This window comes from Triturus cristatus, chromosome 7, assembly GCF_964204655.1.
Source record: "Triturus cristatus chromosome 7, aTriCri1.1, whole genome shotgun sequence".
NCBI lineage: Eukaryota > Metazoa > Chordata > Amphibia > Caudata > Salamandridae > Triturus > Triturus cristatus.
In genome coordinates this window covers 82,076,977-82,653,692 of record NC_140590.1, presented here as the reverse complement: position 1 = coordinate 82,653,692, position 576,716 = coordinate 82,076,977, and the positions used below count along the sequence as shown (strand labels likewise).

Genomic DNA, 576,716 nt, shown 5'->3' with positions numbered 1-576,716 from the left:
GTAAGCTTACCGTACGCGCATGGCAGAAAAAAAACAATAAGAAAAATAGAAGTAAAAATCAAATTTAAGTGTTTAGATATTAGGCGGCTCTAAAAAGAGCTGATGTGTTTATGAAGTGTTTTTTTGTGGTACCTACAAGTAAGTACCGATGCAGAGTCTAAAGTTCAAGAGGAAGATTCTGTTGCCTTCATCAGTGAAATGTACACCGTCTCCTCTATAAATGCCTTGCATGTTGTAACACAAGTTGATGTGGTATATAGAACCCATACCATAGTCTCTGAGGAAAGCAGAAATAGATTTGTTGACGTGCTTTCTTGCTTTGTCAATCTGTGGACAAAATTGGTTGGACCAGTTCCACTTTTGCCTTTGGCATATATTAGAATATACAAAGGCAGATTGAGGAAAAAGAGACATCAATTGCACAAAGGTGTCCTTAACAAGCATTTCCAGACCTACCCCAGTTAAAGTGCCTGGGTCATTTCCACCACAGTGCACAATAATAAGGTTAGGCTGTGGGAGATGTAGAAAGGTTTTCACCAAAGGCATTAATTGGTGCCACTTTAACCCTCTCTGACCAATCCATTTAATGTTTACATTTGGCAAAGCAAGGTCTCTCACCATATCTCTTTTTTCTGCGTACTTTTCACTCCAGAAGACATAGCTGTGACCTACAATCCACACTTTGAACATCTTTCAAGGAGATCTGGATGCACTCAGGAGGTGTCTTTCAGTAGAATGGCAATATGAAATGAAAAACAGTTGTAAAATGGAGGCATACATATTTTTTTTTAATAAAAAGAACTCATTGGCTGTTTCAAATAATTTTACAGTTAAAACTAGGCTGTATGTGTATATTTTTAGAAGCATGTTTTGTATTGGTTCAGAAAATTGTGTTCCCACAGAAGATTAATTTGGATTTGCTGTTAGGGTTGACAGGTGAAGCACTCTTGTTCTTTGGAATAGAAACATTGTGTGCTGAACTTCTGACCTCTCTGCTCACACCAGTGTTCCATGAGCTGTTGCTATGGTAGCAGGCAGAAGTCAAGTTGGGGGAAGGGATCATTTGGATAAGGGTTGAAGTTTTCTACCAATAGAAATGTGTGATTTCAAAAGAAAAAAAGTGGGAAGCACTGAGATTTGTAATTAACAGGTATATGTGTGAAAAAAGAGAGGGAAAAATTGCCATTTACTGGTTCTGGTGAGAGGAGAGAGGTGTAGAGCTCTGAGATTCTGACTCTGAAAATCTGCTGTTTGAGTGCCACATTTCTTTCTCAACTAACTAAATTTAAAGGTGAGTTATGAGTTTGAGAGGGGATGTATGTGGTGATTTCTGATATAAATATTTGAATTGTCATTCTTCATTAAAAGTTATGTTTTACAATTTGTGGTTTAGGAGATATTTAACTGTCTTTAACTTGTAAAATATTATGGAGTATGTTTTCACCATAAGTTAAGGTGTACTGGTATCACTGAGGAATACTGTTTTGTGCCTAGAATCAAACCATGAGTCTGTGTGCACACAGGAATTGTTGTCAGAGATTTTAATAGTGTTGGTCCGGTTCTCTAAGAATGGCATTTGTAGGAAAGGGTCAGGTTTTTTTGTAAATATGAAGGTTTCCATTCAGCATAAATCAGTAACACACAAATGGGAGGCAAATGCTAACACATTTGAAATTGATATAGTAGATTTTGCTTCTAATCATGCAATTGCTGAGCTTGGTCCTACATATACAAAACTCTAATTAACCCTTGCCAAACATGTAATTTTACATACATTACTACAATGTTTATGCTGTTATGGATGCATGCATGCATAAGTCTCTTGTAACTGAAAATACACAGTCTACAGAAGCAGACTCTTAGCACACACCCAGCTGTTTATCCTGTAGAATCATGCTTAGTATTCACAAGTGAGTGGTGTTTCAGGTATCAGTGAGTAACGCTAATACATTCAACATCACTAAGGTTGATTTCCTTGGCTGGAGTGTAGTCAGTCATGCAGGTTACACATGTTCATGGTCTCAAAGAGCTGTGTGCACATGTGCTCTTTTCTGTTTCTCAAAACTGTAATGAAAATGTGTCAGACTGTTAGAGTACTTATCACTTGCACAAAAAACAGTAGTAAGTGTGCTTTCAAATTGGCAAGCATATTTCGGTTTCTGCCTAGAATCACACCATGAGTCTGTGTGCACACAGGAATTGTTGTCAGAGATGTATTTTGTGTTACTCTAGTTCTTTTAGAATTGGATTGGTAGGAAAGGGGAGGTTTTGAATGTTGTCAGAGATTTTATTTCTGTTGGCCTGGTTCTGTAAGAATGGCATTTGTATGAAAGGGTCTGCTTTTTTTTTTTGGAACTGTGATGGTTTCCATTCAGCATAAAACAATATCACACAAATGGGGGGCAAATGCTAACACATTTGAAATTGATATAGTAGATTTTGCTTCTAATCATGCAATTGCTGAGCTTGGTCGTACATATACAAAACTGCAATTAACCCTTGCCACACATATACTTTTACATACATTACTACAATGTTTATGCTGTTATGGATGTATGCATGTATATGTCTTTTGTAACTGAAAATACACAGTCTGCAAAAGCACACTCTTAGCACACACCCAGCTGTTTATCCTGTAGAATCATGCTTAGTATTCACAAGTGAGTGCTGTTTCAGGTAGCAGTGAGTAACGCTAATACATTCAACATCACTAAGGCTGATTTCTTTTGCTGGAGTGTAGTCAGTCACCAAGGTTACACATGTTCATGGTCTCAAAAAGCTGTTTGCACATGTGCTGTTTTCTGTTTGTGAAAACTGTAATGAAAATGTGTCAGACTGTTAGAGTACTTATCACTTGCAAAAAAAAACAGTAGTAAGTGTGCTTTCAAATTGGCAAGCAAATTTCGTTTTCTGCCTAGAATCACACCATGAGTCTGTGAGCACACAGGAATTATTGTCAGAGATGTATTTCGTGTCACTCTGGTTCTTTTAGAATTGCATTCGTAGGAAAGGGGAAGCTTGTTTTCTGGAAATGTGATGGTTAACATTCAGCCCAAATGAGTATCTCAAATGAGAGGAAAATGCAAACATATTTGAAATCAACATGGTAGATTTTTCTCCCACTCGTGCAATGGGTCATGTAGTTGCTACATGCTAAAAAGTCATTTTAACCCTACCACACATGTAGTCTTACATACATGTTTACAGTGTTTATGCAGTTAAGTAAGGGTCCATTCAAGTCTCTCTTGCACCTGACAGTAGACAGTCTCCAGAACCACACTCTTAGCAGAGAGCTAGCTGTTTTTCCTGTACACTCATGCTTACTAATCAGCACTGTGTGGTGTTTTAGGTAGGAGTGAGTAACGCTAATGCATTGAACATCACCAAGGCTCATTACCTTTGCTGGAGTGTAGTCATTCACCCAGGTTACACATGTACATGGTCTGAAAAAGCTGTTTGCACATGTGCTGTTTTCTGTTTGTGAAAACTGTAATGAAAATGTGTCAGACTGTTAGAGTACTTATCACTTGCAAAAAAAAACAGTAGTAAGTGTGCATTTGCTATTTTCTGCCTCTCTAAACTATAAGGAAAATGTGTCAGACTTTTAGAGTAATTATCACTTGCTCTACCACAGTAGCCAGTGTGATTTCAAATTGCCAATCAAATTTCGTTTTCTGCCTACAATCACACCATGAGTCTGTGAGCACACAGGAATTGTTGTCAGAGATGTAATTCGTATTACTCTGGTTCTTTTAGAATTGCATTTGTAGGAAAGGGGAAGCTTGTTTTCATGAAGTGTGTTGGTTAGCATTGAACCCAAATCAGTATCTCTCAAATGAGAGGCAAATGCTAACATATTTGAAATCAACATGGTATATTTTCTTTCCACTCATGCAATGGGACATCTAGTTCCCACATGTTCAAAACTCAAATTAACCCTTATCACACATGTACTCTTACATATATCTATCTAGTGATGAGGCAGTTGTGCAAGCGTCAATGCAGATGTCTCTTGCACCTCACAATAAACAGTCTCCAGAAGTACACTCTTAGCACACAGCCAGCAGCTTCTTATGCACAGTTATGCTTACTAATCAGCACTGTGTGGTGTTTCAGTTTGGAGTGAGTGACACTAATACATTCAACATCACCAAGGCTCATTTCCTTTGCTGGAGTGTAGTAACTTACCCAGGTTACACCGGGTTATAGTCTCAAGTAGCTGTTAGGACATGTTCTTTTTTCTGCTTCTGAAAACTATAATGAAAATGTGTCACTTGCAAAAAAACAGTAGTAAGTGTGCTTTTGCAGTGCAAATTAAATATCGTTTACTGCCTAGAATCACACCAAAAGTCTGTGTGCACACAGGAATTGTTTTTAGAGATTTAATTCGTGTTGGTTTTATTGTGTTTTTCACTTGTAGGAAAGGGGTAGATAGTATTATAAGATTTGAAAAGCTCATAAAAAATATAGTAATATATTTAAATTACAAAAAGGTTTTTTGTTTTAGTTTCTTTCAGGTATTGCTGCAGAGCAGTGAAGCAAATTTAAGATGCCTATAAAATCAAGAAAGCGAAAACAACAGAAAAAACATGTATATTTGAAGACAACTGGAGGACCCAAGTTAGTTGAAGATGCTCATGTTGGAAAAAAGAAAAAGTCTTCTGGTAAGCAGACAAAGGAATTCTTTAAAAATATCTTCAAAAAAAGGAAAAATTTAAAAAATGTCCCCACTGGAAAAAATGTTTCAAATAGAAAACAACAGTACAAAAGTGAGAATTTACTAAATGTTAATGTACAAGCAGAAGCAATAAAGATTGACTTAAAAAGAAAAACAGCATTTAAAGAGATACGTAAAAAAATGTTTCAGAGAAGAGTGATGTCCAATTTGTTAAAGGATGTGAAAAAATATAAGAAAAAAGCGAAATTTTACAAGAGAAAAAAAGATATTGAAGCCATTGTAGCTAAGGCTTTAGAATTAAAAAGAAAACTATTCATTTTAATTTTGAACAGGATACGTACATTAGAAAAAATGGTCAATGTAATGAAGTCACAAAGCAAAACCAAAAGAGTAGTGAAAAGAAATAACTTTTGTAAAGTGTTTTTAGGAGAATGGATGCATAGTTCAAGTACTGAACCATTTTTTAATGAAGAGAGTTATCTTCAAAGTAATAGTTTGCTGCATGCAGTTGACACCACTGGGCGAACTTATGAAGTGAAAGATGGTTGTATAATGGAAAAGGAGAAAATGGTTCCAAGAAATGAGGAAGAAGTGATGGCGGATGAGGTTATGGGGAGACGTCCTAAAGCCCCAGTGTATACTTGGAATTGTAGTAGTATTTGTACTTTGCGACAGGAATCTATTGATAAATTACGTGAGTTTTTAAGAGAATATAGCAAAAAAAGTGTTAAACAGAAGATTAAGGTGCTTCAAAGACTAGATCCATGCAGAGTGAGAGAGAATACTGGTTTGCAAGGACACTCTCTGGCTTGTCTATCTAGGAAAGTTTGTCAAAGTGTTTTTCACCATTTTAGGATGCTGGCAGTTCATCATACTGAAATAAGAAAATTTGTGAGAAGATTGTATTTTGCTAAAAGTCCAGCAATAAAGTTAAATGAGTTGAATAGGGCTCTGCTCCGTGGAACTGTATCAGAAGTTGAGAAGGTTACTGATGAAATTCAGTTTAGTTACTTTGGTCCGGAACAAGAAAGTGCAGGGAATGACACAGTTATTGAGGAAAATGTGGAAGAGAATGTAGAACCCTCCGTAAGTAAGAAATTTGAAGATCAAATGACACAATTTGCTATCATCTCTAATGAAAGACCAAATATTACTTGTATTTGTTGCCGGAGAAGCCATTATAAAATCCAAACAAGGAATGTTGATCTCTACAAAAAAAGTGAAGAAGAAGGTAATTATAAGTGGAAGGATTTTGCAACATATATATTTCTTGAAAATTGTTTTGATTTGGGTGAAGATCAGCGTATTTGTAAATACTGTTATAACAAGTTAGAAGAAAATAAAATGCCAGCTAGAGCTGTACATAATAATTTAGAATTGGTTGATATTCCTGCTGAACTTTCTGATTTAAATACGTATGAGTCTATACTCATTCAATGTGTTCATCCGTTCCAGACTATAGTACGTATGGAGCCCAAAACCGGTAAATTACCTCCTTCAGATTTACAGAGAGGTTTAAAAGGAAGAGTTGTCTATTTGCCGTTGGATTTGAAAAAAAATATGGAAACTATTGATGCAGATACTTTGGAAACTGAACCATTAGTTATTCTGGTTAATGGTGTACCTACAAAGAATAAGAAAATTTGGCAGGAGCTGGTAGATGTACGGAAAGTACAAAGAGCGAATTTATATTTGAAAAGGAATAATAAATGGTATGAATCAATTTATATAGATGAAGATGAAGAAGATTTACTAGGAGACACAGAAACACCAACTGGGCAAATTGAAAAAGTGGACAAGTCAAAAGAAAAAGAAATTTATGAACATTTCAGCATACATCCTCTTCATTCAAAAGAAGTTATGGCAAACACTATTGATCTGTTTCAGATGAAAAAAGCCAAAGGAACTCCCAAGAGTGTATGGGAGGAGAGCTTGGAAGCTCGTTGTTTTCCCCAGCTGTTTCCTACAGGAGAAGGTGGACGATACGATGAACGTCCAGTCCAGATTCCTGCTTCTGAGTATCAGACTACAAGATTATATGCAGAAGATCCCAGATTTCATCAAAGTATTCCTTATTTGTTCCATCTGTTATTTGAAAGTGACTTGTCTGCACTATCTTATGCAGTAAATCACATTTTAAAAAGTGGAGTACATCTACATAATGTGTCTGCTAAGGATTTTATGAACAAAGTGCAGCAGCGAGATGATCATTTGGAATCACAATTGATCAATCTGATGGCTTGTCAGCGTGGGACAAATGAATATTGGTACCGACGCCATGGAGAATTGAAATGTATGTTACGGAATTTAGGAACTCCTACATGGTTCCTTACCCTAAGCTGTGCTGAGTACGCTTGGGATGATCTTCTGGATTTTCTTCGAGAGGCAAATTCAAACATTAAAAACATTGAATACAAGACAGCAGGAGAACTGTGCTCATTGGATCCGGTTAATGTTTGCAGATATTACAATCATAGATTTGAGGCTATGATGTCCTTCATCTGCAATAAAAAAATCCACCTCTTGGAGAAGTTGTGGATTTCTTTTGGAGAAAATAGTACCAAGCAAGAGGTGCTCCTCATATTCATATGCTGTTGTGGCTCAAGGATGCCCCGAAATTTGGAACAGATGCTGATGAAGCAGTTTTATCTTTCATTGAAGAATATGCAACATGTGCTATACCTAAAAGCACAGAAGAGAAAAAGTTAAAAGAGCAAGTTTTACGTTTCCAAAGTCATCGCTGTGGAAAATACTGTCGACGGAAGTACAAGAGCAAAGATAAATTCTACACAAAATGTCGATTTGGATTTCCCAGACCTGTTATTTCAAAAGGAAGAGTAAATAGTTTTATGTCAGCTGTGCGACATACTATTACAAGAAAATCTCTGAAAAATACGCACAACCTAAGAAGAAAAGAAGAGTCAAGATATATAAATGACTACAACCCAGTCATTTTATCCATGTGGAATGCTAACATGGATATTCAGTATGTGGCAGACAATTCTATTGCTGTTGCTCGGTATGTCACATCGTACATTACTAAATCTGAGAAAACGGAATTGAAGGAAATGTGGGAAGAGATTTCTCATGAGAAAACTGTCAGTAAGAAGCTATACAGTTTCAGTTTAAAGATGTTATCGCATCGAGAAATTGGATCCTACGAATGCTCAGATAGGTTATCATCTGCAAGTCTGTACTCGAAATCAAGAAGAATAATTTGGGTAAGTTTAGGCCTTGCAGCAATGCGAAATCGGGTACTGAAATCTGTTGGAGAAATTGAATATTTGCCCGAGAACGACCCGTATTACCCAAAAAGAAGTTGTCATCTTGAGAACATGTGTCTCTATGAAGTGCTGCAGAACTAAATTTTTTCAAGGAAAGCCACAGAAGACATCAAAAATTGAAAATATAAAGTCATTGGTGAGGAAGGATGTTTGGTGAAGCAAACAAAAGGAAGTTTGATTAATCATAGGAAGCTGATTGGCGACACTACTGACAAAAAGGAATTGTACTACTTGGCACTTTTACAGCTGTTTAAACCATGGCGTACAGAGGACGAACTACTTGGAGAATTTCAAAGCTATGAGGATTCATTCAATGCATGTAAAGATACAATTGAATGCAGTACTTTCATAAATTATGTGCAAATGTTAAATGAAGAAATCAAACAGGAAGCAACAATTGCAGCTGAAGTAGCTAGAGACAGTTCTCAAGACAGCCAAAGTTCTGAAACGCTCAGTCAAGATCCCCTAGGACAACCAATTGTAGAAAATGAAGCTGCAATAGCCATGAATGAAGTTGAAACGGCTATGAATCAAGCTCAAGAAGATTTAATAGACTTACCCAATTTGGAACAACAACTGAATGAAGAACAACAACAAATTTATGAAGAAGTCAGAAAAAAAATTGATCACGGATTACTACATGAAAATAAAGAGTGCACATGCACATCATTTGAACCAATCAGGATGTATGTGAGTGGACAAGCTGGAACTGGAAAAAGTTTCCTAATTAAAGTCGTCAGAAGGTACCTACAGTAAAAAACAGATTCAACTTTGTCTTGTGTTGTTACTGCTCCAACTGGGTTAGCAGCATATAACATAAAAGGAATTACCTTACATCGCTTGCTAATGTTACCAGTGGAGCATGAGAACAAAATAGAATATCACAAGCTTACAGGAGAAGCATGCTTCGAAGTTTCAAGAGTGTTGAAGAAGATGCAAGTTCTCATTATTGATGAGGTAAGCATGGTATCAAACTTAATGCTTGCCTTTGTTCAATTAAAGATGCAGCAAATTCTAAAGAGAGATTATGACGTGTTATTTGGTGGAAAACATGTTATAGTTTTTGGGGATCTTCTACAGCTTACTCCAGTTAAAGGACAACCAGTGTTTAATACTGTGACACATGAAGACACGAAGAAGTCATTAGGAAGCATTGGTAATGCGAATATTTGGTCGTTCTTTGAGTACAAAGAATTTACTACCAATATGAGGCAAGCAAACGATGAAGATTATGCAAGTATTCTGAAAGATATCAGAATTGGACTACTTACAGAAGTTGGCAGAAAAGCATTACAGAGTCGGTTGCTATATAATTTATTTCCAAAGGAAGAAATAGTTGCAGAGAAAATATACAAGAACATTGCAGAAAATAATACTGTAATCTGCTTAATGCCAACACTACGTGAATGCTCGATATTCAATGAGGAACTTTTGAAATTGGAAAAGGAAGAGATTAAGAAGATGGAAGCAGTTGACAAAATTCAGCATGAAGGAATTACTATTACATTAGCAGGCAAACTGAAAAATAAATTGGATTCTCTAGAGAAGAACATTTCAAAAACAGCTGGATTAGAAAAAAATCTATATCTTTGCATGAACTGGCGAGTATTTTTAAGGAGAAATTTGGATGTAGAAAAAGGTTTAGTAAATGGAGCTATGGGTAAAGTTGTGGGTTTTGTGAAATACCAGAAAAAAGATGGAATTGAATTTTTAAAAATAAAATTTGATCAGATTGCAGAGGTTAAAGAGATTAGTCGTTGTTCAGTCCGTTTTTTGCTTGTAAAAGACTTATATGTACTTAGGAAGCAGTTTCCGTTTTCTGTAGCATATGTTGTAACTATTCACAGGTCTCAAGGATTAACTGTAGATAGTGCTTTTGTAAACATTGGTTCTACTGTGTTCAAAGCAGGTATGGCATATGTTGCTTTGTCAAGAGTAAAAACATTATCTGGTTTATTCATGATAGAGTTTGATAACTCAAAAGTTAGTGCAGATGCAAATTGTGTAAAGGAGTAAATAGATTAAGAAGAACCTATGCTCCTCATTTAGGTCAGTATCCTGTGTTTGAAAAACGTGTTGTTTGTCGGAAAAGGAGAATTGAGAATATCTGTAATGAGGATGTAGAGAAGAGAAAACAAAAAGAGAGTCATGTGATTGAAAGCAAAAAGAAAAAGCACAATGTTGAAGAGGTTGTTGGTTGTCATTTTGAAAATAGCTCTGGTGTCAACTGCTACGCTAATGTAGTGCTGAATGTTTTATTTTATCTTGAAAGTTGGCAAGAGCAGATAAAAGTAAATCATGAAAAAAGATTCTGTTCTGTGCTAAGTCTCCTTTATGAGAAGCTGAGTATTGATAAAACTAAAATAGAAATGGGCTACTGAAATTAGAAAACTTTTAGATGTATGTTCAGGATGTACACAGTTTACTCAAAATGTCCAGCAAGATGCACAGGAATTCTTGCTGTATGTCCTTATGGTACTGGAAGATGAAGGCATAGATGTTGAGAATATGTTCGGTCTCTCGTATATATGGGCACATACTTGTGAAAACTGTTTCTACACATGCAGCTCTAATGTTGATTCAGAAAGGTTTATCTATTTAACATTGCCAGAGAGTAAATCAGTGAGTTTTAGTAAATTAGTTAAAGATGCCAATCATAGCATGGAATGCTGTGAATGTAAATCTGACATGTTTTCAACGTTATTTTTAAAGAAATACGGACAGTATGTAATTTTAGTGATGCAACGTTGTAGAGCTGATGGTTCAAAATTGGACACTTTAATAAAGAAGTTTATAGGACAGCAATTATCAATTTCAGGAAAAACTTTTGTTACAGTTGCAATAATTTTCCATGATGGACCTACTGTAACTTCTGGTCATTACACAGTTTATCTTAAATGTGAAAAAGGCTGGACACTTTGTAATGATTCCCAATTGGTTTTTAAGCAACATTTGCCTTTTGATTTAGCAAATTCCTATTTAATTTTTCTGAAACCAACATTTTAGATTGAAATTGCAACATCTGTACAAATGATTTTTGCAATTTTATTGGATTACCATGGGAAATTTCATCAAAAAAGAATTTAAAAATTACCATTTGGCCTAAAGGAAAGGTAACAATTTGTATTGTGGACTTCTTTGACACATATTATTTTGGTGATTATGCTTATGCAACAAAAATTTTAAGACGATATTTAGTGGAAATAGTTATTTTTCTTAGATGATATTTTTAAAGAATATGTTACATTTCGTTAAAGGTATGTTTTAGTGAGAAGAGATTCTGGGCTTTTTTTAAACAATCTTTCAGATTGTTATTTTTTTTTTGCCCGCTGTTAAGTGATGAATGCAATTGCTTTCACGATTTACAGTGAAATGCAATATATTCTGAAAACAGCAAAAAAAGGGCAAAAAATTGTTTAATTAATATGAAAATATGTGTACTGTATTCTAAAATGTATTATTAAATATTAATACTTTTTTCTTTTTTTTCAGATTGACAAAGAAAATTTAGGAAATAATAAACCTTTTTACTAGCAAATTAAATAAACCATTTATTAAAAAATATGTTATTTTATTGGTCAGGTAAGTGTAAAATTTCTGTATTTATCACACATTTAGTTTCATGCTCCCTTTTTTTCACTTCTCCTCTCTCTGCTTTTCTCATTTCCGTTGTACTCCCTCAAGGACCTTGTAGGGTAAAAATAAATATTTTTTTTAAAAAAAATAAAAAATAAAAAATGCGCGCACGGTAAAAAAAATGTTTTAAAAATTCAATGACATTTTTTTAAAAAAAAGTTGTGAGGTAAGGTTGGCTCTTAAAAGAGCCGTTGTGTTAATACAGGGACATAGGAAAGAAAGAATGGGAATATCAATAAGTACCACAGATGTGCTGGTCTATCTTATTGTTTATTAGGGAAACACTGGTCTCCCCATGAACAATTAGACCATAACATCTGGTGCACCTCATTTGTAATCTCAGAAATCGAGGGTTCATTTCCAGAGGAGCAGAAGAGGGTGATGCTCCCACCGCAGAGAAAGGGCTCGGCTGAGCTGCCGAAGATGTACTCGGCTGAGCTTCTGCGGGTGTGCTCGGGTGACTTACTGAAGGGTTTGCTTCAGCATGTCGAGCAAAAGTCCTGGGATGTACATCCCTAATGTGTCTCACCATAGTGTGATTACCAAAGGAATACTTCTTCCTTGGGTTACCTCTAGATAAGACACGCTCACAAAATAAGCAGGTGACTAATGGAGTATTTACCTTTTTCTGCCCCTCTGGAAAAGTAAAATACTCCCAAACAAAAGAATTCATTTGTTTCCTCCTTCTGTGTCTGATGATGCTGCTGCCCTGCTCACTCTCAGAAGAGGTCTGCTGCTCTGCCATTGTATCCCAAAGACAATTCAGCTCCTTCTCCCAGGGAATCACAAGCAGTAATGAGGGGAATGGGTGTGGTGTAGGAAGATTCTGGTACTGAAAGTAGTTTAAACCAAACAAAAGTGTTGTTTCATGATCACATGACCAACCGTACGCGCACGTTAAGCTTACCGAGCGCGTACGGTAAAAGTACGCATGCGCGTACAAAAGACATGCGCATGCGCATTATAGGCACGCTCGTACACTTCCGTGTAACGCGCGCACGCGTGCATGATGCATGCGCTTACGGGTCACGTAGGAAGTACGGACGCGTACGCAAATTGCGTAAGCATGCGCACACGGAGTATGAATATTACGTACGCTCAACGTACATAAAGCTTAGCGTGCGCGTACGGTAGGCTTACCGTAAGCTTACCGTATGTGCACGGTAAAAAAATAAAAAAATAAAAATAAAAAAAAAGGTAAAGGTTTGTTGAAGATATTAACTATGTTATACAACTATATCTAACCATTTATTTAAAAAAGGTGAATCTTTATAAATTGAAGAATGCATTAAAACCATGAATATATATATAGGCAGTATAGAGTTTAAAGGAAAAAATATAAAGAAAAAAAAAGATGTAAAAAAACAAACAAATTCAATGAAAAAACCATAGGTTTCACACACATTATAGTTAGGAATTACAATTCAAAAAAACATGCAAAAACAAAGAAAAAAAAAGGTTTCACACACGTTATATTTAGAAATTAGCTTTTAAAAAACCTTGCAAATTCACTGAAAAAACCATAGGTTTCACACACGTTATAGTTAGGAATTAGCATTTAAAAAACCTTGAAAATTCCCTGAAAAAACCATAGGTTTCACACACGTTATAGTTAGCTGGACATTTCTCTCGTAAATCACCATTGAAATTGCCCCGTTATAGTTAGTTCAGCTAACTATAACTCGCGCACCCGCAATCCACTGCTGATGACGTCACATATTACATCACTCATGACATGGTCAGTGACATCACTCATGACATCACTGATGACATCTCAAATGACATCACTGATGACATCACTGATGACATCATCCTTTGTGTATGTGTTTCTGAACAATTTTAATATGTGTAATATATATAGGGAAAGGCCTGTTTTAGAATGAGTGGCTGCACAAGTGTGTAAATGGAATATTTTCTTTGGTGCGTAACTGACTCTATAAGTGAGTCATTAAATGTATCTTACTGCAGACTAGTGACTAATCTGTGTGAATGTCTGTATGTTTCTGTTTGTTGGTGTATAAGTGGCTGCATGGTTTTGTGAATAGGTATATGAGTGTCTATATGGGTTATTGATTGGTTGTCTGAGTATCTGTATGGGTGCCTGAGTGTTTGTGTGGGTAGGCTGTGTGTGACTCTGTGCATAGATGTGTGAGTGGGTGATTCTATGGGTGCATGGTTTTAAGAGTGCGTCTGTGATGGACTGTATGGTTGAGCGAGTGTATGTATGGGTGTGTTAGGGATTGAATGTATATCTCAGTGGTACATTTGTGACTAACTACATATGTGAAAGGCAGTATATATCTGTATAAGAGTATATAAGTGGCTAGATGTGAGAATGTGTGATTGTGACAGTTACTGTATGGATGAGTGTGTGCTTTTGTCAATGATTCTAATAGAGCATAAAAATGTGATACTATTTTTGTGAGCAAGGGAACTTGAGTGTGTATAACTGCATAGGTGAGTAAATGGCAGTGTAATTATTTGTATGAATGACTAGGTGTGAGAGTACCTCTATGGATGATTGGTAGTGTGTGAGTGTCTATATAGGTGTGTGTATAAATTCATATGATACTTTTTTATGGAGTAACTGTAACTATGAGTGACTTTACAGGTGAGTGTGTGGAGGTGTATGAAGACCTAAAAGTTAATATGTGGGTATGCAGTTATTGGTATTGCATTATTTGTGGATATGAGAATGGAACTCTCTAATTTTGATTTGGTATATCAAAGGTTTTATAAGGGTGTGAGAAGATGTGGTAATATATCACATTGATGACTTCATCAGTGATGTCATCAGTGATGTCATTTGAGATGTCATCAGTGATGTCATGAGTGATGTCACTGACCATGTCATGAGTGATGTAATATGTGACGTCATCAGCAGTGGATTGCGGGTGCGCGAGTTATAGTTAGCTGAACTAACTATAACGGGGCAATTTCAATGGTTTTTTACGAGAGAAATGTCCAGCTAACTATATCCTGTGTGAAACCTATGGTTTTTTCAGGGAATATATATATATATATATATATATAAAACTATATATATATATATATCTCGAATCCTCGCGAATTTTTCAAAATAGGTGGGGCGCTTCGCTCCGCTCCTACCCTGAAAGTCTCGGGGGGATTCGTCAAGCGGGGGCTGAGATAAAAGGGGGGTCCCAAAACGCGTTTTTCCCATGCATTTTTCCATAGGACCTTTAGACAGGGCTACAGCCCGAACGGCTGAACAGAATTACTAGAAATTTGGCAATAGGTAGTCCTCAGGTCAAGGAAGTGCCTTTTGTAGGTTTGGTGTAAATCTGTTCAGTAGATTCTGAGAAAATAGCCTTTAAATCAATATATATATCTGAGCCAGCTTACGGTGCGCTTACGGTACGCTTACCGTACGCGTACGGTGGCGTGCGCGAGCGCGATTCTGATTGGCTCTTAGATCTTAGTAAACATTCGAATCGGCCGAAACCAGGAAGCGGCGGCCGCCATTTTCTCTCTCGCACTGAGAGTCATGTTTAAAATATAAAGCACAAAAACATGTAAAGGGGATGTTTAGACAGCTCCCACACACATAGCCATGTTGAGGGAGTCCCCAAAGGTCCCCCAAGGCCAAAAACTGAATTTTTATTTTTTCGCTAATTTCGCCGATTACGCTTACCGTACGCGTACGGTAAAAAAATTATAAAACAAAAAAAATTCTCCACACTCTCCCCACCCTGTGTGCAATTGGTGCCCGAAGGGCACCAATTGAGCATGGCTTATTAGAGTTGACATAAACTGAAATATTAAAAAAAAAAATAATAAAAAAAAAAATTATCCACACTCTCTCCACCCCGTGTGCAAATGGCGCCCGAAGGGCACCATTTGTGCATGGCTTATAACACATACGAAAAATTAAAATATGACCTTTCGAAACGAAGTGCATCATATGTCCTCCATGTGCGCAAGGTGCGCGAAGCGCATCGTGCGTACATGGCCCATCTAGCGTAACGTGGGCACGCGGTGCGCGTAGCGCACCGTGTGCCCACCGTGCGTGCACGGCACTAACTGCGTAAAGTGGGCGCGCGGTACGCGAAGCGCACCGCGTGCTCACTGTGCGCGCACGGTGCGCGAAGCGCACCGTGCGTGCACGGAACGAACTGCGTTAAGTGGGCGCGCACGCCACGAATGGCGTAAAGTAACTTAGCATTTAAAAAACCGTACAAATTCACTGAAAAAACCATAGGTTTCACACATGTTATAGTTAGGAATTAGCATTTAAAAAACCTTGCAAATTCACTGAAAAAAACATAGGTTTCACACATGTTATAGTTAGCGGAAATTTTACTGATAAAAAAACCAATGAAATTCCCCCGTTATAGTTAGTGCAGGCAACTATAACTCACGCGACCGCAATCTTCTGCTGATGACATATGTGTCTTTATGAAAAAAAAATATTTGTAATATATGTATAGCTAAAAATGTATGGAAGAAGACATGGGCAAATAAGTGTCTAAATACAGTATTAGCATCAGCAGAGGATTGCGGTCGCGTGAGTTATAGTTGCCTGCACTAACTATAACGGGGGAATTTCATTGGTTTTTTATCAGTAAAATTTCCGCTAACTATAACATGTGTGAAACCTATGGTTTTTTCAGTGAATATATATATATATATATAGTTTTATTTATATATATATATATATATATATATTCCCTGAAAAAACAAAGGCCACGAGGATATTACAGTTAGGCTGACATTTCACTTGCACAAAACCAGAGAAAATCACCACTTATACTTACATGAGCTAACTATGACTCACACCCCTGCAATACACTGCTTATGACCTCACATATTACATCACTCATGACATGGGTTGTGACATCACTCATGACATCTCAGATGGCATCATTGATTACATCACTGATAATATCTGAAATGACATCACAGATAACATCATCCAGAGAAACACTGACACCCCCATAAAACATGTCATACACCCACTCCCACACAATCATTAACAAACTCATTCACAGAACCCATACACACATTCACAGATCTAATCACTCATCCATATAGCCAGTAACACATCAACTCACCTATAGAGCCACTAACGGAACCACTAACTCACATACAGTAACTCATGCATTTACCAATACACCCATCACAGTTATAGAGACATAGACACACTTACACACCCACTTACACACCCACTCATAGACCCATACAGCTACTGATTCAGTAAATCATTTAACCATATACCTACTCACACACATACTCACTCACCCATTCAGTCACTCACACAGCCACTTACTCACCCATATAATTTCTCACACAGCCACTCAGTCACTAATACATATGCTAGTACATATACTCACTCACCTGTACAGTGACTGAGACAACCACATACTTTCCAATTCTACCTCTCTCACACTCACTTGCTCACCCATACAACCCCTAAAAACACCCATTCACTCACACATACAGCTACTCATACACCCAGTCACTCACCCATACACCCACGTACATACCCATTGATGCACCCAGACAGCCATTCATGAACCCTGTCACTCACCCATACAGACACTTATGTATCTGCTCAAACACTCATTCAGCCACTCATACAACCTCTGATTCACCATTTACAACCACTGATACACCTACTCAGTCAACTGTACAGATACTCACACAGTCGCTCACTTACTTATAAACACGCAGAAGCAACCACTCGCTTACCTATACAAAAACTCACACACCCACTATCTCATGTCTACAATCTCTTATATACCCATTCACTCTTCTATGCACCATTTACACATCCACTCACTTACCCATACAGGCACTTCTACAGCGAGTTACCTTAGTATATCTGTTTAACACTAAGTAACTTTTAGAAAACAGAATCACTACATGATGTCATCAGTGATTTCATTGCAGATGTCATCAGTGAGTCATTTCAGATGATGTCATCTGTGATGTCACTGACCATGTCATGAGTGATATAATATGTCAGCTCATAAGCAGTGCATTGCAGGGGCATGAGTTATAGGTAGCTCAGGTAACTATAACTGCTGAATTTCTCTGGTTTAGTACCAGTGAAATGTCAGCCTAACTATAAAGTCCCTGTAACCTTTGGTTTTTTCAGTGAATTTCTAAGGTTTTTTACATGCTAATGCCTAACTATAACATCCCTGTAACCTCTGTTTTTTAAAGTGAGTCCAGCCACAACCACATTCAAAACGTATAACTGCTCAATGGATTATAACCAACAGACTAAACACAGTACTATCTTTCTTTCTTTCTTTCTTTCTTTAATAACTTTATTCTGAAGCATAAGAGACATCCATAAAAGCATTTGCACAACACATTTATAAATATTGCAATTCATACAGTTAAAAGAAGGTATAAGCATAAGCAGAGATACATTTTCCGCCCAGCTAGAATTATTAAACAAATAATTTTACAATTTTCAGTCAAAGTTAAAAATGTATTAAAAAAAGTGTTACAGTTATTAAAGTACACTAGTGCTATGAAACTATGTATTACGCATTGTGTGCCACATTCTCTTAGTCACATAGATCATTCTACTAAGACTCATTAGGTTTACATTCCTTTTGCCCCTTTTAGACTCTAGCTGATGACATTTTCTTTCTTACATAAAAAATGGCCCATAAAAAGGATGACATTCAACAGCAAATCCCCAACGTAGGTAATGATTGCAGAAATAGGTATACAGGGTGGCACTGTGTAAAATCTAATTGTCTAATCATTGGTAATACATATCGTTTCCTGAGTAGACTATAACATTTACAGAACAAAACCTCATGCATGGTATTCTTGGGCATTGTTGCATCGCATGGGCAGTTTGTCAACTTTATTGACCAATCATTCATATTTGGGAAACTAGTTAATCGATGAAATATATCTAATCTTAAACAAGTCAAAACAAACCTGTGCAGTGAATTTAAAACAGTTTTAAGATAAGGTTGCATATTAAAAGTAGTTAAGATCAGTTGATTTTTTAAAACACTGGATTTGGGGGCTTCAATCATCAATCTAAGACTTTCCAGATGTGTCATTCCTTCCTTTTTAAAATTGTTTCTACTAATAGACTCTAGTGTTTCAGGGTTCTCAAAGTATTCAGAGTGGCCCATGTCACAAAAGAAACGCTGTATGTAGGCTAACCATGGGCTACTTAAATATTATCTTGATTTCAGATAGTCCCCTATTATCGCTTGAACAAAGCACCCAATTCGGCGTGGCATACATACACTGATGTACTTTTGGGGGTTGCTAAAAGATATCTAAAAAAATCTTTTTCTATCAGTTGCATATCTGCACATTTCTTATATCCCCATACGCCCACCCCATAAAGTGCTATACTAAGGCATTTAGGCCTTATTCCATGAACCATCCCTATCAAATAAAATCCCCAAGTAGGGGTAGGTGTCAGTAAAACCAACATTTGTATCATTTATTTTCTACTGTTCTTTCCGCACTTTATAATAAAAGTTTTTCTTTCATTGCCTTGGAGGCCAAGTTCTTTCATATAATCAACAAAGTTAGTAAGCTATGGCTGTAGGGCCAGAGGGGTACGAGCCATGAGAGCAGCATCGCTGGTGTAGAGGAGGGCTGGGACAAGGCGCATTCCTACATTATGATCTAAATTATTCTTCAACCGCATGTATAACTCTCTTACTATCGCTATAACACAGTGTATACCTCTTTCAGTGGAATCAGTGACTGCATGCATCACTGTACCAGTAAGTCTCTCATACACTGAATAAGTATTTGAGTGGATCTGTGAGACGGTGCATCAGTCTATCAATGGTTCTGTAACGAACTGCGTAACTGTTTCAGTGCAGCTATGATTTGGTGCATTAGTGCATCAAGGTGTCTGTGATAGGTTGCATGAGTCTGTCAGTTCATCTGTTAGTAGGTGCATGAGTGCCTTTATGCATTTGTAAGTAAGTATATGACTGTCCGACTGGATCTGTGAGTGGATACATAAGGGTCTAAGTGGGTGTCTGAGTGGGTGAGTGAGTGGGTGCATAGGTATCTGAGTGGGTCTGTGAGTAAGTGCATGTGTCTGAGTGAGACTTTGAGTAGGTGCATGAGTCTCTGAGTGCATAACTGACTGGGTGCATAAGTCTCTGAGTGGGTCTATGAGAGGGCGTGTGAGTGACTGTATGGGTGTGTGAGTTTCTGAGTAGAACTGTGAGTAGGTGTGTGAGTATCTCAATGGGTCTGTGAGGGAGAGCATAATCCTCTGAGTGGGTGAGTGAATGGGTGTATGTATGAATGTCTGAGTGGGTCTGTAACTGGGAGACCATGTGTCTGTGTGTTGATGCATGAGTATTTGAGTGGGTGAGTGAGTGGGTATGTGTATATCTGAGGGAGTTTATGAGTGGGTGTGTGAGTCCCTGAGTGTATGAGTGAGTGACTAAGTGCAGACGTCTCTGAGTGGGTCTGTGACAGTGAGTGAGTGACTTTGGGTGTGTGAGTAGCTGTATGACTGGATCTCTGAGTGGTTGTCTGACTTTCTCAGTGGGTCTCAGTGGGTTTTTTAGTGGGTGTGTGAGTGTCTACGTTGGTCCTTGATAACATACAAGTGTGGGTCTGTAAGTTGGTGCATGACTCTCTGAGTAGGTCTGTACATGGGTACATCACTCTCCAAGTCACGCTGTAAGTGGGTGCATGAGTATTTGAGTGGGTCTCTGAGTGGGTGCATGTGTGCCCAGGTGGGTCTGTGAGTGTGTATAAGAGTCTCTAAGTGGGTATGAGACTATGTGCATGAGTTTATGAGTGGGTCTCTAAGCAGGCGCACGAGTCTCTAAGTGGATCGGTACATGGGTGTGTCACTCTCCGAGAGAGTCTGTAAGTGGGTGCATGAGAACCTGAATGGAGATGTGAGTGGATGCATGAGTATCTCAGGGCTATGTGACTGGATGTGTGAGTGGGTATGTGAATGGGTGTATGAGTGTCTGAGTGACCAGCGAGTGTGTCCAAATATATATATTTTTTATTTTCATCAATATTCGAAGTGTTGCCACGATATTCATGATGTCCCCGTGACAGTACATGGGTACATTGGGGGCTGCGCTGGTGGCCGTGGTGTCTTCACAAATATTGCATGCAATTACGATTAAAAAAATCCATTTTGGACACATAACTTACGCCACTAACACCCCCATTCCTTAAACATAGGGTCATAGTACCTCCACCCCAACCCCTCATGTTGGCTTTAACAGAAATTTTCAGTCCCGGCAACCATTCCCGATCCATAAAATGGCAGCCACAACTTTCTGTTCGGGCTGCTTCCAGCCAATCAGAGCATTCCAGCTAGTGTGCGCATTCGTGAATGGCTACAAAATTGTTGCGAAATATCTGTGACCATCGCAGAATCACCATAAAAAATATCTGTGGTCAGAGATACCACCATAATTCTCAGCTTTAATCTCTCAAAAACTAGTGAACGGATTTGCATCAAATAACAAAAAGCACAATCTGCGTAACAACATCTACCTTTTTGCCAAATTTGGTGTAATTCCATCCAACAGTTCGAGCTTTAGGTTCAACAACGCGTTCCTATGGAAAATAAAATTACAAATGCATCCTTATTTTGTGCCCTTTTTTCTCGGTCCCCACAGCACGGATCACCCCCAAACTTTCCATGACACACAGAACCTACTTGTTTTTTTAAATGTCATGAAGATTGGTCAAATGATGCCAAAGTTATAGGCAAGTCAAAAAATACTTTTCCTATGGAAACTAGGTTCTAACCATAACTGCCAGAGGTAATTAATATACATTATTTTATATTAGGAGTTTGATATTTTTTCGTAATTAATATACGTATGAAAATATGTCATGTATTTGAAGGGAACTACTTTTTCTATTGTTGCACAGACTGGAGTGGTAATAGTACTTGTTTTCCCTCTGGAGACCAACGCTTTCCCTACTGTTGGACAGACTGGAGTGGGAATAGTAAATGTAACCCCTCCAGACTCCAACGCTTTCCCTACTGTTGCACAGATGGGAGTGGAAATAATACATTTAACCCCTCTGGAGTCCAACACTTTTACTCCTGTTGCACAGACTGAAGTGGGACTAGTAAATTTAACCCCGTCGGAGTCCAACGCTTTTACTACTGTTGTACAGACTGGAGTGGGAATAGTAAATATTACCCCTCTTGAGTGCAATGCTTTCCCCACTGTTGCACAGACTGGAGTGGAAATAATATGTCTATTTTTTGCCGACTTTATTATCTTTTTAATATTGTTTAAATATATGTAATATTATCATTTGTTTAATGTTATATCATCTGTGTGCATATAAATCACAACACAAAAACAAGAAAATGACATCAATAAAGGCACTAAATGGAAGATCGAACAACACCTGACCTGTAAAAGTAAATATATAATCTAAATGGTGGTGTTGCCCCTGCAAACTGCGTTACATTGGAAGTACTATCTTTGAAGTAAAGAAAAGAATCCTCAAACACTTTCCAGCTATCAAACATAACGATCGCTCTAATGCAATAGCCAAGCACATGGAAAAACAACACCAGGGCAAATGGGAATGCTTGAAATACTGGGCAATTGAACAAATCCCACAAAAAGAAAGAGGAACTATATGTACACTTGTAAACACCCCATCAAAAAAAGATCAAAAATGATCTAAATGTGCACCAACGATCATCTATACAGTTGGTCACCAGAGAGCTGTGAAAAGAAAATCGAGAAATAAATATCATCAGAGAATGAACTGCATCTGTTTGAATGACATATGAGTAAAATTGAAGACACATACTTCACGGATATCATAGCAAAATCAGCTCACCGGAGAGCATAAACGAACTGATGCCTTACTTGTCTGACATTAAGCAAGACTTGCTACATAAACACATAAACTAACACTAATGAGTTTCTTTTAAATAACTTCACACAGACCATTGGACACTAATGACTTATTTTTAATAATTCACTAAGCACTTTAGAACACGTAAACTACACTAACCAGCATGCACTGCATAATGAAACAGGAAGTAACTGAGTGTCGATTAAAATAAATAACGCCCCGTTTCTGTGCAAAACCATCCCGAGAACAAGGGCAAAGTGACTGGACCGAAACGCGTTGGGGCATGACAGCTATCAAATAAATCCGCCATCAATCCTGCAATCGAGAGAGAGCGTCTTTCTTCTTCGTCGAACAGCGATAATTTGTTTATATATAACTATATATACATATATATACATTCACTGAAAAAACCATAGGTTTCAGGGGTGTTATAGTTAGCTGGACATTTCCCTCGTACAAAACCCTAGAAATTCCCCCTGTTATAGATAGTTCAGCTAACTATAACTCACGCCCCCGCAATGCACTGCTGATGATGTCACATATTACATCACTCATGACATGGTCAGTGACATCACTGATGACATCACTGATGACATCTCAAATGACATCACTGATGGCATCACACGCACACCTTCGCAGTTTCGAAAGAAATACTAGGACACTCAGGATACTTTGAAAAGGATTTACTGGGCTGTGTCATGCCTCACCAACGCGTTTCGCTAGATAGCTTTTTCACGGTATGGCGGCAGTCTCTTTTTCCCATATTTACATACTGCCTCAAGTGTCTAAATACAGTATTATTGGAAACGTGGTCCTAACTATAACTACCTACTGGCGACCGCCAGTAGGTAATATATATATATTTGTTTGTTATATATTTTTATACCTGATATATATTGATATAAAATATATATATATATATATATATACATGTATATTACCTACTGGCGGTCGCCAGTAGGTAGTTATAGTTAGGACCCTGTTTCCATTGGAAAACCGCAACATTCTATTTTGAATAACTTTGGCGCCGGTCGACGAATCCTCGCGAAAGTTTCAAAATAGGTGGGGCGCTACGCTCCGCTCCTACCCTGAAAGTCTCGGGGGGATTCGTCAAGCGGGGGCTGAGATAAAAGGGGGGTCCCAAAACGCGTTTTTCCCATGCATTTTTCCATAGGACCTTTAGACACAGCTACAGCCCGAACGGCTGAACAGAGTTCCTTGAAATTTGGCAGAGAGGTAGTCTACAGGTCAAGGAAGTGCCTTTTGTAGGTTTGGTGTAAATCTGTTCAGTAGATTCTGAGAAAATAGCCTTTAAATCAATATATATATCTGAGCCAGCTTACGGTGCGCTTACCGTACGCGTACGGTGACGTGCGCGAGCGCGATTCTGATTGGCTGTTAGATCTTAGTAAACATTCGAATCGCTCGAAACCAGGAAGCGGCGGCCGCCATTTTCTCTCTCGGACTCTGAGGGGGGGATGAAAAACAAAGAGAATAAACATGTAAAGGGACTGTTTAGACAGCTCCCAACCACCTAGGCTTGCTAAATGTGTCCCCAAAGAACCCCCAAGGCCAAAAATTCATTTGAATTTTTTGACAAAAATTCGCCGATTAAGCTTACCGTACGCGTACGGTAAAAAAAATTATTAAAAAAAAAAATATCCACAATCTCCCCACCCCGTGTGCAAATGTTGCCCGTAGGGCACCATTTGTGCACGGCATATAACATTTAATTTAAACTGTATATAAATATTTATCTTTCACAACGAAGCGCATAATATGTCCACCACGTGCGCACGGTGCGCGAAGCGCATCGAGCGTACATGGCCCATCCACGGCACTAACTGCGTAAAGTGGGCGCGCGGTGCGCGAAGCGCACCGCGTGCTCACTGTGCGCGCACGGTGCGCGAAGCGCACCGTGAGCGCACGGAAAGAACTGCGTTAAGTGGGCGCGCACGCCACGAATGGCGTAAAGTAACTTAGCATTTAAAAAAACGTACAAATTCACTGAAAAAACCATAGGTTTCACACACGTTATAGTTAGGAATTAGCATTTAAAAAACCTTGCAAATTCACTGAAAAAACCATAGGTTTCACACATGTTATAGTTAGCTGGACATTTCACTCGTAAAAAAACAATGAAATTCCCCCGTTATAGTTAGTGCAGGCAACTATAACTCACGTGACCGCAATCCTCTGCTGATGACATATGTGTCTTTATGAAAAAAAAATATTTGTAATATATGTATAGCTAAAATTTAATGGAAGAAGACATGGGCAAATAAGTGTCTAAATACAGTATTAGCAGCAGCAGAGGATTGCGGTCACGTGAGTTATAGTTGCCTGCACTAACTATAACGGGGAAATTTCATTGGTTTTTTACGAGTGAAATGTCCAGCTAACTATAACATGTGTGAAACCTATGGTTTTTTCAGTGAATATATAAATATATATATATATATATATATATATATATATATATATATATATATATATATATATATATATATATATATATGCTTTTTATAGTAGAAAAAACACAAACATGTTAATATAATGTAAATTATATATTTCTGATAATAGCGGTATGTTATATACATGTATATAGAAATACACACACACATATGTATTTATGTGTGTATGTTTATATAAGCATATACTTATTTATAATATTAAATGTTACTTATGTTTACTTAATATACATTAGATTAATGTTATTTGTTAAAATATTTACCATTTTACTATTTGAAACTGTGCTTCTATTGAAAAACGATATTTTTGTTTTTATTATTTAAGATATTAGTGTAAATAATATACTTTGGGGATATTTTTGTACTTACCTGTATAAGTATAGGGAAATGATATTGATGTCAATGATATTTTTGACACAATATTTGTGTTTGCCGATATTTTTGTACTTGATATTATGTCAGTGAACTAGGACACTACATCCACCAAGCCACATTCTTCCAAATCCCTTTACAATTATCCAGGTAGTACCTTTTCCAGTTTCATACTGAACATAGGAAGTCCTTATCTGGGTCTTTACTTCATAGGTTTCTTGGGGACTCAAGCAGTTCTTTTCCAACAGTGGGTGAGGGACAATCACTCTAGTCTGTTTTCATGGCACAGCCCATACCCATAGTGAGAAATTTACAATGAGCATGGTACAGATTGGAAGATGGGGTAAAGATGGAGGGGCTATAAACAGAAGAATTATGTTAGTGACAGATCATCGGACCAGATTTGGAGGAGTTGAAAGGATCCTCAGGGCTTTAGATTGGAGAACCAGCGTTGATGCATTTGCAATAAACAGAAGAGGTGGAGATGACAGGGACATATTTCTATAGTGTGATGTGACTGGAGCGGGAGGGAAGAGATGTAAGGATCATGATACAATAGTATGTGCCTTAAATATCAGAGGGAGCCTAGAAAAATGATTTCATGTGTGTTCACACAGAAGAATGAGGTTTAGATAGAAAGATCTACCGAGTTTCAGCGAATGGAATACTTGGTAGCCTAAGATGAGGTGAAGATGGGTGCAGGTTGAAGAATGAAATCCAGACGCAATGATGCTAACAGAAGACTCTCTATGGTTGAGATACAAATTTCATAAGGGATGCAGATGGGAGGACCTTGTGATGTTCAGATATATGGACCACAAGGGATTCAGATGGAAGGATCATTGATGGTTCATGTACATTGATCGCTAAGGGGTGCAGATGGAAGAATCTTATGTGACTGAGATAGACGTACTACAATGATGTTGGCGTAGGCATATGTGTGGTTGAGGCATAAGTACCACAAGAGATGCAGAGGAAAGGGTTATGTTATATTAATGGATAGTCGGTATAGTGTAACCTGGAGGGGCATCTCGACACTGAACCAACAAACACGTACAAGTAGAGGAGCAGCCATTAGAACAGCCGGGTCTTAAGATGCTTTTTAAAGCCTGAGAACTGAGCACACACTCTAATGACTAAGGGAAGCTTGTTCCGGTGGTATGGGCAAGATAAGAGAAGGCTCGTCCACCATACTTAGACGTACAAATACACCGGGGACAAAGAAGAAGTTGACTCCTTGATCTCAGGTTTCTTCTAGGAAGATAGGGAACCAGTTTGTCCTGTAGGTCTTTGGGTCCATTGCCTGACAAAGCTTTATGCGTCAGGCAGGGGAGGTTGAATATTTCTCTTTTCGTTATGGGAAGACAATGAAAGGCTTTGAACAGAGGGACTGAAGATGTGGCAGGTGGCTGTCTGTTAACCAAACAAGCTTTAGTATTTTGTGCCATTTCCATTTTAGATAGAAGAGATTCATTGGATGCTACAACAAGTGCATTTCTACAGTCAAGGTGACTAATTATCAGAGCTTGTCTAAGGGTTTTCCGAGAGGTCAGTGGAAGTCACTGAAAGAGCCTCCTGAGAAGGCACATTGTCCCGAAGCATATGCCGCAGGTGGATGTCACTTGGTCCTTCATAGATAACTTATTATCTAACAGAATACCCACGTTTCTTGCCATTTTCTGGCAGCAGGACCAAGACCGGCAGGCCACCATTCAGCTGTTCAGTGTAGCTGTGCCATACAGTAGAATCACTGTTTTGTCCCTGTTTAGCTGAAGATAGTTCAGGGGCATCCAAATCGAAATTTTGCTCATGCAAGTGATAAAACAATGTTTAACATTCTCAGTGTCCTGCCTAAAGGAGACAACTAATTTGGAATCTTCTGCATAAGAGAGCAGTTCAAAGCCACAGGACTTGACTAGCTGAGTGAGGGGAGCAGCATAGATGTTAAAAAGCACAGGGCTCAAAACAGAGCCCTAAGGAACTCCCTTCCCCAGAAACAAAGTCTTAGATTTAAAAGGGCCAAGAGTGATCCTTTGTGTCCTATCCTTAAGAAAATCAGTTTAGGGGGTGCTCTGGATCCCTATCTCAGAGAGGCATTGAATCAAGATTGAATGTGACATGGTATCAAGCGCCGCTGACAGGTCGAGAAGAACCAGCATAGCTGGCTTGCCATTATTCAGGGATAGGCTAATCAAGTCTACTATCTCTAGGAGGGTGGTTTCAGGGTTGTGGGAAGGTTGAAATCCTGATTAGAAGCGTCCAGCAGATGACGACTCTCTGAATAGGAGGAAAGCTGTTAGTTAACATAAGACTCAAGCACCTTGCCTGTTGAAGGAAGGTGAGAGATAGGATTATAATTTGCTGGATCCGTAGGATCAGTATTAGTTTTGTTTAGGATGGGTGTAACAAGGGTGGCTTTCAATTCCCGAGGAACTTAAGCTAAGGGTAGAGATACATTGCATAAAGATGTAACTGAGGGTGCAAGAAGGGTGGAAACATAGCTAAAATACGAGGGGAACACTGGTCAGAAACAGAGAGCCAGATTTAGTTTTTGCCAGTAGATCTAGTAGTTGAGTTTGTGCAGTAGGCTCAAACCTCTCCAATACTACAGGAGTGTTGTTACAAGAAGAGTTAGCAGGACAAATATAGATTAAAGAAGTAAAATTATTGTTGAAATTACAATAGATATTCTGTATTTTAGTTTCAAAGTGGGTAGCCAGGGTGTCACAGAGTGTCTGAGAGGCAACAATGATTGAGGTGCAGGCAGGTGGTTTAGTGTGCTCCTTTAGGACCTTGAATACTTCTTTAGTGGAGTTTCCTGCTTGGTCAATTTGTTTGATAGTATAGAGATTATGTGCTCTTCTAATTCTAGCATGATAGGCTCCCAGCACTACTTTGTAATGATGTTTGTCGAGGTCTTCTTTAGAGGACCTCCATTTATGCTCTACTCTTTTACAGTTAGATTTATCGGTTCTCAGTTCGGCAGTGTACCATGGGGCATTAGATCGGTAGTATTTGGAGATATGTTCTCTATAGGGGGCAACTGTATCCAGTGTTAAAGAAAGGGACTCTTTAAATGTAGCTCAAGCTGAATTAATATCCAGTAGGTTATCCAAATCAAGGGCCCAGAAAGAAGACTGAAAACGTTAAAAGGTGACCTGCTTCCATAGTCTAGATCTCACACAATTTAGCCGTTTGGGTTTAGTAGAAGTGGTCTCAATGGGGATTGTGTGGTTAATAAGGTGTACTGATGGAAGAAGTTTGTACGGTTGGGACAGACATACCACAAGGGATGAAGAGGGGAGGATTGTGTGTGGTTCAAGTACAAGAACCCCAAGGGGTTCATACGGAAGAATCTTGTGTGTCTGAGTTAGAAGTACCACATTGATGGTGAAAGAAGAATCTGTGTGGTTAAGACATAAAGTTCAGGTACAAGGATCACAAGGGGTGCTGATGGAATAATTAGGTGGAATTCAGAGGATATGTCACAGGTTTTTGATTCACTTGGACTGTGGACCTGAATGTAACATATAATTTTCTCTCTGCAGGTTCTCAGTACACCAATCTTGCTCTTCGTGGATGTGCAGCTCCAGGTTTCTGTAATCTTGGAAGCACCACAACTTATCAGAGGGTAACCATAGCTACTGACGTGGCCTGCACAGACAGCAGCATCCTCATTGAGCAGGACATCCTTCTGCTAGCCATGACTGGATTCCTCCTACTGAAACTCATCTAATCTTTCCTGCATCTGTATCCCTTCCCAATTACATAATGCAAATAGTGTACAAGATGTATTCACAGACCTGCAACGGAGTTACGTCCTCACAACTCCATGAGACACAGAATAACTCCTGTTTCATGCTCCCACCCAGTCTGACTCTAGATACGTTCTACTTGGATGAGAACCGACGACATTCTGGAACCCTCGCTCATCCCCAACTTCATCTTTTGCTTTATATCTCTCTGCATCTTCTGTGCGTTTTTTTGACTTTTTTACTCTAACTTCTACTTCGTCGACTTTCCCCTCCCCTTAGCTCATTTACCATTCATTGAAGATATTTTGTATTTTGTAGTGTGGACAAGGCTCAGCCTTGCTCTCCATAGCGGTATTGGTGACAATATCACTGAGTTATGGGCATACATAATTCTACTCAACAGTTTACACAGTATAGCCACAATTAAAAGAGATTATAGACAACAAGAGGAGGGGCAGTACTGCAAGGAGCTAGGTTAGTAGGTTAATATCAGGTCTAGTGACAAAGCTAGTAAAGGTCAAGTGAGGAGAGGACTAGGGCCATATACAGACCATTAGGACCCTTTGATGATGTGCTCTTTTTGAGGGTTCAACAAAATTTTATACTCAAGGGTCCATCTGGCAGATGTATGAAGCATTTTTGTACCTACGCAAAAGGTCTGATTCAGACAATCGGGCTGTTCGCGATCGAAAAGTTTTTTTTTGTATGTTTATAACACGAATTGTGATTGGGTAACATGTTACTGAATAACAATTTGTGTTTGTGACCATATACCAAATCAGTATTTGGAAGGGAAACGTTTAGGGTATCCTTTCCAAATACCAAATCAGTATGGTATGTATTAATGTTTCGGAACCCGTAATCTGGTGGCAAAACATTACTATTTTACTACTTCCTCAAAAGTGGCTGCAAGCCATTCATAAGTTTACCCCTTTCCCCTTTGTGAATGTTTCCAAAAACATTACCTACTCTTAAAAAATGTTACTTAATCTTTTTTTTTAAATGCATCCTGTTTTACTTTAAGGAAAAAATCTTTATTTAAAAGCCAAGATCCCTGTGATGGCTGTGATTTACAGAGTGTCCCAATTTGCAAGCTCCCTCATTGTTATCCATGAGGTAGGTCGAATTGCTACCTATTATGAACCAGGTGTTTGTGAACCAACTTGTTAGTACATAGGTCTGTTTGCAAAACCAGAATGTATTCTGTAAAAGTCAGTATTTGGAAGGGGCGTATTTAGGGCATACCAGCCAAACACTGATTCGGTATGGTATGTAATAAAGTTTTGAGACTGAAATCCAGTCTCAAAACAATAATATTTTACCACTTCCGCAATAGAGGTAGAAAGCCATTCGTACAAAGGAGCGGTTACCAACGACTTCCTTTTCCTTTTTGAATGTTTACAAAAATATGTTAACACTGCCTACTTTAAAATCATATTACTTAAACTTTTTTTTTTTTTAATTTGTGACCTACCTCATTAATATTAATGAGGTAGGTCCAATTCTGATCCACTATTAATTAGGCCTGGGCGTAGTTCGCAAAGTAGCACTTTGCGAAGCTACGTAAAGTGAAGTTCGCACTACGCGAGCTACGCGTAGCACTTCGCGAACTGCGTAGTACTTTGTTGGCACTGTGCCAGATGTCGTTTTCAATGATTGCACAGTGCGGACAAGCAACCGGCACTGTGCAATCATTGAAAATGGCATCTTGCACAGTGCGAGCTATAGTTTTCTGCTGCTCGAGTAGATTTTTACTCGAGCTTCAGCTTTCTCAACGCGAACTGGTAGTTTCTAATCGCGAGTGGTTGCGAGCATACGCGACCACTCGCAATGAGAAACCTGACCTCCTCGCGTTGGGAATCTCGCCGGGAGGTTTATTTTCCATGCTCGCGATCGCCAACTTGAAGTTGCTGATCGCGAACAAGGAAAAAGTTTCGCCGGGATGTCATTTTGCTTGCTCGCGGTCGCCAACTTGACGTTGAGGACCGCGAGCAAGCAAAAAATGACCGCAGCACTACGCAACACTACGCTACCCGTGTTCGCACTGTGCTACGTGCAGTTCGCGTAGTGCGAAGTAGCGCGAACTTCGCAAACTACGCGAGCTTAGCGTAGTGCTTTGCCCAGGCTTACTATTAATCAGGATTTTGTGAACCAACTTGTTAGTACATAAGCCGGCTCGCAAAAATAGAATGGCTGCAGTAAAAGTCAGTATTCAATGAGTAACTTCCAAATACCGATTTGGTATATTATGTATTACCCAAATCTGGTTGCAAGACAGTAACATTTTACAACCTCCTCAAAGGAGTTAGTAAGCCATTCCTAAATGGGAAGAATTCTCCAATGGATTAATAGTATGCTAGTACATAGGTCGGTTTTCAAAAAACTACTTTTACCAAATCCATTTGCTATACATCTGGCCCCAAGCGTTACCTTTCCTGTTCCTTTGCCCCTTTCCCTTTTACTTAATTCTCTCTTTAGCTTCTTTGTGCTTTTTTACATCGCTCTCCAATAGGTCCTAGGCTTTCGGTTTTATTCTGACTTAGGGCCTGATTAGGATGGCGGTTGGAATTACGTCTGATCGTCATCTCTTCAGAAATGGGACCCCCAGACTAGCTGTTGGCAGTCCCGCAACTGGTCACACGATGCAGTTGCCTCCAAGGCGGTCGCAATGTGTATCTTTTGTATTGCGGCGTGTGCTGCGGCCTGCAACACACGCCACAGTACAAAAGATGACCTATGTACATATCCGTGCACTATGTAACAGGCATCATGTGGTGCCTGGCACATGGTGCAGGGATATGTAGGGGGGCACCATAGGTGCCCCCAGGGCCCATGTCGGAGGGCTATGGGTTAAGGGGGTCCACTACAAGCCCCAAATGTCCCTTTCCGCCTGCCTTTACATGGCAGGTAAACCGCCATGAAACAGCTGGCTTAAACTGGCATTGTAATACCTACTGCAGTACCTGAGCTACTGCAGGCATTACATTCCGTCCTAGAGCCCGTCGGATCCGCAACTGTCCATCTCTCCAATTGCCAAGCATCCGCCCGGCATCATAATACAGCGGGCAGTAATGCAGGGTCCAATGGTGGTGTGACCACCACCCACTGGCTGATGGTGACTACCGCCATCATAATAAGGCCCTTACTTCTTTGCCTTGATCATCCCACTGTCCTTGAGTTCTTTGTCACGTATTTTCTTCTAGCTAGTTCATTAGCATTTTGTTTCATTCTTTCTCTACCTCTTTGGATTTGTGCTTCATTTGAATTGTTTGGAATTTGTATTCACTGTCCCTACATCCTCTGACCCTTTTTTCTCCTCTCTTCTTATGTCTTTCATTGTTAGGTTTTCTGTCTCTCCTGCTTTTGTATCATGAAAAGGCAGTGAGAGAGGCAAGAAGGTTAGGAGAGGCAGCGGAGTAACTAAACTTGAGGGGACACCCTGCAAATTACATGGATTGGGTCCCCCAAGACCCAGACCCAGTCAGAAGCTCTCAGGCCTGCCCCTGTACAGAGCTTGGGGGACCCCTTGCACCGCAGGTGCTGCGTGGACTGTGGGGGCTGTTGTTATGCCACTGAGGTGTGGTGTCATGTATGTCTTGAAAACAATGAAGAGTTGAAATACTGTTGTATGTTTGTTTGATATGACTTGGTGGTGTTAGTTGGAGTAAGTCGGGGACATTCACACAGGTCACTAACACTTGTGAGTCATTTACACATGTAAGTTTATGCCTACACTTTTGATGAACGTTACTACTTTTGATTATTCACAAAATCCAAGTATAAAGTAAGTCAAAAGTGTAGACTTACACATCTCCACCCTATGAACCAGGGGGTGAAGCCAAATTCATGATCGTAAGTTACCACTGCCAAAAATAAACAGTAGTAAGTTCAGACCACAAATGTCAAACCACTGACCCCGCACACTCTCCCATTTCAAATAATAGCACTAAGGATTTAAAATAAAACCTCATAGCAAATAATGTTACGTTCATTCAATTACATTTTTTTAAATCGTAAACAAATACAATGTAGTATTACAAAAAACTAAAAATGAAACATATTTATTATTTTAATTATAAAATATGTTAACCTTTTTAGAATTAAAAAATTAGTGTAACACTAAATTATATTAAAATATCACAAAAGTACTTTTGATTACTTCTATACATCATTTTTATTAATTATTAGTATATAATGTTATTGTTTAAACTAATAAAATATTACATTCAAAGGGAAGGTAATGGTGCTGCAGCATTTCTTTCTTTTTTCTAAATACAAACAATCAATGTACAATATTATTTAACAAAAACTATGTGTACAAACTTGTATTTTTGTTTTTCCTGTACCTTGTCATATGCAAATCTCCCTATGGTAAAGTATAGGGAAAAGTAAAAACATTTATCCAGCTTGAATACTATCAGTACAAATGTTTTTAAGGTAAATAACAATGTAACGTAGTATTATATATTTATATTTAAAGGAATGGACACAAGAGAAACTAATGTAGCACTCAAGTTATTTTTTGAAATACAATTGTTAATTACTTCAATATAAACTATTAATTTTGCTGGATTTTAAATAAAAAATGTTCTACCTAAGATAAACATAATCATTATACATAATTATTAAACATGATGTATGTAACTAATTAAACGTAATTTATTTTATGTCATTTAAATGTAATGTTCTATTCATATTTATATTCTTAAAAATCTATTAAACATGTCTATTTTTAAAATTATATTATTTACTTATATTTCTTAAAAGTTTAATTTTGTTTAGCATCATTTTCTATGAGGTTTTATTTTAAGTCTCCCCCTCCATTATTTTTTTGGGATGGTTTTGCAGTAGTAGTGGTTAGCCATGTGAGGTTCTGGACTTACTGCACTGGAGTAATTTTCTACTGTTTTTGGTCCCATTTTGGCTGTAGTAACTACCGAAGGTCCGTTTGTGAATAGCAATGGACTGACTCTTTTATGGGTGGGTGCATGTCCGTCCCTTAACCCCTCCCTAAACCTTCCTTAACCTCTCCTTACTTCTCACTAAACCCTCCCATGTAGTAGTAAATATTACCCTTTTTCCAACCATTCCTCTGGACCGTCCCATATTTACAAATAAATAGTAAACTTACATGTGTGGGTATCTCCTCATAGAAACAATGGGAGAGTTTGAGGTGGAGATATACAATCTAGTACTAAAGTAGCACTTTGAAATGGATTACAAAATGCAGATTGTGTTTAGGGCCCAGTCTGTTTTAGGAAACTAAATCAATGATTTTGTTCAGTGGGTACAAGGAATAATGCTGGAGGCTGATTTCAAGACTTATGCAGTTGAAGTTAGAGTGAATTTTCATCATAGTCAGCATCTGGAATAAAGTTGCTACCATGGTGGCAGTATAAAGAATACCTTGTTCATGTTGGAATCAGAATGCATGCTAAGGTTCTTAGTGGAGGTAGAATCCCAGAAGGTAAGGGAAAAACGTGATTGCTCATTGTAAAACCAGCGAAGGATGATAAAAGTAGATTATTTCAGCCTTGGTTGAGTTCAGCATAAGAGCAGAGAGCCATCCAATGTCTGATTGCTATGAGGCAGTCAAAAGTCAATATCTCATTGTGTTTGAGGCGATAGAAGAACCAAATAAGAAGGTCGTTCCACCCAAGTAGGTGCTGCAGAGAAAGATGCGGAGAAAACCGAAGACCGAACCTTGGGAAATTTCTACTAGTAGGGGTGATGGCAAGGAGAATATGGTGCAGCCATGGAAAGAAGCATTAATGAGAAAGGATAAGAACCATTCTAATTTTGTACTGGTGGAGCCGAGGTAAAACAGAATATTGTGGCTTAAGAGATACACAGTAGGCTAGGTAAACACAGGGGGTCTGATTCACAAAGTTAAAATTAGACTTTTGGGCTGTGTTTAGACCAAAAGTCTAACTTTAATACTTTTCGGTATTCACAAAGGTAAGTTACGAGTATTATATTGGGATGGAGATCTGCCCGAGTGTGGAGATTCCACTCTGGGTGCATAGTTTTCACTCCTGCCTGGTGCGGAGATTACACTCCTGGTGTGGAGTGGAATCTGCACACTAGGGGCAGAAATTCCACCTCAAGTACAGAGATTCAACCACAAGTGTGGAAACTCCACCCGAGTGTGGACGTAAAGATTCTACTTACCTCTGTGAATACTGAAACTCGTAAATTTAGACATTTGGTCTAAGTTTACCTTTGTGAATCGGGCCCTGGATGTGGAAAAGTCTCCACGTGCATGTGTCTGGGAGCATAGTGGGATAGAATTGAGAGGAAATTAGTATATTAGTATATGGTGTAGAATTTAGGTTGATAAGCAAATCCTAAAGAATGCTGTTTGGGGTACAGGTAGGAGGCAACGTCACGAGCGGAGACATGGGATGGAGTTTTAGATTTTCGAACGAGGGGGAGAAGAGTTTAATGGATGGATCAGCTGCTGTAGCTGGAGTGAAGTCATGAGTTCATGGTGTTTGCCTGATATTACTGAGTCAAGACTGATGGTGTTGGTGCTCACATTGAAGTTGTGCATGACAGTTTCTAGGCACAGAGGGGTGTGGGTCTCCCTCAGCTTGCAGAGTTGAGTACTCATCAGGAAGCACATAAGTGTAATTCCGGGCTGAGTGGGGGGCCAGATATAGTGAAGGTGTGACCACAACAGCTAGAATTAAAATGTGACAAATATGCATGGCTAAAGGTTCATGGATCTGTTCAAGGTAAGATGACTCTAAGTCAGGTGAGAACTGAGTTTAGATTTGATTACTGAGTCAGTATCAACAGTCAGTAGATTATGTCATAGTTAACTGGAGAAGTGTCCCTAGTGGGGGAGCAGTGAATCATTAAGATTGATGTGAGTGTATTATCCAGGCCTTTGTGGTTTGAGGGTTAGAGTGTGTTTAGAAAGGCAGATGTACGAGAACAGTTGAGTAGCGAGAATTCTTAATGGTGAATGTTTGTCCTAAAATTAACATTGAAGTCAGCAAGGATCGGTTCTCACTGTAGATATCTGGGTGAAACCCGAAGATAATGAGTTTGGATCTCAGCAGGGCCAATGTTAGCAGGGTCAGCACTGCCTTTTACAATTCTGAAGTTTATATATTTAGTACCATTACATTAAGTAATACCAACTGCAAAGTCTGTTGAGTGATGTGGTAAGTTAAAAAAAGTAATCTAAATGCTCCTTGACAATGATGGAATCCTATTGCGGAGAGAAAGTTGAGAGGAAGCAGACCAACCTGTGGCTGGCTGAAGCCTAAAACCAGTGGCCCAGCTTCCCATTGCATACTCATCCCCTGTTCTCACATATAGTTTTATGGACCGCATTACGACGAGAAAAGCTAGGAATGTCTCAGGACTTTGCTGCAAATGCAAATTATCAAAGGGTGATTGGCATATAATGTTTAAGTAACCTTCCAATTCTAGTGTTCCAGAACACACAGTTGCCTGAGTGATCTGGACCCTAATACATTTTCGAAAAAAAAATCCTTATGGTGTTGTAAAAACCCTATCTAGAAGTGCTTGTGCTCCTCAGACAACCTCTCATTTCAAGTTCACAGCAACAGGGTGCAAGGCTCTCTGTTTGCGAGCACCTCACCTCTGGATTTGAACACAATCTCAATTGAAATAAGACATCCCTGAAAGTTTTTTAAAAGCCTCTGAAATTTGAACTGAACGGAAGTCAATATTTTGAACTTGCATTACACAAAGTAAAGATAGACTGCAACAAAATGTGCAAAAAGGTTTAAGATGAAATGGTGCTTCCAACATAAAGATTTCAGTAAAACCCAGACTGTATGTAATGCAATGTTTATACATAACTGTCCCTTCAACTCCTCCAGGGGTAGGAAGCACTATACAAAAACGATCAAAATAAAAGCACACACTTCACTGCTCAGTTGTTTACTCTTCACACTACCACTCGATAAGGGGCATATCATCAAGGACCGGCGATAATTATCGCTAAGCGCACTTAGCGCTAGGATAATTATCGCCGGCTAACGTGGATTTTTATCGCTGAGATAGCGTGCTATTAGCAACGCTTATCTCAAAAGCGATAAAAATCCTATTGCTAACTGCCAAACGTGAGATTATCGCTGGAAACCCAGCGATGATCTCACGAAGTTTGGCGGTAGCTTGATGATAGGGCAAGGCAAACTTAGCCATGACATCCACCTTCCATAGGATATCATGGCCAAGTCAGTCCTAAAGCAGGCGTAAGGAAAGTAGCGATAACAGGGGTTATTGCTACTTTTCTTGCTGCTATGCTTCATAGCGTGGGGCTTGATGATAGGAGAAATGTCGCTTGGCAATATTTCTCCAGTCATGTCAGGCCAGGAACGCCCGCTTTGCATCTCATTAGAGATGCAAAGCTGGGCGTTCAGAATTCAGGCGCTAATGCAAGGTTTCACGCAATAGCGTGACCTTGTTAATTAGGCGATAAAATTATCGCCGCTTTTCGCCCGAAAACCGACGCAAAAGCGGTGATAATTTTTTATCGCCTCGTTGCTGATATGCCCCTAAATCGTCACAAAGCTTCAAGTGATTCAATCAATTAAAGCCAGCACCAGGTCTCAAACATTCTATACATTTGCAGATTAACATTTTGGGAGGAGGTGTGGCACCGCAGCCAGGGTGACTGACTCTGGAATCTGGGGCTCACGGTTCGATCTCCGGCACCGGGGGCAGGTCAGCCCAGCACCATGTGACTCGGGGCAATAGCTTGCTTAATCTTCCCGACGGCCCCCAGCGCCGGGATGCCTTCGGGTAACTGTTTGCGCTTTACAAATAATACTGGATTTACCTTTTACATTTGCAGAATAACTTGGTGTGCACATTTCTATTTCTTGCAGGCAAGCAGGCACCCTGGCAGGAAGGCTTGTTTAGCTGTATGCCCAGCTTCGCTTTCACAGCACAGGAGACTTACTGACTGACATTTCAGCTAAAGCCTTCAACCTATCGAAATCATCCGATCCGCCAACGTCAACCTCTGGATCAGAGACAAACTAGAATGTGACCCCTGCGTGAGGCACTGTGGCAGTAAAGAGTAATCAGGACTGCTGGAAGCTGACTGGGCATCACGCTCCCCACGCTCAAATGCAGTAAATTCTTCAGGAAATGGACACATGTTGCACAGAGCCACCTAAATGATACAGTGCTGCAGAAGTCTCAGAACAGAAAAGGAAAAGCTGATCAAACATTCAGAAGAAACTAGCAGACATTTTCAGCAAGTAACTAGGGGCAACAAGAGGACATATGTAAACATCGAACATATGCAACAAAGTGACATGCAGTATATTATTAGACGTAACTGGAGTATACATGGGGCAAGCAGACATTAACTGCAAGCCCATTAAACAACAAGTAAAGAAATACAAACAGATATGACAAGTGAGCACATGCAGCAAGTAAAAAATGTCATGCGTCTAGTGGGTGCATGGCAGACACATTTCATAAAGCTGCCAATGTGGGCTAGCACTTAATGCGGGGAGACTTTAATCCCTGACCCACATTCACACACCAGCACGCCAAGTTCCCACTTGTCCAGAGTGCTGGTACATGGGGCCACAGAGGTAGTATTGTGTTAATGCTGTGACAGCTGAAGAGATCGCAAGACAGGAATGGAAATAAATTGGAAATGTAATACATGGCAAAGTGGATTGTCTGGGCGAGCAGCTGTTAGGCTGTAGCAGGTGCCACAAGGAGAGGAAGACTTAGGTCTTGTTTGTTGCTGTATGATCGATTTACTGGCAGATAAAGCAGTGCATTCGGATGTGCGGGCCATCGGGCTAGGTTGGGATGGCGCTGTTGGGAGGGGGTAATATGCGACAGGAGACAGAGAGAGTGAAGAGCCATATATTTTAAACATTGGCCACTGCATACACAGGGGCTTCACAGGTCTATTAAAGTAATCAGTTTGGCAAACATCTCTGACTGGGGTATTTGCTCCACATACCAAACGAAGCGACCCGAGAACAGAATACAATGCAAATCTGGTGTAGTTCAGTAATGTTTACTGGTCACTGGTGCTTGATACAAAGGAATAACAGTTAATGGAAAAGACGTGCCTGAGAAGGACTTCCTGTTAGCTCGCAGCCTGCAAATAACAAGACTCCCATGTACCTATGAGGCTGCCACTTGTATGTGGTAAGCTATCTACAGCAGAGCATTTCATGTGTGCACTGCAGCGTCCTTCGGTGTGCATCTGCGCCCCTTTGCTGCATGGTAACGTGCTGCACAGTGTTAATCAAAAGAAAGCAACTTTGAATAAATGACGAGCCCTCTGAAAACAGCATCTGACATGTGATCTCGTCATTGAATGCTCAGCAAATGTGATGAGATAAGAACATTATTTTCAGCCCTGTTTACTGAAGTGTGCTTGGTGCCTTGAAGCCAGTGAAAAGATGAGCTCTCCTGAGGACGGCTCTTAAACAAAGGGAAAAAAATGCCCTATAATGGCCATGAAATGGGAGGTGTAGATGGAAAGCAGTAATTGGTCCTTGCTGTCAGGGAGGCACAAACAGAAGAAGCGGTATGATGCATGCAAACTGTAGACAAATAGGTAGGAATAATATGAGCGCTATGATGGAGCCAGCAAATGAGAAGCCTATGGGTGGGCTTAAGCCCACAAATTATATACAACATTTCTCTTCCAGACAGTACATACGCTGTCTAAAGCCAAGACCTAAAAACATAAGGCGTCTCCATTGCAGAAAAGCGCTCTTTTTCCCCTTAGCCATTATGCTCCTTTGGGAGAAAAAACGCTCAGTTGGGGAGCTACTGCTATGATTGGCTCGATGCAACAGTTTTAGAAACACTGGAGATAAGTCCCATATCCTGAACTTAAAAAAATATATATATATAAAGCGGCATGGTAGGGACAACCTGGCACACTGGTAATCTTTGAGGTAGTCATTGGGGGGATTCACTGGAGAGCCATCAGGTCACCACTGGCTAACTCAAGAGACTTGCAGAATCTCTTAAAAAAACAAAAGTCCCATTAGGGGGGCATGCTTGTTCAATGCAAAGCCTTTGCCCTGAACACAGGCCAGTCCCTCATCAAACCCTGTAACATAGGCCTTTGTCCTGTACAGTGGTCTTTGCAGACAGGCCTGTGCCTCACCAAACCCTACTATGCAGTCTTTGCCTTGTACAGAGGTCTTTGCAGAAACCAGTGCCTCACCAACCCCTATTATGTACACTCTTTGGCTTATACAGAAGTCTTTGCAGACTGGCCAGTCTCTCATCAAACCCTACTATGCAAAGCATTCCCCCTGTACTGAGGCCTTTGGGGACAGGCCAGTCCCTCATCAAACCCTACTACACTCAGTCTTCACCCTGCAAGGAGTTATTTGCAGACAGGCCATTTCATCCCCCAATCCTCCTATGCACACCCTTTGCCTTATAGTGATACATTAGCCAACAGGCAAGTCCCTCACAAAACATTACCAAGCACAGCCTTTGGGCCACACAAAGGGCCTAGAAGACAGGCAGTCTCTCACCAGACCCTAATATGCATCGTCTTCACCATGTGCAGAGTTCTTTTTGAACAGGCCAGGGCCTCACCAAACCCTACAATGCAGACCTATTGCTGTGTACAGAGGTCTTTGTAGATAGTGCAGTCCCTCACACAACCCTACTATGCATAGCCTTCGCCCTGCGCACAGGTCTTTGCTGATAAGCAAGTCCCTCACCAAACCCTACTATGCATAACCTTTGCCCTGTAGAGAGATGTTTGTGGACATGCCAATTCCTCACCACACCATGCTATGCACACCCTTCACCCAGTACAGAGGTCTTTGTGGATAGGCCAGTCCTTCACCAAACCCTACTATGCATACTCTTGTTTGCGGACAGACCACCCATGAAAACCCTACCATGCACAGACTTTGTGCTGTACCGAGGTCATTGTAAACTGGTCAGTCCCTCAGCAAATACTCTACACATAGCTTTTTCCCTGAACAGAGGTCTTTGCAAACAGGCAAGTCCTTCACAAAACCCTGCTATGCACACTCTTTGCTTTGTACAGAGGTCTTTGTAGACAGCCCAATCTGTCACCAAGCCCTATTAAACACAGCCTTCACCATGTACAGCGGTCTTGGTGAACAGGCCATTAGATCGCCAAATGCTACTATGCACAGTCTTAGCCATTTACAGATGTCTTTGCAGACAGACCAGTCCCTCACCAAATCCTACTACATGTAGTCTTCTCCCTTGTATAGAGGTATTTACAGATAGCACAATCTCTCACCAAACCCTACTTCACACAGAGTTTGCCCTGCACAGAGGTCAGTCTTCTTAAAACTGGCGTTTTCCTAAAGGTGGCGTGCAGACCGATACGGACGCCAAGTGACGGTGTAGGATCCATACAGAAAACCACCTTCAACAATATATGCACTTGAAACGAACTGTGTACCCATACATGGCCACCAGCACAAAGAAAAGTGTATAAAAACGGATACTGCAATTGAGTATCTATGCATTTCAAAAGAACAAACCATTCATCTTAATAAGTCTACATCTTTCGTTGTGTGATCGGATTGAAAAATGACAGACTATATCGACCAGTCTACGCCATCCTACCCTTAGACTAGAAATAAAGAATAGGGGATTGCCCAACCCTATAAACAATAGTGACACTGTGACTGAGTCCTGATGAAGGTCATGCCGAAACGTGCGTAGTCTGACAAAATACCGCCAGTCTCAGCACATCATCACAATATTGTCTTTTTTTCCCCTTTTTTATGAAAACTGATTATGTAAAGTCGAGTAACAAAGGAAAATAATATATGCAACATTGTTTATATTATTGGATTGTTTAAATAATGACGAAGTTTGACAACAGAAAATTATGTTTTGATAATATTTTATAAGAAATCAATCATGCATAACAAAAATAATTTTCATGTATACATTGAAAAAAAGAAAAAAGAAGCATTGATGAACTTTTGATACCGTGTCTATATTTAAAAAAAAGGAAACAAATACCTGAAATAAATATACACTGGCTGGATATCTGCTTTAATAATTAATACCAGGTAGTATTTTATGATTCTAGAATTTTTTGTGCCTGCTTGATTTGTTAATTACTGTGCCCAGGTGTGTACTTTTACATGTTAAACAGAGGTCAGTCTTCAACTTGGAGAGAGGTATTTGTAGACAGGCCAGTCCCGCACCAAATGCTACTACACATAGCCTTTGCCCTGCTGAGAGGTCTTTGAGGATAGGCCAGTTTGCCACCAAACCCTACTATGCACCGCCTTTTCTCTTTACAGAGGTCTTTGTGGATGGGGCAGTCCCTCATACATTCCTACTGTGCACAGCTGTTTACAAGATCTTTGCGCACAGGACAGTCACTGACCGCCCCTTCCTCACACACCATTCACCCTGTGCAGAGGTCTTTGCTGACAGGCCGGTCTCTCACCCACCCCTACTACTTGCAGCATTTGCCCTGTACAGAGGTTTTTGTGGACAGGGCAGTCCCTCATCAAACCCTGGTAATAATACCTGTTGCCCTGTACAGAGATCTTTTTGGAAGGGCCAGTCACTTACCCAGCCCTACTACACATATCCATGTTAAGAGGTGTTTGCAAACAGGCCAGTCCCTCACCTAACTCTACTATGCACACCTTTTACCATGTACAGAGGTGTTTGCATACAGGGCAGTCCCTCACCAAACCCTACTGCACACAGTCTTCACCTTGTAGAGAGGTATTTGCTAATAGGCAAGTCCCTCACCAAATCCTACTATGCATAACTTTTGCCCTATATAGAGTTGTCTTCAGACAAGCCAGTTACTCATGAAACCCTAGTACACACATTATTTGACTTGCAGAGAGATTTTTGCTGATTGGCCAAGCCTTCACCAAACCCTACTATGGTCAGCTTTCACTTTATACAGAGGTCTTTGAGGTGAAGACAGTTTTCATCAAACCCGAGTGCATGCAGTCTTCACCTTGTAAAGAGGCCTCTGCGGAGAGGTCAGTCTCTCACCCACCCCTCCTACATACATTGTTTGCCCTGTAAAGAGGTTCTGCAGACAGGCCAGTCTCTCACTAAACCCTACTGTGAAAACCCTTTGCCCTGTACGGAGGTCTTACCGGATGGGCCAGTCCCTCACTCATCCACTACTATACACAATCTTTGCCCTTGACAGAGGCCTTGCAGATAGGCCAGGCCCTCAATAATCTTAACTATGCACACCGTTTACTTTGTACACAGGGGTTTGCAGACAGGGCAGTCCCTCACCAAACCCTATTCTGCACAGCTTTCACCCTGTACAGAGGTGTTTGCAGGCAAGCCAGTTTCTCATCAAACCCTAGTGCACACAGCCTTCGCTCTGCACAGAGGTCTTTGCGGACTGGCCAGTCCCTCAATAAAGCTTACTACACACACCCTTTGCCTATGCACACCCAGGTCAAATTAGGTGGCCAAGTCCTACTATGCATGACCTTCGCCTCCACACACCAAAGTCTCATTATATGGGCAAGCCCCTACTATGCACACCATTCACCTCCACACACTCAAGTCCAATTAGGTGGCCAAGCCCCTTCTATGCACAGCTTTTGCCTTGTACAGAAGTCTTCACGGAGAGCCCCTGCCTTCAAAAACCCAAGTTCCATTAGGTGGCCAAGCCCCTCCTAGGCAGACCCATCACCTCCTTACACATACGTTCCGTTTAGCGGCCAAGCCCCTGGTACGAACAGCCTTCCCCTTGTACTGAAGTCATCAGAGAGAGCGCTGTCCCTCCAGAGACTAAAGTCCCATTTGGTAGCCTAGTCCCTGCTATGCACACTCTTTGCCAATATACACCTAAGCCCTATAAGCTGGCCAAGCCCCTACTACAAACAGTCTTTGATTTGTACAGAAGTTTTTATGGATGGTCCACTCCCACTAAACACCTAAGTCCCATTAGATTGACAGGCCCCTACATTGTACATCCTTCGTCTCCTCACAAACAAGTCCCATTAGGTGGCTAAGACCATTCAACGAATAGCTTTGCCTTATACAGAAGTCTTTATGAAACGGCTACTCCCTCCAGAGACCCAAGTCACATTAGGTGGCCAAGCCTATGGGTAGGCGGAAGTCACTTAGCGTCACTCTGAGGAATTCCATGCAGTGACATAAAACCTCTGCACGATTCTGCGGTGTTCCACCCACCCCCTAACACCATGACTCATTTTAATTATTGGCGCCACTTCTTCCTCACACAGCCCATATATTGATAGGAGTAGCTTGCATGTTAATAAAATAATATTTCATTTATTGAGAACGGTACTAAACTGGGCGTCTGTCAAGCCTACCTGCTCTGGAGCTCTTGGCAAAGGGACTCTTGGAGCTATCCCTCTGCTCTCCAGGTGCAAGGTTCCAGGTAGACCTCTTCTGCTGGCGGTGTCGCTGGTAGAACTCTTGGGGTCTCAGTCCAGAGCTACTAACAGTGCACCCCTACTATTCCAGGGACCCATGTGTCTTACGGAAGGGTGCTCTTCTCTCCCTGTGGTACTCTGATTGGTAGAATTTGATGCAGGGCACCTCTTGTCTCTGGGATGACTCCTAGGGCATTCCATGCCTCTCCTGTGTGTTCTGCTGTACTTCTCTCCCTGTATATGCTGAAGGACACACTAGCCCCTCATGAACTGCAGCAACTGCTGCAGGGCCCACCTCCTCTTCCCGGCTGGCTTTTCCTCCCTCTTTCTTTTGCTATCAGGGGTCCAGTGTTAGATTAGTGCTGTGATGGAGACTGCTGCTGGGTCCTCTGGGGAGAAGTGGAGGGCGTGGAACTGGCCAGCAAAACGTGCATAGATGTCTATAGGCTGGGCATGGGGAAGGGGTGCGTTTAAAGTGACAGTCCCCTACCCACAAGTAGATCACTTTCCAGAAATACTGTTACAAGCAACAGTGCCACCTCAGCTTCTGCCTGACCACCCTCTGCTGCCCAGTACCCCCTTTTCACAAAACAAGCCCTGTTTACATGCTACTTCCATACTGCAAAGAACAAATCCCTACTGCATAGGACTCTCTCCAGGGGTCTTCCTGTCTGCTCCCACAAAGAATGATTTTTATATGGCCTAAACAATTTACTTTGCAGCACTGTGTTACAGAATGACACTGAATAGAAACTGATATGAGTTACAGAGGCAGTTCTGACACATAATACCTTAACTATTAACAGAACAGTGTTAAAACTCTGCAAACTCCACTGGAAGGGAGAAGTTTACCACCCACTCCTAGCCAAGCCCCTTCTAAGCACAGCTTTTGCCTTACATAGATGTCTTCAAGAAGAGGTAACTCCCTTCAGAGACTCAAATCCCATTAGGATGTACTGCTTTCGCTTTGTTCAAAGCTCTTCATGGAGAGGCCACTTTCTCCAAAAAACCAAGTCTTATTATGTGGCCAAGCCCCTGTGCACAACCTTACCCTTGTACTAAAGTCTTCATGGAGAGCTCACTCACTTTAGACACCTAATCGCCATTAGGTGAAGAAACCTCCACTACGCACACATTAAGGTCCGGATAGTTTTTGTTCAGGGAGGAATCTCTTCATGCATAAAACTATCCTTAAAGGCGTTTTCATCTATGTATATGTACTGTACATTGTAGCACACATTCAAAGACGACAAAGAGAAATACAAATATCACTACGCAAGCCTCAGGGAGGTGCAGCATTTTGGTGCAAATCTATGTCTAAAAGTCATTATAGCCTTCACAGAGAGAGCATGGTTGGATGAATGGGAATTTCCATACAACACCCATGGGACATCCTGTAGTGCCGTGTGTGTTATGGAGCGCGGGACCCATATGGACCCTAATGGACGCTGTAATTTAGTTATGTAAGCGATTGGGTGTGGTCAAATAAATTCATGACTCACTATGCGTCACCACACCGGAAGCCTGCTTTAGCGCGGTGAGGGTTACTTAAGCTTCTACCTTGCTGTTACTTTGCCCACATTTACTTTTTTAACCATTTTTGAAGTATTTTAGTTTTTCCTCTGGGAGGAGAATCCCAAATGATGAAGCATGTCAGATGGTGAGTGAGGGATTACGTCCTATGAAGGGATTGCCCTTAGTAATAATCTAATGGGCGTAGTCTGTTTCCATACTTCACTTCATGATTTAATCATTTGCATTTGTAGACCTCAGGGTTTCGTATTGTTTTTTGATCTGGTATTGGGGAACAAACCTTGTGCGGTCTTTAAATCTTCCCTGAGACCCCCCGGCTTTGAACCGTTTTTGTGTGAGTGTTTTACGAGCAGCTTTGATGGCTGTGGGTCTTACTATATATCGACACATTTGGAGTGTCTAAACTGGTAGCGGTAGATTTTTTCTCACCGCGATTTTGGGGTTTATTTGTTCGTGAGCTATTATTTAGGGTTCGGACTGACTTTTTTTCTTCTTCCCTCCTCTCTTTCTTTCTCAGTGTGTGTCATTATGGCTGAACGCCAAGGCTTAGGCTTTGACGATACTATGGCTCAGGCCCTTCTTGACACACCAAGTATTATTGACACCTTTCAAGGGCCCTCTATTGGTTCAGAGGTAGATTGGGCCAAAATTCTCACACTTAAAAAATCACACTCACGTGTATATATACACGGAGCAATCATGACTGAGTACTTGAGGAGCAATTGTGCCCCTACTGGACTCATTTTGACTAATGCACCAAGATTATTTTTGGACGATAAAACTTTCTTAAATGATTGATCTCTGATAGCCTGGAGGTGTACCCGTGATTGGCTTATCCTCATTATCAGTACCGCCAAACGGGTAGCCGATGCCATTATGGTAGAAATACAGGCTTTAGAATCACAAATAAAGGTGACACTAACTGGTGCCCTTTTCAAAAAACAAAATGAAGAATCTAACAAACATAACAGAGAATTTAAAGATTCCATACTTATGACCAAAATTAACAAATTCAAAAAAGATCTAGCACGTTTTTCCCTTGAACGAGTATATCCATAGACAAGTGCCGATTATGTGCCTCCTCAACACAATCGACAGGGTCGCAGATACGGTTCTGACTACTCCACATCAGGGAGTGATGAATGGTCCAGTGATTCGGACAGTGCTACTTTTGAGGATTTTTCATTTAGAGGCAACAAAAGGAGAGGCAGAGGAAATAGGAGAGGCCTTCGGGGTGCACCACCGACTATGTATCCTTCTCAGTGGTGGCCACCTGGCCCTTATAATTACCCTCCATTTCCACCTTTTGGACAACCTTGTCCTTATCCTCCACCACCTCCCCGAATGTACCCCAATCAGCCTTTTTTAGGGTTTGGCCGAGGCCGGTCAAGAGGAAGGAGACGAAATCAGGTCCACTGGGCAGACAAACAATCAACAACTCCGGAGCAGGATCTGAGGGGGACCCAAGCAGGTCCGAGCACAAACACGACTTAGTCATAAATTTGTCTAACAAGGTCCTGAAACCAGAGGAACTGTCCCTTCTGAATAAAGGACTCGGGTTTGTACCTTCCTTTAGAGGTGACATGTTTGTTATCAAACAGGAACTTGCTCAGTTCTTTAGAAAGATTTGTTTGAATTTTTTCTTTCGCAATAATTCTAACACTGTACTTGATGAGCAGGATCACAACACGGGATTGAGAAATAAATCCACATTCATTCCTCTATCTAGTCAAGTCCCCTCCCAAGTACTTACCTTTGAGAAAGCGTTGTCTACACAGGTGATCAACACCTGTTCGGTTGAGAGCCGCCAGTATCAAAATTTGACTAAACTTGAACGACATGCCTTGACATCTCTTGCATCAGATGAAACGATCACGATCAAACCGGCGGACAAAGGTGGGGCCATCATGATTATGGACACCACCGCCTATCGGGCTGAATGTTTGAGACAGCTCAATAATGATCGATCATATCGTTCTCTGAGCGAAGATCCCACTAAAAGACTGCAGTTGGAGATTCAGATCTTGGTCAATGAAGCTAGTTCCAATGGCTGGATCACCCCAAATGAGGCTCTCTTTTTGGTTAAAACATCTCCTATTGTGCCGTATTTTTACAGCCTCCCAAAGGTGCACAAGAATGTTAACCCTCCACCTGGTCGCCCTATAGTTTCAGGGCTAGGATCCCTTTTGGAACCTTTATCAGCATTTTCTGATTACTTTTTGCGTCCTCTGGTTACTAAAATGCCCACATATCTCGAGGACACCAAAGATATCTTGATTTTGTTAAAAGATTTATCTTTTGATCCCGAGACTGAATATCTTGTCTCGTTTGATATAGAATCACTTTATACTTGCATTCCACAGGAGGAAACATTATCTGTCATCGAAACTCTCCTGTTGGACAATCCACCTGATTCCATCACTCCGGTCTCTTTTATTGTTTCTTGTGCGAAGTTAGCAATGAAAGAGAACTTTTGTCAATTCGAGAATCAGTTATTTTTACAGGTGTCAGGTACATCGATGGGGAGCATTTTTGCTCCCAGCCTGGCTAATCTGTACGTTCATGGTTTTGAGCAACACTAGATCTTTAGTATCAATAATCCATACAGCACCCAGATACGCGTATGGAAAAGATACATTGATGATGTGTTTGTGTTATGGCACGGGTCCCTGACTTCACTGCTTGAATTTAAGAACTGGCTGAACAACTGCAACATGTTTCTGAAATTTACTTGCGAGTATTCCAAGACCAAGCTTCCCTTTTTAAACATCCTGATAACTCCTTTTGCAGGTGGTCTGAGCACTGAATTATACAGGAAGCCCATGGCAAAGAATGCTCTCATCCACAAGCATTGCGTGACAACTTGCCCTTCGGTCAGTTTTTACGCCTTAAAAGGAACTGTTCCTCCAATGAGAAATATCAGGAACACGCACAACAACTGTCTAAACAACTTCAGGTTAGACAGTACCCTAAGAAACTGATCAGAAGAGCTTCTAAACAGGCCTCCAATAACAATCGCGAGGCACTTCTTGAACCTAAAGTTTCTAAAGATACAGACAACAGGTTGACTTGCGTACATACTTTCTGTAAGTTTTCGAATCAAATTAAGAAAACTCTTTTGACTAACTGGAAGATCTTGGTGAAGTCAAGCTACCTAGACCTCTTTTTGCTTTTAAACGTAGCAGTAACATCAGAGATCAGTTGGTACACACTCGACCACGCATTCACAAATCAGACACACAAGATACTCTATGGGGTCTGTTGCCAGTCTTGGGACATTATCCCTGTGGTTCTTGTGCAGCTTGCGGACATACTTCCGTGACTAAAGAGATCGACATAGGCTCTATTAGACCTTGGACGCTGAAATGTCATACTAACTGCAATAGTTCCAATTTGATATATTTGATTACTTGTCCGTGTAAATTACGGTATGTTGGTATGACCACCCGCCGGGTTAAAACCAGGATCTTGGAACACAAGAGTACTATTCGGTGTGGTCGGTCCTCCACCAAACTGACCAACCATTTCCGTTCAGCCAAACATGTTCCAAATGATTTGAAATGGACAGTCCTTGAGAAACCATTCATACCTTCCCATCTGACAGATTGCTCTTCCTTTTTATTTAAACGTGAGCAATGGTGGGTACATAAATTACAGACAGATGTCTGTGGGTTGAATGATGATATCCCGTGGCTGTTACTTTAAATTGTGTAGCAGGGCTTCCTATTAGGTTCTTTCCATCCTTTTCTGCCAGGCTATGATTCTTTGTTCAGAAACATGACAGATGATTTAGTGGGTATAATTAAGTTTTTTTGGCCCCCTGCTCTTTATGCTTGACATTTACCTGTGCCAGCCCCTCTTTTTCCAACAGTGTTTGATGTGCTAATACGATTCCACAATTGGTTATTTTGTATTCATTTCGCTCTACTTTGACACTTTGTAGAATTTTCAGCACGTTTATTGATGCTTATGCACACAACTTCACGTTCAATGTGATGTCTGCAGTCACATTTCAAATAGTGAGAGCTTTCGGATCTGTTATCAGCAGCATAGCGCATGCGCATGTTTACTACGCTAGACGCGTGCGCCTGTAGTTAGTGACTCCATTAAGATAATTCGTGATTAATTATCATTGGTTTTTTCATTACATTGAGGTCACTTTGATGATTATTGTTTTTTTAGTTTGCCGGGATTCTGGGTCTGGTTTCATTTGCGCACAAATTAACCCTTAACCACGGGCTATTGTGGCCCAGAAGGAAGGACCGCTTTTGATTGGTTTATCTACAATGAGCCCCACGATTCGCCGACAGTCCCCAGTAGTGGACGGCTTAAATTTCCAGTGTTTGCCATACCGCGGGACCTCCGGCTTCAGGCTCTGATTTGCCTCGGTTCCCCGACAGAGAGGTAGGCGTCTTCCTGCTAACGTTTGGCCAAATTGATTTACCTGTTAGTTTTGTTATTATTTTTGAGAGCTACGTTTTGGGCAGTTGAAATATGCCTCTATAGTTCACTATTTAGGTGTTGTGTAATTTGTTATGCACTAACCAGGACTAAGGTTATATGCAAATATTTCACTCAGTGCTTGGTTCCCTCTTTTGTTTCCCTTTTTTCTCCCCCTTTTTTTCTTGTTTATGTGTAATGTGCAACCTCTGTGGGTCACATAGTTGTTTGATTTTCCTACCAGTATCTCACTGGTTTACATTTTATTTTTGTAGAAATACACATTTTTGTTTCTCGCTAGTAGAGCCCAATCTGAGAGTACCCTTTGTAGATTAATTTGTCAGTCTCCCCTTAAAATAGAATTTGTGTCTCACCTACTTTGTGATGGTTGTGTAGCAGAGGTGGTACGCTATACACCTTCACAATATGTACGCCAAATGTTTTATTACTAGTGATTTTCACCGTATTCTTTCAGAGCGGTGTTCCTTTCCTGAGCGGTTGCCAGGTGGAGGTTATTGACTCACCCAGTCTTTACGGGTGAGTGAGTCTGCTCTTGAAATATATTTTATTTTCAGTCGCAGTGTTGCACAGTGTATCATTATCTCAGATGCACTGACACTAAGTCTTGTGTTTTGTTTTTTAGGTGAAGGTGAAACGCACTACTGACGGACACATATCAAGTAGTTTGCGTTTGTCCTGTGTATCCTTTACCTGTGTGGTTTCACACAGGCTTGTTTGTGCAGTAGCTTGCTTGGTCCTGATGAAAGCCTAGCCTTATTTAGGCGTTATGGCTGAAACATGTCGACCGTCATTGATTAATTGACCACCACAGTCTATAATTTTCTGACTGGAGGTGTACACGATTTTAATCCTGGTCTTGCACGGTTGTGGAATATTTACAGCTATATTTCTTATATTCGCCTGCCGTTCCTGAACTAGTTTTAACTACACCATTTTCACTTAGCTCTCTGTTTACTTGCACTGCACCCCTCACTCATACTATAAGCTCATCATTTGTGGATTTAGTCTATCCTCTAGTGTATTTAAAAACATCCCTGAGCTCCTCCCTCTCAGAGAGGGGGTTGTAGCCCCCAGAGGAACTAGGTTTTTCCTCTGGGAGGAGAATCCCAAATGATGAAGCATGTCACCTATGGTGAGTGAGGGATTACGTCCTATAAAGGGATTGCCCTTAGTAATAATCTAATGGGCATAGTCTGTTTCCATACTTCACTTCATGATTTAATCATTTGCATTTGTAGACCTCAGGGTTTCGTATTGTTTTTTGTATTTTAGTTACCGCCTGACTTTTAAAAACTTACCTGTATTTTGCACTGCTGACTCCCGAGTTGCACCCTTAGTCCGTGGCGGCAGTCTCTGCTGATTGAGCGGAGGGACGCAACTCCTCCCCCACTGGATGCACCCACTTCCGTTAGGGAGGGTGACGCTCTAGTGGTTGCTTGCCCCCTACATAAACGGCATGGTGAACAAGACGCACAGCGAACGGGCACAGCGGGCGTACCGCTGGCACACCAAAGGCAAGCCCGTCTGCGCCCGCCCACGCCTGGTCCGCGCCCAGCTCCAGAGATGCTGGTCGTCGCCTTGGACACCAAACTGACCATCTATCCTACTCAAGCAGTAATCTACGGATACTAAATCACACTTTAGCTTCAAATATTGGAAATTGCACATGCTTTGTTTTGGACAAATTACATACAAACAGGCCACTAAAATGCACCAATTGCGGTTCTCCGTTAAAGTTTAGCCCAACTCCCCGTAAAAAGTATTTTAACAATTGGCCCCACAGGAAGTGCAGCCCCAAGTCCAAGCTAATACCCCGAGGAGCACTTATAAATGCACGATCTCTGCCCAAACATAAATTAGACATCGCTGAGTTACTCAATGCCCAGGGCCTAGATTTGCTCTTCATTACCGAAACCTGGACCGATCAGGAATCAGGTCCGGACTTCTGTACTGCTGTGGCTCCAGGCTCCACAGTATTTATTATTATTATTATTATTATTGAAGCTTGTAGAGCGCACGGCTACCTCCAACGGAAGTGTCCCGGCGCTAGCATCCCACCTAATAGAAGAGTAAACCAGGGAAGACCACCATATCTAGGGCAGGACGAAAAGCCAAGTCTTCAGAGCTCTCCTGAAGAGGATTCCCGCATCTATTTTTCTCAGGTGATCGGGCATAGTATTCCACAGGGTAGCAGTTTTTACAGAAGAATTAGACAAGATAGAAAGCACAAAAAAGAGGGTAGTATTGCTATTATCTATCAATACACTTTTTCAGCCTCATTCGAGACAATTTCCTCCTCAGATTGTGAGGCCTTATCTTTCAGTTATAAAATAGCCAATCGTCTTTCATTCAAGAGACTGTTATTATACTGCCCCCCGGGGGGGGGGGGGAAACACTCGAGATCAAGGAGATTTTACAACTGAGCTGGACCGACCGTAGTGCCATTGGGCCCGATTCACAGAACTAACTTAAGACAAAATCCCAAACTTACTACCATTTTGGTATTCACAGAAGGCACTTACTCATTTTGGTATTCACAGAAGGCACTTACTCATTACGGTATTCACAGAAGTTAGGAGTCCTAACTTTAGGACTCCTAAATGCCTTCTGTGAATTCCGAAAGTCTTAAAATTAGGATTTTTCTCAATTTAGTAGTAGTAAAGTTAGGACTCCTAACTTTAGGACTCCTAAATGCCTTCTGTGAATACCGAAAGCCTTAAAATTAGGATTTTTCTCAGTTTAGTAGTAGTATAGTTGGGACTCCTAACTTTAGGACTCCTACATGCCTTCTGTGAATACCGAAAGCCTTAAAATTAGGATTTTTCTCAGTTTAGTAGTAGTAAAGTTAGGAGTCCTAACTTTAGGACTCCATAACTGAGAAAAATCCTAATTTTAAGACTTTCGGTATTCACAGAAGGCATTTAGGAGTCCTAAAGTTAGGACTCCTAACTTCTGTGAATACCGAAGTGAGTAAGTGTCTTCTGTGAATACCAAAATGAGTAAGTGCCTTCTGTGAATACGAAAATGGTAGTCTGTCTTAAGTTTGTCTTAAGTTTGTCTTAAGTTTGTCTTAAGTCTGTCTTAAGTTTGTCTTAAGTCAAACTTAGGACAAAATCCTAACTTCTGTGAATACCAAAAGTAGTAAGTCTAGGATTTTGTCTTCAGTTAGTTCTGTGAATCGGGCCCACTATCTTTGAGCTTGATAACTCAGTCAAGGGCCAACCAAGCCAATCCAATCAGTCAGTTGGTTCCTACCGTAACTGGAAACAGGTAGATAACTACCAGCTTAACCTTCAGCTCACACGTTTACTAACAAAATCACCGCAAGATGCAGAACATGCCTCTATTCACTTCAATCAATGGCTCACAACAACTGCCAATATGATAGCCCCCCTTAAAACATCCTACGGCAATAGAACTACTCCATTAGCCACCTAGTTCTCTAACACCCTTAGACTTAAAAAAAACAGGAGTGCAGGAGACAGGAGAGATGCTGGAGAATTAACTATGATGAACATTAAGTCGTAAAGTACAAAATCCAACTAGCCGATTATAAAAAACTGATCCTGTCAAAAAAACTCCTCCAAAGAGCTCTCTTGGGTGATAACTACATCGTCTACACCCCCAAAAGAAAAAGGAATGATCACTCTCAGGAATTCTGTAGCACACTTGCACAGACCTTTCAAAACAAAGTGGAGCAAATCTTCACCACCTTCGACAATGAGGCAAATTCATGAACTGATTACACCATATGGTTACAACACCCGAATACCCCCACCTTGGCAGAATTCAGAGTAGTAACCGTTGATGAGATAATGACTGATATTTTAATAACAAAATTGGGCTCTCCCCATGATCCTCTCCTTCCTCTGATATTTAAACAAGCCCCGGAGATTCTATGACTAAGGATAACCTCCATTTTTAACTCTATGTTCACAGAAGGCGTCTTTCCCTCTATTTGGAAGAGGGCCTCGATTCAACCCCTTCTGAAAAAATCCAACCTGGATACACTTGACCCAGGCAACTATAGGCCCATCTTGTGCCTTCCAGTTCCAGCTAAATTGGCATAAAAGGTTATGAACAACCAGCTCACATCATATATCTACATGAACATAACTTGCTGGATGAGTCTCAATTTGGATTTAGGGCAGAGCATAGCACTGAAACAGCGCTAATAAATGCCACAGAGTAAAATGTGGCATACAGACGATTTCAGGTAAGTAACGAAAAAAAAAAAAAGAATTTCGTTGCGCGCGCTGCATCGCCAAATGCGAAGCAGCGCGCGCAACAAAATTCGGGTTTTTTTCTGTTACTTACCTGAAATCGTCCGTATGCCGCATTTTACAACCCCTCACCCTGCCCCTCCCCGGCCCACGTCACCGCCCGGTGGCACGCCCTATACGGGCCATGGCTGCTGTATGACAGCAGTCAGCTCATGGATGCGTTCACACTGCCTTAAGCTAAATTCCTGGAAACCTGAGGTGATTCTGTTCGGCAACTATTCTCCTTCCTGGTCTCAGATCTGGTGGCCAGATGACCTGGGAACAGCACCAATCCCTGTCCCCAAAGCAAAAAATCTGGGTGTGATGATAGATCAGAGACTGGACTTTGAAGCCCATGTCAAGACAGTTTCATCATCAAGTTTCTTCATTCTTAAAGCGATCAAGAAAATCCTACCTCTGGTTCCAACAGAAAGCAGGAAAACTGTAGTTACATCCTTAGTACTTTCCAAACTGGATTATTGTAAGGGGTTATATCTTGGCATACCCATGAAGCAATTACAAAGGCTCCAGATGATCCAAAATGCAGCTGCAAGACTCCTTCTGGGGATTCCCAAATTTCAGTCCGTAGGAAAACACCTCCAGAGTCTGCATTGGCTGCCAATCGAAAGTCGTATCAAGTTTAAAACCATGTGTATCACATACAAGGCACTTCACAGGACCGGTCCTTAGTTCTTAAAACTGTCACTCTACTGGTACTCTCTAAACAGATGCCTTAGATCACAAGGGGCAAAAGTGATACTTTCTCAGAGATTTTTTAAAATCAAACTAGGGTGGTAGAAGATTTGTGGTGGGAGCTACAGGGCTCTGGAACTCCCTCCCTCTTACCATCAGAAATCTTCCCTCCTTGACATTGTTCAGGAAGGCCATTAAGACCTGGCTGTTCATTGAATAGTGCTACAGTTCGCTTCTACTTGTTCCGCTAGTGCCAAGCCACTGTTTCGTATTCGTGCGCTATATAAATTTATAACATAACACATATGCACCAATTATTCAGTTAATGTTACACTGAGAGAAATCAAGACATCTGAACTGAGCTCCATGTGTGGAATAGTTCTTTTACATGCCACTGGGCAGGGGAGGATGCTACAACTGGTGACGATTTAGGGGATCTGTAAACCACTCATCCAGAAGAGCCACAAGTGCTCTCCCAGGGAGAGTTTGCCAAGGTCCAACATACTGCTCGTGTTGACGTGAAGAATCGACAATTGGCATATGTGGAGTCAAAATGCAAATTCAGGCAGTACGAGACTTTCGAATAAAGTGAAGGTCACACAGAAAGTTTCATTGATCGTCTGTCAGAGAATTGCCAATATGACTGCGATAAGGAGTGCAACATCACTACCTTACACTGAGCCATCATTCATAAAGTATGATAACGTCAAAGGCAGTATCAACCAGGTGCAGAAAGCGCAACTAGCGGTGACTGTACATTGCAAAATAATGCTTCGATTAGAAGCAGATAAAGGCAAAGAAGAGATAAAAGGCAGTATCCACCAGGTGCAGACATCACAACAGTAAAAGCCAAATGCAAGATAATGCAGTGAGTGGAAGCAGTTAAGCACAAGGAACCAGGTACCACATAGAAGGTTGAGAGTGGTGAAGAACCAGAGCTAAAGACAAAGGCCTTATTCACCGCTAAAGAAGAAGTTGGTGCCTCACCATCTCTGGTTGGCCACAGCGGCCTGAGTACTAGTCACCGGGCTAATGCTCACAGTAGTGACACCAGGCCAGAAGACGCTGAAGGTCAAAGATGGCCTCCTAGCAAAAAATCCTGGCAGCAGCTGCCGAAAACAGAACAAAGAATGATGCTGCCATTTTCCTAAAGCCGCCATCTTTATTTGAGACTCCCAAAAAGCAGAATCTTGGTGCCTGATGGACTGCTTGGATAGAAACCTTTGATGATTTTATTGAGGCACTAGAAATATCCGATGATGAAAAAATCATCAAGTGTCTTAAAACATAGCAGGAGAAGGAGTAAAAGAAGTTCTAAAGAAAATGCCACAGGTGGACAGCACATCATACCATGATGTATATGTGGCATTGAACCTCAAATTCAATCTAGTGCAGAATGTTGATTATGAAAGGTACATGTTCAGCCAAGAGACACAGAGAGTTGCTGAAACGATAGATGAATTTGTTGACAGAATTAAAATGCCCTTCACACACTGTAATTCTAGGGGGCAGATGTATGAGGCCCGTTGCGCCATCGGAACGTCACTTTTTGTGACGTTCCGTGGCGCAGAAGCCTGCGTGATATTTATCAGGCAGCACTGAGCCACTTTTTGTGGCTTAATGCTGCCTCATAAATATCAGTCCCTTTAACGCAGTGTTCTGCGTTAAAGGGGCGTGCAATGGGTGTTGCTGGAGGCGTTCCCAGCAACATCCCTGGCCTTTTGACACTGCCCCAGATTTACGAGAAATCGTAAATCTGAGGCAGCGCCAACAGCTTACGCCTCCCCAGGGGAGGCGTAAGGGAGGCGCAACGGGGAGAAATATCTTTATTTCTCCTCGTTTTTCCTTTTTCTATGTGTGCTGCATTCTGCAGCACCCATACAAAGAGGTAAAACCTCTTGTGATTATTTTTGTACAGAAAGGTTTCCCTTCCTGTACCAAAATATTCATCTCCGCAACGCAGGCACCCTTGCACCATGGTGCAGAGGTGCCTGCGTTGGCGCAGGCAGCCCATTGTGCGCCGGCGCAGGGGAAAAGGACAGGAATGCGCCGCATTTTATAGATACGGCGCATCCCTGCCCTTTTCTTTTGCCGTAGGGAAGCGCAGCAGGAAGGCCTGCTGCGCTTCCCTACGGCAAAACCTCATGAATCTGCCCCAATAAATTTAATGATGAAGAAGGCATCTGTCTCAGAGTCATAGACGGTTGCGCGTCAGATTCCTTCAGATGCCAAATGCTGAGAGAAATGCTCAGTCAGAAGCATGTTCTTATGGCAGCTAGTGCTAAAGAATTTGTGCACAAACAGGCTGCTGACATGGAGGCCAAAGGGTCCCAGAGTGAATTTGTGTTGAATGTGAAAAGCAATAAAATAGACAAAGCAGAAGGCCACAAAGTAATGTCTCTGAAGAAAAAGATGATTTGCTTTCAGTGTGGACTTTCCTTTCCACATGTAGGTAAATGTCCCACCATTGGACAGTATAAAGACTGCGGGAAGGAGAACCATTTTGCAGCAGTTTGCAATACGAAGGAAAGAGCAAGTCAGCCACGTTGTGAAAACAAAATGGATGCCAGAAAGGCCCAGAAGCGTTTGAGTCATGCCCACCAAAGTAAAAGGCAACATCAGTTGAGGCAAGTAGAAACCAAATGAGGCAGATTGACATCTAATTCTTCATCAAGAGGTTATTCGACATCTAGCGACAATGAAGAAGATGGATGTGACATGTCAATGCTGACTACTGAAAGATGTGCACATGTAGGTTTAATGAAAAACGATGGACAAGTAGAGTCACGAAATTCATTTGGACATTGTCCCAAAATCAATGTGTTAATGATTGCTATATAGCATCTATCATAGACAGCGGTGCATCGATACATATCATTCCAGCTGAAAAAGAGATGAACTATATTCGGTGCCTGTCTTACAGCATTGTAAACTAAGGTCTATAGCTGGGCAGCTTTGACACCATTGCAAAGTCAAGATTCATTTATTGCGACCATGAAGCATAAAAAGACAACATTTCAAGCCCCAATTCATGTCCTTCAATGCACTTCATTGAGTGCCTGCTTGCTCAGTTTCAGCAATGCTGCTGACATGGGACTCATTTCTTTGAATTACAATGTCAATGCTCATCATGACATAGTGAATCAGTTTCCATCATTGTTTCATGGATTAGAAAAACTTAAGACAATGAAAGTGCAGCTGCCCATAAATGAGGACAGCGTTACAACAAACAAATGATGGACGGAATGCTGACAATGCAGACATTCTCCCCCAGTCAAGAGATCTGGGTTAAATCCATCGTTCTTTTTCCCACTACGCCACCCCAGTTTAGACATGGCCATATGCAAATCAGTCTTGACCCTGTGCCTCATGGGAACAGTCCAGCCCGAACTGCCAAGCCATGTCTTCCCTGGACCGGAATCAAGCATCCTAGGACCGGTTTCTGGCTATCAGCCGTCATCAGCCAGGATAGCTTGACTCCAGTGGCGTAGTGAGGACGGGACCCACGTCTGGGAATACCCATCCCACTTAGGGCGAAAAGCGTTACAACAAACAAATGATGGACGGAATGCTGACAATGCAGACATTCTCCCCCAGTCAAGAGATCTGGGTTAAATCCATCGTTCTTTTGCCCACTACGCCACCCCAGTTTAGACATGGCCATCTGCAAATCAGTCTTGACCCTGTGCCTCATGGGAACAGTCCAGCCCGAACTGCCAAGCCATGTCTTCCCTGGACCGAAATCAAGCATCCTAGGACCGGTTTCTGGCTATCAGACGTCATCAGCCAGGATAGCTTGACTCCAGTGGCGTAGTGAGCACGGGTCCCACGTCTGGGAATACCCATCCCACTTAAGGCCAAAAGCGTTACAACAAACAAATGATGGACGGAATGCTGACAATGCAGACATTCTCCCCCAGTCAAGAGATCTGGGTTAAATCCATCGTTCTTTTGCCCACTACGCCATCCCAGTTTAGACATGGCCATATGCAAATCAGTCTTGACCCTGTGCCTCATGGGAACAGTCCAGCCCGAACTGCCAAGCCATGTCTTCCCTGGACCGGAATCAAGCATCCTAGGACCGGTTTCTGGCTATCAGCCGTCATCAGCCAGGATAGCTTGACTCCAGTGGCGTAGTGAGCACGGGTCCCACGTCTGGGAATACCCATCCCACTTAGGGCGAAAAGCGTTACAACAAACAAATGATGGACGGAATGCTGACAATGCAGACATTCTCCCCCAGTCAAGAGATCTGGGTTAAATCCATCGTTCTTTTGCCCACTACGCCACCCCAGTTTAGACATGGCCATATGCAAATCACTCTTGACCCTGTGCCTCATGGGAACAGTCCAGCCCGAACTGCCAAGCCATGTCTTCCCTGGTCCGGAATCAAGCATCCTAGGACCGGTTTCTGGCTATCAGCCGTCATCAGCCAGGATAGCTTGACTCCAGTGGCGTAGTGAGCACGGGTCCCACGTCTGGGAATACCCATCCCACTTAGGGCGAAAAGCGTTACAACAAACAAATGATGGACGGAATGCTGACAATGCAGACATTCTCCTCCAGTCAAGAGATCTGGGTTAAATCCATCGTTCTTTTGCCCACTACGCCACCCCAGTTTAGACATGGCCATATGCATATCAGTCTTGACCCTGTGCCTCATGGGAACAGTCCAGCCCGAACTGCCAAGCCATGTCTTCCCTGGACCGGAATCAAGCATCCTAGGACCGGTTTCTGGCTATCAGCCGTCATTAGCCAGGATATCTTGACTCCAGTGGCGTAGTGAGCACGGGTCCCACGTCTGGGAATACCCATCCCACTTAGGGCGAAAAGCGTTACCACAAACAAATGATGGACGGAATGCTGACAATGCAGACATTCTCCCCCAGTCAAGAGATCTGGGTTAAATCCATCGTTCTTTTGCCCACTACGCCACCCCAGTTTAGACATGGCCATATGCAAATCAGTCTTGACCCTGTGCCTCATGGGAACAGTCCAGCCCGAACTGCCAAGCCATGTCTTCCCTGGACCGGAATCAAGCATCCTAGGACTGGTTTCTGGCTATCAGCCGTCATCAGCCAGGATAGCTTGACTCCAGTGGCGTAGTGAGCACGGGTCCCACGTCTGGGAATACCCATCCCACTTAGGGCGAAAAGCGTTACAACAAACAAATGATGGACGGAATGCTGACAATGCAGACATTCTCCCCCAGTCAAGAGATCTGGGTTAAATCCATTGTTCGTTTGCCCACTACGCCACCCCAGTTTAGACATGGCCATATGCAAATCAGTCTTGACCCTGTGCCTCATGGGAACAGTCCAGCCCGAACTGCCAAGCCATGTCTTCCCTGGACCGGAATCAAGCATCCTAGGACCGGTTTCTGGCTATCAGCCGTCATCAGCCAGGATAGCTTGACTCCAGTGGCATAGTGAGCACGGGTCCCACGTCTGGGAATACCCATCCCACTTAGGGTGAAAAGCGTTACAACAAACAAATGATGGACGGAATGCTGACAATGCAGACATTCTCCCCCAGTCAAGAGATCTGGGTTAAATCCATCGTTCTTTTGCCCACTACGCCACCCCAGTTTAGACATGGCCATATGCAAATCAGTCTTGACCCTGTGCCTCATGGGAACAGTCCAGCCCGAACTACCAAGCCATGTCTTCCCTGGACCGGAATCAAGCATCCTAGGACCGGTTTCTGGCTATCAGCCGTCATCAGCCAGGATAGCTTGACTCCAGTGGCGTAGTGAGGACGGGACCCACGTCTGGGAATACCCATCCCACTTAGGGCGAAAAGCGTTACAACAAACAAATGATGGACAGAATGCTGACAATGCAGACATTCTCCCCCAGTCAAGAGATCTGGGTTAAATCCATCGTTCTTTTGCCCACTACGCCACCCCAGTTTAGACATGGCCATATGCAAATCAGTCTTGACCCTGTGCCTCATGGGAACAGTCCAGCCCGAACTGCCAAGCCATGTCTTCCCTGGACCGAAATCAAGCATCCTTGGACCGGTTTCTGGCTATCAGCCGTCATCAGCCAGGATAGCTTGACTCCAGTGGCGTAGTGAGCACGGGTCCCACGTCTGGGAATACCCATCCCACTTAAGGCCAAAAGCGTTACAACAAACAAATGATGGACGGAATGCTGACAATGCCGACATTCTCCCCCAGTCAAGAGATCTGGGTTAAATCCATTGTTCTTTTGCCCACTACGCCATCCCAGTTTAGACATGGCCATATGCAAATCACTCTTGACCCTGTGCCTCATGGGAACAGTCCAGCCCGAACTGCCAAGCCATGTCTTCCCTGGTCCGGAATCAAGCATCCTAGGACCGGTTTCTGGCTATCAGCCGTCATCAGCCAGGATAGCTTGACTCCAGTGGCGTAGTGAGCACGGGTCCCACGTCTGGGAATACCCATCCCACTTAGGGCGAAAAGCGTTAAAACAAACAAATGATGGACGGAATGCTGACAATGCAGACATTCTCCCCCAGTCAAGAGATCTGGGTTAAATCCATCGTTCTTTTGCCCACTACGCCACCCCAGTTTAGACATGGCCATATGCAAATCAGTCTTGACCCTGTGCCTCATGGGAACAGTCCAGCCCGAACTGCCAAGCCATGTCTTCCCTGGACCGGAATCAAGCATCCTAGGACCGGTTTCTGGCTATCAGCCGTCATCAGCCAGGATAGCTTGACTCCAGTGGCGTAGTGAGCACGGGTCCCACTTCTGGGAATACCCATCCCACTTAGGGCGAAACTGTTTACAACAAACAAATGATGGACGGAATGCTGACAATGCAGACATTCTCCCCCAGTCAAGAGATCTGGGTTAAATCCATCGTTCTTTTGCCCACTACGCCACCCCAGTTTAGACATGGCCATATGCAAATCAGTCTTGACCCTGTGCCTCATGGGAACAGTCCAGCCCGAACTGCCAAGCCATGTCTTCCCTGGACCGGAATCAAGCATCCTAGGACCGGTTTCTGGCTATCAGCTGTCATCAGCCAGGATAGCTTGACTCCAGTGGCATAGTGAGCACGGGTCCCACGTCTGGGAATACCCATCCCACTTAGGGTGAAAAGCGTTACAACAAACAAATGATGGACGGAATGCTGACAATGCAGACATTCTCCCCCAGTCAAGAGATCTGGGTTAAATCCATCGTTCTTTTGCCCACTACGCCACCCCAGTTTAGACATGGCCATATGCAAATCAGTCTTGACCCTGTGCCTCATGGGAACAGTCCAGCCCGAACTGCCAAGCCATGTCTTCCCTGGACCGGAATCAAGCATCCTAGGACAGGTTTCTGGCTATCAGCCGTCATTAGCCAGGATAGCTTGACTCCAGTGGCGTAGTGAGCACGGGTCCCACGTCTGGGAATACCCATCCCACTTAGGGCGAAAAGCGTTACAACAAACAAATGATGGACGGAATGCTGACAATGCAGACATTCTCCCCCAGTCAAGAGATCTGGGTTAAATCCATTGTTCGTTTGCCCACTACGCCACCCCAGTTTAGACATGGCCATATGCAAATCAGTCTTGACCCTGTGCCTCATGGGAACAGTCCAGCCCGAACTGCCAAGCCATGTCTTCCCTGGACCGGAATCAAGCATCCTAGGACCGGTTTCTGGCTATCAGCCGTCATTAGCCAGGATAGCTTGATTCCAGTGGCGTAGTGAGCACGGGTCCCACGTCTGGGAATACCCATCCCACTTAGGGCGAAAAGCGTTACAACAAACAAATGATGGACGGAATGCTGACAATGCAGACATTCTCCCCCAGTCAAGAGATCTGGGTTAAATCCATTGTTCGTTTGCCCACTACGCCACCCCAGTTTAGACATGGCCATATGCAAATCAGTCTTGACCCTGTGCCTCATGGGAACAGTCCAGCCCGAACTGCCAAGCCATGTCTTCCCTGGACCGGAATCAAGCATCCTAGGACCGGTTTCTGGCTATCAGCCGTCATCAGCCAGGATAGCTTGACTCCAGTGGCGTAGTGAGCACGGGTCCCACTTCTGGGAATACCCATCCCACTTAGGGCGAAAAGCGTTACAACAAACAAATGATGGACGGAATGCTGACAATGCAGACATTCTCCCCCAGTCAAGAGATCTGGTTTAAATCCATCGTTCTTTTGCCCACTACGCCACCCCAGTTTAGACATGGCCATATGCAAATCAGTCTTGACCCTGTGCCTCATGGGAACAGTCCAGCCCGAACTGCCAAGCCATGTCTTCCCTGGACCGGAATCAAGCATCCTAGGACCGGTTTCTGGCTATCAGCCGTCATCAGCCAGGATAGCTTGACTCCAGTGGCATAGTGAGCACGGGTCCCACGTCTGGGAATACCCATCCCACTTAGGGTGAAAAGCGTTACAACAAACAAATGATGGACGGAATGCTGACAATGCAGACATTCTCCCCCAGTCAAGAGATCTGGGTTAAATCCATCGTTCTTTTGCCCACTACGCCACCCCAGTTTAGACATGGCCATATGCAAATCAGTCTTGACCCTGTGCCTCATGGGAACAGTCCAGCCCGAACTGCCAAGCCATGTCTTCCCTGGACCGGAATCAAGCATCCTAGGACAGGTTTCTGGCTATCAGCCGTCATTAGCCAGGATAGCTTGACTCCAGTGGCGTAGTGAGCACGGGTCCCACGTCTGGGAATACCCATCCCACTTAGGGCAAAAAGCGTTACAACAAACAAATGATGGACGGAATGCTGACAATGCAGACATTCTCCCCCAGTCAAGAGATCTGGGTTAAATCCATCGTTCTTTTGCCCACTAAGCCACCCCAGTTTAGACATGGCCATATGCAAATCACTCATGGGAACAGTCCAGCCCGAACTGCCAAGCCATGTCTTCCCTGGACCGGAATCAAGCATCCTATGGCATATGGCCATGTCTAAACTGGGGTGGCGTAGTGGACAAAAGCCTTGGTCTGTTCAGATACAAAAGATTGAGTTTTGGAGTGTTTTCAGCTGCCAAACGTTTCCAAGGTGTTATTCATAGACGTTTACAGCCTGTCATGCATGCTTTCAATTACAGTGATAAAATATTAGTGTTTGAGGCCACACAAAAGGAACATGAAAGAGCCCTTTTACAAGTATACCGCTTACTTGCTGATGCAGGTCTTACTTTTAATGCTGAAAAGTGTGAGTTTCACAAAACAAAGCTTAAGTTCTTTCGGCACATTTTCTCTGATGAGAGAATGATTCAAGATCCAGCCAAAGTTCTGGCTTTGTCATCCACCTCTCCTCCACGAGATGGAAAGATGTTGCATTCTTTTCTTGGTATTGCCAGCTACTGCTCCAGATACATCCATGACTTTGCAACTGTGAGTGCCCCATTGAGAGAATTAAAGAAACAGAATGTTTAATTTCAATGGTCACAGGAGTGTGATCAAAGTTTCAATACTATCAAACATTCTATTGAGAATGTTACTGAAATTGCCTCCTTTGATCCGAAATTGCACACAGAGATTGTTGTGGATGCCAACCCAATGACTTTGGGTGCAATTCTTGCACAACATAGTGCACATGCAAATGCACGAAGACATATTATAGCCTATGCCAGTAGGAGTTTGTTGCAAGCCTGAAAAGGAAAATCTAGCCAGATGGTATTCCTGGAGATTTGTTTCTGCATGATATTGACAACTGGGCGGCATATATTCTGATTCTAGCCAATGCCATTGCAGGGGGTGCCCCAATACCCCAGTACTGGCAGGGCGCTGAGGTAATCCCCATTTTAATAAAAAATCCTCCGCAAGTAACTATACACCAATTAGCCTTATTGACTCAATCCAAAAAGTCGTGAGTCGAACGCTACTGTCTAAGATATTGCTATGGACTGACAAGAGCAACATTTTATCTCCATTCCAAGCAGGTTTTAGAACCAACATGGGCACAATTGATCAATTGTTCCGTTTCTTTTTACTTTGCTGGAAGACTGTGACCATAGGCCGGGGGGAGTTTATATGTGGCCTTCATAGACCCCAAGGCTGTGTTTGACCTTGTCCCTAGACATTAATTGTGGCAATGCCTCTCAAATATGGAGATGCAGAATGAGTTACTGTCCTTGGTAACTCGCCTTCATGCGGTGAACTTTGCCAAAGTTCACTGGGGTGACCAAGGAGCTTACTGATTCAATAGACATCAGTAGGGGCGTCCACCAAGGGTGTGATTTTGCCCTCACACTCTTCTCTCTTTATATAAACAAAGTTGTGCAATATCTGCAGCAGGACCCCTCCGATGCACCAATGCTGGGGTGAGAAAAGGTTGTAACGCTGCTATTTGCGGATGACATCCTGCTGGTGTCAAAAACACCTGGGAGGGCTTCAGAAATTGCTCATGTGATTCAATACCTTTTGTAACATGTGTGGGCTGGTGATTAATACCTTTAAAACAAGGTTTCTGACAATCCAGCCCCATAAGTCATATAAGGGCGGACCTGCTCTGGGTGGTACCCTGTTGGAGAAAGTTAACACCTTTGATAATCTGGGAATCACTCTAGCTGATAGTATGTCTTGGAAGCCCCAAGTAGGTGAATCTATCTTGAGGCTTTATCAAATAGCTGGGGCACTGAGCAAAGAACAGGGATCTTCCTATAGCAAACCAGTGGCGGGCCTCTCCAGATATATGAATCCAAAGCAGTGAGTGCAGGCCTTATGGTATAGAACTGTGGAGTTTTGAAAGGTTGGACAATCATGTAAGAGATGAGAACAAATTCCTGAGGAGTATAGTCCAGCTTCCCCAGAATACACCGCTATATCCTCTAAGGCTTGATTTGGGTAAGAAAAACATTGCCCATAAGGCTATCCTACGTCCAATGCTGTTTTGGTAGAGGATCTGGTCCACCTTAGAGCTACCCCCCTATGCGAAGGCCCTGGACAAAGTTATCTCCCTAGATAAGCAGAACAAGCTAGGGTAGCTAAGGAACATCTAACTTCTATTAGTCAATGTTGAGTTAGAGGAACTGTGAGCAAATAGGGGTTCAGCCTCATTCCCAAGCAAAGACCAAATAAAACTGAAATATTGGGGATGTGTCGCCCAGACAGCAACATCTAAGCCAAACGAGGGTCGGCTCAGTTTGGAGTTTAAAGATTTTAAATCCATCGCCCTCCTAGAACCTTACCTAGATACTATCCAGATCCCTTCGGATAGTAAGCTATATATGCAATTCAGGTTCGGCACTCTTCCCCTCAATGCACATACTAGCACATGTGTAATTCCATGGTGACACCACGGTTTTGCCCTCTCTTCACTACTACACTATGATCCTTTGCACATGTATTATTTGCCTGATCTGCTTATATTCGACCTAGAGCACAGTGACTTACACTTTTATGTAAACAACTGGGGATGCGTGACCATGCTGCTGCTTTACGCATACTTAGATCTAGAAGTGATAGTTTGTGCAGTTGCAAAGTTTTTGGGCTATGTGTGAGGCATAAGGAGGAGACTGCTAAACAGAAGTGGAGAATGACTACTACCCATTTTATTTATTTTTAATCCAATCTAATGCTCCTGCCTTCAGTTTCCTCATGATGAATATATCCAGGGACAAGATGAATGTTTGGGCCATGTGGTGGATCCTGCCCGAAGCCCCTGCCTCTTGGAGGTGTAGCTGTATAGACCAAAGCAGTCTTGTGGTCGCCCAAGACTTGGGTTGCCCAGTATCTGAATAATAATGCAAGTTTATACCCCTGGGCCTGGTGATGAGAATATGATGTACTAACTATTTTCTTAACTCTTTATATATGGAATGAATTGTAGCCTTTTAGCATATTGTGTTAATCAGCAATGTAGGAGCAATTTGCACAGGGCACCATTATGGTTTTATAACAGATTAATGTTGACTGCTGTGGATGGCCAGTTTCTGTTTTTATTGTACCAAAACGATTATGGGTTTAACATGTGTTGTTCTTTTAAAAACGCTTTTATGGTTTTTATGGTTTTTAACCGGAATAAAGCTAACAAACGAATGAATGAAAGTCTATCTGTTGTGTTGGCTTGCGAGCATTCATACATTTCTGTATGGCAAACATTTTACACTTGTTACTGATCACAAACACTGCTCACTATTTTGGGCAATCGAAAGGCCAAGATGCCCCCTTGTATTGGGGGTTGCGACTGCAAGAGTATAACTACACCATTTTGCACTGGCTGGGAAAAGATGAAAACCTGCTGACTACTTTTCTCAAGTGCCCATCCAGTATCTGGGTACATCTTCTAAAATAGTAGAGGCCTAAGATAATTTCATTGTGCAATCCAATACCCCTGCAGTTATATCTGTGAAGCAAATAAGTGCTGCTACCAATGCCGATAGAAATATGCTCATACTCAAAGACATTATTATGCATCAATCCTGGAGAACACATGCTCAACCTCTTGATAATGACAGTGAATATCAGGAATTCAAGAATGTGTGTGATGAACTGTCAGCTATTCAAGAAGGGATTATCCTATGAGGATCGAGAAATGTCATTTCTGAAGGTCTAAGACAATAAGTCATTGAAGTGGCGCATGAGGGGCATCATGGAATTGTCGCCAGTAAGCGAGCCCCGCAGGATTGTGCTCAGTTTCCTCATCTTGATAAGCAAGTTGAAAGAGAGTCTCCAGGCTTGTCATTTGTGTAATTACTTATGTCATAAAACAACACAGCATCCTTTGAACCTGTCGGATCTTCCAAAACATGCTTGGGAGAAACTTGCAGTTGACTTCTTTGGACCCTTTGACAATGATCATTACTTCATGGTACTGATAGATAAATACTCCCGATTTCCAACGGTGGAAGACCTTTCACAAATCACTCATGATGGAGTAATTGAAAGACCAGAAGGCAAACACAAACCTAAAACAAAACCTTTTATAAATATACAATAAACCTATTGTTGAAAGGTTTGGGGTTTTATTTACACTTTTAACTTATCTTTCAGTTATCTTTCATTTTTAACAATAGACTGCAGCAAAATATTATGATATACTAACATAAATACACACACATGACAAACAGCTTGAAGTCGGTAGTTCTGAAAGGAATCCTTGTTTTGGGGACCATTTTTAAAGTTTTTGGTTAATTCTTTTTCTTCCTTTTTTTTTAAAGGGAATTGAACAAAAATCAGAAAAGGGCATCATTTCTGATATTCACTGTCAGATTTAAAAAAAAAAGAAAACCTACTTCTGGGGCAATAATGCTCAACTAATTTGAGAGCAGATGTAGACTGCTCCCCACCTACTATGACAGTATTGTAGTTTGCACAGTATATGATGATCTTTTATACATAGTACTGGAGTTGGGCTTTTGGCTGTGAGATGATTGGTGGGACAGTATCCCCAGGAACTAGAGTGGGTGCAGTCGGTTGGTGCTCAGAACCATGCAGCTGCTCTGTTCTAGCCAAATGCCTTAGGTGGATGCTGAGTATGTGCTTCTACATGTCTGCGGTTCTGTGGAAATATTTTTTTCAGGACCCTTTGGAAAATTCCTTTTCACATATTAGACACTTATCAATCTTTGCTTTAACTTTTTTCTCCCATGAAAGGGATTGAAAAAAATCTCCACACAAAAGATTCATTCTTGGGTGATAGTGTGTGTTCCTTCTCCTGTTGTTGCAGCCCGTGCTCCTCCCCTGATACAACAGGGTTTAATTCCTTTTAGAAAGGACAAAAAACAAAAAAAGAAGAGGGACCAACATAAACTGTCTTCTCGGACAAGTGTTAATACCAAAGGAGGACGAAAGGGAGGGAAATTCATGAAAAGGGAGGTAGATATTTAAGTGCAATCAATCAGAAGTCCTTCATGTTTCTCCCGCAATACTCTTGTGGTCTTCCACTCCCACAATACTCTTGTGGTATTCCAGCCAGAGTGTGAAACGTAAAATCAGGGCCATTTTTATACAAAAAAGAAACCACAGGTGATCCTCAGTATTTTACCAAAATAGTAAAACTCCAGACTGAAACTGAAATGAGAATCATTATTTAATAGTAAACACAACTTTTTTTATTACAGCAATCCTGTGGATCTCCTGCAGGACCTGCACTAGGAAGTAAAACCCCTTAAGAACTCCTGCGGGTCCCTTATTGGTTCTGTAGTCCTATGGGAGTGAAGATTCTTTAAACATTACATCGAACTACCCTAATTACATTTTACCTTAGGTTGAAAAAGTATGTTAAAAAAAATAAGGAATAGTGGCTGACAAAATTAAAAGTTGAAGTGACATTATAGTTAGGTATGGCAATACTATTTAACTTCATGTTAAAAAACTGAAGACATTAACTGGAAAAAACAAAGAGACATTATAGTTATGTGAAAATGTTATTTATAACATTTTAAATCGGAAAAAAACACTGAAATTCTGCAATTAGTTTACTGAGCTAGTTATACTTTGCAACACTGCCACATATTACATCACTCATGACATGTTCAATGACATCATTGATGACATCACTGAAGATATCTGAAATTACATTATTGATGACATCACCAGTGACATTACTGGTGACATCATCCAACCTACTGCTGTTTAAATTACTGTATAAACCAGTACAATATTTTAGTTATGAAAGTAAGTACTAAATGGTGCAGAATCATCTAAACCTAAAATTACCCATCACACACACAAGCCCGGTTAGACCTGGCATCCTTGGTGTGCTTTTCCCTGTCTTTTTGCCTCTATCTCCTGTATTTTTGCACTGTGTGCTGGATTTCTTATTTCATGGTTTAGGTACTCTGGTCACCCTGCCACTGTTGATCAGTGCCATAGTGCAAGAGCTCCCTGGGTAAATTGTGATTCTGATTGGTTATCCATGATTGGCATATTTGATTTACTGCTGAGGCCCTAGCAAAGTGCACTGTGTGTTCCAGGACCAGTAAATCAAATGCTACTTGTGGGCTTGCAGCACTGGTTGTGCCACCCACATGTGTAACCCTGTAAATGTGTCTTAAACCTGCCACTGCAGTGTTGATCTGGCAGGTACACCCACTTGCCAAACCCTAACCTTCCCTTTTCTTACATGGAAGACACCCCTCAGGTAGGCCCAAGGTACCCCCATGGGCAGTGGGGAGTTTATGTGAAAGGTAGGACATGTGCTGGTGTGTTTTGCATGTCCTGATAGTAAAATACTATGCATTTTGCTTTTCACTATTGAAAGGCTCTCTGTTCCATAGGTTAACATGGGAGCAGGCTTGTAACATCTTACAAGTGTAACTTTCCATTGGGACAAGATAGAGATTTGAAGTTTAGGCTGTCTGAATTCAGATTTTAATGACTCACATTGTAGTTAAGGTGGTAGTTAAGGTGGTTTTTAAGTGGTGTCTTTGAAAATACCACTTTTAGAAAGTTAGCATTTTCTTGTTAACCATCCTGTGTGCCTCAGCATGTTTGGGTATCCACAGTTTTTTTGGACTGACAGGTGTAAGGATGTACATTTACTTTATACAGTCACAAAAGGGGCTGGCGTGTCATGCCTCTCCTAAGTGACTCATAGCCAGGCAGGCTGAACAGACCTGTTCCCCCGGAAGGCGGAGCCAGGAGCTTAGAAGATCCAGCAACGATCACCTACCTGGTGGGCTGGACGCTTGTACCTGGGGCAGAAGGCAGAGGAAGGCGAAATCCAGAAGACTCCAGAATGGAAGGAGGAGTCAGGACTCACGGGGATAAAGAGGTGGAGGAAGAAGACGAATGTTCAGTTTCAGCAGCTGAAAGAGTGGTGGTCGCCCGGGAGATCCAGTATGTGGACAGGGGGAAACAGTACCTTTGGGGGGGAGTATGAGGTGGAGAATGGAAATGCGGGGGAAGAGTAGAAAAAGGGGTCCAAAAAGAGCCCTATGATGTAATACAAAGATTAAGAATTGATCCCAAGACGAAATATTCAGACTTTAGAGAGGAAAGGAAAGAAACAAACAAACATATAAACGAAGATTACCAGATGAAAGGGTGAGAGCGGTAGCATAAGGAGAGCTATAAAAAGGATTCAGGAAGACTGAAAGAGAGTCCCTATAATCAGTTTAAGAATAAAGTGAGATGTAATTAGTTATACATATACATATGTGTGTATTTGTTTTTTTTCTCTCCTTTGTGCACTAAACCTCTTCTCTTTTTCTCACACCCGCTATCAAAGGGTTAGCAGCTATAAAAGATAACTATCCAAAGAAAAGAGATTTTAAGTGCTATGTACTCCCGGGTTTGGTGGTGGTCACTTTTATTACTTTGTCAATTGGACAGATTCTAATACTTACCACAATTTTCCGTGTGTTCTCTCCTGGTAATTCGGGGACGACGCACCCTTGGAGACTGAACTTGAGACCTAAGAAAAGAACAAGAAGAAGGAGTGAAGAAGCCCTGGCGAATCCGGAACAGATGACAGAACCAAAACAATAATTTCGTTATGCTTTGCCCAAGATTTATATTTTTATTGTATTGACTTCCAAAATAAACCCCAACATTAACAAGTATTTGCAATGCAACAGGTCTCACATTTACACCAGGTTGAGCTATTGACATTGCTAATGACAATGCCTTTTTTTTGTCTTCATTATCAAAACATAAAGAAAAGGCATTGTTATTTACAATGCCACTAGCTTTTATTTTTGTATACCGAACAGGTAGGTATTCTATTTATCTTAAATGATAGTGACCCCCACCCATATTTGTTGTGGTGGTGATCTCACACTTATATCTGCAGTGATATCGATCTCACACCTATATTTGCAGTGATAGTAATCTCACACCTATATCTGAACTAATGTGGATCTTACACCTATATCTGCATTGATTGTGATCTCACACCTATATTTGATGTATTGGTGATTTCCCAACTATATCTGCAGTGATAGTTATCTCATACTTATATCTGCAGTGATAGTGTTTTCACACCAATATCTGCAGTGATAGTGATTTCACATCTGTTTGTGCAGTGATAGGGATCTCACACCTATAGTTGAAGTAATGGTGATCTCACACTTATTTTTCAGTGAAATTGATCTCACCCTTTTATCTACAGTGGTAGTGATCTCACACCTATATCTGCAGTGATGGTGATCCCATACATATATCTGCAGTAATAGTAATTTGTCAACCTATATCTGCAAGTATAGTGACCTCACACTTTTATCTGAAGTACTGGTGATCTCACGCCTATAGCTACAGTGATAGTGATCTCCCACCTATATCTGAAGTAATGGTGATCTCATTCTTATATCTGCAGGGATAGTGAGCTCACACCTGCGTCTACAGTGATAGTAATTTCACACCTATATGTGCAGCAATGGTGATTGCACACCTATATCTGCAGTAATAGTCATTTGACACCTATATCTGCAGTGATAGTGATCTCACACCTATATCTGAAGTAATGGTTATCTTACACCTATAGCTGCAGTGATAGTGATTTCCCACTTTTATATGCAGAATTGGTGATCTCACACCTATTTCTGCAGTGATGGTAATCTCACATCTATATCTGCATTGATAGTGATTTCACACCTATATGTGAAGTAATGGTGATTTCACACCTATATGTGCATTAATAGTTAGCTCACACTTATATCTGCAGTGATAGTGTTTTTATAGCAATATCTGCAGTGATGTTTATTTCACATCTGTATGTGCAGTGATAGTGATGTCACACCTATAGCTGTAGTAATGGTGATCTCACACTTATTACGCAGTGATATTGATCTCACACCTGTATGTACAGTGACAGTGATCTCACACCTATATCTGCAGTGATGGTGATCTTACACATATATCTGCAGTAATCGTGATTTTTTAACCTACATCTGCAAGTATAGTGATCTCACACTTTTATCTGAAGTAATGGTGATATCACACCTATAGCTGCAGTGATAGTGATCTCCCACGTATATCTGCTGTGATGGTGATCTCACACCTATATCTGCAGTGATAGTGATCTCACACCTGTATCTACAGTGACCACTAATTAAAGTTGGCACCTTGAACCAGTCCAAACGACCCTTATTTATGATTAGGTTAAAGACAACTTTTATTGAAAGCTATCCTAGTGGTAGCTATGGAGAGCAGTCTTCAGGCTAAGTTTTGAAGGAATGTAAAGCAGCTTGTTTTACCAGATCATAACCTCCTAAATGACTAAATGAAAGGTGAACCACACAAGTGTTATTATTAAAATATGTATTTATTACTAAACACTGTTTACTATCTCTTTATGAGATGATAGCACAAAGCACACAATATTAAATTACTAGAACAACATAAAGTATTGGCGTGAAGTGAAGCAAATTGTTGTATGGAAAAATAGAGTGGTGGGTAGTAAAGATGAGTGGGTTTAGTAAAATAGTTTAATGTGTTTAATGTGTGTTGTACAGTGGAGTAAAGTAGAGTGGAATGAAGTAAAGAAGAGTGGTTTTGAGTAAAGGATATTTTAATAGAGCGTGGTATAGTGAAATAGAGCATACTAAGTACAGTGTTATGCAGTGTATTGGAGTAGAGTGGAGTGGAATAAATGTGAGTGGATTATAGTTGAGTATAGTATAGGAAAGTTGTGTTGAATGGAGTAAAGTATAGTGGGTTGGAATAAAGTAGAGTAGTGTGGAGTAGAGTGTAGAAGAGTGGTTTATAGGAGAGCGGATTGTAGGAGAGCGGACTGTAGGAGAGAGGAGTGTAGGAGAGCAGAGTGTAGAAAACCAGAGTGTAGGAGAGCGGAGTGTAGGAGAGCAGAGTGTAGGAGAGCAGAGTGGAAGAGAGCGGAGTGAAGGAGAGTGGAGTGGAGGAGAGCAGAGTGGAATGTAGGTGAGTAGTGTGTAAAAGTAGTCAACTAATGTACCAATTGAGTTACTGGCATGTAGTAAATGGCAATTCAAAGATTTCCGAACTTGAAAGTCAAATTGTCTTGCACATGTAATTGGATCTTCCTGTACTAATTTACACTTTGTTTCCCATATTATATTAGCAAACTCTTCTTGCGTACATTCGTTAAGTTTTGTACCCATAATAGTATATTTATTAAATTACGCCATTTTGTTTATGCGGCAGATAATGTTAGAAAAAATGATGGTATTCCAAGTTGTCGTATTATAGCAAAAATACATTTTTTGCAATGTTCCCAATATAGTGGGGAACTGCGAATAGTTTTTAGTATTTTATACCCTTCATTATATCGTAACATGTTTTCTAAATTATTTTTTATGTCTTTAGCAGTATTAGTTTTGCCATCTGTCAACTGCTTGCATAGTGATATGTTAATTTTACCTTGTATTTGTTTAATATGTAATTTTTTCAGTTTAAAGAAAATATTAGTGATCGATTTTGTCACTCTTCTGTTACAACTCCTTAATTCCTACTGACATACTGTACTGTAATGTACAGTAAGTGTCTATCTTTGTTATTAGGTCTTCGTTGTCCACAAACTATGGTTGGAAAAGCTAAAAAGTCTGAATCTTTGTCGTCATATAAACCTCTTGGCGTGTTATGTTGAGCAGAAGTTAAATTTAAAATATTAATACTATCGGTGGTAATAGTTTCATTGGTTAATATAGTATCTAGGTTTCCTGCTGCTATATTTTCTGAAGTATCAGATGAGTTTTCTGTTTTGGAAGTTTCAACTAAATTATTTATTTGTTGTGGTATATACTTCCAATTTGGATCAACATTAATACCATATTCTTTGAACATGGGACTATTTATTGCTAACCATAACACTGCTAGTTTGACTCAATTTCGTCAAACATTTTTAAAATGTGTATAAGATTTGTAAGCCAAATTCATTTTCAATTTAAGTGGAATTGTCATTTGCCTTGGTAATATTGTAACAGTTGTCATAACATCTGCTGGTACATTAACTACAGCACCCGATAATGATTTTTGAAAACCGCGTGGCAATGTTCTAATCTGCAGGAAAGGAATACTTGGTGAAACTAATCTTTCTTCCAAATTATGTAAATGTAATTGTGTTGGGATCTTTGGAAATTTCATCCTAATTTTAAATGAACATGGTGGTATTTTATTGCCACTAATGTGTGAATAACATGTGCTAAATATGTAATCTGTTGAATTTGGGGTTATATTGCAATCTATAAATGTGTTGTTTGTGCAAATGTTGTTAATTTTTCTCATTGATTGTTTATGCTATAATTGATTACAAATTGTACAAATGTATTCTGGGCCATAAGATATTTCCTTGTGGAAGCTGCTAATTACGTTATTTGTCATGTGTGTATATGTTTGTACATTTGACTCATTGTTTATTGTGTTTGGTATGTCATTATTTTCTGTATGGAATGTTTGTGTACATTGCACTATTTCTGTTCGTGAACTTTCTCGTTTTCTTTTTAGTGTATTTGCCATTGAGTTAATTTCAGAAATATGCAATGGTATGTGTTGCATATTTGTTTGGGCCATAGAGATAGGTATTGTTTCTTTGTTTCCTTCTGTAAGTATATGAACACTCATGTCGATAGGTATAGTTTTTTCTATTTGAGCATTTTGAATGACTTTATTGCTATCGTATGTATATATATATATATATATATGTGTTGGTTATGAAAGTAATTTGTTAGTATTAGCAATATGTGCATTAGGTATAACAGCATGTTTACTTGTATTTATATTTGTATGAATGATATGTGTAGATAATATATTGGTGCTAGTTTGTCCGGTTTGTCTATTGTGTTCTAGTTTTGCAGCTTGAAGTGTTTGTTTTTTAATTGTATTTATGGGAGTTAGTTAAAATGCTACTGAATTTTCATTTTGAACTTTAATATTGTTGGCTACTTGAGTAATATATTTTATTAATCCTGCAAAGGTCAGAATTTGAGTAGTAATACATGTCCCATTTGGATGAGGCATCAATTTGCTATAGCGACTATGTGAATCAAAAACAAAAAAAGTATGTTCACTTTTGAAAATTGAAATAGTAGATGCATTCGTGCATAGTATTATGCCTGAATGTAAATTTATGGTTACATGTAAACCACTTTTAAAGCACTTTTTAAATCAGGACATTATGGATCAATCCGATGAAGTATGTCACCATAATAAGATGTTCCTAATCTAAGTGAATATATTTTGTTATGTGTTGTATATAATTAGGTAATTCTTCAGGATGCATATGCATTTGCTTAGTAACTGCATGCATTTTAGTATACAAATCATCCCCAAGATCCATAATGCAAATCATTGTGATCCCAAGTTTGTGCGGGTTTAAAGTAGTTATGTAAAATAGCTAATGCACTGTTTGGTAGGCATTGTTTACCCCTTGAATAAATATTAAAAAGTTTGTTGCCTTGATGGTAATGTGCTTGTATTAATTTATTCATATTTCGATTTGTTTATAGTGTGGTAATAATATTTTTTGTATAGTTAATATGTTTTTAGAATGAGGAATTACTATAGTGTAATGTTGTAAATAACTGAAAGTTATTGGCATTAGTTGTATTGGTTGCAGCTAAAGTTTGTATGTGTTTAATTTAACTAAATGAGTAGCATCAGCAATACACTTAATATGCAGTTTTGGTGTAACAATGCAAAGAAATAGTTTATGATTTACCTTTGTTTAACAGAAGTAGTTCTCCTCCCGATATAATTTCCGAAGTTGTAGGTTGATATGTAATCTGTAAAAGGGAGAACATTTTATAAAAAAGATAATAAATGGCACATAATATATTAGTTTATGTTCTGTTTTTGTTTTGTTATTTTTTGGTTCCAAACATTTCTAATGAAATAAACCTGAAATAAAATATTTAAAAAATGGTAAAGATGTATGGGGATATTTGTAAGGAAGTGGTGGATAGAGTTGTTAGCTTTATCGGCTTAACCTCTCTGTATGCCAGTTTGGAAATGCAAGGCTGCAGTATATTTAGAAGGACAGGGTGCAGCCATGCATTTCCCCGTGCTATGGTGCTGAGTTTTTTAACTTAATGCTAACAGAGGCACCATTGCACCATAGTGCAAGGGTGTGTACAAGCAGGCAGGTTTGTTTATATGGAGAAAGGTTTCCATCCCTGCATATAAATATTACATGTGTGCTGTTTTATGCGGTAGACATGCAAAATAGAAAATTGTATTGTAATAACTTGTTATTTTATGTATTGAAGGGACACCTTCCTGTACATAAATCAACCATGGATTATTATTTTTTTTTAATGTGTGCTGCACAAGTTGTGCAAAATAAATTTGTATATGTGTAGGATAAATCATAATGTGAATAGAACCATTTGATTATAAGAGGAAATAGATGGTTGTAAAATAAAAAAATAGAAAGTGCAGAAGAGCATCGTGAGACATAAGAAAAGAAAGAGAGGACAAGAGTAGTATGAGTTGTAATGAAGGGGCTAAAAAAAGCAGTATGAGGTATTAGTAAGGAGAGTGCAGATGAGAGGAGCAGCATTAGGCAGAAGGTAGTAGAGAGGGAAGGAGAAGAGTAAGGTAAGGTTCAAGGAAGGAGGCTAGTTAGGAGAAGAGTAGCGTGAGGTATAAGGTCGAAAAGTAAGGAGATGTAGCACGATTTGTAAGGAAGGAGAGTGAAAAGAAGAAGAGTAGCATTAGATAAAACGAAGGAGAATGATGCTAAGAGCGGCATGAGGTATACATATGGAAGGAAAGTGATGAGAACAGCAGTGTAATGTAGAAAGGTAGGAAAGTGAGGAGGAGAGCAGTGTGAAGTAGAAGGAAAGGGAGTGTAGAGAAGAGCAGCGTGCGGAATTAGGAAAGGAAAGTGAGTAAAATAGAAGTATGAGACAGAATAAGAGAAGGAGGAGGAGAAGAGTAGCATGATGTTTAAAGAACTAGAGTTTTGAGGAGATGAGAGTGAGGTAGAAGTAACGAGAGTTAGTAAGAACATAGCTTTGTAATTTTTAATGTGGTATAGTGAAGAGGATAAGATTAGAGTGAGTTATAATTAGGGCTCCCGGTTTTCCGTATTTACGAATTTATACATATAAATACAGATGGAAATCGGTATTTCCTTTGTCTGTATTTATATTTATAAACTGTAAAATACGAGTAAATGTTGCCGCGCTAGTCTCCCGCCTCCCGATTCCTGCAAGCAAAAACCCGATGCCTCTGGGTTTCAGCTGACAGGGCAGTATTGTGTAACGTGCTAAATCTTCCAGCAATAGTTGGAGTGGCGATGCAGGGGCTCTAGAAGGGGAGAACAACCAACAAAGCCCCATTAACAAGCGAATGGTCTTTTAAAGACCTGTGAAGTGCTCGGGCGGCTGTGTGTAAGCTGTTTCAGCCCGGGCTGCCACAAACGTGGGGAGGGGGTACGCACTGCCAGCAACCTGCCAGGCCAGTGCACAACTCTTGCATCACCCTCTCTCTGCCATTGCGCGCCATGCTTCTGAAAGGTAAGAAAACAAAGTGCATTTGCGTTTCAAATGTCCAGTCCTGCCCCTCCCGCCCCCTTTGCATAGGCCAGTGGTTCCAAAACTGTTCGCCGAGGCACCCCGGTGCGCCATTAGAACATGGCAGGGGCGCCGCGCACGTCTTGGGAACCGGGAAAAGCTGTTTCTAAATATTAATGATGAAATAAATTTTTACAGATGTATGGGTAGTGGACCCTTCTTCCCTCTGCGCTTCGTGTCCCCTCTCCCTCCAGGGTTTTCGTGTTCATTTTCACTTCTGAACCCACCGTGTATGCCCTCCCACTAATGTGCACCACTCGGATGGAGGAAAGTTTCAACAGAGCAATAAAAACGTATGTGTTATATTTGTTTAAGTACCTCCTTTCTTTATTTATCAAAATCTCCTTGCGCCAGAATAACAGTACCTCGGTAACTATGTGCTTTATAAATATTTGAATTTAATTATACCAGACAGTCCTCTCCTCACTGTCCGACACCTCACACTTTGCCGGGACCGCAGCTTTCTTTGCGCACAGAGGCGAGAACGGGCTCCGATTAGTTTCTACGCAGGACTTTGAATTTAAAACTGTGTCTGGTGCTGACTGGTGGAAGTTCGTCAGCCTTGGTTCTTTGCAGGACTTATGATTGGCTTCATAGAACTGGCCGTGCCCCTAAGTGCCCCTGTGTAGGCTGTGTGAGGGACATGTGCAGGAGCAAAGAAGTCTGCAACGCGTGGCCGAGCACAGAAGAGGCACGCCCAAAGTGTGAACCTCCCTGGAGCCAGCACCCCAGAGCCACCATAGACGTGTGAGGCCCTCCCATAAGTGTCAATGCTCCAGAGCCAGCCACTTGTCAGCTTGCAAGAACGTGAGAGAAAGACACCCCTCACATGTGAACATCCCACAGGCGCCCTTCTACGGGGGAATAACCCGGAGCCAAGCACATCTCGAGGTCTGAGGGCCCCAGAGCCTCCCACTCAACCTCTGCTTTGTGGGAGAGACGCTTTGCTCTGATCCATGTTCACCCTTTTCACGCACGTCTGAACAGGGTAAGGATTTATTTAGTTTGTTTCTCATAAAATGTTTTTAATACCAGATCTTTCCCTCTATGTTTATGTATATTATTTTGTGTGTGTTACCCAACTCTTACTTCATGTCACCAATTTAATACGTTCTTCTGGAACACCGCTGTTCAGCAGATGGTAGGGGCGAAGGTGGGACTGCAGCAGAGGCGGTACCATCAGCAAATATTGAACGGGTTTTCAGTGGTCTTCACTTCATTAACAAACCAGAAAGAGCCTTAATGCCCTCAAAGTCTCTTGAAATGCACATGTGCTTGTACTACAATGGCCAAGTTTTCAGTTGAATGTATTGTGTTGCCCAATAACAACCGGGCGCAGGTGTGCCTTGTCAATGTAAATAAATGTGGAAAAATACTAGCTGTAGCGTCGCCTTTTGCTTGTGGCAAAAATAAATATGGATAAATACAGGAAAAAAGCCCAAAAAATAAATATGGATAAATACAGACGGAAATGGCAAAAAATAAATACCATAAAACCGGGAGCCCTAGTTATAAGGAATGAGAGTAATGAGGATAAGTGCAGCACGAGGTGTAAGGTCTGTAAGTGTGGAAGAGTATAGAAATGTAATTGTGAATGAAGGAGTGTGTATAAAAGATAAGTATTGTGTAATAAAAGAAAGTTGAGTAAAGAGAAGCACAGCATGAGGGATAATGATGGAAAGTTTGGAGAAGGTAGGTGTAAATGATAAGGAAGTAGAGTGATGAAAATAGCAGCATGAGTTATATGAACTGAAAAAGAATTGAACATTTTTGGTTTTTGATAGTTGTTTGATGAATGAATAATAATGCTAGAGTGTGTAAAAGAGAACAGCATTGTGAGGTTTAATGAAGGAGAGTGATGAGAAGAGTAGTATGAGGTATAAGGAAGGAAATGGAGTATGAGAAGAGCTTCATGATGCAGAAGGAAGGAGAGTAAAGAAAGGAGAATTTTGTGAGATAACATTTTTGAAAGTGAGGTGGAGAAGAGTAGCGTGAGGTGGAAGGAAGGCGACCGTATAAAAGACGAGTAGCATGAGTTAAAGGAAAGTAGAATGAGTACAATAGATGCGTGAGGTATAAAGAAGGAAAGTGAGGAGAAGAATAGTGTAAGTTAGAAGGAAGGAAAGTATGGGAAATAGGATAGTGAATGAAAAGGAAGGAGAGTGATGAAAAGATGAGCATGAGTTAGAATGTATAAGAGTGATGATGAGAATATTATGTGGTGCATGGTTGTTGTTTGAGGAATGAAGAAAAAGGTTAGACGTTGAGGAAGAGAAGAGTAGTGTGAGGTTAAAGGAATGAGAGTGAGCAGGAGAATAATTTGATGTTTATGGAAGGAAAGTGATGAGAAGAGCAGTATGATGTAGAAGGAAGGAAAGTGAGAAGGAGAGCAGTGTGAGGTGGAAGGAAAGAGAGTGTGGAAAAGAGCATGCTGTGGCATTAGGAAGGAGAGTGAGTAAAACAGCAGTATGAGACAGAATAAAGGAGAGTGAGAAGGAGAAGAGTAGAATGAGGTTTAAAGAAGGAGAGTGTTGAAAAGATGAGAGTTAGGTAGAAGGATGGAGAGTGATTAGGAAAATAGCAGTGTGAGTTTTAATGTAGTATAGTGAAGAGGGGAAGATTAGAGCGATTTTTAAGGAATGAGAGTAATAAGGAGAAGAGGAGCGTGAGATGTAAGGTCAAAGTGAGGAGGAGAATAAAAGCATAATTTTTTAATGAAGGAGAGTAAAGAAAAGAAGAGTACCGTTTAATAAAAGAAAGTTGAATAAAGTGAAGCACAGCATAAGGGATAATGAATTAAAATTTGCCATAGTTGTAGCTTAATATGTGATATGTAATTTAAATAAAATTTTATTAACGTAAACGCATTTAAGATTGAGCTGTTCCATATAATAATTGCATTCTTTTTTGTTTGATTTACCTTTTCCCGTAATAAACAGTCCCCTTTAGTGCGCAATTTGTTGTAATTGTAGATAAATATGTAATCTGTAAAAGAGAGCAAATGTTAGCTTATAGGTAGTTTATGTTATGTAATGCGTTTTTTTTGTGTGTGTTTTGTAATGCATTTTGTGTAATTTTTAAATCTTTTATTTAAATAGTTACTAAAATAAATGTAGACATTTTTTAAAGAAGGAAGTGTAGGAGAGTGTAGAAATATGAGTAGTGTGAGATAAAAGTTTTGAAAGTGATATGTGTGAGGTGGATGGAAGTAGACTGAATTAGGGAAGAGTAGCATGAGATAAAGGGAGTTAGAATAAGAAGAAGAGATGCATGAGTCCAAAAGAAGTAAATTGATAAAAAGATAAGTGTAAGTTAGAAGGAAGGAGAGTATGGAGAATATGAGTGTGAATGATAAGGAAGGAGAGTAATTAATAGATTAGGATCAGTTAGAAGGTATAAGTGTGAGAATGAGAATAATATGTAGTGTATGGTTATTGTTTAAGAATTGAGGAATAAGGAGAAGAGGAGCGTGAGTTGTAAGGTCAAAGTGAGGAGGAGAATAAAAGCATAATTTTTTAATGAAGGAGAGTAAAGAAATGAAGAGTACCGTTTAATAAAAGAAAGTTGAATAAAGTGAAGCACAGCATAAGGGATAATGAATTAAAATTTGCCATAGTTGTAGCTTAATATGTGATATGTAATTTAAATAAAATGTTATTAACGTAAACGCATTTAAGATTGAGCTGTTCCATATAATAATTGCATTCTTTTTTGTTTGATTTACCTTTTCCCGTAATAAACAGTCCCCTTTAGTGCGCAATTTGTTGTAATTGTAGATAAATATGTAATCTGTAAAAGAGAGCAAATGTTAGCTTATAGGTAGTTAATGTTATGTAATGCGTTTTTTTTGTCTGTGTTTTGTAATGCATTTTGTGTAATTTTTAAATCTTTTATTTAAATAGTTACTAAAATAAATGTAGACATTTTTTAAAGAAGGAAGTGTAGGAGAGTGTAGAAATATGAGTAGTGTGAGATAAAAGTTTTGAAAGTGATATGTGTGAGGTGGATGGAAGTAGACTGAATTAGGGAAGAGTAGCATGAGGTAAAGGGAGTTAGAATAAGAAGAAGAGATGCATGAGTCCAAAAGAAGTAAATTGATAAAAAGATAAGTGTAAGTTAGAAGGAAGGAGAGTATGGAGAATATGAGTGTGAATGATAAGGAAGGAGAGTAATTAATAGATTAGGATCAGTTAGAAGGTATAAGTGTGAGAATGAGAATAATATGTAGTGTATGGTTATTGTTTAAGAATTGAGGAATAAGGATAGAATTTGGAGGAAGAGAAGAGTAGTGTGAGGTTTAAGGAATGAGAGTGAGCAGAAGAGTAATATGATGTATAAGGAAGGACAGCGAGGAGAAGAGTAGTGTGATATAGAAGGAAGGAGAGTGACTAAAGACTGCAGTGTGCCTTTTAATGAATTAGAGTGAACAGGAGAAGATTAGAGTGAGTTGTAAGGAATGTGATTAATGAGTAAAAATGTAGTTTGAGTTTGTAGGAGAGCAGTGTAAGTTAGAAGTTAAGAGAATGTGTAGAAGATGACTATGTGACATTAGGAAGGATAGTGAGTGAAATAGCAGTGTGAGACAGAATAAAGGTGAGTAAGGAGTAGAAGAATAGTATGAGTTGTAAAGAAGGACAGTTTTGAAGAGAAGTGGAGAGTGATGTGGAATGAAGGAATCTGGTTTTGAAATGTGCGGTGTGAGTTTAGATGTAGAGGAGAGCATACTAGATTTTTTGAATGAGTAATGAGTAGAAGAGCAGTGTGACGTGTATGTTTGGATAGTGAGTTGGAGAATGGATGCATGATTTTAGATGAATGTTAGTAAATATTATAAAAGTAGTGTATGTGAAAAGAAATTTGAGTAATGATAAGTACAGCCTGAGGTTTAATGAATGTAAGTGTGAAGAAGCTCAGTTTAAGTTAAAATGAAAGAGAGTGTTGCTAAAAAGAGTGTAAAGGATAAGGAAGGAGAGTTTTGGAAAGAGCAGCCTTATTTTGAAGAAAAGAGATTGAGATGGTGTTTTTTTGTGTGCAATGATTTTTTTTTAACTGAAGTATAATGTTTGAGGTGAAAAAGTTTAGAGCGAAGTTTATTTAAGGAAAGTGAAGAGAAGAGTAGTATGATGTTTAAGGAAGGAAAGTGAGTAGGAGAAGAGCATCATCATGTGGAATAAAGGAGAGTGAAGAAAGAAGAGTAGTGTGAGATAAAAGTTTTGAATTTGAGGATGAGAATATTAGCGTGAGGTGGTAGAATGTGAATGAGGAATAGAAGAGTAGCGTGAGAAAAAGCTAATTGAATGAGGCGAACAGATGCATGAGGTATATAGAAGGGAAGCGAGTAGATCATAAGTGTAAGTCTAATGAATGATAGTGTTGAGAATAGAAGTGTGAATGATAAGGAAGAAGAGTGTTGAAAAGCTTAGGATGACTGTGAAGTGAAAAGCAGTATAAAATGTAGTAGATGGTTATTGTTTGAGGAAAAAGGAATAGGGATAGAGGTTGCTCAAGAAAAGACTAGTTTGATGTTGAAATAGGAGAGTGATATTAAGAATAGCATGATGTATAAAGAAGGAAGTGAGAAGAATAGCAGTGTGAAGTAGAAGGAAGAAAAGTGATTTGAGAAATAGTAGTGTTATTTGTAACGAATTAGAGTGATTAGGAGAACATTGTAATGAATTATATCGAAGTTATATTAATTAAGATAATAGCAGTGTGATGTTTAATTTATGAAAGTGATGAGGAGAAATAAATCGATAGATGTTATGTGTAATGGTAGTTGTTTACCCCAATGTAGGCGTATTGGCAACAATTGAACCTGTAGAAAGATTTAAAGCAAGCCTGAAAAATGCACCTGTGACAAATATGCCCTTTATGAGTCGAATTATGCACATGCAATGGCAGAGATGAAAATGTGAATACATTTGTGGCATTAAAATGTTTTCAGTTACAATAATAAAATATATGTGCTACCGGAAACAAAGTACGGCTGCAAAATCACAGAGTCCCACTGGCCCTCGCTATATTAAAGGGTATATAAGGTGCCGAATGGAACTAGACCTGCCTGTAAATAAACCTTGTAATCTATAGCACAGCTCCATAACGAGCAGTGAGTGTGTACATAGGCAATACCAAACACAGCTGAAAAATAGACAGCGGCAGTTAACGATCTATGTTTCTGGCGTAGTGACTGCAGCTCATGCACCAGCTCCTTGAATTCCAGAGAAAAATCCAATGACAGTCTAAGCACAATGTGGGGTACAAATTGTGCAGTCTGTAACATTGTTATAATTCCATTTAATTAATCTGTCACAAATAAAGTAACTACTTTAAAATATATGCTTTCAGTTATGGTAAAAGAAAAGAAATATGCTACCGGAAACAAAGTAACTACTTTTCAATATATGCTTTCAGTTACAATAAGAAAATAAATGTGCTACCGGAAACAATGTACGGCTGCAAAATCACAGAGCACCAGTGTCCCTCGCTATATTAAAGTGTAGAAGGTGCCGAATGGAGCTAGACATACCTGTAAATAAACCTTGTAATCAATAGCGCAGCTCCATAATGGGCAGTGAGTGTGTACATAGGCAATACCAAACACAGCTGAGAAGTAGACAGTGGCAGTTAACGATCTATGGGCCCGATTCACAGAAATAACTTAAGACAAAATCCTAAACTTACTACCATTTTCGTATTCACAGAAGGCACTTACTCATTTTGGTATTCACAGAAGACACTTACTCCCTTTGGTATTCACAGAAGTTAGGAGTCCTAACTTTAGGACTCCTAAATGCCTTCTGTGAATACCGAATGTCTTAAAATTAGGATTTTTCTCAGTTTAGGAGTCCAAAAGTTAGGACTCCTAACTTTACTACTACTAAACTGAGAAAAAGCCTAATTTTAAGGCTTTCGGTATTCACAGAAGGCATTTAGGAGTCCTAAACTTAGGAGTCCTAACTTTACTACTACTAAATTGAGAAAAATCCTTATTTTAAGACTTTCGGTATTCACAGAAGGCATTTAGGAGTCCTAAAGTTAGGAGTCCTAATTATACTACTACTAAACTGAGAAAAATCCTAATTTTAAGGCTTTCGGTATTCACAGAAGGCATTTAGGAGTCCTAAACTGAGGAGTCCTAACTTTACTACTACTAAATTGAGAAAAATCCTTATTTTAAGACTTTCGGTATTCACAGAAGGCATTTAGGAGTCCTAAAGTTAGGAGTCCTAATTATACTACTACTAAACTGAGAAAAATCCTAATTTTAAGGCTTTCGGTATTCACAGAAGGCATTTAGGAGTCCTAAACTGAGGAGTCCTAACTTTACTACTACTAAATTGAGAAAAATCCTTATTTTAAGACTTTCGGTATTTACAGAAGGCATTTAGGAGTCCTAAAGTTAGGAGTCCTAACTATACTACTACCAAACTGAGAAAAATCCTAATTTTAAGGCTTTCGGTATTCACAGAAGGCATTTAGGAGTCCTAAAGTTAGGACTCCTAACTTCTGTGAATACCGAAATGAGTAAGTGCCTTCTGTGAATACCAAAATGAGTAAGTGCCTTCTGTGAATACCAAAATGGTAGTAAGTTTAGGATTTTGTCTTAAGTTAGTTCTGTGAATCAGGCCCTATGTTTCTGGCATATTGACTGCAGCTCATGCGCCAGCTCCTTGAATTACAGAGAAGAACCTAATTACAGGCTGAGCGCAATGTGGGGTACAAATTATGCAGTCAGTAACAGCATGTATGAAATGCAAATTGGTGATTTTAGAAAACAAGCACGCATTTTCAGACCGCATAGAGGGCGGAGGGAGGGGGTTACACTTTGCATGGGGGAGCACTTTTCTCACGTTAACACCGCAAATTGTGTGTTTTCCCAATAGATTTAAAACAAAGAACACATTTTTAAAACGATTGGAGGGTTGGGGTAGCACTTTTCTCACGTTAAGAAAATTGTTCTAAATTTAAACACCGCATCATAATAACAGAATAAAAGCTATATAGCATTATTACAATGCAGCCAAAAAAAGAGTGTTTTTGCAAAAACATTTAAACCAAGCACCCATTATCAGAACGCATGGGGGTGGAGGGGTTGCGCATTTCTCACGTTAAGTTTTTTTTTTTACTTTTTGCAACCGCATCAGTTGAACATATGGTACACATTGTGCATTCGGTAGCAGCATGTGTGAAATGCAAATCGGTAAATTAAAAAAACAAGCACAAATTTTCGGACCGCATAGAGGGAGGAGGGAGGGGGCTACACTCTGCATGGAGGTTGCACTTTTATCACGTTAACACCGCAAATCAAGTGTTTTGCCATAAGCATTCAAAGAAAGCACACATTTTCAAAACGCATGGGGAGTGGGGCTGGGGGGGTAGCGCTTTTCTAACGTTAAGTAAATTGTTCTAAATTTAAACACCACATCATTAGAACAGAATAAAAGCGATATAGCATTTTTACACCTCAGCCAAGATTTTAGTGTTTTCGCAAAAACATTTAAACCAAGCACCCACTATCAGAACGCATGGGGGGTTGTCCATTTCTCATGTTAAGTTATTTCTTCAACATTTTTCAACCGCATCACAAGAACATATAGTACAAATTGTACAGTCTGTAACAGCATGAATAAAATGCAAATCGGTAACATTAAAAAACAAGCACGCATTTTCAGACCGCACACCGCATAGGGGTAGGAGGGCGGGGGATACACTTTGCATGGGGGGAGCGCTTTTATCACGTTAACAGCGCAAATTGAAAATTGGAACAAAGCACACATTTTCAAAATGCACGGGGGTTTGTGCATTTCACACGTTAAGTTTTCAGCGCAGCAAGGAAACGAGTGTTAGCGCACAAGTATTTGAAACGAAAAAGCATTAAAAAAAAACTTGCACAAGGAATACTTCATGCCAATAGGAGCATGTATATTGTAGTTAGGCAGTGCTGCCTAGGCATGCCTAAACTGAGAAAGGAGGAGTAAAGACACAAATTAACCAGTCACAGCAAACAAATTTAAGATAACAGCCGTAAAAACCAATAAAAGTCAATAGGAGCCAAGAGGTGGAGTTTCAACACATAAATGGATTACTTGATGTCTCAAAAAGACAGTGCATGCACTGCCTAGTCGAGACCTAAAAATCACAGAAGTAACCCTGGGTGTAGTTCGTGAAGTAGTGCTACGCGCAGCTGCGCAAAGTGCACTTCGCACTACGCGAGCTACGCGTAGCACTTCACGAACTGCGTAGTACCCTGTTCGCACTGTGCAAGATGTTGTTTTCAATGATTGCACAGTGCAGACAAGCATTCGGCACTGTGCAATCATTGAAAACGGCATCTTGCACAGTGCGAGCTGTAGTTTTCTGCCGCTCGAGTAGATTTTAATCGAGCGGCAGCTTTCTCAACGCGGACTGGTAGTTTCTCATCGCGAGTGGTCGCGAGCATACGCGACCACTCGCAGTGAGAAACCAGACCTCCCCGGGTTGAGAATCTCGCCGGGAGGTTTATTTCCCACGCTCGCGATCGCCAACTTGACATTGAGGACCGCGAGCAAGCAAAAAATGATGGCTCCACTACGCAAGTCTACGCATGTTTGCACTGTACTACGTGCAATTCGCGTATTGCGAAGTAGCGCAAACTTCACAAACTACATGAACGTAGAGTAGTGCTTTGCCCAGGATTACACATAGGGCCTCCCAGATCTATTTCCCGACCCTCCCTCACAGATGTGGTGTCAGAAGTGGGATCACAGAGGATGGAGGCCATTGTGTATCGGCTGGTGAAAGGCCAGGGGAAACTGAAATGAATCATGGAACGTTTTCTGACCGTCGCAGAAGAATACAGGGAGAAATTACATAGGACCCTGACCGAGCAAAAACTCAAAAGTCCACAATGGGAAGGTTGGCAGATGTACTTTATCAACAGAGACCACAAATAGCAGCACTCTCCTCGGTGATAATGCAAAAATACGTTGCTGGAGAAGATCCAGTCTTTTTTTTCGCAAATTTTGAGCAGATGGCAAGGTCAGCCGCTTGGCCTGTCGAAAAGTGGGGACAATATCTTTGACCACTACTCTCTGGGGAACTTCAGGCTGCCTACCAAGTAGCCAACTCCTTGAATTACAGAGAAGAACCCAATTACAGGCTGAGTGCAATGTGGGGTACAAATTATGCAGTTGATAACAGCATGTATGAAATGCAAATTATTAATTTTAGAAAACAAGCACGCATTTTCAGACCACATACAGGGAGGAGGAAGGGGGTTACACTTTGCATGGGGGTAGCGCTTTTCTCACGTTAACACCGCAAATCGTGTGTTTTCCCGAAAGCATTAAAACAAAGCACACATTTTCAAAACGATTGGGGGGAGGGGTAGTGCTTTTCTCACGTTAAGTAAATTGTTCTAAATTTAAACACCGCATCATAAGAACAGAATAAAAGCGATATAGCATTTTTACACCGCAGCCAAGATTCGAGTGTTTTCGCAAAAACATTTAAACCAAGCACCCATTATCAGAACACATGGGGGGTTGCCCATTTCTCACGTTAAGTTAGTTCTTCAACATTTATCAACCGCATCACGAGAACATATAGTACAAATTGTGCAGTTGTTAACGCCATGTATAAAATGCAAATCGGTAACTTTAGAAAACAAGCCGCATCACGAGAACATATAGTACAAATTGTACAGTTGGCAACAGCATGTATACAATGCAAACCGGTAACTTTAGAAAACAAGCACGCATTTTCAGACTGCACACCGCATAGGGGGAGGAGGGCGGGGGTTACACTTTGCATGGGGGAGCGCTTTTATCAAATCGTAAATTGGAAAAAAAAAACACTTTTCAAAATGCATGGGGGGGCTTGCGCATTTCACACGTTAAGTTTTCAGCGCAGCAAGGAAATGAGTGTTAGCGCACAAGCATTTGAAACAAAAAAGGTACGCATGGGGGGTTTGCACATTTCACACATGAACTTTTCAGCGCATGAAGAAAACAAGTGTTAGCTCACAAGCATTTGAAACAAAAAAGCACCCAAAAAAAAAAGTTCCATAACGAATACTTCATGCCAATAGGAGCATGTATACTGTAGTTAGGTGGTGCTGCATAGGCCTGCCTAAACTAATAAAGGAGGAACAAAGACACAAATTAACCAGTCACAGCAAACAAATTAAGATAACAGCCATAAAAACCAATAAAAGTCAAGAGGAGCCAAGAGTTGGAGTTTCAACAAACAAACAGATTACTGGATGTCCCGTAGAGACAGCGCATGCGCTTCCTTGGCGAGACCTATAAAGCACATAGGGCCTTCCGGATCTATTTCCCGACCATCCCTCACAGACGTGGTGTCAGAAGTGGGATCACAGAGGATGGAGGCCATCGTGTATCGGCTGGTGGAAGACCAGGGGAAACTGAAATGAATCATGGAACGTTTTCTGGCCGTTGCAGAAGAAGACAGGGAGAAATTACATAGGACCCTGACCGAGCAAAAACAGATTTAAGAGTCCACAATAGGAAGGTTGGCAGATGTACTTAATCAACAGAGACCACAAACAGCAGCACTCCCCTCAGTGATAATGCTAAAATTCAATGCTGGAGAAGATCCAGACTTTTTTTCACAAATTATGAGCGGATGGCAAGGTCAGCCGCTTGGCCTGTCGAAAAATGGGGGCAATATCTCGGACAACTACTCTCCGGGGAACTTCAGGCTGCCTACCAAGTAGCCAATCTACTTGGTCTTACGCCTTATGAAGAGGTGAAGAAAAGCATCCTTGAAAGACTAGGTGTAGATAATGAAACATATTGGATTTGTCTATGTCAGATAAAGGAAGGAGCACAAAAAACGCCAAGAGCCTTGTATTTTCAAGTGAAAGACTTAGCCGACAGATGGTTGAAACCTTCCACTTCAACTAAAGAAGAAATAGTAGAGAAGATATATTTGGAACAGTTTCTTTCTTCCCTACACCCTCCTATACAGCGGTGGGTCCAGCAGCATTCACAAATGACCTTGGAAAGAACGGTGGAAATAGCAAGTGCCTATTACTGGGCACAAGAGATACAAAAGGGTAAGGAAGAGGTGAACTGGAAACCTGTGTGGGGGGGTCCCAATCAAGAGCCAAAAGAGTGAACCTCTGAAAAAAACTGAATTTGTTACCTTGATGCCAGGCCTTGTAGCCCCTTCGGTCCGACCTCCTAATCCTCCTAGTCCGCAATGTTTTCATTGTGGGTTATTTGGACGTATTGCACACACATACCCTCATAAGGAGGAACTGATGAATGTGGGCATAACAAAAGTGTTGTATGGCGCACAAGAAGGCTCGAGACCTCAGTACCATCACCAAGTTACAGTCAATGAGAACCTAGGAAAGCTCTAATAGACACCGGATGTTTATAGAATGTCATGCGATCCCAAGCTGTCCCTGGGGGTGTGAGAACCACAAACGATATGGTAAACATCCAGTGTGTGCATAGGAACAACAAAAGATATCCTACCACCAAAGTGCAGATCCAACATGAAACTACAAATAAATCAGTTCCCATGAAGGTGGGGCTGATACCAAAACTGCCAGAACCCTCAGTATTGGGAAGAAATTATCCACATATGGACAGTTTATTGCGGAAAACCTGGAAAGAGGGAGAGGAATGGAGAAAGACATCTCCTTTTTCTCAGGTACAAGATGACGAGTGGCCGATAGGCAAACCTTAGAAAAGTCATAGACAGAAGAAGATAGAGAGGAAAGAATGGAACCATGTAGCTTTAGCCCAAACGAATAAAGAGGGTATATGGGAATCCGATCAAGGGTTTCAAAGAGCTTAGATAGAAGACCCAACCTTAAGGAAAGCTTGGAACAGAGCTCCCATAGAAGATCCTGAATTAGTATGTCCCCAATTCTTTATGAACCAGGGCTAACTGTACCAAAAAGGGGGAGGGGCCAAAACCCACAACTGTTGGTATCCAGGTCAGATAGAGAAAAGGTTATATTTCTGGCCCATAGTCATTTATTGGAGGGTCGTTTTGGAGGGGAAAAGACAGAAAAGGCTATACTAGAGAGGTTCTATTGGCCTGGTATTTATGAGCAGATGCAAAGATACTGTAGAGAGTGGCCAATTTGCCCCAAAAATAGTAGAAGCCTAGGGTCCCACTAAAACCGCTCCCTATAGTAGAAGAGCCCTTCTCAAGGGTAGGCATGGATATGATCCGTCCACTCCTTCTTTTCCGTAGTGGATGTTGTAACATCCTTGTCCTAGTTGACTATGCAACCAGGTTTCCTGAGGCAGTAGCCCTGAGACAGCCCAATGCTATCTAATAGCTAAGGCTATGATTAACATTTTCCCTCGAGTAGGGTTCCCACGGGAGATTGTGACTGATAAGGGTACACCTTTTGTTTCCAAACTACTGAGACAAGTCTACCAACAGTTAAATATAAAACAAATATGGGCATCTGCTTATCACCCACAGACAAAGTGATTAGTGGAAAGATATAATGCTACAATAAAAGCAACACTAAAGAAATTGTAGAATTAGAAACACACAAGTGGGAGGGTATGTTACCCCTCACCCTTTTTGCTATTCAGTGCAAGACGCAAAAAAGGAATGGATACTCCCCTTTGAATTATTGTATGGAAGACAACCTTGTACCTTGTTAGATATGCTTAAAGAGGAGTGGGAAGAGGAAAAGAACATAGGAGAACCTTTACCTGAGTATATGTGTACCCTAAAAAATCAATTAGGTCTGATCCGAGAAATTGTAAAAGCCAAAGGAAAACCCCTTGCCGTAGGGGACTTGGTCTTGCTTATGTTGACTACCTCTGATAGTAAGTTACTGGGACAATGGCAAGGCCCATTTCGGATGATAGAACAAGTAACCCCGGTCACCTACCGGCTAGAAATGGATGCAGAAAAGAAAACAAATACTCAGATTTTCTACATTAATCTGTTAAAAAAGTGGGAAGGAGCCAATCTGGCTTTGTTAAGTAGCAATGGGGATCCCTCGCCCTTATATATACAGTGTATAGATCCGTATCTGCCAGACCACCAGAAACAAGAAGTAAACTTCTGTTTGCTACCCTTTCAATCGGTGTTTTCTCTAATTCCGTGGAGAACATCGATTATAAAACACTTGATTTAGACACTTCAGGGAAAAAAAATCAAACTACGCCCCTATAGAATACCAGAGTCCCGGCGTGAGGCTGTGGAGAATGAAATCCAAAAGATGCTTAAAATGGGGATCAGAGAACCTTCCACTAATGAATGGGATTCCCCAATCATTATCGTTCCCAAACCAGATAGGTCTATCAGATTTTGCATTGATTTTCACGAGGTGAATAAGATATCACAATTCGATTCCCACCAACTCCCACGAGTGGATAAGATGATAGAAAGGTTGGGTGAGGCTCAATATATTAGCACTCTAGATCTATGCAAGTTTTATAGGCAGGTGCCCCTACGGGAGCAAGACAGGGAAAAACAGACTTTTACACACCTGGGAGGTTGTACCATTTTACAGTATTACCCTTTGGACTACACTGGGCCCCCCAACCTTTCAAAGACTCATGAATACCATACTAAGGCCATGTAGCACATTTGCCGCCTATACAGATGATGTGGTTATTCCTAGTCCATCTCGGGAACAACATTTATTGCATCTGAGGAGGGTTACTCAAGTCGTGCAGGAAGGAGGACTAACTGTTAACCCAACCATAAGTTATATAGCCACAAAATTGACAAATATCTGGGGTACTTTCTAGGGAAAGGTTATATAAAACCCAAACAGGAAAAGGTCGCAGCCATAATGGAACTACCCTTTCCAAAAACAAAAAAGGGTCTGAGGGTCTGAGAGTCTTCCAAGGCATCTTAGGTTATTGCAGACGGTTCATCCTGAACTTTTCACAAATAGCAGCCACTCTGACAGATTTGTTACAGAAGGACAGAAAAACTGAAAATGAACAAATGATCCTTCGTCAGCAACCCTATGCACCTTCCATCAACATAAACACGCTCTTACATCCGAACCAGTCCTTCTCAGCCCAAATTATACCAAGCCATTCATTTTACAAATGGAAGCGTCAGAGCAAGGTTTAGGGGCAGTTCTCTCCTAAACAGATGAACAAGGAAATGAACGGCCAGTAACATATACCAGCCAAAAAGTATTTCCATGGGAGAAACACTATGCCGTAATCACAAAGGAGGCGTTAACCATTAAATGGACAATCGAGTCCCTGTGATATTATCTCAAAGGTAGGGAATTCATATTATACACAGATTATGCTCCATTAGAGTGGCTATACCATAATAAAGGACACAATGACCGTTTGTTAAGATGGTTCTTAGAATGACTGCCTTTCAGGTTCAGTATACATCACAGGAAAGGGGAGAACCAGCCTAATGCTGATTATCTATCCCGATATCACAGAGAGGTCTCTCTTGCAAGCAAGAAAGTTATGGAGGGGGGATGTGAGGATGAGCCACCCCCGGAAGGCGGAGCCAGGAGCATAGAAGACCAATCAGCAACGAGTACAGACCTGGAGGGACGAAGGCTTGGACCTGGGGTAGAAGACGGAGAAAGGCAGAATCCGGAAGACTCTAGAGAGGAAGGAGGAGTCAGAACTCAAGGTGATAAAGAGGTGGAGGAAGAAGACGGAAGTTCAGTTTCGGCAGCTGAAAATGGGAGAACAGTGCCAGAGGACGACGAGGCTCCAGGAGGGTGGAGCGAAGAGTGGTGATCTGAAGTTCACGCCACAACTCAGGGAAGAGTTGCGGCTTACCTGGTACGTGGACAAGGGGAGACGGTACCTTTGGGGCGGAATACAGGGTGGAGAAGAGAAACGCAGGGAGAAGCGTAGAAAGAGGGGGACCAAAGAGAGCCCTCTGATGTTATACAATGATTAAGAATTGATCCCAAGAAGAAATAATCAGAATTTAGAGAGGAAAGCAAAGAAGTAAACAAACATATAAATGAAGAGTACCAGATGGAAGGCTTAAAGCGGTAGTGTAAGGAGAGCTAGAAAAAGGATTCAGGAATACTGAAAGAGAGTCCCTCTAATTAGTTTAAAAATAAGAGAACAAAGTGAGACAGAATTAGTTATAAATATACATATGTGTGTATTTGTTTTCTTTCTCTCCTTTGTGCAATAAACCTCCCCTCTTTTCGTCACCCCCCCATCAGAGGGTTAGAATCTATAAACGATAATTATCCAAAGAAAATTGATTTTAAGTGCTATATACAACCGGGTGTGGTGACGGTCACTTTTATTACTTCACCAATTGGACAGATTTAATACTTACCTCACTTTTCCTTGTGTTCTCTCCTGGTAATCCGGGGACAATGCACCCTTGGAGACCGAACTTGAGATCTAATCAAAGGACAAGAAGGAGTGAAGAAGCCCTGTCGAATCCTGAACAGATGACAGAACCAAAACAATAATTTTGTTATGCTTTGCCCAAGATTTATATTTTTATTGTATTGACTTCCAAAATAAATGCCAACATTAGGAAGCACATACGGCCCCCCAGATTTATTTTCCGCCCATCCCTCACAAGACTTTTCTGAATTTACAGTGGTGGGAGAAGTTTTCACTAGCACCTGAATAGGCTGTTTCTGCTCTGCACAATGCTGTCTCCACCTCCTGCAATGAAGCTGGACCAGGGAGGATATTACTGGTTTTTACTGAGCTCAGACACTCTTGCAACAAAGACTAAAAAGAGAAAATGGGGTATAAATATTAGACCAAAAACCCCAGAAATGTAGATTACTTCTGAAATCAAGAGGAACTTCTGCCAAGGAAGTAAAGCTGAAGAGCTGTGATCAGGAGAATGCCCCTTTGCTGTGTATTGCTTTGGTTGGTCAGCCTGTAATTACTGCTTCTGCCAAGGAGAGGGCAAAGACTGGAACCTTGCTGTGAACCTGCTTATGAAGAATCTCCAAGAGCTTGTGTGTGCTTGCCTCCTGTTCTGCGGTCTCAGGGACACAAAAACTTTACCACCAGCCTCCTTGAACTCTACTGCTGGGAGTCCAGACCTGCCAGGAGATCCCTGTTCCAGTTCTGGGCCTCTGGAGGTTATTCCTGTTGTTGGGAGCTGAAAAAGCTGGATGACACCAAGAAAATCAACACATCGCCCTCAGCTCAAGTTTTTCAGATGCCATCCCTCCGTGCTGGAATGATTTCCACACACTGCCACCATGCGTCCATAGAATCGACTCACCGTTTGTCAGCAGCTGTAAAATCCACCGCATGCTGAGTCCAGTGCACCGATCTCTGAAGTCTGAGATGACCGCACTGACTCCGACGCAGGGGCTGCTGTACAGCTGAAAGAATCGATGCATCGTGGGACTGCAACCAAAGAAATTGATGTGGTGCCTGTTTACCGACACTGCATCCACCTCCAGCATGTCCTCAATTTCCACGTATCCCACCTGTGCAGCAAGTCTTCTGATGCATCACCCACAGACCAGAACCATCTTGGAATCGAAGCATCACTTCCCTCTTCAGTCTGGATTCAACTCATCACTTCTATTGTGTGCAGCAGAACTGTTGCATCGCCTCACCAAGGACTCAGGAGCTGTGTTGTTCGAGGCTTCCCTTCTTTGCAGCTGTTTGGCCTTGTAAAATCACACATCCATAGATTTCTATGGACAGAGTTGCTTGAAACCTTTTAAAAGTCATATTATTTAATTTTGTATTTTGGATTTTTGTTGTTTTGGATCTTGTTTGGTTTAGATAAAGATACTTTATTTTTCTAAACTGGTGTGGTTTCCATTTGCAGTGTTTTCACTGTGTTACTGTGTGTCTGGGTGCAAATACTTTACACATTGCCTCTGGAATAAGTCTCTCTGCTCGTGCCAAGCTACCAAGGGGTGAACAGAGGTTATCTAACGCATGTAACTCCCTTATCCTGACTAGAAGGAAGGGTCCCTACCTGGACAAGGTGCATACCTCTGCCAACTAGAGACCCCCATTTCTAACAAGCCCTCTTTAGTAAGCCCAGGTCGATCTGCGCATAGCTTTCACCATATACAGAACAGTTTTATTGATAGCTGAGTTCATAACGGTAATCAACCAGCATGAGTGGGCAAGTCACTTCCTCACACAATGTTCGACATATGAACAACTCTTCATAAAAAAGTCTTAACTCCCTCTTGAACTCAAGCCCCACTAGGTGGCCAAGCCTCTGCTTTGCGCAGACTTTGCGATGCACTGAACCGTTCACAGGTAGCCAACCTCTTGTGGGCAATGAACCACACATGAATAGGAAAGTACCTACAGCCAACAGTCTTCCCCCTGTGCAGAAACCCTCCATGGACAGCCCGCTCCCTCTGTGCACAGTCTTCACCCTGTACCAAACACTTTACAGAGAGCCAACCACTTCTAGGCAATCACAGACACATGGATGGGCGACTACCTTGTGGGTACAGTTTCACTCTGATAAATAATTTCTCATGCAGAGCCCTCTCCCTCCAGATACTCAAGTCACTTAGGAGAGTAAGCACCTACTTACTCTCTCAAGTAAAGCTTCTACACATTGCTCACCTCTTGTGGGCAATCAACAAGACACAAGTTGTCAAGTCTCTGGGTGTTTGCCTTGTATGCAGCCATTCATGGTGCGCTCATTCCATTCACACACCCAAGATCCCATTAGGAAGACAAGCAAATTGCAAAAGTTTACACCCATCAGCAGTATAGAGGTTGTATAAAATTAGGTATGTTATAAGCATGTACCAAACTGTTATATTCATTGGAGGCATCATCAGTGATGTAATTTGGGATGCCATGAGTTATATCATCATCGATTCCATTGAAAATGTCATGAATGATGTAAAATGTGAGGTCTGAAGTAGCGCATGGCAGTGGCACAATTTATTGTTAGCTCAATAAACTATAACTGGTGAATTTCAGTAGATTTTCGGGTTTAAAACTTTACATTGTTTATCACCTAACTATAACATCACTTTAACTTTCAGGGTTCTTTTAGTGTACATATATACTGTGTAGTTACACATTAGGTCACAGTTTCCATAGGAAAAATGTTTTTCGCTATGCCAATAACTTTTGTGCTGTAGAACGAATCTTCACGAAACTTTCCAAAATAAAAGTTCACCCACCCTAATTGCATTCTGTAAAGTTTCAGGGTAATTCGCCAAGTGGGGGACTAGAAAAAGAGCAATCACAGTGGGTTTTCTCATGTAAGTTTCCATAGAAAATTTTGGGAGGAGAAACTGAAAACATTTCTGAATGGGATTACACCAAATTTAGTAGATATTTACTTAGAAAGCATGCTTTTTGTTGTTTGATGTAAATCCATTCAGATGTTTTCGATAAACTGGAATTTAAATTATAGTGATATCTGGACAGTTGGTCCCACAGGACTCCAGTAGCAGTCAGGCAGTACCACAAATAAAAAAGAACACAGCGATCTGGTTGTTCCCTGGCGGTCATTTCAGTCCAGCGGGACTAGTCCTGCCCTCCAGTACTGAGTATTCTGACTGCCTGGCCACAACATAACGGAAAATGTTGTGCCTACCTTTGAAGGACCATTTTAGCAAACCATCTGTAAGTGAGTCACCCATAGATTATACATTCTACAACAAAGTATAATTTTATAAATCTCCAGTTCATATAGAAATATAGAGTAAAGCACTATATGATAACGCTGTAATGTCAGTATGTACACAGAAATCCATACGTGCATAATGTGCTGTAAGGAGAAGTTTTATTTTTTTCTAACATATTTTTGGCAACAGTCCTTTTAATATGAGGCACAACCTATTTGAAATGTACGCCTGCAACTCACACTAGTTGCGCTCATTCTCTATCTTTCTGTAATGAAGGTCCGCTTGCTATGTTATATTGATTCGTTTAGTGTACTAATCACCCGTGAGAGTTTCCAGGTGATTGAGCAGGTGTGTAGGTGAGTGTCCCTTTAGAGTAATTCGAAGAGCCAGGTCTTCAGCTTCTTGCTGAACTCAAGAAGTGAGGAGAAGGCTCTGATGTGTTGTGGGAGGCCGTTACATGTTTTTGTATGATGTATGAGAACAAATGACCTCCTCTTCTGCTCCTGTGAATGCAGAAGATGTGTGCTAGTGAGAATGAGCATAGGTGTCTGCCAGGCTGTTGAAAGTGTATGCGGTTGCTGAGGTATACTGGACCAGCGTTGTGTAGGGCTTGGTATATGTGCGTGAGGAGTTGAATTGACTGTGTTGGTGAGTGGGGAGCCAGTGGCGCTCTCTCAGGTGGGGTGAGATGTGGGTTCAGCATGCAAGGTTGAGTATGAGTCTTGCGGCGGCAGTCAGGATGGTCTGGAGCTGCTTGGAGATTCCAACATATAATGCGTTGTTGTAGTTAAGGCTAATAGCCATAACTGCTTGTGTGAAGGTACGTCTGGCATTCTGTGGCAGCCACTTAAATATTTTATATAGCATACGTAGGATGCTGAAGCAGGAGGCACTTGCCATCACGTTGATCGTGTCATCCAGGATGATTTCTAGGTTCCTGGCTTGGTCAGTGGGTGTTGGTCCTAGCTCTATCGACTACCAGGTGGTGTCCCATGAGGAGGCCTTGTTTCTGAAGACCAATACTTCCATCTTGTCAGAGTTGTGCTTCAGGCAGTTGGCACTCATCCATTCTGCTACCATTTTCATGCAGTTGGTGAAGTTCGCTCAGGTGGTGGTTGTCTTATCCATCATGGAGAGGATGATTTATGCGTCATTGGCATAGGATATGATGTTAATGCGCTGAGATAGGATGATTTTTGCATGCTGTGTCATGTAGACATTGATTAGGGTGGGGCTGAGGGACAATGTCTGGGGGCCTCCGCAGATCAGGTTCTTGGTCTCTAATGTGAAGGGTGGCAGACCGACTCTTTGGGCTCTTCCCATGAGGAAGAAACAGATCCATTGAGTGCGGGTCCTTTGATACCAATCTTGTAGAGTCTGCTGATGAGTGTGTTGTGGTGTACTGTGTCAAATACCGCAGAGAGTTACAGCAGGTTGAGGGCCGCTGTTCCTTCTCGGTATAGGATAGTGCAGATGTCATTGTGGCTGTGATGAGTGCTCTTTTGGTGCTGTAGTACTTTTGGAAACCTGATTGAGTGTTGTGCAGTTGCTGGTGTAGTTTGAGGTGGGTTGGGAGTTGCTTGTTGATGGCTTTCTCTATTACTTTGGCTGGGTAGGGGAGCAGGGAGCTAGGTCAGAAGTTGATCAGTTGGTTTGAGTCAGTGGACATCTTATTAAGGAGGCCTTGACCGATGCATGTTTCCAGTCTTCCAGGAATGTGGAATATGTGATCGAAGAGTTGATGATGTGATTGAGAGGTGTGTTGATTGTTGATGTTCCCAGGTTGTAGATGTGTTAGTGCCATTGAGTGATTGGTCCGCATGATCGTTGCTGTGTTGTCTCTGGTGAGGGTTGTCCATTTTGTCAAATGGACATCTTAGCTTGTGAGGGGTAGGTTGGCGATGAGATTGCTGGGGTTGGGTTGGTGTGTAAATTTGCTGTAAACGTTGTACAGGTCATCACCGAGTTTTTGGGAGGGGATCCTGTCGTTGATAGAGGCCGAGGTTGTGGTGAAGTATTTGACAATTGAGAAGGTCCTTTTCTTAGTGTCTCTAAGTTGCTGCTGGTAGCGTCAGAGTGCAGTCTTGTGGATTTTCCTATCAGTGGTTTTGTGGCTGGCTCTCCATTTTCTGTCTAGCTGTTTGCAGTGTTGTTTGGCAGCTCGAAAGTCCCCTGTGTACCCTGATGGGTGCGACAGAGTCTGCACAGTTCTTGATACAGTTGTTGAAGTTGGGGATGTCATCGTCAAGGTTGTTCATTGGATTGAGTTGATTAGTGCTGAGGGTGTTGATCCAGTCTCCTTCTGAAACTTTGCCCCAGCTGCAGTTTGGCGGGTTGATGCTGGCGGTTGGGTTGACTTGTGGTTTGTTGATTTGAGAGTGGATGATGGCGTGGTTTATCCAAGTGAACAGCAAAGTGGCTTTGTGCTCGATGTTGAAGCTGGTGGTGAAGTTGGGGGTCCAGTGTGCATCCTGAGATGTGTGTTGGGCCTGTGGTGATCTGGATTAGTCCAATGTTGCTCAGTCTTTCGAGGAGTGCTGTGAAGCAGGGGTCTGTTCTATCTACCAGGTGGAATCTAACGTCACCGATGAGAATATAGGTGGTGGAGTCGATGGTGAGGAAGGCGATGAATTCGCTGATGAGACTGGTGAAGGTGGCTTGTGTTCTGGGTGGTTGGTAGACAAGGGTTTGCATTTAACACTTCACTGGTAGCTGAAGTGTGCGCCATGCCAGATTGGAGGATTGGAGAAGCAGTATCAGAGGTCTCACACCCCTAGAGACTCTGCTGTGCCACTGACCAGACTGTGCTGTGTCGCTGACCTGCTGTGCTGTTGCTCCGCTGCTGTGCCACCACTGAAAGCTGGATTGCTGAGCGCTGAACGTTAGAGAGAGGCATGGGCTTGCTGTGCTCATACACAAGCTCATGCGTGCGTGTACACACATCTACTGACTGTTCCTGGAGTCTAGCAGGAGACAAACGCTGGCAGGAATATGGCTGCAAATTTTTTGGAGGGGAGAAAACCAAATCGGCTGCAAATTACACAGGAAACACAGGAGAAACAGAGGAGGAATTACAAGGCACTGCAGATATTAAGGGCCTTTGGGCCCCGAGCTCCTAGCTCCCAGCCCCGCTTCAGACCCACACAAGTGCCTGGATTTGAGCATCCCCTCCTGCAGCAGGTCAAGGGTGCAACTGCACCGGCTCCCCGGGGAAGACACAAGGAACTCGGCATATGGCAGTGCAGTCCTCAAGCCCGTAGGACTGCAGGGAGTGTGTACAAGGGCGGTGGGGGCTCAAAGATTGAAATTGGTGTCTGCCTGGGGAGAGAACAAAGCAACAAAGTAGGAAAGCAAGAAACCTGCAAATCAATAAACAAAGAGAAAAAAGGAAAAGGAAACTCGCCTGGATAGTATGTGGCTGTATTTTAAACCATTCAGAGAGAGGTAAGAAAAAAATAAGAAAACTCTGTCCCATAAATTGGTCCCAGCTCATATTTGCCTTTTCCAAATATGCTAGCCTAGTGGAAATAGGAACCAAGGACCTTAGACAAGTGGGCTTTGCCCAGAATAACAAAGGGAATGAAATAACAAAGGGTTTGATGAACTCAGGGTGGGTATAGGCGGCTATTGTAAAAGCAGAAAAAGAAGTACAGAAGGAAGGGTTAAAATTAATCCCAGAAACAGAACTGGATGTGAAAAGACACCAAAGCATTGCTTTTATGAAGCACCATGCAGTTCTAGGGGCAAGACAGGCACCGCAGAGACAAGTAAACATTGGGTAATTGGAGCCTTGAAAATAGTTTAGCAGCCCCTCTCTCCAGCCCCGGTGGAGGTGGGTTGGCTAAGTGAAATTGATTAGGGTATCGGGTCGCAGCACAGCCTTGGACTATTAACATGGAACATTAATGGGTTTGGAAGAATGGCAAAATTAGAAAGCCTTAAACAGCTAGCCAATAGTATAGAGATTATGTGTTTGCAAAAAACATGGCTGTGTGACAAAACCTGCTTATCCTGATGGGTGACTTCAACCATAAAATTAATCCAAGGTTTAAAGAAATATTACACTCATCTAATATAAGTATGGCTAGCTTTACTGAAAGTACACCATTCTCACGAGACATAGCATTAGGAAAGTATTTGGACACAAAGGGGTTTATTTGGTTTGAATGGCAGGATAGAGACCGACCGGCCTGCTTAGCAAACTTTTAAGATAGGCCCACAACTACGCTCAATTGATTACATTTTCCCTTCAAGCCTGGAACTTTGGAGAAAAAAAAAGCGGGGTTTGCGTAACACAAAGAGGAGGAAGTGGTCATGACCTTTTGAAACTAGAAATAGAGGCAAAAGAACTCACAAACTACAATAATCCCCCTACAATTAGATTACCCTGAATGATTAACAACTAAATTGACAGAGGAATGCTTGATAAACCAGGCTAATTTCCATCAGAATTTAAGCCTGGAAAACTCCAGGTTACAAAAACTACAATGGTACGAATAAACAATTAGACAAGTGGTATAATGTCTTTGGGTAAAATTAAAAGATGAAGAATCATGGGCTAAGAAGAAGCAAGGTAACCATGGAATGAGAATTATTTGGTATAGTGAGGAATGTAGCAAATTAAAGAGGTTGATAAGGTTGATAAGGAAAGAGCAGAGCAGCCTCCGAGCTAGATATGATCTTGGAAGTTATATTAATCTAGTTAAAATGAGGAAAGTGTATAAAATGTTAGTCCGTAAGACGAATAGGAAATTCAAAGAGAAATGCTGGGGAACTCTGCTGGAAGCAATCAAATCAAAAAAAGACACGGAAATTCTGCAAGTTAATAAAGGAAGGCTCAGGCAAAACACAAGGGGTAATGAGTTGTGTGGTGGAGGAAGCCCAATGGGAAGGGTGTTTGGGGAACTGTATGGCAAGAGAACAGAGCCTGCAGGAAGAGATACAATACCCTGAGTAGGGGTGGATGAAGATGTAAAAGTTCACTTTACAGTAAATAACGTAAAACGCACTATAGGAAAAACTAAATCTAACTCGTGCAGCCGGCCCAGAAAACCTCCCTGCAATTATAATAAAGACACAGTCTGAGTGTTGGGCTGAAGTACTATGTCAAATGTTCTCGCTTATATTAGATACAGGCCAAATCCCTGATAGCTGGATAGGTGCCATAATTAGACCGATACATAAAAATGGAGATATGAAGACACCAAATAGTATAGGCTGAACAATCTCCTGGACGTAGGAGAAAAAGTATGCACGAGAATAGTCTTGGGAATACTGAAGGAATGGGTTGAACAGAGGTCAATTGTGCCTGTGGAACAAGTTGGTTATAAGGAGGGCCACTCACTCCACAATTGATCATTGCTTAGCTATCTGGTCAATTGCACAGAAATCAGTTGAGAGGAGAGGGAGATTGCTGTGCTGTTTTTTAGATTTCTGTGCAGCCTTTGATCTGGTAGACCAGAGGTTCCTAAGGGAATCTCTGATAAAATATGATACCCCAAAGGGGTTACTGATTATAATACAGTAGTTGCATAGGCAAAATTGGGCACATGTCATTAAGGACACCAAGGGGACATTGACACGGAAAATAGCGGTTAACAATGGATTAAGACAGGTGTGTGTGTTGGCCCGACAACTCTTTGCCATATTTTTAACTGATTTACCAACTGTCCTCGGGTGGATAGTCTCTGGAGTTCCTCGTTCTAGAACCTTCATCTAGTTTGAGCTGCTCTGGAACTCTAAGAGTTCAGTTGCTGCAGGAGCTGTGTGGGTAGGACATTTATACAAGGTTACTATTATTATATAGGTACTTGTAGAGTGCAACATTCATCCCAAGGGACATCACGGCGCTAAGACAAAGCAGAGTGCAGGCAGATATAAGATTTCAATTGTCAGATTAGTAACTGGAGAATAGGTGAGTTTTTAGCTTTTTTCGAAACATTAGGTAATCTTCAGTCAGGCGTAGTTCCGGTGGGAGTTACCTGTTATTTATCAATAACAACTCTTCTATCAACTTTACCCAGTGTAGCAGGTTCGTACTTTATTACTCAGGCGACGATCTTGAAACGAATCCACAGCCTTACAACTTGTTTTTCAACAAACGTCCTAACACATCAATCAAGCTTTCTACGAAGTCAACTTTCTACACGATGAGCTGTTTCCTAGTCTGCAGAATCTAAAAGGTACTGTGTGCACACCCTCCTGCCCTGTGATTGCGTCCCTGTTAAATCGTGACTTTCAATATTTAAAAGACATTACATTTATATCTCACTGTCTCTTCATGCGCACTACACTTCCTTGTCCCTTCAGTTCCTCGCACAATTCCTTTACCAACGCTCACGTCATACACAGCTACGCAGGCAGAACCTGTTGCCTAGAGATCATGAAGTCTTTGTTTTTTTTTTAAAATAAAAAATAAATTACACGTTACGAGTTGTTCCGTTTCATCATGCAATATAATCATGACAACGGCATCAACAATCTTTGATGCCACGCGGCTCAAGTCTGTTGCCTAGCAACTTAACATATTTTCTTTAAAAAAAGAAGAATCCAGACTCAGCGCTACTACACATCTTGTTAAAATAATAAAGACGCACTCAACATCGACATAGACATTGACCAGCACAGTATATATTTCAACCAGAGGCGACAGTATTGTGAGCTGGATCCACCAGGCTGATCTTGGTGTCATGCTAATTCCTGGAGGAGACCCATGTATTGTCAAGAAGCATGAAGGGTGATACATCATCTTCACTTCATGTTACCACTAGTGTATCCGAGCCTGCCAATGTTGATCATATTAATGTTTTACGCAATGAGTTCGATCAAGTCTTCGGTGAGAAATTGTGTTGCTTGCCTGACTACACACACAATCACTCTAAGGCCTGGTGCAACCCCTGTCATGTGCAAGGTGCGTGGCATGCCATTAGCCCTGAGGAAGTCTATGCAGAAAGAGCTACAAATGTTGCTGACAGAAGGGATAATAGTTGAAACTGAGGCAAGTGATTGGTTGGCTCCTGTAATACTTGCTCGCAAACCCTCTGGCGAGGTGAGACTTTGTGTGGACTTGAGTGCTCTCAACCGCTCAGTCATAGCTGGCAAGTACCTTCTTCCCAACATTGCTGAAAAGCTGACGCAGCTAGGTGGGGCTGAGGTTTTCTCCACATTAGATCTTAGGGCTGCATACCACCAAATCAAGATTGATCCCGATTCAATGAACCTGACTGCCATTAATAACAAGCAACTTCGTATAAACGTCCTACCCACGCAGCTCCTGCAACAACTGAACTTTTAGAGTTCCAGAGTAGCTCAAACTTGATGAAGGCTCTAGAATGAGGAAGTCTAAAGACTAAGTGAGAAACAGAACATCATGACACGCAGGTCATTACACACCACAGAACATCATGACATGCAGGTCATTACACACCTCTCTCCTTTCCATAAGAGAAGCAGAAAGAGAAAAGGAAATAAAGGAAAATAAATAAAAGTAAGCTAACGTAAAACAAAATCATACAATTTAGCCGAAATCTTCCCAGCACGAGAACTCCTTCGCAGTGCAGACAAGGGTAGTTTTCTTGGCCCAACTGACTCAGTCTGGACCTTGTTTTGCACAGGAGCAATCCTACTCAAGTTGCCTATGCGACCATCATCCAATTTTACAGAACTCTGAAAGAGGTTTTTTAAAACAAAATCCCAGGAAAACTTGGAAACCCCAGCAGACCTCTGGGGAAGGTGTACCCTAGCTCTCTCACCCACTCGCACGCGAGTGTGCATGACAGAGTGTCTGAAATCAAAATACTCTTTTATTTTTGAAATCTTCAAATTTTGACCTTCTTGCCAGGACCCCACATCAGGAGTCGTACTGGAAGGTATCACCCAAGATTCTGTACTAGGGACCATCACACCAGAATGACTATTCAAACCCACACTTGCACTTTTGTTCCTTATCCACGCTTGGAACATGTGGGTGTTGGGACTCTGACCCCGAAACAGCTCAAAAGGAACTTTACTCGTAGTAGAGAGAGGCGTGAGACAATAAATCTTAACACGCTCTACCAGTTCAGGCTTCCAATCTCTGTTTTGAACCTTAGCCAGTTGGATGGATTCTTTCAAGACACGGTTAAACCTCTCCACCATCCTGTTGGTTTCTGGATGGTAGAGGGGGCAACGCTTGTGCCTGGTCCCTCTTTCCCTCAAATACACCTCCATCTCTCTTGAGACATGGTGGACCCCATTGTCAGTTAAGAGACAGTAAGGGAGCCCTTCTCATGAGAACACTTCATCAAGAAACTTTATAACATCTTTAGTCTCAGTGTTATGGGTGATTTTAATCTCCGGCCACCTGGAGAACATATCTATTAGAACTAGGACATATGATTGGCCAGACCTACTCGTAATGGGACCTAGAAGGTCCAAAGCCACTTCTTGCCAATGATGATGAAGGGTCTCCTGCACAACTATGGGTTTAACCCTGGTCTTGTAGACCTTGTCACACGCATTCTATTCAGAGCAATACTTCACCATGCGCTCAACAAGGAGATCAATGCCAGGCCACCAGAAGTGTAATCTAATTCTCTCTTTGGTCTTAGAGATACCCTGATGCCCCTGATGTGCTTGCTGAACAATTTTTTGTCTGACTGAGAAGGGAGGGACAAGTTTAGTACCTTTTCAAAGCAAGCCAGAGAAGACAGACAATTCATGGCAGACATTACAAAACCTTCGTGTCTCCTCATTAAGCTCTTTTATTCCACACCAGCCATTAGTCACTAACCTACAGACCTCAATAATATTGGGGTCAGCAACCATGGAAGACTTCCACTCCTTCTCACTCAAGATACCTGTCATGACTTCACACACCTTATAGTTATCATCCTCCCATGAATCGCTGGATTGAGTCTGGTGCAGATATGCACCAACAAGTGCACTATTTATTATAGGCATCTGTTCAAGCGGTTAAGCTTCTCCAAGAGTATTTGACAACCAAGGGGGAGAGGGCTGATCATTGTGGAACACCGAGGAGGGGGTTTGAGGATCTACACAGGGCTGCTACAGGGAAAGTGAACCATCCAGGGACAGACCTTTTATATAAATTAGTCATAGACCGTTGTTCAGTACCATCTGGTTAACAGTGATAAACGCAGCTGGTAGGTATATAAGGATTAGTAATTCTTCTGGCACAAGTATTCCTACATTTTGAAATTGGTTCAAATGGAAATAAGGGCGGAATCTGTGCTGACAGCAATTTGAGCTTAATCAAGTAAACTCTTGGCATACTGGATGTTTCGCAGTTTGTTGTAAATGTGCACTCCAAAGATTTAGCTTGGAAAGCGATGGTAAATAAAAGTCAGACGCGGTTATCATTTATTCAGTCTAAAGACCTAGGGCCACAAGTGTGAAACAATTTGCATTCTGAAACAGTGTGAATCGCAAAATTAGGCTGTTTGTGAATGCAAAATAACCTTTCATGATGTATGAAAGACTTTGCAGTTGCAAGTTTAGGCCATCACAATTTTCGATTCTGTAAGCACATTTATTAAGCATTTTCCGTTGCAAACTGTGCATTTAGGAAAATGCAATTACCATTGACTTCAAGTCGATGGTAACCAAGTGCAAACTTTGCAAACTGCACAAAACTGCATATTTCAAAGTGCTAGGTAGAGCACACATGCCCCTCGATATGGATCTCTGAAAGTGTAGTTGTGTTAAAATTTCGACATGAAGATGTTTGCGTTCGATGGTGCCCCAGGAAAACCCATCGAGGTTCCACTAACTTGCAAGTAAAATTCATATCTCCATGTGAGATAGCTGTGTTGTAAGCAAAATTGTAGAATCTCCAAAATGAAAACTTTATTTGCTTCTATTTTGGGTGATTGCAACAATGCCCATTCACATGCTTCAATGCCTTCCTGCAAGAGTATTGTTGTATATAAAGATGTCACATCAATAGAACACAAAATCTACTGTTTATTGGAAGTGTTCTTCCTGCAAGGGTATTGTTGTATATAAAGATGTCACATAAATAGAACACAAAAGCTACAGTTCATTTGAAGTGGTCTCCAGATTAGTCAAAATATTTAAAAAAATGTGTGGTATCTGCGAGAAGGTGGCCTGATATATGCTGTCCACTAGTTCTAGTGGGCACCTTGAATCAGTCCAAACAACCCCTTATGGTGAATGGTTAAAGACAACCTTATATGAAAGCTATCCTAGTGGTAGCTATGGAGAGCAGCCTTCAGGCTAAGTCTTGAAGGAATGTAAAGCAGCTGGTTTTACCAGTCTATAATCTCTTGAATGATCAAATGAAAGGATAACCACACCAGGTATATATTTAAAATATAGGTATTTAGGTTAACACACACCCCTCTAGACTCTTTATGAGACTGGAGTTCGAAGTACTAAAGTTACAAGTGATCAAGCATCAGTAAAAGCATAAATACACGTTTGGGCCCTAGGGGCGTACCAAACCATATACCAAAAAAGTGGTATAAGAACCATGACTGGAATAGACACTAGGCCTATTGCCTCTAGAATCGCTGGGATCCCAAGGAACCACCCAAGGTAGTGACACAGGGGACCCACGGGAGCTGTATGCAGTGTGAAAACACAACTGTGGGTTCCTATTATCTTCTATGGGCAATGTCGCGGTTGGAATTTTAAATATTAGGGACACTTCTAATCGAGTCAGGACCAAACCCTTTTGGACTTAAGAAGTTCTAGGGCTAGCACCCACAAGAGCACTGGAGTACTCGAGTTACCTCACCCAGGGAAGCTGGGTGTATAGGTGTCTTTTGGTGTCGGGTCGCGCCGTCTATTCCAATGGAAGCCTGCAAAGAACTGCTGCTGCCGTGAAGAGGAGAAGTGTCCAAAGAGATCCAAGCCTGGATCTAGGATGTAAGGAACCTGAAAGCAGAGGGGACAGAGTCTGGGTCACTTGCCAGTGACCTAGGGCAGGATGGACCAATGCCCACAGATGTTGGGTGCTTCAGGTGAGTTGATGGGTGTCTTGACTCTTCAGCCACGAGGTCCAGGAGGCATCGATGAAGTCCACGAGCTGGATTCGAGCTGCTCCACAAAGTCTGTCGAGTGCTGCAGTGTCGGCGACCAGAATGGACCCAACAAGCCTGGGCAACGGCAAGTCACTGGAAATCAGAGAAAGGACTGCGGTGCAGACCAGCAAGGTCTGAGGGACTCACCCAGCAAGGGTAAGTTGGGGCATGTCTGGAGCAACCAGGTAAGCCCAATCAGAAAAGGAGTCGCCTTCGTGGGGACCTGCTAGCCAATGGGATAATGATCGCAAAGGAGCCTCGAGCAGTTGCACATGAAGCTGGCCCACGGGTCACTCGTGGAGTGGAGGCCAACAATCTTCAGTGCAAGAGGTGCTCAAGGCTGGGGCTACTCAGAACCCAAAGCGCAACTTCAAGGAGGACCAGGAAGATAGTGTTGCTGCAAAAGTTCCTGATGTCCAGGGGTCACTGTTCCATGTCACCCACGAAAGCCACAGGCCTCAGCTTTGCTGTGGAGTCAGGGTAGCCTCAGAAAAGTCTGAAAATCCACCTCTGGGGATGCAGAGACTTCGGCGTCTTGTGGAAGCTTCAGAATTGCAGACTGGTCAGTTGCTTCTTTGGTGCCTGCCAAGCAGGGGAGTCATTCCTTGACCCCAAGGGAGATCTCTTCAGTCTTCTAGTCAAGATAGAACATTGAAGGTCCAAGATATACGTTGCGGGGTAATCTAAAGTCCTAGGGACTGGATTCCTATACTTATAGTGAGTTTAGGGGATCTGCTAACTCTAAGGCCCCACCTATGGGTGGGCCAGGAAAGAGGGGTGGTTACACCCATTTCGTTTGTCCAGTTTCGCGCCAGAGCAGGGGCAGGTAGCCCCTGCAACCGGTTTGAACTGGAGTATGCACAGGGACACCAAGAGTGCCCCCAGTGTAGGACTTCAAAGCACCAGAGAGTGCTCCCGCCCAGCCCCAATCCACATCAGCCTGTCTGGGGAGGTGGGGACACCTCACCTCGACAGGAAATCTATTGTCCAGGCCTCCCCCTCCGGAGTTTCAGTCAGCAGCAGGAGGCCAGACCCGTGTCTGTGGCAGAGGCATCCATTTTGTGATGCCAGGGCTCAGGAAAGTCCTACCAGGTTTAGCCAGTGTGAACATGTCTTTCCCTCTAGAAGGGTGGAATGCTACCCCCGCCACCAGAACAGGCAGGGGGGTAGTATTCCAAAGCATTTGACACCAAACACAACATGTTTTGATGCAGCCATCCCAAAGTTAAGTAAGAAAAATGTTCACAAGGAACTTATTCAAAATAGTCCATTTGCAATATGGAGTAGAAATTATACTCCCAGCTGATTTAATCAAAAAGCAAAAAAAACTTGCGCGGCTGGATCGGATGCTTCACTCGTTCGTTTCCTGGAAAAGTATTATAGTCATAACGGGAACATTATTCAAGGTCTATCTTTTTGACTTGGACTACGGATACTACGGTTCATCACGGCTTTCCTACCCTTTATACAGACTATTCACTCGGTTGCCTTGATCTACATGTATTGTCCATGATCACTGATACAGCGGAGACACTAGATGCCCCAAGCTGCGTCAGATACGGCTATATGTTATCAACTACTCACCTTCAATTCAATTTTTGAATACTATTAGTCCCCAGATAATTGTCCTGAAGAGACCCCTTACCCAGAGTGGGTTGAAACGTCGTCGACACCAACAAAGGGAGAGCAAAAAAATTCGTTACACCCTTACATGCCTCTCATTGTTTTTTAAGACCTCTTAAACACTATGTTCACTCTGTAGGCTATGATCACCTCACTGGTTTCTATTATATCTTTTTTCACTTTTTTCACCATCTTTCTTATGTGCCTGAAAAATATAAAATGTTTGTGATACAATTGTGATTTGTGAAATAAATTGTATTTACTTCGGCTGAAGTAAATAAGCTCTCCAGGCTAACTAAGTAAGTGTCTTCTTTGGCAAAGTGAAATAATCTCTTGTAAAAAAAAATTTTTTTGCTTTTTGATTAAATCAGCTGGGAGTATAATTTCTACTCCATATTGCAAATGGACTATTTTGAATAAGTTCCTTGTGAACATTTTTCTTACTTAACAGTAATACCCAGTTCACAGGGACATATGGGTGGCTCTTGTTTGTTATAAATATTGATTGTGCCATCCCAAAGTTAGCATTTATCGCGAGGTTATAATGCACTTAAGAGTATATGGTATGGCTGTATCACAGAACAGCCATAAGGAAGAATTTCCGAAAGCTGCAGAGGGGCTCAGGTCATGCTTGGGCACCCTCTCACTTAAAACCAAGCACTCTGCCTTCAGGATTGTTACGGCCTGCCATAAGAGTGGCTTATAGGTTTATATGTGTCTGTATAGGGTAGTGATATAGGTAGCCTATACCACAGAAAGGGGTGCAAGCACACCCTTACCCAGGCTGCAGTAGCAGACCTGTGGTGTCATTTTGGAGGGCTTCCCAGGGGTGGCATAATATATGCTGCAGCCCCTGGTAGGCCTCTGAGGTACCTATGCCCTAGGTACATAGTATACCATATACTAGAGGCTTATAAGGCACTTCAGAATCCAATTAGATATGTACCTAATGTACATGGAAACCATTTTAGAGAGGAAGCAGCTAGGCTGTGGTCCTGATTAGCAGGGCCACAGCCAGACTAAGGTCGAAAAACAGTGAAACACCAGCAAAAAGTGGGGGTACCCATGTGAAGCAGATCCTACTCTCCTACAGTATCCATTATGTAAGATCTCCAATTCTGTACAAAGGATTGTAAGAAATGATCGATATACTGACCAAGCGATTCGATTTTCAGAGATCCAGATTGGAACTGCAATTTTATGTTTTATGGGCGTTTCATTGATGATAATACCCAGGTGGCATTAGAGGTACAGATCCATGAGCTGAACCAGAAAAACGCACAGATTCAGTTTACGCACACTATCAGCACCACAAGTTTATCATTTCTGGATGTGTTCATCACCAAATCCAATGCTTATTTGGGTACTACAATCTTTATGAAGGAAATAGACAGAAATAACTTGTTATTATTCTCGAGTTTTCACCCTCCAAGTCTGATACAAAACTTACCATACTCTCCAATGCTGAGGATTAAAAGAATTGCATCTGCACATGAAGCGTTTGAGACAGCTATAGAGATTTAAAAACGTAATTTAAGCAAAGGGGCTATCCCCTTCCTATATTAACTGAAGCTGAGACAAAAATTTCCTCGATACAGAGACACGATTTACTTACAACCAAAGTAAAAACACCACAGAACTGGATGGTATTTGTTTCTAAATATTCCACTAAATCAGCAGCAATAAAAAGGATTATTAAGAAACGGCGGGAACTACTACAGCATGAGCCTGACTTCCATAATTTGTTTGTTGAACAGCCTCTATTTGCACACACAAGAAGTCGCAACATCAAAGAGATGTTAACTCAACCTAAATGCACACCAAGTTCCGTGGAAACAGGCATGCAAAAAATGTTACAACTTCATCCATTGTAACAATGTTCTCCTGGGGAACACTGTTACTCATCCACAGACAAGTAAACCCATGAAATTAAGACATTCAGACGACTGTAACTTGATATTTCAGATCTATTGCATAAAATGCCCTTGTGGCTTGATGTATGTAGGTAAAACTGAACACAAGATCAAAATTAGAATAACAGAAAACAAGAGTATGATTTAAAACATGAACACGAAATCTAATTTAGTTGCACATTGGTTGGAATTTAAACACAACATAGCTCAATTGAGGTTTCAAATTCTGTAGATTGTACACACTAGCAGAGATAAAGACAACTCTAAATTGTATCCCAAGGTGAAATTTGGGGGATAAAAAATGTTAACACTATGACACCTCATGGGTGAAACAATAAAATGGACATGATCTGTTTTTATAAGTTGTGGGCTTTGTTGTGTCAATTACAGTGCATGATGTTGACGTTGCTCATGTTAATTCATTCTGTAACATGTTCTGGGCATCAAATGCATACTGTGTTACTTTTGTGGTGTCACGCAACTTTTTGACAAAGACCTTGTGGTATGTAGTGGTTTGTTTTTTGTTTTTATCTGTTCTTTTCTGAATATTTAATTCCAACAATGTCTAATATGAGATATGAGTTCATGTTTTCTATCTGGGTAATGCAGGTGTTTTCTGCGCACATCTATGGTTTCTATTCTCTAAGTAGCTTCCTTTTGCTTAGGCCTCAATCATCCTATCAGCACAGGGTGCTTGGGTTCACCCTAAATTCCTCTTTTTTTACCCCCTTCTCTCTTCTCTTCTTCCCCCTTTTTTTTACACACAGATTATTACCTACTTTTATTGTGTGGCAATCTTACGTGCAGTCTATTTTCGGCAGTACTATTTTATGCATGTCTACAATGGTGGAAGGAGTGCTATTCTCCTTTGGTTACACTCATCTAACATGGTGACCGTGGTTGAGACTCTTTGTGTCTATGTGCGGTAGTTCTTTCTTCCTCCTGATTCTATTATGGCACCTTGGATGTTCGCACCACGGAATGCTTGTCCATAGTTCACGGAAGTATGTTCGAGCTTTCAGTATGCTGACCACCTTGTTTCTCGATTTTAGCAGTTTGCTTAATATTGTGTGGCTTTTGGGGTCCGAGTACAGCATTAACAATATCTTGGTAACACATTTCAATATGGCGATTACTTCCTACACGTACACACGTTAGTACATTTCACATCACAGGCGCAGACTCAATAACTGGCGCGTTTTCTTTGCGGGCTCTACAGCGTATGGCATTGTTTCCCGATCTTGGAGCACTTGGGCATACTGGCAGGTAACAGCGTAGAGACAACTCAAGATAGATCTTGTGAGTTTCATGAGGTTTCGGTATATTGATATGGGTGATTTTCATGTTTTCACAGTGTTGCCAGTTTGGACATCGGATATAGAGTCATTGAGTGGGGATTAAGTTCGTCTTGCTTGAATATTGGTACGCTTGGGGTACTGTAACTTTATTTGAACGCAGGGTGGAGGAAAAAAGAGCCAAGCACTGAAACAGTAGAAAGAGATAAAATAGAAAAACAGTCACCCATAAACGTAGGGGGAAGGGAAAAGGACCCGCGCAGTGTAACTCCCCCAAACAATTCCCGAAGGGAAACTCCCAAGTCTATTCTGTTCATCCCAGAATATAAATCTAAAGGACGGGGCGACATCCTTAACAGAGGAAACATTCTCCAAATACTAACCGCCATTAGGAATCTGGCTGGGATCGCTTCACAAGACCTGGAATCTCTCGAATTTGAAACGTTGAAACACCTGTCGGTGCATGAAGCAACAAATACAACCTGGGCAACTCGGGAAATAGCGGAGAGAATTAGAAGCCTGGGGGATCCGACTACAGATTCACCACACAGTCGGGTACCCAGAACCCCTACTTCGACACCCTCAAGGGCCTAATGAGAGCAGGCCAAGCAATGAGGGTAACTTTGGACCCACTAACTCTCAATCAATTCTTCAGGTCAGGCCACTCCCCCACCATTCTGAATCAATTAATCAAATTGTTTCCTGCCTTCAATCTTTGAGCACCTCTTTACAAAATTTACTTCATGCATGTACAGGTGATCAAAACATCACCTTCGTTTTCGAGCAGGTGAATAGGTGCATCTGATACATCCTAAACGCTTAGGCGTAATCCCTACAGGTTCTTTATCCTCAAGATGCGAGTTTGTGGAGTGACAGGCAGGGCATAACCCTGCCTGAGAACATCTTTCATTAAACAGACGTTGAACTTAGGGTAGGGCCAGTTAATCATTCTTTCCATCTTTGAAGGAAAAAAAATGACATCTGCAATGATTTTTATTTTTTTTAGAATTTTATATAGCGCGAACTAGACACGAACCGGGTATCAGAATGCTTTACACGAGCACCAGTTTCATTACAGAAGGACACATTCATTTTTGTTAGGCACAGAGAGATTAAGTGATTTGCCCAGAATCACAGGATGATGAGAGTCCCTCCCGGGACTCAAACCCGGTTCCCCCGCTTCGAGTTCGACTGCTCTAGCCGTAAGGCTACATCCTCTTCCCAATGATAACCTTCAGCTTTTCCAAAATAAAAGGCTGTTAGTTGGGCCTCTCCTGACCACTCAAATTCTGCCACTGCTGTTTCTAAGTGTGATATGTAAAATATGACATTTCCCATTCGTTTTCGGCTGAACGGAAGCTCTGCACCTCATCCCACTGCACTTACAAACTGCAAATCTCTAAATTAAAGTGGGTTAGATTTCAGGATTGAACTTCTCATAGTGACTTATAAAAGGGTAACCGACCGCTATACTGATATTGTCTGGATTACCAAATCTTTCCTAAGATTTGCAATAACAAATATCACTTTGGCCGCAAAATACATTGTGATGATGTAGAAAATATTTCCAAAGTTTGGCCATCAAACTAGGTTCCAACCAAAAAAGATATAATTTGACTCCATCAGTTCAAGAGTGTATATATATTATGGTCCGGCAAACTCACAAGGCAACTGTAGACAGAAAAACATCACACTACAAAACAGAACTGTCTTTCACTGCATAAGTAACACCATTAAAATAGCAGTCTTCCACAACATAGATTAAACAGCAGTTCGGATACTGAACAGGTTTGCCATGGATTGAGATCACTCAGCAAAACTAAAAATACTGAAATACTAATCTGGCTTAAGTTTGGAAAAAATAAACATAGATAGTGCAGTGTAGCCTAAGACAGCACATGTAATGCAGTCAATACGGAGCCTAGAACTTACATAGCAGGCATCGGTTTCAAACCCGGTTGATTGGCACAGTGCCTATCAAAGGCAGATGAATTCAGCACTAATTTGACCTCTAATTATCAATGCTCGGTAGCCACAAGATGTGCAAAATTCTCTTTGCTATGACCAATAGGCATCTCCTAAACATCTGCACAAAAGAATCGTCTAAGGTTCCCTCCTCTCACTAGATGGTCCATCAATTTTGAGATATCCCTTCTCCCTCTAAAGCAAACACCAGTGAAGCCCCTAAGGAAAGCAATATTTCACATGTAATGCCAACTAGTGAATCACTTTCCCAGCCGCGCACACTGTGGAAATTTAGCTTACAAACTGAACATTATCTGCGCCATCTTGCCTCTCCCCAGCGCCGCGCACAGCGAGCACACGACAGCCATTTTAGGCACCCCACTCTCTCCCCCGCTCATTGTCAATCGCCAGCGCGTTCCCCTGACACTGCAAGCATCCCCCGCGCGCCGGCCACCCCCGCTCTCTCGTACAGGTCATAAACCCTCTCTTTCTGCGCGACCCTGCTACGGAACCACATCCGACCGACATCCCATACATGGTCATGCCTCTCCTTTGATAACCCCCCTCCTCTGCGCCCCATTGTCCGAACTGATCCCAGGCCATCACCTAGCCCTGCGGATGCAGTTTATTGCCCCTACTGTAAGGGAAACACCCCACATCAAAGGGATTACAGTAGATCAAAGCCCCTACCCCCTGAGACCCGGCCGGTTGCACACATCCCCGGGAATTGGCGGAATACCCTGCTGCGTGATAGCCATCTCCTACTGCGGTTGAGGTGGGAACTTCTACTGTAGCTATGTGTGGGATCGGATCTGAGCCGGGGCTTCAGGGGATGTTCTCTCATGCATCAAGGGGATCTCAAGAATGTGCCATGTACAATAATCCTGCAATAAAATCATAAACGTGTGTATAAGAGGCCAGGCCTCAGAGATGCAGTTAGAGCACCTCGTGACGATACCTTGCTGTCTGTTCTGATGTGTTCTGCTCCGACGGAATAAAACTTTGTTTCCTGCCTTCCAGTCTCCGGCGCCTGCCTCTTTCATTGGTAAATTATCGAGTGGTATGAGAGGCGATTACCGCCGGGCAATACTTGAAAGGTTATCGACTGAAACTGCCGCTACCATTTAACAACACACTCGCACGTTTATCTCATGCTGGTAAAAATAAAGGTGGTCCAATAAAACACAATTTTTTCAAACAAGTGTACTAATTACGGCACATTCGCTTATTGATTACCATAGTACAGAGGTCAACGTGACTTTTTATCAAATTACAAGCAAGCTAGTTCTACTTTTATGTTATTTTGCGCTCTGGTTCTGGTTAAATGCCTATGTGTGTGTCTTTTACACATGACAAAACGAACTAGCATTAATCATGCATGCAAATAGTCAGTGAGTAATGTGATATTTATTAACACTGTTGAGGGTAGCGGGGGTGTATCATAACCCATATGAGATTTTGCTCTCCTAGGTCATAGCCCCGCCAAACACTTAAGAACGACCAAGTTGATTGCCTTTGGCAAAACTCTTTCAGATCGACACAATAACTCCTGCGAATTCCTTAAGTGAACCTTTTCATAGGCACCAGACTATACCGCGCATACCAGTACCAGCCAGGGACGCGCCCTGCCTGAATGCAGCATCCTGCGAGTGGCGCGCGCGCGAGCACCAGGCATATGTTTCGAATTAACGCACCCGTGTCTGGGCACGATAATTCAAAACATATGGTGCCGGTGCGGGTAACCGCAAGCAATAGGCCACGCTTGTGCGTGTGTGGCATATTGCTTGTGGTTACCCATGTGTGGTGAGCTTTTGAAAGCCCCTTACAATAAGTCTCACAGGTCAGCGCATGCGCGCTGCCAGGCGAGACCTAATGAAAAACATACCAAAATGACCTAGAGTAGTACCGTTATAAATGCACTTCTTTGTGTGCACACCATAAAGAGGATAACCTTATAAATAAGAGCTCCAAATGAACCCAGTCTGGTATGCTGTTAAATGGGAGCAGCCAAATAAACAAAGGCCACACAGAAGTTAGAACTGCATGAGTAGAAGACAGGACCTTATAGAGCTGGAATGTGCTGCTCTAACATCAAAAACAACATGAAGAGCTGCTAAAAAGCTCTAAACGCAAAGGCACTTCTAAAGAAATATTAAAGTAAAAACAAAAATGCTGGCACTAAAGGCAAGTACTTTGCATGTGGATGTATTCCATATGAAAGAGCAGCCAGTCGAAGTGAATTCAGCCAGTGACTAAAGGTTGACCCATTTCCCCATGCTGTATGCTGTGGTGGTTGAAAGCAAAATGTGAATGACACAACAGACCAGTAATGAAAAGAGCTGGCTAATTGCCCCTTGAAGGAACTATAATATTGATATAATTTCAGTAAAATCACAACATCTTTTCTAACGCCAGACCTAAAAACCTAGGCTCCTACAAATATTTCTTCTGTTATTAAAAGTGAGCACTTGTTAGACAGGTGCCAAGGATGGACTGGCCTTACTGGGCATTGGTAATTTCCCCAGGAGAGTGGATGGGTGGGCAGTCTGGTTTGCTAGGGGGGAGAGGGGGTTTGTAGCAGTGCAGCAGTTTTGAAAGCACCCGCTGTAGAGTTCCTTGTATATCCAGTAGTTTTCAGGCAACTATTGAAGTGTTAAGAAAGCTCTACCAATTAATGCACCTGCTGGAGAGTGATCGGAGGTTTTTCTAGTGACAGTTTTGACTCATTTAAGCTAGCGCAGAGGGTTTGGGGCCAATTCAAAAAAGGTAATCTGAACCACAAATTGTAACTTTGTGACTTTTGGTATTCACAGAAGTCACTTATGACTTTTGGTATTCACAAAAGCCATTTACGACTCATATCTTTACGTTCACAGTTTCACAGTAATTTTCGCACTCGGGTGGAATCCTCGCACTTGGGTCGGAGTCTTTGAAATTGGGCTGGAATCTCCATAATCGGACTGGAGTCTTTGCAACCGGGACGGAATCTCTGCACTCGGGCTTGATGATCATTGTCTTCAATGCTAAACTCCTGTGTAAGTGCTTACCATCCCCCCTGCTTGGAGCAGAAAAAGTAATTGACTCCACCTGCAAGACCTGCACTACAAACCATGTAAAAGCAGCACACTAACAAAGACCAGGTTTGTCCACATCGAGTTCCTGCTTGACTGCTCCGGGCATCACTTCAGGAAAATGCTTCAACAGAGGAGGAAGAAACATTTTACAGAGGAGGAGACCGCCATGATATTGAAGTTTATTATGAGGCACCAAAAATGGGTCCATGGTTTCCCCCCTTATAGCATCAGTGGCACACAAAATGCATCCCTATGGCAGCATTTACCCACTGCAGTCACAGAATTGGGGGAGGACGTCTGCACTGTCAATGACATCAAGTAGAAGTGGCAGGACGAGAAGAGGTGGGTGAAGGAGTAGTACGCCAGGATTGAGGTGGCCAGAATTCTCCCAGGTGTACATCTGAACCCCGCCTCTGTCTCAACCCACTAGAGGAGGATATCATCAACAGCATACACCCCACATGCTCTATGGGCTGCCTATGAGTGATGTCCGCAATGAGGAACCAGGTAAATGTGATGACCAGAACATGGATATGAAATGTCTGTCTGCGTTGCACCACAATTGTGACTAAGGAAGTTGTCCCAAGTATGTATGAAAAACCATAGTGAGTCAGTGCCTCATGTGTCTCCTTCTGTGCGTTGAACTACAAGTCCTAGAATCCTTAGAGGTAGAAATGGCAAATCCTATTCCCACTAACAAAAACATGGGCCCAGCACTGCTGGCTTATATACCAAGCACTGCTAATTAGTAATAGACAAAGTGCCCCTTTCACTTATCCAGCTGTGGCAGGTAAGAGTGGGGGGCGGGCGGGCGGGGGAAATCCAACAGACAATGTAATAGGGAAAATAACATCCATGCCACTTATCTTGCGCTCCTCGCATCCCCAAGCACAAGGTGAGAGATTATTTTTTTCTATTACATTGATTTTCCCATTCCGTCGTCTGGCTAATGTCCTCCCACCCTGACATTCCCCCACCCCCACCCCACTGATCCTACCTGCAGCGGCCATGCCTGCACCCTGCATTACTGTTAGCATGTACATGCAGGGAGGAAAATTCTGACAAGTTGCACATGTACATTTTTCCTTTGTGGACTCCTCTGTTGACACATTCAGCCAGAGTACAGCCATCCACTGTAGCAGAGATCCCTGCATCTGCTGGGAGGAAACAACACCATCCACAGCAATCCATACCACCCTCACAAACTGGTGAGCAAATCTGTTCAGAAGAGGCTCTGAAATCCTACATTGTCATTAGACGAGAACAGACATATTGGGCCCAATTCACAAAGGTAAACTGAGATGAAAGCCTAACTTTATGACTTTCAGAATTCAGAAAGAAAATTTACGACTAGTAAATGCCCTTTGTGAATATCAAGTCGTAAAGTTAGATTTTCGTCTCAGTTAACCTTTGTGAATGGGGCCCATTACGTGTATTCCATCAACAGTGCAAAGATTGTGAATTGAACCCTGAAATCGAGTGCATCACATGTGGCGACTGGAATGTTAACTGTCAAACGAACATTTATTTGTAGGTACAATGACGTCATCCAGGATTACAGGCCCCACAGTGACAATTCCTACAAGCTTGGCTGTGACATCTGGTCAGGAAGTGAAGGACTGGGTTATTCTAAGACCCAGCGGTGCCAGGGAACAACACCTGAAACCTTCGTGGGTTACCTGTTCTGGCATACGAAACACAGAGACACGGGACACTTCCAGCGACGTCAGAGATCAGCGTTTATTTACTGCAGGGATACAGAGGTCACAAGAAGTACACAACGTGTAGGTTCTCGGAGACTGCTTCGAATTGCAAAAGTGGATCGCTCTTTTTATACACGTTTTTGCCATAGCACAGTATGGCAAACAAAGGTTACAACCCAGTTCCCACAATAAACTTCAAAAGAGTCGTGTTCATGTTTCAGGAGGCCGGAACATAATTACAACAGTTTTGCCGGTTCCCAACTGTAAAAACATATCTTCTCTGTAATAAAACACATTCCATCCTGACCGTAAACACATTAGGAGAAGGGACAAAAACAGATGCAAAGAAAGGACAAGGATGCGCAACAGGTTAGAAAAAGAGTGTTGGGAGTAATAAAGGAAACTTGATAACGGGATGAAAGACCTCGTGTCCAATGTATGCATGACTGAAACAATAGACCGGCACGGCAGGATGAGCCTCGAGCGGGGCCATCTGCCTTCGCCGTGTCATTTCCCTCGTCGTAAAAGTCACACTCAAAGAAACACGTGTCCCTCGTGTAAGCTTGGGAGTCCCAGGGTCACGAAGCGGACAAGGTCCGTTCGCTGGCTACTTGAGGGCAAGAAACAAAATGGATGCTGTATCTAAAATGGAACCCGAGGGTTCGGATGAACAAACCCAAAAATAAGACGAACCATACGTGGTTGCATAGCGAAACCGCGTACATCCACTATACTCGTCATTTGCGGTTCGTAGACACCAAACTCATCCATATTCGTCACCACTCAAAAGTGTCGTTCCGTCCCACACGGAACCTCAGACGCTTCTTTTACCCTCATGTAGGCAAGCACTAGTCAAGATCGGAATCTATCTCAATATTCATCAAATCGTTCAGCTGCTGCTGGAACATCATTCTATTCATCAACGTCTCCTTGGTAACAGATGGCCGTCTTATACACGTTGTAGCACAGAGGCCACATAAGGCAGGACCACACTGTACACAAAGACAACACGTGAACAGAAACGTTACAACAACCCCTACGATCATCAGAATCTTCCAACCCCAAGTTGACATCAGGCCCCAAAACCATCCTAGAAGCGTCCAATTACCTTCGTCCACGTGTATGGACTCGGAAATCTTGTGCAACTTCGAGATGGCTTGGTAGACAGTTGGAGCATTGTCAGGAATGAAAATGCAACAACTCGAATGGATAACTTTACACACACCACCTTTATCTGCAAGAACAACATCCAGAACCATACGGTTCTGCAACGTCATGAGTCTATCCGCCTGAAGTTCAGCTGTTAAATTACCAAGGGCACTTGCAGTAATATTAGCAGTCGACTCAACTACACGGGTCAACTGTCTTAGGTTCCTACTATTAACCATAGGTCCCCAAAACGGCAAGAAACCCTTAAAGAAGTCTCCTGCTTCTTGACCGGCAGTATCCTCTTTGCTAACAACGCCTCTCACAACTCTAGTTTTGTGATAGTCTGAGGCAACTGTGAAAGTCGGTGGTAAAAGATTCGCAATATAACAGGTACCCGAAAAATCACTGGGTAACCATGTATATGCGCGTTCATAACATACAAAATAAGTGCCCTTAGCGGTCAGAAAAACAGGGGAAGAGAGCATCGGTAGAACATACGTATCAGTGCAAGCACTGTTCCCAAGTTGTGCTCTCGGATTTCGACCCAAGCCTTTCAAGCAGAAATTACCGAGGTGTGGTACAATCCATATTGGGGACGAGCTCTTAAGCTGTCTATCACCCACTGACGTACTATACTCAGCCTCGCTCAGATCCTTATAGGCCTGCACCTCTTCATCTGGGATAAGCGATACATCAAAAACATCTCTATCTAAATCCGCTATCGCTATCGCCAAAGGCTTGTGATACGGCCCAGGACCAAAATTGACAGAACGTGGCTCTCGACTGGGGTAGGAATCTAGTGCACTACGGAACATAGTTTGGAATGCTCGAGCTGAACCCTGGGAGCTGTAAGGAAGGACCAAATACGGAATACCCCTATCCATGGTATGTGGCATTAACCCACATACCCAACAATTGGTAGTATTCATCACCAACTGATGCTGATGTAGAAGTTGAACGAAGGAGTTATTCATAAATTCCGCACGTCTAACCTGTTCATGTTGAGGCAAAGGATGAAAAGAATGTGGGGAAACAGTGGTGAGGGAGCTTAGTTTAGGAGAAAAAGTAGGTGGAACAGAAGGTAATAACAACGGTACTCCAAAATACACTCCACCCACCAATAACATAGATACGGTCAGAAACAGTAGGAACACCTGAAACAGAAAACATTTTGTTCGTACAACCCTCCGGAACTCTAATCTCTGCGCCGACATCCTTTCTACTTCCAACAGCTTAGAGAATGCCATCCTCTACAAACCGTCCGTGACGTACTTGACGCACTTCGTTCTGTGTAGCGATTATCGATCCCCAGGAGTTCCCAGGAATTGACAAAAGTAACCGACCTAGCGTCAGAAACCTGCTAAACAGAAAGGAGTACCCGCACGGCCCTACGGTAACCCGGATGGAAGGGTTTCCTCAAAACGTTCAGCTTTATTACAAATCTCTTAGCAGTGGAAAAGCACATAAGAACTCAAAAAGAAAGGATATAATTGTCCATAATGTTCATAACATCAAAAAGCAAATATACTACTAATTTTTATTAGTCCTTGAACGAAGAAAGTATCGACTTCTTCCAGGTCGAGTTTGCTCTACAAACAATTGTTCAGCTGGCGCAACAGTGTTCGATGAAGTGGACAACGAGTCAGACCTTGGGTTCTCTGCTACCAATGACTCCACATGTGGGTTTGGCAGTAACAAATCATTCCCTGCGGGTTGAGCGTCACTAAACGGCACAAAGTGCAAAGGAGTCTCAGTTTCTGTTGCCGAGATCCCAGTTCTCACCCAACCGTCTGTTGGTAAGGGGATCGGTACCTTCTTCGTGTGGCTGGCGTGGACCCAGTTTTTCCGGCCCTCCAGTCGAACCGCAGTCCTCATTGTCAACAAGACTTGGAAGGGTCCTACGAATCTTGGCTCCAAGTTACGTTTTCGACCAAAATTTCGGGTAACGACCCAGTCACCTGGCCGGAGCTGATGTCCAGGACCCTCTGTCTGCGCCGGTAGAGCTTCAAAGACCTGTTGATGGATTAACCGTAGTTTAGTGGTCAAATCATGAAGGTAATCAATTAGCATTGGATACTCGAGGCTATCAAAAGCCCTTGGCCTCGGGACTCCCCAAATATTCGCAGGGCGGCCGAACACAATCTCATATGGGCTAAGCCCTACTCGAGAGTGTACAGTTGCTCTGGTTGATAGGAGAGCCAGAGGCAAGGCATCAGGCCATGATAGACCAGTCGTAGCCTGTATCTTCGCGAGTTTTAGCTTCAGGGTGCCATTGTACCCTTCAACCAAACCCGCTGCCTGAGGATGATTAGCACTATGGAATTTTTGACGAATTCCCAGGCCGTTACACACACTCTGCATTACACTTCCCACAAACTCACTTCCATTATCCGACCATACGATCCGTGGCATTCCATACCGAGGAAAATATTCCTTCAGCAGGATTTTCGCTGTGGACAGGGCAGTATTATCCTTAAGAGGATAGGCCTCAATCCATCTGGAGAACGCACAAACCACAACTAAAACATACTTCAGATTATTGCATCTCTCCATATGAATGAAGTCCAATTGGATAACCTCAAAGGGACAGACAGGAGGAGCAAAATGACCAGGTGGAGTGGGGGTGCCCTTGCCAGGATTGTGCATCAAACACACCATACAATTCTTAACCACTCTCTCGGCACACTTAGCAATACCCTCATTCTTCCATACAGGGGACAAGAACTTGCATATCCCTTTCGTACTAATATGTGACAACCCATGAGCCATCGTCACAACAGCTAATACGTACGCATCTGGTAACATCCACCTCTGACATTCCGTCAGGTCAACCCAACACCCATGCATATCCAACTTTCCCGTACTTTCTTTCCACTTGGTCTTTTCAGCTTTAGTAGCTTCGTTCTGAATTGCTTTCACACTCTCAACAGTATTTTCACACATACTAGTCTCCGTCGGCCACCTCACTGAACTCGTGACATACATTCGGGTCGCAAAATCCTTAGCTGTTTCCTTAGCAATCTCATCCGCAAACGCATTACCACGACCAACATCATCCGTCACTTTCCGATGTGCACTACATTTAACGATCGCCACTTGTTTAGGCAATGTAAGTGCATCCAAAAGGTCATTCACGAGCTGCCCGTGCTGGATCTTCGTACCATGCGATGTCATAAATCCTCTTTCTCTCCACAGTCTTCCAAAGTTGTGTGCAACGCCGAATGCGTACTGGCTGTCGGTAAACACATTCACTCGCTTTCCTTTAGACAAAACACACGCTCTTGTCAATGCAATCAATTCTGCCGCTTGTGCTGAATTCTGATTCAATCTCGCAGTTTCCACAACCGTGCTCAACGTCACTACAGCATACGCAGTCGTCACATCGCCATTCGGCAATTTAAAGCACGAGCCATCCACATACAAAGTACCATCGGGATCTGTCAAGGGAGTGTTTTTCAGGTCCACACGACCTTTTGTTTCTTCCTCAGTTCGTAAATAACAATCATGTGGCGGCACCTCATCTGATTCCATATTAATCGGCAACAATGTCGCCGGATTCAGTACATTACAACGTTTGATCTGTATATGACTTGCCAAAAGGGTCAGCTCGTACCCAGACAACCTTGCACTCGTCAGATGTTGAGTTTTTGTCCGATTCAAGAGAATATCGACTGCATGCGGAACCATCACCATGAGCATATTATCCATAACCAGACCTGCGGACTGCCGAATAGACGCCGCTGCTGCCGCTGTCGCCCTCAAGCAACTAGGCAACGCTCTAGCTACTGGGTCGAAGGTCGAGGAAAAATATGCACACGGGCGCTGCTTGCCACCAAATTGTTGCGTTAAAACACTCAACGCACAACCTTCCCTCTCGTGGACGTATAATGTGAATGGCTTGCTGTAATCAGGAGTACCTAACACAGGAGCCGAACACAACGCATCACGTAGTTCAGAAAAACTTTTCTGACATTCCTCCGTCCATGGCAAAGGAGTCGAAACATCCTTGCACGTGAGAGCTATCAATGGCTTCGCTAACAGTGAAAAATTTGGGATCCACTGTCTACAGTATGACGTGATACCTAAAAAGGCACGCGCATCTCTCTGAGTCGTCGGCACAGTCATTCGAGCAATTACAGTCATTCGAGCAATTGCTGCGATTCTTTCAGGGGTCAACCTTCTTCCCGCCTTTGACAATAAGTGACCAAAGTAGGTAACTTCTTGACAACAATATTGTAGTTTAGAAGGTGACACCTTGTGGTGTAAGTCACAGAGATGCTGTAACAATGACACAGTAGCGGTCTTGCAAACTTGTTCAGTGTCTGCAGCTACCAACAGATCGTCGACATACTGAATTAAGGCCGCACCAGTCGGCAGCACAAACGCATCCAGTTGACTCTTAAGAGCTTGGCTGTAAATCGATGGGCTCTCACAGTAGCCTTGAGGTGCGCGTTTGAACCGGAAACTGCGACCGCCTAATGAAAACCCAAACAAATCACGACTTTCCTCAGCAATTGGAATGCTAAAGAACGCATTCTTCAGATCGATTACCGAGAACCATGACGCAGAGGCTGGAATCAGAGTCAATAAAGCTGTAATGTCGGGCACCACAGGAAACTGCGGGACAACAATTTTATTTACTTCCCGTAAGTCAATAACTAGACGGTACACGGGAGGCTTGGAGGGATCAGTTCGCTTCAGGATAGGCAACACGGGACTATTACACACGTTACCTCGCGTCTCCTCGATAACATCTTTATCGATCAGATCATAAATGATCGCTAATAAGGCCCGTTCACCATCAAGGGAGATACGATACTGTGGTATGCGTGGTAAGTGCGCATCAACTTTCAATTGAACAACATAAGGTGGTATATCCAGCAGGCCCACATCATTGGGACCCGTCGCCCACAAAGAAGCCGGAAGAGAACTCAATTCCGGTGGGAGCTTATCAATCGATAGATACATAGGGGAAATCACACTCTCACCCAATGTAAGCTCCACACCTGTAGGAGAGCAGTACAAAGTCGCATGTAACCTCTTCAACAAATCCAAGCCCAAAAGATTCTCACCACAACCAGTAGTCAAAATCAAAGGAGCTTCTAACTCATGAGACCCAATCGTAAGGGGCAAGGGGCTAGAAACTGGATTGCTAACGGGGGCGCCAGAGAATCCAACGGAAACATTCGTTAAGCCAGACAAAGGCACGCCAGGGAGTTTCGAATGCATAATGGAACTTTTTGCTGCACCAGTGTCCAACAGAAAAGGCTCAACGACGCCCAATGTGGCTACTGCAACATAAGGCCCTCTCTGATCAACCAGAACTGATACTTCTCCCTTCCTTTGTCTATGGCTGTCCTAGTAAATACCTTCCGTATCAACATCACGCTCGACGTAATAGTCATCCACATGATACTGTGCATATCTACCGGACGATGGTTCGCGTCGATCGAAACAATTCTGCGAGTCTGAGGAAGTGGCAAGACGCTCGGCCTGATTCTGAGTAACTCCACGACCTCTACCACGTGAAGCTTGTTGAGGACCACTACGTCCTCCTCGAGCTGACACACCATTGTTCCTATCACGGAGAACCGGACAATTAAACTTCAAATGGCCCTCCCCTCGACAATACGCACATTGATTATATCCCAACACAAAACGAGGTGCGGGAGAGTCATTTCGCGTCTGCGATCTGGAAAACTGTGATTGCGATCGATTTGGCTGTTGCGAGTCACTGAAATTTGAGCGCGGAGGATACGCTTGCTGCAATAAGACCTTAGTTTTAAGATCCTTTGTTTTCTTATCTGCACGCTCACTTTCTTCCTTTTCTCTATTTTCGTAATATTGGGCCGTAGCCAATATTTGAGCAGTGGTAGAAACAGCCCACGAACTCTCAGAATTTTTCAACTTGTTGCTAAGTTCGGGCAACAAGTTCGATACAAAGTTATCAACAAACAACCGCTGACCACCCTCCGAACTCATGTCCTGGCCACTATGATCAACAAATGCTTCCTCGAATCTCGTAAAGAAATCGGAAACGCTTTCATCCCTCTTTTGTTTGCACGCGGACAACTTGTCCCAATTGACGCGCATCGCTGGCATAAGCGTTTTCATAAGGGTAATTATCCTCTGGGGCAGCTCCACAATGAGCTGTTCAGGCTTAGCCCCACCAACTTGCTGAGTGTCTGCCGCCGTAAGGGCAGCCCAGTCACCGCCTAACTCGGCCGCGTGATTCTCGTGACGAATTTTCGCCCAAATCGGCTGAGGCACTACATTGCCAAACAACATGTCAATATCAGCAAGGTTCATAACAGTAGCATCCACCAATTGGGACAGCTCCTTGTAATAACCTGCAGGATTTTTACGGGGGTCAGGCAAAGTTTTCTTCACCTGTAAAACTTCCGATCGTTTCCAAGGGAGGTGTATCCACACTCTCTGAAAACGGCCTGGGACAGGAGGGTTAGCGTTAGGATTACCTGGCATCCACACTGGGGGAACTTCCCGCATAGGATATTGACCAGGTTTTGCCATCCATTCTGCAGTCTCTTCTTTGAACAATGCTCGAGGCTGCACTGTACATCGAAAGGATAACAGGCGTTCTAGAGCATCTCGAATCTTATCACCTACAATCACACCAGTTGTGAACTGATGCTGGAGCTCAGAAACCTCAGACGGTACATTATCGACCACATCATGATCCCACTCCTCCTTCAACGATTTACACAGTTCTTCAAACACGAATCGTTGAGTGGGCGCATTAAACTGAGAAAACGTTTCGAACACTACACGCGAAGTGTACCTAACAGGATTACGAATCCATCTACGTGCCATTTTTACCAGCGATTCACGTTCCCTGCCATCAGGAAGCTGGCTGCGCCTCTGAGCAACATCTGAAAGAGCCGAGCCGAGTATTGGCCCAAAAAGCGGAGAATAAAGAGTAGCAACAGCAGTCAGAAGACGGCTACGAACAGAAGGAGAAGAGGAAGAAGATGCAGGCGCAGCAACAGTAGGAGTGGAGGCAGTGGAAGTAGACGCGGTACCAGGAGTAGCGGGAACGGCAGACTGAGGAGGGACTTGGAAAGGCGCAGTAGGAGGAGAAACCGGTAAAAGAGGATGAACGATCTGCGGCACAAGGGGATTCGGGAGAGCGGGAGGAACGGCGGGCTGACCAGCAGCCGCCAAAACAGCAGGTTGAGGAAGAGGTAGAAGCACAGGACCCACAGCATCGGGAGCATAAGGAGGTGGTGATTTCAACAGATAAGATAGTAGCGAATCCTCTATCGCCTCGTCTCCCGTCTTCTCGGCATTAGACGGTAACACCGGATAACATTTATCCACCGCCATATGATGCAGTCGAGCACTAACTTCCTGCTCTTTCTCATCTTTGTCTCGCTGATACTGTTCTGCATTTCGCATCACCGTAAGGACACCTTCTCTTTTATTTTTCTTACTCTGTTTGATTTCTTTCTGCTTGGCCTCTTTCCGCCATAACCGGAAGGAATCAAACATGGCCGGCCGAACCTTCTTTTTAAACAGTTTAGCTTCCAAATTATCTAAGACAGTAGTTTCGAAACTACCATGTGATGGCCAACTAAGGACGCCATCATTTTTAGTGTAGCGGACCCAATAGTCATTATACACGATAGGACCCACGCCATGGCGACTATAGAGCTCATAAAGTGGAGTTCCAACTGGAGGTATCGGACACGAATCCTCCAGCCGGGAATCCATTCCGCAACATTTAAAAAAACCAAACAAAGTACTACGGCCAGGCATCGTGCACACTAACCGAGTTTACAAACTTCAAGGGCTATCGAATTATGATATCCTCGCACAAAAAATGCAAGACCCTCGGTTTTTGGCAATTGCAATCGTCAAATAAAACCCAACAACTAAGAACCACGAATGCTATGGAACCATGCAAACAACAGAGGAACACTGGGAGCGACCCACAAATACTTAACTGAGAGAACAATGGCGTCACCAGGAAGGCCCGTCTATCGTCTCGCCGTACAAAGGACTACGCCAGGCACCAAAACAGGTCGACAGTCAGGGCATCAGTCCGTCGCAGCCGTCAGGAGGCGGGGATCTTCGCGGGAAAAGACGTCGGGCCACTTATTTCGACAACTGGATCGATGAAGCGGGGTGCACCTTCCCTCGGAGATTTCACACGAAGTTCCTCACGATCGTCGGGCTTTGGACCGGTACCGTTGATGTGGCCCCACGTTGGGCGCCAACTGAAGGACTGGGTTATTCTAAGACCCAGCGGTGCCAGGGAACAACACCTGAAACCTTCGTGGGTTACCTGTTCTGGCGTACGAAACACAGAGACACGGGACACTTCCAGCGACGTCAGAGATTAGCGTTTATTTACTGCAGGGATACAGAGGTCACAAGAAGTACACAACGTGTAGGTTCTCGGAGACTGCTTCGAATTGCAAAAGTGGATCGCTCTTTTTATACACGTTTTTGCCATAGCACAGTATGGCAAACAAAGGTTACAACCCAGTTCCCACAATAAACTTCAAAAGAGTCGTGTTCATGTTTCAGGAGGCCGGAACATAATTACAACAGTATTGCCGGTTCCCAACTGTAAAATCATATCTTCTCTGTAATAAAACACATTCCATCCTGACCGTAAACACATTAGGAGAAGGGACAAAAACAGATGCAAAGAAAGGACAAGGATGCGCAACAGGTTAGAAAAAGAGTGTTGGGAGTAATAAAGGAAACTTGATAACGGGATCAAAGACCTCGTGTCCAATGTATGCATGACTGAAACAATAGACCGGCACGGCAGGATGAGCCTCGAGCGGGGCCATCTGCCTTCGCCGTGTCATTTCCCTCGTCGTAAAAGTCACACTCAAAGAAACACGTGTCCCTCGTGTAAGCTTGGGAGTCCCAGGGTCACGAAGCGGACAAGGTCCGTTCTCTGGCTACTTGAGGGCAAGAAACAAAATGGATGCTGTATCTAAAATGGAACCCGAGGGTTTGGATGAACAAACCCAAAAATAAGACGAACCATACGTGGTTGCATAGCGAAACCGCGTACATCCACTATACTCGTCATTTGCGGTTCGTAGACACCAAACTCATCCATATTCGTCACCACTCAAAAGTGTCGTTCCGTCCCACACGGAACCTCAGAAGGGAAACATTGTTTACATCGCTGTGTTTACACCGCAATACCTTTACAACGTGGGTATTACAACACAAGTCATTACAATGACTTGCGCTGGATGGCGCTCTAACCAAAGGAATAGTATGATTTACTATTCCAACACCTTCCCTACTGTACGTAGAATGGAGTTGGAATAGTAAATCATACTATTCCTAAGTCCAGCGCCCTCCAGCGCAAGTCGTTGTAACAACTTGCGTTGTAATGCCTGCGTTGTAAAGGCATTGCGGTGTAAACACCGTGATGTAACGTCGTATATTCGGTCAGGAACCACACACTCTGCAGATGCGAGACCCTAGTAAGTAAAATCAAGATTTATGTACCTGAATGCTCATGCTCATTAAAATGTGGATTTCATGTCCACAGTATATTATATGTGTTCAACATCACTGTTATCCCTAATCAAAATATGCCCACATATGGCATTGTAACACATACCACATCACACCATGGTGGCTATTGAAAGAATGACAAAAAATGCATGGCAGTTGAGTGCAGTATATACATAATTTAACATATTGTGTCATATGAAGTGAATTAGCCACAACTGGATTGTAAGTCAATGATATCAAAATTCTCATTGAAAATCCCAGAGAACAAAATGTATGGAAGTTGGTGTGGATGAGGGTTGCACTGATGCCAGTTAGGTTGTATTGTTTTGGGAGGGGTGAATGGGCTGCTAAGGTGGATGTAGAGAAAGTGAAACATATATATCAGGTGGCTGGACTGCACAACATAAATCCTGTGTAGGCGGCAAACATCCAAGCTTCTACACCTCCCCACAATTTGTATTTCAGTCTCCTCTCCCACCGTATTCCCATATATAAGTGACAGGACAATATATGAGGTTAGGATGTGTGCTGGACAAGAGATCCTCCATTGACAGCTAAGTTCTACCATGATGCCGTGTATGCATAATGGGAACAGTGGACACACAAAGATTAAGCGTAACAAAGGTGTGATCTCCCAGTCCTAAATGGGTATTGTGAATTCATGGGGAAGGAAAGACAAATGTGCCACAATATGTGTCTGACTATTTTCAACTCTGCAATGTGATGATATGATCTGATGTGCAAATGTGAAACCGGTCTGTATGATGATGTACACTCCTTTAGATTTGTCAACAGACAACATCATGCTCATGAGGCATGATGAGCCTAACAATGAAGGTGTAACCAATGGTAGGTGAAGGCGTTCACCATAATTATCCCCATCTTTCAACTATCAGGTACCCTCTCACACACGTTTGTCTGTTAACGTGATATCTCGTTGATGTCAGTGTTATGTGGAGATAAGAGATGGCAACTGCTGCTGGTGACCAGGGGCCTACATGTAAAGTTCAGGAGGTACACTTGTGGCCCACTTGTCAGAAATAGCATATCAATGGTCCATGACATTTTACATATACATGTTGACTCATTGCTATCATGCTGTGTACTTTAATATGGACATGTATGTCTCAGCTGCTGGCAGGTTACTATTAGTGCTACAAGCAACACCATCCCGGGGTATGCAAGACATCCTGGCTGCAGCAGTGAAATCCACTCGCATCTGTCCATCAAGTAAGTGTGCCATAAAGTGTTTCCCTATTATGGATTCCAAAATCATTGCAAATATCCAAATACCCTTCTGCATAGGATCTGTAGTTGGTATGTAGAAAAGGCAAATACATACTATTTCAGTTATGTGCATTTCACATGTGCCTGTTAGTATAGTACTCATGCAGAACATTAAGTATGGTGTCACTTCCCTCTCAAGCTGGATTGAGGACCGCTCCTTCAGCTACACCTATGAGAAGCCAGGTTCAGCAGTTGACATCAAGGGGGATCGCAATGCAACACAGAGCTGTGGCTGGAGCTGGTGAGTTTGCTTGTGCGTTGTACATCTCCATTCCACATCCCAGTGCTATGGTGTGAGCTGTCAAGTGTAAGAGTTCCCAAACCAGGTCACATGTGTATCATCGGTTGATGGAAAATACAGTAGAATCAACCCTTGTGTTGCACCACATCATATACTGGGTCAATTACTTATCCTATTGCAACCTCTGTCTTCCAAGTGATGAGGACGATGAGAAGAATGGACTTTCCACCAGAGGGGGGTGGGCAGGCAATCCAAGGGGAGAATCCACTACTCTTGCAAGCATCAATTTCAGCTGCAAGTACTGCGCAAGAGGAGGAGGAAGAACCAGAGAGACCTACTGAAGTGGAGGATGAGGGAGACTATGTGGCCCTTCTCACAGAGGATGACGAGTCAGATGCCCTGACCAGAGCATTTGTTACACTGGCTAAGATGTGCAAGACCAACCCCCTCCACCCAGCAAAGTGCCTCAAAATCAAAAAGCCTGTCCTCAGCATAGCACTAACGAGCCACAGAACTCACACACCTCTACACAGACATCACTTCCTCACAAGCATCACATACGGGACAGACGTGTTGGTTCCCCTACACACTCCTCCCTATACAGTGCATCCAAGAGATTTTCTCCACCATCTGAGGGAGGTACCACCCCTGGTAAACTACAGGTATCCCCTGGGCACCAATCTCCTGTCCACAGACTGCCACCTGCCACCCTCCCCCTTCTGTTGTAACTGGAGGTCTTAGCCATGGCTGCCCCATGCAGAGGGGGCTAGCAGGTGGCCATGGTGGCTAGTGGGAGGAGGATGTCTTTCAAAAGCAGGCTGATGTGAGGCAGGGCGTTAGTGCCATAGGGGCTACCCTGTCAGACATGTCTGAGGCACTGCAGGACATGCAGCAAATCCCTCAGGTGGTGGACAGACTGACCCATGTGTGGGACTGGATGGATAGATCTTGGCAAGACATGTCCAAGAAGATCAATGACATTATATCCATCCATAGGCAAGAGAGAGCAAGATACCATGCCTGGGCCATGAGAATGATAGAGGGCATGCTGAAACGTATCCAAAGTGTCCCTTCATGGTCAACGCTGGGAGGGGAGCCATCACATCTACCTGCAGCACATCACACCCACACACCTGTACCACGAACAGCACAGGCTTGCAGCAAGAGTACACATCCACCACCACTCCCTGTCCAGGCACTCCTCCCACCTGCACATCTACCACCACGCTCTGTCCAGGCACTTCCTCCACCTGTACATCCACCACCACCCCTTGTCCACGCACTCTCCCACCTGCACACCCAGCACCACCCCCTGTCCAGGCACCCCCCACCTGCACATCCATCACCACCCCCTGGCCAGGAACTAACACTAACTGTAGAGACACCATCAGCCCCTTCCCAGGAACTTCCCCCTGTACAGGCAGATACACCACACCAACCTGCACCTCGGCCACAACACAAACTCACTTACTCACAGCGATCCTCAATGCCATCCTTGGGCAAACATGATCCCCCTTGATCACAGGGAAAAAATATCATCCTGAACATGTGTACATAAAAGATGAATTTCCTCGCAAGTCAAGCCTAAGTTGAGTATTATGTACACTGAATCAGCTGCCTAGTCACGCTGACATTAGGAATTGGAGGCAGAGCATACCCCGCCACACCAGCACAACCAGCCTGTCCCGAAGATGGCGGCCACTCGCCCCTAATCACCAACACATTGAAGAACTCCACGGTCCAGCCATCACGCCGATCCTCTCAATGCGAGTGCAGAAGTAAGAAAAGACACTCATTTCTGCCTGCAGAGTAGTTGAAGGAGAGGTTGCTTTCCCTAACCAATTTGGAAAGCATCTGCCTATATATAGTTGCATGGTAACTCTCTTCCTTACAGGGAAGCTGAAGGAGAAGACGTTTTTCCCAGTCAGCTGTTCAATCGATCTGGGCTACTTAGGAGTGCTCCTGGAATAGGGTCACCACACGGGATTACCCCAAACTGGAAAGGGGCATGTTTATTCCTGGCGATGCTTTGGCCACAGTTCTTTAGAAGCCCCTGGTCTACTCACCACACTGATCTCTCCTACGTGTGGGCTAACAGCAACACCCTAGTCAACCACCGAGGCCAGATTTAGAATTTACTAAAAGCTTCATACAGTCCGCAAGGCACTTATCCTGGGTTTTGTCTTAGTGGGTAAGATCATCTTTCTCTAGTTCTAGAGCTGGTACTGTGGGCAGACTTCTGTGCTTAATCCCACCCTTAACCCCTTACAAGCGCATCCCCTCTAACCAATTGATTGAAGATATTATTGCGCCCCCACCTCATCCCACCCCCCTTACCAAAAGGACTGAAACCACCCGTCCTGAACTCCTTCTCCATAATTCCCCCCCCAACCTCACCCCTAAAGCAAAAAGAAACCTTAAACACAGACTGATTAGACAACATCCAGAAACCCTTATCGCGGACATATACTATTGCTCTTCCAAAGGCCAGATAAAAATGGACCTCATTTTCCACTCCATGAGACCAGCTAATTGGAACAACATCCTCAAGAGACATCTGCTCATATCCAAAACAACCAGCACCACTCACAGCTGTAAACTTACGATCACAATCCCTAACCGCCCCAAACATAGCAGCAACACCTCTGTAACCATCTACACCAATGGCACAGTCTTGATCCAAGCCAAGAACGACAACCTAGAAGTTTTCACTCCCTCTTCCCACGCTCCGCAGTGCCCCGCCACATTCACATAGCGCCCGCCTGTCCATCTTCTTATTCCCTGATAGACTGCCCCTCCATGTGATTGCACATGAAATTCACAAGACCTCCGCCATGCAAGACAACGCCCGCCCTCAAGACAACATCTGAAACTCCGCCCACCCCTCCCCATGAGGTCTCAACTCTCTCCCACCCTCCCTAATAAATCAGAGCCCTGACACAGACGAGGCTCTCCAACCCCATAGCGACCAACACCCACCTCCCCCTTCCATATCCCTCCACCCCCACAAGACCTCTGCCATGCAAGCCAGCCTCCTCCCTCCAAACATCATCCTCCACTCTGTCTACCCCTCCCTGACAGTTCCCAATCCTCTCCCACCCACCAAATCTAATCAGAATCCCTCCACAGATGAGGCTCTCCAACCCCCCGGCCAACACCCACCCCGCCTTCCTTTATCCCCCACTCTCAACAGACAACCTGCGATCACAAGGCGCTACCCTTGACACCTATCTCTCTCCCTCCACTGCCACACAAGAGATGGCAGCGGGAACCATGCCGAGACCGCCCACCCTCAATATCCAGGACTTTCCATAGAGATAATTGGGACAACTCCAACACCAAAAGCCAACTCCAAGAGCCCAGCCCACACCCATAGTAGACACCCTCATTTAATATCACCACTCATGCAAAGCTGCCCAAGATCCAACAGCTTAGTTCTACCACGACCCTCAACATGTCTCAGTCTCAGAGACCCAGAAATAAAAAAGCTGCAACACCCTCCCGAGACCACTCTTCCTTTCCCTACTTCAAGACGAACCAGTGACTGGCCCTGCTCGAAAGCCAGCTAGAAACGGTAATTCTGGGCCTCTCCGAAATATTACAGAACCTCACCCCACTCAGAAAGCCCACCCAACATCTACATCCGACACCCCCATCCGCCAACTCTAATCACTCAAGGCCCGAGACCTAACGGCTCAGTTGGAATACATCCCCCCTCCCAAACTAGGCTCAGAGACCCAAAAAAACATGAGCCATCATGTCCAAAAAGGAGGCGATGGACCTTGCCTCCACATTTGACACAACCACAACTGTTGCCTCTAGCTCCAGGAATCAGGTGATTACGGGTATGGGTAGAGACTGCCCCCCCACCAGACCCTCAAGGCCCCCAGCCCTCCTCACCAATATCCCCAGGGCTCCTTTAATTAAGAATCCCAATAACGAGAGATTCAACACCAACTGCATGCTCATTAACTGCAGGTCAGCCTCCAAACATGCAACTGAATTGGCAGAGACCATCCTTATACATGACATTGACATCACGTTCATCACCGAAACGTGGCAAAATGAGTTTTCTCCCCCAATTATGGACATGCTTGTGCCCCCGGGCTTCGCTGTCATACACAAAGACAGAAAAAACCAGGGGGAAGGAGGCTTAGCAATCATACATAAGAACAGCATCTCTGTAACGGAAACCGACGCCCTCAAATATAACACTTTCGAATGCCTTACTACAACCATTAAGATGAGTGACAACAAATCACTACTTTGTCATCTCCTCTACCATCCGCCAAGAAACACCTCCTCTTTTGGAGAACACCTCTCCGACCTATTAACTCATTCCTTACTCCAAACAACATAAACTGGAAAGATGAAAACATTGCGCTAATCAAAACCCTAAATGATCTCCTAAGCAACCTCAATCTCACACAACACTGCACAGAGAAAACCCACATCAAAGGCTCTATCCTCTATGCCAATTTTCGCTCATGGAGATACTGTCTCCATCGACCTCACCTTGCCTATGGACTGGTCAGATCACCATATAATTTTGTTCCACCTAATCCAATGGATCCAAAACCAACCCTGCACTCGGGACCCTCCGTGCTGGGTGAGAAATCTAAGTCAAATTTCACCTGTAGACCTGGAGGAGAGGGTAAGCTCCCTCCTCCCCATCCACACGGATGAACTCTCAGTAACAGAACTCACTTCTCAGTACAACACCACTATGACCTCCATTATGGACCAAATAGCCCCACTAAAACTAAAAAGAGCCAGAAACATTCCTTCCAGATCATGGTTCAATATAACAAAAAACATAACATAACAGGTGCATTTGTAAAGCGCACGATTACCCGTAGGTGTCCTGGCACTGAATAACAGATGTTAATTGTTACCCAACTCAATGGTACTCACTTTATCGACCTCAGATGGATGAAAGGCGGAGTGGACCTGCCAGAATTTGAACCTGTGACCATGAGGTCGAACACAGGCCCTTGCAGTACCTGCTTTAGTCCACTGAGCCACCAGATGCGGCTGTATATATATAATGTAGACTTAAACTCAGAAAGAAGAGAACTAAGAGCGGCAGAAAGACTGTGGCAAAACATCCCGTCCACAATCCTTCGAGATAGACTCAAAGCAGTAAGAGGGAGATACAATAAACACATTAAAAAAATTAAAAACGTCCTTCCTTTGCAACGCCCTTGACAAAGCAAAGAATAGACCTAAGGAACTATTCAGCCTCATCAGGCAACAAACCTCCAAACCCCTCATGACACAAGTTATGGCCTCCAAAGATCTGTGTGACAACTTTGCCAATTTCTTCAAAGACAAAATCTCAAGATAGAACTCTCCTTGGACGTACAGAGCAGAAGATATCACACCCAAGCACCCTCCTAACTTATGGAAATCTTTCAACCCCATGTCCGAAGCAGAGGTCATCACAATGATCTGCAACACCAAACCCTCAGCACACGTCATGGATCCCTTACCTGCCCAACTGACCAAAAAGCTCAAACTATGCCTAACCCCGCACTGGACTAAGATTACAACCAGCTCCTTGAGTACTGGAGTCATGCCTGACTGTCTCAAAATAGGCCAAGTCACTCCTCTACAGAAAAAACCTGGCTCTGACACAAACGATCCAAACAACTTCAGACCCGTCTCTAACCTCCCTCTTCTAGCGAAAATTCTGGAAAGATGTGTTCTCCTCCAACTCACTCAACACCTAGACAGCACCAACCTACTTGATCCTCATCAATCGGGATTCAGAAAAGGTTACAGTACAGAGTCAGCAATCCTAATTGTAATAGACAATATGCACAAATCTCTGGATAAAGGCCAATGCTGCCTACTCATACTCTTGGATCTATCGGCAGACTTCGACACGGTTGACCACAGACAACTCATCAAAGCACTTCAAGAAAGGGCAGGAGCAGAGGAGGTGGTTCTACAGTGGTTCACCTCTTTTTCTACAGAACTGCACCCAAAGTATAAAAATCAATAACTTCTCGTCTGACCCACTCCACGTATGTAGAGGTGTCCCCCAAGGAACAGTACTCTCTCCACAACTTTTCAACATCTATATGGAGCCCCTTAGCTCCATAGTAAAAAAAAAACATTCCCTTCCACCTCTATGTAGACGATACCCAAATTTATATGGAAACCTCCTCCATCGAAGACATCCAGAGACTGAACGCCACTCTACAAGAAGTCCAGCACAGGCTCTCATGCAACCACATAAAACTAAATCAGGACAAGACAGAAATCCTCCTAATCTCAAACAACAAGGAGAACCCCCAAATCACAGAATGGATAAAAGACATCGAGGCTCTCAACCACAACCTCACCCTAGCTGATCTGCAAAATCGTTGGGAATCACTCTGGACCCCAAACTAGACATGAACAAACACATCAAAAACACCGCAAAGAGCGCCTTCCTCAACCTTAAAGTATTCAACAAAATAAAACCCTTCATCCCTCCGAGTGATCTCAAACAAGCTACACAAGCCCTGGAACTGTCCAGACTGGACTAGGGGATTGCAACCCTCACAGGAGCAGCAAAATCCCATCTTGCTCCACTCAGATCAACTCTGAACGCAGCAGCCAGAATGGTCACCGGAGTAAAGAAATATGATCACATCTTGCCTGCACTCAGAGAGCTAAAATGGCTCCCTGTTGAACTGCGTGCCAACTTCAGAACCACCTGTCTCACGCACAAAGTGTTGCACACAGGGAAACCCGCCTACGTGGCTGCTAAACTCCAGAAGGCCGGTCAGTCAAGAACCCTAAGGAGCTCAAACACTCTACTCCTTATCCCACCGAAATCTCGCAGACAAAAAACCGCATCTCGATCCTTCGCAGGAAGTGCGCCAAAAATACAGAACTCCCGTCTAGTCCATATTAGGACTAACCCCTCCTACATAAAATTAAAAAGGAAGCTCAAAGACCTCCTCCTCAACCGATCTCTCCCAAACGGATAGCTACAAACCAGTCGCCGAGGACAAACCATAGTAGCACATGGACACTTTGTCATCAATGACCTCTACCTCACTCTCCGCATGACTACCTCCCGCCCCCCCTCACTGGTCGAACCCCTCCGGGAGTCACTGAATTCTCTACAACTACCTTAGCGAGGAGTCATTTGTTCCCTGTACATTCTACTGCGATAATTGTCTTATGTTCCCTGTACATTCTACTGCGATAACTTACTTTACGAGTGACATTTTGCACTCCACGTCAATATTATGCAATGCGTCTTGGGACATTGTATATACTAATTGGTTTAATGCATCCTACGAGTGATTCGTGCTGTAAAGCGCTCCAATACCTTCAGGTCTGGCTAGCGCTATCTAAAACTCATAAAATAAATAAAAATAAATGTACTGATGTCCACATGTTTACCCTTGTCGTGGCCTAGAGATGTGAATGTGTGTGAGTGACACATGTAAAAGTGGAACCCCAGCAGTGCAACAAGCTATCATGTGCAGAGCAAATAACTAATCCCAAGCTATGTGTCCATACTTTGAACATGACATCTAGAATGAAGTTAATAAAATAGAGAAAGTTTGATCCAAAAAATACGTTTATGTAAATTAAGTGGTTTTGAGAAAAAAAAAAGATATTCAGTCCATTTGGAAGGGAGAAAGGAAAGCAGATAAAGTTCTTTAAACAGAAAGGACTAGGGGTCTTGGAGGGGGGAAACATAAATAAAACACGTCTGGAAGCGTCAGGGGAACCAGTCTATATACAAGAGGCGAAGGAAATAAATGGCCAAAACAAAGTCAAAGTCCAACAAGTCAACTTTCCTTCTGGTCATCCTCAATCTCCACAATGTTCAGATCCTCTGAATATGAAGCAGGCTCCTGGCTGGCTGGTGCAGGACCAGGCACCACACAGGGTTGGAATACATGAGGAATAGGGGGGAAACAGTGTGGGGCAACTTACATGGGGAAACATTGGAGGTGGTTTGGGAGGGACATTGGGCAAAGACAGACAACATGGCTGCACCCAAGGAAGTGATACCGGCAGCGAGGGTGGCCATAGATCTTGCAAGTTCCTCTCGCATCATATGCATCTTATTGCAGATAAACAGCATGATGCGAGTGGACATGATTGGCTGAACCTCATATGCCCCCATCACTTCCTTGAGTGCAGCCACAGGAGTTACAATACAGGGAGGGGTTTGGGTTGAACATGAGGGGTGTGGTGTTTTGGGGTCAGAGCCTATGTTGGGGTCTTCCTGGCAGCCACTTGAAGGGGGACTAGTAGCAGGGGATGCAGCTGGAGACCGCAATGGAATGGGGGCCTCTAGAGTCAGGGAGGGGCTGATGGCAGGCCCAGGTCATGTTGTGCCTGCCCCATGGGCACCTCGCCAAAACAAAGTTGTGAATAGTCCTAGATAACTGTGCATGGTAATGGGTTAGTGGGGGATGACTGTAGTAGTGCTAAGACGGTGTTGTTGGCCCTCATTAACACCTCTTTTGCCCAAGGAGAAGTCCCACAAAGCTGGAAGGAGGCCGTTGTTAAAGGTCTTCTGAAGAAGCCGTCGCTAGACCCCGCGGACTTATCCAACTATAGACCCATCTCCCTCCTCCCTTGGATAGGTAAGGTCGCGGAGAAGCTTGCAAATAAAAAGCTGTCCCACTTCTTAGAGGCAAACCATCTCCTAAAAAACTCCCAAACAGGCTTCAGACCAGGTCAGGGCACAGACACCGCCCTCCTGGCGGCCGTAGAAAGAGCGAGGGAAATCCTGGACACAGGAGGATCAGTGGCAGTGGTCCTCCTGGACCTTAGCGCGGCATTCGACACTGTCAGCCACCAGGTCCTAGCCCAGCGCCTAGAGAATACTGGCGACAAGACAGTGCGCTGAGATGGCTCACATCCTTTCTCTCCCGACGCTCCTTCCAAGTCTGGGAAGGAGAAAGCCGCTCCCCCTCAATCCCCCTCCGGTGTGGAGTGCCTCAGGGCTCCTCACTGAGCCCCACGCTTTTCAACGTGTATATGGCCCCACTGGAGGAGCTGGTCGCCCCATTCGGAGTCACGACCGTCAGCTATGCTGACGACACTCAGCTGGTGGTGACCCTCTCACACCCCAAGCTAAAGCCCTCCAACCTGCGAGACTGCCTCTCCACCGTCCATCAATGGATGGGCGACTCTGACCTAAAGCTTAACGGGTCAAAAACAGAGATCCTTCTCCTCGGTCACAAAACTTCGAGTCTCCCCCCTAACATCTGGCCCGCCTGTATGGGTGACCCCCCCTCCCCTAAGACAGAGGTTAAGAGTCTGGGAGTGTGGCTGGAGACAGATCTCACCTTTAGGACACAGGCGAGGAAAACAGCCGGCATCTGCTATGGGCTACTTAGATCATGCAGAAAGGTGCTCCCCCTACTACCATTCCAGTCCCGCCTCCTGCTAATTCAAGGCCTAGTGCTAGCAAGGCTAGATTATAGCAACGCTATCTACCTCGGGGCGCCGGAAGCCACCTTCCAAATACTTCAAAAAACCCAAAATGCCGCAGCCCGCCTGCTCACAGACACCCCAGCAAGAACATCGGCCAAACCTGCCCTGAGAAAACTTCACTGGCTCCCCGTGAGGGAAAGAGTCGCCTTCAAGGCCCTCTGCCTGGCACACAAGGTCCTGCACGACGCTGGTCCCCCCATTCTGAGCACTTGGATCACTCCATACAGACCGCCGAGAGCGCTCCGGTCTGAACAGGGAAACCTTATCGTTGTCCTTAGGGTGAAGAAAACCCGCATCGGCGGCCGCAGATTTTCGGTAAACACGGCCAGAAAATGGAACGCTCTCCCCTCGAACCTCAGAGCTGAACCAAACCTCCTACGATTTAGGAAGTCCCTCAAAACCCTCCTTTTTCCCTGATTTATGCGAAGCTTCCCTGTGCCCCCCCCCTTAGGAGTCCGAGGTTTCAGCGCTGGGATACTCGAGGGTGACTACGCGCTCTATAAAAACCTAAAATAAATAAATAAATAAATAAATGATCTTAGGAGTCTGGGTGGGGAAGAAGAAGATACCCGGCCTCTGAGCTTAGCTGGACCTTTATTCTTTATGGAATTATATGTAAGGCAAAGTGATTTGAACGTAATCCTTGCTTCAACCGGCAGCCAGTGGAGCTGTTTCAAATGCTCTCTTATTGGGACGTAACTTGGGACCTTGAGGAGAAGCCTTGCTGCTGCATTTTGCAAATACTGAAGTCTTTTTATTACATACTTTGGTGAGACCACATAGAGAGAATTACTGTAATCCAAGCAGGAAACTATGAGGGCTTGAATCACAGTTTTTCTTAGATGCTTCGGCATCAGTGCTAATATCTTCCTTATCATTCTAAGTAGACTGAAACAGATGGCAGACAATTGTTTTGCTTGTTGAACCATCATGAGGGCTCTATCTAGCCACATTCCCACATTTTTTATAGGGGATTTGGAATCTAGGGAGGTTGCCCATGCCATTTTGTTAATATCAAAGTGGTAATTTTTTTCCAAAACTGAAATATCTTCCTTAATTTGTAAATATCCTTGCTATGCCATGTAGTCTATCCATCTAATGACTCCCTCTAAAAATTTATGTTTCCTCTCAATAGCGCCCGGCTGGCCCCTATGTAAGTACTGCCGCTTTTCCTCATCCCACTTAGTCACTTTCCCTTGGGTGTATGCACCACCATCTGACTGAACATCTATTGTAACCCAGGTATTAGAGTCTAACCCTTTTTCCCAAATTCTCCTGTTCTGCCACACCTGTTTTTATCTAGGTCATTGATCCCCCTTCTCCATTTGATTTCAGGTGTCCCACAATTCATAGGTCCTGATTAGACCTCATATTTCTTAAGAGGTCGAAACGTCGTTGATACACCTGCATAGCGAACCATTGTATTCAGCCTCCGTCATTGTTACAGGAGACCGTGAATAATAATTGCAAATTAATTTGATTGTGGCTTTTTGTATTTTTTCAAACCTTCATGTATGTCACAACCTGTCACTTTTGTTTATAGGTTCCACTTTTCTCTTGGGACACAGTACTAATTTTTTAGACTTTTCAATATAAATTACAATGCATTTTACCTACTGGGCTTTCTATGTGTTTTTTTTTAAATTAGTACATCCTCTCCTATATTATTGCTACTGTGAATTAGTATCATCATAATAAATGCTAGGATTATTTTCTCATTATTTCCACAGGCACGATTGTTTTTTTGATATACAAGAAGAAATAGAAACAGTACTTCATCGACGGCAAACTGATAAGAGAAGCACAGAGCAACAAGCATTGGTAAATGTAAGAAACAGCCCATAGAATTGGAGGAAACGTAGGTGACAAGCACATGAACTAACAAAAAGCCGGGAAAGAAAGGAGGCGAGATGTAAGCCTGATTTGTATTAAATACAGTAGATTTCAAGCTCTGCAGGCGAAACCTCAGAGGGGACTCTGTGACAAAAGCAGTAACCCACTAAGCTATGCACAAAAAATACTGTTCTGTGATCCGCATTGTACACATCCTTCGCAGAAGTCATATTAACCCCAACGGCCCTCAGATTATTGTATCCAGTGCGATTCCTGTCCCCTGTTCGGATCACTGCCTAATCCTTTATAGGCTACCAAAATCAGACAGGCAGAACAATGTTACGGTCCAGCCAATTCTAATAAGGAGCTGGTCAAAGCTTCATCCTGACGCTTGGATAAAAGTTCTGGATTCCACAACCCCTAACTTAATTGGCAATCTAGAGGATGGTTACCTCAGCCTCCGTCATTGTTACAGAAGACTGTGAATGAGTGTTGTAAATTGATTAGATGGTTGCTTTCTGCTCTCCTAATTTTTTTGAAAACTTCATGTATGTCACAACCTGTCACTTTTGAATATAGGTTCCACTTTTCACTTTGGGACACCGTACACGTTTTTTGGACTTTTCAATATAAATTACAATGCATTTTACCTACTGGGATTTCTAAGTACTTTTTTGAAAAATTGTACATCTCCTATATTATTGCTACTGTGCTGAATTAGCATCATTACTATAAATACTAGGATTATTTTCTTATTATTTCCACAGGCACCATTGTTTGTTGATATTTAATATGTACACTGGTTCCATGTGAGTAGGGTGGTCCTTGTCTCCTTTGAACGCTCCATTTCTTCTGGGGCACTTTTCTTCATATTTTGCCTTCACAGAAATGTTTTTCCTGCACAGTGCTTGTGCTGTGCTTGTGTGCCTATTCTCCATTGTACAGCACGTTTACATGATTATTCTCACCCTGGCTGCACGCATTTTAAGCGTGCATGCCAGATCTGGGTGTTTTCCTTTCATATATTATTAAATGAGGCTTGAAAGCCTTGCTTTCAACCCTGAGCCCCGCTCTCTGCAAAGCCTCGAACTCATTTGCTTTCCCTGCTTGTTTCCCTTCCTGTTTTTCTGTGGTGAGTTACTTATATACATTAAGTCATGTCTTGGAGGTGGTCACACCTCCCTGTAACAGGAAACCTATTGTCCTGCCTTCCCCTGCTCGAGCTTGGCTCAGCAGCAGGAGGGCAGAATTGTGTCTCTGGTCGGTAGCAGCCATAGTTTGCTGTCCAGGAGACTGGTACCAGGAGCACTGAGGGCCTCCTGGTGGAGCTTTACAGTGCATGGAATCATATCTCCCACACTGTTTATTATGTGGAGTATGATTCCAACATGTTTGATATCAAACACGACAGGGTTTCTTAAGCCACTTTAGAGATAGCCATCGCGTAGTGACGCATGGCCACTATATGTATCTTAACGGCTGATGCACTTACAGCCCGGTAGAATGGACTCTGAAGGTTGTGGGGGTGTCCTGTTCACACTTAGAACACTTAGAACTGATCACATTTCACACTTAGAACTGATCACCCTGCCTTAAGGATTGAAAGGTCTGCTTTAGGGGTGACATAGGTTTCAAGTGCAGTGACCTCAGCTATAAGGAAACTTATATCTGTTGTAAGTGGTGCTAGCACCAGCTTACACAGGCTGCAATGGCAGGTCTGCAGTTACACTTTGAGTGGTCTCTCATGGGTGGCATAATACATGCTTTAGCCCATGGAAGACTCCTGGTGTACCTTTGCCCTGGGTACCTTAGTGCCATATACTAGTGACTTACAATGGTACATCAGTACCCAATCTGGAGTGTACCTACATACTCACCATGTCCACTTTAGGGAAGAAGCACAGAGACTGGGTGCTGGTTAGCAGGATCCCAGTCAGACTAGTAAGAAAACATAATGACACCAGCAAAAAGCGGGGGTGACCATAAAAGCAGATCCTACTTTCCTACATATAGTTCTACCATGTTCATTCAGCAAGAATGGTAGTTTCTAAAATCCATTCTGTTGCACATTGGGGCTTGAAGAATACTACTGAGTGCATGCCACACTGACGTGGTTCACCCCGCACTATAATCGCACACGTAGTCTCACGGGACGGAGATTCAATGAACATGGGGTACGCAGTCTAAAATCCCACACTGTTGTTACTCAGTCTTTTAGTTTTTCTCACATTGAGCACGTTATTTTCACGCCTATGTTGCACACTGAAGATATTTGAAATGCATTAATGCGTGCGCTTTATAAATTCTGCACAGATTAGTGATATGACTATGGTGGTTTTCACATTTTCTGATTTGCACTTCTCTGATGATTTTATATCACACTGCAGTGGTTATATCGGACCTCTCTCTCAAAGCACTAAGAGACCTGTTGGTCATTATGCGCTATAAAAGTAGCAGTTAACATAACATAACACTGGTGTCAACTTGATGTATTTGCTAATTCTTGAATCTAATTATGGGTTCTATAATTCTTTCTTACAAACACACTGGTGTCAACTTGATGTGTTTGCTGATTTCCCAAATCTAGTTATTGGTTCTAACATCATTCCCTAAAACACTAATATATATCTGGGTGGCACAATCCTGACTGGCATCCCTGCAGAGCCCTGGCTGGGGCTGATGGTTTCAGTTCAGAGCCTCTCGCCAGCAGCAGCTCATCTACCCGGCTCCACCCCTGCACCTGACACCCTGGATACTGCCCATGAACCCTTCCTGCTTCTGCCTACCCAACCTGTCCCTCCCCCGCTCTTCAATGCCGGCGGCAAACCTAGACAACTCAGCAGCAGCATGCCCCTCTCCCCTTGCTCTTCACTCAGCCCCCTGGGGGTGGCAAACACAGGGACCTCCACGGGTGGCCAGAGGGCAAGCTATGCCACTGCCGGCACCTTCTTCATCGCGCTCCTCCACCTCCAATAGGGTTCCTTTTTTAGAACACCCAGCACTATTCTGTGCAAACACCCAATCTACTGTATCCACATATATAGCGATTTCACACTTAGTGCCTTTTTCTCTCACTAAATATTTAGCATTTCGTGCCCACCTCGCCCCATGCTGCCACGCTTGCCTGCTCCTACTCCATTCTCTTTTACACATTCCACTGCTAAACCAGGAAATCACCCCCTCAGCCTCTCCATTGAACCCTTTCTAATTGCAATACATTAGCCACTGGGCAATCTGACTTGCATTACTATACCCCCCCTTCCTGCACACTTCTGTACTTGTTATTTTTCTTTTCTTTGTCTCTCTTCCCTGCACTGCACTGTCCAGATGCCAAGTGTGGCAGAACAGGCAAGACGTGCCTCGCCAGGAGCCGGGTGAGCTGAGCAGTGCCCAGGCAACTGTTTGCAGTATGTTAGGACACAGCACGGCTTTGCTTCAATTTTTTGACTTTGCACAACACTTGCACACCTTTCATCAATTATCAGACACCGCTCACCGTGTAAACTCAGCCACCATTTACTCTGCATAGTCAGGCTGACATTGTCCTAACAGTCAGATGCTGCTCATCCACCACTCACACAGTGCTGACTCTTCACTCACACACCATTGACATACCTCTCACCTAGCACTTACATTCCCCGCACCCTCCACCCACACTTCTCACCCTGAACTTAAAGCACTCATCCTGCACTTATATTATTGCGAAACCGCTCACCCTATACCAGTAAACGTGGGGGCATATTAATAAGAGCTTTATCTCTGCTTTTTTGGCTTTAAAAGCCAAAGAAGCGGAGATAAAAACTTCGCCCTATCAACAACAGGGTGTTAACATGCAAAATCGCATGTTACAACCCTTTTTCACTGCGCTCCCATTTGCATCTCTAATGAGATGCAAAGTGGGCGTTCCAGAGCAAAATAATAGGCGAAATGTCGCAAAGCGACATTTCTCCTATTATCAAGCTTCACGCTATCCCTGTTAGAGACAAAAATCAGCGCTAACCATGGTTAACGCTGCTTTTTTCCGTCTGCTAATTTTCAGACTTAGTCATGCAATCCAATGGGAGGTGGATTACATGGCTAAATCCACCATGGGCTATCAACAGGGATATCCCTATCCTTGTAGTTTTATCGCTGCATTACCAGCGATAACCTCCCAGAATGCCGCTATCGCTGGATTTTTTATCGCCTAGGCGGTTAGCGTTGTTAATAACGCGATAACCAGGCGATATTATCCAGCGATAGCGGCGGTTAAAAAAATTAACGCTAAGCGCTCTTAGCGTTAATTTTCCATTGTTCCTTGTTAATATGCCCCTTTGTTCCTTGTACAGTGTATCTTCTCTCATCCTGTACACTCTCACAATTATCATTCTGCACTGAACACACATCAATCACCATGCATTGAGGCACTTTCACCCTGCACTCAAACACTTATCAACCTTTATTCATGCACCAATTTCCCTGCACAGACAGTACTCACACCATTGTCACTGCACTCATACACTGATTCCACAACCTTGAATGAATGGATCTTTATTGTTCAATTAATTAAAATTGTTACAATATTCTATCAATAGACAAAAGCTTCTTTAAAAGCTCACACAATTAGATAAGAATGAAAAAACGTTTAAAATGATTAAAATAGTGAAAGGACTATCACTAGAACTATTGTCCTATCTAGCAGTAAGGTGCTATACATGGGACTTGAGGAAAAGTTTTATCATAGTCTCTCTCGCTTGATGGCTGGCTGAATGCTTTTATGTCTCAGTTTTCAGTTTCAGTGTGACCCGGATTGCGTCTGTGAATTTCCCTGGTCCGGCCACAGCGGAGAAGCACAGGTCTGAAACTTCTCTGCAACTTTGAAGGTCATGTAACCTACAGATGGGGAGAACCAAGCGCTGCCGCTCACTGACTAACTTTGGGCAGCAGCACAACAGGTGGAGCCAAGATTCACGGTGGTAGTTGCAGAGTCGGCAGGCCACTGAATTGTCCTGCCGGGCCCAAGCTGAGTTAAATTCCGTGATGGGCAGAGTGAGGAGTCTCATGTAGGTGATTTGTCCCCGAGCCAGGACTGTCAGAGCTTGCTCACGGTAGGACTGCGGTTTTCCCATGATGTATGAGGAGTCCAGTGAGGAAAGATTGAATTGGTGATGCAGGCTTTCCAGGTCCCTTTCAAAAGATATTCTCTTGGCCTGAGTTTTCACTGTTTTACTCCAGGCTATTATTGGGATGTCAGGGTTGTGCAGATTTTGGACATCAATATCCAGTAATCTAACGGCTGCTGCCAAGTGTACCTGCCATGGGGAGCCCTCCTCTTCGAAGAACGTTTTAATTTACCTTTTTAATGACAATTCTGGGGCTTGCATAGTCCTGATATAGTATTTTATTAAATCATCTGAGCAAGTAATGTCCGGACTGGTGAGACTCAGCTCCAGCCTTACTCTTGCTCTTGAGGTTCCGTGAGAATCGTAATGACATTTTTTGGGTTTGTTCGAATATGGACGAGTTTGGTATCTACGAACCGCAAATGACGAGTTTAGTGGGTGTACGCGTTTTCGCTACGCTACTATGTACGGTTCGTCTCATTCCTGGGTATGTCCATCTGGACCCTCGGGTTCCATCTTAGATACAGCATCCATTTTGTCTCTTGCCCTCAAGTAGTCAGCGAACAGACACTGTCAGCTTTGTGACCCTAGGATTCCCAGGCTTTCGCGGAGGACACATGTTCCTTTGAAGGTGTCTTTATGATGAGGGGGATGACACTGCAAGGGCAGATGGCTCCGCTCGAGGCTCATCTTGCCGTGCTAGTCTATTGTTTCAGTCGTGCATGCATTAGGCACGAGTCCATTGATCCTGCAATCAAGTTTCCGATATTGCTCTCTACACTCTTTTCCAAACTGTTGTGCATCCTTGTTTTTCCTTTGCACCTGTTTCTGTCCCTTCTCCTAGTTCGTTTACAGTCAGAATGGAATGTGCTTAATGTGGGGATAATGTGCTTTTACAGTTGGGAACCAGCAATGCTGCTGTAATTATGTTCCGGGTTTCTGAGAACATGAGTGCGACCCTTTTGAAGTTTACTGTGGGAACTGAGTTGTAACCTTTTTGCCATGTTGTTCAATGACGAAAATGTGTATAAAAGGAGCGATCCACTTTTGCAATTTGAAGCAGTCTCTCAGAACCTACACGTTGTGTACTTCTTGCGATTTCTGTATCCCTGCAGTAAATAAACGCTGATCTTTGATGCCGCAGGAAGTGTCCTGTGTCTCTGTGTTTTGTACGCCGGAACAGGTAACCCACGAAGGTTTCAGGTGTTGTCCCCTGGCACCGCTGGGCCTTATAATAGCCCAGTCCTTCAGTTGGCGCCCAACGTGGAGCGACATCAGTGGTACCGGTCCGAAGCCCGACGATCGTGAGGAACTTCGTGTGAAATCTCAGAGGGAAGGTGCACCCCGCTTCATCGATCCAGTTGTCGAAATAAGTGGTCCGAAGACTTTTCCCGCGAAGATTCCCGCCTCCTGACGGCTGCGACGGACTGATGCCCTGACTGTCGACCTGTTTTGGCGCCTGGCATAGTCCTTTGTACGGCGAGACGATAGACGGGCCTTCCTGGTGACGCCATTGCTCTTTCAGTTAAGTATTTGTGGGTCGCTAACCCTGGTTGTTTGCATGGTTCAATTGCATTTGTGGTTCTTAGTTGTTGGTTCTTAGTTGTTGGGTTTTATTTGACAATTGCAATTGCCAAAAACCGAGGGTCTTGCATTTTTTTTGCGAGGACATCGTAATTCGATAGCCCTTGAAGTTTGTAAACTCGGTTAGTGTGCACGATGCCTGGCCGTAGTACTTTGTTTGGTTTCCTTAAATGTTGCAGCACGGATTCCCGACTGGAGGATTCATGTCCGATACCTCCAGTTGGAGCTCCAATTTATGAGCTCTATAGTCGCCACGGAGTAGGTCCTATTATATATAATGAATATTGGATTTGTTACACAAGAAATGATGGTGTTCTTAGTTGGCCATCACATGGTAGTTTTGAAACTGCAATATTAGATAATCTTGAAGCTAAATTGTTTAAAAAGAAGGCTAGGCCGGCCATGTTTGATTCCTTTCGGTTATGGCGTAAAGAGGCCAAGCAGAAAGAAATCAAACAGATTAAGAAAAATAAGAGAGAAGGTGTTATTACGGTGATGCGAAATGCAGAACAGTATCAGCCAGACAAAGACGAGAAGGAGCAGGAAGTTTTTGCTAGACTTCATCATATGGCGGTGGATAAATGTTATCCGGTTTTACCGTCTAGTCCTGATAAGACGGGAGAAGAAGCGGTAAAGGATCCATTATTGTCTTATCTATTGAAATCACCACCTCCCTATGCACCAGATACTGTGGGTCCTGTGATTCCTCCTGTTCCTCAACCTGTTGTCCTGGCGGCTGCTGGTCAGCCTGTCATTCCTCCTGTTCTTCCGAATCCCCTTCTGCCGCAAATTGTTCATCCTCCTTTACCCGCTCTTTTTCCTACTGCTCCTTTGCCAGTATCTCATCAGCCCAATCTTACTACTACTCCTGTTATCCCGACTACTGCTACTGTTTCTACGTTTACTCCTAATGTCGTTGCTCCTGTGCTTCCTTCTTCTTCTCCTTCTGTTCGTAGTCGTATATTTAATGCTGTCGCTAATCTCTATTCTCCACTTTTTGGACCGATACTCGGGTCCGATCTTTCTGATGTCGCTCAGAGGCGCAGTCAAATTCCTGATGGTAGAGAACGTGAGTCGTTAGTGAAAATGGCGCGTAAATGGATTAGGCATCCTGCGAAGTACACTTCGCGTATAGTTTTTGAGACGTTTTCTCAGTTTAATGAGCCCACACAAAGATTTGTGTATGAGGAAATGTGTAAATCTTTGAGAGAATAGTGGGATAATGATGCGGTAGATAATGTACCGCCCGAGATCACTGAGCTTCAGAATCAATTTTCGACTGGTATGATTGTGGGTGCTAATGTCCGACGTGCTTTAGAGCGTCTGTTATCTTTTCGATCTACAGTACAACCTCGAGCATTGTTTAAGGACGAAACTGAGGAGCGGACGGCACAACCTGGTCAGTATCCTATGCGGGAAGTTCCCCCAGTATGGATGCCAGGTGATCCTGCTGCTAATCCTATTGTTCTACCACACTTTCAGAGAGTTTGGATACACCTCCCGTGGAAGCGATCGGAAGTTTTGCAGGTAAAGCAAACTTTGCCTGACCCCCACAAAAATCCTGCAGGTTATTATAAGGAGTTATCCCAATTTGTGGATGCTACTGTTATGAACCTTGCTGATATCGACATGTTGTTTGGTAACGTAGTACCTCAACCGATTTGGGCGAAAATCCGTCAAGAGAATCACGCAGCTGAGTTAGGCGGTGATTGGGCTGCTCTTGCGGCGGCTGACGGACGGCAAGTTGGTGGGGCTAAACCTGAACAGATCATTGAAAATCTGCCCCAGAGGATAATTACACTTATGAAGACACTTATGCCAGCAATAAGAGTTAACTGGGACAAATTGTCTGCGTGCAAACAAAAGAAGGGCGAGAGTGTCTCCGATTTCTTTACGAGATTTGAGGAGGCATTTATCGATCATAGTGGTTAGGATATGAGCTCTGAGGGAGGTCAGCGATTGTTTGTTGATAAATTTGTATCTAATTTGTTGCCTGAACTAAGCAACAAATTGAAGAATTCTGAAAGTTCGTGGGCCGTTTCTACCACTGCTCAGATATTAGCCACGGCCCAATACTACGAAAATAGAGAGAAAGAAGAAAGCAAACGCGCAGATAAGAAAACGAAGGATCTTAAAACTAAGGTCTTATTGCAGCAAGCGTACCCTCCGCGCTCGAATCAAAATGACTCGCAACAGCCAAATCGATTACAATCACAGTTTTCTAGATCACAGTCGCGTACTGACTCCTCTACACCTCGATCTATGCTGGGGTATAATCAATGCGCATATTGTAGGGGTGAGGGCCATCTGAAGTTTAATTGTCCAGTTTTGCGTGACCGAAACAATGGTGTTTCGGCTCGAGGAGGTCGTAGTGGTCCTCAACAGGCGTCACGTGGTAGAGGTCGCGGTGTTACTCAGAATCAGAATGAGCGTTTTGTCACTTTCTCAGACTCGCAAAATTGCTTTGATCGGCGCGATTCATCGTCTGGTAGATCTGCGCAGTATCATGTGGACGACTATTATGTCGAGCATGATGTTGATGCTGACGGTAATTACTAGGACAGCCATAGACAAAGAGAGGGAGTAGTATCGGTTCCGGTTGATCAGAGAGGGCCTTATGTCGCAGTTGCCACATTGGGCGTAGTTGAGCCTTTTCTGTTGGACACTGGTGCAGCGAAAAGTTCCATCATGCATTCGAAACTCCCTGGCGCGCCTTTGTCTGGCTTCACGAATGTTTCCGTTGGATTCTCTGGCGCCCCAGTTAGCAATCCAGTTTCTAGCCCTTTGCCCCTTACAATTGGGTCTCGTGAGTTAGAAGCTCCTTTGATTTTGACTACTGGTTGTGGTGAGAATCTTTTGGGCCTGGATTTGTTGAAGCGGTTATATGCGACTTTGTATTGTTCTCCCGCGGGAGTGGAGCTTACGTTCGGTCAGAGAGTGATCTCTCCTATGTATTTGTCGACTGATAAACTCCCACCGGAATTGAATTCTCTTTCTGAGTCTTTGTGGGCGACAGGTCCCAATGACGTGGGCCTGCTGGATATACCACCTTATGTTGTTCAATTGAAATCCAACGTGCGACTGCCACGCATTCCCCAGTATCGTATCTCTCTTGATGGAGAACGAGCACTATTAGCGATCATTTACGATTTGATCGATAAAGATGTCATTGAGGAAACTCGGGGTAACGTGTGTAATAGTCCTGTGTTACCTATTTTGAAATGAACTGATCCATCCAAGCCTCCTGTGTATCGTTTTGTTATTGATTTAAGGGAGGTAAATAAGATTGTTATTCCACAGTTTCCCGTGGTGCCTGACATTACAGCTTTGCTGACTCTGATTCCAGCTTCTCCATCATGGTTCTCGGTAATTGATCTGAAGAATGCTTTCTTTAGCATTCCGATTGCTGAGGAAAGCAGAGATCTATTCGGTTTCTCATTAGGTGGTCGCAGCTTCAGGTTCAAACGCGCACCTCAGGGCTACTGTGAGAGTCCATCGATCTACAGCCAAGCTCTTAAGAGTCAACTTGATGCGTTTGTGTTACCGGCTGGTGCGGCCTTGATTCAGTACGTTGATGATCTGTTGGTAGCTGCTGACACTGAACAGATTTGCAGAACTGCTACAGTATCACTGTTACAGCATCTATGTGACTTACATCACAAAGTGTCACCTTCTAAATTGCAATATTGTTGTCAGGAAGTAACCTATCTAGGTCACTTATTGTCAAAGGCGGGAAGAAGGTTGACCCCTGAAAGAATTGCAGCAATTGCTCGAATGACTGTGCCAACAACTCAGAGAGATGTGCGTGCCTTTCTAGGTATCACGTCATACTGCAGGCAGTGGATTCCGAACTTTTCACTGTTAGCGAAGCCATTGATAGCTCTCACGTGCAAGGATGTTTCGACTCCCTTGCCATGGACGGAAGAATGTCAGAAAAGTTTTTCTGAACTGCGTGATGCGCTGTGTTCAGCTCCTGTGTTAGGTACTCCTGATTACAGTAAACCATTTACACTATACGTTCACGAGAGAGAAGGTTGTGCGTTGAGTGTTTTTACGCAACAATTTGGTGGTAAGCAGCGTCCGTGTGCATATTTTTCCTCGACCTTAGACCCGGTAGCTAGAGCGTTGCCAGGTTGCTTGAGAGCGACAGCGGCAGCTGCGGTGTCTATTCGACAATCCGCAGGTCTGGTCATGGATAATATGCTCATAGTGATGGTTCCGCATGCAGTTGACACTCTCCTGAATCGGACAAAAACTCAACATCTGACGAGTGCAAGGTTGTCCGGTTATGAGTTGACACTTTTGGCAAGTCATATACAGATCAAGCGTTGTAATGTGCTGAATCCGGCGACATTGTTGCCGACTAATATGGAATCAAATGGTGTACCACCACATGATTGTTATTTACGAACTGAGGAAGAAACGAAGGGTCGTGTGGACCTGAAAAACACTCCATTGACAGACCCCGATGGCACTTTGTATGTTGATGGTTCATGTTTTAAGTTGCCGAATGGTGATGTGACGACTGCGTATGCTGTAGTGACGTTGAGCACGGTTGTGGAAACTGCGAGATTGAGTCAGACTTCAGCGCAAGCGGCAGAGTTGATTGCGTTGACAAGAGCGTGTGTTTTATCTAAGGGAAAGCGAGTGAATGTGTTTACTGATAGTCAATATGTGTTTGGTGTTGCACATAGTTTTGGTCGATTGTGGAGAGAAAGGGGATTTATGACATCGCATGGTACGAAGATCCAACACGGACAGCTCGTGAACGATCTTTTGGATGCACTTACATTGCCTAAACAGGTGGCGATCATTAAATGTAATGCGCATCGAAAGGTTACGGATGATGTTGGTCGTGGTAATGCATTTGCGGACGAGATTGCTAAGGAAACGGCTAAGAATCTTGCAACCCGAATGTATGTTACGAGTTCAGTGAGGTGGCCGACGGAGACTGGTATGTGTGAAGACACTGTTGAGAGCGTGAAAGCAATTCAGAATGAGGCCACTGAAACTGAAAAGACCAAGTGGAAAGAAAGCACGGGAAGGTTGGACATGCATGGATGTTGGGTTGACCTGTCGGAATGTCAGAGGTGGATGTTACCGGATGCATATGTGCTAGCTGTTGTGACTATGGCTCACGGTTTGTCACATATTAGCGCGAAAGGTATATGTAAGTTGTTGTCCCCTGTATGGAAGAATGATGGTATTGCTAAATGTGCTGAGAGGGTGGTTAAGAATTGTATGGTGTGTTTGATGCATAATCCTGGCAAGGGCACCCCCACTCCACCCGGCCATTTTGCTCCTCCTGCCTGTCCCTTTGAGGTTATCCAACTGGACTTCATTCATATGGAGAGATGCAATAATCTAAAGTACGTTTTAGTTGTGGTTTGTGCGTTCTCCAGATGGATCGAGGCCTATCCTCTTAAGGATAATACTGCCCTGTCCACAGCGAAAGTCCTACTGAAGGAATACTTTCCTCGGTATGGAATGCCACGGATTGTGTGGTCAGATAACGGAAGCAAGTTTGTGGGAAGCGTGATGCAGAGTGTGTGTAAGGGCCTTGGACTTCGACAGAAATTCCATAGCGCCAATCATCCCCAGGCAGCGGGTTTGGTTGAAGGGTACAATGGTACTCTGAAGCTGAAACTTGCGAAGATACAAGCTACGACTGGTTTGTCATGGCCTGATGCCTTGCCTCTGGCTCTCTTATCGACCAGGGTGACTGTGCACTCTCGAGTAGGGCTCAGCCCATATGAGATTGTGTTCGGCCGCCCTGCAAACGTTTGGGGAGTCCCGAGGCCTAAGGCCTTTGATAGTCTTGAGTATCCAATGTTAATTGATTATCTTCATGATCTGACTGCTAAATTGAGGTTAATTCATCAACAGGTCTTTGAAGCTTTACCGGCACAGACAGAGGGCCCTGGACATCGGCTCCAACCGGGTGACTGGGTTGTCACCCGCAATTTTGGCAGAAAACGCAACTTGGAGCCGAGATTTGTGGGTCCCTTCCAAGTATTGCTGGCTACAAGGACTGCAGTTCGGTTGGAAGGCAGAAAGAACTGGGTGCACGCCACCCATACCAAAAAGGTTCCGATCCCTTCACCAGCAGATAATTGGGTGAGAACTGGTATTGCGGCAACGGAAACCGAGACCCCTCTATGCTTTGTGCCGTTTAGTGATGCTCAACCTGTAGGAGACAATTCATTGCAGCCAGACACATCTGTTGAGTCGTCAGTTTCGGAGAACTCAAGGTCTGAATTGTTATCTAATCGACTGAACACTGTTTCACCAGCTGAACAATTATTTGAAGAGCAGACTCGACCTGGAAGAAATCGATATTTTCTTCGTTCACATGACAAAGACTAATAAAATTTTTCTTATATTTTCCTTTACTGTTGCCACGAACCTTAAGAACAATTACATCCTTTTCCGATTTTCGAGTTCCTTTCTACGTGTGCTTTTCACAGCTAAGAGATTTTTATTAAAGTTGGGTGTTTGTTTAAGAAAACCTATCATCCGGGTTAACCGTAGGGCCGTGCGGGTACTTCCTTCTGTTTAGCAGGTTCCTGACACTAGGTCGGTTACTTTTTGTCGATTCCTGGGAACTCCTGGGATTTGATAATCGCTACTCAGAACGAAGTGCGTCAAGGACATCACGGACGGTTTTTAGAGGATGGCATTCTCTGAGCTGTTGGCAGTAGAAAGGATGTCGGCGCAAAGATCAAAATTGCATAAGATTGTACGAACAAAATGTTTTTTGTTTCAGGTATTCCTGCTGTTTCTGACTGTTTCTATGCTATTGGTGGGTGGAGTATATTTCGGAATACAGTCGTCATTGCCTTCCATTTCACCTACTTTTTCTCCTAAACCAAGTTCTATTGCCACTGTTTCCCCACATTCCTTTCATCCTCTGCCCCAACATGAACAGGTTAGACGTGCGGAATTCATGAATAACTCCTTCGTTCAACTCCTACATCAGCATCAGTTGGTGATGAATACTACCAACTGTTGGGTGTGTGGGTTAATGCCACATACCATGGATAGGGGTATTCCGTATTTGGTTCTTCCTTATAGCTCCCAAGGGTCAGCTCGAGCATTCCAAACTATGTTTCGTAGTGCATTAGATTCCTAACCCAGTCGAGAGCCACGTTCCGCAAACTTCGGTCCTGGTCCGTACCACAAGCCTTTGGCGATAGCGATTGCTGATTTAGATAGAGATATTTTTGATGCATCGCTTATTCCAGATGAAGAGGTGCAAGCATATAAGGATCTGAGTGAGGCTGAGTATAGTATGTCAGTGGGTGATAGACAGCTTAAGAGCTCGTCTCCAATATGGATCGTACCTTACCTCGGTAATTTCTGCTTGAAAGGTCTTGGTCGAAATCCGAGAGCCCAACTTGGGAAGAGTGCTTGTACTGATACGTATGTTCTACCGATGCTCTCTTCCCCTGTTTTCTTGACTGCCAAGGGTACCTATTTCGTATGTTATGAACGTGCATATACATGGTTGCCCCGTGACTTCTCGGGTACCTGTTATATTGCGAATCATTTGCCACCGACTTTTACGGTCGCCTCAGACTATCACAAAACTAGAATTGTGAGAGGCGTTATTAGTGAAGAGGACACTGCCGGTCAAGAAGCAGGAGATTTCTTCAAGGGTTTCTTGCCGTTTTGGGGACCTATGGTTAATAGTAGGAACTTGAGACAGTTGACCCGTGTGGTAGAATTGACTGCTAACATAACTGCGAGTGCTCTTGGTAATTTAACAGCAGAACTTCAGGCGGATAGACTCATGATGTTGCAGACCCGTATGGTTCTAGATGTTGTTCTTGCAGATAGAGGTGGTGTGTGCAAAGTGATCCATTTGAGCTGTTGCATTTTCATCCCTGACAACGCTCCAACTGTTTACCAAGCCATCTCGAAATTACATAAGATCTCTGAGTCCATACACGTGGACGAAGGTAATTGGACACTTCCGGGATGGTTTTGGGGCCTGATATCAACTTGGGGTTGGAAGATTCTGATGATTGTAGGGGTTGTTGTAACGTTTCTGTTCACGTGTTGTCTTTGTGTGCAGTGTGGTCCTGCCTTATGTGGCCTCTGTGCCACAACGTGTATAAGACGGCCATCAGTTACCAAGGAGACATTGATGGATAGGATGATGTTCCAGCAACAACTGAACGATTTGATGAATATCGAAATCGATTCTGATCTTGACTAGTGCTTGCCTACATGAGGGCAAAAGGAGCGTCTGAGGTTCCGTGAGAATCGTAATGACATTTTTTGGGTTTGTTCGAATATGGCCGAGTTTGGTATCTACGAACCGCAAATGACGAGTTTAGTGGGTGTACGCGTTTTCGCTACGCTACTATGTACAGTTCGTCTCATTCCTGGGTATGTCCATCTGGACCCTCGGGTTCCATCTTAGATACGGCATCCATTTTGTCTCTTGCCCTCAAGTAGTCAGCGAACAGACACTGTCCGCTTTGTGACCCTAGGATTCCCAGGCTTTCGCGGAGGACACATGTTCCTTTGAAGGTGTCTTTATGATGAGGGGGATGACACTGCAAGGGCAGATGGCTCCGCTCGAGGCTCATCTTGCCGTGCTAGTCTATTGTTTCAGTCGTGCATGCATTAGGCACGAGTCCATTGATCCTGCAATCAAGTTTCCGATATTGCTCTCTACACTCTTTTCCAAACTGTTGTGCATCCTTGTTTTTCCTTTGCACCTGTTTCTGTCCCTTCTCCTAGTTCGTTTACAGTCAGAATGGAATGTGCTTAATGTGGGGATAATGTGCTTTTACAGTTGGGAACCGGCAATGCTGCTGTAATTATGTTCCGGGTTTCTGAGAACATGAGTGCGACCCTTTTGAAGTTTACTGTGGGAACGGAGTTGTAACCTTTTTGCCATGTGGTTCAATGACGAAAATGTGTATAAAAGGAGCGATCCAATTTTGCAATTTGAAGCATCTCTCAGAACCTACATGTTGTGTACTTCTTGCGATTTCTGTATCCCTGCAGTAAATAAACGCTGATCTTTGACGCCGCAGGAAGTGTCCCGTGTCTCTGTGTTTTGTACGCCGGAACAGGTAACCCACGAAGGTTTCAGGTGTTGTCCCCTGGCACCGCTGGGCCTTAGAATAGCCCAGTCCTTCACTCTCCTGGTCTGTCTAGGGAGAGCTAGGACCTTTTTATAAGCCAAAATTTGAAGGTTCGCGAGGAACTTGTTGAAGGCACCAGGAAAAACTAAATGGCCAAAATTAAGAGAGGGCACTAATTTTGCCTTAAGAACATTCAGAATGGGTTGAGCAGTTGGACTGTGAAGTCGCTGGTTAAGGCTTTTTAAGGAAAAAAAGATGCCTGCCGCTTTACTTCTCAGATGTTTCAGGTGGGCTGTAGATTTTGCCCATTCCGATAGCCAAAGCCCAAATAGTTGTAGCTTATACTTGTTTTGATTTGCAGGGCGCCAAGACACCAGTATATGGTCTTCTTTCGTGGGCACTTCCCGAATATAAGTATCCTGGTTTTCTCCTGATTCACCAGGAGTTTATTCTGTTGATTATATCCGTGCAAAGCTTTTAGAACCTTCTGTAAGCCGGTTCTCGTGTGGTCCATTATTACAATGTCATCCGCATACTGGAGTATTTGAAGCTGCATATTCCCCAGTCTTGGAGTCAGTAGAATTGCCCCCTCCAGCGCTTTCCCCAGGTCAGCTGTGTAGAGATTTAAAAGTATAGGGGCAAGTACGCACCCTTGTTTTAAAACATTATTAGTTGGTACCTTGGCGGTGACTGATGTTTGACTGATTTTAATATGGACCCAGGTCCCCTGATATAGAGAAATTATTTAGCAGCTGTTGGGGAATTCCCCAAGACTGCAGTTTTTCCCACAGCTTCCCTCAATCGACCCGATCAAAAGCTGCACTATAGTCCACAAAACAGCAGAAAAGTGGTAACTAAGATGGCTGGGTAGCGCGGTTAGACAGATGGCTCAGTACTAAGATGTTATATGTGGTAGAGCTATGGGCCCTAAATCCTGTTTGAAAAAGGGGAAGAATGTTGTTATTTGTTGCCCAGGCTTCCAGTTCTTTCAAAAGAATTCTGGCATATGCTTTCACTTCAACATCTAATAAAGCAATAATCCGGTAATTTTCGGGTTTTGTGCCGTCCCCTTTTTTATAAATTGGGGAAAGTATTGAGCCTTTCCACGACGATGGAACAGTAGAAGTGGCGAAGGCATGCTTAAAAAGTGTTGTTAACTGTTCTGCCCAGAATCCCTGTGAAGCTTTGAACACTGATGCGGGAACTCCATTGGGTCCTGGAGCGCCATCAGTCCTCATTTTTTTGATCAGGGTAGTTACCTCGGCCACTGTGATCGTAGTTTTGACAACTTTCTCTTTTATTGGAAATTTTTGATGGGAAGAAGTTTGAATGATATTCTGATGGGTTGAGTACAGCTGAGTTGCATGTTTAACCCACTCCTTTAATCTGACCGGTATAAGTGAATTGCTTAATATATCTCCAAAGTTGGATATGTCCCCTTTCTTTAAGGAAGGTAAAAATGTGCAACCATTCTGCCTCGATTTTCTTGGAACGTATTTCCCAGACTTTCTTCCTGTGCGCTGCACAGAGAGCTGTTATTTCCTGTGTTTGGGGGTTTTTGATGCCTTTCCTTCTTGCCTTCAAGGCCCTTGAAAGACTGCGTTTTGTGTAAATTAGGCCTCTTGATTTAATACTTTGCGGGGGTCCCAGAGAGTGGGTATCCTGCACTTGGGTGCCTCCCGTTCGTACCCCTAGGGCTGATTTAATTCTAATAGGAGTGCTTTCCAGTGCTCCTGGGGAGAGACTATGCTAATGACTATGGAATTTGATTCTTTGTAAGTTACCCACTCCCAGAGTTTGGGGCCAAGATTAATAGTCCATTTTATTCTACTCAGGACTTCGTAGCGTTCTTCGCCGGTTGAAACCCCCAGTGTTTCCAGTTGTGTTGCAGATTCCCTGTTTAGCTGTAGGGTTATCCTCAGTGGTCTGTGATCACTCTCATCCCTGTTGTCCACTTCAAAGTTGTTAAAGTATGGTACTAGATGATCCGAAATAAATATATAGTCTATTCTAGACTTATCCCTGAAGGTGGGGAGAGGGAGCCAGAGAGGATCCGCAGCTGTTTTGATGGTGTGAGCAGAGACCAGACTATGATTATGAAAAAGCTGCTGCAATGAGGCACCATCAATGTGCGGCACTTTCGACTTCCCTAGCTCCCGAGTGTTCAGGTCACCAGCGATAACGGGAAAGTGTGAAACATATTTGTTTATGAGTTGGTCCATTTTTGTTGTCAGTATTTTTAGTACGTGTTTTTTTTGCTGGGAGGCAGGGTTTACATAGCAGTTGATTACCAAGAGACAAATTGGGCTTTTGTTTATTTTCAGTACGCTAACTAGGACCGCTTGCATGTTTGGGACGTTGGTTGCAATAAAAGTTGTCTCTAGTCTACGTGCTTGGTTTATGTAGATTGACAGCCCACCAGAAGCTCTCCCAAAGATGTGGCGATCTATAGCTGTTCTATGCAATTCGTAGAAGCCGTGAAGAATTAATGGTTCGGTGGCCTAGGTCTCTTGTAGGCACAAGATGTCGTTTTCACGAAAATAGTTACTCACTAAACTGTGCTCAAGAAGTCTTTTTAAGCCAGCTACATTCCAGGAGATCATGGACAGCTGAATGTTATTTCCCGGAGTTCTGGTGCCGAACAGATGGCGTGCAGGTTTTTTGATGTTAGAGGTGCCGTCGTAGTTGCTGCTCTACTCGAGGAGACCTAATACTCCCCCCAGGGGTATGGCTTGGCCTATTTGCATGCACTGTCCTGTGTTCAGAGGTACTTGTAATCCTGAATGTATGGTACATACTTGGCTCTGCAGCTAATTTTTTCGCTTGTGGGTTGCACACTGTCCCCTTTAGGACTGAGTAAACTTCCTTAGTAGGTGATGGTGCCACTCGCACGTGCGGATATTTCTCTGGGACGGGAAAAGCAATATCAATGCCCCAGTCTCCGATTTGTGATATTTCTTCTGGAGTAAACCCCACACTGGTTTGATGGCTTAACCCTATCGAGGTTAATTCGCCATGGGTGTCACTGGTAAGGCGAAGGAACTTAACCCAGACTAATTCATCCGAGTAAGATCCTGACAGCGTCAGAATGTGTTTGAATAGACGAAGTATATTGCCCCTATTTAAGATGTCATGTTGGCCTTTGATGAAATATCTAGGCGTGAGGATTACCTCATGGTTTGTTTTGCAGTCTTTACTTAAATTGCTGACTAGCTCTGTTTTTTGATGGATGTTGAAACCGGTGTATAAGGTACTTTGGTTGGTGCTTGGGCCTACATCACACTGACAGGTCTCTAAGCTGGTCCTGGGATTTTGTGTTGGCGGAGTGGTCCTCAAAGGAGCCGATGGACGCAGATCCCAATATCAGATCCTTGTTCCTTGGGTGAACTTAGTTGATCTTTGTGCTCTGACTTCTTGATGTTGATGTTTGATGGGGGAACCGGTTGAGTATTTATTGCCGGACCTGGTAAGCTGTGCGAATCCCCCGTTCAGGGAATTGACTGTAATGATCGTTCAGTTGCTTGTTTTGCTTCTGATGGTATTAATACTGTAGATTTTCTGTCACTCAAAGCTTGTTTTATAGAAAAAATTGGAAAATTCCGGATTTTCCCATTGTCGGCTTGTGATATTTGATTGCAAGTTGACAAAGCTAATTTCCTTAGCTTTTTTTTGGCCTTCCTTGAGAGAGGTATGTCCATTCTTCCCTGGGGGGATCATTGCTCTCAAGCTCTTTGGCTGGGTGTATAAATCCAGGGCTGGAGTTGAGACCTGGTGAGCTGATGTGAACTTTGGTGGATGTGGATAAAACTTGGTCGTCAGGCTTTGTTATAGGATTGCTCCGGAAATTTGTAACCAAATTGGCTTGATGCTCTACACTGTTTATTGTGGATGCCGTGCCACTGTTATTTAATTGGCAAGTAGTTCCTTCTGTTTTTCCTTCAATGAGGCTACCAAGTCTGTTAGGATTTTAGGGAGTGTCGCCCATTTATCGATTAGTTCAGCGCACATGCATGTACAGTGTTGATTGTCCTGCGTATCACTAAGCTTGTTTTGTATAAAATCCAAATTGTTGTTTAACTCCACCAAGAGTTGTGCAATTGTAGATAGCAAATCAATTTGCAGCTCCATTTTATTGGACTGCCAAAGTAGTGCACTTGCTGTTGATTGGTTTGTTTCGCCAATTAAGGTAGGACCAGGGTCATTTAGGAAGCTACTACTATGTAGACTTTGGCTTTGAAAGCATTGGGTTGGAGAAGAAGAGAGCCGAGTATCGTTGGCCATTCTGAGAAGTTTTGGAGTAAGCTCCAAAGTTCTTTGTATCTTTGTTTCCAGATTCTGTAGAAATATTGGTGATAGGAACCCGCAATTTCCTGGTCTTTCAGTTTTAATTGAGCCAAGTCCTGATGGCTCTAAGGAGGACATCAGAATGGGGAACTGCAAAGTTGCTTGTTGGTGGCAGTGTATTTGAATTGGGACAACCTGCTCATGTTTTCCGAGGATGGGAGCAGAGGTGGTCCCAGGTAAATCGGATAGATCAGCTGCTTGTTTATATTAATTTCCCGGCCAAGTGCAGAATTGGCACCGGCGTCTCCCAGTTTGAGTGCTCTGGTCTAATATTGCAGAGGGTTGAATGTTATGAGATCTCTCCAGGAGGGGGTTTGTAACATTGCTGGATTTAGTCCTTACTGGTAAATCGGGAAGGGGGGATTCTTATCATTAAAGTGACGTTTGTGAAAAAATTGAGTGATAAGGCCTGCTTTTGGTGACTTTAAAAAATGACTTCGGGTCAGGAACTGTGTTCCTTGAACTCCTTAAGTTTCTGGGTGAGACTTGAGTCGAGGGGTTTGATTTTACAAGGACGTTTCCTTGACGTAGGGAAGCTGTTTTTTTTTAGGCATCCTGTAGTTGAGGCCCAGCGGTCAATGGCTGTGTTTTATCCCGGTAGTCTTTACCTTCCTCTGGGGGTAGCTGATCATCGGAAAGGAAGGCTTCAGCAAGTCAGCAAACCACCTCTCACCCGGGGGGCCAAAGGAAGTCACCCCTCTGTGCCTCGGGTGTACCTTCCTGCAGCCTCCCTGAGTCTCTGCTGCACTCACTCACTGCACTCACCCGCTGCCAGACTCTATCCGCTGACGTACGGACATGCTCCTTCCTGCTGCGGGGTGCTCCTTGGGGGGTTCCACAACCTCCTTAACTTATTATTAATCCCATAGGCGAAATCTAGCATGGTGAGCAATGAAGTGTCATCAAAATGCTACAGGCAAACTACATGGTGCAGGTTAGAAAGTTATATTTTTCTAAGTCCTTCATAATCATAATGTTGCTAAAAAGGGTTTGTTTGGCTATAAATAAATTCTTATTTGTAAAGGCAACGCTAACCACTGTGTTAGGTTCTGAATCCTGGGTCTGTTCTTCTCCACACGAAGCACTCTTAAAAACTGCCTACAAGTGTGGATGTCATGTGAATCCTACATCTTGTGTTTCCATTTGTCTTATACCATTTACCATACACGGATTTACAAACGTATTATTCATTGCCTCTGTATGTGTGTGTGATGTAAAGTGTTTCGACACCCTACACTGGTATGAAAAGCGCCATAAAACAAATGAAATACATGTGACGGAGGGGCTATGGAGAGATGAGAGGCACCGTTGGAGGGTGATAGTGAGGTAATGAGTGTGGGGCCTGTAAAGTCATCATTTGCTATCCTTTTAAAGTGATACAATTGAATATATAATGAAAAATGTGCTGTAGAATGCACCACTTTTGCCCAAATTATCTTGGGGGGAACCCCCCCCCCAAAAAAAAAAAACTCCTAGCAGTGGTCAGTCTTATTCCTTGCACTCACTAAGCACAGTACAGGGGCTGGTCTGACATAATGTGCCAGGGTTGCTTGAGGTCCCCACCCCGACACTGACGTGCCACCAGATGAGTTTTTGGTGACTGACAAATGAGCAGTCTGTGGCTTACTTCTTTATTATAGACCTGTATCAGTCAAGGTGACTGGAATTATGCAATTCTGATTTTTTTTATACAATTATGAATTAGCCACATTTGCCATATAATTCATCATATGCTGAATAATCTACTGAATTGAGCAAAAAATATGTTTGTAGCTGAAGCAGTTAAAAAAAAACTTCTATGAGTCAATAGATAGCGGTTTTCCTCTGTAATTTATCCTTGTGTTTGCCCACAGTGATTCCCACCTTGAGTTTTTTATGCTGTGTTCCATCTTTTGATCTACTTTTAGTAGGGCATTTCTCGTGTTTTTGAGTATTGGGTTTGCTGCTAGTATCTGTTTATTAGCTGTTAGGAGAGCTAATGGCTCCAGGTTGTTTAGTATGGCTCTCTCAAGTTTAAGCCAGACCGGTGTGTAGTCCTGGCTGGGCAGGATACAGTAGATCCCCTGTTTCGCTAAAAATGCAGTTTGGAAAGTTTTGAAGTCCGCCAGATTTAAGCCCCCCAGTTTTTTGTCTAGCCTTAATTTTTTTAAGGCTTATCCTTGCTTTTTTGTCTCGCAAAATGAAATTATGTAGCATCTTGTCTATTTTGCAATGGAAATCGTTATTTTGCAATGGAAATCGTCTGTGAGCATTAAAGGGAGCATATTTGACAGGTAGTTGACCATTGGGGTGATCATCATCTTCACTGTCTCGATCATCCCCCACCATGTTATCTCCCACCCTGTCCAGCTTGAAGAGGGAGAAAGACCCTCCACTTTCAGCATGCTAAAAAACAAACAGAACTTACCAGACATAGAACTGTACAACTTCCTTAAAATCAAAACAGCCATGACCAAAGCGAAACTCTCTAATCTCAAGTCCTCAATCATCCAATACATGGCAAACCTCAACACAATAGGCCACCAGGTATCACACCTTTACAGACTACTAGGACCCAGCTTGACCAAACTCAATGAAAAGACACTCACTTACTGGGAGTCTCAACTCGGAGCCACACTCAGCGAGAAAGAGATCCAGATGCTATGGACCTCCCCTATGCAAAACAAACTATCCCCGGTATTAGCTTAGACAAAGTTCTGGATATTACACAAAATCAACTGGACCCCCGCTCGCCCGGCGACCCTGGGCCTGAAGGTCAGTGATCAGTGCAGGAATTGCAATAAGGGAAATGGGGACCGGGCACACCTTATCTATCACTGTCCCAAAGTCAAAAACTTCTGGGAGAAGATCTTCACTTTCTTAAACAAAATGTTAGGTTGCACTCTAAAAACGGAATTTGCCACCCTGGCATCTGCTTTTATTACAACAGAGGTAGACTCACAGCAAGACAGAGGCCTACTGGATCTCCTTCTAACTGCGAGAGTCAAAATGATACTCACCAAATGGAAAGACACTTCCAAGGCAACTTTCAAGGGATGGCTCAATTGGGTGGCACTGACACAGCTGCCCTACGTGACTCACCATGGAGACAGACCTGCAGGCGGATGTGGGCATCCCTGGACAAGTACCTAGACCCATATGAGGTGCCCTGAGTAGGACTAGAAGAACGACCCGGAAAGCACACCCTCACGAGTCTAAGACACTAGCGATGAAAATAAAACTTCTGGCATGCTATCTCTCTCTCTCTACTCTAATTCCTATCCTTGCCCCTTCCATTCTCTCTTTCCCATACGAGGACAGTGGATGGGGGGCAGTCAAGCTACCGAAAATTTACTACAGCTAACCCAGCCAGTTTGGGCTGCCCTGTAACAACAAAGCGTTGATGAGTACATGTTATATGTTATATGTCATATGTTGTAAAAAACAATAAAAAGTATACTGGAAAAAAAAAACTTCTACAAATTCAGCACTGTGTGTTGGCATGCAGTGGAAAGTCCTTTGCAGAGGTTGACTGGTCACCTTTTAGTTGCTTATTGCTGAGTTTGGGTAGTCAACCGGTACTCCTGAGGTGAAAAAGTTGTCCATACAGTGTTAAAATGTCTACAAACGACAAAATAATGACTATCAAAAAATGGACTGTTTTCTCGTCGCATAATTTAGCCAACCCTGCCGAAAAACGTGATCCTTCCCTTCCACATAATTCCAACTGCCCTGGTACTAGTTAGACAACAAACAGCAAGGACTCCATCCTCTTAGTTGAAGCAAAACTAGAACGCAGTCAAGTTTGAAAAAACACACTTTCCTGAGTGGGAGCGCAGCTCAAGGAGAGGACTGTTTTTCCAAATAAATTCCTATTCGCTGGCGGTGGTGGGAGGACTTTTTAAACAATTCACCCTGATGAATTTATGAGGTGAAGTCCTTTGCTTTAAATGGGCCGGTACTCACCGGTACTGAGTACCGGCACTTCCGAATTTTCTGGCCCTCAGTACCGGCACTTTTCTTAGGTCAGGGAAAGTACCGGTACCCTCGTTGAGAGCACAGCAGGCTCCGGTTAGGTATGTCCTCCAGCTCTGGACAGACGCCGCTCTGCTTCCGAGGAGCTTGCAAGTCACTGAGCCCCTCAGTGGCCTTTTGCAGAGTCGCTGTTGGAGATTTCAGCAGCGCTCACCTGAATGGCCCCAGACTGCAGGGGTCTGAGAGGGCTTGCATTACGTCATGCTGTGATAAACAGTGCAGGGTCTAGACAGACCCTGCACTGTTGATCAGGTGCGCAAAGGCTATTAGACTTAAAGTGTTAAGCCCCCCCCGCCCCTTCCTCCATCAGGCGTGTGAAATGGGCTGGGGTTGCCACTCAGTAATCCTGTCCCATTTAGGGAAATGCACTAAAGTGAGCGGCAGCGCCACACAATCCTCTACCTTCCCCAAAGCCGCTTTTTCCCATCATTTTGTTCAGCACAGAGTCTGCTTTCCTTTGTGTGCCCCTCCAACCAGAGGCGCAACTAGAGCCAAATTTCGGGGGGGGGCTGAGCAAAAATTTCGGGGGGGGGCTGAGCAAAAATTTCGGGGGGGGGCTGAACTTTAAGCAATAGGCAGAGTGGAGCTGCAGGGGCGCTTAGAAGGGGTGAAACAACAGCAAGGCCTCATTAACATGCAAATGGTCTTTTAAAGACCTGTGAAGTGCTCGGGTGCGGCTGCTTTTTTTGCCCGGGAAGCTGTCTCATCCCGGGCTGCCGCACACGACGGGGGGGGGGGGGCTGAAGCCCTGTGAGTCCAATGGGTGTTGCGCGCCTGACTCCAACACTAATCACTGCCTTTGCATGACAACATGACTGACCTGGGTTCTGGCTCCATGGGTGTAAAGTTAGCCCTTCAGTGCTTAATTTGTGCCTGTGGTTTCCAGTGCTCAGCACTGGCATTTATTTTCCAGGGCCGGCACTATAGCTATCTTTTATGTGGGCAGCGGTAGTGCAGATACATTTTAAAAGAGGAATGCACGCAGCAGGTTTGCTGTATTCTCCTAAATCATCTTCCGAGCGGTTTTCACTTTTATCATTTTCGTCAAAAGGCCTGCACCCTGCCCGAGCCTCTAATTGGGAATAATTATTGCTAGGGGCTGGCTCGTGACTCAGCTGGGGCGAGGCAAGCTTGGAAACAGCAAGCCCAGGACGATGAAGGAACGTGACAAACGCACGAAAATGTGTACATTACACTAGCCTGTGTGCTTAGCGCCTAGTAATAAAATATTGCACAGAGGTCTAGGACTGTGACCCCAGCTAAGCCGGCAGTAGGGCAGAGCCCACAGTTCTCACCCCTCAGACACTGCCTGTGTCATGAGTGCTACACAGAGAGAAGCCTTTCAATAACTGATTATTGTCAACTTAGCCTCGGTAACAAATACGTGCATGCTTTTTTTACATTTAAAAATCAAGACAGGCCCAGAGAGCCAACGTCTAGGCCCACACTACCACCACATATCCAATTTCCAGTGCTTAATTTTAGCTGGTGTTTGCAGGTGATGCGCAGTAGTACTTATTTTTAGGGATTGGGTCAGGAGAGAAAGGCAAAAATGGGTAAAGATGCAAGAAGGTAACAACTAGAAAATAGAGACAAGGGGAAAAAGTAGGACTGAAAAGTACCTGCAAAACTGCTGGAAAGGAGGTTCTGAGATAAAACTTTGAGCCATGGCACTTATTTTTTTACAAATTAAGTACTGGCACTTCCCATAGAGAAATGAACAGCAGGGAGCGCTGCAGCATTCCAGGGATGAGCTCCAGGACAACTGGCAAATGGATTTGGTTGAGGGTAAGTAAGGATGAATATAGAAGGAAGGGGGAGGGATGACTGTATAGAAGTGAGGTGACAGGTGAAGTTAGGTATGCCACTTTTTTCACATAAAAATACCAGGTATTTGTTGAGTTCTGAAATCATGAATGGGCTTTGAAATGGTAAACAAATTTGTGTACAGTAAAAAATCCTGTGCATTTCTGGTTAAATTTAATAATCGTTTAAACATACATATGTATATGTCTGTGTGCTTGCCGACCTGTGTGCCTATTTTTGTGTGAGAGAAAAGAGAGAAAGAGGGAGAGAGTCAGGACACTCTCAGGAGATCTTTTAAAGGGAATGGGTGCGATGCTTTTGAGTTCATCTCAGCTTGTTTCGCTCTCTGTGTGTGTGCTCGCTTGAGAATATACAGTATTGTGCCAAACAACACCAAATAACGTATGGCATTAAGAAGCAGCAAATATTACAAAACAAGGAAATGTTAACATATCGTCCTGTTTGGCTTTCACTTTGTGTTAACCTGATTTGTTTACATAAACGCATTTCTCATTCGTTTTGATATATGCTACAACTGGTACAGAAGTCATTATGTATCATTATATCTTGCCCCTAGCCCCGCCCCTAGCCCCGCCCATTTGCCACACCTCTAACTCATTATATTGAGTACCTGCACTTATTTTTTCCCATTTAAAGCACTGGTGAAGTCTGAGGAAAGTCTGCTTTGTCATTACTTGGTTTTTAAGGAGGTTCTTGCCCGAGGAATTATTTTTAAGAAGCTGTGTGCAGATCAATCGTCCAGAATTCACAACGTAGCGGGGCTGGCAGAGTTGCTGGCACAGCTGTGTCCGGCACTCTCGGTGGAAACACTGACGTGTGTGTGTGGGGGGGGGGGGCGGGAGGGTGAAGGGTGGTGGGAATCTCTCCTGAACTCATTCCTTGACAGTTCAGACGCAGGCAGAGAAGTGAAGAACCTGACGTGCCCAGCGGACTGGCACAAGAGCCTCCTCACACCAGGTCCTGGCTCCACTCTGACGCTATCTGTTCTCCTTGGCAGACGAACAAGCAGGAAAGCGCAGGGATGGAGGCGGGAAAGATCGCGCAGGCTTTGCGGAAAGTGGCCTTGGCGGGAATGCTGATGGCGGTCCTCCTGACTCAAGGTATGTTGTGGGGGGAACGTGTTCCTAGAAGTGCACAACGCCCCCTAGTCCAAAAGGACTCTAGTCTCCCCAACCCTCCCATCCCTAGCCCGGGCAGCTGCAGCTTCGACGACGCACACACAGCTCTTCAGCAGTTGTGCGCTTCGGCAGCAGTGACCGGGGGGCCTCAGTGCCCCCCCCCTACAAAGTATCCACTGAAGTGCTTAAAACAAGAAGGGGACTGGGTCAGAAATGTGCCTGAAAAGGACAAAATATGTTACTACTAAATGTTTTTTTTATTGTGATTCGCTAAGAGGTTGTTTTATATTGCAAAATGGACTTAGAAAAAAGTAAGAAACCAGTGATCAGAAGAGGCGTGTTTAGGGCGTCCATTCTAAATTGGGATTCGTTATGGACTGTATCAATGCTTTTCAACCGAAATCCAGACGCACAACTTTGAAATGTCGCAGCTTCCTGAGTTGGGGGGGGGGAATGTATTTACAATTCTGAATGTAATAAAAATGTTTGTTGGGGGTAGTGGTCCAGCGGACTACTGAAACTCTCATCCAAGCCGAAAAAAGTAACTTTTCTTGTCTATATCCAGTCCCATTTGCTTTAAGAAACAAGCACTGGCAAAGCCAATAGGTTTTCACCTCTGCGGAATCTGTCTGTTTTGTCTATTTATTTTAGACATGTAACACAGCAGCGCTAGCTGCAGTACAGCATGGTTTAAAGTCTACAAAAAAGTGCTATAACATGGTCAACGCAGTCTGCGTCATAGTTCTTTTGAAGAACCTTTACCTTGTGCGTGGGCTTTGAGTCCTGCTAAGGCAGAACCCCCTGGCAAACCGATTACAGTAACTACGTCCGCACACCACCATCTTTTGAGTATACCTGGTCGCCAGAAAATGGACCTCAGTAGTCACGGTAATCAAAGGATGATAGCAGGACTGGAAGGGCATCTTTTCTGGAAGCATGCCACGTCTGTGCCCATGACTGGCATAAATCACCTGTTGAGGACAATGGACATCCTTCATGTACTATCCGCATGCGCTTACCGAACTGCATGTGGGTGTTGTATGTAAGCCTTGCTGGAACAGTGTTCCCCATTAACCGCTAAATCCACTCACGTGAAAAAGGAGCATTGGCAAAGCCAATAGGTCTTGGCAATGCGAGAGCTATTGCTGTTGTCAGTGTCTTTTAGCCATGGTTCAAAGTTGTGGAAGAATGAGCAACATCCTGGGCATGGCCACCAACCCGCATGTCTACATGACGCGGCAAAGTATGATCCAGGTCCAGGTATTGGCTCCAGCGTTTCGTACAGCGGCTGGCTGGGGGTGGGCGCAGAGAAAGAACCCATGGGTCATGTGTGAAAAAGCAGAGGATGACACTGGGCATCTCACGTTCAGCTAATAGCCAGAAGCGCAGAAGCTGTGATCATCTTGGTACAACCGAGAAGGACTGGAAAAAAACATTCTGCATAGCGCAGTGAGCTGGGGTTGCGGGGGGATCCCCCTTCCACTCTTGACGGCTGAAGCTTGCCAAAGAGAATACATTCATGCTGTGCACATCCCCGTTTTGTGGGATGAGGAACGGTGCCCTCGTTTCTCAGACAGACATTGGGTATAATCACTCCTTTCGTACCAGTGTTCCCTCTTTTGTTAAGGCTCAGAGTGGATAGTAGAGTGCTACATGTCAAAAAGCGTTTCATCAACTCGCCAGAACAAGCGCTATATAACGGCAATTACAATCAGGGCCACATCCAGGGGCCGAGGGTTTAGGGGGCATGGCCCCCAGCTATGATAACTGTAGGAGAGTAGGATCTGCTTCACAAGGGTACCCCCACTTTTTCCTGGTGTTTCACTGTTTTTCAACATTAGTCTGGCTGTGGCCCTGCTAATCAGGACCACAGCCTAACTGCTTCCTCTCTAAAATGGTTTCCATGTACATTAGGTACACATCTAATTGGATTCTGGAGTGCCTAGTATATGGTATACTATGTACCTAGGGCATAGGTACCTCAGAGGCCTACCAGGGGCTGCAGCATGTATTATGCCACCCCTGGGAAGCACTCCAAAATGGCACCACAGGTCTGCTACTGCAGCCTGGGTAAGGGTGTGCTTGCACCCCTTACAGTGGTATTGGCTACCTCAGTCAGTCAGTCAAAAAGTCTTTATTCGATTTGCATCATAAAAGACATGCTACACATATTAGACAAATCGACTACAAAACAATTCATGTACAATACAAAAATAGACTGTAAAACCTTTAAAATGGTAGATAAAATAATGAATTACAAATGATCACATCATGTTCAATCAATCAATCAAGAAAGCTTTATTCGATTTTGAAATTAAAATCATAAAAGCGTACATCAGAATATTCATACATATATATATAAAGATACAAATTCTAAAAAAGATTTGATTATACATAAACAAAGTCAATCAGTATAGTCCCCTGTTAATGAAAAGTTCATCGAATTAAAAAAGAATCCAGTTAAGATTAGTACATTGAGCTCCGAAACTTAACAGCCAGCTTTAAAAAGCTTGTTAATGCGATGGTAGTACATTCATTGTCCAGCTGTAATAACCTAATCATAGCCAACCTGCACGTACGTAATCCCCAAGACTTTAAAAGTGGTTTCAGAAATGCCCCCCTGGGCAACTGATAGAATTTACAAAAGAGGACACAATGCATGTTAGATTGAGCAGAGGTATCATCACAGGGGCAGGGTGGGAGTTCATTCGACCAGGAGTTGCAAAAAGGGAAAGCAATCATACGATAAAAACTTCCGAATCTAAGGCGAGTGAGAAGCATTCGGGCATAACAAGAAGGCTGAGTTAATAAATAGTTTTGGAGACCCTCTTTCATGGTTATTTTTTGATAATTGAGAACTGAATTTTTTATTTTTTCCAGATTCCATCTTTTAGTTGTAAGATGGTTTAAAGCCAGCTCTCTTAAGGTCTTCCTAGAGACCGATTCCATGGTTGAAGGCTCCATAAAAAACTCAGGGTGGCCAAGGTTAATCATCAAATATTTTACATATGTGAGCCATTTAATGTTGGTTACTCCGTCGAGATTGAGACAATCAATAATCAAGTCTCTGTTAAATTTGGTCTCCGGAGTAATCCAAATCTTATGCCACAAGAGTATAGGCGCAATTTTAATAATATCTAGAATATACAGCAGGCCCAATTCAATGTGTATAAAATAGGTCGATGTAGATTTTGAAACTCCTAATAAGTAGCACAAGAATTGATTTTCAGTTTTTTGTAATAGTTGTGCGTTTGCAATACCCCAGAGACCAGCTCCATAGGTGGCAGTAGAAATACATTTGGCCTTGTAAAGAACAATCAGCTCTTTCACTGGTCTGCCACCTAATTTAGCTGAGAACTGTTTTAGCGCGCCAATAGCTCGGATGAGGGCCAAATTTCTAGCGTTTATCGCTGTGTGCCAATTTCCCCTCCGGTCAAAATGTATTCCTAGGTAGGAGAAGTTGTCCGTGGTCTCGATTCTGCTGTTATCTAAAAAGATTGAGCAGGGCAATTTCTTTGTTCCCAGACCACAAGCCATCGTGTAAGTTTTTGCAATGTTAATTTTTAACCCTCGTTCATTCATATAAGTTGCAAACTTCAAGACGGCCCTCTGTAGGCCTATCTTATTCCGAGACATAATGGCGGCATCATCAGCATAGAGCAGTATTGGGGTCGGAGCTCCTAAAATTTTTGGATAGTCATGCTGTGATTCTATTAAATATTGGCCAATAGAATTTATGTATAGGGTAAAAAGAAGGGGGGCTAAAATGCACCCCTGTCGTACCCCTCTCTTAATAGAGAATTTATCAGAGCACTCGCCTTTGTTTCCGTAACGGACTCTAGCGCCTGCATCTCGATACAGAGTTCTTATAAATACTAGGATATTAGAATCTAAGCCCATTTCAGATAATATGGACCATAGTAGCTCATGATTCACGCAATCAAATGCGGAACGCAGGTCCACGAATGTAACAAAAAGGTTTCCCTTTTTTGCCTCCGTATATTTAGATAAAACTAAAGCCAAGTTTAAACTCTGTTCTATGGTCCCTTTTCCTGGGCTGAAACCATACTGTAAATGGGATAATACATTATTTTCCTCTGCCCAAAGTTGAATTCTATTTAAAATTGCCCTCGCTGCTACCTTCATTAAAGCATCTAAAAGTGAAATTGGGCGGTAGCAGGTTGGGACATTTCTGTCTCCTTTCTTAAAAATAGGGACAACTATAGCTTCAGACCAGGATGGTGGGAGCCCATGTCGATTAAAATTATTTAAAACATTCGTTAGCAGGGGAGCCCAAAGGTCAATTTCTGCCTTGTAGACATCCATCGGGACGCCGTCGGGGCCGGGGGCTTTACCTGAAGGACTGTCTTTAATTGCTTTAGTAATCTCCATGCAATTGAAGGAGATCCCTATTGGGAATGTAATCGGTAGAGTTGTGAGTGGTTGAATAGTAACTCCGTCAATCAGGGGGTAACCATAATTAAGGTTTCCTAAGTTGTCATATAAGTTTTTAAAGTGATCTACCCAAATTTCCCCGTTTATAGCCATGTCTATAACATCGGTCTGGTTTTGCTGTAGATAAGGAGCGTTAACCGCTTTCCAGAAAGCTGTATTATCCCTAGATTTGGATGCTGCAATTAAGGCCGACCAGGCCTCTTTCTTTAAAGTCTGTTTCCTGGTTTTTATGGCCAGATAATACAGTTTTCTAGCTTTACTAATCTCAGCAGGTGATCTGATGATTTCGTTCAGGGCCCTTTTTAGATTTTGAAGAGCTTTAGTGCAATTTTTGTCAAACCAACCATGGCCTATTTTAGTGTTAGGTTGGCGCTCTTTTGTTAATAATTTTTTCAGTTCAGATTGAATTTTTAAAAAGGGAGTCAAGAGTACTGATGACTCCTCTGTTTCTGTTAGGCAGGCTAATATATCGGGTAGGCTAGTTCCCATTAAGGTATGTAAAAGAGCGACAGGGTCAACCCTGTCCCATTTTATAGAATAGCCATTTTTTGTGGCTAAGTTTATATTGAGATGGTATATAGGTATAACTACAGGGGTCTCCTGAATCGTTCTAATTTTAAGATTGAAAACAATTGGATAGTGATCACTGAAGAAAACATTAAGTGTTTCCCAGGAGATGACGAATCCTTCATTGGGTGGAGATAGGAGAGTAAAATCAATAGTCGAATTGCATCCCCGCCCCTGAAAGGTTGGTTTAAAGGGGGTATTTGGGGTGCAAAGTTCGTTAATAAAAGACAGGTTAAAATGAAAAAGCATGTAATTAAGAGTGTCGCCCAGTTTTGAATGAGCAAAATGTGTAGGGTTGTCGTCCTTATGTTTACCAAGGCCGCAGATGCCTTTGGAAACGTGTGGGCAGATAGTACAATTAAAGTCGCCCAACCAGATCAGCACCGACTCACCCTTTCTCTGGGTCTTAATAGCATTGACACTCGTCATGAGATTATCGATCTGGCTTTCTAGATTGCTACTGGGGATATTATTATAAAAATTTATGAGGGTTAGAGATCTTTCCCGCCCCCAACTAACATTTAAAATCTGGTAATACTCAGTGAATGTATGTCTCAGTACCTTAATGCCCTGCGTTATTAAAACATAAACGCTCAGACCTCCTTTATTTCTCCCCTGAGAGGTTATTTGTGCAGGAGCATGGAAGGTCTGGTAACCCGGAATGTGGAGTTCATCTATAGCCCACGTTTCCTGGAGGCAGATAAAGCTGTAACATGTAACTATGTCTAGCCACGGTTGGTGTGATATTTTATTAGAAAGGCCTGCAACGTTCCATGAGATGATGTTATCTGCATCCCCTATTTCCCTCATAACAAGAGCATTTTTATTTTCAGGTCTGATTTTTAAGGTTTGGGGGAGAGGGGAGCTGAGAGGTATTGAACGGTCACAGTTGGAAGTAGTCGCAGGGTATAAATTATCACCTCTGGCTTGTGGCTGATCAATAGGTGCCACACAGTTATTATTAGCAATATCCGTTCCGGAATATGAGGTTGCAGCATGGGTATTAGAAATCAAGATGGGAGCTCCACATAGGTCAAACTCCAGGCTAGGTTCTATCTGTCAATCAGGGTCTTCCAGATCTGTAAGTGCCTCAAAGCGGTTTGTGACTGATATAGGCCAGGTTGAATACTGTGGTAAGCTATGAATGTGCTGATGTTGATGAAGAAGAGGCCTGTCTGGAAAGGGTGAAAAAGAAGGAGATACCTTCCAGCGACTAGGGTTTCTAGGATGTTGGAACAAAGGGACGATATTAATAGGTCTTGAGTAATGGGGCGCTGCAACTGATCTTGTATATCTAGGCGACCTACGGATAGAACTGTTCCCTTGAAGAGTAAGGAGGGATTGGGGATAAAAATAGCTCAAAACCCGTGTTGATATTCCTTCTACTCCTCTTTCTAGGAACCAGTCCGCTATGTAAGTGACTACTTTCTGATCTTTGAAATTTATAGTTACAATGTCACCTTCTATATCTTTAGGCCTACACCCAAGCCAGGTCAGCCTTCGCACAAATAGAATCTCACCATTAAGATCTGAGGGCAGAGGTCTGTTCTTACTTAACCAGTATATTACTTTGTTTTTAAGTTCCACAAACCCCTCCTTCTTTCCTGGACTTAATTTTGGCACACCCGTAAGTATAATAACATATGGAGCAGATTCGGGTGGTAAGTCAATATATTCGTCCATTCTATCAGAAAACTGTCGTGAGTTTGGCTCCCCGGAAATGCTGGTGTTTTTTCCTTCTAGCGTTTTTTGCGGGGCTACTTTTTCCTTCTCTGCTAAGGAAGTAGGCACAGTTTCAGAGACAACTGAGATGGCTGGAGGCTGAGTGTTTGTGTCATTAGACAGTGCTGCATCTCTTCCAGGGGTCATAACTGGTTGTTTCCTCTGGTCAGCAGTTGTTTGATAAATAACCAGATCCTTCAATAGGGAACCATTTGAGGAAGTTACAGTCGTTAGAGTGTCTAATTGCTCGGCTAGCCGTTTCGTTCTCTCATAGAGAGGTAAAAGAAGTGACTTTACAAGTTGTTCAAGTCTCTGGAATAGACAATCATTGGGGTCACGGGCAGAAGGAGGCATAGTGTCTTTGCATTTTGAAGAGCCGGGGGATAACCTCGGCGCTTTGGAACAGCTACCTGTTGTTCCTGCACCGCCCCTCTTTCTTTTCAGTGTTGCCACAAGTCTGGGTTGTTTGGGGGAAATCTTTTTCCTAATAGGCCTTGATTTTATTTTAAGAGGCGTATTCGGTAGATCCCCTTCCATGGCGAGGAGTGGGGAAGTCGTCGCACCTGTGTTAATGGTGATTAAGTCCCGCTGAGAGTCTGTTGTCAGCGGCAGGTCCTGCAGAAGTAGCGGTATGCCCGGGTCGCTGATTGGGGCAGAAATATTTACCAGTTTGTTTGTTACAGGTAGGGGAGACGGAATCAACTGTATAGAACCCAGAGAGGAACGTTTATCAGAGAGTAAACCATGGGACAGACGACGTTCCGTGTCCGCTATTTCATTGTCCAACTTAGAAACTGCTTTGGCCAGAAAGTGATCAAGAGTCCCTTTCCGTGGGCCTCCCAAGAGTGTAGTCTTGCCTTTGGATGGCTGTATAGGCGGGGTTATAGGCATACTTAAATTATGGGCACAAGCAGTGGAGAGGTACAAATATACGCGTACTGTAAACACAAAGACTGCAAAGTTCGAGATATAGTGTTTACCGCAAACTGTGTGGGAAGATATATGAAATATCTTACTTGTGACTGCCAAATGTGGTGGCCCAGCCCGGCCTCTTCCGGCCCCGGACGGCCACAGACGGTCCCGCCCTTGTCCCGGGCTTAGCCCGGCGCTGCCCGCGCGCGGTCCCGCGACGCGGGTATCCCGGCGCTCTTTTAAGTGCCTCCTTAGCGCCAAACCAGCGTCGGCGGGTCCTCAGCCGCTGGGGGTTGTGGGTAATGTAGTTGCGTCCCCGCTCCGTGGCCGCAGATGGTGGTAGCGGCGGCGGGGGACGAGAAAGCAGCAGCAGTAGAGGGTCTCGCTGGCAAAGTAAGTATCAGTCCCTCGATTCGCAGTCCACAAACGCTACACTGAGCCCGCTCCGTCGATATCCCGGCGCTCTTTTAAGCGCCTCCTTGGCGCCAAACCAGCGTCGGCGGGTCCTCAGCCGCTGGGGGTTGTGGGTAATGTAGTTGCGTCCCCGCTCCGCGGCCGCAGATGGTGGTAGCGGCGGCGGGGGACGAGAAAGCAGCAGCAGTAGAGGGTCTCGCTGGCAAAGTAAGTATCAGTCCCTCGATTCGCAGTCCACAAACGCTACACTGAGCCCGCTCCGTCGATATCCCGGCGCTCTTTTAAGCGCCTCCTTGGCGCCAAACCAGCATCGGCGGGTCCTCAGCCGCTGGGGGTTGTGGGTAATGTAGTTGCGTCCCCGCTCCGCGGCCGCAGATGGTGGTAGCGGCGGCGGGGGACGAGAAAGCAGCAGCAGTAGAGGGTCTCGCTGGCAAAGTAAGTATTAGTCCCTCGATTCGCAGTCCACAAACGCTACACTGAGCCCGCTCCGTCGATATCCCGGCGCTCTTTTAAGCGCCTCCTTGGCGCCAAACCAGCGTCGGCGGGTCCTCAGCCGCTGGGGGTTGTGGGTAATGTAGTTGCGTCCCCGCTCCGCGGCCGCAGATGGTGGTAGCGGCGGCGGGGGAGGAGAAAGCAGCAGCAGTAGAGGGTCTCGCTGGCAAAGTAAGTATCAGTCCCTCGATTCGCAGTCCACAAACGCTACACTGAGCCCACATCATGTTAAAAAAATACAATAAAGTGCAAAGAGAGACGTGCCGTTGATACCATGGATCAGCTTCAGTTTCTTGGCCCTAAGGATCCATGCCCAACTAATAAATTTAGCAACACCAATTACTATAGGAGTGGAAGTATCGGTTTTCAAAATTCTACTAGCGACCTGTGCAGAACGAGTGCTCATTAGTCTGCATGCAGGTCGAAGCCAGATACGTCTAGGAAGTTGATAAGTTGGGCAACAAAAAAGGAAGTGGTCCATGGTTTCAATCTTGTCAACACAGAATGGGCATTTATCACTACCAAGAGGACTCCAGCTTTTGGTGAGTCCTCGCAGTGGTAGAGCGCCCACTCTGAACTGGTGATACAACTTACGATCTAGGAACTTCAAAATGGTATCCCAGTAACTTTCAAAAACAGAGTCATCCTTAAAAACTAGAAAAGAAGCAGTCATTGTGGAACCTGTAAGGGAAGCGCATCTCCTATTCTTAATGTAATTCCAGTACGCATCCTTAAGCACCTTTTTTGCCGGGAAGACTTCTTTATCAGGGTTAATCCATAGATCACGCATCCCGAGATCATATAACAGGGTTTTGATGCTAGACAACCAGGGAATCCTATGCGACCCCTCCAACCCTTTGATCTCCAGAAGGGCTTTTGCATAATTAGATAGTTCGGGGGTCGTCCACAAGCGGCGCCAGAACGCCAGGGGTCTATACCCTGCGCAGTCCTCTATAGGCTGAATTCCCAGGTCAAACAAAAGAGGGATGCGTGGAGTGGATTGGGGAAGCCCGATAGCTGACCGGAGGAATTTATTCTGGGCAGTTATCAATTTGGACAAGTTATTAAAGCCCCAGATCTCAGCTCCATATAAAATTGCAGGTAAAATCTTGGAGCCGTAGATCTTCATGAGTGGGGCTATTGGTTTTGTTAAGGAGTGTTTGTGCTCTTTCAACAAAGCTCCTCCCAATTGGGCATGCTTGAGTGCGAGAACATCCAGCTGGTGAGACCAGCTGCACGTCTCGCTAAAGGGGACTCCAAGATAAGTAAATACTGCCGTTTGGGATAAGTTGACACCACCCAAACACACCTCCGCCTTAACCCGCCGAGGGCCACGAAAGACCATAAATTTGGTCTTCCCAACGTTTATTTCCAACTCATGCTCGCGGCAAAAGATCTCGAAGCGAGACAGGGCCAACTGCAGTCCCTGTCTCGTCCTCGAGATCAAAAGGGCTACCTATATCCACACATATATACAGACACATATAAACCTAAAAGCCACTCCAATGGCAGGCCTTGACAATCCTGAAGGCAGAGTGCTTGGTTTTATGTGAGAGGGTGTCCAAGCATGAGCTGCGCCCCTCTGCAGCTTTCATAAATACTTCCTTATGGCTGTTCTGTGATACAGCCATACCATATACTCTTATGTGCATTATAACCTTGCGGTAAATGCTAACTTTGGAATGACTGCATCAAAAAATTTTGTGTTTGGTGTCAAACACTTTGGAATACTACCCCCCACCCCCTGCCAATTCTGGCGGCGGGGGTAGCATTCCACCCTTCTAGAGGGAGAGACATGTTCACACTAGCTAAACCCAGTAGGACTTTCCTGAGCCCTGGCATCACAAAATGGATGCCTCTGCCACTGACACGGGTCTGCCCTCCTGCTGCTGACCGAAACTCTGGCAGGGGAGGCCTGGACAATAGGTTTCCAGTCGAAGGGAGGTGTGACCACCTCCCCAGACAGGCAGATGTGTATTGGGGCTGGGCGGGAACACTCTCTGGTGATTTGAAGTCCTGCACTTAGGGCACGTTTGCTGTCCCTGCGCATAGCCCAGTTCAAACCAGTTGCAGGGGCTACCTGCCCCTGCTCTTGCACGAAACTGGACAAAGGAAATGGGTGTAACCACGCCTCTTTCTAAGCCCACCCATAGGTGGGGCCTTAGAGTTAGTCCATCCCCTAAACTTAATATAAGTATAGGAATCCAGTCCCTAGGACTTTAAATTACCCTGGACGAAACTCTGCAATATATATCCTGGACCTTCGATGTTCTGTCCTGACTAGAAGACTGAAAAAATCTCCCTTGGGGTCAAGGAGTGACTCCCCTGCTTGGCAGGCACCAAAGACGCAACTGTCCGGTCTGCATCGCTGAAGCTCCCGCCGGACGCCGAAGTCTTTGCATCACCAGAGGTAGATTTCCAGACTTCCCCGAGGCTATCCTGAGTTCACAGCAAAGCAGCGGCCCGTGGCTATCGTGGGTAATGTGGAACCATGACCCCTGGACACTGTGATCTTTTGCAGCAACACTATCTTCCTGGACCTCCTCGAAGTTGTGCTTTGGTCTCTGAGTAGCCCCAGCCTTGAGCACTTCCTGCACCGAAGATAGTTGGCCTCCACTCCACGAGTGACCCGTGGGCCAGCTTCAAGTGCGACCGCTTGAGGCTCCTTCGCGATCACTAGCCTGTTGGCTAGCAGGTCCCCAAGAAGGCAACTCCTTTTCTACTTGGACTTTCCTGGTTGCTCCAGATGTGCCCTGTCTTACCCTCGCTGGGTGAGTCCCTCAAATCTTGCTGGTCTGCACCGCAGTCCTTTCTCTGAATTCCTGTGACTTGCCGTTGCCAAGGCTTGTTGGGTCCATTCTGGTCGCTGACACTGCAGCACTCGACAGACTTCGTGGGACAGCTGGAATCCGGCTTGTGGGCTTTGTCGACGCCTGCTGGACCTTGTGGCTGAAGAGTCAAGACACCCATCGACTCACCTGAAGCACCCGACATCTGTGGGCATTGGTCCATCCTGCACTCGGTCACTGGCAAGTGACCAAGACTCTGTCCCCTCTGCTTTCAGGTTCCTTTCATCCCAGATCCAGGCTTGGATCTCTCCGAACACTTCTCCTCTTCACGGCAGCAGCAGTTCTTTGCAGGCTCCCATTGAAATCGACGATGCAACCCGACACCAAAAGACACCTATGCACCCGGCTTCCCTGGGTGAGGTAACTCGAGTACTCCGGTGCTCCCGTGGGTGCTAGCCCTAGAACTTCTTGAGTCCATAAGGGTTTGGTCCTGACTCGATTAAAAGTGTCCCTAATCTTTAAATTTACAACCGCGACATTGCCAATAGAAGATAACGGGAGCCCGCGATTGTGTTCTCACACTGCATACAGTCCCCGTGGGTCCCCTGTGTTACTACCTTGGATGGTTCCTTGGGGTCCCAGCGATTCTACAGGCTCTAGGCCTTGTGTCTAGTTTAGTCATGGTTTTTATACCCCTTTTTTGGTGCATGGTTTTGTACACCCCTAGGGACCAAACGTGTATTTGTGCTATTACTGATGATTGCTAACTTGTAACTTAAGTACTTAGAACTCCAGTCTCATAAAGAGACTTGAGGGGTTTCTGTTAACCTAAATACATATATTTTAAATATATACCTGGTGTGGTTGTCCTTTCATTTGATCATTCAAGAGATGATAGACTGGTAAAAGTAGCTGCTTTACATTCCTTCAAGAGTTAGCCTGAAGGCTGCTCTCCATAACTACCACTAGGATAGCTTTCAAGAAAGGTTGTCTTTAACCTATCACCATAAGGGGTTGTTTGGGCTGATACAAGGTGCCCACTAGAACTAGTGGACAGCATATATCAGGCCACCTTCTCACAATAACTATTTAAAACACGCATTTGCATGCAATGGGTCTCGCATTTACGCGAGTTTGCACTATTGGCATTGTAAATGACAATGCCTTTTACTTATGTTTTGTTTTTTAAAACATAAATAGAAGGCATTGTAATTTACAATGCTTTTTTTTTGTTACATGTAATTTACAATGCTCATAGCTTAACCCCTTGGCTGCGGCAGGAATTCCGCCGCAGCGCTGGGGGGGGGTTTGGGGGCAGCACGGTAGCGCTGTGCTCATGACAGAGCCACTCCGTCATGAGCCACGGTTGAGCTGTGCTCATGACGGAGTGGTTTCATCATGACTCCGCCCACCGCGCTCATCGCCCGCACAGGCGGGGAATTGGCGCCGTGTGGGCGGAGCGGCGGCCAACAGCCGCAGCATGACGGAACCACTCCGTCATGAGCACACGGCACCCGTGGCTCATGACGAAGTGGTTCCGTCATGAGCGCTGAAGGGGTTAAACCCCCACAAATGCGAGCCCTATTGCATTGCAAATGCTTGTTATAGCTGGGAGGTCCCTTGATACCACCGAGCACTCTATCAATCGTTGAATATATAAACACACTGTCCACTATCTGTAAGACATACAAGAAGCCATCCAAAACAGCCTGGTGATGTACAAACTTTTTGTCAATAAACACCCTTGTGTTACATCGGTTTATAAACCAATTGTTCCCTCTGTCACTTCCGGGTGGACCTCCTGGCCAATTATCTGCAAGCCAAGTACAGTTCATCTGCATTTGGAATAGATCCCAGCTGCGCGCAATCAGTGAAGGCCACAGGGGCCTCTTGGCTGGACCCATTGGGCATGTATTTGGCTGCCTGCCACCAGTGCACACCAAACGCGGTCCTCTGTCACTCCCGTAAACTGCATTTACCACTGGAAGTGTTTGGTTAGATACGAGTGTGGTGTCTTCAGATACCATGTGTCAGGCTTGAGCCAAAGATCTTAATGGCACTGCTCTACATCCCATGGTGTGAGTGACACTTGTATGGCCCAGCAGGTGAACACCATCACTGCTTTTTACCATCACTGCTCTTTTTGAAATTGAAACTTGCTTTATTCCCACCGCTCCGTTTACAGACTACAATCCGAGCGACTGTAGTGGCAGTATCATCTGAGCTCGTGTCGCACAGCTGCCAGGGGCCACAATGTGTGCTCAAAAGTACGTATGGGACCCTATTTACAATGTTGTCTCAATATGAACGCAGCAAAATACAACAAGCATTTGCAATGCAATAGGTCTCGCATTTACTCGAGTTTAAGCTATTGGCATTGTAAAAGTCAATACGTTTGATTTACGTTTCAAAAACCAAAACATAAATAAAAGGCATTGTCATTTACAATGCCAATAGCTCAAACTCGCGTAAATGCGATACATGTTGCATTGCAAATGTTTGTTTTGGTTCTTGTCTAACTTTAGTGCATATCTCTACTCCTCGTGCATTCCTTTCTTGCAAGATGATTTATAAAACAACATTCTGTCAGGAAGTAACTCAGCACTTTTATCTTCTTTTGGTAAGTTCCTGTTTTAGGACACTTCCCTTTGCACTGTCATCAGGACTGAATGATTGAGTCAAAGGCGCTTATCATACAGGGTGAACTCCTTGGCGCTGTCTCTAAGAGCACATTGACGGTAGATTACAAGTCACAAAAGGGCAGGGGTAGAGGAAGTGAGATTGTACAACCTTTTACCCCTTATGACATCACAATGTTGACCTTTGGTCCCATCCATAGCCACTAAAACACCTTCTACTTGCAGGGAGAGTGTATTGCAGACAGTAAACAGGGCTCTGAAAACCATGGTACCGTTCTCCTCCCACTTCCGCCTACATGACCTCTAAGAATGGGGTCAGCATGGGAACTGTCAGGTGTGCCAGTGCGCAATGCCTGATGTAACTACTGCTGCCTCTGGCAACCCTTCATTAACCTCACCTCCCATTTATTAACATCTTAATTATTTGTGTGTCGCATGGGGGGTGTCCATGCCTCAGGTCTGCAGTTTAATAAACAAGCTGTTGATAAGGGTGAATATTAACACCTTGCATTGGTAGTGTTTTTGCACCAGGTATATCAATCATGAAAAATAGAAGGAGGACTGCCCAGGAAAGGTTTTTGTGTCTGCTTTGAGCACATCACTAACCCATTTTACACATTGTCCACTCACAGCCACAGGGAAGAGAGCATAGTGACAGCAAGGGAAACTTCCACTCAGTTCAAAATGTGCATGAAGGAAGAATGGATGCGGACAAGAAGGAACAAACAAGCATTTGCAATGCAATAGGTCTCGCATTTGCTAGAGTTTAAGCTATTGGCATTGTAAATGACAATGCCTTTTATTGATCTGTTTTGATAATTAACACACAAATAAAAGGCACTGTCATTTATAATGCCAATAGCTCAAACTCTTGTAAATGCAAGAACTATTTGATTTCAAAGAAGCGGGCGCCATTGTTCTGGGCTGCTCTGAAAGTGAAAGCGCGCATGGCGCGCTGAATGCTGCAGGAAAGCACATCGTGTCTGCAGTAGGAGAAGCTCATTAAAGAAAATAGTGCTTACGTACTAAATAAGACATACCGTGTAACAACAGAAGTAAAAGTGCCAGTCCTCATGGGAGGTTACAAATGAAGACAAGGTGGTACTTAGGCAGGACTAACAAACCTATTAGCTAATCAGAAGCCAGGATCTACCAAGGACAATGACACAAGCCAATGACAAACATGAGCGGAGAGTCGGCGGGGCTTCAAGTCTATACTCGAATACAGCATGCCTCACAGAGCAGCGCATGCAGTGCCCAGGCTCGACCTAAAAAAGGACAATGATTTTTAAAGGAAACAGAAGGCATTTATTGTGCCTGACTATTGTCTACTACCTACCTCTATGTACTTACAGTGCGAAAGCAAGACAGTAGTTGGGCCTTGTGAGAAGGTGGGTTGGTATATGCTGTCCACTAGTTAAAGTGGGCACCTTGTACCAGGCCACACGACCCTTATGATGTATGAGGTCAAAGATAACCTTATTGAAAGCTATCCTAGTGGGAGCTATGGCGAGCAGCCTTCAGGCTTAATCTTGAAGGAATGTAAAGCAGCCTGTTTTACCAGAATATCATCTCCTGAATGACTAAATGAAAGGAGAACCACACAGTAGTTATATAAAAATATGTATTTATTATTAGAACTATCTCCACTAATCTCTACACAAGATTAGAACATAAAGCACACAATACTATAATGATAGAACATTCGTAAGTAGCAAAATACACAGCGTGCTCCAGGGGGAGACCGAAATATATACTAAAAAAATGGTATAACAATCAAGACTTTAATAGACACAGTGCCTAGAGCACACAAAATCGCTGGGACCTCAAGGAACCACCCAGAGGAGTGACACAGGGAGCCCACGGAGGACGGGTGTAGTGTGGAAACACAACAGCGTGCTCCGTACAACTCCATGGGAAAGATGCGGTTGGAAAGTTAGAGCTTAAGAACACTTCTACGAGAACTTCAAGCAAACCCTTTGGAACATAGGAGGTTCTAGAGGCAACCCACCAGTAAGTGCCGAAGTACCCGTGTTACCTATCCCAGAGGAGCCGGGTGCATAGGGGTCAGGTGGTGTCTGAAACCTTTGTCGTTTTAAATGCAAAGAAGTACTGCTGCCAGGAAGGTGAAGGGTGTCCGGTGGAATCCAAGCCTGGATTTGAGGTGAGAGGAACCTGAAAGCAGAGGGGAAAGAGTCTGGGTCACAACAAGTGACCAGGGGCTCGGTAGTCGAATGCCCACCAATGTCGGGTGCTTCAGGTGAGAAGAAGTTATGCTTGACTCTGCAGCCACAGGGGCCAGGAGATGTCGAGGATGACCAGGGTCCGGAGGTGAGCTGTCCCACAAAGGATGTTGAGTGCTGAGGGGTCGATGTATGGCTGAAGCACCAACAAGGCTTGGCAAATGCAACTGACGCGGTCAGAGGAAACAGGTTACGGTGTGGACCAGCAAGGTCCAGGGGACTCTTTAAGCAATGGAGAGTCAGGGCACATCTGGAGCAACCAGGTAAGCCCAAGAACAAACAAGGTAACCTTTGCCAGGACCCACAGGTCAACGGACCAGGGATCGCAATAAGACCTCAAGCAAGTTTGCAGAGCACCAGCCCACAGTCCACTCGGTGAGTGGACGCTGGATATCTTTGGTACAAATACTGCTCGGGGTCATAACTACACGGAGTCCAATGCATAAGCTTAGGGATCGCCAAAAAGCATATGCACTTGCAAATGTACCCGGTGCACAGGGCTTCGGGTTTCACGGCCCCCACGAGCGATACTGGTGTCAGAATTGCTGAGAGCTCAGATCTACCTCAGGGACCTTCGGGAACCCACCTCCTGTGTTGCTGAAATCTTCGGAGTCCGCAGGAGCTCTGGAGAAGCAAACCGGTCAGATGCGTTTAGGTGCCTGCTGCTGCAGGGGAGTCATTCCAAAAAATGGGGTCACCCAAATTGGTCTTGGAACTGGGTACAGTCTGGTACAAAAGACAATGGTCCTAAACCCTATTTATGAACAGGAGGTCAATCAGTAACCCTTTGGTATTTCAATAAATCATTTCTCGAGCATGCGAAAGGACACTAAGTCTGCTCATAATACTAAATAAATTATTCAAACAAAAACAGAGAAAATGCAACAAACCAAATTCTAACTCACCATGCATTTTATTTTCATGTCAAATGGCGAGGCAAATGAATTGCTATACACTCTACATTAATATTTACGTGTACGGGTTGCTCCAAGCGGAACGTGCGTAAAGGAAGGGTGCTCAAGTGTGAAGTGATGAGGAGAAAAAATCAAAGTGGTAACATAAGGAAAAAAGAGTAGTGCATTTGAGAAGGGGCGGACTGGTTGTTAATCACCGTCCTTTTTGGCCTGGCCACATAACAGTTAAGCAATTTCCAAACACAATTTTACATAGAGATATATTCCAATGTGGTACGTTGGATATAGAGTTTGGGGTCCAGGACTTTTATTGAAAAGGCGTCGACGTTTCGACCCGTCTTGGAGCCATAAGGGTAAGTTAGACCTTGGCTATGCGGGTCTTCTTCAGGACGGAGTGGGGCAACCCAGGGCAGGGTGATGGGCCTTCGTAGTACTCTAAGAGAGTAACTCCTTTACTCCAAGGGAGATTCCCAAGTTGTGCAATCGTAGTGCAGCCAGTCAAAGTACTTGGTTTCTTCTTGGCAGAACCTTGTCCAGGTATAATCTAAAGTCCTGTAGTCAGGTAACCCACTTAATACCCATGGGAAAGGATTGGACAGATTCTGTGGACTCTCCTAGGGGAGGGGCAGGACAGAGGGCTGGCTACACCCATGTCCTTTGTCCAGTTTCATGCCAGAGCAGAAGCCAATGGCTCCCAGATCTGGTTTGAGCTGGACTATGCACAGGGACACCAAATGTGCCCCCAGTGCACACTTTCTGCCACTCTGAGAGTGCACCCACCCAGCCCAAATACACTAAATCCTATCTGGGAGGTGGTCACATCTCCCTGTGAAAGGATGCCTATTGTCATGCCTTCCTCTGCTTGAGCTTGGCTCAGCAGCAGAAGAGCAGAATCATGTCTGTGGCTGGCAGCATCCATTTTGTGCTAACCAGGTCGAGAAAGCTGGCACCAGTTAGACCGGTGACCCACAGTAGTGGTTCTAGAAGGGTGGAATCATACCCCCACACCAGTTATTGGTGTGGAGGTATGATTCCAAGGTGTTTGACACCAAACACGACATGTTTCTAAGCAGCCATTTTAAAGTTAGCATTTACCGCAAGCTTATAATGCACTTAAACATATATGTCTGGCTGCATCACACACAACCCCGGAGAATGGTCTCCGAAGGCTACAAAGGGGCTCTGCTCATGCAGGGGCACCCTCTCACGTAAAATCCAGCACCCTGCCTTCAGGATTGATAAGGCCTGCCAAATGGGTGACTGATAGGTATTTACGTGTAGTGATTTAGATTGATATAGTGAAAATATATCTCAGTAAATGGTGCAAGCACCATCTTACAAAGTCTGCAGTATCAGGCCTGTCATGTCATTTTGAATGGCCTCTCGTGGGTGGCATAATACATGCTGCAGCCCATGGGAGGCCTCTGGGGTACCTATGCCCTGGGTACATGGTGTACCATATACTAGGGACTGACAATGGTACCCAGTATCCAATCTGGAGTGTACCTAAGGTAAATATATGCAATTTAAGGGAGAAAGCAGATAGCATGGGGTCCTGGATAGCAGGATCCCAGTCAGGCTAGGCACAAAAACAGTGATACATCAGCAAAAAGTGGGGGTAACCATAAGAAGCAGATCCTACTTACCTACAGGCCTGAGCTAGGTCCACGGTGTTGCAACAAACAAAGTTATAAGGTGCCTAACTGGCTAACTTTATCCGCAGTCAATATATCTGCATTTCATTTGCAAAATCTGAAAGAGAGCTTGGAACTTAGGACTTCAGTTCTGTTGTTCATGGTATTTTCGAGTGGTATTATCACCTGAGGAAGTACTGGCACTGCTGGGACCATTATTCTCCCACAGTGTGGTATTACTTCCCAATTCCGGGTTCCGCAGCTTGTCACAGGGGATAGTGTGGTAACAGAAAACGTGATCTTCCATTCCGAGTTGCATTATTCAAAATATTGCGGATTTCCCTCACTCAAATAAATAAGGGTTTACATGCAAAATGTATTTGGGGAAAGGCCTGCTCAGAGACTGCAAACATTGCTCACTATAATTCTGATCCAGTCACAAACTTCCATGTGTCGCATGTAGGCATTACCGTAAATCTATTAAAGATGGCCTTAGTGAATGTGATGCAATAGGCAGGAAAATGGGCTGAATAGGCCAGCCAGGAAGTCCTTATCTCCCACCAATATCTGTCTCACTGGTATGTAACATATGTTTTCTGACCCTGCAAGTCTGGTCACCACACTTACATCCCACTTTCCTATTTATGGATGAGCCATAATGTATCATGTATCCCACAGTTGCGATCATAGTCCACAAAGCCAAGGGGGCGGATTATATACACTGAACCTGGGTCAGGCAGTTGGGTATCGGTCAGGCTTTGCACCGCCACTGGCCCATACGACCAGTCCAAAAAGCTGTATCTATGACCTGCAGGACTGTTCAGTAAGCGCATTGACCCACTGAGCAATCTTGGATGAAGACTGAATTTCACACACAAGGACTCCCAATCCGGTCTAATCACAGTTCTAAACAACTGGTTACTAAATCCACACAGGTGCATAGACGTCAATACATGTATCAGGAAGATGTTTACAAATAGAAGGCAGTGACCTTTGAACTCTCAAATTGCAGTATTTATTAAAGTGCCTTAAATTGCTAAATTTGATACCAACAGAAATACATCTGTCTGAGAGTTTAGAAATGCTGACCATTTCCATAACTGAGGCCACAAACGGATTATTTCTCTGACCACTTTCTTGACAGATGTTATAATCGACCTCAACGTTACTTATAATTCGAACTTGGAAAACAAAGGCCAGAAACGAGTCGTTCAGAATTTGAAACCATGCCCTGAAAATTACACACACATCTTTGCAGCGGGGACTTAACCCCCTGCATTGCCTTACAAGCAAACCTCGACTGGGTGAGCCTGCAAACACAGACGCATAAAGATAGCTCAGTCCTGACCCTGTTAATTCAGTAGGGAGACCTAAATCCATCGGTGCTCGAGTAACTTCTGTGTTTCCAAGAGCAAAGCTAAGTCCAACTTACATTCAATACAAGTGTGCCAAGACGCTCTCCAATTCACTGAGCACGCCAAATACATGTCACGAGAAGAACGAATCGCCACCACCACCTTCACATTAATGGCTCTGTTCCTAGTCATTTCAGTCTCTAAATGTACCTGATTTAATATGGCCGAATTACTTCATAATGAAGGCCTCTGATCCCAAAGCAAAACTAGCTGCAGACTTGTTGCTTGTATATTTCACTGCTGTGACCCCACACACAGTAATGGGATGTCTGTCAGTCATAGTCAACTGAGACTAACCATACACTTATTTTCTATCCAGTCCTAACCTTGCGCAGCTCAACCAATTCACCTCATCATTGCTCTGAAGTCCTCGGTCACTCCATTATCATCGGCACGACGAGCAGCAGCCAAAGGTATTACTGTACACAACTCAAGCAATAAGCCCCAATCCTGATCCACGGTAACGTTCAACGTTTGGCAGTTAAAGCAAGAAAAGGCAAAAGTTTGATTGAACAAGCATTTGCAATACAATAGGACTGGCATTTATGCAAGACCTATTGCATTGCAAACAGGAGTGCGGGCGGGCGAGAAGGCACAAACAACGGGAGTGCGGTTTGTGGGCGAGAAGGCACGGTCTGTGGGAGAGGGGAAGAACGGGAAGAAAATAGTACGCACAATCTAAAAAAAACATACTGTGCAACACTCAAAGTAAAGGGGCCAGTAGCCATGGAAGGATACAAATGACGACATGGCCGTCATAAGGAGGGAGTAACAAGCCTAAAACCAATCAGAAGGCAGCATTTAGGAATGACAAAGACACACACCAATGAAAAAGATGGACGGAGAGTGGGTGGACCTTCCATGGAGCTTCCACTCCATGCTGAATACTGCATGCCTCGCAAAGCGAGCAGCGCATGTGTGCTGCCGCTATATGCGCTACCTAAAAAGCCATCCTAGGACTTTGAATGGAGTTTCCTATTCAGAATTCTTTAGACCTCTGAACAATGTGGGACTGAGCCTAGTCCCTGCCTATAACCTAGCATACGTAACAGGAATAGCAGGATCTCTGACCTCAGACAGAGGGAAGATGAATACTGGGGAGGGGAGATGGGTGTAGTACCTCATGATTAGAAAAACGTACAACAACCTTGTATAGCAGTACATTGAATCGTGCAGTATTAAGTTTTGCTGTGAGACTAAAAGTACATTCTTTTCCAAATAGATAAGCGCTGGGCTAGGCATTGTACCACTGTGTCTTTTGTTTGAGTTTTGAGTTCTGTGAACTTGTTCCTCCACACTACTTCCCTGAGAATCCTACAAATGCTCTCCCATGCTACCATAAGATACCCAGTTTGCTCAACTATTGTAGGACAGACCAAAGGACGCCAGTAGCAAAAATTACCTCCTCCACCACGGTTGGGGCCAAGTAGTCTGTCTCAGTCCTGTGACCCCGAAACATGTTCTGGGAGGTGCAGCGCCATCCTTAGCATTGCATTTGGGGGCATGTTTTACTCTGTATGGAGGGGGCATGAATCATGGTTTGTGTTGCTAACCATAACTACCCAATCTGCATATCTTTCAAGTTTTATTTTTTAACCATAACTTCACTTTAACCATAATTGTTAAGAGAATATTATATTAAACATACAGTGCAGTGTTAAGATAAATCATAAAATATCCTTAATAACGTGTTTCAGTGAATATATGTTTATAAATTGATAAACGGATACTGTCAGGCAGCTTTACAAACAAAATACTATACAACGTCAATGCAAGTAATAGTACAGTGAATCAGTACTCTCACTTTGGGATTGACAAGCTTGAGGATGAGCACAGAACACAAGGGGCCCCATTCACAGAATTAACTTAAGACTAAATCCTAAACTTACTACTTTGTGGTATTCAGAGAATGCACTTACTACTTTTGGTATTCTCAGACTGCACTTACTACTTTTGGTATTCACAGAATGGATTTACGACTACTAACTTTACGTCCGCACTCGGGCCGGAAATTCCGGCCCGGAGGCGGAGTTTCCGGCCCGGAGGCGGGGTTTCCGGGCCGGAGGCGGAGTTTCCGGCCCGGAGGCGGAGCTTCGGCCCGGAGGTGGAGATTTCGGCCATGGCTAAATCTCTGCCACTGGCCGGAATCCCCACCTCTGGGCCGGAAGCCCCGCCTCCGGGCCGGAAGCTCCACCTCCGGGCCGGAATTTCCGGCCCGAGTGCAGACGTAAAGTTAGTAGTCGTAAATCCATTCTGTGAATAGCAAAAGTAGTAAGTGCAGTCTGTGAATACCAAAAGTAGTAAGTTTAGGATTTAGTCTTAAGTTAATTCTGTGAATCGGGCCCACACAGAGCAGTTGTAAGTACCTTTAAAACCAGGCCTGTGACCAATATACTACAATATTTATAATAAAACATTTTGAACATTCACAAAGCTCTGGTGTCCACAAAACACTAATGATTGTGGGCCCGATTCACAGAACTACCTTAAGACAAAATCCTAAACTTACTACTTTTGGTATTCACAGAAGTTAGGATTTTGTCTTAAGTTTGTCTTAAGACAAACTTAAGACAAACTTAAGACAGACTTAAGACAGACTTAAGACAGACTTAAGACAAACTTAAGACAGACTTAAGTTAGGATTTTGTCTTAAGTTTGTCTTAAGTTTGTCTTAAGTCTGTCTTAAGTCTGTCTTAAGTTTGTCTTAAGTTTGTCTTAAGTTTGTCTTAAGTCTGTCTTAAGTTTGTCTTAAGTCAAACTTAGGACAAAATGCTAACTTCTGTGAATACCAAAAGTAGTAAGTTTAGGATTTTGTCTTAAGTTAGTTCTGTGAATCGGGCCCTATATGTTTATGTGTATTTTTGTTCTTGTTTTGTTCCGCCTGTCTCATTCCTTCCCAGGTTTTAAGCAGCACAAAAAGGCAATATTTACCCTCCTTCATCGCACCTTAGCACATGCAACACTTAAACAAGTCAAGTACAACACACTTGATGTTCACGTAAACACTATCACATAGGTCCTGAAGAAAGCCAGCATACACAGTAGCCTGGCTGAAAAATGTTGACCTGAATTTTTTAATAGAGGATATTAGGAGACTTTACCTTGACACATATCCAACTCCTGCACCATTTTTTAACACTGCCAGAGGGCCCACCATTAAAATAATGTCATTAGTTAAAAGGGACCCAACGAACAGTTTTTAACCTTCACCATCACTGCACCACCATGCACTTACACAACACCTGCTCCGCTGTAATTCAGGTGTCAAAGCACACCCGAGGTGCACTCGGCACCTTGGGTGGGACCTAATGATGAAGCATGCCTCCAACTAGGTTGGCGGGTGAGGGTTTTCATAAAAAAACAAATGGTTTTCCACATATAGACATTCTAGTTCCTAAATTTGTGAGCCAGTTTCTCTTGATATCTCTAGCATTACTTTCAGGGAAGTGAACTAGCCCCCACATTGACTCTCCTATCTCTTCTTGATTGCCAGTAAAACAGCATACACAGAATGTGCAGTAGCAGCCGAAAGCTTTGTTTGGAGTGCTACTTGTCTTAATAGGATGACTTAAAGTGTCACTTCTTTAGTATATACATACACAGAGTCCTTCTCTAGGTATGTGAATAAAAGTGTAAGTAACTATATAGGTATGTCACTGGCTGGCTTAGTATTTATATGGGTCCTTGGTTAAGTCAGTATTTGAATACATACAATTTCCTCTGTGCGTGTGTAACTGGATATGTAAGTTACTATATCAATATTTGACTGGGTATCACAGAAAATGCATGGATCTGAGAATGTGCATGAAAGCATCTATATGGATTGCTTACTTACTGTGCTAGTGACTCTTCGGGTGTAATTGTGCGTGCAAGTGGCTCGGCTAGTGCTGCATACATACTACTGTTTGGGTGAGTGAGTGTATATGTAAGGGGCTCTATCTCTGTCTGACTAGGTGTGTGAGTGCCTCAATGATTTTATAAATAGTTTTAGGAGCCACAGTATGGGTGGGCGACTAGATGTTTAACTGGGCATATAGGTGTGTAACTGCACATGTATCTGAGTAACCTTTTATTGTAAAGCTGATTATTATCTTTCAATCACCGGACGGCGTGAGGAGGAGAGTCCGCTTATCGGCGGCTCGTTTTTGTACATTCTACAGATTTGGATTTTAAATCTGCAAAGTAACGAATTTTCTGGAAACCGGCCTAACAGTCAATATTGGGATTTCCCCTCACGCCACAGGAGTAGTGTGGCTTGGAATTATCACCTCACTTTAAATCTCTATACAGTTAATCTGTTCAGCCGTGAACAAGTCACATGTACAACTATACTGAGGCGACGAAACACGTGTTGGCTTGGGAACTGCTTACTAACTGAAAACGTGAAGACCAATTAAAAAAGAAGGAAAGGAACAGAAAGAAATGGATTGACTTATTTGTGCTCTATGTGTGATTACCTCTGAAACTTTCAGTTGAAATTTACGTGTGCTTGCGTATTCAGTTTATGATTTCTTGTTGCTTTTGCCACAAAATCCAGAGAGGCAGGTGGTTCTCTCTAACCCTGAAGCACCGTCATAATTAAGGTCACTTTTCATAATACCTGGTGTAATTACCTATAGGCGCCTTTAACCTATTACTTATACCACCGTATCTAGTGTAATTACCCAAGGGGGTGAGCAGGGGTTATATCTAAAGTGTCTATCCCCCCTACCCTGACTAGAAGCAAGGGTCCCATGCCAGTTGGTCACCGTACCCTCTTGGCGAATGATACTGGTGGAGAAATCGCCACACTGTGCCTCTGTGCCACCCTACAAAGTAACTTGGATGGTATGCGTTATTTATGAAACAAAACAGGGGACCACCCTGGCAAAGGACGCAGCTGCTATCAGCAAGTGATCTTTAAAGATGCATTACATTTTTTTTCAGGAATTTAATTAAGTAGTGGCAGGATTAGCAAACTGTTTCAACAAGGGAGTCCCTAAAGCTTTGGACAAACCATGTCCTTATTTACTATCGAAGGAACAAACTGGCCTCCTACATAAATGGTCTCTACAAAGATATAGAAACTGCTAAACCAGCTTCGGTTTAAGTACACTTTGTAAAATGGCTGCTTTGCCTAAGGTCTGTCATAAGGTGTGACCTTTGGCGCATAACATTCCCTTTTCACCCAAAACTACTCTTTTTTGTATCTGAAAGAGGAATTTAATGACACTATTTTTATTAAAATAAAACACGTTTAATATTTTATGATCCAGATCTTATTAAAAAAAAAAGGTAACATTGTTCATATATTTGATTAGGCAGGAACTCACCCTAAAAGTTCACGCTTGTAGTTTAAACTCCATATTTCCAATCATGCATCTTTACTGCTGTCCATCTGTAAAGCTGTAATCAGATATATTTTTTAGGTCGAGCCTATAGCGGCAGTGCGCATGTGCTGCTCGCTTTGCGAGGCATGCAGTATTCAGCATGGAGTGGAAGCTCCGTGGAAGCTCCGCCCATCTTTTCCATGGGCATTGTTCCTAAATGCTGCCTTCAGATTGGTTTTAGGCTTGTTAGTCCCTCCTTATGATGAGCATGTCATCATTTGTATCCTTCCATGGCTCCTGGCCCCTTTACCTCGAGCCCTATTTTCTTCCCGTGACTCCCACTCCCCCTCCCGCAGTCTGTGCATTCGCCCCTCAATGGTGAAGAGAGTAACCCCTGCACTTCTAACTCGAGCTACACTACCGAGCCCCGTTCTACCGCCATCACTGCGAGCCCGTCGCTTTGTCTCTCTTACCAGCCTTCAGCTCGCTTACGGTCGCCATAGGAGCACAGTCACAGTTACAACATCACGTGATCTTTTGTTCAAAATTAAGCCGCTGTGGGCAGATCATGTGCAGAAAAAACATTCCTCATGAGTAGACTAATCTTTCAGGTGCAGGCGCATGCACATGCGGTATCGTTACTTTCCGCTTTCTGCTGTTTACAACCGGCCGTCATCAGGACGAATGTGATGTACCAATAGGTTCTGCTAAGGAGGATGTTGAAAATATATAATGAATCAAATCCAGACTCAGGAACCACGAGAAAACGGTAAAGGGATTTTCTCTTCTTTTTGTTGCATTTTCATAGTAAGTAACAGGATACGTGTAAGTCAAGGTAAACATTTGAATGCCCTAACAGCATAACGGACAGAACTATATCTCATGTCAATTTTAAAAGAATGCTCCCCCGCGAACTCAACCTCAACATAACTTAAAAGAAAACACAGACACACCGGATAAACCAGCGCATGTCTCCGCTTAGAAGATTCATAGGCAAACATAGATAAACACACACGCGAGCACATGAGGGAACAAGCATTTGCAATGCAATAGGTCTCGCATTTACGCGAGTTTGAGCTATTGGCATTGTAAATGACAACGCATTTTATTTATGTTTTGTTTTTTAAAACATAAATAAAAGGCATTGTCATTTCCAATGCTAATGGCTAAAACGCTCACAAATGCGAGACTTAGTGTATTCCAAATGCTTGTTATGTGTCTGGAGCTGTACAAAGTGATCTTCACAAATTAAAAAGTAAACCAGGAGAGAAGGACTGGAGGGGAGGGGTGATGATTGGGTGAAAACAAGTGCTTGTGTTTTTAGCTGATCCTCGTTAGTTTGCAAGCAATTAACGAGGATCTGATGAAAACAGAAGCGCCGCTATTTAAACAAATGCAAAAACAACAATTGATGGTCAGAATGCAGAACAATGTCATACATTCACCCCAGTACAGAGATCTGGGCCTAAATCCATTGTTTTTTTGCTCACCATGCCGTTCCAGTTTGAACCCAGCCATATGCAAATCAGTCTTGACCATGTGCCTCATGGAACAGTCCAGCCCGAACTGCCAAGCCAGGTCCTCCCTGGACTGGAAACAAGCATCCTAGGACCGGTTTCTGGCATTTCAGCCGTCTTCAGCCAGGCTTGCTTGATTTCCAGTGGCATGGAGAGCAGGGGACCCACGTCTGGGCATACCCTTCCCACTCGGGGTGACAAATGCAAAAACAACAATTGATGGACAGAATGCAGAACAATGTCATACATTCACCCCAGTACAGAGATCTGGGCCTAAATCCATTGTTTTTTGCTCACCATGCCGTTCCAGTTTGAACCCAGCCATATGCAAATCAGTCTTGACCCTGTGCCTCATGGGAACAGTCCAGCCCGAACTGCCAAGCCAGGTCCTCCCTGGACTGGAGACAAGCATCCTAGGACCGGTTTCTGGCATTTCAGCTGTCTTCAGCCAGGCTTGCTTGATTTCCAGTGGCATGGAGAGCAAGGGACCCATGTCTGGGCATACCCTTCCCACTCGGGGTGACAAATGCAAAAACAACAATTGATGGACAGAATGCAGAACAATGTCATACATTCACCCCAGTACAGAGATCTGGGCCTAAATCCATAGTTTTTTTGCTCACCCTGCTGTTCCAGTTTGAACCCAGCCATATGCAAATCAGTCTTGACCCTGTGCCTCATGGGAACAGTCCAGCCCGAACTGCCAAGCCAGGTCCTCCCTGGACTGGAAACAAGCATCCTAGGACTGGTTTCTGGCATTTCAGCCGTCTTCAGCCAGGCTTGCTTGATTTCCAGTGGCATGGAGAGCAAGGGACCCACGTCTGGGCATACCCTTCCCACTCGGGGTGACAAATGCAAAAACAACAATTGATGGACAGAATGCAGAACAATGTCATACATTCACCCCAGTACTTTCGCCCTAAGTGGGATGGGTATTCCCAGACGTGGAACCCGTGCTCACTACGCCACTGGAGTCAAGCTATCCTGGCTGATGACGGCTGATAGCCAGAAACCGGTCCTAGGATGCTTGATTCCGGTCCAGGGAAGACATGGCTTGGCAGTTCGGGCTGGACTGTTCCCATGAGGCACAGGGTCAAGACTGATTTGCATATGGCCATGTCAAAACTGGGGTGGCGTAGTGGGCAAAAGAACGATGTATTTAACCCAGATCTCTTGACTGGGGGAGGATGTCTGCATTGTCAGCATTCCGTCCATCAATTGTTTGTTGTAATGCTTTTCGCCCTAAGTGGGATGGGTATTCCCAGACGTGGGACCCGTGCTCACTATGCCACTGGAGTCAAGGTATCCTGGCTGATGACAGCTGATAGCCAGAAACCGGTCCTAGGATGCTTGATTCTGGTCCAGGGAAGACATGGCTTGGCAGTTCGGGCTGGACTGTTCCCATGAGGCACAGGGTCAAGACTGATTTGCATATGGCCATGTCTAAACTGGGGTGGCGTAGTGGGCAAAAGAACAATGGATTTAACCCAGATCTCTTGTCTGGGGGAGAATGTCTGCATTGTCAGCATTCCGTCCGTCAATTGTTTGTTGTAATGCTTTTCGCCCTAAGTGGGATGGGTATTCCCAGATGTGGGACCCGTGCTCACTACGCCACTGGAGTCAAGCTATCCTGGCTGATGACAGCTGCTAGCCAGAAACCGGTCCTAGGATGCTTGATTTCGGTCCAGGGAAGACATGGCTTGGCAGTTCGGGCTGGACTGTTCCCATGAGGCACAGGGTCAAGACTGATTTGCATATGGCCATGTCTAAACTGGGGTGGCGTAGTGGGCAAAAGAACGATGGATTTAACCCAGATCTCTTGACTGGGGGAGAATGTCTGCATTGTCAGCATTCCGTCCATCAATTGTTTGTTGTAATGCTTTTCGCCCTAAGTGGGATGGGTATTCCCAGACGTGGGACCCGTGCTCACTACGCCACTGGAGTCAAGCTATCCTGGCTGATGACGGCTGATAGCCAGAAACCGGTCCTAGGATGCTTGATTCTGGTCCAGGGAAGACATGGCTTGGCAGTTCGGGCTGGACTGTTCCCATGAGGCACAGGGTCAAGACTGATTTGCATATGGCCATGTCTAAACTGGGGTGGCGTAGTGGGCAAAAGAACGATGGATTTAACCCAGATCTCTTGACTGGGGGAGAATGTCTGCATTGTCAGCATTCCGTCCATCAATTGTTTGTTGTAATGCTATTTAAACAAAGACACAACTTTTTTCCCCCATGTAGAGTTATTGTATTGGGGGCTGCTTACCTTACCCGCGTACTGGGGAAGTTCACAGATTCTTCCTTTTGCTCCTCCCCCTCGTCCATGGCCAAGCTGCGAGCCTCAAAGTGACTAAGGCGGGTGTTGGGCAGGAGCACTGGCTGCCACCCGAGTTGAGGAAGCGCCTTGTGTGCTGCATCCTGCAGAGGTTGTGAGGGCGGCCCAATTATTCAAAAAGACCCACACAAAAAACGCAAACACTGCATCCAGTGAAAAAAAAAAGCAAGGGACACGAATGGCATTGATAGAGGGAGGATGGGTGTGGGAGGGGTAACAATGGCACCCGCAGATTTCTTAAACCTGAGGTGTACATGCAACGGGGAAGCATATTTAAGTGAAAGCGCGGCATGGGGAGCTTCATAAAAATACTTTAAGGTAAATACGGCGAGCCGCATATAAATAAAGCTGCGCTCGCCATGAAACTGAAAGTACAGGTTAAAAAAATGTAGGCATTTGACACCGTAATTAAAACATGAAGGAGGGAGGGGGAAGCAGCTGTAGCACAGGGAGCAAGCGTTCTGCAGTCGGCAGTAAAAAGAGAGCCGGGCACAAAAGAATAAGTAAGGCTGAGATTTGTAAGCAATGCGGAGATTTTAAAGTTCACTAATGCTGACATTTTTAAGCAATGATGATAGGATGAAAGGAGAAAAGGACGAGAGGCTGCGAGGGCGGAAGGAGAGGAGGGAGGCATGGTCAGAGAGGAGAGGCGGGGAGCAAAAAAAAACAAGACTGAGGCGCTTTGAAGGGGCAAGGGGCGGGGGAGCGCATTCCAAGCGGGGGAGCGGACCCTTTGAAGTAGGTGCACGCGCCAGTGGGCTGAAGCGCTTCCCAAAAGTGGATTGCATGGCAGCACGATGCACGTGATTGTGCGGGTGCTCGCCATGCAATCCGCTTTTGGGAGCACTTTTGGGAGCCCCTTTACGGTCCCAAAAGCGAGACCTATTGGCTATGCCAATGCTTGTAAGGACACGCAGTTCTTATAAACAGAGCCGGGGCAGTTTTATAATCTGCCGCCTTCTTCCACACGCCTGGTCTTATAAGGCCTGCCACAACACAGTGCAAAGAGCGCGCCCAGCAGAGGCGCAGCTGTCAGCAGAGTAACAGGTGCAGTAGCACCGGGCCCCAGGGGCGTGATATGGGGCCCACTACACAGCAAACGCCGTTTTTTCGCACTATCCAGCCAAGGAATTGAGCCATTTTTCTTAATCACATTAGGGCCGACGACAAATGTATTGTCACTGGAGCTCAAGCGCGGAACCAACGGCCATAGGGCTCAAAGGGCTTTTTGCATCATATGTGATGTGTAGAAGAATAAGGGGGCATGAAAGGGACAAACCTCTCCTTACCAATCACAAGGATGCGTCCGTTAGAGGTATGCGAGCCCACAACTTAACAGGGAGAGCCGAGCCAATGATCTGACTCGGCTCTTAGAGCCCGTGCACAAGCCGAGTCCTGAAAATGTTTTCTGTGTAAATCACACAACAAAGACCACGTAAAATATCATACCGTTTCTTCAAAGTTCATAAGAACGTATTTTTTAACATGTGTATGCTTTGACATTAAAACAGCACATTATGGTAATGCTCTAAGAAGTACTTATTAAAAGTTCATGTTAACTCTGTACGTGGCCCTTATTATAATAGACCCACGTTATAGTCTAATACATGACACAAAATAGGTTTTTGAACAGCTGGTAATCTTAATTTGTATATTTGAAATGGCTTTCATACCAGATAATGAAAAAATTGAGTTTTGGTGAACTAAAAAATTGCCTGATATCACCCAATTTAAGAGGGGAAGCCGCGATGTATCAAGGTTTGACTTAATACAAATCAGACAGTAAGCGGGTATATATCTGGCTTAGCTTGTGTTGATGTGTGGTCTTACCTCTTAGCGCATTTTCTGTAGTTTTATATAGCGCAAACTTGACTTCAGGGTATTGAAAAGCGTTACCTGAGGGCTATTTACATTGCACACGTCACATGCATTCTTTATAGGCAAAGCCAGATTCATTGATTTGCCGAGACTTCCGGTTCGTGCCGAGACTCGAACTTGGTTTCCGACGGCTCTTGCCACAACCTGGGCGGAGTGAGGGAGACGGGCAGCAGCCAGATTTAAACTCGGCTCCTTGTGGGCTCGCGGTATCAACGGGAGCTCGAGCCTGGCTCGAGCATTTCAGTGGCTCGCCCACCTCTAATTTCAATGTTTTTCGACCACAGTAGTGTTATTAAAGCAATCATGCCACACTGCCTCCTGAAAGGAAAGGGTATTGGATTTGCAAAGTGGAACCCGTCCATGAGTGACTGCTTCCACTTCCGGAATGTGTGCTCGGCCGTAGGTGAGGGCGCTACATTATCTCCTGGTGTCCTTCACAGTTTGCTTACTCTGTTAATTACGTCAGGGGCTGCAATTAAAGCAAAAGAAAAGGTAGGTGTTATGCTGACTAATGCAATCCATAACTCCAGCCTTCGCAACAGCTTGCAAGGGTAAACAAGCTGAATGCCACTCCAATGATTTTTGTAAGGGAGGAAGATTGCAACTTGTCCCTTTGCGTCGCGAGGGCTTTGCACACCCCTTCAACCGCAAAGGAGCAGCTTGGCACATCGCAATACAACAATGTGTGTTTAACCTGGCTCTTTCGTAAGCATCGGACCCCAAGTGTTATACTTGCAAGTGGTGCGGGTGCAAACACGAAGAGCCACCCTCCCCCGTGTAATGCCAGCTGCTGCAACAGGGGGAGGGACGGAATCCGAGGAGAGAGAGCAGAGGAGGAAAGAGCAACAGAGAACCAGCCTGCCAAGTAGGTGTGAACGTTGTAAGGATGAAAGGGTTGGTTAGGTGCGGCCGCTAAAGTGAAAGTAATAATTTCTCGGGCGCTTTGATGTTCGCAGTGGCCGCGCGGCTCACTGAGAACATCAAAGTGCCCGCAAAATGTACACGCAGGCTGCCAAATGGTGCGCGCGCCCGGCGCACATGCACTGTAGTTGGGGGCCTGAAAAGCACTCATTTGCACTTCCAAATCCCCGTTTTCTATAGCTCTCGCCAGAGCAGCGCTAAAGCGCTGGCTCAGGCGAGACCTAAAAACACGTTGCGTGCTCCCTTGTATGCAACAGAGCGCTTGTGTTTGATGTCTGCGGCTCTAAGGAGATCGTATTTAAATTAAAGGTGGGAGAGCCACAATACGGTTCGAGCCAGATGTCTGATTCTGACTCTGCTCAAAGCCTAAAACTAGCCGACTTTTAACGTGACTTCTGCCTGCCACCCAGGCTCTACCTTCACGCGCCAAGAATTAAAAAACACAACCTAATCCTTTGGTGTTAAAATAGAAAGAGGTAGCCATCTAGTTGATTAATTGTATAATGTAAAACCTGAATACCTAGAACTGATCCTGCCTTTCTTGCTTGACCAAAGTGTGTAATCCTATGCAAATATTTTTCGGTCAAACCTAGGGTTGCAGCGCATGCGCTGCTTGCTTTGCAAGGCATGCAGTATTCAGTATAGTGTGGAAGCTTTGTGAAAGCTCCGCCCACTGTTCACCCATCTTTTTGATTGGCTTAGTTTCTTAATGCTGCCTTCCATTTGGTTTTAGGTTTTTTATTCCCTCCTTAGGACAAGCATTTCGTCATTTGTATCCTTCCACAGTTACTGGCCCCTTTACTTTGAGTGTTTCACGGTATGTTTTAGTTATACTGTGAGCACTATTTTCTTCCCATGTCTCCCCGTCCCGCAGTCCGTGCCTTATCGCCTGCACTACCATTTGCAATGCAATAGGTCTTGCGTTAATGCGAGTCCTATTGCATTGCAAACGCTTGTTCCCCCTGCTGTGGTTTCCTTAGTGGCGCAGCGATGACCAATGGAATTGCCGCTCCCCACTCCGCCCCCTCTCCTAGACAGTACCGGGCAAAGCTTGGGAGCAATGAGAGGTAAGCCCGCTGCGACCCGAATTTAAAGTCTTTTGAAAGAAGTGAAATGGGGTTCAACAGCGGAAGCAGCGTTTCACAGATAACATTGCTGAAATTCGTGTAATTCTTTCCTGGTAGTTACCCATGCCTGTCCCGCCAGGAATGGGGGTTGGACAGTGAAGTGGAGCTTGCATTCTGTGCTTGTTTCGCTGAACGGTTTATTCCGTGGAATGCGCAGATGTGTTCTGTCGTCTCTGATTTAGCGGTAGTAACAGAGGCACACTTTGACTTGCGGCTTGGAGCATAAACGGACCATCTTCCAAGCCCCCAAAACAACCAGTGCTAGAGGACCCCCCCTCCAAATAAAAACAACTGGAGTTGGAGGAGACTTGCCCCCGCATGAATTGCATAGTGTAATAATGTGCGAGGGGCATGTGTGTGTGGGGTGAGGGAGGTTGGGGTGGTGCTGTGCTTGTGATCGCTGCTCATGTGTATAATTACCTAGTATTGTGTAATTCCCTTACTATGTTGTGTCGGATTTGTATAGCGCTGTGATGCTTGCGGGCGGTGCAAGCGCTATATAATAACACTCAATCAGATAGAAAAAAGTGGAAATTATGATCATCCCTGAACCCTTCGCCTCCGATAACATTCATACCCCCACAGCCAATGACCTCACCGGGGTCGGGTCACCCTACAAAGTCTTCTGACGTTGCCCCGCTTGGGGGCTCCAGAGTTTGGCGGGGTGGAGAGTGTGGCTGTGAGGCCAGGTACTGCTGCTACCTTCCTTCACCCGTCCTAGTGTTCTCTAATGGAAACTATCAGCAGCCTCACCACCTCACCTCCTCGACCCCTTCACATGCACACACTGTCATACGGCAGTAAATGGAGCACACGTGCCCCCGTCACCGTGGGCTCCCTCCCGTTTGCAGTGTTCGCAACTGTGAGGAGCCTTCTCGGGTCGGCGAGCTCCTCCCAGGTAATTGCTTTTCCCACAAGCACCTCTTTCATGTCTCTTGCCATTATAAAATAGTCAAAAGCAACATGTGGGACATTTGCTGTCTGGATTCCTACTGCTTCTAAACATACGTTTCATCAAATAATAAGCAATTTCTCATTCATGTGTTCACATCTTTAGCTTAAAATAAATAACCCCCAATTTGAATCCTGCTCAGAACGAGGGCACCCATTTGGTTGCTTCCCCTGGGGAATTCGGGAAACAATATAGCCAAATGGGGACTTTCATACTCAGTTCTCAATTAATTTGGTCATCACTCCTTGTATCCATCCACCCTTCCTTTCTCCATCCGTCCACCCATCTCTCCTTTCATGCTTCCTTGTTTCATGTGTTCCTAGCTCAAAATCTCCACTATACTATTCTCCTGCAGGGGTGCTTTGGATTTGTTTGAAGAGCTGTGTCTCCAAACTAAGTCAAAGGAGCCAAAAACAAGTTGTGAAAGGTTTGTGGCCCTCACACCTGCTCAAGCTGCTATAGTGGGGGACTAATGACGCACCTGAGGTTGTGCATTATGCAAAGATTTGGAGTTGCATGCAGGTCTGTGTTTTTACACGTCTCTGCATTTCACATGGCTTTGTGCAATTAAAACTTTATTTCACACAGTTTGCATTTTCACATACTGCTGAGCACTTCATGAAAGAGTGAATTTGACATAGTGGCTTTTAAGTAAATCTGCGCATTTCATAGAGGTATGTGTATTTAAAGGCTGGTACTTCATTTCATATTTGTCTGTGTATTTTTCATGAATCTCTGCCATTCATACACTGTCTTTCATAGTGAGCTAGGGCAGTGGTGATGGAGCAAGGATTCAAGAAAACGAAATTTGCTTGGAGCAATCCCTCATTAACTTTTACTAACCGTTAAACAAAACTGTAGAATGAACAAAACTAAAATACACCAGACACTGACACTCGGGAGAAAAGCTTTACGAATGCTTAATTAACGTGGAATAAATGCAACGCGACTAAAACTTGCTTTAACTTGAAACAATGCTCTGCGCATGTGCAAACCTAGATTACGTAGAAGTAACGTGACTAACTCGCTTTGAGAGGGAAAAAACTCTCATACATGCGCAAGACAGACTAACATGCGGTCTTGAGGCACCGCATGCACGGCATATGCTTGCTTGAACTCAAAAGAAAGCTGCTAATATTAAAGTTTCTCCTCAAGAAAATAATAATAACATGGGATAGAGTAGAAGTGGGTGGTGAACAGTCAAAACTATATATTTGAGAAATTAACATCTGTTTATGATTCCTTTAGTGATAGTGCACATTTGGGCCTGCTATCGCACACGACCGAAAGAAAATGGCACTGGATTGAATGGGAGCCGCGCACGCTCAGTGAATTCGCAATGTGACCTAAAGACCGCCAAGTTGAATGGCTGCCAAAGAGCAAGGACAGAAGTCGTGAGAAAGAGGAGATGTGTATCCTTCATCCATGGAGTCTGAGATGAATGTTAATAAATAGTGCAACAATACATATATGAGAATGAAAGTGGTGAATGAGGTAAAGGGGAAAGGTTTGCAGGACAATAAGAACTTTAATAAAAATTAATATGTTAGCAAGGTGTGATGAAAACTCCCCTGGCTCCATCCAATCATATTCAGTATTTCATCAATGTTACCACTTTTGAGGGTGGGACATGTAGAAATAAAGACTATAACTAGAATGACTTAAGTTAGCAAGAGAGACATCGATACTGAGAGAGAGAGAGACAGAGAGGTGAGAGCTGCTAGAAGAAAAGAAGAGAGAGCAGACTGGGAAGATTCAGATCCAAATGACAGCCTGATTAGATTAGAAGATTTCGGAAGAACAATGAGGAGGGAGAGAGTGTAAGAGATGGATGTGCCGTGGTGCGTTGGGTTTATAGAGAAGTCTAGGAAGTATCTGTCCTGTCCTGATCCTGTCCTATAGTCTTTGTCTCCTGACCCTAATTTAGGAGACCCTCACCAGTCCTTTGGCCAGAGGGGTGGTTTTCAGTATTTATTTAGGTAATTATCATTCTGTCTCAAATTTGTATATTTTCTTTGCAAATGTATTTTATCTATATGCCTTTTGGCTCTACTCTTTTTGCATTTGATGTTGTGGAATGAATTCTGTGTTAATGAGTGTCCTTGCTAAATGAATTTTTCTCTCCCATGTTAAAAATGATGAGATTTGCACTGTGAATCTGTAAATGAGCGTTCAATTTATGACTGAAGTCTCAGATAAAGCTTCTGAATCTTACCCAGAGTCTGTGGTTATTTCACTGAGATCAGTGGATTAGTTAATTATTTTTTAATATCAACATCAACTAACTCAACTAATGGTCAATCGACCAGAGGAAAGAGTGTTGATTTGTGAAGATTAGTTAGCCATTTATGGAAGAAAAACAAGGTAGACTCTTTTCACTTGCCTTGTCTTCCCATCTTTTCGTTAGAGGAATTCGGTGTTCTCGCCAACGGAGTATCCTCAGGTTTACCACTTGATCCAATGCCTCATAAGATCTTTAAGGCATTTCAAGATGAGTTGTTTCCTCCACTCTACTCTATCTGCTGTCAGTCATTGATGACAGCGGCAGTCCCAGATAGTTGGAAGTTGGCAATAGTAACTCCACTATTAAAAAAGGCTTCCTTAGATCCTTCATGTTCGGCCAACTATAGACCCATCTCGCTTTTACCATTTGTGATAAAAATCCTTGAGAGATGGGTCACGAGAGCCCTGTCTAACTTTCTGGAAACAAACTCCTGTCTGGATGCAGCCCAATTTGGCTTTAGACCGGCCCATGGCACTGAGACCGCACTGGTTACCGTGTTAGACGACCTACGAACGCGTGTCGACAGGGGCAGGTCAGCTTTTTTAGTGCTGCTCGACATGTCGGCCGCGTTCGACACGGTTGATCATGAGGTTCTCTTGGATCGTCTCCAAAGCGTGGGAGTAACCGATCTAGCCCTAAGCTGGTTAACGTCCTTTCTCAGTAACAGACAGCAAGCTGTGGCTTTACCACCATTTCGATCAGCCACTCGACAGGTGAACCAGGGTGTCCCTCAAGGGTCGGCGGTTAGTCCGATCCTGTTTAATCTATATCTCCGACCCCTCATAGAACTAATCAAGTCATTCGGCATATCAGTCATCAATTATGCCGATGACACTCAATTGATTTTCTCCTTTGAGGGCAGTGAGTCGGTTTCGAAGGACACCTTTCACCGTTGTATGTCGGCCACAGCAGAATGGTTGCGAGCTAACTCACTTCAATTCAATGGGTCAAAAACAGAGGTTCTCCATTGCTATCCTGATCGCTTTCCTCGTGCGTTACCTGATGACTTTTGGCCAACTTCTATTCCGGGTTCTATGGAAGCCGCTAAATCGGCTCGTAACTTAGGAGTGTTGTTTGAACCTGGCCTACAGTTGGATGTCTCAGTCAATAAGACCGCAGCGACTTGCATGGGCCTGCTTCGTGCCCTGCGCAAAATTTTACCAATACTCCCTCAAGGTACTAGAGCAGAGGTAGTGCGTAGTACCATTCTCAGTAGGTTCGACTACTGCAACGCACTACTTCTGGGAGCTCCTAAAATTCTGATCCTTAAGTTGCAGAGGATCCAGAACATGGCTGCGAAACTGGCTCTGTCGCGACCACGCTCTGCCTCTTCTTCTGCAGCTTTAGCTGATCTACATTGGCTGCCGGTACAGCAGAGGATCGCTTTCAAGGCTTTATGCCTTGTATTTAGAGCGCTGCATGGATTCGGACCAATTCCACTTCAGAATCTTTTCTCATGGTATCAAACTGTCCGACCTCTGAGATCTTCATCGGCGTTCCTGGTGAGGACACCCAGGATTACTAGAGTAAGGATGGCTGGCCGTGCTTTTAGCTATATGGCCGCCACATTATGGAATTCCCTACCTCTGGCACTGAGGAGTAGTCAAGATCTGCTCTCTTTTAAAAGGGATCTTAAGACCTACCTGTTCCCAAGAGCAATGTAAATACTTCTTCCGATGGTTTGATAGGGTCTCAGCGCCAGGATACTCTTTGGGTGACAGCTGCGCTTAACAAGAAATAAATAAATACATACATACATTTAAATGTTAATTTAAACCAAATTTGTGATTATAGGGAATTAACTAATCAGAACTTAAGTGGATTATGAAACTTGACCTATAGCGGATTGGCCAGGGAGTTTGAATGAACATTCGGATAAATGAGTATGGGCCCGTTGAAATATTTGGTTTTGTGAACTTTCCAACCTTGGTTTTCCACTGGAGCAGTTTTTCTGGTAGCAGAGTTATGGTTATTATTGATTAGTTTGGTGATTATTAGTTATTGATTATTAACTATATGTTTATTACCAAAAGTTAGTGTAGCGTTCTATGTTGTCTGGAAGTACAGGTACAGAGATCCCTGGGAATCCTGGGAATGGAATTTAGAAGTGTGTGGTAAGGAAATCACACTGCAGAAAGTTACTCGTCTGTTGTCATAATACCTAAAAGCTACGGAGGGCTGTAGGTGTTATATTTGGGACTATATCGTATAAGATTAGAGTGTGAGTGATAGCAAAGGGTCTACCTGTGAAGCTTTGGCCTTACTCAAAGGAGGAGTATCCCAAGAGGAGTAATAGGTTTTTCCGAGCTTAAGTGAAAGGTAAACAGTGTTTTTTACTCGTAGTGAAAGGAAGTACTTTCCTCTTTGAAGCAAGTGAAGAAAACTATCTTTGGTTTAGTGGAGCATACTGAGTAGCACTGTTTTTACGTTGTTACTAACAGAAATTTATAAAGTAAAGTTAGAAAATACATTGTTGTATTACCTTGTGAAGGGAGGGTCAGTAGCAGGAGAAATACTGACGTCACAAAGAGCCGCGCTGGTATTGGTTGAAATGGCGGGCGTGTAACAAGTACAAATTCTAAAGGGAGGGTCAGTAATAGGAGTAATACTGACGTCAAAAAGAGCCGCACTGGCATTGTTCAGACATGTGGGTGTGTTGTACGCTCTGATTGGCCAGTAGACAAGAACCGCGCTGGTACTGGTTGTGGAAAGGGATACGTAGTGAGACCTGATTGGATTGTTAGTATGAGTTGTGCTGGTAAAGGACGAGTGTTAGCAAATAGGATACGTGAGAATATGAAAGAGTTTCCTGGATTTTACTTACTGAATTTGATAGTCACAGAAGTTGGGAAAAGGAAGCTGATTAATAAAATCAAAAATTTCTCTAAGAAGGACAAGCGTGTAATAACTAAGGAGGGAATTCTTATGGCACCTCCAAATATGCCGGCTTCCTTTATGATGATGGAACGAGGATATCACACACATTTTAGAATGGAAAATTGGGTGGAATATATGAAAGGTAATGGCGTTCTAGCTTTTCCAGAACATGGTACATTTAATGTGAGGATTCTTCAAAATTTGAGAAATAGGATAAATTCATTAGAACCAAATCCTAGGTTGACACAGTATGAACCTTTGGAGGAATGGGAAGTTGAGGCATTTGAACGAGAAAAATACAGAGGAGATAGACGAATTAATAGAGGATGTTTACCTAGATACCCATTTGACACTCGAGGGGATTAGATGAAAAGATGGAGAACAGTTGTAGTAACGGAGGGTTTGTATCCAGTGTTAATGACTGAGGATTAGGAAGGAAGTAATGTAAAGAAAAAACAAAACATATAGTTAGGACAGGAGTAGGGTGTGATGAATCTGATGATGAGTTATTAGTAGACATTTTAGTTAAAAGACCTCCGCCCTATCAAGAGAATGTTAGAGATACATTTCCAAGTGCGCCAACGATGGGAACTCCCTTAGTTCCACACGTTTTATATGATCCAACAGTCACCCAAGTATTACAGGAAAAAGAAAGGGATGCATTGAATAAGACAGAAGAAGAAATAATTCAGAAAATAAATCAGTTAGGTTTGAATGCTGAAGCATTGACAGTACCAGTAACAATTGGTCCTGTTATTCCATTGTATGGTGATAAGCGAGATACCCTGAAATTACAAGCAGTGACAGTCCCACAGAATAGTGCTAGAAAAGAGGTAGTGATGTTAGAAGATCAAATTAGTGAAAGTGACTCAAAAGAATCGTCACCAGATCTCCCTAATCTTGAGACAGTGACTGGAACCCCAAAGAGAATTTCACCAGTAAATACAAGAAGAAAAGAACCGATCGATTGTCACTCCAGTAGCAGGGAATTATAAAGGGTTTTCACCAGAAGACCTAGAGGAGTGGGCATAGGGATTAGAAAAGAAAAAGTCCCAAAAACAAAATATAGATGTAAGCAAGTTGAATGTGGATTTGGAAGAAATGAATATTGGTACCATAAATTCATATAGATTAGGTTTGTATGGAAATGAGGAATTATTGTTTTTGTGTAAAAGTATAAGCTGGAGAGCAAAGAATCTCCATGAAAAGATGGTGGAAGAGGTTTCAGAATTGGGAATAGATGTAAAACAGTCAAAAATATTACAAAAACCATATAGGTCAGAATTTACTGATAAGGACTTGGAAAGTTTGAATGCGTCAGGAAGAAGTTTACAGATAAAAGAATTGATGTATATTTTGAAGAAATGGGGAGATGCAGACAAATGGAGAAGTAGATGGACAAAAAAAAGGGATGAAACATCTGCATTTCCATTAAAATAAACAGATCAGGTTGAAAGAATGTGTCCAATTCAGAAGTTCCTGGTGGTGGACAAGTTCATGTTCCTGGGACTAGACAGGATATTTTGTCTTTTACAAATGATTTTCCCAGATTAAGAGAAAAAACGGTTGAATGGTATAAGCAGGTAGAAAGGTTTGTGAAAGTCTCAAGGGTTTTCTTAAAAGATTTGGATCGCCTGTTTGACATAGTGGTGCTAACTGATTTGGGGACAGAATGTAAGATTACTGTTAATTGGCCAGCTGAAGAGTATCCCAGGGATGCGGACAGCTGCACCTTCAGAAGAGGTGATGAAAAAGTATCATCAGCTGATTACTTTCTTGAAAGTTAAAATTCCTGCAGAGGAAACAGATTGGTTTAAGATAGATAGAACACCTCAAGAGCCAAAAGAGTCAGTGGCAGTGCATGCATATTACTAAAGGTTATTGCAGGTATTTAAACAGTATAGTGGATTTGAAAATATTGGTGATAAGGATATGAGACATTTTGTATATAGATTTGTGTATGGATTGAGATCAGGAATTAGTCAGATGATTCAACAGCATATACTTTGCTAGCAGAACAAGCCCATAGATGACATTTTAAAATATGTGAAGTATTGTAGCAATGATATTGATGCAAAGCACAAAAGGCTGAAAGAGAAGACGATGTGGGGGCAAGTGAAGTTGGCAGAACACCAAGAGGCAAATTCTGGTTCTTAAAATGATAACCAGTCGAATGATGAGAATCAGAATTGTCAAGTATCGAATGGAAATAAAGGAAAAGGACGAATGAGTAGAGAAGAAGCGAGAAAGAAGTATCCTTGTCACGTGTGCGAAAAGCATGAACATTGGAAGAATGAGTGTAGAAATGTTCAACAGAGTAATGGGGTAAATCAAATTTTAATTCCACAGATGCCGAATGAGGTGGTTGTGAACCAGCAGCAATGGCAACAGGTAGTTACTCCTCAGTTGCAGGTGCCACAAGCTCCTATGCCGAACCATGTGAGCGCTCAGTTGCAGAGATACAGTGTGAACACCGGATTTCATGGAGAGAGTGGTAAGAATACACAAACGGTTCAACAATATTGGATGCAAAGTAATGAGAGTGATTCGGACGCATCTCAAAGACGGTGCCTGAGGGGGGAGGAAGGGTGCGTACTTGGCGCATCTTTGGCGGCTGATCAGTCAGGTCCATTTGTTGATGGAAAATTTGAAGAAAATGACATCACTTTTCGAGTGGATATTTGTGCTACCCATTCTACTGTAAGAGCAGCAGAAATTCCAAACCTACCCCTCTCGGGACAAACTATTCAAGTTGTAGGAGTCTCAAATAAGCAAAGAAAAACCCCAGTCACAAAACCAATAGAAGTGAATATTGGAAACTTCAGAGACATGCATCGGTTTGTGGTATGTGATTCAAGTCCAGTAAATCTGCTAGGGAGGGATTTGCTGTGCAAGATGAATTACACCATCTTCTGTACACCTGATGATATTGCTTTCCAAACACCTGATGAAGATGTTGCTTTTAAAATGATGCTAGCGAAACAAGGGCTGAGATGTTTTCACGTTTTCCTGAAAGCAGTTTGCCTGATGAATTGAAAAACACAGTAAGATCAGATGTGTGGGACTTTTCTGGAAAATAAATTGGTCTGATTGCAAATGTACACCCCATTAAAATAATGATAAAAGAGGGTGCAATTTATCCAAATACTCCCCAATACAGAATTAGTCCAGACGTATATGCAGGAGTTGCTCCAGTAACTGACCAAATGATTGAAAAAGGTATTCTAAAGGAGATATTGAGCAGTCCTTGTAATTCACCAATCATGGGGCTTAAAAAGTCTAGTGGCAAGTATGGAATAGTGCAAGACTTGAGGAAGATTAATAAAATAGTAGTACCCTGTTGTCCAGTAGTACCAAATCCAGCAGTGATTTTGTATCAGATACCTTGGGATGCACATTGGTACACAGTGATTGCTTTGTGCCAAGCATTCTTTTTGATTCCTTTACACCCGGATAGCCAATATCTTTTTGCATTCCAGTTCGGAGATCGTGTTTTGGCATGGTGCCGAGTTCCTCAAGGGTACACAGAGAGCCCCTCGATTTTCAATCAGATTTTTAAAAAGTGTTTGGAGACATTGGTTATGCCAGGAAATTCAGTTCTGGTCCAGTACATCGATGACCTACTGGTAGCATCAAAAACACAAGAGGCTTGTGTCACAGACACAATTGCTTTACTGAACCATCAACCAGAAGGAGGACACACGGTGTCACCAGAAAAATTGCAATTTTGTCAACAAGATGTTCAATATTTGGGACACAAATTAGAAAGAGTAGTCAGGAAAGTGACGCCGGAATGAATAAAAGTGATTCGACAAATTAGTCTGCCTAAAACTAAGAAAGAAGTGCAAATGGTTTTGGGAGTAGTTGGATATTGTCATCAATGGATCAGTGGATTCTCACTGCTTGCAAAACCTTAAATAAGGTTGACACGAAAGGATGCGACAGATCCGATTGAATGGGATGATGAAAGTGAGGATGCATTCATAAAACTGAGAGATTGCTTGTGTCAAGCACCAGCATTGGGAATGCCAGACTATACAAAATAATTTGATTTGTTCTGTTGAGAAAGGGAAGGATGTGCACTTTCAGTGTTAACCCAGAGACATGGATTGTCACGATGTCCAGTGGCATACTTTTCTGCCACACTGGATTCAGTGGCTGTGGCATTGCTTGGCTGCTTAAAAGCAGTAGCTGCTACTTGAGTGAGTCTGGAACAGAGTGAATCATTGTGATGGGACATGCTATGAAGGTGTATGTGCCACATTCAGTTGAGATCCTTTTAACAAGAACTCGTACTCAGGATTTGACCCCTAGTCGACTTACTAAGTACGAAAGAGTAATACTGGGTGCTGAAAATGTAAGGGGGATATTCTCCAGAATGTGCGACCCTCACTGCCAAAATAGGTTAACGCAATGTTTCATATCACCGTCTATCACGGAAAAATAACTCTTTGTTATCGTCCTATTCACAACACGGCAGCAACATGCAATAGATTCTGGATAAAGAGTCAAATGTCCATGATAAAATCACCGGGCCGGTGATAAAAATCTTAACCGGAACGTGCCAAAAGCTGCGATGGGCCCAAAAATTCAGCGATAAGCAGCGCCAAGCCTGCAAGTCCCACAAGTCCGGCGGGAAACATCACTATAAAAACAGCAGCAAAAAACACATACAACTTCTGCGAAGCACCATGGAGGTAGCCGGAGCAAGTACAGAGGATAACCAGAACCCCACAAGCCCCACGGTGGACCAGCCTGGGACCATCATTGGGGAGACGATGGCAGGAGTTTGGGGACTGGACACTGCACAACAGGAACGGAGCCAACAGCAACAGGGTGAGTAACGACCAGGGCATTGGGGGACGGGGGAGATGGGCACAATGGAACAAATGCACAACTAAGTATAGCACATCTGCGGACAAACCATGCCCAAGAGTCACAACTCCAACCGAGAGCCCAATTTACCCAAGTCTGCAACATCTCAGCACTGTATAAGCACAGAAGTGAAAGGCAAACCACCTGAAAGGGATAAGGGCCCGCAAAATCAGAGCTGAAGGGGCAACTCACCCACAATGCAGCACACACACATAAGAATCCGAGCACCTCAACATTGTCAACAATGTGGTACAAACTGCAACACTTTCACAACAGAGGAGAGGACACAACTGCTGCTGCTTGTGTGCAGAAAAGGGCCATTCGCATTTGGCATAGCAGGAAACTATGAGATGACAATGTACAAGTACAACCTCACATCCGTGATGGTGCAGAAATGTCAACTGTCCCGGATCAAATAGGCATCTCCTCACAAACAGTCACAATGTACATTGTCATGCAGTCTGTTAGTAAACTTGTACTATGCGTGAACATACATGTGAACACAATGCCAATCTGTATCTCCCCTCACATTGCTGAAGGAGAATAAACACCTTCTGCAAAGCAGACCCAACAACACAGCACTGATGATGAAGAGGACCTCCCTAACATCGACACTGACGCCCTCCAACAGCTCATGGACAGCTCCGGCACCCCACCTCCAGAAACAGGGCAGCCCAGCTTCATCGAGGCGACCCCATCCCCTGCACAGACCACACAGCAGGAAGCACCCACCACCACTGCTGTCTCCCAGGGCCTCCACGACCAACACATGGCATTCCAACGCTGTGTGTTAGGGTGCCAGGAGAAGATGGCTGATCAAATAGATATAAAGAGTACTCTATAAATATATGGTGGAATAGATAGACCTTTGAGTTTCTTTAAGAGAGTGATCTTCATTTCAAAGGAATGCTGGTTTGATAAAGTGGTTAAAGCATCCTTATTGATTAGTAGGGCAAAGAGAAAAGATGTAAAATGTAAATTTGAAAATATAAATATGTGTATATATATGTAAAATTTGTTTATATATATTACGAAAAATAAATAGCGATGATTGTTTTTGACACTTATTAGTCAGTGTTTATATTATTGTGCTGTGTTTCCTTTGACTTTGGATTTGAAAACTTAGATTTTTCAACAAAAATACTTTGTTTAGGAAGAGATAACTAAACTACCTCTTCATTTAATAGCATTTTGTATCGATCCCAAGGCTTTATTTTACTTTATGACTTGTTTAATCACCCAGATGCCAAAGGGTTAATTGGGTAAACCCCCTTATTTTTGAAGAGGCTCCAACAGCTCATGGACAGCTCCGGCACCCCACCTCCAGGAGCAGCGAAGAGACTCCACCCCCTGCACAGACCACACAGCAGGAAGCACCCACCACCATGGCTGTCTCCCATGACACCCACGACCAACACATGGCATTCCAATGCCGTGTGTTAGGGTGCCAGGAGAAGATGGCTGATCACCTGCGGGTGGGGTTCGACCTCATAGCAGCCAAACTAGATGCCATACATGGGTGTCTAAGTCCCATCAGGGACAACTTACAGTCCCTAACGGACACCCACTGCCCACTCCATGCTCTCCAATAATCCATGGCTGACATCGCTGGAGTCATGACTCTGTGCCAAGAACAACTGTCTATTCAGAGTGGCTCCAGCGATGTCACCCGGGAGTTAGGAAAATGAAGGAGAGCTTGAAGCGGATACAAGCGGAAATAATGTTTGCCATGGCTGCACACCAGCAAGATGTAGCTGGGATCTTCTATGCCCTGCAGATCTTCTTCATGGCATTGCCACCACAAGGGCTGGTGCAGATGAATGCTGCTGCTACCACTCCATCCACATCTCCGCTCCCTGAAGTGTCAGTGCCACACAGTGCGGCAGACATTCCACCTCCGGCTCATGATGTGTCACTGCCACACAGTGACGCAGACAGAACACCACCACCAACATGTGAGGCAGCTGACACATCAGAGGACAAAGATGATGATGAATCTGGCTTTGTGGTCACAATGAAGTGGTAGCATTCATCTCCGCCATATGGTTGGTTTCAGCTCGGTTCTGCCCTCTGCATCATGCCCTTGAATAACACCTTCCACTGTCCCCGATACACTCAGCGACACTCACCTTAGACCTCGACATGGACTGCCATATTTTCTCTGGTTACCAGTGACACAGCAATCACACTGCGGAATGAAGTCTTCCACTTTCAATGAACTTGTCAATCCCTAAAGGACTCCGGCTGGCCCTCCACGGGGAAACAATGTAAAGTGGGGTTTGCATGGCCCCATACTGCTCCAGCTTCAACACACCACTGAATGTGAATAAAACATTCTAATTCACACAGATGTGTCATGGCTATGATCAATCAAGTATGTAAGTATGGATGAATGAAGGGACAGTGATTCAACAAAAAGCTACTCCTTGGGTAATGCTATCAATGCGCATGTATGGCCATGACCCAGATAGGCAGTGAGACACACATTGTCATTCAAATCAACACTCATCACAGTTAAATACAAGTGAAGGTGCATAGACTTTATTAGCATACGCATGTCAGTATGGGCAAGATAAGTGCCACAACATGCAGACCAATGCAGCGGTATATGAGAGAATGAGGAACTTTGGCAAGCGCTGCTGTCCACTCCGGGGTAGTGCCTCACCTTTCACAGGTGTGTGTTAACCCGCATTGTGGACCGCTCATGTAGTCAAAGTCCAGGCGAATGCAGCCATGTCCACTGTTGTCAGGGGATATGCGACCAGATCTCCAAGATGCAACAAGGTGTTGGGACATGTGAAATAGGTTCAAATCAGTTGTGGCTGCAGGTACGTAGTTACGTGTCCATGAAAGTGATTGCAGATTCGTAGGCCATCATTTCCAATATAAGGTCGTTGTCGACTTCATCAAACAGGACGGCGAGTCCATCCATTAGCAGATCTGGACAGATGTGCTGCGTCCACCCCCTTTCACCAATTAGCACTACAGTTCATTAGGGGAGCAGTTCAATGAGGTCACTGCACACAAGGATTCGTGCAATCTCTTAGGTCCAGCTGCCAGCATGTATGCCAAGCAGCAAAGCATCCCATAAACGGGTATCACGGTGACACTCTTGGTTGTGTGCCAACAGGGGGTGCACACACACGTCAAAATCCAGTTCATCTACCGTCCTGTTGGATAGGCAGACATCCATGCAACACTCGAATATGCACGATCGACAATGCAACACAGGCTGAATACAGGTGACGTTGGCAAGGCAGAAGCTTAGCTGGTAACTGATCCGCAGCACTGCCAATGGCAGTGCCCTCAGTAACTGCTGCATACATGCATGGTACAGTTCCATGTGACAGGGGTTGTGCATGTGTCAGGGATGTTCTACCATTGCGCAGTGGCACTGGTTGAAGCGGCACTGTTCTGACTTGTGCCAGTTTTGTGGATGAAATGCCACAGCTCGGATAAATGAGTTGTTTTAGTGTGCAACAGTTGTACGCCTGAGATGGTGTGGGAGTAAGTGTGAAGGCCATTCCATGCAAGATAACTTCGAACAAGGACTTCTGTCTGTGGGGTGTGTATACGTTGGTCTTTCGTTGGGCTGTACGTAGTGTGGGAGTCGTCGTCAGCTGCTATAGTATCTGTCAGGGGGTGCCGGGCACATGCAATTCCGAGGTCGGAGGGGCAGATGTGCTCCCGCCTGATAGACAAAGGAGCTTTCATCTCTAATTTTAGTTCGCCATCTGCTTGCATTCAGGAATTGTGAAGTAGCTTTTTGGGGGTGGGGTGAGATGTGTGCAACTTTGGCATTCATGTTTGACATGTCTAGCATGTGGCAAATGTGCAGCATCACTTTGTGTTACGTTGCCTCACAGCTGCTCCTCCCTCCCCCCGAGCCTATTTACTTGTGTTTGCTGAACAATTGCATCACTTGCACTCCTATGGCACACCATTGTCATGCCTGTCTGTGCATGTCCACAAGCCTGACAATGACACAGTGATGTTGGCCGTTGAAGGTGGGCAGCCACGTGAGTGTAGGCCCATGGTAAGGATAGGGAGGACACAGATTTAGATTTCATGCCTGGCTGAACTCGCGCTGCGAGTAGGACTAGGCATTTGGCTCATGCTGTGGAAATACAGATACACACAACACTTGGCATGTATGAGCCAAGAACCAGAGCGGTCCTGCACTCCTTTATTTCTCCGTTCATGCGAGCCCGCCCTCCGGGTGCAGGCTACATTGCAACATCGTCAATTGCGGGCCGGGTGGCACAGACACTACGACAGAGACACATGCATTCGTTACTTCCCTGTTGAGGCCAGAACTGAACCATGCCCAGAGCCCCGGCCAACTTCTTCACACACCTCCGCTCACTCTTACAGGGGGGGCGACAAAGCTACATGTCCAAGGTCTTAGCTACTGCCTGAGGTGACATGGTTGCGTCCGCAGCACAATTTGATGCGGTAGGGCCTGGGGCCATCATGCATACATAATGACTACACGGACAAACTTAGATAGATAGTGGAACTGGCTACGGGCACGTGCACCCGGCCCCTTTTTATTACCAGGGTCACATGTCCAGTGACGCCTATGCTGGATGGGTGTGAGGTGAGTGTAAGCCAACCCTCAGGGAGAGGTTGGTGCTTGCAACAACTAGAACAGTGATCATTGGATCACACACACAAATTCAATCATAAAGGGTCAATGACTTGAGCTGCACTGAGGCAGGGGCAACAGTTCTGGAATCACACACAAAAGATTCAATCATAAAGGTCCAGGAATTGAGCTGCACTGAGGCAGGGGCACCAGTTCTGGAATCACACACAAAAAATTCAATCATAAAGGGTCCAGGAATTGAACCGCACTGAGGCAGGGGCACAAGTTCTGGAATCACACACAAAATATTCTAACATAAAGGGTCCATGACTTGAGCTGCACTGAGGTAGGGGCACCAGAGCTGAGCGGGCTCATGTGAAGAATTTGTTGTTGGTTGTGTTGTTCAGGATATCCCTGCTGCAGCTGCAGTGGGGTTTGGTACACCTGCCTCATCTTCATCATCATCGTCCCAGGTCTTCCCCACTGCCTGAGGTGACATTGTTGCGTCTGCTGTCCACAGCACGGAATGCAATCATAAAGGGTCCATGAGTTGTGGTGCACAGAGTTATTGGCACCTGAAGAGCTGAGTGGGTACACAGCCAGCAATGATGGCTGTCCTTGAAGGTCAGGATTGGATTTGATATGATATGTGTGAGCCCTGCTGACCACAGTGTAGGCCAGAGACAGCGGTCAGCAAAGCTCCACAGCCACGTGGTGTTGCCTTGAGCTGCAGAGATTTATGTGGCTGAGTGAAGACGGTAGCTTGGTTCCACAAGGCGGAGCCAGAGAGACGGATCGCAGACCAGAGCGGAGCAAAGCGGAGCAGGAGCGGAGCGGAGCAGGAGCGGAGCGGGGGGTCAGCTTCAACTTCACGAACGAAAGAACCCCCCGCCTGCCCGCCGGCCCACCGGGCCCCTGCAACATGACCTGCAGGCAATTCAAGCAGCCCAAGCAGCAGTACTAACCCGCCCCTGCAGCGGTTACCAATATTGAGACCAAGAAGTCGAGTCTCAATACACGAAGCACACGAAGCAGGGAGGAGCGGAGCAGGAGCGAAGCGGAGCGGACCAGGAAGCTTGTAGGCAATTCCGCGCCTGAAGGCAACCCCGCCCGCCACCCGCTGGGCGCCGGCAGTGCGATTTTAAGCACAGCCGGCAGCCCAAGCGAAGAAAATAACCACCAATTTGCTGATAACCCCTAAGGCGAGACCGAGCACTCGGGTCTCAACAGAGTGAAACGCAGAATGGCGGCGGCCGCAGCGGCGAATACGGTCTGACCAGCTAAAGGCCTGCCGTCGACCAGCGGAGCAGAGGAGATCAGGGAACAGTCTGAGGCGGACTAGAGTATAAGCAGAGGACCAGAGACGCCAACGGAGCCCCAGCACCGGAGTGGCTAGAGGCGTCGGTGAGGAGCCCCGGGAACTGGTGGACTCAGAGGAAGGAGGCGGTCAGCTCGAGTGGAGGCCTCCGGCAGTGGGACGGTGAGAGGGGTGCCTGGGATTCGGGGAAGGGGGTGGTGGTGATTTGAGTGGTCAGCGCTGCCATTCCCCGCCCCAGTGCCCCCCCAAAACGCCCTGCGCCCTCGAAAGAGAGTCCATCCAATAATTTGTCTTGCGCCAAGAGGGATTTTGACACCTCCTCACAGCCCGCACTTCGCCTCGTAACACGTGGGGAATCCCAAAATAACTACCCCCCCCGGGAAGGCGGAACAATCTACTGCCCCAGGATAAGGATATGGCTTTTAAGAAACTGAGGTCGCGAACCATTTTTATGAAACGAATGGGAACTGAAGAGGCAATCAGGAAGTCCTCCAATAAAGCAGTGAAAAGTGGACGGATAACAAGGACTCCCGCAATAACTAATTATTTTTCTACACTTACCACCAAAGACAAAACAGAAAGTCAACTGCAAAATAAAGGAACTAAACCCGAATTCAAGGAGGGTGGTAAAGACATATAGGGAGTATTACACGACCAATCAAGTGAACAAAACCTAACAAACCCTGAATTTGACCCAGAACAAAATTCTAGCCCTTCTGTTATAGAGGAATCCCCTCTGGAATCAGACCTATCTGGTCTAATTACTCCGAGTCTATTAAACATCCAACGCAGTACTGATTGTAACAACTTATGCCCAGAAATAATTGTCAAGGAGGTCGATAAGAGGCTCGAACCACAAATAAGGCCAGAGGAGATACTTACTAGTACACTACAAAAATCCCCGGATCGAGTAGTTGAACTCGAATATTCAGCAGACCTTTACATGTTTAAATCCTCCAGCCTAACTAACCACAACACTCCTGTGTCCAAATCACTCTTTACCTTGCAAGAAATTTTAGAATCAGTCCTTTCACTCTTAGGCCATATTCTGGAGAATTCAGACCAAACCCTTGACGTTCAAATAGGAATACTAAAATTCCTAGTAGAAGAAAAAAGAAAAAAAGATCACACCGAGTCAACAAAAACACAAGAAAAGCCAGTAAACTCTCAAGAGGCAACAGGTAATAACAATAATATCACCAACATGCTGCAAGTCCAGGGAAAAAGCGACACCGGTACTCAAACGAAAGGTACTCAAACGAAAGGAAGACCAAATAAGGGAACTCAGAATAACCACCAGGAACCAACTATATATTCCCTAAAGAAACTCTTCAGAGAAGATACAATTGACGCCCACAACCTATACCCTATTTTCACAAACACCAAAAATAAATCACCAACGTCCGGTTCGGTGAACAACCAAGGAAAGAAGGCAAACATCATCCTCGACGGTGAACAAGTGGGAGACACACAAGAAATCAAGAAAAACCAAGAAGGAGCTAGGAAAAAAAGAGGAAAACCGCAACGTAGAATCAAAAAGAAGAAAGCGCGTAGACTCAAATTCCAGAAAGTAATAACTTCCCCCGCATCCCAGTACGAGCACGAAGAAAGCACAAAAACACCGACTCCCACAAAGGGAACACACCTAAACGCGGCGGAAAACACAGACAATAAAATTCCTCGACAATATATCACTTTAAATCCAAGAGCTGAAGAATTTCACCTCAATCTAACAACTACAGGGTCAAGGGAGCGCTTCAAAGGGCCAGTTGATCACGACAAAAAAGCCCCTCTAGGGGAAGAAACATCGTCAAAACTTTTACAAATAACAGAGCTTTTTCCTACAGACAGCATTCCACTAAATCGAGGCAGAATAGTTAACCTTCTTCAACGCATAACTCCCTTACAAACCTTAACAAGAAATGAGATCGACTTAGTAATATTCCCAGACAAAGAAAATAGCGGTGGTAGCATTTCGGTCACCGGTGTTACCAGGGATCATCCTAAGAGAACAGGAGACCTTACAAAGATGTGGCTATGATCTGGTCCCTACACAGGAAACCACAGTCAACCACCCAAAAAAATTGTCCAAAGGACCCTTATGGGAAAACCCCCAAATTCAATACAAAACTACCTACAGCATTGAAGACTCAGAAACAAACCCAAATTCAGACCAAAATCTAAGGATCTCAGTAAAGAACGGAGAAAGAGAAGTTTGGAGCCATGATGCAGAAGCAAAGGAAGCAGCAAAAACGTTCCAGTCATGGTCATGGATTGCAGAGTCACTTAACGGTAGGAAAAATGCGAAGTACCCGACTCAACCCGTTTAGCAACGGCCTTTCGATAATATCCTGGAATATGGCAGGGAAAACCACAGAAAAAATGACGGAAGTCACAAAAAATCGACCGGACATACTGGCATTACAGGAAACTTGGTCCATAAAAACTTTTTACCAGGACGGATACTTCGTTTATGACACCCCTGCGCAGGAAGCTAAACGGGGACACGCTAAGGGAGGGATAGCTATCCTACTAAGGGAAGAGTATCTCTGGGCTCAAGAGATCGTTGACACCAATTCTAAGCAATTCCAGTGTATAAAAATCAGGTTGGAGATTCACTCCTTAGACCCCCAAAAAGGTTTATTACTCTTCAACGTATATGTCCCTCCCGGACTAAAGAACGATGTCCAATTTGAGGAAACCTTTGAAACCATTCAACAAATAATCGAAGCTCAAACTTACCCGCCATTCCTGATAATGGGTGATCTCAACGGAAAAATATCAAACAACGAAATCTCCAACTGGGCGAACTGGTACAAAGATGAAGCTCTAGAAATACCGGTGCCGACATTCCCGACTAGAAGCAGAGCTGATAAAAGGGGGAAAATGCTATTAGCGTCACTTCCAATACTAAATGGAATTATTTTGAATGGGAACGTGGAAGGTGACATTCCAGCATCGCATACCAGACGGGGAAACAGTACCCTCTCAATCCTAGATTATATGATCAGCAGTATGGAGTCATTTGAGTCCGCTTCACACCTCCGCATCTACTTCACTGAAGAGAGTGACCACGCAATCCTGCTATTACATACACAATGGAAGATAAGCACCTCCTCTCCTAGTCAAATTGTGTATAAACATAGCACTGTGGAGGCAAAAACAAACCAAAGGAGGCTCTACTGGAATTCATCTATGTTAGATAAAATAACTACTCTAATCGATACAAATCATCTTCTAACTATAGAATTCTCCGCTGATGTAATAACAAACTTTGAATCCATCATCGAGAACTTAAAGCAATTTTTTCGAAATAAATTGCAACAAGTCGTACCAGTAACGAATAAAAACAAAAATAAAACCTCAAATTCTGCAACTGCAAAAAGACTAAACAAGACTAAACAAACTTATCAGAGCACAATATGTGGATCGCTCAATAACAAGACAGGCAGAAATTAACAAACTGAAAAATCAACTCAAGCGAGAAAAGTGTCGCTTAAAAAGAATAACACAGGACAAAAACTGGGTCGATCTACAAATTGCGGCAAAACAGCGCAACCAACAATCATACTGGTCATTAATCGCAAAGGAAACTGGAACAAAAAAGGCCCTGCACCCCATTCCAGTTCCACCTCAAGAATGGGAAATTTACCTGACAGCTTTGTACAGAGCAAACACGAGTAATGAAGAGGCTGTAAACACCGGGAATAACAGCGAAGGAAACAACGTTCTGATCGGAACCGCCTCCCCGTTCTCAATAGAAATGCACATCCGAAAGGCGAGATCCACAGGAGCCTCCGGCCCAGACCAATTCCCAATCAAGGTCCTACAGGCAGTTTTTAACTTCATCTTTAAAACAGGATCAGTGCCAAAATCCTGGAAGGGGAGTATCATAATACCGATCTTCAAAAAAGGGTCAAGACATCAGGCTGGCAACTATCGCCAAATAGCATTACTGGATGCCACGGGGAAAATCTTCGCCGCCGAAGTGTTGGACCAACTTAAAAATTGGGCATTTTCTCACGATCTAATCCCCTTATATCAGGCCGGCCTCAGGCCTAACCATTCGGTTATCGATAATATCGCGATACTACAAACAATCCTCGACAAATACGTTGTAGGAAAATCCCAACCGGTATACGCAGCATTCATCGATTTTTCTACCGCATTTGATCGAGTAGACAGACCATCACTCTGGAAAAAACTGAGGAAGTTAAGAATCCCTGAACAATTATTACAAATTATAATTACACTACACTCGCACACGTGGTGTCAAGTGCAAATGGGGAGTGAAAAGGGCCTGACCAACATAATTCCAACAGCAAATGGTCTTAAGCAGGGGTGTCTCCTAGCCCCCTTGTTATTCTCACTATATCTTAGTGATTTGCCTCAGCACTTGCAGCAAACGCCAAGTCTGCCTCCAAAGATCGCAGCCCAGAATATTCACGCCCTCTTATATGCAGACGATATCGTAATGTTAGATCTTACGCCCTTTGGCCTGCAAAGACTTCTAGTCACTCTGAACAAATATAGTCAGGAAAACTTCTTAATTCCGAATCTCACTAAGACAAAAATAGTCTCCTTCTCAGGAAGAAAAAGAAGCACCAAATTCTGTTGGAGACTCGGCGCTGGAACAATAGAAGAGACAGAGGAATACACATACCTGGGCAGGATTTTCACTAAGACATTAAAAAACAATTTACAGGTTAATAACCTGACTAGGAAATCCGAGGTGCATGCCGGAGCCCTTCAAAGACTATACGCGGCTTCAGGCAACAGACATTTTTCATCCCTTCTCAAAGTATATAGTACAAAGATACCTCCAGTTTTATCATTTGCTTTGGAATATATTCCAATAAAACAGTGGTCATTCCTGGACCAAAAAGAAGGGAAGATACTGAGGAAAATGCTGAAGGTATCACACTCCACCCCGGTGCAAGCTCTTCGCCTCGAATTCTCTATCACAAGCTCCTACTCAAGAGCTATCGCAAACGTCATCAGGTGGGCATATAATCTGCTGCACGCAAAGGCTGGAACTCTCCGTTCACTACTTAAAATTGAGACCTTTGACTGTGACGCTCCGAAACAAGTATTCTTCAGCAACATGTCCACTGCATTTAAACTAGCTGAGATCAATGCTAACTTGTTGCTCACGTGGACTCCGTCACAACTGAAACTCTTTTTAAAATGTTTCACCCCCAGACTCAGTTATGACCTTGATTTTTCACACTGTGCGAAATTGACTCTGTATAAAAGTTTCACGGAAACAATCGCACCTAAGCAAGTGCAACAATATATATACTTCAATCTCTCGCACGGAGCAAGGAGATCAATTATCCTGTTAAGGCTCGGCATTTTACCAGTGCTAACCACAACATCAAGATGGCACCCAAATGGATCTTCATTATGTAACTTCTGCCACGGAGGGGAGCAGGATGTAGAACATCTTTTATTCATATGCCCTAACCCAAAAGTAGTGGCAGCTAGGACAAAACATCTGTATCCTATATACATTAACTGCCGTATCACCACCGTAAAGGATTTGATCACAGTATGCAAATTTCCTCCTAATGAACTAGTTTGTTATAACTTTTATAAATTTTTAAAACCTTTTTTAGCTTTGTAATAATATGAAATTCTAAAAGTATATGTAATTGAATTTTATCGTATAAAATTTGTGGTCCTCAGTAGAGTACCAAAACAAATAAAATAAACTTGTTTTTGTTTGTTTGAGCTGCAGAGAGTTAGTGGCACCTGAAGTGCTTAGTGGGTGCACAGCCAGCGATGATGTGTCGTCCGGGTGGCCCGCACTGGATGCAATGTCTGTTGCCTACAGGACTGCGCCATAAATAAATCAAGACTCGATTTGAATTTGAGGACCTGCTGACCGCAGTGTAGGCCGAAGGCAGTAGTCAGCAGACACATAACTCCATGGTGCTATGCCACTGGGTGCACTGGGGGCCTGTGTCGCTGAAGCCAGCGATCGGCTGAGGAGGCTGGTGGTCAAGGCGGTGGACTCGTGGCAGGGTGAGGGTCGCCACCCTGGCAGATGTGTTGGCCATCCCGGAAGTGAACCATGCCCAGATCCCCGGCCTATTTATTCACACTCCTACGCAGGACTGGCTTACACTGGACCAGCCCACTCCACTTACGCTTACAGGGGGGACGACAAAGCTACATGACCAAGGTCGTCCCCACTGCCTGAGATAACATGGCTGCGTCCACTGTCAACAACACTACGAACAACAGCATTATATTTCTACATGGACATGTCTGTGCTCTGCATACTGAAGTCTGTCCAGCACATCACTGCCACACTTGGCATTGTGTACATTCTTATTCATGGGTGACTTGCCTCCTTCGCACATACTTGGTTCCCACCTCTCCCCACATTCTGCAATTGTGTTTCTGGGGGCCATACTATTTTTGGAAGGTCGGCTGTCTTGTTCGCGCTAACTCGGTGGTAGTCTGGGGGCAGGGTCGGGGGGGTGGTCCTGGGGGTGGTGGTGGTGGGTGTTGTGACCATCTTGGGACTCTGAGCTGCATGATCAGTAGCTCCATAACATGTGTTGGTCTTTAGATGTGGCTCTGGGCTGGGCTCCCTTTCATACTGCAGGTTGTCGTCCTGCTTAACACCAGTAAAAGGCAGGTGTTAAAGCCCTGCTGCTAACGCACCTTATCGCCTGTTTTTGGATCACATCGCAGATCTGGCTGGTCGTTGAGAATGTCGAGAAGTTGTGTTTTCGTGTGTTTTTGCACGGGAACTCCTACTCTGCATCTCATTAGCGTTAATTGTTGCTCTCACCTGTGGCGATGTTTTTTGCAGTAGCTATAGCTCGTAAACTGGTGTTGTCTGCAGTTTGCACCAGATTGGGAATAGGGGAAAAAATCTATTGCCACTTTTGCGGCGCTAGAGTGCCGATAGATCGGCGATAAGTACTTGAGAATATGCCCCTAAGTGTGATAAGATGCACCAAGGTTAACCCAGCAACCGTGTTGCCTGATTCATATTGTGAGGAAGTGATAGAGGAAATTGATCATGATTGCTTGGATGTGACAGAAATGTGTACAAAACCCAGACCAGACATTATTGACCTTCCCTTAGAAGAATCAGACGCTGTAATGTTTGTTGATGGGTCATGCTTGAGAAAAGAAAGCGGAGAATTGAGTTCTGCTTATGCTGTATGTACCGTATCAGCTATCCTGGAAGCATCCAGTCAAAAAGGAGGCAAGTCTGCACAAATAGCCGAATTGTTCGCTTTAACAAAAAAACATGTAAAATTGAGAGGAAATTGAGAGTAACCATATTTACGTATAGTCAATATGGTTTTGGGGTTGTGCATGACTTTGGCCAATTATGGATGCAAAGGGAATTTCTGACTTCTTCAGGTTCTCTATCAGGAATAGTAAAAATGTCAAAGGACTGTTGGAAGCACTACAATTGCCAAAATGAATTGCAGTGGTCAAATGTGCTACACATAAGTCAGGAAATGACTATGTGACACAGGGCAACAGATACGCTGACCAGGTCGCACAATTTTGTGCTCGAAATACAATGTCTTTGAACAGAGGGTTGGAAAAAGAGGTTACCAATTGCCAACTAATGTTCTTTTCTGCTTTTGAAACATGGGATGAAATTAGGCAGTTGCAGGATGAGGCTGATGCAAAAGAAAAGGAACTCTGGATTAAATCAGGTTGCACAAGAAGAGCAAACAATGAAGTGTGGGTGTGTCCAGATGGTAGACTAATAATGCCAGATAGTTTGTTATCACAAATGGCTAGGGCATATCATGGAGCTACACACATTGGGAGAGATGCCATGATTAGGAATTTGAGACAGAAATGGTACAATCCCAAGGATAGGGTAATTGCAGAGAGTCTCTGTCAAAGGTGTTTGACCTGTCAACATCAAAACCCAGGTAGGAAAACAGTTGTCAGTTGGGGAAAATTTGGAAAGGCAGAGAGACCATTTACAAGACTGCAGCTTGATTTTATAGAATTGCCACCGTGCAATGGTCTGAAGTACGTCCTTGTCATTGTGTGTCTGTTTTATCGATGGGTAGAGTCCTATCCCAAGAGAAATAATGACAGTCTCACAGTCGCCAAGCTACTTTTGAGAGAACTCATTCCTAGGTTCGGATTTCCAGTCACTTTGGAATCAGATAGAAGACCTCATTTTAACAATGAGATAATTAAATTAATTTGTACAGCTTTCAAAGTTGAGCAGAAACTACACTGTGCCTATCGACCAAAAGCCTCTGGAGTGGTTGAGCAGCTCAATGGCACAGTAAAATCCAGGTATTGATGAGTGTTAGAAGCATTCCTGACAGAAGGATGGGATTGAGTCCGCATGAAGTCCTCATGGGAAGAGCTATGAGACAAGCATTTGTACCTGGAGACAAACTGATAAATATAACTGATGATCTAGTGTAGGACTATTGTAAAGGACTAGCTGATCTGGTACGTTCTGTGTCTCACAAGGTTGGAGAAGAGGCAACCCCAGCACAGCTGAATCAAGCTCATGATTTATGTCCAGAAGACTGAGTCGTGGCAAAGAAGCACACAAGGAAATCGTTCTTAGAACCCAGGTGGAAAGAACCTCATCATTGGTCACGACAGCAGCAGTGAAGAATACTGGCTTGCCAAATTGGATCCATGCCAGTCATGCACATAGAGGCCCAACTCCACCTGAACGACAAGAGCAGCAACTGATAAAACAAAGAGAAGAACCAGAAGCTAAAAGTTGTGAAGTCAAAGAGGTCAGAGAACCAGACTATAAAGAACACATCAATGATGAGCAACCAAGTACAAGTAAAGTACGATGGGCACCAGTTACGGGGTCTCAAGAGACTGCTGTAGAGGCCGATGAAGTTCAAGAACTTGAAAGACCAGAACAAATTGGCCAAATTATAGAAGAAGCTACTGCAGGAAACCCAGATCAAGCTCTTTCAGAAAAAGGTAAAGAACAACTGAAAGGTCCAGAACAAATTCAGTCAACAGAAAGGGAAAGATCAAAAAGTCCAGAACAAGTTCAGTTAAAAGAAAGAGAAAATAAAAGGACACTCAAAATAGGCGAAGAGGGTGAAAAGGCAGTAAGAACCAAGAGGGTCAGAAAAGGTGATTACTGGCCAAGCAGAGTGAAAAGACTGAGATATTTTCTAAGAAGGAAAACAGGAAAAGAGCTAGAACAAGTAAATGAGGTATCGAGCCATGTTGAGCACGAGCAATAAAATAAAAGATCTTTACGGAGATCAAGGAGAGTGAGAGTTCCGACCAGAAAATATAAGGCCCCTGAATGGACATATATCATTCTCGAGGACTTTGAAAATCTTGATCTGAATGAAGAACATGAAAGTGTCACTAAAGAAAGGAACTGATAAAAGAAAATTAAGACCACCTTAAAAGGAAAAGACTTTGACACAAAGGGTGACAATTGACAAACAAATGAAAGGGAGAAGAAAAGAAACCAAAGAAGAAAATAAAAAAAAGAAAATTGGGCAAGGACAAAAAGCTTTTGAAGTGTGAATCACACAAATATTTTTTTTAGATTCTAATTTTCCAGATTTTCTTTTTTTTTAAGAAGAAATACTTTTAGATATTCATTAATCTTCACTAAAAATGGCAGAAACAGAAGTGACTGAACATCCGAAATCTAGTCTAAAACAAAGATGTGTTAAATGTTGTTTTTGCAGTATTACAATGCTAATTTTGATGTGGTTATTGTTAACTGTTGTGATACATGTTCTTATGGTAACTAATAACAAGAATAACACTAATACAAGTGATTGAGTCAATAAAGTTACTAAAAGAAGCACTACTACTAATTTAAAGCATATTGATGAAAGCATGTATGATCACGACAAATCTAATAGTGATTTGTCATTGAATGTATTTACTAAACGTCTTTACGAATACGTGGACACAATGGATTTGAGTGATTGCTATGTTTGCAAGAAATTACCCACGTCCGTCTCGGAGGGGGTGACAAATCACCATCTTCCTTTAACATATGGGTGCCGATTCCGATCCTGTACAACCCGGGTACAAATTGTCGTACGGAGCGTATTCTCCATACGACTCGTACCCAGGAAATTCACCTTACAAACCAGCAAGTACGAATCGTACAGAAATACCATTTCTGTACGATTCGTAAAAAACTACGTGCGGCTAAAAAATACCCACAATTCCGAACCGGGACATCGCGTACGTGATGTCCGGACGGAGTCAGGCAGAGTTTTACGGACCAGCAAGTACGATTCGTGCCTACGTCACTCCGCACGGCTCTTTTTTTACGGCAGCCAAAAACTCCTGGAAAATTGAGGACGACGCGAAGAAGGAGCACCGGTACGCGACGGACAGCCATGGACCCCATCCTACATGTCATCCCGGCCCTCCTAGCCTACGACCTGGTGCACCGAAACCGCCGCGCACGCCGCAGAAGGTCAGAACAACACCCAGGGCAAAGGGGGGGGCGAGGGGCAGGAAACATGCACTCTACCTAATTTAAAAAATACCATATACTGTATATACTGTACATACATTACCTCCAGGGTCTGGTCACTTCGGGGGGCGTGTTCACCAATCGCTGCATCCCGCTACAACGGCAGTGGGCGTGTTCGCATACCCGTCACCACTACAATGGTGGTACGGGCCGTACCCACGCCCTCAGAGCGTGGGTACGGCCCGTACCACCATTGTAGTGGTGATGTAGGTGTACGTGCCGTACCCACGCCCTCAAAGCGTGGGTACGGCCCGTAACACGCGTATCCCTACATCACCACTACAATGGTGGTACAGGCCGTACCCACCCCCTCAGAGCATGGGTACGGCCCGTAACACACGTACCCCTACATCACCACTACAATGGTGGTACGGGCCGTACCCACGCCCTCAGAGCGTGGGTACGGCCCGTACCACCATTGTAGTGGTGATGTAGGGGTACGCGTGGTACGGCCCGTACACACGCTCTGAGGGCATGGGTATGGCGCGTACACCTACATCACCACTACAATGGTGGTACGGGCCGTACCCACGCCCTCAGAGCGTGTGTACGGCCTGTACCACGCGTACCCCTACATCACCACTACAATGGTGGTACGGGCCGTACCCACGCTCTGAGGGCGTGGGTACGGCCCGTACCACCATTGTAGTGGTGATGTAGGTGTACGCGCCGCACCCACGCCCTCAGAGCGTGTGTACGGTCCGTACCACGCGTACCCCTACATCACCACTACAATGGTGGTACGGGCCGTACCCACGCTCTGAGTGCGTGGGTATGGCGCGTACACCTACATCACCACTACAATGGTGGTACGGACCGTACCCAACCCATGAATGCGGGGGTACGGACCGCATCACCCGTACCCCTAGAGCACCAGTACATATGTGATACAAGGCGTACACACGCCACAAATGTTGCCTTAGGGCCTGGTGCAGCATACAACCAGTATATTGGGGTGTGTTCATGGCCAGGACAGCAGTGTACTGCACCAAGGGTGTGGGTGGGTGTCTGCCTAGGATTCCCAGCAGTGGACAAAGACATGTGAGGTGTGGGTGCAGAGGAATACCAGCAGTAGACAGAGACATGTGAGGGGTGGGTGCAGAGGAATACCAGCAGTGGACAGAGACATGTGTGGGTTGGGTGCAGAGGAATACCAGCAGTGGACACAGACATGTGAGGGGTGGGTGCAGAGGAATACCAGCAGTGGACAGAGACATGTGAGGGGTGGGTGCAGAGGAATACCAGCAGTGGACAGAGACATGGGGGTGGGTGCCTATCACTCCCGGCAGTGGACAGAGACATGTGAGAGGTGGGTGCCTATCACTCCCAGCAGTGGACAGAGACATGGGGGTGGGTGCCTATCACTCCCAGAAGTGGACAGAGACATGTGAGGGGTGGGTGCCTATCACTCCCAGCAGTGGACAGAGACATGTGAGGGGTGGGTGCAGAGGAATACCAGCAGTGGACACAGACATGTGAGGGGTGGGTGCAGAGGAATACCAGCAGTGGACAGAGACATGTGAGGGGTGGGTGCAGAGGAATACCAGCAGTGGACAGAGACATGTGAGGGGTGGGTGCAGAGGAATACCAGCAGTAGAGACAGACATGTGAGGGGTGGGTCCAGAGGAATACCAGCAGTGGACAGAGACATGTGAGGGGTGGGTGCCTATCACTCCCAGCAGTTGACAGAGACATGTGAGGGGTTGGTGCCTATCACTCCCAGCAGTGGACAGAGACATGTGAGGGGTGGGTCCCTATCACTCCCAGCAGTGGACAGAGACATGGAGGTGGGTGCCTATCACTCCCAGCAGTGGACAGAGACATGTGAGGGGTGGGTAACTATCACTCCCAGCAGTGGACAGAGACATGTGAGGGGTGGGTGCCTATCACTCCCAGCAGTGGACAGATACATGAGGTGGGTGCCTATCACTCCCAGCAGTGGACAGAGACATGTGAGGGGTGGGTGCCTATCACTCCCAGCAGTGGACAGAGACATGGGGGTGGGTGCCTATCACTCCCAGCAGTGGACAGAGACATGTGAGGGGTGGGTGCCTATCACTCCTAGCGGTGGACAGAGACATGGGGGTGTGTACATCATTATCAGATGACCACAACTCCATGGGTGTATGTACGCAACCCTAATGTTCAACTATGTTGATAGTGTCATGACAACACATCACTGACAGCAGTGTCCCACTTCCATTAGGATGGATGTCTTTCCCCCACTGCATGACACACCACATGTGGGTGTGAGGACAAATGACACATGCATACCCACCCCTGGCGGATGCAGCACAATACACACACAGAGATCATGCCACAAGACTGTATAGTCATGTCAATACCTACTAAACTAAGAGAGCCAAAGGGAACCCCTACTGTCACGCACATCCCAGGACTGATAGGAATGTACAGGTGCTGGGACAGCCACCAAGATGTTTCCTCTCATGGAAGGAATAGGGTGGAGTTCCCACAGATACAATGCCCACAATTGTGAGTCAGGTGCCCAAATACCCTGCAGAACAAGTACCATATGTGTGCTAGGCTGGGATTACACACATGCATAGTGCGGAAAAGGGAGAATTTCTCCATGAAGGCATGGTAACATACTCAATACACAAGTACAGTGACTAGCACGGATGGCACAGACGATGCAGCTGGAGACATTGCTGAGCAGGCATGGCCATAGTTGAAGGAATCCGTCACCAACAAAGGAAATGTAGACACAGGTCAGCACAACAATTGGGCAACTCCCTGCAGGGAAGATGTCAGGTGCCACAGAGGAAGGCACACTCCTTGGGACAATGTCTCCAAACACCAATAGCACACACAACCATAGTTTCTTTGCAGAGACCTTGTGATGGCACGCAGATACCATGGGCCACCCCATGAGCATCAGACTACAACATTTCCCTGAAACATAACACTTTACCACAACCCCAACTCCTGGAGCATCAGCACCCACATCAATACCAGAAATGCAATAGTGTTCAAAGGAAAAAGAACATACTTTATTCAACATTAAAATATAAGAAATTAAAGGACACTATTTACAAAGGCCAATGGCCAGTCCAGATCAGAAGTCCTTGGGGGGGACACATGGCCACGCGTCTCCCCTAGCTTGCCTGCACATTAGAACCCTCAGGTTCGTCGACTGGGGGGGGGCATCATGTGGGGAAGGATCAGGCACCGCAGGGACAGGAGGTGTAAGGGTAGGTGTGGTGGGTGCAGGGACGGACGCCTCCACCACAGGGGGTGGGGCAGCGCCAAAGGTGGAGGTGAGTTCGGCGCTGCACACTTCCACCAGGTCGTCCAGCGTGTCCCCTGCACCCGAAGAAACCACAGGCTCAAAGGAGGGGGGGTCAGAGGGATGGGGTGCAGTGCTACTGGGGGAGGGGGTGGACAGGGGGGGACTCAACTCCCCTACCCGTGGAGTGCCGTGCCCATTTGCGGGCTGGTGAGCCAGTGGGGCTGAGGCCCAGCACAGCCAAGTAGCCCTCCTTGGCAGATTGTGTGGCAGGGGAGCCGAGGGGAGTCCCATTGGAGGGACTGGGTAGTGAGTCATGCGGACTCGGACTGTGGCTGCGTGCATGCCTGTGTGCCCCAGACCCAGTGGGTGTGCCTTCATCCCCCTGAGTGTGCATGCGAGGAGGTGTGCGCTTGCCCTTACGTGTTGGTGTGCTGCCTGTGTCTGGTGGGGTGCTTGCTTGGGAATGTCTGGGTGTGCTTGGGACAGGCATGGGAGTGGGAAGTGTAGATGGTGCAGGGGTAGGGGGGGACGAAGCGCTGCAGGAGACTCACTGCTGCCGTCAGTGAAGAGTCCATGGACCTCAGCAACATCCGTTGGTCAGACATCGCTGCTGACATGCCCTCCATGAAAGACGCCATCTGTGTCAGCAGTCTGGTGTGGCCATGGAGGACATTCAGCATCGATGTCTGGCCAACCTGCAACTGCCGCTGAATGTCCACAGACTCTGCAGTGAGGGCAGCAGGGGGGACAGGGGCAGGGGGTGCGGTGCCTGGCACGAAGGAGACATGGTGGTGCCCTGCACGGACAGAAGGGACCGGAGCAACTGGGAGGGCGGTGATGGGAATGGAGGGGGTGGTGATTGATGTAGTGCTGCTGCCAGATGTTGTAGCAGCCTCCGCCTTCTCGAGGAGTTCAGCCTCGGACCCGTCAGCGTCGTAGTCAGTGTTGCCACTAGACAGGTCCTCCGCCTGACTCCCCTCGCCCTCCGTGCCACTTGCTCCCGCAGACTCGCCAGCAGTGGTGGCACCGGTGCTGGATTCCTCCTCCAGGTCAGTGCAGGTGTCTCCCTCGGTGTCCTCCGATGATGCTGTGGGCAAGGTGAAGAGACAGAAAATAATCAGTCACCTGTACACATCTGACACATGAGTCCAAAAGAAACATGTCACAGTGCATATCAGGAAATGCATCATGAGTAACATCTAGAATACTCCACACATATGTAACCCTGCACTCCCCAGTTGGTTGACCCACCATGCCACTTGGAAACAATGGAGATTAGGACACAACAGCAAATAACTTAATATCGAATTATACTGAGAAGCTAGTGTCTGGGAACAGTTGAGTACAGCAAGACTATGAAGGCATGCCACCTCTTGTTTACTGTGAACGAAACAGTATTGGTGCACCCAAGGCAAAATAACAGACCTCAATGCTGAAGGTGTCCCCACACTCAGAGACCTGTGAGTACTTAGAAAACCCAAAGGAAAAACATTGTGATCCCTTGGGAATCACAACACTTTACACAATCTACATGTTTAGAACGTGTGAATGTGCCACTTTGTGAACAGAACGCACATGCGCCTGTATAACAGAAGTCACACAAGGAGGTGCACCCAAAACTACTTTTCCACAGTCATTGTATGAGCTGCCAGCCCAATTCAAATAAGCCACTGTTAAGAAGAAATGGGGTATCAGTAAGTACATATATATGGCACCACGGTGGTCTGGATGACTTGACACTCGTAAGTTGGTATCAGCAACAACCGAGGACTTACCCAAATGCAAACACACTGTGGTAACATGGATATGTATAATCTGAAAACAAGAGTTAATCGAACTGTGCCTTACTTTAAAATGTTTTTTTTTTTTTTTTTTTTTTTTTTTTCACAAAAAGCAACCACTATTGAATTGGCGAAATACCAGATTCAGAGTAGTGGAAAGATGTTGTTCAACTATCTACTTGACAGGTGGAATATCAAAGATATTGAAGTAAAAGCCTCACTCACGTAATAGTGACATGCTTCATCATAGGCAATTACTCCACACCCAGAGAAGATGGTACTCTCTGGGCGGACTCAACCAAAGATATACTGGGAGTTCCTAGATAAATGAACCACTGGTTAGGCAGGGAACCAGATCAGATTAAAAATACCTATGAGTGTACCCTATTTTAAATTATTTATTATTGGGCACTCATGATATCAGTAAAAACTTATTATCGGGGTTTCTTTGAACTCGATTTGTTCAATTGTACCCGCTACCGTATGCCAACATGTTTCGGCCCGTCTTGTAGCCCAATCGGGTCTTGGGGCCTTCGTCAGGGCGATATCTTTCTTTTCCTTATGCTATAAGGTCCCTGCGATTAAGCTGTACATGTGCTTACATGCAACTCATTCGTACGTGAGGCCTAATGCACTCACCTGTCCGTATGTGCCTTCCGACTTCAGTAGAATTTTTCTATTGGACATGGGACACAAAGTTAACATGTGTTTCTTTGACGACACAACAACATGAATCTATCTACAGCCCGTCTTGTGCTCGTAGTCGTTGGTTCTTAGTTGTAGTGATGGTGTACCACCTGACTATGTGCTCTCTATGTTAGGGCTTAGTGTAATACATTAATCATTCCAGTTTGCTCACCGCCACATCACATCCACATCTATACACCACACAACGTGATCATCATACTGCTTGTGATTGACTATGAGTGAAAAGGATTGTGGCTATAATGTATTTTCTAGTCATCAATCCTATAGCTCTCTATTCAGGCACCCATTCCCTTGTTGTGTTGTTTATTCATTTCTTAAATATATCACCATGCATAGTGATCATGTATATCTCTTTCATCCAGTCGATTATTCAGAACTTCCGGCGCTCACCTACTGCCCTGTGCCTACTGGCATCATGCAGATCTCGTGTGTTAGGTGCAGTCCTGTAGTCAAACACTGCATCAGAGATAAATAAAGGCAACTATTAGCACGTTCAAAACCGATCTAATGATAAACATCTCGTTCTCTACAAGATTCTAGTTCACGGAACCTTATTACCGCGTTACTATCTTTTTACGGTTTAGGGAAATATATTCAGGGACGTATTTATTCTTATTTCGCTTCCGTGCCAGTATTCCTGCTTAGTTCTTCAAATCCTGTGTTGCAGGGTGAACTTTCCCCCTATTTGTATATGTTTTGTTTGCTGTCCCTTTTGTTATAGCTAGTCTTTTTTTGAAATTATTTAAACAGAACAATTTGGAACCATTGGTAAGCTCTACATGCGTCTCTGCTATCAACACAAATCATACGCGATAACAGGCGTCTGAATAACAAAGTGTACCCTCGCTGTCACTTACTTCATCAAGGACCCTGCACCGCCGTTACACCTAGTCAACCACACCGTCTGCCGTCGGGGATGTGAGTACGGCGGTGTCGGCTTTTAACCGGAGGTGCACGAGCCTGATTGGAGGGCGGTTCTGACCCAATTCTCTAACGTCACGCAACGTAATCACAGCTGTTCACACTTTTACGAGGCTGAACTACAAGACTTGTGGGAAATGTAGTTTATTTATGTCTGGTGCGCCGTGTTCGATCCCCCTCACAGCGAAGGATTTGTTAGTTACAATTTTGAGGAGTATTTCGTTGATCCCTCGTGTAGTTATTTTAATGATAATCGCTTGAAGTGTGTAGAGTTGCTATTTCGCCATTATCTTTGCGGAAATAGCGTGTCTCACCTCACGACCAGTATTAGTGGGTATGGTGTAGGCAGCCCCACTTGAGTTTCGTATATCTGCTAACGGCAGGTCATTCTAATCAGTGGATTTATCTAGTTGACTGCACGTTTGTTACCTAATTCCGACTTTCATGGTGTTATCCCCTTGTGTTCCTAAATTATATATATCGAGGACTAATGTTACACCCCAATCTTTTGTTGTTATATATGTCGGAGGTTTTGTTGTCTTTCCAGGACTATGCCTCTTGTCTTTTGCTCCTGTTTACCATGTTTTAGGGATATGTATACTTTGTGGCCCAATCTAAATTAAACCTTCCCGCGGAATTTTCTTCTTATTTCCTGTTGTTGTTTTAAACGGGCAATAGATCTACTTGTGATTGCCATATTCAGAGATATGTAGGCTATGTGGCAAAGCTACGTCATAGAGCACCATGGAATTTCCTCGTTCAGTCCTGATGTTGTGCTTGACAAGCGATAGATCCACCTTTGCTCTAGTTTTAGCAATTGTTTTTCGTTGCAGCTGTCTGGTAGTCTCTCAATTACAGTCCAAGTAAAGTCATCTTCACTGTGTTTCTGCGTTTGAAAATGTCTCATCATTTTTGTGATGGTTTTACCGCACCTAAATGTACTGCGGTGCTCATTGATCCTGATCTTGACCTTACGTGTGGTCATCCCAATGTATATTTTATTGCAGATGCACGTCATTAGGTAAACCACATTGTGGCTGTTGCAATTGCTGAAGGACCTTTGTTCCCATGGTGTTTTAAGGCCCACGTCGATTGTTTTGCTCTGTGTTGTTAATTTGCATACACTACATGATCCGCACGGGTAGTGTCCGGTTACCTCTGGTAGATTCCAGAGTGTGCTCTGTTGGCCTGTTCTGCCTTGTTTCTTTTTTGGTCTGGTATGTACAACAGAGTCTTTGATGGATTTACCTCTCTTAAATGCAAATAGTGGTTTCTCTAGTTTAAGACCCCCAGAGTTCAGTGTTCTCCAATGTCGTAGAACTATGTTCTTTACACTGTTGGAATCTGTTCCGAATGTGGTTACGCATACCAGTTTTTTGTCATCCAGTTTCCTTTTTGGTTCCAAAAGCCCTTCTCTGTTGCAGTTTTTTGCCCTTTTATATGCTTGTTTAATCAGTTTTGTAGGGTAGCACTTTGTCTGCAATTTCTGTGTTAATTTTTTGGCGTGAATTTCATAATTTGCTTTTTCCGTACAATTTCTCCTTAGTCGTAGGAATTGGCCTACTGGCAAGTTGTCTCGCAGCGCTTTCGGGTGGAAGCTGTCATATCTGAGGAGGTTGTTGGCATCTGTAGGTTTGTAGAACACTTCCGTTTTTAGTGTCCCCTCCGCTGGCCAGATTTTTAAATCCAAAAATGTGATGGAATCTTTTGTTAGAGTCATTGTAAACTTCAAGAATTCATCCCTGTTGTTTAGCCATGTCAGAAATTCTTTTGCTTTTTCGGCATCTCCTTTCCAGACTATAAAGATATCATCTATGAATCTTCTCCATACTCCCAAGTTGGATTGGTACGGGTTGGAGTCACTATAGATGAAACGTGTTTCGAAGTCATGCACGTACAGGCATGCTACACTGGGGGCGCAGGTCATCCCCATTGAAGTGCCATGGGTTTGTAGAAAATACTCCCCTTCAAATTCAAAGTAATTTCTTGTTAGGGCTAATCGTACACATTGAACCACAAATTTTATAGGTGTTATTGATGACCAGTTTTCCAGACCCAGCAGATTTTCTATCACCCTAAGTGAGGCCTCTTGTGGAATACTGGTATACAATGCTTCCACGTCTAATGTCATTAGGTAGTCGGTGGTAGGACTGAAGCTCAAAGTTTGAAGTTTCAATAAGATGTCTTGTGTGTCTTTAAGGTACGAGGGCATTCTCTGCACCATTGGTCGCAAGAAATGGTCGGCAAATCTTGACAGTGGTTCGAGAGCCGAACCAATGCCTGACACAATCGGTCTGCCTGGTGGTGGATGTACGTTTTTGTGCACTTTCGGGAGGATGTAAAAGTATGGAGTTTTTGGGTCAAATTCTTGTAAAAAAATTTCTTCTGCCTTGGTAATCCACCCCTCTTGTGCTGCTTCCGAGACCATCTCTTGTATTTCTCGTTTCAGACTCACAGTTGGATCTCTCTGTAATCGTGCATAATTCCGTTGATCATTGAGTAGTCTCATACACTCATTTCTGTACATCTCAATGGGTAGTATCACCGTTGCTCCTCCTTTATCTGCTGGTTTAATTATGACATCCTGCATCTTGTCAAATTCTGCCAGTGTCTGCCGTTCAATCAATGTGAAGTTGTTGAATCTTTGGTTGGTATTATCCTTCAATTCATCGATATCCAATGTTACTGCCTTCTCAAAGGCTAGTAATGCCGGTGGCATAGTGTGGTTCGGGGGGATGAATTTCGATTTTTTTCGTAGGCCTGTATTTTTATCTGTCAATTCACTCAGTTCCTCTGGTCCCTCTGTTTCTGCAAAGAACACCGACAGACGGAGTCTGCGAAAAAATTCGGCAAGTTCAATTCTTAGATCAAAGAAATTTGACCGATTCGTCGGGACAAAGCCTAGTCCTTTTTTTAGGACATTTTCTTGTTGTTGGGAGAGGATTCTCTTGCTCAGGTTCAGTATTCCCGTGCGTTCTTGCTCGTGCTGGGTCCCTGGTCCTGTGCTGTCAGGTCTTCTCTGTTGGTATCCCATTGAACCCGTTGCCCTCTCCGGTTGCCTCCTCCTCGTCTTCGGCCTCGCCCTAAAAAAGGTTGTTGATAGGGTTGCCACTGGTATCCAAACTGTGGTGGTTGGAAGGGCGCTTGCATGAAGGGGTTCCATCCAAAGGGTGGTTGTTGTTGTATTCCTCCTTGCATGTATGGGCCTCTATTTCTTCTTGGGTTGTTGCCTCTGCGTCTATTGGTGCTTTTTCGGCCTTCAGATGATGTATCGCTGGAATAGTTGCCAGAGCCTGTGCTTCCTGTGTCTGAGAAGTCTGAGTTGTCTTTATCTGTTGGGGTATAATCCTCTCTCGAGTATGGAAAAACACTCTCAAATTTAAATTTTTTCAGGTCTTTCTGAAATTTTGTAATTTTTGCTTGGGTAAGATATTCTTTGTACTCATTAATTATTTTATTGTTTTCGTCCAGTTTCTTTTTGAATTGTGCAATTGTGATTTGAGTTTTCAAACCATTTTCCAGTGTTTTTATTTCAATAAGGAGGGCATCTGAGAGTCTTTTAGCAGTCTTAATAATTAAGACCAGCCAGTCTCTGCTGCATTTCCATGCGATCAAGGACCAGCTGCGTCTAAATTCGGGGTCATTCAGGAAAATTCGTGGGGAGTTTGCCACAATCAAACCGTTGGGTGCTATATTACCCCTCAAGTATTCAGTCATGATGGCTCCGTGAAGTAAAGTTTTGAGTTGGGTCCTTTTCAATTCTGTTAGAGAGTCCCAATCGCCATTGTTTTGGTTGACGTGTGTGAGAGTAGTGTCGGAGATCAGTGGTGGCATTGCTAAAATGGATGATATTTCATCTTCGTCATATGCTAATCCCTCGGCCATCTTGGCGGGATGATTGCAAGTCTGTGGGGTCAAAATACCCCAGACTTGTCGGATGACCTGATCCAAACTATGTCAGGTGTGCCACACCTCTTCTAGGGAGGTGTTTTTTAGAAACCTCTCAGGGCTATGGAGGCCCCTCTGAGCTCTTTTATCACAAACAGAGAGGGAGAGAATAAACAACGTGGTTGCGTTCTCCCTGAGTAACTTTTTTTCACAAAAAGCAACCACTATTGAATTGGCGAAATACCAGATTCAGAGTAGTGGAAAGATGTTGTTCAACTATCTACTTGACAGGTGGAATATCAAAGATATTGAAGTAAAAGCCTCACTCACGTAATAGTGACATGCTTCATCATAGGCAATTACTCCACACCCAGAGAAGATGGTACTCTCTGGGCGGACTCAACCAAAGATATACTGGGAGTTCCTAGATAAATGAACCACTGGTTAGGCAGGGAACCAGATCAGATTAAAAATACCTATGAGTGTACCCTATTTTAAATTATTTATTATTGGGCACTCATGATATCAGTAAAAACTTATTATCGGGGTTTCTTTGAACTCGATTTGTTCAATTGTACCCGCTACCGTATGCCAACATGTTTCGGCCCGTCTTGTAGCCCAATCGGGTCTTGGGGCCTTCGTCAGGGCGATATCTTTCTTTTCCTTATGCTATAAGGTCCCTGCGATTAAGCTGTACATGTGCTTACATGCAACTCATTCGTACGTGAGGCCTAATGCACTCACCTGTCCGTATGTGCCTTCCGACTTCAGTAGAATTTTTCTATTGGACATGGGACACAAAGTTAACATGTGTTTCTTTGACGACACAACAACATGAATCTATCTACAGCCCGTCTTGTGCTCGTAGTCGTTGGTTCTTAGTTGTAGTGATGGTGTACCACCTGACTATGTGCTCTCTATGTTAGGGCTTAGTGTAATACATTAATCATTCCAGTTTGCTCACCGCCACATCACATCCACATCTATACACCACACAACGTGATCATCATACTGCTTGTGATTGACTATGAGTGAAAAGGATTGTGGCTATAATGTATTTTCTAGTCATCAATCCTATAGCTCTCTATTCAGGCACCCATTCCCTTGTTGTGTTGTTTATTCATTTCTTAAATATATCACCATGCATAGTGATCATGTATATCTCTTTCATCCAGTCGATTATTCAGAACTTCCGGCGCTCACCTACTGCCCTGTGCCTACTGGCATCATGCAGATCTCGTGTGTTAGGTGCAGTCCTGTAGTCAAACACTGCATCAGAGATAAATAAAGGCAACTATTAGCACGTTCAAAACCGATCTAATGATAAACATCTCGTTCTCTACAAGATTCTAGTTCACGGAACCTTATTACCGCGTTACTATCTTTTTACGGTTTAGGGAAATATATTCAGGGACGTATTTATTCTTATTTCGCTTCCGTGCCAGTATTCCTGCTTAGTTCTTCAAATCCTGTGTTGCAGGGTGAACTTTCCCCCTATTTGTATATGTTTTGTTTGCTGTCCCTTTTGTTATAGCTAGTCTTTTTTTGAAATTATTTAAACAGAACAATTTGGAACCATTGGTAAGCTCTACATGCGTCTCTGCTATCAACACAAATCATACGCGATAACAGGCGTCTGAATAACAAAGTGTACCCTCGCTGTCACTTACTTCATCAAGGACCCTGCACCGCCGTTACACCTAGTCAACCACACCGTCTGCCGTCGGGGATGTGAGTACGGCGGTGTCGGCTTTTAACCGGAGGTGCACGAGCCTGATTGGAGGGCGGTTCTGACCCAATTCTCTAACGTCACGCAACGTAATCACAGCTGTTCACACTTTTACGAGGCTGAACTACAAGACTTGTGGGAAATGTAGTTTATTTATGTCTGGTGCGCCGTGTTCGATCCCCCTCACAGCGAAGGATTTGTTAGTTACAATTTTGAGGAGTATTTCGTTGATCCCTCGTGTAGTTATTTTAATGATAATCGCTTGAAGTGTGTAGAGTTGCTATTTCGCCATTATCTTTGCGGAAATAGCGTGTCTCACCTCACGACCAGTATTAGTGGGTATGGTGTAGGCAGCCCCACTTGAGTTTCGTATATCTGCTAACGGCAGGTCATTCTAATCAGTGGATTTATCTAGTTGACTGCACGTTTGTTACCTAATTCCGACTTTCATGGTGTTATCCCCTTGTGTTCCTAAATTATATATATCGAGGACTAATGTTACACCCCAATCTTTTGTTGTTATATATGTCGGAGGTTTTGTTGTCTTTCCAGGACTATGCCTCTTGTCTTTTGCTCCTGTTTACCATGTTTTAGGGATATGTATACTTTGTGGCCCAATCTAAATTAAACCTTCCCGCGGAATTTTCTTCTTATTTCCTGTTGTTGTTTTAAACGGGCAATAGATCTACTTGTGATTGCCATATTCAGAGATATGTAGGCTATGTGGCAAAGCTACGTCATAGAGCACCATGGAATTTCCTCGTTCAGTCCTGATGTTGTGCTTGACAAGCGATAGATCCACCTTTGCTCTAGTTTTAGCAATTGTTTTTCGTTGCAGCTGTCTGGTAGTCTCTCAATTACAGTCCAAGTAAAGTCATCTTCACTGTGTTTCTGCGTTTGAAAATGTCTCATCATTTTTGTGATGGTTTTACCGCACCTAAATGTACTGCGGTGCTCATTGATCCTGATCTTGACCTTACGTGTGGTCATCCCAATGTATATTTTATTGCAGATGCACGTCATTAGGTAAACCACATTGTGGCTGTTGCAATTGCTGAAGGACCTTTGTTCCCATGGTGTTTTAAGGCCCACGTCGATTGTTTTGCTCTGTGTTGTTAATTTGCATACACTACATGATCCGCACGGGTAGTGTCCGGTTACCTCTGGTAGATTCCAGAGTGTGCTCTGTTGGCCTGTTCTGCCTTGTTTCTTTTTTGGTCTGGTATGTACAACAGAGTCTTTGATGGATTTACCTCTCTTAAATGCAAATAGTGGTTTCTCTAGTTTAAGACCCCCAGAGTTCAGTGTTCTCCAATGTCGTAGAACTATGTTCTTTACACTGTTGGAATCTGTTCCGAATGTGGTTACGCATACCAGTTTTTTGTCATCCAGTTTCCTTTTTGGTTCCAAAAGCCCTTCTCTGTTGCAGTTTTTTGCCCTTTTATATGCTTGTTTAATCAGTTTTGTAGGGTAGCACTTTGTCTGCAATTTCTGTGTTAATTTTTTGGCGTGAATTTCATAATTTGCTTTTTCCGTACAATTTCTCCTTAGTCGTAGGAATTGGCCTACTGGCAAGTTGTCTCGCAGCGCTTTCGGGTGGAAGCTGTCATATCTGAGGAGGTTGTTGGCATCTGTAGGTTTGTAGAACACTTCCGTTTTTAGTGTCCCCTCCGCTGGCCAGATTTTTAAATCCAAAAATGTGATGGAATCTTTTGTTAGAGTCATTGTAAACTTCAAGAATTCATCCCTGTTGTTTAGCCATGTCAGAAATTCTTTTGCTTTTTCGGCATCTCCTTTCCAGACTATAAAGATATCATCTATGAATCTTCTCCATACTCCCAAGTTGGATTGGTACGGGTTGGAGTCACTATAGATGAAACGTGTTTCGAAGTCATGCACGTACAGGCATGCTACACTGGGGGCGCAGGTCATCCCCATTGAAGTGCCATGGGTTTGTAGAAAATACTCCCCTTCAAATTCAAAGTAATTTCTTGTTAGGGCTAATCGTACACATTGAACCACAAATTTTATAGGTGTTATTGATGACCAGTTTTCCAGACCCAGCAGATTTTCTATCACCCTAAGTGAGGCCTCTTGTGGAATACTGGTATACAATGCTTCCACGTCTAATGTCATTAGGTAGTCGGTGGTAGGACTGAAGCTCAAAGTTTGAAGTTTCAATAAGATGTCTTGTGTGTCTTTAAGGTACGAGGGCATTCTCTGCACCATTGGTCGCAAGAAATGGTCGGCAAATCTTGACAGTGGTTCGAGAGCCGAACCAATGCCTGACACAATCGGTCTGCCTGGTGGTGGATGTACGTTTTTGTGCACTTTCGGGAGGATGTAAAAGTATGGAGTTTTTGGGTCAAATTCTTGTAAAAAAATTTCTTCTGCCTTGGTAATCCACCCCTCTTGTGCTGCTTCCGAGACCATCTCTTGTATTTCTCGTTTCAGACTCACAGTTGGATCTCTCTGTAATCGTGCATAATTCCGTTGATCATTGAGTAGTCTCATACACTCATTTCTGTACATCTCAATGGGTAGTATCACCGTTGCTCCTCCTTTATCTGCTGGTTTAATTATGACATCCTGCATCTTGTCAAATTCTGCCAGTGTCTGCCGTTCAATCAATGTGAAGTTGTTGAATCTTTGGTTGGTATTATCCTTCAATTCATCGATATCCAATGTTACTGCCTTCTCAAAGGCTAGTAATGCCGGTGGCATAGTGTGGTTCGGGGGGATGAATTTCGATTTTTTTCGTAGGCCTGTATTTTTATCTGTCAATTCACTCAGTTCCTCTGGTCCCTCTGTTTCTGCAAAGAACACCGACAGACGGAGTCTGCGAAAAAATTCGGCAAGTTCAATTCTTAGATCAAAGAAATTTGACCGATTCGTCGGGACAAAGCCTAGTCCTTTTTTTAGGACATTTTCTTGTTGTTGGGAGAGGATTCTCTTGCTCAGGTTCAGTATTCCCGTGCGTTCTTGCTCGTGCTGGGTCCCTGGTCCTGTGCTGTCAGGTCTTCTCTGTTGGTATCCCATTGAACCCGTTGCCCTCTCCGGTTGCCTCCTCCTCGTCTTCGGCCTCGCCCTAAAAAAGGTTGTTGATAGGGTTGCCACTGGTATCCAAACTGTGGTGGTTGGAAGGGCGCTTGCATGAAGGGGTTCCATCCAAAGGGTGGTTGTTGTTGTATTCCTCCTTGCATGTATGGGCCTCTATTTCTTCTTGGGTTGTTGCCTCTGCGTCTATTGGTGCTTTTTCGGCCTTCAGATGATGTATCGCTGGAATAGTTGCCAGAGCCTGTGCTTCCTGTGTCTGAGAAGTCTGAGTTGTCTTTATCTGTTGGGGTATAATCCTCTCTCGAGTATGGAAAAACACTCTCAAATTTAAATTTTTTCAGGTCTTTCTGAAATTTTGTAATTTTTGCTTGGGTAAGATATTCTTTGTACTCATTAATTATTTTATTGTTTTCGTCCAGTTTCTTTTTGAATTGTGCAATTGTGATTTGAGTTTTCAAACCATTTTCCAGTGTTTTTATTTCAATAAGGAGGGCATCTGAGAGTCTTTTAGCAGTCTTAATAATTAAGACCAGCCAGTCTCTGCTGCATTTCCATGCGATCAAGGACCAGCTGCGTCTAAATTCGGGGTCATTCAGGAAAATTCGTGGGGAGTTTGCCACAATCAAACCGTTGGGTGCTATATTACCCCTCAAGTATTCAGTCATGATGGCTCCGTGAAGTAAAGTTTTGAGTTGGGTCCTTTTCAATTCTGTTAGAGAGTCCCAATCGCCATTGTTTTGGTTGACGTGTGTGAGAGTAGTGTCGGAGATCAGTGGTGGCATTGCTAAAATGGATGATATTTCATCTTCGTCATATGCTAATCCCTCGGCCATCTTGGCGGGATGATTGCAAGTCTGTGGGGTCAAAATACCCCAGACTTGTCGGATGACCTGATCCAAACTATGTCAGGTGTGCCACACCTCTTCTAGGGAGGTGTTTTTTAGAAACCTCTCAGGGCTATGGAGGCCCCTCTGAGCTCTTTTATCACAAACAGAGAGGGAGAGAATAAACAACGTGGTTGCGTTCTCCCTGAGTAACTTTTTTTCACAAAAAGCAACCACTATTGAATTGGCGAAATACCAGATTCAGAGTAGTGGAAAGATGTTGTTCAACTATCTACTTGACAGGTGGAATATCAAAGATATTGAAGTAAAAGCCTCACTCACGTAATAGTGACATGCTTCATCATAGGCAATTACTCCACACCCAGAGAAGATGGTACTCTCTGGGCGGACTCAACCAAAGATATACTGGGAGTTCCTAGATAAATGAACCACTGGTTAGGCAGGGAACCAGATCAGATTAAAAATACCTATGAGTGTACCCTATTTTAAATTATTTATTATTGGGCACTCATGATATCAGTAAAAACTTATTATCGGGGTTTCTTTGAACTCGATTTGTTCAATTGTACCCGCTACCGTATGCCAACATGTTTCGGCCCGTCTTGTAGCCCAATCGGGTCTTGGGGCCTTCGTCAGGGCGATATCTTTCTTTTCCTTATGCTATAAGGTCCCTGCGATTAAGCTGTACATGTGCTTACATGCAACTCATTCGTACGTGAGGCCTAATGCACTCACCTGTCCGTATGTGCCTTCCGACTTCAGTAGAATTTTTCTATTGGACATGGGACACAAAGTTAACATGTGTTTCTTTGACGACACAACAACATGAATCTATCTACAGCCCGTCTTGTGCTCGTAGTCGTTGGTTCTTAGTTGTAGTGATGGTGTACCACCTGACTATGTGCTCTCTATGTTAGGGCTTAGTGTAATACATTAATCATTCCAGTTTGCTCACCGCCACATCACATCCACATCTATACACCACACAACGTGATCATCATACTGCTTGTGATTGACTATGAGTGAAAAGGATTGTGGCTATAATGTATTTTCTAGTCATCAATCCTATAGCTCTCTATTCAGGCACCCATTCCCTTGTTGTGTTGTTTATTCATTTCTTAAATATATCACCATGCATAGTGATCATGTATATCTCTTTCATCCAGTCGATTATTCAGAACTTCCGGCGCTCACCTACTGCCCTGTGCCTACTGGCATCATGCAGATCTCGTGTGTTAGGTGCAGTCCTGTAGTCAAACACTGCATCAGAGATAAATAAAGGCAACTATTAGCACGTTCAAAACCGATCTAATGATAAACATCTCGTTCTCTACAAGATTCTAGTTCACGGAACCTTATTACCGCGTTACTATCTTTTTACGGTTTAGGGAAATATATTCAGGGACGTATTTATTCTTATTTCGCTTCCGTGCCAGTATTCCTGCTTAGTTCTTCAAATCCTGTGTTGCAGGGTGAACTTTCCCCCTATTTGTATATGTTTTGTTTGCTGTCCCTTTTGTTATAGCTAGTCTTTTTTTGAAATTATTTAAACAGAACAATTTGGAACCATTGGTAAGCTCTACATGCGTCTCTGCTATCAACACAAATCATACGCGATAACAGGCGTCTGAATAACAAAGTGTACCCTCGCTGTCACTTACTTCATCAAGGACCCTGCACCGCCGTTACACCTAGTCAACCACACCGTCTGCCGTCGGGGATGTGAGTACGGCGGTGTCGGCTTTTAACCGGAGGTGCACGAGCCTGATTGGAGGGCGGTTCTGACCCAATTCTCTAACGTCACGCAACGTAATCACAGCTGTTCACACTTTTACGAGGCTGAACTACAAGACTTGTGGGAAATGTAGTTTATTTATGTCTGGTGCGCCGTGTTCGATCCCCCTCACAGCGAAGGATTTGTTAGTTACAATTTTGAGGAGTATTTCGTTGATCCCTCGTGTAGTTATTTTAATGATAATCGCTTGAAGTGTGTAGAGTTGCTATTTCGCCATTATCTTTGCGGAAATAGCGTGTCTCACCTCACGACCAGTATTAGTGGGTATGGTGTAGGCAGCCCCACTTGAGTTTCGTATATCTGCTAACGGCAGGTCATTCTAATCAGTGGATTTATCTAGTTGACTGCACGTTTGTTACCTAATTCCGACTTTCATGGTGTTATCCCCTTGTGTTCCTAAATTATATATATCGAGGACTAATGTTACACCCCAATCTTTTGTTGTTATATATGTCGGAGGTTTTGTTGTCTTTCCAGGACTATGCCTCTTGTCTTTTGCTCCTGTTTACCATGTTTTAGGGATATGTATACTTTGTGGCCCAATCTAAATTAAACCTTCCCGCGGAATTTTCTTCTTATTTCCTGTTGTTGTTTTAAACGGGCAATAGATCTACTTGTGATTGCCATATTCAGAGATATGTAGGCTATGTGGCAAAGCTACGTCATAGAGCACCATGGAATTTCCTCGTTCAGTCCTGATGTTGTGCTTGACAAGCGATAGATCCACCTTTGCTCTAGTTTTAGCAATTGTTTTTCGTTGCAGCTGTCTGGTAGTCTCTCAATTACAGTCCAAGTAAAGTCATCTTCACTGTGTTTCTGCGTTTGAAAATGTCTCATCATTTTTGTGATGGTTTTACCGCACCTAAATGTACTGCGGTGCTCATTGATCCTGATCTTGACCTTACGTGTGGTCATCCCAATGTATATTTTATTGCAGATGCACGTCATTAGGTAAACCACATTGTGGCTGTTGCAATTGCTGAAGGACCTTTGTTCCCATGGTGTTTTAAGGCCCACGTCGATTGTTTTGCTCTGTGTTGTTAATTTGCATACACTACATGATCCGCACGGGTAGTGTCCGGTTACCTCTGGTAGATTCCAGAGTGTGCTCTGTTGGCCTGTTCTGCCTTGTTTCTTTTTTGGTCTGGTATGTACAACAGAGTCTTTGATGGATTTACCTCTCTTAAATGCAAATAGTGGTTTCTCTAGTTTAAGACCCCCAGAGTTCAGTGTTCTCCAATGTCGTAGAACTATGTTCTTTACACTGTTGGAATCTGTTCCGAATGTGGTTACGCATACCAGTTTTTTGTCATCCAGTTTCCTTTTTGGTTCCAAAAGCCCTTCTCTGTTGCAGTTTTTTGCCCTTTTATATGCTTGTTTAATCAGTTTTGTAGGGTAGCACTTTGTCTGCAATTTCTGTGTTAATTTTTTGGCGTGAATTTCATAATTTGCTTTTTCCGTACAATTTCTCCTTAGTCGTAGGAATTGGCCTACTGGCAAGTTGTCTCGCAGCGCTTTCGGGTGGAAGCTGTCATATCTGAGGAGGTTGTTGGCATCTGTAGGTTTGTAGAACACTTCCGTTTTTAGTGTCCCCTCCGCTGGCCAGATTTTTAAATCCAAAAATGTGATGGAATCTTTTGTTAGAGTCATTGTAAACTTCAAGAATTCATCCCTGTTGTTTAGCCATGTCAGAAATTCTTTTGCTTTTTCGGCATCTCCTTTCCAGACTATAAAGATATCATCTATGAATCTTCTCCATACTCCCAAGTTGGATTGGTACGGGTTGGAGTCACTATAGATGAAACGTGTTTCGAAGTCATGCACGTACAGGCATGCTACACTGGGGGCGCAGGTCATCCCCATTGAAGTGCCATGGGTTTGTAGAAAATACTCCCCTTCAAATTCAAAGTAATTTCTTGTTAGGGCTAATCGTACACATTGAACCACAAATTTTATAGGTGTTATTGATGACCAGTTTTCCAGACCCAGCAGATTTTCTATCACCCTAAGTGAGGCCTCTTGTGGAATACTGGTATACAATGCTTCCACGTCTAATGTCATTAGGTAGTCAGCGTGTCCCCGGAAAGTGTAAAGGTACTTTATTTTGCACTTCCTTGGGAGACATCTGTCATGCAGGCACATTATTGTCCTTCACAACAAAACATCAAAGTCAAGCATATAAGCAATTGAGACATGTTGACAAGTGTAGTGAGTGCCAAGGTACAAGACTTCTTCACTAACAACTTGAATCATGCTACCTGTCACATGGACATCCGTACCATGATGACACAGTTGGCAACACATCTGACCCACTGCCTGTCATGTGGAGTGGCACACATGTCCAAACACAGGACAATGCATTAGCAAATGGGCCTGCAATTGTGTCGGGATAAGGAGCACCTGCACTGAGGAGACACCCTCATGGGAAACAAGAATGTCCACATAGGTGTCAGCACACACAGACCAAACTACGTAGCATCTCGACTACACACTGGTGGCAAAAATGGATGAGCATGAACCATGTATTTTAACTTTTGACACATGCTGCAAAGCACAAACATTAAACCCTGCACAACATGACTGGGTCACTGCATGTTGAGTGTCTGTCCAGACAGTTATCACACACAGGTCACACCTGGCAAGGATACATAAGGATTGGACATGTAGGCCTCGCCCGCACAAACCCCCCATACCTGAGACAATGTGATTGAGACAGATCAAGAAGTTACACCTCTTAATCTGGGTTTACTAAAATGTGCCTCAAGAATTCCTAAATTTAATCCACATCACCTCGTGAGGCTGCCAATACATATTAGTGACACACAACCATCAACAGATAGTTGTACATAGACACACAGGCACTGCCCAGTGTGAGGATGCACAATCCAAATGGGGTCAGCCTGTACAATGGGCACATGTAGCTAGCACACTTCACATAAATACAAATGAGGCCAGGGAACAATGCCACAGAGGCCAACCTATGCTGAAAACACAGAGAATGGGCACAGTGTTGGATGACACACATGATTACGAGGCAAGGGTGTCTTAGGGTACTGTAGTGGGCACACTGCTCCATGGTCCAGGAATGATCTGACTGTAACATGAGCAACCGTCCCGGCACTATGCATATCTCCCACTCATGCACATCATGTCTGAGGCCACAACATCGGTCATGCATGCTGCAAGTCTGTTCTTTTGAAACCTCACACTCCAATGTTGAGACTCAGCATCAGTGTCAACAAATATGGACCCCCAAATGACTGAACAGGACAGGGCACAGGCAAGGTGACAACACATGTCTCAGACCACCTCACTCCACATGATGCAGAAAGCAATGTGCACTTGGATTAACTGGCAGGCTAGATGACCATGTGCAATAGTGATTACACATAGACCAGGGAACACATGTCACGGAGGGGAAGGGAGGAAGAACAGCACCGGTTGACTTGGGGGAACAGGATATGTACTGCACATATGAACCCTGGCAGTGTATCCAGGCGACTGAGCACTTCAAAAAGCTGGTGACACACAACCAACACACATGTACCTACCCCCTCCTTGCTGCTGTCCCTCCTGTAACCGCCTATCCATTTCAGGGAAGACCACCGCCAGGACACGCTTCATCTGGTGGGTCATGCATCGGCACCCGCCGTGCTTGCATGGAGGTGAGTACCTCAGCATGACCCGGGCGATCCTCCGGGTCCAGCACCGGATATCCTGCCAGCGTTTCCTCACTTGGGCTAGGCGCCGACTGCGACCCTCCACCGATATCACGGCCCTGACGGCCCGCTTCCATATCTTCCCCTTCTCGTAGGCAGTTACCTGTGAGGATGACAAAGTGAGACAACATCACTACACCTGCTCCATGTCACAGAGACACACATTTGAACATCTTTGATATGTTGAATAGGCCTGGGCAAAATTTCCGTTCCGTTCGCGGAATTTGCGATAATTTGGCATTTCCGCGTTCCGCGGAGAGCGCGGAAATGTCAAAATTTCCGCATTCCGAAGCTTTGCGATAATTTGTTTCTTGCTCGCGCTGTAAAATAATACATTCTCGCGCGCGCACGATCGCCTTACCTGAATCCCCGCGTTCGCCGACAAGTTTTCCCGATCCGGTCGCGTTCTCCATGAGATGTTGTATTGTTTTAGCCATTTGCGCTGTCTCGCGACAGTTCGCGTCCGCAGTGACGTCATGCGTCGCGCGATCAGGTCTTTCTTCTCGCGATCATGCACCGCGAGACAACTGAAAACAAGATGGTCACGCCCGCGAGCAACCGCAGGGGTAAGTTAGCGACCCGCAACCATGCAGAAAATATCGCGAACGGGCGGGAAAAAAACTTCCGCATCTTCGCGATATTTCCGCGTGTTTGCGGAGATTTGTGACATTTTCGCGATAATTTGCGGAAGTGAATTTCGCAAATTCCGCCCACCCCTAATGTTGAACAGGGCATAGGATGCTGGCAACGAATAGCACCTTCGTCATAGGGACATTAGCCTCTGTGGAAGCCCCAATGCACTACATGGCATTGAAAGTACACAGGTGGCATGAGGGGTGCCACATGCTCCCTGATCATGGCACACACTGTGCATCACAAGCAACACCAGGCTGATGGACAGCACCTCCAAGCAGTCACATGCCCCAGGCCACTGACGCAACCTCAGCAGAGTACACAGACACACACAGGCACAGATCACTCACCTGGCATTGGAAACAGCGGATACAAACCTCACTCTGCACATGTGCCACTTGCCTGTGGGGTGTTACAGGTGTGGTGCCAGCTCAGCAAGTCAGACACACAGCATGGAGTGGAGCTGTTGCCTCCTCCATGCAGCTGTGGTGCAACACTGCACATAGACACTCACCCACATGTCAAGCAACATTCACACACATCAATGTCCAGGGGGCGAACACATCATTTGGACACTCTCACCACTCTCACCACAGCTCCACTCAACTCACACACATCTGTGGGTACAGTCACCTGTCACACCGGGGGGGCCACTGAATCACCTCAGGACTATAGAACAAAAATTGCACAAAGGATTGGCCAGGCTGAATGTGCCATGCACTATGCAGTGAATGTCACAGTAAGCACAATGCAAGTGAGGAGTGCACACATGAACTACTTCATGCTCTGCATGAGAGACATATGCCATTCCCACCCCTGGGACCCACTCTAAACAACATTGCATGTCTGTCACACCTGGACACAATGCCAGAAGTGACAGTCACAAAAAAGGTGCACAGTCAAAGGTAGTGGAGTCAGCACTCACCTGCTCCCCTGGCCTCCCATACAGGCTGGGGTACTGTGGGAGGATGACATCTAGCAATGCCTCATTCTCCTCATGTGTGAAAGGCTGGGCCCGCTACAAAGACCTTGACATGGTGCCAGAGGAAGCAGTGGTGTCGACTGAAAGGTTGTGCAGGCAAGTGCCCTCTCATGGGTTCTGGCTGACTTATATCTGCCTTGCTGGGCTGTTTCATTTACAGGACTACAGAGTGATTGGTCAGACTCATTTGCATCCAACGTTTCCTCCAATCCATTTAAACATACACCAGTGAGTGCCTTTGCATGGTTCAAAATTAGAGCATCATGTCAAGTCAACAACCACTTTGCAACATTGTATTTTGTTGTCAACTGACTTTACCAGGCCACCTGATGGAAAAATTTGAACTGGAAACTCGGTATCCATGAACACCAGCATGCATTTAGGCCCTAATACTTGTCCCTCATGTGTCCCTATGTAATTTTTAAATCCACACACAGGTACGGTGCGTTTCACACGTACCCCTACGGCACCAGTTGCACAGTGCGTTTGACATGTACGTGTACGACCAGTGTATACATGTATGTGTACTACCAGTGTCCACACGTACATGTACTACGATAGTATGACCAGTGTGTAGACGTACGTGTAGACACTGGTGGTACACATACGTGTACGACCAGTGTGTACACGTACGTGTACTACGGTAGTACACGTACGTGTACGACCAGTGTGTAGACGTACGTGTAGACACTGGTCGTACACGTACGTGTACGACCAGTGTCTACACGTACGTGTACTACCAGTGTCCACACGTATGTGTACTACGGTAGTACACGTACATGTACGACCAGTGTGTAGACGTACGTGTAGACACTGGACGTACATGTACGACCAGTGTGTACACGTACATGTGCTACAGTAGTACACATACGTGTACGACCAGTGTGTAGACGTACGTGTACTACGGTAGTACATGTACGTGTACGACCAGTGTGTACACGTACGTGTCCACACGTACGTGTACTACGATAGTACACGTACGTGTACGACAAGTGTGTTGACGTACGTGTAGACACTGGTCGTACACGTACATGTATGACCAGTGTGTACACGTACGTGTACTATGGTAGTGCACGTACGTGTATGACCAGTGTCTAGACGTACGTGTACATGTAAACAACAACAACATTCTCATCTTGTGTGAAAGGCTGGGCCCGCTCCAAAGACCTTGACATGGTGCCAGAGGAAGCAGTGGTGTCGACTGAAAGGTTGTGCAGGCAAGTGCCCTCTCATGGGTTCTGGCTGACTTATATCTGCCTTGCTTGGCTGTTTCATTAACAGGACTACAGAGTGATTGGTCAGACTCATTTGCATCCAACGTTTCCTCCAATCCATTTAAACATACACCAGTGAGTGCCTTTGCATGGTTCAAAATTAGAGCATCATGTCAAGTCACAACCACTTTGCAACATTGTATTTTGTTGTCAACTGACTTTTCCAGGCCACCTGATGGAAAAATTTGAACTGGAAACTCGGTATCCATGAACACCAGCATGCATTTAGGCCCTAATACTTGTCCCTCATGTGTCCCTATGTAATTTTTAAATCCACACACAGGTACGGTGCGTTTCACACGTACCCCTACGGCACCAGTTGCACAGTGCGTTTGACATGTACGTGTACGACCAGTGTATATACGTATGTGTACTACCAGTGTCCACACGTACATGTACTATGATAGTATGACCATTGTGTAGACGTACGTGTAGACACTGGTCGTACACATACGTGTACGACCAGTGTGTACACGTACGTGTAATACGGTAGTACACGTATGTGTACGACCAGTGTGTGGACGTACGTGTAGACACTGGTCGTACACGTACGTGTACGACCAGTGTCTACACGTACGTGTACTACCAGTGTCCACACGTATGTGTACTATGGTAGTACACGTACATGTACGACCAGTGTGTAGACGTACGTGTAGACACTGGACGCACATGTACGACCAGTGTGTACACGTACATGTGCTACAGTAGTACACATACGTGTACGACCAGTGTGTAGATGTACGTGTACTACGGTAGTACATGCACGTGTATGACCAGTGTGTACACGTACGTGTCCACACGTACGTGTACTATGATAGTACACGTACGTGTACGACCAGTGTGTAGACGTACGTGTAGACACTGGTCGTACACGTACGTGTATGACCAGTGTGTACACGTACGTGTACTATGGTAGTGCACGTACGTGTATGACCAGTGTCTAGACGTACGTGTACATGTAAACAACAACAACATTCTCATCTTGTGTGAAAGGCTGGGCCCGCTCCAAAGACCTTGACATGGTGCCAGAGAAAGCAGTGGTGTCGACTGAAAGGTTGTGCAGGCAAGTGCCCTCTCATGGGTTCTGGCTGACTTATATCTGCCTTGCTGGGCTGTTTCATTTACAGGACTACAGAGTGATTGGTCAGACTCATTTGCATCCTACGTTTCCTCCAATCCATTTAAACATACACCAGTGAGTGCCTTTGCATGGTTCAAAATTAGAGCATCATGTCAAGTCAACAACCAATTTGCAACATTGTATTTTGTTGTCAACTGACTTTTCCAGGCCACCTGATGGAAAAATTTGAACTGGAAACTCGGTATCCATGAACACCAGCATGCATTTAGGCCCTAATACTTGTCCCTCATGTGTCCCTATGTAATTTTTAAATCCACACACAGGTACGGTGCGTTTCACACGTACCCCTACGGCACCAGTTGCACAGTGCGTTTGACATGTACGTGTACGACCAGTGTATACACGTATGTGTACTACCAGTGTCCACACGTACATGTACTACGGTAGTATGACCAGTGTGTAGACGTACGTGTAGACACTGGTCGTACACATACGTGTACGACCAGTGTGTACACGTACGTGTACTACGGTAGTACACGTACGTGTACGACCAGTGTGTAGACATACGTGTAGACACTGGTCGTACACGTACGTGTACGACCAGTGTCTACACGTACATGTACTACCAGTGTCCACACGTATGTGTACTACGGTAGTACACGTACGTGTACGACCAGTGTGTAGACGTACATGTAGACACTGGACGTACATGTACGACCAGTGTGTACACGTACATGTGCTACAGTAGTACACATACGTGTACGGCCAGTGTGTAGACGTACGTGTACTACGGTAGTACATGTACGTGTACGACCAGTGTGTACACGTACGTGTTCACACGTACGTGTACTACGATAGTACACGTACGTGTATGACCAGTGTGTAGACGTACGTGTAGACACTGGTCGTACACGTACGTGTATGACCAGTGTGTACACGTACGTGTACTATGGTAGTACACGTACGTGTATGACCAGTGTCTAGACGTATGTGTACATGTAAACAACAAGAGAGGAAGGGAACAACACGACTACTCCCCTCAAGGGAATGAATACGAAACAGCAAAGTCAGTGTGATGTAAACAAAGCACTTTGCATCAAAAGGGCATGGGTCTACAGGCTCAGAACAAACATGTATGTTGTTGAGAGGAACGCAGACCTACAAAGATAATACAGGTTATGTATAAAGCCCTCACTTGCCAACCTGGTTGGTGAAATGCTTCATCATCGGGCTCCACTGGGTATGGCCGAATGCCATCCCAGTGTGCTGCAACGCCAGGTTACTGCGGAGCGGGGTTCATGTGAGGTGACAGTGAATTTAAAAATTTCCAATTGAGTCAAAAAAGTAAATTTATTAGTTTCGCTAATTGGAAATATTAAAAAGGAGTGAAGGTCAAAAAATAGAAGACCTGTTTCACTCCATGGCGGTCAACATGTTTCTGCCTAAATGAATGTTCAACAGGCTTTCGTCAGGACCAGAGTGGGGGTGCAAAGTCCCGGTGGTATGAACGCGCTAAGGTTCACCCTACCGTGGACTACTGTGTGAAAAATATTTACAGTGAAAAAAATCCGCCAAGAATTATCGTGGTGGAGAGAAACGAGTTTATTCTGGAGTTAAGAAGACACACAAACAAAAGACAAAACATGAAAGAGTTGTAAATGTTGATGGTCAACTCGTAATCAAATGCTGTAGAGTCAGGCTGAAAACTTAGTGCTCAAATGAAGAAGTGCCATTAACATATAGCTCAGGTGCAGTAATAGTGAAAACAGTGCACCTAAGACTATCCGGATATCGGTGTCAGGTAAGTTAATTTGCTACTTATCCTGATTAACCAGCAAAGGGTAGACACAAAAAAAGGGGGGGGGGGCCCTTGCCAAAAGTGAATACGCTGTGTATTGACGTGTAAATTAGGGGCCAGCAGCAAAATAAAGAAAACAAGCGTCTCTCGTCAATGCGGGGTCTGATGTGCAAGGTAATAAGGACTTCCATAAGTGGGGTTAAGCACGTATGGTCCATCAGACACGCAGGTGTATGAAATGTATACAAAGTGGAGCCAGTCCATGTATACATTATAGAGTCAGTACTGGCTCAGGGAGAGTCAGAAAAATCACGAATGGTAAATACTCTGTCGGGCTGACAAACTAGCAGCAGGATAGTTATAGTATGATGGTCCAGGGTATATTATCATTCAGGCCACGATGGTTGGTTCCCAAGCGGTAAACCCATCTTTGTTCCTTTTCAAAAAGGATTTTTGGAATGTTTTTGCCTGCTTTTTTTGTGTCTTCCCTTTGCTGGTTCCCTGTCCTAGCGACTTCTGCGAGCCCTGAGTCTGACTCCCACGCTTAATAAAGTTTTCTCCCCTGTTTTTAATATAACGTCGCTCATTATTTTGGACGACTTTCCCTTACTCAAAACGCTATTGGCTGTACAGCCGCCATTCTAACCAATCACAGGATAGCATGGTGGAGTCTGACCAATCCCAGTGTTTCTTCCTTTTTCACTGCTCCCCTGTTGCACGGGACATCATCTCTTATACGAGCCCCTCGCCATGGATCCTCACATCCTGGACCCGGTGGCAAGAGGCGCTCTAGGTTCCGAACGGGTGCCGAGCAGCGAGGGCGTGAGTCACCTCCTTTGTTCCCCTCCCGTCTCTTACGGTAAGCGGTCCTACAGCTCATTCGCTCGAGGTCGTTATCCTTTTTCTTTTTCCTCTGCAGGGTGTGCCATATTGCTCCCACCCCCCTCCCGGGATCCCTGAGGCTTCAAATGGATATGCCTCTTAGTAAGATTGGTTCTCCATTCTCCTTGCATTATAAGTCTACGATGACTGACACAGGGGCACTCTTTGTCGTGCCTCAGCCCATATGTGACTCGAGAATCTCACACAGAGTTTAAATTCCACGTGTGTTCCGATATACATTATTAGACAGGCTATTCAGGATAAGTAGCAAATTAACTTACCTGACACCGATATCCGGATAGTCTTAGGTGCACTGTTTTCACTATTACTGCACCTGAGCTATATGTTAATGGCACTTCTTCATTTGAGCACTAAGTTTTCAGCCTGACTCTACAGCATTTGATTACGAGTTGACCATCAACATTTACAACTCTTTCATGTTTTGTCTTTTGTTTGTGTGTCTTCTTAACTCCAGAATAAACTCGTTTCTCTCCACCACGATAATTCTTGGCGGATTTTTTTCACTGTAAATATTTTTCACACAGTAGTCCACGGTAGGGTGAACCTTAGCGCGTTCATACCACCGGGACTTTGCACCCCCACTCTGGTCCTGACGAAAGCCTGTTGAACATTCATTTAGGCAGAAACATGTTGACCGCCATGGAGTGAAACAGGTCTTCTATTTTTTGACCTTCACTCCTTTTTAATATTTTCAATTAGCGAAACTAATAAATTTACTTTTTTGACTCAATTGGAAATTTTTAAATTCACTGTCACCTCACATGAACCCCGCTCCGCAGTAACCTGGAGTGTCAGCACACTGGGATGGCATTCGGCCATACCCAGTGGAGCCCGATGATGAAGCATGTCACCAACCAGGTTGGCGAGTGAGGGCTTTATACATAACCTGTATTATCTTTGTAGGTCTGCGTTCCTCTCAACAACATACATGTTTGTTCTGAGCCTGTAGACCCATGCCCTTTTGATGCAAAGTGCTTTGTTTACATCACACTGACTTAGACGTACGTGTAGACACTGGTTGTACACGTACATGTACGACCAGTGTGTACACGTACGTGTACTACGGTAGTACACGTATGTGTACGACCAGTGTGTAGACATACGTGTAGACACTGGTCGTACACGTACGTGTACAACCAGTGTCTACACGTACGTGTACTACCAGTGTTCACATGTACGTGTACTACGGTAGTACACCTACGTGTACGACCAGTGTGTAGACGTACGTGTAGACACTGGTCGTACACGTACGTGTACGACCAGTTTGTACACGTACATGTACTACCAGTGTCTACACGTACATGTACTACGGTAGTACACGTACGTGTACACACTGGTAGTACACGTACGTGTGTACGGTCGGTACACATAAGCGTACTCCGACGGCAACACTAATATAGTGATACGGACCGTACACACGCCCTCAGAGCGTGTGTACGGTGCGTTTCACAGCTTACACTGGTGATAGGAGGCGCACACGAAAGGAATGCAGGTGTCAGACTCGCACAAGGCTGTACATCAAGACATTGTCATTGCAGTCCTTCATGTGCAGGGCCTAGGTGTGTCAGGCAGTGATATGGCACATGCCTCCTCATGTTTTAGCACAATAGATGTGTGATGACCTGTGTACACATGCCATGTGTGATGGGGCACTATGTGGCACACTTCCCCTTCACACTTTGCACATGTGTGCATGTATTACAAACATGTCAAGCACTGCATCACTGGTATGGCACAGTCACCAACACCTGCAACTGTCCCCTGATGCCAGGGACAGGGACACTAACACCTGACATCTAACTACCAGCGTGCCCCGATGTGACTATGTCATGTGTGTGTCATGTGTTCCCATGAGCTTGCTGTTGGTGTTCCGTCAACTGCATCTGCTGTTGCTGCATCCAACATGTGTCTGTGTGAAGATGGGCATGGCACACATATACGCACACCATGCCACATGTGGATTCGCACGTTATATGTGTCTGGATGCTTCAAAGATGATTTGTTGACATGAGGACATATCTGCGTCGTATCCATGTCTATGTTTTCATTTTTCATGTGTACCCCTTCATGGCAATGTGTGTGATCTGTACATTTTCAATGACATGTGACCTGTGCGTCTAGCTTGCCACCAGCTGTCTGTATGAGATGACATCCTTCAAATGCAGATATGTGGATGTATGTCACTCCTGTCATGTCTCTGGCTGTTCACTTACACTGGCCCACAGCTAGTTTCGGGGCATGTCATGTAGAACTTAACAATCAACGGGTGTAGCTGGCTTTTCGTAGGAGTATCACCTGGCTGGCATACGTGTCCTGGAAGTATTGCACAGACCAGACTCTGTATTTAGTAGATGTGTAGTAGCAGCTGAGCTAGTTCATTGACATTGATGTTGTTATGTACTCACTCTCTGTTATTCCTTCCAATTTTCTGCAGGGCACCGCCTCTCCCCCCGACCAATGCCAGACTTGGGTGCCATGAGGGAACGTGACTGCATAAGACGTTAACGCTTCTCGCAACAGTTGATTGAGAACTTGACCGCAAAGCTGGAACCACACCCCCAACCGCGACATAGGTATCCTACTGCGCTGACCCCCAAGATGAAGGTGATGGCAGCCTACATTTTTTTGCCACCAGTACGTTTCAAATCACCATAGCTGATGTTGGTGGCATGTCACAGACCATGTTCAGCCATGTCCTGCATGATGTTTTAGAAGCCATGTTGGAGCACCTGGATGAATTCATCCATTTTCCGACTCGTGAGCAGTTGACAGGTGTCAAGGGTGAGTTCTATGCCCTGGGAAGGATGCCCCATGTAATTGGGTCCATTGATGGGACACATGTGGCTTTGGTACCACCACAGGCACAGGAGGTGGCCTATCGCAACCGTAAAAATTATTAATGCCCTTGTGGTGTGCCTACCTAACATGGTGATTTCCCATGTCTGTGCACGTTTTCCAGGGTCAGCACACGATGCCTACATCATGAGGCGTAGCAGGGTGCCACAAATGATGCTGCGGCTGCAAAACGAACGAGCATGTCTTGTTGGTGGGTATACTCTGTTTGTCCTTTGTTTAGCGCTATCTTTGTATCTTACGGCATCTCCTGACCCACTTATTAACATGATGTTTCCATGTAGGGGACTCTGGCTAGCCCAACATGCCATGGCTGATGACGCCTCTCCGCAACCCTAGAACAGCTGCAGATCACCATTACAACAACGCACACGGGCAGACCAGGCGAGTGATTGAGAGGACGTTTGGCCTCCTGAAGAGCCGATTCCGGTGCCTTCACAAGACAGGCGGGTCCCTCCCATATGCACCGGTGAAGGTCTGCAAAATCTTCCTCGTGTGCTGCATGCTGCACAACATGGCAGTGCCACTCATCCTGGATCCGGATGAGCAGGAACATCCACCCGTGGAGGATGAAGGGCTTGGTCACGAGGCAAGTGAGGAGGAGGAGGAGGAGGACGACGACATCCAGAGTTAGCTTATACACAACTTCTTCTAATAATGGTGAGTCCCTGGGTCTGAGTGTGCACGCTTGGAGCCTTGTGTGGCATGTGTTGCCATGTGTGTGTCCAGCTGACTGTATGCTAAGTGACTTAGAGGTGTGTTCAGATGTGCTGGGGAAGGGGGGTATGGGGCAGACATACGCGGGTGCTGGGGTGTGGGGTAGGGCGTGTACATACGCGGGTGCTGGGGTGGGGGGTACGGCGCAGACACACGGGTGCTGGGGTGGGGGGTACGGCATGTACATACACGGGTGCTGGGGTACGGCGCGTACATACGCGGGTGCTGGTGTGGGAGGTATGGTGCGTACATACGCGGGTGCTGGGCTGGGGGTACGGCACGGACATGCGCGGGTGGGGTCGGGGGGCCGTACGACTCGTACCCCAGGCCCAAGTGTACCCGGTGTGTAAGTTAAGGTGTATGGGTGCAGTTGTTTGTGTGTGATGTCTATCAGCAGTGGGTCTGTTGCAAAGGCTCATGGTTTGTGAGTGTGGGCCCTTTTTGTTAGTCCATTTGTGGGTGTGGCTGTGTTTGAACTTTTGGTGGGTGTTTTAGATGTTTTTTGTCCTGTAGACGTGTTTTGTGGTGTTGTGCGAGTCAAATTGACCCTCCTTGTGCTGTTTTACAGTGTCCTGGTTCAGTACGAGTCGTTTTCGCGTATGTAAGGTGCGTCCATACGCTATGTTGTTGTACAGTGATCACATATGCAATGGTGTTGTACGATTCGTACATACGCGATGCTGGGGTACGGTGTTGGGGTACGGTGCATCCAAGTATGGGGCTGGGGTGGGGGGCACATACATACGCGGGTGCTGGGGTACAGCGCGTACATACGCGGGTGCAGGGGTGGGAGGTATGGTGCGTACATACGCGGGTGCTGGGGTGGGGGTACGGCGCGGACATGCGCGGGTGGGGTGGGGGGGCCTTACGACTCGTACCCCAGGCCCAAGTGTACCCGGGGTAGGGGTCGTGCAAAGTTCGCTCCGTACGGGATGTTTTCCATACCCTTGTGTATTCGGGACGCCGGTACGGATCGGACTTGTGCGCTCGGAGTTCAGTTTTACGACTCGTACGTAAGACTGTCCGGGGACGTCTCGTAGACTTTTCCCGATACGATTCGTATGTATATTTACAGTACAAATCGTACTTCGCCGTTTGTATGGGACTTGTACGATTCGTACGTAAAAAATACGGATACGAGTCGTACGGGAAAAAAAAATACAGGGTCTGAATTGGCACCATGGTGTATCATGTAGTGTTGTATCTAGTCTGTTTTATGTAACAGGCAAGTTGCAGTATTATTATTCGAATAAGGATTTAGTCTTTTCAGAAATCCCTATTCGAAGAAATATGAACCCAGTGCTTAGTAGTAAACGGCAGAGTATATGAGTGAGTTCTTCTTAACAACAAGCCCACTAGACATAACCTATGTTCATAAGAATAATCTAACTTGCATTTTGCATGATGAAGAAAAAGATTTTCTAAATTTAGTAGAGGAGAGAAGGCAGGATTACCAAAAGAAGGCTATTGAGCAGAAGTCACATGCACCGCCATGGGCTAATCAGGAGGGGGACTATAAGAAAGGCGAGACTCATGCTGTAATGTCCCTACACTTGTCAAAAATAGGAAAATTCTGTCTACATAGACTAAAAACCGATTATAACAATATCTTCATTGGTTCCAGTGAATGCGAACATACCTTCCTAATTATGGGGGGATGGGGATTAAATGGTGGAACTGATCCTATTTTTCCAGAGATTTATTACATGTTTGATAAAAATGCCTATTATAGGTTGCCTGCATGATGGTATGGTATTTGATACTTTGGGATAGTATTTCCAAAGGTTTATCACATAGATAAGAACAATGGAATGAATGAAGTAAGTCAAGGACTAAAATGAAGTAAAAGAACAAGTTTTTCAGACATACTAGGTGACATATTTGGTACACTGATAATGTCAGTTGGAGTCATATTGAACTCACATAAAATACGTAAATTGTCAACAGTAGTTGATCGTCTATCAACAGATACTGCTGGAGGATTCTTGATGATTAATACTGAAATGGTTGCAATTAGATCCATGGTTTTACAAAATCGACATGCCCTTGATATTTTGTTCGTAAAAGAGGGTGGAGTCTGTGGCAAGTTCAACACTGCTGTACAAATATCCCAGACAAAAGTAAAGGTAATGAAGGATATATTAAGAATATTAGAAAGATTCATGAGGAATTGCCCAACTGGAGGTTGACGGTTTTTGGGAAAGACTCAGTAAAAGCATTTCCACTATAGGTAGTTGGTTTTCTACTTTTGGCCGTAGACGATTAGGGAAAATACTAATCCCTGTAATCTCAATAGCTTTAGTAATTCTGATAATATGGATGACCTATAAGTGTTGAAAGAGTAAGATGAGAACAAGAGTGGTGACTAAAATGAAGAATAAGAGAATGGGAAGAAAGAGAAAAAGGGAAGAAATAGAGTTAAAGGAAATGAAAGGAAGTTTGTATGATAAAATGAAAGAATTAGACATGAAAAGAGAAATTGAAGGACTTGAAGAAAGAGAGGAAGACAATAAAAGTTGATAAATAAAGTTGGCACTTGGTAATGATGGGTATTTTATGATGGCTCAAAAATGCCATCAGAGGGGGGGGATTGATGGAGCAAGGATTCAAGAAAACGAAACTTGCTCGGAGCAATCCCTCATTAACTTTTACTAACCATTAAAAAACTGTAGAATGAGATGAAACTAATATACAGCAGACACTGACACGCAGAAGAAAAGCTTTACACATGCTTAATTAACGTGGGTTAAATGCAACAGGACTAAAACTCGCTTTAACTTGGAAAGATGCTCTGCGCATGTGCAAACCTCAATTACGTAGAAGTAACGTGACTAATTCACTTTGAGAGGGAAAAAACTCTCATACATGCACAAGATAGACTAACATGCGGTCTTGAGGCACCGCATGGCCGGCATATACTTGCTTGAAGTCAAAAGAAAGCTACTATTAGTAACGCGTTTGACCAAGAAAATAATAATAACATAGGATAGAGTAGAAATGGGTGGTGAACAGTGAAAGCTATATATTTACGAAATTAACATCTGTTTATGATTCCTTATAGTGAACATTTGGGCCTGCCATCACACATGACCAAAAGAAAATGACGCTGGATGAAATGGGATCCGCGCGTTCTCAGTGAATTCACAATGTGACCTAATGACCGCAAAGTTGACTGGCTGCCAAAGAGCAAGGACAGAAATCATGAGAAAGAGGTGATGTGTATCCCTCGTCCAAGGAGTCTGTGATGAATGGTAATAAATATTGCAACAATACATATATGAGAAGTAAAGTGGTGAATGAGCTAAATGGGATGGGTTTGCAGGACAATATCTAAGATTTTCAATTAAAATGAATATATGTCAACATGGTGTGATGGGAACTCCCCTTGCTGCGTCCAATCATTTTCACTATTTCATCACTTTTTGCAACTTTTGAGGTTGGGACATGTAGAAATAAAGACTATAACTAGAATGAATTAAGTTAGCAAGAGAGACATCGATGCTGAGAGAGAGAGAGAGAGAGAGAGAGAGAGAGAGAGAGAGAGAGGGGTGAGAGCTGCTAGAAGAAAAGAAAATGGGGGGGCAGACTCTGAAGATTCAGATCCAAATGACAGCCTGATTAGATCAGAAGATTTCGGAAGAACAACGAGGAGGGAGGAAGTGTAACAGAGGGATGCACCCTGGTGTGGCGGGTTTATAGAGAAGTCTAGTAAGTATCTGTCCTGTCCTGATCCTGTTCTGTAGTCTTTGTCTCCTGACTCTAATTCAAGAGACCCTCACCAGTCCTTTGGCCGGAGGAGTGGTTTTCAGTATTTCTTTAGGTAATTATCATTCGGCCTCAAATTTGTATATTTTCTTTGCAAATGTATTTTATCTATATGCATCTATCCACTCTTTTTGCTTTTTATTTTGTTGAATGAATTCGGTGTTAATGAGTGTCCTTGCTAAATGAATTTTTCTCTCACATGTTAAAAATGATGGGATTTGCACTGTGAATCTGTAAATGAGCGTTCAATTTATGACTGAAATCTTAGATAAAACTTATGAATCTTACCCAGAGTCTGTGGATATTTCACTGAGATCTGTGGATTAGTTAAATAGTTGTTAATATCACCATCAACTAACTCAACTAATGGTCCATCGACCAGAGGAAAGAGTGTTGATATGTGAAGATTAGTTAGGCATTTATATGTTAATTTAAACCAAATTTGTGATTATGGGGAATTAACTTATTAGAACTTAAGTGAATTATGAAACTTGACCCCTAGCGGATTGGCCAGGGAGTTTGAATGAGCATTTGGATAAATGAGTATGCGCCCATTGAAATTTTTGGTTTTGTGAATTTTCCAACCGTGGTTTTCTGCTGGAGCAGTTTTTTCTGGTAGCAGAGTTATGGTTATTGATTATTAACTATCTGTTTAACGCAAAAATTTATTGTAGCGTTCTATGTTATGTGGAAGTACAGGTACAGAGATCCCTGGGAATCCCTGGAATGGAATTTAGAAGAGTGTGGTAAGGAAATCACACTGCAGAAGGTTACTCGTCTATTGTCATAGTACCTAAAAGCTACAGAGGGCTGTAGGTGTTATATTAGGGACTATATTGTATAAGAGTAGAGTGTGAGTGATAGCGAAGGGTCTACCTGTGAAGCTTTGGCCTTACTCAAAGGAGGAGTATCCCAAGAGGAGTAATAGGTTTTCCAGAGTTTAAGTGAAAGGTAAACAGTGGTATTTACTCGTAGTGAAAGGAAGTAATTTTCTCTTTGAAACAAGTGAAGAAAACTATCTTTGGCTTAGTGGAGCAGTCAGAGTAGCGCTGTTTTCACGTTGTTACTAACAGAAATTTATAAAGTAAAGTTAGAAAATACATTTTGTATTACCTTGTGAAGGGAGGGTCAGAGCAGGAGACATACTGACGTCACAAAAAGCCACGCTGGTATTGGTTGAAACGGCGGGCGTGTAACAAGTACAAATTGTAAAGGGAAGGTCAGTAGTAGGAGTAATACTGACTTCACAAAGAGCCGCGCTGGCCTTGGTTAGACAAGTTTGTGTGTTGTAAGCTCTGATTGGCCAGTAGACAAGAACCACACTGGTACTGGTTGCGGAAAGGGATACATAGTAACCTGATTGAATTGTTAGTGTGAGTCGAGCTAGTATAGAAAGAGTGTTAGCAAATAGGATACATGAAAATACGAAAGAGTTTCCTGGATTTATCTTACTGAATTCGATAGTCACAGAAGTTGGTAAAATGAAGTTGAGTAATAAAATCAAAAATTTCTTTAGGAAGGACAAGCGTGTATTAACTAGGGAGGGAATTCTTATGCTACTTCCTAATACGCCTGCTTCCTTTATGATGATGGAACGAGGATATCACACATGTGTTGGGATGGAAAATTGGGTGGAATATACGAAAGGTGATGGCATTCTAGGTTTTCCAGAACATGGTACATTTAATATGAAGATCCTTCAAATTTTGAGAAATAGGATGAATTCATTAGAACCAAATCCTAGGTTGACCCAATATGAAGCTTTGGAGGAATGGGAAGTTGAGGCAGTTGAACGAGAAAAATACAGAGGAGATAGAAGAATTAATAGAGGATTTTTACCTAGATACCCATTTGACACTCGAGGGGATAAGATGAAAAGATGGAGAACAGCTGTAGTAACGGAGGGTTTGTATCCAGTGTCAATGGCTGAGGATCAGGAAGGAAGTAAATGTAAAGAAAAAACAAAACATATAGGTAGGACAGGAGTAGCGTGTGATGAATCTGATGATGAGTTATTAGTAGAGATTTTAGTTAAAAGACCTCCCCCCTATCAAGAGAATGTTAGAGAAACAACTCCAAGTTCTCCAATGATGGGAAGTCCCTTAGTTCCACACGTTCTATATGATCCAACAGTCACCCGAGTATCACAGGAAAAAGAAAGGGATGCATTGAATGTTGAGTATGTGTATTAAGCTTTATTCTTCAATTACTTAAAATCATTACAATATACTATCATTATTAAAAGGAAGAGAGTTAAAATCCCACGCATGTTACTACAACCTGGTAGGGCATAAAACCTAAAACTAATATCAAAATCTGGTTATAAAGTACAAGTACATTAGACTTAGAAGGGAGGTTTGTCAGAGTCTATCTTGCTTGCTAGCCGACTGGTTTCTTTTTGTAACTCTATTTTCAGCAACAGTGTGGCTCAAATTGATTTTATAAATTTCCTCAACCGCGCAACTGTTTGAGGTGTATTAGCAGAGAAACACTAGTCTGAGACTTCTCTGCATCGTATAAGACCCAGGGCTCTGCAGATAGGAAGAACTAGTCGGTGCCTTTCACTTGCTAACTTGGGACAACAGCACAGCAGATGGAGCCAGGATTCCTGATGGAGTCGACATGCGGCTAAATTATCCTGCCGGGCCCAACCTTGGTTAAAGTCCACAATGGGCAATGCAAGAAGTCTCATGTAAGTGATTTTTTTCCGGGCTGGGACTGTCAGTGCTTGCTCCAAATAAGGCTGTGATTTTCCTACTATGTAGGAGGTGTCCAATGATGAGAGATTGGATTGATGGTGTCAGCTTTCCAGATCTCTTTCATGTGATATTTTCTTGGCCTGTCTATTCACTGATCTTTTCCATGCAGCAACTGGAATGTTTGAGTTGTGCAAATTTTGCACATCTATTTCTAACAATTTTGTGACTGCTGTCAACTGCACCTGCCATGGGGATCCATCTTCTTCGAAGATTGTTTTAATTTGCGCTTTCAAAGATGTTGCTGGAGCTTGCAAGATACTAATGTAGTATTTTAAAATGTCCCCAAGCAGGTGCTGTCCGGACAAGTAAGTCCCAGCTCCAGCCTTACTCTTGCTCTCCTGGCTTGTCGTGGGATGCCTAATACTTTCTTGTATACCGATATTTGGTGGCTCATAAGGAAATTAGTGAGGGCACCAGGAAAGATTAGGTGGCCGTAGTTAATGGAGGGCACTACTTTTGCTTTTAAGACTTTCAAGATAGGTTCAGCAGTCGGGCTGTGTAGTCTTCGGTTAAGACTTCTCAGGCTACAGATAATACTGGCCCCCTTACTTCTTAAATGTTTCAAATGTGCTGATGGTTTGGCCCCTTCCTAAAGCCTGAGACCCAAATAATTATAGCTTTTGCAGGTTCTGATTTGCAGTTCGCCTAGGTGCCATTGAGCTGTCTTCTTTCGATGGAACTTCCTGAAGATTATTATCCCGGTCTTCACCTGATTCACCAGCAGGTTGTTCTTTTGATTAAATCTGTGCAGCGCTTCTAAGGCTTTCTGTAGGCCTGTCCTAGTGTGATCCATAATAACAAGGTCATAGGCATATAGGAGAATTTGGAGCCACACGTTCCCCAGCCTTGGTATAAGTAGATTTGCCCCCTCCAGTCCTTTTCCCAAATCGGCTGTGTAGATATTAAAAAGTAAAGGGGCAAGAACGCACCCTTGTTTGAGGCCATTGTTGGTTGGAACCTTAGTTGTTGCTGATGTTTGGCTGGTTTTGATACGCACCCAGGTCCCTTCATAGAGAGCAGTTATTGCCTTTAACAGCTTTTGAGGAATGCACCAGTTGATAAGTTTTCCCCATTGCTTCCCGCGGTCTACTCGGTCAAAAGCTGCACTGTAATCCACAAAACAGCAAAACAAAGGTGGTTTTTACGGCTGGGTCGCACGTACTGACAAGTGTCCCAGTGCTAGGATGTTGTCTATGGTGGAACTTTGGTGACTGAAACCAGTTTGGAAGAATTGAAGAATATTAGGATCTTTTACCCAGGTTTCTAGTTCCTTTAGCAGTACTGTGGCATATGCTTTTGCTTCTATATCTAATAGAGCGACAAGGCGATAATTTTTGGGTTTTGTGCGGTCCCCATTTTTGTGAATCGGAAAGAGTATTGAGCCTTTCCATGATGATGGAACGGTGGAAGTTTCAAATGCATACTTAAAAAGTGGTGTTAACTGATCCGCCCAGAATCTGTGAGTAACTTTAAACACTGCCGCAGGAACTCCATTGGGACCCGGCGCACTGTCTGACCTCTATTTTTTAATCAGGTTGGTTATCTCAACATTAGTGATAGATGGAGTTTTGCCATCTTTATGGGTTACTGGAGGAGTTTGTTGTATTTGGGTGTCAGTCGTGTTCTGCTGTGTTGTATACAGTAGCTTTGCATATTTGACCCACTCGGAGGCTACCACCCGGTTTTCCTTGCTCTGACCGTTGTGGCTCTGTTGTCTGATATATCCAAAGTTGAATGTGACCCTTTTCTTTGAAATATTTTCAGCCACTCTTCCTTGATTTTCTTTGATCGTATTACCCATATTTTCTTCCTGTGTTCCCTGCGAAGCACTTTTATTTCCAATGTGTGGGGATTTGTAGCTCCTATTCTTCTTGCCTTCAAGGCCTTTGAAAGACTCCGCTTGGTTTGCGCTAGGGCCCAGTTGTAATGATAGGCTTTGTGGATAGGAGTCCTGTGCTTTAGGGCTACCAGTGACCCGTCCAAGAATGGTTTTTAGTTCCTCAAGTAGTGCTTTCCAGAGCTCCAAGGGGGATGCCAAACTTCTAACTGTTTGGCTCGACTCTTTGTGTGTGATCCACTCCAAGAGTTTTGGACCTAGAATTGTGGTCCATTTTATTCTGCTCAATACTTCATTGTACTCTTCTCCAGATGAGGCACCCAATGTACCCGGTTGTTTTGCAGATTTCCCATTTAGATCAAGAGATACCCTCAGTGGTCTGTGATCACTCTCATCCCTGTTTCCCACTTCAAAGTTGTTAAAATATGTTAGCAGGTCATTCAGATCAACACTCATCACAGTTAAATAGTGGAGGTGCGTAGACTTTATTAGCATATGCATGTCAGTATGGGTAAGATAAGTGCCACAACATGCAGACCAATGCAGCAGTGTGTCAGAATGAGAAACGTTGGCAAGCGCCGCTGTCCACTCCGGGGTGGTGACTTACCTTTCACAGGTGTGTGTTAACCCACGTTCTGCGCTCATGTAGTCGGAGTCCAGGCGAATGCATCCATGCCCTCTGTTGTCGTGGGATATGTGACCAGATCTCCAAGATGCAACAAGGTGCTGGGACATGTGCAATGGGTTCAAATCAGTTGTGGCTGCAGGTACGTAGTTACTTGTCCATGAAAGAGATTACAGCTTCGTAGGCCATCATTTCCAGCATGAGGTCGTTGTCGACTTCATCAAACAGGACGGCGAGTCCATCCATTAGCAGGTCCAGACAGATATGCTGCGTCCACCCCCTTTCACCAGCACTACAGCCCAATAGGGGAGTGGTTCAATGAGGTCACTGCACACGAGGATTTGTGCAATCTCTCAGGTCCAGCTGCCAGCATGTATGCCAAGTAGCAAGGCATCCCATAAACGGGTATCAAGGTGACACTCCTGGTCGTGTGCCAAAAGGGGGCGCACACACATGTCAAAATCCAGTTCATCTACCTTCCTGTTGGATAGGCAGACATCCATGCCCCACTCGAATAGGCACGCTCAGCAATGCAACACAGCCTGAACGCAGGTGACGTTGGCAAGGCGGAAGCTTAGCCGGTAACTAATCAGCAGTATCAGACCACAGGAGGTAGCCCATAAACCACAGTGAGACTGGGGCAGTACATGATAACAGACAACAATGTCTCAACGTGGAATTCAATTAAAGGACAAGTGATTTCAAAGGTGAGCTGTATGTTACAGTATCAAAGGAATGAATCCATACACAGAGGACAACAGGAGACCAAGTTAGTAGGAAAGAGTTGTATTTTCAACACATGATGAACATATTGCGTCATATGTACATATCATATAGGTTTTAAAAAGCACTGCGTGACACTTAGTGAAAGTGTAACCGAAAAAATACTGTGCACAAGTTCTCGTGGAGTTTGTGACGGCGCAAGTGACACATAAAGTGGTATATACAGCGGTGAAACGGCGCAACAAGGAGAACAATGGTATTTTGAATATGCCAAAGTTAGGGCATTTACACAGTAAATGTATGGAAATTCAAAGGACAGTAAAGCAAATGCCCATGTTTGTAAATGCGCCAACAGTAACGCTGTTGAAGTCGACGGCGTTTCGGCCCGTAACACTCAAGGCCATCATCAGGACTGGTTACACATATTTTAGACAGTGTCCTTCGGAAAGGGCGAGCCGAACGAAACGGCAACGCTGAACCACGCGACGTTGGGAGGGTCCGTGGTAGTTCAGGTTCGGGGGGGGAAAGGTGGAGAGCAATCAATGAAGAAGATTTCGACAAGGCGAGTGAATCACCGAGAGGGGGTCCGGGAAGAGGGGCGTGCCGGTATGAATCAGGCAAAGAGTGAAAACTAATCAGCAGCACTGCAAATGGTAAATGCAGCATACCTGCAGGGTAGAGTTCCATGTGACCGGGGTTGTGCATGTGTCAGGGATGTTCTGCCATTGCATCAGTGGCTCTGGTTGAAGCGGCACTGTTCTGACCAGCGCCAGTTCTGTGGATGAAATGCCTCAGCTCGGACAAATATGTTGTTTTAGTGTGCAATGGTTGTATGCCTGGGATGGTGTGGGAGTAAGTGTGAAGGCCATTCCATGCAAGATAACTTCGAACCAGGACTTCTGTCTGTGGGGTGTGTATACGTTGGTATTTTGTTGGCTTGTGCGTAGTGTGGGAGTCGTCGTCAGCTGCTATAGTATCTGTCAGGGCATTTAGCTCATGCTGCAGAAATACAGATACACACAACACTTGGCATATATGAGCCAACACCCCGAGCAGTCCTGCGCTCCTTCATTTTTCCGTTCGTGCGAGCCTACCCTCCGAGTGCATGCTACATTGCAACATTGTTGATTGCCGGCTGCCGCAGACACTACCGAGACACACGCATTCGTTACTTCCTTGTTGAGGCCAGAACTGAACCATACCCAGAGCCCTGGCCAACTTCTTCACACCCCTACGCTGGACTGAGGTACGCCGGCCCAGCCCACTCTGCTCACGCTTACAGGGGGGACAAAAAAGCTACATGTCCAAGGTCTTAGCCACTGCCTGAGGTGACATGGTTGCGTCCGCTATCCACAGTGCAATGTGATGTGGTAGGGGCTGGGGCATACATGCATACATAAAGACCACACGGACACACCTAGATAGATAGTGGGACTGGCAACTGGCATGTGTGCCCGGCCCCTATTTATTACCAGGGTCACATGTTCAGTGACGCCTGTGATGGATGGGTGTGGGGTGAGTGTAAGCCAGCCCTCAGGGAGTGGTTGGTGCTGGCAACAACTAGAACAGTGATCATTGGATCACACACACAAATTCAATCATAAAGTGTCCATGACTTGAGCTGCACTGAGGCAGGGGCACCAGTTCTAGAATCACACACAAAAGATTCAATCTTAAATGTTCCAGGAATTGAGCTGCACTGAGGCAGGAGCACCAGTTCTGGAATCACACACAAAAGATTCTAACATAAAGGGTCCATGGCTTGAGCTGCACTGAGGTAGGGGCACCAGAGCTGGGCGGGCTCATGTGGAGAATTTGTTGTTGGTTGTGTCCCTTCAGGATATTCCTGCTGCAGCTGCAGTGGGGTTTGGTACACTTGCCTCATCTTCATCATCATCGTCCCAGGTCTTCCCCACTGCCTGAGGTGATATTGTTGTGTCCACTGTCCATAGCACAAAAATCAATCATATAGGGTCCATGAGTTGTGGTGCACAGAGTTAGTGGCACCTGAAGAGCTGAGTGGGTGCGCAGCCAGCGATGATGGCGTGTCCTTGCAGGTCAGGATTGGATTTGTTATGTGTAAGCCCTGCTGACTGCAGTGTAGGCCAAAGGCAGCGGTCAGCAAGGGCCCGCAGCCACGTGGTGCTCACTTGAGCTGCACAGAATAAGTGGTACCTGAAGCGCTCAGTGGGTGTGCAGCCGGCAATTTTGCGTCGTCTGGGCGGGCCGCACTGTATGCAATGTCTGTTGCCTACTGGACTGCGCCATAAATAAATCAAGACTTGATTTGAGTTAGGGGACCTTCTGACCGCAGTGTAGTGCTGTGCCACTGAGTGTGCTGGGGGCCTGTGTCGTGGAAGCCAGCAATTGGCTGAGGAGGCTGGTGGTCACGGCGGCGGACTCGTGGCAGGGTGAGGGGCGCCACCTCGGCATACACGTTGGCCATCCCAGAAGTGAACCACGCCCAGAGCCACGGCATATTTATTCACACTCCTATGCAGGACTGGCATACGCCAGACCAGCCCACTCCGCTCACGCTTACAGGGGGGGACAAAGCTACATGACCAAGGTCTTCCCCACTGACTGAGGTAACATGGCTGCATCCACTGTCAACAACACTACGAACACCAGCATTATATATGCACATGGACATGTCTGTGCTCGGCATACTGAAGACTGTCCAGCACATCACCACCACACTTGGCATTGTGTACATTCTTATTCATTTGTGCCTTGCCTCCTTCACACATACTAGGTCCCCACCTCTCCCCACATTCTGCAATTGTGTGTCTGGGGGACATACCGTTTTCAGAAGGTCAGCTGTCTTGTTCTGCGCTGCCTCGGTGGTAGTCCGGGGGGTGGTCCTGGAGGTGGTGATGGTGGGTGTTGTGGCCTTCTTGGGTTTGCATAATCAGTAGCTCCATGACATGTGTTGGTCTTCAGATGTGGCTCTGGGCTGGGCTCCCGTTCATACTGCAGGTTGTCATCCTGCTTAACACCAGTAAAAGGCAGGTGTTAAATCCCTGCTGCTAACGCACCTTATCACCTGTTTTTGGATTATATCACAGTTCTGGCTGGTCGTTTAGAATGTCGTGAAGTTGTGTTTTAGGGAGTTTTTGCACGGGAACTTCTACTCTGCATCTCATTAGCGCTTAATGTCGCTTTCATCCATGGCAATGTTTTTTGCGGCAGCTATCGCTGGGCAACTGGCGTTGTCGGCAGTTTGCACCAGCTTGGGAATAGGTCGAAAAATCTATTGCCACTTTTGCGGCGCTTGAGAATATGCCCCTAATTGTAATAAGATGCACCACGGTTAACCAGGCAACCTTGTTGCCTCATTCATATTGTGAGGAAGTGAAAGAGGAAGTTCATCATGATTGCTTGGATGTGACAGAAATGTGTACAAAGCCCTGACCAGACATTCTTGACGTTCCCTTAGAAGAATCAGACACAGTGATGTTTGTTGGTGGGTCATGCTTGAGGAAAGAAAGTGGAGATTTGAGTTCTGCTTGTGCTGTATGTATGCTATCCTGGAAGCATCCTGTTTAAAAGGAGTCAAGTCTGCACAAATATCCGAATTGTTCCCTTTAACAAAAACATGTAAAATTGGGAGTGAATTGAGAGTAACCATATTTACGTATATAGTCAATATGGTTTTGGGGTTGTGCACGACTTTGGCCAATTATGGGTGCAAAGGGGATTTCTGACTTCTTCAGGTTCTCCTAACAGGAATAGTAAGAATGTCAAAGAACTGTTGAAGCACCACAATTGCCAAAAGAAATTGCAGTGGTCAAATGTGCCGCACATAAGTCAGGAAATGACTATGTGACACAGGTCGCACAATTTTGTGCTCGAAATACAATGTCTTTGAACAGAGGGTTGGAAAAAGAAGTTACCAATTGCCAACTAATGTTCTTTTCTGCTTTTGAAACATGGGATGAAGTTAGGCAGTTGCAGGATGAGGCAGATGCAAAAGAAAAGGAACTCTGGATTAAATCAGGTTGCACAAGAAGAGCCGACAATGAAGTGTGAGTGTGCCCAGATGGAAGACCAATAATGCCAGATAGATTGTTATCACAAATGGATAGGGTATATCATAGAGATACACACATTGGGAGAGATGCCGTGATTAGACATTTCATCTAGACATGGTACAATCCCAAGTTTAGACTAATTGCAGAGAGTCTCTGCCAAAGGTGTTTGACCTGCCAACAGCAAAACCCAGGTAGGAAAACAGTTGTCAGTTGGGGAAAATTTGGTAAGGCAGAGGGACCATTTACAAGACTGCAGCTTGATTTGATAGAATTGCCACCGTGCAATGGTCTGAAGTACGTCCTTGTCATTGTGTTTCTGTTTTCTCAATGGGTAGAAGCCTATCCCACGAGAAGGAATTACATTTTCACAGTCGCCAAGCTACTGTTGAGAGAATTCATTCCTGGGTTCAGATTTCCAGTCACTTTGGAATCAGATAGAGGACCTCATTTTAAAAATGAGATCATTAAATTAATTTGTACAGCTTTCAAAGTTAAGCAGAAACTACACTGTACCTATCGACCAGAAGCCTCTGGAGTGGTTGATCAGCTCAATGGCACAGTAAAATCCAGGTTAGGGAAGGTGTATGCATCCACTTCACAGAAATGGCCTGATGCTTTGCCCCTTGTATTGATGAGTTTTAGAAGCATTCCTGACAGAAGGATGGGATTGAGTCCGCATGAAGGCCTCATGGGAAGAGCAATGAGACAAGCATTTTCTATCTGGAAACAAACTGATGAATATAAATGATGATCTAGAGTTGGACTATTGACCAGGACTAGCGGATCTGGTACGTTCTGTGTTGCACCAGGTTGGAGAAGATGCAACCCCAGAACAGCCGAATCAAGCTCATGATTTATGTCCAGGAGACTGGGTTGTGGCAAAGAAGCACACAAGAAAATCATGCTAAGAACCCAGGAGGAAAGGACTTCATCAAGTTATATTGGTCACGAACACCGCAGTGAAGTGTGCTGGCTTGCCAAACTGGATCCATGCTAGTCATACACAGAGAGCCCAAAGTCCACCTGAACGACAAGAGCAGCAACTGGTAGAACAAAGAGAAGAACTAGAAGCTGAAAGTTATGGGGTCAAATAGATCAGAGAACCAAACTCTGAAGAACGCATTGATGATGAGCAACCAAGTTCTAGTAAAGTAGGGTGGGCAGCAGTTACTGGGTCTCAAGAGACTGCTGTAGAGGCCGAGGAAGAGCAAGAACTTGAAAGACCAGAACAAATTGATCAAATTAAAGAAGAATCTACTGTAGGAAATCCAGATCAAGCTCAGTCAGAAAAAGGAAAAAAACAACTGAAAGGTCCAGAACAAATTCAGTCAGCAGAAAGAGAAAGATCAAAAAGTCCAGAACAAGTTCAGTTAAAATAAAGAGAAAATAAAAGGACACTCGAAATAGGCGAAGAGGGTTAAAAGGCAGTACAAACCAAGAGGTTCAGAAAAAGTGATCAGTGGCCAAGCAGAGTGAAAAGATTGAGATATTTTCTAAGGAGGAAAACAGGAAAAGAACTAGAACAAGTAATTGAGGTATCGAGCCATGTTGAGCAGGAACAATCAAAAAAAAGATCTTTAAGGAGATCAAGGAGAGTGAGAGTTCCGACCAGAAAATATAAGGCCTCTGAATGGACATATATCATTCTCGAGGACTTTGAAAATCTTGATCTGAATGAAGAACAAGAAAGTGTCACTAAAAAAGGAACTGATAAACGAAAATTAAGACCACCTTAAAAGGAAAAGACTTTGACACAAAGGGTGGAAATTGACAAACAAATAAAAGGGAGAAAAAAAGAAACCAAAGGAAAAAAGAAAATAAAGAAAAGGGGGCAAGGACGAAAAGCTTTTGAAGTGTTAAATCACACAAATATTTTTTTTTAGATTATTCATGATTTTTTATTTTTTTTAAGAAGAAATACTTTTAGATATTCATTAATCTTTATTAAAAATGGCAAAAACAGAAGTGACTGAACATCCGAAATCTAGTCTAAAACAAAGATGTGTTAAATGTTGTTTGTGCAGTATTACAATACCAATGTTGATGTGGTTATTGTTAACTGTTGTGATACCTGTTCTTATGGTAACTAATAACAGGAATAATACTAATACAAGTGACCGAGTGAATACAGTTACTAAAAGAACCACTACTAATAATTTAGAGCAAATTGATGAAAGCATGTATCATCATGACAAATCTACTAGTGATTTGTCATTAAATGTATTTAATAAACTTCTTTACGCAAACGTGGACACAATGGATGTGAGTGATTGCTATGTTTGCATGAAATTACCCACTTCCGTCTCGAAGGGGGTGACATATCACCATCTTCCTTTAACATATGGTGTGTCATGTAGTGTTGTATCTAATCTGTTTTATGTAACAGGCAAGTTGCAGTATTAATATTCAAATATGGATTTAGTCTTTTCAGAAATCCCTATTCGAAGAAATATGAACCCAGTGATTAGTAGTAAAGAGGCAGTGTTTATGGGTGAGTTCTTCTTAACAACAAGCCCTATGTTTATAAGAATAATCTAACTTGCATTTTGCGTGATGAAGAAAAAGATTTTCTAAATTTAGTAGAGGAGAGAAGGCAGGATTTCCAAAAGAAGGCTATTGAGCAGAAGTCACATGCACAGCCATTGGCTAATCAGGAGGGGGACTATAAGAAAGGCGAGACTCATGTTGCAATGTCCCTAGACTTGTCAAAATTGGGGAAATTCTGGCTACATAGACTAAAAACAGATTATAACAATATATTCATTGGTTGCAGTGAATGCGAACATACTTTCCTAATTATGGGAGGATGGGGACTAAAAGGTCCCATGAACTGATATTTTTCCAGGGATTTATTATGTGTGTGGTACAAATGCCTATTATAGGTTGCCTGCATGGTGGTATGGTAGTTGTTACTTTGGGATAGTATTTCCAAAAGTGTATCACATAGATAAGAACAATGGAATGAATGAATTAAGTAAAGGACTAAAATGAAGTAAAAGAACACGTTTTTCAGACATGGTAGGTGACATATTTGGTACACTGATACGGTCAGTTGGAGTCATATTGAACTTACATAAAATACATAAATTGTCAACAGTAGTTGATCGTCTATCAACAGATACTGCTGGAGGATTCTTGATGATTAATACCAAAATGGTTGCAATTAGATCTATGGTTTTACAAAATCGACTTACTCTTGATATTTTATTGGAAAAAGAGGGTGGAGTCTGTGGCATGTTGAAAATTCAACACTGCTGTATATATATCCCAGACAAAAGTAAAGGTATTGAGGGATATATTAAGAATATTACAAAGATTCATGAGGATTTGACCCAACTGGAGGTTGACGGTGTTTGGGAAAGACTCAGTAAAAGCATTTCCACTATAGGTAGTTGATTTTCTACTTTTGGGCGTAGTCTATTAGGGAAAATACTAATCCCTGTAATCTCAATAGCTTTAGTAATTCTGATAATTTGGATGACCTATAGGTGTTGAAAGAGTAAGATGAGAACAAGAGTGGTGACTGAAATAAAGAATAAGAGAATGGGAAGAAAGAGAAAAAGGGAAGAAATAGTTTTAAAGGAAATGAAAGGAGGTTTGTATGATAAAATGAAAGAATTAGACATGAAAAGAAAAATTTAAGGACTTGTAGAAAGCGAGGAAGAGAATAAAATTGGATAAATAACGTTGCACTTGGTAATGATGGGTATTTTATGATGGCTCAGAAATGCTATCAGAGGGGGGATTGATGGAGCAAGGATTCAAGAAAACGAAACTTGCTCGGAGCAATCCCTCATTAACTTTTACTAACCGTTAAAAAACTGTAGAATGAGATGAAACTCATATACACCAGACGCTGACACGCAGGAGAAAAGCTTTATGCATGCTTAGTTAACGTAGATTAAATTCAACGCGACTAAAACTCGCTTTAACTTGGAAAAATGATTGGCGCATGTGCAAACCTGAATTGCGTAGAAGTAATATGACTAACTCACTTTGAGAGGGAAAAAACTCTCATACATGCGCAAGACAGACTAACATGCGGGAATGAGGCATCGCATCCCCGGCATATGCTTGCTTGAACTCAAAAGAAAGCTGCTATTATTATCGCTTTTGCTCAAGAAAATAATAATAACATGGGATAGAGTAGAAATGGGAGGTGAACAGTGAAAGCAATGTATTTGAGAAAGTAACATCTGTTTATGATGGGCCCGATTCAAAGAACCAACTTAAGACAAAATCCTAAACGTACTACTTTTGGTATTCACAGAAGTTAGGATTTTGTCTTAAGTTTGTCTTAAGTTTGTCTTAAGTCTGTCTTAAGTCTGACTTACGTCTGTCTTAAGTTTGTCTTAAGTTTGTCTTAAGTTTGTCTTAAGTCTGTCTTAAGTTTGTCTTAAGACAAACTTAAGACAGACTTAAGACAGACTTAAGACAGACTTAAGTTAGGGTTTTGTTTTAAGTTTGTCTTAAGTCTGTCTTAAGTCTGTCTTAAGTCCGTCTGAAGTGTGTCTTAAATCTGTCTTAAGCCTGTCTTAAGTCTGTCTTAAGTTTGTCTTAAGACAAACTTAATACAAAATCCTAACTTCTGTGAATACCAAAAGTAGTAAGTTTAGGATTTTGTCTTAAGTTAGTTCTGTGAATCGACCCCATAGTATGATCATACTGTAATCATCTGTGACAACCTTTGCGCCATGTTGAACCATATTGCGGATAATGCGGAAGTAATAATATGTGCTCTCACATATGTCACCATATACAATACCACCTCAAACCAGATCTTATGCAATACATACATCCTTTACAAGCTGTTGTATGGATGGAACCTAAAGCTGGGAGATTACCTCCAACACATCTTCTGACAGGCCCTAAAGGTCCTGTGTACTTGCCATTAGATTTCAAAAAGAATATTGAATCTATAGGGGTACCGAGAGATTTTGATGAGCCACTTATTATTCTAGTAATGGGTGTCCCTACTAAGAGCAAAAAAGAATGGCAAGAGTTAGTGGATATTAGTAAAGTGAAAAATGTAAAATTATACCTAGTAGAAAATAATGTCTATTATACAAATTCCGATGTTTTTCAAGATATGACACATATGGAGGATGAAACATTGCCGTCAAGTGGTCAAATTAAAAAGATGTATCTATTGAAATCTGAAGAAATTTATGAACACTATAACATCCATCCTCTGCATTCTAAAGAAATTGTCGGTGATGCTATTGATCTCTTTCAAATGAAACAAACAAAAGGAGTTCTCATGAGAGTCTTGGAAAAAAGCATAGTGGCTATCTGTTGTCCCAAACTGTTTCCCACTGGGGCAGTTGGTCACTATGATGACCGTCCTGTACAAGTACCAGCAGCTGAATACCAGTCAATATGATTATATTCAGAGAAACTGCCTGCAGCACAAGCTCACATAGAGATATGGGAGTTTGTGTAAATCCCTGCACCGAGTGGCAGGCCCGTCACAGTGCCTGCCACACGGTGCAGGGATTTTCAGGGGATACTCATAGGTGACCCCCAGGCCATCAACTGGAGGTCGCAGAGGGCAGGGGGCACTGCTACGGCCCCCCAAAGTTGCTTTCTGACAGGTTTTCCATGTCAAAAAGCACGACATGGAGGGCCTGTCCGAAACCGACATTATAATCCCGATGAGGGAAACACCGTCTGTTCAGGATTATGTGTGCTTTAAGATTGGCTGACAGGCTCCTTGAGCATGTCAGAAGCCAGTCGGTTTGACCGGCCGGTTTAAACTCCAAACACCTTCTTTGTAAGAAGGTGGAATGAGTTTAAACCATTGATGTCCGACCTACATCCAAATGAGGCCTTCAAACATACATACACTCAGACAGTCCAGGACACGCTCATACATATACTGACACACCCCAACACATAATGATACATACACTAACATGCTGACACACTGAGTCATACATACACTCAGAGACCCCAGGGAACTCTCATACTTATACTAACACAGGCAAACAAATAGACTGATCCATTCATTTACTCACCCAGACAGTCTCTCATATATACAGGCAGCCATTCTGGAACACTCTCAAACATAAACTGGCACTACAATGCACAAACTAATGCATTCACTGAGTTCCTCACACATACACCTAGACAACCCAGGACACACTCATACATATACTGAGACACCCATGCACACACTGATATAATTCACTCATACATTCAATTATAAATACACTCAGAAACCCAGGGATTTACTGATACATACACTGGCACACCAAAGCACACACTGGTGCATTCAGTAAGACATTCAGACACTCCATCATACATACACTCAGACACCCAGGGACTCAATCATACATGCACTGACACACCAACACACTCACTGATAAATTCACTGAGTCACACACACACACTCACTAATACATACACTCAAACACCCATTAACTCACTCATACATATACTGACACACCCAAACACACACTAATATTTTCATTGACATACTGAAACACTCAGTTAACATATACTCAGACACCTCTGGGCACACTCATACATATCCTGAGACTGCCAAGCACAAGCTGATCACATGACAAACTCACTCAGACAACCACTCATACATACACTCAGACATACTAGGACATATTCATACATCTATCAAAATATAGAAGGAAATACAGATGTATACGAGTCATTCTGATTTATTGAATGGTGATAGTTAAAAGAACCATTGGAAAAAAAACTTTACAAAATATTTATGTTGTTTTTTCTTCATGAGCTAACAAATTAACTGGATGCATGAACTTTGCATTTTGATGTTATAACAGTGTTGTAGAATAGCAATCCGAAAGCAGTTTAAAAACAACTTAAAACCTGTGGTTATTACCATGAACAAAAAAATCATAAACATTCTCCACTTTCATTGCCACAAGCTTGTGGCAGGTGGCACAGTGTGTTACCATGTCTCCTCAATGTGTGGAGGTTCTTCAGATGGAGGTGGAGTACAACCTTCAGCCATTAGTGTAGAAACTTCAACTGCAAGACAGGCTTCCCCCACAACACTTTGAAGAAGAATATCTGTTTTAGGGAGTGGTCCAAACAAAACTAGGTGTGGTTTTACAGCAACCAATAGGATAAAAGAATGTCCCTTTCATATCGAGCAAACCCCGCCGTTCCAAGCTGCAGATTTGTGAGTTTGCCAAAACCGTTAAAGCATTTTTTAGTAAAAACAATATACTATAGGTAGTTTATGCATCCAACTATGTCTAGACTTATGGTAGATGTAGAAATAGAGGCTCCTATATACTTATTTTTTTTTTCCAATTATGTTGCATCCACAGGGTGGAACTGCAGTTTCAGTCTGATCATGTTACCGGAGCAAAAATGATAGAGTATGGCCCGTCTGTGTTTACGTAACCCGGGAGGTACCGCGGGACCCAAGAATACTAGAAAAGAAACAAAAAAAAATGTATTTCAAAACAGACTACCTTCACTTCTTTTTATAAAGCAACTTTCACTAATTGCTACTTCAACTATTCTGTTTTAAACTATTTAATAATGGAGTTTCACTCATTTTTAAGTACATTTGTATAGCTTTAATTTCATTTCTCCTGACACATCTCTTATTTCATTAGTACATAAAGTGCTTTGATGTATCGGTCATATATTACTTCACTGTTGACACTTTGCTTTCCCCTCTTTCTATGTTTTCCCAATTTTCAGCTGTATTATGAAAACAACAGCCACACCAATACTCACACACCCACTAACACAGGTATTCAACTACTGACATTTACTTACAAGCCCACACTACCTCTCACACTTATTCATCTACTCATACAACCACTGACACACCCTCCCACAGACCTCTACAGCAACACACACATTCATATACCAACAAAGCACTCAGACACCACCTCAGAGACACATACAGTCACTGACACATTGTCAGCAATGTTCACATTCTATCACACCCACTCACAAAAATTAGACATTACTGTAAAGATAAGAATCTAAAAAGGTTACATGGACGTTATAGCTAGACTGAGATCACACTTATACAAAACCATAGAAACTTGGTGGGTGTAGTTACCTGAGCTAACTATAACTTACACCCTTCAATGCACTGCTTATTACCTCATATATTACATCAAAAAGACATGGTCTGTGACATCACTGATGACATCTCAAATTCCATCACCAATGACAACACTGATGATATCATCCAAAATACCACTCACACACCCAATCACACCCTATGCAAGCTCTCCTACACCCACTCACACACCCACACAACCAGTCACATATCCATTCCCTGACCCATACAAGTAGACACACAACTACTCACTCATCCATAGAGCCACTCACATACTCACTCACACACTCCTGTAGCCACTCACAACTACTCACTCACTGATACATCTACTGATACAATCAGTCACACCCATCCAGACACTCACACAGCCACACACTCACCTACACAGCTACTTTTACACCCACTCATTCACCCATACAACCACTCACACACTTATTCACACACCCACACAACCGATTACATACCCATTCACACATTCATTCAACCACTCACGCATCAGCTCACTCACCCATAAAAGCACTCACACAGATACTCACTCTCTAATACAGGCTCTCATACACCAACTCGCTCAACCAAACTCCTACTCAAACAGCCACTGAAATATCCATGCAGCTACTTACACATCCAAACACTCATACAGCCATTCAGATACCTTCTCACTCCAGTTACTCACATACCCACTCACATACCCATACAGCTACTCACTCACCCATACAGCCACTGACACACACAGTGACTTACCAATACAGCCACTCACACAGCCACTAAGTCACTTACTTTCACAGCTACTCACACATCCATGTATACACCTATACAACCACTCACACACCCCCTCACATGACAATTCAGGCACTCAGACAACCCCTCTCAAACAGATACACACAGTCACATAGCAACTCACATAATCTATGTTAGAAGTAGTATCGGTCATTAGTAGTATAACTACTATACTAATTTATCTTTTGTAGAAGCTTAGTATACATGTTTCACAATCATAAACTGTTGGCAAATTCTTACACTCGCTGGATGATGTTCATCAGTGATGTTATTTGGGATGTCATTATGGTGTCATCAGTGATGTCACTGACCATGTCACGAGTGATATAATATGTGTGGTCATAAGCACTGAATTGCGGGGTGTAAGTTATAGCTAGCTCCGGTAACTAATAGCAGAATTTCTATTCAGGCAGAGTTTCTCCAATTAAACACATTGTAAGGGCAAAATGCCGTCCATGACGTGTTTCACGTGCTACACCGCGGTCTTGATCATAGATATATGTAAACACATATATATATTCACTGAAAAGCCAAAGGTTTCAGGGACGTTATAGTTAGAAATTAGCATTTAAAAAAACCTTAGAAATACACAGAAAAAAACACAGGTTTCAGGGATGTTATAGTTAGTTGGACATTTGACTCATACAAAACCAGAGAAATTTGGCTGTTATAGTAAGTTCAGCTAACTATAACTATAACTCACGCCCCGCAATGCACTGCTGATGACATCACATATTACATCATACATGACATGGTCAGTGACATCACTGATGACATCTCTAATGACATCACTGATGACATCATCCACTGTATTAGTTATCGTATAAGAGTGTAAGTATGTGTTAGTATATGTTTGAATAAGTGAGGTGGTGTGTGTATAACTGTATAGGTGAGTAAATGGAAGTGTGATTGATTCTTTGGTGCCGATCACGATCCGGCAAAAACCGGGTACGAACCGTCGGACGGAGCATAATCTCCGCCCGACGCGTACCCGGTCGTCAAATTTTACAAACAAGGAATTACGATTCGCACGGGTACACCATTACCGTACGATTCGTAAAAAAGCCCGACCGAACAAAAAACACCTACCAATGCGATCCGGGAAAGCGCCGACCTGACGTCGGGACGCACGCAGCCAGCCATTCACGACCCAGGAATCACGATTCGCACCGACGTCACCCCGCACGGTGAATATTTTGCGGCAGCCAAAAACTGCCGGGAAATCAGGACGACGCGAACAAGGACCACCAGTACGCGACGGACAGATGACGCCGCGAACAAGGAGGACCAGTACGTGACGGACAGACATGGACCCGAACCTACGAGTCATCCCTGCCCTCATAGCAGTCCACCTCCTCTACAGGTTACGACGCAGACGCCGCAGAAGGTCAGAATAACTAAGGGAGGGGGGAAAGTGGGGTGGGGTGGGGGTGGCACGACCAGGGCAGGCCACAAAACAACCACATGAGTCACACACCACACATGGCCTGGACATACCTGACTCCCATGCCCTGGTCACCACGAGGGGGTGGGGGCGTGTCCTGATAAGCCAGCGACCGCCACAACGGAAGTCCGTCACCACGCGAACCGGCAACACAACCAGACAGGTACGTCCCGTACCCACGCCTGAAGAGCGTGGGTACGAGTCGGACCACGCCCACACACGTCACCCCAACAATGGCGGGACGGATCGCACCCACGTGGCAAAGGCCTGGGTACGGGCCGCACAAACATCACATAGCGTGGGGACGGATATGTATGGACCCTACCCCCACCCCGTATGCAAGGAGCGTACCCCCCACCCCAACAGTGCAAGTACGACCCGTACCCCCACCCGCGTATGCAAGGAGCGTACCCCCCATGCCAACAGTGTAAGAACGACCCGTACCCCCACCCGCGGACGTACGGAGCGTACCCCCATGCCAACAGTGTAAGTACGACTCGAACCCCCACCCACGAATGCAAGGAGCGTACCCCCCAGCCCAACAGTGTAAGTACGACCCGTACCCCCACCCGCGTATGCATGGAGCGTACCCCCCATGCCAACAGTGTAAGAACGACCCGTACCCCCTCCCGTGGACGTACGGAGCGTACCCCCAGCCCAACAGTGTAAGTACGACCCGTACCCCCACCCGCGAATGCAAGGAGCGTACCCCCCTGCCCAACAGTGTAAGTACGACCCGTACCCACACCCGCGGACGTACGGAGCGTACCCCCCATGCCAACAGTGTAAGTACGACTCGAACCCCCACCCACGAATGCAAGGAGCGTACCCCCCAGCCCAACAGTGTAAGTACGACCCGTACCCCCACCCGCGTATGCATGGAGCGTACCCCCCATGCCAACAGTGTAAGTACGACTCGAACCCCCACCCACGAATGCAAGGAGCGTACCCCCCTGCCCAACAGTGCAAGTACGACCCGTACCCACACCCGCGGACGTACGGAGCGTACCCCCACCACACCAGTGTCAGTAGACTCGTACCCTCACCTCGAATGCATTGTGCGTACCCCCACCGTGTATGTGCCAAGCGCACATATCCAGAAATCGGAGGTGTGTGTGCAGAGTCCTCCCAGCAGTGCCCTGAGACAGGAGGGGTGGGTGCCTATCACTCCCAGCACTGCCCAGAGACAGGAGGGGTGTGTGCAGAGTCCTCCCAGCAGTGCCCTGAGACAGGAGGGGTGGGTGCCCATCACTCCCAGCAGTGCCCAGAGACAGGAGGGGTGTGTGCAGAGTCCTCCCAGCAGTGCCCTGAGACAGGAGGGGTGGGTGCCTATCACTCCCAGCACTGCCCAGAGACAGGAGGGGTGTGTGCAGAGTCCTCCCAGCAGTGCCCTGAGACAGGAGGGGTGTGTGCCTATCACTCCCAGCACTGCCCAGAGACAGGAGGGGTGGGTGTGGAGTCCTCCCAGCAGTGCCCTGAGACAGGAGGGGTGGGTGCCTATCACTCCCAGCACTGCCCAGAGACAGGAGGGGTGTGTGCAGAGTCCTCCCAGCAGTGCCCTGAGACAGGAGGGGTGGGTGTGGAGTCCTCCCAGCAGTGCCCAGACACAGGAGGGGTGGGTGTGGAGTCCTCCCAGCAGTGCCCAGACACAGGAGGGGTGGGTGTGGAGTCCTCCCAGCAGTGCCCTGAGACAGGAGGGGTGGGTGCCTATCACTCCCAGCACTGCCCAGAGACAGGAGGGGTGTGTGCAGAGTCCTCCCAGCAGTGCCCTGAGACAGGAGGGGTGGGTGCCCATCACTCCCAGCAGTGCCCTGAGACTGGAGGGGTGTAACACATGTGTGTGAGGCCAGAATTATCCACATGCATACTGGCTACAAGGGAACATGTCCCCATGAACTCATGTCAACAGACTCCACACACAAGTACAGTGATCACCAAGGATGCCACGATTGTCGCAGGTGGAGACATGGCCCTGCATGCATGGCCAAAGTAGAAGGGCTCCGTCACACACACAGCTCATGTAGACACAGCTCTGCGCTAAACATTGGGAACACCCTGCAGGGAAGAAAGCTGGGTACACAGAGGAAGGAATACACCCTTGGACAAGTGCACCATGCAGTAACTGCCTACATGAACAAAGAAAGTTAGCCAACACCTTGTGATGGCACACAGATCACAGGGTCCCACCAATGAGCAGTACACTACTACATATCCCACACACCCAAACCCTTACACACCACCCAAAACCATGTAGCAGCCCCACCAACACCAATACCAGCATAGCAGTAGTGTGATAATGAAAACAAAATTAAGCTTTATTCAGCAGGAGCACAATGTCCGTGGATCGCAGGCAGTTCAATCTTCACAAAGCCCATAGGGCAGTCAATGATTCTCAGCTGGATGGGGGACACAGTGGGATGCGTGTCCCCTACCTTGCCTGCACAGTCAAATGGCATCGTCTTCCACACTGGTGAGGGCATCAGGGGGGGGGGGGAGCAACAGGCACCGCAGGGACATCAGGGCAAAGGGGCGGCGTTGTGGGTGCAGGGATGGAGGAGTCCACCACAGGGGGTGGGTCAGTGCCAAAGGCGGAGGCCAGGATGGCACTACACACCTTTGCAAGGTCCTCCAGGGAGTCCCCTGCACCCGAAGGGACCTCAGGCCCCAAGGAGGGGGGGGGGTCAGAGGGATGGGTCGCAGCGCCACCGGGGGAGGGTGGAGACAGGGGGGGAGACTCAACCACCCTGACCGGGGACCTCCGTGACCGCTTGCGTGGTGGTGTAACTGTGGGGCTCAGGGACAGAGCGGCCATGAAGGAGTCCTTGGGGGAGATGTGGCCAGGAGAGCTGAGGGGAGGGGATTTGGAGGGAGTGGACTGGGTGGAATGCGGACTCCCACTATGGCTGCGTGTCACACGTTTGCCCCCCGACCCAGTGGGTGTGCCTACCTCACCCTGTGTGTGCGTGTCAGGAGGAGTGCGGTGGACCTTCCCTGCTGGTGTGGTGCCCGTGTCCGTTGATGTGGGTGCATGCCGACGTCTGGGTGTACGTGTGACAGGCATGGGAGTGGGAAGTGTGGATGGGGCAGGGGTAGGTGGGGGGAGGTCGCGCTGCAGGAGACCCACTGCTGCAGTCAGTGTGGAGTCGATGGACCTCCGCAAGTTGCGTTGGTCAGCCTGCGATGAATGAATGCCCTCCAAGAAAGCCTCGATGTTGGTGAGGGTTTTGCCGTGGGCATGGAGGACATTAAGGATCGCAGCCTGACCAACCTGCAGTTGCCGCTGGATGTCCACAGACTCTGCATTGGCGGCAGCAGTGGAGACAGGGGCAGGGGGCGCGGTGCCTGGCAGGAAGGAGACATGCTGTGACCGGGCACGCTGGGAAGGGACACGAGCAAGTGGGAGGCGGCTGGTGGAAACTGAGGGGGCGGTGCGAGGTGTTGTTCCGCTGTCAGCTGCTGGTGCAGCCTCCGCCCACTCGGCGACATCGTCCCCGGACCTGTCAGCTTCGTAGTCTGATGTGCCAGTCGACAGGTCCTCGGCCACACTCTCCTCCGCCTCTGTCCCACTCGATGTGCCAGACCCGATGTCACGGCTGGCACTGGTGCTCGGTCCCTCCGCCTGGTCTGTGTCCATGTCTCCCTCTGTGTCCCCCGACGATGCTGTGGGCAGGGTGGAGAGACAGAAATTATTCAGACACCTGTACACATCTGTCACATGAGTCCAATCTACATGGGTAACATTGCATGGCCTGAAAAGGAAGATCCCTAACATCTACTGAACAGGGTACCGATGTAGGGCATGAAACACACAGTTGGTTGAGCCACCATGCCACTGAAATACCATGGAGAGCATGAGACAATAGCTAAACACAGGAAAAGGAGTCTGACATAGCACCCAGGTCCTGGGGACAATCCAGCACTGCATCTGCACCACACAGCGTTGGCGAAAATACCGATGACCAGGGACCATATCCATGAACTTGAGACACATGCTGCATAGGTAATGCTGAAAACATGCACAACATGACTCGGTCACTGCACATTGCGTGTGTGTCCAGGCACATCACACACTGCCGAGACCCAGCAAGTGGTAATCAGGATTTAACACATAGGCATTGCCCGCCCCAACAAGACCCTACACGAGGCAAATTGTGGAGACACAGGTGGCACCAACATCTCATGGTCTGGGTGATACACACAGGGGCAGGCAAAAAGCAAGATTGGACGCCAAACAGCCAAGGTGCGCCTGTACAAATAATGAGGTACCAGTGCCCATCCTCAGATGAGTATAACAAGACACACAGGCACTGGCAACTGTGAGTATGAAGAAGGACAATCAGGTCAGGCTGCAGAGTGGACACCTGTACAAATTAGCACGTCTATATACATGGTGACAGGGGACAATGGCACAGAGCACAACTTACGCTGTAGACACTGACAGTGGCCACGTTTATGATGACACATACACCACTGAGGAAAAGGTGCCCCAGGGGACAGTAGTGGGCACGCAACTACATGCTACTGAATGGTAATGACAGCAACACACGTCACCATCCCTGCACTATGTGTATCGCACAGTCATGCACATCATGTCACAGGCCACTACATAGGACATGCGCGCTGTAAGGCATGACACATGAGAGACCAACTCCCATGTCTGGAGTCAGCATCAGTGTCAACTGACATGGAACCCACATGCAGTGAACTTGACAGTGCACAGGCAAGGTCCCACAACCTGTTACACACCACCCCCACACATGATGCTACAGACATTGTTCCCGTGGACAAAGCGCCAGCCTACATTACCCTGTGAAGGAGTGACTACACACAGACCAGGGAACACATTGCAAGGAGGGGAAGGGTGGCAGGGGCACAGCGCTATACTGGGGCAAACAGGATCTGCACAGCACCTTTAAACCCTGCCAGTGGATTCATGCTACTGTGCCCTTACAAATGCCGGTGACACACAACAAACACACATGTACCTACCCCCTTCCGGCTGCTGCATCGCCTGTAAGCGCCTCTCAAGGTCTGGAAAGACCACCGGCAGCACACGCCTGTGGAGGTGGCTCAGACGGCGGCGGCCGCGGTTCTTGTGGCTCTCAAGTGAGTCCCCCAGCAGGAGCCGTGCAATCCTCCGCGTCCAGCACCGGATATCCTGCCAGCGTTTCCTCACCTGGGCCAGGCGCCACCTCCGACCATCCACACCCCTCACGGCACTGACGGCGGTCAGCCAGATCTGCTCCTTGGCAGTGGCGCCTACCTGTGAGGAGGAACAAGTGACACCACATCAATACACCAGCCACATGTCACAGAGAGACATATGGGTACAAATTAGCTGGTAACAACAAGGCATGTCATGCAGCCAACGCATTGCACCTTTGTCATAGGGACATCATCCCCTGGTGAGGGGAAAAGCACTACGTGCCACAGTGGGTACACAGGTGGAATGATGGCAATGTCACAATCAATGATCTAGGCTCACACTGTGCATCACACCCACCCCTCCTGGCTCAGGGCACTGCTGTGAGGACTCCACACCCACCCCTCCTGGCTCAGGGCACTGCTGTGAGGACTCCACACCCACCCCTCCTGTCTCAGGGCACTGCTGGGAGGACTCTGCACCCACCCCTCCTGTCTCAGGGCACTGCTGGGAGACATCAGGCACCCCCCCCCTGGGACCCCCCCGACAGTACATGGCATGTGTGTTACACCTGGACGCAATGGCAGAAGTCACAGTCACCACATAGGGACAGTCTGTGGCAGTGGCCTATGCACTCACCTGATAACCTGGTCGCCCATACAGCATGGAGTACTGTGGGAGGATCACATCCAGCAGAGCCATGTTCTCCTCCAGGGTGAATGGCTGTGTCCTCTCCACAGCCCTTGACATGGTTCCAGGGAATCAGTAGCAGCAGCTGGGTCGACGAATGCAAAGATGTGCAGGCAAGTGCTCCCTCATGGGACCTGGCTGCCTTATATGTGCCCTTCTGCCCAGTCTCATGCACAGGAGTACAGAGAGATTGGTCACTCACATTTGCATCCTATGTTTCCACCAATCCCTTCAAACCTAGCAGTCTGTGGGTTCTCTATCGGTTTCATTCTCCTGCATGATGTCAGCCCCACAAACACATTGCAACAAAGTAGACAAATCCCAACTGACTTCTGCTGTGCACCTTCCAGAACAATTTCGAATTTTGAACTTGGTCTCCATGACAACCAGCATGCATGTAGGCCTCAATACTTGTCCCCTATGTAATTTGGAGCATCACACACAGGTACGGTGCGTGTGGGGGCCCTAGGGCACCCCAAATGCATGGCAACGGCCCGTACATGCATGCCTACGCTCTCCATCACTTTTGGTCTGCACGCGTATGCGTACCCGTAGTGGTACGGACCGAACACTCGCATCTACGCTCACTATCACTATGGGTCTGCACGCGTATGCGTACCCGTAGTGGTACGGACCGTACACTCGCATCTACGCTCACTATCACTATGGGTCTGCACGCGTATGCGTACCCGTAGTGGTACGAACCGTACACTCGCATCTACGCTCACTATCACTACGAGTACGCATACGCGTGCAGACCCATAGTGATAGTGAGCGTAGATGCGAGTGTACGGTCCGTACCACTACGGGTACGCATACGCGTGCAGACCCATAGTGATAGTGAGCGTAGATGCGAGTGTACGGTCCGTACCACTACGGGTACGCATACGCGTGCAGACCCATAGTGATAGTGAGCGTAGATGCGAGTGTACGGTCCGTACCACTACGGGTACGCATACGCGTGCAGACCCATAGTGATAGTGAGCGTAGATGCGAGTGTACGGTCCGTACCACTACGGGTACGCATACGCGTGCAGACCCATAGTGATAGGGCCGTACACTCGCATCTACGCTCTCTATCACTATGGGTCTGCACGCGTATGCGTACTCGTAGTGGTACGGACCGTACACTCGCATCTACGCTCGCCATCACGATGGGTACACATACGGCAGCACTCCCACAGTGATTTGGGAACATGCACAGGCCCTCTCAGCAGCAGTACTGCGGATTTTACACATCACTGTGGTGATAGGCGACACACATGTCGGAATAGGGCGGACATACTTGTCCATGGATGGACATACTTGTCCAGGAATGGACACCAAGGCATCGTCTGTGCATTACCACATGTGTGGGGCACAGGTGTCACAGGCTGTGATGTGGAACATGCCTCCTGAGTGGAGAAGGCACCAGATGTATGATGAGATGTGTACATGTGTACTGTGTGAGGGTGCAATGTGTGCCAGGCATGCCCTTGACTCCTTTGACATGTGTGCATGTGGGACTGCGCACTTGGGGTGAGCGTCACTGGCATGGCACGGACACCAACACACGGAAGTGTCCCATGATGCCCGGTACAGGGGTCATGACACATGACTCATCACTACCCACAGTGCACAATGTGACTATGCCATATATGTGTCCGGGATTTACATCGGGTTGATGTTGTAGCACCCTCAAAAGCTGCAGCCGTTGCAGCAACCAACATGTGGCTGTGTGTAGATTGTCATTGCACACTGTTCCGCACACCATGCCACATGTGTTATCGGATGTGAGGTGCACATGTATGCAAGGGACACGGAGTAGTGTGACAAGGCCATGTCAGCAAACTCACAAGGAATGTGTGGGGAGTCATGACATGTGCACCTTCATGGCAAGGTGTGTGGGCTGGACTAGTGTAATGTCATGTGACCTGTGGCTCAAGTGTTCCGCTGCCAGTCTCTGCAATCAGCATCACACTTCTGCTGATGTGTGGGTGTATGTCACTCCTGTCTTGCGTCGGGCAGTGCACTTGCACTGGGACACAGCTATTTTCATGGCGTGGCATGGGGAGGTTCTCAATCACCGTGTGTAGCTGGGTCTTGGAAGGAGTGTCACCTTGCATCCATACGTGTCCTGGGCATGTAGCACATGCCTGACTCCCTATGTGGCATGTGTGTATTGCCAGATTTACATGTGCTCAGTAGACATGAGTTGTTCTCGTAGTGCACTCACTCTTCCTTGTCACTTCCAAATTACTGCAGAGCGCCTCCTGTTGCCCGAAGAATTCCAGTTTTGGCCACCATGCAGGAGAATGACAGGATCCGGCTCTACCGCTTCACCCAACCGTTGATTCTGGAGCTGACGGCGAGACTGGCACCACACCTGCAACCGCAGCACAGGTATCCTACGGCACTGACACCCCAGCTGAAGGTAATGGCTGCCCTACATTTCCTTGCCACGGGTACCTTCCAATATACCATAGCTCATGTTGGTGGCATGTCCCAGAGCATGTTCAGCGGTGTGCTGCATGATTTCTTGGAGGCCATGTTGATTCACCTGGATGACTTCATCAAGTTCCCAACCCCTGAACAGATGACTGAGGTCAAGCGTGGTTTCTATGCCCTGGGAGGGATGCCCCATGTCATTGGGTCCATAGATGGGACACATGTAGGTTTGGTACCACCACACGCACGGGAGGTGGCGTACCGCAATCGGAAGCACTACCACTCCATCAATGCCCTTGTGGTGTGTCTGTCCAACATGGTGATTTCACATGTCTGTGCTCGTTTTCCAGGATCAGCACACGATGCCTACATCATGAGGCGTAGCGGGATGCCTGATATGATGATGCAGCTGCGCAACGAACGGGCATGTGTTGTTGGTGGGTACAGTCTGTCTGTCCTGTATTCTGTTTGGCCGACCAGCACTACCGCTTCGCCAGTTCTAACGATATCCATGTGCTTTCCATTTAGGGGACGCTGGCTATCCCAACATGCCTTGGCTGCTGACACCTCTCCGCAACCCCATCACGCCGGCCCAGCTCCGCTACAACACCGCCCATGGCCGGACAAGGCGAGCGATAGAGAGGACGTTTGGCATGCTGAAGAGCCGATTCAGGTGCCTCCACAAGACCGGCGGCGCACTCCCATATGCCCCGGCGAAGGTCTGCAAGATCTTCATGGTCTGCTGCATGCTGCACAACATGGCAGTTGAAAGAGCTGTGCCCCTCATCCTGGATCAAGATGACGAGGACCATCCACCCGTGGAGGACGAAGGGCTTGGCAATGGGGCTAGTGATGTGGAGGATGTGGAGCCGCAAGAGGACATCCGGACTCGGCTCATACGCGACTTCTTTGCTTAGTGGTGAGTACCAGGGTCTGAGTGTGCACGCATTGGTCCCCGTGTGGCATGCGTTGTGATGTGTGTCTCCACCTGCATGTATGGCACGTGGGTCAGAGGTGTGTGTGGGTGTGTCACTGGAGTGATGGTGGCAGTGATGGTAGTATTTCCCCAGGCATAATTGTGACCTAGCATGTTGTCATCCATACATGTGTCGAGTAAATGCACATGCAAGTGGCTGTGCTTTTTGTGGCTGACTTCTTGTGTGTCTCTCTTCCCCAGGTACCTGCGCATGCCGTCTTCTGGTTGCATTGTTGTGGCACTGCTATTCCTCATGGACATGGCATCGTGGGCTGACTCAGCGTTACAGGCACGGACACGTTTGGAAGTCTCCATGGGGTAAGGGATGCATCTGGGGTGTATTGGGTGTGGCAGTTGTTCACGATGTGTGCACACTGCCCCGGTCGGGGTTTGGGTCCTCTGCAGACATGTGGCATCCCCATGGGACACGACATGCAGCTGGGTACACCTGAATAGATGGGCTGCCTGGTTGTCAGTCATCAGTGATGGGATAGTGGATTGTGATGAAGGCATCAATGTGTGTGACACTGCCCTCGGACACATACGGTTAACATTGTCTTGACATGGCGTGGGACTTCCACATCAGCGGATGTATGGTGTATGGCAGTCTCTCCGTGAGCAGCTGTGGGTATTTAGCTGTTAGCCGACACTTGTGTGCCAGTTCCATGGCTATCACGCATTTGTGCTGCAGAAGGGGGGTGCCAGTGTTGGAGCCACATGTTACTCCACATGATGTGTTCATGTGTACTTCAAGTTGCCTCTGCAATCCCAAACACATGACTATTAAAGGTGTCCCTATGCCTCCAAGGTGCCTCTTCTCAGTCAATGCTGGTGTGTTGGCACGGTGCATCCTGCATGTCTGGCATGGTATTCCCTGATTGTGGCTATGTGTCAATGTGTCGAGTGGCAAGATGCAAGCTGTGTGTGTGTGCTGAGACTGTGTAATGGGCATGATGTCCATGACTGTGTGGGTATTGTGACATGTGCCATCCCCATGCATCCAACGTTGTCCATGACCCCATTCTCTGCATCCACCGGACTCAAGCTTGCAGGACATGGTTCTGCCACCTGTCTACACATACCTGGGTGCCCCCCAGGACACGGGCCAGGATCCCTGACCTCTGCGCATGACTGTTGCTGTACTCAATGTGTCTGTCAGCACGGTTGTTCGGCCACCCCCTCAGCTGGTTCTGACCATCACGGGTGTGTATGGTGCTCCATGTCTGTCTTGCCTAGAAAACTGTGACCCATGTGTCCTGTGCCAGACTCAGGCCCCAGGGTGTGGATGGTTGAAGTGAACAGATGACTCAGGCATGTTTAGACTGTACAAGACACATGTTAGGTAATAATGCTACCAGCAGGCATCTACTCTTAATAGTGTGATTTATTATTGGGGGGGGGGGGCAAAGTGAGGGGCTTTCCGGGATTAGGGAATCCAAAGTTCAGTAGGGGAGTTGGTGTCCTTGCCATTGGAAATCCTCAGAGTCCATGCCACAGTCTTTGTCAACATTGGTCAGCCAGTGACCAGCAGGGCCATGTGGCAGAGAATGTCTCTTGATGCTGTGATGCTGTTGCTCCAGTGGGCCAGGTGCCAGGCCAGGTGTCCTGGGAGATGGTGATGCAGCAGCCACCCTCACGGTCCTTTCCGTGGACGACCCGGCTTCCTGCGGGGAACCTCAGCAGCAGGCCGTGACGATGTCTGGGATGCTCCGTCGGATGTTTCCTCCTCCTCCTCATGATCCCTCCCTGTGGGTGGTGATGTTCTCCGCCTTCTGGCACAGGGAGGGTCGGCCATGGTGTCGGCCATCCGACGGAGTTCAGCGTGAATCCCCTGGGACGCCGTCACTTGCTGAGCCTGTCTGTCCTCCATCCTCCGTTGGTGTAGCTGTAGACAGGCTATTAGCTCCGCATGTTGCTGGGCCTGCTGGACCTTGATCCCCTCGAGGACGGACACAACCTGGGCCATGCCCGTGGTGTCCTGCCGGTATGAGTCCAGGATGTTACGGACATGGGAAAATACCGGATCCCCAGCCAACTGGTCAGGCTCGCGCCTCCGCCGTCCTCCACTCCCACCACCCCTGCCCACTTGCGTCTGGCCTGCACTTGTGGGCACATGGGGTCTCCGGGACCCCTGAGGGGTGGCATTGGCGTTGTCGCCTGCCTCCTCCTGGGTGCCCGGGACACCGTGTCCCTCCTGGCGAGCCTGGCTGCATTGTGGTGTTGGGGCAGGGATCCTGGGTGTCTCCTGGGATGTGGCAGGAGTGGGGGTGGTGGTTGGCACGGTTGTACCTGACGCAGGTGCTGCAGGTGGTTGGACACCAGAGGGGCCAGGTCGGTCGGGGTCGTCCGCAGAGTGGTGAGAGTGGTCGCTGCCGGTGGGATCGGTCTCCTGCAGATCCGGGTCCTGTGAGTGTTCCCCCCCAGTGTTGGGGGGTGCAGCACGACGTTGACCTGTGTGTGAGAGAGACAATGTTAATTTTGATCCATGCAACATCCATGTTTCATCCGTTACAAAGTTGGCACATTTCCTCTTGGAATTAGGATCTGTCTTGCATTCCACTCACAGTGCACTTGTGCATGTGTGTGTCCCTTGGGCACCAATTTGGCCCCTTTAACTATGTGTGGCACAGTCTTACTTGCTGCGTCAAGTGTGACTGCAGTCAGCAGTGGAGTGTGCATGTGTGCCGAGCTATGCATTTGCGCCTTCCTTGTAGCACTGTACATGTGCACATGGAGTGGATCCACACACTCATATGATGCAGGTGGCTGTCCTTGTGCTCGTGTACAGGTTGTAACATGGCCCTGCGTTTTGCCATGATGAAGAGGGGGGGTTCTGGCACTGGCCACCCTTGTCTACATGCACGCAGTCCACCTGCTGACGAGCAGACATTCCCACACACCAAAGGACTGATTTGCTCTCCCTGTGTCTCCCTCCTTCTCTGTCCCCCTCTCCCTCCCTCTCTGTCCCCCTCTCCCTCCCTCTGTGTGTCAGCCTCCTCCCTGTGTCCATCTTCCTGTGTCTCCCTCTCTCTCTGTCCCCCTCTCCCTCCCTCTCTGTCCCCCTCTCCCTCCCTCTGTGTGTCAGCCTCCTCCCTCTGTCCGTCTCCCTCCCTCTCAGTCCCCCTCTCCCTCCCTCTCTGTCCCCCTCTCCCACCCTCTGTGTCCCCCTCTCCCTCCCTCCGTGTGTCAGCCTCCTCCCTCTGTCCGTCTCCCTCCCTCTCAGTCCCCCTCTCCCTCCCTCCCTGTCCCCCTCTCCCACCCTCTGTGTCCCCCTCTCCCTCCCTCCGTGTGTCAGCCTCCTCCCTCTGTCCGTCTCCCTCCCTCTCAGTCCCCCTCTCCCTCCCTCTCTGTCCCCCTCTCCCTCCCTCTGTGTCCCCCTCTCCCTCCCTCCGTGTGTCACCCTCTGTCACCTTGGCCCAGCTTCCTGGGCACACACTGTTAGCAGATCTTTGAGTGGCCCTTGGCCTGTTGATGTGAGTTTGTTTCTGATCTCCAGGCACCCATTTTGTCTGCTGTGTGTCTGTGCGCTGCTGCTGTGGTGGTGTGTGCTGCCACTCTTTCACACTGTTGGCTGTTCATTAGCTGCTGGCATGTGCAAAACAGTGCCTTCACCCCCATGTGTTGATGCAAGGCGTCCGCCATTTGCTGGCAAGTCATTCCTGTGTTGGGACACAGTGTTTGTCTGGCTGTGACCTAGGCCATATGGGCAGAGGGCATTGTTGTCTGCTTTGGAGTCGCACTATGTGATTCTTGGTGCCCAGCCTCCCGCCATCCGGGTTACCGTGTCATGTGTTGTTGTCTTCTGTGGCCTGTGACTTGACATTGTCCAGCTGGGTGCATGGGGCATGGTGGCAGCAGTGGCATGTGCCTGCTCATGGAGTGTGGTTGAGTGATGCGATGGCTTGTGGTGGTTGCGTGCCTGTTATTAATTTTGGTTGTGGTTGCAGTTCCCCCCATGTGAGGTGCGTTGTTTGTGTACTCACCCGGGTCTCGGAGTCCTTCTACTCCTTCAACTGCCTCCACCGGCAGTATGGCCATCACCCTCTCCTCCCAGGGATGGTACTGTACGGCTCTGCGGGAGGGCCCTCCTCCGGTGGCGTTGGCCTGGTCGTGTTCCTCCTGCCTCTTGGCTCTGACCCTCCTCCGCAGATCGTACCACCTGTTCTGGCAATCCTGCTTGGTCCTCCTGGTGTCCGCAACAGCATTCACAGCATCGACGATGGTCTGCCACATGGCTGTTTTGGCTGCCTGGCTGGTGCTTCTGACCAATGTTCCAAAGATCTGTGGCTCGACTCTGAGGATTTGGTCAACAAGGACCTCCAACTCTCGGTGACTGAACTTTGGATTCTTGGTAGTGGGCATGGTGAGGGGTGTGGCTGGGGATGGTGTGGGTGTGGGGGGGGGGTTGTTGGGGGGGGGTGTGGATGGTTGTGTGTGTGTGTGAATGTGATGAGAGGGTGTTTGTGAGGGTGGTCGTGTGAAGGTGTGCAAGTGTAAGGTGTGGTGTAGCTTGTAGTCTGGTTCTGTGGTGTCTGGCAGCAGTGAGTCTGTTGCAAAGGCTCATGGTTTGTGTGTGTGGGCCCTTTTTATTGGTCCATGGGTGGGTGTGGCAGTTTTTGAATTTTGGGTGGGTGTGTTATAAGGAGTGGTGGTGTATTGGGCCTCTGTTTGTTTTTGGCAGTTGCAGGTCAGTGATTGTGTTATTTAAGTGGTTGTTGGCCATGTTTAGTGGCTGTGTGCCTTTCGAATGGTGTATTCTTGTGTTGTTTTATTTTGTCCTGGTTGTGTACGTGCGTTTTGAGCGTGTGTACGGTGTGTACATGGGCCATTTGGTTGTACGATTTTGTCCTTGTGTGTGGCTTTGTAAGACTCGTACATGCGGTTGTGATGTTGGGGCATGGGGTGCGCTCCGTACTTAGGAGGTTGTGTTGGGGGTGCGCCAGGAACGTACTGGGGTGGGGGTACGACTGGAACGTACTGGGGTGTGGGTAGACGGGGCTATGACACGTCCTGGGGTGGGGGTACGACTCGAACGTACTGGGGTGTAGGTTCACGGTGGTACGACACGTCCAGGGGTGGGGGTACGACTGGAACGTACAGGGGTGTGGGTACACGGGGGGTACGACACGTACAGGGGTGGGGGGTGTACATTGACGGTGGTACGACACGTACTGGGGTGGGGGGTGTACATTGACGGTGGTACGACACGTACTGGGGTGGGGGTACGACTCGAACGTACTGGGGTGTAGGTTCACGGTGGTACGACACGTCCAGGGGTGGGGGTACGACTGGAACGTACTGGGGTGTAGGTACACGGGGGGTACGACACGTACTGGGGTGGGGGGGTGTACATTGACGGTGGTACGACACGTACTGGGGTGGGGGTACGACTGGAACGTACTGGGGTGTAGGTTCACGGTGGTACGACACGTCCAGGGGTGGGGGTACGACTGGAACGTACTGGGGTGTGGGTACACGGGGGGTACGACACGTACAGGGGTGGGGGGTGTACATTGACGGTGGTACGACACGTACTGGGGTGGGGGGGTGTACATTGACGGTGGTACGACACGTACTGGGGTGGGGGGTGTACATTGACGGTGGTACGACACGTACTGGGGTGGGGGTACGACTGGAACGTACTGGGGTGTAGGTTCACGGTGGTACGACACGTCCAGGGGTGGGGGTACGACTGGAACGTACTGGGGTGTAGGTACACAGGGGGTACGACACGTCCAGGGGTGGGGGGGTGTACATTGACGGTGGTACGACACGTACTGGGGTGGGGGTACGACTGGAACGTACTGGGGTGTAGGTTCACGGTGGTACGACACGTCCAGGGGTGGGGGGTGTACATTGACGGTGGTACGACACGTACTGGGGTGGGGGGGTGTACATTGACGGTGGTACGACACGTACTGGGGTGGGGGTACGACTCGAACGTACTGGGGTGTAGGTTCACGGTGGTACGACACGTCCAGGGGTGGGGGTACGACTGGAACGTACTGGGGTGTAGGTACACGGGGGGTACGACACGTCCAGGGGTGGGGGTACGACTGGAACGTACTGGGGTGTAGGTACACGGGGGGTACGACACGTCCAGGGGTGGGGGGGTGTACATTGACGGTGGTACGACACGTACTGGGGTGGGGGTACGACTGGAACGTACTGGGGTGTAGGTTCACGGTGGTACGACACGTCCAGGGGTGGGGGGTGTACATTGACGGTGGTACGACACGTACTGGGGTGGGGGGGTGTACATTGACGGTGGTACGACACGTACTGGGGTGGGGGTACGACTCGAACGTACTGGGGTGTAGGTTCACGGTGGTACGACACGTCCAGGGGTGGGGGTACGACTGGAACGTACTGGGGTGTAGGTACACGGGGGGTACGACACGTCCAGGGGTGGGGGTACGACTGGAACGTACTGGGGTGTAGGTACACGGGGGTACGACACGTCCAGGGGTGGGGGGTGTACATTGACGGTGGTACGACACGTACTTGGGTGGGGGGGTGTACATTGACGGTGGTACGACACGTACAGGGGTGGGGGGTGTACATTGACGGTGGTACGACACGTACTGGGGTGGGGGTACGACTGGAACGTACTGGGGTGTACCTAGACGGGTGGGGGTATACATACACGGGGGGTACGTGTCGGACGTACGGGGGCTGGGGGGAGTGTTGGGCGCGTATGCGGGCACATGTCTCCATGGTTGCTATAGGTGTTCGGTGCGGACGGTGTTTTTTCCATACGGTTGTACGCTCGGACGCACGGGATGGATCGTGATTCCTCGGTCGGACTTGGCTTTTCACGTTTGTAAGGTAAATCGTCCGAGGACGTGTCGGACACATTTTCCGACCCGAGGACGTGTGGGGAATGATTCCCAGTGCGGTTCGTATGGACTTTTTACCATGCGAATCGTGATTGCCAGTTCGTACGGCACTTGTACGATTCGTACGGTAAAAAGACCCGATACGAGTCGCACGGGGGAATTTTTTACCGGATTGTGATCGGCACCATAGTATGACTGACTAGGTGTGTGAGTAACTCTATTGATGAGTGGTGGTGTGTGAATGTCTGTATAGATATTTGAGTGCATATGATAATGCCGTATTGATGGTTGACTGCATTTGTGAGTGACTGTATGGGTGAATGAGTGGATGAGTGTGTAGACCTAGGAATTAGTGAGTGGGTATGTACTAACTGGTATTGATGTGTCTATGGTTTCGAAAATGGTAGTCTATTTTAGAGTGGGTGTATCAAAGGTTATATTAGGGAATGAGGAGGTGCATCAGATTATCATGTGGATGATGTCATCAGTGATGTCATTTGAGATTTCTTCAGGGATATCATCAGTGATGTCACTGACCATTCATGAATGATGTAACATGTGATGTCATCAGCAGTGCATTGCGGGGGCATGATTTATAGTTAACTGAACTAACTATAACAGCCAAATTTCTCTGGTTTTGTATAAGTGAAATGTCCATCTAACTATAACGTCCCTGAAACCTGTGGTTTTTTTCAGTGAATTTCTAAGGTTTTTTAAATGCTAATTTCTAACTATAACGCCCCTGAAACCTATGTTTTTTTCAGTGAATTTCAAAGGTTTTTTAAATGCTAATTTCTAACTATGCCTACGAAGGTAGGACATGTGAAGAAAGAGGAAGAAAAGCACAGAACGAAGCAAGACAAATGAAGAAAGAGGCAACAGAAGTCCAGAATGACAAAGAAAAGTGCAGGAAGAAGCAAGAGATGTGCAGAAAGAACCAACCGAGGAGCAGAACGTCCTCCTGTGCCTCAACTTTTTGCTGACGGTTACTGGTGGTAACTGACTCTGACTAACCAGGCCTAAAGCCAGTGCTATGCTAAAAGACACTTAGAATACAATGAAAACACCTACATAGACTAGAGAACACTATGCATTGGGGTACCCCTGTGATTAGCATGACCTCCTCTGTATTTGCCATGATTTAGTGCCTGGATCATTGCATGAGTACATGGGTACTGACTGGATGATTAGAGTACTGCAAGGAGAGTGCATGGTGAATTTATAAGTGCTTGGGTTTTTGGCGGAGTGATTGGATAAGTACATGGTGCTGGCTGGGTGATTGGAAGAGTGCATGGGTAGTGACAAGGAGATGTCTGGACTGCATCAGTAGTGCTCCGGACATTGTAGCAGTGCATGTATTAGTGCCTAGTTCATTGCATGAGTACATGGGTAGTGACTGGATGATTAGAGTGCTGCAAGGACAGTGCATGGTGATTTTATAACTGCTTGGATTTTGGCGGAGTGATAAGAACATGATGCTGGATGGGTGATTGGAGGAGTGCATGGGTAGTGACAGGGGGATTGCTGGAGGGCATGGGTACTACCTGGGTAATTGCAGGAGTGAATCCGTACTGTGTAGGTGCTTTAAGGTCAGCATGTGTAGTGCACAGAAGATTGTAGCAGTGCATGTGTTAGTTCCAGGATCATTGCATGAGTACATGGGTACTGATTTGATGATTAAAGTACTGCAAGGAGAGTGCATTGTGAATTTATAAGTACTTGGGTTTTGGCGGAGTGATTGGAGGAGTGCATGGGTAGTGACAGAGCGATGGCTGGACTGCATGGGTAGTGCTCAGGGTATTGTAGCAGTGCATGAGTTAGTGCATGGGTCATTGACTGGATGATTAGAGTGGTGCAAGGAGAGTGCATGGTGAATTTATAAGTGCTTGGATTTTGGTAGAGTGATTGCATAAGTACACACATGTCACATCAGGCCCGCCCCCTCCCTTCACCACTGTGCAAACACGCTCCCTGGTGGGTTGTAAGTTGGGAGATTAAGTTCCCTTGAATCCTGAGGGTCCCTGGGGTCCAACTAGCCCACCAGGTATCTCCAGTAAGCGCCACAGAGCTGCGTTGCAGAGAGGTGTTAAAAGGGGCGTGGCCTGAGACTACCCCTCTCCAATGCAGCTCTGTGGCGCTTACTGGAGGTACCTGGTGGGCTAGTTCACCCCCAGGGACTCTCAGGATTGAATGGGACTTAATCTCCCAATTTACAATGTGCCGGGGTGCGTTTACACTCTTGCTATGCCAGGCCCCGCCCCCTCCCTGCACCACTGTGCAAACACGCCCCCTGGTGTGTTGTAAATTGGGGGATTAATCCCTCTTGAGTCCTGAGGGTCCCTGGGGCCAACAAGCTCACCAGCTACCTCCAGTAAGCACCACAGAGCTGTGTTGCAGAGAGGTGTAAAAAGGGGCACGGCCTCTGAACACCTCTCTGCAATGCAGCGCACTATCGCATACTGGTGGCATCTGGTGGGCTAGTTGGCCCCCAGGGACCCTCAGTATTCAAAGGAAATTAATTCCCCAACTTACAACACGCCAGGAGGTGCGTTTGTTGCAGTTAGGGGGCGGGGCCTCTGCAGGGATGCTGGCTTTCTTTTTTAAAATTTTATTTTACAGGGGAGTCTGTGTGGCCTCCCTTCTTGTACATTAATTGGGGCCCTGGAGACCCCATCCCCAGGGCCTCTCTTTGTTTTAAATTTTTTTTTTAAAAGGGAAGGGGGCCACGCGGCCTCCTGGGCCACTTCTGACCCTAGGGACCCCATCCCCCGGGGCTGGCCCTTTCCGTTGGGGACCATGGGCGGAGCCCCAATGCCCTCACGGTCCCGCCAGGTCCACGCCTCCTGCGTGAGACAGCATTGCTTTTCCACATGGGGAGCTGCTAACATGCATCTCTCCTTGTGGAAAAGAAGTGTGGTTTGGATTTTGTAAGTGAGAGCAGGAAACCTGATCTTGCTTACAAAATCCAAACCAGAGTTTGCTATGACAGGGTGGGAGCCGCACGGCTCCCGCCCTTTCATAGCAAACAACAGTGTCCTGGGGTGCGAACCCCGGGACACTGCAGGAGCCGGCCCTAGGGGGTGGTGGTCCCCAGGGCCATCAAGGGCTCCTAGAGGGGGCCACACGGCCCCCCTCCCTTAATTTTCAAAGGCGGTGGTCCCCGGGGCTTGGGGGCCCGTAACAGACCCCCAAATTTAAATATACAGTGCCGCCGGGGAGGTGGTGATCCCCGGGGCGTGTGGGGGGCTCGTGCCCTCCCCACACATTTGTTTTTAATTTAATAAAGAGCCCCGGGGAGGTGGTGGTCCCTGGGACTGCGGGGGGGCTGTGTCTGCGTGCCCCCCGCAATTCATAAATGAAGCCCCGGGGAGGTGGCGGTCCCTGGGGCAACGTGGGGGGAATTGGGACCCCACCACACATTTCAGTGCCCCCGGGACCTGGCCCACCCTGGATCTTAAATACAATGAGGCGCGCGAGGTTGCGCTCATTTTCTTTAAATTCTCTCGGCCCGATTCGCGACCTCAGCGCAAATTCGGCCGATTTTTAAAAAACAAATGCTTTTTTTGGCCCTGGGGTTCCTTGTGAGACACCCTGAGCAGGCCTAGTGGGTCAGGGTTTTTTTTTTACCCTGCCCCCTTCTACCGAGTCAAAAAATGGCTGCCAACACTTCCTGGTTTGGAGTATTGCCAGCCAATCACAGTGAAGCGCATGCTCGGGAGGGTTCGCGTTCCCACCGCGGCAAAAGATATTGAAACTTTTTCTTTTTCTAATTTCTCAGGAACTACTGAACAGATTTACACCATTTAACAAAAAGGGCTCCTTCTGTACCAAGGGCTACATTTCTGCCAAATTTGGTGTAATTCCGTTCAGCAGTTTTGGCTGTAGCTTTGTCTAACGTTTCCTATGGAAAATTACATAGGAAAACGCGTTTTAGGACTCCCCTTTTTCTCGGCCCCGCTTGGCGAATCACCCCGAAACTTTCAGGACAGGAGCTGACTGGAGCACCCCACTAGTTTTGAAAATTCCACGAAGATCCGTCAACTAGCGCCAAAGTTATTGGGAAAACAAAAAACGCTTTAACTATGGAAACTAGGTCCTAACTTTAACTACCTACTGGCAATCGCCAGTACGTAATATATATATATATATATATTCACTGACAAAAACATAGGTTTCAGGGGCGTTATAGTTAGCTGGACTTTTCACTCGTACAAAACCATTGAAATTCCCCCATTATAGTTAGTTCAGCTAACTATAACTTGCGCGCCCGCAATGCACTGCTGAAGACGTCACATATTACATCACTCATGACATGGTCAGTGACATCACTCATGACATCACTGATGACATCTCAAATGACATCACTGATGACATCACTAATGACATCATGCAGTGAATGTGTGTTTTTCTGAAAATTACATATGTTTTATATATGTATATCTCAAGGTCGATGGAAGAATAAATGGCTATATAAGTGTCTAAATGGATGATTTGTTTTTGAAAAATTGATTGTATAACTGACTGATTAAGTATATCTTAGTGAACACATGGCTTAGTGAGTACTGTTTAAATATGTAAATATCTGTATCAGTCTCTCACTTTCTGTATAAGTGGCTGCATGGGTTGTTGAGTAGCTACATGAGTGTCTATATAGGTTATTGGTTGTTTTTTGAGTATCAGTATGATTGTCTGAGTGTCTATATGGTTCGGTGGGGGGTATTACGTAGTGCATAGGTGCATGAATGAGTGACTCACTGTTTGTATGTGTTGAAGACAGCATGTGTACAGGACTGTATGGGTGGATGAGTGTGTGCATGGCTGTGTTAGTGAGTGAATGACTGTCTCAATAGTGTCTTTATGAGTAACTACATATGTTTTAAACTAGTATATGTGACTATTGGTGTATATAAGTGAGTATATGTGAGAGTGAGAGATTGGAAGAGTTCCTGTATGAATAAGTATGTGTTTCTATAAGTGATTGTTTAAAAGACTAAGTATGTGTAAGTTTCTGTAGAAGTAATTGTGGTGGTGTGTGTATAATTGTATATGCAAGTAAATGGATGTTTGATTCTTTATTAGCATGAGTGTCTATGGTTGTGAGTAACTCTATGGATGAGTGGCATTGTGTAACAGGATGTATAGGTGTATGAGTACATATGATGAGTGAGTACATGTATGAGTGACTGTATAGGACTGTTGGTGAATGAGTGGATATGTATGTGGATCTTAGAATTACTGAATAGGTTGTTGTAACTGGTATTGGTATGTCCATTGATTTGAAAATTTTAGTTTCTATTTTTGAATGTGTGTATCAAAGGTTATATTAGGGGGAGAGGAGGACTGCCAATCTATAACAAGGATGATGTCATCCATGATGTCATCAGTGATGTCATTTGAGATGTCATCAGTGATGTCATGAGTGATTTCACTGACCATGTCATGAGTGATGTAATATGTGACGTCATCAGCAGTGCATTGCGGGCGCGCGAGTTATAGTAAGCTGAACCAACTATAATGGGGGAATTTCAATGGTTTTGTACGAGCGAAAAGTCCAGCTAACTATAACGCCCCTGAAACCTATGTTTTTTTCAGTGAATTTCCAAGGTTTTTTAAATGCTAATTCCTAACTATAACGTGCCTGAAACCTATGTTTTTTTCTGTGAATTTCAAAGGTTTTTTAAATGCTAAATTTTAACTATGCCTACAGAGATAGGACATGTGAAGAAAGAAGAAAAAACGCACATAAAGAAAAAAAAGAAATGCAGAAAGAAGCAACAGAATGCTCAAAAACGAAGAAAAGTGCAGGAAGAAGGATAACATGCAGAAAGAACAAACAGAAGAACAGAAAGAAGCCTTGTTGCAAAATCATCCTGTACCCTCAACTCTTTCAGACGGATACTGTTGGTAACTGAGTCTGACTAACCAGTCCTAGAGCCAGTGCTATGTTAAAAGACCCTCAGAATACAGTGAAAACACCTACATGCACTAGGGAACACTATGCGTTGGGGTCCCCCTTTGATTAGCATGACCTCCTCTGTAAGCCCCTAGTATATAATAGGGCACGGGATTAAAACTACCTCTTAAAACGCGCCACAGGCCGTTTTAAGTTGGGAGATTAAGTCCCCTTGAATCCTGAGGGTCCCTACAGGCAAAATAGCCCACTAGGTACGTCCAGTAAGCGCCATTGCAGAGAGGTGTAAAAAGGGGCACAGCCTGCACCACCTCTCTGCAACGCAGAGCAGTGGCGCTTACTGGAAGCACCTGGTGGGCTAGTTCGCCCCCAGGGTCCCTCAGGATTGAAAGGGAATTATTTCCCCAACTTAAAACGCGCCACAGGTCGAGTTTGCTCACGTCACCTCAGGCCCCGTCCCCTCCCTTCACCACTGTGTAAACGCGCCCTGTGGCCGTTCTAAGTTGAGAGATTAAGTCCCCTTGAATCCTAAGGGTCCCTAGGGTCAAACTAGCCCACTAGGTACCTCCAGTAAGCGCCACAGAGCTGTGTTGCATAGAGGTGTAAAAAGGGCGTGGCCTCAGAACACCTGTCTGCAACGCAGCTCCCTGGCGCATACTGGAGATACCTGTTGGGCTAGTTAGCCCTCAGGGACCCTCAGTATTGAAGGGGAATTAATTCCCCAACTTACAACCGGCCAGGGGGCGCGTTTGCAGAGTGCTGCAAGGAGGGGGCGTGGCCTCCGGTGCAATGCCGGTCTTTTATTTATTTTATTTTTTTAATAAGGAGGGCTGTTTGGCCCCCCTTCTTTTTTTAAGTTATTGGCCCTGGGGACCGCATCCCCCAGGGCCTGCACCCTGATTTATTTTGTTGAAAACAATAAATTTGGAAGGGGGCCACGTGGCCCCCCTCCCAAGGCCTTAATCGGCCCAGGGGACCCCAACCCCAGGGTTCCTCAGGAGTGAAGGGGAATTATTTCCCCAACTTAAAACGCGCCACAGGGCGTGTTTGCACACGTCAACTCAGGCCCCAACCCCTCCCTTCACCACTGTGTAAACACGCCCTGTGGCCATTTTTAATGGGGAAATTAAGTTCATTTAATTCCTGAGGGTCCCTAGGGTCCAACTAGCCCACTAGGTACCTCCAGTAAGCGCCACAGAGCTGCGTTACAGAGAGGTGTAAAAAGTGGTATGGCCTGGACCACCTCTCTACAACGCAGCTCAGTGGTGCTTACTGGAAGCACCTGGTGGGCTAGTTAGCCCCCAGGGGCCCACAGAATTGAAGGGGAATTATTTCCCCAACTTAAAACGCGCCATAGGGCGTGATTGCTCACCTCACCTCAGGCCCTGTCCCCTCCCTTCCCCACTGTGTAAACACGCACTGTGGCCGTTTTAAGTTGGAAGATTAAGTCCCCTTGAATCCTGAGGGTCCCTACAGGCAAAATAGCCCACTAGGTACGTCCAGTAAGCGCCATTGCAAAGAGGTGTAAAAAGGGGCACAGCCTGCACCACCTCTCTGCAACGCAGAGCAGTGGCGCTTACTGGAAGCACCTGGTGGGCTAGTTCGCCCCCAGGGTCCCTCAGGATTGAAAGGGAAATATTTCCCCAACTTAAAACGTGCCACAGGGCGTGTTTGCACACGTCACCTCAGGCCCCGTCCCCTCCCTTCACCTCTGTGTAAACGCGCCCTGTGGCCGTTCTAAGTTGAGAGATTAAGTCCCCTTGAATCCTAAGGGTCCCTAGGGTCAAACTAGCCCACTAGGTACCTCCAGTAAGCTCCACAGAGCTGTGTTGCATAGAGGTGTAAAAAGGGGCATGGCCTCAGAACACCTGTCTGCAACGCAGCTCCTTGGCGCATACTGGAGATACCTGTTGGGCTAGTTGGCCCTCAGGGACCCTCAGTATTGAAGGGGAATTAATTCTCCAACTTACAATTGGCCAGGGGGCGCGTTTGCAGAGTGCTGCAAGGAGGGGGCGTGGCCTCCGGCGCGATGCCGGTCTTTTATTTATTTTATTTTTTTAATAAGGAGGGCTGTTTGGCCCCCCTTTTTTTTCTAAGTTATTGGCCCTGGGGACCGCATCCCCAGGGCCTGCACCCTAATTTAATTTGTAGAAAAAAATAAATTTGGAAGGGGGCCGCGTGGCCCCCCTCCCAAGGCCTTAATCGACCCCGGGGACCCAATCCCCGGGTCATGGCCTTTTATTTTTTTATTCTTTAGGAGGGGGTCTGCATTGCCCCCCTCCTCAGGCCACTTATGGCCCAGGGGACCCCATCCCCCGGGGCCGGCCTTTGCTTTTTATTATTTTTCTTTAAAATATATTTATAGAAACACCTAGGACATGCTGGACAAACCGTATGTACCTATCACCATGACGATTTGCGTGATAATCATTAAAAGGCGACTATGCATACAATGAATCCACGTGGAATGTATTTGCACCGCTAGTGAAGCTCTGACGTGTCTGACGCCCTACCGTGCCTAATCCCGGCGCCCCCACCCATGGGTACTATCCAAGTAGACACCCTTGTCGTTTATTTATACAAACATGGGTAGCTATTGACGGGCACATTTAATACACACGCACACCAAGCCATTCAAAGGGGATTCGACAAAAATTCGACCAAACTATGCAAGAAACCCCCCTCGCGGTTAATAAAACACACATCCACCGCCGGATGTGTAATACTTTTCATTTTACTCTCTGGAAAGGAGATGAACCTCACTTGAGAGTCACAGCGTGCTCCTGGCTGAGCCCAATGCTGTGTTACACCCACCAGTGCACCCCGAGTGCCACATCACCTCTGTGTTGTATTCCACCAGCTAGTGTGTATGCTTTGACACTCTCTAGCCCATGTGCACTGCAACACCACCCCGTGAATATGTCATGCCACACTTCCCTTCTCACGGGATATATTGCCCCATCTAACGTGCCTTCCACGATGCCTATGTTATAACGCACAGCGCTATGCCATACATATTACAATCTGGGATCCATATCTTTGTCAGTGCATATGCAACGGTACACACCCCAGCACATAATTTATATTACAACTTTAGAGACTAGTTAGGTTACACAACACTGCCCTGTGCATATTACACTCCAAGGCGCATATCGCATAGCACGTGCTAGTGCCTGTGCTATCTCGCTCTCTCCAATGAATCTGTCATTGCGCACAATGTATTGCATATTAGATTTCACGCCCCGGTTCATCTTATATCACACTTTTTGGTGCATAGTTTATACCATATACTATATCTAGTTTTCATTTTCAATCGTGCTCTCAGGACTATGTTCTATATAACGCTGCGTCCACCTACCCTTTTCACGGGCATTACATTTTGCGATGCGGGGTGAAGGGTCAGGGGGTGTTTCTGCCAAGTGAGCCCGGAGTCATAGTCACAGACGTCCTCTTCTGCCTGAATAAAAGATTATGCTGCATACTTGTTCATATTTTAAGTAGTTCATACAGACACACATTTTAAAAACAATAAAGTTACTAATACCCACCTTCTCTGAACAGTTAGCTTGCTGCCCCATCCACCTCCTCCCTATCCTCTGTTGTCTGAATCCATGAACTAGCCTCCTCCCCTCCTGCCATGCATGGTCTGATGTGCCACTGCCCTCCATTTAGCATGATGTACCAGTCCACTCCTCCTGCCCTCCATTGCCCAATTCTATGGCCCGTCATTGACCTCCTGCTTAGCCTCTGTGCTTAGCTTGCTGCCCCTATTCTCCTTGCCCCTGCCCTCCGATGTCTTTGTGCAGGCCCCTGCTCCATCCTTTTTTCCCACTATGTTCCATGGACCTGCCACTCCTATCTACTCTGAGTGTTCTGTTGAGCTGCCACTCCCCTCCCACCTGCCTAGCATTGTCAAATGACTGTAACCTGTCCCTGCCACCTCCACCCTGCCTGTCCACATGCATGCCCCTATCCCCTTCCTCCTGTACTCCATGGTCCATTTTACTGCCACACCATTCTGCCCTCCCTGGTCTCTTGTGCTGCAACCGCTCCTTCTGCCTGTCCCACGCGGTCTGTTGTGAGGCCCCTTCCCCTGAACTCTCTTTTCTGTGCCCAGGTCCTGACCCTCCCTTCTATCCTCCATGGTCCTTTGTGCATGCCCCTGCACCCTCCTTCTTGCCCATCATAGCCATTGTGCTGCCATTAACCCTCCCGCTTGCCATGCATGGTCTTCTGTGCTGCCATGGCCCCTCCCATCTTCCCTCCATGGTCTGTGTGCATGCCATCATAGTCTCACTGTTGCTCTCCATGGTGTGTCTTGTTTCTAGTGCCCATCCTGCCTGGCCTCCATGGTCATCTTGCTGCTCCTGCCCTGCCCCCTTGATCCCATCCCTCTGTTTCCATGTGCAGACCCCTATTTCCTCCCTCCTGGCTTGTCTGTTCCATCGTAATGCCCCTGATCCGTCCCTCCTACCCTTTATGGTCTGGTGTGCTGCAGCTTTATCTCCTATCTGTCCATTATGGTCAGCTAGCTACCATTGCCTCTTTCCCCTCTGTTCTCTGTTGTCCATGTGCATGGTCCTGTCCCCTCCCTATTGCTTTCTATGGATTGTTGTGCTGCACTCCCGTCCCACATGCCCTGTGTGGTGTATTGTGCTGCTGCAAACCCTGATGCCTGCCCTGTAGGGTCAGTTTGGTGCACCTCTCCATGTCCCTCCTGTCCTCTGTTATCCGAGTCCATGTCCCTACCCCAATTCCTCCTGCCTACCATGATCCAATGTATCATACTTGCGAACATTTTGAACTTGGTAAGAGGGAGATTTTGAAAAAAAACTGGGGTATTGATTTTCCCCTTTGAGTTACATTGAAAAAGAGGAGATTGTAGACAGGAGAAAGATCAAATAAAGCCCATTTGAGCTTAAAAACATTGGGGCATATTTACGTTCCCTGGCGCATCCCTGCCCTTGCGCCACCGCAGATGCGCCGCATTTACAATGCGGTGCATCGTGGCGCAAGGACAAGCAGATGCGTGACACATCTGGCGGCGTAAGGTTGGCGCAGTGCTGAAGCACTGTATCCCTAACATGGTGCGTCACGCCTTACGCCTGCTTGAAGCAGGCGTAAGGATTTGACGCACTAGCGTCGGAAAAGTGACTGCGTGAAATCTTGTAGATTTCACTGCATCACTATTCCGAGGCTTTTTCCGACGTAATGCCCACCCTGCTTACATTAAACCTGACGCGGGTTTAATGTGGCGCAGGGCTGTTGCAGCGTGGCGCTAGCTTTGCGCCGCCACTGCGTCACAAAAGTGACGCAACGGCGGCGCAAAAGTGGTGCACGGGGCTTGTAAATCTGCCCCATTGGACGTTTCCTTGCTGAAACGGGTCTGTTGGCATGTATGGTTGTACTACCACTGCCTCTTCCTTCTGCCCACAATGGTCTATTATATTGCCACAGCCTCTCTTGCCAGTCCTGTATTGTTGGTTTGTTGCCCCTGCCCCCCTTTCCACTGCCCTCCATAGTCTGTTGTGCTGCCACTGCCCTTCCTGCCTGCCTAGTGTGGTCAAATTTTTGCCTCTGCACTCTCCTACCTGCCTTCAATTTTCAGAGTCCGTGCCCCTGGCCTCTGCCTCTCAACAGTATCCCAATGAACAACTAGATTGCTAACATTCTATATTTATTACAAAAGTGTGGAACGCCTGACGTCATCTTGATGTAATCAAACCTGTAATACCTAGAGCATTTCCTTTAGAAATTACATATATGAGAGGGTCTTATTTGCATCAAAATTATGGTTAGTGCTCTAAAAAACTAAAATGAGGACATATTTTCTGAGTTTTCAAATAGCGACAAATAACTTTTAAATTATTTGTAATCTTTATGTTTTTTTATCCAGTTGACCACTGGATTAAATGTTGCACTTAGGGGAGAGGATGTGGTGTTACTTCCAGAGCTACAGACTTTGCAACTGGGGAACCAGGTTGGAGTTTCTGCTTCAGCTCAACATTCTGTGATTCTGGTCAAGTCACTTAATCTCCCCATGTCCACAACCAAAATGAATTTGATCTTGTGGGATGAAACCAATGCTCATGTAAAGCACTCCAATACCTGACAAGTCTGCACTATAGAAAACTGCAAATACACGAAAAATAAGTGTTTTGCACACTTCTGTCATTGGGCTACATGTGGGCCACATCTGGGTGATATGTGTGCTGCATTTGGGCTCTTTTGTCTCTGGTGGCCATCTTGGGAGATTTAATTGTTATGAAGTTTCCTAATGTCCTCATTTACTGCAGTCTCCTCAGTAGGAAATGCTTTCAGTTTTTTATTTTGATTCCATCAAGAAGGTATTCAGATATGTCACACATTTGCCATAAATTCTGAATGTTAGCACTCTAGTTGCTCAATAGATCACTGTAGTAAAGCTACTGCTCACCAAGGAGGTCTGCTGCTGGTATTAAAAGTGCATGTTTCAGTCTGCATATCAGAATTTTTTAATGAAATAGAAGAGGATTTGAGAAGTCACTCAAAATGTGCCCTCATTTTTCTTTCTGCAGCACTTATCATAATTTATACGGCAAAATGAACCCCCTCATTTTGTTCCTTTGTAAATTAAATGTTTTAAGTGTTACCACTTTATTCCAATCAAGATGGCTTCAGGAGTGCCATACTTTTGTCAAAAGTAAGACTGTTAGCGCTCTAGTTGTTCGTTAGAACACTCTGGGACATTCTGTCATTGGGCTATACTTGGGCTACATCTGGGTGATATTTGGGCTACATTTGGGCTCTTTTGTCTCTAGTGGCCATTTTGGGAGACTTATTTGTTATGAAGTTTCCTAATTTCCTCATTTACTACGCTCTCCTCTGTAGGAAATACTTTGTTTTTTACTTTGATTACACCAAGAAGGCATTCAGATGTGTCACACATTTGCCATAAATTCAGAATGTTAGCACTATAGTTGCTTATTAGATCACTGTAGTAAAGCTACTGCTCACCAGGGAAGTCTGCTGCTGGTATTGAAAGTGCATGTTTCAGTCCGCATGTCAGAATGTTTTAATGAAATAGAAGAGGATTTGAGAAGTCACTCAAAATGTGCCCTAATTTTTCTTTCTGCACCACTAATCATACTTTCTATGGCAAAATGAACCCCCTCATTTTGTTCCTTTTTAAATTAAATGTTTTAAGAGTTACCACTTTATTCCAATCAAGATGGCTTCAGGTGTGCCATACGTTTGTCATAAGTAGGACTGTTAGCGCTCTAGTTGTTCTTTGGAACACTCTGGGAAGGTGCAGTAGAACACAAATGAAACAACTGACAGTCTCTGCCTTTGTTGGATGTACATGTTTTACTGAGAATGTCAGACTTCATTCTCACATGACTGAGAAAGATAATGTGAATTTACAGAAAATATGCTCTCAGTTTAGCTTATAGATCACCTTCCAAACCTCTGTGGGAAAAGCATGAGAAAATAGTTTTCTCTCAAACATGATTCATGATATCACAGCAGAAGGCTTTTTCACATGGTAAAATCACCTTAGAACACACCACAATTCCTAAAATGAGTATGGTACCATCAACAAATGATTTATAATGTAACTAAATTCTTAAAACCTTCTATTAACTGCCATGCTTTTTAATGAAGTGCTATCATGTATATTGGTCCTAAGATGGCTGTCAACACTTCTTGGATGAAGTACTGACAGCCAATCAGATCTCACGATGAGATGTGTGGTTATCGCCCAGATATATCTATCTTTTTAACTCTAATTTTCTCAGGAACTACTGAACAGATTTATACCATTTAAGCAAAAGGCACGAGTCTGAACTGAGGACTACCTCTTTGCCAAATTTAGTGTAAGTCTGTTCAGCAGTTCGGGCTGTAGCTGCGTCAATAGGTCCTATGGGAAAATGCATGCGGAAAATGTGTTTTGGGACCCCCCTTTTTTCTCGGTCCCTGCTTGACGAATCACCGTGAAATGTTCAGGATAGGAGCAGACCAGAGCTGGCCAAAAGTTTGGAAAATTTCACGAAGATTCATCAATCGGCGCCAACGTTATTCCAAATAGAATGTTGCTGATTTCCTATGGAAAATTGGTCCTAACTATAACTACCTACTGGCCTGAGGAGGGGGGCAATGCAGCCCCCCTCCTAAAGAATAATAAAAAAAAAAGGCCATGACCCGGGGGTTGTGGTCCCCAGGGCTGATTAAGGCCTTGGGAGGGGGGCCACGCGGTCCCCTTCCAAATGTATTTTTTTCAACAAAAAAAATTAGGGTGCAGGCCCTGGGGGATTGGGTCCCCAGGGCCAATAAATTAGAAAAAGAAGGGGGGCCACACATCCCTCCTTCTTAAAAAAATAAAATAAATAAAAGACAGGCATCGCGCCGGAGTCCACACCCCTCCTTGCAGCACTCTGCAAACGCGCCCCCTGGCCAGTAGGAATTCATTCCCCTTCAATACTGAGGGTCCCTTAGGGCCAACTAGCCCAACAGGTATCTCCAGTATGCGCCACGGAGCTGCATTGCATACAGGTGTTCTGAGGCCATGCCCCTTTTTACACCTCTATGCAACGCAGCTCTGTGGCGCTTACTGGAGGTACCTAGTGGGTTAGTTTGACCCTAGGGACCCTCAGGATTCAACTGGACTTAATCTCCCAACTTAAAACGGCCACAGGGCGTGTTTACACAGTGGGGAAGGGAGGGGACGGGGCCTGAGGTGACGTTTGCAAACACGCCCTATGGCACGTTTTAAGTTGGAGAAATAATTCCCCTTCAATCCTGAGGGCCACTGGGGGCTAACTAGCCCACCAGGTGCTTCCATTAAGCACCACTGAGCTGCATTGCAGAGACGTGGTGCAGGCCGTGCCCCTTTTTACACCTCTCTGCAATGGCGCTTACTGGACGTACCTAGTGGGCTATTTTGCCCCTAGGGACCCTCAGGATTCAAGGGGACTTAATCTCCCAACTTAAAACGGCCACAGGGCGTGTTTACACAGTGGGTAAGGGAGGGGACGGGGCCTGAGGTGACGTGTGCAAACACGCCCTATGGCGCGTTTTAAGTTGGGGAAATAATTCCCCTTCAATCCTGAGGGCCCCTGGGGGCTAACTAGCCCACCAGGTGCTTCCATTAAGCGCCACTGAGCTGCATTGCAGAGAGGTGGTCCAGGCTGTGCCACTTTTTACACCTCTCTGCAACGCAGCTCTGTGGCACTTACTGGAGGTACCTAGTGGGTTAGTTGGACCCTAGGTACCCTCAGGATTCAAATGAACTTAATCTCCCAACAAAAAACGGCCACAGGGCATGTTTACACAGTGGTGAAGGGAGGGGACAGGGCCTGAGTTAACGTGTGCAAACACGCCCTGTGGCGCGTTTTAAGTTCGGGAAATAATTCCCCTTCAATCCTGAGGGACCCTGGGGGCCAACTAGCCCACCAGGTGCTTCCAGTAAGCGCCACTGCGCTGCGTTGCAGAGAGGTGGTCTTGGCCGTTCCTCTTTTTACATCTCTTTGCTACGCAGCTCTGTGGCGCTTACTGGAGGTACCTAGTGGTCTAGTTGGACCCTAGGGACCCTCAGGATTTAAGAGGACTTAATCTCCCAACTTAAAACGTCCACAGGGCGTGTTTACACAGTGGAGAAGGGAGGGGACGGGGCCTGAGGTGATGTGTGCAAACGCGCCCTGTGTCGCGTTTTAAGAGGTTTTTTTAATCCCCTGCCCTATTATATACTAGGGGCTTACAGAGGAGGTCATGCTAATCACAGGGGGACCCCAACGCATAGTGTTCCCTAGTGTATGTAGGTGTTTTCACTGTATTCTGAGTGTCTTTTAACATAGCACTGTCTCTAGGACTGGTTAGTCAGACTCAGTTACCACCAGTATCCGTCTGAGAAATTTGAGGGTACAGGATGATTTTGCAACAAGGCTCCTTTCTGCTTTTCTGTTTGTTCTTTCTGCACGTTATCCTTCTTCCTGCACTTTTCTTCGTCTTTGAGGACTTCTGTTGCTTCTTTCTGCATTTCTTTTTTTTCTTTCTGTGCGTTGTTTCTTCTTTATTCACATGTCCTATCTCTGTAGGCATAGTCAGAAATTAGCATTTAAAAAACCTTTGAAATTCACTGAAATAACCATAGGTTTCAGGCACGTTATAGTTAGGAATTAGCATTTAAAAAACCTTAGAAATTCACTGAAAAACCATAGGTTTCAGGGGCGTTATAGTTAGCTGGACTTTTCACTCGTACAAAACCATTGAAATTCCCCCGTTATAGTTAGTTCAGCTAACTATAACTCATGCGCCCGCAATGCACTGCTGATGATGTCACATATTACATCACTCATGACATGGTCAGTGACATCACTCATGACATGCCGGTCATGCCGATCGCTTTTTAAATTAATGTCTTGACGAGCCACGCTGTGTCCCTCTCTTCTTTTGATGGAAGGAAGTTCTGTGGCATATTTTGCGTGCAATCCTGTGACACGCTAAGGTGGACCCTTCCTACAAGTGGCTGTGAAGCTTACAGGACGTCAGGGAACTGACTTACTTTCACCCGGGGTATCGGATCTGCATAGCCCGCCCGCCTGCCTGTGTTCTTCAAGTGGCTGCTGCCAGCCCGCAGTCTGAGATTCCTCGGAGAGGCGCATGCATTGTCACTGCACCTCCAGTCTTGGAGACTCGGGACAAGGAGGCTGGGAAGTTGGGGACCCAAGGACATTTATTCCCAGTATTTTCGCAAGACTTTTCCCACTGCAGTGCATTGAATACTTGCAAGGTGCATGATGGGATCAGCCGTCCGTGGCGAATCACTGACACAATATCGAAAGACTAAAAATCGACCTACAAATATATCGATACAAAATAATCGATCACATTATTATCGACATCATATACTTATTTAAAACATTAAAAAAATATCGAACACACAATTTCGAACAACAGAAATATAGGTACACAAAATATCGGCAACACAAATATCGAAATCCTAAAATATAGATGCTCAATAATATACATATACTTCATAACAAAATATCGTAAACTAAAATATCGACCACTAAAATATCTCCATTTTACTAATATCGACTATATAACATTTAATTAAAACCTAAAATCAAACTACATAAACACCAAATAATGTCTTTTATCTCTACACAAAATTATTATTAAACAATTATATATTTACTACATTTAAAAATGGATTTAAATAATTAACTCTTTACTAAAACATTATTAACAACATTCCTACATTAAACAACTATATTATTAAATTATACTTTATCAATTCATGCATCCAATACATAATATAATGTTTAGAAAAATACATATAGAATAATACACCACAAAACCACTAATTAGCGTTTTCCTTATTAGGAAACTAACTACCAGAAAAAAAAAAAAAAAATTCGAACTAACCAATAAAAACACTCCGAATTCAAACTGACCAATAAAACACATATTACAACATCCAAAGCACTATAAAAAGAAGTTCAACTTCATTCACAGTCCAAAACCAAAAAAACGAAATTGAATGAAGAGGAAAATCGACTGGATTGCAACTACAGATATAAGAAAATCAACATAGAGGAAATGTTTAAAACTATCAAAAGTAAGTTAACTATATTATTCTCATGAAGACTCAAATAGAATAAATTGTAATTACAATATACATACACTATAAATAAATTAATGTCTTCTTTCTATTTCATGTTTTCACTACAGGAAACTCCAAAAGAAACTAAGAAAATACAGAACAGCACCAAAAAAGATACAACTAAAAAGTAAGTATTTCACAACCAAAAATCAACTAATAGATTAAAATACCACCCTAATTAAATCCCAATTGCAAATCCCCTAACCATTCCCTATAAAAATATAGAAACAATTATTATAACACATTTCCTTTTCTTTTCCAGACAAAGAAAATACTAGAGGAAAATCCCACAAATAAAGAATCAGGAGCATTCTACTCAAACACATCAAAACCAACTTTGTAAGTATATAGTAACTAAATCTTGTTTTTTTCTACTGAAAATTAATATAACATCATATATAATAACTATAATATATATTTTTCATAGATAAAGCTACATCAAAATGACTGAAGGAGCTGAATTCATAACAAGCCAGAAGGGAAAAATGTTACTATGCTATATGGGGTACACTTACACACAGGAAAAAGTGTATGGTTTAAAAGTTAACTGGAAATGCACTAAATACTACTCTAATAAGTGCTATGGGCGTGCTACAACACGACAAACAACAGTACTATACACTAGAGAACATAACCACCCACCAAACATTACTGAAATCGAAGTCAGATCTGCTTTAGAAACTATAAAGGAAGCTAGCACAAGTTCTCAAAAACCTACCAGTGTAATTTTAAAAGAGCAGCTTCCCAAAATTCCTAAAACTGCTACTACACAAATGCCATCTGTAACTTCACTCAAAAGAACTATTGCACGTACTAAAAAAACCACTACTACTTCAACCCCAATTCCTCACACATACAGTGAAGTTATTCTAAGTCCAGAACAAAGTATAACTTTAAACAAAGAACCATTTGTCATTTTTGATAATAAAAACAATGACAAAAGAATAATAATATTTGGAACAGCTAATAATCTCTGTAAACTACAAGAATCACATAACTGGATGATGGATGGGACTTTTACCATATGTCCCAAACCATTTTTCCAACTATATACAATACATGTCCTATATCACAATTGCAATATACCATTAATTTACACATTATTACCAAACAAACATAACTCCACATACACTGAACTATTAAATATAATAAAACAAAAAACAAATGACTTTTCCCCACAAAAAATAATCCTAGATTTTGAACATGCAATGATTAATTCTATATTAAAAACACACCCCCATACCTCCATACAAGGCTGTTACTATCATTTTAATCAATGCCTATGGAGACACATGCAAAAATCAGCCCTAAGCATTGAATATGCAACTAATTCATCTTTTGCATATCAAATAAAAAAACTCATAGCACTAGCTTATGTACCTGACACAGACGTAACAGAACATTACAACATTTTAATAGACAGCGCCTTCTACAAACAAAATGAAGAAAAACTAAGTTCACTATTGGACTATTTCGAAGATACATGGGTCGGCAGACTACATAGATCTGGCCACAGAAGAAACCCTAAATTCTTAATTCCCTGGTGGAACGTATACAGAAGCACCTTAAATGGAGAATCCAAAACTAATAACGCAGTTGAAGGATGGCATAACGCCTTCCTACAATCAACAGGCAGAACAAAACCAACACTAGAAAGATTTATATCATGCCTACAAAAAGAACAGAGTTATCAAGAGTTCCGAATGGAACAATCCATAACTCAGCTAACTCCAAAAACCTCAAAACAAACTAAACAAATGTATAAATATCTAGAGCAACAAGTAAAATTGTACCCTACTACCAAAGGCCTAGAATACCTAAACATCATAGCTAAAACACTTCTTTAAAGTACAAATACAAATAAATGACTAATTACCCATTTTCAATAATATCAAACACATAAAATATATGTATCTTATTACAAAAATAATTACTGTGTGTAACATATTTATACATATTGTCAAAAATATATTAACACACATTAATAATATTTGTAATAAAATAAAAATGAACAATAATATTAAACAATACCCACCCACAAGAAATAATAATAAATTAACTTACCACGTTTATTCCAAAGTCTGAAAAATCCATTTCCTGCTTACACAATCCAAACATAAAAAAAAAGGTTCCCAAAAAAAAATGCAAAAATACAACTGGCGATTAAATCCATAAGCCATTCACCAAATATCCTTCGAAAATCCATGAAAAACCCGAAAATAGCTAAAAATATTAAAAAACGATCCATGAAAACCGAAACATTTAAAGTAGTGTAAAAAACATATTGTTCAATAAAACGAACACACACTTCTTTAAAAAAAAAAATGAGTCCATCCGAAACGAATAACCTAGAAAAGAAATAGTAAAAACAAAGCAACTGACATTCCCACCCACATAAAACAACACATAAACACTTACTAACAATAATACTAGATTTAAAACACTTCTAAATATACATTAAACACCTTAAACCTAACTTTCGAAACATGCCTACACATCGTTAAAAACACGTAAAAACACAACACGCAACTCTAACACATAACATTTCCAAATATAACTAATATATGTACAGCTACACTAAACATTATCTAACTAGGCTCAAAAGTAAATTTAAAACCATCTAAAACACATAAAACAAACCTTACCTTTCACGACGCGAAGTAACTCCCAACCGCGAGCTTCCCTTCAAACCAAATGACCCAAAACAACATTACCCGGTTACAAAATAGAGTGTCCAAAACATAATAAAACATTTAACTATACTAAAAAGCCCTAAATAAATCAGGTAAAACAGTAAATTCACACACAAATATTTTATATTATTTAGCAAAAATATACCTATTTTTTTAATTTACCTACAAATTGTCAACAAATGTTCCTAATTTGTAAAATTATATAAATAAATATTTTAAAATTTAAAATATTTATTATTATAATTTCTAAAAAGATAATACTACAGAACAATGTATGAAAAATTGTTAAAATTTTTTTGCATGAATGCTAAAATTTTATTTATGTTAAAAAGATGTTTGTTTCGAAAACATTGTAAAAATAATTAATATTAATATTTTACATATTAATATTAATAAAAAAGGTATAACATGTTTGTACTACAAATATTAAAATGTTTATATATGAAAATATTTGTTAAAAGTTTTGTATAAAGATTTACAAAACCTATTGCTATGTTAATTTTAATTTAAAACACTACATTGTACAACATTATTAATAATCTTTATAATTTACTTAAAAATGTTTGAAAATATACTTAGGTGCCAATTCCGATCCGGTAAAAACCGGGTACGAACCGTCGGACGGAGCCTTTTCTCCGTCCGACTCGTACCCGGTGCGAAATCCATCCGAAAATGCAAGTACGATTCATACGGAAACACCATTTCCGTACGAATCGAACAAAACACCGACCGAACAGAAACTAAACACAATTCCGATCCTGAAAGGCGCCGACGTGACGTCGGTACGCATCCAGCCTACGTTTCACGAACCAGGAAGTACGATTCGAACCGACGTCATCCCGCACGGTAAATATTTACCGGCTGCCAAAAACTGCCGGGAAATCAGGACGAGACACGCAAGGAGCAGCTGGACGCGACGAACAGACATGGACCCGAACCTACGTGCCATCCCTGCCCTCCTAGCAGTCCACCTGGCGTACAGGAACCGACGCAGACGCCGCAGAAGGTCAGCACAACAACCAGGGGCAAAGGGGGGGGCAGGGGCAGGACACACAACACCAACACATGGTACCAAATCACACATGGCCTGGACATACCTGACCATCAGGGCCTGGACACTGCCAGGGTGTGGGGGCGAGGCCAGCAACGCAAGCGTCCGCCACAACGGAAGTGGATTGTCACGCGAACCGGTACGTACCCTACCCAGGCCGCAAGAGCGTGGGTACGGAACGTACCACGCGTCCCCCTACGTCACTCCAACAATGGCGGTACGGCCCGTACCCACGTCAGAAAGGCCTTGGTACAGCTCGTACCAGCATTGCTGGGGTCATGTAGGGGTACGCGTGGTATGACCCGTAGCCACGCCCCCAAGGCCTGTGTACGGTGCGGACCACAAGGCACCGCAACAATGGGGGGACGCACCGTACCCACCCACCAAAGGCATGGGTACGGCCCGTACCCAGGCACGCAGAGCGTGGGCAGGGGTATGTACGGACCGTACCCCCACCCGTAGAAGTACGGCCCGTACCCCCACCCATGCATGTACGCCCCGAACCCCCACCCGTGTATGTACGCACCCAAGCACCACCCGTGTATATACGCACCAAAACCTCACCCGTGTATGTACGCCCCGAACCCCCACCCGTGTATGTACGCCCCGAACCCCCACCCGTGTATGTACGCACCGAACCCCCACCCGTGTATGTACGCACCAAACCCCCAGCCGTGTATGTACGCACCGAACCCCCAGCCGTGTATGTACGCACCCAAGCGCCACCCGTGTATGTACGCACCGAAACCTCACCCGTGTATGTATGCACCGAACCCCCACCCGTGTATGTACGCACCAAACCCCCAGCCGTGTATGTACGCACCAAACCCCCACCCGTGTATGTACGCACCCAAGCGCCACCCGTGTATGTACGCACCGAAACCTCACCCGTGTATGTACGCCCCGAACCCCCACCCGTGTATGTACGCACCGAAACCTCACCCGTGTATGTACGCCCCGAACCCCCACCCGTGTATGTGCGCACCGAAACCTCACCCGTGTATGTACGCACCGAACCCCCACCCGTGTATGTACGCACCCAAGCGCCACCCGTGTATGTACTCACCGAAACCTCACCCGTGTATGTACGCCCCGAACCCCCACCCGTGTATGTACGCACCGAAACCTCACCCGTGTATGTACGCACCCAAGCGCCACCCGGCCACCCGTGTATGTACGCAACGAAACGTCACCCGTGTATGTACGCACCGAAACGTCACCCATGTATGTACGCACCGAACCCCCACCCGTGTATGTACGCACCCAAGCGCCACCCGTGTATGTACGCACCGAAACCTCACCCGTGTATGTACGCACCGAACCCCCACCCGTGTATGTACGCACCCAAGCGCCACCCGTGTATGTACGCACCGAAACTTCACCCGTGTATGTACGCACCCAAGCGCCACCCGGCCACCCGTGTATGTACGCAACGAAACCTCACCCGTGTATGTACGCACCGAAACCTCACCCGTGTATGTACGCACCGAACCCCCACCCGTGTATGTACGCACCCAAGCGCCACCCGTGTATGTACGCACCGAAACTTCACCCGTGTATGTACGCACCCAAGCGCCACCCGGCCACCCGTGTATGTACGCAACGAAACCTCACCCGTGTATGTACGCACCGAAACCTCACCCGTGTATGTACGCACCGAACCCCCACCCGTGTATGTACGCACCCAAGCGCCACCCGTGTATGTACGCACCGAACCTGCAATAAGAATGGGGTGTGCCAAACACCCCCAGCAGTGCCCAGACACAGGAGGGGTGGGTGCAGGGTCCTCCCAGCAGTGCCCAGACACAGGAGGGGTGGGTGCAGAGTCCTCCCAGCAGTGCCCAGACACAGGAGGGGTGGGTGCAGAGTCCCCCAGCAGTGCCCAGACACAGGAGGGGTGGGTGCAGGGTCCTCCCAGCAGTGCCCAGACACAGGAGGGGTGGGTGCAGAGTCCTCCCAGCAGTGCCCAGACACAGGAGGGGTGGGTGCAGAGTCCCCCAGCAGTGCCCAGACACAGGAGGGGTGGGTGCAGGGTCCTCCCAGCAGTGCCCAGACACAGGAGGGGTGGGTGCAGAGTCCTCCCAGCAGTGCCCAGACATAGGACAATATACCCCATCAACAAGTTCAGTGACCTACAAGGGTGATACCCCAGATGCAGGCGGAGCCATCGCTGAGCCAGCATGGCTATATTGAACGGCAACCCTCACACATCCAGGAAATGTAGACACAGCACAGCACGGCATTTGGGAGACACCCTGCAGGGAAAATGGCCTGCTCCACAGAGGATGGAACACACCTTGGGACAATGTCACCATACAGTGAGAGCAAACATGACCAAATACCATTGGCAGAGACCTTTGTGATGGCACGCAGATGGCAGGGTACACCTCATGAGCAGCACACTCCAACATTTCACAGACCCCTAACACATTATCACCACCCCAACGCAGGGAGCACCAGCACCAACAGCAAGTCCAGGAAAGCATCAGTGTGCAAAAACAAAAGAAAAGGCTTTATTCAGCAGGAAAATATATCTGAGAAAATGTCCACTATGTACAAGGGCCATGGGCCAGCCCAGCAGCAAAGTCCGGGGGGGGGGTACACATCGGGACGTGTGTCCCCTAGCTTGCCTGCACAGTTCACAAGTCCATTTCATCCACAGAAGAGGGGGCATCAGGGGGGAGGGTGGAAACAGGCACCGCAGGGACAGGAGGGGAAAGGGTAGGTGTTGTGGGTGCAGGGAGGGATGATTCTGCCACAGGGGGGGTGCCAGCGCCAAAGGTGGAGGACAGAATGGCGCTGCACACGTCGGCAAGTTCCCCCAGCGACTCCCCCGCACCCAATCCAACCACAGGCCCCAAGGAGGGGGGGGGGGGCAAAGGGATGGGTCGCAGCGCCACTGGGGGAGGGTGTGGACAGGGTGGGGGACTCAACTCCCCTGGCCGGGTCCCGCCTCCACCGCTTGCGGGGTGGTGTCCTCCTGGGGCTGGGGGGCACACTCGCAGTGGATGATGCTGTCACTGACTGTTGGCCAGGAGAGCTAAGGGGAGTGGATTTGGAGGGAGTGGGTTGTGTGGAATGCGGACTCCCACTGTGGCTGCGTGTTCTACGTTTCCCCCCCGACCCAGTGGGTGTGCCTTCCTCACCCTGTGTGTGCGTGACAGGAGGTGTGCGCTTCGACTTCCCTGGTGGTGTGGTGCCTGTGTCTGTTGGGGTGCGTGCACGCTGACGTCTGGATGTGCGTGGGACAGGCACGGGAGTGGGAATTGTGGATGGGGCAGGGGTAGGGGGTGTTACGCAGCGCTGCAGGAGATCCAGTGCTGCAGTCAGTGTGGAGTCTATGGACCTCAGCAACTGCCGTTGGTCAGACTGCGCAGCCGACATGCCCTCCATGTATGCCTCCATCTGGGTCAGCACCTGGGTGTGGGCATGGAGGACATTTAGCATCGCAGTCTGACCAACCTGCAACTGCCTCAGGATGTCCACAGACTCCGCACTCACCGCAGCAGTGGTGACAGGGGCAGGGGGTGCGGTGCCTGGCAGGAAGGAGACATGTGGGGACCGAGCACGGAGGGAAGGGCCACGAGCATGTGGGAGGCCGGTGATGGAACCTGAGGTGGCGGGGGGATGTGGAGGGCTGCCATCAGCTGGGGGGGCAGACTCCGCCACCTCTGGGAGCTCAGCCTCGGACCCGTCTGCGTCATAGTCTGTGTTGGCAGTCAACAGGTCCTCTGCCTCACTCCCTTCGGCCTCCGTGCCACTCCATGTGCCAGACAGGACAGCACTGCTGGCACTGGTGCTCAATCCCTCCTCCCGGTCCGTGCTAGTGTCTCCTTCCGTGTCCCCCGGCGATGCTGTGGGCAAGGTGAAGAGACAGGAGAAAATCAGACACCTGTACACATATGTCACATGAGTCAAATATACATAGGTCACATTGCATAGCCTGAAAAGCAACAGGAGTAACACCTACAAAACAATGTACACATGTAGGCCATGGAACACACAGTTTTTCGACCCACCATGCCACTGAGACACAATGGAGATCATGACACAACAGCAAATCACTGCACCTGAAATTTTAGAGAGGAGCCAGCCTCTGGGGACAAATGTGCACAGCACCTGCACCACACTGCGTCGTCAAAAAGGGATGAGCATGCATCATATCCATTTACTCTTGCCGCATGCTGCAAAGGCAATACATGAAACCAGGCCACACATGACAGGGTCACTGCACCTTGAGCGTATGTCCAGTCAAACATCACACACAGGCTAAACCCAGCAAGGAGGATGAAGCTTCTGACATGTAGGCCTTGTACGCACAAACCACCCACACCTGAGACAATCTCATTGAGACGGAGAAAGTATGTACACCTCTTACTCTGGGATGGAAACACATGGCCTCCACTAATTCATGACTGTACACACACAGCCCCTGGTGGCCATGTCCACACATCATTGACAGGCAAACATCATCAGATTGTCTCAACAACACACACAGGTAATGCCCACTGTGAGTATGCACAAGCAAAATGGGTCCCCCTGTACAGTGGACACATGTAGCAACCTGTAGGTCCTAACAGTTGAGCCCAGGGTACAATGCCACCCTACCCAACCCATGGTGAAGACACAGTGAATGGCCATATTGTTGGATGACGCACATGATACCTAGGAAGAGGTGCCCCAGGGCACAGTAGTGCCCACACTCCTCCATGGTCCAGGATGGACATGACTGCAAATTAAGCAACCGTCCCTGCACTTAGCAGGCCTCCCACTCAGGCACATCATGTCAGAGGGCACACAATTGGACATGCATGCTGGAAGGCTGTACATTTTGGAGACACACCCCTATGTCGTGATTCGCAATCAGTGCCAAGTGACATGGACACCACAATGACTGAAATTGGCCATGGCACACGCAAGGTCCCCATACCTGTGGCACATCACCCCCACATATGATGCTGATAGCATAGGGCACCTGCATGAACTGCCTGCCTAAATAACCTTGTGCAAGAGTGGCTACAGACAGACCAGGGAACACATTGCAAGGAGGGGAAGGGAGGGAGTGAGAACAGCACTGTGCTACTTTGTGGAGAAGTTGACGCACTGCACAATCAAACCCTGGCAGTGTATCCATGCAACTGCACACTTACATTGGCTGGGGACACACAACTGACACACATGTACCTACCCCCTTCCTGCTGCTGCCTCTCCTGTAGGCGCCTGTCCATATCGGGGAAGACCACCGCCAGCACACGCTTCTGGATGTGGGTCAGACGACGGCGCCCACGGTTCTTACGGCTCTCAGGTGAGTCCCCCAGCAGGAGCCGTGCAATCCTCCTCGTCCAGCACCGGATGTCCTGCCAGCGTTTCCTCACCTGAGACAGGCTCCGCCTCCGACCCTCTGTACCCCTCACGGCACTGACGGCTTCCCTCCAGATCTCCCCCTTGGCAATGGCGCCTACCTGTGAGGATGCAAAAGAGAGAATACATTAATCCACATGAGCAAAGACACAGAGACACACATATAGAACAATCCTCATTATGAACAGGCCATGGTATGCATGCAACTAATTGCACCTTTGTCATAGGGACATTATCCACTGTGGAAGGCCAAATGCACTACGTGCCAGTGAAAGCACACGGGTGGCATGAGGGGTACCACACACTCAATGACCAGGGATCACACTGTGCCTCACAGGCTACACCAGGATTATGTACAGCACCTCACAGCAGTCACCTGCCCCAGCACACTGATGCTACCTCAGCAGAGTACACAGACACACACAGGTACAGGACAATCACATGGCATTGCCAACTGCGGGTACACACCTCACTCTGCCCATGTGCCAGTAGACGGGGGTGTCACAGGTGTGGGGCTGGCTCAGCACGGCATGCACACAGCACTGCTCCCTGCTCACATCGGATGGCCAGGCCATATCCATCCCTCATGCTGCTTGTGTGCAACACTCCCCATATGCACTCACCCACATGACAGGGGACTAACACACACCAATGTGCAGGGGACGAACACGGCCTTTGGACACTCACAGCACAGGTACACTGAACAAACACACATCCATGGGTACTGACACCTGTCACACTGGGGGAACACAGGATCACATCAGGACTGTGGAAACAACATCCCCAGGAGGAGTATGCAGGCAGAATGTGGCATGCACCTTGCATTCATTGTCACAGTAGGCACTATGCAAGTGAGGAGTGCACACAGGAAACACAGCATGCTCTGCATGGGTGACATGAGGCCTTCCACACCCTGGGACCCACTCCAAACAACAGTGCATGTCTGTCACACATGGACACAATGCCAGAAGTCACTGTCACACAAAAGGGGCACAGTCTAAGCTAGTGGAGTCTGCACTCACCTGAACCCCTGGTCGACCATACAGGCTCTGGAACTGTGGGAGGATCACATCTATCAGGGCAAGGTTCTCCTCCTGGGTGAATGGCTGTGACCTCTCCACAGTCCTGGACATGGTGCCAGAGGAATCACTATCAGCAGCAGTGGTCATGGATGAATGGATGTGCAGGCAAGTGCTCTCTCATGGGACCTGGCTGCCTTATATATGCCTGGCTGGCCTGTTCATGTATAGGAGTACAGATTGATTGGTCAGTCACATTAGCATCCTACGTTTCATCCAATCCCTTCAAACCTACCCCAGTGTGTGGCTTTGCATGGTTTCAGTTTTGATAATGATGTCAAGTCAACATCCACATTGCAACAATGTAGATTCTTTCAAACTGACTTCTGCTGTGCACCTGGTGCTCAAATTCAAAAATTTAACTCCATGGCAACCATCATGCATTTAGGCCCTTATACTTGTCCCTCATGTGTCCCCTATGTGTTTTCATACATTTACACACAGGTACGGTGCGTTCCACGCCCTAGGGCACCCCACAAGCAGTGATACCGACCGTACAAGCGCTTGTACGGTCCGGATCACAATATGGGCGCTGGCGTATGCGTACGCCACAGTAGTACGGACTGTACAAGCGCTTGTACGGTCCGGATCACAATATGGGCGCTGGCGTATGCGTACGCCACAGTAGTACGGACTGTACAAGCGCTTGTACGGTCCGGACCACAATATGGGCGCTGGCGTATGCGTACGCCACAGTAGTACGGACCGTACAAGCGCGTGTACAGTCCGTACTACTGTGGCGTACGCATACGCCAGCGCCCATATTGTGATCCGGACCGTACAAGCGCTTGTACGGTCCGTACTACTGTGGCGTACGCATACGCCAGCGCCCATATTGTGATCCGGACCGTACAAGCGCTTGTACGGTCCGTACTACTGTGGCGTACGCATACGCCAGCGCCCATATTGTGATCCGGACCGTACAAGCGCTTGTACGGTCCGTACTACTGTGGCGTACGCATACGCCAGCGCCCATATTGTGATCCGGACCGCACAAGCGCTTGTACGGGCCGTACTACTGTGGCGTACGCATACGCCAGCGGCAATATTGGCCCAGGGACCCTATACACGCACTCCGAGCGTATGTACGGTGCGTTTCACAACTGTCAGTGGTGACAGGCGGCACACAGACAGGAATGGAGCGGACAGGTATTGCCAAGGGTGGACACCAATGCATTGTCTGTGCAATACCACATGTGTGTGACACAGGTGTGTCAGGATGTGATGTGGCACTTTACCCCTGAGGTGTGGGCAAAGCACATGTACGATGAGCTGTGTACACATGTCGGGTGTGATGGTGCGCATTGTACAACACATCCCCTGCACTCCTTTGACATGTGTGCATGTCGTACACACTAGTGGAGCCATGAGTCACTTGCATGTCCCAGTCACGGACACCCGCACCTGTCCCCTGATGCCAGGTACACGGAATATTACACATGACATGTGTATGGCTGCGTTGCACGCTGCAACCATGTCATGTGTGTGGCATGTCTTTCCATGATTTTGCTGTAGGTGTGTGGTTCAATGCATCAGCAGTTGCTGCTGCCAACATGTGTCTGTGTGTCGATGGGCATGGCACACTGTTCCGCACACCAGCCCACATATGTGATTTGCCATGAGGTGTGTATGTATGCAACTACACGGAGTATCAACACAAGTACATATCCACATGCTCCCTATGTATGTTCTGTCTCGACATGTACTCCTCAAAGGCAATGTGTGTGGCCTGTCCTATTCCTATGACATGTGACCAGTGCATATCGCATCCAACTACCTGTCTGTACCATACGCATACTACTTCTGCACATGTGTGGATGTCTGTGAATCCTGTGATGCGTGTGCATGTTCACTCACACTGGCCCACAGCTAGTCTCATGCCATGTCATCGTGATCTTGCCCCCCTCCGTTAGTGGCTGTCCCTTGGTAGGAGTGTCACCTGACTGGCGTACGTGTCCAGGAAATGTGGCACAGACCTGACTCACAACGTGGCATATGTGTATTGGCTGTGTAACATGTGCTCAGTGCATTGACGATGTCGTTGTACAGTGCTCACTCTTCGGTGTTCCTTCCATTTCACTGCAGGGCTCCGCCTCTCCCTCGACGTATGCCAGACATGGCTGCCCTGCATGAACGGGACTGTATACGCCGCTACAGATTCAGCCAACGGTTGATTGATGAGTTGACTGGCCGGCTGGAAGCACAACTCCTCCCGCGCCACAGGTATCCCAGTGCACTGACACCCAAGTTGAAGGTGATGGCAGCCCTACATTTCCTTGCCACGGGTACGTTCCAACATACCATTGCTGATGTCGGGGGCATGTCCCAGACGATGTTCAGCCGTGTTCTGCATGATTTCTTAGAGGCCATGTTGGTTCACCTGGATGAGTACATAAAATTCCCAATTCGTGAGCAGTTGACAGATGTCAAGCGTGAGTTCTATGCCCTGGGAGGGATGCCCCATGTCATTGGGTCCATAGATGGGACACATGTTGCATTGGTACCACCACAGGCACAGGAGGTGGTGTATAGGAATCGCAAACATTATCACTCCATTAATGCCCTTGTGGTGTGTCTGTCCAACATGGTGATTTCACATGTCTGTGTTCGCTTTCCAGGATCAGCACACGATGCCTTCATCATGAGGCGTAGCAGGCTGCCTGAAATGATGCTGCAGCTGCGGAACGAGCGAGCATGTATTGTTGGTGGGTAGACTCTGGCAGTTCAGTGTTTGGCGTCATCTTCCAATCTCACTGCCTGTGCTGACACACTTCTGTCCATGATGTTTCCTTGTAGGGGACGCTGGCTATCCCAACATGCCATGGCTGATGACGCCTGTCCGCAACCCCAGCACGGCTGCCGAGCACCGCTACAACAACGCACATGGGCGGACCAGGAGAGTCATTGAGAGGACGTTTGGCCTTCTGAAGAGCCGATTCCGGTGCCTCCACAAGACCGGCGGAGCACTCCCATATGCCCCGGTGAAGGTGTGCAAGATCATCATCGTCTGCTGCATGCTGCACAACATGGCAGTGGAGGAAGCTGTTCCACTCATACTGGATCAAGATGACCAGGACCATCCACCCGTGGAGGATGAAGGCCTTGGTGACGGGGCAAGTGATGTGGAGGAGGAGGAGGCTGTGGAGGACATGCGGAGTCGGCTCATACGCAACTTCTTTGCTTAGTGGTGAGTTCCAGTGTCTGAGTGTGCACGCATTGGGCCGTGTGTGGCATGTGTTGCAATGTGTGTGTCCATCTGCATGTCTGCCAAGTGAGTCAGTGGTGTGTATTGAAGTGTCACTCAAGTGATGGCGCAATGGAAGGATGTTGTCTGAGGGTCATCATTGTCACCTGTCATGTTGACAACATGATACGTGTTGAGTACATGCTTGCGGATGTGCTCCTTTGTGCTGACTCCTTGTGTGTCTCTCTTCCACAGGTCCATGTGCATGCTGTCTGCTGGTGGCATTGTTGTGCTCCTGCTACTCCTCATGAACACAGCAACATGTGCTGATTCAGCGTCACATGCACGGGCAAGTGTTGAAATCTCCTTAGGGTAAGGGATGCCTCACGTCGTTTTTGGTGTGTGAATTGTTTGTAGTCTGTGTGCACTTCTCCGGTTCATGTGTGTTCCATTTGCATACATGGTGATCCTACATGGGGAACATGACATGGGGCAGGCTTCACCTGGAGCCATGGTCAGACTTGGTGACTGTCATGTGGCAGGGGATTGGGGATTGTGATGAGGCCATCATTGTGTGTAACACTGGCCTCGGAAACATACAGGTTGCACCGGGTTGACATGGTGTGTGATTGCCCCATCAGGGCCTCAATGGAGTATAGCGGCCTCTCCGTGGCAGCAGGGGGTGTTTAGCTGTTATCCGTCACTTGTGTGCCAGGTCAATGGGATACCAGCATCTGTGTTGCAATGGGGGGTGCCAGTGTTGCTCCCACATGTTCATCCACATGACCTGTGTATGTGTTGACAGAGTATCATTGTCATTCCACCACACATGACTAATAAATTTGTCCCTCTGTCTCCAAGGTGCCTCTTCCCTGTCAATGGTGGCCTGTTGCCACTGTGCGTGCGGCATGTCTGGCATAGTTTTCATAGGTGGTGCATATGTGTCTATGTGTAGAGTGACAAGATGCTAGGGGTTTGTCAGGGAGTGGGAACTGTATTATGCACAAGATGCACAGTTCCATCCACCTCAAGGCAAGAGAGACCATCCCCCAGGGCAACCACAACATCCGTGTCGAATCCTACCCTGCAGTCTACGGACATGTGCCTTACGACTCCCATGGTACTTGTCCATATCCGGAGTGCATCTGCACAGCTCTGCTACTGCGTCGGGCAACCAGGCCACATCAACGTCCAAACGGGATGGGGGGAATGTTTCACAGCCAGCTGCAGGATGACCTTCTCGATCCACGCCCACACTCATGATGCAGCCCACAACCCCAACACAACCATGTGGCACTGTGATCCTAAACTGCATTCTGGCATCTCCATGCATCCAACCTTGGCCTAGCCACCATTCTCAACATCCGCCTGACGCAAGCATGCTGCACATTGTAGGGACACATGTCTAGACATACCTGGGAGCGGCAAGCCAGGTCACTCCACATGATCCCTGACCTCTGCGCATGACTGTTGCTCCCCTGAATGTGTCTGTAGCCACAGTTGTGCGGGAACCACTCAGCTGGTTGGGCCCAGCACAGGTGAGTATGGTACTCCATGTCTGTATCAGATGATACATTGGGACCCATGTGTGTCCTGGGCAAGACTGCGACTCCACGGTTTGGATGGTTGGAGTTAATTCTGAGATCAGGCATGCTTTGACTTCACGACACACACATGTATTGTAATAATGCAGAATCACGGCATCATCTTGTAAGTGTGATTAATTTATTTGTGGTGGGGTACGGGTTTGTGGGGATGACAAGAGGTGCACAGCGGGAGTGTAGAATCCAAAGTTCACTGGGGGAGTTGGTATCCTTGCCGTAGCAAAATGTCAGAGTCCATGCCACAGTCTTCGTCAACATAGGTCAGACAGTGACCAGCAAGTCCATGTGGCAGAGAATGTCATGTGCTGCTATTGGGCCAGAGGGCCAGGTGCCAGGCCAGGTGACCTGGGAGATGGTGATGTTCTGCTGACTCTCACAGTCTTTTTCGTGGACGACCCACCTTCCTGCGGGGACCCTCGGAAACAGTCCGTGACGATGTCTGTGACGCTCCGTCGGATGAATCCTCCTCCTCCTGATCCCTCCCTGTGTCTGGTAATGGCCTTCGCCTGGTGCCACAGGGAGGGTTGCCCATGTTGTCGGCAATCCGACGGAGTACACCGGTCATTTGGGTTTGCACCGCCACGAGCTCAGCCTGTCTATCCTCCATCCTTCCTTGGTGTTGCAGTTGACAGGCATGTTGCTGGGACTGCAGGGTCTTCATCTCCTGGAGGGTCCCCTTGATGTCATTGAGGGTGGACGCAATCTGGTCCATGCCCCTGGTGTCACGCCGGTATGTATCCAGGATGTTGCTGACCTGGGACACTACCGGGTCCTGAGCTGCCTGGTCAGGTTCGCGCCTCCGCCGTCCTCCACTCCCGCCACCCCTGCCCACGTGCACCTGGCCTGCCGTTGTGGGTGCATCGGGTCTCCGGGACCCCTGAGGGATGGCATCTGCGTTGCCGCCTGCCTCCTCCTGGGTGCCCGGAGGACCGTGTCCCTCCTGGGCAGACTGGCTGGGTGGTCGTGTGCGGGCAGGGCTCCTGGACGTTGTACTGCTCGATTTTCCCGGCCTTCCGGTGTTGCAGAGCAATCCATATGACTTCAGTCTCTTTCCATCCGAGTCTAAGGACTGGAGTAGTGAGTAGGGCCTATCTATTAGACACTTGTGACACCATCCCGTGCTCCTACCCTTAGCTCAGGGCCTATATACATAGCCTAGGGAATAGATTCGTTAGCCTTGAGGATAATTTGCCCTATAGTGAGGTTGTTTCATGGAGCTGTGTTGAATTCAGGCCTGGTAGGCCTCAAACGGGAGAGACTCCATCTTTCTTTCTGCTCCGGCAGCCCGGGACCTTTCCAGAGGGAGGGGGATGTTTTAGTTATGAGGTGTTATTCGCTTGGAGAGAACCGGTTCAGGCCGGCCCTTATCGAAGGATTGTATTTTTCTTCATGCCGAAGACACTACATCAGGCCGGCCGGCTGGGAAAGTGTCCTTGGTACGGGGAGGTACAGGAATTTGGTGGGCGGCAGGTTTCGAGCTGGAAATTTCCATGAGGGAATGCACTTCTATATTAGTGAAAGTCTGAGTGAGATAAGGGTTCTTGCTTCTAGACCATAGGCGGCATCTGGCCGTTAGCAGAAAAGCTATTACTTATTCCAGGGAAGACTGATGATGAACTTGAATCCAAAGAGGAGAGAGTAGCCGATAAGGACGAGGTTCCAGTGACTCGGAGAGGGAGAAGGGAGCAGACCCACAACTGCAGAGGGGTGACTTCCAGGCTAAGCCGAGGCATAGACGAGAAGGGAACCTAGATGACCATTGAGCACGGGCTACGTACCATAAAGGTGACGTCGACCCCTTTTTCTTTAGAGTATACAACTTAACCTTTCACTTTCCTTGCAGGTTGTCTATATATATAATGTATTCTGCGAATGTGCATGTGGCATTTAAATAAAGTATTTAGCTTGTTGTACGTTAGCATGTGTTGTGTACTTTTGTATAGGAGGATAGCCTATTCTTTAGTCAGAGTTGCCTTAAAATGAACAGAGGTTAATCCTGGTCAGGTAAGTGGTAACTGGATGAGGGGGAAAACAAGCCCCTCGAACTAGAGAACAGGTTGTGCTCAACTAATGGTCTTTGTGTGATCTGATATATAGTAATCCCAATTCCCCTGTCGTGTACTACAGTGATAATAGGATGAGCTCGTGCTAAGGCTGCCGAATGGGTAGGAGATTCTGGGTCTGACTGAGGCCGCGAGATCGTGTGTGTCGCTGCCGAATGGGTAGGAGATTCTGGACCTGACTGAGGTCGCGAGACTTTGTGTGTGTGTCGCTGCCGAATGGGTAGGAGATTCTGGACCTGACTGAGGCCGTGAGATCGTGTGTGTGTCGCTGCCGAATGGGTAGGAGATTCTGGACCTGACTGAGGTCGCGAGACTTTGTGTGTTGCTGCCGAATGGGTAGGAGATTCTGGACCTGACTGAGGTCGCGAGACTTTGTGTGTCGCTGCCGAATGGGTAGGAGATTCTGGACCTGACTGAGGTCGCGAGATCGTGTGTGTGTCGCTGCCGAATGGGTAGGAGATTCTGGGTCTGCCTAAGGCCGCGAGACTGTGGTTGCTGAGATTGCGAGGCTGTGAGGTCTTGATATATATATATAATAGGAATTCCCTGTCCTTAGGTGGTACGTATATATGTGGTTATTTGGGTGTAAAAAGACCCTAGGGAGGGGGTAACGTTCTGTTTTGGGTCAGAAGGGCTCTGTAGAGCGGGTTCCACCCGATCCAAAAACCCAAGCAGAACATTTGGCGTCACGAACTGTTTACGTAACCTGTGTGCGTTGTGGTTGTCTTGTGTTTGCTTTCGGCGTGTGCGTGATTTTCTTTTTTGTATATTTGCGTGTATACTTTTTCTTTCTCTTTCTTTCTCTCTTCCTTTCTTTTCTCTGCGTTTCTTTTTCTTTCTTTTTCGCGATGTTTTCTAGGAAATCGAAATCTACTCTTAAATTGTCCGTTGATATTCCCGGATGGGATTCAACGCCTTATGGTGCCTTGGCCCGAGAGTGGGCTGATTCTACTGGTCTGAGTGAAAATTGGAACTCTTCTTTGGAGTCAGCGGAACCGGCTGACGTGATTACTTGTTTGCAGACGGCACCTGTCTTGAAGGGTGAGGAGGTTCCCGCTTTGGGGCGCAGAGGTTGGGTTATTCTGTCTGCGTATCGGATTCTGCATGAGAGGTTGCTGAAATTGCAGGTCTCTTTTAAGGATGCGGAATCACACCTTGTTGAGATTCAGAATTCTAACACTTTATTGCGGTGTCAAAATAAGTTGCTTTCCGACAAACTTGACACTTACCAAACGGTTGCCGAAAGGGCGGCTGTGCGGATTGCTCGTTATAAGTACAAGAACAGGCGTGGTTGTGTTTCGTCGCGTAAAGTGCGTCTGGTCGTGGCGAAAGCTGGACTGGATTGGAATCCTGATGAATGGGATGGTAATATCTGGGACTCGACTTCGTCTTGTTCCTCGGGTGAGGAATGTGCTATGCATGAGCTTTCTCGTTCCCGTCCTGACAGTAAGTCTACTTCTCGCACCTCTGATGGTGCACCCCGTGATTGCGCTCGTTCTTCGGGCGGGATTGATACTTTTCGCCCTGACTGTCCCTCTACTCGTACTGCTCGGGCTCCTTGTGATGCTCGTCCCGTTGTTTCTGCGCACCCGGTTTTTCGTCGGAAGTTGCAGCAGTCTCCCAATGCTCCGCAGGGTGTTTCTTTAGACTGTTTGGAAGATTTTACCCAGCAAGAAATTAGTGATATTTTGCAACGCTTTCGGCAGCGGACTGGTGAGGCTTTGCTCACGTGGATGGTGCGCCTTTATGAACTAGGCGCTGCTGGTATTATGTTGGATACTGGCGATTGTTTGAAGTTTTGTTCTTTGAGTTTGGATTCTACTGTGCAAGATCATTTTCGTAACTATAATGGTGGTGGTCAAATTTCTTTGCTCCAATTGGCAACTGAAGGTTGCAATTTGAAGTATCCTACTGAATCTGACTGGCCTGTCAATGACAAGCCGTGGTATACCTTGCGTGATGCTGCGCAACGTCTTAAGGAGGAAGTGATGAAAACGGCTATTTTTCTGGGCACTGCTGACAGGTTGCTTGATGGGTTGTTGACTTCTTCGGTGCGGAATCGTATCATTCGCTCTTCTCCTGTTGCCTACAAGCAGGTCATGATGACTTTGTTGATTAACCAGACTGGTAATGTACTATCTACGGTGTTGGAGTCGGTACGCCAACTCGGTGAGTTGGGTGAGTGGTTTAAACCTGAACGTCAGTCCCGGTCTGACACTCGTACTCCTGGTGAATATAAATTTACTAGACGTGATATCTTTACTGGTCTTTTGGCTGATGGTGTGCGTCGGGAGGATATTGATGGTGAGACTACTGCTCGTTTGTGGGAAATGTTTCGCAAACGGGGCTTGGACCGGAAGGAGGGTGCCCGGCGTGTTCGGACGACTGAGTGTGATCGTGGTTGTTCTGATGGTAGCGGTGATGATGATCGCCGTGGGCGCTTTGATCATCGTGATGATCGGCGTCCTGTACGTGATCTGTCCCCTCATCGAGAGCGGGACAGGGAGAGAGAGGGGGAAAAGGAAAGGGGGAGAAATGATCATGCTTACAGCAGACGTAGAGATGATAGGGATCAATCCCCTGAATTGAGAAGGAGGGAGGATCGATACAGTTTGGCCGATCGAAACTCGCAGTGCAATGTAGAGGACAGGAATCCATTTCGTAATAGAGATGGATATGAAAAGGAGGTACCGATACCTAAGAAACGTGAGAGTCTTTATCCTGATTTGTCCTGGTACACAGAATGCAGTAAGAATGACTAGGAAATAGGTCAAGCTCCGGTACACAGATGGGCTCACAGAGATAATAGACCCTATGTAGATATTGATATTTTTTGGAGACATCGTAATATCCAAAGGGCCCGAGCATTAGTTGATACAGGAGCGGAGGCCACTCTTATTCATGGAAAATCAAAGAAATTTACAGGGCAGCCTTTCACTATTACCGGATTAGGAGGAAAGGAAACCCCTGCAGTTCAAACTTTGCTTGAAATGAGAATAGGTAGAATCCCTAGAAAGGAATATTCTGTATTAGTGGTGCCACTTCTAGAATTCATAATTGGAATTGATATTTTGAAGGGAATGACATTGCATCTTGATGATGGGTGTTACCAATTTGGAACGACGCATTATATTTCGTCCAGACCTATACGGGTTGGTCGTTTAAGGATGCCCCCCATACAAGTTCCCCAGGCGACCAAAGTGGTTTGTCAGAAGCAGTATCGTATTCCGGGTGGTCATGAAGAGATTAGTACCACCATTCAGGAGTTGGTTGATGCAGGCGTTATAACTCCAGTTACTTCTGCTTGGAATAATCCTGTTTGGCCGGTGCGTAAAAGTGATAATTCTTGGCGCATGACTGTTGATTATCGAGAATTGAACAAACACACGCCCTCTTTGACGGCTGCAGTGCCGGATGTTATCACTCTGATTGAAAGAATTCAAACACATCCAGGTACCTGGTATGCGTCCATCGATATTGCTAATGCTTTCTTTTCTATTCCAATTGCCCCTGAGTGTCAGGAACAGTTCAGTTTTACGTGGAACGGGCGTCAGATGACGTTCAGAAGTCTTCCTCAGGGCTATGTGCATAGCCCTACGATCTGTCACCGGCTGGTGGCAGAACACTTGACTGAGGTACCAGTTCATCCCAAAATCCAGATATGTCATTATATTGATGATGTTTTGATCCAAGGCGAAACACAAGAGGATGTTCAGACACAATTAGATAGAGTCATTGAGTGTCTGCGTGGGAAAGGTTGGGAGATCAACCCGGACAAATTACAAGGTCCGTCTCAAGCTGTAAAATTTTTAGGTATTAATTGGCATGAGGGACACCGCGAGGTGATCCCTCAAGTTAAACAGAAAATTCTTGATTTTTCGGTTCCGAGGAATAGGAAGGAAGCCCAAAGATTCATTGGTTTGTTCGGTTTTTGGCGCCAGCATATTCCTCATTTGAGTCAAATATTGGCCCCTTTGTACCGAGTTACACGTCAAAAGAATGCATTTGAATGGGGTAAGCAACAGCAAGATGCATTTAGTCTGGCGAAAGAGGCAATTCAACATGCTATGGATCTCTGGCCTGTACGTGATGGTGATGTGGATTTGAATGTGTCTGTGCAAGGCCCTTATGCAAACTGGAGTCTGTGGCAGAAACAAGGCAGGTGCAAAGTACCATTAGGGTTTTGGACCAAAAAGCTACCTGATGCTGGTGAGCGTTATACACCCTTTGAGAAACAGCTACTTGCTTGTTATTGGGCTTTGGTGGATACCGAGCAATTAACATTGGGACATGACATATTCTTGCGTCCTGAAATTCCTATTATGCAGTGGGTTTTGAGTTCACCAAAAACTCATCGAATTGGGCATGCTCAGGAGGCGAGTGTGATTAAATGGAAATGGTACATACAAGACAGGGCACGTGTGGGTCCGAAAGGAGTTGCGTCTTTACATGAGCAAGTGGCGCAAGCACCATCGACTGAGACTGAGAGTGAGTGTTCTGTACCTTTAGAACAGGAGTCTCCTGTCAAGTGGGGTAAACCTTTTGATGATTTGTCCGTCGAGGACAGGAACCATGTGTGGTTCACAGATGGGTCAGCAAAATTTATTGGAACTACACGGCACTGGAAGGCGGTGTCTTATAATCCGATCACACAGAAACTGTTGAGCACAACTGGTGAAGGGAAGAGTAGTCAGTTCGCAGAGCTCTATGCCGTTTATCAAGTTTTGAAACAGGAGTTACCTGGTGTATGCCATATTTTCACCGACTCCTGGTCCACTGCCAATGGACTGGCCGTCTGGTTACCGACCTGGCATTCCCATAATTGGAGGTTACACTCCAAAGAGTTATGGGGAAAAGAGTTATGGCAAGAGATTTGGGAAATGCTCCCACAGAGTACTGTTACCATCTTCCATGTGGATGCTCACACCCCAATAGATTCTCTTGACAAATTTTTTCATAACATTGCAGATGAGCAATCTAAAATTGCCGAGGCAGTGGTGGACAAACAAGATCCTGATATTGCGGGATTGGCGAAATGGGCACACCAGAAGGCAGGACACTTTGGAGAGAAGGCCACTAGCAGGTGGGCTGCTGATAGAGGAAATTATATTCCCCTGGACCTAATCAAAAATGTTATTTTACATTGTCCCGTCTGTCAGCATATCAGACAGCGTAAAGTACCCCAAATTGTTAGAGGTCATTTACATCGCGGGAAATTGCCCGCTCAAATCTGGCAGATTGATTACATCGGACCCCTTCCCATGAGCAGAAATTGCCAATATGTTTGTACAATTGTCGATACATATAGTGGTTTGCTAGTAGCTTTTCCATGTAAGCAAGCCACCCAATTGAATACCATTAAAACATTAGAATTGATTATGATGTATTATGGTGTGCCATTCCAAATTCAATCTGATAATGCATCCCATTTTCGTGGAAGATTGGTACAGGAATTCTGTGCGGAAAATAATATCAAATGGATCTTTCATATACCTTACTACCCGCAGGCCTCGGGCCTGGTGGAGAGATTGAATGGCCTGTTAAAGGATCAGCTACGCAAATTAACAGATGACAAGTATAAAAATTGGCGAGACTTTTTACCCCAAGCACTATTAATCCTGAATAATCGTCCTTTTTTAAATGCTGAATCTCCACTTATGCGTTTGTTCCCCCCAAAGGTTGAGACTATGCCTAATGTAATTAATGAAACTGTGATGTATTGGGAAATTACTTCCGGAGCTCTGGCTCCATGCAGAGCGACCCCAGGGTCGGCAGGCTTAGATTTGCATGCCATGGATGACACCGTTCTAAAAAGCAAAAATCGGGTCATCATTGCTACCGGTGTTGGTATTCATATACCACCGGGGAATTTTGGATTGATCGCCCCTAGATCGGGGCTAGCTGTAAAAGGCATCCAGGTACTTGGAGGGGTAATTGACAGCGACTATCAGGGAGAGATTAAGGTACTTCTGCTAAATAGCAGTGAGAATGACTTGCTGATACACCGCACCGACCGAGTGGCTCAATTACTCATTATGCCTGTTTTCAGTGGTGAAATAATGAAAGGCACTGCCCCAACTTTGCTAACTGTACGAGGCCAGAAAGGCTTTGGCTCTACGGATAACCCTGGAGCCAAGATTTGGGTGCAATCGCCTAAGAATCCCCCTGAACAAGCAGAGGTTATTGCCACCGGTCAGGATAATACCATTTTGGTTATGAGGCCAGGGAAAGATAGCTGGGAAGCTGTCCCAGCTGATAAATGTTATTTACGAGAATGATTAATGCCTGTGTTTGGTTCTTTTTCAGATCATTCTTTGGATTGTTGCTGCAGGATGTGTCGGTACTGGACACCGTTCGGTCTACTTCGGAGAGAGAGAAGGGATCCCATTAACCCGGGATGAATTGGGAACCAGAGTGTTGCGTTCCTTCAATGCGTGGGACTCGTCATCGAACTTTTGGACACTGCTGGCGAAAAGAGTAACTGATGCCCCTCACTTCTGTTTGACACCGATGAGATCTGTGCACGATATCTTAGCGGCGTGCCTAGTTGCTGTCCCCGCCTCGCTGGAGACGTTAATAAGCATCTTTAATGTTTCAAAGGCTCGTCCGAATATTATTCTGGGTGATTTTGCTACCCATGCATATTGTCCTTTATGTACTGAACTGCCGAATGAGCAACTTCCCATCCAATCCCAAATAACTACGTATAACATTACACAAGGTGATCTATGCTTTTTCCTCACATGTAATCCTAATGCAATTTCTGAATGTCTACGTCTCAAGTTAAGAGGCGCCACTGTTCTCACATCTCATGAACGAACTCTGTGTTTCCAGAGGACACCGACCACATGTGTTTCAGTCCAGAACAATATGACTTGCAATAGTTTGGTAGTTACTCCCAGTCACTATCGTGCAATATCGCTACCTGCCGGATGGCTTTTCTCATGCGGTAATACTTCCTGGCCCTATGTCCCTGCGAACATTTCCGGAGGCCCGTGTGCCATTACTAGACTCAGTTTACTTATGTTCTCATCACATCCAAATGCCAACTCTCGTGTGCTCCGAGATACAACTACGTTACAGGAGGATTGTGACTCATCTTTGCATTTATATTCCAAGTCTGAATACCTTAGTCTAGCTGTTTCAATTATTGGTGTCCCTGCTTTGGCGGTTTATAATGCTAAATCCATTGGGAAAATGGCTTGCTGGATGGTCAAATCTATTAATCATACTTCCACAGTCTTATCTGACTTACTATTAGACGCCCAGGGTGAACGTAGAGCCATCTTGCAAAATAGAGCAGCCATTGATTATCTTCTGCTTAAACATGGACATGGATGCTCGGACTTTGAAGGCCTCTGCTGCTTTAACTTATCTGATCATACACAATCCATTCGTGCACACATAGATAAATTGCATGACCTAACTAATGAAGTTAGGAAACACATTGATCAGAGCTGGTTTGACTGGCTCTTTAACTGGTTGCCAGACATGAATATGCTACGCCACACATTAGGTGGCATTTTGATTGCTCTTGTTGTTTTAATTTCTATCTGTTGTTTTATTCAGTGTATCCCTTCACTGCTTCAATTCTGCACATTTGGTACTAGACATAGATCAGTTAGTTTTGTTTCATATTATTCTTCCACAGATGTTAGTTCCATTTAATATATATATAATAGACTGAAGTCAAGGGTGGAATGTACTGCTCGATTTTCCCGGCCTTCCGGTGTTGCAGAGCAATCCATATGACTTCAGTCTCTTTCCATCCGAGTCTAAGGACTGGAGTAGTGAGTAGGGCCTATCTATTAGACACTTGTGACACCATCCCGTGCTCCTACCCTTAGCTCAGGGCCTATATACATAGCCTAGGGAATAGATTCGTTAGCCTTGAGGATAATTTGCCCTATAGTGAGGTTGTTTCATGGAGCTGTGTTGAATTCAGGCCTGGTAGGCCTCAAACGGGAGAGACTCCATCTTTCTTTCTGCTCCGGCAGCCCGGGACCTTTCCAGAGGGAGGGGGATGTTTTAGTTATGAGGTGTTATTCGCTTGGAGAGAACCGGTTCAGGCCGGCCCTTATCGAAGGATTGTATTTTTCTTCATGCCGAAGACACTACATCAGGCCGGCCGGCTGGGAAAGTGTCCTTGGTACGGGGAGGTACAGGAATTTGGTGGGCGGCAGGTTTCGAGCTGGAAATTTCCATGAGGGAATGCACTTCTATATTAGTGAAAGTCTGAGTGAGATAAGGGTACTTGCTTCTAGACCATAGGCGGCATCTGGCCGTTAGCAGAAAAGCTATTACTTATTCCAGGGAAGACTGATGATGAACTTGAATCCAAAGAGGAGAGAGTAGCCGATAAGGACGAGGTTCCAGTGACTCGGAGAGGGAGAAGGGAGCAGACCCACAACTGCAGAGGGGTGACTTCCAGGCTAAGCCGAGGCATAGACGAGAAGGGAACCTAGATGACCATTGAGCACGGGCTACGTACCATAAAGGTGACGTCGACCCCTTTTTCTTTAGAGTATACAACTTAACCTTTCACTTTCCTTGCAGGTTGTCTATATATATAATGTATTCTGCGAATGTGCATGTGGCATTTAAATAAAGTATTTAGCTTGTTGTACGTTAGCATGTGTTGTGTACTTTTGTATAGGAGGATAGCCTATTCTTTAGTCAGAGTTGCCTTAAAATGAACAGAGGTTAATCCTGGTCAGGTAAGTGGTAACTGGATGAGGGGGAAAACAAGCCCCTCGAACTAGAGAACAGGTTGTGCTCAACTAATGGTCTTTGTGTGATCTGATATATAGTAATCCCAATTCCCCTGTCGTGTACTACAGTGATAATAGGATGAGCTCGTGCTAAGGCTGCCGAATGGGTAGGAGATTCTGGGTCTGACTGAGGCCGCGAGATCGTGTGTGTGTCGCTGCCGAATGGGTAGGAGATTCTGGACCTGACGGAGGTCGCGAGACTTTGTGTGTTGCTACCGGATGGGTAGGAGATTCTGGGTCTGACTGAGGCCGCGAGATCGTGTGTGTCGCTGCCGAATGGGTAGGAGATTCTGGACCTGACTGAGGTCGCGAGACTTTGTGTGTTGCTACCGGATGGGTAGGAGATTCTGGGTCTGACTGAGGCCGCGAGATCGTGTGTGTGTCGCTGCCGAATGGGTAGGAGATTCTGGACCTGACTGAGGTCGCGAGACTTTGTGTGTTGCTGCCGAATGGGTAGGAGATTCTGGACCTGACTGAGGTCGCGAGACTTTGTGTGTCGCTGCCGAATGGGTAGGAGATTCTGGACCTGACTGAGGTCGCGAGATCGTGTGTGTGTCGCTGCCGAATGGGTAGGAGATTCTGGGTCTGCCTAAGGCCGCGAGACTGTGGTTGCTGAGATTGCGAGGCTGTGAGGTCTTGATATATATATATAATAGGAATTCCCTGTCCTTAGGTGGTACGTATATATGTGGTTATTTGGGTGTAAAAAGACCCTAGGGAGGGGGTAACGTTCTGTTTTGGGTCAGAAGGGCTCTGTAGAGCGGGTTCCACCCGATCCGAAAACCCAAGCAGAACAGACGTCTCCTGGGATGTGGCAGGAATGGGGGTGGTGGTTGGCACAGTTGTACCTGACGCAGGTGCTGCAGGTGGTTGGACACCAGAGGGGCCAGGTTGGTCTGGGTCATCCACGGAGTGGTGAGAGTCATCACTGGCGGTGGGGTCCTCATCCCGCGGAGCCTGGTCCTGTGAGACTTCCCCCCCAGTGTTGGGGGGTGTTCGTCGACGTTGACCTGTGTGTGAGAGAGACAATGTTAACAGTGTCAGATGTGGCATCCATGTTGCATGCATTTCTGATTTGGCACTCTTCCTCTGGGTAGTTGGATCTGTCCTGCATTCCTCTCACAGTGCACTTGTGCATGGCTATGTCCCTTGGCCACAGCTGTCAGGGCTTTACGCATGTGTGAGACACAATCTTAGTTGATGCATCTATTTGGGTACACAATCAGCAGTGTGGTGTGCGGGCGTAGCGAGCCATGCAGAGGTGCCTTACGTGTTGCACTGTACGTGGCCAAATGGTGTTTTGCCAAGGCAATTTGATGTTGCAGGTAGGGGACTGAAGCATTTGTGACAGGGTTCTTACCGACACAGTGGGTGTGTATACTGGGTGTGTGGTTAGGTCTGTGCCTGCAGCACGGATGGACTCGTGCACAGATTGACACATGGACCGGTCTTCATCTACGGAAGGGGGGGTTGAGGCACTGCCAGACCTGGTCTGCATGCACACAGTCCACCGGCTGACGAGTGGACATGGCCACACCACCCAAGGGTGATTTAGTCTCCCTGTGTCTCCCTTCCTCCCTCCCTCTGTCACCCTCCTCCCTCCCTCTGTCGGTCTCCCTCTGTCACCCTACTCCCTCCCTCTGTCTGTCTCCCTGTCTCCCCCTCTGTCTCCTTCCCTCTCATTCCCCCTCTCCCTCCCTCTCTTTGTCACTCTCTGTCACCTCAGGCCAGCTTCCTGGGCACACACAGTTAGCCGGTCTTTGAATGGCCATTGGCTTGTTCATGTGAGTTAGTCCCTGTTCTCCGGGCACCCATTGGGCAGTGTGTCTGAGTGTAGGCTGCTGCTGTGGCGGTGTGTGCTGAGACTCTATCAGAGCGATGCATCTTCATTGTCTGCTGTTATGTGCAAATTGTGCCTTCAGACCCATGTCATCCTGCATGGCAGCCACCATTTGCAGGCAAGACAGTACTGTGTGGGTACACACAGTTTGTATGGCTGTGCCCTGGGCCATATGGGCTGAGGGCATTGTTGTGTGCTTGTGAGTTGCTCAATGTTAGTTTTGATGCCCCCACTCCCAGCATCGACCACATCCTGTGTTGTGTTGGTGTTTTGTGTGGCCTGTGACTTGGCATGGCCCTGATTGATGCATGGGGCATGGAGGCGCTAGTGGCATGTGTGTGTTTGTGGAGTGTTGTTGTGTCCGGTGGTGGCTTGGGGGGGGTGGCATGCATGATTGATTGTGTATGGCATCCCCCCCATGTGCGGTGAGTTGTTTGTGTACTCACCAGGGTCTGGGAGTCCTGGCAGTCCGTGTAGTCCCTCCACCGCCAGCGTGGACATCACCTTCTCCTCCCAGGGATGGTATTGTACCGGTCTGGGGGGCGGCCCTCCTCCAGTGATGTTCCCCTGGTTGTGATTGTCAGTCATCTTCCTCTTGACCGTCCTCCGCAGATCGTACCACCTGGATTGGCACTCGTGCCTGGTCCTTCTGGTGGTCCCAACAGCATTCACAGAATCGACGATCCTCTGCCACATGGCCGTTTTTTCGGATATGCTGGTCTGTCTGACCAATGTCCCAAAGAGCTGTGGCTCAACTCTGAGGATTTCGTCGACAAGGATCTCCAGCTCCTCCTTTGTGAACTTTGGATTCTTGGTGGTGGACATGGCGTGGGGTGTGGGTGTGGATGGTTGTGGGGGTGTGGGTGTGGATGGTTGTGGGGGTGTGGGTGTGGATGGTTGTGGGTGTGTGGGTGTGGTAGTGGAGGTGTGTGTGTGAATGTGATGAGGGGGTGTTTGTGTAGGTGGCTGTGTGAAGGTATGCAAGTGTGAGGTTCAAGTATGGTGGTGTGGGTCGTCTGTGGGCTCTGGCAGCAGTGGGTCTGTTGCAAAGGCTCATGGTTTGTGTGTGTGGTCCATTTTTATTGGTCCATTTGTGGGTGTGGCTGTGTTTGAAATTTGTGTGGGTGTGTTATGAGGAATGATTGAGTTTTGGGCCTCTGTTTGGCAGTTTGGCAGTTGCAGGTGAGTGTATGTGATGTTTGTGGGATTGTTGGGCATGTTTGGTGGTGTGGGGAAACTCTACTTGACTCTCCTTGTGTAAGTATGGTTTGTCCTGGTTCAGTACGTGTTTTTTTGGCGTCAGTACGGTCCGTACATGCACTGGTGGGGGTGCGGTGCGTACATACACGGCTGGGGTGGGGGTTTGGTGCGTACATACACGGGTGGTGGTTCGGTGCGTACATACACGGCTGGGGGGGGTTTGGTGCGTACATACACGGGTGGGGGTTCGGTGCGTACATACACGGCTGGGGGGGGGTTCTGGGGCGTTCGGGGGCGTACATACACGGGTGGTGGTTCGGTGCGTACATACACGGCTGGGGTGGGGGTTTGGTGCGTACATACACGGGTGGTGGTTCGGTGCGTACATACACGGCTGGGGGGGTTTGGTGCGTACATACACGGCTGGGGGGGTTTGGTGCGTACATACACGGGTGGGGGTTCGGGGGCGTACATACACGGGTGGTGGTTCGGTGCGTACATACACGGCTGGGGGGGGGTTCGGGGGCGTTCGGGGGCGTACATACACGGGTGGTGGTTCAGTGCGTACATACACGGCTGGGGGGGGTTCGGGGGCGTACATACACGGGTGGGGGTTCGGTGCGTACATACACGGCTGGGGGGGGGTTTGGTGCGTACATACACGGGTGGGGGTTCGGTGCGTACATACACGGCTGGGGGGGGGTTCGGGGGCGTTCGGGTGCGTACATACACGGGTGGTGGTTCGGTGTGTACATACACGGCTGGGGTGGGGGTTTGGTGCGTACATACACGGGTGGGGGTTCGGTGCGTACATACACGGCTGGGGGGGTTTGTGCGTACATACACGGCTGGGGGGGTTTGGTGCGTACATACACGGGTGGGGGTTCGGGGGCGTACATACACGGGTGGTGGTTCGGTGCGTACATACACGGCTGGGGGGGGGTTCGGGGGCGTTCGGGGGCGTACATACATGGGTGGTGGTTCGGTGCGTACATACACGGCTGGGGGGGGTTCGGGGGCGTACATACACGGGTGGGGGTTCGGTGCGTACATACACGGCTGGGGGGGGTTTGGTGCGTACATACACGGGTGGGGGTTCGGTGCGTACATACATGGCTGGGGGGGGTTCGGGGGCGTTCGGGGGCGTACATACACGGGTGGTGGTTCGGTGCGTACATACACGGCTGGGGTGGGGGTTTGGTGCGTACATACACGGGTGGTGGTTCGGTGCGTACATACACGGCTGGGGGGGTTTGGTGCGTACATACACGGCTGGGGGGGTTTGGTGCGTACATACACGGGTGGGGGTTCGGGGGCGTACATACACGGGTGGTGGTTCGGTGCGTACATACACGGCTGGGGGGGGGTTCGGGGGCGTTCGGGGGCGTACATACACGGGTGGTGGTTCGGTGCGTATATACACGGCTGGGGGGGGTTCGGGGGCGTACATACACGGGTGGGGGTTCGGTGCGTACATACACGGCTGGGGGGGGTTTGGTGCGTACATACACGGGTGGGGGTTCGGTGCGTACATACACGGCTGGGGGGAGGTTCGGGGGCGTTCGGGGGCGTACATACACGGGTGGTGGTTCGGTGCGTACATACACGGCTGGGGGGGGGTTCGGGGGCGTACATACACGGGTGGGGGTTCGGTGCGTACATACACGGCTGGGGGGGTTTGGTGCGTACATACACGGGTGGGGGTTCGGTGCGTACATACACGGCTGGGGGGGGTTCGGGGGCGTTCGGGGGCGTACATACACGGGTGGTGGTTCGGTGCGTACATACACGGCTGGGGGTTCGGGGGCGTACATACACGGGTGGTGGTTCGGTGCGTACATACACGGCTGGGGGGGGTTCGGGGGCGTACATACACAGGTGGGGGTTCGGTGCGTACATACACGGGCGGGGGGGTGGTGGGGTGTTCGGCGCGTATGCGGGCACATGTGTCCATGGTTGCTATGGGAGTTCGGTTCGGACAGTGTTTTTTGCGTACGGTTGTGAAATGGGGAGGACGGGAGGGATCGTACTTGCGCAGTCGGACTTTATTTTTCCGCACGGTGGGTTTTTCGACCGGGGACGTGTCGGTGACTTTTCCCGACCCGAGGACGTGTGGGGAAATCTTCCCAATGCGATTCGTATGGACTTTTTTCCGTTCGAATCGTACTTGGCAGTTTGTACGCTACTTTGACGATTCGGACGGAAAAAAATCCGGATACGAGTCGGACGGGGAATTTTTTTACCGGATCGGAATTGGCACCTTAATGTACATAAAATTTGTTCTGACCTATATTCAATATGTTTGAATGTAATTACAATGTAAATAATGCTATTTCTGAATGATCTTACTCAAATGAATAAACAATAACAAATTTAAAAAACTACAATAAAAACCATGTTCTTGTCTTATGAATTGTGTTTCTCTGATTATTAATATTAATCTTCTATTATGAATATTTAACATATAGAATAATTATTTTATAAAAAATTACAAATCAATCAATATTATAAAATTACAGAATGCCATTACCCATTATTCCAATACAAAATATTCATATATTTTTCCTAATAATAATATTAAATATTCCAAACATATCAAATTAAAAGGTTACATGTATATATTATCCTAAACTATAAATATAGAATTAATTACTACAAATCCAATATATAATAATACAATACAAATAATATTCACTTAAATATATTTTTATAACTACTATATCAATGTAATTTAATTAAATTAAATACCAGACAGATTAGAGTAGTTGCTGGACACTGACCATAAACAATTTACTATTCCCACTCCACTCTATAATAAATAAAAGTAGATCCTTGACACTGACCATAAATAATTTACTATTCCCACTCCAGTCTATAATAAATTAGAGTAGGTGCTGGACACTGACCATAAATAATTTACTATTCCCACTCCAGTCTATAAAAAATTAGAGTAGGTGCTGGACAGTGACCATAAATAATTTACTATTCCCACTCCAGTCTATAATAAATTAGAGTAGGTGCTGGACACTAACCATAAATAATTTACTATTCCCACTCCAGTCTATAATAAATTAGAGTAGGTGCTGGACACTGACCATAACTAATTTACTATTCCCACTCCAGTCTATAATAAATTAGAGTAGGTGCTGGACACTGACCATAAATAATTTACTATTCCCACTCCAGTCTATAATAAATTAGAGTAGGTGCTGGACACTAACCATAAAAAATTTACTATTCCCACTCCAGTCTACAATAAATTAGAGTATGTGCTGGACACTGACCATAAATAATTTACTATTCCCACTCCAGTCTATAATAAATTAGAGTAGGTGCTGGACACTGACCATAAATAATTTCATATTCCCACTCCAGTCTATAATAAATTTGAGTAGGTGCTGGACAGTGACCATAAATAATTTACTATTCCCACTCCAGTCTATAAAAAATTACAGTAGGTGCTGGACAGTGACCATAAATAATTTACTATTCCCACTCCAGTCTATAAAAAATTACAGTAGGTGCTGGACAGTGACCATAAATAATTTACTATTCCCACTCCAGTCTATAATAAATTAGAGTAGGTGCTGGACAGTGACCATAAATAATTTACTATTCCCACTCCAGTCTATAAAAAATTACAGTAGGTGCTGGACAGTGACCATAAATAATTTACTATTCCCACTCCAGTCTATAATAAATTAGAGTAGGTGCTGGACAGTGACCATAAATAATTTACTATTCCCACTCCAGTCTATAAAAAATTAGAGTAGGTGCTGGACAGTGACCATAAATAATTTACTATTCCCACTCCAGTCTATAATAAATTAGAGTAGGTGCTGGACACTAACCATAACTAATTTACTATTCCCACTCCAGTCTATAATAAATTAGAGTAGGTGCTGGACACTGACCATAACTAATTTACTATTCCCACTCCAGTCTATAATAAATTAGAGTATGTGCTGGACACTGACCATAAATAATTTACTATTCCCACTCCAGTCTATAATAAATTAGAGTAGGTGCTGGACACTAACCATAAAAAATGTACTATTCCCACTCCAGTCTACAATAAATTAGAGTATGTGCTGGACACTGACCATAAATAATTTACTATTCCCACTCCAGTCTATAATAAATTAGAGTAGGTGCTGGACACTGACCATAAATAATTTACTATTCCCACTCCAGTCTATAATAAATTTGAGTAGGTGCTGGACAGTGACCATAAATAATTTACTATTCCCACTCCAGTCTATAAAAAATTACAGTAGGTGCTGGACAGTGACCATAAATAATTTACTATTCCCACTCCACTCTATATTGAATTAGGATTACTATATATGTTAGATTTTTTCAAACAATTACTAATTTGTAAACACTACCCACCCTTATCCCCTATAAATCCTACATCACTCTTATTAAATGAATTATCTTCTTAAAATTGTTAAATGTTAATTAAAATAACATTTCTAAATGTAAATAATTTTTTATGAATAATAAAATTTTTATATATTTATAAAACACTCCCCACCCTTATCCCCTATAACCCCAAAATACCACTTATAAAATTTATTTTATTATTAAAAAGATTAAAATTTACTTTTATTAAGAAATTAGAACTTTGCATTATATTTTTCAAAAATAAAATATTACATATATTTTGAAAGCACTCCCCACCCTTATCCCCTATAACCCCCAATTCCCACTTATGAAATTTATTGTATTAGTAATTTATTTAATTTTAATTTTTAAACCCAAAAATTAAATTTCTATTTTTTTTTTATAAAATATTAAATATTTCTCAAAAACACTCCCCACCCTTATCCCCTATAACCCCAAAATCCCACTTATTAAATGTATTTTATTAGTAAAATGTTTAATTGTAAATTTTAATACAAAAATTTAAATTTAAATTTTTTTGAATTCAATATTAAATAATAAATAGATATCTAAAACACTCCCCACCCTTATCCCCTTTAACCCCAAAATCCCACGTATTACATTTATTTTCTTATTACAATTTTCACATTTAAAATTTTAAAACTAATTTGAAATGTTTTTATTTCTAAATATAATATTTCAAAAATTATATCATAAATTATTAAATTTTATTACTAAAATTTTTAATTGTAAATTTTCATACCAAAATTGATTTTTTTTTTTTAATTAAATATTAAATATTAAATATATATCTAATACACTCCCCACCCTTATCCCCTATAACCCCAAAATCCCACTTATCACATTTATTTTATTATTACAATTTTCACATTTAAAATTTAAAAACAAATTTGAATTTTTTTATTTTTTTTTAAATATAATATTTCTACATTTATATCCTAAAATATTAAATTTAATATTTATTTCCAAAACACTCCCCACCCTTAACCCCTATATACAAAACATCCCACTAACAATATTTTTTTTCATTATTAAAATTTAAATATTACTATTTTGTTCAAAATTTAAATTCAAATTCTACAAATATTTATTAAAATATTTTATTTCTAATATATATTTTTCAAACACTCCCCACCCTTATCCCCTATAAACCCAACATCCCGCTCCTAAAATTATATATCCAAATTAAAAAAATTATATTAATAATATTTCAATAATTATATCCTAAAATATTAAATATAATATTTATTTCCAAAATACTCCCCACCCTTAACCCCTATATACACAACATCCCACTAAAAATTTTTTTTTTCATAATTACATTTTAAATAATTGAATTTTGTTCAAAATTTAAATTTAAATTCTACAAAAATTTATTAAAATATTTTATTTCAAATATATTTTTTTAAAACACTCCCCACCCTTATCCTCTATAAACCCAACATCCCGCTCCTAAAATTATATATCAAAATTTAAAAAATTATATTAATAGAAACAAAATTGTTATTTTTAATACACTTAAATAAACATTTGCTGACACTTCTAAACAATAATTTTTGACAAATCACAAAGTAACTTAATACTATACTTTTTCGATATTTTTACTACACGATATTATGTCTTTCGATATACTATACCTCGATATTTTACTACACATCACAATCTCGACATTTTTTACATCGATATTGTTGACAGAGATATATTTTTCCATCGATATTTTGACTTCGATATTTCTGTATATCGATATTACATTTCCGATATTTTGTCTACTCACCGTCCGTGGCAGAGGCTGCTGAGGAGTCGGCACGATAATGAGCTACAGCTGGGCCTTTCACCATTGTGTAGGAGGAGCCCTATATAGACTGGATCGGAAACTCTTGGGCGAACTGTGGCATTTGAAGAAGGCTCAACGCCGAAACCGGTCATGCCGATCGCTTTTTAAATTAATGTCTTGACGAGCCCCGCTGTGTCCCTCTCTTCTTTTGATGGAAGGAAGTTCTGTGGCATATATATATATATATATATATATATATATATATATATATATATATATATATATATATATATATACATTTTTTTCACCAAATAATCCGGCACTCAGGAATTCTGATTATTGCTTATTTATTTTGAAAGTAGCACTCAGACCAAGGTGTTTCAGCCTTCCTGGCTTTGTTCACGGTCAGTGAGCCCTCTTCAGTTTCTACTATTTATCCCGTATCTGCCATAATGTGGCATTATGGGAATCGTAGTTCATCTCGCAAAGTGCAATATTTACTTATTTACAAGAGGATATTTACAGGCAACTTGTTATTATGTACATAACAGTTATCAACATTGTTTTTCAGTGCTTTAAGTGTCGCACAGCATTGATGAATATACATCTGAATAACCTGTTATTATTGTGTAAAGTACCCATAGAATATTGAATGACTCATCTTTTTCCTTATGTGTCAAGGTACAGTTTTTGTACAGTCATTTAGCTGTTGTAATTGGGTATAGTACCCCAATATTACAAACTTTAATAGTTTACACATACGGTCTGCTGTTTTAGTGACTCTGTTAATTTTAATTATAACTCTCTTGGTTGTAATCAACACTTTTATTTAGTCCACATGTTCATACAGTTCCTCGTTGTTGTTCATCCCTCTTGGAGTCTTTGTTTTCAATCGGATGATGAACCATGATTCTATTTGTCGAAGATTTTTCATTCTATTTCCTCCACGTTCATTATGCTGTACCATGTGGATTCCAAAATATATATCAAGCTCAATTCCAAAAGGAAACATGCTGCACTCACGGGGCCACTTCCTAAATATTTATTCACAAGGACTCGTTTCGGCATTTAGCCTTCTTCCAGCTTGCATATGAATACAACAGCACTATCGTGGCAGTCTTTAAAACAGGTAAAGTGATTTCATTGGATGCAGCCTGTAAAGGGAGAAAGAGGACTGTTTAATCTCGGACAAATGTCCTTTCACATCCAGCTCATACTGGGATTATAAAGTCCAATGGTACGTTTTTGGGGGCAGAGAATATTTGTAATCTTGTCTGCATGACACATATAAATATTATGCCGCTACATGGGCACGCTTCCCAAAAGTCCACAGTCCGTATCATCCTGTGCTGGCAAATACCTGCAGTCCTCCCTGTCCAAGCCGCCAGTTTGATACATATACTCATTATTCTAAATACCTTGTTACGCTGCTTTGATGACTCTTATGGAGGGCCCCTCGTCGAACCACAGGGTTTCAGAGCACTTAGCGCGGTAGCCGGTCAGATGGCTGTGTCTCCCCCAATTTGTTTAAATGTCGACACTCATCGGCGGTGGTGCCCAACTTCCGTCGTGGCGGTGCAAACGCCGTTCAATAACTCTCTGCTCCACTTTCCAACTCAGGCGTCTATATCTCAGACAAGTGTCCTTTCACATCCAGCTTATACTGGGATTATAAAGTCCAATGGCCCAAGTTTGAAGATGTTAAAGGCACTCTATGGTAGTGCGATCCTCTTTGGCAGCAGATTCTCACCGCTCAATATTCCCAAAAAAACTGTAATGGTATAAATGAGCTGCACTCATGGGTGATTAATTTCAAATTAATCTTTTAATCGGTAATGAGACAGAATATTGAGGGTAAAAAATTCGACCTACCCTAATATTGAGTTAAAAATATCATGGAATGGAAACATCAAATGCAAGAATATCATTGTCTAGAATATCGATTTGAAGGTAAGTAATATCAATTTTAAAAATATAGAAGTTATTCATATGGTTTGCAAAAATATAGTTATATCGATTTTTTAATTAGTGTTATGTATTTAAGTATATATTTTAAATGTATGTGATGTATTTTTTGTATGTGTTAATTTATTTGCAGTTATTCATTTTATTTTAATTAACTTTTGTTTTTTTAGTTCCATAGCGGGTTGTGGGTTTATAGGGGAATAGGGTGGGAAGTAATTTAATCATTGTAAATTAATGAATATTTTAAATTCATTAATATTTATTCAATTATGATTTTATATTGTAAATTGTATTTTTAATTGCTTTTGGTAAATTGTAGGTGCGGGTTGTGGGGTTTATAGGGGTAAAGGGTGGGAAGTAATTTATATTTAATTCATTAATAATTAGTTTTTAAATAACATTAATTGATTAATTGACAATTTATTATGGTACGTGTGTAATACATTTTTGTTGCGGGTTGTGGGGTTTATAGGGTGGAAAGTTTTTTATTAATTAATTAAAAATTAGTTGATCATTAATCTTAATTAATTAATTCATATTTAATTAGGGTCATTGTTTAGTTTTGTGTGTGTTGGTTTTACTTTTATAGGGGTGAAGGGTTGGGAGTGAATTAATTTTACTTACTTTATAATTTACATTTGATAGTATGTAATACAGATAACGTATCTCTTCTAACCACAAAGTCTGGTGTTCATGCTGAGATTGTGAGGTAACATGGAAGGTCACAGGATGGGTAACTTGATATAGCACTTGTAATGGTGCGTTTAGTTCGCATGTCTAAATATGTGTAGGTGAATCTATGTGAAGGATCATGAGGGCTGAGCAGTTTCCCTCGAGTCTTGGTCTAAAGTGCAAAGGCACTCACGGAAGCAGGACCAGGGGGCGGGAGTTGGGGGGTTGCAGCTGGCATAGTCTCCTCCCACGCTTTCACATCTACTCATGCTTTCGAGCCAGTCTTTGACAGAGGGTGGCCTACTTCCTCCATCTCAGAGAGATCTCTCTCTTGCCAAGTGACAGAGCTGAAGAGACCAGTCGGCGGATCCCCAGAGGGACTTCATGGGTGTAGCCCAGTAAAGCAGTCAAGGGGTTGAGGGTCAATTTACAGTAAGACATGTTGAAAATGTGCCTATTCACATTCTTCCAATAGTCAGCAATCACAGGGCAGGTCCAAGTGAGGTGGGAAAATTCTGCTCCTGGGGCCCGGTACTTTATACAACTATCGTGCCTGGTATGGTCAACTTTAGCGATGCCTTTGGGGGTGAGATAAAACCTATGGAGGTATTTGAAGTATATCAGCTTGTGCCTGTGGCTTATGGAAATACACCTAATTTGTGCACTGCAATAGCCCTATATGTGATCAATAATCGGGACTCCTAACTCCCTCTCCTATACCTCTTGTATCCTGGCAGTAGCATCCGCTTTTATGGCCATGCATGCGTAGTAGAGCTTAGATATCATGTGTCCGCCATCTGATGCCTTAATCCCCAGTGACAGGGCAGGAAGTCCTCTGGGAGCGAGTATGTAGGTATGAGGGATCTGATGGTGCTCTGGAGCCATCTGAGGATAAAGAGATCATGTAGGATTTTTTTTTGTGTAAGTGTGTTGTCTGCTAGTTGTAAAGAGTGGCCATCTGGGAACAGGTCACCTAGAGTGGATATTGAGTGTTTGTCCAGTGTGCGTTTAATGAGTCCTTCCCTAGCGGGGGCATCTGATCCGCAGGTTATCGGAAAATGGGATAGAGTCAGAGTAGAGGATATCCCCCGAAAGAAATACGCCTCAGCCTATGCCACGCCCAGTAGGTCGTGGACAGTGTCTGTATATCCTCAGCATCCAAAGGCAAACCCTGAGGTAATACCTGAGAATGAAGAAAGCAATTTAGCTGATCGCGCTCTGGGCATAGATAAGGAATGTGGGCATCTGGATGGGACCAGTGATATGTGTCGTAACATTGGGCTGCTAGGTAATAAAGATGAAAATCGTGAAACCCAAGGCCTACCCGCTCACAGGTCAGGGTCAGCATCTCACAGAGCACCCAGGGCGGCCCCTGCCCATACCAGCCACAGTAGCCTACTACGTAGGCTACTGAAAAAGGTGTTTGGGAGCGGAATGTGGATATTGGTGAACAGATACAAGAAGTGTGTAGCACCACCATTTTAATAACGACGACCCGCCCCATAAGTGATAGAGGTAGTTTTATACATCTGTATAAGGACGTCCACTGCCGGCCCATAGTTGCGCCGCAGGACCTGTTCCCTATCCTTATGTAGATGAATGCCCAGGTATTTGGTACCATCCACAGCCCATCCAAGAGGGGGCTCCATCCAGGGGGGGCATGTGACATCAGTGAGTGTGAAGAGTTTGGACTTGGTCCAGTTAATGTGGAGCCTAGTGAGCAAGCCAAATCTGGCTATTTCCTGCAGGAGAGGGGAAGATTGTTTTTCGGGCGATGCACTAACAATAAAATATCATCTGCATATAGTGATATCAATAATGGACCATGTATAAGTTGTAGTCCTCTATGGGCGTGGTTATCCTGCAGTGATCTGGTTAGAGGGTCCATCGCGAGTATAAACAGCAGTAGGGAGAGGGGGCATCCCTGTCTGGTGCCACGATGCATAGAGATGGGCTCTGTGAGGGCCCATTTTATCATTTAATCAATGCCAGGAACGGGGCGGGTATTAGGCCTTCTCGGCACCAATAATAGGTTGTTATTGGTTGTTTTTTACAAGCCTTTTAAACAAGTTAAGAGAGTTTATCGTTTGGTCTTGAAAAAGATGGAAATATTTTACATCCATCGAAACGCGTCTACGCGTCAAGTTCCACGTCTTATGCATTGTTACATCACGGATATGTAAATCTTAAAGACATATTTTGTTTGTCTGTCTTACATTCTCTCTTTTTATCTTTTACTGTTTTTGTCTTTTGCAAATTGGATTGTATACATTAACTTTTTTTTATGATTATTGCAAGATATAGGTGCCGATCACGATCCGGCAAAAACCGGGTACGAACCGTCGGACGGAGCATATTCTCCGTCCGACGCGTACCCGGTCGTCAAAATATACAAACATGGAATTACGATTCGCACGGGTACACCATTACCGTACGAATCGTAAAAAAGACCGACCGAACAAAAAACACCTACCAATGCGATCCGGGAAAGCGCCGACCTGACGTCGGGACGCACGCAGCCAGCCATTCACGACCCAGGAATCACGATTCGCACCGACGTCACCCCGCACGGTGAATATTTTGCGGCAGCCAAAAACTGCCGGGAAATCAGGACGACGCGAACAAGGACCACCAGTACGCGACGGACAGACGGCGACGCGAACAAGGAGGACCAGTACGTGACGGACACACAGGACGACGCCACCAAGGAGGACCCGTACGCGACAGGACGACGCGATCAAGGAGGACCCGTACGCGACAGGACGACGCGAGCAAGGAGTACCAGTACGCGACGGACAGACATGGACCCGAACCTACGAGTCATCCCTGCCCTCATAGCAGTACACCTCCTCTACAGGTTACGACGCAGACGCCGCAGAAGGTCAGAATAACTAAGGGAGGGGGGAAAGTGGGGTGGGGTGGGGGTGGCACGACCAGGGCAGGCCACAAAACAACCACATGAGTGACACACCACACATGGCCTGGACATACCTGACTCCCATGCCCTGGTCACCACGAGGGGGTGGGGGCGTGTCCTGATAAGCCAGCGACCGCCACAACGGAAGTCCGTCACCACGCGAACCGGCAACACAACCAGACAGGTACGTCCCGTACCCACGCCTGAAGAGCGTGGGTACGAGTCGGACCACGCCCACACACGTCACCCCAACAATGGCGGGACGGATCGCACCCACGTGGCAAAGGCCTGGGTACGGGCCGCACAAACATCACATAGCGTGGGGACGGATATGTACGGACCCTACCCCCACCCCGTATGCAAGGAGCGTACCCCCCATGCCAACAGTGTAAGTACGACTCGAACCCCCACCCACGAATGCAAGGAGCGTACCCCCCTGCCCAACAGTGTAAGTACGACCCGTACCCACACCCGCGGACGTACGGAGCGTACCCCCAGCCCAACAGTGTAAGTACGACCCGTACCCCCACCCGCGGACGTACGGAGCGTACCCCCAGCCCAACAGTGTAAGTACGACCCGTACCCCCACCCGCGGACGCACGGAGTGTACCCCCAGCCCAACAGTGTAAGTACGACCCGTACCCCCACCCGCGGACGTACGGAGCGTACCCCCCTGCCCAACAGTGTAAGTACGACCCGTACCCACACCCGCGGACGTACGGAGCGTACCCCCAGCCCAACAGTGTAAGTACGACCCGTACCCCCACCCGCGGACGCACGGAGCGTACCCCCAGCCCAACAGTGTAAGTACGACCCGTACCCCCACCCGCGGACGTACGGAGCGTACCCCCAGCCCAACAGTGTAAGTACGACCCGTACCCCCACCCGCGGACGCACGGAGCGTACCCCCAGCCCAACAGTGTAAGTACGACCCGTACCCCCACCCGCGGACGTACGGAGCGTACCCCCAGCCCAACAGTGTAAGTACGACCCGTACCCCCACCCGCGGACGCACGGAGCGTACCCCCAGCCCAACAGTGTAAGTACGACCCGTACCCCCACCCGCGGACGTACGGAGCGTACCCCCAGCCCAACAGTGTAAGTACGACCCGTACCCCCACCCGCGGACGCACGGAGCGTACCCCCAGCCCAACAGTGTAAGTACGACCCGTACCCCCACCCGCGGACGCACGGAGCGTACCCCCAGCCCAACAGTGTAAGTACGACCCGTACCCCCACCCGCGGACGTACGGAGCGTACCCCCAGCCCAACAGTGTAAGTACGACCCGTACCCCCACCCGCGGACGCACGGAGCGTACCCCCAGCCCAACAGTGTAAGTACGACCCGTACCCCCACCCGCGGACGCACGGAGCGTACCCCCAGCCCAACAGTGTAAGTACGACCCGTACCCCCACCCGCGGACGCACGGAGCGTACCCCCAGCCCAACAGTGTAAGTACGACCCGTACCCCCACCCGCGGACGTACGGAGCGTACCCCCACCACACCAGTGTCAGTAGACTCGTACCCTCACCTCTAATGCAGTGTGCGTAACCCCACCGTGTATGTGCCAAGCGCACATATCCAGAAATCGGAGGTGTGTGTGCAGAGTCCACCCAGCAGTGCCCTGAGACAGGAGGGGTGGGTGCCCATCACTCCCAGCAGTGCCCAGAGACAGGAGGGGTGTGTGCAGAGTCCTCCCAGCAGTGCCCTGAGACAGGAGGGGTGGGTGCCCATCACTCCCAGCAGTGCCCAGAGACAGGAGGTGTGTGTGCAGAGTCCACCCAGCAGTGCCCTGAGACAGGAGGGGTGGGTGCCCATCACTCCCAGCAGTGCCCAGAGACAGGAGGGGTGTGTGCAGAGTCCTCCCAGCAGTGCCCTGAGACAGGAGGGGTGGGTGTGGAGTCCTCCCAGCAGTGCCCTGAGACAGGAGGGGTGGGTGCAGAGACCTCCCAGCAGTGCCCTGAGACAGGAGGGGTGGGTGGTGAGTCCTCCCAGCAGTGCCCTGAGACAGGAGGGGTGGGTGTGGAGTCCTCCCAGCAGTGCCCTGAGACAGGAGGGGTGGGTGCAGAGACCTCCCAGCAGTGCCCTGAGACAGGAGGGGTGGGTGGTGAGTCCTCCCAGCAGTGCCCTGAGACAGGAGGGGTGGGTGTGGAGTCCTCCCAGCAGTGCCCTGAGACAGGAGGGGTGGGTGCAGAGACCTCCCAGCAGTGCCCTGAGACAGGAGGGGTGGGTGGTGAGTCCTCCCAGCAGTGCCCAGAGACAGGAGGGGTGTGTGCAGAGTCCTCCCAGCAGTGCCCTGAGACAGGAGGGGTGGGTGGTGAGTCCTCCCAGCAGTGCCCAGAGACAGGAGGGGTGGGTGCAGAGTCCTCCCAGCAGTGTCCAGACCCAGGAGGGGTGGGTGCAGAGTCCTCCCAGCAGTGCCCAGAGACAGGAGGGGTGTGTGCAGAGTCCTCCCAGCAGTGTCCAGACCCAGGAGGGGTGGGTGCAGAGTCCTCCCAGCAGTGCCCAGAGACAGGAGGGGTGTGTGCAGAGTCCTCCCAGCAGTGTCCAGACCCAGGAGGGGTGTGTGCAGAGTCCTCCCAGCAGTGTCCAGACCCAGGAGGGGTGGGTGCAGAGTCCTCCCAGCAGTGTCCAGACCCAGGAGGGGTGTGTGCAGAGTCCTCCCAGCAGTGTCCACACCCAGGAGGGGTGTAACACATGTGTGTGATGCCACAATTACCCACATCCATACTGCCTACAAGGGAACATGTCCCCATGAACTCATGTCAACTGACTCCACACACAAGTACAGTGATCACCAAGGATGCCACGATTGTTGCAGGTGGAGACATGGCCATGCATGCATGGCCAAAGTAGAAGGGCTCCGTCACACACACAGCTCATGTAGACACAGCTCTGCGCTAAACATTGGGAACACCCTGCAGGGAAGAAACTGGGTACACAGAGGAAGGAATACACCCTGGGACAATTGAACCATGCAGTAACTGCTGACATGACCTAAGGAAGTTAGCCAACACCTTGTGATGGCACACAGATCCTAGGGTGGCCCCAAAGAGCAGAACACTACTACAAATCCCACACACCCAAAGCCTTAAACACCACCCAAAACAATGTAGCAGCCCCACCAACACCAATACCACCATAGCAGGAGTGTGATGATGAAAAAAAAAATAAAGCTTTAATCAGCATGAGCACAATGTCCGTGGATCAACGGCAGTTCAAAGTCAACAAAGGCCATAGGGCAGTCAATTATTCCCAGCTGCATGGGGGACACAGTGGGATGTGTGTCCCCTACCTTGCCTGCACAGTCAAATGCCATCGTCTTCCATACTGGTGAGGGCATCAGGGGGGGGGGAAGCAACAGGCACCGCAGGGACATCAGGGCAAAGGGGCGGCGTTGTGGGTGCAGGGATGGAGGACTCAACCACAGGGGGTGTGTCATGGCCAAAGGCGGAGGCCAGGATGGCACTACACACCTTAGCAAGGTCCTCCAGGGAGTCCCCTGCACCCGAAGTGACCTCAGGCCCCAAGGAGGGGGGGGTTCAGAGGGATGGGTTGCAGCGCCACCGGGGGAGGGTGGAGACAGGGGGGGAGACTCAACCACCCTGACCGAGGACTTCCTTGACCGCTTGCGTGGTGGCGTAACTGTGGGGCTCAGGGACAGAGCGGCCATGAAGGAGTCCTTGGGGGAGATGTGGCCAGGAGAGCTGAGGGGAGGGGATTTGGAGGGAGTGGATTGTGTGGAATGCGGACTCCCACTCTGGCTGCGTGTCACACGTTTGCCCCCCGACCCAGTGGGTGTGCCTATCTCACCCTGTGTGTGCGTGTCAGGAGGAGTGCGGTGGACCTTCCCTGCTGGTGTGGTGCCTGTGTCTGTTGTGGTGGGTGCATGCCGACGTCTGGGTGTACGTGGGACAGGCATGGAAGTGGGAAGTGTGGATGGGGCAGGGGTAGGTGGGGGGAGGTCGCGCTGCAGGAGACCCACTGCTGCAGTCAGTGTGGAGTCTAGGGACCTCAGCAAGTTGCGTTGGTCAGCCTGCAAAGAATGAATGCCCTCCAAGAATGCCTCGATGTTGGTGAGGGTTTTCCCGTGGGAATGGAGGACATTCAGGATCGCAGCCTGACCAACCTGCATTTGCCGCTGGATGTCCATAGACTCAGCATTGGCGGCAGCAGTGGAGACAGGGGCAGGGGGTGCGGTGCCTGGCAGGAAGGAGACATGCGGTGACCGGGCACGCTGGGAAGGGACACGAGCAAGTGGGAGGCGGTTGGTGGGAACTGAGGGGGCGGTGGCAGGTGTTGTTCCACTGTCAGCTGCTGGTGCAGCCTCCGCCAACCCTGAGACATCCTCCTCGGACCTGTCAGCTTCGTAGTCTGATGTGCCAGTCGACAGGTCCTCGGCCACACTATCCTCCGCCTCTGTCCCACTCGATGTGCCAGCCCCGATGTCACGGCTGCCACTGGTGCTCGGTCCCTCCGCCTGGTCCGTGTCCATGTCTCCCTCTGTGTCCCCCGACGATGCTGTGGGCAGGGTGGAGAGACAGAAATTAATCAGACACCTGTACACATCTGTCACATGAGTCCAATCTACATAGTCAACATTGCATAGCCTGAAGAGGCAGATCCCTAACATCTGCAAAACAAGGTACCGATGTAGGGCATGAAACACAGTTGGTTGAGCCACCATGCCACTGAAATACCATGGAGAGCATGAGACAATAGCTGATGACAGGAAACGGAGTCTGACATAGCACCCAGGCCCTGGGGACAATCCTGCACTGCCTCTGCACCACACAGCGTTTGTGAAAATACCTATGACCAGGGACAATATCCATGAACTTGAGACACATGCTGCATAGGTAATGCTGCAAACATGCCCAACATAACTCGGTCACTGCACCTTGCGTGTGTGTCCAGTAACATCACACACTGTCCAGACCCAGCAATTAGGAATCAGGATTTGACACATAGGCATTGCCCGCCCCAAGCAACCCCCACACGATGCTAATTGCTGAGACACAGGTGGCACCAACATCTCATAGTCTGGGTGATAAACACAGTGGCAGGCAAAAGGCAAGATTGGACGCAAAACAGCAAAGGTGCGCCTGTACAAATAATGAGGTACCAGTGCCCATCCTCAGATGAGTATAACAAGACACACAGGCACTGGCAACTGTGAGTATGAAGAGGGACAATCAGGTCAGGCTGCACAGTGGACACCTGTACATAATAGCACGTCTATATACATGGTGACAGGGGACAATGGCACAGAGCACAACCTACGCTGTAGACAGTGAGAGTGTCCACGTTGATGATGACACAAACAACACTGAGGATAAGGTGCCCCAGGGGACAGTATTGGGCACGCAACTACATGCTACTGAATGGGAATGACTGCTACACACGTCACCATCCCTGCACTATGCGTAGCGCACACTCATGCACATCATGTCACAGGCCACTACATAGGACATGCGCGCTGTAAGGCATGACACATGAGAGACCAACTCCCATGTCTGGAGCCAGCATCAGTGCCAACTGGCATGGAACCCACATGCAGTGAACTTGACAGTTCACAGGCAAGGTCCCACAACCTGTTACCCACCACCACCACCCATGATGCTACAGTCATTGTTCTCGTGGACAAAGCGCCAGCCTACATTACCTTGTGAAGGAGTGACTACACACAGACCAGGGAACACATTGCAAGGAGGGGAAGGGTGGCAGGGGCGCAGCGCTACACTTGGGCTAACTGGATGGGCACAGCACCTTTAAACCCTGCCAGTGAATTAATGCCACTGTGCCCTTACAAATGCCGGTGACACACAACAAACGCACATGTACCTACCCCCTTCCGCCTGCTGCATCGCCTGTAAGCGCCTCTCCAGGTCTGGAAAGACCACCGGCAGCACACGCCTGTGGAGGTGGGTCAGACGGCGGCGGCCGCGGTTCTTGTGGCTCTCAGGTGAGTCCCCCAGCAGGAGCCGTGCAATCCTCCGCGTCCAGCACCGGATATCCTGCCAGCGTTTCCTCACCTGGGACAGGCTCCGCCTCCGACCATCCACACGCCTCACGGCACTGACGGCGGTCAGCCAGATCTGCTCCTTGGCAGAGGCGCCTACCTGTGAGGAAGTACAAGTGACACCACATCAATACACCAGCCACATGTCACAGAGAGACATATGTGAACATAATAGCTGGTTACTACATGGCATGTAATGCAGCCGACGCATTGCACCTCTGTCATAGGGACATCATCCTCTGGTGAGGGAAAAGGCAGTACGTGCCATAGTGGGTACTCAGGTGGAATGATGGCAATGTCACAATCAATGATCAAGGCTCACACTGTGCATCACACCCACCCCTCCTGTCTCAGGGCACTGCTGGGAGGACTCTGCACACACCCCTCCTGTCTCAGGGCACTGCTGGGAGACATCAGGCACCCCCCCCCTGGTACCCCCCCGACAGTACATGGCATGTGTGTCACACCGGGTCACAATGCCTGAAGACACAGTCACAACATAGGGACAGTCTGTGGCAGTGGCCTATGCACTCACCTGATACCCTGGTCGCCCATACAGCATGGGGTACTGTGGGAGGATCACATCCAGCAGAGCCATGTTCTCCTCCAGGGTGAATGGCTGTGTCCTCTCCACAGCCCTTGACATGGTTCCAGGGAATCAGTAGCAGCAGCTTGGTCGACAAATGCAAAGATGTGCAGGCAAGTAATCCCTCATGGGACCTGGCTGCCTTATATGTGGCCTTCTGCCCAGTCTCATGCACAGGAGTACAGAGTGATTGGTCACTCACATTTGCATCCTATGTTTCCACCAATCCCTTCAAACCTAGCAGTCTGTGGGTTCTCTATCGGTTTCATTCTCCTGCATGATGTCAGCCCCACAAACACATTGCAACAAAGTAGAAGAATTCCAACTGACTTCTGCTGTGCACCTTCCAGAACAAAATCGAAATTTGAACCTGGTCGCCATGACAACCAGCATGCATGTAGGCCTTAATACTTGTCCCCTATGTAATTAGGAGAATCACACACAGGTACGGTGCGTTTCCGGGCCCTAGGGCACCCCAAATGCATGGCAACGGCCCGTACATGCATGCCTACGTTCAAAATCACTATGGGTCTGCACGCGTATGCGTACACGTAGTGGTACGGACCGTACAAATGCCTGTACGCTCACTATCACTATGGGTCTGTGTACCCGTAGTGATAGTGAGCGTACATGCGAGTGTACGGTCCGTACCACTACGTGTACGCATACGCGTGCAGACCCATAGTGATAGTGAGCGTAGATGCGAGTGTACGGTCCGTACCACTACGTGTACGCATACGCGTGCAGAACCATAGTGATAGTGAGCGTAGATGCGAGTGTACGGTCCGTACCACAACGAGTACGCATACGCGTGCAGACCCATAGTGAGAGGGCCGTACACTCGCATGTACGCTCACTATCACTATGGTTCTGCACGCGTATGCGTACTCGTTGTGGTACGGACCGTACAAATGCGTGTACGCTCACTATCACTATGGTTCTGCACGCGTATGCGTACTCGTTGTGGTACGGACCGTACAAATGCGTGTACGCTCACTATCACTATGGTTCTGCACGCGTATGCGTACCCGTAGTGGTACGGACCGTACACACGCATGTACGCTCACTATCACTATGGGTCTGCACGCGTATGCGTACCCGTAGTGGTACGGACCGTACAAATGCGTGTACGCTCACTATCACTATGGTTCTGCACGCGTATGCGTACTCGTTGTGGTACGGACCGTACAAATGCCTGTACGCTCACTATCACTATGGGTCTGCACGCGTATGCGTACTCGTTGTGGTACGGACCGTACAAATGCGTGTACGCTCACTATCACTATGGTTCTGCACGCGTATGCGTACTCGTTGTGGTACGGACCGTACAAATGCCTGTACGCTCACTATCACTATGGGTCTGCACGCGTATGCGTACTCGTTGTGGTACGGACCGTACAAATGCCTGTACGCTCACTATCACTATGGGTCTGTGTACCCGTAGTGATAGTGAGCGTACATGCGAGTGTACGGTCCGTACCACTACGTGTACGCATACGCGTGCAGACCCATAGTGATAGTGAGCGTAGATGCGAGTGTACGGTCCGTACCACAACGAGTACGCATACGCGTGCAGACCCATAGTGAGAGGGCCGTACACTCGCATGTACGCTCACTATCACTATGGGTCTGCACGCGTATGCGTACTCGTTGTGGTACGGACCGTACAAATGCCTGTACGCTCGCCATCACGATGGGTACACATACGGCAGCACTCCCACAGTGATTGGGGAACATACACAGGCCCTCTTAGCAGCAGTACGCCGGTTTGTACACATCACTGTGGTGATAGTCGACACACAGGTAGGAATAGGGCGGACATACTTGTCCATGGATGGACATACTTGTCCAGGAATGGACATCAAGGCATCGTCTGTGCATTACTACATGTGTGGGGCACAGGTGTGACAGGCTGTGATGTGGAACATGCCTCCTGAGTGGAGGAGGCACCAGATGTATGATGAGATGTGTACAGGTGTACTGTGTGAGGGTGCAATGTGTGCCAGGCATGCCCTTGACTCCTTTGACATGTGTGCATGTCGTACTGCGCACTTGGGGTGAGCGTCACTGGCATGGCACGGACACCAACACACGGAAGTGTCCCATGATGGCCGGTACAGGGGTCATGAAACCTGACTTGTCACTACCCACAGTGCACAATGTGACTATGTCATTTATGTGTCCGGGATTTACATCAGGTTGATGTTGTAGCACCCTCAAAAGCTGCAGCCGTTGCAGCAACCAACAGGTGTCTGTGTGTAGATTATCATTGCACACTGTTCCGCACACCATGCCACATGTGGTATCTGATGTGAGGTGCACATGTATGCATGGGACACGGAGTAGCGTGACAAGGCCATGTCAGCATCCTCACAAGGAATGTGTGGTGAGTCATGACATGTGCACCTTCATGGCAAGGTGTGTGGGCAGGCCTAGTGTAATGTCATGTGACCTGTGGCTCCGGTGTTCCGCTACCAGTCTCTACAATCGGCATCCTACTTCTGCTGATGTGTGGGTGTATGTCACTTCTGTCTTGCGTCGGGCTGTTCACTTGCACTGGGACACAGCTATTCCCATGGCGTGGCATGGGGAGGTTCTCAATCACCGTGTGTGGCTGGGTCTTGGAAGGAGTGTCACCTTGCATCCATACGTGTCCTGGGCATGTAGCACATGCCTGACTCCCTATGTGGCATGTGTGTATTGGCAGATTTACATGTGCTCAGTAGACATGCGTTGTTCTCGTAGTGCACTCACTCTTCCTTGTCACTTCCAAATTACTGCAGAGCGCCTCCTGTTGCCCGAAGAATTCCAGACTTGGCCACCATGCAGGAGAATGACAGGATCCGGCTCTACCGCTTCACCCAACCGTTGATTCTGGAGCTGACGGCGAGACTGGCACCACACCTGCAACCGCAGCACAGGTATCCTACGGCACTGACACCCCAGCTGAAGGTAATGGCTGCCCTACATTTCCTTGCCACGGGTACCTTCCAATATACCATAGCTCATGTTGGTGGCATGTCCCAGAGCATGTTCAGCGGTGTGCTGCATGATTTCTTGGAGGCCATGTTGATTCACCTGGATGACTTCATCAAGTTCCCAACCCCTGAACAGATGACTGAGGTCAAACGTGGTTTCTATGCCCTGGGAGGGATGCCCCATGTCATTGGGTCCATAGATGGGACACATGTAGGTTTGGTACCACCACACGCACGGGAGGTGGCGTACCGCAATCGGAAGCACTACCACTCCATCAATGCCCTTGTGGTGTGTCTGTCCAACATGGTGATTTCACATGTCTGTGCTCGTTTTCCAGGATCAGCACACGATGCCTACATCATGAGGCGTAGCGGGATGCCTGATATGATGATGCAGCTGCGCAACGAACGTGCATGTGTTGTTGGTGGGTACAGTCTGACTGTCCTGTATTCTGTTTGGCCGAGCAGCACTACCGCTTCGCCTGTTCTAACGATATCCATGTGCTTTCCATTTAGGGGACGCTGGCTATCCCAACATGCCTTGGCTGCTGACACCTCTCCGCAACCCCATCACGCCGGCCCAGCTCCGCTACAACACCGCCCATGGCCGGACAAGGCGAGTGATAGAGAGGACGTTTGGCATGCTGAAGAGCCGATTCCGGTGCCTCCACAAGACCGGCGGCGCACTCCCATATGCCCCGGCGAAGGTCTGCAAGATCTTCATGGTCTGCTGCATGCTGCACAACATGGCAGTTGAAAGAGCTGTGCCCCTCATCCTGGATCAAGATGACGAGGACCATCCACCCGTGGAGGACGAAGGGCTTGGCAATGGGGCTAGTGATGTGGAGGATGTGGAGCCGCAAGAGGACATCCGGACTCGGCTCATACGCGACTTCTTTGCTTAGTGGTGAGTACCAGGGTCTGAGTGTGCACGCATTGGTCCCCGTGTGGCATGCGTTGTGATGTGTGTCTCCACCTGCATGTATGGCACGTGGGTCAGAGGTGTGTGTGGGTGTGTCACTGGAGTGATGGTGGCAGTGATGGTAGTATTTCCCCAGACATAATTGTGACCTAGCATGTTGTCATACATACATGTGTCGAGTACATGCACATGCAAGTGGCTGTGCTTCTTGTGGCTGACTTCTTGTGTGTCTCTCTTCCCCAGGTACCTGCGCATGCCGTTTGCTGGTTGCATTGTTGTGGCACTGCTATTCCTCATGGACATGGCATCGTGGGCTGACTCAGCGTTACAGGCACGGACACGTTTGGAAGTCTCCATGGGGTAAGGGATGCATCTGGGGTGTATTGGGTGTGGCAGTTGTTCACGATGTGTGCACACTGCCCCGGTCGGGGTTTGGGTCCTCTGCAGACATGTGGCATCCCCATGGGACACGACATGCAGCTGGGTACACCTGAATAGATGGGCTGCCTGGTTGTCAGTCATCAGTGATGGGATGGTGGATTGTGATGAAGGCATCAATGTGTGTGACACTGCCCTCGGACACATACGGTTAACATTGTCTTGACATGGCGTGGGACTTCCACATCAGCGGATGTATGGTGTATGGCAGGCTCTCCGTGAGCAGCTGTGGGTATTTAGCTATTATCCGACACTTGTGTGCCAGTTCCATGGCTATCACGCATTTGTGCTGCAGAAGGGGGGTGCCAGTGTTGGAGCCACATGTTACTCCACATGATGTGTTCATGTGTACTTCAAGTTGCCTCTGCAATCCCAAACACATGACTATTAAAGGTGTCCCTATGCCTCCAAGGTGCCTCTTCTCAGTCAATGCTGGTGTGTTGGCACGGTGCATCCTGCATGTCTGGCATGGTATTCCCTGATTGTGGCTATGTGTCAATGTGTCGAGTGGCAAGATGCAAGCTGTGTGTGTGTGCTGAGACTGTGTAATGGGCATGATGTCCATGACTGTGTGGGTATTGTGACATGTGCCATCCCCATGCATCCAACGTTGTCCATGACCCCATTCTCTGCATCCACCGGACTCAAGCTTGCAGGACATGGTTCTGCCACCTGTCTACACGTACCTGGGTGCCCCCCAGGACACGGGCCAGGATCCCTGACCTCTGCGCATGACTGTTGCTGTACTCAATGTGTCTGTCAGCACGGTTGTTCGGCCACCCCCTCAGCTGGTTCTGACCATCACGGGTGTGTATGGTGCTCCATGTCTGTCTTGCCTAGAAAACTGTGACCCATGTGTCCTGTGCCAGACTCAGGCCCCAGGGTGTGGATGGTTGAAGTGAACAGATGACTCAGGCATGTTTAGACTGTACAAGACACATGTTAGGTAATAATGCTACCAGCAGGCATCTACTCTTAATAGTGTGATTTATTATTGGGGGGGGGGGGCCAAGTGAGGGCCTTTCCGGGATTAGGGAATCCAAAGTTCAGTAGGGGAGTTGGTGTCCTTGCCATTGGAAATCCTCAGAGTCCATGCCACAGTCTTTGTCAACATTGGTCAGCCAGTGACCAGCAGGGCCATGTGGCAGAGAATGTCTCTTGATGCTGTGATGCTGTTGCTCCAGTGGGCCAGGTGCCAGGCCAGGTGTCCTGGGAGATGGTGATGTAGCAGCCACCCTCACGGTCCTTTCCGTGGACGACCCGGCTTCCTGCGGGGAACCTCAGCAGCAGGCCGTGACGACGTCTGGGATGCTCCGTCGGATGTTTCCTCCTCCTCCTCATGATCCCTCCCTGTGGGTGGTGATGTTCTCCGCCTTCTGGCACAGGGAGGGTCGGCCATGGTGTCGGCCATCCGACGGAGTTCAGCGTGAATCCCCTGGGACGCCGTCACTTGCTCAGCCTGTCTGTCCTCCATCCTCCGTTGGTGTAGCTGTAGACAGGCTATTAGCTCCGCATGTTGCTGGGCCTGCTGGACCTTGATCCCCTCGAGGACGGACACAACCTGGGCCATGCCCGTGGTGTCCTGCCGGTATGAGTCCAGGATGTTACGGACATGGGAAAATACCGGATCCCCAGCCAACTGGTCAGGCTCGCGCCTCCGCCGCTCTCCACTCCCACCACCCCTGCCCACTTGCGTCTGGCCTGCCCTTGTGGGCACATCGGGTCTCCGGGACCCCTGAGGGGTGGCATTGGCGTTGTCGCCTGCCTCCTCCTGGGTGCCCGGGACACCGTGTCCCTCCTGGCGAGCCTGGCTGCATTGTGGTGTTGGGGCAGGGATCCTGGGTGTCTCCTGGGATGTGGCAGGAGTGGGGGTGGTGGTTGGCACGGTTGTACCTGACGCAGGTGCTGCAGGTGGTTGGACACCAGAGGGGCCAGGTCGGTCGGGGTCGTCCGCAGAGTGGTGAGAGTGGTCGCTGCCGGTGGGATCGGTCTCCTGCAGATCCGGGTCCTGTGAGTGTTCCCCCCCAGTGTTGGGGGGTGCAGCACGGCGTTGACCTGTGTGTGAGAGAGACAATGTTACTTTTGATCCATGCAACATCCATGTTGCATCCGTTACAAAGTTGGCACATTTCCTCTTGGAATTAGGATCTGTCTTGCATTCCACTCACAGTGCACTTGTGCATGTGTGTGTCCCTTGGGCACCAATTTGGCCCCTTTAACTATGTGTGGCACAGTCTTACTTGCTGCGTCAAGTGTGACTGCAGTCAGCAGTGGAGTGTGCATGTGTGCCGAGCTATGCGTTTGCGCCTTCCTTGTAGCACTGTACATGTGCACATGGAGTGGATCCACACACTCATATGATGCAGGTGGCTGTCCTTGTGCTCGTGTACAGGTTGTAACATGGCCCTGCGTTTTGCCATGATGAAGAGGGGGGGTTCTGGCACTGGGCACCCTTGTCTACATGCACGCAGTCCACCTGCTGACGAGCAGACATTCCCACACACCAAAGGACTGATTTGCTCTCCCTGTGTCTCCCTCCTTCTCTGTCCCCCTCTCCCTCCCTCTCTGTCCCCCTCTCCCTCCCTCTGTGTCCCCCTCTCCCTCCCTCTGTGTCCCCCTCTCCCTCCCTCTGTGTCCCCCTCTCCCTCCCTCTGTGTGTCAGCCTCCTCCCTCTGTCCATCTTCCTGTGTCTCCCTCCCTCTGTGTCCCCCTCTCCCTCCCTCTGTGTGTCAGCCTCCTCCCTCTGTCCATCTTCCTGTGTCTCCCTCCCTCTCTGTCCCCCTCTCCCTCCCTCTCTGTCCCCCTCTCCCTCCCTCTCTGTCCCCCTCTCCCTCCCTCTGTGTGTCAGCCTCCTCCCTCTGTCCATCTTCCTGTGTCCCCCTCCCTCTCTGTCCCCCTCTCCCTCCCTCTCTGTCCCCCTCTCCCTCCCTCTGTGTGTCAGCCTCCTCCCTCTGTCCATCTTCCTGTGTCCCCCTCCCTCTCTGTCCCCCTCTCCCTCCCTCTGTGTCCCCCTCTCCCTCCCTCTGTGTCCCCCTCTCCCTCCCTCTGTGTGTCAGCCTCCTCCCTCTGTCCATCTTCCTGTGTCTCCCTCCCTCTGTGTCCCCCTCTCCCTCCCTCTGTGTGTCAGCCTCCTCCCTCTGTCCATCTTCCTGTGTCTCCCTCCCTCTCTGTCCCCCTCTCCCTCCCTCTCTGTCCCCCTCTCCCTCCCTCTCTGTCCCCCTCTCCCTCCCTCTGTGTGTCAGCCTCCTCCCTCTGTCCATCTTCCTGTGTCTCCCTCCCTCTCAGTCCCCCTCTCCCTCCCTCTGTGTCCCCCTCTCCCTCCCTCCGTGTGTCACCCTCTGTCACCTTGGCCCAGCTTCCTGGGCACACACTGTTAGCAGATCTTTGAGTGGCCCTTGGCCTGTTGATGTGAGTTTGTTTCTGATCTCCAGGCACCCATTTTGTCTGCTGTGTGTCTGTGCGCTGCTGCTGTGGTGGTGTGTGCTGCCACTCTTTCACACTGTTGGCTGTTCATTAGCTGCTGGCATGTGCAAAACGGTGCCTTCACCCCCATGTGTTGATGCAAGGCATCCGCCATTTGCTGGCAAGTCATTCCTGTGTTGGGACACAGTGTTTGTCTGGCTGTGACCTAGGCCATATGGGCAGAGGGCATTGTTGTCTGCTTTGGAGTCGCACTATGTGATTCTTGGTGCCCACACTCCCGCCATCCGGGTTACCGTGTCATGTGTTGTTGTCTTCTGTGGCCTGTGACTTGACATTGTCCAGCTGGGTGCATGGGGCATGGTGGCAGCAGTGGCATGTGCCTGCTCATGGAGTGTGGTTGAGTAATGCGATGGCTTGTGGTGGTTGCGTGCCTGTTAGTAATTTTGTTTGTGGTTGCAGTTCCCCCCATGTGAGGTGCGTTGTTTGTGTACTCACCCGGGTCTCGGAGTCCTTCTACTCCTTCAACTGCCTCCACCGGCAGTATGGCCATCACCCTCTCCTCCCAGGGATGGTACTGTACGGGTCTGCGGGAGGGCCCTCCTCCGGTGGCGTTGGCCTGGTCGTGTTCCTCCTGTCTCTTGGCTCTGACCCTCCTCCGCAGATCGTACCACCTGTTCTGGCAATCCTGCTTGGTCCTCCTGGTGTCCGCAACAGCATTCACAGCATCGACGATGGTCTGCCACATGGCTGTTTTGGCTGCCTGGCTGGTGCTTCTGACCAATGTTCCAAAGATCTGTGGCTCGACTCTGAGGATTTGATCAACAAGGACCTCCAACTCTCGGTGACTGAACTTTGGATTCTTGGTAGTGGGCATGGTGAGGGGTGTGGGTGGGGATGGTGTGGGTGTGGGGGGTGTGTGGATGTTGGGGGGGGGGTGTGGATGGTTGTGTGTGTGTGTGAATGTGATGAGAGGGTGTTTGTGAGGGTGGTCGTGTGAAGGTGTGCAAGTGTAAGATGTGGTGTCGCTTGTAGTCTGGTTCTGTGGTGTCTGGCAGCAGTGGGTCTGTTGCAAAGGCTCATGGTTTGTGTGTGTGGGCCCTTTTTATTGGTCCATGGGTGGGTGTGGCAGTGTTTGAATTTTGGGTGGGTGTGTTATAAGGAGTGGTGGTGTATTGGGCCTCTGTTTGTTTTTGACAGTTGCAGGTCAGTGATTGTGTTATTTTAGTGGTTGTTGGCCATGTTTAGTGGCTGTGTGCCTTTCGAATGGTGTATTGTTGAGTTGTTTTGTTTTGTCCTTGTTGTGTACGTGCGTTTTGAGCGTGTGTACGGTGTGTACATGGGCCATTTGGTTGTACGATTTGGTCCTTGTGTGTGGCTTTGTACGACTCGTACATGCGGTTGTGATGTTGGGGCATGGGGTGCGCTCCGTACTTAGGAGGTTGTGTTGGGGGTGCGCCAGGAACGTACTGGGGTGGGGGTACGACTGGAACGTACTGGGGTGTACATAGACGGTGGTACGACACGTACAGGGGTGGGGGGGTGTACATAGACGGTGGTACGACACGTACTGGGGTGGGGGTACGACTGGAACGTACTGGGGTGTACATGGACGGTGGTACGACACGTACAGGGGTGGGGGGGTGTACATTGACGGTGGTACGACACGTACTGGGGTGGGGGTACGACTGGAACGTACTGGGGTGTACATGGACGGTGGTACGACACGTACAGGGGTGGGGGGGTGTACATTGACGGTGGTACGACACGTACTGGGGTGGGGGTACGACTGGAACGTACTGGGGTGTACATGGACGGTGGTACGACACGTACAGGGGTGGGGGGGTGTACATTGACGGTGGTACGACACGTACAGGGGTGGGGGGGTGTACATTGACGGTGGTACGACACGTACTGGGGTGGGGGTACGACTGGAACGTACTGGGGTGTACATGGACGGTGGTACGACACGTACAGGGGTGGGGGGGTGTACATTGACGGTGGTACGACACGTACAGGGGTGGGGGGGTGTACATTGACGGTGGTACGACACGTACTGGGGTGGGGGTACGACTGGAACGTACTGGGGTGTACATGGACGGTGGTACGACACGTACAGGGGTGGGGGGGTGTACATTGACGGTGGTACGACACGTACTGGGGTGGGGGTACGACTGGAACGTACTGGGGTGTACATGGACGGTGGTACGACACGTACAGGGGTGGGGGGGTGTACATTGACGGTGGTACGACACGTACAGGGGTGGGGGGGTGTACATTGACGGTGGTACGACACGTACTGGGGTGGGGGTACGACTGGAACGTACTGGGGTGTACATGGACGGTGGTACGACACGTACAGGGGTGGGGGGGTGTACATTGACGGTGGTACGACACGTACTGGGGTGGGGGTACGACTGGAACGTACTGGGGTGTACATGGACGGTGGTACGACACGTACAGGGGTGGGGGGGTGTACATTGACGGTGGTACGACACGTACAGGGGTGGGGGGGTGTACATTGACGGTGGTACGACACGTACTGGGGTGGGGGTACGACTGGAACGTACTGGGGTGTACATGGACGGTGGTACGACACGTACAGGGGTGGGGGGGTGTACATTGACGGTGGTACGACACGTACTGGGGTGGGGGTACGACTGGAACGTACTGGGGTGTACATGGACGGTGGTACGACACGTACAGGGGTGGAGGGGTGTACATTGACGGTGGTACGACACGTACAGGGGTGGGGGGGTGTACATTGACGGTGGTACGACACGTACTGGGGTGGGGGTACGACTGGAACGTACTGGGGTGTACATGGACGGTGGTACGACACGTACAGGGGTGGGGGGGTGTACATTGACGGTGGTACGACACGTACAGGGGTGGGGGGATGTACATTGACGGTGGTACGACACGTACTGGGGTGGGGGTACGACTGGAACGTACTGGGGTGTACATAGACGGGTGGGGGTATACATATACGGGGGGTACGTGTCGGACGTACGGGGGCTGGGGGGAGTGTTGGGCGCGTATGCGGGCACATGTCTCCATGGTTGCTATTGGTGTTCGGTGCGGACGGTGTTTTTTCCATACGGTTGTAGGCTCGGACGCACGGGATGGATCGTGATTCCTCGGTCGGACTTGGATTTTTACGTTTGTAAGGTAAATCGTCCGAGGACGTGTCGGACACATTTTCCGACCCGAGGACGTGTGGGGAATGATTCCCGGTGCGGGTCGTATGGACTTTTTACCATGCGAATCGTGATTGCCAGTTCGTACGGCATTTGTACGATTCGTACGGTAAAAAGACCCGATACGAGTCGCACGGGGGAATTTTTTACCGGATCGTGATCGGCACCATAATGTCCATGAATTTATTTCCTATTTTATTCGTGATTTTGTCAATAAATTCATTTACATATATTTTTTATATAGATAATTTTATTTTGCTTTGTTCATCTGTTGATTATATATGGTTCAATCTTCTCTAGTATGAATGAGTGAGATAGAATGGTAATGGTGTAGGCTGGATTGAAGTGTAGAAATTGAAGTACATTTAGGTAACACGGTTTTGCCCAAAGGATTTTTTCCCTTTTCACTATCAATCCTCTCCCCATTTGGTCGATGCGGCTGGCGAGAGTGTCAAACCGTGCATCCATTGCATTAAAACCCACCTTCAGTTCCGCCATCAGGGCTCCCATATTTCCAGCCGGTATATCATCGTGGCCCCTCCCAGCATGTTCCTCAGAGTGTGGGCCGTGGCTTCCTGCAGATTTAGTGCGGTCAAGTGTAAGTCGGCGCTGCTTGGGATCTGTGCGGCCCATGTTGTGTATTTCACCACCCACAGCCGCTGCTGTGTGGGGGGATCCCGTGTATCTGGCGATTTTCAAGAGGGGGAGTCAAAAGCTGCAGGGGTCTGAGAGTTATGGGCAGCAGGAGGGCACCACTGCCGCACCCCAGGGGTATGAGGGCCTGGTGTCTATGTTCAAAAGTTCTTCAGTTGTCCCCTGTTGTGAGTTCAGTGCCTCTAGTAACTGGTGCAGTCCACTCAGTGGAAATGAGAGGGGTGCAGAGGCCTGCCCCAGCAGATCTTCTTTGTGGTGTCAGATCAGCCCCCTATCCCCTGTGCCTCCAGCCTGTCTATGTGCGAGGTGGGTGCCAGGGGCCGATGGCCTAGGTCATCAGCGCCAGGGATGTGAGAGTGATTATCGCTTCTACCTTGTGGTCGTCTGGGCCTATCCCCAATGCAGGCTCATCCCATGCCGGTGTGGCGGAGGAGTCATTCTGTCGTAATCAATGAGTGGGCAGTGGCAGCTTTCACAGCGATCATCCCGATGATATATGGGAAGGTGGTAGGGGGCGGCTGGCGCATTTGTCAGCGAGGCCCAGCGGCCCCAGCCTCAGGCTTGCCAAAAGGTCCCTACCACCCACAGTGCCAACGGCACCCTCCCGTCCCCGCGCTGCCACCTGGTATGTTCTCAGGCTCATCCACAGAGCGTTTCTGTGCCTCCCGGACAGGTCGCAGGAGTCTCTGCCAGTGATGAATAGCCTCCGTGATCGCCAGTCTCACCGATGCAGTGGCTAGTGCTGAGAAACGGGCAGCCTGCACCGGAGCCTCACAAGTGCGCGGCCATCTTGGTGGTGTTAAATACAATTCGTTTTTTAATTAAAAATATGTTTTCATTGTGTAATTAGTTTTTTTACAGTTTAATTTAAGCTGTGGGGCTTATAGGCGTAAAGTGTGGGAAGTTATTTTTTTTTTTACTTTGAATTTGTTTTTTAATTAATAATATTTCTTTCATTGGTAATTAATTGTGTTAAGTATGGAAGTATATATTTTTTTAAAAATTAGATGGGTTTTTAATTGTGTGGTGTCATAGGATAGGAAATAAAAAAAAAAAAATGTATGTAATAATGCTTTAAATGTTTTCTAATTAAAAATATTTATTTGTTTGAAATTAATATAATATTTGTAGGTATTTGCCATATGTATTTAATATTATATTTTTTTAAACTTTTTAATATTAAATATTTCTAACTTATTTATATATTTTTTATTTATTTTGTTTCGAAAACAATTGTTAATATTTTGTTTGTTTTTAATTTTGAACTGACTGGGTGTGGCATAGTAATTTTTACCCATCCGCTATCCAACACTTTCCCTACCGTTGCACTGACTGGAGTGGGAATAGTAAACTTTATTCCTCTGCTATCCAACACTTTCCCTACTGTTGCACTCACTGGAGTGGGAATAGTATTTTTTACCCCTCCGCTATCCAACACTTACCCTACGGTTGCACTCATTGGAGTGGGAATAGTAATTTTTACCCCACTGCTATCTAACACTTTCCCTACTGTTACACTTACTGGAGTAGGAATAGGAATTTTTTCCCTCTGCTATTCAACACTTTACCTACTGTTGCACTCACTGGAGTGTGAATAGTACGTTTTACCCCTTCAATATTCAACACTTTCCCTACTCCCTTTAGACTGGGAATAGTGATTTTTACCCCTCCGCTATGAAGCACTTTCCCTACTGTTGCACTGACTAGAGTGGGAATAGTAAACTTTATTCATCTGCTATCCAACACTTTCCCTACTGTTACACTCATTGGAGTGGGAATAGTAATTTTTACCCCTCTGCTATCCAACACTTTCCTTACTGTTACATTCACTGGAGTGGGCATAGTAATTTTTACCCCTCCGCTATCCAACACTTTCCCTATTGTTGTACTAAGCAGAGTGGGAAGTAATCTTTACCCCTCCGCTATCCAACACTTTCCCTACTGTTGAACTGACTGGAGTGGGAATAGTAAACTTCATTCCTCTGCTATCCAACACTGTCCCTACTGTTACACTCACTGGAGTGGGAATAGTAATTTTTACCCCTCCGCTATCCAACACTTTCCCTACTGTTACACTCACTGGAGTGGGAATAGTAATGTTTACCCCCTCTACTATGCAACACGTTCCCAATTGTTGTACTCACTGGAGTGGGAATAGTCATTTTACCCCTCCGCTATCCAACATTTTTCCTACTGTTGCACTGACTGGAGTGGGAATAGTAATTTTTTTCCCTCCGCTATCCAACACTTTCCCTACTGTTGCACTCGCTGGAGTGGGAATAGTAATTTTTACCCCTCCGCTATCCAACACTTTCCCTACGGTTGCACTCATTGGAGTGGGAATAGTAATTTTTACCCCACTGCTATCTAACACTTTCCCTACTGTTACACTCACTGGAGTAGGAATAGGAATTTTTTTCCCTCCGCTATTCAACACTTTAGCTACTGTTGCACTCACTGGAGTGTGAATAGTACGTTTTACCCCTTCAATATTCAACACTTTCCCTACTCCCTTTAGACTGGGAATAGTGATTTTTACCCCTCCGCTATGAAGCACTTTCCCTACTGTTGCACTGACTAGAGTGGGAATAGTAAACTTTATTCATCTGCTATCCAACACTTTCCCTACTGTTACACTCATTGGAGTGGGAATAGTAATTTTTACCCCTCTTCTATCCAACACTTTCCTTACTGTTACACTCACTGGAGTGGGAATAGTAATTTTTACCCCACCGCTATCCAACACTTTCCCTACTGTTGCACTCTTTGGAGTGGGAATAGTAATTTTTACCCCACTGCTATCTAACACTTTCCCTACTGTTACACTCACTGGAGTAGGAATAGGACATTTTTCCTTCCGCTATTGAACACTTTACCTACTGTTGCACTCACTGGAGTGTGAATAGTACGTTTTACCCCTTCAATATTCAACACTTTCCCTACTCCCTTTAGACTGGGAATAGTGATTTTTACCCCTCTGCTATGAAGCACTTTCCCTACTGTTGCACTGACTAGAGTGGGAATAGTAAACTTTATTCATCTGCTATCCAACACTTTCCCTACTGTTACACTCATTGGAGTGGGAATAGTAATTTTTACCCCTCTGCTATCCAACACTTTCCTTACTGTTACACTCACTGGAGTGGGAATAGTAATTTTTACCCCTCCGCTATCCAACACTTTCCCTACTGTTGCACTCTTTGGAGTGGAAATAGTATTTTTTACCCCACTGCTATCTAACACTCTCCCTACTGTTACACTCACTGGGGTAGGAATAGGACATTTTTTCCTTCCGCTATTGAACACTTTACCTACTGTTGCACTCACTGGAGTGTGAATAGTACGTTTTACCCCTTCAATATTTAACACTTTCCCTACTCCCTTTAGACTGGGAATAGTGATTTTTACCCCTCCGCTATGAAGCACTTTCTCTACTGTTGCACTGACTAGAGTGGGAATAGTAATTTTTACCCCTCCGCTATCCAACACTTTCCCTACTGTTGAACTGACTGGAGTGGGAATAGTAAACTTCATTCCTCTGCTATCCAACACTGTCCCTACTGTTGCACTCATTGGAGTGGGAATAGTAATTTTTACCCCTCCGCTATCCAACACTTTCCCTACTGTTACACTCACTGGAGTGGAAATAGTAATGTTTACCCCCTCTGCTATGCAACACGTTCCCAATTGTTGTACTCACTGGATTGGGAATAGTCATTATTACCCCTCCGCTATCCAACACTTTTCCTACTGTTGCACTGACTGGAGTGGGAATAGTAATTTGTTTCCCTTCGCTATCCAACACTTTCCCTACTGTTGCACTGGCTGGAGTGGGAATAGTAATTTTTACCCCTTCAGTATTCAACACTTTCCCTACTATTGCACTTATTGGAGTGTGAAAAGTAATTTTTACCACTCCACTATTCAACACTTTCCCTACTGTTTCACTGACTGTAGTGGGAAATGTAAGTTTAAAGATTTTTAAATAGTTTAATGTTTTAATTTATAATAGGATGCTTCTTTTTTTAGATTTGATGTGATTGGTACATATATGTATATTCACAGAAAAAACCATAGGTTTCAGAGGCGTTATAGTTAGCTGGACTTTTCACTCGTACAAAACCATTGAAATTCCCCCGTTATAGTTAGTTCAGCTAACTATAACTTGCGCGCCCGCAATGCACTGCTGATGACGTCACATATTACATCACTCATGACATGGTCAGTGACATCACTCATGACATCACTGATGACATCTCAAATGACATCACTGATGACATCATCTTTGTGATAGAGTGGCAGACCTCATCTCCCCCTAATATAACCTTTGATACACACATTCAAAAATAGACACTACATTTTCAAAACAATGGACATACCAATGTCAGTTACAACAACCTATTCAGTAATTCTAAGATTCACATACACATCCACTCATTCACCAACAGTCCTATACAGTCACTCATACATGTACTCACTCATCATATGTACTCATACACCTATACATCCTGTTACACAACGCCACTCATCCATAGAGTTACTCACACACATAGTCACTCATGCTAATAAAGAATCAAACATCCATTTCCTTGCATATACAGTTATACATACACCACCACACTTACTTCTACAGAAACTTACACATACTTAGTCTTTTAAACAATCACTTATAGAAACACATACTTATTCATACAGGAACTCTTTCAATCTCTCACTCTCACATGTACTCACTTATATACACCAATAGTCACATATACTAGTTTAAAACATATGTAGTTACTCATAAAGACACTATTGAGACAGTCATTCACTCACTAACACACCCATGCACACACTCATCCACCCATACAGTCCTGCACACATGCTGTCTTCAACACATACAAACAGTGAGTCACTCATTCATGCACTTATGCACTACGTAATACCCCCCACCGAACCATACAGACACTCAGACACTCATACTTATACTCAAAAAAACAACTAATAACCTATATAGACTACTCACCAACCCATGCAGCCACTTATACACAAAGTGAGAGACTGATATTTACATATTTAAACATTACTCACTAAGCCATGTATTGACTAAAATACACTTAATCAGTCAGTTATACAATCTATTTTTCAAAAACAAATCATCCATTTAGACACTTATATACCCATTTATTCTTCCATCGACCTTGAGATATACATATATAAAACATCAGCGATTCCACAGCGTCTCAGCCTTTCACAGCAACACAGGGACACGGACCACAGATTTTGTGCCAATTAGCGTGTTTATTCGGATGCCGCCATAACGCGTTTCAACTCCTCCGATTCTTGCTCACATATGTAATTTTCAGAGAAACACACATTCACTGGATGATGTCATCAATGATGTCATCAGTGATGTCATTTGAGATGTCATCAGTGATGTCATGAGTGATGTCACTGACCATGTCATGAGTGATGTAATATGTGACGTCATCAGCAGTGCATTGCGGGCGCGCAAGTTATAGTTAGCTGAACTAACTATAACGGGGGAATTTCAATGGTCTTTTACGAGTGAAAAGTCCAGCTAACTATAACGCCCCTGAAACCTATGGTTTTTTCAGTGAATTTCTAAGGTTTTTTAAATGCTAATTTCTAACTATGGCTACAGAGATAGGACATGTGAAGAAACAAGAAAAAACGCACAGAAAGAAAAAAAAGAAATGCAGAAAGAAGCAACAGAAGTCCTCAAAGACGAGGAAAAGTGCAGGAAGAAGAATAACGTGCAGAAAGAACAAACAGAAGAACAGAAAGAAGCCTTGTCGCAAAATCATCCTGTACCCTCAACTTTTTCAGATGGATACTGGTGTTAACTGAGTCTGACTAACCAGTCCTAGAGCCAGTGCTATGTTAAAAGACACTCAGAATACAGTTAAAACACCTACATACCCTAGGGAACACTATGCGTTGGGGTCCCCCTGTGATCAGCATGACCTCCTCTGTAAGCCCCTAGTATATAATAGGGCAGGTGATTAAACTACCTCTTAAAACGCGCCACAGGGCGTGTTTGCACACGTCACCTCAGGCCCCGTCCCCTCACTTCCCCACTGTGTAAACACGCCCTGTGGCCGTTTTAAGTTGGGAGATTAAGTCCCCTTGAATCCTGAGGGTCCCTAGAGTCCAACTAGACCACTAGGTACCTCCAGTAAGCGCCACAGAGCTGCGTTGCAGAGAGATGTAAAAAGGGGCACGGCCTAGACCACCTCTCTGTAACGCATCGCAGTGGCGCTTACTGGATGCACCTGGTGGGCTAGTTGGCCCCCAGGGTCCCTCAGGATTGAAGGGGAATTATTTCCCCAACTTAAAACGCGCCACAGGGCTTGTTTGCACACGTTAACTCAGGCCCCGTCCCTTCCCTTCACCACTGTGTAAACACGCCCTGTGGCCGTTTTTAGTTGGGAGATTAAGTTCATTTGAATCCTGAGTGTCACTAGGGTCCAACTAGCCCACTAGGTACCTCCAGTAAGCGCCACAGAGCTGCATTGCAGAGAGGCGTAAAAAGAGGCACGGCCTGGACCACCTCTCTGCAACGCAGAGCAGTGGCGCTTGCTGGAAGCACCTGGTGGGCTAGTTGGCCCCCAGGGTCCCTCAGGATTGAAAGGGAATTATTTGCCCAACTTAAAACGTGCCACAGGGCGTGTTTGCATATGTCACCTCAGGCCCCGTTCCCTCCCTTCACCACTGTGTAAACACGCCCTGTGGCCGTTCTAAGTTGAGAGAATAAATCCCCTTGAATCCTAAGGGTCCCTAGGGTTAAACTAGCCCACTAGGTACCTCCAGTAAGCGCCACAGAGCTGTGTTGCATAGAGGTGTAAAAAGGGGCATGGCCTCAGAACACCTGTCTGCAACGCAGCTCCCTGGCGTATACTGGAGATACCGGTTGGGCTAGTTGGCCCTCAGGGACCCTCAGTATTGAAGGGGAATTAATTCCCCAACTTACAAATGGCCAGGGGGTGCGTTTGCAGAGTGCTGCTAGGAGGGGGCGTGGCCTTCGGCGCGATGCCGGTCTTTTATTTATTTTATTTTTTTAAGAAGGAGGGCTGTGTGGCCCCCCTTCTTTTTCTAATTTACTTGCCCTGGGGACCCCATCCCCCAGGGCCTGCACCCTAATTTTTTTGTTTAAAAAAAAATGTGGCCCTCCCACGGCATTAATCGGCCCCAGGGACCCCAACCCCCGGGTCATGGCCTTTTTTTTTTTGTTCTTTAGGAGGGGGCTGCGTTGCCCACCTCCTGAGGCCACTTATGGCCCCGGGGACCCCATCCCCCCGGGCCGGCCTTTGTTTTTTATTATTTAAAAAAAATATATATTTATAGGAACACTTAGGACATGCTGGACAAACCGTATGTACCTATCACCATGACGATTTGCGTGATAATCATTAAAAGGCAACTATGCATAGAATGAATCCACATGGAATGTATTTACACCGCTAGTGAAGCTCTGACGTGTCTGACGCCCTACCGTGCCTAATCCCGGCGCCCCCGCTGGTGGGTACTCTCCAAGTAGACACCCTTGTCGTTTATTTATACATACATGGGTAGCTATTGAAGGGCACATTTAATATAAACGCACACCAAGCCATTCAAAGGGGATTCAACAAAAATTCGACCAAACTATGCAAGAAACCCCCCTCACGGTTAATAAAACACACATCCACCGCCGGATGTGTAATACTTTTTATTTTACTCTCTGGAAAGGAGACGAACCTCACTTGAGAGTCACAGCGTGCTCCTGGCTGAGCCCAATGCTGTGTTACACCCACCAGTGCCCGCCGAGTGCCTCACACCTCTGTGTTGTATTCCACCAGCTAGTGTGTATGCTATGACACTCTCTAGCCCATGTGCACTGTAACACCACCCCGTAAATATGTCGTGCCACACTTGCCTTCGCACAGGTTATATTGCCCCATCTAACGTGCCTTCCTCGATGCCTATGTTATAACGCACATCGCTATGCCATACATATTACAATCTGGGATCCATATCTTTGTCACAGTGCATATGCAACGTTACACTCCCCAGCACATATTTTATATTACAACTTTAGAGACTAGTTAGGTTACACAACACTGCCCTGTGCATATTACACTCCAAGGCGCATATCGCATAGCACGAGCTAGTGCCTGTGCTATCTCGCGCTCTCCAATGAATCTGTCATTGCGCACAATGTATTGCATATTATATTTCACGCCCCGGTTCATCTTATATCACTCTTTTTGGTGCGTAGTTTATACCATATACTATATCTAGTTTTCATTTTCAATCGTGCTCTCAAGACTATGTTCTATATAACACTGCGTCCACCTACCCTTTTCACGGACATTACATTTTGCGATGGGGGGTGGAGGGTCAGGGGGTGTTTCTGCCAAGTGAGCCCGGAGTCACAGTCACAAACGTCCTCTTCTTCCTGAATAAAAGTGAGATTATGCTGCATACTTGTTCATATTTTAAGTAGTTCGCACAGACACACACTTTAAAAACAATAAAGTTCCTAATACCCACCTTCTCTGAACAGTTAGCTTGCTGAGCCATCCACCTCCTCCCTATCCTCTGTTGTCTGAATCCATGGACTAGCCTCCTCCCTCCTGCCATGCATGGTCTGATGTGCTGCCACTGCCCTCCATTTAGCATGATGTACCAGTCCACTCCTCCTGCCCTCCATTGCCCAATTCTATGGCCCATCATTGACCTCCTGCTTAGCCTCTGTGCTTAGCTTGCTGCCCCTATTCTCCTTCCCCCTGCCCTCCGATGTCTTTGTGCATGCCCCTGCTCCATCCTTTTTGCCCACCATGTTCCATGCACCTGCCACTCCTATCTACTCTGCGTGTTCTGTTGAGCTGCCACTTCCCTCCCACCTGCCTAGCATTGTCAGGTGACTGTAACCCGTCCCTGCCACCTCCACCCTGCCTGTCCACATGCCATGCCCCTATCCCCTTCCTCGTGTCCTCCATGGTCCATTTTACTGCCACACCCTTCTGCCCTCCCTGGTCTGTTGTGCTGCAACTGCTCCTCCTGCCTGCCCCGTGCGGTCTGTTGTGAGGCCCCTTCCCCTGAACTCTCTTGTCTGTGCCCAGGTCCTGACCCTCCCTTCTATCCTCCATGGTCCTTTGTGCATGCCCCTGCACCCTCCTTCTTGCCCATCATAGCCATTGTGCTGCCACTAACCCTCCTGCTTGCCATGCATGGTCTTCTGTGCTGCCCTGGCCCTTTCCACCTTCCCTGTGTGGTCAGCTAGCTGCCCCTGACCCTCTCCCACCTTCCCTCCATGGTCTGTGTGTATGACATCATAGTCTCATTGTGTCAGGCTGGCAGTAGCCGTATACTCTAGGTGACTTCTAACCTGCTGATCGACCGGCAGGAACGATGACGTGCAGAAAATCTCTCTCCTCCCACAAGTGCAACCCCACGCTGGTGAACCAAAACCACCACCAGTGCGTGGTAGAGGCACATAGGGGGAAAAAGAGAGGATCAATAAGGGAAGGACTGGGGTCAGCGTGGCTCTTCTGTCAGCGAGCCGGTGGGTCTGACGGAGTAGTTCTCTAGCAGGCTGCAGTGAGGAGGAGACAGACAAATCAGGTATTTAGGGAAGGAAGTGCCACCTACCCCCTACCTCCTTTCTCCCGTTCTAGGAATACAACTCACCTAAGGCGTATAGGAACCTCGAACCCCCAGTCATGGAGACCGTTAGCTTCACGGTCTAGGAAACGGTAGATAGGGTGTTGTCTTCCTGGAGCCAGTCCTTTCTGGGTCCTAGCGAAGGTGGTAGTTATCCTCACTACCCGGTTACCGCAGGCGGTAACCAACAGTGTCTATCTGAACAGAAAGAGTCCTCTCTCAAAGCAAAGATAAGAAGCGAGCTGCGGGGCTTCCACGCTTCCTCGCGCTGGCTGCGCAGTACGCTGCTGAGGCAAACGGAACGCGTGTGTTCCTCGGGTAAGTCAAATGGACTACTGCAGTTACGTCACTGCCTAGAGTAGTAGATTCAAACGGGTGCTCCTGCTCCTCCCAACGGAGTGTGCTACCCAATTACCTGACCTTGGTGCTTAGGGCTGGAGCTGGAACCAGGGAGACCGCAGGAGCGGCGTGACAACGGGTTTTTGGGCATCGGATTCACGGCGAAGGAAAGTGAGCGAGCGCTCGTCCTCCAGCGGGGAATACCATCCGCTAAGCGCTGTCTTCAGGGAACTCCAACGGATTGTCAAGCCCCGTTTCTTCAGAGGGGGAGGGTCTTATAGAGGCGGTCATGTGATCGACCCCGCTTCCGGTGCTCTGCAGTTGGGCGGCCCGATGTTTTCTGGGACCTGTAGTTCGTCTTTGAAGTACGCTTCTTTTCCGTGCGGCCAGATAACAGCTGGGGGCGCCGATCTTCCTTCCGGCAGTCAGGTGTCTCGCGAGGATCATGACAGTACCCCCTCTCAAGGACCGCCGTCTCGGCTGTTGTCCTGGTTTACCAGGATCTTTGGCGTGGAATTGCTGTAGCAATTTGGGGCAGTGTAGGTTAGCTGCTGGTTCCCAAGTCCGTTCTTCTGGCCCAAACCCTTTCCACTCAACTAGGTACTGTACTCTTCCCTTTACCTGACGGGAGTCTAATAAGGCTTGGACTTCATATTCCTCTTGCCCTTCCACCTCCACAGGGAGGGGAGTCAGAGGTAGTCTCATGCTGGCAGGGCAGGGTCGGAGAAGGGAGACATGGAAAACAGGATGTATTTTCCAGGAGGAAGGTAGGCATAGCCTTACCGCAACAGGATTCAGGACGTGGTCTATTCGGTATGGCCCCACAAACTTGGGAGCTAGCTTACCCACCCCTTTGAGATGTAGATTCTTGGTGGATAACCACACCTTGTCTCCCACCCGATACTCGGGTTCTGGCGCTCTCTTTCGGTCAGCGTATAGTTTTTGTGTGTTTTGCGCTGTCTCTAAATGGAGCTTGGTTTCTTTGAGAATGGTACGAAGATGTGTATGGTGTTCTTGAATTGTGGGGTGTGTGGTGACCACAGGCCACTCAAATGGAAGAATGTCAGGGTGAAAACCATAAAGACAAAAGAAAGGGGAACACCCTAGTGTGGTGTGTTCGGCGTTATTGTATGCGAACTCCGCTAACCATATTAAGGGGTACCACTCTATGGTGTTTTGAAGAGTGAAACAACGCAGGTACTGTTCTAGTGTCTGGTTCAGGCGTTCTGTTTTGCCATCCGTCTGTGGATGATAACTCGTGGATAAACGGGCATCGATGTTCATTGTTTCACACAGTTTTCTCCAAAAGCGTGAGGTGAATTGGGATCCTCTGTCTGTTATAAGCACCCTTGGTAGTCCGTGTGCTCTCACCACATGTTGCAGGAATACCAGAGCCAGTTCGCCCACTGTGGGTAGTCTTTTGAGAGGGACGAAGTGGCCCATCTTTGTTAGGTGATCAATAATTACTAGCACGGTGGTATATCCTTCACAGGGCGGCATCTCAACTATGAAATCCATCGATACCGTGTGCCATGGGGCTGGTGGGATGGGTATGGGACACAACAGCCCCACTGGTTTCGAATGGCTGGTTTTGCTCTGTGCACAGACGGCACAATTCTTCAGGTATTCTTTAGCGTCTGTTCGTAAGGTGGGCCACCAAAAGGATCTTTCTAGCCCTGCTATAGTTTTGTGTACCCCCAAATGGCCTCCCAGAGTGGAATCATGAATCCAGGAGATCGCTTGCTGTTGTTGTGCTTGCTGCGGAAGAAATAGGGCATTGTTCTGGAACAGGAAATCCCCTTTTTTGTTTCTGTGGACTGGGTCTGTTTGTATCCAGGCTGGGATGTTGAAGTCGGTTAAGGACGCTTTTACAGCCTCTGTTGTAAATTGAAACAACGATGTGATTAAGCATTTACTAAAGACATTAGTTCCTCTGTTATAGATCGTGTTTTCTCTGTTATGTTGACCGAAGCTTGGACTCCATTTTGTATTGTCATGCCTCCACGTGTTCCCCACGAGAAGAGTCCAACCTCTGTGTTAGTTGCTCTCGTAATCTGCCCAGTAACAGTCTATAAATAGCTCCTTTGTCCATCTGGCACATGCCCAGACTTGACCACATCTGTTATCAGTTAGCCTTGCTTGACCATGTTTTCGCGGGCTCAAGGAGTGCGTTAGCTCCACCCACATATTGATTCAGTATCGAAAATGACCATAAATGGTAATGTTCTTCGTCTTCATGTTGTATCCACCCACTTATGAGCCCCTCTACTGTGTATAAAAGGGGACCATGTACGAATGTTCTTTGTGCTACTCTATGCAATACTGAAGAGTGTTGTGTGGATTGTAGGACCACCCTTAAGGGTTAATAAATGCTGTCTTTGTACTTTGCAGTTTCCGTGCCAACTTCCTTATAGATTCCACTACAGGAGAGCGAACCCTTGTGTCCTGCGGGCCTAGCTGGGGCCTGTATTCATCAATTGGCGCCCGTCACGTGGGGCTCATCGGCGACTCGGATGCTCGAAGGATTGGTCGCGACGAAGGTGAGGAATTGGGCCGGGGACGTGATCACTGCCAGCGGCGCCTTAGCCCTGGCATCCCAAGGTTTTTCTTCCTTCCCTTCTGAGCTGACCGTCTGGGTGGCGCCGGTCCCCGACTGAGACCTCTTCTGTCGGTCTTGCCGTGAAAGCCGTTTGGGCGATTGTGGAGCTTGGCAGTTGGAATCTGGACTCTTGATTGGTAAGAACCGGTGTACGGTACTTGCTCCGAGTTTTTGAAGCCTGATCTGGCTATTTGAGTTTGATTTGTGATGACTAGTCATATTTTGGATTTGTCTTTGTGAATATATATGCGTTGCAACACATATAGGCAGGTAATGTGGAGAGATTTCTCCAGAGCTGTGTAACTTTGAACGGCGCAACGATTAAGTGCCATTTTTTATAATATTGCATATTTTGCATTATTTCTGAGCATGCCTGCTTTTAGCTGCTGCTGTTTTGGAAACCGGTTGAACCTCGAGGAATCTGCTCCAGCTCCCCCAGAGGGGACTCCTAATAGGGATATGTACGTGAAGCATGGTCTTTCTTCCATAATGTACAGCACAGTATGGAGGAAATATACAAAAAAAGATCCTGAGTTGCGATGGCCTTTGTATGGGTCGTTTGATATACGTAAGATTGAGTATGTGGAACAGTGTATGTGTAAGCGGCGTGCCCGTCAGGATATGTTTGAGTGTGTGCGGTTGTGGGTGAAGGAGGTGCGTGAGCGAGAGAAGCGCGAGAAAGCGCTGTTTGATAAAGAACAACGGAAGAATGATCATGTGCGAGCACAGGAAGCGAAGCGTCGGGAGGACAGAGAGCAGATGGACAGGCAAGAGAAGGAGCGTAGGCTACAAGTTTCGGGTCAATACGTTGTTCGGCAGCCACTTTATCCTGTCCTTAATAATCTTGATGATGATTTTTCTTTTCTAGATCGCCCTCCGCCCCCTTATGTCGGCGCATCTGCTCCGAGGCCGCAAGATTCTGTCCCGGGTCCGGGTAAGGTAGATACGCGGTCCATGTTATCGGCCGAGCATATGGCTGAGCTTCGGAAACTTTCCCTCCGTGCACTTAAGGGCAAGATGTCTAGGGAGGAGTTGCTCCATACTTGGGGGTCGTGGCAAGATAGAGAAAGGGTGTATTTTCTGGCTCATTTCGCTGAGGAAGTGATTGCTGCTTTCCGAAAATATTCTAGTGTCTTTGAGCCTGACGATGTGACATCGGTTGCTAAAGCATTGCATGATGGTGTTTTTTCTCCCCCTAAGGCTCCTGAGGCGGCTCGGCGGCTGTTCGCCTTGCGGGACGAGGTGCTGGCCCTTAGAGAGAAAGCACGCCAACAAACGGAGGAGGAGAAGCAGTCGGATTCGTGCACGGCAGAGGGCCCCTCATCCACCTCCCAGTCAGATAAGGATGACGTAGTGCATGTTAAACCAATGCGAGAGGCAGCGCCTTTGTATGTTCCTCCTAAGGGAGCAGGGACTAGCTCGGACATTACCTCCGCCGATGCTAAGGGATATTTCGTGTATAATTGGGTTTACACTCCGTGGCATAGGGCTGATGTTATGGCATTGAAGAATGCGCTGCCCGACCCCCGTAAGAATCCAGCGGCCTTCTATGAAGAAGTCGAGGGGGCCTTGAATTCTTGCGTTATGACTTTAGCAGATATAGACCTGTTCTTTGGCCTTATTCTACCACCGGATATGTGGCGATCTGTACGAAAGGTAGATGATATAGTTGCCTTTAAGGCCCGGTGGTCTGACCTTGAGGATGAGGATAGGGAGCGGAAGCCCGCGCAGAAACCGCCGCAGAGTATTTTAGATCTCCCTGCTGCTATTGTGACTAAGTTGAAGACGATTATCCCCCCTAAAAAGATTGACTGGAATATGTTAGCTGCATGTAAACAGAAAGTTGATGAGTCAGTTGCGGACTTCTTTACGCGCTTTGAGGAGACGTTTCATGATTTTAGCGGACAGTCGCTTACCGACGATACGGGGCGCCACCTTTTTGCGGATAAATATGTAGCTAATCTGCTGCCGGCAGTTGCGGCCCGTCTAAAAGCGAGTGAAAGTTCTTGGTCCTCCGCTACGCCGACGGCCCTCCTGACTATCGCCCAGTATTATGAGCGTCAGGAGCAAGAAGCAAAGGGCCAGGAGGAAAAGAAATCGAAAGATTTGAAAACAAAGGTGATGTTGGCGCAAGTCTATGGCCCGCCTCGACGAGGTAGTAATAGAGGTAGGGGAGGATCTTATGGTCCTCCCACGGGCCGGTCTGATTTGAATAGGAATCAATGTGCGTATTGTAAGCAATCGGGTCATTGGGCTAGGGACTGCCCGGTGTTGCATGCATCGCGCCAGGGGCATACCCACGGTGGCCCGCGAGGTAGAGGGGGTTTCTCGAACTTTCGAGGGAATTCTAACGAACAGGCTCGTTTTGACTCTGCTGGGCAGCACCGCGATAGATCAAACGTTTTTGACCGCCAGCATCAGTACCAAGCGTCGGGGATTGACCGGTCGGGGTACCATGACTCTCAGCATGCATAGGATTGCGTTGGATGGGGGTTAGAATCAGTTGAGGTGCCGGTCGATCAGAAGGGCCCTTATGTATCGGCTGAAGTTTTGGGCTCTACTGATCAGTTCCTAGTGGATACAGGAGCGACACGTAGTGCGCTATCTAAGCAATTGGTTCCGGGGGCTCCCCCATCCGGCTTAATGGTCACATCGGTAGGGTTTGATGGTACACTCTCCCGAAGCCCTCTTTCACAGCCCCTCATGTTTAAGGTTGATTCTTTTTCTGTACCCTGTCCGTTTCTGCTTGCCCCGTATACACCGGACAATATTATGGGTCTTGATATGTTAAAGCACTTTAGGGCTACTATCCGCTGCTCCCCTGCTGGTGTGCGAGTAATATTGAATGACAATTACCCTCGATCTGAACGGATGTGTGCGATGTCAGAGGAGGCGCTGTTAGCTACCCTCCCTCATGCTTTGTGGGCAACTTCGGATACTGATGTGGGACAAATGGTGATTCCGCCGGTCCACATTAGCGTCCAGGAGGGGGCGGTGTTACCACGCCTCCCACAGTACCGTATTTCCCAGGAGAGCGAGGAGGCTCTCATACAGATAGTGCAGGATTTGATAACGGTTGGGGTAGTCGAGGAAGTCCCCTACAACATTTGTAACAGTCCGATTCTTCCCATACTGAAAAAGGATACGGATGCCAGAGTTTATCGGTTTATAATTGATTTGAGAGAAGTGAACAAGATCGTGATACCTCAATACCCAGTGGTTTCCGATATCACGACGTTGCTTACTTTGGTCCCGCCTACGGCGACCATGTTCTCAGTGATTGATTTGAAGAATGCCTTCTTTTCCATTCCCATTCACCCTGATAGCCGATATCTTTTTGGGTTTACACTGAATAATAGATCTTATCGTTTCTGTAGGATTCCCCAGGGCTATACAGAAAGCCCTAGTATTTACAGTCAGGCTTTGAAACGACAATTGGATTCCTTTGTCCTGCTCGAGGGTGTCGCCCTCATTCAATATGTGGATGACATCTTACTGGCGGCTGACACCCTGGAGTTATGTGAAAAAAGTACGTTATCCTTACTTTCCTTTCTAGCGTCCCGCAATCATAAAGTATCTAGGAAGAAGTTGCAATTCTGTAGACCAAAGGTGACTTATCTGGGTCACCTTTTGTCTAAGGAGGGACGTGCACTCACACCGGATCGTATCCAAGTAATTTTGGATACACCGAGACCATCCACACAGAAGGATGTGCGTGCATTTCTGGGCCTTGTTTCTTTTTGTAGACAGTGGATATTGGGGTTCTCACACATAGCTAAGCCATTGTTAGCTCTCTTGACAAAGGACACGCCTATCCCAATCCCTTGGTCAGATGAGTGTGATACTGCCTTTCAGCAACTACGACAGGCCCTTTGTTCAGCACCAGTGTTAGGGACCCCTGATTATGCAAAACCCTTTTCGTTGTATGTGCATGAGAAAGATGGATGTGCATTGTCAGTTTTAGTGCAGATGCACGGCGACAAGCAGCGCCCCTGTGCATATTTTTCGGCTGTACTTGATCCTGTCGCTCGAGCATTACCAGGGTGTTTTCGCTCGGTTGCGGCGACAGCTGTGTCAATACGCCAAAGCGAGGGAATTGTGTTATCTCATAAGCTGTTGGTATTAGTCCCCCATGCTGTTGATGCCCTGCTTAATCAAACAAAGACGCAGCATTTGACCAGTGCCCGTTTAACGGGATATGAGTTGACGCTTTTGGCTCCTCATATTACGTTGAAAAGGTGCGTAACACTAAACCCGGCAACATTGTTGCCATACCCCGAAACTCAGCCTGAGGCGCGGAAAGCGCATGATTGTATTCTTGTGACTGAGGAACAAACAAAGGGTCGTATTGATCTCCAGGATACGCCCTTTCCAGATGTAGATGGAGAACTGTGGGTGGATGGATCCTGTCTGAAGCTACCAGATGGTACGGCTTCAGCAGCATATGCAATTACCACATTACAAACGATAGTGGAGACAGCACGCATACCACAGAAATCAGCTCAAGCAGCGGAACTGATAGCATTAACACGAGCATGTGAGCTCAGTACAGGATTATGTGTGAATGTTTATACAGATAGCCGCTATGCCTTCGGAGTAGCGCATGACTTTGGCCTACTCTGGAAGGAGAGAGGGTTTTTAACGTCACATGGAGTACAGATAATGCATGGAGAGTTAGTTTATAATCTTTTAACTGCATTGACGTACCCAAAGAAAATTGCCATTGTTAAGTGTAGCGCCCATAGGAAAGTGGTTGATAAAGTTGGAGAAGGGAATGCGTTAGCGGATCGAGTAGCACGGGAGACTGCGATGCAACCCGGTACTACTGCCATGTATGTAGTAAAGTCACAGGTGGAGAGATGGCATGATGCGAAGGAGGAAGTGCGAGAAATGCAAAGGACCGCTTCTGACAAAGAGCGGGAACAATGGGCTAGCGAGGGAGAACTGGATGACGAGGGTTGCTGGAGAAATAAGCAGATGGATAGATGGAAATTACCCACGGCCTTTGTACAACCTATGGTTCAGATGGCACATGGGCTAGCACATGTTGGAGCTTCCGCAATTGTGAAATTGCTTACCCAAGTCTGGGAGCATCCAGAGATTGCTAGCACGGCAAAGAGGGTGGTGCAGACCTGTATGATCTGTCTGAGGTATAACCCAGGAAAGGGTACTCGAACTCCAGCAGGAGGATTTGTGACACCCACTGCACCCTTTGAGGTTCTGCAGATGGATTACATCCAGCTTGAGCGCTGTAATAATCTGAAGTATGTTCTAGTAGTGGTCTGCGCTTTCAGCAAATGGGTTGAAGCGTACCCTACGAAAGACAATACTGCAATGACTACTGCGAAGCTGCTGCTGAAGGAGTTTTTCCCCCGATATGGCGTTTGTAGACTTCTGTGGAGTGATAATGGCCCTCACTTTGTAGCGGATGTTATAAAGTATGTCTTGAAGGGTCTAGGCATCACCCAGAAGTTCCACGCCGTGTTTCACCCTCAGTCTGCAGGCCTAGTTGAGAAGTATAATGGTACACTGAAGCTTAAGATCACCAAAATTCAAGCTTCGACGTCTTTGACTTGGCCAGACGCTCTGCCACTGGCGTTATTGTCAATCAGATCAGTACCGCACTCTCGAACTGGCCTTACGCCGTACGAGATTGTTTTTGGACGCCCAATGAATATTTGGGGTCCACCAAGACCTAAGGCTGTGTATGATGTACCTTGTGTAATGATGAGCGATTATCTGGCACAGTTAACGGATAACTTGGTTTCTATCCATCAACAGGTCCGAGAGGCGCTCCCTGATCGGTCTACCGGCGAAGGACATGGTCTCCGGCCTGGGGACCATGTCATGGTGAAAGTCTTCGACAGAACGAACAGCTTGGAACCGAGATGGGTGGGCCCTGAACAGGTCCTCCTCGCAACGAGGACGGCTGTGCGAGTCTCCAACGGAAAGAATTGGATCCACTCCCTGCACTGTAGGAAGGTGCCGCCCGGATTGGTGGAACCTGCCGTGCTGACCGATCAACGAGACATTTTGGCTGCAGAGACAGGCCGTGCTGCGGAGCCAAACGCCACTGAGGAGCTCTTTCCGGACCACGCGACTTCTGGAGGAAGGCGATATCATCTTCGACCACGGAAGTGAGTTTTCCAGTACCGGGACACACTGTCAGAACGGCCCTTGGGTTAGTGAAACGGAGAGCCGATGAGGCAAGGGGGGGGGATCAGCCCTGCATTAGTGTAGCGACACCCGTCTTGGCCCGCTGGTGAAGAAACCAACCGCTGCCCAAGGGGAAGAGTTCTGACAGACTCTTAGTTTCAGGAAGATATTAGGTTTCATTTTTTACTTTGACATGGAGAAAAAGAAAATCCTTTGTGCATTAGGGTTCATGCTGACAGTAGCCATTGTTGGGATAACCACATGGTTCGTGGAGGATGTAACTCCCGCTCGGAAGATTCTTGTGTTGACAACTCCGGTGCCTGAGGAGCACTACTTTTATACATTACCGTATCAAGAGTTGAAGCATCGACAATCTTACTTGAATAACACTTTCATCCAGATGCTGCATCATACCCACGTTGCTACGAATGCTACGAACTGTTGGATATGTGGGATGATGCCAGCTCATCAGAAGAAAGGAGGAACGCCATTTATACCACTTCCTTTTTCTCATAATGGCTCTTGTAGAGCATGGTATACTTTGCTTTTTGCCACTCGGAAACCGACAGTGGGACGATTGCTTTTTAGACTTAATAAAGAATGCCATCAAGACAAGAATGGGTATCCACAAGCGAATGGGACAATTTGGGAGTGGGAAGAGTACCGACCAGACAATGAATCCATTCCCTACATCTTTACGAACACAAGAGACACTGTGGGAAGAGATAAATTTGTAATTCAAGTAGCACAAGCTCAAGCGGACCTGTGTGTCCAGAGTGTGGGTTTCATCCCTGTTGGTGTCAGTGATTGCATTACTGTTTTGAACATTGATGGGTTGAACAACAGTACCTTTTTAGCCTCCCATAATACGTACTTTGTGTGTGGAAATAAAGGTTATTACCGTCTGCCGGCTGGGTGGTCTGGGGTATGCTATTTATAATTTCTATTACCTCCTGTATTCCTAGCACCCGCATCTTATCATAAGGATCTGAAATTATTGAATAATGTGACTGTAAATAGGTATAAACGTACTTTATCAATTGACGATGTAGATCAGACTGACACCAGTCTGCAACAGTATATTGATTTTAACTTAGGACTGTTTTTCTTTGTTGGAGCTGCCCTGAACAGTAGGAAGATCCGAAGATTAACAAGAGTGGTAGAAGCTGTGACAAATCAGACTGCTGCTGCTCTTGGGAATCTTACGGAAGAATTGCAGATCACAAGAATTGTTGCATTGCAGAATCGTATGGTATTAGACGTTATGCTAGCTGACAGAGGAGGAGCATGTAAAATTATTGGAAGTAGCTGCTGTGTGTTTATCCCTGATCATACGCCATCAGTTTATAATGCCATCAATAAACTGCATAAAATTGCAGCTGAGATCCATACAGAAAACGGCACTTGGTCTTTTTCTGGATGGTTTTGGGCGTTAATTACTGCCTGGGGATGGAAGGTTCTAACTGGTCTCTGTATTATTGTAGCGATTCTGTTCTCATGCTGTATTTGTATCCAATGTGGTCCCTTACTCTGCTCATTATGTGTATCATTCTGTATCCCTGATAAGAAAGCTATTGCTGATGTTGCCCACCAAAAACGTTTAGCTAAAGAAGTTGAAGAAATGATGACAATTGATATATATGATGATTATCCTAACAAGCCGGATGTCTTCAGTAAATGCTGAAAGGGTCGTCTGTTGTAAATTGAAACAACGATGTGATTAAGCATTTACTAAAGACATTAGTTCCTCTGTTATAGATCGTGTTTTCTCTGTTATGTTGACCGAAGCTTGGACTCCATTTTGTATTGTCATGCCTCCACGTGTTCCCCACGAGAAGAGTCCAACCTCTGTGTTAGTTGCTCTCGTAATCTGACCAGTAACAGTCTATAAATAGCTCCTTTGTCCATCTGGCGCATGCCCAGACTTGACCACATCTGTTATCAGTTAGCCTTGCTTGACCATGTTTTCGCGGGCTCAAGGAGTGCGTTAGCTCCGCCCACATATTGATTCAGTATCGAAAATGACCATAAATGGTAATGTTCTTCGTCTTCATGTTGTATCCACCCACTTATGAGCCCCTCTACTGTGTATAAAAGGGGACCATGTACGAATGTTCTTTGTGCTACTCTATGCAATACTGAAGAGTGTTGTGTGGATTGTAGGACCACCCTTAAGGGTTAATAAATGCTGTCTTTGTACTTTGCAGTTTCCGTGCCAACTTCCTTATAGATTCCACTACAGGAGAGCGAACCCTTGTGTCCTGCGGGCCTAGCTGGGGCCTGTATTCATCACCTCAAGGTATTCGTCTGAAGAGGTGAGGGCGTGCAATTGGTGAGCAAAAGCCTTGTTGGGCAGGATAGACGGTGGTTCAAGGGGTATGCTCTTCTCGGGGTGTATGGGTTCTTCCATACGGGATAGGGCATCGGCCTTGCCGTTCTGGGGGCCAGGTCTGTATTTGATAAGGAAGTCATAATCGGAGAAGAACAGGGACCAGCGTAACTGACGTGGGGTGAGGGCTCTGGCCGATTTCAGGAACAAAAGGTTTCTGTGGTCGGTGTACATCTCAACAGTATGGCTTGCCCCTAGCAGATAGTGCCTCCACTCTTCGCAAGCTCGTTTGATGGCCAGCAGTTCCTTATCCGTGATGTAGTAGTTCACCTCACTCGGGGATAGTTTCTTGGAATAATACGCCACCGGATGGAGTTGCCCCTTTTGTTGGTGTCGTTGAGACAACACTCCGCCTATGGCGTATTGAGACGCATCCGTCTCCACCACGAATGGCAGGTCAGAATTCGGGTGTAGCAAAATAGGAGCGGTTGTGAACCGTCTTTTTAGCTCCTGAAAGGACCGTTCCGCCTCTTGGTCCCAGACAAAAGGGGTATTCTTTCTCAGTAAACGTAAGATGGGGTGAATCACTTTCGATAAGTCCTTTATGAACCGCCGATAGTAATTGGCGAACCCCAGGAATCGTTGTACCGCCTTAACGTGGCTTGGGGCTTTCCAGGAAGTGATGGCATCTACTTTGGCAGTATCCATTTGAAATCCTTGTGCATTAATGATGTATCCCAAGAAGGCTACTTCTGTTACATGAAATAAGCATTTTTCTAACTTGGCATATAACGAATGGCTTTGAAGGCGGGTCAACACTTGCTGCACATGGGTGATGTGTTCTTGCATGGTGGAAGAATAGATGAGTATGTCGTCTATGTAGACCATGCAACACACCTCCAGCAGACCTCTGAGGACTTCATCCATAAAGAACTAGAATGCTGCTGGAGCGTTGCATAGACCAAAGGGCATTACTTGATACTCGTAAAGACCGAACTTAGTTCGGAACGCAGTTTTCCATTCGTCCCCAGATTTTACACGAACCAAATGGTATGCACCCCGAAGATCTAGTTTGGTGTATATTCGAGCCCCCTTGAGCTGGTCCAGCAACACGGGAATCAAAGGGAGAGGGTATCGGTTCTTGATCGTTATCTTGTTGATGGCGCGATAATCGATGCAGGCTCGTAACTCGTCGCAGTCTTTTTTGGCAATAAAAAAGAGGGGAGACGAGGCGGGCGACGAGGAAGGGCGGATGAACCCTGATTCCAGATTCTCCTCCAGATATTTCTTGAGATAGCGGGTCTCCGGTTCTGTGAGTGCGTACACACGGCTGCAGGGGATGTCCGCTCCAGGGTGGAGATCGATCCGGCAATCAAATGATCGGTGGGGAGGTAATTTGGACGCTGTTTGTTTATCGAACACCGGTTGGTACTTCAGATACTCGTTGGGTAAGGAGACAGCACAGCAATATTCAGGTTCTTCCCGACCTTCAGCGAGGAAACTTGCTTGTGTTCTGGAACCGTTGTCCTGCAAGGAATGCCGAGTACAGTGCCTTTTGCAATACTCAGAGGTCATGGACACCGTACGTTCGGCCCATCGGACTACCGGGTCATGTAGCGTAAGCCATGGCATGCCTAGGATCAAACGGAATTGAGGCGCGTCTATCAGGTCAAACCGTAGAACTTCGTAGTGGTCTTCCCCTACCCTCATTTTCAGGGGTATGGTGTGATGTCTAACAGGTCCGGATGTTAAGGTCTTCCCATCTACGGCTTTTACTATTTCGGGTATCATCTTCCTTTCATATGGCACCCCAAACCGTCAAGCATATTGGAGATCCATAAAATTCCCGGTTGCGCCTGAATCCAACAAGGCCGCCACGTCTAGCGGGAGGTTCTCGGTGATCCATAGGGTTACACACACATTGATGTGGGCTACAGCGGGTTGCATGGTGTTAGCTAACGCTAGGGGGATCCGTGATAAACCGGTACCCATGGCAGTGATCCCTTCCTGTCGTGGGCTTTCTAGTTTTCCGACTCCTGTGAATAGGACGCTGCTGGCACCTGTGTGGGACTGGGTCTCTCGGGGGCCTTGGTTCTCGCGCGACATTCTCTGATGAAATGCCCACTCTTTCCACAGTAAAGACAAAGCTTCTGTTGCCTTCTTTTTTCTCGTTCTTCCGGGGTAAGAGGACCTCGCACTCCCCCGATCTGCATAGGTTCGCTGAGATCTGTGGTTTTTGGACGGTCCTTGGGGAGCAATCTAATCCTAGGCAGCGGGAAGCGGGTCTCACCTCGGGCCTTATCAGTCTTCCGCTCTTGCAGGCAATGTTCCAACTGTACTGTGAGATCAATCAGTTCCTCACAAGTGGGAGGCAGCTGAACCACTTGAGATAACACGTCTTTCAGCTCACCTCGAAGACCTTGGTAAAAGAGGGTGGAACGTTTCTCGGTAGGCCAATCGGTTTCCACCACCAGTCTATTAAAGGCCGTGATATACGATAGCAGATCCTGCGAGCCTTGTCTGAGAATGAGCAATTCACGATCCAAGGATAGCATGTGCGACTTTCGATCGAATAGTCTTCTCATTGCTGTACAAAAGTCGTGGAAATTGTGCAGCACCGGGTCGTTTCTGTCCATTAACGGAATGGTCCAGCTAGCTGCGTTACCCCCCCATGTACGACATCATGAAGGAGGTCTTTGCAGTATGTTCCTGGAAGATCGTTGGTTCACAGAGGAAATGTAGCCTGCATTGGTTAAGAAAAGTCTCAAATTTCTTGGGGTCCCCAAAGAACCATTTGGGGGGTGCTAATGATATCCCATGAGTCTGGATGACATGCACTGTCAGAGCAGAATCCTGTGAAGGTTGTGACGTGCCCGGAGGTGTAAAGAACCCTGTACCAGAGGCACCACCCCCCAGTACCGGGGTTGTGCGTGTCGCAGGAGGGGGAAGGGTCCAATCTTTTATGTACGTACTCTTACCAGGGCCTTGTCTAGTAATGCCTGCAACCTCCCTGCGCAAGGTACACATTTCCTTTTTCATGTCTTGGTTCTCTAACCGCGAAGCGTGCACTTCCTGTTGTAAAGCCGTAATGCTTTCCAACAGGGATGACAGCACGACATTGGAGTCCATCGTTCAGGCCGAAAGGTATACCTGGGCTTGACAATCTGTCAGGCTGGCAGTAGCCGTATACTCTAGGTGACTACTAACCTGCTGATCGACCGGCAGGAACGATGACGTGCAGAAAATCTCTCTCCTCCCGCAAGTGCAACCCCACGCTGGTGAACCAAAACCACCACCAGTGCGTGGTAAGGGCACATAGGGGGAAAAAGAGAGGATCAATAAGGGAAGGACTGGGGTCAGCGTGGCTCTTCTGTCAGCGAGCCGGTGGGTCTGACGGAGTAGTTCTCTAGCAGGCTGCAGTGAGGAGGAGACAGACAAATCAGGTATTTAGGGAAGGAAGTGCCACCTACCCCCTACCTCCTTTCTCCCGTTCTAGGAATACAACTCACCTAAGGCGTATAGGAACCTCGAACCCCCAGTCATGGAGACCGTTAGCCTCACGGTCTAGGAAACGGTAGATAGGGTGTTGTCTTCCTGGAGCCAGTCCTTTCTGGGTCCTAGCGAAGGTGGTAGTTATCCTCACTACCAGGTTACCGCAGGTGGTAACCAACAGTGCCTATCTGAACAGAAAGAGTCCTCTCTCAAAGCAAAGATAAGAAGCGAGCTGCGGGGCTTCCACGCTTCCTCGCGCTGGCTGCGCAGTACGCTGCTGAGGCAAACGGAACGCGTGTGTTCCTCGGGTAAGTCAAATGGACTACTGCAGTTACGTCACTGCCTAGAATAGTAGATTCAAACGGGTGCTCCTGCTCCTCCCAACGGAGTGTGCTACCCAATTACCTGACCTTGGTGCTTAGGGCTGGAGCTGGAACCAGGGAGACCGCAGGAGCGGCGTGACAACGGGTTTTTGGGCATCGGATTCACGGCGAAGGAAAGTGAGCGAGCGCTCGTCCTCCAGCGGGGAATACCATCCGCTAAGCGCTGTCTTCAGGGAACTCCAACGGATTGTCAAGCCCCGTTTCTTCAGAGGGGGAGGGTCTTATAGCGGCGGTCATGTGATCGACCCCGCTTCCGGTGCTCTGCAGTTGGGCGGCCCGATGTTTTCTGGGACCTGTAGTTCGTCTTTGGAGTACGCGTCTTTTCCGTGCGGCCAGATAACAGCTGGGGGCGCCGATCTTCCTTCCGGCAGTCAGGTGTCTCGCGAGGATCATGACACATTGTTGCTCTCCATGGTGTGTCTTGTTTCTAGTGCCCATCCTGCCTGACCTCCATGGTTATCTTGCTGCTCCTGCCCTGCCCCCTTCCCCCCAGCCCTCTGTTTCCATGTGCAGACCCCTTTTCCCTCCCTCCTGGCTTGCCTGTTCCATTGTAATGCCCCTGATCCGTCCCTCCTGCCCTTTATGGTCTGTTATGCAGCAGCTTTCTCTCCTGTCTGTCCATTATGGTCAGCTAGCTACCATTGCCTCTTTCCCCTCTGTTCTCTGTTGTCCATGTGCATGGTCCTGTCCCCTCCCTATTGCTCTCCATTGATTGTTGTGCTGCACTCCCTGATGCCTGCCCAGTAGGGTCAGTTTGGTGCACCTCTCCATGTCCCTCCTGTCCTCGGTTATCCGAGTCCATGTCCCTACCCCAATTACTCCTGCCTACCATGATTCAATGTACCACACTTGCAAACATTTTGAACTTGGTAAGAGGGAGATTTCGAAAAAAAACTGGGGCATTGATTTTCCCCTTTGAGGTACATTAAAAAAGAGGAGATTGTAGACAGGAGACAGATCAAGTAAAGCCCATTTGAGCTTAAAAACATTGGACGTTATCTGGCTGAAACGGGTCTGTTGGCATGTATGGTTGTACTACCACTGCCTCTTCCTTCTGCCCACAATGGTGTATTATATTGCCACAGCCTCTCTTGCCAGTCCTGTATTGTTGGTTTGTTGCCCCTGCCCCCTTTCCACTGCCCTCCATAGTCTGTTGTACTGCCACTGCCCTTCCTGTCTGCCCAGTGTGGTCAAATTGTTGCCTCTACACTCTCCTACCTGCCTTCAATTTTCAGAGTCCGTGCCCCTGGCCTCTCCCTCTCAACAGTATCCCAATGAACAACTGGATTGCTAACATCCTATATTTATTACAAAAGTGTGGAACGCCTGACGTCATCTTGATGTAATCAAAACTGTAATACCTAGAGTATTTCCTTTAGAAATTAGATATATGAGAGGGTCTTATTTGCATCAAAATTATGGTTAGTGCTCTAAAAAACTAAAATGAGGACATCTTTTCTGAGTTTTCAAATAGCGACAAAGAACTTTTAAATTATTTGTAATCTTTATGTTTTTTTATCCAGTTGACGACTTGATTAAATGTTGCACCTAGGGGAGAGGATGTGGTGTTACTTCCAGAGCTGCAGACTTTGCAACTGGGGAACCAGGTTGGAGTTTCTGCTTCAGCTCAACATTCTTTGATTCTGGTCAAATCACTTAATCTCCCCATGTCTACAACCAAAATGAATTTGATCTTGTGTGATGTAACCAATGTTCATGTAAAGCACTCCAATACCTGACAAGTTTGCACTATATAAAACTGCAAATACACAAAAAGTAAGTGTTTTGCACACTTTTGTCATTGGGCTACATGTGGGCTACATCTGGGTGATATTTGTGCTGCATTTGGGCTCTTTTGTCTCTGGTGGCCATCTTGGGAGATTTATTTGTTATGAAGTTTCCTAATTTCCTCATTTACTGCAGTCTCCTCAGTAGGAAATGCTTTCAGTTTTTTACTTTGATTCCATCAAGAAGGTATTCAGATATGTCACACATTTGCCATAAATTCTGAATGTTAGCACTCCAGTTGCTCATTAGATCACTGTAGTAAAGCTACTGCTCACCACGGAAGTCTGCTGCTGGTATTAAAAGTGTATGTTTCAGTCTTCATGTCAGAATATTTTTATGAAATAGAAGCGAATTTGAGAAGTCAAAATGTGCCCTAATTTTTCTTTCTGCAAAACTATTCATAATTTCTATGGGAAAATGAACCCCCTCATTTTGTTCCATTGTAAATTAAATGTTTTAAGTGTTACCACTTTATTCCAATCAAGATGGCTTCAGGTGTGCCATACTTTTGTCATAAGTAAGACTGTTAGCGCTCTAGTTGTTCGTTAGAACACTCTGGGACATTCTGTCATTGGGCTATACTTGGGGTACATCTGGGTGATATTTGGGCTACATTTGGGCTCTTTTGTCTCTGGTGGCCATCTTGGGAGATTTATTTGTTATGAAGTTTACTAATGTCCTCATTTACTGCAGTCTCCTCAGTAGGAAATACTTTCAGTTTTTTAGTTTGGTTCCATCAAGAAGACATTCAGATGTGTCACACATTTGCCATAAATTCTGAATGTTAGCACTCTAGTAGCTCATTAGATCACTGTAGTAAAGCTACTGCTCACCAGGGAAGTCTGCTGCTGGTATTCAAAGTGAATGTTTCAGTCTGCATGTCAGAATTCTTTTATGAAACAGAAGAGGATTTGAGAAGTCAAAATGTGCCCTAATTTTTCTTTCTGCAGTACTAATCATAATTGCTATGGCAAAATGAACCCCCTCAGTTTGCTCCTTTGTAAATTAAATGTTTTAAGTGTTACCACTTTATTCCAATCAAGATGGCTTCAGGTGTGCCATACTTTTGTCATAAGTAAGACTGTTAGCGCTCTAGTTGTTCGTTAGAACACTCTGGGACATTCTGTCATTGGGCTATACTTGGGGTACATCTGGGTGATATTTGGGCTACATTTGGGCTCTTTTGTCTCTGGTGGCCATTTTGGGAGACTTATTTGTTATGATGTTTCCTAATTTCCTCATTTACTACAGTCTCCTCAGTAGGAAAAACTTTCAGTTTTTTACTTTGATTCCATCAAGAAGGCATTCAGATGTGTCACACATTTGTCATAAATTCAGAATGTTAGCACTCTAGTTGCTTATTAGATCACTGTAGTAAAGCTACTGCTCACCAGGGAAGTCTGCTGCTGGTATTGAAAGTGCATGTTTCAGTCTGCATGTCAGAATTTTTTAATGAAATAGAAGAGAATTTGAGAAGTCACTCAAAATGTGCCCTAATTGTTCTTTCTGCAGCACTAATCATACTTTCTATGGCAAAATGAACCCCCTCATTTTGTTCCTTTTTAAATTAAATGTTTTAAGAGTTACCACTTTATTCCAACCAAGATGGCTTCAGGTGTGCCATACTTTTGTCATAAGTAGGACTGTTAGCGCTCTAGTTGTTCTTTAGAACACTCTGGGAAGCTGCAGTAGAACACAAAGGAATCAACTGACAGTCTCTGCCCTTGTTGGATGTACATGTTTTACTGAGAATGTCAGACTTCATTCTCCCATGACTGAGAAAGATAATGTGAATTTACAGAAAATATGCTCCCAGTTTAGCTTATAGATCACCTTCCAAACCTCTGTGGGAAAAGCATGAGAAAATAGTTTTCTCTCAAACATGATTCATGATATCACAGCAGAAGGCTTTTCCACATGGTAAAATCACCTTAGAACACACCACAATTCCTAAAATGAGTATGGTACCATCAACAAATGATTTATAATGTAACTAAAGTCTTAAAACCTTCTATTAACTGCAAGGCTTTTTAATGAGGTGCTATCATGTATATTGGTCCCAAGATGGCTGCCAACACTTCTTGGATGAAGTGCTGACAGCCAATCAGATCTCACGATGACATGTGTGGTTAGGCTCCGCCCAGATATGTATATGATTTTACTTTTGATTTTCTCAGGAACTACTGAATGGATTTACACCATATATACAAAAGGCACTTCCTTGACCTGAGGACTACCTCTCTGCCAAATTTCAAGTAATTCTGTTCAGCCGTTCGGGCTGTACCTTCGACTAAAGGTCCCTATGGAAAAATGCATGGGGAAAACGCGTTTTGGGACCCCCCATTTTTCTCGGCCCCCGCTTGACAAATCACCCCGAGTCTTTCAGGGTAGGAGCTGAGCGGAGCGCCCCATTAGTTTTGAAAATTTCGCGAGGATTCGTCAACCGGCGCCAAAGTGATTCAAAATAGAATTTTGAGATTTCCTATGGAAACACTATCCTAATTATAACTATCTACTGGCGACCGCCAGTAGATAATATATATATATATATTCACTGAAAAAACCATAGGTTTCACACACGTTATAGTTAGGAATTAGCATTTAAAAAACCTTGCAAATTCACTGAAAAAAACCATAGGTTTCACACATGTTATAGTTAGCTGGCCATTTCACTCGTAAAAAACCATTGAAATTCCACCGTTATAGTTAGTTCAGCTAACTATAACTCGCGCGGCCGCAATCCACTGCTGATGACGTCACATATTACATCACTCATGACATGGTCAGTGACATCACTCATGACATCACTCATGACATCTCAAATGACATTACTGATGACATCACTGATGACATCATCCAGTGAATGTGTGATTTTCTGAAAAGTTTCAATATGTTTTCTATATATATGGAAAGGCCTGTTAAAGAATGAGTGGGTGTACAAGTGTGTAAAGGGATGATTTTCTGTGTTGCGTAACTGACTCTATAAGTGAGTCGTTTAACTGCATCTTACTTCAGACTATTGACTAAACTGTATAAATGTTTGTATGTGTCTGTGTGTTGGTGTATAAGTGTCGGCATGGTTTTGTGAATAGCTATCTAAGTGTCTATATGAGTTATTGATTGCTTGTGTCAGTATCTGTATGGGTTCCTGAGTGTTTGTGTGGGTAGGGTGTGTCTGAGTCTGTGCATAGATGAGTGAGTGGGTGATTCTATGACTGGATGTTTTTAAAAGTGCATCTGTGAAGGACTGTATGGTTGAGTGAGTGTATGTATGGCTGTGTTATGGATTGAATGTATATCTCAGTGGTACATTTGTGATTAACTACATATGTAAAAGGCAGTATATATGTGTGTAAGAGTATATAAGTGGCTAGATGTGAGATTGTGTGATTGTGACAGTTACTGGATGAATGAGTGTGTGCTTGTGTCAATGATTCTAATACAGCATAAGAATGTGATACTATTTTTGTAAGTGAGTGAACTTGAGTGTGTATAACTGCATAGGTGAGTAAATGGCAGTGTGATTATTTGCATGAATGACTAGGTGTGAGAGTACCTCTATGGATGATTGGTAGTGTGTGAGTGTCTATATAGGTGTGTGTATAAATTCATATGATACTTTTTTATGGAGTGACTGTTACTATGAGTGACTGTATAGGTGAGTGTGTGGAGGTGTATGAAGACCTAAAAGTTAATATGTGGGTATGCAGTTATTGGTATTGCATTATGTATGGTTTAGAGAATGGAACTATTAAATTTTGAGTCGGTGTATCAAAAGTTATATTTGGGTGTAAGAAGATGTGGTAATTTATCACATGGATGACGTCATCAGTGATGTCATCAGTGATATCATTTGAGATGTCATCAGTGATGTCATGAGTGATGTCACTGACCATGTCATGAGTGATGTAATATGTGACGTCATCAGCAGTGGATTGCGGGCGTGCGAGTTATAGTTAGCTGAACTAACTATAACAGTGGAATTTCAATGGTTTTTTATGAGTGAAATGGCCAGCTAACTATAACATGTGTGAAACCTATGGTTTTTTTCAGTGAATTTGCAAGGTTTTTTAAATGCTAATTCCTAACTATAACGTGTGTGAAACCTATGGTTTTTTCAGTGAATTTCAAAGGTTTTTTAAATGCTAATTTTAGAATTTTTTAATATATTTTTTATATATATATATATATTTTAATTTACCTATGTATACATTTATAAATTATTTGTATCCTTTATTTTGGTGTGGGTCATTTTTTTTTTTACTTTGAATTTGGATAAAGTTGAACAGCATAGGTAATATCTTCTATTACATTATGTAAATAATTTTATTTATTTTTTTAGGGTGCGCGCTCAGAGCGCGCACCTAGTACGCATGCGTACGTCTTTCACGTACGTATGCGTACGTTATTTACGTATGCATACATACATTTTAGTGCGCGCTCGGAGCGCGCACCCAATATGCATTTGTACGTTTTTTGTTCACGCATGCGTACGTTATCTACGTACGCATGCGTACGTACGTGGTGTGCGCATGCGTACGTTCTCTATGTACGCAAGCGTGCGTCGTACATGCTTCGTGCGTTAGACTCGCGCATACGCGTGTATTATGCGCGCTGACGTTTTGCGCATGCGCGCGTGTAGCGTATGCGCGCTACGTACGCGCGTAATACTTATGCGCATGCGCGCGGACACGTTCGCGCATGCGTAATTGCACCGTGCGCGCTCTGAGCTCGCTCAATGCGCGCACCTCGAGTTATGTGAATAATAAAACAACACTTTTGATTGGTTTTCATTACTTTCAGTTTCAGATTCTTTCAACACCATACCCAATCCCCTCATGGCAAGTCATGTGATCAAGAAACATCACTTTTTATTGGTTCAAAGTACTTTCAGTTCCAGATTATTCCAAAACCACACCTACTCCCCTCATTATTTGTTCTGATTCCCTGGGAGAAGGAGCTAATCTGTTTTTGTGAGACAATGGCAGAGCAGCAGCCATCTTCTGAGAGTGAACTGGACACTCTTGAGAGACAGAGGCAGAGGAAGCAGAAAGACTCCTTTATATGGCAGTTTTTCACTTTTCCTGAGGGGCAAAAGAAGGTGAATGCACCAAAAGTCACCTGCACACTTTGTCACCGGACCTTATCACGTGGGAATGCTAATAATAAGTACTCTTTTAGTATTCACACAATGTTGAGGCACGTTGAAAAAGTGCATCCTGCGACTTTTCGTCGAGCTTCTGGAGCAAACCCTCCACCTGCTCAGCCGACGACATCTGCAGCAGCTCAGCCGAGCACATCTTCGGCAGCTCAGCCGAGCACTTCTTCTGCGATGGTGCCTTCACCTTCTTCCACACCTCTGGATATACGTCCTTGTTTTGCTAGGATGTGTACAGGGTGTATGGATTGCGGTGCTCTTATTTCTTTGGGTGAGAGCAGTATTGATCTCATTCAGAGAAGATTTGAGCAGCACCCTTGCACTAGGCCATAGTATTTTTTTCTTTTTTTCGATTTTCTCTTCCTCTGTCCCTACATTAACTCAAGGGCTCTTTTTAGAGCCACCTAAAATCTAAACACAAAAACTTGTTTTTAAAATCTATTTGCCAAATTCTTTTTTAGGGTGCGCGCACCCTGCGCGCACCCAAAGATGTTTTTTATTTTTTTTTTTATTTTTTTCAACTTTCTTAAATCTTCAGGGGCTCCCTGACAAAGACTAGGGGGTCAGGAAGTCTCTACCCTGCCCCCTTTCCATGTTATTCACCTTTGTATTAAATGGAAACACATTTCTATTACTTGCAAATTTCAACCCTTTCCAAATGATTCCTACTTCTAACATGACTTCTGTCTGCTAGCATAGCAACAAATCAAGGAATACTGGTGTGAGCAGAGAGGTCAAAACTTCATCACACAATGGGGCAGATTTACAAGCCCCTTGCACCACCTTTGCATTACTTGTAGAGAAGGAGTGCGGTAGTTACGAAAGAGTAGTAAAGCAGGAAGAGAGAGAGGGAAGAGAAATGAGAAAAGCAGAGTGAGGAGAGGTGAAGAAAAGGAAGCATGAAAGGGAAGGATTGAGAAATACAGATATTTTAAACTTACGTGACCATCAAAATAACTTTATTAGAACTAAATGTTTTTTTTTAAATTGCAAGTAAAATAAATTACATTTCATAAATATTCTTTCAAGATCTGAAAAAAAGAAAAAAAGTATTAATATTCAACAATACATTTTATTAAACAGTACATGTTTTTTAATATTTAACAAAGCAATTTTTTGCCCTTTTTTTGCTGTTTTCAGAATGTTTTGATTTTCACTGAAAATAGTGAAATCAATTGTATTCATCATTTAACAGCGGGCAAAAAAAAAAAAATCTGAAAGATTGTTTAAAAAAGCCCCAAATGTATCCTCACTGAAACATACCTTGATAGAAATGTCACAAATATATAAAAAATACCTTTTAAGTACAATACCAATTTTCAAGAAATAATGTCTATAAACCGTGTTGCAAAAGAACATATGCCAAAATAATATCTCTCAAAGAAGTCCACAATTGTTTGTTTAACCTTTCCTTGAGGCCAAATGGTTATTTTTTAAATCCTTTTTGAGTGAAATATTCAATTTAAATCCTTTAAAATTTAAATAATGCGTTCTTCAGATGCTGAATTTAGTATTTAAAATTTGGGTTTCAGAAAAAATAAGTAAGAATTGGGTAAATCATAAGGCAAACGTTGCTTGAAAATCAATTGAGAATCATTACACAGTGTCCAGCCTTTTTCACATATTAGATAAACTGTGTAATGACCAGAAGTTATAGAAGGACCATCATGAAAAATTATTGCTACTGCGACAAAAGTTTTTCCAGATATAGATAATTGATTTCCATCAAACTTCTTTAGTAAAGTTTCCAATTTTGTTCCATCAGCTCTACAACGTTGTAACATTAAAATTACATACTGTTCATATTTTTTTTAAATTAACGTTGACAACATTTCAGATTTACATTCAGAACACTCGATGTTGTGATTAGCATGTTTAACTAATTTACTAAAAGTCACTGATTTACTTTCTGGTAATGGTAAATATATGAACCTTTCAGAATCAACATTACTACTGCATGTGTTCATACAGTTTTCACAACAATGTTCCCATTTATAAGAGACACCAAATAAATGTTCTACTTCTACCCCTTCATCTTCCAGTACCATCAGCATATTCATTAAGAATTCCTGTGCATCTTGCTGGACATTTTGAGTAAACTGTGTGCATCCTGAACATACATCTAAAAGTTTTCTAACATCAGAAGCACTTTCTATTTTAGTTTTATCATTACTCAGCTTCTCATAAAGGAGACTCAGCAGAGAACAGAATCTTTTTACATGATTAAGTATTATCTGCTCTTGCAAACTTTCAAGATAAAATACAACATTCAGCACTACATTTGCGTAGCAGTTGACACCAGAGCTATTTTCAAAATGACAACCAACAACCTCTTCAACACTGTCCTTTTTCTTTTTGCTTGCAGTCACATCACTCTCTTTTTGTTTTCTCTTCTGTACATCCTCATTACAGATATTCTCAAATCTCCTTTTCCGACAAACAACATGTTTTTCAAACACAGGATACTGACCTAAATGAGGAGCATAGCTTCTTCTTAATCTATTATACTCCTTTACACAGTTTGCATCAGCACTTACTTTTGAGTCATCAAACTCTATCATGAATAAACAAGATAATTTTTTCACGCGTGACAAAGCAACATATGCCATACCTTCTTTAAACACAGTAGATCCAATGTTTACAAATGCACTATCAACAGTTAATCCTTGAGACTTGTGAATAGTTACAGCATATGCTAGAGAAATTGGAAACTGCTTCCTACGTACATATAAGTCTTTCACTAGCAAAAAACGAACTGAACAACGACAAATGACTTTAACCTCTTCAATCTGATCACATTTTATTTTTAAGAATTCAATTCCATCTTTTTTCTGGTACTTTACAAAACCCACAACATTACCCATAGCTCCATTCACTAAACCTTTTTCTACATCCAAATTACGTCTTAAAATTACTCTACAGTTCATACACACAGAAAGATTCTTTTCCAAACCAGCTGTTTTTGAAATGTTTTTCTCCAGAGATTCCAATTTAGTAGCCAATTTGCCTGTCAATATAATAGTTATTCGTTCATGTTGAATTTTATCCACAGCTTCCAATTTTAAAAGTTCTTGATTGAATACAGAGCATTCATGTAGTGTTGGCATTAAGCTGTTTACAGTATTTTTCAGCAATTTTCTTGTATATTTTCTCTGGAACTATTTCTTCTGTTGTAAACAAATTACTCAGCAATCGACTCTGTAATACGTTTCTGCCATGTTCTGTGAGTAGTCCAATTCTTATATCTTTCAGAATACTTGCGTAGTCCTCATCATTGGCTTGCCTCATATTGGTAATGAGTTCCTTATACTCAAAATATGTCCAAATATTTTCATTGCCTATACTTCCTAACGACTTTTTCGTGTCTTCATGTGTAAGTGTATGGAATACCGGTTGTCCTTTAACTGGAGTAAGTTGCAAAAGATCCCCAAAAACTATGACGTGTTTTCCTCCAAATAACACGTCATAGTCTGTCTTCAGAATTTGCTGCATTCTTAAATGCACAAAGACAAGCATTAAGTTTGATACCATGCTTACCTCATCAATAATGAGTACTTTCATTTTCTTCAATACTCTTGAAACTTCCAAGCATGCTTCTCCTGCTAGTTTGTGGTACTGTATTTTGTTCTCATGCTCTACTGGTAACATTAGCAAACGATGTAACGTAACTCCTTTTATGTTATACGCTGCTAACCCAGTTGGAGCAGTAACAACACAAGACAAAATGGAATCCATTTTCTTCTGTAGGTAGCTTCTAATTACATTAATTAAGAAACTTTTTCCAGTTCCTGCTTGTCCACTTACATACATTCTCATGGGTTCAAAAGATGTGCATGAGCACTCTTTATTTTCATGTAGTAATCCGTGATCAATTTTTTTCCTGACTTCTTCATAAATGTGTTTTTGTTCTTCATTCAGTTGCTGCTCCAAATATGTTAAGTCTACTAAATCTTCCTGAGCTTGATTCATAGCTGTTTCCACTTCATTCATGGCTATTGCTGCTTCATTTTCTACGATTGGTTGTCCTAGAGGATCTTGACTGAATGTCCCAGAACTTTGACTGTCTTGAGAACTGTCTCTAGCTACTTCAGCTGCAATTATTGCATCTTGTTCAATTTCTTCATTTAACATTTGTACATAAGTTGTGAAAGTAGTGCATTCTATGCTATCTTTGCATGCATTAAAGGAATCTTCATAGGTCTGAAAATCTCAAAGTAATTCATCCTCTGAACGCCATGGTTTAAACAACTGTAAAAGTGCTAAGTAGTAAAATTCCTTTTTGTCAGTAGTGTCGCAACTCAGCTTCCTGTGATTAATCAAACTTACTTTTGTTTGTTTTACCAAACATCCTTCCTCACCAATGACTTCAAATTTTCCATTGTTGATGTCTTCTGTGGCATTCCGTTTAAAAATGTAGTTCTGCAGCACTTCATAGAGACACATGTTCTCAAGATGATGACTTCTTTGTGGGTAATATGTGTCCAACATGTTTGTTCTTAAAATGTCTGTACTTTCAGGTTCGTTCTCCGCTAAATATTCAATTTCTCGAATAGATTTCAGTACCCGATTTCGCATTCCTGCAGCGCCTAAACTTACCCAAATTATTCTTCTGGATTTGGAGTACAGACTTGCAGATGATAACCTATCTGAGCATTCGTAGGACCCAATTTCTCGATGCGATAACATCTTTAAACTGAAACTGTATAGCTTTTTACTGACAGTCTTCTCGTGAGAAATCTCTTCCCACATTTCTTTCAATTCCGTTTTCTCAGATTTAGTGATGTAAGATGTAACATACCGAGCAGCAGCAATAGAATTGTCAGCGACATATTGAATATCCATGTTAGCATTCCACATGGATAAAATGACTGGGTTGTAGTCATTTATGTATTTTGACTCTTCTTTTCTTCTTAGGTTATAGGCATTTTTCGGCGATTTTCTTGTAATAGTATGTCGCACAGTGACAAAACTGTTTACTCTTCCTTTTGAAAGAACAGGTCGTGGAAATCCAAATCGACATTTTGTGTAGAATTTATCTTTACTCTTGTACTTTCGGCGACAGTACTTTCCACACCGATGACTTTGGAAACGTAAAACTTGCTCTTTTAAGTTTTTTTCTTCTGTGCTTTTAGGTATAGCACATGTTGCATATTCTTCAATGAAGGATGAAACTGCATCATCAGGATCTGTTCCAAATTTTGGGGCATTCTTGATCCACAACAGCATATGAATATGAGGAGCACCTCTTGCTTGGTACTCTCCAAAAGAAATCCACAACTTCTCCAAGAGGTGGATATTTTTATTGCAGATGAAGGACATCATAGCCTCAAATCTATGATTGAAATATCTGCAAACATTAACCGGATCCAATGAGCACGATTCTCCTGCTGTCTTGTATTGTATGTTTTCAATATTTGCCTCTCGAAGAAAATCCAGTAAATCATCCCAAGCGTACTCAGCACAGCTTAGGGTAAGGAACCATGTAGGAGTTCCTAAGTTCCGTAACATACATTTCAATTCTCCATGGCGTCGGTACCAATATTCATTAGTCCCACGCTGACAAGCCATTAGATTAATCAATTGAGATTTCAAATGATCATCTTGCAGTTGCACTTTGTTCATAAAATCCTTTGCAGACACATTATGTAGATGTACTCCAGTTTTTAAAATGTGATTTACTGCATAAGATAGTGCAGACAAGTCACTTTCAAATAAAAGATGGAACAAATAAGGAATACTTTGACGAAATCTAGGATCTTCTGCATATAATCTTGTAGTCCGATACTCAGATGCAGGAATCTGTACTGGACGTTCATCATATCGCCCACCTATTCCTGTAGGAAACAGCTGGGGAAAACAACGAGCTTCTAAGCTCTCCTCCCATACACTCACGGGAGTTCCTTTTGCTTTTTTCATCTGAAACAGATCAATAGCGTTTCCCATAACTTCTTTAGAATGAAGAGGATGTATGCTGAAATGTTCATAAATTTCTTCTTCTTTTGACTTATCCACTTTTTCAATTTGCCCAGTTGGTATTTCTGTGTCTTCTAGTAAAACTTCTTCATCTTCATCCATATAAATTGATTCATACCATTTATTATTTCTTTTCAAATATAAATTTGCTCTTTGTACTTTTCGTACATCTACCTGCTCCTGCCAAATTTTCATATTCTTTGTAGGTACACCATTAACCAGAATAACTAATGGTTCAGTTTCCAAACTATCTGCATCAATTGTTTCAATATTTTTTTTCAAATCCAATGGCAAATAGACAACTCTTCCTTTTAAACCTCTTTGTAAATATGAAGGAGGTAATTTACCAGTTTTGGGCTCCACACGAACTATAGTCTGAAACGGATGGACACATTGAATGAGTATAGACTCATACGAATTTAAATCAGAAAATTCTGTAGGAATATCAACCAATTCTAAATTATTATGATCAGCTCTAGCTGGCATTTTATTTTCTTCTAACTTGTTATAACAGTATTTACAAATACGTTGATCTTCACCCAAATCAAAAAAAATTCCAGAAATAAATATGTTGAAAAATCCTTCCACACATGATTATCTTCTTTTTCACTTTTTTTATAGAGATCAACATTCCTCGTTTAAGTTTTATAATGGCTTCTCCGGCAACAAATACAAGTAATATTTGGTCTTTCATTAGAGATGATAGTAAATTTTGTCATTTGATCTTCAAAATTTTTACTAACAGTGAGTTCTACATTCTCTTCCACATTTTCCTCAATAACTGTGTCAATTCGTGCACTTTCTTGTTCTGGACCAAAGTAACAAAACTGAATATCATCAGTAACCTTCTGTACATCTGATACAGATCCATGGAACAAAGCAGTATTCAACTCATTTAACTTTAGTGCTGGACTTTTAGCCAAATACAATCTTCTCACAAACTTTCTCATTTCAGTATGATGTACTGCCGGCATCCTAAAAGGGTAAAAAACACTTTGACAAACTTTCCTAGAAAGACAAGCCAGAGAATGTCCTTGCAAACCAGTATTCTTCCTCACTCTGCATGGATCTAGTCTTTGAAGCATCTTAATCTTCTGTTTAACACTTTTTTACTATATTCTCTTAGAAAGTCACGTAATTTATCAATAGATTCCTGTCGTACAGTACAAATACTATTACAATTCCAAGTGTACACTGGGGCTTTAGGACTTCTCCCCATAACCTCATCAGCTAACACTTCTTCCTCATTTCTTGGAACCATTTTCTCCTTTTCCATTACACAACCATCTTTCACTTCATATGCTCGATCATTCGTGTCAACTGCATGCAGCAAACTATTACTTTGAAGATAACTCTCTTCATTAAAAAATGGTTCAGTACTTGAACTATGCTTCCATTCTCCTAAGAACACTTTACAAAAGTTATTTTTTTCACTACTCTTTTCCTTTTGCTTTTTGTCTTCATTGCATTGACTAATTTATCTAATGTACGCATCCTGTTCAAAATTAAAATGAATAGTTTTCTTTTTAAATCCAAAGCCTTTGCAACAATTGATTCAATCTGTTTCTTTTTCTTTAAAAATTTGGCTTTCTTCTTATATTTTTTCACATCCTTTAGCAAATTTAACATCACTCTTCTCTGAAACATTTTTCTACGAATGTCTTCAAAATCTATTTTTCGTTTTAAGTCATTGTTTCTTACTTCTGATTCTACATTAGCATTTACTATTTTCTGTCGATTGTGTTGTTGTTTTGTACTTAAAACACTATTTGCAGTGGATATATTTTTAACATTTTTTCTTTGTTTGAGGATATTTTTTATAAAATCCTTAGTCTGCTTACCAGAAGACTTTTTCTTTTTTTCCAACATGAGGTTCTTCAACTAATTTTTTTTGTCCAGTTGTCTTCAAATATAGATGTTGTTGCTGTTCTTTTCTCTTTTTTGACTTTATAGGCATCTTTAATTTATTTCAGTGTTGTTCAGCAATACCTGAAAGAAAAATACCTTTATGTAATTTAAATATATTACTATATTTTTTATGAGCTTTTCAAATCCTATCATAGGACCTGTTCCTTTCCTACGACTGCAAGTCTTACAGAACAAGAGCAACACAAATTTAAATCTCTGACAACAATTCCTGTGTGCACACAGACTCATGGTGTGATTCTAGGCAGAAAACAATATTTGATTGGCAATTTCAAAGCACATTTACTACTGTGGTGGAGCAAGTGATAATTCCTTATAGTTTAGAGAGGCAGAAAAGAGCACATGTCCTAACAGCTACTTGAGACCATAAGCATGTGTTACCTGGGTGAGTGATTAGACTAGAGCAAAGGAAATAAGCCTTGGTGAAGTTGAATGTGTTAGCGTTACACACTGCTATCTGAAATACCACACAGTGCTGAATAGTAAGCATGGGACTGCAAGAGAAGCATTTTCCTGTGTGCTAAGAGTGTGTTTCTGGAGACTGTGTATTGTCAGGTGCAAGAGAGATCTGCATGGACACTTGCACAACTGCATGAACACTGCAGAGACGTATGTAAGAGTACATGTGTGGTAAGGGTTAATTGGAGTTTTGTACATGTAGGAATTACCTCACCCATTGCAGGAGTGGAAGAAAAATCAACCATGTTGATTTTTAAATGTGTTAGCATTTGCCTCTCATTTGTGAGATAGTGATTTCTGCTGAATGCTCACCATCACAGTTAAAGAAAACAAGCTGCCCCTTTCCTACAAGTGCAAGTCTTACAGAACAACAGCAACAAGAATTAAATCTCTGACAACAATTCCTGTGTGCACACAGACTCATGGTGTGATTCTAGGCACAAAACGATATTTGATTGGCAATTTCAAAGCACATTTACTACTGTGGTACACTAAGTGATAATTACTGTAACAGCCTGACACATTTTCCTTATAGTTTACACAGGCAGTAAAGAGCACGTGTCCTAACAGCTACTTGAGACCATGAGCATGTGTTACCTGGGTGAGTGATTAGACTAGAGCAAAGGAAATGAGCCTTGGTGACGTTGAATGTGTTGGCGTTACACACTGCTATCTGAAATACCACACAGTGCTGAATAGTAAGCATGGGACTGCAAGAGAAGCATTTGCCTGTGTGCTAAGAGTATGTTTCTGGAGACTGTGTATTGTCAGATGCAAGAGAGATCTGCATGGACACTTGCACAACTGCATGAAGACTGTAGAGTCGTATGTAAGAGTACATGTGTGGTAAGGGTTAAATAGAGTTTTGAACATGTAGGAATTACCTCACCCATTGCAGGAGTGGAAGGAAAATCAACCATGTTGATTTCAAATGTGTTAGCATTTGCCTCTCATTTGTGAGATAGTGATTTCTGCTGAATGCTAACCATCATAGTTCAAGAAAACAACCTGCCCCTTTCTTGCGAGTGCAAGTCTTACAGATCAACAGCAACACAAATTAAATCTCTGACAACAATTCCTGTGTGCACACAGACTCATGGTGTGATTCTAGGCACAAAACAGTATTCCTGGGTGATACCGGTACACCTTAACTTATGGTGAAGACATACTCCATAATGTCTTACAAGTTCAAGGCAGTTAAATATCTTCCAAAACATAAAATGTAAAACACAACTTTAAAAGTGGAAGGAAAATCTACCATGTTGATTTCAAATGTGTTAGCATTTGCCTCTCATTTGTGAGAGAGTGATTTGTGCTGAATGCTCACCATCAGAGTTAAAGAAATCAAGCTGCCCCTTTCCTACAAGTGTAAGTCTTACAGAACAAGAGCAACACAAATTAAATCTCTGACAACAATTCCTGTGTGGACACAGACTCATGGTGTGATTCTCGGCACAAAACAATATTTGATTGGCAATTTTAAAGCATATTTACTACTGTGGTACAGTAAGTGATAATTACTGTAACACCCTGACACATTTTCCTTATAGTTTACACAGGCAGAAAAGAGCACGTGTCCTAACAGCTACTTGAGACCATGAGCATGTGTTACCTAGACTAGAGCAAAGGAAATGAGCCTTGGTGATGTTGAATCTGTTAGCGTTACACACTGCTACCTGAAATACCACACAGTGCTGAATAGTAAGCATGGGAGTGCAGGAAAATCAGCTGCCTGTGTGCTAAGAGTGTGCTTTTGGAGACTGTGTATTGTCAGGTGCAAGAGAGATCTGCATGGGCGCTTGCACAACTGCATGAAGACTGCAGAGATGTGTGCAAGAGTACATGTGTGGTAAGGCTTAATTGGAGTTTTGAACATGTTGGAACTACCTCACCCATTTCAAGATTGGAAGGAAAATCTACCTTGTTGATTTGAAATGTGTTTGCATTTGCCTCTCATTTTTGAGATAGTGATTTCTGCTGAGTGCTAACCAACACATTTGAAGAAAACAAGCTGGCCCTTTCCTGAAACTGCAAGTTTTACAGAACAACAGCAACACAAAATAAATATCTGACAACAATTCCTGTGTACACACAGACTCATGGTGTGATTCTAGGCAGAAAACAGTATTCCTGTGTGATACCACTACACCTTAACATATGTTGAAGACATACTCCATAATATCTAACATGTTCAAGGCACTTAAATATCTTCCATAACATAAAATGTAAAACACAACTTTTAAAGTGGTAGGATAATATAGCATGCTATTTTCAAATGTGTTTCCATTTGCCTCTCATTTATGAATAACTGATTTCTGCTGAGTGCTAACCAACACATTTCAAGAAAAGAAACTGGCCCTTTCTTAAAAGTGCATGTTTTACAAAACGAAAGCAACACAAATTAAATCTCTGACAACAATTCCTGTGTGCACACAGACTCATGGTGTGATTCTAGACAGAAAATGATATTTTCTTTCACAATTTGAAAGCACGTTTAGTACTGTGGAGGACCAAGTGATAATTACTGTGACAGCCTGACACATTTTTCTTATATTTTAGACAAGCAGAAAAGAGCACATGTCCTAACAGCTCCTTGAGATCATGACCATGTGTTACAAAAAACAAGCTGCCCCTTTCCTGCGAGTGCAAGGGTAATAGAGCAAGACCAACACGAATTAAATCTCTGATAACAATTCCTGTGTGCACACTGTCTCATGGTTTGATTCTAGGCAGAAAACAGTATTCCTGGGTGATACCAGTACATCTTAACTTATAGTGAAGACATACTCCATAATATCTAACATGTTCAAGGCACCTAAATATCTTCCATAACATAAAATGTAAAACACAACTTTTAAAGTGGTAGGAAAATGTACCGTGCTATTTTCAAATGTGTTTGCATTTGCCTCTCATTTATGTATAACTGATTTCTGCTGAGTGCTAACCAACACATTTCAAGAAAATAAACTGGCCCTTTCTTAAAAGTGCAAGGCTAACAGAACAACAGCAACACAAATTAAATCTCTGACAACAATTCCTGTGTGCACACAGACTCATGGTGTGATTCTAGGCAGAAAGCGATATTTTCTTTGACAATTTGAAAGCACATTTAGTACTGTGGAGGAGCAAGTGATAATTACTGTGACAGGCTGACACATTTTTTTTATTTTTTAGACAAGCAGAAAAGAGCACATGTCCTAACAGCTCCTTGAGATCATGACCATGTGTTACAAAAAAAAAGCTGCCCCTTTCCTGCGAGTGCAAGGGTAATAGAGCAAGACCAACACGAATTAAATCTCTGACAACAATTCCTGTGTGCACACTGTCTCATGGTTTGATTCTAGGCAGAAAACAGTATTCCTGGGTGATACCAGTACACCTTAACTTATGGTGAAGACATACTCCATAATAATTTACAAGTTCAAGACAGTTAAATATCTCCCAAACCACAAAATGTAAAACACAACTTTTAAACAAGAAACACAATTCTATTTTTTTTAATCAAAATTCACCACACACATCCCCTCTCAAACTCATATCTCACCTTTAAAATTAGTTAGATGAGAAAGAAATGTGGCACTCAAACAGCAGATGATCAGAGTCAGAATCTCAGAGCTGTACACCTCTCTCCTCTCAGCAGAACCAGTTAATGGCAATGTTTCCCTCTCTTTTTTCACACATATACATGTTATCTACAAATCTCAGTGCTTCCCTCATTTTTTAAAATGAAATCACACATTTCTATTGGTTGAAAATTTCAAACCTTTTCCAAATGAACCCTTCCCCCAACATGACTTCTACCTGCTACCATAGCAACAGGTCATGGAACACTGGTGTGAGCAGAGAGGTCAGAAGTTCAGCACACAATGTTTCTATTCCAAAGAGCAAGAGTGCTTGACCTGTCAAACCTAACAGCAAATCCAATCTAATTTTCTTTTGGCACACATTTTTCTGAACCAATACAAAACATGCTTCTAAAAATGTAAACATGCAGCCTGGTTTGAATCAGCCAATGAATTCTTTTTATTAAAAAAAAATATGTATGCCTCCATTTTACAACTGTCTTTCATTTCATATTGCCATTCTACTGAAAGACACCTCCTGAGTGCATCCAGATCTCCTTGGAAGATGTTCACAGTGTGGATTGTAGGTCACAGCTATGTCTTCTGGAGTGAAAAGTATGCAGAAAAAAGAGGTATGGTGAGAGACCTTGCTTTGCCAAAACGTAGACATTAAATGGATTGGTCAGAGAGGGTTAAAGTGGCACCAATTAATGCCTTTGGTGAAATCTTTTCTACACCTCCGGCAGCCTAACCTTATTATTGCACTGTGGTGGAAATGACCTAGGCAATTTAACTGGGGTAGGTCTGGAAATGCTTGTTAAGGACACCTTTGTGCAATTGATGGCGCTTTTTCCACAAACTGCCTTTGTATATTCTAATATATGCCAAAGGCAAAAGTGGAACTGGTCCAACCAATTTTGTCCACAGATTGACAAAGCAAGAAAGCACGTCAACAAATCTATTTCTGCTTTCCTCAGAGACTATGGTATGGGTTCTATATACCACAACAACTTGCGTTACAACATGCAAGGCATTTATAGAGGAGACGGTGTTCATTTCACAGATGAAGGGAACAGAGTCTTCCTCTTGAACTTTAGACTCTGCATCGGTACTTACTTGTAGGCACCAAAAAACACTCAATAAACACAACGGCTCTTTTTAGAGCCACCTAATATCTAAACATTTATGCTTGATTTTTATTTCTATTCTTTTAAAAAAATTAAAATCTTTTTTTTGCCCTTTGTGGTCCTACTGTGACCCCCCTGACAATAGCTAGGGGGTCAAGAACTCCCTACTCTGCCCCCTATTCACGTTCTCCACCTTTCCTTTTCAGTGCAACAGACAAAATGGCGGCTGACACTTCCTGATTTCGACCAATTCGAATATTTACTGACATCTAACAACCAATCAGAATTGCGCTCGCGCACGGCAGGGTACGCGCACAGAGCTTGCACAGTGCGCGCACGCTGCGCGCGTATAGATATTGATATGCTTTTAAATGCTATTTTTTCAGGAAATACTGAACAGATTTACACCAGACCTGCAAAAGGCACTTCCTTGACCTTATGACTACCTCTCTGCCAAATTTCAAGTAATTCTTTTCAGCCGTTCGGGCTGTAGCTGCGACTAAAGGTCCTATGGAAAAATACATGGGGAAAACGCGTTTTGGGACCCCCCCTTTTTCTCGGCCCCCGCTTGACGAATCACCCCGAGACTTTCAGGGTAGGAGCTAAACGGAGCGCCCCATTAGTTTTGAAAATTTCGCGAGGATTCGTCATCCGGCGCCAAAGTTAATCAAAATAGAATTTTGAGATTTCCTATGGAAACTCGGTCCTAACTATAACTTTCTACTGGCGACCGCCAGTAGATAATATATATATATATATGTATATATATATATATATATATATAAATATATATATATATATAAATATATATATATATATATATAGATATATATATATATTCACTGAAAAAACCATAGGTTTCACACAAGTTATAGTTAGCTGGACATTTCACTCGTACAAAACCATTGAAATTCCCCCGTTATACTTAGTTCAGCTAACTATAACTCGCGCGCCCGCAATCCACTGCTGATGACATCACATATTACATCACTCATGACATGGTCAGTGACATCACTCATGACATCACTGATGACATCTCAAATGACATGCGCACGTGCTTCATGCGCGCATGCGTGCGTGCTCCGTGCGCGCACCGTGCGTGCTCGGTGCACGCACGGAGAGTCATGTGATGAAGAAACAACATTTTCATTGGTTCATAGTAGTTTCAGTTCCAGAATCTTCCAACACCACACCCACTCCCCTCATTCTTTCTTCTGATTCCCTGGTAGAAGGAGCTGAACTGTTTTTGGGATACAATGGCAGAGCAGCACCCATCTTCTGGGAGTGAGCAGGAGACTCCTGTGAGACAGAGGCAGAGGAAACAGAAGGACTCTTTTATATGGCAATTTTTTACTTTTCCTGAGGGGCAGAAGAAGGTGAATGCGCCAAAAGTCACCTGCACTATTTGTGGTACGACCTTATCTAGAGGAAATCCTAATAAGAAATATTCTTTTAGTATTTACACTATGTTAAGGCACGTAGAAGGAGTCCATCCTGTGGCTTTTGCTCGAGCTGCTAGAGCAAACCCTCCAGCAGCTCAGCCGAGCACATCCGCAGCAGCTCAGCCGAGCACATCATTGGCAGCTCTGCCGAGCACTTCATCTGCGGCAGCACCTTCACCTTCTTCTGCTCCTTTGGATGTGCACCCTCTTTTTTTGAAGGTGCACATACGGTGAAATTCGTGCCATGCTCTCCTTTCTTATGGTGACTCCAGCCTTACCCTAATAGAGAGGAAGATAGAGCAGCACACTTGCTCCTCGCCATAGTTTTTTTTGTCTTTTTGTTCCTTTGTCCCTTCATTAACACAAGGGCTCTTTTTAGAGCCACCTAATATCTAAACACTTAAAGTTGATTTTTAAGACTTTTTTACGATTTTTTTTGCCGCCATGCGCGCACGCGGCAACTTTTTGAAAAGAAATAAAACGTTTTTTTCACCATTCGGAATCCTTCAGGGACCCCCTGACAAAGGCTACGGGGTCAGAAATTATCTACCCTGCCCCCTTTTCACGTTCTCCACCTTTCTTTTAAATGGAAACACACATTTCTATTGGTTGCAAATTTCAACCCTTTCCAAATGATTACTACCCCCAATATGACTTCTGCCTGCTAGCATAGCAACAGATCATGAAACACTGGTGTGAGCAGAGAGGTCAGAACTTCAGCACACAATGGGGCAGATTTACAAGCCGCTTGCGCCTCTTTTGCGTCACTTTTAACATGGAAAAAGTGACGCAAAAGTGGCTCAAGGGGCTTGTAAATCTGCCCCAATGTTTCTAATCCAAAGAGCAAGATTGATTGACTTTTGAAACCTAACAGCAAATCCAAACTAATGTTCTCTGGGAACACATTTTTCTGAACCAATACAAAACATGCTTTTAAAAATGTAAACATACAGCCTAGTTTTTAGTGTTGAATGCTCTGAAACAGCCAATGAGTTCTTTTTTATTTTTTTTAAAAAGTATGTAAGTCTCCATTTTACAACTATCTTCATTTCATATTGACATTCTACTGAAACACACCTGAGTGCATCCACGTCTCCTCCTCACTCCCTGAAGTAGTCTGCTGTTCTGCCATTTTCAAGTAAAATTGATACCTGTTCAGCTCCTTCTCCCAGGAAATAAGAAGAAATAGTGAGGGGAGTGGCAAGGCATTTATAGAGGAGACGATGTACATTTCACGGATGAAGGGAACAGACGATTCTGGAAGAAAAACTACTATAAACCAATGCTTCTGAGTGCATCCAGGTCTCCTCCTCACTCCCTGAAGTAGACTGCTGTTCTACCATTTTCAACTAAAATTGATACCTGTTCAGCTCCTTGTCCCAGGAAATAAGAAGAAATAGTGAGGGGAGTGGCAAGGCATTTATAGAGGAGACGGTGTACATTTCACAGATGAAGGGAACAGAAGATTCTGGAAGAGAAAGTACTATGAACCAATGCTTCTGAGTGCATCCACATCTCCTCCTCACTCCCTGAAGTAGACTGCTGTTCTGCCATTTTCAAGTAAAATTCATACCTGTTCAGCTCCTTGTTCCAGGAAATAAGAAGAAATAGTGAGGGGAGTGGCAAGGCATTTATAGAGGAGTCGGTGTACATTTCACAGATGAAGGGAACAGAGTCTTCCTCTTGAACTTTAGACTTTGCATCGGTACTTACTTATAGGTACCAAAAAACACTCAATTAACATAACGGCTCTTTTTAGAGCCAACCAACATCTAAACACTTAAATTTGATTTTTAATTCTATTTTTTTTTACGGGTATGAAGATTAGAAAAGGGGGTATGGAAAACTGAGAGATGGAGAGTGAGGGGATGGATGGATTTAGGAAACTGGAGTGAGAGAAAGGGAGTCAAGATTTCAATGAGCAAAGCAGAGTGAGTGAGATTGAAGGAAATAATACAAAAAGGTGAAGGGGTGTGAGATACAGACAGGAGGAAGTGAAGTAGGAGAATAGGAGTGACTATGAGTAAAGGATAGTGACAGTTAGGGGAGGTGAAGGAAGGAGAATATCGGAGGAGGTTAAAAAATTAACATAGATGGAAAATGAGTGATGGAGAGAGGAGGAGTGGTAGAAACAGATGAGCAGATTTATAACAAACTAACGCAGTACGGTGCAGCAAGTAATTTTGCTTCGCCGTGCTGCGTTAGTTTCGAAGCACACAGATGTGACATAATTACAAGAATATGTTGCATATCTATGTTTCCCCTGAGCTGGCGCACAAACTGCAGCCATGCGCCGGTGCAGGCTCCCTTGCACCATGCTGCAAGGATGCGTACGTGGTGGGGAGATTGTTCTAGTGCAGGAAGGGACACCTTCCTGCAAAAAAACAATCACAAGAGGCCTTTTCCTCTTTCAATGCGTGCTGTAGCATGCAGCACGCACTGAAAGAGGGAAAAATGAGGAGAAATGAAAACATTTCTCCTCGTTGTGCCTCGCTACGCCACCTCTAGGGTGGAGGAGCATTTACAGGCAACTCCAGAGTTACGATTTCTCGCAAATCTAGATATGTGTGTAGTTCTATGAGTGTTGTGTGTGAACACCCACAATAACACCCATGGAATGCCCCTTCAACGCACAGTGCTGCATGTGAAGTGGCTGTATTTACGAGGAGAGTAAAACTCACGCAGGGTGGCTTTTCCTCTCCTTGTAAATATAGAGGAGCCCCCTGCGCCACCAGTACGTCATTAAAAGTGACGTAGTGGAGGCGCAGGGGGCTTGTAAATCTGCCCCAGAGATGTTAAGGAATTTAAGGGTAAGACAGACAAAGGGAGAGAGACAGAAACAGAGACAGAAAGCAAGGAACTGAGAAGGAGTAAGGCAGTTAGAATGACTGAGACATATGGAGACAGGGAGAGAAACATGGTGGAAAAAATAATGATGGAGGCAGTAAACCTAGGGAAGTAGTAGAGAAGGAGTGAGGGAGTTACAAAAGAGCAGTAAAGCAAGAAGAGAGATGGAAGAGGAATGAGAAAAGCAAAGTGAGGGGAAGTGAAGTGCATCCAGATCTCCTCCTCACTAACTGAAGTAGACTGCTGTTCTGCCATTTTCAAATAAAATTCATACCTGTTCAGCTCCTTGTCCCAGGAAATAAGAAGAAATATTGAGGGGAGTGGCAAGGCATTTATAGAGGAGACGGTGTACATTTCACAGATGAAGGGAACAGAAGAATCTGGAAGAGAAAGTACTATGAACCAATGCTTCTGAGTGGGATGTATGATGTTACAACGCATGCTTTTACAACGCATGCTGATACAACGAAATTTTTACAACGCAAATGCAGTGACAACGCAAGTCTTTACAACGCAAGTCTTTACATCGACTTGCACTAGATGGCGTGCTAACATTAAAAAAGTGTAATTTACTATTCTAACTCCAGTCCACGTAACAGTAGGGAAGGTGTTTGGATAGTAAACTACACTATTTTTAATGTTAGCACGCCATCTAGTGCAAGTCGATGTAAAGACTTGCGTTGTAATGGCATGCGTTGTCAATGCATTTGCGTTGTAACATTTTCGTTGTAATGGTAGTGCGTTGTAAAAGTTGCGTTGTAAAGGTTGTTCCCCTTCTGAGTGCATCCACATCTCCTCCTCACTCCCTGAAGCAGACTGCTGTTCTGCCATTTTCAAGTAAAATTCATACCTGTTCAGCTCCTTGTCCCAGGAAATAAGAAGAAATTGTGAGGGGAGTGGCAAGGCATTTATAGAGGAGTCGGTGTACATTTCACAGATGAAGGGAACAGAGTCTTCCTCTTGAACTTTAGACTCTGTATCGGTACTTACTTATAGATACCCAAAAACACTCTATGAACATAATGGCTTGTTTTAGAGCCAACCAACATTTAAACACTTAAATTTGATTTTTAATTCTATTTCTAGGTCTGGAAATGCTTGTTAAGGACACCTTTGTGCAATTGATGGCGCTTTTTCCACAAACTGCCTTTGTATATTCTAATATATGCCAAAGGCAAAAGTGGAACTGGTCTAACCAATTTTGTCCACAGATTGACAAAGCAAGAAAGCACGTCAACAAATCTATTTCTGCTTTCCTCAGAGACTATGGTATGGGTTCTATATACCACAACAACTTGCGTTACAACATGCAAGGCATTTATAGAGGAGACGGTGTTCATTTCACAGATGAAGGGAACAGAGTCTTCCTCTTGAACTTTAGACTCTGCATCGGTACTTACTTGTAGGCACCAAAAAACACTCAATAAACACAACGGCTCTTTTTAGAGCCACCTAATATCTAAACATTTATGCTTGATTTTTATTTCTATTCTTTTAAAAAAATTAAAATCTTTTTTTTTGCCCTTTGTGGTCCTACTGTGACCCCCCTGACAATAGCTAGGGGGTCAAGAACTCCCTACTCTGCCCCCTATTCACGTTCTCCACCTTTCCTTTTCAGTGCAACAGACAAAATGGCGGCTGACACTTCCTGATTTCGACCAATTCGAATGTTTACTGACATCTAACAACCAATCAGAATTGCGCTCGCGCACGGCAGGGTACGCGCACAGAGCTTGCACAGTGCACGCACGCTGCGCGCGTATAGATATTGATATGCTTTTAAATGCTATTTTTTCAGGAAATACTGAACAGATTTACACCAGATATGCAAAAGGCACTTCCTTGACCTTATGACTACCTCTCTGCCAAATTTCAAGTAATTCTTTTCAGCCGTTCGGGCTGTAGCTGCAACTAAAGGTCCTATGGAAAAATACATGGGGAAAACGCGTTTTGGGACCCCCCCTTTTTCTTGGCCCCCGCTTGACGAATCACCCCGAGACTTTCAGGGTAGGAGCTAAACGGAGCGCCCCATTAGTTTTGAAAATTTCGCGAGGATTCGTCATCCGGCGCCAAAGTTAATCAAAATAGAATTTTGAGATTTCCTATGGAAACTCGGACCTAACTATAACTTTCTACTGGCGACCGCCAGTAGATAATATATATATCTATGTATATATATATATATATATATATATATATATATATAAATATATATATATATATAAATATATATATAGATATATAGATATATATATATTTATTCACTGAAAAAACCATAGGTTTCACACAAGTTATAGTTAGCTGGACATTTCACTCGTACAAAACCATTGAAATTCCCCCGTTATACTTAGTTCAGCTAACTATAACTCGCGCGCCCGCAATCCACTGCTGATGACATCACATATTACATCACTCATGACATGGTCAGTGACATCACTCATGACATCACTGATGACATCTCAAATGACATGCGCACGTGCTTCATGCGCGCATGCGTGCGTGCTCCGTGCGCGCACCGTGCGTGCTCGGTGCACGCACGGAGAGTCATGTGATGAAGAAACAACATTTTCATTGGTTCATAGTAGTTTCAGTTCCAGAATCTTCCAACACCACACCCACTCCCCTCATTCTTTCTTCTGATTCCCTGGTAGAAGGAGCTGAACTGCTTTTGGGATACAATGGCAGAGCAGCACCCATCTTCTGGGAGTGAGCAGGAGACTCCTGTGAGACAGAGGCAGAGGAAACAGAAGGACTCTTTTATATGGCAATTTTTTACTTTTCCTGAGGGGCAGAAGAAGGTGAATGCGCCAAAAGTCACCTGCACTATTTGTGGTACGACCTTATCTAGAGGAAATCCTAATAAGAAATATTCTTTTAGTATTTACACTATGTTAAGGCACGTAGAAGGAGTCCATCCTGTGGCTTTTGCTCGAGCTGCTAGAGCAAACCCTCCAGCAGCTCAGCCGAGCACATCCGCAGCAGCTCAGCCGAGCACATCATTGGCAGCTCTGCCGAGCACTTCATCTGCGGCAGCACCTTCACCTTCTTCTGCTCCTTTGGATGTGCACCCTCTTTTTTTGAAGGTGCACATACGGTGAAATTCGTGCCATGCTCTCCTTTCTTATGGTGACTCCAGCCTTACCCTAATAGAGAGGAAGATAGAGCAGCACACTTGCTCCTCGCCATAGTTTTTTTTGTCTTTTTGTTCCTTTGTCCCTTCATTAACACAAGGGCTATTTTTAGAGCCACCTAATATCTAAACACTTAAAGTTGATTTTTAAGACTTTTTTACGATTTTTTTTGCCGCCATGCGCGCACGCGGCAACTTTTTGAAAAGAAATAAAACGTTTTTTTCACCATTCGGAATCCTTCAGGGACCCCCTGACAAAGGCTACGGGGTCAGAAATTATCTACCCTGCCCCCTTTTCACGTTCTCCACCTTTCTTTTAAATGGAAACACACATTTCTATTGGTTGCAAATTTCAACCCTTTCCAAATGATTACTACCCCCAATATGACTTCTGCCTGCTAGCATAGCAACAGATCATGAAACACTGGTGTGAGCAGAGAGGTCAGAACTTCAGCACACAATGGGGCAGATTTACAAGCCGCTTGCGCCTCTTTTGCGTCACTTTTAACATGGAAAAAGTGACGCAAAAGTGGCTCAAGGGGCTTGTAAATCTGCCCCAATGTTTCTAATCCAAAGAGCAAGATTGATTGACTTTTGAAACCTAACAGCAAATCCAAACTAATGTTCTCTGGGAACACATTTTTCTGAACCAATACAAAACATGCTTTTAAAAATGTAAACATACAGCCTAGTTTTTAGTGTTGAATGCTCTGAAACAGCCAATGAGTTCTTTTTTATTTTTTTTAAAAAGTATGTAAGTCTCCATTTTACAACTATCTTCATTTCATATTGACATTCTACTGAAACACACCTGAGTGCATCCACGTCTCCTCCTCACTCCCTGAAGTAGTCTGCTGTTCTGCCATTTTCAAGTAAAATTGATACCTGTTCAGCTCCTTCTCCCAGGAAATAAGAAGAAATAGTGAGGGGAGTGGCAAGGCATTTATAGAGGAGACGATGTACATTTCACGGATGAAGGGAACAGACGATTCTGGAAGAAAAACTACTATAAACCAATGCTTCTGAGTGCATCCAGGTCTCCTCCTCACTCCCTGAAGTAGACTGCTGTTCTACCATTTTCAACTAAAATTGATACCTGTTCAGCTCCTTGTCCCAGGAAATAAGAAGAAATAGTGAGGGGAGTGGCAAGGCATTTATAGAGGAGACGGTGTACATTTCACAGATGAAGGGAACAGAAGATTCTGGAAGAGAAAGTACTATGAACCAATGCTTCTGAGTGCATCCACATCTCCTCCTCACTCCCTGAAGTAGACTGCTGTTCTGCCATTTTCAAGTAAAATTCATACCTGTTCAGCTCCTTGTTCCAGGAAATAAGAAGAAATAGTGAGGGGAGTGGCAAGGCATTTATAGAGGAGTCGGTGTACATTTCACAGATGAAGGGAACAGAGTCTTCCTCTTGAACTTTAGACTTTGCATCGGTACTTACTTATAGGTACCAAAAAACACTCAATTAACATAACGGCTCTTTTTAGAGCCAACCAACATCTAAACACTTAAATTTGATTTTTAATTCTATTTTTTTTTACGGGTATGAAGATTAGAAAAGGGGGTATGGAAAACTGAGAGATGGAGAGTGAGGGGATGGATGGATTTAGGAAACTGGAGTGAGAGAAAGGGAGTCAAGATTTCAATGAGCAAAGCAGAGTGAGTGAGATTGAAGGAAATAATACAAAAAGGTGAAGGGGTGTGAGATACAGACAGGAGGAAGTGAAGTAGGAGAATAGGAGTGACTATGAGTAAAGGATAGTGACAGTTAGGGGAGGTGAAGGAAGGAGAATATCGGAGGAGGTTAAAAAATTAACATAGATGGAAAATGAGTGATGGAGAGAGGAGGAGTGGTAGAAACAGATGAGCAGATTTATAACAAACTAACGCAGTACGGTGCAGCAAGTAATTTTGCTTCGCCGTGCTGCGTTAGTTTCGAAGCACACAGATGTGACATAATTACAAGAATATGTTGCATATCTATGTTTCCCCTGAGCTGGCGCACAAACTGCAGCCATGCGCCGGTGCAGGCTCCCTTGCACCATGCTGCAAGGATGCGTACGTGGTGGGGAGATTGTTCTAGTGCAGGAAGGGACACCTTCCTGCAAAAAAACAATCACAAGAGGCCTTTTCCTCTTTCAATGCGTGCTGTAGCATGCAGCACGCACTGAAAGAGGGAAAAATGAGGAGAAATGAAAACATTTCTCCTCGTTGTGCCTCGCTACGCCACCTCTAGGGTGGAGGAGCATTTACAGGCAACTCCAGAGTTACGATTTCTCGCAAATCTAGATATGTGTGTAGTTCTATGAGTGTTGTGTGTGAACACCCACAATAACACCCATGGAATGCCCCTTCAACGCACAGTGCTGCATGTGAAGTGGCTGTATTTACGAGGAGAGTAAAACTCACGCAGGGTGGCTTTTCCTCTCCTTGTAAATATAGAGGAGCCCCCTGCGCCACCAGTACGTCATTAAAAGTGACGTAGTGGAGGCGCAGGGGGCTTGTAAATCTGCCCCAGAGATGTTAAGGAATTTAAGGGTAAGACAGACAAAGGGAGAGAGACAGAAACAGAGACAGAAAGCAAGGAACTGAGAAGGAGTAAGGCAGTTAGAATGACTGAGACATATGGAGACAGGGAGAGAAACATGGTGGAAAAAATAATGATGGAGGCAGTAAACCTAGGGAAGTAGTAGAGAAGGAGTGAGGGAGTTACAAAAGAGCAGTAAAGCAAGAAGAGAGATGGAAGAGGAATGAGAAAAGCAAAGTGAGGGGAAGTGAAGTGCATCCAGATCTCCTCCTCACTAACTGAAGTAGACTGCTGTTCTGCCATTTTCAAATAAAATTCATACCTGTTCAGCTCCTTGTCCCAGGAAATAAGAAGAAATATTGAGGGGAGTGGCAAGGCATTTATAGAGGAGACGGTGTACATTTCACAGATGAAGGGAACAGAAGAATCTGGAAGAGAAAGTACTATGAACCAATGCTTCTGAGTGGGATGTATGATGTTACAACGCATGCTTTTACAACGCATGCTGATACAACGAAATTTTTACAACGCAAATGCAGTGACAACGCAAGTCTTTACAACGCAAGTCTTTACATCGACTTGCACTAGATGGCGTGCTAACATTAAAAAAGTGTAATTTACTATTCTAACTCCAGTCCACGTAACAGTAGGGAAGGTGTTTGGATAGTAAACTACACTATTTTTAATGTTAGCACGCCATCTAGTGCAAGTCGATGTAAAGACTTGCGTTGTAATGGCATGCGTTGTCAATGCATTTGCGTTGTAACATTTTCGTTGTAATGGTAGTGCGTTGTAAAAGTTGCGTTGTAAAGGTTGTTCCCCTTCTGAGTGCATCCACATCTCCTCCTCACTCCCTGAAGCAGACTGCTGTTCTGCCATTTTCAAGTAAAATTCATACCTGTTCAGCTCCTTGTCCCAGGAAATAAGAAGAAATTGTGAGGGGAGTGGCAAGGCATTTATAGAGGAGTCGGTGTACATTTCACAGATGAAGGGAACAGAGTCTTCCTCTTGAACTTTAGACTCTGTATCGGTACTTACTTATAGATACCCAAAAACACTCTATGAACATAATGGCTTGTTTTAGAGCCAACCAACATTTAAACACTTAAATTTGATTTTTAATTCTATTTCTAGGTCTGGAAATGCTTGTTAAGGACACCTTTGTGCAATTGATGGCGCTTTTTCCACAAACTGCCTTTGTATATTCTAATATATGCCAAAGGCAAAAGTGGAACTGGTCCAACCAATTTTGTCCACAGATTGACAAAGCAAGAAAGCACGTCAACAAATCTATTTCTGCTTTCCTCAGAGACTATGGTATGGGTTCTATATACCACAACAACTTGCGTTACAACATGCAAGGCATTTATAGAGGAGACGGTGTTCATTTCACAGATGAAGGGAACAGAGTCTTCCTCTTGAACTTTAGACTCTGCATCGGTACTTACTTGTAGGCACCAAAAAACACTCAATAAACACAACGGCTCTTTTTAGAGCCACCTAATATCTAAACATTTATGCTTGATTTTTATTTCTATTCTTTTAAAAAAATTAAAATCTTTTTTTTTGCCCTTTGTGGTCCTACTGTGACCCCCCTGACAATAGCTAGGGGGTCAAGAACTCCCTACTCTGCCCCCTATTCACGTTCTCCACCTTTCCTTTTCAGTGCAACAGACAAAATGGCGGCTGACACTTCCTGATTTCGACCAATTCGAATGTTTACTGACATCTAACAACCAATCAGAATTGCGCTCGCGCACGGCAGGGTACGCGCACAGAGCTTGCACAGTGCACGCACGCTGCGCGCGTATAGATATTGATATGCTTTTAAATGCTATTTTTTCAGGAAATACTGAACAGATTTACACCAGATATGCAAAAGGCACTTCCTTGACCTTATGACTACCTCTCTGCCAAATTTCAAGTAATTCTTTTCAGCCGTTCGGGCTGTAGCTGCAACTAAAGGTCCTATGGAAAAATACATGGGGAAAACGCGTTTTGGGACCCCCCCTTTTTCTTGGCCCCCGCTTGACGAATCACCCCGAGACTTTCAGGGTAGGAGCTAAACGGAGCGCCCCATTAGTTTTGAAAATTTCGCGAGGATTCGTCATCCGGCGCCAAAGTTAATCAAAATAGAATTTTGAGATTTCCTATGGAAACTCGGACCTAACTATAACTTTCTACTGGCGACCGCCAGTAGATAATATATATATCTATGTATATATATATATATATATATATATATATATAAATATATATATATATATAAATATATATATAGATATATAGATATATATATATTTATTCACTGAAAAAACCATAGGTTTCACACAAGTTATAGTTAGCTGGACATTTCACTCGTACAAAACCATTGAAATTCCCCCGTTATACTTAGTTCAGCTAACTATAACTCGCGCGCCCGCAATCCACTGCTGATGACATCACATATTACATCACTCATGACATGGTCAGTGACATCACTCATGACATCACTGATGACATCTCAAATGACATGCGCACGTGCTTCATGCGCGCATGCGTGCGTGCTCCGTGCGCGCACCGTGCGTGCTCGGTGCACGCACGGAGAGTCATGTGATGAAGAAACAACATTTTCATTGGTTCATAGTAGTTTCAGTTCCAGAATCTTCCAACACCACACCCACTCCCCTCATTCTTTCTTCTGATTCCCTGGTAGAAGGAGCTGAACTGCTTTTGGGATACAATGGCAGAGCAGCACCCATCTTCTGGGAGTGAGCAGGAGACTCCTGTGAGACAGAGGCAGAGGAAACAGAAGGACTCTTTTATATGGCAATTTTTTACTTTTCCTGAGGGGCAGAAGAAGGTGAATGCGCCAAAAGTCACCTGCACTATTTGTGGTACGACCTTATCTAGAGGAAATCCTAATAAGAAATATTCTTTTAGTATTTACACTATGTTAAGGCACGTAGAAGGAGTCCATCCTGTGGCTTTTGCTCGAGCTGCTAGAGCAAACCCTCCAGCAGCTCAGCCGAGCACATCCGCAGCAGCTCAGCCGAGCACATCATTGGCAGCTCTGCCGAGCACTTCATCTGCGGCAGCACCTTCACCTTCTTCTGCTCCTTTGGATGTGCACCCTCTTTTTTTGAAGGTGCACATACGGTGAAATTCGTGCCATGCTCTCCTTTCTTATGGTGACTCCAGCCTTACCCTAATAGAGAGGAAGATAGAGCAGCACACTTGCTCCTCGCCATAGTTTTTTTTGTCTTTTTGTTCCTTTGTCCCTTCATTAACACAAGGGCTCTTTTTAGAGCCACCTAATATCTAAACACTTAAAGTTGATTTTTAAGACTATTTTACGATTTTTTTTGCCGCCGTGCGCGCACGCGGCAACTTTTTGAAAAGAAATAAAATGTTTTTTTCACCATTCGGAATCCTTCAGGGACCCCCTGACAAAGGCTACGGGGTCAGAAATTATCTACCCTGCCCCCTTTTCACGTTCTCCACCTTTCTTTTAAATGGAAACACACATTTCTATTGGTTGCAAATTTCAACCCTTTCCAAATGATTACTACCCCCAATATGACTTCTGCCTGCTAGCATAGCAACAGATCATGAAACACTGGTGTGAGCAGAGAGGTCAGAACTTCAGCACACAATGGGGCAGATTTACAAGCCGCTTGCGCCTCTTTTGCGTCACTTTTAACATGGAAAAAGTGACGCAAAAGTGGCTCAAGGGGCTTGTAAATCTGCCCCAATGTTTCTAATCCAAAGAGCAAGATTGATTGACTTTTGAAACCTAACAGCAAATCCAAACTAATGTTCTCTGGGAACACATTTTTCTGAACCAATACAAAACATGCTTTTAAAAATGTAAACATACAGCCTAGTTTTTAGTGTTGAATGCTCTGAAACAGCCAATGAGTTCTTTTTTATTTTTTTTAAAAAGTATGTAAGTCTCCATTTTACAACTATCTTCATTTCATATTGACATTCTACTGAAACAAACCTGAGTGCATCCACGTCTCCTCCTCACTCCCTGAAGTAGTCTGCTGTTCTGCCATTTTCAAGTAAAATTGATACCTGTTCAGCTCCTTCTCCCAGGAAATAAGAAGAAATAGTGAGGGGAGTGGCAAGGCATTTATAGAGGAGACGATGTACATTTCACGGATGAAGGGAACAGACGATTCTGGAAGAAAAACTACTATAAACCAATGCTTCTGAGTGCATCCAGGTCTCCTCCTCACTCCCTGAAGTAGACTGCTGTTCTACCATTTTCAACTAAAATTGATACCTGTTCAGCTCCTAGTCCCAGGAAATAAGAAGAAATAGTGAGGGGAGTGGCAAGGCATTTATAGAGGAGACGGTGTACATTTCACAGATGAAGGGAACAGAAGATTCTGGAAGAGAAAGTACTATGAACCAATGCTTCTGAGTGCATCCACATCTCCTCCTCACTCCCTGAAGTAGACTGCTGTTCTGCCATTTTCAAGTAAAATTCATACCTGTTCAGCTCCTTGTTCCAGGAAATAAGAAGAAATAGTGAGGGGAGTGGCAAGGCATTTATAGAGGAGTCGGTGTACATTTCACAGATGAAGGGAACAGAGTCTTCCTCTTGAACTTTAGACTTTGCATCGGTACTTACTTATAGGTACCAAAAAACACTCAATTAACATAACGGCTCTTTTTAGAGCCAACCAACATCTAAACACTTAAATTTGATTTTTAATTCTATTTTTTTTTTTACGGGTATGAAGATTAGAAAAGGGGGTAAAGAAAACTGAGAGATGGAGAGTGAGGGGATGGAGCAATTTAGGAAACTGGAGTGAGAGAAAGGGAGTCAAGATTTCAATGAGCAAAGCAGAGTGAGTGAGATTGAAGGAAATAATACAAAAAGGTGAAGGGGTGTGAGATACAGACAGGAGGAAGTAAAGTAGGAGAATAGGAGTGACTATGAGTAAAGGATAGTGACAGTTAGGGGAGGTGAGGGAAGGAGAATGACGGAGAAGGTTACAAAATTAACATAGATGGAAAATGAGTGATGGAGAGAGGAGGAGTGGTAGAAACAGATGAGCAGATTTATAACAAACTAACGCAGTATGGTGCAGCCAGTAATTTTGCTGCGCCATGCTGCGTTAGTTTCGAAGCACAGAGATGTGACATAATTACAAGAATATGTTGCATATCTATGTTTCCCCTGCGCTGGCGCACAAACTCCAGCCTTGCGCCGGCGCAGGCTCCCTTGCACCATGGTGCAAGGATCCCTGCATGGTGGGGAGATTGTTCTAGTGCAGGAAGGAACACCTTCCTGCCCAAATCAATCACAAGAGACTTTTTCCTCTTTCAATGCGTGCTGTAGCATGCAGCACGCACTGAAAGAGGAAAAAATGAGGAGACATGAAAACATTTCTCCTCGTTGTGCCTCGCTACGCCACCTCTAGGGTGGAGGAGCATTTACACGCAACTCCAGAGTTACGATTTCTTGTAAATCTAGAGATGTGTGTAGTTCTATGAGTGTTGCGTTTGAACACCCACAACAACACCCATGGAATGCCCCTTCAACTCACAGTGCTGCGTGTGAAGTCGCTGTATTTACTAGGAGAGGAAAAGTCACGCAGGGTGGCTTTTCCTCTCCTTGTAAATATAGAGGAGCCCCCTGCGCCACCGGTACGTCATGAAAAGTGACGTAGTGGTGGCGCAGGGGGCTTGTAAATCTGCCCCAGAGATGTTAAGGAAATTAAGGGTAAGACAGACAAAGGGAGAGAGACAGAAACAGAGACAGAGAGCAAGGAACTGAGAAGGAGTAAGGCAGTTAGAATGAGTGAGACATATGAAGACAGGGAGAGAAACATGGTTGAAAAAATAGTGATGGAGGCAGTAAACCTAGGGGAGTAGTAGAGAAGGAGTGAGGGAGTTACGAAAGAGCAGTAAAGGAAGAAGAGAGAAGGAAGTGGAATGAGAAAAGCAGAGTGAGGAGAAGTGAAGAAAAGGGAGCATGAAAGTGAAGGGATGAAACATAAAGATATTTTAAACTTACCTGTCCAACAAAATAACTTAATTAGAAATAAATGTTTTTTTTTAATTGCAAGAAAAATGGATTCAATTTCCTAAATTTTCTTTCGAGATCTATAAAAAAAGAAAAAAAGTATTAATATTCAACAATACATTTTAGAAAACAGTACATTTATTTTCATATTTAACAAAGTAATTTTTTGCCCTTTTTTTGCTGTTTTCAGAATGTATTGAATTTCACTGAAAATAGTGATATCAATTGTATTCATCATTTAACAGCGGGCAAAAAAAAAGCAATCTGAAAGATTGTTTAAAAAAGCCCTGAATGTATCCTCACTAAAACATACCTACATAGAAATGTAACATGTATATTTAAAATATCTTCTAAGAACAATAACATTTTGCAATAAATAACGTCTGTAAATCATGTTGCTTAAGCACATACACCAAAATAATATCTGTCAAAGAAGTCCACAATATAAAGATATACCTTTCCATGAGGCCAAATGGTAATTTTTAAATCCTTTTTAAGTGAAATATCCAATGTTAATCCTATAAAATTGAAATAATGGTTTCTTCAGATGCTGCAATTTGTATCTAAAATTTTGGTTTCAGAAAATTAAGTAACAATTTGGTAATTCTGCAGGCAAACTTTGCTTGGAAATCAATTGAGAATCATTACACAGTGTCCAGCCTTTTTCACATTTTAGATAAACTGTGTAATGACCAGAAGTTATACAAGGTCCATCATGGAATATTATTGCTACTGCAACAAAAGTTTTTCCTGATATTGATAATTGATTTCCTACAAACTTCTTTATTAAAGTGTCCAATTTTGTTCCATCAGCTCTACAATGTTGTATCATTAAAATTACATACTGTCCATATTTATTTAACAATAATGTTGACAACATTTCTGATTTACATTGAGAACATTCCATGTTGTGATCTGCATCTTTAACTAATTTACTAAAAGTCTCTGGTAATGTTAAATGTATGAACCTTTCAGAATCAACATTAGTGCTGCATGTGTTCAAACAATTTTCACAACAATGTTCTCATTTATAAGAGACACCAAATATATTTTCAATTTCTACCCCTTCATCTTCCAGTACCATAAACATATACATTAAGAATTCCTGTGCATCTTGCTGGACATTGTGGTGCCGATTACGATCCTGTAAAAACCGGGTACGAACCGTCGGACGGAGGCTTTTCTCCGTCCGACTCGTACCTGGTTGTAAAACTTTAGAAACATGCAAGTACGATTCGCACGGAAACACCATTTCCGTACGAGTCGTACAAAACACCGACCGACGAAAATATACATACGAATGTGATCCGGGAAGGCTCCGACGTGACGTCGGGACGCTCTCAGGCAGCGTTTCACGACCCAGGAAGTACGAATCGAACCGACAGCAGTCCGGACGGCAATATTTTTACGGCACCCAAAAAGTGCCGGAAAAGCGAAGTATGGCGCGAAACAACCAGATTAGGGGGCCGGGTACGTGCCGTACCCCCCCAGCCCCGGTGAGTACGAGCCGTACCCCCCCCAGCCCCCGTGAGTACCCGCCGTACCCCCCCCAAGCCCCCGCATGTACGCGCCGTACCCCCCCAACCCTCGCTACGTGCTGGGGGTTCGCGCCGTACATACACGGGTGGGGGTACGGTGCGTACGTACACTGGTGTACATACACAGGTGGGGGTACGGTGCGTACATACACGGGTGGGGGTACGGTGCGTATGTACACTGGTGTACATACACAGGTGGGGGTACGGCGTGTACATGCGGGGGCTGGGGGGGTACGGCGCATACATGCGGGGGCTGGGGGGGGTACGGCGCGTATGTGGGCACATGTCTCCATGGTTGCTATGGGAGTTCGGTGCGGACGGTGTTTTTTAGATACGGTTGTAACGTCGGACGCACGGGACGGATCGTACTTGCGCGGTCGGACTTCACTTTTCACATTTGTACGGTAAATCGTCCGAGGATGTGTCGGACACATTTTCCGACCCGAGGACGTGTGGGGAATTATTCCCAATGCGATTCGTATGGTCTTTTTCCCATGCGAATCGTACTTGGCAGTTTGTAAAGCACTTGTACGATTCGTACGGTAAAAAGACCGGATACAAGTTGTACGGGGTATTTTTTTCCAGGATCGTAATCGGCACCTTTGTGTAAACTGTGTACATCCAGAACATACATCTAAAAGATTTCTAACATCAGAAGCACTTTCTATTTTAGTTTTATCATTACTCAGCTTCTCATAAAGGAAACTCAGCAGAGAACAGAATCTTTTTTCATGATTTAGTATTATCTGCTCTTGCAAACTTTCAAGATAAAATACAACATTCAGCACTACATTAGCGTAGCAGTTGACACCAGAGCTATTTTCAAAATGACAACCAACAACCTCTTCAACATTGTCCTTTTTCTTTTTGCTTTTAATCACACTCTATTTGTTTACTCTTCTGTACATCCTCATTACAGATATTCTCAATTCTCCTTTTCCGACAAACAACACGTTTTTCAAACACAGGATACTGACCTAAATGAGGAGCATAGCTTCTTCTTAATCTATTATACTCCTTCACACAGTTTGCATCAGCACTAACTTTTGAGTCATCAAAATCTAACATGAATAAACCAGATATTTTTTTCACTCGTGACAAAGCAACATATGCCATACCTTCTTTAAACACACTAGATCCAATGTTTACAAAAGCACTATCTACAGTTAATCCTTGAGATTTGTGAATAGTTACAGCATATGCTAGAGAAAACGGAAACTGCTTCCTACGTACATATAAGTCTTTCACAAGCAAAAAATGAGCTGAACAACGACTAATGTCTTTAACCTCTTCAATCTGATCAAATTTTATTTTTAAAAATTCAATTCCTTCTTTTTTCTGGTAATTAACAAAACCCACAACTTTACCCATAGCTCCATTTACTAAACCTTTTTCTACATCCAAGTTACGTCTTAAAATTACTCGACAGTTCAGACATACATAAAGATTTTTTTCTAAACCAGCTGTTTTCGATATGTTTTTCTCTAGAGAATCCAATTTAGTTGTCAATTTGCTTGTCAATATAATAGTTATCCCTTCATGATGTATTTTATCCACAGCTTCCAGTTTTATAATCTCTTCATTTTCCAATTTCAAAAGTTCTTGATTGAATATAGAGCATTCATGTAGTGTTGGCATTAAGCAGATTACAGTATTTTTTTCAGCAATTTTCTTGTATATTTTCTCTGGAACTATTTGTTCTGTCGGAAACAAATTACATAGCAATCGACTCTGTAAAGCTTTTCTGCCATGTTCTGTGAGTAGTCCAATTCTGATATCTTTGAGAATACTTGCATAATCCTCATCATTTGCTTGCCTCATTTTGGTAATGAGTTCTTTATACTCAAAGTATGTCCAAATATTCACATTACCTATACTTCCTAATGACTTTTTCATGTCTTCATGTGTAAGACTATGAAATACTGGTTGTCCTTTAACTGGAGTGAGCTGCAAAAGATCCCCAAAAACTATGACGTGTTTTCCTCCAAATAACACGTCATACTCTGTCTTTAGAATTTGCTGCATTCTTAAATGCACAAAGGCAAGCATTAAGTTTGATACCATGCTTACCTCATCAATAATGAGAACCTTCATCTTCTTCAACACTCTTGAAACTTCAAAACATGCTTCTCCTGTTAGCTTGTGGTATTGTATTTTGTTTTCATGCTCTACTGGTAACATTAGCAAACGATGTAAGGTAATTCCTTTTATGTTATACGCTGCTAACCCAGTTGGAGCAGTAACAACACAAGACAAAGTTGAATCAATTTTTTTCTGTAGGTAGCTTCTAATTACTTTAATTAAGAAACTTTTTCCAGTTCCAGCTTGTCCACTCACATACATTCTGTTTGGTTCAAACGATGTACATGAGCACTCTTTATTTTCATGTAGTAATCCGTGATCAATTTGTTTTCTGACTTCCTCATAAATTTGTTGTTGTTCATCATTCAGTTGTTGTTCCAATTTTGGTAAGTTCATTAAATCTTCCTGAGCTTGATTCATAGCTGTTTCCACTTCAGTCATGGCTATTGCAGCTTCACTTTGTACGATTGGTTGTCCTAGAGGATCTTGACTGAATGTCCCAGAACTTTGACTGTCTTGAGAACTGTCTCTAGCTACTTCAGCTGCAATTATTGCATCTTGTTCAATTTCTTCATTTAACATTTGTACATAAGTTGTGAAAGTAGTGCATTCTATGCTATCTTTGCATGCATTAAAGGAATCTTCATAGGTCTGAAAATCTCCAAGTAATTCATCCTCTGAACGCCATGGTTTAAACAACTGTAAAAGTGCTAAGTAGTAAAATTCCTTTTTGTCAGTAGTGTCGCAACTCAGCTTCCTGTGATTAATCAAACTTCCTTTTGTTTGTTTTACCAAACATCCTTCCTCACCAATGACTTCAAATTTTCCATTGTTGATGTCTTCTGTGGCATTCCGTTTAAAAATGTAGTTCTGCAGCACTTCATAGAGACACATGTTCTCAAGATGATGACTTCTTTGTGGGTAATATGTGTCCAACATGTTTGTTCTTAAAATGTCTGTACTTTCAGGTTCGTTCTCCGCTAAATATTCAATTTCTCGAATAGATTTCAGTACCCGATTTCGCATTCCTGCAGCGCCTAAACTTACCCAAATTATTCTTCTGGATTTGGAGTACAGACTTGCAGATGATAACCTATCTGAGCATTCGTAGGACCCAATTTCTCGATGCGATAACATCTTTAAACTGAAACTGTATAGCTTTTTACTGACAGTCTTCTCGTGAGAAATCTCTTCCCACATTTCTTTCAATTCCGTTTTCTCAGATTTAGTGATGTAAGATGTAACATACCGAGCAGCAGCAATAGAATTGTCAGCGACATATTGAATATCCATGTTAGCATTCCACATGGATAAAATGACTGGGTTGTAGTCATTTATGTATTTTGACTCTTCTTTTCTTCTTAGGTTATAGGCATTTTTCGGCGATTTTCTTGTAATAGTATATCGCACAGTGACAAAACTGTTTACTCTTCCTTTTGAAAGAACAGGTCGTGGAAATCCAAATCGACATTTTGTGTAGAATTTATCTTTACTCTTGTACTTTCGGCGACAGTACTTTCCATACCGATGACTTTGGAAACGTAAAACTTGCTCTTTTAAGTTTTTTTCTTCTGTGCTTTTAGGTATAGCACATGTTGCATATTCTTCAATGAAGGATGAAACTGCATCATCAGAATCTGTTCCAAATTTTGGGGCATTCTTGATCCACAACAGCATATGAATATGAGGAGCACCTCTTGCTTGGTACTCTCCAAAAGAAATCCACAACTTCTCCAAGAGGTGGATTTTTTTATTGCAGATGAAGGACATCATAGCCTCAAATCTATGATTGAAATATCTGCAAACATTAACCGGATCCAATGAGCACAATTCTCCTGCTGTCTTGTATTGTATGTTTTCAATATTTGCCTCTCGAAGAAAATCCAGTAAATCATCCCAAGCGTACTCAGCACAGCTTAGGGTAAGGAACCATGTAGGAGTTCCTAAGTTCCGTAACATACATTTCAATTCTCCATGGCGTCGGTACCAATATTCATTAGTCCCACGCTGACAAGCCATTAGATTAATCAATTGAGATTTCAAATGATCATCTTGCAGTTGCACTTTGTTCATAAAATCCTTTGCAGACACATTATGTAGATGTACTCCAGTTTTTAAAATGTGATTTACTGCATAAGATAGTGCAGACAAGTCACTTTCAAATAAAAGATGGAACAAATAAGGAATACTTTGACGAAATCTAGGATCTTCTGCATATAATCTTGTAGTCCGATACTCAGATGCAGGAATCTGTACTGGACGTTCATCATATCGCCCACCTATTCCTGTAGGAAACAGCTGGGGAAAACAACGAGCTTCTAAGCTCTCCTCCAATACACTCACGGGAGTTCCTTTTGCTTTTTTCATCTGAAACAGATCAATAGCGTTTCCCATAACTTCTTTAGAATGAAGAGGATGTATGCTGAAATGTTCATAAATTTCTTCTTCTTTTGACTTATCCACTTTTTCAATTTGCCCAGTTGGTATTTCTGTGTCTTCTAGTAAAACTTCTTCATCTTCATCCATATAAATTGATTCATACCATTTATTATTTCTTTTCAAATATAAATTTGCTCTTTGTACTTTTCGTACATCTACCTGCTCCTGCCAAATTTTCATATTCTTTGTAGGTACACCATTAACCAGAATAACTAATGGTTCAGTTTCCAAACTATCTGCATCAATTGTTTCAATATTTTTTTTCAAATCCAATGGCAAATAGACAACTCTTCCTTTTAAACCTCTTTGTAAATATGAAGGAGGTAATTTACCAGTTTTGGGCTCCATACGAACTATAGTCTGAAACGGATGGACACATTGAATGAGTATAGACTCATACGTATTTAAATCAGAAAGTTCTGTAGGAATATCAACCAATTCTAAATTATTATGAACAGCTCTAGCTGGCATTTTATTTTCTTCTAACTTGTTATAACAGTATTTACAAATACGTTGATCTTCACCCAAATCAAAAAAAAATCCAGAAATAAATATGTTGAAAAATCCTTCCACACATGATTATCTTCTTTTTCACTTTTTTTATAGAGATCAACATTCCTCGTTTGAGTTTTATAATGGCTTCTCCGGCAACAAATACAAGTAATATTTGGTCTTTCATTAGAGATGATAGTAAATTTTGTCATTTGATCTTCAAAATTTTTACTAACAGTGAGTTCTACATTCTCTTCCACATTTTCCTCAATAACTGTGTCAATTCGTGCACTTTCTTGTTCTGGACCAAAGTAACAAAACTGAATATCATCAGTAACCTTCTGTACATCTGATACAGATCCATGGAACAAAGCAGTATTCAACTCATTTAACTTTAGTGCTGGACTTTTAGCCAAATACAATCTTCTCACAAACTTTCTCATTTCAGTATGATGTACTGCCGGCATCCTAAAAGGGTAAAAAACACTTTGACAAACTTTCCTAGAAAGACAAGCCAGAGAATGTCCTTGCAAACCAGTATTCTTCCTCACTCTGCATGGATCTAGTCTTTGAAGCATCTTAATCTTCTGTTTAACACTTTTTTACTATATTCTCTTAGAAAGTCACGTAATTTATCAATAGATTCCTGTCGTACAGTACAAATACTATTACAATTCCAAGTGTACACTGGGGCTTTAGGACTTCTCCCCATAACCTCATCAGCTAACACTTCTTCCTCATTTCTTGGAACCATTTTCTCCTTTTCCATTACACAACCATCTTTCACTTCATATGCTCGATCATTCGTGTCAACTGCATGCAGCAAACTATTACTTTGAAGATAACTCTCTTCATTAAAAAATGGTTCAGTACTTGAACTATGCTTCCATTCTCCTAAGAACACTTTACAAAAGTTATTTTTTTCACTACTCTTTTCCTTTTGCTTTTTGTCTTCATTGCATTGACTAATTTATCTAATGTACGCATCCTGTTCAAAATTAAAATGAATAGTTTTCTTTTTAAATCCAAAGCCTTTGCAACAATTGATTCAATCTGTTTCTTTTTCTTTAAAAATTTGGCTTTCTTCTTATATTTTTTCACATCGTTTAGCAAATTTAACATCACTCTTCTCTGAAACATTTTTCTACGAATGTCTTCAAAATCTATTTTTCGTTTTAAGTCATTGTTTCTTACTTCTGATTCTACATTAGCATTTACTATTTTCTGTCGATTGTGTTGTTGTTTTGTACTTAAAACACTATTTGCAGTGGATATATTTTTAACATTTTTTCTTTGTTTGAGGATATTTTTTATAAAATCCTTAGTCTGCTTACCAGAAGACTTTTTCTTTTTTCCCAACATGAGGTTCTTCAACTAATTTTTTTTGTCCAGTTGTCTTCAAATATAGATGTTGTTGCTGTTCTTTTCTCTTTTTTGACTTTATAGGCATCTTTAATTTATTTCAGTGTTGTTCAGCAATACCTGAAAGAAAAATACCTTTATGTAATTTAAATATATTACTATATTTTTTATGAGCTTTTCAAATCCTATCATATGAGCTGTTCCTTTCCTACGACTGCAAGTCTTACAGAACAAGAGCAACACAAATTTAAATCTCTGACAACAATTCCTGTGTGCACACAGACTCATGGTGTGATTCTAGGCAGAAAACAATATTTGATTGGCAATTTCAAAGCACATTTACTACTGTGGTGGAGCAAGTGATAATTCCTTATAGTTTAGAGAGGCAGAAAAGAGCACATGTCCTAACAGCTACTTGAGACCATGAGCATGTGTTACCTGGGTGAGTGATTAGACTAGAGCAAAGGAAATAAGCCTTGGTGACGTTGAATGTGTTAGCGTTACACACTGCTATCTGAAATACCACACAGTGCTGAATAGTAAGCATGGGACTGCAAGAGAAGCATTTTCCTGTGTGCTAAGAGTGTGTTTCTAGAGACTGTGTATTGTCAGGTGCAAGAGAGATCTGCATGGACACTTGCACAACTGCATGAACACTGCAGAGACGTATGTAAGAGTACATGTGTGGTAAGGGTTAATTGGAGTTTTGTACATGTAGGAATTACCTCACCCATTGCAGGAGTGGAAGAAAAATCAACCATGTTGATTTTTAAATGTGTTAGCATTTGCCTCTCATTTGTGAGATAGTGATTTCTGCTGAATGCTCACCATCACAGTTAAAGAAAACAAGCTGCCCCTTTCCTACAAGTGCAAGTCTTACAGAACAACAGCAACAAGAATTAAATCTCTGACAACAATTCCTGTGTGCACACAGACTCATGGTGTGATTCTAGGCACAAAACGATATTTGATTGGCAATTTCAAAGCACATTTACTACGGTGGTACACTAAGTGATAATTACTGTAACAGCCTGACACATTTTCCTTATAGTTTACACAGGCAGTAAAGAGCACGTGTCCTAACAGCTACTTGAGACCATGAGCATGTGTTACCTGGGTGAGTGATTAGACTAGAGCAAAGGAAATGAGCTTTGGTGACGTTGAATGTGTTAGCGTTACACACTGCTATCTGAAATACCACACAGTGCTGAATAGTAAGCATGGGACTGCAAGAGAAGCATTTGCCTGTGTGCTAAGAGTATGTTTCTGGAGACTGTGTATTGTCAGATGCAAGAGAGATCTGCATGGACACTTGCACAACTGCATGAAGACTGCAGAGTCGTATGTAAGAGTACATGTGTGGTAAGGGTTAAATAGAGTTTTGAACATGTAGGAATTACCTCACCCATTGCAGGAGTGGAAGGAAAATCAACCATGTTGATTTCAAATGTGTTAGCATTTGCCTCTCATTTGTGAGATAGTGATTTCTGCTGAATGCTAACCATCATAGTTCAAGAAAACAACCTGCCCCTTTCTTGCGAGTGCAAGTCTTACAGATCAACAGCAACACAAATTAAATATCTGACAACAATTCCTGTGTGCACACAGACTCATGGTGTGATTCTAGGCACAAAACAGTATTCCTGGGTGATACCGGTACACCTTAACTTATGGTGAAGACATACTCCATAATGTCTTACAAGTTCAAGGCAGTTAAATATCTTCCAAAACATAAAATGTAAAACACAACTTTAAAAGTGGAAGGAAAATCTACCATGTTGATTTCAAATGTGTTAGCATTTGGTTCTCATTTGTGAGATAGTGATTTCTACCGAATGCTAACCATCACAGTTCAAGAAAACAAGCTGCCCCTTTCCTGCGAGTGCAAGTCTTACAGATCAACAGCAACACAAATTAAATCTCTAACAACAATTCCTGTGTGCACACAGACTCATGGTGTGATTCTATGCACACAACAGTATTCCTGAGTGATACCAGATCACCTTAACTTATGGTGAAGACATACTCCATAATATCTTACAAGTTCAAGGCAGTTAAATATCTTCCAAAACATAAAATGTAAAACACAACTTTAAAAGTGGAAGGAAAATCTACCATGTTGATTTCAAATGTGTTAGCATTTGCCTCTCATTTGTGAGAGAGTGATTTGTGCTGAATGCTCACCATCAGAGTTAAAGAAATCAAGCTGCCCCTTTCCTACAAGTGTAAGTCTTACAGAACAAGAGCAACACAAATTAAATCTCTGACAACAATTCCTGTGTGCACACAGACTCGTGGTGTGATTCTCGGCACAAAACGATATTTGATTGGCAATTTTAAAGCATATTTACTACTGTGGTACAGTAAGTGATAATTACTGTAACACCCTGACACATTTTCCTTATAGTTTACACAGGCAGAAAAGAGCACGTGTCCTAACAGCTACTTGAGACCATGAGCATGTGTTACCTGGGTGAGTGATTAGACTAGAGCAAAGGAAATGAGCCTTGGTGACGTTGAATGTGTTAGCGTTACACACTGCTATCTGAAATACCACACAGTGCTGAATAGTAAGCATGGGACTGCAAGAGAAGCATTTTCCTGTGTGCTAAGAGTGTGTTTCTGGAGTCTGTGTATTGTCAGATGCAAGAGAGATCTGCATGGACACTTGCACAACTGCATGAAGACTGCAGAGACGTATGTAAGAGTACATGTGTAGTAAGGGTTAAATGGAGTTTTGAACATGTAGGAATTACCTCACCCATTGCAGGAGTGGAAGGAAAATCAACCAGGTTGATTTCAAATGTGTTAGCATTTGCCTCTCATTTGTGAGATAGTGATTTCTGCTGAATGCTAACCATCATAGTTCAAGAAAACAACCTGCCCCTTTCTTGCGAGTGCAAGTCTTACAGATCAACAGCAACACAAATTAAATCTCTGACAATAATTCCTGTGTGCACACAGACTCATGGTGTGATTCTAGGCACAAAACAGTATTCCTGGGTGATACCAGTACACCTTAACTTATGGTGGAGACATACTCCATAATATCTTACAAGTTCAAGGCAGTTAAATATCTTCCAAAACATAAAATGTAAAACACAACTTTAAAAGTGGAAGGAAAATCTACCATGTTGATTTCAAATGTGTTAGCATTTGGTTCTCATTTGTGAGATAGTGATTTCTACCGAATGCTAACCATCACATTTCAAGAAAACAAGCTGCCCCTTTCCTGCGAGTGCAAGTCCTACAGATCAACAGCAACACAAATTAAATCTCTAACAACAATTCCTGTGTGCACACAGACTCATGGTGTGATTCTATGCACAAAACAGTATTCCTGGGTGATACCAGTACACCTTAACTTATGGTGAAGACATACTCTATAATTTCTTACAAGTTCAAGGCAGTTAAATATCTTCCAAAACATAAAATGTAAAACACAACACAAGCTGCCCCTTTCCTTTGAGTGCAAGTCTTACAGATCAACAGCAACAGGAATTAAATCTCTGACAACAATTCCTGTGTGCAGACAGACTCATATTGTGATTCTAGGCATAAAACGATATTTGATTGGCAATTTCAAAACACATTTACTACTGTGGTAGAGCAAGTGATAATTGCTGTAACAGCCTGACACATTTTCCTTATAGTTTAGAGAGGCAGAAAAGAGCACATGTCCTAACAGCTACTTGAGACCCTGAGCATGTGGAACCTGGGTGAGTGATTAGACTACAGCAAAGGAAATGAGCCTTGGTGACGTTGAATGTGTTAGCGTTACACACTGCTTTCTGAAATACCACACAGTGCTGAATAGTAAGCATGGGACTGCAAGAGAAGCATTTGCCTGTGTGCTAAGAGTGTGTTTCTGGAGACTGTGTATTGTCAGGTGCAAGAGAGATCTGCGTGGACACTTGCACAACTTCATGAACACTGCAGAGACGTATGTAAGAGTACATGTGTGGTAAGGGTTAAATGGAGTTTTGAACATGTAGGAATTACCTCACCCATTGCAGGAGTGGAAAGAAAATCAACCATGTTGATTTCAAATGTGTTATCATTTGCCTCTCATTTGTGAGATAGTGATTTCTGCTGAATTCTAACTGTCACAGTTCAAGAAAACAAGCTGCCCCTTTCCTGCGAGTGCAAGTCTTACAGATCAACAGCAACACAAATTAAATCTCTGACAACAGTATTCCTGGGTGATACCAGTACACCTTAACTTATGGTGAAGACATACTCCATAATATCTTACAAGTTCAAGGCAGTTAAATATCTTCCAAAACATAAAATGTAATACACAACTTTAAAAGTGGAAGGAAAATCTACCATGTTGATTTCAAATGTGTTAGCATTTGCCTCTCATTTGTGAGAGAGTGATTTGTGCTGAATGCTCACCATCACAGTTAAAGAAATCAAGCTGCCCCTTTCCTACAAGTGTAAGTCTTACAGAACAAGAGCAACACAAATTAAATCTCTGACAACAATTCCTGTTTGCACACAGACTCATGGTGTGATTCTCGGCACAAAACGATATTTGATTGGCAATTTTAAAGCATATTTACTACTGTGGTACAGTAAGTGATAATTACTGTAACACCCTGACATATTTTCCTTATAGTTTACACAGGCAGAAAAGAGCACGTGTCCTAACAGCTACTTGAGACCATGAGCATGTGTTACCTGGGTGAGTGATTAGACTAGAGCAAAGGAAATGAGCCTTGGTGACGTTGAATGTGTTAGCGTTACACACTGCTATCTGAAATACCACACAGTGCTGAATAGTAAGCATGGGACTGCAAGAGAAGCATTTTCCTGTTTGCTAAGAGTTTGTTTCTGGAGTCTGTGTATTGTCAGATGCAAGAGAGATCTGCATGGACACTTGCACAACTGCATGAAGACTGCAGAGACGTATGTAAGAGTACACGTGTGGTAAGGGTTAAATGGAGTTTTGAACATGTAGGAATTACCTCACCCATTGCAGGAGTGGAAGGAAAATCAACCATGTTGATTTCAAATGTGTTAGCATTTGCCTCTCATTTGTGAGATAGTGATTTCTGCTGAATGCTAACCATCATAGTTCAAGAAAACAAGCTGCCCCTTTCCTGCGAGTGCAAGTCTTACAGATCAACAGCAACACAAATTAAATCTCTGACAATAATTCCTGTGTGCACACAGACTCATGGTGTGATTCTAGGCACAAAACAGTATTCCTGGGTGATACCAGTACACCTTAACTTATGGTGAAGACATACTCCATAATATCTTACAAGTTCAAGGCAGTTAAATATCTTCCAAAACATAAAATGTAAAACACAACTTTAAAAGTGGAAGGAAAATCTACCATGTTGATTTCAAATGTGTTAGCATTTGCCTCTCATTTGTGAGATAGTGATTTCTGCTGTATGCTAACCATCACAGTTCAAGAACACAAGCTGCCCCTTTCCTTTGAGTGCAAGTCTTACAGATCAACAGCAACAGGAATTAAATCTCTGACAACAATTCCTGTGTGCAGACAGACTCATATTGTGATTCTAGGCATAAAACGATATTTGATTGGCAATTTCAAAACACATTTAATACTGTGGTAGAGCAAGTGATAATTGCTGTAACAGCCTGACACATTTTCCTTATAGTTTAGAGAGGCAGAAAAGAGCACATGTCCTAACAGCTACTTGAGACCATGAGCATGTGGAACCTGGGTGAGTGATTAGACTACAGCAAAGGAAATGAGCCTTGGTGATGTTGAATGTGTTAGCGTTACACACTGCTATCTGAAATACCACACAGTGCTGAATAGTAAGCATGGGACTGCAAGAGAAGCATTTGCCTGTGTGCTAAGAGTGTGTTTCTGGAGACTGTGTATTGTCAGGTGCAAGAGAGATCTGCATGGACACTTGCACAACTGCATGAACACTGCAGAGACGTATGTAAGAGTACATGTGTGGTAAGGGTTAAATGGAGTTTTGAACATGTAGGAATTACCTCACCCATTGCAGGAGTGGAAAGAAAATCAACCATGTTGATTTGAAATGTGTTATCATTTGCCTCTCATTTGTGAGATAGTGATTTCTGCTGAATTCTAACCATCACAGTTCAAGAAAACAAGCTGCCCCTTTCCTGCAAGTGCAAGTCTTACAGATCAACAGCAACACGAATTAAATCTCTGACAACAATTCCTGTGTGCACACAGACTCATGGTGTGATTCTAGGCACAAAACAGTATTCCTGGGTGATACCAGTACACCTTAACTTATGGTGAAGACATACTCCATAATATCTTACAAGTTCAAGACAGTTAAATATCTTCCAAAACATAAAATGTAAAAAACAACTTTAAAAGTGAAAGGAAAATCTACTATGTTGATTTCAAATGTGTTAGCATTTGCCTCTCATTTGTGAGATAGTGATTGGTGCTGAATGCTAACCATCACAGTTCAAGAAAACAAGCTGCCCCTTTCCTACAAGTGCAAGTCTTACAGATCAACAGCAACACAAATTAAATCTCTGACAACAATTCCTGTGTGCACACAGACTCATGGTGTGATTCTAAGCACAAAACAGTATTCCTGGGTGATAACAGTACACCTTAACTTATGGTGAAGACATACTCCATAATATCTTACAAGTTCAAGGCAGTTAAATATCTTTCAAAACATAAAATGTATAACACAACTTTAAAAGAAGAAACACATTTCTATTATTTATATCAAAATGGACCACATACATCCCCTCTCAAATTCATGACTCACCTTTAAAAGTAGTTAGTTGAGAAAGAAATGTGGCACTCACACAGCAGATTATCAGAGCCAGAATCTCTGAGCTGTACTCCTCTCACCAGAACCAGTAAATGGCAAACTTTCCCTCTCTTTTTTCACACATATACATGTTAACTTCAAATCACATTGCTTCCCACATTTCTTCAAATGGAAACACATATTTCTATTGGTTGCAAATTTCAACCCTTTCCAAATGATCCCTACCCCCAACATGACTTCTACCTGCTAGCATAGCAACAGGTCATGGAACACTGGTGTGAACAAAGAGGTCAGAAGTTCAGCACACAATGTTTCTAATCCATAGAGCAAGAGTGCTTGACTTTTCAAACCTAACAGCAAATCCAAACTAATGTTCTCTAGGAACACATTTTTCTGAACCAATAGAACACATGCTTTTAAAAATGTAAACATACAACCTAGTTTTTAGTGTAGAATGGTTTGAAACAGCCAATGAGGTCTTTTTATTTTAAAAAAAGGCATGTAAGCCTCCATTTTACAACTGTCTGTCTTTTCATATTGCCATTCTACTGAAAGACACCTTCTGAGTGCATCCAGACCTCCTTGGAAGATGTTCACAGTGTGGATTGTAGGTCATAGCTATGTCTTCTGGAGTGAAAAGTATGCAGAAAAAAGAGGTATTGTCAAAGACCTTGCTTTGCCAAATGTAGACATTGAATGGATTGGTCAGAGAGGGTTAAAGTGGCACCATTAATGCCTTTGGTGAATTCCTTTCTACATCTCCCACAGCCTAACCTTATAAGTGTGCACTGTGGTGGAAATGACTTAGGCACTTTAACTGGGGTAGGTCTGGAAATGCTTATTAAGGACACCTTTGTGCAATTGATGTCACTTTTTCCCAAACTACCTTTGTATATTCTAATATGTGCCAAAGGCAAAAGTGGAACTGGTCCAACCAGCATTGTCCACAGATTGACAAAGCAAGGAAGCATGTCAATAAGTCTGTTTCTGCTTTCCTCAGAGACTATGGTATGGGTTCTATATACCACAACAACTTGCGTTACAACATGCAAGACATTTATAGAGGAGATGGTGTACATTTTAATGATGAAGGGAACAGAGTCTTCCTCTTGAACTTTAGACTCTGCATTGGTACTTACTTGTAGGTACCAAAAAACACTCAATAAACACAACAGCTATTTTTAGAGCCACCTAACATCTAAACACTTAAACTTGTTTTTTAATTCTATTTTTTTAAAGATTTTTTTCCACCGTGCGCGCAAGGTGCGCGCACCCCGCGATTTTTTGAAAAAAAATAAAATGTTTTTTTAACCCTTCGGGGTCCTTCAGGGACACCCTGACAAAGGCTAGAGGGTCAGGCACTCTCTACCCTGCCCCCTTAAACAGTTTAAAATGTTTCTTTGTTTTTTAAAGGTTTTTCACCGTGCGCGCATCGTGCGCGCACCCCGCGATAAAAAAAAAAAAAAAAAAAAGTTTTTTTCACTCTTCGGGATCCTTCTGTGACCCCCTGACAAAGGCTAGGGGGTCAGGAACTCCCTATCCTGCCCCCTTTTCACGTTCTCCACATTTCCTTTTGAGTGCGACAGACAAAATGGCGGCCGACACTTCCTGATTTCGACCGATTTGAATGTTTACTGACATCTAACAACCAATCAGAATTTCGCTCGCGCACGGTGCGCGGATATAGATATATATGGACTTTTAAATGCAATTTTCTCAGGAAATACTGAACAGATTGACACCAGATATGCAAAAGGCACTTCCTTGACCTAAGGACTACCTATGTGCCAAATTTCAAGTAATTCTGTTCAGCCGTTCGGGCTGTACCTTCGATTAAATGTCCTATGGGAAAATGCATGGGGAAAATGTGTTTTAGGACCCGCCTTTTTTCTCGGCCCCCGCTTGACGAATCACCCCGAGACTTTCAGGGTAGGAGCTGAGCGAAGCGCCCCATTAGTTTTGAAACTTTCGCGAAGATTCGTCAACCGGCGCCAAACTTATTCAAAATAGAATTTTCAGATTTCCTATGGAAACTCGGTCCTAACTATAACTGTCTACTGGCGACCGGCAGTAGATATATATATATATATATATGTGAATGCACTCCCAGTCACGGCTACCCTTGCGGGATAATTTCAGTAGAAAGCCGACACCAGTTTCTCGGGTGATTTCTGCCTGAACCCGAAGCGTTTCGAGGCACAGCCTCTTCCTCATGGGTTTCTGTTCAGAGTGCGGCATTTGGATTTCCAACTTGCATGTTGCCTTTATTCTCCGCCCACAGTGGGCCACGTTATTCACGCTGATTTTGAGCGGAGCATGCTGGACTTCGTAGTCCGTATTGGTACATTGTTTACCTTAGTAGAATCCTTGCCGCATTCATGTTTCCACAGTAAATATTAAAAGCATTGAGACACCTTTAGTAGGTCCAAAAAATGGTTTCGGCAATTTTTTCTCTCCCGGACTGTGCTGATCGCGGCTTTAGAAAGTGCTGATGCCGCGCAGCCCTTTCCTTTCTATTTATCAGCGGAAGGTGGTGCAACTCTTCACGGCAAGGCCGCCGTGTAAATTATTTGATGCAAAGAGCCTGAACTTTCAAGAATGCACTCCCAGTTACGGCTACCCTTGCGGGATAATTTCAGTAGAAAGCCGACACCAGTTTCTCGGGTGATTTCTGCTTGAACCCGACGAGTTTCGAGGCACAGCCTCTTCCTCATGGGTTTCTGTTCAGAGTGCGGCATTTGGATTTCCAACTTGCATGTTGCCTTTATTCTCCGCCCACAGTGGGCCACGTTATTCACGTTGATTTTGAGCGCAGCATGCTGGACTTCGTAGTCCGTATTGGTACATTGTTTACCTTAGTAGGCTCCTTGCCGCATTCATGTTTCCACAGTAAATATTAAAAGCATTGAGACACCTTTAGTAGGTCCAAAAAGATGGTTTCGGCAATTTTTTCTCTCCCGGACTGTGCTGATCGCGGCTTTAGAAAGTTCTGATGCCGCGCAGCCCTTTCCTTTCTATTTATCAGCGGAAGGTGGTGCAACTCTTCACGGCAAGGCCGCCGTGTAAATTATTTGATGCAAAGAGCCTGAGCTTTCAAGAATGCACTCCCAGTCACGGCTACCCTTGCGGGATAATTTCAGTAGAAAGCCGACACCAGTTTCTCGGGTGATTTCTGCTTGAACTCGACGCGTTTCGAGGCACAGCCTCTTCCTCATGGGTTTCTGTTCAGAGTGCGGCATTTAGATTTCCAACTTGCATGTTGCCTTTATTCTCCGCCCACAGTGGGCCACATTATTCACGTTGATTTTGAGCGCAGCATGCTGGACTTCGTAGTCCATATTGGTACATTGTTTACCTTAGTAGGCTCCTTGCCGCATTCATGTTTCCACAGTAAATATTAAAAGCATTGAGACACCTTTAGTAGGTCCAAAAAGATGGTTTCAGCAATTTTTTCTCTCCCGGACTGTGCTGATCGCGGCTTTAGAAAGTTCTGATGCCGCGCAGCCCTTTCCTTTCTATTTATCAGCGGAAGGTGGTGCAACTCTTCACGGCAAGGCCGCCGTGTAAATTATTTGATGCAAAGAGCCTGAGCTTTCAAGAATGCACTCCCAGTCATGGCTACCCTTGCGGGATAATTTCAGTAGAAAGCTGACACCAGTTTCTCGGGTGATTTCTGCTTGAACCCGACGCGTTTCGAGGCACAGCCTCTTCCTCATGGGTTTCTGTTCAGAGTGCGGCATTTGGATTTCCAACTTGCATGTTGCCTCGGTCCTAACTATAACTATCTACTGGCGACCGCCAGTAGATAATATATATATATATATATATATATATTCACTTAAAAAACCATAGGTTTCACACATGTTATAGTTAGCTGTACATTTCACTCGTAAAAAACCAATGAAATTCCACGTTATAGTTAGATCAGGTAACTATAACTTGCGCGACCGCAATCCACAATGTGTTATTTCAGATGTCATCATTGATGTGATGAGTGATGTCACTGACCATGTCATGAGTGATGTAATATGTGACGTCATCAGCAGTTTATTGTGGGCGCGCAAGTTATAGTTACCTGATCTAACTATAACGTGGAATTTCATTGGTTTTTTACGAGTGAAATGTACAGCTAACTATAACATGTGTGAAACCTATGGTTTTTTAAGTGTTTTTTAAATGCTAATTCCTAACTATAACGTGTGTGAAACCTATGGTTTTTTCAGTGAATTTGTACGGTTTTTTAAATGCTAAGTTATGTAATTATTTTTTATTTTTTTTTCTGGTTTTTCACCGTGCGCACACCCTGCGCGCACGGTGCGCTTCGCGCGCCGTGCGCGCGCTGTGGGCACTCGGAGCGCTTCGCGCACCGAGCGCCCACATTTCGCAGTTCATACCGTGCGCGCCTCGCCTTTTTTTACACAGTAACAATTTTTTTTTTTCCCTTGTGGGTCCTTCAATTTATTTAATAAATGTGATTGTTATTTCGTTTTTGTTTTTTTTATTTTTTTTTGCCGTGCGCGTACGGTAAGCTTACCGTACGCGCACTCCGCGATTTTTTTTAATAATTATTAAATGTTTTTTTCGTACTTTTTGGTCCTTCGTGGACGCCCTGACAAACGCTAGGGGGTCTGCAACTCTCTCCGTTGCCCCCTTTTCACGTTATCCCCTTTGTTTTTCAGTGCGAGAGACAGAAAATGGCGGCCGACACTTTCTGATTTCGACCGATTCGAATGTTTACAGTCATGTAACCACCAATCAGAATTGAGCTCGCGCACGGCACCGTACGCGTACGGTTAGCTTACCGTAAGCGCACGGAGCGCGCTTACAGATTTATATATTGATTTAAATGCTATTTTCTCAGGACCTACTGAACAGATTTACACCAGACCTGCAAAAGGCACATCTCTGACCTGAGGACTGCCTCTCTGCCAAATTTCAAGTAATTCTGTTCAGCAGTTCGGGCTGTAGCTCGGACTAAAGGTCCTATGGGAAAATGCATGGGGAAAACGTGTTTTGGGACCCCCCTTTTTTTCTCAGCCCCCGCTTGACGAATCCCCCCGAGACTTTCAGGGTAGGAGCGGAGCGGAGCGCCCCACCTATTTTGAAAATTTCGCGAGGATTCGTCAACCGGCGCCAAAGTTATTCCAAATAGAATGTTGCGGATTTCCTATGGAAACACGGTCCTAACTATAACTATCTACTGGCGTATATATATATATATATATATATATATATATATATATATATATATTTATTTATTTATTTGTACATTTTTATATAATTTTAAAATTATGAAATAAATTAAAAATAATGTTTATCAATTGTTTAAAATAAATATATATATATATTAATGATCATGTATGTATGTTTAACTTATTTATTTAAGGTTATTTGTTATATTTTTTGGAATGTATATTTAATCTGATATATTTTTTTCAATTACTTTTATTATTTAATATAGTTAATATATAATATTTTATATATATATATATATTATCTACTGGCGGTCGCCAGTAGATGGGTAATAGTTAGGACCTATTTTCCAGAGGAAATCCGCAACATTCTATTGGGAATATCTTTGGCGCTGGTTGACGAATCTTCGCGAAATTCTCCAAACTTTTGGCCAGCTCCGCTTCGCTCTTACCCTGAAAGTTTCGTGGTGATTCGTCAAGCGGGGGCCGTGAAAAAAGGGGGGTCCCAAAACCTATGCAATTTCCCATAGGATCTGTTGTCGCAGCTACAGCCCAAACTGCTGAACGGAATTACACCAAATTTGGCACAGAGGTAGTCCTCAGTTCAGACTCATGCCTTTTGCATAAATGGTGTAAATCTGTTCAGTAGTTACTGAGAAAATTAGGGTCAAAAAGTTAGTGATATCTATGGCCGGGGAGGATCCGCGGACCCTTCACGCACCGTAAGCGCACCTTCCCCGAACCGAGCGCGCACCCTCCCGATCGCGCGCTGAATGCTAATTGGCTGTCGAGCATGTCTCTACATTCGAAACCAGGAACTGTTGGCGGCCATTTTCTGCCTCGGTAGAAGCGAGGCTGAAGAAGCAAGGGGAATAAGTGTGTAAAACATATAAAGGGGGCAGAGTGGAAATACTCTGACCCTCTAGAGGGGCTAAGGGGGTCCCAGAAGGACCCCCTGGAGCCCCCTTTTAAAAAAAAAAAATACGAAATGCGCGCATGGTGCGCGCATCCTATCGCGTTGGGTGCACGGATTCTCGCGCGTTGGGTGCGCGGATCCACGGATTTTTTTTAAAAAAAACAAGAAATCATTGGTTGTATGACTACTTTGTACACTGAAAGGTAGAGTGTATATTTTTGTTTTTTAAAGGTATGATTCTTATTGGTTAACAAAAAGAGATTGTAAGGAACATTATAAATGGTTAGCTGATATGTTGAAAAGTGAAGCACACTTCCTCTCTTGTGTAGGAACATTGTGTGCTGAACTTCTGACCTGTGTGCTCTGTACAGTGTTCCATGACCTGTTTCTATGGTAACAGGCAGAAGGCAGATTGGGGAAAGGGTTGAAATGTATTTCAGTTGGAAAGGGTAGAAATGTTTAACCAATAGAATTGTGTGTTTGCTTTTGAGTTTATGTGTGAAGGATTGTGATTTGATGTTTACATGTATATGTGTGGGAAATGAAAGGGAAACTTTTCCATTCTTTGCTTTTGCTGAGAGGTGCACAGTGCAGAGATTCTGTAAAAGAAAATATGGTGAGTGACTGATATACTTCTTAATCTACAAAAGAACTTGAAAGATGAGTTATTTAATTGTGAGGGGATGTATGCAGACTATTTTGATTTTAATCAGTCTAATGTATTTCTCGTGCTAAAGTGTAGGGAGTACTTTTTTTCTCTACAATCTTATTGACAGTGTGTGTGCATGTAGAAACCATTTTGAGATAAGCATTTGTGTTTTTCATGTGTTTGCAGACAGATAACTATGCAGTTTTTATATTTTGGTAGGATTAGAAAACAGTCATTGTTTCTGAATTTGTGAAATGAGTTATGTTTCTGCAGTAAAGTGTAGTTCTCCTTGTAGATGAAGAAATGTGTATAGTGGAAGGGATAGTGTTGTTTGTCTAGAATCACACAGAGAGCCTGTGTGCATTTGGGAACCAAGCATTTGGTAACATTGAGTATTTTTTACCCGGATAACTCTTTTAAAACCTGTCATGTTGTCAAGTTTTAGTAGCATTAGAAGCCAGTCTTTGCTTATGCGTTAATTAAATGAGTCAGGCTTTGATACAAAAGTGCACTTTTGAAATATGCACATTGTGTGCAGTTCCCTTACCACTTTCATAGTAGTAAATAGGGTTTGGTAAACTCGTAGGGATAGTGGTTGTTGTCTAGAATCACACTGTGAGTCTGTGTGCATTTGGGAACCAATGTGAGAGAAGCATATGGTAAAATGGCGTATTTGCTGAGAGATAACTATTTTAAATCCTGTCATGTTGTCAAGTTTTAGCAGCATTAGAAGCTAGTCATTGCTTATGCTTTCATTAAATGAGTCAGGCTTTGACACAAAAGTGCAGTCCTGAAATATGAACATTGTGTGCAGTTCCACTTCCACTGTAGTGAATGAGTTTTGGTAAAGTTGTAGGGATAGTGGTGCTTGTCTAGAATCACACTGTGAGTCTGTGTGCATTTGCTAAGCACTGTGAGAGAAGCGTTTGGTAACATCGTGTATTTGCTGACAGATAACTGTTTTAAAACCTGTCATGTTGTCAAGTTTTAGTAGGATTAGAAGCCAGTCTTTGCTTATGCGTTGATTAAATGAGTCAGGAATTGACACTAAAGTGCAGTCGTGAAATATGTAGATTGTGTGCAGTTCTGTTATCTCTTCCACTGTAGTGAATGAGTTTTGGTGAACTCCTAGGGATAGCGGTGCTTGTCTAGAATTACACTGTGAGTCTGTGTACATTTGGGAACCACTGTGAGAGAAGTGTTTGGTAACGTCGTGTATTTGCTGACAGATAACTGTTTTAAAACATGTCATGTTGTGAAGTTTTCGTAGCATTAGAAGACAGTTATGGCTTATGCTTTCATTAAATGAGTCAGGCTTTGACACAAAAGTGCAGCTGTGAAATATGTAGATTGTGTGCAGTTCCGTTACCTTTTCAACTGTAGTGAATGAGTTTTGGTAAACTTCAAGGGATAGTGGTGCTTGTCTAGAATCATACTGTGAGTCTGTGTACATTTGGGAACCACTGTGAGTGAAGCGTTTGGTAACATCGTGTATTTGCTGAGAGATAACTGTTTTAACCTGTCATGTTGTGAAGTTTTAGTAGTATTAGAAGACAGTTATGGCTTATGATTTGATTAAATAGGTCAGGCTTTGACAGAAAAGTGCAGTCCTGACATATGTAGATAGTGTGCAGTTCCCTTACCACTTGCACTGTAGTGAATAAGTTTTGGTAAACTCTTAGGGATAGTGGTGCTTGTCTAGAATCACAGTGTGAGTTAGTGTGTATTTGGGATCACTGTGAAAGAAGCATTTGGTGACATCATGTATTTGCTGACAGATAACTTTTTTAAAACCTGTCATGTTGTGAAGTTTTAGTAGCATTAGAGTCCAGTCTTTGCTTATGCGTTGATTAAAAGAGTGATGCTTTGATACTGATGTGCTGTACTTAAATATGTAGATTGTGTGCAGTACCATTAACTCTTCTAGACTAGTGAATGAGTTTTGGTAAACTCCTAGGATAGTGTTGATTGTCTAAAATCACACTGTGAGTCTGTGTGCATTTGGGTAAGGATTGTGAGAGAAGCATTTGGTAATCTTGTGTATTTGCTGACAGATAACTGTTTTAAAACCGGTCATGTTGATAAAGTTTTAGTAGCATTAGAAGGCAGTCTTTGGTTATGTGTTGATTAAATGAGTTAGGCATTGACACTAAAGTGCAGTTGTGAAATATGTAGATTGTGTGCAGTACCATTAACTCTTCTAGACTAGTGAATGAGTTTTGGTAAACTCCTAGGGATAGTGGTGCTTGTCTAGAATCACACTGTGAGTCTGTGTGTATTTGGGAACCACTGTGAGAGAAGCGTTTGGTAATATCGTGTATTTGCTGACAGATAACTGTTTTAAAACCGGTCATGTTGTCAAGTTTTAGTAGCATTAGAAGCCAGTCTTTGTTTATGCATTGATAAAATAAGTCAGGCTTTGACACTAAAGTGCAGTACTTAAATATGTAGATTGTGTGCAGTACGCTTACCCCTTCTACACTAGTCAATGTGTTTTGGTAAACTCCTAGGATAGTGGTTGTTGTCTAGAATCACACTGTGAGTCTGTGTGCATTTGGGAACCACTGTGACAGAAGCATTTGGTAACATTGTGTATTTTTTAGCAGATAACTGTTTTAAAACCTGTCATGTTGTCAAGTTTTAGTAGCATTAGAAGCTAGTCTTTGCTTATGCATTGATAAAATGAGTCAGGGTTTGACACTAAGGTGCAGCACCATGTACTATTCTCTTCACTGTGGCAGATCTGAAAATTGAAAAGTTTTACCCAAGCACTGTCCAAGAAGTAGTCTGATGATTTAGTCAGTTTCTCAGTACCAAATAGACTGCTTGAAATGTCTATGCAGTATGCATGTAGTGTTCTAACATACTATACACTTGTCTTTTACACCTTCAATTCCCTAGTCAGTATCCACACACTTCCAGGAAACACCCTGTCACTCTCTTTACAGTCCTCTAGTGACCCATTCAATATCATGTACTAATCCATTCACTGTGCCAAAAACCAAACACTTATAAATTCACCAAGACACTCTCTTTCCAGTATTCTAATGATTCAGTCAGTGCCCAAGTATTCATCTAGTGACCCAGGCCTTAGTATATGGACTGTTTCAAACCCCTATCCACTATGCATGCAGTCCTCTAACCACCTATACAATTGTCTTTCACACCTTCAATTCTCTAGTCAGTATCCATACACTTCCAGGAAACACCCTGTCACTCTTTTGCTGTCTTCTAATCACCCTTTCAGCATTATGTACTAACCCATTCACTGTGCCAAAACTCAAACATGTATAAATTCACCAAGACACTCTCTTTCCAGTATTCTAATGATTCAGTCAGTGCCCAAGTATTCATGCACTGAGCCACGCCTTAGCACATGGACTGCTTCAAACACCTATCCACTATGCATGCAGTCCTCTAACCACCTAGACACTTGTCTTTCACACTTTCAATTTCGTAGTCAGTATCCATACAGTCCAGCAAATATCTTGTCACTGCCTTTGTACTCCTCTAGTGACCCATTCAGTACCAAGTACTAATCCATTCCCTGTGCGAAAAGCCTAGCACTTATAAATTCACCTAGCTACTCTCCTTGCTGTACTCTAATCATTCAGTGAGTACCCAAGTAGTCATGCAGTGAGCCTTAGCACATGGACTGCTTTAAATGCCTATGCAGTATGGATGCAGTCCTCTAATCACCTACACAGTTGTGTTTCACACCTTCAATTCTCTAGTTAGTATTCATACTCTTCTAGCAAACACCCTGTCACTCACCCAGTGTGTCTCCTTATAGTACTGTAATCATTTAGTCATTTAGCATGTAGAGTTTTAGTGAGGTAGGCTTTACGGCATGAACTGCTTCAAAGTAGTATGCACTATGCATGTAGTGTTTTAACCATCGTCACACTTGTGGTTCAGGGACATAGTTTATTAGTCAGTATTTATATAAAATGTGTTTGTACAGTAATGGAATAGTATTAATATACATTTATTTGTGATTCTTTTTTACAGATACAGAATAGGAGTTTTTCTCATCTGTTTGCACTCTTCTAGTGCAACCTTGTTCAGATGAAGGGTCCTTACGTGTTTCATCATACTTGCCGTGCCGTACAAGTATTTCTTGTTAGGATCCCCTTGTGACAGAACTGCTTTGCAAATCTTGCACGTGACCAAGGTGGCATTGGTCTTTGTTTGCCCTGTGGGAAAACTAAAAAATTTCTTCACCACTGAAGAAAAACGTTCTGGGCGTGGTGCCTTCTGCAAAAAAAAATCCTCACATTCGGTAAATATTTTAAAGCGGCAATATTTACAGTTTTTGTAAGTTAAAATTACAAAATGTTGTTAGCTGTATGCATGTTATATATCTGTGATTTGTTTCTTGTGGTGTTTTGTTGAGAATAGCATGTTGGATTTTTTTAACAATCTTTCTGATTTTCCAGGTCTGTCGTCGACATCCATGGTCCCCACAGGAGTGTTGCGCTTTGTTGTTTTGCATTATTTTTGATACATTTTGTTTATTAGTTTATTGTTGTTATATATGTTAATAAAAAAATAAAGTTTGGAAAAAAAAATTAATAACGTTTTGGGTTGTTTTCTTAACTGCTGTGTGACTCTTTCTTGTTCTTATTACTGTTATTTGATGGAGTCCACCATGGTGTTAAATTTTGGGGCACTTATCGCTGGAATACTGGTGACATCTGCAGTTTGCACCAACTTCTGAATAGTGGGTTAGATTCATCTCAGCTTTACTTCCGTTAAAGTGCTGAAAATGAAATGGAGACTAGCCGTTCCCGTGCAAAAAGACACGAGGTGCACTTTTCTGATTTATTCTAAATACTAAAAACCTGTATTGAATTCCACTGAGGTATTGGCTGCACTTACAGTGTACACATAAAATCTATTAAGAAATATCATTGTATTTATATTGATTGGGAATAGTGCGTCAGGTGCTGGATCTTGACGAGATACACTGCTCAGTTCGTATATTGTTCTGTACACGAAAAAAATCACATCACAACTTTCACACCAATTACAATGCAAAACAAATTCCTGCGATAAGACACATTAGCACCAGGGATTTTACACCTGCTTTCTGCAGGTGTTAAGCAGGACAACTACCTGCTCCATGAAAGGGAACACAGCCAAGAGCCACACCACAACACCCACAGGTGCCATAGAGTCAATGAGCATGATACAGGGATACCCATGAGGGCCAGAAGTCTCATCTCAACAACTCTAGGACCGCCAATGCCCCCCAAACCCACATCTTAGCAAGTGTGTCCCTGTGGTCATTGTCTTAGCATGATAGGCACGAGCCCTGCAACATCACAGTGTGCTGTCACCTCAGCATTGGCAGTGAGCCTGGATATGTAGCTATGCACGCATCCTCCTGCATGCACAACTGGCGTGTGCTGGTCTGGGGTTCACGGGTCATTGCAGGGGTGTGCCTATCCGGCAAGGAGAACGGGGTGTTTCGGACATGTCCATGTACAGTAAGTGCGGTAAGTGTGTCTCTGTGTTCTGGTGTGGCCTGCTACAAGAGCCGCAGCAGTCGATGTTGTAAAGTGGTATGAGATGGTGTCGTTGCAATGTAGCAGGACATGTGCAAATAGGCATTACAATGGTGTGCCGTATGAGTGCACAAGATACAACAGTGCACTGTACAAAAGTGTGGGGGCTCGTGGGAGGGAGGAGCAGCCGTTTGGCAACATAACACACAGTGAACTCGACCATGTGCCACATGCTGGGCATCTCATCCATGATGCCCACGGTTGCTGACATCCCACAACACCAACGACTGGCCTTTGTACACATCCTGTATGAATGCAGCATGGTTTTCACTTCTATGCTCGTTCAGTGGTGTGATGTTGGCGAGTTGTGTGACTTGTGCTCCTTGTTGTTGTGTTTCATTTTGGCCATTGTTAGTCTATATGTGTGTTGTACTTAATTGTGCATGTGTTCCATTCTGCCTATCTCCCTACTCCCCCCACTCCCTGCTTCTTACTCTTCCGAGTGCTGTTGTGTCTATAATTTTGTTGCTCCACACATAAATACATGTAAAGAATAAATTAGAATAGTTCCTTGATTCTTTTAGGTTGCAAAACTTCTGTCTATTGGTTTCTTTTTAATTTTCCATATAAACCGTTTTTTTAATATTCAACAACACATAGAAGTCAGAAGTTCAACGTATTCTTTCAACACACTTTCTAGAACATTCTACAACACGTGCAGGTTAAAAGTTCATCAATTTTTTAAAACTTAACGTTATATTTTTGCAACATTTTCTTGAACATTTAACGACACCTGCAGGTTAAAAGTTCACGATTGTTTTAAGTTCGAACAGTGCCTTCCAAATGCAAGTAGCAGGTGTGGTTGAGGTGAGCAAATTGTATCCTATGATATGTACTCCACGTTGAAACTGCTTTTTCTTAACCAATTACAAAGATGCTTTTCCACAAAACTAATGTGCACCCTAATTTAAAAAACAATGCTTTTCATGATATCTTCAGAGATAAGTTATAGATAGCAATTAGCATTTAAAAAACCTTTGAAATTCACTGAAATAACCAAAGGTTTCAGGGTCGTTATAGTTAGGAATTGGCATTTAAAAAACCTTAGAAATTCACTGAAAAAACCATAGGTTTCAGGGGTGTTATAGTTAGCTGGACATTTCCCTCGTACAAAACCCTAGAAATTCCCCTGTTATAGTTAGTTCAGCTAACTATAACTCGCGCCCCGGCAATGCACTGCTGATGACGTCACATATTACATCACTCATGACATGGTCAGTGACATCACTGATGACATCACTGATGACATCTCAAATGACATCACTGATGACATCACTGATGACGTCATCCATGTGAGAAATTAGTGCATCTTTTCACACCCTAATATAACCTTTGATACACCGACTCAAAATTTCAGACGGCCATTTTGACAACCATAGATACTCCAATACCAATAACTACTCACCCACTTATTGACTTTTAGGTCTACATACATGTCCACTCACTCACCTCTACAGTCACTCATACTTACAGGCACTCTGTGCAGTTATACACCTATATAGACATTTCACACCGCCAATCATCCATTGAGGAACTGGCACATCTAGTCAGTCATGCAAATAATTAATCACAGTTCAATTAACTCACATATACAGTTAAACACACTGAAGTTCACTTACTCATAAAAATACTAACAAAGTCTGTGTGTTCCTGCAGAAAAAAACCAACAGCACATGACACAGATATCCTTGCACTATGGCGAATACAGCCACTCCCAAAATCACACACTCTCACATATAGAAAGTTATATACTGTTACACACATATACACTGCATTTCACATATGTAGTTACTAACACATGTAAAACTGAGATATACATTGAATCACTAACACACCCATATGTACACTCACCCAACCATACAGTCTATCACAGATGCACTCTTTAAACCATGCACCCACTGAATCACCCACTCACACATCTAGTCACAGAGTCACACACACCCTACCCACACAAACACTCAGATACCCATACAGATACTCAGACAACCAATCAATGACCCATATAGACACGCATATAGCTATTCACAAAACCATGCAGCCACTTATACACCAACACACAGACACATACAGACATTCACACAGTTTAGTCACTAGTCTGCAGTAAGATACATTTAATGACTCACTTATAGAGTCAGTTACGCACCTAGAAAATCATCCATTCACACACTTGTACACCCACTCATTCTTTCACAGGTTCTTTCACTATAAATATATAAAACATATTTAAACTTTACAGAAACACACAGTCACTGGATGACGTCATCAGTGATGTCATCAGTGATGGTATTTGAGATGTCATCAGTGATGTCATCAGTGATGTCACTGACCATGTCATGAGTGATGTAATATGTGACGTCATCAGCAGTGCAATGCCGGGGCGCGAGGTATAGTTCGCTGAACTAACTATAACAGGGGAATTTCTAGGGTTTTGTACAAAGGAAATGTCCAGCTAACTATAACACCCCTGAAACCTATGGTTTTTTCAGTGTATATTATATATATATATTTTTTTTTATATTGATATTGTTTTCGATATTTTTGTAGTTACATGTTTTGAGTATAGGAAATTGATATTATTGCATTCTTTATTTTTACCTAAATATTTTTTTCATCTATATTTTTGAAGTTGAAATTCTGTCAGTGAACCCTTTTAATCATATTTAGAGTAATACAATATAGACAATGCCCTATGCATGTTGGCCCCACAGTGACCTTGATCCCATGATGTTATCATTCAGGAAGAGGAAATTGATTGTAGGCACTATATCTGCCTGATTAGGGGGGAGGCGTGTCGTTTTATAATTTCTTTGGATTTTGGGTCTTACATACCACTCTGGCAGAGGCATAACACCTCAGATGTAACGATCAGAAATACGAAGTATAGATTCAGAGTAATGTAAATAATTTAAATCTCCTGTTTTGCAGTCAAACCCTACTCTTTCCCTATCCTGTCTTTCTTTCGTCCTTCCTGTCTCTCCCTAGTCCTTTGTCTTTGCACCGCCCCATGGCTCCTCAGCCTGTTCTCCATAGACATCCTCTCTCCTTACTCTCTTCCTATAACCTACTGATCAGCAGTATCTGCACAGCATATCTGTAATCAAAACCTGCTTTAGCGAGCGCCTTTGACTTCCTGCTTCCTCCCCTGTTTGGCCGTAGGCCCCTCTATCACTTCTTCACCCCCTTTGCCACTCTTCAGGCACCAAAGTACCATCTCAGACCCCATCAATTTCTCTACCTTCTCCCTCGATCTCTCTTTGGGACTTATCGCTATTAACTGGCATTCTTTTAGGAGTCTGAGCCATCATTTACTGTTTCATGCTAACTCAGCCAGTAGAACCCTGTGGCAATTTCTGGTTATTTGTCAACAAATTGAGGAGGACGTTTCTACCATTATCCCTCTTCACTCCCCCCTTTGTTTCTTGAGCAATCTCTGGTTATCCATGCATATACCTAGGGGTAAACTGAGGTACAGAGTCAAAGTGAGGAAAGAAGGATTTGTGAGTGAGTAGGGGACAGAAAATAGAGAAAGGATCTTAGGGAAAGGTGAGGGGCTGGAAGAGATTAACTTGCAATAGGTGCATTTATATAAATAGGTGTGCAGATTATTTGCAATATTTTTAAGTCGTAGCCTACCTTACAGCGCAGCAGTCTGGTTTGCTAACAGCATCTTGGGGACATTCGGATAGTTGACCCAGGAATGGATTTTGCCTGTTGCTTACCATTGGCTTTGTGGTTTGTAACTCACATTTTTGGCTTTCTATTTGCTGGCTTTATTTTCTTTAGGTTGTCTAGCTCAAGTTTGTCTGTTCCGTTGCCCACACCTTGTTTACTGTATTCTTCCACAAACTCTATAAACAAGCCTTTGAATCTTAGTCTTATCCTGTCACATTTGCTGTGCATTCAAAGATAGAGGTCAAACGCCAGGATCTGTCTTCCAGGGAGCTTGGTGTTTATTTTTCTTTCTCTGACTTCAAAGTGAGAGGACTCATGTGACAATCATACTGGCTAATGGGAGTCTGCTCGAGGAAAGCTTTACAAATGTTATTATATTTATAGCAGACATCAAAAGTTAAATGTCTGTAAATAAACTGTGTTGGTGATTCAATAAGTATATTGAGTGATGACATTTTCACACATTATCATTTGTGCGCTGTATACTTTTATCAGGAAAACTGTATATGAGTGCAAATGTGATGGCCATTTCAATTGAAGATGTGTTGTTTGTAATGGTAGTATGCTACCATACCATGCATACTCCACTTTACCCCACTCAACTCTACTGTGCACCATTCCACGTCACTGCAGTGTATTATGCACCATTTAACACCACTCCACTCCACACTACATCACTGCACACTTCTGTATTCCACTCCACACTACTCCACTCCACACTGTGTCACTGGACTCTGCTGTGCACCACTCCACTCTACGCCTCTCTACTTTTTGCCAGTGCAATCTTGCAATCTACCCCATACTACTCTACTAAGAACCACTGCACTCTACACAACTCTGCACCACTCCACTCTATGCCACCCTACTCTACACCACTGAACTCTACACCACTGTACTCTACACCAATCCACTCTAATCCACTATAATCTACTCTGCACCACTTCACTCTATGACACTCTACTCTGTTCCACTGAACTCTACGGCACTTCACTCTGAAAAAATCTACTCTGCCACTGCAGTCTACGCCACTCTATTTCACTCTGCACCACTCTACTCCACACCACTGCACTCTGTGACACTGTACGCCAATCTACTCTACACCATTTTATGCAATCTCAATGCACTCTACACCATGCCAATCTACTCTGAACCACTGCATTGTAAGTCACTATACTCTAGTCTATGCCACTGTACTCTATGCCACTTTACATCATTGTACTCTACAACCTTTTACTCTGCACCACCGTATGCCACTGCACTCTACACAAATGACCGCTATGCAAATCTATTCTACACCACTGCATTCTACGAGACTCTACTCTGTGCTCTCTCCCACTGAACTTTCAGCCACTGAACTCTATGCCACTCTTGTCTGCTCTACTCTACTCAATGTCACTCTACCCTGCACTACTGTATGCCACTTCAGTGTAATCTGAAACAATCTACTCTATGCCACTGCACTTTATGCTGGTCTACTCCATTTTATGCCACTCTGCACTCTATGCCACTGCACTCTCTGCTATGCCACTCTATGTCACTGCACTCTATGTTACTCTACTCTAAACCACTGCACTTTATGCCAATTCACTTTATGCCAATGTACTCAAAACTAGTGCACCCTACGCCACTGCACCTATGTCAACTACTTTGCACCATTGCACTTTATGCCACTATACTTTACAACATTCTACTCTGCACTATTACATTCTATGTCACTGCATTCTACATCACTCTATTATACTCTGCACCACTGTACTCTACGCCACTGGATTCTGCATCACTTTCCCTGTACCACTCTACTCCACACCACTACACTCTCCTCCTCTGCACCATTTCACTCTCCATCACTACTCTGCATCACTACAGTCTTATGCCACTGTACTCTACCCTGCTCCCTACTCAAAACTATGCACACATCCACTCATACACTCAAACAGCCATTCACCCACCCACTCACAGGCTTACAAATTGACACATACACTTATTAAAACACTCTTAAAACTACTCACACACCTACTCAGACACTCATACAGACACTCATACACTCACTCACAGACCCATACAGCCACTCACTCACCCAATACCTGACACAAACAGCTAGTCATATACCCACTCACAGATACATACATCCACTCACATGTATACTCATACACCCATACAGCCACTCACATACCCATTCAGCCACTTACATACTCATACACACACACTCAAAACTTCTCAAACATCCATACACCCACTCACCGATTCATAAATCCACTCACACACCCTCAAAAACTACTCACACACCCACTTTTATACCCATATACAATATTACACATCTACTTCCTGACCCATACAGCCACTCGCACACCCAGTAACCAATCACTACAGCTACTCACACACACACTGACAGACCCAGACAGGCATTCACATACCCACTGACAGACCCATACAGCCATTCATACACCTGTTTACATACCCATAGAGACATCTACACACCCACTCATACATCCTCAAAACTATTCACATACCCAATAATAACACCCAAAGAGCCACTCACATCCCCACCCATTCATTCACAAATCCACTCACACATCCTAAAACCTACTCACACATCCCATACAGACACTCACAAACCCACTCACAGACCCATTCAATTATTTGCATAACCGAAAACTGACCAATACAGCTACTCATACCTACTCACAGACTCATACAGCCAATCACACATGCACTGACAGACCCATATAGCCAATCATATACCAACTAACACACACATACAGCCAGTCACACACCCTCAAAACTATTTACACACCCACTCATACAGCTATACACACTCTCGCTCAAAAATCCACACACACACTCACTCACACACCTTTAAAACTACTTACACACACCCACTCATGCACTCATACAGACACTTACAAACCCACAGACAAACCCTTGTAGTCACTCACAAACACAATCACTGTCACATATAGGCACTCACACTCAGTACCTGGCTCATACAGCTACTCACATACCCACTCACAGATATATGCAGCCACTCACACACCCAATAATGAATCCAAACTGCTACTCACATACCCACTTACAGATGCCTAAAGCCACTCACACCCCACTCACAGACCGATGCAGCTATTCAAACACCTGCTTACACACATACAGCCACTCACACACCCATTCTCATACCCATTTAGAGACCTACTCATACACAGGAATTGACAAACCCATTCACAGACACATATAGCCATTCATACACCACTCACAAATCCATTCACAGATACTCAAAACTACTCACATACCCACTCACAGTCTCATACAGCCACTCACACACCCTCAAAACTACTCACACACCCACTCATATACCCATACACACACTCACTCACTGACAAATCCACTCACATACTCACTCACACACCCTCAAAACTACTCCTACACCCACAAATATACCCATATAGCTGCTCCCACACCCACTCACAGACCCACGCAACCACTCCCACACCCAGTACCTGACCCATACAGTTACTTACATACCCACTCACAGACACTTTCAGCCATTCCCATTCACTGACCCATACAGCCACTCACACACCTGCTCATTAACACTCAAAACTACTCACACATCCTCTCATATACCCATACAGCCACTCACTGACTCACAAATCCACTCATATACTCACACATCATTAAAAATACTCATTCAACCATGCATTTACCCATACAGAATCCCACACACCCAATCACAGACCCATACTGCCACTCACACTCCCAGTACCAAATCCATACAGCTGTACACATATCTGTTCCCAGACCCATACAGCCACTCAGAGACCCACTCACAGGCACATACAGCCACTCATACAGCTAATCACTAGGGGTGGGTGGAATTTGCGTAGTCACGCTATGCAAAGCTCCGCGAAACGGTAAAAAATCTCCGGGCGCACGCAGAGTTCCGCGAACACGCGTAATTGCTTGATGCGCCCATTCACAATGCTTTTTTCCTGTTCGGGAACACTGTTTGCATGCTCGGGGGGAAATATCTCGCGAACACGCATTTTGAAAGCGCCAACAAGCAAAAAATTGACGAAGCCTCCGATCGCGGAATTTTTTGCAATTTCGCGTTCTCTGTGAAGCGTGAAATTACCCAAATTACCCAAATTCCACTAGCAGAAATGAATTTACTGCACAGGTCTACTAATTACACACCCACACAGCCATTCACACACTCACACACACCCTCAAAACTACTCACACGCCTACTAATATACCCACAGCCACTCACACACCCACTCATTGACTCACAAATTCACTCACACACCCTCAAAACTACTCACACACCCACTCTTACACCCATGCAGCCTCTCACACACCCAATATCTGACCCATACAGCTATTTTAACACCAACTCAAAGACCTATACAGCCATTCACATACCTACTCACAGACCTATATAGACACTCACACCTACTCAATGTGAGGAGGATCTGGAGTTAAGAATAGCATATTAATACTTACCTATTTGCACTTACCTACTTGATATTCTTGTTCGCGATATTTTTGACGCGATATTCTGTCCACATGATAATTGCGTTTCCGATATTCTGTCACTGATCCTTGTAAAACGCCACGCTTATTATGTTATTAAAAGTTTCATTTTAAATGAATTGCAATTAAACTGAGCATTATCTTTTTATAAATACAGCCCAAACGGGCAAATCTCTTTTTTTTTCTCTAATGTTGTTTTTTACTACTCTCTTTTACACTATTAGGCCCAAGTGGGCAATGTCATACTTTGTCTTATCTCATGATTAATATTGTGATGTTTAGGCCACAACCTGCTGCACCCTTCACAAACGGGCTTTCGCCCCCGCCAGGGCACAGAGACTGCCCTACTTACGGTTGTGGAGGACTCAAGGAAGATTCTAGACGCAGGAGGTTCCGCTGCCATAATTCTCCACGACTTAAGCGCAGCCTTTGACACGGTGAATCATCAAATCCTGATTCACCGTCTCAGGAGTATCGGTGTGTCGGGGGCTGCTCTACTCTGGCCCCGGTCCTTTCTAGAGGACGGAAATTTCCAGGTCTTTGAAGGCGATACCTGCTCCAAACCCATCCCCCTCCAGTGTGGAGTCCCACAGGGCTTCTCTCTGAACCCAACTCTTTTTAACATTTATATGTCCATACTGGCGGACATCACTTCCCCTTTTGGGATCCACACAGTGACATACGCCGACGACACTCAGCTTGTCGTCGCACTCAACCAGAGTGATAAGACACCCACTGTTCTCTGCTCCTGCCTCGAAGGAGTGGCAAAATGGATGAGTTCTTCTCATCTAAAGCTCAACGGCGGAAAAACCGAACTGCTGCTGATGGGCAACCACTTAAATTTTAAATCCAACAGCATGTGGCCATCATGTATGGGCCCAGCACCACTACCTAAAACAGAGATCAAAAGTCTTGGCGTCTGGTTAGACCAAGTACTTTAATTTAAAACCCAAGCCAGGAAGACCACAGCATTGTGCTATGGGGTATTAAAAATGATACGCAAGGTGCTTCCCCTTTTACCTAGTCAAGCCAAAAAACTGCTTGTCCAAGCCATGATTCTATCTCGAATAGGCTACGGCAACGCCCTATACTTAGGCGCTTCCAGTTCAGCAGTCATAAAACTACAGATTGTGCAGAACTTGGCCGCAAGGCTTCTTAGAGGGACGTCCAATCGCTGCTCGGCAAGACCTTCCTTGCGTAACCTCCATTGGCTCCAGGTACAGGAAAGGATCCACTTCAAGTCCTTTTGTCTAGCCCGTAAGTCTCTGAGAGGAACCGGACCACCTATCATTAAAAATTTAATTCGCCCCTACAGAGCCAACAGAAGACTTCGCTCAGATGAGCTTCATCTAGCAGTGACACCCATGATCAGGAAAGCTAGAAGCGGGGGACAGCTTTTCTCCTTCAACCCTGCTAAACTCTGGAACACTCTGAGCCTCCGTAAAGAACCCAACCACCTCACGTTCCGAAAACTTCTAAAGACCTGGCTTTTCCCGTAGAGGCTGGCTCCCTCTCTGGTCACCGTCATAGCGCTGAGAGGCCTCTTGGTAGTCATGCGCTTTATAAAAACCATTTTCATTTCATTTCATTCACTCATTTCATTTCAAGGTTGCAGTCCGCCTGGAATTTGATCTAATTATCACCATAACATTTAAAGTGCTATGTGTTAAAATGGGCAAATTGCATGTGCAAAATGTGCAAGATTTTAATTTCTGCCACTCACCTAACCTCAAGAGGCCAATACACATTCCTGGCTGAAAATTAACAACCTTGATCACCAGAGGACAATTGTGAGAAGCTGGCTTGGTATAGGGTGTACACTTATGTAAGTGGGCACCTGGCACCAATCCAGACAACCCTTATGGTGATTTTAATGGTCTTAGACAACCTTAGAAAGCTCTCTAAGTGGTAGATGTGGAGAGCAGCCTTCAGGCTTAGTCCAGAAGGTGTGTAAAGCAGCTTGTTTTACGAGAACATTATCTTATGGGTATAGATTATGAGAAAAAGAACCACAAAGTGTATTTATAAAAATATGTATTTATTATAAGACACTCACTAACACATACAGATATGTCTTAGCTGGAGATATACACAATGCACACAATACTTTGCAATAGAAACAGGTAAGTAGCACAAAATACACAGTGGTCACCATGGGGAGACCAAACCATATACTAAAATAGTGGGCTGCTAACCACGACTCAAGTTAAGGCTGTACCCAGAAGACGTAGAAGTGCCGGGGACCCAAGGAACCACCCAAGGTAAGTAAAAAGGAGCCCCACGGAGGCAGTGTGCAGAGTGGTGAAATGACCGCGGGATAAATGCAAGTCAATGGGTAAGTTGTGGTTGCAATTTTTAAAAAGAAGGACTCTTCCCAGTGGACCCTGAAGAAACTCCGTGGAAGACAGAAGTTTAGAGAATCAGGATACCTGCCCCAGGGAAGCCGGGTGCATAGGTGTGAAGTGGCATTGGAAACCACAGTCAAACCCAATGGAGGACTTCAGAACGATACCGCTGCTGTAAAAGGTGAAAGTGTCCGGTGGAACCCAAACGTGGATTCAAGATATGAAGAACCTGCAAGCAGAAGGGACAGACTCTATGCCACTCAGGAGTGACCAGGGGGCACGGAAGACGAATGCCCACCGATGTCGAGTGTTGCACGGAAGCTGTGCAGACCAAGCAACGCTGTGGATGACCAGGAGCCGGATACGAGCTGTCCCATGTCGGATGTCGAGAGTCGAGGGGTCGGTGTCCATTGGGACCACCAACAAGCCTTGACAACTGCAACCAATGTAGGAAGTTGAAGAAGGTGCAATGTCGGAACCAGCAAGGTTCAGGACACTCAGCACAAGCAGGGGAGTCAGGGCATTCCCCAAGCAATCAGGGGAGCCCAAAGAATTCAAAGATGATCCTTATGAGGACCCACAGAACGGAGGCACTGGAGTCGCGAGAGGAGCTCACCAAAGATGCAGGCCCATGGTGCAAGTGATGCGGTGAGGGTGAAGATCTTGGTTACTGGAGGTGCATGAGGTTGGGGCTACTTGGAGCCCAAATATCTTGGTGGAAGAAAGTCAACAAGCCTTTGAAACTGCAGGTCAAAGCAGTGCACAGGGGTTCGGTTCCTGCAGCTTCGATGAGGGATACTGGCCTCAAACTTGGTGAGAGGATAGGGCCTCAAGGGATGTGAAGAACCACCGCCTGTGTTGCTGAGCATTTCGGAGTCCATGGGAGCCAAGGATCAGCAGACCGGTCAACTTAGTTGCGGTGCCTGCAGATGCAGGGAAGTGGCTCCTTCACTTCATGGGAGATTCCTTCAGGTGTCTTGGTTGCCCACATGCCTGGGAAGGTTCCTGTATGGTGCACATGCACAGACGTTGCAGCAGACGAGCAGGGTGAGGAAATCAGGAGCAGCAAGAGTCTTCCCGTTGCATCCTTGATGCCCAGAGTGAATTCCAGCAAAGTCCAGAGTGCCCAGACGGTTGAAGAAGTGGTGTCTGAAATTAATCTTGTCCCATGAGGAATCTAGGGACCCACCCTCAGGTAAGCCCTTAAGTACCCTAAGGAAAGGGTTAGGACTATTCAGGGGTCCCTCCCTAAGGAGGGACTGGACAAGGGGGAGGATGCTCCCCTGTTCTTTGTACAGTTTCGCACCAGAGCGGGAGCCAACGGCTCCCTGAACTAGTTTGAACTGGACTATGCATGGAGGGCACCAAGTGTGCCCTGCGCGCAGACTATTCGGCGCTGGCAAGTGTCCCCACCCTGCCCCAAAACACTAAACCCTGTCTCAGAAGTGGTCACACCTCTCTGTGACAGGATACCTGTTGCTCTGCCTTCCCCTGCCTGAGCTTGGCTCAACAGCAGGAGGTCAGAAACGAGTCTCTGGGTGGCAGCAGCCCTAGCTCTCTGGAAGACTGGTACCAAGAGCACCGAGGCCCTCCCAAAGGAGGTTTACGGCGCATGGAATCATACCTCCCACACCGTTTGTGGTGTGGGGGTATGTATGATTCCAACATGTTTGATACCAAACATGATAGGATTCGTTACAGCCAGTTTCGAGATGGTCATCACGTAATGACGCGGTGTCCCTCTATATGTTATATGGCTGTCTCACTTACAACCCGGGAGAATGGATTCCGTGGGCTGTAGGGGTGTCCTGCTCATGGAGGGGCACCCTCACACTTAGAACCAAGCACCAAGCCTTCAGGATTGTAAGGCCTGCCTTAGGGGTGACTTATAGGTTTTAAGTGCAGTGACCTTATATATACGTCAATCTATATCTTTTGTAAGTGGTGTTGGCACTAACTTACACAGGCTGCAATGGCAGGCCTGTAGTTCAAATTTGAGTGGTCCCTCATGGGTGGGGAGTGGGGAGCCATGAGCAATGGCCAACGGGTCAAGGGAACCACAGGTTGTAAAAGGTTGGGAACCACTGGACTAGGTGGAGGATCATTCAAAGAGCCAGGTTTTAGGGACCTTCCTGTATTGGGTCAGTGACGATGATTGCCTGAGATGCAGGGGCAGGGAGTTCCATGTCTTGGTGGTGAGGTAGGAGAACAATCTTCCTCCTTTTCTGTTCTTGTGGATACTGGGGATGGAGACGAGAGCGAGTTGGGAGGATCAGAGTTGTCTGGTGGGTCCGTGGAATGTGAAGCGGTGGTTCAGGTATGCTGGTCCTTTGTTGTGCAGTGCTTTGTAGGCATGAGTGGGGAGCTTAAAAGTGACTCTCTTGTTGACTGGGAGCCAGTGGAGTTGTCGGAGGTTTTGCGTGATGTGGCTGCAGCAGGGGATGATCGAGGATCAGTCTGGCAGTGGCACTTTGGATGTACTGTATTTTCCTGAGCTGTTTCTGGGTGACGCCGGCGTAGAGTGCGTTGCCATAGTTGAGTCTGCTGGTGATGAGTGCATGGGTGACCGTCCTTCTGGATTCTGTGGAGATCCATTTGAAAGCCTTTTGGAGCAGACGGAGTGTGTGGAAGCAGGCTGAAGAAACTGCACTGATTTGGCAGTGCATTGTGAGTGAAGAGTCCAGTATGATGATGCCAAGGTTGCCTGCATGGTCCATTGGGGTGGAGGGGCACCCAGAGTGACCGGCCACCAGGAGTCATCCCAGGCTGACATGGTGGGTCCCAAGTTAAGAGCTTTGGTCTTGTCTGAGTTCAGCTTGAGGCAGCTGCCTTCCATCCATGTCTCGACGGCTTTTATCTGGCGGTTGAGGGTTCATTGGTGAGCGAGAGGATCAGCTGGGTGTCGTCAGTGTAGGAGATGATGTTGAGTCTGTGGCCTCTGAGGATTGCTGTAAAGGGGGCCATGTAGATGTTGAAGAGGGTGGGGTTCAGGGAGGAGCCCTGGGGGACTCCACAGCTGATCTCCGTGGGTTCTGAGAGGAACGGTGGTAGTCGAACTCCCTGGGTATAGCCAGTGAGGAAGGAGTGGATCCAGTCCAGAGCCCTGTTGTAGATGTTGGCATTGTGGAGGATGGTGATTAGGGTGCAGTGGGAAACAGTGTCAAAGGTGGCAGGAGAGGTCTAGTAGGATGAGGACTTCTGTCTCACCCTGGTTGAGGAGGGAGCGGATGTCATCTGTGGTGGCAAGTAGTGCAGTCTCTGTGCTGTGGTTGCTTTGGAAGCCTTATTGGGAGGTGTCCAGTGAATGGTTTGCTTTGATGAACCCGTAGAGTTGGGTATTGATGGCCTTTTCTATGACCTTGGCTGGGAAAGGGAGGAGGGAGATCAGTCTGAAGTTCTTGAGGTTTGTAGGGGCTGAGGATGGCTTCATCAACAGGGGGTTGATCTCTGTGTGTTTCCAGTCATCGGGGAACGTGGCGGTTTTGATGGAGCAGTTGATGGTGAGCTGAAACTGGGGGGCATTGGCGGCAGCTGCTCTGTGTAAGATGTGATATGGACATAGGTCCATTGGGGTCCCTGAGTGGATGCTTTTCGTGGTCTTGAGCATGTCCTCTGTGGTGAGCAGGGTCCAGCAGAGCATGGTCTGTTGAGGGGCAGCTTGGTTGCCTGCGAGGGTGGCATGTGTGGCAGCCTGGTCCAGGGTGTCGAAGCTGTCGTAGATCTTTCTGATCTTATGGTGGGAGAAAGTGCTGAGTTTGTTGCAGAGGTCTTGGGAAGGGGGAATATATGCGGTCTTGCAGAGGTCGCCTGTGTGGTGCCATGTTTTTGGCCATTGGTGTCCATTCACTATCGGCACCCAGTGAACTGCCTGACACCAATAGTAAATAAGGGCAGCAAGTTGGCTGTGCAGGCTGTCCCACCAGCCATGATCATAATGCTGTACTGTTCTTTTAAGTGCACACAACTTATTGATAGCCATTTGCCTGCAGCACCCCTTTGAAAAGAAGCAAAGTGACGAAAGAGTCCTCCGAGCCCTCTCCTCACAGCCTTGTACATCCCTCTATCTATTGTGGACCATGTGAGTTGAAATAGGGCAGGAACGTGCCTTGAACAACATTTCCTTGCAGTGGCCCATATGAGAGAGAAAAGAGTATAAAAAGACCCTAGCACAGCCCTCTCCTTGCAACAGTCCACATGAGAGGAAGAAGAGGTGGCCTTGCACTGATGTGACCTACTTTTTAAGTGGATGTGCATATGTTCAAGAGCAGGATGCTGTAACTCACAGTTCACAAAGCTAATGCCTTAAGTGGGATGGCCTGTTGCCCTGTGCTGTAGTCTGTGGTGGGAAGAAGGAAAATGTGACTGACGCAACAGCAATCCAATGGAAGACGAGGGTCCCTGTAAGTAAATTATATATAATTTCACTAAAGCCAAAATCGTCTTAGCTAAAGTCATACATAATAAATGACGCCCTCACCCTGAATGGCATTGGGTTCAGTGATGCTGTCCATAGTGTCTGTGACTCTTGTTTAGCCTGGCCTGGCCCATGCTGCAGGAACTTCATACCACTGTGGTGACAGACACATCCCTTTCTGCACCACGCTTCTCCACAGCAGCTGGGGCAGCCGGCTTTACCACATTGAAGCCACCAATGCCACCCAGTGTCAGTGCCTGGAATTTCCTGTGCACCTGAAAATCTTAGTGCAAGGACTGAGTTTAAGGATATCTGCCACTAAATCACTGGTCTGCACTAGAACCTTACTGCAACTGCTGCTGGAACAAGAGTACAAGTCCAGTTCAACCAATATATGTTTTCAAATCAGATATATTTTTTCCAAATAATACAATTCAATAAAACTTAAAGAAACTCGACTGAGATGCAATGGTAATTCAAAATCTAAAATCTCCAAAACACACAAACTCAGAACCCTTTTATAAACAAACCTAAAAAATAAGCTAGAATCCTAAAAAGTACTAAATGCAACTTCTGATATCCCCCCCCGGTTCATCTCATTCCTTTTTAATAGAAGATCTTTTCATTTGATCTTCTCTACTATGGAAAAAGAAAATTGTCTACATCTAATATTGGCAGGCGACCTTAAAGCTAAAGTCTCAAACCGTGGTTTAAGGTTGTTTGCTAATTCCCAAAAAGAGGATTTTATAAAAATTCTGCCCGCTCTGTTTCCTAACAATAGTCATCTAGATAACAGAGGGGTGACACTAATTGTTTATGGGAGACTTATTATTATTATATCCAGCTAGAGTCACCCACAAATCACCCTCTGGGGGTTCTATTATTGACTATTTAATTGAATCTTCTGACATATTTAATAGGATGTCCGATATTGAAGTTCTGGACAATTCCTTTAGCACATGCTGATCTCCTGTCAGCTTGAGGTGATTTTAACCAATGTAAGCTCCTGGAACTTCAAAGATATTTCCATTGGATTCAATAAAACAAATGGCATTGAAATGCTAAGGCGGCCTCTAAAGTAAAAGAGACTTTACTAATGTTAATTATTGACAAGCAACTATCAATATCAGGAAACCAACAGCCCTCTATGGTAGATCAGTTGGTCTCCTTAAATTGCAATATGGCCGCTATGGTTGAAACTTGTGAGGTCAACTCTGAACCCACTCGGGCAAAGGCCACTGGTTAAGTCTTTACTTTCCTCAAATAGGGAAATAAATAGCTTAGTGAGGGTCCCATTTTTTCACTTCTCCCCTGATCGCTGCAAACTAATCTACCTACTAAAGAGGGAAAGATTTAGGAAAAAACGCTCCGTCAGGAAAGAAAAGGAAGACTTCAATTGGGCCCGCCTAAAGGAGGCGGCCTCAAAGAACAAAGCCAAAAAGTACTGGGAAATAGTATCTGATTGTTGTGGCTCAAGGGTAAAATCTCTCCCAATTTCCATAAGAGAGGGAGAGTGGAAACTGTATCGAACAGATCTGTACTTGGCTAACCCAAATTCTTTGGGAAGCCCTACTCCTTCAAGTAATCCATTTAGTCTGCTGGCATCAAACTTCGCTCCATCAAGATGTGAGGTTATAGGTCTCATTAAAAGAATTAGGTCCTCAGGAACTATGGGCACGGACCAAGTTCCCATGTCTTTGATCAAGAAAGAGCCCCTGCTATGGGCCAAATTCCTTGCCCCTCTCTTATATATAATGCTATCAGCTAGGAAAGATTCCCCCGCCCCTCCTGGTCTGGTAGTATTTTAATTCCACTTATTAAAAAGGAGCTTAGACACCACCCAGGCAACTAACGGCAAATAGCCCTATTATAGATCAATTGGGAAGGTTTTGCGTGTAGCGTATTGGATCATCTTAATGACCGAGCATCTGAAATGAAAATCCTCCCGTTAGAACAAGATGGATTTAGGAAAGATCATTGTACCATAGATAATATTTGTATGTTGAAATTAATTGAAGAGAAGTATACTAAAGTCTGCACTCACACATATTCGTGGCTTTTATATATTTTAATACAACAGCCTTTGATAAGATAGATGCCCATTACTCAGGCAAAATGGGAATCCCCCCTCCTTTTATCTGTCATTATAGCTCTGTACTCCAATACGTGGTCTCAGATTCTTCTAGGAGGATATCAAAACCATTCAGCCACAATTCCTGAACAAAAACGGCCTGAAGCAAGGAGCAAGGCTGTCTATTAGCACCAATCCTTTTTTCCCTTTATGTGGCTGATCTTACGGATTGTTTTCCTTCCCAAGATGGCAATGCTCCAAAGATAGGCGGCTGCCCTTTCCAGTGTCTAATGTATGCAGATGATATTATAATTATGGATCTGACTCCCATAGGGTTGAGTAAGAAACTGAAGGCTCTACAGAAATATATGATATCTCAATACTTGAAGATAAACACCTCAAAGAGTCAAATTTTGGTTCTAAAAAAACTGCAAGAATAGGAAAGCCTGCAACTTTATGTGGAGCATAGAATCCGAGAAATTCGAGTCTGTAGAGACCTATCTTAATTTTGGGTAAAATGATAGCTGGCAACACTATGAACAAATACCACATTGATCAATGCTCTAGTAAATCAATGTCACACGCTAATGGCTTATGCAGATTTTATAATGAAATGGGCCTTAGGCACTTTTTGTATATGTTATCTGTCTTCAAAGCAAAGGTCCCGCCAACACTCCTGTATGTTATTGAATCCATTCAAATGGAAGAATGGAACTTCCTTGATAAAATAGAGGGCCAGAGTTTACCTAAACAAAACAACTTTAATACTCTGGTCTGACTCCAGCCATTCATATGGAATTTGGTTTGATAAGTTCATTAATCCAAGGCTTAGCTAAAGTAATCCAGTGGGGATATGTACTAAAGAATAGTGACTCGAATACAATAAGGGGCTTCCTAATTTGAGAGATCTTTGGTGCAAAGACTAATACATACTTGTTTGCACGTGACTTCACTTCAGCAATAAATCTCTTTCGTACACAAGAGTAGCTAGTACTCTCTCTTTCGCCCATGGAACTCAAAGCTTTCAGGAAAAGCACTACCTGCGCTACCAGTTACCAAAGAGTTCTCAAGTATTGCCGACTGAAGGAAAGATTGAAGACAATAGTTAGCTCCTGTAACCCGAGAGCTGCTCAAAAATATTTATCCTGAAATCTAGATCATGGGGATCATCCTTTGTTGGCTTTATTTTGTATGAACCTTTTACCTTTAAATGACATAACGGCAAGTTGGTCCCTCCAAACACAGGGAGATACTGTAACCTGGGTAATCTGGGCACCCAGAACATTGATCATATTCTGTTTGTTTGCCCAGCCCTACTACCCCATCGCCTATTCTGTTACGTCCTCTGTTTATAAAGAATAATATCAAGAGTGTAGCTACAGCTCGTGAGATTCTCCTTTCCCCAAAGAATTAATTAATTTGTTTAAAAAGCTTCAGATTGAGAATGTAAGTAAATTCGGTATATCAGCATCATTATAGCACTGTAAATTTAGTTATACTAAATTTTAAAATCCCTAAATCATTTATAGAACTATGCATTCAACTGTTGCTGCTAGATTGAATAAGGTGTTTTATTTGCCGGCTTGACTAATTTGATTCTCTGTCATTCTTCTTCTTTTATTTCCATGAAATTGTATACATAATTAATTCTATTTATTTGCCGCCTAAAGGGATTTTAACTGTATTTTTAAATCCAATTCCATTGTGATACCTGTCCTCTTCTTCTTTAATGTTGCTTCTTTTAGTATTTTTAAACTATTTGCAGAATTTTGCACTTAATTATTGCTGCTATGTTGAAGGAAGTTTCCATTATAGCTATATATGCTCTTTATTTTCTTACCTTCAAGTTATATCTTCTTATGTTCTTATGGTTGTGACTTTATCTGTACTAAAATGTATTTTCACGAATCACTGTTGCATTTTTATCCCTCTAAAATTTAGTGATTCGTCTTTTGTCATTCATACAAACAACATTTTGGGGCCGATTCCGATCCGGGTCGGAAGGGCACCAAACGCGATCCGTCCGGAAAAACTACGAGCCGTACCTGTGTTTTACGGCCGACTCGTACAGCTGTACGAGCAAGCAAGTACGATGCGAGCTATGTGAGATTCACCGACCGAGTCGTTTCTGGGTCCGGACCGCTCCGTACGTCTCGGTCGGAAGCTAACCGTGGTGTGCAATGGATGCGATTTACAACCGAGCCAGTACGATGCACGCGTCTGACAGCCTGTGCGAGCCGGAGTGCTTGGCTCGCAAAAGCTCCCGGAGTCTGACTTCGGGGGTCTGCCTCGGACCCCCTGACACCCGCAGTCCTACGACTCGGACACAGGGGGAGACCTATGGGTCTCCCCAACACAGGCATGTACGGTGCAGATGGCACCGACGTGCACCCACTGTAGGGGGCGCACTTGTTCGAGACGTACCCATTCAGTCAATGGGAGCGCATGTACGCGTCGTACAACTGGCTCCCATTGACTTCTATGGGAGTCCAACCGAACTGAGTCCGACAGCATACGTGCGCATCATACTCGCTCGGTCGGACTGTAGGGGTCCGGCTCGGTCGGAAAACTCTCCGGATCTGAATCGGTTGGAGTGCTTTCCGACCCGGATCAGAATCGGCCCCTTTATAGCTAAGGTTTATATTTGTCTAATGTAAAATGCTATCTTGTCTTCTTATTTTTTTTTAAATGTTTAAGTGGACCTCATTTTGAGTTCCAAACCTTAATAAAGAATTGAATTGAATTTAAGTACTAAATGCAACATTTTCAACTAGCATAGTAGCCTACTAATTACTAATTCAAAATTAATATTAATAATTAAAAAAAGAAATAAAACAATTGAAATGTGAGCCTTTTGTGTATAAAAAACATTCCTGATATATCAAACCATTCATCCTAACAAATATCCAAGTTTGAGCCTTCCTTACCCTCCCCCTGTAGCCTAATACAATCCACAAAGGAAACAGCCTAGAACCCTCTGGAATGTGTGAGAAAGGTTTGAGCCCCCTGATAAACCAAGATAAGTTTGCGCTCACTCAAAATGTACTGAATTTCAAATGCAGCACCCTCCAAAGCATTCAAATCTTACAAAAGGATCTTGTGAGACCTGCAAATTATATACACACAAAAAGGTATAGGAAGTGGTAAAATTATCTCTGTCAGTGATGGTAGCATGTGACATATGTCTAAATACTGCTCTCACTCACGGTGCAGAGCCAAAATGTAGATGTAAAAATATTGATTTGCACAAATATCGATGTCAAAATATTGTGGGTCAGAAATATAGACAGAAAAAATATCGTGGTCAAGAATATTGATTTTTAGGTAAGTAATATCGATTGTAAAAATATCAAAGTGTTAAGTGTCGTTTGTAAAAATATAGGTGCCGATTCCGATCCTGGAAAACCCGGGTACGAATCATTGTACGGAGCGTATTCTCCGTATGACTCGTACCCGGGAAATCCAACTTACAAACAAGCAAGTACGATTCGTACAGAAATACCATTTCTGTACGAATCGTAAAAAACACCAACTGGCTAAAAAAGACCTACTATTCTGATCCGGGACAGCGCGTACTCGACGTCCGGACGGAGTCAGGCAGCGTTCTACGGACCAGCAAGTACGATTTGTGTCTACGTCACTCCGCACGGACTATTTTTTACGGCAGCCAAAAACTGCCAGGAAATCGAGGACGACGCGAAGAAGGAGCACCGGTACGCGATGGACAGCCATGGACGCCGTCCTACGTGTCATCCCGGCCCTCCTAGCCTACGAGCTGGTGCACAGAAACCCACGCAGACGCCGCAGAAGGTCAGAACAACACCCAGGGGCAAAGGGGGGGGGGGCATGGGCAGGAAACATAACCCCCACCGAAGTACAAATGTAAATATGTCCAGTAAATACATTACCTCCAGGGTCTGGTCACTTCTGGGGGGCGTGTCCAGCAATCCCTACGTTCGCCGTGGATGTGGTGGTACGGAACGTGCCCACGCCCTCAGAGCGTGGGTACCGCCCGTACCACCATTGGAGTGGCGATGGAGAGGTACGCGCCGTACCCACGCACTCAGAGTGTGGGTACGGCCCGTACCACCATTGGAGTGGCGATGGAGGGGTACGTGCCGTACCCATGCCCTCAGAGCGTGGGTATTGCCCGTACCACCATTAGAGTGGCGATGGAGCGGTACGCGCAGTACCCACACCCTCAGAGCGTGGGTACGGCCTGTACCACCATTGGAATGGCGATGGAGGGGTATGCGCCGTACCCACGCCCTCAGAGCGTGGGTATGGCCCGTACCACCATTGGAGTGGCGATGGAGGGGTACGCGCCATACCCACGCCCTCAGAGCGTGGGTACGGCCTGTACCACCATTGGAGTGGCGATGGAGGGGTACGTGCCGTACCCACGCCCTCAGAGCGTGGGTACGGCCCGTACACCCTATGAATGCGGGGGTACGGTCCGTCCCACCCGTAGCCCTATGGCACCAGTACAGAATGGATACAAGGCGTACAGACGCCACGAATGATGGCATAGGGCCTGGCGCAGCATATAAGCAGTACATTGTGGTGTGTGTATGCACAGGACAGCAGTGTACTGCACCAAGGGGCGGATGGGCGGGTGGGTGGCTGCAGAGGACTCCCAGCAGTGGACAGAGACATGGGGGTGGGTGCCCAGGACTCTCAGCAGTGGACATAGACATTGGGATGGGTGCAGAGGAGTCCCAGCAGTGTCCTGACATATGAGGGGTGGGTGCAGAGGAGTCCCAGCAGTGTCCTGACATATGAGGGGTGGGTGCAGAGGAATACCAGCAGTGCACAGAGACATGGGGGTGGGTGCAGAGGAGTCCCAGCAGTGTCCTGACATATGAGGGGTGGGTGCAGAGATCTCCCAGCATTGCACAGAAACATGGGGGTGGGTGCAGAGGAGTCCCAGCAGTGCACAGAGACATGGGGGTGGGTGCAGAGGAGTCCCAGCAGTGTCCTGACATATGAGGGGTGGGTGCAGAGGAATACCAGCAGTGCACATAGACATGGGGGTGGCTGCAAAGGAGTTCCAGAATTGCCCTGAGATATGATGGGTGGGTGCAGAGGAATACCAGCAGTGCACAGAGACATGGGGGTGGGTGCAGAGGAGTCCCAGCATTGTCCTGACATATGAGGGGTGGGTGCAGAGGAGTCCCAGCATTGATCAGAGATACGATGGGTGGGTGCAGAAGAATACCAACAGTGCACAGAGACATGGGGGTGGGTGCAGAGGAGTCCCAGCATTGTCCTGACATATGAGGGGTGGGTGCAGAGGAATCCCAGCATTGGCCTGACATATGAGGGGTGGGTGCATCATCCTCAGATGACCACAACTCCATGGGTACATGACCGCATCCCCAATGTACCACTATGTTGAGAGTGCCATATCAACACATCACTGACAGCAGTGTCCCACTCCCATGAGGATGGATGTTTTACCCCCACTGCATGACACACCACATGTGGTTGTGATGACAAATGACACATGCATACCCACCCCTGGTGGATGCAGCACAATACACACACTGAGATCATGTCACAAGACTGTATAGTTATGTGAAAGCCTACGAAAGTAAGGGTGGCAAAGGGAACACACACTGTCACACACATTCCAGGACTAATAGGAATGTACAGGTGCTGGCACAGCCACCAAGTTGTGGTCTCCCATGGAAGGAATAGGGTGTACTTTCCACAGATACAATGCCCACAATTGTGAGACAGGTGACCAAATACCCTGCACAACAAATACCATATGTGTGCTAGGCTGAGAGTACACACATGCATAGTGCGGAAATGGGACACTTTCCACATGGAGGCATGGCAACATACGCTATACACAAGTACAGTGACTACCAAGGATGGCACAGATGATGCAGCCGGAGACATTGCTGATAAGGCATGGACATGGTTGAAGGGATCCATCAGCCACCAAGGAAATGTTGACACAGGTCAGCACTAGGGGTGGGCGGAATTTGCGGAATTAACCTTCGCAAATTATCGCGAGAATGTTTAAAATTATCGCAAACAAGCAGAAATATCGCGAAGATGCGGAAGTTTTTTTCCGGCATGTTCGCGAGATTTTCTGCATGGTTGCGGGTCGCCAACTTACCCATGTGGTTGCTTGCGGGCGCGGCCATCTTGTTTTGAGTTGTTCTCGCGGTGCATGATCGCGAGAAGAAAGACGTGATCGCGCGACGCATGACGTCACTGCGGGCGCGAACTGTCGCGAGACAGCGCAAATGGCTAAAAACAATACAACATCTCATGGAGAACGCGACCGGATCAAGAAAACTTGTCGGCGAACGCAGGGATTCAGGTAAGGCGATCGCGCGCGCGCGAGAATGTATCATTTTACAGCGCGAGCAAGAAACAAATTATCGCCAAGCTGCGGAAACCGGAATTTTTGACATTTTCGCGCTCTCCGCGGAACGCAAAAATGTCAAATTATCGCAATTTCCGCGAACGGAACGAAATTTTTGCCCAGGCCTAGTCAGCACAACAATTGGGCAACTCTCTGCAGGGTAGATGTCAGCTGCCACAGAGGAAGGAACACTCCTTGGGACAATGTCTCCAAACACCAATAGCACACATGACCAAAGAGTCTTTCCACAGACCTTGTGATGGCACGCAGATACCATGGCCCACTCCTTGAGCATCACACTACAACATTTCCCTGACACATAACACATTACCACAACCCCAACTCCTGGAGCATCAGCACCCACATCAATACCTGAAATGCAATATTGTGCAAATGCAAAATAAAATGCTTTATTCAGCATTAAAATAATTGTGAGGAAGTAACACTATTTACAAAGCCCAATGGGCAGTCCACATCAGAAGTCCTTGGGGGGGACACATGGCCACATGTCTCCCCTAGCTTGCCTGCGCATCAGAACCCCCAGGTTCATCGACTGGGGGCATCATGTGGGGAAGGACCAGGCACCGCAGGGACAGGAGGGGGAAGGGTAGGTGTGGTGGGTGCAGGGACGGACGACTCCACCACAGGGGTGGGGCAGCGCCAAAGGTGGATGTCAGTATGGCGCTTCACACGCCCGCAAGCTCTTCCAGCATCTCCCCTGCACCCGAAGGAACCACAGGCCCCAAGGAGGGGGGGTGGTCAGAGGGAAGGGTTGCAGCGCTTCTGTGGGAGGGAATGGACAGGGGGGGACTCAACTCCCCTACCGGTGGAGTGCCTTGCCCGTTTCCGCGATGGAGAACCAGTCGGGCTGAGGCCCAGCGCAGACAAGCATGTCTCCTTCTGACACTGTTGGGCAGGGGAGCCGAGGGGAGTGACATTGGAGGGACTGGGGAGTGAGGCATGCAGACTCCGACTGTGTCTGCGTGTCTGCCTCTGTGCCCTAGACCCAGTGGGTGTGCCTGCTTCCCCCTGAGTGTGCGTGACAGGAGGTGTGCGCTTGCCCTTCCCTGTTGGTGTGCTGCCTGTGTCTGGTGTGGTGCCTGCCTGGGAAGGTGTGTGTGTGCTTGGGACAGGCATGGGAGTGGGAATTGTGGGTGGTGCAGGGGTAGGGGGTGACCAAGCGCTGCAGGTGGGTCACTGCTGCCATCAGTGACGAGTCCATGGACCTCAGCAACATCCGTTGGTCAGACATCGCTGATGACATGCCCTCCATGTACGACACCATCTGTGTCAGCAGTGTGGTGTGGCCATGGAGGACAGCCAGGATCGATGTCTGCCCAACCTGCAACTGCCGCTGAATGTCCACAGACTCGGCAGTGAGGGCAGCAGGGGAGACAGGGGGAGGGGGTGCGGTGCCTGACACGAAGGAGACACGTTGTTGCCCTACACGCACAGAAGGGACCGGAGCAACTGGGAGGGCGGTGATGGGAATGGAGGGGGCGGTGACAGGTGCTGTGCTGCTGCCAGCTGTTGGAGCAGCCTCAACCTCCTCAGGGAGTTCAACCTCGGACCCATCAGCGTCGTAGTCGGTGTTGGAACTAGACAGGTCCTCCGCTGCAATCCCCTCGCCCTCCGTGCCACTTGATGCTGCCGACTCCGCAGGAGTGGTGGCACTGGTGCTGGATCCCTCCTCCACGTCCGTGCAGGTATCTCCCTCGTTGTCCCCTGATGATGCTGTGGGCAAGGTGAAGAGACAGGACATAATCAGTCATCTGTGTACATCTGACACATGAGTCCAAAAAAAATAGGTCACAGTGCATATCAGGAAATGCTTCAGGAGGAACATATAGAATACTCTGCACATATGTAAGCCCTGCACTCCCCAGTTGGTTCACCCACCATGCCCCTTCAAATATTGAAAATCAGGAAACAACAGCCAATAACTGGACATCCAATTATACAGAGAAGCTAGTGTCTGTGAACAGTGGAGCACAGGCAGATTATGAAGGCATGCCACCTCTTGGTCACTGTGAACAAAACAGTATTGGTGCACCCAATGCCAAATAACAGACGCCAATGCTGAAGGGGTCCCCACACTCATAGACCTGTGAGTACTTGTGTTAAACCAAAGACATACCTTCTGATCCATTGGGAATCACAAAACTTTACACAATTGACATGTTTGGAATGTGTGAATGTTCCAGTTGTGGAACAGAACACACATGTGCATGAATATCAGAAGTCACACAAGGAGGAGCAAACAAAACTACATTTACACAGTCATTGTATGAGCTGGCTGCCTAATGCCAAATAGCCAATGTTAATAAGAAATGTAGCATCAGAAAGTACATATACATGGCCCCACGGTGGTCTGGATGACTTGACACCGGTAAGTTGGCATCACCAACAACCAAGGACTAACCCAAATGCAAACACACTGTGGGAACATGGATATGCATAATTCCAAAACAAATCATCGACAGAACTGTGCCTATGTGTGAAAAGAGCCAGCGTGTTCCACAAAAGTGTAAAGGTGGTTTCAGGTGCACTTCCTTGGGAGATCTCTGTCATGCAGGCACATTATTGTCCTTAACATAAATCACAGTGAAGCATATCAACTATTGGGACATGTTGACAAGTGTAGTGGGTGCCAAGGTACAAGACTTCTTGAATAATAACTTGAATCATGTCACCTGTCACATGGCCATCCGGAACATGGTGACACAGTTGGCAACACATCTGACACACTACCTGTCATGTGGATTGGCACACATGTCCAGACACAGGACAATGCATTAGCTAATGGCCCTGAAATTCTGTTGGAATAAGGAGCACCTGCACTGAGGAGACACCCTGATGGCAACCAAGAATGTCCACACACATGTCCGCACACACAGACCTAACTACATAGCATCTTGAGCACACACCGGTACCAATAATGGATGAGCAGGACACATGTCTTTTAACTTTTGACACATGTTGCAAAGCACAAACATGACACCCTGCACAACATGCCTGGGTCAATGCACGTTGAGTGTCTGTCCAGACAATCATCACACACAGTTCAGACCTGGCAAGGAGACATAAGGTTTGGACATGTAGGCCTTGCCCGCACAAACACCCCATACCTGAGACAATGTGATTGAGACAGATAAAGAAGTTACACCTCTTAATGTGGGTTGACTGAAATGTGCATCAAGAATTCCTTAATGTACTCCACATCACCTTGTGAGGCTGCCAACACATATTTGTCACAAACAACCATCAACACATAGTTGTACATAGACACACAGGCACTGCCCAGTGTGAGGATGCACAAGCATAATGGGGTCAGCCTGTGCAATGGGCACATGTAGCACACTTTAGATAAATACAAATGAGGCCAGGGAACAATGACACAGAGGCCAAAATATGCTGAACATATAGAGAATGGGCACAGTGTTGGATGACACACATTAACCCGAGGCAAGGGTGTCTTAGGGGACTGTAGTGGGCACACTGCTCCATGGTTCTGGACTGATCTGACTGTAACATGAGTGACCGTCCCGGCACTATGCATATCTCCCACTCATGCACATCATGTCTGAGGCCACAACATCGGTCATGCATGCTGCAAGTCTGTTCTTTTGAAACCTCACACTCCTAGGTTGAGACTCAGCATCAGTGCCAAGTAATATGGACCCCAAAATGACTGAGCAGGACAGGGCACAGGCAAGGTAACAAAACATGTCTCATACCCCACCCCCACATGATGCTGAAAGCAATGTGCACTTGGAGTAACTGCCAGCCTAGATGACCATGTGCAATAGTGATTACACACAGACCAGGGAACACTTGTCAAGGAGGGGAAGAACAACAGCGGTTGACTTTGGGGGAACAGGATATGCACTGCACATGTAAACCCTGGCATTGAATCCATGCGACTGAGCACTTCCAACAGCTGGTGACACACAACAAACACACATGTACCTACCCCCTTCCTGCTGCTGCTTCTCCTGTAACCACCTATCCATTTCAGGGAAGACCACCACCAGGACACGCTTCATTTGGTGGGTCAGTCTCCGGTGCCCGCCTTGCTTGCGCGGAGGTGAGTCCTCCCGCAGGACCCGGGTGATCCTCCTGGTCCAGCACCAGATGTCCTGCCAGCGTTTTCATATCCGGGACAGGCGCCGGCGGCGACCCTCCACGCCGATAACGGCCCTGACGGCCCTCTTCCAAATCCTCCCCTTCTCGTAGGCGGTTACCTGTGAGGATGACAAAGTGAGAATAGATCACTACACCTGCTCCATGTCACAGAGACACACATTAGAACATCTTTGATTTTTTGAACAGGGCATAGTATGCTGCAAACTAATAGCACCTTTGGCATAGGGACATTCGCCTCTGTGTAAGGCCCAATGCACTACATGGCGTTGAAAGTACACAGGTGGCATGATGGGTGCGACACACTCCCTGATCATGGCACACACTGTACATCACAAGCAACACAAGGATGATGGACAGCACCTCCAAGCAGTCACATGCCCCAGGCCACTGACCCAACATCAGCAGACTACACAGACACACACAGGCCCAGATCATTCACCTGTCAGTGGCAACAGCGGATACAAACCTCACTCTGCACATGTGCCACTTGCCTGGGGGGTGTCACAGGCGTGGGGCTAGCCCAGCAAGTCAGACACACAGCACGGATTACTTCTCACATCAGATGGGTAGAGCAGTTGCCTCCTCCATGCAGCTGTGGTGCAACACTCCACATAGACACTCACCCACATGACAAGGAACATCCACACTCATCAATGTCCAGGGGGCATACACATCATTTGGACACTCTACCACAGCTACACTCAACTCACACACATCTGTGGGTACAGTCACCTGTCACACCGGGGGAAACACTTATTCACCTCAGGACTATAGAACAAGAATGGCCAAGAGGATTAGCCATGCTGAATGTGCCATGCTGCATACAGTGAATGTCACAGTAAGCACAATGCAAGTGAGGAGTGCACACATGAACCACATCATGCTCTGCATAACAGACATAAGCCATTCCCCCACCCCATGGGATCCACTGTAAACAACATTGCCTGTCTGTCACACCTGGACACAATGCCAGAAGTGCCAGTCACAAAAAGAAGGGGCACAGTCAAACGTAGCGGCGTCAGCACTCACCTGCTCCCCTGGTCTCCCATACAGGCTGGGGTACAGTGGGAGGATCACATCCAGTAAGGCCTCATTCTCCTCCTGGGTGAATGGCTGGCCCTCTCCACAGACCTCGACATGGTGCCAGAGGAAGCCAATACAGCAGCAGTGTAGTTGAATGGCAGGTTGTGCAGGCAAGTGCCCTCTCATGGGTTCTGGCTGACTTTTATCTGCCTTGCTGGGCTATTTCATTTACAGGAGTACAGAGTGATTGGTCAGACTCATTTGCATCCTACGTTTCCTCCAATCCCTTTAAACATACACCAGTGACAGCATTAGCATTTTTTCACATTTGCAGCATCATGTCAAGTCAACAACCACTTTGCAACAATGTATAATGTGGCCAACTGCTTCTTCCAGGCCACATGATGCAAAAATGTGAACTTTAAAATGGGTATCCATGACAAACAGCATGCATTTAGGCCCTAATACTTGTCCCTTATGTGTCCCCATTGTAATTTTAAAATACCCACACAGGTATGGTGCGTTTCACTCTTACCCCTAGGGCACCACTACTCTAGTGTTACGGCCCCTACACGTGTGTGAAGGGGTCGTATCCCTACGACAGTGTCGCCGTAGGCGTACGCCATAGTGGTACGGCACGTACACGAGTGTGTAGGGGTCGTATCCCTATGGCAGTGTCGCCGTAGGCGTACGCCATAGGGATACGAACCGTACACACGCGTGTATGGGACGTATCCCTATGGCGTATGCCTACGGCGACACTACCATAGGGATACGACCCCTACACATGCGTGTACGGGACATAGCCCTATGGCGTATGCCTACGGCGACACTACCATAGGGATACGGCCCCTACACACGCTTGTACGGGACGTATCCCTATGGCGTACGCCTACGGCGACACTACCATAGGGATACGACCCCTACACATGCGTGTACGGGATGTATCACTATGGCGTACGCCTACGGCGACAATACCATAGGGATATGACCCCTACACACGCGTGTACGGGACGTATCCCTATGGCGTACGCCTACGGCGACACTACCATAGGGATACGACCCCTACACATGCGTGTACGGGACGTATCCCTATGGCGTATGCCTACGGCGACAATACCATAGGGATACGACCCCTACACACGCATGTACGGGACGTATCCCTATGGCGTACACCTACGATACCATAGGGATACGACCCCTACACACACATGTATGGGACGTATCACTATGGTGTACGCCTACGATACCATAGGGATACGACCCCTACACACGCATGTACGGGATGTATCACTATGGTGTACGCCTACGGCGACAATACCATAGGGATACGACCCCTACACACGCTCACAGAGTGTGTGTACGGTGCGTTTCACAGCTTACACAGGTGATAGGAGGCGCACAGGAAAGGAATGGAGGTGTCATACTCGCACAAGGCTGGACATCAAGTCATTGTCAGTTCAGTCCTTCATGTTTAGGGCCTAGGTGTGTCAAGCAGTGATGTGGCACATCTCTCCTCATGTGTCAACCCAATAGATGTGTGATGACCTGTGTACACATGTCATGTGTGATGGGGCAGTATGTGGCACACTTCCCCTTCACACCTTTTACATGTGTGCATGTAGTACAAACTTGTCAAGTACTGCATCACTGGCATGGCACAGTCACCAACACCCGCAACTGTCCCCTCATGCCAGGTACACGGATAATGACACCTGACATCTAACTACCAGCATGCCATGATGTTACTATGTCATGTGTTCCCATGAGCTTGCTGTTGGTGTTCCGTCAACTGCATCTGCTGTTGCTGCATCCAACAGGTGTCTGTGTGTAGATGGCCATGGCACACAATGACGCACACCAGGCCACATGTGGAATCACACGTAACGTCTGTCTGTATGCATCGAACATGAACTTGCAACCTGAGGACATATCTGTGTTGTCTCAATGTCTGTGTGATCGGTTTTGACATGGACCCCTTCATGGCAAGGTGTGTGGTCTGTCCTTTTTCAATGACATGTGACCTGTGCGTCCAGCTTGCCGCCAGCAGTCTGTATGAGATAACATCCTTGAAATGCACATATGTGGATGTATGTCACTCCTGTAATGTGTCTGGCTGTTCCCTTACACTGGGCCACAGCTAATTTCATGGCATTTCATGTGGACCTTGACAATCCACGTTTGTAGCTGGCTCTTGGTAGGAGTATCACCTGGCTGGCATACGTGTCCAGGATGTATTGCACAGACCAGACTCTGTATGTAGCATATGTGTATTAGCTGTTGAACATGTGCTCAGTTCATTGACATTGGTGTTGTAATGTACTCACTCTTCGTAATCCCTTCCAAATTCTGGCAGGGCACCGCCTCTCCCCCGACCAATGCCAGACTTGGGTGCCCTGAGGGAACGTGACTGCATACGACGCTACCGCTTCTCGCAACAGTTGATTGAGAACTTGACCACAAAGCTGGAACCACACCTCCAACCGCACCACAGGTATCCTACAGCACTGACCCCCAAGATGAAGGTGATGGCAGCCCTACATTTTTTTGCCACCGGTACGTTTCAATTCACCATAGCTAATGTTGGTGGCATGTCCCAGACCATGTTCAGCCATGTCCTGCATGATGTTTTAGAAGCCATGTTGGTTCACCTGGATGAATTCATCCATTTCCCAACTCGTGAGCAGTTGACAGGTGTCAAGGGTGAGTTATATGCCCTGGGAGGGATGCCCCATGTAATTGGGTCTATTGATGGGACACATGTGGCTTCAGTACCACCACAGGCACAGGAGGTAGCCTATCGAAACCGAAAACATTATCACTCCATTTATGCCCTTGTGGTGTGTCTACCTAACATGCTGATTTCCCATGTCTGTGCACGTTTTCCAGGGTCAGCACACGATGCCTACATCATGAGGCGTAGCAGGGTGCCAGAAATGATGCTGCAGCTGCACAACGAAGAAGCATGTCTTGTTGGTGTGTATACTCTGTTTGTCCTGTATTTAGTGGTATCTTTGTATCTTACGGCATCTCCTGACCCACTTATTTGCATGTTTTTTCCATCTAGGGGACTCTGGCTATCCCAACATGCCATGGCTGATGACGCCTCTCCGCAACCCCAGAACAGCTGCAGATCACCGTTTCAACAACGCCCATGGACAGACCAGGCGAGTGATTGAGAGGACGTTTGGCCTCCTGATGAGCCGATTCCGGTGCCTCCACAAAACAGGCGGATCCCTCCCATATGCACCGGTGAAGGTCTGCAAAATCTTCCTCGTGTGCTGCATGCTGCACAACATGGCAGTGGAGAAAGCTGTGCCACTCATCCTGGATCCGGATGAGCAGGAACATCCACCCATGGAGGATGAAGGGCCTGGTCACGAGGCAAGTGAGGAGGAGGAGGAGGAGGAGGAGGACATCCGGAGTCAGCTCATACGCAACTTCTTCTCATGATGGTGAGTCCCTGGGTCTGAGTGTGCACGTTTTGAGCCTTGTGTGGCACGTGTTGCAATGTGTGTGTACAGCTGACTGTATGCTAACTGACTTAGAGGTGTGTTCTGATGTGTCACTCGAGTGATGATGTCATTCCACACATTTTAGCTGAGACACGCAATGTTCAACTAGCATGGTGACAACCTTATTCCTGTAGAGTCAATGACCATGCATGTGGTTGACTATCTTTTCGGTGACTTCTTGTGTGTCTGTCATCCCCAGGTATTTGTGCATTCTGTCTGCTCGTGGCATAGTTGGGCTCCTGCTATTCTTCATGAGTAGTGCAACATGTGCTGAATCAGCGTTACATGCACGGACTTGGTGAGAAGTATCCTTTGGGTAGGATGGCAGCAAGGCATTTTTGGGTGTGGTAGTTGTTTTGAATGTGTGGGCACTGCACCTGTGCATGTTTTGTTACTATGCATACATGTCGACTCACCATGGGGCACCTGACATGTAGCATGACTCCCATGAATTGATAGTAACCCTACATGACAGTCATCTTTAATGGGATTGTGGATTGTGAGGAAGGCATCAATGTGTGTGAAACTTCCCTCTGAAACATACGGGAGGCTACAGCTGGACATAGTGTGGGACATCCCCATTAGAGGCTCAATGGGGAATTGCAGCCTCTCCGTGTGCAGCAGGGGTTGTTTGGCTCACCCCCGTCACTTGTGTGGCAGTGCAATGGATTTACTGCATCTGTGGTGCAAAGGGGGGGCCAGTGTAGGTCCCACATGTCAATCCACATGACCTGTGCGTCTGTTCATATTGATGTATTTGCCTAGGTGTGAGCCTGAGTAATAAAGGTGTTCCTCCCCATCCAAGGTGCCTCATCTATGTCAACGCAGGTCTCTTGCCACTGTGCATGCGGCATCTCTGGCCTAGTTGTCAGAGATTGTGCATATGAGTCCATGTGTAGATTAGCAACATGCATGCTGTTCTTCATGGATTTGATTCTCGATTGTGCATGGAGTCCATGGCTGTGTATGTATTTTGCCATCTTTGTCCCCACAACGGGCAGTCAACACCTGCTGAGGGTGTATTTCCTGTGCGCAGCTCGGCCTTCAGTTTCCTGATCCGTGTCAGTCATCTTTGGTGATTGTGCATCCATTGTCTCTGGGTGTACCATGGTGAACGGGACATTCCTTCCTTTACATACACCTGTTGCAGTTGTCCTTTCTGCCATCCTTGTCTTTGTGTGCAACTTGTGGCATGGTTTCAAGGACATGCCGCCTGCTGCTGCAGCCCCTGCAGCAAGGGCACACAGAGTTACCCGATTTGGTGACACACACGCCTCTAAGATGCTCCTCCCTTCCTCCCTCCACCCATTCATTTGGGTGTCATCAGCTTGTCTGTGACACAGTTGCGGCCACGCGGTGCCAAAGGCTGGACCGTCTACACCTGCAACATGCACATTGCACAACCCTCATGTCCTTGCATGACCCACATCACACTACAGGATGATGTTGCAGCCACCCTCCAAGCAATGTCCATCCAAACAATCTACCGCCTGCACTCAGGCATACAGTAAGCGCACACACAACACCTTTGCATGATGAGTGTGCAACGCCAACTGCCTACACAGCGCTGCAACGCCTTCCAGGCCCTGTCACACCAACCAGGTCATGTCCCTCCTACTCCCCACCGGCTCTGTACCCCAACAAGGCCATGGGAGTTGGATTCAACGCCTCTGCATGTGGTATGGTGTTGTTGTCTGGCACATGGCACAGATATCATCTCTCAGTGTGTCACTCCACAATGTGTCCAGGCTCCCCCTCTACACCATCACATGCGCACAGCACCTCCACATCATCTCGTGTGCCATTGACAGCCATGTGCTCCTCACCCTCACCAAAGAAGCAGACATTTCCAGTTCTCATAATCAATAATGCATGAGATACATTGGTGAATGGCTGAACATCAGCCACCTGAGGCTGGACTTGTACAGGACTGAGGTCATCACCTGAGGATTCTCCCCTTACGGCTGGGTCAACTGCTGGTGTCCCACCCGCAAGAGCCCTGCACAAGCACCCAGTTGCCACGCACACTAGCTGGTGTGCATAATGGATTGCTCGCTCACATTTGCCATGCTAATCACCAGCATCTGTACCTCAGGCTGATACATCCTCTGCATGATGCACATGATCCACAGATAGATCCACTCCAAGGCATGACAGACCATCCCCCAGGTCCACGACAACATCCGTGTCAAATACTGCCCTGCCCTCTACGGAGCAAGTACATTCAAACTCCCAGGAAACTTGCACGCACCCAGGGTGCATCTGCACAGCTCAGCTTCAACATCCGGCGCCCTAGCCACATCACCGTCCTGCAGAGATGGCTGCAATGGATCACTGTCTGCTGCAGGATGACCTTCACACTCCACACCCACACTCAGGAGGCAGGTCACGACCCCGACCCCAAACCAACCTTGTACCGCTGTCATCCAAGACCACATTGGGCCATCTCCGTGCATCCAACCTTGCCCTGGCCACCATTCTTCACATCCACCTTGCTCCATCATGCAGGACATAGTTCTGCCACCTGGCCAAAAAAACCTGGGACTCCCTCCCCGAGCCATGTCTCTGCGCCTTAATGATACTCTTCCAAATAGGTCAGTCCGCACAGTATTGCAAGTCCCCCCTCAGCAGGTAGAGCCCATCACAGGTGAGTAACGTGCTCCATGTCGGTATGGAATGATACATCGTGACCCATGTGTGTCCTGTACCAGACTAAGATTCCAGGGTATGGATGGCTTGAGTTCATTCAACACTCATGCATAGTTAGACATTTCCCCACACGTATGTCATGTCACACGGTCTCCCACCACATCCTTTTGCAGCGTCTTGGGGAAGCAGGAGTTGGAGAGATGGCCCTTGAATGGTTTCGCTCCTTTCTTATCGATCGAACCTTCAAGGTATCCTTACCGCCCTATGTCTCTGCCCCCCGTCCCATTCCTCAGGGTGTTCCGCAGGGTTCGGCTCTCAGCCCTACCTTATTCAACATATATGTTCAGCCACTAGCGGAGGTAGCCCGCAGCTGGCGGTGGCACTGAATGGTGACTCCACTATGGATGCCTCGACCTTTCAGTTAGCTCTTAAGTCAGTGGCTGGCTGGTTGGTGGAAAATAGACTCCAACTTAACGCCTCTAAGACCGAGGTTATCATCTTTGGTGAGGATACCGGGCTATGAGGAGACAATTGGTGGCCATTGGAGTTGGGTCCTGTTCCCATTCCTGTAGCTGAAGTCAGAAATCTGGGCGTATGGATTGACAACAAACTTTCTTTCACCCCCCACACTAAACGTGTAGCTGGCACCTGTTTTGGCGCCTTGCAGTGCCTTCGGCCCATTTTTAAATTGTTCGACTCAGTCACCAGACAGATCATTGTACAAGCTCTGGTTCTTACCAGACTGGATTATGCCAGCTCTCTGCTTCTGGGTGTTAATCAGGCAGAACTAACCCGCCTTCAGCGGGTACAAAATGCTGCGGCCAGAATGCTGGTCGGTCTTCCTAGGTTTGCTTCTGTTCGTCATACCATCCAAGACCTCCACTGGCTTCCAGTAGGCCAGAGAATCAGGTTTAAAGCTCTCTGTGTAACTTTTAAAATTCTCAAGTTAGCTTCTCCTCCAATTCTCACCCAGACTATTCTCCATTATGTTCCCTCTAGATCCCTCCGATCTGCAGGGTCCAATTTAGCTATCGTCCCGCGTTTTAAGAAAGCGCGTATAGGTGGTCGTTCCTTTTCGGTGTTGGCAGCCACCCTTTGGAACTCACTGCCTGCCTCTCTTCGTGCGATTCCGGACCTGCTTCTTTTCAGGAAGTCTTTGAAAACCTTCCTATTCTCTAAAGCCTAGTCTGCTCCGCTCTAGTTATTGCTGTGGTGTTGTGTTTTCCATCTTCAAAGCGCCAGGACGCCTCTTTGCTGCGGCAGCTGCGCGCTATACAAATTTAAATAACATAACAAATAACATGTACTCATGCAAAATGACAGCAACATCCAATTGAAGTGATGTTTTGTTATTTAAGTTAGTGTTCGTGATTTGTGCCCAAAAAGAAGTGCAAGACAGGGTTCCTGGAATCCAAAGTTCACAGGGGGAGATGGGATCCTTGTCATTTTGAGTCATCAGAGTCCAGACCACAGTGTTGGTCATCATTGGTACGACTATGACCAGCAAGTCCATGTGGCAGAGAATGTCATTGAATGAGGTGCTGCTGTTGCGCCAGAGGGCCAGGTGCCAGGCCAGGTGACCTGGGAGGTGTGGATGGTCCACTGACTCTCACAGTCTTTTCCATGGACGACCCACCTTCCTCACGGGACCCTCAGATGCAGGCCTTGACGATGCTTGTGATGCTCCGTCGGACGAATCCTCCTCCTCCTCCCTCCCTGTGGCTGGTGGTGGTCTTCGCCTGGTGGCACAGGGAGGGTTGCCCATGTTGTCGGCGATCTGACGGAGTGAACGGCTCATGTCCGTTTGCACCGCCAGGAGCTCAGCCAGTCTTGCCTCCATCCATCCTTGGTGTCGTTGTTGATTGGCATGTTGCTCGGCCTGCAGGTTCTTCATCTCGTCGAGGGTCCCCTTGATGTCTATGAGGGTCTCCACTACCTGGCTGATGCCCCTGGTGTCACGCCGATATGTGTCCAAGATGTGGCATATGTGTGACTTACCGGTTCCCTCAGCTGGCTGGTCAGGTTCTCGCCTCCGCCTGCCTCCACTCCCACCACCCCTGCCCACACGAGCCGGGCCTGCCGTTGTGGGCACATCGGGTCTAAGGGACCCCTGAGGGGTGGCATTTGCGGGGTTGTCTGCCTCCTCCTGGGTGCCCGGAGAACCTTGTCCCTCCTGGTCAGACCGGCTCTGTTGTTCAGTGCGAGCAGGGCTCCTGGGTGTTTCCTGCGATGTGGCAAGAATGGGGGTGGTGGTTGGCACACTTGTACCTGAGGCAGGTGCTGCAGGGGCATGTGCACCAGAGGGGCCAGGTTGGTTGGGGTCATCCACGGAGTGGTGAGAGTCGTCGCTGCCGGTGGTATCATCTTCACGCCGAGCCTGGGCCTGTGATTGTTCCCCCCCAGTGTTGGGGGGAGGTCCATGACATTGCCCTGTGTGTGAGAGAGAGACAATGTTAATGGTGTTTCATGCGACATCCATGTTTCCTTCATATTCAAGTTGCCACAGTTCCTCCAGGTAGCTGGATGTGCCTAGCATTCCTTTCAATGGACACTTGTGGATGGGTAAGTTGCGGGGGACAGATTGATAGGTTCTCCTGAGTGTTTGACCTGTCTGATTAATGCTAGGATGCTTATTTGGCTATGGATTGTTCTTGTTGTGTCACATGTCCATTGTGGGAGTGGCTAAATCTGTTGCCTGCCCGGGGGGGGGGGTGCTTGGGTAAGGGGTGGGGGGGGGGGTGACCGGGCATGCTGTTGGGTGTAGTGTGATTTGGCATTGGGTCTCCCAGGTGATGTGTCTGTCCCCTCATGGTGCATGCTGGCATGACAGTGAGTGTGAGTTCCTGTGCAAGGTATGTGAGCTTGTGGAGTTGGTGTTTGAGTGTACAGTGGTCACAGGAGGGCCTTGTGCTGTGTACAGCAGGGCCAAGTGTCAGCTACCTTGTCAGTACTTGACTAGTCCCTGTGCACTGGGCATGGTGCATGGGTATGTCCCCAGGCCATATGGGCTGAGGGCATTGGTGTCTGCTCCTGAGTTTCACAATGTGTTTTGTGAGTCCCACCCTCCCAGCATCGCGGACATCCAGTCTTGGGTTTGTGTTTCGTGTAGCATGTGACTTGGCATGGCCTTGCTTTGTGAATGGGGCATGGACACGCTAGTGGCATGTGCGTGGTTTTTGAGTGTGGTTGTGTCCGGTGAGGGCTTTGGGGTAGTTTCGTGCATTAGTTGTAGTTGGGGTGTGGATGCCATTCCCCCCATGTTACGTAAGTTGTTTGTGTACTCACTAGGCTCTCGAAGTCCTTCAAGTCCGTGTACGCCCACCGGCGGAAGCGTGGCCATCACCTTCTCCTCCCAGGGCTGGTAATGTACCGGTCTGCGGGTCAGCCCACCTCCAGTGATGTTACTCTGGGCATGTTCTTCGTTCATTTTTCGCTTGACTGCCCTCCGCAGATCATACCACCTGGCTTGGCATTCATGCCTGGTCCTTCTGATGGGCGCAACAGCATTGACCCGATCGACGATCCTCTGCCACATGGCTGATTTCTCAGCTATGCTGGTCTGTCTGACCAATGTTCTAAAGAGCTGTGGCTCGACTCTGATGACTTCGTTGACAAGGATGTCCAGCTCCTCCCTTGTGAACTTTGGATTCTTGTCTGTGGGCATGGTGTGGGGTGTGTGTGTGGATGGTTGTGGGTGTGTGGGTGTGGATGTGATGGTGTGGGTGTGAATGTGAAGAGGGGGTCTTTGTGAAGGAGGTTGTGCTAAGGTGTGTAAGTTTAAGGTGTAGTTAAGGTGTAAGTAAGGTGCAGTTGTTTGTCTGTGGGGTCTGTCAACAGTGGGTCTGTTGCAAAGGCTCATGGTTTGTGTGTGTGGGCCCTTTTCATTGGTCCATTTGTGGGTGTGGCTGTGTTTGAACTTGTAGTGGGTGTGTTATAAGAGGTGGTTGTGGTTTGGCCCTCTGTTTGCCTGTTTGGATGTGCCAGGTCAGTGTTTTAGATGTCTGTTATCCTGTAGACGTGCTTTGTGGTGTTGTGCGTTCGAATTGACTCTCCTTGTGCTGTTTTCCAGTGTCCTGGTTCAGTACGAGTCGTTTTTGCATATGTTAGGTGCGTACATACGCTATTTTTTGTACAGTGCTCACATATGCAATGGTGTTGTACCATTCGTACATACACGATGCTGGGTGAGGGTGCTGGTGTACGGTGTTGGGGTACGGGGCGTACAGGCACGGCCATGGTGTACGGGCCTGGGGTACGGTGCGTACAGGCACGGGGCTGTTGTACGGTGTTGGGGTACGGGGTGTACAGGTATGGCCATGGTGTACGGGCCGGGGATACGGTGCGTACAGGCACGGCCATGGTGTACGGGCCTGGGGTACGGTGCATACAGGCACGGGGCTGGTGTACGGTGTTGGGGCATGGTGCGTACAGGCACGGGGCTGTTGTACGGTGTTGGGGTACGGTGCGTACAGGCACAGGTCTGTTGTACGGTGTTGGGGTACGGGGCGTAAAGGTACAGCCATGGTGTACGGGCCTGGGGTACGGTGTGTACAGGCACGGGGCTGGTGTACGGTGTTGGGGTACGGTGCGTACAGGCACGGGGCTGGTGTACGGTGTTGGGGTACGGTGCGTACAGGTACGGGGCTGGTGTATGGGCCTGGGGTACGGTGCGTACAGGTACGGGGCTGGTGTACGGGCCTGCGGTACGGTGCGTACACGTTGGGGGCTGAGGTACAGTGTGGACATGGGGGGTACGGTGCTGACATATGCGGGTGGTTGGGGGGGCTGTGCGACTCGTACGCGGGCACAAGTAAAGCCGTGTACATGGTTGGTTCATCGTTCGCTCCGTACGGGCCATTTTACATGCGGTTATATATTCGGACGGACGGTACGGATCGTACTTGCGCGCTCGGACTTCAGTTTTACGATTTGTATGAAAAATTTTCCGGGGACGTCTCGTAGACTTTTCCCGCAGTGATTCCTATGTATTTTTCACGTACGAATCGTACTTTGCCGTTTGTACGGGTCTTGTACGACTCGTACGTTAAAAAATACGGATACGAGTCGTACGGTAATTGTTTTTTACCGGATCGGAATCGGCACCTTAGTTGTTAAAAATATCGATTTTTTATTATTATTATGCATTTTAGTATATATTTTATATGTGTGTGCTGTTTGTTTTTTTGTATGAGAATTGTTTGTATTTTTATTATATGCGTACATTTTAGTAGTGAATAATTTTTTTTAATTGAATTGTGCGTTTTTAGTTCTGTATCGGGTTGTGGGTTTATAGGAGAATAGGATGGGAAGTAATTTAATTATATACATTTGATTTATTATTTATAGTAGTTGATAAAAAAAATTATATTGAATTTTGCATTTTAAGTTCCGTAGAGGGTTGTGGGTTTATAGGGGAATAGGGTGGGAAGTTATTTAACTATATGAAATGTATTGAATAATTTATATTTATTCATATTTGTATAATTGTGATGTTATAGAGTGAAATGTGTAAATTAATGTATTAATAATTGTTTGATAATTAGTTGTTAATTAATTTAAATTAATTAATTAATTATTAATTATGGTAACTGTTTAATTAATTTTAGGTGTGTCTTGTGGTGTAAATGGTGGGAAGGGTGGGAAGTAATTTATTTTTTGTTGATGAATTAATAATTATTTGTTAATTAATGTTTATTAATTAATTAGAAATTATTAATTGTAATTGTGTAATTAATTGTAGATGTTTGTTGTGGATATTATAGTGTTAAAGAATGTGTAATTAATGAATGTTTATACAACTTTTTAAATAATAATATATATACATTCAATATTAATTATGTTAATTATGGAAATACAATTTAATAAAAATGTTGATGTCTTTTTTTTTGGTGTGGTATCCAACACTTTCCCTACTGTTGCACTCATTGCAGTGGGAATAGTAATTTTTACCCCTACTCTATCCAACACTTTCCCTGCTGTTACACCCACTGGAGTGGGAATAGTAATTTTCACCCCTCCTCTATCCAACACTTTCCCTGCTGTTGCACTCACTGGAGTGGGAATAGTACTTTTTACCCCTCCGCTACTGTTGTATTTATTGTGTTGCGAAATGTATGTTTTTTTTACTACTTTAATGTTTTAATTAATTATAGAATGTTGTATTTTATTTTAAATTATTGATATATGTCTATATTTTATTTTTATATAATTTCAAAAGTTTATAAATTAAATAAAGATAATAGTTAATAAAATATATTTGAGTAAATATATGTATACGTATACATTTTTATGTTTGTTTATAGTTTTTTTAAAATTAAGTTTAGCTGTTATATTTAGTTCAAATATGTCTATATTTATTACATCTATATTTAATCAGTGAACTCTCACTCACACCGTAGATATTTCAGGACTACACTTTTGTGTCAAAGCCTGACTCATGTAATCAAAGCATAAGCAAAAACTGCCTTCTAATGCTACTAAAACTTGACAACATGACAGGTTTAAAAACAATTTTCTGTCAGCAAATACATGATGTTACCAAATGCTTCTCTCACAGTGGTTCCCAAATGCACACATACTCACTATACCAACACACCTTTCTTCATCTAGAAGGAGTACTACATTTTAGTATAGAAACATAACTCATTTCACAAATTCATAAACAATGACTGGTTTCTAATTCTACCAAAATATAAAAACAGCAGTTATCTGTCTGCAATCACATGAAAAACACACATGCTTATCACAGAATGGTTTCTACATGCACACACACTGTCAATAAGATTCTAGAGAAAAAAGTACTCCCTACACTTAAGCACGAGAAATACATTAGACTGATTAAAATCAAAATAGTCTACATACATCCCCTCACAATTAAATAACTCATCTTTCAAGTTCTTTTGTAGATTAAGAAGTATATCAGTCACTCACCATATTTTCTTTTACAGAATCTCTGCACTGTGCACCTCTCAGCAAAAGCAAAGAATGGAAAAGTTTCCCTTTCATTTCCCACACATATACATGTAAACATCAAATCACAATCCTTCACACATAAACTCAAAAGCAAACACACATTTCTATTGGTTAAACATTTCAACCCTTTCCAACTGAAATACATTTCAACCCTTCCCCCAATCTGCCTTCTGCCTGTTACCATAGAAACAGGTCATGGAACACTGCACAGAGCACACAGGTCAGAAGTTTAGCACACAATGTTCCTACACATTAGAGGAAGTGTGCTTCACTTTTCAACATATCAGCTAATCATATATAATCTTCCTTGCAATCTGTTTTTGTTAACCAATAAGAATCCTACCTTTAAAAAACAAAAATATACACCCTACCTTTCAGTGTACAAAGTAGTCATACAACCAATGACTTCTTGTTTTTAAAAAAAAAAATATTCCATGGATCCGCGCACCCAACGCCCATCTAGAGGGTCAGAGTATTTCCACTCTGCCCCCTTTATATGTTTTACACACTTATTCCCCTTGCTTCTTCAGCCTCGCTTCTACCGAGGCAGAAAATGGCCGCCAACAGTTCCTGGTTTCGAATGTAGAGACACGCTCGACAGCCAATTAGCATTCAGGGTGCGATCGGGAGGGTGCGCGCTCGGTTCGGGGAGGGTGCCCTTACGGTGCGTGAAGAGTCCGCGGATCCTCCCCGGCCATAGATATCACTAACTTTTTTACCCTAATTTTCTCAGTAACTACTGAACAGATTTACACCATTTATGCAAAAGACACGAGTCTGAACTGAGGACTACCTCTGTGCCAAATTTGGTGTAATTCCGTTCAGTAGTTCGGGCTGTAGCTGCGACAACAGATCCTATGGGAAATTGCATGGGGAAAATGCGTTTTGGGACCCCCCTTTTTTCTCGGCCCCCGCTTCATGAATCACCACGAAACTTTCAGGGTAAGAGCGGAGCGGAGCTGGCCAAAAGTTTGGAGAATTTCGCGAAGATTCGTCAGCCAGCGCCAAAGATATTCCCAATAGAATGTTGCGGATTTCCTATGGAAAATAGGTCCTAACTATAACTATCTACTGGCGACCGCCAGTAGACAATGTGTATATATGTATATATATCAAAACCACACTTCCCCTTGGTAAAGAAAGCGGAGCACACACGGGTCACCAGGTAAGCTGCCTTTTATTAAACCATCGGCATGACGCGTTTCGTTTCTCCAAACTTCCTCAGATGCCGCCAGAATCTGAAATGGTTTTCAGCTCACTTTTTAAAAGGAAATGCCTCACTGTAATTGGTTGAAGCACCTCTGACACAGTCACCCAGGGATTGGCCCGAACTCAGCACTCCAAGTTCGTGTCGAGCGGAAACTCTGGCGTAAGTACTAGCCCCAGTGGGCGGTGTCCGCTCTATCCCCAAGTACGTGCCTGGATCTTATTTCGTGGGCAGTAAACAGCTCTCCTGGTCCCTTACCCCACCGCTGTAAGTCCGAAATCTGCCTTTACACACCGCTACAGTGAGCAGTGACCTTCCAGTGCAGTCGCGCTCCATCCGATCACAACCAGGCACGGTTTCAGGTATGCGGTGGTTTCAGCGTTTCCAAAAAGTTTTTGGATTGTCCAAAAGTTGCCACACTTGCCGCTGAAACACTGAGGGGCTGGTACTCCTTACGGTGCAAGTGGCCGCACCCAAAACATCAAAACCACACTTCCCCTTGGTAAAGAAAGCGGAGCACACACGGGTCACCAGGTAAGCTGCCTTTTATTAAACCATCGGCATGACGCGTTTCGTTTCTCCAAACTTCCTCAGATGCCGCCAGAATCTGAAATGGTTTTCAGCTCACTTTTTAAAAGGAAATGCCTCACTGTAATTGGTTGAAGCACCTCTGACACAGTCACCCAGGGATTGGCCCGAACTCAGCACTCCAAGTTCGTGTCGAGCGGAAACTCTGGCGTAAGTACTAGCCCCAGTGGGCGGTGTCCGCTCTATCCCCAAGTACGTGCCTGGATCTTATTTCGTGGGCAGTAAACAGCTCTCCTGGTCCCTTACCCCACCGCTGTAAGTCCGAAATCTGCCTTTACACACCGCTACAGTGAGCAGTGACCTTCCAGTGCAGTCGCGCTCCATCCGATCACAACCAGGCACGGTTTCAGGTATGCGGTGGTTTCAGCGTTTCCAAAAAGTTTTTGGATTGTCCAAAAGTTGCCACACTTGCCGCTGAAACACTGAGGGGCTGGTACTCCTTACGGTGCAAGTGGCCGCACCCAAAACATCAAAACCACACTTCCCCTTGGTAAAGAAAGCGGAGCACACACGGGTCACCAGGTAAGCTGCCTTTTATTAAACCATCGGCATGACGCGTTTCGTTTCTCCAAACTTCCTCAGATGCCGCCAGAATCTGAAATGGTTTTCAGCTCACTTTTTAAAAGGAAATGCCTCACTGTAATTGGTTGAAGCACCTCTGACACAGTCACCCAGGGATTGGCCCGAACTCAGCACTCCAAGTTCGTGTCGAGCGGAAACTCTGGCGTAAGTACTAGCCCCAGTGGGCGGTGTCCGCTCTATCCCCAAGTACGTGCCTGGATCTTATTTCGTGGGCAGTAAACAGCTCTCCTGGTCCCTTACCCCACCGCTGTAAGTCCGAAATCTGCCTTTACACACCGCTACAGTGAGCAGTGACCTTCCAGTGCAGTCGCGCTCCATCCGATCACAACCAGGCACGGTTTCAGGTATGCGGTGGTTTCAGCGTTTCCAAAAAGTTTTTGGGTCACTAGATGAATACTTGGGCACTGACTGAATCATTAGAATACTGGAAAGAGAGTGTCTTGGTGAATTTATAAGTGTTTGGTTTTTGGCACAGTGAATGGATTAGTACATGATATTGAATGGGTCACTAGAGGACTGTAAAGAGAGTGACAGGGTGTTTCCTGGAAGTGTGTGGATACTGACTAGGGAATTGAAGGTGTAAAAGACAAGTGTATAGTATGTTAGAACACTACATGCATACTGCATAGACATTTCAAGCAGTCTATTTGGTACTGAGAAACTGACTAAATCATCAGACTACTTCTTGGACAGTGCTTGGGTAAAACTTTTCAATTTTCAGATCTGCCACAGTGAAGAGAATAGTACATGGTGCTGCACCTTAGTGTCAAACCCTGACTCATTTTATCAATGCATAAGCAAAGACTAGCTTCTAATGCTACTAAAACTTGACAACATGACAGGTTTAAAAACAATTTTCTGTCAGCAAATACATGATGTTACCAAATGCTTCTCTCACAGTGGTTCCCAAATGCACACATACTCACTATACCAACACACCTTTCTTCATCTAGAAGGAGTACTACATTTTAGTATAGAAACATAACTCATTTCACAAATTCATAAACAATGACTGGTTTCTAATTCTACCAAAATATAAAAACAGCAGTTATCTGTCTGCAATCACATGAAAAACACACATGCTTATCACAGAATGGTTTCTACATGCACACACACTGTCAATAAGATTCTAGAGAAAAAAGTACTCCCTACACTTAAGCACGAGAAATACATTAGACTGATTAAAATCAAAATAGTCTACATACATCCCCTCACAATTAAATAACTCATCTTTCAAGTTCTTTTGTAGATTAAGAAGTATATCAGTCACTCACCATATTTTCTTTTACAGAATCTCTGCACTGTGCACCTCTCAGCAAAAGCAAAGAATGGAAAAGTTTCCCTTTCATTTCCCACACATATACATGTAAACATCAAATCACAATCCTTCACACATAAACTCAAAAGCAAACACACATTTCTATTGGTTAAACATTTCAACCCTTTCCAACTGAAATACATTTCAACCCTTCCCCCAATCTGCCTTCTGCCTGTTACCATAGAAACAGGTCATGGAACACTGCACAGAGCACACAGGTCAGAAGTTTAGCACACAATGTTCCTACACATTAGAGGAAGTGTGCTTCACTTTTCAACATATCAGCTAATCATATATAATCTTCCTTGCAATCTGTTTTTGTTAACCAATAAGAATCCTACCTTTAAAAAACAAAAATATACACCCTACCTTTCAGTGTACAAAGTAGTCATACAACCAATGACTTCTTGTTTTTAAAAAAAAAAATATTCCATGGATCCGCGCACCCAACGCCCATCTAGAGGGTCAGAGTATTTCCACTCTGCCCCCTTTATATGTTTTACACACTTATTCCCCTTGCTTCTTCAGCCTCGCTTCTACCGAGGCAGAAAATGGCCGCCAACAGTTCCTGGTTTCGAATGTAGAGACACGCTCGACAGCCAATTAGCATTCAGGGTGCGATCGGGAGGGTGCGCGCTCGGTTCGGGGAGGGTGCCCTTACGGTGCGTGAAGAGTCCGCGGATCCTCCCCGGCCATAGGTATCACTAACTTTTTTACCCTAATTTTCTCAGTAACTACTGAACAGATTTACACCATTTATGCAAAAGACACGAGTCTGAACTGAGGACTACCTCTGTGCCAAATTTGGTGTAATTCCGTTCAGTAGTTCGGGCTGTAGCTGCGACAACAGATCCTATGGGAAATTGCATGGGGAAAATGCGTTTTGGGACCCCCCTTTTTTCTCGGCCCCCGCTTCATGAATCACCACGAAACTTTCAGGGTAAGAGCGGAGCGGAGCTGGCCAAAAGTTTGGAGAATTTCGCGAAGATTCGTCAGCCAGCGCCAAAGATATTCCCAATAGAATGTTGCGGATTTCCTATGGAAAATAGGTCCTAACTATAACTATCTACTGGCGACCGCCAGTAGACAATGTGTATATATGTATATATATATATATATTATTATATGCGCAGGCAAATAAATAAATATCCTTGTATCTCTTCCAGATGTAGTATAAACCCAGAAAGTATGTAAAGTCAAAGGGATATTGGCCCAAAATACTAGAACCTTCACGTTATGAAAAATATATATTTCTACCACCTAATGCCATGGTACTGTGTCTGTTAGCATGGCCCCCAGCCCCCGAGACTCCTTACTACTCCAAAGGGATGCTCCTACATGGAGTGCTTGCCCTCTCTCGCCGTGGAGTTGCAAGGAAAAGACGCAAGACGCAGGTAAGATAGAGTCCACCAGGTGTCAAACCGACCTGCAAATTAACCACAAATAAATATTCAGCGTAGCCCCAGCGCTTATATTTGTCTATAGTTTTGGATCAAGTGAGATTTCACAGTGAAGGCAAGCACAAATCCTTTTGCTTTTTATTTCATGGAGAGGTGAGTATGAAGAAGAAGGGGTTTAATATTCGGCTGTAAATGTGTTGGTTTTGATATACTCAGGCACTCTCTCTAGGCTGCGATAAGTGTTGATGAAGTCTCTGGTTTGTGGAATGAAGAGGTATCGCTGAGAAGCACAGACCAGCACTGGGGGCAAAGACGATGTAAGGAGGGACACAACAAATGTTTCAGAGGAGATTTGAGGATTCCTGGAAGACTCTCAGGTAGCTCACATGGTTCAGCAAGTTGGAACCTTATGTCTTTTATTGAAGGCTAGGTAAATGTCGGTTTTATGTAGAAGTTCTGCTCTGCTGTCAATCACTGTTTCTGGGATGGTACCCTCACACAGGCTACGGCTTTACTTATTGTTAGAGATGGGTCAAGAAGCTTACATTAGTTGGCCATCATAACAAAGCATCTGGTTACCAAGATGGGATATGGTGAGTGATCACCAGTTTTCTGATGTTGTACAGGCATTTTTAGGATGCAGAATGTTTTTATTTTCTTGAAAGATCTGTGGACAAGAAGAGAAGTCCACCTCCACCATATGCAGAGGTTCAAACAAAGATGGACTGCTCCACGGGGGTGGGTGTATGCCTGTTTCTATATGTGGAAGATTTGATGTGTTCCTCAATTTGTTTCTTCCTTGAAAGGTGGTGGGGTCCTTTGCCGGTGGTTGTAGAAGGAAAGCAATGGGTGGAAGGAAGCCTTTGACACATTCTTTTGTGCCCTCCACCCTTCTGTGCAGGGACACTACATTGCACTGCGAGTATAACATTTAACCTACACATTGAACAAATAATTAAGGCCATTAAAATGACTCATCAAGCTTTCCCTGGCTGAGGACCTCCAAGCTGCCTGCATGGATTATTAGAGCTGTACTACACCCAACCAATACTTACAATACCAGACAATATCAGAGGTGTCACCCAGAATTCATCAGCATTTGTGGTAACTTCAGAATGTGAAATATATGATCAGAACATAAGATAAAGACAGAAAGAGTGTGAGAAATTATCCAATCACGGAACATAGGAAATATTCATAGTTTTCTATGTTTTTCTAGGAGATGCCCTGTCCTGTCAGCAGTGCGTCAGCAGCACCAGTTCTTGTAGCGGCCCTACACTGGCCTGCGCCTCTGCAGGTGATCAATGCATTTCTACACTCACCGAGACCATCATAACTGGTAAGTTAAAGTCAAAAGTGCCCAAAGAGTAAGCTGCTTGGCTAGTAAACAACCCCCTCTCTAAGGATTCACTTCTCTTTGATTACACTGCAGTCCCTTGAAACTCTAAAAGAAAGATCTTTCAAAGATGAAATGGCACTACACAAGCCCCTGCACCTCTCAGCATGGACGCCAGACCCTACCACCTTTCTTCCTTTCCTACATTCAGGATGCCCCTCGCAAACGTCCTCAATTCGCTCTATATGTTGGCACCAGAGGGCAATACTTTAAGAGAGGCATGGATCTACAGACTTCTAACATAGAGAAGCAAACTTGCTGCTAAGTGTTAGTTATATAAGAGCGATCTAACAGGAACAGTCGCTTTAATCTTCAGGTAGAGCACCTTTGGCCCTTAGGAGGAGGCCCGAGCCTCAGGTGCCCATTGTTATAAAGTTAGGACATCACAGACGTAGTTAAGTGATTAGTTTACAGGGCTCTTAAGCTGATAATGTGGCTCATGAAAGGGGCTAATTCTGTCGCACAGGTTCTAAGAGGAATTGGCTCAGAAGATCTGCCTCATCATTATCCGAGAAGCTGATTCCATATCACCTTAACAGGGGACTTCTAGGTCTCATAAAACAAACAACTAGTGAATTTCGCTAATCTTTGTTCTTGGAAAGTAGCTAGAAAGAATAAATCAAGAAAAGGAAGTCAGACTGAAGAAGGACAAAATGCACTCGGGGACAGCTAGAGCGATTATAGATTGGCAGCAAGCAGACATCCATCCTTGCACCCTCCTAAAGTGAATCTGGCGCCATTCTGGAACAGAAAGGCTCCCCGTCCGCTCCACAAGACTGTAGGAAGGACTAGTAAGCGATACTGGATGGCTAGGTAGCAGCAAATCCATCGTCCAGTCGCGCCCTGGGGACTCGCATTTGTATGCAGGAGTAAATGCCTGATCCTCTGTCCCCTCTTCTATCTCCATCCAGGGTGTCCAGAGTTGCCTCCAGGGCCAAAGCTGCAAAGTGCAACGTATCATCTCTGCTGTACTGCTCTGTTAGGGTCAGGGCGGGCTTTTGTTCACAGTCAAGAGTCCTAGCCCTGATGGCTCTGCTGATGATACAGCTGGTTTTAAAAAATGGTGTCATTCTGTAATCCGGAAAGTGGGGCCAGTGGCGTTACATCAAGGATGGGGACAATGTGTTCAGATTTCTTGTGACCTATGAAGAGGGGGCCTGCAGTGTGGTAGCCAATGCCCTTCCAGGAATACATTCAAGGTTAATGGGCACAGGCCTTGGCCCAACACCTTGGCCTGTGCCCATACTGTCAATATCCCCAACACCTTGGCCTGTGAATGGTACCCATGCTGTCTATAGCCCGAAGACCTTGGCCTGTGCCCGGTACCCATGCTGTCTATAGCCCCAAGACCTTGGCCTGTGAATGGTACCCATGCTGTCTATAGCCCCAAGGCCTTGGCCTGTGAATGGTACCCATGCTGTCTATAGCACCAAGACCTTGGCTCGTGCCCGGTACCCATGCTGTCTATAGCCCCAAGACTTTGGCCTGTGAATGGTACCCATGCTGTCTATGGCCCCAAGACCTTGGCTCGTGCCCGGTACCCATGCTGTCTATTGCCCCAAGACCTACAAGGTATTTCCTCATCTCTTTAGGGTTTGCTGCGTTTAGTGATTCATGGAGGTGACTTGCCATAGAAGTCGAGGAACAGGTCAGGTCACTTTCAAGGAAATAGAGTAGCTTTAGCGCCCAGCAACACGTAGAATGAACACAGTGGCCGTCATGACCCAGAGAAGGTGCAGCCTGAGAGTGGGCCGCCACTCCGACTGAAAGAGAACAGTGAGGGTCGATGCCAGGCCATCTCAATGGAAAGCGACATCTGCTGCATTTTAATGTGTCTTATAGAGAGAAAGAATTTGACGGCACACTAATGCTCCCTTGTACTGAATTATTTATGAAACATACTTTATTGATCTAATTATTTTCCCTCTAGATGCCGCAAAAGTTACTTTGTTTCTACGAACATGTGGAGCCTCCAGTGACTGCAACATGGTGGCCAGTCTGAGTAACCCCAGCATGTCTGTGAAAATCAGCTCAACCTGCTGTGCGACTGATGACTGCACTCCCCCGCAGCCGCTATGTACGTGAGTCTTTACGCATACGTGACGTATGCTGGCACAGGTAGGAATATATTGCTTTCTAGGTGCCATGAGGCTGCAGGTGACACCACTTGTGTTCTCAGCACTTAATGAATACCTCATCTCTCTCAGTAGTGTCAATGAGTCAGTTGCGCCACCTCTGCATCATACATGAAAGGTCTAACCACTCCCTTGTGCCGGATTAACCAATCAGTGCCCAGGACCTCAATGGCACCCTAGCATGTCTCCGCGAGGGGCAGAGATTGACATACCAACTTGATACGCCACTTCATTGACATGCCTTGGCACCAACTGAGCGTGTTCCACCCAAATAAAAGTGGCCAGCATTACCATTAAAAACAGTCAGTATAGGATGTTTTCAAAGTATGTGGGAATTCATGCATTTGTGTTTATTAAAGGCAATGTTAGTGGTTATATCAGGAAAATCAACAGTAATAACCCGCCAACCTGGCCATAAAACAGGCCCACAAACCTGTAAAAAGCTGTCCCACACACTGATTTGTCAGACCAGCCCATCGGTCACTATCTGAATGCCCAATAGGCCAGTCAGACCCTGGTTCCAACAGAAGGTGATGCACAATCACCCCTCCTTAAGATTGGTGTGTGTCAGAATATGGTAGTCTGAAATATCATCGGACCTAAATATTATATCCAATTGTATATATTGTCCAACTGGGTGTAGAGTTCCTATTATTGACTACTAATTTCTAACATTTTGGGCCTGATTCGCCAAGGGACTTATGCGTAATAAAGTCACGAGCGCAGAGTATTCGCATTCGTGGTCGAAATCTCTGAGCAACGCTCTGCAGAGAGTATGCCGTATGGGGATTATCCCTGAGTGCCAAGATTCCGCCACAAGTGCTGAGGCTCCACCACGAGTGCAGAGACGCTCGTAACTTTACTACACGTATGTCCCTTTGTGAACCTCTCCAAAGCAATTGATACTCAGAACACATCATTGATGTTCGACCTTATTCTAAGAACATTATGGTACTAAACCAGGAGAGCAAAAGGAGGATCCCATGGATCCACTGACATTTTCAGTTGCAGACCGGCCATTTGGAACCTGGCTGAAATCTTCATAATGTTTAATTAAAAGCAATTACAGTCACAGTGATCTGCTGACCCCAGGAGGCTACAATCCCTGTCATGGCCAACATTCTTAAAGGGTCTCAAGCTGCAACCTACCTCATTAATATTCAGGATATAGATGGATTTGCAGCCCAATAAGAGTCACCATACAAAAGAAGTTTACTTACATCAGGAATTGCAATTTCCTAATTGCGAATGTGAAAGAATGACAATTAAGAAATAGAAATTCTAGATTTTTGCACCAAAGGCCCTTTGCTTGTTTATTGCTAGTGATGCCCATTTGTGCCCCTGGCCCACCCTTATAAAGAATGCTCAGGTGCCAACTTAGACATGGGTCTGACTTTGCACTCTGCCCCATTCTCCATCCACGATTGATGGACCACGAGCAGTGGTAATCTCAGTAGGATTTTTGTGCTCTGTGCTGGACCTTTCTCTCTTGAAAGCACTCTAAATGGCAGTTCAGTTTAGTCAGGTAGAACCCAGGACGACAGAGTGGGAAAGTTTAGGCCTAAAGATTTAGTTTCAGTTCTTTAATCATACCTAAATGAAATAATATTATCCATCAGTTAATCACAGTTCAAAACTAAGAATACTGAAGCAATAAAAAAACTCAGTATATTGCAAATCACAAAATACAGAGTCTAAAGAGGGAGCACAATCTGGCATAAATTCTAACCCTGGGCGTAGTGGGCGTAGTGGGGCTACGTGGAGCATCGCGTAGTGTGGCCAAATCTACGCACACTCGTGCGCTCCGCGTAGCCCGCGCATGCGCATTTTTGAAAAGAAGTTGCCGTCAACGAGGAAGAGGGAGCACCGGGACGCCGCACTGCAGGTAAGGCATTTTATCTTATTTTTATCATAGTTTAACTTATTTTAAAATGAGGGTGGGCGGGAGGCAGGTGGCAGGCGGCGGGCAGCTCCGCTTCTCCCTGGCGTGTGCTTAGCGCTGCCTGCTATGCCTACTTCGTAAACCGCGAAGCAGGCAGCGTGTACGTACACTCCGAGGGCGGAGCGGAGCACTACGCCCGGGTTTAATAAATTCACCTGCTAAGGTCAGTTGGGTAAGGCTCTCTTCACATCCAAAAAGAGTACTTTTACAGGGTTTTAGACAAATGATTTCCTACATCCAGTACAGTCACAGCATTATGGATTGTGATGCAGTCAAGTCATAGGAGTGGTACAGTGAAATCTCATACAAGGCTTTTTTACATGGGAATGCCCACCCTGCATACATTATACCTGATGCAGGTATATTGGAGCGCAGTGCTTTACAAAGTGACACATCTGCTTAGATACATCACTTTGTAAGTAGGATGCAGTGTGGCACATATTTTATGCCTCCGCAGTATCAAAAAAAGTGACGCAAAGGCGGCGCAGGCCCTGATGTGCTCACCTCCGAACTAGTCAAACATCGCCGCCATACAGTGGACTTTCATAATTGCCGATGTTGATAATTAAGTGCCGGTGCACAGAACCAGCAAACACCCGCTCAAGTTATGCACTGGACCCTTTTCTTGATAGCACAAATTCTTCAAACTTTGGCAGAAAATGCAAAACAATAATGTATTTTTTTGTTTTATTCAGTGCCTCCATCGAAAACTACTAAAACCAATGTGACCTGCCACTCATGCCTTGATTTAAGTTCCACTTCCTGTTACTCCAAGGACACCATAACGTGCACCGGGGATGAGACAAAGTGCATCCGGTACTCTGTAAAAACGACTACTGGTGAGTCTGATGCAGGGTCATGAATCAGATGATGTACAAATAATCCATTTTGCAATTAGTTAATTGGCTGAGGTCAGTTTAGCCCAAAGCAGATTGGTGTGCGGTGGCTGCGCACGTGTCACAAGTGATAACCCCCACTTCTCGGATGCAATTCCAATCTGTAAACCACCAAAGAAATCAAACTACTATTTAAATGTTTGCATACCCATTCCAAGTAAAGAAGGCACTCTATAAATGGACAAGAATATTCAGTCTTCAATCATCGCTTTCAACCATAATCATTGATCTGTCATTGTTCACAGATTCAATCTTGATTCATCAGGAGATCAAACCTGTTGAAATAATGAGAACAAGAAATGTCAAAATATTCTTCAAAACAAAACACCATTCCATACTTCATAGCTTCACTACATCATAATGTAGTAACAGAACTCGAAGCAGCTAGGGCTCCTATCACATATTACTCTCTATTTGTCTTTGGCCCTGGACAGTGAACCCCTTCATTTCGGGTAAGTTTGTGTATTGTAATTACCAGATACATACATGCAAATAGAGATACCTACATTCAAATGGGAGGGGCCCTAAATCTTATGGTGCTAGAGGCTCACACAAAGTCAAGGGGTTGATTGAGCTTCTGACTGTTCTGCACCATTGGCTCACAAGCATGGATGCTCACAAGTACAAGCCTGGAATTATGGCACGAGATGATAGGTTGATGGGACAAGGCGACTTATCAGCTGTAACAGTTGTTCGATTACTCAAGTGGCAAAGCAGCCTTGCAATGAACTAACTTACAAGCAGGCAGATTCCCCAGCTGCCCCCACCTGCTTGTCTGTCTAAATTGCAGAAAAAGTCTCAAATAGTTTCCCTTAGATAAATCTAGATAGATGGGAGAGGTTTTTCAGAACACAAATTGCGAATAAATATGCTGATGTGTCATAGATTTTACATATACAAAGCAAGAGTGACTTTTCACACAGATTTTACACTTTGGCCTTGCAAGAAGTTAAAATAATATACTTCTAAGGAATTCCATTGTTGAGTGTTTTGGCATTAATAGAACCTTTGTAGAAAAAAATGTGCAGTTGGAAAGATCTGGTCAGTGGCATAGCAAGGAGGATAATACAAAACCAGGTGAGAAAAGGGTCTGCGGGAAGTTTTAAAGACCTGCACGGATAAATCCCCACTCTATATATGACAAAACACAAGATCGTGAGTCTCGTGGAGAGCACAGACAGTGCACAAAGCACAGCAACAGGGAAAAGAAACAAACTGGGGAAGTCCTATTTAAGAGGACGGAATCCCACCACCCACCGAAGTGGCATGCTTCCTCATCTGGGATCTCCTCTTGGCTGCAAGCCTAGTGCAGCCAAGGAGCTACAACTACTTTCAGGTGTTTGGAGGAGCTCGTGGATGTTTTAATGTAATCCTGTGTCTAGATTTTCTAAGATCAATGGAGCGTGGAAGCAGTGTGAGTGAATGTGCGTTATGCAGTGTGTGAAGTGAAAGGTTAAAATTGGCTACCAGGAGAGAAAAAGTTTATTAGATATCTCGTGGTGTCAAGGATTAAAAAACAGTGTAAGTGCGGTCTGATAAAATTTACGAGCGTGCTGGTCAAAAAATAGGAGGGTCTACATGTTTCAGCCAATCGTGATGATGTATTGATCATGGCCTTCCTCAGGACCTAGCTATAAATACTACTGCAAACAATTAAACGTGAGTGAATAATTTTGCAAAAAATTAAATTTTATTAGAACGATACAACCAACTTTCACCTGTGTAATACTTGTGGGTAGGCGCTACAGGGATATTTGGTAGACACCTGTTGAAAAAGAGAAAGAAAAGAGGTCGTATACCTTGACCGATACAAAGTAGACTCACATTTTTGTGCACATGTACTGTCTGTACTTGCAAAAACATATTCAATCAATTAAATGTTCTACGCATTTTATAGTGTTTTGCTGAAAATCAAACTTTAAAATCCCTTACCCGTAAGCATTCGGGAGGACTGCTCACCGCTCCTGGTAACAACTCAGGGCATGAGGCAACGCTCTGTGAACAAAAACAAAAATAGAAATCATAATAGAAACAGGGGCTAAAAATGGTGGACCGGCTTGGACCCACCACTAATGCTCAGATAGCAACACTGGGTTTGTCAAGACCCACGCATTGGCATAGTGTGTAGAGAATGGCATGGTGGCTTACTAACATAGAGGCCAAGAGTGTGTATGTCAAGATAATATTTTGCCATTCCAATAGCAGAGATTAGCTGTTAACAGGTCAGATTACACATATATCGATAAGGAAAGAGAGCAATAAGGCATTCAGAATGTAGCAAAAGACTGCAGATAGCTGTTGTTCTCTGCTTGTTTATAAAGATTATAAAAGGGGGTGGTGATGGACGGAGCATCAGAACCAATCAAACACTCACACCCAGTCAACAGATCTAGGTTTGATCCATCACCGTTCTTTAGCCCACTCTGCCACCCCAGTTCAGACATGGCCATATGCAAATCAGTCTGACCCTGTGCCTCATGGGAACAGTCCAGCCCGAACTGCAAAGCCATGCCTTCCCTGGACCGGAAACAAGCTTCCTAGGACCGGTTTCTGGCATTTCAGCCGTCTTCAGCCAGGCTTGCTTGAATCCAGTGGCAAAGTGAGCAAGGGACTCAACGTCTGAGCATACCCTGCCAACTATAAAGATTAGCCACAGAGAGCAATAAAGCACTCAGAATTTTGTAAAGAAAAGTCTGCAGATAGGTGTTAGTCTCTGCTAAGTATATAGTAGCATAGAACACACACACAACACGATTGTTTTCAGAAAACAAGCCCCTGAACATCCCGCTGCACTTACCTATCCGTCGCTACCTCGGACCGGCATCCAGTTGTCACAAGCGGTAGCTGACGGTGGCGTGCGCGGTATTATATTGGGTGCTTAATTAGATTAGAAAGCCGAATACCTGTGTCCGGATGTTGGAGTTGCTGTTCTAAGCGCGTAATGGAATGTCTGATTCATCTTTGTATAGATGGGAGACGTAGTTCTAACAGGTCTCTCCCACTAGTGCCGTAATGTGATTTATGTCGATGACGCTCAAGCAGTAAGCGTACTCATCCCCCTTCGTGCCATCATTGAACTACAAAGACCTGCTAAGCTACACGGGAGAGGTAGTTATATACAGTAGTCCCTCGCTGCTAGGGTCTGTAACAAGGGAACAATGATCGCGCGATTTATGTGCACTACCCCAATCGTGCCTTTTTATAAATGCAGGCCAGCCAAAAGAAATGTAGAACTACAATTGGGGTGTAATTCTAACAATAGTCTACATACAACCATTGAGGCTGTGTAGCGGCAGTGGTATTCAATCGTTTTAATGGTCTGTAGCATGAAAGTGGTAATCACGCAGTATGTGTGCGCTACCCCCGTCATGCCTTGATATGAATACACTAACAGCCAAACGGAACGGATGAGCTACAATGAGAGTGTGGTTTCTAAAAAATATAACAAATGAGGCTATCTAGCGGCAGTGGTAGCCGAGGAGATCATATATCAACAAACTGTCACACCAGGCTAAAACCTCTGATAGGAGCATATACAAAAATATGGAATAAAATGAACTAGCAAAGTGTATATGCATTCTAAAAAATGTCAACACACCCATTAGGTGGAAGGGAAGTTGAAGTCCCAGACTGCTGTTCGTATAATATTAACAGCATTGCAAGGGAGCAGAACCAATATCATGGTCACAATAACTTCATATTCCTTCATGTTCCAATTGCCTGTATTCGTTGTGAACAGAAACTCATACCAGGGTTTTGGTATACCATAGAAGAGCTCGAAAACTAACCACAATATTTGTAAGGATAATATACTTAAACACATGTTCTGAGGTTATCGATGATGTCCCTCAAACTGCAATTGATTAATTGCTGGACACGTTTTGACTGAACAGAAAGTGTAAGGATATCAACGGCACAATTTTACATCCAAGGTCCAAGGAATGTCATCTTTGAGACCCTCAGAATCACTGCAGAGTTTAAAAACCCAACATTGTTCTTTCCTAAACAGGAGTTTGGAGATGTCAGTAATATGTGCCGGTATATATGGCTGTTCAAGTATGGTCCAAACCATTTCTTCTGGTTCGTGTTTCATCTCAAGGAAATAGTTGGTCAGTCTTGTTGATTGTTTTTTGCACCGAATGGTGCTCTTGTGTTCCATCATTCTCTGTTTAACCTTTCTGGTTGTCAAGCCCACATATTTCTTGAGGCGTGGGCATGTTATTAAGTAAATTACCTTCTCGCTGTTACACGTTGTATGTTTCACTTGTCTCCAAGGCCTGTTGGTTCCAATGTCCAACTCAGTGGTGCGTCTAGTTTGTGGACAAACCACACATGTCCCGCATGGAAAATGTCCCTGTACCGCTGGCATATTCCAGAGCGTTTCTTGTCTTGAGGCTGTTCCACCTCTTGGTCTCGTGTGCACCAGACAATCGCGCAAGTTCGTACCTCTTTTAAATGAAAAAAGGGGGAAAGGTATTTTGTCTCGTCCTACATTCAAAATGCGCCAGTGTTTCCGCAAAATCTTTTGGATCTGATTTGACTGTGTACTAAATGTGTTCACACATGTGAGTCTAGTAATCAGTGGTTTTGGAGCCGCAGGCTCTATCAATGGAATCTGCATACAAGGCCTTGATGACCAGTTCTTTCAGACTCAGTTATTGAGCCAGAAGGAGGGACTAGGAGATTGTCTGTCAACGCCCGCCATGTTCTTATTGGTTCTTGGAGTTTATTGTCCTTCCTACTTGTGAGAGGCCTCTGTTGGTTACTGTGGACAGAATTCTCCTTGGGTTGAGGACAGAAGTCTGATACAAGGGGTGGATTTACTGGGATGCACCTGTGAGCAAGATAAAGTTAGGTGCTGGGCAGATGGGTTCCACAGGTAAGGAAAAGGATTCCACATGTATCATTTCAGTGGCTCCAGAGAGTATAGACAGAGAGATCCAACTGAGTTCAGAGAGGCATAGAACTGACAAGTTCCTCTGCAGTAGTGGGCCCTTTTCCACGAAATAACAGCCCAAGCAGGAAAGTCCATCAAGGTATTGATCAGTCTACCATGGCTGGAGGGTGGTTGTACTGGAAAATGGCCCTCTCTCAAATGTTTTTTCCTCCTCCTCCTCTTCCTCTTTTTCTGACCTTGTTTGTTTTGCCTTTAGGACTCTGAGCACTTTACCACTTCTAACCATGATAAAAGTTAATCTGCTTTCTGTAGGAAGGTGGAATCTGACTATATGGTTGCCCCCACTTTTTGCCTGGTGTTTTCCTGGTTTATGACGTAGTTGGACTGGGATCCTGCTATTCAGGGCCCCAGTCTATCTGCTTTCTCTGTAAAATGGATTGCATGTACATTAGGTAGATATCTAACTGGATTCTGGAGTGCCTTATAAGCCCTTAGTATAAGGTATACTATGTACCTAGGGCATAGGCCTACCAGGGGCTGCAGCATGTATTATGCCACCCCTGGGAAGCACTCCAAAATGGTACCACAGGTCTGCTACTGCAGGCTGGGTAAGAGTGTGCTTGCACCCCTTACAGTGGTATAGGCTACCTATATCCACATATATATATACAGACACATATAAACCTATAAGCCACTCCTATGGCAGGCCTTAACAATCCTGAAGGCAGAGTGCTTGGTTTTATGTGAGAGGGTGCCCAAGTATGAGCTGAGCCCATCTGCAGCTTTCGGAAATACTTCCCTATGGCTATTCTGTGATACAGCCATACCATATACTCTTAAGTGCATTATAACCTCGCGGTAAATGCTAACTTTGGGATGGCTGCATCAAAACATGTTGTATTGGGTGTCAAATGCTTTGGAATACTAACCCCGCCAATTCTGGCTGCGGGGGTAGCATTCCACCCTTCTAGAGGGAGAGACATGTTCACACTGGCTAAACCCGGTAAGACTTTCCTGAGCCCTGGCATCACAAAATGGATACCTCTGCCACAGACACGGGTCTGGCCTCCTGCTGCTGACCGAAACACCGGCAGGGGAGGCCTGGACAATAGGTGTCCTGTCGAGGGGAGGTGTAACCACCTTTCCAGAGAGGCTGATGTGTATTGGGGCTGGGCGGGGGTCCTCTCTAGTGATTTGAAGTCCTGCACTGGGGGCACGTTTGCTGTCCCTGTGCATAGCCCAGTTCAAACCGGTTGCAGAGGCTACCTGCCCCTGCTCTGGTGCGAAACTGGACAAAGGAAATGGGTGTAACCACCCCTCTTTCCAGGCCCACCCATAGGTGGGGCCTTAGAGTTAGTCCATCCCCTAAACTTACTATAAGTATATGAATCCAGTCCCTAGGACTTTAGATTACCCTGGACGAAACTCTGCTACAAATATCCTGGACCTTCGATGTTCTATCCTGATTAGAATACTGAAGAAATCACCCTTGGGGTCAAGGAGTGACTCTCCTGCTTGGCAGGCACCAAAGAAGCAACTGACCGGCCTGCATCGCTGAAGCTCCCACTGGACGACGAAGTCTTTGCATCACCAGAGGTGGATTTCCAGACTTTCCCGAGGCTACCCTGAGTCTACAGCAAAGCTGAGGCCCGTGGCTATCGTGGGTGACGTGGAACCATGACCCCTGGTCACCGTGAACTTTTGCAGCAACACTATCTTCCTGGTCCTCCTCAAAGTTGTGCTTTGGGCTCCGAATAGCCCCAGCCTTGAGCACCTCCTGCACCGAAGATTGTTGGCCTCTACTCCACGAGTGACTCGTGGGCCAGCTCCAAGTGCGACCACTCGAGGCTCCTTCGCGATCACTAGCCCGTTGGCTAGCAGGTCCCTATGAAGGCAACTCCTTTTCTGCTTGGGCTTTCCTGGTTGCTCCAGATGTGCCCTTACATACCCTTGCTGGGTGTGTCCCTCGAACTTGCTGTTCTGCACCGCAGTCCTTTCTCTAAATTCTAGTGACTTGCCGTTGCCAAGGCTTGTTGGCTTCAATCTGGTCGCCGACACCGCAGCACTCGACAAACTTCGTGGGCCAGCTCGAATCCGGCTCGTGGACTTTGTTGACGCCTCCTGGACCTCGTGGCTGAAGAGTCAAGACACCCATCAACTCACCTGAAGCACCCGACATCTCTGGGCATTGGTCCATCCTGCCCGTGGTCACTGGCTAGTGACCCAGACTCTGTCCCCTCTGCTTTCAGGTTCCTTCCATCCCAGATCCAGGCTTGGATCTCTCCGGACACTTCTCCTCTTCACGGCAGCAGCGGTACTTTGCATGCTCCCATTGAAATCGACGACACGACCCAACACCTATGCACCCGGCTTCCCTGGGTGAGGTAACTCGAGTACTCCGGTGCTCATGTGGGTGCTAGCCCTAGAAATTCTTAAGTCCAAAAGGGTTTGGTCCTAACTTGATTAGAAGTATCCCTAATCTTTTAATTTCCAACCGCGACATTGCCCATAGAAGATAACGGGAACCCGAGGTTGTGTTTACACACTGCATGCAGCCCCGTGGGTCCCCTGTGTCACTACCTTGGGGGGTTCCTTGGGGTCCCAGCGATTCTACAGGCTCTAGGCCTTGTGTTTATTCCAGTCGTGGTTCTTATACCACTTTTTTGGTAAATGGTTTGGTACGTCCCTAGGGCCCAAACGTGTATTTGTGCTATTACTGATGATTGCTATCTTGTAACTTAAGTATTTCGAACTCCAGTCTCATAAAGAGACTAGAGGGGTGTGTGCTAACCTAAATACATATAATTTAAATATACCTGGTGTGGTTGTCTTTTCATTTGATCATTCAAGAGATTATAGACTGGTAAAACAAGCTGCTTTACATTCCTTCAAGACTTAGCCTGAAGGCTGCTCTCCATAGCTACCACTAGGATAGCTTTCAATAAAGGTTGTCTTTAATAGGGGTGGGCGGAATTTGCGAAAGTGACTATCGCAAATTATCGCGAAAATGTTCAAAATCTCCGCAAACAAGCGGAAATATCACGAAGATGCAGAAGTTTTTTTCCTGCCTGTTCGGGGTATTTTCTGCGTGGTCTCGGCTCGCCAACTTACCCATGCGGTTTCTCGCGGGCGCGGCCATCTTGTTTTCACTCTTCTCGCGGTGCATGATCGCGAGAAGAAAGACGTGATCGCGTGACCAATGACATTACTGCGGGCGCGAACTGTCACGAGACAGCACTAATGGCTACCAACAATCCAACATCTCGTGGAGAACGCGATCGGATCGGGAAAACTTGTCGGCGAACGCGGTGATTCAGGTAAGGCGATCGCGCGCGCGCGAGAATGTATTATTTTACAGCGCAAGCAAGAAACAAATTATCGCTAAGCTGCGGAATGCGGAAATTTTGACATTTTCACGCTCTCCTCGGAACGCGAAAATGTCAAATTATCGCAATTTCCGCGAACGGAACGGAAATTTAGCCCAGGCCTAGTCTTTAACCATTCACCATAAGGGGTTGTTTGGACTGATACAAGGTGCCCACTAGAACTAGTGGACAGCATATATCAGGCCACCCTCTCACACTTTCTACTCTAAACATGGCAACATTAGCTCATATTGAATTGGCATATTTAATTTACTTAGAAGTCCCTAGGAAAGTGCATTACATGTGCCCAGAGCCTGTAAAATAAATGCTACTAGTGGGCCGGCATCACTGATTGTAAGTCCCACTTAAGAAGACCCTTAACCATGTCTCAGGCCTGCCACTGCAGAGCGTGGGGGGGCAGTTTTAAACTAGCATGTCGACCTGACAAGTTAAACCTCTTGCTAGACCCATACCTTTCTTTTTAATACATATATATCACCTTTTAGGCAGGGCCTGGAAATCCAAAGGGCAGGGGGCAGTGTGTTAAAAAAGTAGGACATGTACTTTTAAGTTTTACATGTCCTCCTGGTAGTGAAAAAAATCTTAAATTCAGTTTTCACTACTGGAATGCCTATCTCTCCGGTAGGAGAACTCTGGAATTACCTAACTACATTTAATAAGTGCATGCTTTCCAATTGGGAAGAGATAAGACCTACACGTCTGGTGTACCTGGAATCACAATATAAAATCACAACTTATGGTTGTATTTTAAATTGCATTTCTGAAAATGCCACTTTTAGAACATTGGTGTATGCTTACTTTAGCCATTTGGTGACTATTGTCCGTGCTCGAAAATCTTATTACAGTTCTATAAAAAAGAGCTAAGAGACTGTGGGAAGAAGATCGTTGGCAGGATTTGAAGTCTGCAGTACGACGCAAAGACCAGACCCTGTTTTGGGACCTTATAAACATTAGCGCAAGGGGTAGGGCTGATCCAATTCCGAACCATATATCTGGGCGCCAGTGGTTTGATCATTTCTCTGGCCTATATTCATCTGGGGAAGATTCTCCTTCGTTGGCCGAGCGTCCGGCCCGCGAGCTCGTTGTCTTCCCGGGGGGGTCAGTTTAGTCTTAGTGAGATCTACTCGGCAATAAAAATGATAGCTCCGGGTAAGGCAGCTGGACCTGATGGCCTCCCTGGAGATCTTCTTCTCCATGACAGAGAACCTTGGGCTGAGTTTATCCTACAAACCCTGAATAACATCGTAATGGGTTACCCTGTACCAGATTCCTGGAAAGGGGCAGAGGTGGTGGCCATTTACAAAAAAGGAGATAGAGAGGACCCTGCCAACTACAGACCAATCAGTCTGATTGATGTGATTCAAACAGTGGTGGGCAGGGTTCTCCTCACCAGGATTAGGGCCTGGATTGATGAAGCTGGCATCCTGTCCCATTTTCAGGCAGGTTTTAGGCAAGGGGTTGGTACTATCGACCAGGTTTTCCGATTCTGCACCATATATTGGAAATCTGTGACCATCGAAAAGGGTAGCCTCTACCTGGCTTTCATCGACCTCAAGACAGCTTTTGATTTGGTCCCCCGCTCAAAGTTGTGGCAAATTTTGGCTGATCTTGATATCCCTTCCCTAATCCTGCACTTCCTAAAACGGCTTCATGAAGGTAATTTTGCAAGATTCAGGTGGGGCCACCAGGGACAGATGACCGAGAGAATAGCAGTAGGGAGAGGGGTCCGACAGGGCTGTGTTTTGGCGCCGACCCTGTTCTCCCTCTTTATAAATGGGGTGGCAGACTATTTGAGGGTTGACGGGGTCGACGCGCCAACCCTGAGCGGGAAACAAAACACCCTCCCTGCTGTTTGCAGATGATACGCTGCTGATCTCCAAGATCTCTATGGGCCCCCAAAAACTTTTGACCCGTTTTACCGACTTTTGCAACACTAGGGGCCTCAAAATCAACACATCCACGACTAAGCTAATGGCCATGTCCCCTTCCAAGAGCTTCAGGAACAATATCAGGGTGGATAACTCTAATCTGGAGCTGGTGACAGCCATTGACTATCTTGGGGTGCGGGTTAACAACAAGCTGAATTGGGCCCCCCATTTGTCTAAAATGCTCCTGTGTCATAAACGAACAGCGGGAGCCATAGCGAGACATCAGAGGCTGTCATACAGCCGCCCAATTGCTGCAGCAATTGAGTTCTACCAGGGGAAGGCTCTATCAGCATCCTTCTACGGGGCGGAACTATGGGGATTTGACAATGTCATAGATCTGACTAAATCGGAAAACAAGTTTTTCAGAGACATAGTCTCACTCCCCCGGTCTACTCCCCTAGTTCCCCTCCGCAGTGACCTCGGTAGACACCCCATAAGCGATGTGGTAAGACTGCGCCCTTTATTATATTGGGTCAGGCTCAGAAGGTCCCCGGATCTAGGCCAGTATGCATCTGCTCTGAAGGACATACTTCAACCTGAAGCTCGTTCTAAGATTTCTTGGGTATCCAATCTATATAAACTGGTGGTAGAGCTTGGTTTGGGTGAGTTCTGGGAGAATCAGAGCCCCCCCCCCTAAAGCCATCATAAAAAAAATCTATTGGGACTGGGTCAATGCTGTTACTTTGAGGTCCCAGAGAGGAATCCTCAGTGAGAAATTCCTAGGCATTAAACCTATGCCTAGATTGGAGGCCTTTTTGGACCTGATCGAGTCCCCAAGCGATAGGTCACTTTACCTCAAGTTGAGATACAGTACTCTACCAATACATAAGTTCCAGATAGGGTGGAGTGGTGAGCAGGGTGCTGTTAAGGGCTGTCTGGGCTGTGCCTCCCCTACGGAATCTATCGCCCATTTTCTTTTTGCTTGTCGGGCCTAAAGCCAGGTTAGATCTAGATGGCTGAAACTCGTATGTATAAATCTGGGCTGCAGGTCATATAAGGTGGCCTTGCGCATATTAACCTATGAGACGACAGTCCCTAGTGTCATCTGTGGGACTGCTAAGTTCTTGGGAGGGGCCTGGAGGATTAGACAGAGGTTACTCAAGAAGTGCTAGTCATTGAGCCGAGTTCCAGCGTTCCTTGCCCCTGCCCCAGTCCTCAGCCCTACTTAAAGTCGTCTACTGTTGCTGTATTTGTCCTCTTTCTATATTGCACTCATTGTAGAATATCCTTTTTTTGGGGCTTACGAATTATGCTGTTTTAGACATTGTTAAAATGTCTTCTTGTATATATGGGAACCCTGCCGCTGCAGGGGATTCTTATTTTAAACATTGTTTTTATAATGTTTTATACTTTTATGATATTTTATATATCGAATAAAGTTACTGACTGACTGACATTTGGTGACTGCTGCTCGTCTCTGTTCAGTCTGGGTTGGGTGACAGTTCGGTTTTGTGTATTCCCTCTAGATAGCCAAATACAAAGAGAGCTTAGGTGTGATTTGATGTGCCATCCTGGGAGATGAGTGGGAGGAGCTGGGGACAGCCTGCCATCCTGGGAGATGGGAGGGAGGAGCTGGGCACAGTCTCACACTTACACATTTAGGCTGTGTCCTGTCCATATAAAGGGCAGCATGCCCACTGTAGTGAGTCTGGAGCCAGGGCAAGAAGGGAGGACTTCTCTGCACTTCAAAACCTTCTTTGAAGTATCTCTCACTTCAAAGGCACAACTGGGTATAAATATTGAACTTCTGACACCATGACTTCAGTATACTTCTGGACCTGTGAAGACCCTTCCAGGAAGGACTGTTGTGCGGCTGAAGGACTGCCACTCTGCAGGATTGCTCTTTGCTGGACTCCGGCCTAGCTGTGCTACCCTGCTGCCTGCTGTTACCGTTCGTGGATTACAAGGACTGGACATGCATCACTTGAAACCAGAGTGACTCCAAGGGTTTGCTGGCTTGCCTGCTGATTTGAAGTCTCAGGGACACAAAAGTATTCCATCTTACTTACTTGCATCTGCACCTCGACTCGCCATCAGTGAGACTGTCCTGTCAAGTGGTGCCACTCCAGTCTGGACCCTTCGAAGTGAGGCCTAAGTTGCTTCTTCAGCCAACTGACAAAACTTCATCGGTGCATCTTTACCGTTGCAGGGATCAGAACTGGTGCATCTCTGCCTTAGTGTGGATCAGAACTGATGCATCCTGTTTGTTGCTTGGAGTGGAACCGGCGCAACGCTTTTGGAACCAGAACATCACCCTCTGCTACAGAAGCAGATCTGATGCATTGCATTCGGGACCAGTGCATAGTCCTCTGAACTGACGCATCGCCGACTTTGCATGGAGAAAACCGACGCATCGCCTTACGTAGCAGGATCAGGACTGATGCACTTGGCTGATGCCTTGGCTGCACCCTGCATCTTCTTCAATGTGGATGTTACCAGGATAAAGGTCCTTTGGTCAGCGGGCCTTAGTGGGTCCCTGTAGCTAGCCAATGCGTAATTTGCCTGAACCTTTGACTTTACCCTGGTTCATTGCTATCAAATATCCCAAATAGGCGCCTATTGCTTCTAAGCTCTATTTTATGGTTTATTCTTTAAAAATTCATATTGCAAGTTCTACTTATTCGAATGGTGCCGTTTTGGTCTTGTTTTATTTATAAAATTAAACTCTATTGTTCTAACCTTCTAACCAGGTGTGTAGTCTTTTTGTGGTGTTTTCACTGTGTTACTGTATGAAGTGTTGTACAAATGCTTTGCACATTGACTCTTCAGTTAAGCCTGACTGCTCTGTGCCAAGCTACCAGAGGGTGAGCACAGCATAATTTAGGGTGTTTTTTGTGACTTACCCTGACTAGAATTGTTGCTCCTGCTTGGACAAGGTGCATACCTCTGCCAACCAGAAACCCAATTTCTAACAGTGGCAAACAAATGAGGTATCCCCCAGCACTCTCCAGAGTCACATAAAATGTTGCTGTGCTATCTAGATTCTGATAAGTGTTTCTGAAATCTTCTGGTGCTCAGACTATGAAATTCAGCATTGTCCTGGTAATGATGATATGGTATGGATAATAATGTGCATGTTGACCAAAGGCACAGTACCATCCATGATGTGTTCGCATCCCAACGTTCACACCCTCTGTCATGGGAGAGCATTTGCTGTTTTCCCATCACAGCTCAGGGTTCCAGTGGAGAAGGCCATTCCAGTGGGATTCAGATTGGTTATCAAGAGCTGTTGAAGCCATCTTGCCCTACATCATGGAAGCGAGTAGGTGATGGCTTGCACAAAGCAGTCTATCTTCATGGAAACTGGAAACACCAGCTGGAAGCCTCCTTAATCAGCAGATTTGACATTTGGTGGCAGGGTCCACATCAGATGGGAGGTGCTGCGCTGAAGCAGCTTGAGAACAAAAGTGTAGTTTTGGAAAACCTCCATGGTTGCTTGCTGTCTAGCTGTAGCACTCAGCGATACAATAGTCGCAGAATTAGCAAGAACCGGGTTGATAGGTACCTAGCAGAGGGGCTTTTAAGCTTAGTGAAGTATAGTCCATGAGGAGCTCTGCGAGACAGTTTATCCTCTCAACTATCACACCCAAGGGAACCTTTGGGTTGCAGATGGGACAGCCAGATGGGCTGCAGGTGGCCAACACAAATTGGGCTCTGGGGAAGGATAAAATGGAAGACCCTGTTGAGGACCAGTGGAAGGGTTGGTTTGGGTGCAGGTTGAACAAACAGTTGGGGTGCAGCCGTAAGGAATAGATGGAGTACACCTACAATGATGCGATGAGAGGCAAGATGCAATTGCAAACTCTAGACATGAGCACATGGTAAAGGAGCAGATATTTAAAATCCACTATGCTTTCTGATGAAGCCTGCTGTTTTTCTCTGTAGGATCCCTAACTTCTGAGATTGCTGCACGTGGTTGTGCCACTCCAAGTTACTGTGCCTTCGGAAGTACATCGGAGTCAGCTGGAGGTTCAACTGTAGTGAGTGAACTGGCCTGCACAGATGGAAGCATCCGCCTTCAAGAGAGTGCCATTCTGCTAGTCTTCAGTGGACTCCTTGTACTGAGACTGTCCTTCTAACTTTCTTTTAGATGAGCGGTACTCACCGGTAGCCACACTGGTGTATAGTAAAGCATGATACAGATGTTTTCACAGGTCCATGGATCTCTGAAGTTATTCCTTCAAGCACCTTATTTTCTTTCCGCCTTTAAATATCTTTCTAACATGTTTCAATACTTTGTATTTCACCTGAATTTCCTTATATTCCCTTCAGTCTTTCCCATGTTATTACTTTCTTTATTGAATTTCAATTACTTTGAAAATAAATCTTTCCCACAGCTCCTGAGCATTACTGAAGGCTCCCAAACAAGGACCACTTGATTCAAGAAGAACCCCTATCAGGCTCTCTCTTCCAACAGACTTCTCTACTCACTGCCAAAAGTGCAGCCAAGGGACTGCCTCACTGCTGTGGGAACAAGGTTTTTTTTTATTAGAACAATGGTTGGCACATCATTTTTATGAGTAACTGGAAATTGGCACACCTGCCACTCACAATCATCCAACTGGTTTCAGCCATGACACTCTTAGAAACACCTGCATCTCATTGAAAGACATGAGAAGGCTGTGAGGCACAATACGGAGGCCATTCTTGTACTTATGTTTGTGTGCTGAGAAATATGTAAACGATTTCACAACTGTGTTACCCAACTGTGCACTGGCAACAATGGGTCTAATTGACAGAAAAAAATGCGTATGCCTGTAAAACCTCTATATTGGAGATTTATTTGTGGTATGCACAATAACTGTCTATGTCATATCAAGCATGATGTATTTTTGTTAATAATTTCCTAACGCAAACACGTGTTTTTGAAAAGGAAGAAGGATTTTACATTGTGTCCTAACAATTCATGCATATATATTTTCTATGGGGTTTTTGTCAATGACTACTATCCACCCGAAGGTGACCTCATAGAGTGTAAGGACTGAGTAAATACAAGCAGTAGCAGTAAATAGCATTGAAGTCCAAGGGGCATATCAGCAAGGCGGCGCTATGAAATTATCGCCGCTTTTGCGTCCATTTTCAGCCAAAAAGCGACGATAATTTAATCGCCTTATCAGCAAAGCTATTGCGTGTTTTGCTGATTTAGCGCCCCTTGCAACAACGCCCAGCTTTGCATCTCTAATGAGATGCAAAGTGGGCATTCCGTGCCAAAATAACTGGAGAAATTTTACTAACCGACATTTCTCCAATTATCAAGCTGCACGAAAACAAGCAGAGCGATAAGAAAAGTAGCGCTAACCATAGTTTTCGCTATTTATCTTACGCCTGCTTGTAATCTGACTTAGCCATGTAATCCAATGGGAGGTGGATTACATGGCTAAAACCATCCTGCCCTATCAGCAAGGTATCGCTGGTCGCAGTGCGATTATCGCTGGATTTCCAGCGATAATCACACTGTTTTCCAGCTAACGCATGGATTCCTATCGCTTGGGAGATAAGCGTTGCTGATAGCACGCTATCTCCGCAATAGTATCCAGCGTTAGCCTGCGATAACTATCCTTGCCCTAAAAGCGCTGAGTGATAATTATTGTAGACCCTTGCTGATATGCCCCCAAAGGGCTGGAGCTGGTAGTTGGGTACCTGTCAATCATTTAACACCACTTGGCAGTGTCAGGAGATAAGCTGCCATCAAACATAAACCCAATTAGGCGACTGAGGACATGACACACAAAGCATTTTTATGGTTGGAAATGGTCTGATTCAAAGTTTGCAATGGCAAAAACATTTCTTGCAATGCATTAACCCATTTCAGGAATCCATAACTGTTTTCCAACTTCTAAAGTGGGTTTAGAAGTGGATAATCATCCCTTCCAAATAACCATTCTCATTCATATGTATCAATGATTTGGTACTTAATTTGAAATAGCGGTTGTAAACCATTGAAAAGTTACTGACCACCCCAAGTTCAGTAACCGAAAGGGAAAGGGCCCTTTTCCTTTGTAAATGTTAATATATTATTGTTAGAAATGGGATTTCTGGTTGGCTAGGGCTTGCGCCAAAGCCAGGCAGAAACCACCACTCTAGTCAGGGCTGGGGAGTTACACGCCAAAGATCACCCCTGCTCACCCCCTTGGTAGCTTGGCACGAGCAGTCAGGCTTATCCCGGAGGCGATGTGTAAAGCGTTTGCGCGCGCACCCAGCAACAACCCCCAAGGCCCACCAGAAAAGAAACTCCACACAAGGTATTATATAAAAATAGCCTTTGTATTACCAAAACACATTAGATAAAAACACACACTTTACAATGTGCCAACAGGCATGGGCAGAGTTTACAAGGGATTATATGGGATTATATGTACAGGGGACAGGGCCACATGGACCACTGTCAGGAACATAGCACATACAATCACTGTAGCACTAAATAACATATGTAGCACACGACCAGTAACTACTGGTAACAGGTAAGTACCACCTACGCAACCCTAACCACCTTAGGAAAATATCGTGCAGGGAACCAGGACCTCACTAGCACCACCTGTACTAGGAGAAAACAACCACCTAAGTATCACAATACCTGTAGGGGTAAACGCACATTACACATGATGCATCACATTCAGAGGTGTAAACACAAGGCACATGACGCATAAAAACACATTCAGAGGTGCAGGTTTAGGAACAATAGCGCAAAAACTCACATTAGCCACCACCTGTGGCAGTCCCAAGGCCAACTGGCCTTGTCGGGGCTAGGACGCCCTGTGTCCAGCAGAGTCAGGGCGCGCCTGCGCAGGCTGCGCAAACCAGGGTGCACAAGGCACAACCTACACGTTGCAGCTGCCCACTAAGTGCTGGGCAGCTGGGAAAGGGAGCGTGGGCACCACTGTGCCTTTAAAACCAATCTGTCGCACTTGGAGCCTCTCTGGGCTCTAAAACAATAATGCCCCCGTAACGTTGGAGTCCCTCTGGACTCTGAGCAATGTGCCGTTGTTGGAGCCCCGCTCGGGGGACTCGAAATCGCCAAAAGAAATGCCCCCTGGGAGCCTTCTAGGCTCCTAAAGAATGCGCCTGTTTGGAGCCTCGTGGGCTCTATCAAAAAGGATGCCCCCACGGGTTGGAGTCCCTCTGGACCCAGCAAAGTGACAGGCTGCCCCACAACGTTGGAGTCCTGCTCAGGGACTCGAGAAATTATGCGCCGTGTGGGAGCCTCCCTCAGGCTCTAAACACCTGTGCACCGCGTTAGAGCCTTACGGGGCTCTGTGAACCATTAGTCCCCCCTCGTTGGAGCCTCCTTGGGCTCTGGATCAAGAATGTGGGGGAGCCAACGTTGGAGCGGCCCACTGCCTTCCGGGGCCGCTCTTGTCCTCAAAACAACTGCCCCTCTATGTGGGAGCGCCTCTAGACTGAGGCCTCTCCTGGGGGCGAAGGGGGCGCTCTCGTGGGTGTGCCCCGTTGGAGCGGCCTGCAACTGCGGCGCTGCTGTGGGGGAGAGGGGCAGAGATTCCAATCACCCAGAGTCCCGCTTACCTGGGACTTCCCGCGGTGTCTCTGCTCGGTCCTTCTCCCGGGCACTTCACCAACAGGAACCCCGGAGCCCCACTCACCGGATGTGGCCAGGACTCCTCCGGTCTCGGTGCTTCTCGGTGCTTCTCCGGAGGGCCCCGGGGCGCAGGGTAGGCTCCTGCCTGCTCCGTGGCTTCGAATCCAGCCGCGAGTCTCAGGTGGGAGGCGGGGTAGGCTTGCTACTTCCGGTCCCTGTTGTCCCGGAGGCCCGCCCCCGGCCTGCCTGACTTCCTGGTCGGGTGCCGGAGGGCTAGGAGTTCCAAATCTCGGCAATAAGAGGGGTAGGCTCCCTCGTAGCCAGGGATATATGGCAGGGTGGGCACCCACCGTGAAATACCACAAATAAGTGGGGTGGGCACCCACCAACACGGCAAAGTAGCAGGGAATCCCTACGTTGGGGTTCCCTCGCTAATAATTGCAGCTCCGCGCTGCTGGCCACAAATAAAGTGCTCCTAGCGCTATAAGTGAAAGAAAAGCGCTTCCAGGCGCTTGAGGGGCAAAATAAAGCGCTCCCAGCGCTTTAAGGAGGATACAAACAGAGTCCAGTAAAGTTCTCCCCTGCATACAGAAAGGCAGGGGTGGGGGGGGCAAGGCTGGACCCAGAGCCAGCTCACTGGGCCTCCAGGCAGGGAGGTAGTCCAAGTGGCGGTCCTCTGGTCTAGCAGCAGCAGCAGCAGCCCCCCTCAGGCAGGATCCTGGAAGAGAACAAATTGTAAGGGGACACAGCCCCTTCTTATACTGTAAAACCCTTTGTTCTTGGTTCAGGGTGAGGGGGAAAACCAGTCGCAGCTGTTTGGGGAGCATCCTTGATGTGCTCAGCCCCTCACTCTATTCACTGGCAGGGCTAGGGTCATCAGTCGCACCACAGGGGGCAGAGCCAGCATTGTGTGGGGAAATCCCAGCCCTATTCACAGGACCCAGGTGCACCACTCCCTCACATCACACATGCTGATCTCAACACTCACCACCGGGGCAGACCCACCCAGACTCCTGGAGCCAGGCTCACCAGCCAGCTCCAGCCAATCACACGCCAGACACGTTTTACACTAATATGCCAACTCCTAGAAGTGGCACTTCCGCACATGACATAATCACGCATTATACATCATTGCGAAGCATCCGATCACACGAGTCCGCACATACCAAACTGGAGCCTGCACACCCCACGCATCAGGAATTACCAGGGACACATACATTTCCCATGCATTCCTATGGGAGGGCAGGCCTATCTCACCACATGCACTCAGAGTGCGCACTTTACTCTGGGACACAGGGAAAGTGCGCATAAACCAAAAATCACTACCACCAGGTCACCAGTAAAAGCAAAAAGTTCAGGGGTGAACCTGCCAGAAGGGCCAAGTCCAACAATTATGTTAATATATTTTGTTCGAGAGCAGGCAGTCATCCACTGGATCACTGTCAACTCTCAAGCAAATTTTTACCCAAAAACAAAACTTTTCTTTTTAAACACAATCCTGTCACCTTAAAGGAAAAGCGACTATTTAAAAAAAAAAAAAAATACTTACTTTATTGAGAAGCAACCACAGACATTGTGGTCCACTGACCCCAGTAGTGGTGGCCTCCAGCCGGAGTGAGTTGAAACTTGTCAAGTGTGGACTGCTGGGCTCATCGCCCTTTCTATGTGTACTGCGGAATGCAGTGTACATAGAAATAGGAAAAAACAAGGAGAAATAAATAGTTTTTTCCTCGTTAGATCTCTTCTGGGGATGCGTAGCATTTTGACGCATTCCCGGGTCTACCACTAATGGCGAATCTGTGCCATAATCCATGGGTGGATGCGTGTGCATAGTGCCAATAAAACATACAAGAGAAATTAAGGACAAAGTTAATCTTTTCAAGAAGTAATGGAAATTGTGAGAAGCATAGACATATCTACAAGCCATCTGAAGGAACTATGAGCACCATTGAAAGTTTTGTGGCAAGTTTTGTGGTGTGATGGGAGAACCACTTCTCCCATCACACCACACTTGTGGTTTACCTGCCTCATTTAGATGTGAGGGAACAGCTATCTGACAGTGAACTGATGGCTGTACCATACCTTGTAGGGTAGACAAGCTGTCCTCTGTGGGGTGTCAGGCTGTAAAATAGGAAAAGTAGGATGTAAACCAGTGGTGGGGTGGTCTGTGCATTTGCTGCTCGTATATCCCCATTGCATTTCATATATTCATGTATCTGAGTGTACATTTGACATTTATAAATGAAATCAGTGTTGATTATACATGTGGAACCCATAACGTTTGATTATATTTTGAAAGTGCATCAATTATGCATACATATATACAATAATGTGATTTATAAATTGCAATATAATATAGTGAAGGTGTCACATAGTTCATATGTTAATTATCGTTTTTACCTCATTCATCAAGAGGCATTCTCTTTTCAAAATAATCAGAAAAGTACATTTAAACCTGGTATAGAGTCAAATGGCGAATTAGAGCTTTAATCCAGATACCTAAAGAGCATTGATGTTTCTTGAAAGACAGCTGGCTAATTCCGACCATTTTGTTGTATTTTGTATCGTCAGCACTTATGTCACACTTCTGCACAGGTTGGAGAAACCTTTTTTGACATGTGCATAGAGAGTTGCATGTATGTTTACCACAATTCATGCTGTGTGCAGTAATTTCCTTCCTATGTGTTTCTTTCTTTTTTCCTTTTTGTTATAGGTTGAATTATGATTTTGGTTTACCTAAGAAATACAGGTTCTCCAGAATTGTTTCTGGCACCAAAAGGACCATTTATTTTATAATGTACTAATTGTTACCCAGGTCCTGAGGTTCACTAGGTCACCCCATTAGATCTTAAAGGTATAGAATATTAGGCAGAGGGGCTTCTTCAGCTTCCTGGGACATTTGTAGGAGCTGAGCCGAAAACATCCCTAAAGAAGGCCATTAGCTTCTCTGATCTGGCAGGTCCCTATCAGTTCAGGAAGGCCATTGCTGCCACACAGAGCACCCTTGTTCAAGTACAGAAGCTAACTAAACTAAACAACAACTCTTTTACTCAGCTAAGGTATGCTGGCTAGAGGTCATATAAGAACCTTATAAATGCACGTCTGATGCTCGAATAGGTTTGCTAGGGCCTCGAAGGTAGGGGTTGGTTACCAAAGACTGATTTAATTGTTTCATGCAATAAATTAATAAAACACTATCCAAATGCTGCATTCTTTTGAACATTAGATCTAGTCACATATTCTGTGCTAGATCAGGACATTCATTTTAATAAGCTAATTGAATATCCAAGGAAGGCATTTGTCATAGAAGGATTGCCATGTTTTATTTGACAGAAAATGTCTTTATAACATTAAAGTGTAGTACCATCCCTCACAAGTACCCACATGTTAATAGATTTCTTGAATACTTCAACATAAAAGTGTGTGAAGAATTCTGTTGCTGGAAGGGTGAATATGGGCACTTATCAATATTCTGGTCATGTCATCATTTTACACTCAACGCAATAGGCTATTCTGCATCACAGAAGTTAAGAAAAATATTTCCTTAAGATTTGCATATTTCCTGGATGGCTCATGTTAGACCAGACATCTTTTGGTTTGTTCCCCTTGTCTTTTTGCATTCGGACCTCCTGTTTTTGATGGTATGCTGGACTGTGTTTTTACTGGTTTGTTGTCTCTTCACACTTTGCCATGGCTGAACAGTGTATTTAAAAGGAAGGACATGTAGTGCTGTGTTTTTACATGCCCTGCTAGTGAAATACGGTGCATTTCGTTTCTCACTAGGACAAAGCTATTTCTTACATGGATTAACATGGAGTCTGCCTTGAAACATCTTTCATGGCCAGATTCCCATTGGAAGATGATAGAAAGTTGGAGTTCGGGCTCTCTGAACTCAGAATTTAAAAACACATTGTTCTTGTAGAGAAGACAGTTTTTAAATTGTATGTGTGAAAATGTGACTTTTAGAAAGTGGGTATTTTCCTGCTTAACCATTCCGTGCCCTCCTTTGCAATCCATGTCTGGCTTAAACTGACAGGACATTCACTCTAGACAATCACACTAAGGGAGCTGAGGTGTGTGCTACATATCCTGATGAGCCATTACCAGGCTGATGGGTCTTCCTGGGCTAGAATGATGAAAGTAGTTTTCACTGATACTTGAATAGAGCTGTGATTGTCCTCTCACAATGCTGTCTCCACCCCCCTGAAGTGTGTGTGGAGCCAAGGCAAGAACTTGTGAACAACAAAGACTTTCTTCGAAGTTTACCAAACAAAAAATGGCCAAAAAGGGGTACAAGTATTGGACCTAAAACCCCAGGATTTTGGATTAATTTGAACTAAGGAACTATCCAAGACAAAGAACTGGAAGAGCTGTCATGTCAGAAGGAATACTGCCCCATTGCTGTGTGTTGCTTAGCTGGGTTGGCCTGCAGTTGCTGCTTCTGTCTTGGTCAGTGAAAGGACTGGACTGAACTCTCTGCAACTTTTTTCCTCAGTTTCTATAAGGGCTTTAGGTAGAGCGTGCCTCCTGTTGGAAAGTCTCAGGCACACCAAAGACTTTAACTTCATCTGTTTACCAGCACTTCGAACTGCGTGTTTGTGCTGCAACAATAGAAAAAGTAACCCAAAATGTTCTTTGTGATCTATTGTCACTGCACACTGCATCGCCTCGCTTCACAATACAACCCTGGACTCACTAACGCCGTCCTTGAGCCGCTGCTTGCACTGCAACATGGTGGCAGGTCACATCCCATCGCCTCACTTAACATCGCAGCCCTTGTGTCACCGACGATGCCGCTCCACACTGACATCGATACAACTGCCTGGACCGTGTTCTATGGACACAGCCAGTGATGTACACAAAGCATCACCCTGTCCCATACCACATCCCTGGTCTTCCAACATCAGCACCATCGACTCCAGTATCATCAATGATGCCACTGCTTGCACCGTGACCTGTGGGCACCACACAACGAAATGCCCCACTTTGCCCTGCAGGCTTGGGTCTACCGACGACAGCTCTTTAGCAACAATGACTCAGGTGCTTTCATGTTGACCGGTCACACCACCCGTCACATTGCGCTACAGCCCTTGTTTCTCCAATGACCCAGGATGCGGGCACCGAGCCGCTGCTTGCACAGTAGCCTGTGGGCAACCTACATCGCATCACCCCGCATCCCATTGCAGCTCCGATGATGTTGGCGCTCCTGACTTCAACCTCAGGGAGTTCGACCTGCAATGTGTGTGACTTCAAGGGCCCAAATTCTGCACTGACCTCCAAAGCCAACGCTTGCCGAGGCCAACAATGCCACATCTTTGGAACTCATCCCAGGGTGTCCGATGCCCTGCATTTCCAAAGGTTCTGCTTGTGGGACTTCCAGACACCGTACCTGGCCTACCACCTCGGGTTCGGCCTGAACTTTTGGATTTCGGCTATCGACTTCAAGGAGCTATCTTTTTAGTCTATTTTTGCAATATTCAAATTTTGATTACTGTATGTTGGATTTTCTATCAGTTTGGTCTCATTTTACAGAAATAAATATTGGCTATCTTTCTAAAACTGGTGTGGTTTTGTTATGTAGTATCTTCACTGTATTAATGTGTGTTATGTGCAAACGCTTTTCACATTGCCTCGGAGAGAAGCCTGACTGCTTATGCCAAGTAGGGGTATTTTAGGTGTGTAACTCCCTTATCCTGACTATAAGGAAGTGTCCCTACTTGGACAGGGTACAAACCTGCAAACTAGATACCCCAATTTCTAACATTGGTTGTCACGGTGAGGATAAGATTTCTTTTTATATGTGACCTACAGTGATTGGTGTACACTACTACCATATTGCAGACCATTGCTTAACACATACTGTTTTTGGTTTATTTTTGTCTTTCCATTTTCTTTCTTTTTTCCTTTTTGTTATAGGTTGAATTATGATTTTGGTTTACCTAAGAAATACAGGTTCTCCAGAATTGTTTCTGGCACCAAAAGGACCATTTATTTTATAATGTACTAATTGTTACCCAGGTCCTGAGGTTCACTAGGTCACCCCATTAGATCTTAAAGGTATAGAATATTAGGCAGAGGGGCTTCTTCAGCTTCCTGGGACATTTGTAGGAGCTGAGCCGAAAACATCCCTAAAGAAGGCCATTAGCTTCTCTGATCTGGCAGGTCCCTATCAGTTCAGGAAGGCCATTGCTGCCACACAGAGCACCCTTGTTCAAGTACAGAAGCTAACTAAACTAAACAACAACTCTTTTACTCAGCTAAGGTATGCTGGCTAGAGGTCATATAAGAACCTTATAAATGCACGTCTGATGCTCGAATAGGTTTGCTAGGGCCTCGAAGGTAGGGGTTGGTTACCAAAGACTGATTTAATTGTTTCATGCAATAAATTAATAAAACACTATCCAAATGCTGCATTCTTTTGAACATTAGATCTAGTCACATATTCTGTGCTAGATCAGGACATTCATTTTAATAAGCTAATTGAATATCCAAGGAAGGCATTTGTCATAGAAGGATTGCCATGTTTTATTTGACAGAAAATGTCTTTATAACATTAAAGTGTAGTACCATCCCTCACAAGTACCCACATGTTAATAGATTTCTTGAATACTTCAACATAAAAGTGTGTGAAGAATTCTGTTGCTGGAAGGGTGAATATGGGCACTTATCAATATTCTGGTCATGTCATCATTTTACACTCAACGCAATAGGCTATTCTGCATCACAGAAGTTAAGAAAAATATTTCCTTAAGATTTGCATATTTCCTGGATGGCTCATGTTAGACCAGACATCTTTTGGTTTGTTCCCCTTGTCTTTTTGCATTCGGACCTCCTGTTTTTGATGGTATGCTGGACTGTGTTTTTACTGGTTTGTTGTCTCTTCACACTTTGCCATGGCTGAACAGTGTATTTAAAAGGAAGGACATGTAGTGCTGTGTTTTTACATGCCCTGCTAGTGAAATACGGTGCATTTCGTTTCTCACTAGGACAAAGCTATTTCTTACATGGATTAACATGGAGTCTGCCTTGAAACATCTTTCATGGCCAGATTCCCATTGGAAGATGATAGAAAGTTGGAGTTCGGGCTCTCTGAACTCAGAATTTAAAAACACATTGTTCTTGTAGAGAAGACAGTTTTTAAATTGTATGTGTGAAAATGTGACTTTTAGAAAGTGGGTATTTTCCTGCTTAACCATTCCGTGCCCTCCTTTGCAATCCATGTCTGGCTTAAACTGACAGGACATTCACTCTAGACAATCACACTAAGGGAGCTGAGGTGTGTGCTACATATCCTGATGAGCCATTACCAGGCTGATGGGTCTTCCTGGGCTAGAATGATGAAAGTAGTTTTCACTGATACTTGAATAGAGCTGTGATTGTCCTCTCACAATGCTGTCTCCACCCCCCTGAAGTGTGTGTGGAGCCAAGGCAAGAACTTGTGAACAACAAAGACTTTCTTCGAAGTTTACCAAACAAAAAATGGCCAAAAAGGGGTACAAGTATTGGACCTAAAACCCCAGGATTTTGGATTAATTTGAACTAAGGAACTATCCAAGACAAAGAACTGGAAGAGCTGTCATGTCAGAAGGAATACTGCCCCATTGCTGTGTGTTGCTTAGCTGGGTTGGCCTGCAGTTGCTGCTTCTGTCTTGGTCAGTGAAAGGACTGGACTGAACTCTCTGCAACTTTTTTCCTCAGTTTCTATAAGGGCTTTAGGTAGAGCGTGCCTCCTGTTGGAAAGTCTCAGGCACACCAAAGACTTTAACTTCATCTGTTTACCAGCACTTCGAACTGCGTGTTTGTGCTGCAACAATAGAAAAAGTAACCCAAAATGTTCTTTGTGATCTATTGTCACTGCACACTGCATCGCCTCGCTTCACAATACAACCCTGGACTCACTAACGCCGTCCTTGAGCCGCTGCTTGCACTGCAACATGGTGGCAGGTCACATCCCATCGCCTCACTTAACATCGCAGCCCTTGTGTCACCGACGATGCCGCTCCACACTGACATCGATACAACTGCCTGGACCGTGTTCTATGGACACAGCCAGTGATGTACACAAAGCATCACCCTGTCCCATACCACATCCCTGGTCTTCCAACATCAGCACCATCGACTCCAGTATCATCAATGATGCCACTGCTTGCACCGTGACCTGTGGGCACCACACAACGAAATGCCCCACTTTGCCCTGCAGGCTTGGGTCTACCGACGACAGCTCTTTAGCAACAATGACTCAGGTGCTTTCATGTTGACCGGTCACACCACCCGTCACATTGCGCTACAGCCCTTGTTTCTCCAATGACCCAGGATGCGGGCACCGAGCCGCTGCTTGCACAGTAGCCTGTGGGCAACCTACATCGCATCACCCCGCATCCCATTGCAGCTCCGATGATGTTGGCGCTCCTGACTTCAACCTCAGGGAGTTCGACCTGCAATGTGTGTGACTTCAAGGGCCCAAATTCTGCACTGACCTCCAAAGCCAACGCTTGCCGAGGCCAACAATGCCACATCTTTGGAACTCATCCCAGGGTGTCCGATGCCCTGCATTTCCAAAGGTTCTGCTTGTGGGACTTCCAGACACCGTACCTGGCCTACCACCTCGGGTTCGGCCTGAACTTTTGGATTTCGGCTATCGACTTCAAGGAGCTATCTTTTTAGTCTATTTTTGCAATATTCAAATTTTGATTACTGTATGTTGGATTTTCTATCAGTTTGGTCTCATTTTACAGAAATAAATATTGGCTATCTTTCTAAAACTGGTGTGGTTTTGTTATGTAGTATCTTCACTGTATTAATGTGTGTTATGTGCAAACGCTTTTCACATTGCCTCGGAGAGAAGCCTGACTGCTTATGCCAAGTAGGGGTATTTTAGGTGTGTAACTCCCTTATCCTGACTATAAGGAAGTGTCCCTACTTGGACAGGGTACAAACCTGCAAACTAGATACCCCAATTTCTAACATTGGTTGTCACGGTGAGGATAAGATTTCTTTTTATATGTGACCTACAGTGATTGGTGTACACTACTACCATATTGCAGACCATTGCTTAACACATACTGTTTTTGGTTTATTTTTGTCTTTCCATTTTGCTTGAGCTTGAAATTCCTACTGCACCATCTCGCAGTCAAGAGCATCATCAGTTATATCCTTTGAATTGGCTTTTGAAGAGGATAGATTGGAAAACTGTACCGTGAAGGAACTGAAGTTAATTTGCAATAACCTCAAAGTCCAAGTTAAAGGCCTCACCAAAAAGGAGGAGCTACGAAAGGCGCTGAGGGTCCGGCTAGCAACCAGAAATACCAGTGGGCAGTCTGAGAATCCTAGTGTGAAGGCCGAGGAGCAAATTCAAAGGAAGATGTGCTGAGGGTTCAAAAGCTGCCAGGAGCGGAGGTGCCCTCCATGCCAGGAAGCAGTTGTCTGTCCCCAGAAAAGCTGGAAGACAAGAGGGAAGCTAGGAGGCATCTAATAGAGTTTGAGAGGCTCAAAATGGAGGAGAAAAGGAAGATTTTAAATCATGAGCGTGATATAAAGGAGCTGGAGCTAAACAGCAGGTCCAGTACAGATGGTGGCAGAAATTCCGCAGTGCACTCAGAGAGAATAGTCCACATTCCCTAGAATGTAGTGAAGGATTACAAGAAGGGAGCTGATATCTAGAGCTGGTTTCAGGGCTATGAGGCATCTAGCCACATGCATGGGGTCCCTGAGAGAAATTGAGGAGCAGGATTGCGGAACCACTTCAAAGAGGAGGGAAGGGACACATTGTTTGCTTTCGGTGAGGGGTATTACAATGTCTACACTAACATGACAAAAATCCTTCTCACTAGAGATGGACTCACTCCTGACGAGTACAGAAATCAGTTTAGAGGGAGTAAGAAAACTGTATCACAGACCTAGTTAGAATGTGTGGATTCTTTGTACAGATCACTGGCTCGTTGGGCAAGGGGCAGTAATGTCAGAGACTTTCAGGGGCTGTACAATTTGATTGTGTGGGAGCACTTGCCTAGTCTGTGTTTTGCAGAGCTGCGCCAGCAGTTGATGGATAGTAAGCTGACTGACCCCAGGAAGTTTGTTGTGGAGGCAGACCGCTGAGTGAGACAAGGTTCCACAAGAAGGTATATGGGGAGACTCCACCACAGGTGGGCAGGGTCCCCTGCAACAGAGTGGGGGGACAAGGGTAAACAAAAGGTATTCTCAAAAGGGCCCCACTCTAGTGCCCAGGGTAAAGATTCCAATTCCCGCCCCCAGGAGAAAAGAAACCATGGGCTTTTCAGGTAAGCCTGCAGAAACTTGTCCCTGCAAATATTTTGCTTATGACCAGGTGGGTCACCTGAAGGGAGGTCCCAAGCGTCCTAAGAGGGCAGAGCCACCAACCGTTGGGCAGTCCTAGGTGTTGGGTAGTGTATTGCCTGTAGAGGAGTTGGTCCCAGGTGGGTGTGGGGAACCAACTGATATCACCCTTGTCTCACTAGGGGACACTGAGATGGTCCAGAGAAGCCTAGTGCCTGATAACACTAAGAAATACAGGTAATGGGTGATCATTAAAGCACAGAAGGCAGATGCTCTCAGAGATACTGGAGCCAGGGTGACAAAGGTCCAGTGTCACCTGGTGTCTCAGGAGCAGGTAGCCCCCGATGTATTCCAACAAGTAGTTGCAGTGAACATCTCTGAGTGCCAGTGTAAGGTGGTCCAGGTTCCCTTTGAGTGGGGGGGTGTCTCAGGTTTCTTGAGGGTAGCTGTGAGTCCCAACATGCCTGTCGACTGTCTGCTGGACGATGACCTGGAGATGTCAGTGTGGAAGGATATGGTGCTCAGGTCCCACTTGGAGATGTTGGGGTTGCCTGAGTGGGCGTGTGTGACTATACAGTCCATAGCAGTCAGACAGGGTGATCAGAAGGACCTGAAACAGTGGCTGAGGTGCCTGTCAAGAGAAAGGGTCAAGTGGTGTGGGAAACCCACCCTCGAAGTTCCCACCATATGGGAGGAGGCAGACCTTGAGGGGATACCCAGGAGCCTACAGGGGAGAAAGTGGCCGAACTAGGAGACTTACCTAAGCTGACCTATTAGCAGCAAGAAGGGGGTCCCACCAGTGGGGAGTTCTGTGTGTAGCAGAAATTGTGCCCCGCTCTTGTGGGTCTTAGGCAGCAGGCCAAAGACCAGGCAGGTGGTGCTGAGTCTAAATCTCACTCGATCTACTTGGAAAATGGTCTCCTGTATAGCAAGCCTAAGGTTGCTGAGCCTGTGGCAGCCCGTGTACTGGTGGTACCCCTGCGCTTCAGAACCTTCCTACTTAGTTTGACTCATGATGTGACTATGGCAGGACATTTGGAGCAGGGCAAGATCTTTTACAGGCTTGCCACTCACTTTTACTTGCCCCAAATGAGAAAAAACTCTGATTCCTTTTATAGGTCTTGCCAGACTTGCCAAGTGAGTTGCAAGAGTGGGGGGAGATGTAAGGTTCCCCCTCAACCATTCCTTGTCATGAGCATCCCTTTTGAGTGGGTGTGCATTTGCATAGTGGGGCCTCTGGACCCAAAGACAGCCATTGGCAGCAGGTTCATCCTGGTCTTGCTGGACCATGCCTCCCAGTCCCCGGAAGATGCACCTCTGCAGACAGTGACAGTGTCCATCGTGACCCAGGAACTAATGGGGATCTTTACCCAAGTGGGTTTCCCCAAGGAGGTGGTATCTGACCAGGGCACCAACCTTATGTCCATGTACATACAGGGCATGTGGATGGATTGTGGGGTGAACTACAAATTCACCACTCCTTATCACCCCCCAAAGTAATGGTTTGGTTGAGAGATTCAACCAAACCCTGAAAGGCATGATTGTACTCCATCAAGCTGCTGGCATCTCGCCCATTGTATTTAGATGCATACGTGATACGCAGAGGACCACCGTGGCGGTGGTCTTCGGTGCAGCCTCCATTGTCCTGCCTAGCTGATTTAGATGTTCCCATTATGCTGGCGGTGTCCTGTTGGCGGAGTCCTGAAGGGGGTTGACCGTGGTGGTGAGGAGACAAGTAAGTCACCTTTTTTAATTTATGTAAAACATATATCTTTAGATTGTGTACATATGTGTGTGTGGGATATGTGTATTGTAAAATGTACATACTGCTGTGCACACAACCAACATACACACCATGTATTTTATATCCGCACAAACCACAAACACCTACCTTCGATTATGTCAAAACGGGGTGACGGTCTGCCGCGGTCAGGGTGCAGCAGGACAGATGGGACCTAGACAATGGGGAAGAAGAGGAAATCGCATCTAATACCCCTGCAAAAGTGAATATTCACCCCTTTTCTTACCTTTCTGCCAACTTGAAGTAGGAGGGATGCCCGCCGGAATTCTCTTAGAAACAACCCAGATCCTAATCTGTAGAGTGGGAATCCTGGCTGGAGTCCTGTCACTGCCTGCTGCACCCCATCCAACTAAAGGGGTGGTGAGCAAAGTCCTGGCAGAGTAGGCAGGACCACGGTGGCCTCTATCAATTCCCAGCCAAAATATAAATAGGGCGGGTGGATCGCCAGATTAGCAAGTGGGAAGACTACCAAAAAAGACCAATCCATCGCATTCTCGACAACATCTAGATCTGGTCCCATTACAAGACCAAAATTAAACAAATCCAAGAAGTAGAACCAAAGTTATGCATTTTTAAAGGATACATCAAAAAAGTAGAGCTTAGAAGGAAATAATGTTTAGGAGGTTACTTGCGATGGCTCAGGACCAGGGTAAATCCAAAGCTCTGGGTGACCACGATGTAGGGCAGGCTGGATACAGGACTCATGCAGGTCTAGCTGAAAAAGTGCCTTGGATGGAGCAAGCATGGGCCTCGAAGACTCGATGCATCAGTTTAGATCCACGCTGGTGATGAAGGTTTTGTCGAAAGGTGCTGCATCATCGTCGAGCCATGCTGTCGGTTGTCATCGAGCTATGCTGTGCATCAAACCTATGTCATCGATTAGCTTCTGCATCAGCGTCGAGGGGAAATGTGCCAGTTCTGATTGGCGTGCAGATGTAACAGCCTCACTTTTGACGGTTCTGTACAGTAGAAGCTCACTTTCAAGGGCCCAGGACTAGTTTAGCACCACTTCGCAGGGTAGGACTCACAAATGGCAGAGTCTGGGTGCTGTTGGAGTTGTAGGAAGTCTTTAATGGCCCTGAGACTTCAGAAAAGGGGTCAAGCCGTCAAGCCATTAAAGTCACTCTGGGTTCAAGTAAGATGGGTCCAGTCCTTGTCCCCAGCAGGGCAGAGATCAGCAGGCAGAAGGACAGTACAATAAGGCAGAAAAGCAGCTTGTCCAGAGCAGCAGTCAAGCAGAATGGCAATCCTTGTAGCATAGCAGTCTTTACTCCTGGCAGAGTTCTTCACAGGTCCAGTAGTATACTACTTTGGTGGGGTCAGAGCCCCAGTTCTTTTACCCAGTTGTGCCTTTGAAGAGTGGGTGACTTTAATTCAGGCCATTGAAGTGCACAGGACCCCCTTTCTTCACAGCCCTACCACCAGACTATCAGTAGGGGGTAATCAGCTGTTTGTGTGGGGAGAAAAATACTGCCTATACAGGTGTAAGTGTCAGCTTACCACCTTTCTTACTGCCTGGGAACAGTTATCAGAATGCAGATGAGTTCTTAGATCCACTCATCGTTCCAGTGGTTGTGGCTGTCTTGAGGGAATGCACACAGTGTAGCTGTCACCCACCCCAGACGTATATTGGAGTCAGGCTACAAGGCACACAGAGCAGTAAGAGCAGAGAAATGCCCACTTTCTAAAAGTGCCATTTGTGTAATAGTCATCTTGAATCCAACTTTACCATTAACGAGGAATTATCATCACCATTCCAATGACATAAACCATTATGCAACTACTCCTTTCTGATCAGGAATTACAGCTTAACAGAGTGTAAAGGAGTTCTCAATGCAAGCCTATGAGAGGAGTAGGTCTCACAGTAGTGAAAAATGAATTAAGCTATTCGTCACCATTGGGACATGAAAAACGTAAAAGTACATGTCAACCTTTTAGTTACACAGCACATTCCCCTTAGGGTTACCAAGTGCCTACCTTAGGAGTGACCTATGTATAATAAAAGGGGAGTTTAACGGTTGGCAAGTTATTTTAAATGCAAAGTCGAAGTGTCAGTAAACTGCACAAACATGCCTGGCAATGGCAGGCCTCAGACAGGTTTAGAATTGAATATACAGGCCCTGGGTATATTGTATACCACTTTACAAGGGGCTTACAAGTAAACTAAATATGTCAATAGAATATAAACTAATGTTACCATGTTTAGGAGTGAAGCCCATGTCAGCAGTGGTAAAGTGCTCAGAGTCATAAGGCCAACAAAAAGATACAGCAAAAAGAGGAGTAAGCAGGTAAAATGTTTGGGGGAAGACCATCCTAGGTGTGATGGGTCTAATAGTGCTGGACACTACAGGGGTGATATTTATCATTACCACTCCAATTTACACCAATTTGGGTAAAGTGTTGGCCAGTAAAATGGAAACATTTACTATTCCTACTCCACTCTATACCAATTTGGAAAGGGTGTTGGACACTAAAGAAGTGGCATTTACTATTCCCACTGCAATTTAACCATATTGAGGAAGGTTCTCGAACTCTAAAAGGGTGACATTTACCATTCCCACTCCAATCTAACCATACTGGGGAAAGGTGATGAACACTAAAAGGGTGACATTGCTACACTCGCTGCAATCTAACCATATTTGGGGAAGGTGTTGAACAGTAAAGGGTTCCATTTACTATTCCCACTGCAATCAAACTGTATTGGGGGAAGATGTTGGACACTAAAAGCGTGAAATGTGCTACTCCCAATACTATCTAACCATATTGGGGGAAGATGTTGCACATTAAAGGGGTGCAATTTACTATTCCTACTTCAATCTATCAATACTGGGGGAAGGTGTTGGACACTAAAGGGGTGACATTTACTATTCCCACTTCAGTCGATGCCTATTTAAAGCTGTTGGGTACTAAAGAGGTGACATTTACATTTTCCACTGCAGGCTCAATATTTTTATAGAAGGAAATACAACTTAAACATATTATATACACAATTAATACTCCACATTCAGAAACATTTATTTAGCTATAAAATAAACTAAAATGTAATCTAAAAACACATTAGCCAAAACTGCAAACCTATATATTCATATATATGAACATTAACATATCAAAAAAAAATTATTACTATAAATCATTTATATTTTTAAAATATTTACTATCATTCCTAAACTCTAAAATATACAAATATTAACATTCCAAAATAAACAATTATATTATTAATATATATATATAGCCGTTTGTAAGGACAAATAAAGTTCTGTCCTGTACCCAGGGCCGGCTTTAGGGCGGTGCGACCAGTGCCACCGCACCGGGTGCTGGCTTCCTGGGGGCGCTGTGTTTGAAAGTTTATTATGCTTTTGAAGCACCTGCTGCAGCGTTTCTGTGTTTCTTTCTCCGGCAATTACCAGGCCTCACATAAATGTCAAGATAAGTTGTGTGATTAATTATCTTCCTGGAGAGAGATCAGCATTTTGTATAGTTGAGGTTTTGACTTAGGTGAAGTTAGTGCAGAGGGTTAATATGCCTGCTGCAAAGAACGTGTACCAAGTAGATTACAGAGTGCGTATGATGTAAATAGATCAGCAGGTTACTGCTTTCAAAAGAGACATCCTTTTGTTACTTGCAATTTATAACTTATTGTCCTAATATAGGATAGTGAGCTATTAACTTTCATCCTAGAACTGCATACACACTGCAAAGTATACATTATTAGAACATTGATTAATGTTGCAAAAAGGCTTAATACGGCTAGAAATCGATTCTTATTATTAAAGAAAACTACCAACTATGCTGTTTCTTTTTCGACTCTGAGTTTGTGCTTCTCCACACCAAGCACTCTTAAACTATACTGCCTACCAGTATGGATGACATGTGACTCCTACACTTCTAGTCCTTTGGCTTATGTAACATTTCCTATACACTGATTTACACACGTATGATTGATTGTCTCTGTGTAATGTGTGTGATGCAAAGTGCTCGGACACCCTACACTGGTATGAGTGGCGTTATATAACTGATTCAATGCATCTGAAAGAGTGTGGTTATGGAGGCTTGGTCACTGTTAAAGGGTGCTAGTGAGAGAATCCGTGGTGGAGGTGGTCATTGGGGGGGCGCCAACAAACATTGTCGCACAGGGCGCCACCAGCACTAAAGCCGGCCCTGCCTGTACCCCTCGTGAGTGCTGGATTTATTTGGAATATATATATATTACCCACTGGTGGTCGTCACTATGTAATTATAGTTAGAACCTTGTTTCCATTCAAAGAGCGCTTTTTCTTTTGTCAATATTCTTCTTCTTCAATATTTCTTCAATATTTTTCTCTTGTCAATATTCTTCGTGAAATTTTCAAATCTAATGGCCCACTCTGTTGAACCTCTGTTGGTTCTTTCTGTACTTCTCTTGCTTCTTTCTGTACTTCTCTTGCTTTTTCTGCGGCCATCTTGCCTCTTACAGCACACCTCTTCCCTCTTTCTGCACCTTTCTTGCCTCTTTCTGCACCTCTGCTCCTTCTTTCTACACATCTCTTGCTTCTTTCTGTACCTTTATTACTTCTTTCTGCACCCCTTTTGCCTTTTACTGCAGCCCTCTTCCCTTTTTCTGCATCTCTCCTGCCTCTTTCTGCACGTCATTTGCCTCTTTCTGCACCCCTCTTCTCTCTTTCTGCACCTCTCTTGCTTCTTTCGGTACCTCTCTTGCCTCTATCTTCACTTCTCTTGCCTCTTTTTGTACCTTTGTTGCTTCTTTCTCTGCACTTCTGTTGCTTCATTCTGCACATCTCTTGCTTCTTTCTACACCTCTCTTGTCTCTTTATGCACGTCTTTTGCCTCTTTCTGTACTCAAATGGGAAGTGCATGCTGTCAGGTTTAAAGGTCTGCATGCTCGCGTGACTGAGGTATATGTCTACTTGTACTAGTATTCTAACATGTGTTATGCATCTGAAAATGGCAGCTTAAAAAGAGGGTAGCTTCTCCTATAAATGGTCAAATCTTCTGAGTTCTGCTCTGTCATTTGGTTGCACAGGCAGACATGTCTTACATATGTAGGTGTATAGAGCCCCTCAAATATACTATTGAATACCCATTTGCCCTGTATTGTGAAAAGAATGAAATACATACACCTTTTTGTACACAAATTTAGAGAGTATGCTGTTTGAAACACAGGTATTCAAGTATTTTTATGTTTATTTTTATGTAACATGTCACTAGGTAAAAGCGCAGACACATGCATGCATACTTTCAGAAACGTGGTGAGACCTACAACAGTGATATGGATAGGATTGCTGTTTTACAGGCCCAGGGTGATGGGGTGCACAGGGGCCAAAAAATACTAAAAGAAAGGGGGCCACACTGCCCCATTTCTAAAAATACTAAAAGAAAAGAAAAGCCGGGATCTCGCTGGAGGCCCCTCACCCTCCCTGAACCACTCTGCAAACGCACCTCATAGCGTGTTCTGGGTTGGAGGATTAAGTCCTCTTGAATGCTAAGGGTCCTTAGCGGCCAAGTAGCCCACCAGGTACTTCCAGTAAGCCCCACTCAGTGGGTTTGCTGAGAAGTGGTCCGAGGACATGCCCCCTTTTACACCACTCTGCAAATGCACTGCTAGTGGGGTGATGAGGTCCTCTTGTGTCCTGAGGACCTCAGCACTGAAGTGGACTTCATCCCTCGAGCAGCAGTGCGCCAGGCAGCGCCTTTGCAGAGTGTTGTAAAAAGGGTGCGTGGCCACAGACCACTTTCAGAAATCCAGCTGTGGGGGGCTAACTGGAGGTAACAGGAGGGCTAGTTAGCCCCCAATGATCCTCAAGAGGCAAGGGGACTTCATCCCCAACCAAGAGCGTACCGGGAGTCGTGTTTGCAGAGTGGTGAGCAAAGGGGGTGTGGCCTATGTCCACCTCTCAGCAATCCCACTGTGAGGGACATACTGGAGGTAACAGGTAGGCTAGTTGGCCCCTAACCACCCCCAGCATCAAAGGGGACTTTAATCCCCATCGAAGAGCGCACCAGGGGGCGCGTTTGCAGACTGGTGGGCAAAGGGTACGTGACCTGCTATGAGAACTTAGGAGGGGTAGTTGGCCTCCAAGGTTGTCCTTGGGTGCCATCTACCCCTCCTGTTACCTCCAGTAAGTCCCACACAGTGGGTTTGCTAAGATGTCTTCTGAGGCCATGCCTCCCTTTCTCCACCACTCTGCAAATGCGCCTCCTGGCACACTACGGGTTTGGGGATGAAGTCCTCTTTTCTCCTGTAAGCCCTACGCAGTGGAATTCCTGAGCGGTGGTCAGAAGCATAGCCCCCTTTCTCCACCTCTCTGAAAACGCGACTACTAGTTAAAGAAGCATTTGCAATGTAATAGGTTCCACATTTGCGAGAGTTAGACCTGTTGGCGTTGTAAATGTAAAAGTGTTTTATAAATGTTTCTTGGAGTGTAGTGGATGTAGGTTGTGTGTAGTTGAATAATGTGGTATGTTGTGCAGTGAAATTATGTGGCTAGAAAGTATGTAGTATTTTGTGTATAGGAATTATGTAGAGTGGGATTATGTGTTATGGAGAGTAATTGTGTGGTATGATAGTCTGTGTTGTGGAGTGGTAACCTCAGGTTTAGTCTTCCTCGTTTCCATATAATCTAAACTATTAACTCAATGAGACAAAAAAAAGAAGTAACTACTGAGGAGCACTTCTGTACCTGCTCAGAGGTTATGAGCAGGGCCACTGGAATTATGCGACTGCTTGGCTGCACCGACTTTTGCACAATTATACATTTTCCGCTTTTGCCACATAATAAAAACCTTGTTTCTAGCTCAAACGGCTCAAACGTTACCAAAAATGCAGCAACACGTGTTACAGCATGGTGGAAGACCCTTTGCAAACCTAGAATTGTTACTTATTGCTAAATGTGGGTATTAAATTGGTACTAATAGTGTGCAAACCAGTCTTGCTTCTTTCTGCAACTCTCTTGCCTCTTTCTGTATTTCTGTTGCTTCTTTCTGTACCTTTCTTTCTTTTTCTGCACTTCTTTTGCCTTGTTCTGCTTATCTGTTCCACTTTCTGCAACTCTCTTGCCTCTTTCTGTACCTCTGTTGCCTCTTTCAGCACCTCACTTACTTCTTTCTATGCCCCTCTTACCTCTTTCTGCACCCTTCTTTCCTCTTACTGCATCTCTCTTGCTTCTTTTTGCACCCTTCTTCCCTTTTTACATCCATCTTGCCACTTTCCACAGTTCTCTTGTCATTTTCTGCACCTCTCGTGCCTCTTTCTACACCTCACTTGCCTCTTTCTGTACTTCTCTTCCTTGTTTCTACACCTCTGTTGCTTCTTTCAGCAATTCTCTTGCCTCTTTCTGCACTTTTCTTGCTTGTTTCTGCACCTCTCTTGCATCTTTCTGCACCTCACTTGCTTCTTTCTGCACCCCTCTTACCTCTTTCTTCAACCCTCTTACCTCTTTCTCCTCCTCTCTAGCCTCTTTCTGCATCCCTTTCCCATCTTTCTGCACCTTTCCTGCCTGTTTATGTACCTCTCTTGCCTCTTCCTGTACCTCTGCTGCTTCTATCTGCACTTTTCTTGCCTCTTTCTGCACCCTTGCTACCTCTTTCTGCACTTCTGTTGCTTCTTTCTGCACTTCTCTTCCTTCTTTCTGCACCCCTACTGCCTCTTTCTATACACCTCTTGCCTCTTAGTGTACCTCTCCTACCTCTCTCTGCACCCCTCTTGCATCTTTTTGCACCTCTGTTGGTTCTTTCTGCACCGCTCTTGCTTCTTTCTGCACCTCCTCTGCAAATTTAAGCAACCCTCTTGCATCTTTCTGTACCCATCTTTCCTATTTCTCCACCTCTCTTGCTTCTTTCCGCACTTCTCTTGCTTCTTTCTGCACTGCTCTTGCTTCTTTGTGCACCTCTCTTGCAAATTTCTGTACCCCTCTTACCTCTTTCTGCAACCCTGTTCCCTCTTTCTGCACCTTTCTTGCCTATTTCTGCACCTCTCTTGCCTCTTTCAGCACGTCTGTTGCCTCTTTCTGCACTTCTCTTGCCTCTTTCTGCACCCCTCTTGCCTCTTTCAGCAAGCACCTCTGTTGCTTCTTTCTGCACTTCTCTTGCTACGTTCTGCACCACTGTTCCCTCTTTCTGCACCACTGTTCCCTCTTTTATGCACTTCTCATGCCTCTTTATGTACCTCTGTTGCTTCTTTCTAAACATTTTGTGCCTCTTTCTTTACCCCTCTTGCCTCTTTCTGCCCTTCTGTTGGTTCTTTCTGCACTGCTCTTGCTTTTTTCGGCACCTCTCTTGCCTCTGTCTTCACACCTGTTCTCTCTTTCTGCACCCCTTTTGCATGTTTCTGCAACTCTCTTGCCTCATTGTGCAGCTCTCTTGCCTCCTTCTGCTCATCACTTGCCTTTTTGTGTACTTCTCTTGCTTCTTTCTGCACCCTCCTTCCCCTTTCTGCACATCTCTCGCCTCTTTCAGCACATCACTTTGTTCTTTCTGCACTGCTCTTGCCTCTTTCTGCATCCCTCTTGCCTATTTCTTCACCTCTTTTGCTTCTTTCTGCACTTCTCTCTCTTCTTTCTACACCCCTCTTGCCTCTTTCCGCACCTCTGTTGCTTCTTTCTGCAACTCTATTGTACATTTTTGCACCTTTCTTGCTTTTCTCTGCACTTCTCTTGCTTCTTTCTGTACCCTTCTTCCTTTTTTTGCATCCCTCTTGCCTCTTTCTGCAGTTCTCTTGCCATTTTCTGCACCTCTCTTGCTTCTTTCTACACCTCACGTGCCTCTTTCTGCCCTCCTCTAGCCTATTTCTACACCTATGTTGCTTCTTTCAGCAATTCTCTTGCCTCTTGCTGTACTTCTCTTGCTTGTTTCTGCACCTGTCTTACTTCTTTCTGCACCTCTGTTGCCTCTTTCTTCACCTCACTTGCTTCTTTTTGCATCCCTCTTGCCTCTTTCTACACCCATTTTCCCTCTTTCTGCACCTCTCTTGCCTCTTTCTGTACTTCTCTTCCTTCTTTCTACACCCCTTCTGCCTCTTTTTTACCCCTCTTGCCTCTTTGTACACCTATCCTACCTCTTTCTGCAGCCCTCTTGCCCTTTTATGCACCTCTTTTGTGCATTTCTATAACCCTCTTGCCTCTTTCTACTCCCCTCCTCCCTATTTCTTCACCTTCTTTCTGTACTCCTCTTATTTCTTTCTGCACCTCTTGCAAATTTCTGTATCGCTCTTACCTCTTTCTACACTCCTGTTGCCTCTTTCTGCACCTTTCTTGCCTGTTTCTGCACCTCTCTTGCCTCTTTCGGCACCTCTGTTGGTTTTTTCTGCACTTCTCTTGCTTCTTTCTGTACCCCTCTTGCCTCTTTCTGTACCCCTTTTGCCTCTCTGTGCACCTCTCCTACCTCTTTGTGCACCTCTCTTGCCTTTTTCTGCACCTCTGTTGCATCTTTCTGCTCTGCTCTTGCTTCTTTATGCAGCTCTCTTGCATCTTTCTGCACCCCTCTTCCCTATTTCTGCAATTCTCTCGCCTCTTTGTGCAGTTCTCTTGCCTCCTTCTGCACCTCTGTTGCCTCTTTCTGCACCCCTCTTGCCTCTTTCTGCACCCCCTTGGCTCTTTCTCCACCCCTGTTGCTTCATTCTGCACATCTCTTGTTTCTTTCTGCACCCTCCTCTCTCTTCCTGAACCCTTCTTCTCTCTTTGTGCACCTCTCTTGAGGCAAGTGAGGTGCAGAAGTAGACAAGAGTACTGTAGAAAGAGGCAAGCGAGTTGCAGAAAAAGGAAAAAGGCATGCAGACATATAGGCATATGTGAGTAAATGGGAGTGTGATTGATTCTTTGCATGACTAACTAGCTGTGTGAGTAACTCAATGGATGAGTGTCTGTATAGGTGTATGAGTGCATATGATAGTGATGGATTGATGAGTGACTGCATGAATGAGTGACTGTATGGGTGAATGAGTGGATGTTGTGTGTAGACCTAGGAATCAGTGAGTGGGTACGTAGTAACTGGTATTGGTTTGTCTATAGATTCAAAAATGGTTGTCTGTATTTTAGAGTGGGTGTATCAAAGGTTATATTAGGATGTGAGGAGTTGCTTCAGATTATCACATGGATGATGTCATCAGTGATGTCATTTGAGATGTCATCAGTGATGTCACTGGCAATGTCATGAATTGTGTAATATGTGACGTCATCAGCAGTGCATTGTGGGGGCGCGAGTTATAGTTAGGTCAACTAACTATAACGGCCAAATTCCTCTCCTTTTGTATGAGTGAAATGTCCAACTAACTATAACGCCCCTGAAACCTGTTTTTTTCAGTGAATATATATATATATATATATATATATATATATACTTTATCAAAAATTTCTTCTTTTAAACGTTATACTTTTATACCTGTATACTTCCTTAAACATTACAGCACTGCATTAACTGAACTAAGAATATGCTTATGATTAACTGTCATTTAAATGTTCAGTCGAACAATATGATTCCATCATTGTATTGTCAATGTAATTGTCATCTATATTGAAATTTTACCTTAAGGCTCTACACAAGTTCTAACCCTGCAATGATTTTAACCAATTTACACAATATGAATAAAGCTGTTACACTGCACTAAGGAGGTACAATAGCCTATAGGAAGAAGGCACACACATACGGCCATAGAAAGCAGTATATTTTGCCACTGTTAATAGCTACTCTAGTACGAGCTCTCATGAAGGCTTAACATCATGTCCCTTTCCAACCGAGAAAAGAAAAAAGCATATAACTTACACCGAAAGCGGCACAGTGGATACAGGCATTCATCATTCCTAGGACTGACCCCAAAATGTCAGTCAAAGCCCTGCTTACAATTCTATGAGCTATCCAAAGTTGGGTGCCATCACCCTCTGTACAACTCCTTAACTTTTCAAAAGACAATGCATCTTATCACCCCTCACCTTTAACCTCAAATATACAATGCCATTCAAATATGACTCCTCCTAATTTTCCTTCTGCAATCATAATTAACCTTCCAGCAACTAATGCCACCCGAAACATGATGCAATCTTTCTACAACCCTGTCTTCACCTCAGTCAATGGCAACCGTCACTATCGCTAAAGTACTCACCCAAACCTGATACTGTTCCACTGTGCATATTTCGTCCTGCAATTGCCAGTGCTATCTTACAATGTACCACATTCCTGCTCCCATGGTTGCAGTTTTACTCCTCTATCGCACCTCTGGTCCCACAAAGCTTGGGTTCCACTGCTCTGCCCTACCCCTGCCACACTGACCACCACTAGTATTCTTCTGCACTTTTTCCTTACCAAGATGGGGACACTGCATTTCTATACAAGGTGGTCTTTGCCTCCAAATGATCAATACCATACAAACGTCGAATCCAGAAGGCGATTCTATGCTGTCGCACCTGCTAAACATCTATGAGGAGCAATGCATGCAACTTACTCAGCTCCTGTGTTGCAAAATCTGTTCCCACCATACTGTAGTCCTTCACTCCGCAACAACTGACAGCATCACACTGTATTTCCTTTCAGCTAACACCCTCTCCCCCAAACTTGCATCTTATGGCAGTTGCACTCATTATCTGATACCTGAGGGCATCAAGAAAACCTGCTGTGGCTCTTCCTTAAACAAGTTATAGCATTGTTGTTCCAGCGGCCAATAATATCTTTCTGTATCCGCCAATAACTTCTAATAGTGATATTACATTATGACAACCAGGCTTTCCAACTGTGGACAATAAGGAAGGTAAGGGAAAACTACCCTCCTTGCTCCTCGCTCACCTCGGCTCCTGGGTGCTCTTTCCTCTCTATCTCTCACTATGTAAATGTAAATGTAGTGCATTTATATAGCGCTCCACACAACCCCGAAAGGGTCTCTCAGGCGCTGTGCACATACCGCTGTGGAACCCTTCCTGGCCTTTCCCTGTGAAGTGCCCACTCCTGGGCACCCCCAAGGTAAAACCAGGCATCCTAGCTCTGTTGGAGCCGTTGTGGAGATTAAGCAAGCTATTTCCCAGAGTTGCAGAGTGGGACCCATGATTAGAATAGGCACCGAGGCGAGAATTATCGGGTCCGGGGAAATTGAGCCCAAGACCCGCCCAAGGTGGGAATTAAACCCTGGTCCGGGCCAGACCTCTGCATCAGGGTCTGCCGCTCTAACCATTGAGCCACACTTTGTGTTTGGGTCTCCTACTCTTGCTCAATCTCTCCTTCTCACTCCCGCATTGTCTCGCTCTCTCACCCGAAATGACATTACCTGTACCTGGGAGGCAGAGCTACCTTTCTGAAAACATGGGAGGGACACTCGCTTGGGCCTCTGGGTGCTGTAGTTCAACATATTTTCTCTCGTCAGAGCTGCAGCCATGTTGCAGCAGGCGCATATCGTGGCCGTTCAGGAAGTTCTGCTTTCTGAAGAACTGCGTCATGAAGCAACTTGTGAATGTAAAAGGCATCAATTCACCTCCTCTCACAGCTGAAAAAATTGAACTAGAGACCTTATTTAGGGAAAGAATTGTCTGCGGGTTGGGGGCTGCGCCACACAGCAGCTGTGACCCTGGTGCACCTTTACCAGGCAAGGGGCATGAAGGCCGGCTTCACATGCGCTGCCGCAGCATACACATTGCTGCTCACTATCGAGCCAATACTCCATGGGCCTTAAAGTGAGAGAAAAGGTGGAGCATGCAGCAAATGTTAGCCATTTGCAAGCTACCATCTTTTAATGACACAGACAAATGCCAATCCTAACCAAATGAGGAATCAAACCCCACAAAGCACATACAACAGATCTCTTGACGGCTCAAGCGCTGTTTTTAGTCACCAGACTGAAACACAATATGATAGAGGTGTCCTCTAAAGACTGAAGGAATACTCTCCTGTTTGGGATTTACAAACTAAGAGTAAGCGCGGGTAACGGAATCCAGACTGTAGTCCATGCACTGGATGAGGATGGGAATAGATTATTTGAAACATGTGAATCGATCACCAACTCACTGTATGTTTTCTCCTGAGTCGTGTTGGACCAAGGCTACAGTTCCCACAGGTGTGGGGTCTCTGGGCAAATCATGCCCATAACACATATACTATGGTGGATGGTGTTTTAGATAAACTTAGAGTGACAGAAAAAGGGGTAGTGAATTGTGTGCCAGGGTTTGCATTTATTTATTTCAGGTTAGCTTGGATGGTATTTTATCAATCCAAAGCTGTAATACTGTGTCTGGAGTGATAAAAGGCTTTTTTCATTTTTCACATTGGCCTGGATGGCACTAGCTAATCCTATGCTGAAAGGCTTTGCTGTAAAAATAGCAAAAGGCTTTGTCACTTTTTAGCTTGTCGCGGAAGGCACCACAGTAATCCTATGCTTAAAAACTGTTAGAAAACAGACATTTGAGGTGAGCGAATCTAGAATGTTGGTGGTTTTGAAGACCACTCCAATCAAATAAGCTGCTCTCCACTTAAATGTGAGAAATATCCAGAGTTCCCTTCTTTTTTTGCATATATATGGAGTAAACGTGTCATATGGTCCAATATTGGTATTGAGGGGTCCGTGTTATATCATAAACCTCAATGTTGAAGCTGAGTGGCAGAACCCTGCAATAGTAAAAAAAGGCCCATACTACTTATATTACCCCTTAAGTATTTTGGGGAGTTAGTTTGAAAAACCATTGTATATAACAACAAGCACTGATTGAAATCAAAATGTATAGTTTTGCAGTTAATCAAGAAAGAGTTAATAAGACGATTGTAAGGGCCAGTAAAGTTTTACAACATAATTATACATTTTTGGCACCTAACTTGTTACATAGTTTCACGATTTGCATATTTCACAATAATTTTTTTTAGATGCAAGGGTTAAAATAATTCTACCAGAAATGTATAACATTATTCACCTTTTTAGCTATTTAATTTAGACAACCTTGCCACATACGTCTAGTGGCTCTGACAATGGTAATGCTTGAGGAGTTGTTTAAGAGCTATCATTATGATATACAGGTTGATAGACAGAGATGGACAGCTAGTGATGGAAAGACAGACAGATATCTAGGTATAGATACAGACACCAACACAGAAACAGATATATACAAAGCTATGGATACAGACATACATTACCAAATAAAGATAAGTAGAGAGATTACAGATAGTAGAATAACTAGATACAATAAAAACAAATGCCTCTTCTAGTTTTTCTCAATGTTTCCATTATTATCTCACCCTCCACTTCTTTGTATATAGCTTTGACTTCTCTCTCTCTCACTTTCTATCCCTACAGGTCTCACATTCTGGCCCCTACATCTGTCTCTGTCCCCGTCTTTATCATCTGTCTGTCTTTCTCTTATCACCTCTGTCTCACCATTAGGTCATTCGTATTTCTCCATTCCTGTATCTTACTCCACCTTCATCTATCTCTCTGGATCTTCCACTTGTTTTTCTCTGCCTCTTCCTTTAACACTCTCGTTTTCTTTATCTCACGTTGACCTCCTGTTTTTTTTCTGGCTCTCCTGTTCCATGTCTTTTCTGAAGTATCTCTCTACCTCAGCTCAGAATCAGTAGTCAGGCTGTACCCAGTCCTCTTGAAGAAGGATTTACCCCATAATTTAAAGAGACAGTGAAGGAAAATGTTTAGGATTTTTCAGAAAAGGAAATTGGGCTTATCAGAAATGCTAAACCCCTGAAAATCAGTGAGGCAACATTCAGTCTATCCACAGACACACCAATACAAGCTCTCACCAGAAGTAATACCTGGTATAACACGTATCATCAAAGGCATGTTAGAATATGAAATTCTATAAGAATTCTTGGGGAGTCCATGCAACTCTCGAATAACAGCCCTTCAAAAACCAAATAAACAAGCATTAACAAAGCTAATCTGTCTCGCCTTAGTCTTCAACAATTGTTTTAGGTCTTCTGCACAATATCTCGATGCTGTTTGGGAGTGTATTAAAGATGAAGGAAATTAATAAAAAATGGTACCCAATGTGACAGTCACATTATTTTGTAGGCGCATGCATACGTCTACAGTGACTAGCGCACTTTTATTTTCTTGGAGAGCCGGTAGGGGGCCAGTAACATGGAAGGCTGGGTGGAGGGTTGGTGAACCAACATGGCAGGAGGGAAGCCATGTTGCTTCATGAAGGTAAGTATCATGGAGGGAGGGGGGAGCAACAGTAGGGAGAGGAAGGCACAGGTGGTGAGAAGCAACTCAGAGGGAGGGGGTTGAGCAGATTAAGCAATCTACAGCAGACTGCGGGGAAGCACATGGATTAGCAAGAAACAGGAAAGTACAGGTTCAATGTGGAGGTGAGATTTTAAAAAAAAAACAAGAACCCCGTCTATAAAATCCTCAGCCAAGCCTAGGTAAAGTCGATGGGCCCGATTCACAGAACTAACTTAAGACAAAATCCTAAATTTACTACCATTTTCGTATTCACAGAAGGCACTTACTCATTTTGGTATTCACAGAAGACACTTACTCACTTCGGTATTCACAGAAGTTAAGAGTCCTAACTTTAGGACTCCTAAATGCCTTCTGTGAATACCGAAAGTCTTAAAATTAGGATTTTTCTAAAGTTAGGACTCCTAACTTTACTACTACTAAACTGAGAAAAATCCTAATTTTAAGGCTTTAGGTATTCACAGAAGGCATTTAGGAGTCCTAAAGTTAGGAGTCCTAAGTTTACTACTACTAAATTGAGAAAAATCCTTATTTTAAGACTTTCGGTAGTCACAGAAGGCATTTAGGAGTCCTAAAGTTAGGAGTCCTAACTATACTACTACTAAACTGAGAAAAATCCTAATTTTAAGGCTTTCGGCATTCACAGAAGGCATTTAGGAGTCCTAAAGTTAGGACTCCTAACTTCTGTGAATACCGAAATGAGAAAGTGCCTTCTGTGAATACCAAAATGAGTAAGTGCCTTCTGTGAATACCAAAATGGTAGTAAGTTTAGGATTTTGTCTTAAGTTAGTTCTGTGAATCGGGCCCAATAACTGTGTGCATTCTGGGGTTTTGTAAGCTCATTTTAACAGTATTGAAAATTCACGCATTACAACTTGCTGAAGGGAGCCAGCATGGTTTTGGGGCCAGCCACTAGGTTGATATGATAAGTGGTTTTCTACTGGGGAAAAAGCAGTAATAGTACAGTCAGCATGGTATTTATACCCACTTTTAGCTGTACTGCGAGAAGTTACATTACAGGTACTTGTCCATGTTCACACAAAGTGCAAAGGAAGACTACAAATTAAAACCAGAACTACTGAACATGAGGTCCCGCGCTGGTAGTTAAATGCAAATTATATGAAGCTAGTTTGTATGTGCTCTGAATTGGTTTACTTTTTTCACTTCTTGACATGTGCATTCAAAATCCTACTTCTCCAAGCCAATCAAAAAATAACCAAGTTTGTAGTTGCAGCGCAATGCGGGTTTGTTAAAAGATTAATGGAATGAAGTATACAAAGAACATCGTAACTCAGAAGTGAAGGGGAGCACAGGTATATCTTATGACAGTCCGGATGAAAACGTCCAGTGCTGGAGTTTTTTTTTTTGATAATCAAGTTTATTGATTTCAGAACATAAAAGCAAATCAGCAAAAACACGGAGGACAATAATTCTGTTACATCTGTAAGAACAACACATTCCACATTCTTACACCCCATGAGATACACATCGGTAAAGTGGTTTAGCAAATCACTCAATATCTTCCACAGTGCCCAGCCATTTACCCCAAACCCTACAATATCTTAGGGCATCCACGTGCCATGTACTAAGCTTTTTTTTGGGTCGTGCACCAGTCCACTCCCTTTCGCCACTTCCCCAAGGCCGGTGGATCGGGACATATCCATGCCGTCGCTATGTCACGTTTGGCTACAATCATGGCTGTGTTAAAAAATATCTTCTCATTTCTGGACCCGTCCAAACCCATCTGTGATCCCTAACAGTGAGTGTCGTGGGTCGTGGGGAACTTCCCATCCCAGGACTTCTGTAAGCTCTTCTTCGATGGCCACCCAAAAACCTTTCAATTTAGGACAGGACCAGATCACATGAAAAAAACCTTCCTGGATCAGGCCACACCTTAAGCATGACACGTCGGAGAGTAAGCCTGCTCGGTGGAGGCGCAGTGGAGTGAGGTAGGCAGCATGTAGATAGTATAGCTGGATTAGCCTAAATTTGGCAGAGGTGGTGATTGTCTTGGGTGCCATGAGGGCATCTCGCCAGTCCACCTCGTCCAAGGGGCACACCCACTCTACCCATTGATCCCTCAACTTGTCGAGTGAGGTGGGGGTGTTGTTGACTAGGGTGCGATATATGCAGGTGATGCCCCCCTACCCAGATCCCCCAACAGAGTCTGAGCCTCAGTAGGGCTGTATTCCGGGAGCCAGGTGTCAGCAGTGATGTGTGCCTGGAGGGCATGTCTTAGTTGTAAATATTTATAGAATTGGGAGGGGTATAGGGAGTAGTGGGTCTGCTTATCCTGGAAGGAGAGCATGTGGCCATCGGCCCAAACGACCCCAAGTTGCGTGATGCCGATAAGGTCCGAAGTTTTGAACCCCAGCAGACCACTAACCTCCCGAAGCCAAGCCCCGTGCCACAGTGGTGTACATTGAGTCAATTTACACGACCAGCCAGTGTGACGTAACGATGCCCACCAGGCCAGCAGCATGGACCGTGTCACGTCCGGTAATTGGGATGGGATAGGCCCCCCATACATCATGGCCTGGACTTTAGACAGTCTCAGCTGGCTCAGTTCCAACCGGTAGGCCGGGTCAGACTAACCCCCATTAAACCAGTCGTGGACCACTAGGAGACGTGTTGCTAAAAAATACAAATTCAGGTGGGTCAACCCCATACCCCAGTCAAAGGAGGGAACCCGGCATGTGGCCAGGGCCAGGCACGCCCTTCCCCCGCCCCATTGAAATTTGGTCGCTAAGCTAGTCAGTTCCCTAAACTAGGACCTAGAGAAGCAGAAGGGAGTATTTTGAAGGACATAAAGAAACCTGGGAAGGATCATCATTTTAAACAAAGCAACCCTGCCCAGGGGGTTCAGGGGTAACGTCTTCCATTTTTGGAGTGGGGTGACATTGAGGGACCAGCCCAACTCCGGAAGCAGGGTGACCCATATCCCCAAATACTTAAAAGAATTGTGACAGAGCGGTATGTTTGACTGCCAGTCATAACAGACTCTCGATAAATGGAGTGGGACCAGCACCGATTTCCCTGGGTTCAATCGGAGACCAGAGGCTTGCCCAAATGCCTGTAAAATCCGGAGGCAATGCGGTCCAGAGGAGGCGGGTTCGGCCAGAAAGTGCAGAACATCATCTGCGTATAACGCGATTTTGTCTGTTTCAGTATTCGGCCATTCCCAGGCACGAATGCGCTCCTCTGCCCACACCAGGGACCCCAAGGGTTCCATCGCCAAAGCGAACAGCAGGGGTGAAAGGGGACATCCCTGCCGGGTGCCCCTCTCAATGGGAAATGCTTCGGACAGTACACCATTGACCAGGACTTGCGCGAGCTGCTGTGCATACACGAACCAGGGCCATGAACCGGGGTCAAAACCCCATCTCAGCCAATACATCTTGCAGATAAGCCTAGTGCACCAAGTCGAAGGCTTTTTCAAAGTCTATAAGGAGAAGAGCTAAATAAGGGGTAAGTAAGTGTCGATGAGCCAAAGCCAGAGCCTAACGACTAGGGCGCTCAACCTCGGACCTGGGGAACTGGGTTCGAGTCTCGGTAATGATGCCGATCATCCTGTGACTCTGGGCAAATCACTTAATCTCCCCATGCCTAACAAAGAATGAATGTGTGTTATCATGTAAAGTAACTGGTGCTATGTAAAGCGCTCTGATACCTGGTTCGATGCGGGTCAAGTTCGTGCTATATAAATCTCTGCAAAAAAAACCAAAAAACCTCAGAAGACAGTGACGGGTCGTGCGCTTGGGCATAAAGCCACATTGATCCAGGTGGACCAACAAGGGCAAGTAAGGCTTCAGGCGCAGGGCCAAGATGATGGCGTACAACTTGATCTCTGTATTAAGGAGGGATATGAGACAATAGTCCACACAATTACGGGAGGGAGGCTAGGATTTTGGGTGGACACCATAGTGGCAATATCCGTCTCTGCCGGAAAGGAGCCTTTTTCCAAGGCTTGCCGAAAGAGACCGTCCAGATGAGGCACAAAAGTTTCCCGGTACAACGCATAGTATTCTTGGGGAAGGCCGTCTGGTCCCGGAGTCTTACCCGATGATGTGAGGGAAATTGCTACCTCGATTTCTGTCCTAGATTTGGGGCGGTCCAGGTCATTCCGGGCAGCCGCCTCCAACCGAGGGAGACGTACGTTACCTCTTTCAAGGAGAACGTGAAGTGGTAGGTCGGGGGTTTGTGTTGCATACAAATGCTGATAATAAACGGCAAACATGTGGGTAATCGCTAGTGCATCGATCTCTGATCGTCTACCACCTCTGGAATTATACGGTTCACCCTGGGGTAAGTGGCCAGCCTATGCAAAATCGTACTGTTTTTGTCTCCCCAGCCATATACCCTTGCCACCGGCGACCTCCATAGGAGCTTGGCCGCATCCAGGGAAAACTGCCTAATCTCAGCCCGGAGGTGATCGAGTTGCCGGTCCCGGGTGGCGTCCTCGGACCGGGAGAGTGATTGCTTCAAGTGAAGCGCCTGTCCCTCCCTCAAAGTAATTTCTTGCAGCTGTGCCTGTCTTTGCTTCTTAAGCTGCCCCTTCATGATGCCCCATATGGTCGCCTTCCCCGCCTCCCACAGGGTCCCCAGGGAGGACACTGACCACACATTAGTAAGAAAGGATTGTTCGAGCTCTTTCCTACCACCTTCTTGAAGTCTTTGTCTTGGAGGAACCATACGTTCACCCTCCATGTTTGGCGGGCTAAGGAAGGGGGAGCACCTGTACTAAGGAGCACCGGACAGTGGTCTGAGATGCGAGTGTCAACAATTACCGAACAGTCAGTAGCAGGGACGAAGATTTTGTCTATGCGCGCTTATGTGTGATGGGCTGCGGAAGTATGAGTGAAGTGGCTGGTGCGCAGGTGCCACGTGGCCACACATTGCAGAGGCCTAATGACTCAGACCAGCTCCTTAGCTGTTTGCTTGCACCATGCGGAAGCAGCGGGAGGGCCTGTAGTATCAAGGCCGTGGAGGAAATTGCATTGAAGTCGCCACCAACGACAGTGGTGTCTGTGCAAGTGTGGGAGCAAGCATTGAGGGGGGAGAATACATGGACATGAGATTGAGGGGGGAGCCTGCCTAGGACCCACAAATTGCCATGAATGTGCCCTGGGGGTCATGGGTCAGCTGGAAAAGGACGGAAGGCAGATTACGTTTCATTTGGATGGCCACCCCACGGGAGCCTCTGGAGATGCCGGAGTGCCATACTCTGTTGTACCCGTAACGAGCAAGAAAAGGGCAGCAATTGCCCAGGAGATGTGTTTCTTGGAGCAGGAAGATGTTTATGTGAAGGCGTTGCGCGTAGAGCAGGACTGCCGTGCACTTAAGCCGGTCCAGAAAACCATTAACATTCCATGACAGGACATGAAGAGATGTCCCGAAGGTGGTGAGCTCGGTCATGGCGGGCGATTCCTAGGTCTAAGACCTGTCATCCCATAGGGTTGTGTGAAAGCGTGTGGGAGCCAACAGATATAAGAATTGCGTTTTGCCCTGGAAAATGACCCAAAGGCGGGCAGGGAATTTGAGCTGGTACTGGAGGCCCAGGGCATGCAGCTTTTTCTTAACGTCCGTGTATGAGCGCCGGAGATCCCGGACTTCCCTGGTGTAGTCTGGAAATATCATGATGACATGATTTTGGAACTTGTAGGGACCTGCTGCCCGTGCCGCCCGCAGGGTTTCATCACAATCCTTGAAGTTGAGAACTTTTAAGATGATAGGACGAGGCGGGGCTCTGAGAGGAGGCTAGGGCGCCAGGGACCTGTGGGCTCTCTCAACCACGAACCACATTGAAAGGGTGTCTGCAGGCACCCACGACTTAAACCAGCCTTCGATGAAGGTGGCCACCTGATTTGTCTCAACACCCTCAGGAAATCCCACCAGGCGGAGGTTGTTGCGGTGTGCACGGTTTTCCGCATTTTCAGCACGTCTATGGAGTTCCCTGGTGTGGGTGCGAAGGTGAGCCCCCTGTTTCTTCAGCTGGGAAATGTCCTCCTTGGCCGTGGAAATACGGGATTCAGCTTCTGTCAGCCGCGTGGTGGCATTGCGGAGGTCTTGTTGGAGGAGGGACACGCCTACCTTGATTTCTCCGATCTTTCCCTCAATGGATGCCTGCATGGCACTGATGGCCTGAAGGATGGTGTCAAGAGCTCTGTCCTGGGGGGGTGGACCCCCCGTTGCCCTCCCGGGGGGTTCCGGCTCAGAGGTGGTAAACCGGTCCATTTTGGTCTGAGTGGGAGCTGGCGTAGACTTAGGGCCTATATCGCTCCCCATGGTCATGAGCCCATGGTCGTGAGCAAGACCCAATGTCTCCCTGATGGCGAGGGCTAGAAATGGGGGAAACCAGTATTCACAGAGAGTGTGTGCAGAGGTCGGGAACACACAGGAGCACAAAATGTCTGTTGACAGTCCGTGGACCACCCAAAGCGCAGGCCGCTAGGGGACGCCGTCCAACTGGGAGATGCCGCACCAGCAGTGCTGACCACAGGTCCCGGGGAGGGGGAGGCCGCTAAAGCCTCAGGATCAGAGTGGGCCCAGATCAAGTGAACCCAGCCCTCTATCACAAACTGGTCCACAGCACCCCCTGTTTCCCCACACCACCAGCACGGCACCCAGGCGACTGGAGGCCAACCAGCACCAGGGGTCCGCCCCAGGCAGACAGCCCAGAGGACACCCAAGTCAATGCTCCCCACCGCCACCCGATGTGGTGGCCGAGACCGCCCGTCCCCAAATGCAGAATTCAGTGCCTCAGACTCCTGACCAGTTCAGGCCCCCTAGCGTACCGAGCTCGTGGACCCCCGCTCAACAGCAAGGGTGGGTGAGAGCCACAAGCATTTACCAGGGCCCAGTCAATAAAGGGTCGGAATCTCCTGGACTCGCGCTCGGAGAACGCCCTCCTCCACCTGGAGAGATGGGCAAACTCACCCACTGCTGGATCGGTCCCACCAGTGCCTCAAGCCACAATCCTGGCCCCTCAAGCCTCCGTATTGCTAGGCTGGTAAAGGGAAGGCCCTCTGTTCAGTCTGGGATCTGGATGTAAGGGGGCATGCATAGCTCCTCACACGCCCTGCTGCCCGACAGTGCAGCCGATCCCCCGCCTGGGCACCGGAGGGAAAGGAAGCGCCCAATGACCCGGTTGGAGGCCCGTCTGATCAGGGGAACGGCCCGGCCCAGCGCCACTGTCACTGTGGGCCCCGCTGCAGGCCTGACCGCCCCAGCTACCTCGGGTCAGCAAGGAAGGGTTCCCTCAAGGCGACAGAGCACACCTGCCCACAGCCTGCCCGCCGCAGGAGGTACACACAGAGCGTACCGCAAGTCCAGGCCCAGCAGGGGGAAAGGGGGGACGGCGAATGTCCAACAGCCACTCCGCTGCCCAATTCGACAGCCGGCCCCCCCACTCACCAGTAGGATCAGTGAAGATGTACGTGCTCAAGGCCGGTCCGGCCCATTGGCCCACAGGCCCCCTCCATCGCCACTACAGCCGCACCTCAGGCACCAGCCTCCATGATGGCCAATCCAACAACGGAGCCCTCCGAGTGCAGGGCCACATACAGGATGGGGCCGTAGATATGGCTCGGGTTGCTCCAGACGGTGCCAGTCACGCGGCCACCCTCCTCACCACCACTCCAGCCGTACCCAGGCCCCGCCGGCAGGGGGGCCGCCCACACAGAGACGAGCAGGCCGCAACAGGCCGCGGGCACCAGACGGCCTCCCAGTGCTGGAGTTTTAGCAGTATTTTCTTTCAATAATTTTCAAGTCAAGACGAAGCTGACTTCTCTTTTACTTAAGCTATTTAACCATTGAATGTTCAACATGATATGTGTTCAAATCAAATATTGGTTTATTATTAGGATCAGATGTAATCCAACACACAGGAGCTCTGCCTGTAAAAACAAGGAAAGCAGAACGAGTCACACTTTTATGAGGTTGTATTTTGACAATTTAGTTGCCAACACAGAGTCCAAAGTACCCCACATCATAACGCTGTAAAACCGAGAAGAGCCCACCCTCTCAAACTCTGGCTCCTTTCTCCTGTGTCAGTTCATGACTTTAGTATATAAATTAAAATGTGAGAAAACAACAGAGCAAAAGGATATGGTTTCTTCCCATCGGCCAGCGCGATACACAACAGATGGTTGCAGCTTCACTCTCGGACATGACTTTGGAATTTATGGCCCTGTTAGGGTAAACTCTGTTATTACAAGAAAAGAGGGTTTCAAACTTTACAAATGACACATAAACACAGAAAGCAAATAAATATTTAAAATAAATTTAAAAAGCGAAAACATGCTGCACACAGGAAGAAAAATAATAGCTTTAGAAAGCCTTTCAGATGCATACATAAGTTAGGCTTTACAGAGGGCACACAAACCCAGAAAGCAAAACAATAATTGCATATAGAAAGTAAATAAAGCAGACACATGCTGCAAATAGAAAGGAAAGAAATATTTGAAAAATAGCTTCAAAAAGCCAATGCACACTGCCTTGCAGTTGCATACAGAAAGCAAAATAATATTGAAAAGAGGTTTTAAAGCTATACAGACAACACATAAATAAAGGTTAGGCTTCCAGAAACACTTGCAGAAAGCAAAGAAAAAAATTGTGCCGAAAATGAACATACATGCAAAAAAGTGTAAGGCTACAAGCAATTGGGCCAAGCTCTGTGGGAGAGAAAAACACATGAAAAGGCGGAACATTTACAAGAGAATGACCAGAGACAAGCAAGGATTTACAAATGACATTTAGAAAAATGAATAAAAAGCAATGGGCAGACTGTAAGCCCACAGAGTATATACAACATGTCTCGAAGAGCCAACACACAAACTGTCTAGGCAAGACCTATGAAAATAAAGGAATTACAGATGAAGCATACTGTGACAATATCAAAAAGAGCCAACACATGAACTCTCTAGGCAAGGCCTATGAAAATAAAGGAATTACAGATGAAGCATACTGTGACAATATCAAACCCACATTTTATACTGATGCTATTCAACAGTATCTTATAAATCACTTTGTAATCAATCCTGCAGTTAGAGACATTTTTCAGACAGCCTTATCCTAACCTTACTTGAAGTACGAACAACAATCGATCCTGATATGCCTCTATGGACAAACTAAAGAGTCATTGAAAAATGCATGACTATCCATTCAAATACGAGAGTAAATATTCTTCAATAGTACACCAGAAAATGAGACAGAACAACTCAAATTATGTAGAAACGAATTCTCTTTATATTCCTTTACTCATGAGGATTACACATTCAATGAAACACATGGAAAGGGATCCATGGATGGCTGCTCTGATAAGAAAGTGTAAAGAAAGGTGCTCTTGTGTGAAGTGAGTAGAAGAATGGAAAATCAGATAGGAAAAATAGTAGACCATAGTATCATAATTTTGCACACATAATACCGGTTACCATGATTGGGAGAAGGGTAACCCAGTGTTCTAAGGCCTGACTACAAAGCAATTACATTGTTTTATTCAAAATCCGCTTGTCAGGATGAAGCTTTTATTCACTCAATGCATTGTCCAATCTGATTTTCCCTTCTTCCACTCACCTCACACAAGAGCACCGTTCTTTGCACAAGGAGGTGCCACAAATTGTGGATCAATTAGTATTGTTATGTGTATTTGTAATGCTTGCTATAACCTGGAGGGTTTCCTGATGATCGCATGGAAGCATCCTGGCACTCTCTGAGGGATGGCCTTATTGAAGACCCACATCTTCAGATTTTTGTGGAATTCAAGCATAGACTAGGTGGCTAAGACATGAAGGGGCACAACGGTTTTTGGGTGAGGTTAGGAGAAGGCATGTATCTAGGTCTGTAGATGCAAGTATTAAGGCAGCTGAGCGTAGGTGTCTGGTGGGTGAAGGTGATTCAGTTTTTGAGCTATCCTGTTCTATTGTTGTGTAGGTCTTTAAAGGTGTGTGTAAGGAGTTTGAAAACGTCTTGTTTGAGAATTGGAAGCCATTGGAGCACCCTGAGATGTGGGGTAATGTGTGCATTGAATGGTAGAATAAGTGTGAGCCTGGGCTTCTCCATT

The 576,716-nt window shown here is 45.0% G+C and overlaps 2 protein-coding genes across 3 annotated transcripts in view; both read left to right on the top strand.

Moving 5' to 3' along the window:
- LOC146808878 (phospholipase A2 inhibitor and Ly6/PLAUR domain-containing protein-like) overlaps positions 1–30,521 on the top strand; it is a 671,205-nt gene extending 640,684 nt beyond the window's left edge. For both annotated transcript variants that reach the window (XM_085615690.1, XM_085615689.1), the window contains exon 5: positions 28,826–30,521. In XM_085615690.1, coding sequence (XP_085471816.1) covers positions 28,826–29,013 — 188 coding nt within the window. In that variant the 3' untranslated portion in view covers positions 29,014–30,521. The remainder of the gene's footprint in view (positions 1–28,825) is intronic.
- Positions 30,522–171,270: 140,749 nt separating this feature from the next.
- Positions 171,271–536,210, top strand: LOC146808877 (uncharacterized). Its single transcript, XM_085615688.1, has 5 exons — positions 171,271–171,477; positions 516,514–516,633; positions 518,621–518,767; positions 521,463–521,606; positions 535,760–536,210. The coding sequence occupies exons 1-5, from the start codon at positions 171,399–171,401 to the stop codon at positions 535,951–535,953; spliced, it is 684 nt and encodes a 227-aa protein (XP_085471814.1). The 5' UTR covers positions 171,271–171,398; the 3' UTR covers positions 535,954–536,210.
- The last annotated feature ends 40,506 nt before the right edge of the window (positions 536,211–576,716 follow it).

What these genes read in the sequence shown, in the direction of transcription:
- LOC146808877 (XM_085615688.1), top strand. Translation starts at nt 171,399, where the DNA reads ATGGAGGCGGGAAAGATCGCGCAGGCTTTGCGGAAAGTGGCCTTGGCG. An exon ending in CACTCCCCCGCAGCCGCTAT is followed by an intron (nt 518,768 to 521,462) that starts GTACGTGAGTCT and finishes TGTTTTATTCAG; the next exon opens with TGCCTCCATCGAAAACTACT. An exon ending in CTCTGTAAAAACGACTACTG is followed by an intron (nt 521,607 to 535,759) that starts GTGAGTCTGATG and finishes TTTTCTCTGTAG; the next exon opens with GATCCCTAACTTCTGAGATT.